The sequence below is a fragment of the Podarcis cretensis genome, assembly GCF_951804945.1.
Source record: "Podarcis cretensis genome assembly, chromosome: 15".
Taxonomy (NCBI): domain Eukaryota; kingdom Metazoa; phylum Chordata; class Lepidosauria; order Squamata; family Lacertidae; genus Podarcis; species Podarcis cretensis.
Genome location: NC_137185.1, coordinates 45,374,273 through 45,816,067, shown reverse-complemented (window position 1 = coordinate 45,816,067; position 441,795 = coordinate 45,374,273). Strand labels below are relative to the sequence as shown.

Genomic DNA, 441,795 nt, shown 5'->3' with positions numbered 1-441,795 from the left:
AGAGTGGGGGGGGAAGAGTCCCAAGGATCGGGGCCAGTGCATTCCCCACCAGGGAGAGAAGATAAGGCAGGGCTGACCACACCTCCATCGGAGAGTCAGACAATGGAGGGCAGGTCAGATCCGGCCAGTATCCCGGAAGAGGGAAGCAGTGACAGAAGTAGTGTAACGGTCAGGAGGAAGGTCACTGGGTTGGCGCGAGAGGCAAGTTCAAATGTACAGGAGCGCAGGACAGCAGAGAATGAGGATTGGGAACCGGGTCCTAAAGCCCGCTGGAGGCAGGGGGAGGAGTTAAGCGACTCAGCGTCAGAAGAGTCCAGAAAGGGGGATGCCCCAGCGGGCAGGAGGACCCAGAGGAGGAGAAAGCAGCGGAAAAGGTGGAGCAGGGCTAGGATCTTAAACTGGTGTCAGAGGGGAGGAGATTCAGACAGGAGTTCGCCGGTCTAGGGTTTAAGACGTAGAGCTGCGCACTGTGGCTTTGAAATGGAAACTGAACCTCAATAAAGACTTTTGTACATAACGACAGCCTCGCGTTGGTCCTCTGTGAGCTGGGACATAAGGGGCAGCTCTGACAATACCCATAAAAGCCTTTTTTGTTGCTTTTAACCTCTCTAGCAAGCCTGAGTTCATTCTGTGCTTTAGCTTTTCTGACTTTATGTCTACACGTGCTGGCTATTTGTTTGAATTCCTCTTTGGTGGTTTCCCCCCTTTTTGTACACATCCTTTTTAAATCTTAACTCAGTTAAAAGTTCTTTAGATAGCCACCCTGGCTTCTTTAGGCACCTTCCATGTTTCTGTCTCATTGGTATTGCCTGAAGTTGTGCTTTTACTATCTCCCTCTTAACAAACTCCCAGCCATCATGAACTCCCTTTCTCTTTAGTATTACTGTCCATGGGATCTCACCCAGCACTTCCCTAAGTTTTATGAAGTCGGCTTTCTTAAAGTCAAGAAATTGAGTCCTAGTATGCTTGGCTGCTCCTTTCCACTGTATAGTAAACTTCAGAAGAGCATGATCACTCGCGCCTAATGATCCTTCCACTTCTACCCCACTAACCAGGTCATCAACATTGGTTAGGACCAGATCTAAAATGGCTGTTCCTCTTGTTGCTTCTCCCACTTTCTGGACAATGAAGTTGTCTGCAAGGCCAGTGAGGAATCTGTTTGACCTTATGCTCTTGGCTGAGTTTGACATCCAGCAAATATCCGGGTAATTGAAGTCCCCCATTACTACTATCTCCCTTCCTTTTGCATGCTTGGCCATCTGTTCCAGGAAGGCATCATCTATGTCCTCCGTTTGGCTTGGGGATCTATAGTAAACTCCCACAATGAGAACAAAAAAAATTCCTTCCAGTAGCACCTTAAAGACCAACTAAGTTAGTTCTTGGTATGAGCTTTCGTGTGCATGCACACTTCTTCAGATACCTATCTGTAACTGGAACTATGGAAGGCACCACATTGAGCCGCATGAAATGGAAGTCCATCAACAAGGTATCTGAAGAAGTGTGCATGCACACGAAAGCTCATACCAAGAACTAACTTAGTTGGTCTTTAAGGTGCTACTGGAAGGAATTTTTTTTGTTTTGACTATGGCAGACCAACACGGCTACCTATCTGTAACTCCCACAATGAGGTCCCTGTTATTCATCTCTCCCTTAATTTTGACCCAAATGCTCTCACTTTGGCTTTGAGGTTCTAAATCTTGGATCTCTTCACAGGTATACACATCCCTGACATCTAACGCCACTCCTCCTCCTTTCTTGTCTGGTCTGTTTCTCTGAAATAGATTGTAACCCTCCATTATTACATTCCAGTCGTGGGACTTATCCCACCAGGTTTCAGTGATGCCTATTATGTCATATTTAGTTTGCTGTACCAAGAGCTCAGGCTCATCTTGTTTATTACCCATGCTTTGCGCATTAGTGTACAGACATTGAAGTCCATTAATCATTCCCCCGTGTCTCTTATTTAAGGATTTTTTCCTCCCACCACTAGGTCTGCGTGCTGTTTGCTCCATTTGGTCTATGACATTTGGATGATCATGTTCATCAATTGATAGACTCCTACCTTCAGGAGCACTGTCTTCCTCCCCCACATTAGTCAGTTTAAAGCCCTCCTGATGAGGTTTCTGAGATTTTTGGCAAAAACATTCCTCCCAACCGTTGTGAGGTGCAGCCCATCACTTGCCAGAAGTCCATCTTCAAGAAACTGCAGTCCGTGATCTAAGAATCCAAACCGTTCCTGTTTACACCATTTGCGAAGCCAGCTGTTCACTTCCACTATTTTTCTCTCTCTCCCTGGGCCACGTCGTTCAACTGGGAGGACAGATGAGATGACAATTTGTGCATTTAATTGCTTCAATTTCCTGCCCAGAGCCTCATAGTCTCTTTTGATCTTCTGGAGGCTATTGCTTGCAGTGTCATTGGTTCCCACATGAACCAAGAGGAAGGGGTATTTGTCAGTGGGTTTTATGATTCCTTGTTCAGTTACATCTTGGATCTTAGCCCTGGGGAGACAGCACACTTCCCGAGACATCTTGTCAGGCCCACAGATCACTGCTTCTGTTCCCCTCAGTAGGGAATCCCCTATCACCACTACACGCCTCCTCTTAGGTTTGGTCGGGGTTCTTCCGTGATCTGTCCGTTCCAAGGTCGCCTGCACATTCCCTGAGGACTGACTTTGCTGCTCGTCTTCATATACCTGATCGACTGTAACGAGGGAGAGATCCTCAAATGGAGTCTGCTCTTCGTCTTCCATTCTAGGGGAGAGGACCTCAAAGCGATTGTGTATTTCTAAACAATCAGAGCGAACCCTGGGCCTCCTACTTCTTTGAGTCACGTTTCTCCATATATCTGGCTCCTGTGTTGGTGAACTAGCCTCCTTCTCAGGGGAGTCCCCTGTCTCCTCCTTGGTGGAGACGGTGTGCTCTGTTGCTTCCAAGAAGAGCTCCAGCTCTCTAATTCTTTGGAGCGTAGCCACACGTTCCTCCAGTTGCTGGACTTTGTCTTTTAAGAGGGCAATCAACATGCAATTGCTGCAGGTAAAGCTGCCTGCAACCTTTGGCAAGATGGCAAACATTGTGCAGGAACCGCAGGCGACTGCAGCTGTTCCCTCACTCTCCATCTTGAGAACGTGTCATTGGGGCTGGCTACAGTGGTCTTCCGGGGACGCAGGTGGCGCTGTGGGTTAAAGCCTCAGCGCCTAGGACTTGCCGATTGAAAGGTCGGCGGTTCGAATCCCTGCGGCGGGGTGCGCTCCCGCTGCTCGGTCCCAGCGCCTGCCAACCTAGCAGTTCGAAAGCACCTCCGGGTGCAAGTAGATAAATAGGGACCGCTTACCAGTGGGAAGGTAAACGGCGTTTCCGTGTGCGGCTCTGGCTCGCCAGAGCAGCGATGTCACGCTGGCCACGTGACCCGGAAGTGTCTCCGGACAGCGCTGGCCCCTGGCCTCTTAAGTGAGATGGGCGCACAACCCCAGAGTCTGTCAAGACTGGCCCGTACGGGCAGGGGTACCTTTACCTTTACCTTACAGTGGTCCTCCATCATAAGAAGCGTGCAGACAGGACAAGTAACTCCCCCCCAAAAAAACCCTAGGTCTCCCCCAACAAACGTTCGAGACTAGCTCCCCTAAATCTAAAGACAGATCAAATTGCACACGCCGCAAGGCGCACGCCGCTGCCCTACAAGCTCTGATAAGCTCCTCCCACAGCTAATCACCTACCTCAACAGAAACCCTGCCCCCTCTGACCTTTGCACAGGGAGAACAGCTAATCAGCCACAAGAAACACACACAGGAGAAAAACCCTTTTTGCGCCTTCTTCAGCCGCTGCCCTACAAGCTCTGATAAGCTCCTCTGTCAGGGACTCAGCGGGAGCGCAGGGAGGAGAGGAGATGGAAAGCGAGGGGGAGCAATCCGAGGGCAGCGTAGGAGAATATGACAGCAGCCCGATAGATTCCATGAGCCTCTCCAGCGAATCGGAAGATTCACAGAAGGGGGCGCCGATGGGCAGGGCAAGGGGCGACCCAAGGGGGACACCCCAGAAGCAAGGGGCCAGCGGGGACTCCCAGAGCAGCAGTTGGAAATCAGGACCAGCTTCCCCACCAGAGCGTAGTGGGGGGGAGGAGTCCCAGGTGTCAGAGCCCACATATGCACCACCAGCGAGAGAAGATGAGTCAGGGTTGACCACGCCTCCATCGGAGAGCGAGTTAACGGTTAAGAGGAAAGTTGCGCGCCAAGTTCAAAGGTACAGGCGAGCGGCACAGAAGGTAGCCCGGATAGGGAACCAGGTCCTAAAGCCCGCTGGAAGGAGGGGCAAGAATCGTCAGGGTCAGCGTCAGAGGAGTCCAGGAAGGATGAGACCCTAGCGGGCAGGAGAGCACGCCAGCAAGGGCACCTCCTTTCTTTCCCAGAGACTCAGCGCGCGCTCAATCCACGCCTCCACTGGGAGGGGGAGAGGAGCCGATGGAGATAGGTGGTGCCAAGGCTCAGTCAGCGACCAGAGCCCTCACACCAGGAGCAGCCAAGGTGAAGCCTCCTAGAGGGAACAGGAAGTGTTACATCTGCGAAAGTGCTCAGCATATGGCAAAAGAGTGCCCCCAGAGGCTCCGCAAGCACAATGCAGCCTCAGCAAAAGTAACAGAAGCAGCTCAGCAGAGGGAACCGCAGCAGGGAAACGACGAAGTCTGGCTGGAAGCAGAGCCGCTGGGGCCCAGCCAGACGAATCAGTGAAGCAGTCCCCAGGAATCTTACAGCCCACAGACCCCCTCCCGCCCAAACCAGTGGTGCAGCTCACCGCAACACTCCAGCTTCCCAATGGGCTCACCATGGAAGTGCCTATTACCATTGACTCTGGTAGCAATGCAGACTTTATAAGAGTGGATTTCATCAAGCAACATAGCATAGCGCTCCTGCCTGCCACGATGCCCCTGAAAGTAGTGACAGTCGATGGAAGAGAATTGCTGGGGGGACAGGTGGTACAGCAAACGCCGCCAATGGTGATGCGCATTGGAAATCACCGCGAAGTCATCAGCTTCAACGTCACCCAACTGTCAGACACGCCCATAGTGTTGGGCATGAGCTGGTTGGACAGGCACAGCCCGGCATTGGCATGGTACCAGCGTAAATTGACCTTCTGCTCCTCCTACTGCGCAGAACATTGCATCATGACTAACCAGGAGGACGAGGGGCAAGAGGATGACCCACAGCTACAACTGGGCATGCTGCAAGCGGTACCCGACAAGTACAAGGCGTTTTTGCAGGTCTTCTGCGAGAAGGAAGCGGACAAGCTGCCTCCCCACAGACCCTACGACTGCAAGATTGACCTCCTGCCGGGGGCAACGCTGCCGACCGGAAAACTGTACTCCATGTCTGAAGACGAACTGCAAGAGCTCAGGGAGTTCATAGATCACAATTTGAAGTGGGGATTCATCCGAGAATCCAAAGCAGTGGGGGGCAGTCCTGTGTTCTTTGTGAAGAAAAAAGACACGCCCCAGAAGAGGCTAGTAGTTGATTTCAGAATTTTAAACTCGAAAACCAAGCCCACGGCTTTCCTGATGCCCAAGATCGATGACTTGCTCGCGACAGTGAGGAAGGGACGCATCTTCACCAAGCTGGATCTACGAGGGGCGTACAATCTTATACGCATGCGGGAGGGCGACGAGTGGAAGACGGCCATGTTCACGCCCTTGGGCACCTATGAGTATAGGGTTATGCCCTTCAGTTTACAAAATGGCTCCCACTGCTTCCAAGCCTTCATGCATCACGTGTTAGCGGGGCTCCTCTACAAGAAGTGCGTCTGCTTCCTGGACGACATTCTGATCTTCTCGGAATCGCAGGAGGCTCACGAGAGAGATGTCAAGGAAGTCCTGCAAAGACTACGGGAGCACAGGCTTTACGCCAAACTGGAGAAATGCCAGTTCGACATGACGGAGGTGGATTTCCTGGGCTACAAGCTGTCCGACAAGGGAATCGCCATGGACAGCGCCAAGGTACGATCAGTACTGGACTGGAAGAGCCCGCGCAATCGGAAGGAGGTCCAGAGGTTTGTCGGCTTTGCTAACTTTTATCGCAAGTTCATCAAGGGTTTTGCTATGCAGACGGCGGCCATCACGGACACCCTCAGCTCCAAGAAGAAGAAGTTCATCTGGACGGAGCAGGCGGAGCAGTCCTTTCAGAAACTCAAGCGTCTTTTCGCTTCCGAGGAACAACTGCTGCATGTGAACCCCAGCAAGCCCATGAGGGTGGAGACGGATGCCTCCGACAGAGCCGTGGGGGCAGTCCTGTTGCAGCGAGACCCGCAAGGGGATTGGAGGCCGTGTGCTTTCTACTCCAGGAAACTCAGCAAGTCGGAGCAGAACTACACCATCTGGGACAGAGAGTTGCTGGCTATTCATGCAGCATTCAAGGCGTGGCGGCACTTCCTCATCGGAGCCAAACACACGGTGCAAGTTCGCACGGACCATAAGAACCTGGAGTACTGGCGCACGGCGCGGTTCCTGAACCAGAGACACATCCGCTGGGCGGAGTTCTTTGCGGATTTCGACTTCAGGATAGAATATATCCCCGGAGACAACAACATCATGGCTGATGCGCTATCCAGGAAGCCGCAGTATCTGGAGGAAGCAGCACCGGTAGCGGCCAAACACATTTTCGCACCCAAGGCGTGGGCATGCGCTTCTGCCACAGTAGACCTGGAAGCGATACGGCGCGAGCTGCGAACAGATTCCTTCGCGCGCTCCAATGTGGAGGAGGTGCGCAGCGGCACGGCGAAGGACGACGAGTTCCAGATACGCGACGGACTGCTCCTCCGCAAGGGGGCCATCTACGTACCGGGAGATGAACTCCGCGCGACAGTACTGCAACAGCTACACGACGCACCCAGCGCCGGACATTTCGGCAAGGAAAGGACGGTGGAATTAGTAGCCAGAGACTTCTGGTGGCCCAAGATGCGGGGAGAAGTCGCGGATTACGTCACGAGGTGTGACACCTGCCAAAGGGCCAAGCCAGTACACAGACCGCCGGCGGGACTGTTAGAACCGCTACAGACCCCGTCCGAACCGTGGGAGAGGGTAGCCTTGGACTTTGTCACTGACCTGCCCAGCTTGAGGGGCAAAACAGCAGTACTCGTGGTAGTCGACATGTTCACCAAGATGGCGCACTTCATTCCTTGCGCGAAGGTGGCCACAGCGGAACAGACAGCCAAGCTGTTCATAGACCACGTGTTCAAGGTACACGGCCTGCCACGGTCTACCCTGTCCGACAGGGGGCGCCAGTTCATCTCGAGTTTCTGGCGGAAGCTGATGGGGATCCTGAACGTCAAGGTCAACCTAGCGTCGGCAAGACACCCGCAGACCAACGGACAAGCGGAGAGGGTCAACGCCGTCATGCAGCAGTACCTGAGATGTTACGCCAACCAGCAGCCCTCGACCTGGGTGGACTATCTGCCCCTGGCCGAGTTTGCCTACAACAACACACAACACGTGTCCACGGGGGTGACACCGTTTTTTGCCAACCACGGGCGACATCCCAGGACCTTCCCGGGCTTAGAGAAAGAGGGGGAGGGGGAGCCACAGGGAGCAGAGGCATTGGCAGAGGAGTTACAGGAGGTCCATGAACAGCTCCGTAGACAGTTAGACCTAGCAAAACACGTATACAAGATGCAAGCAGACAAACACAGAAGAGTGGGGGAGGACATACGGGTAGGGGACTGGGTCTGGTTAGCGGCCCAGGCAGTGCCGGCCAGATCCTTAGCTAAGAAGAAGCTAGGACACAAGCAGTTGGGCCCTTACCTAGTCGAGGCACAGATCAACCCAGTGGCTTTCCGTTTGACACTACCGGAGGGTTCCAGAATGCACCCGGTCTTTCATAGATCGGTGCTAACGCCCTACAAGGCACCTCACAGGTTTCAGGAGCCAGGGACAGCTCCCAGTCCGCTTAGAGATGCACCCATGACAGGGGGGTCGCCGAGGGCGGGGCCACTCAACGAGGTGACGGAGATTTTGGACTCGAGATGGGGGGAAGAGGGAGTCGAATATCTCATCGCAAGGGAAGGTGCCCCGGCCAGCGCCAACAGCTGGGTGCCGTACTATGCGGTGGAGGAGCACTACCTCAAAGACGAGTTCCACGCACTCTTCCCACACAGGCCCATGCCGGAGGATTATTTTGACGAATATCTTTTCACCCCCACACTCTCAGCCAGTACGTTTCAGGGGTTCTCCTCGGCTGAGGAGACGGTTCCAGAGACTACCTCGCCGTGGGGGTCGGTCTCAGACTTGGGTGCGGAACGCTCTTATTGGTGGGACACTCAACCCGAGGAGGAGTGGCGCAGGAGACTGCTCAGAGGGCCCTGGCACGCAGACTACCCAGAGGAAATGGGGGAACAAGGGGGCATGGACGGGTTGGGGGAGGATCTTGGGTTCGAGCACGCCGGCAACGAGATGGAAGCGGAGGAGAGTGACGTCGATGTACCCGTCACGGACTGGCAGCATGCCAGGGGGGAAGACCGGTATCCGGCATGCACCCCCACAGCATTGGAGCACCCGGAACCCACGCCAGAAGAGGGGGAGGGGGGAAGGGGGGCTTCGAGGGGGGGATGGATGTCAGGGACTCAGCGGGAGCGCAGGGAGGAGAGGAGATGGAAAGCGAGGGGGAGCAATCCGAGGGCAGCGTAGGATAATATGACAGCAGCCCGATAGATTCCATGAGCCTCTCCAGCGAATCGGAAGATTCACAGAAGGGGGCGCCGATGGGCAGGGCAAGGGGCGACCCAAGGGGGACACCCCAGAAGCAAGGGGCCAGCGGGGACTCCCAGAGCAGCAGTTGGAAATCAGGACCAGCTTCCCCAACAGAACGTAGTGGGGGGGAGGAGTCCCAGGTGTCAGAGCCCACATATGCACCACCAGCGAGAGAAGATGAGTCAGGGTTGACCACGCCTCCATCGGAGAGCGAGTTAACGGTTAAGAGGAAAGTTGCAGGCTGGGCGCGCGCGCCAAGCTCAAAGGTACAGGCGAGCGGCACAGAAGGTAGCCCGGATAGGGAACCAGGTCCTAAAGCCCGCCAGAAGGAGGGGCAAGAATCGTCAGGGTCAGCGTCAGAGGAGTCCAGGAAGGATGAGACCCTAGCGGGCAGGAGGGCCCAGAGGAGAAAGGAACTTAGGAAGAGGTGGAGCAAAGCGAGAGTCTTAAACTGGTGTGGAGGGGGAGGAGACTCAGACGGGACTTCGCCGGTCTAAGGTCGGGACGTAGAGCTGCACGCTGCGGCTTTAAAATGGAGACTGAATCTCAATAAAGACTTTTGTACATAACTACAGCCTAGCGTTGGTCCTCTGTGAGCTGGGACCTGGAGGCAGCTCTGACATCCTCCCACAGCTAATCACCTACCTCAAGAGAAACCCTGCCCCCTCTGACCTTTGCACAGGGAGAACATGTATGTAAACGTTGTTTACCGTATTTTTCGCACCGGCCCATAGGGCACACCTAGGGTTTTTTTGGGGGGGGGGATAAAGAAAAAAAATTATTTCTCCCCCAAGCGCGGGGCTGGGGCAGGGAAAGCCCGAGCTTCCCCCGACCCCAGCCCCCAGAACAGGCTGCTATCCGCAAGCCTTGGGAGCCCGGCGGGAACTCCCGCCAGGCTCCCCAGGCTTGCGGAGAACTGCCTGAAGCTCCAAACCCCCAAACCAAAGTAAAATCTGTTGAAATTGCAATTACACTAAATCTGTGTCGGCACATTCTTGGGCGTTAGCTGGCTTCACAGCAAAGGTATAAACAAATTACACGATCCCCACTGTAGCATTCAAGGCGCCTCTAGTGAAATAATTGTCCCATTGTTTTCAGAAGCTAAATTGTTCCTGGTAACAAGTCTAAAAAGTACTACCTTGTTTACCTTTCCATTTCTTCAAGTCATGCTTGGTCCCAGACAAAAACAAAAGTTTATGGTCCAATACTGTGGTGAAATTTATCAATGTGAATTGTTTTCTTCATTTTTTGGGAACAGATGTGGTGAAGCAGTGGGGGAAAATAAGTGCCTGCTTACTGTTGACCAAAGGGAATATCAACAAGAATTGAAAAAGAACTACAAGAAGTTGAAAGAGAACCTCAGACCAATGATCGAGAGGAAGATCCCAGAGCTGTATAAACCTATTGTGAAAGTTAACAGTATTTCAAGGTATAAGAATAGCCCTTTCCCCCACACGCCTAATAACCGTAGCAAAATACAACATAGGATGGGGGTAGGCAATATGGTTCACTCCAGATGATCAGCCTCAGTTATCATGGCCAATGGTCATTTTCTTCTTATTTATTTTAGGGGCTTATTCTAGTTTTAGGAAATATGAAAATCTGCCTCCACAGAACATTTAAGAGCAGCTTCATGAAAAGGAGCTATCTACTTGCAGTGGATCAAATACTAGAGGATATGCAAATGTTGTTTGAAGTCGAAAGATTTCCCTTCTTTCTGTACTCAACAATCACATCTCCTAAGGGAGGGGATATTGAAACTACTTGCAGAAAGACAGATATTTTATTATAAATTGACATGGACATTTGCACGCACAGAGAAAACAGCTTTGTGTTTTCTCTAAATTCTAAAGGCCAGTTCAGAATATTGCATTGTCAACACAATGTTCCCTGTATGTATGTACGGTATGTATGTATGTATGTATGTATGAATGAATGTATGTATGTGTCAGAGCTGCCTCCAGGTCCCAGCTCACAGAGGACCAACGCTAGGCTGTAGTTATGTACAAAAGTCTTTATTGAGATTCAGTTTCCATTTTAAAGCCGCAGCGTGCAGCTCTACGTCTCGACCTTAGACCGGCGAAGTCCCGTCTGAGTCTCCTCCCCTTCCACACCAGTTTAAGACTCTCGCCTTGCTCCACCTCTTCCTAAGTTCCTTTCTCCTCTGGGCCCTCCTGCCCGCTAGGGTCTCATCCTTCCTGGACTCCTCTGACGCTGACCCTGACGATTCTTGCCCCTCCTTCCGGCGGGCTTTAGGACCTGGTTCCCTATCCGGGCTACCTTCTGTGCCGCTCGCCTGTACCTTTGAACTTGGCGCGCGCGCCCAGCCTGCAACTTTCCTCTTGACCGTTAACTCGCTCTCCGATGGAGGCGTGGTCAACCCTGACTCATCTTCTCTCGCTGGTGGTGCATATGTGGGCTCTGACACCTGGGACTCCTCCCCCCCACTGCGCTCTGGTGGGGAAGCTGGTCCTGATTTCCAACTGCTGCTCTGGGATTCCCCGCTGGCCCCTTGCTTCTGGGGTGTCCCCCTTGGGTCGCCCCTTGCCCTGCCCATCGGCGCCCCCTTCTGTGAATCTTCCGATTCCCTGGAGAGGCTCATGGAATCTATCGGGCTGCTGTCATATTCTCCTACGCTGCCCTCGGATTGCTCCCCCTCGCTCTCCATCTCCTCTCCTCCCTGCGCTCCCGCTGAGTCCCTGACAGTATGTATCTATGAAACTTCATCTGTGGATGTTTGACCATACCAAGCTCAAGGAAATGTTCCTGAATGCAACCCAAAGTCCCTTCTGCACAATCATGAATTTGCATCAATGTTACATATAAGCACATTCACCAAGCAGCAGATACGAACAGTTAACCAAAACAAATCAACCCATTTTTAAGCACATTTCTATTGCATTTATTGTGATAAGAAACTTACAGACATTTGTATCTAGATTTCAACTTATATAAAATCATTGTTGTTTGAATGGGAATAATCTTATTGCTTGATGGAAACCACTGCAATGGATCTGGTAATAACTTTTCTCATGCAAGTGGATGCCATTATGCTTTTTAACAAGTAAGATCAATTTGCATGAGGATAAAACAATGCTCTGTAATATTTAAATCTCATTGGATGGAGGCCACAGAAATGCAAAATGGAGACCACTCAAGTGAGAACAATAAAACTCCATTTACTGCAGAAGTTATATTTCTTCCTATAGGCTACAGGGATTCATTCTAGTTAGAATATTTTCTTATTGTAATTATAATTGTTATTTAAAAATAGCACTATATTTCTTCTAATACTTGAAATACAGTGTTTGTTCCTGACTTTTATTTTTGCTTCATGATGGGTGGGACTCATTTCCCTTCAGTTCAGTGTTCACAAGAGGCAAGGTAAAAACTTTGCAAATTTGTATACATATATGTATATGGTAGGGATGCGGGTGGCGCTGTGGTCTAAGCCACTGAGCCTCTTGGGCTTGCTGATCAGAAGGTCGGTAATTCGAATCCCTGTGACAGGGTGAGCTCCCATTGCTCGGTCCTAGCTCCTGCCAACCGAGCAGTTCGAAAGCACGCCAAAAAGTGCAAGTAGATAAATAGGTACCGCTCCGGCGGGAAGGTAAACGGCGTTTCCGTGAGTTGCTCTGGTTTCGCCAGAAGTGACTTAGTCATGCTGGCCACATGACCTGGAAAAACTGTCTGCAGACAAAGACCGGCTCCCTGGCCTATAAAGCGAGATGAGTTCCACAACCCGAGAGTCGTCTGTGACTGGACATAACGGTCAGGGGTCCTTTACCTTTTTTATGTATATGGTACTGTGAAATGGTACTGTTTTGGAGAGTATTGTGGGAACTTTTAGCAGTTAGCAGTTCTTTTGTTCTTAAATGGCCTAAAATTAATCTATGAAATAAAAAAATCTAAATAAAATACTGTATTAACAGGGGAAAGAACATTTTATTTAGAGTTCAAACATCACTGCTAGAAAAAGTTAGAATTAAAAATTAATCTGCAAAGCATTGTTTAAGTGATCCTGATTGTACATTATGGAGATTACCCAGTGTTAAATATATTTATAATTGTTAGGAAGCTGATATTCCTATTAACATCACGTATATTTAATTGCTTCTTTGGAGTTAGTTGTAAAAATTGATTCTTTATTTTCGTGGTGTGTGCACAGGAAGTTTTAAGAAAAGGCAAGGCTTGGAGGGAGGGCATTGAGGGTTGCAGTTCAATTCTAACCCAGGGAACTGAGACTGAACTATCACCATTTACTTTAATTGCCTAAGACCTGGGGCCCCGAGACCTCCATTAGTCTTGGGGCAATATAAAGTCTGACATGTCACTCTGCTTCTCCTTCCAAAAATAAAATTGTTAAGTAAGTGATTCCAGTGAGACAGTTGGGAAAGGGGGATAAGTACAGGTAAGGTCTGAAACAAGAACAGGAATTGGGGAAGTATGGACATCTTTATGGCTGCTATTTAACCTAGCCAGCTTAAGTTTAGGTTAGGTAAAGGTAAAGGTACCCCTGCCCGTACAGGCCAGTCGTGTCTGACTCTAGGGTTGCGCGCTCATCTCACTTAAGAGGCTGGGGGCCAGCGCTGTCCGGAGACACTTCCAGGTCACGTGGCCAGCGTGACAAAGCTGCAGCTGGCGAGCCAGCACCAGCGCAGCACACGGAAACGCCGTTTACCTTCCCGCTATAAAGCGGTACCTATTTATCTACTTGCACTTAAGGGTGCTTTCGAACTGCTAGGTGGGCAGGAGCTGGGACCGAACAACAGGAGCTCACCCCGCCACAGGGATTCGAACTGCCGACCATGCAATCAGCAAGCCCTAGGCACTGAGGTTTTACCCACAGCGCCACCCGCGTCCCTAAGTTTAGGTTAGGGTTGCCATATTTAGAAGAGCAAAAAAAAGGACAATTTGCTAGTGGGGTAGGTGGGTGGAAAAGTGCATGTGCTGGGCTCACCAGGCGCTGAGTGACATCGGAGGGAAGAACACAGCAAAATTTGCATGCAAAAGGGGGGGTATATAGAAAGAAAGAAAGCTGCCAGTTTAATAGAATATTTTCTATTCAATATTAATAAGTTGTTTATTTTAAGAGTGGGGGAAGGATTCAGATACCTACCATAGTGAGGATCTGAAGGCACATGTAAAAGAGGGGGAAGTGTTGCAGCTCACTACTTCTGCAAGCAAAAGATGCCAGACTCAATCCCCAGCATCTCTTGGTAGGACTGGTAATGATTTTTGCCTGGAAAGCTTCTGCCAGTAAGTGTTCGTAATTTTGATCTAGATGAACTAATGGTTCTGATATGCTTCCTATATTCTAAGAACTGACAATGGATTCCAAAGCTGTGGCATGTGCTGTTGTTGCAGAATCCTAGTTTTGTAATTTGAATGACTACTAAAAATACCAGAAAATTAAAGTTTGGTTCAATTGCTGGCCTTCCCCTTTCCCCTTACTTAAGATGGGCTGTTCACCTTTTTAAAAAATAATGCTTTTAAAGCTCTGTATGTTTATCTTTTAAACCATTAATTCATCAAATACCTTTCTTAAATGTTTGTGTGTGTGAAACTTCTAAAGTCTGCAGAAGAGCTTTCAGATTAGCCCCACTATAAGATTATGCTTTGCCAAAACTGGGTGTGCCTACCTGGGACATCTGTTCTTGCTGCTTCATCAATTTTGTTCAGATTTTATTTTTAGGGTCTCAGACCCACCTCTAACGGGGGGAACAAGTGTATTGGAGGAAAGGCTGTAGCCAGGGTTGCCAACTTGAATAAAATTTGAGGGGCAGGTCAGCCCCCCCCCCACTTTATCATTAATGACATGACATGGTGCATGCACATACTAGCTGTGGAATCTAGACTGTAATGTTTTAATTCATCTCGCCTCTTGTTCAGATCAGATATGAAACAAAAAGCCCTCTCCGTGAGAAGACTTGATTAGTCAAACGAAGCAGGGAGAAATCCTTTACTGGGCAATTAAATTCACTTAAAACCAAGAATTGAGAAGAATGGCCTCTGGTTTCATCTATCAATCTTTCAGGATGATGGATTTATCATGCAAGGAATGTGCAGTTTTCATTCATTTGTTGACTTTAAAATAGTCAGCATTTAAATGAGCATTTCCCCTAATATAGGTAATTTCTGCAAGCAATTTCCCCTAATATAATGCATTTCTGTAAGTTATTTTCACAAACACCTTTGTTTTCAGAATACACATTCGTGTATTTTCACAACTTTGTGAAACACATTTTTGTTTGGAGAGTTGCATCTCAAAATTTTGCATCTCAAAATTTAGAGAAGTGTGAATTTTGAAGGATAGTGACATCTCAATTCACTTTTTGCTGGCACTTATGGGCTCCCTAGCACCACATGGAGCTTGTTCAGAGCCCTGAAAAATAAAGCAAGGGCTTCTTCTGGTTGCTTGGGGGGCATCTATTTTGGAGGGGGAGGGCAGACACTGCTTTGTGGTGGGGGGCATAGGTATTTTGCTAGCTTTTTTTGCGGGGTGGGTGGGTCTAAGCATTGCCAGCTCCTCTTGTGAGAAAGTGGTAAACTGTGGCACCCATAATAGTTTCTTAGTTTTCCTGATGTGCTTCCAGGGCCAAAAAAGTTGTGCTTTATTTTAAGTAGGTAAAGTCAAGCCTATGTCTGGTTTAAAAAGAAACAGTTGCATCCAGTGTAGAGCTAAGTAACTCATGCTATCAGTGCAAGGACTTTTGCTTGCACAATGGAAACTCCCCCCTCTTCTCACTTCCCCTTGAATTTATTCTAGAGCACACACACACACCCTGAGCAGATTTGGAGAGGGCAGGGGTGCACATGGGAGCTGGGAATGGGGGGAAGTGCTGTTGCACAAGCGGAAATCCCTGCACTGCCACCTAAAGGTGGGAGCAGGGGAGGGAGAAAGTTTATATTTGTTCAACTGACAGCAGCCAGGGAGCAGATTGAGCAAGCTCCTAGGTCAATCTGGTGCTGCTGTGATGAGATGTATCCAGTTTCCATTTATATTATAGTAATTATTTCTACCTTTCCACCGATACATATAAATAAGCACAGAAACATTTTGTGCCAATTTGGTTTTTTTGTTGTTTGTTTTTTTGGGTAGTGCTACGTCATTGGCCATCCTAGCTTAACCCCCAACGCAGAAAAAGCGCAAGCTTTTAAAAAGTTATAATTGCTTCTTTTGTTGTGTTCCGGACACTCTTGAGAAAGCTCAGAACCCCGGAGCCACCTGTCCCTTTCTCTTCCAGGAAAGATGGCGGGTTTGGAGAAGTGGATTCACTTGGCTTCGCCTTGGCGTTGCGAGCTGCTGAAATGATGTACTTGGTGACCATGGCAATGTGGTAGGTCCTCAAGTCAGAAAGGGCTTCCACACACACGTTATACGCAGAACAGAGCTTCTCCTTGCCAGAGGACAGCACATGACTCCTCAGTGGGGGAAGGGACTGGATTTCCTCAATGAAGGCCTGATGGTGAGGGGGCATGTACTCCCTCATTCTGTGCAAAAATGTGGCTAGCAAAGGACACAGAGAAGATGAGTGAGTAGGATTAATAGTTCAACAGTGTGTGTGTTAATAAATAAATATTGTACTGTTATGCAGCAGGAATGGGGGTGTTGCTGGACTCCAGCTCCCATCATCTCTGCCCATTGGCCATGCTGCTTAGGCTCATGGGAGTTGGGAGTCCAACAATGTCTGCAGGCTCAACATTTCCCCCATCTCAGTAATAAATAAAGGTCAGGATGATAAAACCATACCTGGTGAACTATACCATTTCAGACCACAGGTGGATAAACTGTGTGTTTGTCTCCTCTCTCTTCTGTGATCCTTTCCTACATTGGTAGCCAAAGTTGGAACTTCAACTCCCCTAACCATTGGGCTATGTGAGCTAGGGATGATGGGAGTTGTCTACAGCATCTGAAGGGTGCTTATAAGGTGCATATTGACTGTGCATATTGAAAAGGGAAGACTGGTCACCTATATGTGTGGGTTTCCATGCAACCAGGATTCCCGATCATTAATGCATTGCCTGCTGCCATGTGTTGGAGGCTGGAGCTGTTGCTTCCTTGGCAGCCCTTCATCCAGCAGTACCGGCTTGACCCCACAACTGCAGGTGCCTGGGGCCTCACGCAATCACCATGTTCTGCACAAATGCTGTGGGGGAAACGCTCTACATCTCCATGCCCCCTGGCATGTGCTTGCTATGTTATCAAGTGTGAGCGTGCACATGGTGGGGTGATGTAGCACGTGCACACCAGGGCACCCACGACTCCTCTACTGTGTCGCCTCTACAGTGGCCTCTCAGTGAATAGGGTTAGGGTTAGAGTTAGGAAGGAACTGGCAGTGGCTGTCCTCTGGGGTCTTCTGGGTTCTGCACCTGCCAGGCATGATTCAGAGTGGGCCCCTTCCCACCCCATGATGGAGTTTGAGTCCCACTTCAACTGTCAGGTAAGGCTGATTTGATCCCCCTCATCTTGTTCTCAATCTAGATATTCACTCATTCCTTCTTCCCTGGGGCAGGGGTGCACCATTTTGTGGTTCACTTCAGCTGCCAAAATGTCTTGGGACAGCCCTGCCACAGACCATCTACACAAACCACATGCAGTGCATGTATGTCTCCAGTTCATCAAAGCAACAGACTTACTGCTTTCCCTACAATGCTGGATTCCAAGAAGTTCGTCAAAGGTGTGCAGTGTGGTGCTTTGTGCTGCACTCGCCCCAGAGTACACCAGAGGCTTGTCTGAGATACCCTCATAGATCAGCCCTTCTGGCAGGGCAGGATTGTCCTTCCATCTAAAAGGAAGTAAAGGCAGTGAGAGATTGCATCTCAAGGAGCTGCATGGTAGATCCAATAAGCAGTAGTAATAATACTAGATTGTAATTATAGTAGTAGTAATAATAATAATAATAAATTTTATTTGTATCCCTCCCTCCCCAGCCGAAGCCAGGCTCAGAGCGGCTAACATCATAAAAACAACACAATATGCATAAAAATAGACATCAATTAATTAAAATACACCTTAAAATTAATTCAGACAAGTTAAAATCTGAGCAGGTGGAATCAGGTTGGAATTGAGAGTGGTTAATACTTGCCAGGACCAACTGTTTCCACTGATCATACCTGTGAGCGGGTTGGGGGCCTCTTTCAGGCTTGTTTTATACAAAGAAAAGTACCTAAGTTAAACTGCATCCTGCCTAAAGGCCTGGCGGAACAGCTCCATCTTGCAGGCCCTGTGGAAAGATGTCAAATCCCACAGGGCCCTAGTCTCTTGTGGGAGAGCGTTCCACCAGGCCGGGGCCATGGCTGAAAAGGCCCTGGCTCTAGTCAAGGCCAGTGTAATTTCCCTGGGGCCCAGGATCTTCAAAGTGTTGTTGTTAACAGACCGTTAGCAGAAGAGGCGGTTGCATAGGTACAATTGTCCTAGGCCATATAGGGCTTTAAAGGTTTAAACCTGATCCTGTACTACACTGGGAGCCAGTGCAGCTGGTATAGCACCAGATGAATGTGCTCCTGCGGCGAGAACCCCGTAAGGAGTCTCACCGTGGCATTCTACACACACTGGAGTTTCAAGGGCAGCCCCATGTAGAGTGAGTTACAATAATCAAGCCTGGAGATGACAGTCACATGGATCACAGTGGTGAGGTCAGGGCGAGAGAGACTTAGCTTGACGGAGATGGGAAAATGCTGCCTTTGTTATAGCTGCAACCTGCGCCTCCATATAAAGGGAGGCATCGAAGATGACACCCAAACTCTTGATGGAAGGCGCTGGCACTAATTGCACCCCCACAAGGGATAGGAGTTGCCCCCCCCCAATCCCATATCGTCCCAACCAAGCCAAAGGACTTCTGTCTTCAAAGGATTTAACTTCAACCAGCTCCCATGTAGCCACAACTTCCAAACATCTGATCAGTGTGTCTGGGGCCGAGCCAGGATGGCAGTCCATCAACAGGTAGAGTTGGCTGTCATCAGCATACTGATGGCAACCCAAACCAAAATTCCAGACAAGCTGGGCGAGGGGGCACATAAAGAAAAGCATTGGGGTGGGGGGAGCCCGTGTTTGTCCACAGACAGCAGCTTTCCGGATCATGTGCCAGCATGGCTAAACTGCTTCTGGTGCAACAGGACACCGTGATGGGTGCCAGAGTGCACAGAAATGCCATTTACCTTCCCACCACCTATTTATCTACTTGTGCTGGTGTGCTTTTGAACTGCTAGATTGGCAGAAACTGGGAGCCTTCTGATCGGCAAGCCCAAGAGGCTCAGTAGTTTAGACCACAGCACCACCCACTCCCCTTTAACCATAGTAGTAATAGTACTGTTAATAAAATAGTATTCTTTTATCGAAAGTATTTTTTATTAAACTCCATTCTCGACTCTTATATTTCACTTTGTTTATATAACCCATATCACAATAATAGAGACCATGAGACCAACACATAAAAACTAAACCAAACCAAACCAAGGGTGGCATGGAATGTTACATTTACAATTGGTACAAGTGGAGAGTACCATCATAAGAAATGAGAGACCCAGAGGTGTGGCACACACGGCTTGCAAGATTTACAGAAATATAAATCTGTAGCTGAAACCATCAGAGGCACAAGGAGTACCAAGAATAAAAGGTTCTTTCTTACATCAAGAATTTTTTTCAGCCAGTCAGATGTTGCTTTCCCCAAATATATTGGGAGACTTGTGGAAGAGACAAATGTAGATGTTCTTTTTTATGTAAAAATAGTATAGTAGTAATTAGTAGTATAGTAGATTTGTTTATATGTATCTAGTCATCAGACCATTACAAAACAAAAGTTTGCCACTATGAAAGTATAACATGAAGTTACCCAAGATCCAAACAAACCTTTGCCCCTCCAAATGTTGCTGAACTACGACTCCCATCATCCTATTGGCCATGCTTCCTAGGGCTCACAAGAATTGTAGTTCAGAGACATCCAGAGGGCCAAGGTTTCCCCAACTACAACCTAAACTAAGTTAAATTTCCAGTTTTCACTGGCAGATCGCAACATGCCCCTTTAAAAGGAGGGGGCATGTTCCTCTTTTAACAAAGTTATGTAATGTTAAAATAAAATAGAATGGAAAAAATGAATGTACAAAACCCAGAATAAAACCTCAATGAGTAAAATCATAAAATAAACTTCGCGTTCTGGATCTCCCTGACAAGGCACAGCATTCTGTCTCAATGCAAATAGAAAATGTGCAATCTTCTTCAGAGTTGCATCTTCTCCCATAAATGAAATAACAACAGCAATATTAATAATAACATCCACTATATCTGCAAAGGAGCCAGCCCCTAGTTGCAACCCTGATTAGCAGAGTTTCAGAGCATTCTCTGGCTGCAACAGATGTGAATTGCAAAGCTTTCATACCTCTCTGCTTGGTGACACATTGCAGGAAATGTGCTTTAGATAGAAATGAGGATTGGGCTCACTTAGGACTCAAGCTGTATGCAGGCTCATTAGCCATCCTTTGCCACCTGCCCCTGCCAGATGTTAGGTGCGACTCTGGAGATCAGCAAGCCTCAATTTTTAGGCAGTTGTTTTATTAAAATGATCACACACATACACATACACAAGAAAGAAAAATGCAAGCTGAAAAACCCGCTCCTTTTCAACAGCTTGGAAGACCTTGCAGCATTCTGATAATTTTTGCCAAGCAATGTGGAACTGTCGCTGGGAGACAGTTCTGTTTCTCTTAAAGGCAGAGGGCTGAGGCCCAATGGTAGAGCACTGGCTGAGTGTGCAAAAGGTCATGGGCTCCATTTCCAGGAAGAGTTGGGAATGTCTCCTTTCTGGAACCCTGGAGAGATGCTGCCAGTTAATGTAGATGATACCAAGCACTATTGGGAAAGAGTAAGAATAAAAGAGCATAGTATCCTTACACAAAGTCAGACCATTGGCACACCTTGCTCATTATTTATCTACACTGACTGACAGTGGCTCTCTAAGGTTTCGGACAGAAGTCTTTCTTAGCCCTACCTGGGATTGAACCTGGGACCATCTGCAGGCAGATGCTCTATCACTGAGAAACAGTTCTTCCTCAGCAGATTCCTATGCTTCTCCACCCTTAGCCAACCACCTTCTTGGCAGCTGCAGCTATCACTGGATGTGTCATTTTCTCCAGCAGAGAAAACTACATAATCCCATAGGGCTAATGGGGCACTGTCCCTGTTATGTAGTGAAGTTTCACCCTGGGCCAGCAGGGGGATACTGTATATAGTTTTCACTCAGGTCTGTAGATAGTTTTCACTCAGGTTCACGTCAGTTATTTTAGGCGGGAAACGCTGGGCTGTTGTTGCTACAATGTTGACAGCCGGCTGCCTATAAAAGCAGGCCGGCTGAGCTGTTTGCAGTCAGTTCTATTCCAGCTTACAAAATAAAGAGCTACTTGGAGAAATCGCTGTGTCGTCTGCTATGTCAACCCACAACTTAACACTGGCGACGAAGGTGGGATCGATGGACATCAGAGCACAGCCAGATGCGGCCAGCCTCTGAACTGAGCTGAATCACTGAGCTGAATCACTGAGCTGAATCACAGAGCGAAATCACTGAGCGAAATCACTGGACAGAACCAATTCAGAGCTGACTGTTCTGGCTAAGAGCAGTGTGTTCCATCCATCGCCCTTCACGCCGGCATCGGAATCATGGCTTCACTTGTGCCTCTACCGCCGTTTGCGCCAGCCTCTGAATCATGGGACTTCTACCTCGCTCGGTTCGACTGCTACCTCCAAGCCAACGAGCTGACAGCAGTATCAAAGGATCGGAAGCGGGGCCTATTCTTCAGCCTCTGTGGGCCTGAGGTGTTTGAGACGGCCCGAGCATTGGTTGCGCCTGAAGCAGTCCAGGCAACACCATGGGACACGATCCAAGAGAAGCTCCGCAACCACTACGCACCAAAGCCGCCCAAGATTGCTGCCCGCCATGCGTTCTACCTCCGGAACCAGGCAGAGGGGGAGTCAATCAACAACTACACCACCGCCCTGCGACAGGCTGCAATGCACTGTGAGTTCCGAGACTTAGACGATGCCCTGATGGATCGAATCGTCTGCAGGGTCCGGGACATCCATCTGCAACGGCGTCTCCTCGCCAAGCCAGACCTCACGCTACAGAAAGCCATTGAGGAGGCTGTGGCCTCAGAAGCTGCTGAACGCTCCGCCCAGGAGATCCGCAAGTCCAGCAACCCGCGTCTTGCTAGGGAGCCAGTTCCGGTGCATCATGAAGAGGCCAGCAGTGATGAGGCATCCTCCAGTGAAGACGATGACGTGCACCAGACAAAGCGGGAGCGCAGGAAGTTCCAACAGAAGTCCAAGGGCCAACCGGAATGTGCCGGCTGCGGAGGCAACCATTCCCGTGCCAAGTGTCGATTCAGAGACGCCAACTGTAGGAAGTGTTCCAGAAGGGGCCACATCGCTAAGGTCTGCCGATCGGCTCCGTCTGACACCCCCCCTTCATCGACTCGCAAGTCCAAGTCTTCACTCCAGTCTGCCAAGGAAAGTTGTTTCGCTCTCACCAACTGCCGCTGCCCGTCTGGAACCACGATTGGCCAAACCGACTCGCCTACGCGACGCAAGCTGAACGTCACGGTGCTCATTGAAGGAGCTCCATGTGACATGGAGATCAACACCGGGTCTGCCCTGTCCATCGTGTCATGGAGCACCATCAAAAGACTGGTACCCAGAGTGTCCAAAAGGCAACTCAACTCTCACCGCATACACCTGAGAGACTACCAGGGAAACGACATTCCCGTGGTAGGCGTTGGCCGGTTCCGGATTGCCTTCAAGGATTTTTCGGGCCTGCTCCGGTTGGTGGTGGTCGAAGGTCAGTGGCCAAGCCTCCTAGGGCTAGACTGGTTTGATGCCCTCGGCCTGGAAGTCACCGGCATCAACTGCATCTCTAACGCAGAGACTGAGGGTCTGGTCAAAGACTTTGCCGAGGTTTTCGACGGCACCTTGGGGCAATATACAGGTACGTCCATCTCCTTTAGCCTTGATCCACAAGTCGCCCCCATCAAGCTAAAGCCACGCCGGGTTCCCTTTGCTCTCAAGGCTAAGGTGGACGAACAACTGGACAAACTGATCGCCCAAGGAGTTTTGGAGCCGGTTGACCACGCCAAGTGGGAAACCCCCATCGTCACGCCTGTCAAGCCAGATGGGTCAGTGAGAATCTGCGCTGACTACAAGTGCACGATAAACAAGGCACTTCAGCAGCACGCTTATCCGGTTCCTGTTGTCCAACACCTGCTGCATTCCCTGGGTGAGGGTAAGGTCTTCGCTAAGCTGGACCTTGCCCAAGCCTATCAACAACTGCCCGTCGATGATGCCACTGCTGAAGCCCAGACGATCGTCACCCACCGGGGGGCATTCCGTTGCCGCCGGTTGCAGTTCGGGGTGAGTGTGGCTCCTGGCATCTTCCAAAGCCTTATGGAGCGTCTCCTGCAAGGGCTTCCGGGCGTGGTACCATATTTTGATGACGTCTTGGTGTCTGCAGACTCACACCAGCAGCTGTTCGAGCGCCTCCGTGCCGTGCTGACCAGGTTCCAAGAGGCTGGGCTCAAGGTAAAGAGGGAAAAGTGCCAGATCGCCGTTCCACAGGTAGAGTTCCTGGGCTATCTTATCGATGCCTCCGGCCTTCACCCGACCACATCCAAGATCCGTGCTATCCAGCAGGCCCCCACCCCAAAGAACAAGACGGAGTTGCAGGCGTTCCTGGGGCTGCTGAACTTTTATAACATGTTCCTGCCCCACAAAGCCACAGTGGCTGAGCCTCTTCACCGACTCCTTAGCACAAAGACGCCTTGGGCCTGGGGTCATCGGGAGACGGCGGCCTTCAACGCGGTCAAGGCTCTCCTTTCATCAGACAGTGTGCTGGTACAGTACAGTGAATCCAGGCCGCTGGTCCTTGCCTGCGACGCCTCACCTTTTGGCATCGGTGCTGTCCTTAGTCACCGTTTTCCAGACGGAAGAGAAGCACCGCTCGCCTACTTTTCCAGGACGCTATCTCCGACGGAACGGAATTACAGCCAGCTCGACAAGGAGGCACTGGCACTTGTGGCTGGAGTGAAGAGGTTCCATGAATACCTCTATGGCAGGACTTTTGACCTCATCACTGACCACAAGCCACTCCTGGGCCTCCTCGCCGGTGATCGTCCAACTCCACCGGTCCTCTCGCCACGCATGCTGCGATGGACTGTTTTCCTGGCTGCCTACCACTACTGGCTCATCCATTGCCCCGGGAAATCGATGGGCATGCCGACGCCCTCAGCCGTTGCCCTCTTCCAGCATTTGTGGAAGACCCGGCTCCAGCTTCATCGCTCCTTCTGATTGAGGATCTTCCGGCAGCGCCTGTATCGGCTGCCACTGTGGCCTCCGCGTCTGCCCAGGATCACACCATCAGCCGGGTGCTCAACTGGGTGTGGAGGGGGTGGCCACAAGGGCCTTTTGCATTGGAGTTCCAGCCCTTCGCAACCAGACAACATGAACTCTCAGCTCATCGCAGCTGTCTGCTGTGGGGAGACCGCGTTGTGATTCCCCAGGGACTCCGTCAGCGCATCCTGGAGGCTCTGCATGTTGGCCACCCGGGAATTGTCAAAATGAAGGCGTTGGCTCGGTGTTACGTCTGGTGGCCTAATATGGACGATGCCATCACTGCCTGGGTGTCTGCCTGTCAAGCGTGCCAAGAGTCGAGGCCTGCACCACCGGCAGCTAAGGGACACACCTGGGAGACGCCAAAGACACCCTGGTCAAGGGTGCACATCGATCTGGTTGGCCCCTTTCACGGCCGGACCTTTATGGTAGTGGTGGACGCCTATTCCAAATGGCTGGAGGTCGCCCTGATGCCCTCCACCACTACCGAAGCAGTCATCTGGGTGCTGCGAGGCCTGTTTGCAACGCATGGGTGTCCTGATGTCCTTGTCTCTGACAACGGACCGCAGTTCACGTCAGGCACGTTTGAGCGGTATCTTTTGGGACTGGGCATCCGCCATGCCCTGACGGCACCCTTTCATCCATCCAGCAACGGGCAAGCGGAAAGAATGGTGCGCTCGGCAAAAGAGGCACTGGCGCGCCTGGACCGGGGAGACTGGCATGAGTGGGTCGCCGAATACTTGTTCGTGCAACACATCACCCCTCATGAGGCCACAGGGCGGAGTCCTGCTGAACTGCTTATGGGCCGCCGCCTCAGGTCACTGCTCGACCGGCTGCACCCGGACTTTGCCGTGGCTGAACCCCCAGGCTGTGCCAACGCGCCACGGTCATTTGTCCCAGGAAACCAGGTCTTTGCCCGGAACTATGTGGGGGACATTCCTTGGGTGCCAGCCACAGTAGTGGGAGTCACTGGACCTCGCTCGTACCAGGTGGCACTCAAAGACGGACGCTTGTGGCGACGGCACATAGACCAGCTTAGGCGCAGGGTTGGGGACTTGGACACTACCGTGGTGCCCCCAACTGCGCTTGCGGCTCAAGAAGAGACACGTACAGATGGCGAGGCCCCACCTACACCTCCCTCGCAAACTGCCAGCGTGGAGCCGAACCAAGCCGCTTCAGAGGGTCTGCCAGACTTACCACAGACTCAGATAACTCCACTTGCGGAGGCTCCACCCACAGCAGCGGATCCAGGGGAGTTGGTTCCAACGCCACCTAGGGTCGCACCACAGCCTCAGCAAGAACTGTGTGGCCCTCTGGACTTGGCTACCAGTCCCCGGCGGTCTGGCAGAGTTTCCAAGCGCCCAACTTATTTAAAGGACTATGTTGTTGGACATGTATCACTGTTGGTCTAAGTATGGGAAATGTAACCGATATGCTTTTGTGCCTAATTGAACCATTACGCGTAGTGCTGTATATAAGGAAACCATTACTGTCAGAGCTGCCTCTAGGTCCCAGCTCACAGAGGACCAACGCTAGGCTGTCGTTATGTACAAAAGTCTTTATTGAGGTTCAGTTTCCATTTCAAAGCCGCAGCGCGCAGCTCTACGTCTTAAAGCCTAGACCGGCGAAGTACCGTCTGAGTCTCCTCCCCATGACACCAGTTTAAGATCCTAGCCCTGCTCCACCTTTTACGCTGCTCTCTCCTCCTCTGGGTCCTCCTGCCTGCTGGGGCATTGCCCTTTCTGGACTCTTCCGACGCTGAGTCGCTTAGCTCCTCCCCCTCCCTCCGGTGGGCTTTAGGACCCGGTTCCCAATCCTCATTCTCTGCTGTCCCGCGCTCCTGTACATTTGAACTTGCCTCTCGCGCCAACCCAGTGACCTTCCTCCTGACCGTTACACTACTTCTGTCACTGCTTCCCTCTTCCGTGATGCTGGCCGGATCTGACCTCCCCTCCGTTGTCTGACTCTCTTTTTCTTTTTTTTATAAATTTTTTATTAGTTTTCCAATTTTTAAAAGACACAACAAGAACAACATACAAACAAACACATAAATTCATAATTTCTTAACCTCATTTTCATAAGCCTCTTTTCTCGGACTTCCCCATACCTTCCCCTTTTTGCATCCTTTTTTTTTTTTAACAATTATTCAACAACCCTTTTAACCAATTAAATTTAAATTCATTCTCCTTTTCAATTTCACCCTAAGTCAAACAAGATTTACCGCTGTAATTCTACGTCTTCCTCTCCCTTAACATTTTAGCACTCCTCAATTTTATAGTAGCTCTTAAGATATATTTTAAACTTCTTCCAATCTTCCTCCACAGCCTCTTTCTCTTGGTCACGGATTCTGCCGGTCATTTCTGCCAATCCCATAAAGTCAATCACTTTTGCCTGCCATTCCTCCAGCGTGGGTAGCTCTTGTGTCTTCCAATATTTTGCTAGAAGAATCCTTGCTGCCGTAGTAGCGTACAAAAAAAAATTTTTGTCCTTCCTCGGCACCAATTGGCCAACCATACCCAAGAGAAATGCCTCTGGTTTTTTATGAAAGGTGCATTTAAGTACTTTCTTAATCTCATTATAAATCATTTCCCAGAAGGCCTTAATCTTTGGGCAGGTCCACCAAAGGTGGAAGAAGGTACCTTCAGTCTCTTTACATTTCCAACATTTATTATTGGGCAGATGATAAATCTTCGCAAGCTTGACTGGAGTCATGTACCACCTGTAAATCATTTTCATAATGTTTTCTCTTAAGGCATTGCATGCCGTAAATTTAATACCTGTGGTCCATAACTGTTCCCAGTCAGCAAACATAATGTCATGACCTATGTCTTGTGCCCATCTAATCATAGCTGGCTTCACTGTCTCATCTATTGTATTCCACTTCAGCAGCAAGTTATACATTCTTGATACATTCTTAGTATTGGGTTCTAACAGTTCTGTTTCTAATTTCGATTTCTCCACCTGGAAACCAATTTTCCTGTCTTGTTTATAGGCCTCCATTATTTGAAAATAATGGAGCCAATCTCGTACCCTGGACTTTATTTTCTCAAAACTTTGTGGTTTAAATTCACCACCTTCTTGTTCTAAAATTTCAGAATATTTTGGCCAATTAGTTCTCATATTAAGTTTCTTTACCTCCTTAGCCTCCATCGGTGAAAGCCACCTGGGAGTTTTATTTTCCAATAAATCCTTATACCGAATCCAAACATTATACAGTGCTTTCCTAACAATATGATTTTTAAAACCCTTATACACTTTAACCTTGTCATACCAAATATATGCATGCCAACCAAAACTATTATCAAATCCTTCCAAGTCTAGAATGTCTGCATTTTCAAGAAGTAGCCAGTCTTTTAGCCAGCAGAAAGCTGCCGATTCATAATACAGTCTTAAGTCCGGCAGGGCAAACCCCCCTCTTTCTTTAGAATCAGTGAGTATCTTAAACTTTATTCTGGGTTTTTTGCCCTGCCAGACAAATTTAGATATATCTTTCTGCCACTTCTTGAAACAATCCAGTTTATCAACAATTTGTAATGTCTGAAACAAAAATAACATTCTAGGCAATACATTCATTTTAATTACTGCAATTCGACCTAACAAGGAAAGCTTCAGGTTCGACCATATTTCTAAATCTTTCTTTATCTCTGTCCAGCACTTATCGTAATTATCCTTAAATAAGTTTACATTCTTAGATGTCATGTTAATCCCCAGGTATTTTACTCTTTTTGCCACCGTTAACCCAGTTTCCTCTTGGAATCTCTCTCTTTCAACATTTGTTAAATTTTTTCCCAGTACCTTAGTTTTTTGTTTATTCAACTTAAATCCTGCGACCTGACCAAATACTTGAATTAATTCTAGGACTCTTTTGGTACTAGTGTCTGGCTCTTGCAAAGTCAATACTAAGTCATCTGCAAAAGCCTTCAATTTATAATGTCTGGCTCCGACCTGGATCCCTTTCACCAGCTGGTCCCCCCTAATCATGTTTAGCAAAACCTCCAGGACCAATATAAAAAGTAATGGGGATATTGGGCACCCCTGCCGTGTCCCTTTTTCAATGAGTAGTTCGTCAGTAATCACATTATTTACAATTAACTTTGCCTTTTGTTCCGAATAGATTGCACTTATACCATTTTCAAACTTTTGGCCTACCCCCATCCCATGGAGGTTCTTCTTCATAAATTTCCAAGATATATTGTCAAAGGCTTTCTCCGCATCCACAAAAATTAAAACTGCCTTTGTATTAATATTCACTGTCAACATTTCTATAATGTCAATTATATTCCTTACGTTGGTAGATAGATGTCTACCCGGGAGAAAGCCTGCCTGATCTTTATGAATCTCCTCCACTAACACCTTCTTCAATCTTTTTGCCAAAATGTCTGCAAATATTTTGTAATCCACATTAAGTAATGATATAGGGCGGTAGTTCTTGATCTGTTTTTTATCAACTTCAGTCTTTGGTATAAGTGTAATAAAAGCTTCTTTCCACGATTCGGGTGCCCTTTTCCCCTCTAATATCTCATTACAAACCTCCTTAAGCGGCTGTATTAACCAGTCCTTCAAAGCTTTGTAGTATCTGGAGGTTAATCCATCTGGTCCTGGAGATTTCCCCAATTGCATATTTTGAATGGCGCCCTCTATTTCTTGTTCAGTTATTTTCTCATTTAAAGCCAACACAAGCCTAAGTCTCAAATTCTTCTCCTTCCGTTGCATGTCCCACAAAGAGAGGGTCGCCTCATGTTGGTCAAGCCTCCTACAAACCGGTACTAAATTTCCCTGTGTAGATTCCGCAGTGGATTTGGCTTCTTCCGCAATTTTCCTAATTGTGGCGTTTTCTTGCACCAATTTATTTATAATCTCTGTGTTAGATGTCACGCTTTTGGTGTTTAAGTCTAATTTTGCCGTAAGGTCTGCCAATTGCTTGGTATTTTCTGTGCTCTGTTTATTCAGCTTTTCTAAAGATTCATTTATCTTCAATAAAGCCTGCGTCACTGACTCCATGAATGCACTTATTCCTTTTTCCTGTCCAACTGGGCCTGTTGGCAGTAGTCCTGATAAGGAGCCCCTTTTCTTTTGTGCTGCTTTAGCCTTAGTTCTTGTTGCTATTTCATCTGCAGGGCCACTCATGTCCCAAGGTCGTTCCCACAGGAACAGGTCTTGAATGGAAAAATCCAGTGACTTTGTTTTTAACAGTCAGTGTTGCAACTGTTGCCTTCAGCCCTCTAGAGGGAGCCAAGATATCCAATAAGCAAAGGAAACAAAGAATCCAAAAACCCTCAGAGGGAAAAAGTTACTAAAAAACGTCTTTCAGTCTTTTAGTTGCAACAATATTATTTCTACAGAATCTCAGACGTTTGTATCTAATAAAGTCCCCACTTTGCAACAAATCTGACAGTTCCCTGTCAAAGTGCTTCACCCAGACAGTCCGTTCCCAGAGTCAGAGACTGCAGCAGATTGTCCCTTAGGATTTTCTCATGCAGGTTTCCTTTTCTTCTTCCCCCCCTGTTCCTGCTTACTAGGGGGGGAGTTAAACTTCAATGCTAGGGTTAGTCCTCTCAAAAGTTCACCATAAATTATCAATTACAGCTTCCTAGTTCCGTTGCTTTAGTGATCATGCAGTCCGGGGGAGGTAGACTTCCTTTATTTGCCGTCCCCACTTTCGGCCAAATTTTTAAGAACTTTAATTTAAAATCCCAGTAAGGTTTCCAATCCTACTCACGGGAATCCCTTTTCAGTCCAAATTTCAGGAAGGAATCGGCGCTCTCCGTCAATGGCGACGCGGCTTCACTCCACGGGCTGGGTAACGACTCTCAGCTCCGCACACCCCCGATGCTCCTCCGGAGACTTTAAAAAGGCTCTTTTGCAGTAAAGGGGGGCGCAAAAGGTGCCCACCGAGTCTCCTTGTTCACAGGCTTCCGCGCCTGTGATTTTAGGGGTCCCCGCTTCGCCGTAGCGGTCAGACCCGAACTCGTGGAGCAGCCCTTTCTCCGGAGATCAGAGAAAGAGCCGCCATTAGCGCTGGCGCCAACTGGAAGTCAGTCCCGTTGTCTGACTCTCTGATGGAGGTGTGGTCAGCCCTGCCTTATCTTCTCTCCCTGGTGGGGAATGCACTGGCCCCGATCCTTGGGACTCTTCCCCCCCACTCTGCTCTGGTGGGGAAGCTGGTCCTGATTTCCAACTACTGCTCTGGGAGTCCCTGCTGCCCTCTTGCTCCTGGGGCGTTCCCCTTGGGAACCCCCTACCCCTGGCCACTGGCGCCCCCTTCTGTGAATCTTCCGATTCGCTGGAGAGGCTCATGGAATCCCTCGGTCCACTGTCCTCTTCTCCTACGCTCCCCTCGGATTCTTCCCCTTCGCTCTCCATCTCCTCTCTTCCCTGTGCCTCTGCTCCTGAACCCCTGACATCCATCCCCCCTCGAAGCCCCCTGACACCCCCCTTCCCCCCTCCCCCTCTTCTGGCGTGGGTTCTGGGTGCTCCAATGTTGTGGGGGTGAGTGCAGGATACAGTTCTTCCCCTGTGGTGTGCCTCCAGCCGGGTAGATCCGGCCAGTCCTCAACGGTCTCGTCGACGTCGATCTCCTCCGCTTCCATCTCTCTGCCGGTGTGTTCGAACCCCGGATCCTCCCCCAACACGTCCATGACCCCCTCTGCCCCTGTCGCCTGGGGTGACTCTGCGTGCGCGGGCCCGCTCGGCAGTTCTCTGCGCCACCCCACCACAGGTTGATCTTCCCACCAATAAGAGCCGCTTGTGCCAAACCCTGAGAGGGAGCCCTCTGGGGAGCTAGTCTCCGGCGCCGTGTCCTCCTCTGAAGAGAAGCCCCGAAACGTGCTGGCTGAAAGTGTGGGTGTGAAAAGATATTCGTCAATATAATCCTCCGGCATGGGCCTGTGTGGGAAGAGTGCGTGGAACTCGTCTTTGAGGTAGTGATCCTCCACCGCATAGTACGGTACCCAGCTGTTGGCGCTGGCCGGGGTACCTTCCCTGGCGAGGAGATATTCAACCCCCTCTTCCCCCCATCTTGAGTCCAAAATCTCCGTGACCTCGTTGAGCGGCCCCGCCCTCGGCGCCCCCCCTGTCGTGGGTGCGTCTCTAAGCGGGCTAGGAGCTGTCCCTGGTGCCTGAAACCTGTGAGGTGCCTTGTAGGGCGTGAGCACCAATCTATGAAAGACCGGGTGCATTCTGGATCCCTCCGGTAGTGTTAACTGGAAGGCCACTGGGTTGATCTGTGCCTCGACTTGGTAAGGGCCTAGCTGCTTGTGTCTGAGCTTCTTCTTAGCTAAGGATCTGGCCAGCACTGCCTGAGCTGCTAACCAGACCCAGTCCCCTACCCGTATGTCCTCCCTAACTCTCCTGTGTCTGTCTGCCTGCATCTTGTACACGTGTTTAGCTAGCTCCAACTGCCTTCGGAGCTGTTCATGGACCTCCTGTAACTCCTCTGCCAATGCCTCTGCTCCCTGCGGCTCCCCCTCCCCCGCTTTCTCTAAGCCCAGGAAGGTCCTGGGATGTCGCCCATTGTTGGCGAAAAACGGTGTCACCCCCGTGGACACGTGTTTCGTGTTGTTGTAGGCAAACTCGGCCAGCGGTAGGTAGTCCACGAAGGTCGAGGGCTGCTGGTTCGCGTAGCATCTCAGGTACTGCTGCATGATGGCGTTGACCCTCTCCGCTTGTCCGTTGGTCTGCGGGTGTCTTGCCGACGCTAGGTTGACCTTGACGTTCAGGATCCCCATCAGCTTCTGCCAGAAACTCGAGATGAACTGGTGCCCCCGGTCGGACAGGATAGACCGTGGCAGGCCGTGCACCTTGAACACGTGGTCTATGAATAGCTTGGCTGTCTGTTCCGCTGTACCTTCGTGCAAGGAATGAAGTGCGCCATCTTGGTGAACATGTCGACTACCACGAGTACTGCTGTTTCGCCCCTCGAGCTGGGCAGATCAGTGACAAACTCCAAGGCCACCCTCTCCCACGGTTCGGACGGGGTCTGTAGCGGTTCCAACAGTCCTGCCAGCGGTCTGTGTACTGGCTTGGCCCTTTGGCATGACGTAATCCGTGACTTCTCCCCGCATCTTGGGCCACCAAAAGTCTCTGGCTACTAATTCCACCGTCTTGTCCTTACCGAAATGTCCGGCGCTGGGTGCGTCGTGTAGCTGTTGCAGTACTGTCGCGCGGAGTTCATCTCCCGGCACGTAGATGGCCCCTTTGCGGAGGAGCAGTCCATTGCGTATCTGGAACTCGTCGTCCTTCGCTGTGCCACTGCGCACCTCCTCCATCTTGGATCGTGCGAAGGAATCCGTTCGCAGCTCGTGCCGTATTGCTTCCAGGTCCACGGTGGCCGAAGCGCATGCCCACGCCTTAGGTGCGAAAATGTGTTTGGCAGCTACCGGTGCTGCTTCCTCCAGATACTGCGGCTTCCTGGATAGCGCATCAGCCATGATGTTCTTGTCTCCGGGAATATATTCTATCCTGAAGTCGAAATCCGCAAAGAACTCCGCCCAGCGGATGTGTCTCTGGTTCAGGAACCGCGCCGTGCGCCAGTATTCCAGGTTCTTATGGTCCGTGCGAACTTGCACTGTGTGTTTGGCTCCGATGAGGAAGTGCCGCCACGCCTTGAAGGCTGCATGAATGGCCAGCAACTCTCTGTCCCAGATGGTGTAGTTCTGCTCCGACTTGCTGAGTTTCCTGGAGTAGAAAGCGCATGGCCTCCAATCCCCTTGCGGGTCTTGCTGCAACAGGACTGCCCCCACGGCTGTCGGAGGCATCCGTCTCAACCCTCATGGGTCTGCTGGGGTTCACATGTAGCAGTTGTTCTTCGGAAGCGAAGAGACGCTTGAGTTTCTGAAAGGACTGCTCTGCCTGCTCCGTCCAGCTGAACTTCTTCTTCTTGGAGCTGAGGGTGTCCGTGATGGCCACCGTCTGCATAGCGAAACCCTTGATAAACTTGCGATAAAAGTTGGCAAAGCCGACAAACTTCTGGACCTCCTTCCGATTGCGCGGGTTTTCCAGTCCAGTACCGAGCGTACCTTGGTGCTGTCCATGGCGATTCCCTTGTCGGACAGCTTGTAGCCCAGGAAATCCACCTCCGTCATGTCGAACTGGCACTTCTCCAGTTTGGCGTAAAGTCTGTGCTCCCGTAGTCTTTGCAGGACTTCCTTGACATCTCTCTCGTGAGCCTCTTGCGATTCCGAGAAGATCAGAATGTCGTCCAGGAAGCAGACGCACTTCTTGTAGAGGAGCCCCACTAACACGTGATGCATGAAGGCTTGGAAGCAGTGGGAGCCATTTTGTAAACCGAACGGCATAACCCTATATTCATAGGTGTCCAAGGGCGTAAACATGGCCGTCTTCCACTCGTCGCCCTCCCGCATGCGTATAAGATTGTACGCCCCTCGTAGATCCAACTTGGTGAAGATGCGTCCCTTCCTCAACGTCGCAAGCAAGTCGTCGATCTTGGGCATCGGGAAAGCCGTGGGCTTGGTTTTCGAGTTCAAGATTCTGAAATCAACTACCAACCTCTTTTGGGGCGTGTCTTTTTTCTTCACAAAGAACACAGGACTGCCCCCCACTGCTTTGGATTCCCGGATGAATCCCCGCTTCAAGTTGTGATCTATGAACTCCTTGAGCTCTTGCAGTAGGTCTTCAGACATGGAATACAGTTTTCCCGTCGGCAGCGTCGCCCCCGGCAGGTCGTCAATCTTGCAGTCATAGGGTCTGTGGGGAGGCAGCTTGTCCGCTTCCTTCTCGAAGAAGACCTCCAAAAACGCCTTGTACTTGTCGGGTACCACTTGCAGCATGCCCAGTTGTAGCTGTGGGTCATCCTCTTGCCCCTCGTCTTCCTGGTTAGTCATGATGCAATGTTCTGCGCAGTAGGAGGAGCAGAAGGTCAATTTACGCTGGTACCATGCCAATGCCGGGCTGTGCCTGTCCAACCAGCTCATGCCCAATACTATGGGCCTGTCTGACAGGTGGGTGAGATTGAAGCTGATGACTTCGCGGTGATTTCCAATGCGCATCACCATTGGCGGCGTTTGCTGTACCACCTGTCCCCCCAGCAATTCTCTTCCATCGACTGTCACTACTTTCAGGGGCATCGTGGCAGGCAGGAGCGCTATGCTATGTTGCTTGATGAAATCCACTCCTATAAAGTCTGCATTGCTACCAGAGTCAATGGTAATAGGGACTTCCATGGTGAGCCCATTGGGAAGCTGGAGTGCTGCGGTGAGCTGCACCACTGGTTTGGGCGGGAGGGGGTCTGTGGGCTGTAAGATTCCTGGGGACTGCTTCACTGACTCATCTGGCTGGGCCCCAGTGGCTCTGCTTCCAGCCAGACTTCGTCGTTTCCCTGCTGTGGTTCTCTCTGCTGAACTGCTTCTGTTACTGTTGCTGAGGCTGCAGTGTGCTTGTGGAGCCTCTGGGGGCACTCTTTTGCCATATGCTGAGCACTGTCGCAGATGTAACACTTCCTGTTCCCTCTAGGAGGCTTCACTTTGGCTGCTCCCGGTGTTGGGGCTCTGGTTGCTGACTGAGCCTTGGCACCACCTATCTCCATCGGCTCCTCTCCCCCTCCCAGTGGAGGCGTGGATTGAGTGTGCACTGAGTCCCTGGGAAAGAAAGGAGGTGCTCTCGCTGGTGTGCGTCCCCAACGCCCTTCGTCTTTGCTCCAGAGACGTTCTTCCAGACGCACCCCAATCGTCAGCGCTCTCTGGACAACTTCTTGAGTGCTCTGGGGTCTCTCCCCCCTTGCGATTTCGTCTTTCACAGCCCCATTCAACCCCTCCCAGAACAGGTCCCTGACGGCCGCTGAATCTTTTTCCCATCCCAGCGCGTTGACCAATGCAAAAAAGCGGGAGTGATATTGCCTCACAGTGGCTCTGCCTTGTTTCAACCCATGTATCTCTTTTCTGGCGACATCTACATCTGTCGCTGATAAAAAACAAGCATCCATTGCCTTAATGAAGGCATTCACGTTTTGGAGGGCTGGATCATTATCTCTCCACAGATTGCGCAACCACGCTTTAGCTTCTCCATGGAGATGCGTTAGTATGAAGCCTACTTTCTCCTGCTCATCTCTAAAGTCCTTCTCCAGTAACTTTAGCGCAAAAACCACGTCTGCTCTGAAGTTAGGATAGTGCTGCAGACTCCCATCGAAATGAGACACAAGGCTGCCTCCTCTCTTTCCCAGCCCAATCCCCTCTGGTCTGGCTCCCGGTAGCCCCTGTTTAGTCAACATTTCCAACCTGGCTTGCAGATCCTTGCAGACAGCGGCTGCTTCCTCTTCTCTCCTCCTTGACGCTAGTATTTCTGCGTTAAGCTGTGTCACTGCGTTTTGCAGGGCTGCCATTTGTTCTTCGGTAGTCATCTTGTGCTGCTTTCGTAAGCTCGCGAAGTACTAATCTTCGCCCCTCGCTGCGTCCACTCACATTGCGAGGTTTTTTTAGGAGACGGTACTTACTGTCAGAGCTGCCTCTAGGTCCCAGCTCACAGAGGACCAATGCTAGGCTGTCGTTATGTACAAAAGTCTTTATTGAGGTTCAGTTTCCATTTCAAAGCCGCAGCGCGCAGCTCTACGTCTTAAAGCCTAGACCGGCGAAGTACCGTCTGAGTCTCCTCCCCTATGACACCAGTTTAAGATGCTAGCCCTGCTCCACCTTTTACGCTGCTCTCTCCTCCTCTGGGTCCTCCTGCCCGCTGGGGCATTGCGCTTTCTGGACTCTTCCGACGCTGAGTCGCTTAGCTCCTCCCCCTCCCTCCGGCGGGCTTTAGGACCCGGTTCCCAATCCTCATTCTCTGCTGTCCCGCGCTCCTGTACATTTGAACTTGCCTCTCGCGCCAGCCCAGTGACCTTTCTCCTAACCGTTACACTACTTCGGTCACTGCTTCCCTCTTCCAGGACACTGGCCGGATCTGACCTCTCCTCTGTTGTCCGACTTTCTGATGGAGGCGTGGTCAGCCCTGCCTTATCTTCTCTCCCTGGTGGGGAATGCACTGGCCCCGATCCTTGGGACTCTTCCCCCCCACTCTGCTCTGGTGGGGAAGCTGGTCCTGATTTCCAACCACTGCTCTGGGAGTCCCTGCTGCCCTCTTGCTCCTGGGGCGTTCCCCTTGGGAACCCCCTACCCCTGGCCACTGGCGCCCCCTTCCGATTCGCTGGAGAGGCTCATGGAATCCCTCGGTCCACTGTCCTCTTCTCCTACACTCCCCTCGGATTCTTCCCCTTCGCTCTCCATCTCCTCTCTTCCCTGTGCCTCTGCTCCTGAACCCCTGACAATTACGATTGTAACTAACGCCTTATCTCGGTGGGGAGGGGTGTTATGTAGTGAAGTTTCACCCTGGGCCAGCAGGGGGATACTGTATATAGTTTTCACTCAGGTCTGTAGATAGTTTTCACTCAGGTCCACGTCAGTTATTTTAGGCGGGAAACGCTGGGCTGTTGTTGCTACAATGTTGACAGCCGGCTGCCTATAAAAGCAGGCCGGCTGAGCTGTTTGCAGCCAGTTCTATTCCAGCTTACAAAATAAAGAGCTACTTGGAGAAATCACTGTGTCGTCTGCTATGTCAACCCACAACTTAACAGTCCCAATAATTTCTGTCAGCCCCCACCTGCCTGCTGTCTGAGTTAGTCCAGAGTAGGGGTTGGCAAACTAAGGCCTGGGGGCTGGATGTGGCACCCCAGGCTTGTAAATCTGGCCTGCAGACCCTGCCGCATGCTTGGTCAGTCCCTGTGTGCTGCAGACGCCTCGCCACACGGGGACTGACTTCTGTGACACTGGGATGGCTTCTGGGCGGGCGGCGACACTGGCGTGGCTTCGGATTGGCTGCAGGAAGTTCCTGCAGCCAATCCAGAGCCTCGCTGTCTGCACGCTGAGGTAAACCTAGTGCGGCCATGGACAGAGAGGGCGGGCGGCAGGCGGGCGGCAGGGCATACGCATACATAAATTAAACTGGATATATGATTGTTTAACATGATTGAGAATCAATCAGCCAGGGACTGAGGACTTTGAGTTTAAGATCAGAATGTGGAAAATATGAAAACAACAAGAGGGCAGAAATATAACTATCTGAGATGAGTTCTTCAGAGGTCCAGCATATGGGAAGTCCGTGTGAAATTTAATAATTAACAATTTGGATTGTAATTTGGTTGTTTTTTAATTTAATTTTAATTTTTGAATTGGATTATAATTTGATTTGTTATAAATTGGAGGTTCTTAATGGAAAATTAATAAAAATAAATTAATAAATAAATAAATTCAGTGATTTGGATGTTTGGAGTCATTAAGGCCACTGGTATGAAATTTTCCACTCCCCTTTCTAGCAGGGAAGAGGAAGAATCCAGTGGCATTCGCCAGTCTTTTGGGGCCTGTTAAAGACATTCCTCTTTAAACAAGCCTTTTAGATTGAGATTTTTTATCCCAGTTAGTATCTGTAATGGATTAGAATTGATTTTATGTATGTGTTGTTGTTTTAATTTTTTTAATGTTTTAGCCGCTTTTATACAATGCATACAATTGTTTTGCATGTGCTTTTATTGCATTTTAAATAATTTCAAGATGTCTTGTGGGAAGAAATTCATAAATGAAATAAAAAGTTATCCTTGATGTTTTCACTGTGGACTCACCTCAACTTATTTTACAGGAAATGATGCATAAATGGAATCAAATGCATAAAGAAATAAGAGCAGCATGTGTGGCTGTTTCTAGAGTGCAGATTTTCTCAAGAGTGTACCCCTGCTTGTCCCAAGGAACTTGGAAAACGTTTGGAGAGCAAAAAGTATACATGCTGTACTTACCCAGAAAAGAAGATCCGTATCACACCATAGAATATTGCAGGATCCACGTAATCTAGGAAGTGAAGCATAAAAACAAAAACAAAACTGGATCAAAAATAAATTTCACGTTTCCAAAACTGGTAAAGTCAGATTATTTATTTATTTTATTAAATTTATATCACACCCTTTCTCCAAAGGAGCCCATGCAGAAAACACATCAATACCAAAACAAGACTAGTGAGATTTCTTGAAACAGTTGGAAACAATATTCTAAAAACGCCAAAAAACTGCTCCTATTCTCAAATTAATAATTTCAGGGGTGCCAGGGGTAGGACTTTCAGCTCTCAAATGCTGAAACAGGAGTGTTTTAAAATTTCTCCTAAAAGCTAATAATGAGGGAGACTGACACACCTCACTATGGAGGGCATTCCACAAATGAACGTTTCACCAAGAAAGTCATGTGACAGGTCACTGCCAAGCAGGCAACCCTCAGTGGCTGCATTGGGTTTCCCTTACTGATCCTATCCAGTGCTAGTTCTACTCAGAGCAAACCCATTACTAACTTAGGTTCATTCATTTCAATGGAACTACTTTGAGTAGCTGAATCTGCACTTTCTTTTTCACAGGGCAGTAATATTCTCAGGAAGTTGAATTCTGTTGTCAGGATCACATCATGAGACTTTTCCATATTTCTGCACAATCATAGTCTACACACACAACTGTTGTCTTTTAGATAGCCAGCCTGTGGTTCTTCTTCATTTGGAGTCTTTGGACTCCAATTCCCATCAACCCCACCCAACATGGGCAATAGTCAGGGATGATGAAAGTTGTGTCCAAAAACATCTGGAGGGCATTTGCTACTCCCATTTTATTTTCTATTTTTTTATAATGATATTTTATTAAATTTCCACAATAAAGAAATTATAAAGCAATAAATGGGAAAAACACAAGAAAATACAAAACCACAAAAATACAAAAATACAAACACTTAACATAAAGAAAAAAAGAAAAAAGAGAACACTCTTTTCAAAATTCATATCCTTCATAACCTTATTTTCTTGACTTCCACCCGCCCTCCTTTCTTGTATTCCTCTTCAAATGTAATTTAGCAAATTCATTTATATTAGTTTTATCCTTTAAAAGTTCCTCCAAATATTATATCATTCAAATTTTCATCCAATATCTATCCCTTCTTTCATATTCTTATTTATCTTATTCACTTGAACCTCTTCGTTTCATTTCAGTGTCCTCAACATTCAGAGATTTTACAATGTTTTTGTAAGTAGCCTTTAAACTTCTTCCAATCTTCTTCCACCTGCTCTTCTCCTTGATCTCGTATTCTGCCAGTCATTTCTGCCATTTCCATGTAGTCCATTACTTGCATCTGCCATTCTTCCAAGGTGGGTAGATCTTGTGTCTTCCAATGCTTTGCAACAAGAATTCTTGCTGCTGCTGTGGCATACAAAAAGAAAGTTCTATCCTTCTTTGACACCAATTGGCCGACCATGCCCAGGAGAAAGGCCTCTGGTTTCTTCAGGAAAGTATATTTAAATACCTTTTTCATTTCATTATATATCATCTCCCAGAAAGCCTTGATCCTTGGGCATGTCCACCAAAGGTGAAATAATGTACCTTCAGTTTCTTTACATTTCCAGCATTTATTATCGGGCAAATGGTAAATTTTTGCAAGCTTGACTGGGGTCATGTACCACCTATACATCATTTTCATAATATTCTCCCTTAAGGCATTACATGCCGTAAATTTAATTCCAGTGGTCCATAACTGTTCCCAGTCAGCAAACATAATGTTATGTCCAACATCTTGTGCCCAATTAATCATAGTAGATTTTACTGTCTCATCCACAGTATTCCATTTCAACAGCAGGTTATACATTCTTGATAATATCTTAGCATTTGGTTCTAACAATTCAGTTTCTAATTTTGATTTTTCCACCTGGAAGCCAATCTTTTTATCTAAATTATAGGCCTCTCTTATTTGAAAATAATGTAACCAATCTCGCATCTTGTCTTTGAGTTTTTCATAACTCTGCCATTTCAGTTTATCACCCTCCTGCTCCAAAATTTCCCAGTACCTTGGCCAGTTGGTCTCTATGTTAAGTCTTTTCATGGCCTTTGCCTCCATTGGTGATAACCACCTTGGGGTTTTGTTCTCCAACACATCTTTATATTTAATCCAGACATTAAATAATGATTTTCTGACAATATGGTTTTTAAATGCCTTATGTACCTTAACCTTGCCATACCACAAATACGCATGCCATCCAAATACATTATCATACCCTTCCAAATCTAGAATGTCCGTGTTTTCCAGAAGTAGCCATTCCTTCAGTCAGCAAAAAGCTGCTGCTTCATAATATATCTTAAGATCCGGCAGGGCAAATCCCCCTCTATCTTTCACATCTTAAATTTAATTCTGGGCTTTTTGCCCTGGCAGACAAATTTAGAAATGTCCCTTTGCCACTTCTTGAAACAGTCCATCTTGTCTATAATTTGCAATGATTGGAACAAAAACAACATTCTCGGCAATACATTCATCTTGCTGACAGCAATTCGTCCAAGTAAGGAAAGCTTTAAATTTGACCAAATTTCAAAGTCCTTTTTCACTTCTGACCAACACTTCTCATAGTTGTCCTTATATAAATTAACATTTTTAGAAGTCATATTCACCCCCAGGTATTTTACTTTCTTTACTAGTAGTAAATCTGTCTCCTTCTGAAACTTTTCTTTCTCTATTGGCGTTAAATTTTTCTCCAATACCTTAGTTTTTAACTTATTCAGTTTAAAGCCAGCCACCTGACCAAAATCCTGGATTAGTTCTAAGGCCCTTTTAGTACTAGGGACTGGCTCCTGCAATGTCAAAACTAGGTCATCTGCAAAAGCTTTAAGTTTATATTGTTTATCACCGACCTGAATACCCTGAATCTGTTGGTCCCTTCTAATCATGTTCAGCAAAACCTCCAGGACCGAAATAAAAAGCAATGGGGAAATTGGGCAGCCTTGTCGTGTCCCTTTTTCAATTTTGACCTCTTCTGTAACTGTGTTATTAATTATTAATTTAGCCTTTTGTTCTGAGTAAATCGCACCTACACCATTTGCAAATTTTTCTCCAACCCCCATCCCCTGAAGATTCTTCTTCATAAAACTCCAAGATATATTGTCAAAGGCTTTCTCTGCATCAATAAATATCAAAACAGCTTTTGAGTTGATGTTAACTTGTAACTTTTCCAGAATATCAATTATATTCCTCATATTGTTTGATAGATGTCTGCCAGGGAGAAAGCCGGCTTGGTCTTTGTGTATCATTTCAGCTAATACTTTTTTCAATCTTTTAGCCAAAATATCAGCAAAAATTTTATAATCCACATTAAGCAGGGATATGGGGCGGTAGTTCTTAAGTTGTGTCTTTTCAGACTCATTTTTTGGTATAAGCGTGATGTAGGCTTCTTTCCACGACTCCGACGCTTTTCCCCCCTCCATAATTTCATTGCAAACCTCCTTTAATGGTTGAATTAAGTGGTCTTTCATAACTCTGTAGTATTTGGAGGTTAACCGATCCGGTCCTGGAGACTTGCCCAATTGCATGTTCTGAATGGCACCCTCCACCTCTTGTTCAGAAATTCTAAGTTCAATAATAATTTATTCTCTTGAGAGATTTTTTGTAATCCATTGGTTTCCAAAAATTGATCAATTTTAGTCTCATTCTGTGGCCCTTGTGCATACAATTGTTTGAAGTATCTCTGGAAACAATTTTTGATTTCCTGTGGATTTTGTATGTTCTTGCCATCCACTTCAAGATTTGTAACTGTATTTAATTTTTGTCTTTTCTTCAACTGCCATGCTAGTAACTTTCCATATTTATTAGCTGATTCAAAGGTTTTTTGTCTCATCAGTTTAATCTTCCATTCTATATCTTGATTTACCATTTTCATGTATTGTACTTGGTGTAGTTTAATTTCTCTCAAAATCTCCTGTGACTTTGGTTTAGTCCTGAGCTTCTTCTCTCCTTCTCTAATTTTCTCCAAAATCTTTTCTTTTTTCTCCTCTTGGGTTCTCCTTTTTATTGCATTTTGTTGAATCAAAAAACCTCTCATTACAGCTTTACTTGCGTCCCAGATTACTCTTTTTTCTACTGTGGTCTTCAAGTTTATTTCAAAATAGTCTTTCATAATTTTTTGGGCCTTCTTAGTAATTTCTGGATCTCTAAACAAGGTGTCATTCATCCTCCATCTGAAGGATCCAATTGGTGTTAATTTCATTTCCATTTTCACGGGATTATGGTCGGAACAAGTTTTTGGGCAGATTTCCACTTTTCGAATCTTGGGGGCCATTCCTCTGGTAATCCAGATGTGGTCAATTCTTGTTGTTGTTGTTGTTTAGTCGTTTAGTCGTGTCCGACTCTTCGTGACCCCATGGACCAGAGAACACCAGGCACTCCTGTCCTCCACTGCCCCCCGCAGCTTGGTCAGACTCATGCTGGTAACCTCGAAAACACTATTCAACCATCTCGTCCTCTGTCGCCCCCTTCTCCTTGTGCCCTCCATCTTTCCCAACATCAGGGTCTTCTCCAGGGAGTCTTCTCTTCTCATGAGGTGGCCAAAGTACTGGAGCCTCAGCTTCACAATCTGTCCTTCCAGTGAGCACTCAGGGCTGATTTCCTTCAGAATGGAGAGGTTTGATCTTCTTGCAGTCCATGGGACTCTCAAGAGTCTCCTCCAGCACCATAATTCAAAAGCATCAATTCTTCGGCGATCAGCCTTCTTTATGGTCCAGCTCTCACTTCCATACATCACTACTGGGAAAACCATAGCTTTAACTATACGGACCTTTGTTGGCAAGGTGATGTCTCTACTTCTCAAGATGCTGTCTAGGCCTGTCATTGCCCTTCTCCCAAGAAGCAGGCGTCTTTTAATTTCGTGGCTGCTGTCACCATCTGCAGTGATCATGGAGCCCAAGAAAGTAAAATCTCTCACTGCCTCCATTTCTTCCCCTTCTATTTGCCAGGAGGTGATGGGACCAGTAGCCATGATCTTCGTTTTTTTGATGTTGAGCTTCAGACCATATTTTGCACTCTCCTCTTTCACCCTCAATAAAAGGTTCTTTAATTCCTCCTCACTTTCTGCCATCAAGGTTGTGTCATCTGCATATCTGAGGTTGTTGATATTTCTTCCGGCAATCTTAATTCCGGCTAGGGATTCATCCAGCCCAGCCTTTCGCATGATGAATTCTGCATATAAGTTAAATAAGCAGGGAGACAAAATGCAGCCTTGTCGTACTCCTTTCCCAATTTTGAACCAGTCAGTTGTTCCATATCCAGTTCTAACTGTAGCTTCTTGTCCCACATAGAGATTTCTCAGGAGATAGATGAGGTGATCAGGCACTCCCATTTCTTTAAGAACTTGCCATAGTTTGCCATGGTTGACACAGTCAAAGGCTTTTGCATAGTCAATGAAGCAGAAGTAAATGTCTTTCTGGAACTCTCTAGCTTTCTCCATAATCCAGCGCATGTTTGCAATTTGGTCTCTGGTTCCTCTGCCTCTTCTAAATCCAGCTTGCACTTCTGGGAGTTCTCGGTCCACATACTGCTTGAGCCTTCCTTGTAGAATTTTAAGCATAACCTTGCTAGCGTGAGAAATTAGTGCAATTGTGCGATAGTTGGAGCATTCTTTGGCACTGCCCTTCTTTGGGATTGGGATGTAGACTGATCTTCTCCAATCTTCTGGCCACTGCTGAGTTTTCCAAACTTGCTGGCATATTGAGTGTAGCACCTTAACAGCATCATCTTTTAAAATTTTAAATAGTTCAGCTGGAATACCATCACTTCCACTGGCCTTGTTATTTGCAGTGCTTTCTAAGGCCCATTTGACTTCACTCTCCAGGATGTCTGGCTCAAGGTCAGCAACCACACTACCTGGGGTATATGAGACATCCGTTTCTTTCTGGTATAATTCCTCTGTGTATTCTTGCCACCTCTTCTTGATGTCTTCTGCTTCTGTTAGGTCCTTTCCACTTTTGTCCTTTATTATGGAAATCTTTGTACGAAATGTTCCTTTCATATCTCCAATTTTCTTGAACAGATCTCTGGTTCTTCCCATTCTATTGCTTTCCTCTATTTCTTTGCATTGCTTGTTTAAGAAGGTCTTCTTGTCTCTCCTTGCTATTCTTTGGAAATCTGCATTCAATTTCCTGTATGTTTCACAGTCTCCCTTGCATTTTGCTTGCCTTCTCTCCCCCGCTATTTGTAAGGCCTCATTGGACAGCCACTTTGCTTTCTTGCATTTCCTTTTCATTGGGATGGTTTTCGTTGCTGCCTCCTGTATAATGTTACGAGCCTCCATCCATAGTTCTTCAGGCACTCTGTCCACCAAATCTAAATCCTTAAACCTGTTCCTCACTTCCACTGTGTATTCATAAGGGATTTGACTTAGATTGTATCTTACCGGCCCAGTGGTTTTTCCTACTTTCTTCAGTTTAAGCTTGAATTTTGCTATAAGAAGCTGATGATCTGAGCCACAGTCAGCTCCAGGTCTTGTTTTTGCTGACTGTATAGAGCTTCTCCATCTTTGGCTGCAGAGAATATAATCAATCTGATTTCGATGCTGCCCATCTGGTGATGTCCATGTGTAGAGTCGTCTCTTGTGTTGTTGGAAAAGTGTGTTTGTGATGACCAGCTTGTTCTCTTGACAGAACTCTATTAGCCTTTGCCCTGCTTCGTTTTGATCTCCAAGGCCAAACTTGCCAGTTGTTCCTTTTATCTCTTGACTCCCTACTTTAGCATTCCAATCCCCTATAATGAGAAGAACATCCTTCTTTGGTGTCACTTCTATAAGGTGTTGTAAGTCTTCATAGAATTGGTCAATTTCAGTTTCTTCAGCACCAGTAGTTGGTGCATAAACTTGGATTACTGTGATGTTAAAAGGTCTGCCTTGGATTCGTATCGAGATCATTCTATCATTTTTGAGATTGCATCCCAGTACAGCTTTTGCCACTCTTTTGTTGACTATGAGGGCCACTCCATTTCTTTTACGGGTTTCTTGCCCACAGTAGTAGATATGATGGTCATCCGAACTGAATTCACCCATTCCCGTCCATTTTAGTTCACTGATGCCCAGGATGTCAATATTTATTCTTGCCATCTCATTTTTGACCACATCCAACTTACCCATGTTCATGGTTCTTACATTCCAGGTTCCTATGCAATATTTTTCTTTACAGCATTGGACTTTCCTTTCAATTCTTGTCCAAGTCATTTTAGCTTCAGAGAAGAAGGTTCCCTCTCTGCCTAGGGGGTTCTTAGTTCTCCAAGTATCAATTAAGTCCATATTGTCTGTCATTTCAAAAAAAAGTTTTTGGTAATCTTCCATCTTTTGTAACTACCTGTCTTTCAGATTTATCCATATTTGTCGACACAACGCCGTTCATGTCTCCCATCAAAATGATATTATAGTCCATAAAATCCAACAATGTCTCATGCAGTTTCTTGTGGAATTCTGATTTCCCCTCATTTGGTGCATAGACTCCAACTATCAATAGTCTCTCTCCTGGAAATTGTATTTCAATTGCCACAAAACATCCATGCTCATCTTTGAAAAGAAATTTTGGTGATAATTTTTCTTTTGCATAAATCACAACTCCTCTTTTTTAAACTTTGTCCAATGAAATAAATTCTTGGCCTAACCTTTTATTTATCAATACTTTTCTGTGGAGTCTTGTTACGTGAGTTTCTTGTAGACAAATCAGATCCAATTGTTCCTTTTTCAACATGTGAAAGATTCTTTTCCTCTTGTCCGGGGAGTTCATACCCCTAATGTTCCAAGTTAAAACCTACAGAGACATGTTGTAGTTATTTTGCTATTCCTCCAACTGCTCCTTGAAGTTGCTCTTGCTCTGATGGCAGTGTCTCTTTCTCAGCTTTGTCCAATCCCAGGGGGTGTCTTCCTAGGTCAGGTGGTCCCAATCCTGGTATTCCCGGCTCTTTTGTTTCCCCCTCTTTTTGTAGTTCTTCACCGTAATCTCTCAGGAATCTCACTTTATCTTCCTCTGATCTTATCTTAATTTCCCCCCCCTAAATGTGAAAGAGAGGCCCTGAGGAAATTCCCACCTGAATAAAATAGTATTTTTCCTTAGCAGGCCTACCAAATCTCCGTAGTTGGCCCTGAGGTCAAGTAGGTATTTTGGGATGTCTTTAAAAATTTCAATTCTCACACCTTGTATCTCGAGTGCTTTCTGGTAGTGGAGACTCAATATTCTATCTCTCTCTTCTTTTGATCTCAGAGCAATCAAGCAGTCTCTCGCTCTATTTTTCGTTTTTACTCTTCCAAGTCGAAAAGCACTCACTATTTTAAATTCTTGTTTTTCTGGGTCCAGGCCCCAAAAGTCCTCAAATTCCAATGTAAGAAGTTCGATTAAGTCTCCTTCTTCCACTTCTGGGACCGCCCTGACTCTCAAATTTGCCTGTTTGTCCTTAAGTTCAATCAAAGAGAATTGTGCCCTATAATCATCCAGTTGTTTATTAATTGGCGGTATCCTTTCTTCTACTGCCAAAACCCTCTCCTTCGCTTCCTCTGCTATCCGTTTCGTCTCTTTCGATTCCTGCAGTAACCTATCAATGGCCTGAGTGTTAGAATTTACTTTCTCCCCCAGATCATTAACAGTTGTAGTATTTAAGTCAATTTTAGTTGTCAAATTTTGTAGGGCTGCAAGTATTTTATCTAATGTTGCGGAATCCGATCCTGCTCCTTTTACTTCTTCTCTTTCTAGAGCTAATGGGGCAGCAAGGCCTGATACTGACGGTCTTCGATGCAGCTGCTGTTGCTGTTGCTGCAGCTGCTGTTGTTGTCTAGTTTTAGCTCTCGTAGATTTTTCCTGAGACTTATCTTGTGGTTTGTCTTGATCCATAACTATGCCTCTGAGAACCAAGGTCATTCACTGAGTTTTCAGGCTAGTCTTGTCAGTAAAGAGTAACAGCTGCAGTGGAAAATCCCCAACTGTAACACAAAGTTCCTCTAGGGGCGCAGAGTAGCAAGATGTTTCAAAAGATTATTGTTAAAACGTAACTTCATTGACTTCCCAGTTTGTTTCAATAATAAAAAAAACAGTTGCAGATTCTAGAGTTCAAGAGTTCCCTTAAAGAATAGCCATTGTCTTGCAGAGATCAATAGTAAAAGATACAATGTCTATATCATGTTGCACTTACTGTAACCTTTATATTGTTCAAAGCAGTCCGACATCAAGGATTGAGTGGTGGATTTTTTTCCCTCCCCTCCACAACTTTTTTTTTGGGGGGGGTTCTGTCCAACAGTGAAATTTATCTCTTTTAAAAGTCAATTTCACAGTTCAAAGCTTCTTTAATCTTTGCTTCCTTACTATTTACAAGACCGGAAAGACGGACTTCCTGTTTACGTCTTACCGATTTCAGGTCCGAATTCAAGTTCAAAGTCCCGATCAAAGTGCCAAATTTAAGTTCAAAGTCAAATCCGAATCTCAACTCTTTGATCTTTTCCAAACTCTTTCCAATTCTTACTCACGGATAGATGTTTCAGATCGAGGTTTCACAGGAAAAAGGTCAGCGCTCTCTGGTAACTGCTGTGCAGCTTCGCTCCGCAGAAGTAGCGATCGACTCTCAGCACAGCGCTCCCCTGTCCCGCTCCGAAGCCCTTTACAGAGCCTTTTTGACAGTTCGGGGGGCGCAGAAGCGTGCCCGCCGAGTCCCACGGCCACAGGCTTCTTCCATCTGTGGTTTTTTAAAGGGTCCCCCGCTTCGCTGCAGTGGTGGACCCAGTTTCTGCGGAGCTTCTCCCTCTGATTCAGAGGGAATCCGCCATTACTGATGGCACCGCCTCCGGAAGTGTTTGCTACTCCCATTTTAGAGTGCATATCACTTTTATGCTATTTTCTCCAGCTTTCTACCTTTTCTGTCCTTGTGCTATGAATGGCTGAGCAATAGTTTGTGAATGAAAGTGGGAAATATCAAGCTTACCATGCATTTTCTTCAACACCCTGGCCATGTCTCTGAGACTGCTTGCCACATCCTGCAGTGCTTCTTCCAGGATTCTATTGTCAGGCTGAAGCATGCCATTAACCACCTGTGGCACTGCCTGTAATAATAATAATAATAATAATAAACCTTTATTGTCACTACACCACCTGTGTGCAGTGAAATTAAATGAGGCCCCCCCCCCACATACAATGTAGGAGGCAGAGAGGGGTTGGATACAGACTTTTCATTCTAGAATCAAAGTGAACTGAGCACTTGTGCTTTCTATGCAATCCACACACAACTGAGATTAATGGACTTCAATGTCTGTACACTAATGCGCAAAGCATGGGTAATAAACAAGATGAGCTTGAGCTCTTGGTACAGCAAACTAAATATGACATAATAGGCATCACTGAAACCTGGTGGGATAAGTCCCACGACTGGAATGTAATAATGGAGGGTTACAATCTATTTCAGAGAAACAGACCAGACAAGAAAGGAGGAGGAGTGGCGTTATATGTCAGGGATGTGCATACCTTGTGAAGAGATCCAAGATTTAGAACCTCAAAGCCAAAGTGAGAGCATTTGGGTCAAAATTAAGGGAGAGATGAATAACAGGGACCTCATTGTGGGAGTTTACTATAGATCCCCAAGCCAAACGGAGGACATAGATGATGCCTTCCTGGAACAGATGGCCAAGCATGCAAAAGGAAGGGAGATAGTAGTAATGGGGGACTTCAATTACCCGGATATTTGCTGGATGTCAAACTCAGCCAAGAGCATAAGGTCAAACAGATTCCTCACTGGCCTTGCAGACAACTTCGTTGTCCAGAAAGTGGGAGAAGCAACAAGAGGAACAGCCATTTTAGATCTGGTCCTAACCATGTTGATGACCTGGTTAGTGGGGTAGAAGTGGAAGGATCATTAGGCGCGAGTGATCATGCTCTTCTGAAGTTTACTATACAGCGGAAAGGAGCAGCCAAGCTTACTAGGACTCAATTTCTTGACTTTAAGAAAGCCGACTTCATAAAACTTAGGGAAGTGCTGGGTGAGATCCCATGGACAGTAATACTAAAAGGAAAGGGAGTTCATGATGGCTGGGAGTTTGTTAAGAGGGAGATAGTAAAAGCACAACTTCAGGCAATACCAATGAGACGGAAACATGGAAGGTGCCTAAAGAAGCCAGGGTGGCTATCTAAAGAACTTTTAACTGAGTTAAGATTAAAAAAGGATGTGTACAAAAAATGGAAAAGGGGGGAAACCACCAAAGAGGAATTCAAACAAATAACCAGCACGTGTAGACACAAAGCCAGAAAAGCTAAAGCACAGAATGAACTCAGGCTTGCTAGAGAGGTTAAAAGCAACAAAAAAGGCTTTTATGGGTATGTTCGTAGCAAAAGGAAGAACAAAGAAACAGTGGGGTCACTCAGAGGAGAAGATGGTGAAATGCAAACAGGGGACACAGAAAGGGCTGAACTCCTTAATGCCTTCTTTGCCTCAGTCTTCTCCGATAAAGAAAACAATGCCCGACCTGAAGAATTTGGAGCATCCAAGAGTATTAAAAGAACTGGCAGATGTGATCTCAGAACCACTGGCAGTCATCTTTGAGAATTCCTGGAGAACAGGCGAAGTCCCGGCAGACTGGAGGAGGGCAAATGTTGTCCCTATTTTCAAAAAGGGGAAAAGAGAGGACCCAAATAATTACCGCCCAGTCAGTCTGACATCAATACCAGGGAAGATTCTGGAGCAGATCATTAAGCAAACAGTTTGTGAGCACCTAGAAAGGAATACTGTGATCACCAATAGTCAGCATGGATTTCTGAAAAATAAGTCGTGTCAGACTAACCTGAACTCGTTTTTTGACAGAATTACAAGCCTGGTAGATGAAGGGAACGCAGTGGATGTAGCCTACCTTGATTTCAGCAAGGCATTTGACAAGGTGCCCCATGATATTCTTGTAAAGAAGCTGGTAAAATGCGGACTTGACTATGCTACCACTCAGTGGATTTGTAACTGGCTGACTGACCGAACCCAAAGGGTGCTCATCAATGGTTCCTCTTCATCCTGGAGAAGAGTGACTAGTGGGGTGCCACAGGGTTCTGTCTTGGGCCCGGTCTTATTCAACATCTTTATCAACGACTTGGATGATGGACTCAAGGGCATCCTGATCAAATTTGCAGATGACACCAAACTGGGAGGGGTGGCTAACACCCCAGAGGACAGGATCACACTTCAAAACGACCTTGACAGATTAGAGAACTGGGCCAAAACAAACAAGATGAATTTTAATAGGGAGAAATGTAAAGTATTGCACTTGGGCAAAAAAAATGAGAGGCACAAATACAAGATGGGTGACACTTGCCTTGAGAGCAGTACATGTGAAAAGGATCTAGGAGTCTTGGTTGACCACAAACTTGACATGAGTCAACAGTGTGACGCGGCAGCTAAAAAAGCCAATGCAATTCTGGGCTGCATCAATAGGAGTATTGCATCTAGATCAAGAGAAGTAATAGTGCCACTGTATTCTGCTCTGGTCAGACCTCACCTGGAGTACTGTGTCCAGTTCTGGGCACCACAGTTCAAGAAGGACACTGACAAACTGGAACGTGTCCAGAGGAGGGCAACCAAAATGGTCAAAGGCCTGGAAACGATGCCTTATGAAGAACGGCTAAGGGAGCTGGGCATGTTTAGCCTGGAGAAGAGGAGGTTAAGGGGTGATATGATAGCCATGTTCAAATATATAAAAGGATGTCACATAGAGGAGGGAGAAAGGTTGTTTTCTGCTGCTCCAGAGAAGTGGACACGGAGCAATGGTTCCAAACTACAAGAAAAAAGATTCCACCTAAACATTAGGAAGAACTTCCTGACAGTAAGAGCTGTTCGACAGTGGAATTTGCTGCCAAGGTGTGTGGTGGAGTCTCCTTCTTTGGAGGTCTTTAAGCGGAGGCTTGACAGCCATATGTCAGGAGTGCTCTGATGGTGTTTCCTGCTCGGCAGGGGGTTGGACTCGATGGCCCTTGTGGTCTCTTCCAACTCTATGATTCTATGATTCTATGATTCTATGAGATCCATTGCACATTGTTTTGCCCCTGAAAAGCGTTTCTTGAGAAACTAGCTTCATTCCAAAAACAAAAGCTTATTTGCAGTTTGATTCTGCATTGCCCTGCAGTAAGGCCACATTCACACTCATACATTTAAAGCTCTATGACGCCAAAAGTTATGGCTTCTCCCAAAGATTTCTGAGAGCTCGGACTTCTTAAGAGTGCTGAGAGTCATTAGACAACCCAAGCTCAGTACATAACAGTGTAAAACCATTCTGGGAATTCTAATTCTGAAAGGGGTCTCTCTCAGCAGTCTTAACAAACTAAAGATTGCATAATTCTCCAGGGGAAGCCATGACTGTTTAAAATTGTATAGTATTTGGTGTGAATGCGGCCTGTGTCCATTTGAAAACAGATCAAAATAGACGGGGCATTTCTGGCAATGGAGTGTGTGTATCCACAATGATGCTGTGATTGCAATAATAGCTCCCTTATTCACCTAGGACATGTGCAGGCAAAAAAGGCTTGGGTAATCTAATCAGGGGGAGGGTAAATACACCCACCCTTGTGGATGGCACAACTTTCTGCAGTTTCTCATTTTACCACTCTTAAATTGACTTTACATTTTTGCTGCGATCTGAGGTATTTTTTAAAAAAGGCTCATGGACTTCCAGCGCGGCAAGATGGTGGGCGCCACAGCAGCATGGAGCTCCTGAAGACAGCCAGCTCCAACTGCGCTGCATGGCTGGCCTCCAGTCTGGCCTCCACTGCTACCACCGGAGGGGAACCGGGAGTCAGCGGGGGAAGCCGCCAAGACTCTCCCCAGTGACCTTGGTCGTGCCGGTGTGGTAGTGGCCCAAAGGGCCATAATGAATGTGATAATATGAACCCCTATAAATCCTTGAATATGCTTCTAATAGAGAAGTTATGGTAACCTGTTGCTTTATGAAACTGATGATTTGGCAAGTCGCCGTGCCCCACTGGGACAGAAGGACAGCTAATACGTCAATCACAAAGATACAGTTCATAAACTAGAACATAAGTTGATACATGGTGTCAGAGCTGCCTCTAGGTCCCAGCTCACAGAGGACCAACGCTAGGCTGTAGTAATGTACAAAAGAATTTATTGAAGTTCAGTTTCCATTTCAAAGCCACAGCGTGCAGCTCTACGTCTTAAAGCCTAGATCGACGAAGTCCCGTCTGAGTCTCCTCCCCTATGACACCAGTTTAAGATCCTAGCCCTGCTCCACCTTTTACGCTGCTCTCTCCTCCTCTGGGTCCTCCTGCCCGCTGGGGCATTGCCCTTTCTGGACTCTTCCGACGCTGAGTCGCTTAGCTCCTCCCCCTCCCTCCGGCGGGCTTTAGGACCCGGTTCCCAATCCTCATTCTCTGCTGTCCCGCGCTCCTGTACATTTGAACTTGCCTCTCGCGCCAGCCCAGTGATCTTTCTCCTAACCGTTACACTACTTCAGTCACTGCTTCCCTCTTCCGGGACACTGGCCGGATCTGACCTCTCCTCTGTTGTCCGACTTTCTGATGCAGGCGTGGTCAGCCCTGCCTTATCTTCTCTCCCTGGTGGGGAATGCACTGGCCCCGATCCTTGGGACTCTTCCCCCCCACTCTGCTCTGGTGGGGAAGCTGGTCCTGATTTCCAGCTACTGCTCTGGGAGTCCCTGCTGCCCCCTTGCTCCTGGGGCGTTCCCCTTGGGAACCCCCTACCCCTGGCCACTGGCGCCCCCTTCTGTGAATCTTCCAATTCGCTGGAGAGGCTCATGGAATCCCTCGGTCCACTGTCCTCTTCTCCTACACTCCCCTCGGATTCTTCCCCTTCGCTCTCCATCTCCTCTCTTCCCTGTGCCTCTGCTCCTGAGCCCCTGACACATGGTGAAAATGGCTTCCCAACATGCATACTATCACAATCACGGTGAGAATCAAAGTTTAGTTAGCAATGCTTATTGCACATGTGTATTAATGATGAAATGAGGTAATGATGTACATGATTGGTGAAAAATGAAATCCTTTGTTTGAAATGTTATAAATACCCATGCCCAGACCCTTGGGCGGGGTTGCAGTTTTGCAAAAAGATTCGACTGTAACCTATTGCTTTGCAATAAACAACAATGGACTCCTAACTCCTCTTGTCTCTGAGTTTTATTGGCTTAACTCAGAAGATAAGCCACTTTTGGCTTACAACACCGGCACCAAGAGCACCCAACCAATGTCCCGGCAGAGCTCCAGGGCCTGAAGGCCTCTGAAGCCAAAGGGAAAACAAAGAAAAAAGTGGCTGTCGCCACTGCCACCGACACCAAAGAAAGAGGAGAGGTAGGTGAGAACCAGGAGGGCCAGAAAGGATTTTTTACCTCTATTTTTTCTAACTCCTAAGAATTAAAAAGGAGGTGCCCAGAAGGGAGACCTGAACAGGCCACTTCCTGGGATCGCCACTTCAGCCCTGATTTTCTGTCCTTCTAATTTTTATTCTATTATTATTATTATTATTATTATTATTATTATTATTATTATTATTTCTCATTTTTTATATTAAATAGAAAAAAGAGAATAAAATAAAAATCTGAGTCCCTGTTTTTTTTGGGGGGGGGAATCCTTCCTCCCCCCACCTTCCCATTACTACCATCAGCCTCTTTTAAAACAAAACTTTTCCATTCCCCCTCCTTTCCCCCCTATTTTATTTCCCCCCCCCTCAAAGAAAGTTTCTGCATATACAGATATATTTTACTTTTATCATTTGATAGTATATATAACTACTTCCAGGCACCACCACCTCGACATTTTCAGTTTCTTCTTTTCTCTTCTTTTTTCTTTTTTGTTGTTTTTTGCTTCCTCTTTCCTTTTGTTTTAACTCTTAAATTTCCTACTGCCTCCTTCCTCTCTCCTTTCTTTTATCTCCTTCCCCTCCAACAAATAATAATAATTAAAATAATTAAAATTACAGACCTATATCTCCCCACCCACTTTCAATAGTAACCCTTCATTTGTGGTCACCTACCTCATACATCCATAACTTGGACCACCACTGCAATTTTCTAATCATTACTGTTATTATTTCCGCCCTCCTCTCTCTCTCTCCCTCTCTCTCTCTCTTTCTCTCTCTCTCTCATTTTTTCGTCTTTATATTTTATTCTAACTTCCCTCCTTTTTTATCCCTTCTTTCCTCTTCCTCTCTCCCTTTTGTCTTTGTTTGGTTTTGTTTTGTTCCTGTCTTAAATTTTTAACTCTCTAATCTCATTTCCCACCCTTAATTGGACCCACTCCTCCCCATTGTACGCACTGGGGTATCCAAAATTAACCCCCCCATCCTCCCTCCGTCCCCACCCCGTTGGTCTCTTGCATCTCTGCTTTTTATGTCACCCTTTTATGTCAACTGTTTGTCTGTTGGTCTACTTGTCTGTCTGCTTGTCTGTTGTGCTCTCAGTGCTGTTCACCAACACAACTGGGACAACTATGGAAACCCCAGAGAAGCCCTTAAAACACATCCCAGACATGACAAAAATGGCCATCTAATCCAGATGCTCTGTAAAAGCCTCCAATCAATAATGTTCAGCAACCCAACAACACCCAGGAACCACCACTACCACAACTCCTAACCGTAACACGCTCCACACCAAAAGGACACCACGCAGATCTCAAATCAAGAGCATCAGGGAGATCGAGATGGCACCAACCAGGGAGATGGTGAACAGCACTGAGAGCACAACACACACACCCAAATGACAACAACCCAACAACAGAACGAGACCAGAGGTAAATGGAACTGAGATTAGCAGAACTACTGAAGACCACAGTGTCTCCCCTGCAGATAATAAAGATATTCACATCAATTTTGGCCAACCGCCAAAAAAAATTCTTACACAAGTTAATAGCCCCAGACCAGACTGGCTTCATCCCTGGTCGCAATATAACAGATCCCATCAAGAAACTACTGAATCTGATTGAACACAGCAAGGTAACTAAACTTCCACTGACAATTATGTCCCTAGACATCCTCAAAGCTTTTGATTGCTTAGAGTGGAAGAACCTATTAGCAGTACTAACCAACATGAAATTTGGTTCAAACTTCTTAGAAACCCTCAAACAAATATACTCCCGAACCTCAGCAAAATGCAGGACTAATAGTATGGACTCTAATAGCATAGCTATCCAAAGAGGCACAGAACATGGATGCTGTCAGGCTTTGGGGCTCAGCTTCCTCCCCCCTTGGCCATAGATAAGCAGTACAAAGAGAAAGCAGTCTCTTACCAGTAACAGAAATAATAATAATAATAATAATAATAATAATAATAATAATAATAATATTTTGGGGCAGCTTCCAGCAAAGATTAAAAATACATTAAAATGTCACACATTAAAAACTTCCCTGAACAGGGCTGTCTTCAGATGTCTTCTAAATGTCAGGTAGTTGTTTATCTCTTTGACATCTCATAGGAGGGCGTTCCACAGGGCAGTCGCCACTACTGAGAAGGCCCTCTACCTGGTTCCCTGTAGCTTTGCTTCTCGCAATGAGGGAACCGCCAGAAGGCCCTCGGTGCTGGACCTCAGCGTCAGGGCAGAACAATGGGGGGGGGAGATGCTCCTTTAGGTATACTGGGCCGAGGCCGTTTTGGGCTTTAAAGGTCAACACCAACACTTTGAATTGTGTTCGGAAACGTACTGGGAGCCAAGGTAGGTCTTTCATGACTAGTATTATGTGGTCTTGGCGGCCACCCCCAGTCACCAGTCTCATTGCCGCATTCTGGATTAGTTGTAGTTTGTTTCCGGGTCACCTTCAAAGGTAGCCCCACATATCGCGCATTGCAGTAGTTCAAGCGGGAGATAACCAGAGCATGCACCACTCTGGTGAGACAGGTAGGTAGGGTCTCAGCCTGCGTAGCAGGTGGAGCTGGTAGACAGCTGACCTGCGCCTCCATGGACAGCTGTGGGTCCAAAATGACTCCCAGACTGTGCACCTGGTCCTTCAGGGGCACAGTTACCCCATTCAAGACCAGGCCCGCCATCTGTCCCCCAAGAACAGTACTTCTGTCTTGTCAGGAATCAAGAATCCATTAGCCGCCATAAATCCTCCAACCACCTCCAGGCACTCGCACAGGACCTTCACCCATAGCTGTCAACTTACAGATTTGAAAATAAGGGACCAGCAGCCTTGAAAATAAGGGACCAGCAGCCAAAATAAGGGACCTGCAGCCTCACCTGTTCCAGGCACTCCAGTCTTCCTGTCCTCCTGCAGTCTGGTCAAACTCATGCTGGTAGCTTCGAGAACACTGTCCAACCAACTTTGTAACCAGAGGTTCAACTGACTAGAATCTGAATCACATGCACCACAAGGCCTATGCAGCCTCAACTTAAGATGGCTCCCTGGCCTGGCTTTTCACTGCAAAGTTTGCAGTAGCATGTGCAACAAAATGGCGTCCAGCATTCAAAAAACCCCTCAGCTTGCATTAACTAGCCACACACAAGGCATGCAAGCTCCACCCCCCAGTCGTTCTTAGACTTCTTATTGGGTGAGCAACACAGCCAAGCAACACAGTTGGAGCCTCCCTCCTCCCGCAGGCCAGCAGGGAGGGAGGAAGAGGAGCTGCTTCCTTTGAAATTTAAGGCACATCATTTAAGGGACATTTAATGGACATCCATCAATAAGGGACAGCAGCGGGACATGGCGCTGGAATAAGGGACTGTCCCTTCAAATAAGGGACACTTGACAGCTATGCCTTCACTGCCTTCACTGGTTCTGAGTTGAAAGAGAGGTAGAGCTGGGTATCATCTGCATATTGATGGACACCCAGTCCAAACCTCCCAGCAGCTTCATGTAGATGTTAAAAAGCATGGGGGTGAAGATGGAACTCTGAGGGACAAAGGGTCTGAACACTCATTCCCCACCACCACTTTCTGGACACAGCCCAGGAGGAAGGAGCGGAACCACAGTATAACAGTGCCCCCAGCTCCCAGCTCCTCTAGACGGTCCAGAAGGATGTTATGGTCAACCCCACACTTCCCCAGGAGTTTGTTCCAAATGAGTCCAGCCCCACACTCTAAGCATTGCAACAGGAGTCCCAGGAGTGTGAGGGCCTGGGCCCCGCCCCCTGGGTCAGCTGGAAAAGGCTTTGGAAGGGAGCAGGCCCTGCAGTCCTCACCACAGCCGATGGTTTAATGTTTAATGAATGCAGCAAAAGAACAAGCAACCATTCTCGGAGTGCAGGTGCTCCCATTTAATGTTCCTCCCACTTCCCTCCAGTCACTTCTGTCCTCTCGTCTCCTAGCCACCTGATCTCTCAACCACTGAGCACAGCCACCTTATCCTAGCCTTGGAACTGAGAGGCTGCACATCTTCTGGTGAGAGAGAGCCTGCTAGATCACTCTCTTCCCGTTCTTCTTGCTGTTCACCTCCCAGTTCTGCCCAACTATTGTCTTCCAAACTGTGCCACTCAGCAAACCATTGTTCCAAATCAACACTACTCCACTGCTCCTGTGGAGTTTTAGGATCCTGGTCATGAGCAGGGGTAGGGGTAGGCTCCCACCATTGCCACTGTCTCCCTTCCTATTCATTCTGGCTCTGGAACCTCTAGCAATCCGAATTCGAGCAGCCACACACAGGGAGTGGAAATAAAAGGCAGAACCAGACTTCCGGTTGGCGCCGGCGCTAATGGCGGCTCGCTCTCCGTTCTCCGGAGAGAGAGCTGCTCCGCGAGTTCGGGTCTGACCGCTACGGCGAAGCGGGGACCCCTAAAATCACAGGCGCGGAAGCCTGTGAGCAAGGAGACTCGGTGGGCATCGTTTGCGCCCCCTTTTACTGCGAAAGAGCCTTTTTAAAGGCTCCGGAGGAGCATCGGGGGAGCACAGAGCTGAGAGTCGCTACCCAGCTCGTGGAGTGAAGCCGCATCGCCATTAGCGGAGAGCGCCGACTTCTTCCTGTTATTCGGACTGAAAGAGATTCCCGTGAGTAGGATTGGCAACCCTTTCGGGACTTTAAATTCAACTTCTTTTAAAATTTGGCCGAAAGTGGGGACGGTAAACAAAGGAAGTCTGCCTTCCCCAGATTGCATGACTGCTAAAGCAACGGACTTAGTAAGCTGCAATTGACATCTTTTAAGGGACTTTAAAAAAAAAAGGATTAACCCCAGCATTGACTTAAGTCCTCCCCCCTAGGGAGCAGGAGCGGGGGGGGGGGTGAAAAAGAAAGGAAACCTGCAGGAAAACTTTTTAAGAGACAATCTACCGCAGACTCTATCTCTGGGAACGGACTGCCTGAGTGATACACTTTGACAGGGAGCTGTCAAAGACATTGCAAAGAGGAGACTTTATTTGCTACAATTTATTGAGACTTTGTAAAAATTATATGGTTGCAACTAAAAGACTGAGAGAAGTTTTTTAGTAACTTTTCCCTCTGAGGGCTTTTGGATTCATTGTTTCCTTGCTACATTGAAGGTCTCAGCTCCCTCTAGAGGGTTGGAAGTAACAGTTGCAACACGATTGTTAGTCACTGGCTTTTTCCATTCAAACCTGTTCCTGTGAGAACGACCTTGGGACATGAGCGGCCCTGGAGACGAGATAGCAACAAGATCCAAGTCTAAGGCAGCACATAAGAAAAGGGGCTCTTTATCAGGACAATTGCCAACAGGCCCAGGTGGACAGGAAAAGGGAATAAGTGCATTCATGGAGTCAGTGACGCAGGCATTATTGAAGATAAATGAATCTTTAGAAAGGTTGAACAAACAGAGTACAGAAAACACCAAGCAATTGGCAGATCTAACGGCAAAATTGGAATTGAACACGAAGAGCGTAACGTCTAATACACAGATTATACAACAGCTGGTAGAGGAGAACGCCACAATAAGGAAAATTGCAGAAGAGGCTAAATCTACTGCGGAATCTACACAGGAAAATTTAGTTCCTGTTTGTAGGAGGCTTGACCAGCATGAGGCGACCCTTTCTTTATGGGACATGCAGCGTAAGGAGAAGAACTTAAGACTTAGGTTGGTTCCTGAGAGTGAGGGGGACAACCTAGTGGACTTTCTCACAAAGAAATTTCAGGCTTTTGGCAGGAAAATCTAGAGGGAACAGAATTTGAGATTACAACCGCCTTCAGATTGGGTAGAAGGCAAGGCAGGAAGATTCCAAGGGACTGCCTGATTACATTGAGGTCGAAAGAGGAGAGAGACAAGATACTTAGTCTGCATTACCAGAAAACACTCCAGATTCAAAACGTCTCTGTGCAAATCTACAGGGATATCCCAAAATATATTTTGGAGGTGAGAACTCAGTTCAAGACTCTGGTGGACCTGCTGAAGAAGAACAACATACCTTTCAGGTGGGAATTTCCACAGGGTTTGTCTTTCAACTTCCAAGGAAAGAAAGTCAAGATAAAGACTGTACAAGATAAAGAACAGTTCCTACACAAACACGGAGAAGACCTGGTGAAAGGGGTCCTCAACTCAACTGCAGATACAGACTTGGGGAATTTGACATTTGGACTCAAATCACCAACGGACGAAGAACAGCTGCAGGGTGCAGTTGGAGGTAATTAATTAACAATGTCTCTGAGAATTTTAACTTGGAACTGTAATGGACTGAACCTTCCCAGGAAAAGGCGTGAGGTTTTTCATATTTTGAAGAAAGAACAATTGGATCTGATTTGCTTGCAAGAAACCCACGTGACAAGAGCACATAGAAGATTACTTATAAATAAAAGATTGGGACAAGAATTTATTTCATCAGATAAAGTTAAGAAAAGAGGAGTGGTGATATACGCAAAAGAGAAATTGGCTCCAAGACAGATTTTTAAAGATGAACAGGGCAGAATCTTGGCAATTGAGATACAGATCCAAGGAGAAAAAATTTTGATACTTGGAATCTATGCACCAAATGAAGGGAAGGCAGAATTTTATAAGAAATTACATGAGACATTAACAAATTATCTGGATTACAAAGTGATTTTATTAGGCGATATGAATGGGGTTGTATCTACAAATATGGACAAAGCGCAAAGACAGGTGATCTCCAAGGACGGGAGACTACCTAAGACTTTCTTTGAAATGACTGATAACTTGGACTTGATCGACATTTGGAGAATAAGAAACCCCCTTGAGAGGGAGGGAACATTCTTTTCAGAATCACAGATGACCTGGACAAGAATAGATCAAATATGGATTACTAGTGGGATGGCTCCTAAGATAAAGAAAGTGGAAATCTGCCCAAAGACATGCTCCGACCACAATGCAGTAAAGATGGAAATGAAAACAACAACAGCTGGCTCTTTTAGATGGAGAATGAATGACACCCTATTTAAAGATCCAGAGGTGTACCAAAAGGCCCAAAAGACTTTGAAGGACTATTTTGAGATAAATCTAAGGACAGAAGTGGAGAAACGAGTGATCTGGGACGCAAGCAAGGCCGTGATGAGGGGTTTCTTGATACAGCAGAACTCCTTGAAAAGGAGGAAACAACAGGAGAAGAAAGACAAAATTTTGGAAAGGATAAAAGACAGTGAAAAGAAACTGAGATCCAACCCAAAGTCACATGAGATCTTGAGACAAATCAAATTGTATCAGAAGCAATATATGGAATTGATGAACCAGGAGATTGAATGGAAAATTAAACGAATGAGACAAAAGACATTTGAATCGGCAGATAAATGTGGGAAACTCCTGTCATGGCAATTGAAGAAGAGACTGAAATTGAACACAGTTACGAGTTTGGAGGTAGATGGAAAGAATATTTCGAAACCAAATGAGATCAGTAACTGCTTTCAGAGCTATTTCAGAAGACTGTATGCACAAGGGCCGGAAAACGAAAGAGACATTGAAGAATTTCTTAAGAAATATGGATTACAAAAAATTTCGCAACAAAGTATGGCGTTTTTAAATGAGAAAATAACTGAACAAGAAATTGAGGGTGCCATTCAAAACATGCAACTGGGGAAATCTCCAGGGCCAGATGGACTAACCTCCAGATATTACAAAGCTTTGAAAGACTGGATAATTCAGCCACTTAAGGAGGTTTGCAACGAGATATTAGAGGGGAAAAGGGCACCTGAGACGTGGAAAGAAGCCTTCATCACACTTATACCAAAGACTGAGGTTGATAAAAAACAGATCAAGAACTACCGCCCTATATCACTACTTAATGTGGATTACAAAATTTTTGCAGACATTTTGGCAAAAAGACTAAAGAAGGTGCTGGTGGAGGAGATTCATAAAGACCAGGCAGGCTTTCTCCCGGGTAGGCATATATCTACTAATGTAAGGAATATAATTGACATTATAGAAATGCTGACAGTGAACATTAATACGAAGGCAGTTTTAATTTTTGTGGACGCGGAGAAAGCCTTTGACAATATATCTTGGAAATTTATGAAAAAGAATCTCCACGGGATGGGGGTAGGCCAAAGGTTTGAAAATGGTATAAGTGCAATTTATTCTGAGCAAAAGGCGAAGTTAATTGTAAATAATGTGGTTATGGATGAACTACCTATAGAAAAAGGGACACGTCAGGGGTGCCCAATATCCCCATTACTTTTTATATCGGTCCTGGAGGTCCTGTTAAATATGATTAGGGGAGATCAGCTGGTAAAAGGGATTCAGGTCGGAGCCAGACATTACAAATTAAAGGCTTTTGCAGATGACTTAGTACTGACCTTGCAAGAGCCAGACACTAGTACCAAAAGAGCTTTGGAATTAATTCAAGTATTTGGCCAGGTCGCAGGATTTAAGTTGAATAAACAAAAAACCAAGGTATTGGAAAAGAACTTAACAAATGTTGAAAGGGAAAGATTCCAAGAGGAAACTGGGTTAGTGGTGGCAAAGAGTGTAAAATACCTGGGGATTAACATGACATCTAAGAATGTAAACTACGCAGGTGGCGCTGTGGGTTAAAGCCTCAGCACCTAGGACTTGCCGATCGAAAGGTCGGCGGTTCGAATCCCTGCGGCGGGGTGCGCTCCCGCTGCTCGGTCCCAGCGCCTGCCAACCTAGCAGTTCGAAAGCACCTCCGGGTGCAAGTAGATAAATAGGGACCGCTTACCAGCGGGAAGGTAAACGGCGTTTCCGTGTGCGGCTCTGGCTCGCCAGAGCAGCGATGTCACGCTGGCCACGTGACCCGGAAGTGTCTCCGGACAGCGCTGGCCCTCGGCCTCTTAAGTGAGATGGGCGCACAACCCCAGAGTCTGTCAAGACTGGCCCATACGGGCAGGGGTACCTTTACCTTTACCTTATGACAAGTGCTGGACTGAGATAAAGAAAGATTTAGAAATATGGTCAAACCTGAAGCTTTCCTTGTTAGGTCGAATAGCTGTGATCAAAATGAATGTATTGCCTAGAATGTTATTTTTGTTTCAGACATTACAAATTGTTGATAAACTGGACTGTTTCAAGAAGTGGCAGAAAGACATATCTAATTTTGTCTGGCAGGGCAAAAAGCCCAGAATTAAGTTTAAGATACTTACCGATTCTAAAGAAAGAGGGGGGTTTGCCCTGCCGGACTTAAGACTTTACTATGAATCGGCAGCTTTCTGCTGGTTAAAAGATTGGCTACTTCTTGAAAATGCAGACATTCTAGATTTGGAAGGATTTGACAATAATTTTGGTTGGCATGCATATATCTGGTATAACAAGGTTAAAGTGTATAAGGGTTTCAAAAATCATATTGTCAGGAAAGCACTATATAATGTATGGATACGGTATAAAGATTTACTGGAAAACAGAACTCCCAGGTGGCTTTCACCTATGGAGGCTAAGGAAGTAAAGAAACTTAATATGACAACCAATTGGCCGAAATACTCTGAGATTTTAGAACAAGAAGGTGGTGAATTTAAATTACAAAGTTATGAGAAAATAAAGTCCAAGGTACGAGATTGGCTCCATTATTTTCAAATAATGGAGGCTTTCAAACAAGACAGGAAAATTGGTTTCCAGGTGGAGAAATCGAAATTGGAAACAGAATTGTTAGAACCCAATACTAAGAATTTATCAAGAATGTACAACTTGCTGTTGAAGTGGAATACAATAGATGAGACAGTGAAGTGTGCTATGGTTAAATGGGCACAGGACATAGGTCATGACATTATGTTTGCTGACTGGGAGCAGTTATGGACCACAGGTATTAAATTCACGGCATGTAATGCCTTACGAGAAAACATTATGAAAATGATTTATAGGTGGTACATGACCCCAGTCAAGCTTGCGAAGATTTACCATTTGCCCAATAACAAATGCTGGAAATGTAAAGAGACTGAGGGTACCTTTTTCCACCTTTGGTGGACCTGCCCAAAGATTAAGGCCTTCTGGGAAATGATTTATAATGAAATTAAGAAAGTGCTTAAGTGCACCTTTAACAAGAAACCAGAGGCATTTCTCTTGGGTATGGTCGGCCAGTTGGTGCCGAAGAAGGATAAGAATTTCTTTTTGTACGCTACTACGGCAGCAAGGATTCTTCTAGCAAAGTATTGGAAGACACAAGAGCTACCCACCCTGGAGGAATGGCAGGCGAAAGTGATTGACTTTATGGGACTGGCAGAAATGACCGGCAGAATCCGCGACCAAGAGAAAGAGACTGTGGAAGAAGATTGGAAGAAATTTAAGATGTATCTTAAGAATTATTATAAAACTGAGGAGTGTTAAAATGCTGAGGGAAAAGAAGACGTAGAATTGCAGCGATAATTGGGTTTAAAAATTTAGGGTGGAATAGAGAAAGAGGACAAATTTATATTTAATTGGGTAAGATAGGTTGCTGAATAATGGTACTAAACTAAGGATGCAAAAAGGGAAAGGTATGGGGAAGTCCGGGAAAAGAGGGTTATGAAAATAAGGTTAAGAAAATATGAGTTTGTTGTTTGTTTGTTTTTATGTTGTTTTTTTTGTCTGTGATAAAAAATTGGAAATTAATAAAAATCATTTAAAAAAAAAAAAAAGGAAATAAAAGGCAGAACCTATAAATCAGGGCTCTTTGCAGACGACCTAATGGTTACAACCCCGGACCCCATAAACCCAGACCTCCCTAATCAGAGAACTCAACACATTTGCAATGGTGTCGGGCCTACAGGTAAATTTTCCAAAGTCTGAGGCTATGTGCTTCAACACACCCTCTCATACCCAAAAAGAATTCACTAACATCACCAAGATAAAACTTTGCCACACCAAGTTCAGATACCTAGAGGTACAAATAACCAGAAACCTCCACTCCTTCCACTCAGCAAAGACCTAAAGAGATGGAACAACACCAATTTCACTCTCTCAGACAGAATAGCCATGATCAAAATGTTCACCCTTCTTAAATTAACCTACCTATTCCAAATCCTCCCAATCAGGATTCTCCCAGCCCAGATGGCAGAAAAAATTATAGTCATTTATCTTCTCACACAAAAAATCAAGAATAAGCCCCAAATACTTGCACCTCCCTTCCTCAGAAGTAGGATGGGAATCCCCAACATAGAAGCATATAACATCGCCAGCTAAGTACACCACGTAATCCCGTATATTAGAAGATGAGGGGGGAAGGGTAAAAGGCGGATCCATTCATATGATTTTTTCATTCAAATTAAATAAAACCACCATGATACTGTAGACCATGTCTTACTATGTAGACAGCATCAAAAAAATCATGCATCCACTGTTTCGTGGGGCCGCAGGGGCGCAAAAACATGGTTAAAAAACATGGATCCTCATGGATACACATGATTTCTGCACTAGATCAGCCCAAAGTCACCATCAGATCATGGCCATGGGCACAGCATGCACCACAAAAATCACGGATCCACAGCTTCCTGGCCATACCGTGGCCCGAAAACATGGTTTTGATGCACAGATCCTCATGGATCCTCACGCTTTACGCATTGGGCCAACCCAAACTCAACGTCAGATCACATGTCATAGCCAGGAGCACAGCTTGCACCACAGAAAACTCGGATCCACGGCTTCCTGGCCATACCGTGGCCCATAAACGTGGTTTTGAAGCATGGATCCTCATGGATCCTCATGATTTTTGCATTAGATCAGCCCAAAGTCACCATCAGATCAAACATCATGGCCATGGGCACAGCCTGCACCACAAAAAACCAGGATCCACAGCTTCCTGGCCACTCCATGGCCCCCAAAAGTGGTTTTGAAGCACGGATCCTCATGGATCTTCACGCTTTTTGCATTGGGCCAACCCAAACTCAACGTCAGATCACACGTCATAGCCTGCACCACAAAAAACATGAGTTGCACTACAAAAATCCCAAAAATGCCCTTACCTGCACTGTTAATGTCACCACTGGAACATTATTATTAGAGCTGATAGGAAAATGTATGACTATATATTGTACCAAGATATGGTTCATCTTCAAGAACAGATCAAATACATGCCAAAGTATTAAAGAGGAGAAAAAATAGGAAACTGCTTACATACTGTCAACTAATATCCAGATTCAAGAAAGACTGTATGGCAAACATTTGAATCAGTGAAAAGACAGAATTTGAGTCCATCATAACAGAGTTCTACCTTTTGGGTAAAATTTATAAACTATTACTCAAATATGACACCGAGCCCGAAGAAGCAAAACCTTATATGACAAAATGGATGCAAAAAGTTTGAGCACTTTACAGTGGAACAATGAGAACAATTACAAATAAAGGAATAAAATTTACTGCAAGTTAAGCCCTAAAACAAAATTGGTACAGTGGAAGCTCGGGTTGCAGACATAACCCGTGATGGAGGCACGTCCACAACCCACAGCAGTCGCATCCTGAAGGGCCGCATCTGCACAGGCGCCAGCGCAATTTGGCCCTTCTGCGCATGCGCGAGCTGCGAAATGCAGAAGTAACCCGTTCCGGTACTTCCAGGTTTCCCGTGGTCCGCAACCCAAAAACACGTAACCTGAAGCAGCTGTAACATGAGGTATGACTGTACAAAAATGTTCTTTCAATGGTATATAACTTTGAAAAATATACAGAAGATGAATAATGAAATGAATGGACATTGCTGGAAATGTCATAGACCTTAAGGAATCTTCTTCCATTTATGGTGGACCTGTGAAAAGACCAAAAGGTTTTGGAGGAAAGTTCATTTGAAATGAAAAAATGTAAAAAAAAAACACCCTAAATTTTCATTGGACCCCAAAACTATGCCGTTGGAAATGAAATCGTCTGTGGAACTATTTAGTTATATGACCACAGCAGTCAGAGTGGTGTTGGCTAACATATGGAAATCTGACATATGTCCTGAAATAGATGCATGGAAAGAGAAACTATCAGAATATGCAGTAATGGCAAAACTCACCAATTTAGTAAATAATTGACTCATCTTTATAATTTGTATACAACTTAACAGAACTGTAACAAAATGAACATCTGTATGGATTTGTATAATAGACCTTAGTTACAAAAATATTTCCTGTTTAAAAATAGAAGCTTTGTGTGTGTGTGGTAAAGAAATATATAGTAGAAGAAATCTTGTCTGTCTGATCTAGAAATGAAATCATATTTTAAAATAATTCTTGCTTTAGATTTTTATAATCATATATGGTATTTCTCCAATAGCAAACAACCTAGAATTGGAAATAATATTTAGTACACTAACCTTTGTTTAACTCTTGATAAATGTCAGCTTGCTGAGTTATTTTGTACCATTGTGATTCAATGTTATATTTGCGCTCAACAAGGGAAACCCACATGACCTGAAGGTGTTGCTGTGCAATGCTAGGTCAATGATTCATAAGACCACTGCCATCCATGACTTGATCGTGGAGGACTTGACCTGGCATGTGTAACAGAGACTTGGTTGGATGAAGCAGATGGTCCTGTCCTAGCTGCTGCTTGTCCACCAGGTTTCTCTTACACACAGCAACCCAGGTCATGTGGGCGGGGAGGTGGGTTGCAGTGATTTTTAGGAAGTCACTAGCTTGCATCAGGCATCCTACTGGGAAGACCCAGTTCTCTGAGTGCATGTTCTGGAAGTTGGGCAATAGGGGCAGTACAGGATTTCTTTGGGTGTACTGACCAAGGATTCCCTGCTCGAGCTGCTTCAGGTCATGGCGGATGTTCTCCTGGAGACACCATGTTTGGTTGTCCTAGGGGATTTTAACATCCATGCCAACACGAACTTACAAGAGGCTGCTTGGGACTTCGTGGAAAGCATGGCCTCCATGGGGCTGTCCCTGAATAAGTTTGGCCCAACTCATAGTCACGGACATGCCTTAGACCTGGTGTTCACCTCTAGTGACGTGGGTGATCTGACACTAAGTAAAAGTGAAACAAAAGAAGTGCCATGGTCAGATCACTTCCTGGTGCAACTGGACTTCTCCATGACCCTTCTCCTCTGCAGGGAGGTGGGACCAATTCGGATGGTCCGCCCTGCCACTTAATGGATCCAAATGGTTTCCAGAGATGGCATGCTTTATCCCATGTTGATGGCCTTTCAGCTGATTCCCTGGTGGCCCGCTGGAATGCGGAGTTAACTAGGGCTATCGACTGTCTGGCTCCAAAGCACCCTCTCTGATTGCATGGAGCCCAGACAGCCCCATAGTTTTCTTTGGAGCTGAGGGCGAGGAAACAATCGCTGAGACGGCTAGAGCGCCGGTGGCAGAAAACTCATTCCGAATTGGACCGGACACAGGTTAGAGCTCAATGTCGAGCCTACCAAGTAGTGATAGCAACGGCGAAGAAGACTTTCTTCGCCGCCTCTATTGCATCTGCAGAAAATAGTAGTAGGAGACTCTTTCAGGTAGTTTGCAATTTAACGGAACCACCTTTACCACTGGGGCCTTGTAAAGACGCCAAGATCTCCTGCAACGATTTTGCCAAGTTTTTTTTGCAGATAAAGTCGCTCATATTTGGAAGGAGGTAGAAATCACCGTGGGAGCAGGCCAGGGCGGAAGAGTGCTAGAACCCTTTCTGGTCAAGTTGCATGAAATCAATTCCAATCTGTTACCTCCGAGAATGTGGACAGGCTGCTTGGACGAATGAAACCAACCACCTGTCTCCTTGATCCTTGCCCATCCTGGCTAATAAAAGCAAGCTGGGAAGGGCTGGGTGATGGGCTCTGCGGGGTGGTGAATGCTTCCCTCTGCGAGGGAGCATTCCCAGACCTGCTGAAAGAGGCGGTCATTAAACTGCTTCTTAAAAAAACATTTTTAGACCTGGCCAGAATGGCCAACTATCGCCCAGTCTCAAATCTTCCATTCTTGGGCAAGGTGATTGAGCGGGTGGTTGCTGAACAACTCCCTAGAGGATGCAGACCATTTGGATCCTTCCAGTCAAGATTCAGGCCTCATCATGGGACTGAAACTGCCTTGGTCACGCTGCTTGATGATCTCCGGCAGGCTAGGGACAAAGGTGAAAGCTGTTTCCTAGTTCTGCTGGATCTCTCAGCAGCCTTTGAAACCATCAACCATAACATCTTTCTGGACCGCCTAGAGGGGCTGGGAGCTGGGGGCACTGTTATACAGTGGTTCCATTCCTTCCTCCTGGGCTGTATCCAGAAAGTGGGGGGGGGATGAGTGTTCAGACCCCTGGGCCCTTACTTGTGCGGTGCCTTGGGGTTCCATCCTCCCCTCCATGCTTTTTAACATCTACATGAAGCTGCTGAGAGAGATCATCAGGGGGTTTGGGCTCGGTGTCCATCAATATGCGGATGATACCCAACTCTACCTCTCTTTCAACTCAGAACCAGTGAAGGCGGTGAAAGTCCTGTGTGAGTGCGGTTGGAGGATGGATGGCAGCTAATGGATTGAGGTTGAATACTGACAATACGGAAGTACTGTTCTTGGGGGACAGGGGGTGGGGCTGGTGTGAAGGACTCCCTGGTCCTGCATTGGGTAACTGTGCCCCTGAAGGACCATTTTGGAGGCACAGGTCAATTCTGTATCCAGGGCAGCTGTCTACCAGCCCCATCTGGTACGCAGGCTGAGACCCTACCTGCCCGGAGACTGTCTCACCAGAGTGGTGCATGCTCTAGTTATCTCCCGCTTGGACTACTGCAATGTGCTCTACGTGGGGCTACCTTTGAAGGTGACCCGGAAACTACAACTAATCCAGAATGCGGCAGCTAGTCAGGTAGTCGGGAGAGGCCACCGAGACCATATAACACATGTCCTGAAAGACTTACATTGGCTCCGAGTACATTTCCGAGCACAATTCAAAGTGTTAGTGCTGACCTTTAAAGCCCTAAACGGCCTTGGCCCAGTAGACCTGAAGGAGTGTCTCCACCCCCATCGTTCTGCCCGGCCACTGAGGTCCAGCACCAAGGGCCTTCTGGTGGTTCCCTCACTGCGAGAAGCAAAGCGACAGGGAACCAGGCAGAGGGCCTGGTAGTGGCGCCCGCCCTGTGGAATGTCATTAGATGTCAAAGAGATAAACAACTACCTGACATTTAGAAGACATCTGAAGGCAGCCCTGTTTAGGGACGTTTTTAATGTGTGACTTTTTAATGTATTTTTATTTCTTCTTTTTGGAAGCCGCCCAGAGTGGCTGGGGAAACCCAGCCAGATGGGCAGGGTACAATTATTATTATTATTATTATTATTATTATTATTATTATTATTATTATCAGTACTTTGTAGGATTTGATAATCTTTATAGATCTTTTAAATTTCTAATCTATATCTATCTATCATCTATCTATCTATGTATCTATCCCCTCCCCCTTTTCCCTTTCTGTACTTTCCTATCCTTATAAAATTGAATATATATATTTTTAAAAAATTCACAGCTCCACAGTTTTCTGAGTCGCCCCATATTCATTACCCAACCACCTATGCTGCTCATGGCCAGATCACTTTGGGGCACTGCCATGCTGTAAAAACATTTTCATGAAGCACAGATTCCCATGGATCCTTACGTTTTTTTATGTTTGGTCACCCTGAAATCACTATCAAATCACACATGATGTATATGACCATAGAACGAACCACAAAAACCACAGAGCACAGCCAAGGAACAAACACTATATTAAATAATTTAATCCTCATGGATCGTCATGATTGTTAAATGGACTCCACCAAATTACATTGTAAGATCACACCAATGGAATGACCAAAATAAAAACTCTATCTGAAATGGTTCTGCATTAGCAAGAACATTGTATTAAAATGACATTCATATCCTTAGCTTCCACTATGAAGAACTGCACCTGGAAAGTTTCGATGCTGCTAAACTTCAAGAATATCCAAGGCAGAGATTGTGATGATCTTACCTGTGAATGTAAATTATAAAACCAATTCAGCTACAAATGGTTTTGGGACAAAAGTTGGTTGCTTTGGGGGGGGGGTGGTAATTATAAATGGAGGTTTAACTGCAGGTTTTCTTGCCAACAGATTTTGTCAGTGCAAACTTTGAAATAGGGGGTCTCCAACGTGGTGCCCATGGGCACTGTGGTGCCTGCTGACTGCTTTCCTGGAGTCCACCACGTGTTTTTAGAAAATGAACAGGATTAGTAGTGAATTATGTCCAGCATGACTTCAGATTGTTCATAGTACATTTGGTTGGCTGCAGGGGCATACGAGTCGGGACGCAGGTGGCGCTGTGAGTTAAAGCCTCAGCGCCTAGGGCTTGCCGATCGAAAGGTCGGCGGTTCGAATCCCTGCGGCGGGGTGCGCTCCCGCTGCTCGGTCCCAGCGCCTGCCAACCTAGCAGTTCGAAAGCACCTCCGGGTGCAAGTAGATAAATAGGGACCGCTTACCAGTGGGAAGGTAAACGGCGTTTCCGTGTGCGGCTCTGGCTTGCCAGAGCAGCGATGTCACGCTGGCCACGTGACCCGGAAGTGTCTCCGGACAGCGCTGGCCCCTGGCCTCTTAAGTGAGATGGGCGCACAACCCCAGAGTCTGTCAAGACTGGCCCGTACGGGCAGGGGTACCTTTACCTTTACCTAGGGGCATACGAAGGGGCAGCGGGGGGTGGTGCCCCGGGGTGCCACGCTGGGGGGAGGGTGGCAGTATGGTCGCTGTACTGCCACTCTTGCGGCAACTGTACAGGCAGCCCCTCTCGCAGCAACCATATGGGCAGCTGCTCTCCTGGCGACTGTACAGGTTGCTGCTCGCGTAGCATCCGTACAGGCAGCCCCTCTCACGGCAGCCATACAGGCTGTATGGGCAGCCGCTCTCCTGGCAACCATACAGGCTGCCGCACGCGTGGCATCCGTACAGGACATTGTGTGCGCGCCCATCATCCAGGACTTGTTACCATATTATAGCTGCCACAAAATCTATCGGCATGCCACCAGAACCAGGGAAGCCTTGCCAGTTGCAGCTCACACAGTTGAAGCGAAATAAAAGAAGAGTAGATCGGGAAGAAAGTTCCCCAGACTGCAGGAAAAGATAACAGTAGCTCCAGCATCTGATTCAGTGCAGGCTGCTGAGGGGTTGGACTCCTTAAGATCACCAACTGACTATGAGACACCTGGAAAGCACTCAACTTCAGATGACCTCCACTCCAAAAAGTGGGAAAGAGGATTTGACAGTGACCAATATTGATTCTTTTGATAGCAGCCCCATATTCTCAACACAAAGTGAGAAGTGTTTGGACAAATCACTTATTTGTACATCAGTTCTGCCATGGCACAACTGTACCTTCCCCACACTCAGTCTACAAACCATGGGACTTGTGGGTTCAGTTGCCAACATCTGTGTGTATGACTATGGCATAAACACACTGAAAGGATCAAACTGGATAAATGACCGCCTAATAGATGCCTTTCTTGCCTCCAGGGTGATCATGGCCAAAGAGCTAGGTCACGATGGAACAATTTTCCCACTTACTTGCCAATTCATGGAGATATGTCAAAGATAGCCAGTGCAAGCCCTGAAGAACTGTTTGAGATTTGGAGTGCTAAAGAAAGATGTTTTGATTATTCCAGTAAATGACAGAGAAGTCCACTGGATACTGATAGTAATCATTTTTAAAAGGAAGACCATGCTCTACCTAGATTCCAAACATGGATTGAACCACTCTGTGATTGATGCAATAACATCCTTCTTAGCATGTCTGTATGAGATGGATTCAAAATATCCCTATAGTTTTGCAGACTGGTCATTTTTTGCACCAACTGATATACCCAGGCAAGGTAATTCCAGTGACTACGGTCCTTTCACATATACCATTGCCATCTGATTGCTTCTGCTGTCCAATTACAGTTCATACACATGGATAAGGCTGCCATTAGAACCTGGATTGCAAAAGAAATAATACAGTACAGTGGGAAAACCTATTTTGAAGGACAAGACAAATATTTTCAAGTGGAAATTGATGCTGTTCCTCCCAAGAAGAGACAAATCTTGAAAGAGAGTCACATTATTGCAAAAGAAATAATACAGTACAGTGGGAAAACCTATTTTGAAGGACAAGACAAATATTTTCAATATTGAAAGAGAGTCACATTACTGTGTCTAGATCATGCCCAGAAGGATACACTAACCTATTGCTCAGATATTTTACCTTCCTTGTTTGAAGGCTGCTGGTCACTATGTTTCTTGAAGGAAGGGTGCAGGAGGCCCAGTGGTGACCTAACCATGGTTTACTGTGAAGGAAACTGCAAGGACTGGTACCACTGCTTTCGCATAGGCATTGATTCAAAATATCTTCCAGAGGTTTCTGTGTGTCCAGACGGTCAATCCACTGTGGCCAAATAGATTTTGAAACTGCAAACTGTCATATTCCACAGGTTGCTATAATACAGCAAAATCCAAACATATAGTTTTCATCATTATGGCAGGGAACTGTTGGACAGTGGAATACGCCACCTCGGAGAGTAGTGGAGTCTGCTTCTTTGGAGGTTTTTAAGTGGAGGCTGGCTGGCCATCTTTTAAGGAGTGCTTTGCTTGTGTGTTCCAGCATGGCAGGGGGTTGGACTAGATAGCCCTTGCGGTCTCTTCCAGCTCTATGATTTTATGATTCTATGAAACTAGCTAGTACACTACACTGTTCCATTAGATAGATATTGTTGCTATTTTTTAAGCTAAAGGTTATGTACAGCTGCCATCTATTAGTCTTTGAGCCAGTGTGGTGTAGTGGTTAAGAGCGGTGGACTTATGTGAGCTGGGTTCGCTTCCCCGCTCCTCCACATGCAGCTCCTCACAGGGTGTCTGTTGTGGGGAAGGAAGGAGATTGTTAGCTGCTTTGAGACTCCTTAAAGGGAGTGAAAGGCGGAATATCAAGTCCAAACTCTTCTTCCAAACTCTTTATAATAGTGACATTTCCCATAAATATGCTGAGACACAACCGAATAATGTTATAGATTTCAATGGGATTCATGGAAGGGCCAAGTTTATTCAGCAGTTTAAATGAATGGGGCATAGAAGTGCTTAACTGGTTCTTGAGCAGGGCCAAAACCTGGGGGAAGGAATCTTCAGTCTCTGCAGCAAACAGCAGGCACAACAACATTTTGTATGGAATGCAGAGCCAGTTCTTCTCATAAGCAAGCAAGGGGAGCCCCTGAGGTGCTGGATGCACCACTAGAACTGGTGGCATGGTGTGAGCACCAAGGTTGGTTTTGCTCTCTGCATTTTTTCTGAAGTTGTTGAGCTGTGAAAATCATGTCCACTGTCCCCCTAGAAGGCTGAAAACCATTTTGGGATTCAGGAAGGGTCACCTCGGATAATGTTAAGAGACGGTTTGCTAAGATCCTTGCAAGAATTTTGCCGGCCACAGCTAATAGAGAGATGCCTTGATAGTTTCCGCAATCAGTTCTGTCATGAGGATCCATGTGGATCCATGATAATTTTGGCATCCCTGAAGTCTGCTGGGATTGCTTCCCTCTCCCATATTTTTTTGATGAGCTTGTGAAGTTGTTGTGTAAGTTCAATTCCACCCACTTTGAAGATTTCAGCAGGTATCTCATCAGGTCCACTGGCTTTGTTGTTTTTCACTTGGTTAATAGCTGTACACAACTCTCCCAGATTTGGAGATACAGCAAGCTCATCTCTAATTTGTTTTTGTGGGATTTGTGAGAGGACCTCAGCAGCTATGGGGGAGTTGTGATTAAGGAGATGTTGGTAGTGTCCTTTCCAGCACAGTGCAACAGCTTCTTTATCTTTTACAAGTGTGGTACCATCTGCTGAGCGTAGGACGCAGATGCCATGATTTATTGGTCCATAGATGGTCTTTGTGGCTTTAAAGAAACTCTGTGCATCATGAGTGTCGGCTAAGTGCTGGATCTCTTGAGCTTTTTTTATCCACCAGGTGTTTTTTAGTTCTCTGGTTCTTAGCATTGGCATAGGTTTTTTTTCTTAGTGGCACAGTTTCTTTCTCTTTGCCAGATCTGAAATGCCTTCCTTTTCTTGTCAATCATGCATTTAATCTCACTGTCATTCTCATCAAACCAGTCCTGGTGTTTCTTGGTTTGGTATCCAATAGTTTGTTCACAGACTGCAATAATGGATGTTTTTAGCTTGGTCCAGTTTTCCTTGATGTTATCAGGAATTCTGAAAGCAGATGGTCCTTAAGAGTCGTTTGGAAGCAATCTCGCTTAATGGAAACTTGAAGGGCTTGAGTGTTCATTTTGCACCTTGGTTTTCTTCCCTGAAGCCTGCGTTGAGGTATAATCTTGATAGCCATCATGGCGTGTATTAGTTGGTGATCTGTCCAGCAGTCGTTGGCGCTCGTCATAGCTCTGGTAAGGAGCACATCACGTTGATCTTTAGCATGGACAATAACATAGTCTAAGAGGTGCCAGTGGTTTGACAGAGGATGCCTCCATGAAATTTTAAATTTATTTTTCTGTCAAAAGAGTGTTTTGGTAATAACAAGGTTGTGCGCTGCACATATCGTCAAAAGTAAGATTCCATTCTGGTTGCTGTTGCCAACTCCTTCTTTCCCAATAGTCCCAGGCCACAGATCGAAATCTCACCCAGCTCTTGCATTAAAATCACCCAGGAGGATAATTTTATCTTCCTTAGGTGTCTCTGATAGGATTGTATCCAGCTGAGAGTAAACATTTTGTTTAATGTCTTCATCGGCATCCAGTGTTGGTGCATGTGCTTATAATAGTAGTCTGTTGGTTTTTTGTGAGCTTTATTCGAAGGGTTGAGAGCCACTCATTAATGCCAGTAGGGACTTCTGACAGGAGCTTCACAAGGTCATTTTTCATAGCGAAGTCTACCCATGTATTCAATGTTCTTGTTCAGATAGACCTTTCCAGAAGAATGTGTAGCCTCCTTTTTCTTCCTTCAGTTGTCCCTCGCCTGCTCTTTGAGAGTCTTGAAGCGCTGCAATATCGATGTTAAAATGTCGCAGCTCTCTTGCAATGATGGCAGTTCTGCATTTAGGACGTTCGCTGTCTGTGTTATCTGACAAAGTGCATATATTCCATGTTCCAAAGTTCAATTGTCTTTTACGACCCCTGGGTGGTGACCCTACTTCCCAGTCAGGGAAAAAGGGAGGCAGACCATGTTTAGGGCACTGTTTCCAGCCCCTTGCCCTTTTCAGGGTGAGCAGAGTGGACCCTAAAAAGGGCTGCTCAGTCATGGATACAGCTGCTGAGGTGCTCAACTGCCTTGTTCCTTGAGTCAGAATGACTGAATCTGTATCCACTGCCCATGTGTTCATGACTAGGGGCTTCCAGATTTCACATTCCTGCCCCCTGTAGACATTTGCTGATCGCCATGGGGGTGGGTTGGGTTGGGTTTTTGGAAGACACCTATGCGTGAATTTGTTTTATGTGTGTAGATCAGTGCACGCTGACCAATGCACAGTCTTCGCAGTAGGGCTCTGTTCTGATGGCATGAGTAGTCACGACGAACTGGTGGATCCTATCTGTCGCAGCCTTCATCCGCCTTCACAGCCGTTTTAACACACTGCTTGTTATCATCCACCTGTTCTGCTGTTGAGGACTTCTTGGATCATTCTTTGTCTAGCTCCTTCCCTGTTATGTATTAAGCTTGGAAGCTAGAACAATAGGCAAGTAGGATCCTAGAATGCAAGAACTGATTGGCTTGCAGGAAAAGACCAATCAGGCTCCAGGAGGGAAGCAGAATTAATTTTCTTTGATCTTACCGGCTTGGGTGACCCTGCTGGGAGTACGAGATTCCCGACGGCTTCACTCACAAGGGTCATAGGAATGTGCAAGCCCACTCCAGGATCACACCGGGACTTACAGGTGACTTTTGCGCCCCATGAAGAGCTGGGAGCTGGCAAACCAAACCGAAATGATTCTGGCCCAGCCATTGGACCCCCATCTTTAATGGATAGTGTCAGAGCTGCCCTGACATCTGTCAGAGTCCCTGACAGATAGAGATTCAGCCAACTTCGTTTCCTCCATCCGAGCACAACCACCTAAAAATTGGCCAATATATGAAGGGTAGCATCTGGCCAGGGCCACGAAGCAGTAGATCCATGATGTTTGTGGTCAGATCTGTGGTTATGTACAATATATTTGAATAAAGGGTGAATTTGGGTTCCTCCAATGCGAAAAGTGTGAGGAATCATGAGGATTCGTGCTTCAAAACCACGTTTTAGGGTCATGGAATGGCCAGGAAGCTGTGGATCCAAGTTTTTTGTGGTGCAGGCCATGCCCCAGGCTATGATGTGTGATTTGACGGTGAGTTTGGGGTGGTCCAGTGCAAAAAGTGTGAGGATCCATGGGGATTCGTGCCTCAAAACCACGTTTTTCTACCACGGTAGAACCAGGAAGCGGGGGATCCAAGTTTTTTGTGGTGCAGGCTGTGCCCTTGGGCATGATGTGTAATTTGACGGTGAGTTTGGGTTGGCCCAATGCAAAAAGCATGAGGATCCATGAGGATCCGTGCTTCAAAACCACGTTTGGGGGTCACGGAGTGGCCAGGAAGCCATGGATCCTGGTTTTTTGTGGTGCAGGCTGTGCATGATGTTTGATCTGATTGTGACTTTGGGCTGATCTAGTGCAAAAATCATGAGGATCCATGAGGATCCGTGCTTCAAAACCACGTTTATGGGCCATGGAGTGGCCAGGAAGCTGTGGATCCGAGTTTTCTGTGGTGCAGGCTGTGCCTATGACGTGTGATCTGACGTTGAGTTTGGATTAGCCTAATGCGAAAAGCGTGAGGATCCATGAGGATCCATGCTTCAAAACCACATTTTTCTACCACGGTACAACCAGGAAGCCGTGGATCCGATTTTTTTGTGGTGCAGGCTGAGCCCCTGGGCATGATGTGTGATTTGACGGTGAGTTTGGGGTTGCCCAATGTGAAAAGCGTGAGGATCGATGAGGATACGTGCTTCGGAACCACGTTTTTGGGCCATGGCATTGCCAGATAACTGTGGATCCGAGTTTTTTGTGGTGCAGGCTGTGCCCCTGGCCATGATGTGTGATTTGACGGTGAGTTTGGGTTGGCCCAATGCAAAAAGTGTGAGGACCCATGAGGATTTGTGCTTCAAAACCACATTTTTGGGCCATGGTATCACTAGGAAGCCACGGATCCGTGATTTTTGTGTTGCATGCTGTTCCCTTGGCCATGATGTTGGCTTTGGGCTGATGGTGGCTTTGGGCTGATCTAGTGCAAAAATCATGAGGATCCATACTTCGGAACCACGTTTCTGGGCCACGGTATGGCCAGGAAGCTGTAGATCTGAGCTTTTTGTGGTGCAAGCTGTGCCCCCCGGGGCTATGCCAGCTATGATGTGTGATTTGACGGTGAGTTTGGGTTGGCCCAATGCAAAAAGTGTGAGGATCCATGAGGAGCCGTGCTTAAAAACCACGTTTTTGGGCCACGGTGTCGTCTGGAAGCTGTGGATCCATGATTTTTGTGGTGGATGTGTGCCCATGGCCATGATATTTGATCTGATGGTGACTTTGGGCTGATCTAGTGAAAAAATCATGAGGATCCATGTGGATCCATGTTTTTTAACCATGTTTTTGCGCCATTGCAGCACCACGAAACAGTGGATGCGTGATTTTTTTGGTTCTGCGTACAAAGATGTGGTCTACAGTATCATGGTGTTGTTATTTGTTTCAATATAAAAATCATATGAATTCATGAGGATCCATGCCTCGGATCCATGTTTTTGTGGTGCTGCAGAGCGGCAAAGTGTTGGATCCACGTTTTTTATAGTCAAGTCTGTAGGTGTGATCTGACACTGCATTTGTTGGAGTTATTTTTTTTAAAAATAGGATCCATCAGGATCCGTGTAGATCCGCCTTTAACCCAGACCCAAGATGATGCAAAACAATGGGTACACCGAAGAGGGACACAACTGAAAATATCCACAGCAAAGCATCCTCATTCCTCCCGAACAAAATAAAGAAAATTCCCACAACACTAAACAGGTTCACACAGACCATGCTTAAAGCATGGAAAGAAGAAGTAGGTAAACTATCCCCAACCCCATCCCCACTAATTTCCTTGGCACACCACTCATTCCACCACACAGCGCAAAACCTTGGCAAATCAAAGGCTTAACAGACTTCTACAAATTAACAGACTTCTACAAATATTAACAGACTTCTACAAATATTAAAAACAAACATATCAACACAAGAAATACAAGACAAACTAGGGGACACCCAAATGCCATGGCACCACAAATTACATGCCCTCTTAAATAATCCAGTAGTAAAATCAGCAGCAACTTAACAACCTTCAAAAACCTCCTCCTAACAACAAAGGGATACTTCAAAGGGATGGTATCCGCAATATACAAAATACTACTCCAAAATCTCATAAATCCCCTAGACATAATCAAAAAACAATGGGGGGGATGGTGACATCATCAATCAAGATGGTGCCTTAGATCACTGCTGAGCTCCTTCCTGAGAACAATAGCCAGCACAAACCGAGACAATGACGAGTAAGCATTTTAAAAATAATTCCCCCTGTTAGGCTATGAGCTTTAGCAAGTCTGGATTGCTAAAAGGGACCTTAGATTCGTGGATTTCACTACCTTTGAAAGAATATCCCACAGGCACAGGCCAAGCACTAGCAGGCCCAAAAATGGCTGCCAAAGCTTCCCAAAATGAAAAAGCAGAAGCAGGGAAACTTATAGGCCTTAAAAATGCACAAGGCCTAGTAGCCCTAATCAGGAAGGAATTAGCCCAAGACTGGGCAAAAGCACTCCTCCCACTGAGGGAAGACATTGCTAAATTAACTGAGACTGTGAATGAGGTTAAAACTACAGCTAACACAGCAATGGAATTAAGCTTGAAAAATAAAACATATATTCGGACTCTGAAACGCACAGAATTAGACCTTAGAAGACCTTGAAAGACTGTCAAGATTGGGAAAGGAGACTTAATTTGAGGGCCAGGGGCCTACCTGAAAATTTTGGAGACTCAGATCTAAAAGCGGCCTTCCTCACATGGATTCAATAATTATTTCCTGACTGCAAAATCATTGCAGAAAATATAGAATGCATACACAGAGCCCTGAGACCTAAAACTAAAAACAGGGACCCCCCCCCCCGAGATGTGATTGTTCGCTTTAACACGTTCTTGGTGGGAAATGATTTAATGCAACGTTTCAGAAAACTGGAAAAAATAGAACATGAGGACTCTGTTATAGCTATCTTCCAAGACCTTTCTCCTAGGACCTTGCAACGACGTCGTGCATTCAAAGCATACACTACATCGCTTCGCAATGCAGGCATAAAATACAAATGGGGATTTCCCTTTAGGCTGATCATCACTCATAATGGAATAACCAAGGTAGCATGTAGAAGCTAAAAAATTATTGAAACAGCTCAATGTACAGATTGAAGACATGGCAACAGAAGGAGTGGAGGAAAGCGCCAATGAAGAGACAGAAAAAGACCCTTTTGAATGGCAATAACAAGGGGGGAAGACAGTGAAGAAAATTAAAGGAAAGAACAATCCAATGCAGAAGAAAAATGGACAGAGAATCTCACAAGATGGCTTCTGCTCTGTGTGAGATTGTTTTGTCTTGCTTTCTATGACTTGCTTTGTAATTTTACTACCATAGAATGTTCCTGGGATAGGGTCATCCCCTATTGTTAATACTGAAAGAGTAGAATTTCCTACTCTGCGGATACCACAATGGTTCCAACAGTAGGAGGGAGTTTTCTTGTTGTAGGCGGGATGGGGAAGAGGGGGGGAGGGGAAGTTTGGGGTTTGTTCACCGTCCAGCTGTTAAACTATTGCAAGTTGCCAACAATTGCCTTTTAGATATAATGTTTTCCACTCACTCCTATAATAAATCATCCTGGAGCAAGTATGGATAATTTAAAAATAATCATATGGAATGTTAATGGACTGGGGTCACCCATAAAAAGGAGACGGGGTTTGGAAAGAAAGGGAGACTGGACTTGATTCTGGTCCCAGAGACTCACCAGAGGAGGAGGGGGGATACAATGAGTACGCCTCCCCTCCCTTCCTCTAGGGGACAGTGGTTTGCCTCTCAGGGAACATCTAAGGCTCGTGGGGTAGCAACATGGGTTGCGGATAAATCAGAATTTAAACCTGAGCAAACCCTTAGTGATCCTGATGGACGTTACTTGTTTATCAGGGGCTGTGCAAGACCAATGGCTGACTATTGCATAATCTTTATGCACCAAACAACCAACAGGAAGAATTTTTGGAAAAAAACATTGACGGAGCTGGAAAAGTTTTTAAAATGTCAAACAATCCTGGGGGGAGATTTTAATTTAGTTATACATGATTATATAAAGGTAAAGGTAAAGGGACCCCTGACCATTAGGTCCAGTCGTGACCGACTCTGGGTTTGCGGCGCTCATCTCGCTTTATTGGCTGAGGAAGGCGGCGTACAGCTTCTGGGTCATGTGACCAGCATGACTAAGCTGCTTCTGGCGAACCAGAGCAGCTCACGGAAATGCCGTTTACCTTCCCGCCAGAGCGGTATCTATTTATCTACTTGCACTTTGACGTGCTTTCGAACTGCTAGGTTGGCAGGACAAGGGACCGAGCAACGGGAGCTCACCCCGTCGCAGGGATTCAAACCGCCGACCATCTGATCGGCAAGTCCTAGGCTCTGTGGTTTAACCCACAGTGCCACCCGTGTCCCATCACAGGATTATATAACCCAGCTTTAATTTGGGATACCTTCAAAGCAGTAATGAGAGGAACATTAATCAGTGAGAAGAGTAGAATCAAAAAAAGGAAATCAACTATTCATCTCCACTAAGAAAAAGAAATAAAAGAATTAGAAGAAAAACATAAAATAATGTGGTAACAGTGTATCGCAAATTAAAAGCAAAGAATTAGACATCTTAGAAATACCAAAAATAATAACATCCCTTCAATATTTAAATCAACAATACAATGACTTTCATAATAAAAACTCAATAATCTTGGCAAACCAACTAAAGAAATGTAAATTAAACAGAACAATCCCCTCAATAAAAACAGGCAAAGGTGAAATAAGCTTAAAATTAACCAAGCCTTTCATGCCTTCTATAAGACCTTATACACTTCTGAAACACCATTGCTAAACACCATTCAGGAATTTCTGGCCACAGTTAACATTCCAAAATTAACAGAAGTGCTTAAATCAACCCTTCTCCCTTGAGGAAATATTAGCTAGTATAAAAAAGACAAAACCATTTAAGGCACCTGGACCAGATGGGTTTACTGGCTACTTTTATAAAACCTTTTCTGAACTTGTTGCTCCATTCTTGCTGAAATTATTCACAGATATAAAATCATGGCCTGATACCTGGAACTTGGAAAAACACACACATTGTAGTGCTACCAAAACCAAATAAAGACTTGGAGTCAGTTGAGTCCTATAGATCTATCTCATTAATAAATGTTGATTTAAAATTACTTACAGGAATAATAAGTTAGCACACAGGTTAGCAACAATTGTACCGAATTATATACATTTGGATCAGACAGGTTTTATTAGGCAAAGGTCAATAACTACCCCAATTAGGAGGATCCTCAGTGCAATATACTGGGGATCAAACCAACTGGCACCTTACATTGGATGCAATGACCGTCTTGAATGGAATTTTCTTTTTGAAACCTTGCGAGGTTTTGGCATGGGATCCCCATTCATTGCACTGCTGACTACCTTATATCAGGATTGCACCACAAATATTTTGATAAATGGTATACACTCAGAGCCTATATCGATGAAGCAGGGCTGCCCATTGTCGCCCCTGCTTTTTGCCCTGGCTCTAGCACTTAGGGGAGACCCTGAGGTGTCTGGAATACAAATTAATGGGCAGAGTCATCTGGTGAACATGTTTGCAGATGACATAGCCTTGATGCTGTCTTGCCCTGGAACAAGTCTCCCGGCAGTAATGAAAATTCTTGGTGCTTACGGAAAGGTCTCTGGTTTTTGTGTTAACTATAGCAAATTAGACCTGCTATGCATTCATATGCCAACTTCAGCGCTCCACTGGAACAAAACTTTGTCAGAAATATTTTAAATATTTAGGAGTTATTATCCCTAGGAACCTTTTAAATTTGGAAAAGCTTAATTTTGGTCCAATGATCCGAGAGATTAGACAAAAAATGAAAACCTGGAGCAAGGGTTCGCTGTCATGGTTGGGCCGAATCACCACTATAAAAATGATGGTGCTGCTGTGCCTATCTCTTTAGAGTCTTACCAATAGCCATAGAAGACAAAAAAATACAAAATTGGCAAAACATGCTTCTAAAATTTATACACCAGAATAACAAGCCATGGTTATAAAGCGTTATATCAACCAGCCAAAGGAGGTGGCACGGCAGTACCTAATCTCATGTGGTACTATGCAGCGGCCCATCTACATAGCATTTTTGTGGTAATAGAGACAGAACATTCCCCTTTGAAAAATGGGGAAATGTGGGCCTGTTTTGGCTTAAAGACTTTTACAAAGAAAACATCCCTTTGTCTGGATTAATACTACAGTGGTATCTCGGGTTACATACGCTTCAGGTTACAGACTCCACTAACTCAGAAATAGTGCTTCAGGTTAAGAACTTTGCTTCAGGATGAGAACAGAAATCGTGCTCTGGTGGCATGGCAGCAGCGGAGGCCCCATTAGCTAAAGTGGTGCTTCAGGTTAAGAACAGTTTCAGGTTAAGAACGGACCTCCGGAACGAATTAAATACTTAACCTGAGGTACCACTGTACAAGAAATGGTTCAAAACTTTTCCCACAATCGGATGGTAATCCATCAAGTAACACAGAAATCCGCAAACAAGGGACGATGTTACTAACTGCATTCGAAAATATTTTATATACCGCAGACCCCAGAGGTAAAGGTCTAATTGCTTTAATCTATAAAGCGATTGTACAACCTCAAAACCCTCTATGGTTTTTGGGAATGGGAAAGAGATTTGGGAGAAGGGATTGATGATGGTTTGTGGGAGGGAATGTGGCAAAAAAACCCTTTCGAGCTATTTCTGCCCCCTAAAGCTAACACACAGGTGGTACCTGCATCCCACATCGCTAAGCAAAATAGACAAAAATATTTCTCCGCAATGTTGGAGAAATTGTGGGAATGAAGGAACATTTATACACATGTGGTGGAAATGCCCACTGATTAAAAACTTCTGGTTAAAAATATTTCAGGAAATGGAACAAATTACATCTCAATCGATCAATTTAGATTCCAGAATAGCATTGCTTTCTATATTTGCAGATGAAGCACAAAATCTTAGAGACAAAGACTTAATTGTGCATCTTATAACTGCAGCACATCTTGCTGTTGCTAGACACTGGAGGACATTAAACGTGAACCTATATGAAGTTTGGTATGCTTATGTCTGGGAATTAATTTTGATGGAAAACTTAACAGAAAGGGTATGTGAAAGAAAACAATGTGAGAAACTCCATAACTTTTACATAACGTGGTCCTCCTTTATTACATATGCATCAAAGAAAGAACATGCATTTAAACCACCTAAGACACATGGGAGCATGTGGAATGATATTTTTTAAACCAGCAACTGGAGAAATAATTTTTTATTTGACTATATTACTAATGTAATTATCTGGAAGTAATTGGGGCTGTTTTGGGGGGAGGTTAGGGGGAAACTGTATTTGATTGCTTGTATTTGATTATATGTTGTTCTTATATTCAACTAATAAAATATTTTTTTTTTAAAGTGATCAAAAACAATGGGAGGTCTCCAGCTTCTGGCGATGAGATATAGCAGCCTCCCAAGAGATCGGACAGCCAGTTGTGCCAGTAATTCAGGGTTAAATGAGGGCGGTGGGGGGGGAGTGTCACCTGGAGACCATCCGTTACCTGCACCCCGCAACAAGATGCGGAGGCAGGGACGCTGGGTGATGTCCAAAGTCAGTCTCATCAGCCAGGAGTCCCTGTTTCCTAAAAATTAAAAAGATTTGGCAAAAAAACAGGCGTGTTCTAAATGGAAAGAGTTAAAAGAAAAATCTGCTAAACTACACAGTCGCTGTAGGCCAAGTTTCAGACTTCAAAAAGACTCCTATCTTGTTATCTTGGTGAATGAGGTGAGAGACTGTCATGTTTTTGTATTCGTTATATCAGCTATTTCATGATTTGGCGAACCTCACCAAGAAAAAATTAATTATCCAAAGCAAACACAGGAGCCGTAAAATAACTGGACGTATTGGCATCATCACAGTCTTCTGCGGAGAGCCCTGATCAAAATTGGCAGAGTAAGATCAGATATGATCAGATTAGCTCAGACTGAGAAGGGAAGATGGCGACAGGAAGCTTTGATGTAGAAAGAAAAAGGACATGATCAGAAAAAGTCTCCTTTAACGGGAGGAGATTGGAGATTTTTTTTATTGGAATTACAAAAGGAGTGTACTTTACAGAGGATGCATTTGCTTGCATGGAATATTATCATACAGTTTGAAAAGAGAGTGATGGAAAACTCTGGATGCCTGGATGTCTGAGGGTCCTAGAAAGCTGGCGTGGGTTTTTATGGGGAAACTGAAACAATCTTTGTGTAACTTACGGATTGCAAAGTCAGTCCTACAGTACATTTGAAATATTGGCTGGTTTGAAAAGATCAAAGACAGTGCAAAGTTGCAAATTAACTTCAACCTCGGATGGAAGCCCAGAGCCTATTAAAACAACACTAAGCAGAACGCGGGTGGCGCTGTGGGTAAAACCTCAGCGCCTAGGACTTGCCAATCGCATGGTCGGCAGTTCAAATCCCCGCGGTGGGGTGAGCTCCCGTCGTTCAGTCCCAGCTCCTGCCCACCTAGCAGTTCGAAAGCACCCTTTATAGCGGGAAGGTAAATGGCGTTTCCGTATGCTGCTCTGGTGCCGGTTTGCCGGAGCAGCGTCATCACGCTGGCCACGTGACCCGGAAGTGTCTGCGGACAGCGCTGGCTCCCGGCCTCTAGAGTGAGATGAGCACACAACCCTAGAGTCTGTCAAGACTGGCCCATACGGGCAGGGGTACCTTTACCTTTACCTTTAAGCAGAAAAAGGAGGTGTAATCGAAGGAGGACTGTGCTTCAAAATATTAATACTGAGAACAATGTGGGAAAAGCCCCCTGCGTGATTATAGAAATAGGGAATGGTTAAATAAAACAAGATAGTGAGTTATACCAGTGACCGACTGATCGAGAGTGGAGATTGTCAACATCAGGATTGGAAAATTGTGAAGTAACAAAGAAGATAGCGGAAAGATAAAGGATGGACATGGGAAGTCCGATTGAAATTAATTTGGACTCTATAATTGACTGTATTGTTTATTGTTTTTGAATGTGGTAATATTTGGCCTGATTTGTTATTAATAAGAATTTTTCCCCTCTTTATTGGAAAATGAATAAAAATTATTTACAAAAAACAACACTAACAACATAGACTGTGAGATTAACCTCACCTAATGGACCAGGATGTGGTCTAAACCTCCCTTTAAATCTGTATCAGTGAAAAGAAAAGAAATCACTCTGAATCTTACTTATAGGTGGTACCTAACACCACAACTAATGCTAATAAGCCCAGGAACCTCACCAAAATGCTGGAGAGGCTGCACCTCCACAGGCACATACCTCCACATGTGGTGGGAATGCCCTAAAATCCAACCTTTCTGGACAGCAGTCCTGCAAGATATGCAAAATAGCTAAACAGGTATTAGAACTCACCCCCAAACTGGCCCTACAAGATCATAATGACCACTTGCATTATATAGAGCTTATAACACACCTACTCTCAGCAGCCAGAAGCATCATAGCCAGACACTGCATAGATCAATGGTATCAAATAGTATGGGAAACAGGCTTACTAGAAAAACTAACCAATAAACTGAAACTGACATGGGGACAAATAGAAGAAGACACCTTCACCCTGGTTTGGTTCCCCTTTATCACATACACAGCCCAACAAGAGAAGAACAAGAATCCGCCAACAGCATTCAAATCAATCTGGCTAACCTGATCCAAAAACACACACACACCTCACACACAAAAACAAATTTCACTACAACCAACCACACTGTAGGCCAACTCTCTCACCACCAAAGGAATACAAGCAAATAGTAAAGAGAACCCACACAAGTGATGCTGACACAAAACCCCACACATACACTAAGTAGAATAGAAGCATTGCCACCCGACCCCACCCCACTCACCATTCCCCCTCCCCCTTTTCTTCCTAACATAACACTAATGTCTAAACAAATGAAACTGATTTGTAGAAAACGTAACTTTAAAAAAATCAGACATTGCACATGTGTAAACCAAGAAATTTTTAATAAAAATATACAGTGGTACCTCGGGTTACAGATGCTTCAGGTTACAGCCTCCGCTGACCCAGAAATAGTACCTCGGGTTAAGAACTTTGCTTCAGGATGAGAACAGAAATCACACGGCAGTGCAGCGGCAGTGGGAGGCCCCATTAGCTTAAGTGGTACCTCAGGTTAAGAACATTTTCAGGTTTAGAACGGATCTCTGGAATGAATTAAGTTATTAACCCGAGGTACCACTGCATTTTTAAAACAGAGGCAAGTTTGAGGACAGGCAGGTGACTGACACTCCCAAGACTTCTGCAATTAAGAAGGAATATCGCTGCATGGGATACCATAAAAGCCCCAGGAAAGATTTTGCAACAGTTTTGTCTTTGTATCGCAATGAAGATTTCTTGGTGTGTTTTTTTTAAAAAAAAGCTCATGAAAATTCTTCAGCATTCTGGTGCTAATATCTCCTAAGAAACATACTTTAATTCATTTTTATAAACATTGTTTGACTGGAGAAGTGCATTACAAAATTCAAAGAAGTGTGCGTGTAATGGTTTTTGGGGTTGCTCGTGCGTAAACCCACCTGGCTGGGTTGCCTGAGTGAACCTTTTCTGTCCAGACAGCCACTCGCCCGTGGCTGTCTCAATCGCTGGCAGAATCCGTCAGTGGGCGTTTCTTGAACTTCTTCCAGCAAAGAAGCTCTTTGACGCATAGTCTCCGCCTACTCTCCCTGCGTGGAAGCCTTCTGCACAAGGAGGGTTTGGGCAGCGGAGGACCCTTACTCTCCCCGCTGGTCCCCGGCGAGGAGTCATGGGACCGCCTGGCCGATTCCCCCATCTGCCCCCCTTCTCCACTGGTGCTACACTGATTCCCTTCCCCAGAAGATGGGCTGCCTCTCCTCATCCCGGGACACTCTCTGGAATCCCTCTGGAGCGTGCTCCCTCCCTCTGGCCCTGATGGCAGTTACCTGACATCCACCTCCTCCCCAGGACCCCCTCCACCCCGGCGCGATTTTCCGATACAACCTCCTCTCTCTCCTTGGCCGACGATGCAGGGAATCCCTTGAAGGAGCTGTCATCATCCTCTGAGGATTCAAAACCAGCCTCCCCAGGACTTTCGGGTTAGCGCCACCGGCAATGGCGGAATTCCTCTGACCGGGAGGAATTTGCTTTGTGGAAATCTGGGTCTGGCCGCCACGGCGAAGGCGGAGACCCACTATAAATCACAGGCGGGTGAAGCCTGTGAACGTGGCATTCGGCTGGCACCTTTTGCGCCTCCCTTACTCGCGGGGAAACCCGGTATCGGGGATCCGGAGTGACGTAGGGTGAGCGGCGCGATGCTTTGCATCAACTGCTTTTTCCACGGAGCGAAATAGCTGTTGCCGGAGAGCGCTGACTTCCTGTGGAGAATTTGATTTCAAAGCAACTACCCGTGAGTAGAGTGAAGAATTGGATTTTTAAACATCTTAATTTGGCATCGAACGGGGGAGGTTCAAAACAGGAAGTCCGCCTTCCCCTTTTGTAAATAGACTGAGGCAAAGAGGCTGCAAGCTAAAGTCTTGGAAAGTCTACTGTAAAGGACTAAATTTCCATCAGTAAAAAATATCAACCCCCCCCCTTGGAAGCAGGAGAAGAGGGGGGAAGTGTTGGATTGTACATGCTTGCAGGAGAGAGTGAAGGAAGTTAAAATACCACCACTCCGAACCTGGAAATGGGCTGCCAGTAAGATTGACGTGCTTTGAAATGTTTATTCACTGCGAATAGAACGTTCATTGATAGCTTGCCAAATAAGAGAGATACATTGTTTTGACTGTCTCCGTCTGTGCTGGTCCAGGGGGGAGGTTACCGTGGGGCGAGGTCCAGGACATGAGTTGAGGGTCGGCAGACAGTCCTCCATGGGCGAAGCGGGGTCCACAGCGAGAAGCCGGGCAAGGACAGGAACTCTGGGGGAACAGGACTGGATGCTGGTTGAAACAGCTCTTCAACGACGTTGCTCCCACAACCTGGGACCGGGCTGACTGGCCTTTATCTTCTCTGAGGCCAGGGGCAGTCCCGGCCCCCAGGAGACCCGCCTCTCCTGGCCTTAAGGCGAGCACTCCTCCTGGGAGAAACCAGTTCCCTTCGCCTCTCTGCCCTGAGCCTCTGCAGTTCAGGAGAGGCTGAAGTGTTACTGGACCCAGGGGGAGACTCACCTGTAGTCACTGAGTCCTCAACCACCTCCGGAGCCAGAGTGGATTCACCTGGTGCCTGCTCCTGAGGATCCGACACAGGTGCAGGCGCTTCAGAATCAAGGCCCTGCCCCAGCCCAGCCGGCCCTGAATCATAGAATCATAGAGTTGGAAGAGACCACAAGGGCCATCGAGTCCAACCCCCTGCCAAGCAGGAAACACCATCAGAGCACTCCTGACATATGGTTGTCAAGCCTCTGCTTAAAGACCTCCAAAGAAGGAGACTCCACCACACTCCTTGGCAGCAAATTCCACTGTCGAACAGCTCTTACTGTCAGAAAGTTCTTCCTAATGTTTAGGTGGAATCTTCTTTCTTGTAGTTTGGAGCCATTGCTCCGTGTCCGCTTCTCTGGAGCAGCAAAAAACAACCTTTCTCCCTCCTCTATGTGACATCCTTTTATATATTTGAACATGGCTATCATATCACCCCTTAACCTCCTCTTCTCCAGGCTAAACATGCCCAGCTCCCCTAGCTGTTCTTCATAAGGCATCGTTTCCAGGCCTTTGACCATTTTGGTTGCCCTCCTCTGGACACGTTCCAGTTTGTCAGTGTCCTTCTTGAACTGTGGTGCCCAGAACTGGACACAGTACTCCAGGTGAGGTCTGACCAGAGCAGAATACAGTGGCACTATTACTTCCCTTGATCTAGATGCAATACTCCTATTGATGCAGCCCAGAATTGCATTGGCTTTTTTAGCCCTGGAGGCGGGGACTCCTGTGCAGGCTGGGATTCCTCCGGTTCAGCCTCTGAATCGGATTCCCAGGCCATCACACCGTCTGATTTTTGAAAGTAACTGAAAATTGAAACTAACTTTACTGTTTGAACTGCATTTTAAAAGGGGACATTACGGACTGTTACAAATAGCAACTGTTTCCCTCTAGAGGAAGTTTTTGAAACTGTCACAAGAGCTGGATCAGGGAATTCCCAGCTGCAAGATAAAAACTGTGGGACTGTGGGACTGACCTTGAATTTTTTAAGTGTTATGGCAGATGGAAAGGTAAATATACACCAGTCAATCCCAGAAAAAACAACAAGGTCTGGGAAGACCTGGCAGCAACCTAGGAGAGCTTCAACATCAGGTCCTTCCGCTTCCTCAGTGGCTGTACCAGTACATTCTAAATCAAGAGGAATGTCAACAGAAGAAGCTTTAGCGGCTGCATTGGGCAAGATAAATGACGCATTGGAACAGCTTAACAAGAAAGCAGATGCGACAAATGCGAAAGTGGATGCTGCAACTATTGAAATTGATTTAAATACAGAAAGTATAAATAATTTGGGACAAAAGGTGAATACTAACACAGAAACTATCCAGAAATTGATACAGGAATCTACTTTGATTCGACAGACCGCAGAGGAAGCCAGGGAAAAAGTTGCTGCTGTAGAAGGCAAAGTAACACAACTGGAGGCAGAGAGAGTCCCAGATCTACAGAGGCAACTTGATGACCACAAGCTGATGCTTTCTATGATTGAGCTCAAAGAAAAACAGACAAATCTGAGGATTAGAGCGGTACCTGAACTGGAGAAGGATAGTTTGATAGATTTTCTCACGCAGGAATTTGCTGATTTTTGGGACTTGGACTTGGAGCAAGAGGAGTTCAGAATTGTGAGTGCCTTCAGACTTGGAAGAGGGGGGAAGAAAGAGAAGAATAGAATAAGAGACCGTTTGATCACCCTCCGAACTAAAGAAGAGAGAGTAAGAATTTTGGGTTGGCACTATCAGAAGACTTTGGAAGTACAACAGTCAAGAGTGGAAATTTTTAAAGACGTCCCGAAATATCTTTTGGATCTTAGATCTAACTATAGAGATTTGGTCGACCTGCTGAGAAAGAACAAAATTATCTTCAGGTGGGAGTTTCCCCAAGGTCTATCTTTTAATTTCAAAGAAAGGAAAATAAAAATAAGATCAGTAGAAGATAAAGTAAAGTTTTTGCATAAATACGAAGAAGATCTCCAGAAGGGACTTGGGAAAGAACCAGAAGCATTGGATAGAAGATCATCAGACAGAGGATTAGAGCAAAGAGCATTGGACAGAAGATAATCAAATAGGGGAATATTGGATATATCAACATTTTCGTTTGGACTGGACCCTCCAGTGAATGTGACACCAACATCACCAACAGAAGAAGAGCAAGCATTGGGTGCAGTTGGAAGAAAATCAGAGTAATTACACTATGACATTGCAAGTATTGAGTTGGAATGTGAATGGACTGAACTCCCCGGAAAAAAGGCGGAGAGTCTTCCATTTATTGAAAAAAGAACATTTCGACTTGATTTGTCTACAAGAAACACATGTGATAAGGCTACAAGGAAGATATTGAGCAATAAAAGATTGGGCCATGAATTTATTTCATCGAATAAAGTTAAAAAAAGAGGAGTAGTACTTTATGCAAAGGAGAGCCTATCACCGAAATTTATATTTAAAGATGATCAAGGAAGATTTGTTGCAATAGAAATTCAATCACAAGGAGGGGACTTCCGGTCGGCGCCAGCGTTTAATGGCGGTCCGAGCCTCGAGCTCCGAGGCAGGACTGCTTCGCTAGTTCGGGTCTTACCCGCTACGGCAAGCGGGGGACCCCTAAAATCACAGGCGCGGAGCCTGTGAACAAAGGAGATTCGGTGGGCACCTTTTGCGCCCCCCGGCACTGTGAGGGAGCCTTTTTAAAGGCTTCTGAGTGGCATCGGGGTAAGCGCGGTGCTGAGAGTCGTCACCCAGCTAGCGGAGTGAAGCCGCGTCGCCATGAACGGAGAGCGCCGATTCCTTCCTGCAATTGGAATTTGACCACAGCACCCGTGAGTAAGACTGAAAATTAACGGGACATTAAATAAGAAATTTGGCTGAAAACGGGAAAGGCATAAATTAAGGAAGTCTGCCTTCCCGGAGCTGCATGAGAGACAAAGCAACGAAAATCAAGCTGCATTTGAAGGGAACTTTTCTAATTTTTTTAAGCTGTCAAACTGACATCGGACTTAAACTTCCCCCCCGATAGGCAGGAGAAGGGGGGAAGGGATTGGGACATTGTTAACCTGCTGGAAAATTACTGGAAAATTAAGACCTTCCATTGCCAAACCCCCCCAGGTCGGGCTGCCCAAATAAGACACCGGGATGTGAACTGTCAAACTCTGCAAAGTGGGGGTTTGTTTGTAACAAAGTTACTGGACCTTATATTTACCCTGTTGCATTTTGGCTACATAGAAGATAGAGACGTTACGGATTGGATATTGGAAACTACTGGCTACTGTTATACTTCCTTGCTTCTTTGTTTTTCTTTTTCCTTGCCATTTGGATACAAATGAATGCTCCCTCTAGAGGGTCTTAAGTGAAACTGTTGCACTTGGAAAAGTAACAGTGGGATTTTCCACTTGGAAATCAACTCTGTGAAAACGACCTTGAGGATATGAGTGCCCCTACAGAAGAGATAGTAACAAGGCAGAAAGCAAAACAATCCCACAAGAAAAGGGGCTCTATATCAGGAACTGTACCAGCTGCACAGGAAAAAACACCAGCTTCTATGGATCCTATGACTCAGGCACTACTTAAGATAAATCAATCCCTGGAAGCACTGACAAAGCTATCGACAGAGAATTCTAAAAAATTAACAGAGTTGACAACAAGACTGGACGTGAATACAGCTAGTGTAAAATCTAACACAGATTCTATAAATAGATTAATCCAGGAGAGTTCAGAAACACGAAAGATTGCAGAAAGTGCAAAAACAACGGCTGAAGAGACAAGGGAAAAGTTTGGGCCTATTATTAAAAAAGTGAATGAGCATGATGCAGCCCTCTCCTTATTGGAACTTCAGCGGAAAAAGAATTTAAAATTTAGATTGGTTCCTGAAGGGGAAGGGGACAACCTTGTGCAATTCCTTACAGAGAACATTGTAGCTTTTTGGCAAGAGGAATGGGATGAAGATGATGAATTCGAGATAACAACAGCCTTTCGATTGGGCAGAAGGCAGGATAAAAAACCAAGGGATTGTCTAATTACATTGAGATCAAAAGAAGAAAGAGATAAAATATTGAACTTGCACTATCAAAAGGCACTGGTGATCCAAAACTGTCAAATACAGATTTTTAAGGACATTCCCAAATATATTTTAGAGGTGAGAACATATTACAAAAGCCTAGCAGATCTGCTGAAGAAAAACACCATACCATTCAGATGGGAGTTCCCACAAGGACTGTCCTTTAACTTTAAAGGAAGAAAGATAAAATAAAAACAATTCAGGACAAAGAACAATTTCTGGAGAGATACCTGGAGGATTTGCAGAAAGGAACTGTAGAGGAGAAAGAACCACCTGATATAGCAAATCTATCATTTGGACTTTTACCACCACCATCGGAGGAAGAACAGAAGCTTGGAGCAGTTGGAGGAACAGCTACTTAAATACAAAATGTCTCTGCAACTCCTTAGTTGGAATTGTAACGGCTTGAACCTTCCTCGGAAAAGACGACAAGTTTTTCACATTTTGAAGAGAGAACAATTAGATATAATATGTTTGCAAGAAACCCATATTGCCAGGATACATAGGAAATTACTGATAAATAAGAGACTTGGTCAAGAATTTATCTCATCAGACAAAGTGAAGAAAAGAGGTGTGGTGATCTATGCAAAGGAAAAATTGGCTCCAAAATTGATATTTAAAGATGAACAAGGAAGATACCTGGCAATTGAAATACAAATTCAAGGAGAAAAGATTTTGATTGTTGGAGTATATGCCCCAAATGAGGGGAAGGCTGAATTCTTTAGGAAGTTGCATGAGACATTAGTTGACTTTTTAGACTATAAAATCCTAATGATGGGAGATATGAATGGAGTTGTCTCAACAAACATGGATAAAGCACAGAGACAAGTGATTTCAAAAGAAGGGAGACTACCAAAGACCTTTTTTGAAATGACTGAAACAATGGACTTGATTGATATTTGGAGAACAAGGAATCCTCTAGAGAGAGAGGGAACTTTCTTCTCTGAAGCAAAAATGACATGGACAAGAATAGACCAAATTTGGATTTCTAGCAGTCTGGCGTTAAGAACAAAAAAAGTAGAAATATGTCCAAAAACGTGCTCCGACCATAATGCGGTGAAGATGGAGATGAAACTAACAACAACTGGATCCTTTAGATGGAGAATGAATGACACCCTATTTAAGGATGAAGAGATCCACAAGAAGGCCCTTAAAACATTAAAAGATTACTTTGAGATCAACAGGAAAACAGATGTGGAAAAAAGAATAATTTGGGACGCAAGCAAAGCCGTGATGCGAGGTTTCCTAATTCAACAGAATTCTATAAAGAGGAAGCAACAAAATGAGAAGAAGGAAAAATTTTTAGAAAAAATAAAAGAAGGAGAGAAGAAGCTGAGGTCCAAACCAAAGTCCCATGAGATTTTGAGAGAAATAAAGTTTTACCAGATGCAGTACATGGAGCTCATGAACCAACAAATAGAATGGAAGATAAAGCAAATGAGACAAAGACTTTTGAGTCAGCGGATAAATGTGGGAAACTTCTGTCATGGCAACTGAAAAAAAGGCAGAGAATGAACACTGTAACAAGTCTAGAAATGGATGGAAAAATTATCCACAAACCCAATGAGATAAACAATTGTTTTCAAAGTTTTTTTAAGAAATTGTATGCACAAGGGCCAATCAATGAACAAGAAATAGAAGAATTCATCAGAAAATACGGTCTACCAAAAATTCCAGAACAAAGTAAAAGGATCTTAAATGAGGAAATAACAGAACAAGAAATAGAGGGTGCCATCCAAAATATGAAATTGGGAAAATCACCAGGACCAGATGGCCTGACGGCCAAATACTACAAAATGCTGAAAGAATGGCTGATACAACAATTGAAGGAAGTTTGCAATGAAATTTTGAAGGGGAAAAAGGCACCTGAATCGTGGAAAGAGGCTTTCATCTCACTTATACCGAAAACAGAGACTGAGAAGAATCAGGTCAAAAACTACCGTCCTATATCTTTACTCAATGTGGATTACAAAATTTTTGCAGACATTTTGGCAAAAAGATTGAAAAGATTGTTGATAGAAGAGATTCATAAGGACCAAACAGGCTTTCTCCCAGGTAGACATATGTCAGACAATGTGAGGAACATTATAGACATTTTGGAGTTGTTAGATGTTGACATTAACAGGAAAGCAGTTCTGATTTTTGTGGATGCGGAGAAAGCCTTTGACAATATCTGTTGGACTTTTATGAAAAAGAATCTCCAAGGGATGGGGGTAGGTCAAGGTTTTGAAAACGGTATAGGTGCAATATATTCCCAACAAAAGGCCAAGTTAATTGTAAACAATGTTGTCAGAGCTGCCTCCAGGTCCCAGCTCACAGAGGACCAACGCTAGGCTGTAGTTATGTACAAAAGTCTTTATTGAGATTCAGTCTCCATTTTAAAGCCGCAGCGTGCAGCTCTACGTCCCGACCTTAGACCGGCGAAGTCCTGTCTGAGTCTCCTCCCCCTCCACACCAGTTTAAGACTCTCGCTTTGCTCCACCTCTTCCTAAATTCCTTTCTCCTCTGGGTCCTCCTGCCCGCTAGGGTCTCATCCTTCCTGGACTCCTCTGACGCTGATCCTGACGATTCTTGCCCCTCCTTCCGGCGGGCTTTAGGACCTGGTTCCCTATCCGGGCTACCTTCTGTGCCGCTCGCCTGTACCTTTGAACTTGGCGCGCGCGCCCAGCCTGCAACTTTCCTCTTAACCGTTAACTCGCTCTCTGATGGAGGCGTGGTCCACCCTGACTCATCTTCTCTCGCTGGTGGTGCATGTGTGGGCTCTGACACCTGGAACTCCTCCCCCCCACTACGCTCTGGTGGGGAAGCTGGTCCTGATTTGCAACTGCTGCTCTGGGAGTCCCCGCTGGCCCCTTGCTTCTGGGGTGTCCCCCTTGGGTCGCCCCTTGTCCTGCCCATCGGCGCCCCCTTCTGTGAATCTTCCGATTCGCTGGAGAGGCTCATGGAATCTATCGAGCTGCTGTCATATTCTCCTACGCTGCCCTCGGATTGCTCCCCCTCGCTTTCCATCTCCTCTCCTCCCTGCGCTCCCGCTGAGTCCCTGACATCCATCCCCCCCTCGAAGCCCCCCCTTCCCCCCTCCCCCTCTTCTGGCGTGGGTTCCGGGTGCTCCAATGCTATGGGGGTGCCTGCCGGATACCGGTCTTCCCCCCTGGCATGCTGCCAGTCCGTGACGGGTACATCGACGTCGCTCTCCTCCGCTTCCATCTCGTTGCCGGCGTGCTCGAAACCAGGATCCTCCCCCAACCCGTCCATGCCCCCTTGTTCCCCCATTTCCTCTGGGTAGTCTGCGTGCCAGGGCCCTCTGAGCAGTCTCCCGCGCCACTCCTCCTCGGGTTGAGTGTCCCACCAATAAGAGCGCTCCGCACCCAAGTCTGAGACCGACCCCTCCGGCGAGGTAGTCTCTGGAACCGTCTCCTCAGCCGAGGAGAACCCCTGAAACGTACTGGCTGAGAGTGTGGGGGTGAAAAGATATTCATCAAAATAATCCTCCGGCATGGGCCTGTGTGGGAAGAGTGCGTGGAACTCGTCTTTGAGGTAGTGCTCCTCCACCGCATAGTACGGCACCCAGCTGTTGGCGCTGGCCGGGGCACCTTCCCTTGCGATGAGATATTCGACGCCCTCTTCCCCCCATCTCGAGTCCAAAATCTCCGTCACCTCGTTGAGTGGCCCCGCCCTCGGCGACCCCCCTGTCATGGGTGCATCTCTAAGCGGACTGGGAGCTGTTCCTGGCTCCTGAAACCTGTGAGGTGCCTTGTAGGGCGTTAGCACCGATCTATGAAAGACCGGGTGCATTCTGGAACCCTCCGGTAGTGTCAAACGGAAAGCCACTGGGTTGATCTGTGCCTCGACTAGGTAAGGGCCCAACTGCTTGTGTCCTAGCTTCTTCTTAGCTAAGGATCTGGCCGGCACTGCCTGGGCCGCTAACCAGACCCAGTCCCCTACCCGTATGTCCTCCCCCACTCTTCTGTGTTTGTCTGCTTGCATCTTGTATACGTGTTTTGCTAGGTCTAACTGTCTACGGAGCTGTTCATGGACCTCCTGTAACTCCTCTGCCAATGCCTCAGCTCCCTGTGGCTCCCCCTCCCCCTCTTTCTCTAAGCCCGGGAAGGTCCTGGGATGTCGCCCGTGGTTGGCAAAAAACGGTGTCACCCCCGTGGACACGTGTTGTGTGTTGTTGTAGGCAAACTCGGCCAGGGGCAGATAGTCCACCCAGGTCGAGGGCTGCTGGTTGGCGTAACATCTCAGGTACTGCTGCATGACGGCGTTGACCCTCTCCGCTTGTCCGTTGGTCTGCGGGTGTCTTGCCGACGCTAGGTTGACCTTGACGTTCAGGATTCCCATCAGCTTCCGCCAGAAACTCGAGATGAACTGGCGCCCCCTGTCGGACAGGATAGACCGTGGCAGGCCGTGTACCTTGAACACGTGGTCTATGAACAGCTTGGCCGACTGTTCCGCTGTGGCCACCTTCGCGCAAGGAATGAAGTGCGCCATCTTGGTGAACATGTCGACTACCACGAGTACTGCTGTTTTGCCCCTCGAGCTGGGCAGGTCAGTGACAAAGTCCATGGCTACCCTCTCCCACGGTTCGGACGGGGTCTGTAGCGGTTCTAACAGTCCCGCCGGCGGTCTGTGTACTGGCTTGGCCCTTTGGCAGGTGTCGCACCTCGTGACGTAATCCGCGACTTCTCCCCGCATCTTGGGCCACCAAAAGTCTCTGGCTACTAATTCCACTGTCTTTTCCTTGCCGAAATGTCCGGCGCTGGGTGTGTCGTGTAGCTGTTGCAGTACTGTCGCGCGGAGTTCATCTCCCGGTACGTAGATGGCCCCCTTGCGGAGGAGCAGTCCGTCGCGTATCTGGAACTCGTCGTCCTTTGCCGTGCCGCTGCGCACCTCCTCCATCTTGGAGCGCGCGAAGGAATCTGTTAGCAGCTCGCGCCGTATCGCTTCCAGGTCTACTGCGGCAGAAGCGCATGCCCACGCCTTGGGTGCGAAAATGTGTTTGGCCGCTACCGGTGCTGCTTCCTCCAGATACTGCGGCTTCCTGGATAGCGCATCAGCCATGACGTTGTTGTCTCCGGGGATATATTCTATCCTGAAGTCGAAATCCGCAAAGAACTCCGCCCAGCGGATGTGTCTCTGGTTCAGGAACCGCGCCGTGCGCCAGTACTCCAGGTTCTTATGGTCCGTGCGAACTTGCACCGTGTGTTTGGCTCCGATGAGGAAGTGCCGCCACGCCTTGAATGCTGCATGAATGGCCAGCAACTCTCTGTCCCAGATGGTGTAGTTCTGCTCCGACTTGCTGAGTTTCCTGGAGTAGAAAGCACACGGCCTCCAATCCCCTTGCGGGTCTCGCTGCAACAGGACTGCCCCCACGGCTCTGTCGGAGGCATCCGTCTCCACCCTCATGGGCTTGCTGGGGTTCACATGCAGCAGTTGTTCCTCGGAAGCAAAAAGACGCTTGAGTTTCTGAAAGGACTGCTCCGCCTGCTCCGTCCAGATGAACTTCTTCTTCTTGGAGCTGAGGGTGTCCGTGATGGCCGCCGTCTGCATAGCGAAACCCTTGATGAACTTGCGATAAAAGTTAGCAAAGCCGACAAACCTCTGGACCTCCTTCCGATTGCGCGGGCTCTTCCAGTCCAGTACTGATCGTACCTTGGCACTGTCCATGGCGATTCCCTTGTCGGACAGCTTGTAGCCCAGGAAATCCACCTCCGTCATGTCGAACTGGCATTTCTCCAGCTTGGCGTAAAGCCTGTGCTCCCGTAGTCTTTGCAGGACTTCCTTGACATCTCCCTCGTGAGCCTCCTGCGATTCCGAGAAGATCAGAATGTCGTCCAGGAAGCAGACACACTTCTTGTAGAGGAGCCCCGCTAACACGTGATGCATGAATGCTTGGAAGCAGTGGGAGCCATTTTGTAAACCGAAGGGCATAACCCTATACTCATAGGTGCCCAAGGGCGTGAACATGGCCGTCTTCCACTCGTCGCCCTCCCGCATGCGTATAAGATTGTACGCCCCTCGTAGATCCAGCTTGGTGAAGATGCGTCCCTTCCTCACCGTCGCGAGCAAGTCGTCGATCTTGGGCATCGGGAAAGCCGTGGGCTTGGTTTTCGAATTTAAAATTCTGAAATCAACTACAAGCCTCTTCTGGGGCGTGTCCTTCTTCTTCACAAAGAACACAGGACTGCCCCCCACTGCTTTGGATTCTCGGATGAATCCCCGCTTCAAATTGTGATCTATGAACTCCCTGAGCTCTTGCAGTTCGTCTTCAGACATGGAGTACAGTTTTCCGGTCGGCAGCGTTGCCCCCGGCAGGAGGTCAATCTTGCAGTCGTAGGGTCTGTGGGGAGGCAGCTTGTCCGCTTCCTTCTCGCAGAAGACCTCCAAAAACGCCTTGTACTTGTCGGGTACCGCTTGCAGCATGCCCAGTTGTAGCTGTGGGTCATCCTCTTGCCCCTCGTCCTCCTGGTTAGTCATGATGCAATGTTCTGAGCAGTAGGAGGAGCAGAAGGTCAATTTACGCTGGTACCATGCCAATGCCGGGCTGTGCCTGTCCAACCAGCTCATGCCCAACACTATGGGCGTGTCTGACAGTTGGGTGACGTTGAAGCTGATGACTTCGCGGTGATTTCCAATGCGCATCACCATTGGCGGCGTTTGCTGTACCACCTGTCCCCCCAGCAATTCTCTTCCATCGACTGTCACTACTTTCAGGGGCATCGTGGCAGGCAGGAGCGCTATGCTATGTTGCTTGATGAAATCCACCCCCATAAAGTCTGCATTGCTACCAGAGTCAATGGTAATAGGCACTTCCATGGTGAGCCCATTGGGAAGCTGGAGTGTTGCGGTGAGCTGCACCACTGGTTTGGGCGGGAGGGGGTCTGTGGGCTGTAAGATTCCTGGGGACTGCTTTACTGATTCGTCTGGCTGGGCCCCAGCGGCTCTGCTTCCAGCCAGACTTCGTCGTTTCCCTGCTGCGGTTCCCTCTGCTGAACTGCTTCTGTTACTTTTGCTGAGGCTGCATTGTGCTTGTGGAGCCTCTGGGGGCACTCTTTTGCCATATGCTGAGCACTTTCGCAGATGTAACACTTCCTGTTCCCTCTAGGAGGCTTCACCTTGGCTGCTCCTGGTGTGAAGGCTCTGGTCGCTGACTGAGCCTTGGCACCACCTATCTCCATCGGCTCCTCTCCCCCTCCCAGTGGAGGCGTGGATTGAGCGCGCGCTGCGTCTCTGGGAAAGAAAGGAGGTGCCCTTGCTGGCGTGCGTCCCCAACGCCCTTCATCTTTGCTCCAGGGACGTTCTTCCAGCCGCACCCCAATCGTCAGCGCCTTCTGGACCACTTCTTGAGTGCTCCGTGGCCTCTCCCCCCTTGCGATTTCGTCTTTCACAGCCCCGTTGAGCCCCTCCCAGAACAGGTCCCTGACGGACGCTGAGTCCTTTTCCCATCCCAGCGCGTTGACCAATGCAAAAAAGCGGGAATGATATTGCCTTACAGTGGCTCTGCCTTGTTTCAGACCGTGAATCTCTCTTCTAGCGACATCCACATCTATCTCTGATAAAAAACAAGCGTCCATCGCCTTAATGAAGGCTTTTGCGTTTTGGAGGGCTGGATCATTATCTCTCCACAGATTGCGCAACCACGCTTTAGCTTCTCCATGGAGATGCGTTAGTATGAAGCCTACTTTCTCCTGCTCATCTCTAAAGTCCTTCTCCAGCAACTTTAGCGCAAAAACTACGTCTGCTCTGAAGTTAGGATATTGCTGCAGACTCCCATCGAAATGCGACACCAGGCTCCCCCCTCTCTTCCCGAGCCCGATCCCTTCGGATTTGGCTGCCGGTGGCCCCTGTTTAGTCAACATTTCCAACCTGTTTTGCAGATCCTTGCAGACAGCATCTGATTCCTCTTCTCTCCTCCTTGCCGCTCGTATTTCTGCGTTAAGTTGTACCACTGCTTCTTGCAAAGCTGCCAGTCGTTCTTCTGTAGTCATCTTGTGCTGCTTTTGTGAGCTCGCGAAGCACCAATCTTCGCCCCTCGCTGCGTCCTCTCACGTTGCGAGGTTCTTTGAAATCTGTGACAGGACTTACTGTCAGAGCTGCCTCCAGGTCCCAGCTCACAGAGGACCAACGCTAGGCTGTAGTTATGTACAAAAGTCTTTATTGAGATTCAGTCTCCATTTTAAAGCCGCAGCGTGCAGCTCTACGTCCCGACCTTAGACCGGCGAAGTCCTGTCTGAGTCTCCTCCCCCTCCACACCAGTTTAAGACTCTCGCTTTGCTCCACCTCTTCCTAAATTCCTTTCTCCTCTGGGTCCTCCTGCCCGCTAGGGTCTCATCCTTCCTGGACTCCTCTGACGCTGATCCTGACGATTCTTGCCCCTCCTTCCGGCGGGCTTTAGGACCTGGTTCCCTATCCGGGCTACCTTCTGTGCCGCTCGCCTGTACCTTTGAACTTGGCGCGCGCGCCCAGCCTGCAACTTTCCTCTTAACCGTTAACTCGCTCTCTGATGGAGGCGTGGTCCACCCTGACTCATCTTCTCTCGCTGGTGGTGCATGTGTGGGCTCTGACACCTGGAACTCCTCCCCCCCACTACGCTCTGGTGGGGAAGCTGGTCCTGATTTGCAACTGCTGCTCTGGGAGTCCCCGCTGGCCCCTTGCTTCTGGGGTGTCCCCCTTGGGTCGCCCCTTGTCCTGCCCATCGGCGCCCCCTTCTGTGAATCTTCCGATTCGCTGGAGAGGCTCATGGAATCTATCGAGCTGCTGTCATATTCTCCTACGCTGCCCTCGGATTGCTCCCCCTCGCTTTCCATCTCCTCTCCTCCCTGCGCTCCCGCTGAGTCCCTGACAAATGTGGTAACAGAAGAAATACCCATAGAAAAAGGTACACGGCAGGGATGCCCAATATCCCCCTTGCTTTTTATATCAGTCCTGGAGGTTTTGTTAAACATGATTAGAAAGGACCAGTTGGTTAAAGGAGTTCAGGTCGGAGTTAGACATTACAAATTAAGAGCATTTGCAGACGACCTAGTATTGACCTTGCAACAGCCAGACACTAGTACTAAAAGAGTATTAGAACTAATTGAAATATTTGGTCGAGTAGCAGGTTTTAAATTGAATAAACAAAAAATGAAAGTGTTGGAAAAAAATTTAACAATGGAAGAAAGAGAGAGTTTTCAGAATGAAACAGGCTTGGAAATAACAAAAAGGGTAAAATACCTGGGGGTAAACTTAACATCCAAGAATGTGAACTTATTTAAGGATAATTATGAAAAATGTTGGTCAGATGTTAAAAAGGATCTAGAAATATGGTCAAGGTTGAAACTTTCCTTGTTATGCCGAATTGCTACTATTAAGATGAATGTATTGCCTAGAATGCTGTTTTTATTCCAGACGTTGCAGATTGTGGACAAGATGGACTGTTTCAAGAAGTGGCAGAAAGACATATCAAAATTTGTCTGGCAGGGCAAAAAGCCCAGAATTAAATTTAAGATTTTAACTGATGCAAAGGATAGAGGGGGGTTTGCCCTGCCAGACTTAAGACTTTATTATGAATCAGCAGCTTTCTGCTGGTTGAAACACTGGCTACTTCTTGAGAACACCGACATTTTGGATCTGGAAGGGTACGACAATAGTTTTGGTTGGCATGCATACTTATGGTACGACAAGGTAAAGGTGTATAAAAGCTTTAAAAACCATATTGTAAGGAAAGCATTGTATAACGTTTGGATTAGATACAAAGATTTGTTGGAAAGTAAAATCCCTAGGTGGGTGTCACCAATGGAAGCTAGGGAAGTAAAAAAGCTTAATATGGATTCTAAATGGCCAAAATATCATGAGATTTTAGAATATGATGGCGAAAGGGTGAAACTTCAGAGTTATGAGAAACTAAAGCCTAAGGTTCGAGATTGGTTGCATTACCATCAGATAAATGAGACGTTTAAACAGGACAGGAAAATAGGATTTCAGAAAGAGAAGTCAAAACTAGAAACAGAATTGTTGGAACCCAATACTAAGAACTTATCAAAAATGTATAACTTGCTGTTAAAATGGAATACACAGGATGAAACGGTGAAATCAGCTATGATTAAATGGGCACAAGATATCGGTCATGATATTATGTTTGCTGACTGGGAACAGTTATGGACCACCGGTATTAAATTTACTGCATGTAATGCCTTAAAAGAAAATATTATGAAAATGATCTACCGGTGGTACATGACCCCAGTCAAGCTTGCAAAAATTTATCATTTGCCTAATAATAAGTGTTGGAAATGTAATGAGACTGAAGGCACTTTCTACCACCTTTGGTGGACCTGCCCAAAGGTTAAAGCTTTCTGGGAAATGATCTATAATGAAATTAAGAAGGTCCTTAGGTGGACTTTTCCTAAGAAACCAGAGGCTTTCCTCTTGGGCATGGTGGGCCAAGTGGTGCCAAGGAAGGATAGGACTTTCTTTATGTATGCCACTACAGCAGCAAGAATTCTACTGGCAAAGTATTGGAAGACGCAAGAACTACCTACTCTGGAAGAATGGCAAACAAAGGTGATTGACTTTATGGGACTGGCCGAGATGACGGGCAGAATCCGGGACCAGGGGAAAGAGACAGTGGAAGAGGACTGGAAGAAATTCAAAATATATCTTAAAAATAATTGCAAAATTGAGGAATGTTAAGATGTCAGGGGGTAAGAAGTAAAGAATTGCAGCAGTAAACAAAAAAACTTAAGAAATTTTTATGAAAAGGAATTAAGACAATGGACCTAAGGGTTGCTAAAGAATTATTAAACAAGGATGCAGGGATGGGGAGGTATGGGGGAGTCAAAGAAAGAAGGGTATGAACTGATGAGCTTGAAGTTATACTGTTCTATACTGTTTTTATTATTTGTTTGGAAAATTAATAAAAATTATTATAAAAAAAAAAGAAATTCAATCACAAGGAGAGAAATTTTTGATAGTAGGCATCTATGCACCAAATGAAGGAAAATCGGAATTTTTTAAGAAGTTACATGAGACTCTAATGGACTATATGGATTACAATATGATTTTGGTGGGAGATATGAATGGAGTGGTGTCTGTAAATATGGATAAGGCACAGAGACAGGTAGTCACCAAAGATGGTAGACTACCAAAAACCTTAGAATCATAGAATCATAGAATCATAGAGTTGGAAGAGACCACAAGGGCCATCGAGTCCAACCCCCTGCCAAGCAGGAAACACCATCAGAGCACTCCTGACATATGGTTGTCAAGCCTCTGCTTGACAAAGGAGACTCCACCACACTCCTTGGCAGCAAATTCCACTGTCGAACAGCTCTTACTGTCGGGAAGTTCTTCCTAATGTTTAGGTGGAATCTTTTTTCTTGTAGTTTGGAACCATTGCTCCGTGTCCGCTTCTCTGGAGCAGCAGAAAACAACCTTTCTCCCTCCTCTATGTGACATCCTTTTATATATTTGAACATGGCTATCATATCACCCCTTAACCTCCTCTTCTCCAGGCTAAACATGCCTAGCTCCCTTAGCTGTTCCTCATAAGGCATCGTTTCCAGGCCTTTCACCATTTTGGTTGCCCTCCTCTGGACACGTTCCAGTTTGTCAGTGTCCTTCTTGAACTGTGGTGCCCAGAACTGGACACAGTACTCCAGGTGAGGTCTGACGAGAGCAGAATACAGCGGCACTATTACTTCCCTTGATCTAGATGCTATACTCCTATTGATGCAGCCCAGAATTGCATTGGCTTTTTTAGCTGCCGTGTCACACTGTTGGCTCATGTCAAGTTTGTGGTCAACCAAGACTCCTAGATCCTTTTCACATGTACTGCTCTCAAGCCAGGTGTCACCCATCTTGTATTTGTGCCTCTCATTTTTTTTTGCCCAAGTGCAATACTTTACATTTCTCCCTGTTAAAATTCATCTTATTTGTTTTGGCCCAGTTCTCTAATCTGTCAAGGTCGTTTTGAAGTGTGATCCTGTCCTCTGGGGTGTTAGCCACCCCTCCCAGTTTGGTGTCATCTGCAAATTTGATCAGGATGCCCTTGAGTCCATCATCCAAGTCGTTGATAAAGATGTTGAATAAGACCGGGCCCAAGACAGAACCCTGTGGCACCCCACTAGTCACTCTTCTCCAGGATGAAGAGGAACCATTGATGAGCACCCTTTGGGTTCGGTCAGTCAGCCAGTTACAAATCCACTGAGTGGTAGCATAGTCAAGTCCGCATTTTACCAGCTTCTTTACAAGAATATCATGGGGCACCTTGTCAAATGCCTTGCTGAAATCAAGGTAGGCTACATCCACTGTGTTCCTTTCATCTACCAGGCTTGTAATTCTGTCAAAAAATGAGATCAGGTTAGTCTGACATGACTTATTTTTCAGAAATCCATGCTGACTATTGGTGATCACAGTATTCCTTTCTAGGTGCTCACAAACTGTTTGCTTAATGATCTGCTCCAGAATCTTCCCTGGTATTGATGTCAGACTGACTGGGCGGTAATTATTTGGGTTCTCTCTTTTCCCCTTTTTGAAAATAGGGACAACATTTGCCCTCCTCCAGTCTGCCGGGACTTCGCCTGTTCTCCAGGAATTCTCAAAGATGACTGCCAGTGGTTCTGAGATCACATCTGCCAGTTCTTTTAATACTCTTGGATGCAGTTCATCTGGCCCTGGAGACTTGAATACATCTAAACTAGCCAAGTATTCTTGTACTATCTCCTTAGTTATTCTGGGCTGTGTTTCCTCTGCTGAATCATTTGCTCCAAATTCTTCAGGTCGGGCATTGTTTTCTTTATCGGAGAAGACGGAGGCAAAGAAGGCATTGAGGAGTTCAGCCCTTTCTGTGTCCCCTGTTTGCATTTCACCATCTTCTCCTCTGAGTGACACCACTGTTTCTTTGTTCTTCCTTTTGCTACGAACATACCCATAAAAGCCTTTTTTGTTGCTTTTAACCTCTCTAGCAAGCCTGAGTTCATTCTGTGCTTTAGCTTTTCTGACTTTGTGTCTACACTTGCTGGCTATTTGTTTGAATTCCTCTTTGGTGGTTTCCCCCCTTTTCCATTTTTTGTACACATCCTTTTTTAATGTTAACTCAGTTAAAAGTTCTTTAGATAGCCACCCTGGCTTCTTTAGGCACCTTCCATGTTTCTGTCTCATTGGTATTGCCTGAAGTTGTGCTTTTACTATCTCCCTCTTAACAAACTCCCAGCCATCATGAACTCCCTTTCCTTTTAGTATTACTGTCCATGGGATCTCACCCAGCGCTTCCCTAAGTTTTATGAAGTTGGCTTTCTTAAAGTCAAGAAATTGAGTCCTAGTAAGCTTGGCTGCTCCTTTCCGCTGTATAGTAAACTTCAGAAGAGCATGATCACTCGCGCCTAATGATCCTTCCACTTCTACCCCACTAACCAGGTCATCAACATGGTTAGGACCAGATCTAAAATGGCTGTTCCTCTTGTTGCTTCTCCCACTTTCTGGACAACGAAGTTGTCTGCAAGGCCAGTGAGGAATCTGTTTGACCTTATGCTCTTGGCTGAGTTTGACATCCAGCAAATATCCGGGTAATTGAAGTCCCCCATTACTACTATCTCCCTTCCTTTTGCATGCTTGGCCATCTGTTCCAGGAAGGCATCATCTATGTCCTCCGTTTGGCTTGGGGATCTATAGTAAACTCCCACAATGAGGTCCCTGTTATTCTTCTCTCCCTTAATTTTGACCCAAATGCTCTCACTTTGGCTTTGAGGTTCTAAATCTTGGATCTCTTCACAGGTATACACATCCCTGACATATAACGCCACTCCTCCTCCTTTCTTGTCTGGTCTGTTTCTCTGAAATAGATTGTATCCCTCCATTATTACATTCCAGTCGTGGGACTTATCCCACCAGGTTTCAGTGATGCCTATTATGTCATATTTAGTTTGCTGTACCAAGAGCTCAAGCTCATCTTGTTTATTTCCCATGCTTTGCGCATTAGTGTACAGACACTGAAGTCCATTAATCAGTCCCCCGTGTCTCTTATTTAAGGATTTTTTCCTCCCACCACTAGGTCTGCGTGCTGTTTGCTCCATTTGCTCTATGACATTTGGATGATCATCTTCAACAATTGATAGACTCCTACCTTCAGGAGCACTGTCTCCCTCCCCCACATTAGTCAGTTTAAAGCCCTCCTGATGAGGTTTCTGAGATTTTTGGCAAAAACATTCCTCCCAACCGTTGTGAGGTGCAGCCCATCGCTTGCCAGAAGTCCATCTTCAAGAAACTGCAGTCCGTGATCTAAGAATCCAAACCGTTCCTGTTTACACCATTTGCGAAGCCAGCTGTTCACTTCCACTATTTTTCTCTCTCTCCCTGGGCCATGTCCTTCAACTGGGAGGACAGATGAGATGACAATTTGTGCATTTAATTGCTTCAATTTCCTGCCCAGAGCCTCATAGTCTCTTTTGATCTTCTGGAGGCTATTGCTTGCAGAGTCATTGGTTCCCACATGAACCAAGAGGAAGGGGTATTTGTCAGTGGGTTTTATGATTCCTTGCAGTCGTTCAGTTACATCTTGGATCTTAGCCCCAGGGAGACAGCACACTTCCCGAGACATCTTGTCAGGCCCACAGATCACTGCTTCTGTTCCCCTCAGTAGGGAATCCCCTATCACCACTACACGCCTCCTCTTAGGTTTGGTCGGGGTTCTTCCGTGAGCTGTCCGTTCCAAGGTCGCCTGCACATTCCCTGAGGACTGACTTTGCTGCTCGTCCTCATATACCTGATCGACTGTAATGAGGGAGAGATCCTCAAATGGAGTCTGCTCTTCGTCTTCCATGCTAGGGGAGAGGACCTCAAAGCGATTGTGTATTTCTAAACAATCAGAGCGAACCCTGGGCCTCCTACTTCTTTGAGTCACGTTTCTCCATATATCTATCTCCTGTGTTGGTGAACTAGCCTCCTTCTCAGGGGAGTCCCCTGTCTCCTCCTTGGTGGAGACGGTGTGCTCTGTTGCTTCCAAGAAGAGCTCCAGCTCTCTAATTCTTTGGAGCGTAGCTACACGTTCCTCCAGTTGCTGGAATTTGTCTTTTAAGAGGGCAATCAGCATGCAATTGCTGCAGGTAAAGCTGCCTGTAACCTTTGGCAAGATGGCAAACATTGTGCAGGAACCGCAGGCGACTGCAGCTGTTCCCTCACTCTCCATCTTGAGAACGTGTCGTTGGGGGTGGCTACAGCAGTCCTAGATCATAAGAAGCGTGCAGACAGGACAAATAACTCCCCCCCAAAAAAACCTTAGGTCTCCCCCAACAAATGATTGAGACTAGCTCCCCTAAATCTAAGAGATGGATCCAAACTGTGGCGCGCGCCACTGCCCTGCAAGCTCTGATAAGCTCCTCCCACAGCTAATCACCTCATGTCACCTTCTTTGACATGACTGAAAATATGGTTGATATTTGGAGAACGAAGAATTTGGAAAGAGAGGGAACTTTCTTCTCTGAGGCTAAAATGACATGGACAAGAATTGACCAAATTTGGATAACCAGAAGTCTGGTTCCGAAGACTAGCAAGGTGGAGATATGCCCCAAAACTTGTTCTGATCATCATGCCGTGAAGATGGAAATGAAATTGACGCCAATTGGTTCCTTTAGATGGAGGATGAATGATACTTTGCTTAGGAATGAAGAAGTGACCAAGAAGGCCCAAAAAACCTTGAGAGACTACTTGGAGATAAATATGAATACTACAGTGGAAAAAAGAGTAATCTGGGACACAAGTAAAGCGGTTATGAGAGGATTCCTGATACAACAGAATGCAATTAAGAAGAGAATTCAAAATGAAAAAAGGATAAAATCCTGGAGAAAATAAAGGTAGGAGAGAAGAAACTGAGAGCAAAACCAAAATCACAGGAGATCCTGAGAGAGATAAAGCTATATCAAGTACAATATATGAAATTGATGAATCAGGGTTAGGGTTAGGGTTGATGAATCAGGAAACAGAATGGAAGATCAAACAGATGAGACAAAAGACATTTGAATCGGCAAATAAGTGCGGGAAATTGCTGGCTTGGCAAATGAAAAAAAAGACAAAAACTTAACACTATAATGAATTTGGAAGTGGAAGGAAAAAATATACCGAATCCAGTGGAGATTAGGAAGTGTTTCCAGAGGTATTTTAAACAACTTTATACACAGGAGAAGCAGAAAGAAATGGACATTTATTGATTTTTGAAAATAAATGGACTACAGAAACCCTCTCAGGAAAATAAGTTAATATTGAATTATAAAATAATGGATCAGGAAGTGGAAGGGGCCATACAGAACATGCAATTGGGTATATCTCCAGGACCGGATGGTTTGACTTCAAGATATTATAGATCCTTGAAAGAATGGCTAATGCAACCATTGAAGGAAATCTGTAATGAAATATTGGAAGGGAAAAGGGCACCAGAGTCGTGGAAGGAAGCCTATATCACACTTATACCGAAAACAGAGACTGAAAAGACACAGCTTAAGAATTACCGCCCCATATCGCTGCTTAATGTGGATTATAAAATTTTTGCAGATATTTTGGCTAAAAGATTAAAAAAGGTGCTAGTAGAAGAAATCCATAAAGATCAAGCTGGCTTTCTCCCGGGCAGACATTTGTCTGACAATATGAGGAACATTACTAACATTTTAGAAAAACTACAAGTGAATATTAATACTAAGGCAGTTCTGATATTTGTGGACGCGGAGAAAGCTTTCGATATTTCTTTGAGTTTTATGAAGAAGAATTTACAGGGTATGGGGGTAGGTCAAGGTTTTGAAAATGGTATAGGTGCAATTTACTCAGAACAAAAGGCAAAATTAATTGTGAACAATGTAGTTACAGAAGAGTTTAAGATTGAGAAAGGAACACGACAAGACTGCCCAATCTCTCCATTGCTTTTTATATCGGTCCTGGAGGTTCTGCTAAATATGATTAGAAAGGACCAATTGGTTAAAGGTATACAAGTGGGAGGTAAACAGTACAAACTGAAAGCATTTGCTAATGACTTAGTATTGACTTTACAGGAGCCAGAATCTAGTACCAAAAGGGTACTGGAACTGATTCAAGAATTTGGACAGGTAGCAGGTTTTAAGTTGAATAAAATGAAAACTAAGGTCTTAGAGAAAAATTTAACTGTGAATGAGAGAGAGAAGTTCCAGGAGGAGACAGGATTAATATTGGTTAAGAAAGTGAGATATTTAGGGGTTAACATGACTGCTAAGAATGTGAACTTGTTTAAGGATAACTATGAAAAATGTTGCATTGAAGTGAAAAAGGACTTAGAAATATGGTCAAATTTGAAGTTATCATTGCTAGGTCGAATTGCTGCGATAAAAATGAATGAATTGCCAAGGATGTTGTTTTTGTTTCAAACTTTGCAAATTTTGGACAAGATGGACTGTTTCAAGAAGTGGCAGAGAGATATTTCCAGATTTGTCTGGCAGGGCAAGAAGCCTCGAATAAAATTTAAAATATTAACTGATGCTAAAGAAAGAGGTGGATTTGCCCTGCCAGACCTTAAACTTTACTATGAATCATCTGCTTTTTGCTGGCTGAAAGAATGGCTGCTTCTTGAAAACACTGATGTGCTGGATTTAGAAGGTTTTAACAATGTATTCGGTTGGCATGCATATTTGTTGTATGATAAGGTAAAAGCACATAAAGCGTTTAAAAACCATATTGTTAGAAAAGCACTGTTCAATGTTTGGATAAGATATAAGGATTTGTTAGAAAATAAAACCCCAAGATGGTTGTCACCAATGGAAGCGAAGGCACAGAAAAAACTTAATATGGAGGCCAAATGGCCGAAATATTGGGAAATTTTGGAACAAGATGGAGACAGAGTAAAACTGCAGAGCTTTGAAAAATTAAAAAACAAAGTGCGAGATTGGCTCCATTATTACCAAATAATGGAGGCATATAACTTGGATAAAAAAGTTGGCTTCCAGGTGGAAAAATCAAAATTGGAAACAGAATTGTTAGATCCCAAAATTAATAATTCGTCAAGAATGTATAACTTGCTGTTGAAATGGAACACTCAGGATGAAACGGTGAAATCTGCTATGATTAAATGGGCACAAGATGTTGGACATAACATAATGATGGCTGACTGGGAACAGTTATGGACCACAGGTATGAAATTTACGGCATGTAATGCCCTAAGAGAGAATTTAATGAAAATGATTTACAGGTGGTACATGACCCCAGTCAAGCTTGAAAAATTTACCATTTGCCCGAAAATAAATGTTGGAAATGTAATGAGACTGAAGGTACATTCTTTCACCTTTGGTGGACATGCCCAAGGATTAAGACATTCTGGGAGATGATTTATAATGAAATGAAAAAGGTATTTAAATATACCTTCCTGAAGAAACCAGAGGCCTTTCTCCTGGGCATGGTTGGCCAATGCAACAACAGCAGCAAGAATACTCATCGCGAAGTATTGGAAGACACAAGATTTACCCACCGGGAAGAATGGCAGATGAAGTTGATGGACTATATGGAATTGGCGGAAATGACTGGCAGAATCCGAGACCAGGGAGAAGAGTCGGTGGAAGAAGATTGGAAAAAAATTTAAAGATTATTTACAGAAATATTGTAAAATTAATGAGCTTTAGAAAAATGGTGGAATGAAGTTATATGGCTTTGGCAGAAATGTTATAAGGAATTAGGTACAGATAGATTGTTAATGTATTAAAGGGAAAAAAACAAGGTTAGAATATGTTAAGATTAATTACAGGACAGAAAACAGGAAGATGGAAAGGAATTGCTGAAACAGTTAATTGAAGTGGAATACAAAAAGGGAGGCGTGAGGAAGTCAATGAAACAAGTGAATGAAAGATAAGATTGAAAATATTGGAAGTGTTTTTAATTGTTCTTGTTTTGTTTTGTTAATTCAATGTTTTATGCAGTGTTTTTGTTTTTGTTTTGGTATTGTATTATATTGATTTGTTTAATTCTTTTTCTTATTGTAATCTTTAAACTCTTAATAAATATTATATATTTTTTTAAAAAACAAAACCAGCCTCCCATCCGCTCAGATCTCCTCCCACAGGTTGAACCTCCCAGTCTGATTCTTCTCCCTCTGACACCTCCCCTCCCTCCTCTTCGGAGGCAGGAAAACCCACAAAGTCCCCTTCGTCGTCTGTGGGTCCAAATTCTTCCTCCCAGAATCTAGCTAGTGGTTTTGGCTTATCTGGGAACAAACTGTGGAATTCTTCCACCAGATACCCATCATTGATTGATTCAGCGGGGACCCACGTGTTTTCCAACCTGGGTTCTCCCTCCCAAGCTACCAAGTACTCCACCTGGCGACCTCGCCACCTCGAATCGAGTATTTCCGTGGCTTGGTTACAGTGTTCCCTCTCCTCTACCCGCGGGTGGGTGGTGACTCCTCCCTCCCACCCAGGAAATTCCCACCCCTCCCTGTACGGTGAAAGTAGGGACCTATGGAACACCGGATGTATCTTCATGCTGTCAGGCAACTTGAGTTTGAATGCCACTGGGTTCACCTGCTGTATTACCTCAAAAGGCCCCAGGCGCCTCGGCTGCAACTTCTTGCACCCTCCCTTTAGGGGTAACCCTTGGGTTGACAACCACACCCGGTCTCACACCCGTATGGCCTCCCCCTCCCAACGGTGCTTGTCCGCCTGCCTCTTGTAAACTTCCTTGGTCCGCTCCAAGTTCATCCTGAGTTGCTGGTGCAAGGCCTCCATTTCCACCACAAATTGCTCAGCCGCAGGTACACTCCATCCTTCCTCCCCCCTCCCCAGGAAGGCCCTGGGGTGACACCCATAATTGGCCATGAAAGGGCTCATTCCCGTGGACACATGTTCAGCATTATTGTACGCAAATTCAGCCAAAGCTAATTTCTCTACCCAGTCGTTCTGTCTCTCACTGACGTAGCAGCGTAGGTATTGCTGGAGTATACCATTCGCTCTTTCTGCTTGTCAGTTGGTCTCTGGGTGCCTCGCCGTCGAGAAACTCACCTCGACCTGTAGCAAGCTCATGAGCTTCCTCCAGAACCGGGAAGTAAATTGTTTCCCGCGATCCGAGATTACCCTCAAGGGAGCCCCATGCAGTCTTAAAATGTGATCCACAAACAGCCTGGCTGTCTCCTCTGCTGTTGCCGCATGTGCGCAAGCTCCTCTGCTGTTGCCGCATGTGCGCAAGCTCCTCTGCCGCATGCCGCATGTGCGCAAGCTCCTCTGCCGCATGCCACATGTGCGCAAGCTATGAAATGGCACATTTTTGTCAGTAGATTGACTACTACCATGACTGCTGTCTTCCCCCTTGACTTGGGCAAATCTGTCATAAAATCAATGGACACCACCTCCCAGGGCCTTCCAGGTGTAGGGTTCCAGTAACCCTGCGGGGGCAGCCCTCTTCCCCTTTGCCCTCTGGCATCGGTCGTACCCTCGTACATATTCTCGTACGTCTTCCCTCACCTTTGGCCACCAGAACTGCCTGGTGACAAGCAGCATGGTCTTGTGCTGTCCAAAGTGCCCAGCTGTTGGGTTGTCGTGGAGTTGTTTAAGTACCTTCCCCCTCAAGGTCTCCCCTGGTACATACAGTGCCCCCTTATAGTACAGTAGTCCTTCCTTTTCCTCAAACCCTCCATTGTCTTCCCTTCCGTCTCGGAGTTCCCTGATTTTTGTCTGAGTGAACGCATCGTCTCTAGTAAGCCCTGCCAGTTCTCGTTTCCCAACCAACGCTCCCCCCCACACCCACCGGTCCTCGGGAAACACGTGTCGGGTCTCTGGTGGTCCCTCTCCTTCCATGTACTCCGGTTTCCGGGAGAGAGCATCTGCTCTTACGTTTTCCTCTCCCGGCACATATCCGATCTCGAAGGAAAACTTGGCGAACTCCTGGGCCCATCGAATCTGTCTCTGGTTGAGCACTCGCGCTGTCCGCCAGTATTCCAAGTTCTTGTGGTCAGTTCGGACCTGGATCTTGTGCCATGCCCCTATCAATAGATGTCTCCATTGCCGAAACGCCGCATAGATCGCAAGCAGTTCTCGGTCATACACTGTGTAGTTTTGCTCTGACTTGCTCAGCTACCTTGAGAAAAAGGCACACGGCTTCCAGCTCTGCTTGGCCCCGGGCTGCAAAAGGACCGCTCCAATGGCTCGGTCGGATGCATCTGTCTCCAGTCTCATGGGCTTCTCCAGATCCACGTGCAGGAGCTGCTCTTCCGAGGCGAATGCCTTCTTCAGCCTTTCAAAGGATTGCTGTGCACTCTGTCCACGCGAACTTCTTTTTGCTACTAAGACAATCCGTTATGGGCGCTGTCAAGTGAGTGAAGTTCTTTATGAACTTCCTGTAGTAGTTGCTGAAGCCTAGGAACCTCTGCACATCCTTTCGGTTTTGGAGGGCTTTCCATTCCAGCACTGCCTTCACTTTGCCTGGGTCCATAGCTAGGCCTTTGTCTGACAACTTGTACCCCAGAAACTCGACCTCCCTGGTGTGGAATTGGCATTTTTCCAGCTTGACCCACAACTGATGCTTCTGCAATCTCTGTAGCACCTCCCTGACATCTCGGACGTGTTGCTTCTCATTGTCCGAATAGATTAAGACGTCATCCAAAAAGGCTACGCAATTCTTGTACAGCAGGGGCCCCAACACGTGGTGCATGAATGCTTGAAAGCAGGCGGACCCAGATTGTAATCCAAATGGCATGACTAAGTACTCAAAAGCCCCCAGGGGGTGAACATGGTTGTTTTCCATTCGTCCCCCTCCCTTATCCTAATCAAATTGTATGCTCCCCTGAGGTCCAGCTTGGTAAAAATCTTCCCCTGCCTCACCCATGTTAAAATGTCGTCAATCCTGGGCATTGGGAAAGTCACGGGTTCCGACACCAGGTTCAGGGCCCGGTAATCCACGACTAGTCTGGGTTGATTAGTCTCTTTTTTGTCCACAAAGAACACTGGACTGCCCCCCACTGCCTTTGATTCCCTTATGAACCCTCTCTTCAGGTTCTTGTCAATAAACTGCCACAACTCCTGCATCTCCCGGTCGGACATGGCATACAGCTTACCCACCGGCAACTGAGCCCCTGGGAGTAGGTTGATTTGGCAGTCAAAGGGCCTGTGGGGGGTAGTCTATCTGCCTCCCTCTCGCTGAAGACCTCCTTCAAGTCAGCATATTGTGGTGGCACCTCCCCTTTTTGTTCCAAGGCCAGCCCAGCCACCCTGGCCACCGTCATTTTTTGTTCCTTCCCTCCCAGACAGTGTTCTAAGCAGTAAGCTGACCCAAAGGTGACTGACTGCTGATGCCATGACACTACTGGATCATGTATTGCCAGCCAGCTCATTCCCAGTATTATTGGGTGTCCTGCCAGCATGGCCACGTGAAAGGCAATGGTTTCCGTGTGCCTGAAGACCCTCATTCGCATTGGCGGTGTCTGGTGTGTCACCTCCCCTCCCAGAAGTTCCCTGCCATCGATGGTGGTCACCTGCATGGGAAAATCTAGTGGTAACAGGTGGAGTTGGTGCTCCAGAGCGAAGTCTCTGCTGAAGAAATTACACGAGCTGCCCAAATCTAGCAGTCCCTTCACTTTGACGGGTTGCCCATTCGGGAGTTCTAGCACCACTTCTATGGCTATAGCTGCCTTGGGGGGGGGTCAGGCTGGGGCACTTCTATTGGTCACTGGCCTGGCTGCTGCCGCTGCTGGTTGGCAGCCAGGCGTTGTCATTTCCCTGCACCTGCCCTTCCTCCCCCTTCTCGTCGTGGCCTGCAGCCCCCACCATGCCTTGCCAGGTTTTTTGTTGAGGGCAGATCTTAGCAAAATGTCCCGGTCGTTGACAGAGGAAACACTTCTTGGTAGTTTTCCACTCCTTTCCCTCCCTTTTCTGACCTTCAACAGCGTTTGAAACTTCGCGCGCACACGCGCCATCAATTTCCATCGGCTCCGCCGCCTGGGAAGGCTCCCTCGGCATCTCAGGAATGCGGTTGTCATGGAAACGTTCCTCTCTTATCTCCCGCTTCTCCTGAGCCTGCGCTTCCTGGTGTACGCCGATCGCAAGCACAGCCTTTGTGAGTTCACCCATCGACCGCGGCCGGGGCGCTCGGGACAATTCGTCTTTCACTTCAGGGGATAAACCCGCCTCAAACAACATTTGTATCAGTTCAGAGTCCAGATCCCACCCGAGTCTGTGGACTAACATCGCAAAATGCGACCAGTAGTTTCTGACGGACTGGCCCCCCTGCTTGCACCCCATCAGTTCCCGCCGTGTCACGCTTTGCTCAACCTCGCTGGAGAACATCACGTCCATTGCCTGGTAGAATTTCTTAAGGTCCTTCAAGGCATCATTCTGCATCGCCATTAGGGGCCTGATCCATTCACGCGCCCCATCCTGCAGATGTTCCACAATGTAAGCCACCCTCTCCCCGTCATCAGCAAAGTCATTTTTCTGCAGTTCCAAAGCATACTGAACTTCCGTTCGGAAAGCATTGTAGTCTTGGGGCTTTCCCCCAAACTTGTGTACCAGCCCCGGTACATTCCTTGCAATGGGGGTGGTTCTGACCTGTGCATCCTGAGCCTGTCTCTCCTCCAGCCGCACCGTCAGGGTAGCTCCAGGTCTCGGTTCCTCTTGACTAGACCTTGCACCATGGCTTGTTGCTCCGTCTCTCTGGCTGTCCCTGTTTGGCTCATCGTGCTGCCTCTCCGGGGCTGCGCACAAGCAACGTCAGAGACTGACGGATTGCTGTAATGGTTCTAGGGGTTGCTCGTACGTAAACTGGCACCACACCTGACTGGGTTGCCTGAGTGAACCTTTTCTGTCCGGACAGCCACTCGCCCGTGGCTGTCTCAATTGCTGGCAGAATCCGTCAGTAGGCGTTTCTTGAACTTCTTCCAGCAAAGAAGCTCTTTGACGCCTAGTCTCCGCCTACTCTCCCTGCGCGGAAGCCTTCTGCGCAAGGAGGGTGTGGGCAGCGGAGGACCCTTACTCTCCCCGCTGGTCCCTGGCGAGGAGTCATGGGACCGCCTCACCGATTCCCCCATCTGCCCGCCTTCTCCACTGGTGCTACGCTGATTCCCTTCCCCAGAAGATGGGCTGCCTCTCCCCATCCCAGGACACTCTCTGGAATCCCTCTGGAGCGCGCTCTCTCCCTCTGGCCCTGATGGCAGTTCCCTGACAGTGCACAAAGAACACCTATGTTTTGGTTTGCATATTATTTAAAAAAGTGTGTATTTGCTAGATTTGTCTTCAAATGCTAACTTAATCAGATTTCTTTTTCATCTCTGCTCATAAGGCACCCCAATAAAAAGATGCCAAATAATTTGGGACAGACCTTACCTTGATGCCAGGTGCGGCAGCTTTCTCAACCAGAAAAGTGACGAGAATGAAGCCCCTGAGGCTTGCTCCACCAGGCAAGCAAATGATGGGTTCCAGATTCCTGTGGGGAAGGCAGAATTGAAAGCCTAGAAAATACAGTACAATTTTAGATATTAAGTGCTAGGGCATGGGAGACTGTTATGAAAGTCAAAGGTAGAGAGAAATGTCTGTCCAAGACACCCCACCTCACATCTGTTGATTGACTGGCGGGTCATCCCTCAGAGCAAGACTGAACTCTCCACGAACCAGCTGACACATGGGCAATTCATTCCTGTTTTTGACAACCTCAACTCTTAACTGCCCCACACCTGACATCATAAATGACAGGGATCAGCAAACTTTTTCAGCAAGGTCCCTCAGAACTTGTGGGGGGCTGGACTATATTTTGAAAAATAGAAAGAAAAAGAACAAATTCCCACAAATAACCCAGAGATGAATTTTAAATAAAAGGACACAGCATTCTATGCAAGAGTTAAAGGACACGTTCTACTGAGGTAAGCAACCCCCCCCCAACTGACTCTCCCCTCCCTTCTCCACAGCACCAGATGAGCCCTCGTGGCTGCTTACCTTACTCGTGTTTTGCGAGTGACAGGGGCTGGCAGTGGTGGGACAATGAGTGGCGCGCAAAAGGGCTCTGGAGAGGAGCTGGCAGCAACAAAGCCCGAATTGAGCCTGCTTACAATGGCGGCCGCTCAAGTGCTAATGCTGCTGCTGCTGGCACCAACAAAGCCCAGCCCCCTTCCTCTCAGCTCTAGGCAGGGCAGGGAGAAGCCAGGAGGAGGGTGGGAGGAGGCGCCATTGAATGCATGCGCTGGCGCAGCCCGAACGATCAGATCCACGCTGATCCACATGGTGATTCCCGGACCGTCCACGGGCCAGATCCAGAAGGCAACTGGACCAGATCCAGCCCCCGGGCCTTAATTTGCCTATCCATGATATATGATGTCAGCTGAGGGGCAGGGGGCACGGTTTTGGGGGAACAGCCCCATGGGCCAAAAAGGGGGCCTGTTGGACCAAGTTTGGCCTGTGGGTTGTGAGTTCCCCACCCTGGGACTAGATTTTTTTTAACTGCAGAGGTCAGTGTAAGCAATGAGAGGATGAGGTGGCAAAAGGGAACATTGCAGCTATGTAATGTTGTAGATTTCTATCTACCTTATACTAAAAATAAACCCTCCACCCAAGGCTAACACCAGAATGCTGGTGGAGAAACAATACTGCACCACAAAATTATATCTGAGCTGTAGTCTGGTGACAGGTTTTACTTACCTAGAAAATTAAATTTGGCTTACTAAATTAAGCAGAGCATAGTGCCCATAAAACAGCCAAACACAAACTGTTTTCTACCAGTGTACTGTAATGTTAAAAAACATTGGGTTGGAACCAAAGAGAACTGGATTCAGATCACAAAACTCACAAGGTTGTTTTAGGGATATGAATGGAAAAGAACTCAGCCTGAGCACCTTGGGATTAAAATGTAATAAATCTATACAGACACAAATGCAGAAAGAATATTTCTCAGAAGCATTCAGATATAAACTACTGTTGCAGCTGTTTAACTTCAAGCAGTCTGAAGAGTGACCTCAGCAGACTTTGAACGAGAAAGGCAAACATCATTTCCCGAATACTTACTCAATTTCTAGAGGCCTTTTGACAGATTGGGTTATCAACAGCAAACACACATGGAAAGGAAATAGAAAGATCCAAGTCAGTTGCTGAGCAAAGTCCAGTCCAAATAATAGCACTCCCCCCCCAAAAAAAACCAAAATCTCCCCAAATGCCCTGTCTTGCTTGCAGCAGTGGCACAAAAACAAATGTGATGATATTTGTTACAGGCTATTTTTATTTGATTAACAGTGCTATCAAATAGATGTCTCAGATCCATGTTTTAAATGGTACAATGGTACAAATACAATAACTTAATAACATAATATATTGTTCTGTACTCTGTGTCCCTCATTCTGGACACTTTTCAAACTTGAAGACAAAAACAATATAGTGGTATAGGAATCTGTGATGTTGTAATGTGTACTTGACAATGTGAAAAAAAATTAAAATCATACTTGTCAGAGCTGCCTCCAGGTCCCAGCTCACAGAGGACCAACGCTAGGCTGTAGTTATGTACAAAAGTCTTTATTGAGATTCAGTTTCCATTTTAAAGCCGCAGCGTGCAGCTCTACGTCTCGACCTTAGACCGGCGAAGTCCCGTCTGAGTCTCCTCCCCTTCCACACCAGTTTAAGACCCTCGCCTTGCTCCACCTCTTCCTAAGTTCCTTTCTCCTCTGGGCCCTCCTGCCCGCTAGGGTCTCATCCTTCCTGGACTCCTCTGACGCTGACCCTGACGATTCTTGCCCCTCCTTCCGGCGGGCTTTAGGACCTGGTTCCCTATCCGGGCTACCTTCTGTGCCGCTCGCCTGTACCTTTAAACTTGGCGCGCGCGCCCAGCCTGCAACTTTCCTCTTGACCGTTAACTCGCTCTCCGATGGAGGCGTGGTCAAACCTGACTCATCTTCTCTCGCTGGTGGTGCATATGTGGGCTCTGACACCTGGGACTCCTCCCCCCCACTACGCTCTGGTGGGGAAGCTGGTCCTGATTTCCAACTGCTGCTCTGGGAGTCCCCGCTGGCCCCTTGCTTCTGGGGTGTCCCCCTTGGCTCTCCCCTTGCCCTGCCCATCGGCGCCCCCTTCTGTGAATCTTCCGATTCGCTGGAGAGGCTCATGGAATCTATCGGGCTGCTGTCATATTCTCCTACGCTGCCCTCGGATTGCTCCCCCTCACTCTCCATCTCCTCTCCTCCCTGCGCTCCCGCTGAGTCCCTGACAATACTATTTTTCTGTTTTTTAAAAAAGTTGTGCAGTAGTTGGAACATCCAACAGTGTCGTTATGCTAAACATGCACAAATTTCTTCAATGCATCTATCGAAGGTGCAGGAGCCAGCCTGCGTCCTCTGTCCATCTGGTCACCCTTCATCTGATGAAGCCATATTAGTTGTGTGTGTCAGTTGACCTAAGGAGTGTAGCTCAGGCTGACGGCACCAACTTTCTATCCATTAAGGCCCAGGTGTCCTCTTTCTTATACTTACCCACAAGGATTCCTTTTCTTCCAGTTTACTAAAACAAAATCTGCATGAACCAGGATTGGAGGTAATCCTAACACCCGAGAAATCTCCACAAAGGGGATGGCAAGGTTTTGTGGCAAGACCTGGAAATCAAAATGACAAAAAGCCAATTCATGCTCCCCCAAAGATGTAGCTGTTTAGTTAAACCTGTTATCATGAGAATGCTGCACTGTTGTGCTGCCCCTCAAGGCTTTTGCACAGTGTTTCTGGCTAAATGTGCTTGTGTTGTTCCCTTTGCAATGTTATTGGAGCAATCCTGCAACATGCAGCCAGACATACCTGCTCCAAGTGTTGCACCCTCATCACAGTATGATGTGGCAACAGACTCTGGGGTACAGCTATTGAATTATTCATTGTTTCATTATTACTACTGCCTCCAAGTGACTAGGTTGCTTGTGCAGCTTAGGCTCACCCATGCAGTACTGTAGCATCTTTCAGACTCTATAAACTGAGCTACACAGTTGCTCCCCATCAAGGCTTGTTGGAAGAAGTGGGAGAATAAAAGCTCTTCGCAAATCCACTCTAATATATGAATGATGTCATATTTCAGGGCAGCTAGAACCTTGAACCCAGGAACAGCTGGGAAAAGGACAGTGCCAGCTCCTTGTGGAGACAAACCTGGGCATTTGCCTGGACTCCAAGACCCAACTCTCTAACATCAACCCTATTTTTCACTTTGTACAAAATATCAGAGAAGATCAGGTGGAGCCTCAAAAATTTCCCAGTTTGCATGTCCCACCTGACCACTTCCAGGTAAAAGAGAGTGTTGGTGAGGACACCGTGCTCCTTTGAGCTCTTCCCCAGGTCCTGGAGTCACAGAGTTCACTATCTTCATAGGGATTCATTGTTAAACCACCTTGGGAACTGGAAAGGGAACAGGGGTCTCTGAACAATTTTCTCCACCTTTAACAAACTACAGCTCCCATAATTCTTTGGCGAAAACCATAACTGTTTAAAGTGACATCATAGCCTTTTAAATGAATGATGTGAATTAGTCCTAACTTCCAATCCACAGATGAGTTTGGGATGTATGGAAGATCAAATTCTTCAACATCCCTAATTGGGCATGGACAGTACCTTTGCAGTCCCTTTTTCACCATCCTGCCAAACGTAGCCCATTGTGATGTAGCTAAGGACCAAGTGGGCTAGATACAGTTCTCTGTGTCCTTTGAGATACTGGCTGCTTAGCAGAGGCATCTGTTAAGACAGTTACAGGTTACAGAAAGCTTTTTTTAAAAAAATATTGTTATGTAGTTGGTGAAACTGCTGCTTCTTTCCATCGTAAGTGCCATAAGCCACTAGCTCAGAATTCATGTACACATTCATCACTTGATGTCTGCAACACTGAGTGGTGTTTTGCATGTGTAAATTACTGTAGTCCTAACTTAGTCCCCAACTACTGAACACCACAGATCCCCAACTACTGACAACCTCTTGCACAATTTTCAATAGAGTAAAACCACACATTCATCTAAGAATGAATAACAAAGTTGAAAGAGATGAAGCAATATATGGACATATTAGAACCAGACATTAAATTCTATCAACCATGTAGAAGGTTGCTTAAAAGTAGATTGACTTGGTGGGGGAAAGAGGACTAGATTCCTGTACCTTTAATAATTGTGTAAAACGGGTTGCGGAGCTCATCTTGCTTTATTGGCCGAGGGAGCTGGCATACAGCTTTCGGGTCATGTGGCCAGCATGACTAAGCCACTTCTGGCAAACCAGAGCAGCACACGGAAACGCCGTTTACCTTCCCACCGGAGCAGTACCTATTTATCTACTTTCACTTTGACATGCTTTTCAACTGCTAGGTTGGCAGCAGCAGGGACCGAGCAACGGGAGCTCACCCCGTCGCAGGGATTCGAACTGCTGACCTTCTGATCAGCAAGTCCTAGGCAAGTCCCGCATCCCTAATAATTGTGTAGAAAAGGTCGTTTCAGCAGGTGCAGCTTGTGCAAGAGCAGCTAGACCTGCTGAAATCAGGGGTGTTCTGGCGGGGGGGGGGGAGGCCACCCTGGGTACCATTCCAAAGGGGGGATGACAAAATGCCCGGGGTGCACACCATGCTCACTGGGACACATGTCACTCCGGGTACCCGCGCAGGTAGCTTTGCCTCTGGCTGAAATTCCCCTTCTATACCACTATGAAGAATGCAGGAGATCTGTTCTCATTTTCAGCTGACCACCTGATGCAGCAGCCTTAAATACCTGTATCATGATATTTTAACACCCCATTCCTAAGAGCAGTCTTCCTCAAACTCAGCCCTCCAGATGTTTTTGGCATACAACTCCCATGATCCCTAGCTAGCAGGACCAGTGGTCAGGGATGATGGAAGTTGTAGTCTCAAAACATCTGGAAGGCTGAGTTTGAGGAAGCCTGCCGAAGAGCATGGTCTGCAGGTTGTTTCTCTGCTACAGCACTAGTGACCTCTAGAGGATTTCACCCTGCATTGCAGATATGGCAGCAATTGGTTCTTTTAATTTGCATCAGACTAAGAAGCACACCTGCATCTATACTTATTTTTTAAAACAACAACAACAAGGATTAGCACACAAATGTCTATGCATTGCTTTGAGGCTAATAATGAAAAGTGACACTTTGACCTAAAACGTAGAAGGAAGAGTGAAGCTAACCAGAGTTTGATTAGCTGGCATGTTCCTCTAGCATTTCATTTATATCCCTACTACTTCCACCAAGGAACTCAAGGTGGCCCCTCCTCACTATTTTATCCTCACAACCCTCTATGGGATGGGAAATGCAATACCTTGTTCACCTGTGAGCGAAGTTGATGGTTCTCAATAAGGTGAGGCAGGCTGTGAGCGATCTCCATCCAAGGGCTATAGAAAGGAGGAAGATCTTTCTGATAAGAAGAAGAACCAATTATCATCAATCGGGAAAACTAGTTCATTGTGGGTTTTGATATAGGCCAGAAAGATGAAAACAGAGCTGTGCATAGGCCAAGAACTTATGCATTGCTAAAAAAACAGGAAGTAGACTCACACAAAATTTGCATATGCTAAATTATGTATGTAGATGCACATTTAGAAATCTGCTAAAATAGAAATAGAAATACATTTCATCTCCCCCTAGTGACCAGGTCACTTGTGTACCTGCTCAGTCTGCTGTCCAGGTACTCACTCTTGATGGGCAACTTCAAGGCCCTTTGACTCCCTTCTTATGGCTTTTCAATCTTTAAACCAGACTGGGACCAGCCAGCAGAGGACCATTCACTGTGAAGTAAAATACAGTACATACCTACCTTACCTGCATACTTTGTGACGGGATGCCGACTTCCCCCCACATTGGGGGTGTGTGCATCCCGTGATGCGTCCTGCCCCTGCCTAGCATGTGAACACTGGCACGCTGAGCTGGGCTGGCGTCCCACTCCTGCTGCCACGATGCCAGCGCTTGTAGGGAAGGGGGAGAGCAGAGTTGGGCTCCTTCTCCCTGAGCAGCAAGGAGCTGTGCTCTGCGCTCAGCCTCTTTCAGCCTGTGTAACATCAGGTGGAGAGGAGGAGGAGCGTGGCCACAGGATTTGGGCTTCCTTGAATTTTTGGGGGGAGCTGAAGACCCCTCAGCCCACACTACTCAGCACACCTGCTTTTTAACCCTCTAAGGCAAAGATCACCAGCCACCAGACATATGCAAGCACTCCATTGTGTACTTTGGCCACATTCACACCATACATTTAAATCATTCTGACGCCACTTTAAACAGGTGTGGGTCTCCCAAAGAATTCTGAGAGTTGTAGTTGGTTAAGGGTGCTGAGAATAGTTTGGAGCCCCTTTTCCCTTACCAAAGCTACAATTCTCCATGAAGAATTGATTGTTGCACAAATGTGGAAAGAATACACATTTGCAGAGCTTTCCCCACAAAAACTCACTCTTTAAAGCTCAATCAGAGCACTTTATGTTTGCTCCAACTGAACACTATAGAGAGGGTTTTCATGCGGAAAGCTTCAGGGAGGAAAAAAACAAACCCATGCTCACAAACAGAGCTTTTAAATATGGACAAGTGCCTGGAAGGAGGGGAGGAAAGGTAAGTGTGATAAGCCCTATGTTATGTATTTCTGTGTTTTATACTGTAAACAGTCCTGTGATATAAATAAATAAAATAATAATAATAATGCCTGCTGAAAACTTTTCTATTCCACCTCGCTTATGAAGAATATATATTTCAACAATAGTACTTTGGTTTCTGCTCTTAACTTTTTATATTGTTTTTATTGTATTGGTTTTATGTATAATTGAGTTGGCCAAACCCTGGCAGTGCTGGAATCATTTGCCTAATGTGGGTCTTGAACCCACGACCCTGAGATTAAGAGTTTCATGCTCTACCAACTATATAAATCCATATTTTTTATAAATAAATGAAAAATAAAATCTGGGTTTAGGGGAACAGGGTAACCACACATTTACATTCTCTGCTGCATTTTGTTTCCACTGTTAACCCAACTGAGAATGTCAGCGTGCTTAGGCTCCTCCTGAAGTGTTGCTTTCTCCCTTAAAAGCCTTGGTCATTTACTCCAGCCAACCTCCCAGCCTGCCTTTTCTCACAATTCTGTGAGGAGACATTAGTGATTGAATTTGGTAAAATGCATGTCAATCCCCTGTAGATCTCTGATCATCTCCTCTCCCTACCTGCTACACACACACCGCAACCCCCTCCTGCTCCAAGCATCTCATGCAGCCACCATGTTCCTACCAGTGGATTTGGAAGGAGGAAGCCATAATCTTCAGAAATATGGAATCTCCTCAAAATGAATGGCAGCTGCTCTTTCGTGCACTCAGTGTTCACCTCCATCATTAACAGTGTTCAGCCAGAGTCAGGAGCTTGATCTGGAAATGAAGGGCCTTTGCCGCACTGGGTGCTAGATTCAAATCGGCTACGGATTCAAATCGGTATGTGCTGTGCAGGCAAAACCTTTCCTTTGTGACTCTAGGTATCGAACCTTTGGACTGGGTGGAGCATCCTCAGTGACCAATGGTCAGTAAAGCCTAGTAAACAACATTGAAGGTTGCTGCTAAGTAGATCTAGGTACAGGGTGGGGGGAGGGCTGGCCGCCAGTGGCCTGTTATAGGATCACCATACAGGGAAGTTAGTTTAGTTGGTAAGGAAAATGGCACGGAGTAATGCAGCAGCTTAGCATCTACTGTATGGACTGGTATCCAGTTCAAAACTTAGAATACCAACAATTAGCTTAGGCACCCACTGTAATAAGATGGGATGTAGCTTACTGGCTAGGGTGGTTTTTTTTAAAAAAATAGATAAATTGCATGAAGATCTTTCAATTTATACTAGCCTCAGTTGCTGGTGCTTGTATCACCAGAGGCAACTTCATGTTTAGACTACTGCAATGTGCTCTATGCAGGGTCTCCTTTGCAGCTGATCCAAAGCCTGCTGATGGTACAGAATGCTATGGGCCAGCTGGTTAGTGGTGCTGCTTACAGGGCACTTTTCACACCCATGCTAATGGATCTGTACTGACTGCCTCTTAGCCACTGAGCAATTTTTAATGTTTTGTTACTTACATACAAAGCTTTAAAGAATTCTAGAACAGATCACCTCAAAGACTGGCCTGGTAAGGGTAGTAAGATCAACAAGTAGAACTGGGTTGGTCTTGCCATGGCCTAATGATTATTGGCTTCCCCCCAATAATAAGCGCCCCCCCCCCCGTGGCACCAGTATTCCAGAAGGCTGTAATGTGAAAAGCCCCCTCTGTATGGGCATTTCACTGTCTTTTGTAGATGCATCTGTTTACACAGATATTATCTTGGTCTCTTGGCCAGAGCCTCCTGCTTTAATTACTTCAATGTTGTTCAACGGGTTTGTTTTTATTGTACAATTCAATTATGGATGCTTATACTTAATTTTTTTAAGAGCCCAGGGCAGCAAACAAGTGATAAAGCAATAAAACATTCAAAAATAGTATTTAAAACTATTCCAGTATAGATGCAAACTGGGAAAGATATTGCAGTAAAAAGACTTGTTGGAAGAGATGGCACCTAATATTCCGTGAGAGATATTCCAAAAAGTAGGTGTGTCAACATTAAAGGTGCAATTCCTACACCATGTAGAATGGACCTCTTGATAAGATGGAATCTGCAGGCCATCATCTGCCGAGCACAGCAAGTGGTTACGAATATAAGGGGTCAGACAAGTTATCTAGGGCTTTATACACCAAAATCATCATCTTGAACTTAGCCCTGTAGCTACTTGTCAGCCAGTGTAATTTTTTCAACAGCAGAGTAATGTATTGGTGAAATCCTGCCCCAGTGAGTGAAAATTTGCGCCACTTGCAACTTCTAGGGCAGGCTATCTCAGTCCAGAAACAGCTGTAGCTAATTCACCAGCTGAAGCTGGTAAAAGGCACTCTTGGGCACTGAGGTCATCTGTAACGAAGTAACGAAGATGGAGCCAGGAGCAGTCCCAGACTACGAACCTGCACTTTCAGGGCGTGTGCAACGCCATCAAAAGCAAAAAAATCACCCATTATCCAGAGTTTGTGACCACCCACTCAGTCACAGCACCTCCATCTTGCTAGGATTCAAAGTCAGTTCACTGGCCCTCATTCAGTGCACCACTGAGTCCATGTACTGCTCCCATCTCACTCTGCCCATGCATGGCCTTGGAAAGAAGGTGCTGCTGCAGAGACCAGCAGCAAAAGCCCCATCCCCAGTCCTCCTAAGTAATAACCACCACTCCCCTGGTCTTATAAAACTTTCTGGCCCACCTCTACCAGAAGCACCATTCTCAGGCTGATCAAAGACCAGGTCTAGTCGCTCCCAGAAAATGTATCCTTTCCCCCCTAAGCTGAGCCCAACCACCCTCACTCCATGCAACCAGAATGGAGGCTGGTCTGTAAGGGTGAATAGGGAACTGCCCCACCAACCTCGGCCTGGCTTACTCCAGTAGCTGCCAGCCTTTTCACTTGTAGCTAGTCAAAGGATGGCTCTGCTTGTCATTGCCTCTGGCTCCGCCCAGTGGCATAGCATGCATTGCCAGTGCTCAAGGATGGTGCAGGTGTTGCGCCCATCTGGTGGACTGAGCAGCTGGGCTGAGGGTGCGTGAGGAGCCTGTGTGGAAGGTGGAGGGAGCCCAGGAGGCACATGGCTGTCAGCACTGCTGCTGCTGGTAGCGGTGCCTGCACTTCTTCTCAGTTTGGTGCTGCCTCCTGTCCTCTCACTGCCTCGGTTGGACAGCTTTGGCCACTGTGTAGGCTGGAGAGGACTACTGGCGTCACCACATGTGGCAGCAGCAGCGGAGAGCATGGGGCCTGGAGAGCGGTGGCCCCTTCCTCTTCATGGAATGGTGTGAAGCAAAGGATTGGAAAATGCATTCTGAGGCAGAGCAGCTTCTCTCAGAAAGGGAGCTGGAGGGGGAAGATCCCCCCCCCCCATTTCTAGTGGCTCAGAAGCAGAAAGAGACACATACACAAAGCAGATTAGGCAGGAGATTAGACAAGAGAAACAGAAGGGAAGGGATAGATAGCAGAGACGTCATTAGAGAGTGTGGGGGACCCTCCCTCCCCACAGACTAGGAGATCCGAATGTATTAGAGCACAAAGGATGCATAGAGGAGGGGGGACTTCCTGTTGGCACCTAGGATGTTGCGGAAGATGGAAAGGGGAAGAACTCTACAATCCCTCCTTGTGGAGGGAGGTGGCTTTTTGCTTGCAACCTGATGCCTGAATAAAAAGGACTATAAAATACAAATTGCTCGTTAATTCTTATCTGTGAAGTCACTGAAGAGGGAAGTGGACTCTCCACACATGACACACTCCCTCCTCAGTGGGCAGCAGCAGCACTGCCCCAACTCCCTCCATCTCGGCCGGGACAGGTAGGTGGAGGTAGAAAAACATGGGGTGGGGGGCAAGCTGGCAGGCACCTGCACTGGGAGAGCTCAGGGCTGCTCTTGCACACCCTGACATTGCCCACTAGCCATGGCCCATCACCACTGTTGCTGTGGAGCATGGAGCATGGCCATCGCATGGCAGCAGGGCATATGCTGGGGAAGAGAGGAGAGCATCTGGCTTGGAGCGTTGGCAGGTGGGTGCTGAGTCAGCGACTGGGCGAGCGGCTTGTGCTCCACCGCTGGCAGTGGCTTCTGGCACCCTCCCTTCCTCCCTCCCACGCATGGGCTGCCCCAGCCCCGAAGCCCCGGTGGGAGGGGGTTGCCTCCCTGCGGCTCTGGAAGGCAGCAGGAACTCAGCCACATGGCCTGTCATGAGGACACCTGGTTGCACCCCTCTCAGAATTTTGCACCTGGGCCCCCGCCCTTCTGCCTCCCATGCTACGCCACTGACTCCCCCAGTTGTTGATCTCCCTGCCTTCCACCCAAACACATACTTCAAACTAATTTTTTTTAGAACAAATACACTTTATCGTAGAAACAAACAGAAGCAAGCAGCAGTCACATTCACAGCAGAAAGAAAGATTCTAATTAAAATATTTTCATGCATTGTACTTCATGGAGAGAAGAACAGGAACTTCTGTAACCTTTTGGCAAGCCAGGGCTTCTGCTGTCCTTACCTATACACTGTGGTGCAGAGCATAAAAAACAGAGCAGAGAATTACCAGGAATATACATCAAATATACTGCTTCAGTTGCTGTACCTGCTTCTTGTTACTACTGCTGCTATTACTATGTTATAGATTTTTGTGGGGAAGGGCCTAAACCCTAGAAATTAATGAATGGTAGGATTTTGATTATTTGGGATGTTGAGAAATACAAGCTGCAGAGGAATTCCTGAGCTAGCCTATGCCAAGCTAGGTCCATTAAGAAACAATTCAGGGTCATTGAGAGCCACTGACAAGACAAGAAACCTTCCCACCTTCTCTCCACCTTCCCACCAGAGAAAAGGATTTGGAAGATTGCCAGGGAACAGGTGTGAGGAGACAGGAAAAGAGAGTTTTTAGCAGGGTGTTCTGGGAAGAAGGAAGACTGGAATCCATCTTGGGCAGGATGGCAGGAGGTGCAATAGATTTAAGTTACAAGAAAGGAGATTACTACTGAACATCAGGAAGAACTTTCTGATAGCAACAGCTGTTGGACTGTAGAACGGTCTCCCTCAGGAGGTTGTGGACTCTCCTTCCTTGGAGGTTTTTAAGCAAAGGTTGGATGGCCATCTGTACGGATGCTTTAGATGAGATTCCTGCATTGCAGGGGGTTGGGTCCCTTCTAACTCTACTAGAGACCCTCCTAAGACCAGGAGTTCCATATGCCAGGAGTGCTCTGATGGTGTTTCCTGCTTGGCAGGGGGTTGGACTCGATGGCCCTTGTGGTCTCTTCCAACTCTATGATTCTATGATTCTATGATTCTATGACCCTCTTGGGGTGTTAATGCTGTGATCTCCTCCATGGTTTTATATAAAGCATATATCATAGAGAACACCACAGTCTGTGCTGTCCCTCATTCTGAGGAAACTGAATCCTGGATAAAGGCCTGGAATCCCTGGAATCTTGCACTGCTCAGAGATTGGGGTGGTGTTCATTGCTATAAAGTACAAGCTCCACCCTAGAACCCCTTTAAAACAGGGACAACAAGAAATTAGAATACACATATAGGGTTATGTATAAGAAATCTACCTTGCAGTCTGTGGCTGATGAGCTTGTTGAGATCTAAATTGAAAAGGGGAGGAAAACACACTGTTCAAAAATAATATTTTAGGGTACATGAAGACATCTCCCAAAGCTTTACTACCCAGTTCTGCAGCCAGGTCACTGTGGGTTGTCATCAGGAAGCCAAGTGTATGCATTTGGCAGAATTTAACGGCAAAGCTGTACCACTTCAGAATAAAAAAATTCCTTCCAGTAGCACCTTAAGGTAAAGGTAAAGGTACCCCTGCCCGTACGGGCCAGTCGTGTCCGACTCTAGGGTTGTGCACCCATCTCGCTTAAGAGGCCGGGGGCCAGCGCTGTCCGGAGACACTTCCGGGTCACATGGCCAGCATGACGAAGTTGCTCTGGCGAGCCAGCACCAGTGCAGCACACGGAAACGCCGTTTACCTTCCCGGTATAAAGCGGTACCTATTTATCTACTTGCACTTAAGTGTGCTTTCGAACTGCTAGGTAGGCAGGAGCTGGGACCGAAAGACGGGAGCTCACCCTGCCGCGGGAATTCGAACCTCCGACCATACGATCGGCAAGTCCTAGGCACTGAGGTTTTACCCACAGCGCCACCCGCGTCCTGTAGCACCTTAGAGACCAACTAAGTTTCTTATTGGTATCTGAAGAAGTGTGCATGCACACGAAAGCTCATACCAATAACAAACTTAGTTGGTCTCTAAGGTGCTACTAGAAGGAATTTTTTTATTTTGTTTTGACTACAGCAGACCAACATGGCTACCTACCTGTAACTTGTACCACTTCAGGTTTTACATCAAGGGTGGAGAACCTCAGGCCCAGGGGCTGGATGTGGCCCTGTGGACCACTCCATCTGGCCTTCAGGACTCTCCTTGGGCCACACTCTCCTTGGGTTCTGCTTGAGTGCTTTTGTCTGGCTTGATCCTCCCCCTCCCCCCATTGAACTGTGAAAATACATCTTGCTTCCCTGGATGGAAAGAATGCATGTGCTTGCATTTAAACCTCTGATTTTGTGTGTGTCAGGAATGTGTGACCTGATGTACAAAGATAAGAGTCACAGTTGTTGTTCGACCTACTTTCTGCCTCTGGCTATGCCCTCCACTAGCATTAGACCCCTGGAAACTGGCCCTTGGCTTCAAAATGGCCCCTCACCCCGCTTTAGGTAATGGTGGGATTGCATGTTTGTTCCCCCATGTGTGTGTGTGTGGGAGGGGGAGTTTGAACTTTAGGAAAATTGCTAGTTAGGGAAGGCTTGTCTTCTTCCCCTAATCATAGACTAAAGTGTGAGTTCTCTCCCTGTGAGTCTTGAGATAAACTAAAGCACCAGACTGGATGCATTCACCTCACCACTGGTTGGGATGGTGAGAGGCAACATGCTGTGAGCTGGTCTACTGTGCAGTTGCAAGGAGGACAGCTGTTTATTGCCCTGGCAGCAGACTGAGAAATTGTATTTAGAGGAGAAAATAGGTAAAATAATATGCAGTGATAATATGCAGGGAAAATGATTATTACTGGACCCCACGAAAGGGAGGATAGAAGTCAGAGAATTTGGAGAAGTCTATGTTTTTGGATTGTATTTTTCTTTTTGTGTGGATGAAAAACTAAATTGTAAAACCAATAAAAATTATTATGTATATAAAAAAGAGAAACTGCATTTACAGGTTACAGAAGTGGCATACACCTCTGGGAAAAGGAACAACTGTGTGGGGTCGGGAAAAGTTGGGAAGCACATTTGCACCAGACGCACCAATCTGATCATTAGGCAAACAAACCAAGTTACCTTTTCATATCATAACCTTTTCCTTCCTCTTCTTCCTCTTCTTCCACTTCCTCCTCTTCCTCCTCCCCTTTCACATTTGAGAAAAAGTCCCTCAATTTTATGATCAAGATGACCGAGCCAATCAGGACAGGCAGGAAAAGGAAAAAGCTAATCAGGAGCCAGTTTCTTGTAGCTGTACCAACGTTGAGAGTTTTGTCTACAGTTGCAGCTAGCAAGGAAAATAAAAAATAAAATAAGAATGTTATACACTCCTGCCAGAGCAGGAGTCAGAGACTTGGATCTGTCTTTCCTGCAAAAGTTGCAGGGGCAGGGGCCAAAGAACTGTGTTCAACTGATGTTTAGTTTTGGACAGACCAACAAACTCACCAGGCCTAGACAGCATCCATCTTAAGAAAGAAAAATGTGAAGCCCTGACAATCAGCTGGGATTGGCTGCAGTAAAGCAGCCAAGGGGGCTGACAGAATCACTTTTTCTGCAGAAGATGATTGCTGATGGCCCCTTTCCTGCCTCTCTCCACCTGGCCCAGGGCGGGGCCTGACTGGCCTCATAAGGACTGCTGCTGCGGCTGCTGCCCAGCAAGGACTGGGGTATTTTGGGGAAAGTTTTGCTGTTGTTACTGATATTAACTGATATTACTGTATCTTTATTTTTATGTGGAAATTGTTCAGTTTGATTATGAAGCTTTTAATGTGTTTTATTTATTTTTATAACTACTTTGCTATATTTGTAACTATGTAATTCTTTCATATAGTAAGCTGTCTTGAGCACTGTTTTAACTGTGGAAATGCAGCATACAAATAAAATGATGATGGTGATGATGATGATAATGACGAAAAGGAGCCTCTTTGATGGTATGGTACTGAAACCATATCTTCCAATGAGAATGCTGAAACCACTGATCAGCTGATCACCAGATTCATCAACCTCCTTTGCACTTGGACTGATGTCAACTGATACCACTATGACATCAGGTGAATGACTGGTGGGTGGTTAAGCCCACCTGTCAGAGTTGGCCCAGGAGGTGGAGAAGATGAAGATCTGGCCAGATCCAGTTTTCCACTCCTGCAACAGACAGGGAAAATCATTTCATGGTCAGCCAAGACAATCAGCAGTTGAGTGTTGGAGAGCTTGGGATGGCCTTACTGAGTCATCAACAGACACCCCTCATGATTGTTGTGGGTTAAACCAGGGAGCCTAGGACTTGCCGATCAGAAGGTCGGCGGTTTGAATCCCCGTGACAGGGTGAGCTCCTGTTGCTTGGTCCCTGCTCCTGCCCACTTAGCAGGTCGAAAGCACGTCAAAGTGCAAGTAGATAAATAGGTACCGCTCCGGCGGGAAGGTAAACGGCGTTTCCATGTGCTGCTTTGGTTCACCAGAAGTGGCTTAGTCATGCTGGCCACATGACCTGGAAGCTGTACACCAGCTCCCTCGGCCAATAAAGCGAGATGAGCACCGCAACCCCAGAGTCGGTCATGACTGGACCTAATGGTCAGGGGTCCCTTTACCTTTACCTTTATGTGCCAAACAATCCTCCACATGATATATTGTTTAAAATTCATTCTGCTTATGGACAAATATGAACTAAAATTAATAAAGTTATTTTTAAAAACAAACCAAGAAACCAACTCACCACTTCGAAATGTGCTGTCAATGCTTCCACCCAAGCCTCCTCTATCTTCCATCGTGCAGTCAGGGGGGGCCCATCCCATATTGCAGTGGCAATTTCCTTTATTGTTGCATACCTGGATTGCATGGGAAGGGGAGGAAGGAAGCCACAATAATTTATTTACCAGAGTCCAGACTTCCCAAGATATCCCTTTCAATGTTTTGGATTACTGCTTCCAACAGCTGAAGTCAACATGGCCATGCAGAATGGAGCTCAATGGAGTTGGAATCAAATCAAATCAAATCAAATCAAAACAAAACAAAACAAAGATACTTATTCCAGAGCCATAGCGGGGGGGGGGGGGGGGGTAGCCAGTTGTTTTTTTGCTTTATGTGAAGCCTCCAGTGGGGCACTATTGAGACTGTGTGTGGGTGATTTGAGCCAAACTGGGTCTTTGACCCGGGTGAAATAAAGCCTAGTTTTGCCCCTGCTTATTCAAAGATATAGAAAAATACAACCCATTACAAAGTATCTTTTTATAATATGCTAAAATAAACAGCTACTTAATCTAAAAAAGAGCAAAGGAGAAAACAAAAAGAAAAGTAAAACCTAAAGAAAGAGAAAGAGAAATAAAAGATTAAGGAAAAATTTAAAAAGATAAAAGGACTTCCAGCTCTCTGTCCTGCTGCTAATTATAGTATTTACTCATTAAGATCAAACTATTCTATTTTCTGTCTTGTGTAAACTAGTATTTACATAAGAAATTTCCAATGTTTTGCTAATTAAACATGTTAACTTTCCCATCTGAACCAAGTCATTCTGCATCTTTCCATCTTTGTGCATATAGCAATATCCAATAATCCCACTGGAGTAATCTTCCATAATCATTTTCCAGTTGCCTAACTATTTAACCTTAAAAAAAGTATTCTGACTTCAGCTGAATATTAACCTTTAAAATCTGCTGTATCAATGGATGTTGTCAGGGGTTCAGGAGCAGAGGCACAGGGAAGAGAGGAGATGGAGAGCGAAGGGGAAGAATCCGAGGGGAGCGTAGGAGAAGAGGACAGTGGACCGAGGGATTCCATGAGCCTCTCCAGCGAATCGGAAGATTCACAGAAGGGGGCGCCAGTGGCCAGGGGTAGGGGGTTCCCAAGGGGAACGCCCCAGGAGCAAGGGGGCAGCAGGGACTCCCAGAGCAGTAGTTGGAAATCAGGACCAGCTTCCCCACCAGAGCAGAGTGGGGGGGGGGGAGAGTCCCAAGGATCGGGGCCAGTGCATTCCCCACCAGGGAGAGAAGATAAGGCAGGGCTGACCACACCTCCATCGGAGAGTCAGACAACGGAGGGGAGGTCAGATCCGGCCAGCATCCCGGAAGAGGGAAGCAGTGACCGGAGTAGTGTAACGGTCAGGAGGAAGGTCACTGGGTTGGCGCGAGAGGCAAGTTTAAATGTACAGGAGCGCGGGACAGCAGAGAATGAGGATTGGGAACCGGGTCCTAAAGCCCGTCGGAGGGAGGGGGAGGAGCTAAGCGACTCAGCGTCGGAAGAGTCCAGAAAGGGCAATGCCCCAGCGGGCAGGAGGACCCAGAGGAGGAGAGAGCAGCGTAAAAGGTGGAGCAGGGCTAGGATCTTAAACTGGTGTCATAGGGGAGGAGACTCAGACGGTACTTCGCCGGTCTAGGCTTTAAGACGTAGAGCTGCGCGCTGCGGCTTTGAAATGGAAACTGAACCTCAATAAAGACTTTTGTACATAACGACAGCCTAGCGTTGGTCCTCTGTGAGCTGGGACCTAGAGGCAGCTCTGACAGATGCATTTGAATGCAATATTTTTTAGCCTTTTTACATGTCCACCCAGCATGAAAAAAAAGTCCCTTCGTGTTCTTGGCATTTCCACCAAACATTTAAAACATCTTTATACATTCTGAATAGTTTCTTAGTAGTTAAATATCAATGATACATCATTTTATGGAAATTCTCTTTACGATCGTAACACAATGTAAATTTTAAACCCTTAGTCCACATATGTTCCTATTGTTCCATCTAATATTCTATTCTATATTCTATATTCTAACAAAAATTTCTTCCCCATTAAATCATGCATTTTTAAAATTAATTTTATTGATACCATTCACATACCATTCACATTAACACAACATACAGAAAAAGAAAATAAATTTCCATCACCGCCAAAGCAAAAAGAAGAGAATTAATACATCAACTAATAACCTTCAAAACATAAAATAAAAGTGGTCTTTTTCTATTGACCAGACTCTATTCCTTATTACAGATTCTGTATTATTTGTTCAAATTTAATATCCTTTGATCCATTCATAGGTTTTACCACATTCTTAATACTGCTACTGAAATTATTCAAATGCAGCAAATGACCTTAGACTAACTAGACTAATATATTTTAACTAACTAGAGTAATATATTTTAAAAACTTCCCATTTTGAGATAAATACATGTTTTGGTTTATTTTTTATTTTTTCTGACATGCTATCTAATTTCGAGTATTCAGCCAATTTGTGACCATTATAATATTGACAGGACTTTATCACTTTTCCAATTTGCCGCAATGAGAACTCTTGTGCTACTGTAGCATATAAGAAGATCTCTGACCTTTTTAGGAATATCTGAATCTGTGATTCCCAAAAGCAAAGCTTCTGGTTTCTTATTGAAATATATCTTTAACATTTTTTTTTCCAATTCTATGTGGATGTTCTCCCAAAATACCTTGAGTTTTTTACCTGGCTTTTCTTTTCACCTCCAGCAGTTATTTGGGGCATTTTTTAACATCTTGGACAATTTCCAGGGGGTTAAATACCACTGATGCTGCATTTTAAGAAAAGTCTCTCTCAGAGTGTAACAGGCTGTAAAATTCCAGTTTGTTTTCCACAGGTTTTCCCACCGCTTCAGTGTTATTGAGTACCCAAAATCCTGCGACCACTTAATCATAGCCGCTGTAACCTCCTCCTCCTCGACTTCCCAGTCAAGGAGGCGTTGGTATACTTTAGAAAGTGTTTTAATTCTGGAGTTCACCAAATCCGATTCAAATCTAGAAGTCTCAGTGGAAAAACCCTTTTGTTTGTCAATTTTGAATGTCTCAAATAATTGGTGATATTGAAACCAATCAAAAAGGCACTCTCTTATTTCCCCGAAGCTTTTTAATTTCAGTTGGTTATTATCCTCCTTTAGGTGTACTTTATATATTGGTCAGGGTCCCTGGGTATTTTTTTCTCTTGACCACCTTTGCCTCTATTGGCGAGATCCACCAGGGAACCTTGGGTTCGAGCAGGTTTTTATACTTCTCCCAAACCGTCACTAAGGATTTTCTAATAATATGGTTTGAAAAATTCCTATGAACTTTTGCTTTCCCATCCGCTAAGTATGTGTGCCATCCCCATCGGTTATCATAACCCTCCAAATCTAAGAGGTCTGGGTACTGCAGCGAACACCATTCCTTTAACCAAATGAGGCAGGCCGTTTCATAGTACAATTTCAGGTCAGGTAGGGAGAAGCCTCCTCTGTCTTTTATGTCAATTAAAAATAAATGTTTAATTCTGGGACTTCCGGGTTGGCAATGGCGGAGCTCCTCTGATCGGGAGGAACTTGCTCCATGGAAAGTTGGGTCTGTACCGCCACGGCGAAGGCGGAGACCCATTGAAATCACAGTCGGAAGAAGCTTGTGAACCTGGGATTCGGCTGGCACCTTTTGCGCCTCCCCTACTCGCGGGGAAACCCTGTTTTGGGGATCCGGAGCGACGTGGGGTGAGCAGCGCGGTGCTTTGAATCGACCGCTTCTTTCACGGAGTGAAGCCGCATTGCTGTTGCCGGAGAGCGATGACTTTTTCTTGTGGACAATTGGATTTTAAACAACAACCCGTGAGTAAAACGGAAAATTGGATCTTTAAATATCTTAATTTGGCATCGAATGGGGAAGGTTCAAAACAGGAAGTCCGCCTTCCCCTTTTTCAAATAGACTGAAGCAAAGAGCTTACAAGTTAAGGTCTTGGAAAGCCTTATGTAAAGGATTAAACTTCCATCGATTGAAATTATTAGACCCCCCTTGGAAGCAGGAGAAGAGGGGGGAAATTTTGGACTGTGTATCCTGCAGGAGAGAGTGATTAAAATTAAATTACCACTGCTCTGAACCTGGGAATGGGCTCCCAGTGATTGACGTTTCGGGAGAGTTCATTGACAGCGAAGAGAATGGATGTTGACAGTCAGTTAAATAAGAGAAATATATTGTTTCCACTGTCCGCTTCTGCGTTTAAAAGGGAGGAAAAGTATCTGAAAATTGAAACTACCTTTACTTTTTGATCTGTGTTGGAAAAGATTGATACAAGTGGAGACTGTTCCCCTCTAGAGGGAGCTTTTGAAACTGTTACAAGAGTGGAGCTGGGAAATCTCCAGCTGCTTGATAAGAACTGTGAGAACTAGAGATTGACCTTGGATATTCAAGAATGTCGACAGGAGAAGCCTTATGGAATGCATTTTCTAAGATAAGCCACTTGTTGGAACAGCTTCATAAAAAGATGGATGCTATGACTACTAAAATTGACATTTTGGAACCGAAAGTGAGCACCAATACAGAAATTATTCAGGATTTGGCACAGGAATCTATTTCAACAGGACAAATTGCTGAAAAGGAGAAGGAGAAAGTTGCTGTTGTCGAACCTAAAGTAATACAAGGGGGAGCCTTAGCCTTACAGAGGCAAATTGAGGACTACAAGTTGAGGCCCTTTATGATTGAGACTAGAAAAAGTCAGATTTTGAAGATCGGAGCCTGGCCTGGACTAGAAAAGGAAAGTTGGAAAGATCCCTCTATGCAGGGATTAACTTGTTATTCTAAAGCAGCAATGCTGCAGCAAGCAAAGGCGCCAGCAGCTCAGTCAGCTGCTTGTGGCTGCAAAGCCAGACAGGATGTATGTGACTGTTGCCATGGAAACAAAGGGGCAGTCCATTCTGTACTGAGCACCGGATGTTAGCTCAGTGTGTGTGTCATATGACCTGTACAGGATGTACATGGGTGGAGTTTGGAGTTTCTCTCTGTTTGTTGAAGAGAGCGGACATGTTTTCTCTGTACTGAAGTGAAAGACAGGAATAAACGCAATGTAGATACATTTCTGTCTGAGTCTGATTCCCCTCCCTGGGGATATGCAGGGAGGAGAAGGAGGAGAAGCAGTTGGTGTGTTTTTCTCACAGCCTGAGGAAAATCGCCGGAACGGACCTCGTGTGTATTTCCTGCCGGGAGTCGCCGGAGGGAGGTCGAAAGAATTCAGCCGGTGCCTGGAGAGATAGGCACATACCTCTGACCGAGCCTGAATTATGACATTGGTAGCAGTTGACGGTTGCTACGATCCATGGGAGTCTGCATTAAGGAGACTGTATTCATCCCTCTCCATGGAAGCCTGAGATGGATGCTGATTCTCTGCAGCTAGAAGCTGACCAGAAGAAGCTGAAAGCCAAGCTACGGAGCCCAGGTATGAGATTTTCGGGCTTAAGAGTGTGAATGCAGATGGATTAATTCTCTGCTTCATGGGAGCAACGTTTGGGAAAAACAGCTCCGTGAGAGAAGAGTCTGCATTCCAAACATTCCTGTGGTTTTTCCTGTCCAAGGAAAGGAATGTGGTTGCTTAGCAACGCAGATAAGGGCTGGAAGTCAGGCTATGCCCAGAGAGGCTAAAACAGCTCGTGTTTTGACTAGGCCCTTACAAAGGAACTGTTGGAAAGGGACTTTCCAAGCAGCCAGTGTTATAGCTGCCAGGTGCACAGAGTGTAAACAAGCCAGCTATTGGATTTTAGAGGCTTGTGTTTGAGAGTCAATGCAAGGACTCAAAATGGATGCCAAGAAGGGAGTTCTGCCTTCTCCACCCCTCTTGACCAGTGACAATTATGCATCTTGGTCTATTAAGATGAAGGCCTTGCTGCAGAATCAGAGACTGTTTAGGGTGATTGAGAACCCCATCCCTGCAGCACCAACGCCTGTTTGGGAGTCACAGGATATGAAGGCCAGAACGGCTATAATTCTGTGCGTGTCAGACTCTCAGCTTATTCATATACAAGATTTACCGCACGCGAAAGATGTTTGGGACACGCTGAGAAGGACACATCAGAGAGATGCAGGTTCTTCAGCGTTGCTGTATTTTGAAAAGCTGACTAACCTGAGGCTTGCGCCTGATGGAGATGTTCAAGCGCACCTGACGGAAATGAAATTTCTGCGTCAGCAGATGGTGGAACGCAATTTCCATCTGGATGAGGAAGTGTTTTGCTTCATGGTGATCAATAGCCTGAATCGGACTTACAAAACGGTTGCCAGTCAGCTGGGGTCTCTCCCAGCGCAAGATCTAACGTCGGACAGGGTCTTTGCCGTCGTCCTGAACGAACATGACAGACTTGCCGCACTGGAGGTCAAGGACAGGGGGAGGGAAGAACGGAGTTCAGACACCCCCACTGCTGTTGCTACTGGAGGAAATGCTGTAGCTTTGAACGTTGTCCGATGCCACAATTGTGGACAGACTGGGCATCTTCAGCGGTACTGCAAGAAGCCACGTCAGAACAAAGGAGCCAAGGGAAGCTCCACGAAGTCTGAGGCGTCAGGCAGAAGTCATGCCAAGTCACAGGCGAAGCCTGCAAAGGCTTTGATGTCCCTAAAAGCCACACCACAAGTGGGGAATTCCTTCGTTTTAGACACGGGAGCGACGGTTCACATGACCCATCGTAGGGATTTGTTTTCGTCGTTTAAGAAGCAAAGCTTCATTGTACAACAAGCCAACGGTCAAGAGCTGGAAGCCACCGGAACTGGGACTGTGTATCTTAAAAGTCTGAACTTGACTATAAACGATGTTTATTTGGTTCCAGAGTTGAAGTACAATCTGCTCAGCGTTTCGCAGATTGCCAAGAAGGGACTAAAACTGTCCTATGATGATGAGAACTGCGAGATCTACAAAGATGGAGAGCTGTATCTTTCTGCCGAAGAGAAAGATGGACTGTATTTGTTGACTTTTGATCAAAGTGATTACATGGAATGTAATTCTTGTGATTCTAACATGATCTCTTTTGCAGGTGTAGCCAAGAAGAACGCCAAGCAGGTCACCTCGAGGGTCGACAAGGCATTTCAGCGGGTGTATGCTGATGTGATTGGTCCTTTAGCACCATCTAGAGGCAATGCAAAGTATTACCTAATATGTGTTGATTCTTTTACAGGTTTTGTCTGGATTTATCTTTTGGAGAGACCGAAAGACGCCTTAGAAAGGTTTAAAGAGTTTTGTGACAAGGTTAAAAATATGCATGATGCTGACATAGATTGTCTTTGTACAGATGAGAAGCCAATTTTTCTCTTACAGGATTTCCAGAGGTTCCTGAAGAAGAAAGGGATAAGACACAAAATTGCAGCTTCCGAAGAAGCTTGGAAGAGATGTGTCTGTGTTAGGGTGAACAAAGAATTGCAAAAGGGAATGGAAGCGCAATTGCTTAGTTCACATCTGCCACATGAGTACTGGGCTGAGTCGCTAATGTCATTTTGTTATACGTGGTTGAGAAAGTTTTCAAATGAATTGGGAAGTTCTCCTTTTGAGAAACTGTTCCACAGAAAACCTTCTGTTGCACATTTCAAGGTTTTTGGGTCTCATGTGAGGACAGAAGCTCCAGGTGGAGTAAAGAATGCCAGAGGCATTTTTGTGGGTTATGAAAAGGGTCTCTACAGAGTAATTTTGTCTGAATCTGGTAAGGTGATTCTCACAAAATTTCTAGAGAGTGCTCCTGAACAGGAGCGAGTGATTGTTCACACATTTCCCACAGGAGATGATGATGATTCTGATAATGATGATGATGAGTTTGATCTTATTGAGTTCAGTAGTACTGATGATGACAGCAATAGCTCAGACAGCTCAGTTGTCACAGTCATTGAGAGGAAATCTCACATAATGACTAGACCCTCAGAAGAGGAGGATGAACCACTGATTAAGCTTAGTACTGGTTCTCCAGAGAGTTCAGAGGCTGAACCAGAAAGCAAGGGAGAGCAGCACCTCTTACGTAGGTCTGAGAGAGCAACAAAGGGTGTACCACCCAAGAGGTATTCAAAGGAGTTTGCAAACCTAGCTATTGCATGTGTTGCTGTTGTAAACGACCAAGGTCGAATTGAAGCTGTGTCTGAGTCAGAGACAAAGGCACAACAGAGAGTTGCTAACCAAGGTAATGCAGAAGCACTCATTCCTTGGAAGTCACACAACCAGAGAGGTACATTGGTAAAACTAGTGGCGGGTAGTTCCAAGGGTGGAACTGAAACAACAGGGGAGTGTTATAAGTATAACAACTGTTTGTTTTCTTCTCTGGATGACGCTTTGCTCGCTGCACGCATTGATACTTTAGGGGGAGTATGTTATTCTAAAGCAGCAATGCTGCAGCAAGCAAAGGCGCCAGCAGCTCAGTCAGCTGCTTGTGGCTGCAAAGCCAGACAGGATGTATGTGACTGTTGCCATGGAAACAAAGGGGCAGTCCATTCTGTACTGAGCACCGGATGTTAGCTCAGTGTGTGTGTCATATGACCTGTACAGGATGTACATGGGTGGAGTTTGGAGTTTCTCTCTGTTTGTTGAAGAGAGCGGACATGTTTTCTCTGTACTGAAGTGAAAGACAGGAATAAACGCAATGTAGATACATTTCTGTCTGAGTCTGATTCCCCTCCCTGGGGATATGCAGGGAGGAGAAGGAGGAGAAGCAGTTGGTGTGTTTTTCTCACAGCCTGAGGAAAATCGCCGGAACGGACCTCGTGTGTATTTCCTGCCGGGAGTCGCCGGAGGGAGGTCGAAAGAATTCAGCCGGTGCCTGGAGAGATAGGCACATACCTCTGACCGAGGCCCTGAATTCTGACATAACTGACTTTTGGAATATGGACTTGGGTCAGGAGGAGATTGGAGTTCTGGGGGCCTTTGGATTTGGAGGAATTTTGAAACATGCCCGGAAATACTTTATGGATCCTAGTTTTAATTATGGAAATCTGGCTGACCTGTCGAGAAGGAATAAAAGTATCGTTGGATTGGAGTTTCCCCGAGATCTGCTCTTTAGCATCAAAGAATATGAAGAAGACTGGCAGAAGGGACGTGGAAAAGAGTTAAGAGCCTCGGACATAAGATCTCCAGGTTGATGGACTGTATGGAGTTGACAGAAGTGGCTGGTAGAGTCCGAGACTGGGGAGAGGAGATGGTGGAAGAAGATTGGAAATTTAAAGTCTATATATAGAAATATTGTAAAATTAATGAGTGATAGAAAAATGTTGGAAGGAAATTTTATGGCTTTAGCTGAAATGCTATAAGGAGTTAAGCTTAAATAAGTATACTAATTTTAATGGAAATAAGATTAAAAATATGTTAAGACATTTATATGATAGAAAATAGAGAAAGTTGGAAAGGAATTGCTGAAACAATTAATGGAAGTGGAATACAAAGAGGGAGGTGAGAGGAGGTCAATGATACAAGGGAATGAAAGATAGAATATGGAAAAGGTATGATGTATGTTTTTAAATTGTTTTTGTTTTGTTTGGTTTAGTTTATTGTGTTAGTTTAATTTGTTAAGGTTGTGTTTTGTATTGTTTATGTATTGTATTTTTTTTTGTTTTTTTGTTTTTTCCTTTTGTCTTTTTTTTCCTTTTCTTTTTTCTAAGCTTTAAAACTAATAAATATTATTTTAAAAATAAATAAATGTTTAATTATAGGTCTTTTCCCTAACCATAAAAATTTGGAAATTTCTTTTTGCCAATTTTTGAGGCAGCCCGCTCCACCCAGTATAGGGATCATTTGAAATAGAAATATTAATTTTGGGAGCACATTCATCTTTATAAATGGAGAACCTGCCCAGAAATGACAATTTCAACCTGCTCCATATCTCAAGATTTCTTTTAATCTCGAGCCAAATTTTCATATAGTTATCCTGAAACAAATTTATATTTTTAGAGGTAATCCAAATACCTAAATATTTTACTTTATTGCATATCTTTAGGCCCAATGTTTTTTCTAACTCCTCCTTTTCCAAATTTGATACATTTTTCACCAGGATTTTGTTTTAATGGTATTCACTTTGAAGCCTGCCACTTCTCCAAAGTCTCTAATCAGTTCCAGCACTCTCGACAGGATTTTCTGTCATAATGAGTAGGTCATTGGCAAAGGCCTTTGAGTTTATATGCCTTATTCCTCAAGGTGATTCCTTTAACAAGCTGGTCTTTCCGTATCTGGATATTCAGAACCTCCATCACCAGGATGAATATCAGGGGTGACAATGGATACCCTTGCCGAGTTCCTTTGTTTATCTTACATTCATCCGTGATTTTGCAGTTGATGATTAATTTAGCCGATTGTTCCAATTAGATGGCATTTATTCCTTTACAGAGATTTTCACCAAGTCCAATTTCTTGTATTAAGTTTTTCATAAACTTCCAGGAAATGTGGTCAAAAGCCTTTTCAGCATCAACCAACATTTAAAGCTGCAGTTTATCAATTTTACAATCTAGGTATTCTAAAACATTAATTACATATCTAAGGTTGGATTGCATATGATGTCCTAGAAGAAATCCAGTTTGATCTTTATGAATTAAGTCATTTAGGACTGCTTTCAGTCTGTTTGCTATGATGTCAGTAAAGGTCTTATACTCATTATTTAACAAGGCGATGGGTCTATAGTTTGCAATGATTGAGGGATCTGTTCCTTGTTTATGAATGAGGGTGATGAAACTTTTATTCCATGAATTTGGTAACTTTCAGTTTTGTAAAATCGTTCATTGTATCTTTCATAGGTATGAATAATGATTCCTCTAGTTTTTTATAATAAGTTGCCAGAAGCCGATCAGGGCCCGGTGTCTTCCCTATTTTGGATCTTTGGATTACTTGCTGCACCCCTAGAACGGTTATTGTCGAGGTCGTTGTCCTCTTCAGATCACCACACAAACGCTTCTTGTTCTTTTATAAAACTTTTTATTGCGTATTAACAAAACAGTCTTATAAACGGTTCTTAAATATTCTTCCTCAGAGTCACTTCTTTCAGCTACCTTCTGAGCTCTGCTTCTCCATGACCAGCCTCTCTCAAAATGGCGAAGGCGCCCTTCCCTTCGCTTTCCCGCTCTTTATCCTACCCTCCTGGCTAGAGCTGGCTTGTATCTCCCCTCCTCCGAATCTGACCTAGAACTGAACCCTTGCCTTTCCTGGGAACAGCCGGTCCCTCCCTGTTGTTCCTCCTGTTCTCTTCTATTAGATTCACTGCTCTCTTTCCCCCCTTGGGGAATGCTTTCTCCCTCTGAGAAACTGGAAACTTCTAACTCTTCCCTGACAAAATTATTCACCTGGGTTGATAGCTCTGCTGTGATTTTAACATTTTCATCAATTTTAACCTCCACTGAAACTAGTTTCTCTTCTGTCATGCATTTTTTAAACCTATTCCTCTTCAGTTTCAAATTTCAACAATAGTTTATACATTTTTGCAATAACACGTTCATCATCAGCACACAGGTCAGTTTCAAAGTCTGTCTTTTCTTTCTCTATTCCATTTTTTAAAACCCATCTTAAACCTCTCTACTGATGGCATATAAGGGAACAAATGAAGATTGTAACCTTCCATTATTAATTGTTCCTTTAATTTTGTAATCTCATTGATGTCAACCACTCCTTCATCCACATTAAATGAAACAATTTGAGATCTGGTACACTTAATCCTCCCCTTTCCTTCACATCTTATAACCCATGGTTTTTTTCCTTTGCCATAAAAACCTGGATATATTTTTTCAATTGTTTTTCCATTGTTATTAACTATAACAGGTATTGTTTGGAACAAGAGATAAAAGGTAAAACAAGAGGTAAAAGATTCAAAAAAGTTTGGAACAGGAACATCATTCTAGGCAATATATTCATCTTTATTACAGAAATTCAACCCAGCAAGAACAGTTTTATGGTAATTTCCCCCATCTTTTAACCTCCCAAGCCTGGGAAGAAAATCCTTCAAGAATCTTATCTATCTCTCTGAGGGAAAAAGCTTTATGCAAAGCACAAGTGGTTAATCCATTGACTCTGCTCCTTGTCCGAAGTGAGTCCACCCCCCAAAAAAATGCCCTGGACAATTTTAAATATGTTAAAATTATTAATATGTGAAATTAATTCATATTTGAGAGATTCTGATATTTCTTGAGACACCTCAAGTGTTTTCAAGTGTTAGCAAGACCCAAAGAATTTAGGATGCAACTTGGAGAAGTTTGAATGAGTATTGGGGACTAGCATCCACTCAGAGTTATCCCGATCAGTTCAAATAGTGACATACTTTAAAGCCATACTTGACTAAAACAATATTTTGAATCTGTTTTGCCATTATGAAGGTTTGCAGAAGATATATGATATATAAGCACATAACAACTTGGTACTTATGATCCATGAGCAATTCCTTTAATTGACTATCTTTTTTGCCAGGGTTTATACAACCTGCCACTCTGAGGGCTTTTGCAACCATAATTTCACCTTAGGGACTGTAGCACAATGGGAAAATGCAAGCTTTGTTCAATGCTCTGGCATCTAGCAGCTAGGCTAGACTTCTGCCTGAAACACTAGAGAGCCATTATGTAGGCAGTTCAATGGTCTACCTTGTCAATAAACAACTTCCTATGTTTGACCAAAAAATATTGAAAAAAGGGAAATATATCTGGCTGTATATGCCATGCAGTTATCTCTTATCAGCCAGCCACTGATGAGAGGCAATCGATCTGCCATGACTACCCATCCCCCAGTAGTCTTCATCATCCAACATCTTGAAGACACTAGCATGGGGAAGGCTGTCATCTTCAGTTCTTTTCCCATCTCACACATAGTAATCTCCCAGATCTGGTTGTTATATGCCCCCTCCCTCAAGCAGGGCTCCACCAACTTGACTAGCAGGTGGTAATTCAACAAGTCCTGCTTTTATACCTCCATTGCAGCTGTGACAGGAGCCCTCCCAAAACTGTGGCTCACTATCCTAACACCAGGCAAGCCACTATCCGTGACCTCTCAGGAATACAGTTACTTTTTTCCAACAAAGGGTAAATGCATTTGAGATGAGTGCTTCCAAAGAATGTTTGATGAAGCCCAACTTTCATCCTGACTACTCCACTCACTCCATATATTTCTGCCATTACAGGATTGTTCTGGAAATGCCAGGATGCTTTTCTGTGCTTCGTCTGCAGTTGCTGTCTCTGTTCGATCAGGGATGGGGAACTAGGTCCAGCCAGTGGGCCTGATCCTTATCTCCCCAACTTCAAGCAGGTCAAATCTGACAGGTGCTCTCTTGGCAACAATCAGCTGGTTGTTGGGGCTTTGCTTGCAAAGTGCCACACACAGAGTGAGGCAAGCCCTGACCAACAGTTAAATTCTGGCCCCGACAATTAGTTATACAAGCTGTATGGAGGCAGAGCAACACAACACCTTGTTGTAGCAGCCATGGGGAACTGATTTCCCACAATCACTTCCTTCACTGAGCAACATCTTCACTGCACACTGGATACAAGCAAAGGTTCAGTGCAGTTAAACTGCCAACACCACGCATGGGACTATAAACAAATTAAGTTTGCTTCTGCTAGAACAGTGTTTTTCATTGCCTAATCTGTCTGGGTATTAAGGGAGTTGCAGTCCAGCAATACCTGTGAAGTGTAGGTGGGCTCCGACAAGGCAAGGCACAGTGATAACAGCAAGAACCTTTGCCATTCACCTTGCCCAAGAATGGAAGTGTTATGTACTGAGTTGAATAGGATCCAAACTGCAGCAGTCTGATTGGTCCTAGAACAATAGGATTCAGAATGCAGCAGTCTGATTGGTCCTAGAACAATGCAGCAGTCTGATTGGTTGGCAGGAGCCACCCAATCCAGCTCCAGATAGAAGTGAATCCACAACCTGATTGACCTACAGGAGAAGACCAGAATTAGCCAATCACGTGCAGCCCATTGTGTAAATAATGTATATAAAGCAGATACTATGACGGGACTTCCATTCCTCCTCACCACTATGAGCTGAATAAAGAGCATGAAATCACTTTGCGACTCTGAGTATATTTCACTGGCAATGAAGGTGGGATCCCGCTGAGCTGACTGCCACACACAGCACCGCAGCACCGCTACCTGCCGCACTGCTGCCTCGCACCGTGTATCCAGGCTTCAGCTCCGGGACACAAGGAACTCAGAATGGCAACTGACAGCAGCTTCTCGCCGTTCAACCCAGCATCTGGAGACTGGGAAGCGTACGCCTCCCGTTTCACCTTCCTCCTAGAAGCCAAAGGGGTCACCGACGAAGAAGATGCCAAGAAGAGGGCGATATTCTTCAGCATCTGCGGAGAGGAGACGTTTGAAATCGCCCGGGCTCTCCTTGCGCCTGAAGACATCGCTACTGTTCCATACAAAACAATAATGGAACAGCTGAAGGGGCACTTTTCAGCGCAGCCCTCAGTGGTGGCTCGTTGAAATGCCTTCTACGCAAAGCGGCAAGCCCCTGGGGAAACCATAACTGGGTTTGTGACCTCTCTCCGCCAAGCCGTCTGGTTCTGCAACTTCTCAGAGTTGGAGAACATGCTTCGTGACCGCTTCGTCGGTGGCCTGAAGGATGAGAAGCTGCAACGACGCCTCTACGCTAAGAAGGACCTAACGTTCCAGGTCGCTCTGGAGGACGCCCTGGCAACGGAAGCTGCTGAGAGGTCGACGCAAGAGGCACGGCCGAGCCTGCCATCCCAACCGAAGGTCCACCACGAAGACCTCACCGACGACTCAGGATCTGACAGGGAGGAGGTGCACCGAGTACAGCAGCGCACTCAAGCAGCACACATACCACAGCTGCCATGATGAGAAGGAGGGAACTGTGCAAGCTGCGGGGAAAGTCACAAGAGGAGGACCTGCCGTTTCCACAACGCAGAGTGCAGGCAGTACAGAAAATCGGGACACATCACCCGGGTGTGTCGGGCTCGGCCCCCCCGACGCCAGGCATCAGATGACCAATCCAAGAGCCCCAGGTCCTGGGGCCCAACGCACCAAGGCAACTCAACGGAGCTCATAGACTTCCAGGTATACCAGTTGCCCCACCCCAACGTAGAGAAAATTTATGTAGAGGTACAGATAGAGGGGGCTCCGTGCCGCATGGAGCTTGACACGGGTTCAACTCTATCCATAATCTCGGCAAGGACCTTAAGGAAACTGTGTCCTACTGGGGTCCCAAACTCAAGCTGGCCCCATTCACCCTCCGGGACTTCCAGAAACGTAAGGTCCCCACAATGGGGGTGGGGACCTTCAGGGTGCAATATCGAGGGCGGATGCAGCAACTGGACTTGCTTGTGGTCAAGGGCCCCTACATTAGCTTACTAGGATTGGCATGGTTTGGACCACTGGGGCTAGCCGTCACTGGGGTGAACCACACTAGCTTACAAGTGGACGTGGACGCCATATGCAAGGAATTCCCGGGGGTTTTCGATGGGAAATTGGGACAGTATACAGGCCCCCCCATTGCTCTACAGCTTGACCCCGCAGTACGACCTGTCAGGCTCAAGGCCCGCCGGGTCCTGTTCACCCTGAAACCCCGCATAGACGAGGAATTGGACCAGCTCGTGGAGCAAGGAGTGCTGGAGCCGGTGCCTAATGCCCCCTGGGAAACAATCATCACACCTGTCAAGCCTAATGGTTCAGTCCGCATCTGCACAGACTACAAATGTACCATAAACAAGGCCCTCACGGCCAACGCATACCCAGTGCCAGTGGTCAGCCATGTCCTTGCCACCCTGACTGGGTCAAAAAATTTTGGCAAGCTGGACTTGGCCCAAGCATATCAACAGCTGCCAGTAGATGAGGCCACAGCAGAGGCACAGACAATTGTGACGCACAGAGGAGCGTTCAGGGTAAAGCGGCTGCAATTCGGTGTCAGTGTGGCACCAGGCATATTCCAGAATCTAATGGACTCTCTCCTTAAAGGGATTCCTGGCGTCACCCCCTTCTTTGATGATGTGTTGATTGCGGGGCCCACACCAGAGGAGTTTGAGGACCGCCTCCGCACCGTTCTGCACAGTTTCCAGACGGCAGGTCTCAAGGTGAAGCGGGAAAAATGTCTACTAGGAGTGCCTCAGGTAGACTTTCTGGGATTTATGATGGACGCAGAAGGGGTCTGCCCGACTGAGGACAAGGTACGGGCCATTTGTGATGCCCCAGCACCCAAGATCAAGACTGAACTTCAGGCCTTCTTGGGACTATTGAACTTTTACCATTCCTTCCTTCCCCACAAGGTGGCGGTAGCGGAGCCCCTACACAGACTCCAGGACAAGCGGGCCCCTTGGGTGCGGGGCCAGCGCCAGGAGGCTGCATTCCAGGTAGTCAAGAACTTGCTTGTCTCAAACTCGGTCTTGGCACACTTCGACGAGAGGCTGCCGGTGGTGCTAGCATGCGACGCCTCGCCCTATGGCATCGGCGCTGTCCTGGGACACCAACTCCCGGATGGAAGAGAGGTACCGGTGGCATACTTTTCCCAGACAGTCAACGCAACCGAGCGGAACTACTCGCAAATCGACAAGGAGGGTCTGGCAATCGTGAAGGGAGTTAAAAAATTCCATGATTTCTTGTACGGGCGGCCCTTCACCGTGGTGACTGACCACAAACCGTTGCTTGGCTTGTTTGCCCCCGAAAAGCAGACCCCCCAAGTGCTGTCTCCTCGCGTCCTCAGGTGGTCAATTTTCCTTGCCAGCTACCAGTATGCACTGATTCACCACCCTGGGAAGGCGATGGGCCATGCGGACGCCCTCAGCAGACTACCACTACCGGAAACAGGCCCTGACTCAGCACCTGCACAAGAGGTTATGAGCCTGGAGCTGCTTCCCGACCGCCCTATTCAGGCACAAGAGGTTGCACACAATTCCAAGAAAGATAGGGTCATCTCCTGGGTCCTGGACTGGGTGTGGAGGGGATGGCCCAGCAGCAGCCCCGGGCCAGAATTCGCCGGCTACACAACCCGCAAACATGAACTGTCGGCCCACAAGGGGTGCCTGTTATGGGGAAGCAGGGTCGTTGTTCCCCAGCCCCTCCGCAAAAGGGTCCTCACAGCCCTACACGAGACACACCCAGGGGTAGTGAGAATGAAGGCCCTTGCCAGGAGTTATGTGTGGTGGCCGGGGATCGACGGAGAGATAGAGGCCTGGGTCAAACACTGCCAGGCCTGCCAAGAATCCCGCCCAGATCCCCCAAGGGCCCCAGTCCAGTCCTGGGAGTCTGCCCGAGCACCATAGTCACGCCTGCATGTGGACTTCGCTGGCCCCTTTCAGGGGAAAACATTCTTCATAGTGGTGGACTCCTACACCAAATGGCTGGAAGTCGCACTGGTACCGTCCACTTCCACGTCCACAGCCATCTGGGTACTACGCAGGCTGTTTGCAACCCACGGGGTCCCTGACACTCTCGTCTCAGACAACGGGACTGCATTTACGTCAGGAGAATTCCAAACCTTTCACAGCGCAGAACGCCATCCGCCACATCCATTCGGCGCCATTCCACTCTGCCACCAATGGCCAAGCAGAACGCATGGTGTGGACCACCAAGGACACCCTCCGCCGCATGACGCAAGGAGATTGGGAGTACCACCTTGCCACATTCCTTCTAGCATAGCACCCCCAGCCCAACAACTGGCCGGAGCCCCGCTGAACTACTAATGGGTCGGCGCCTTGCAATCAGATTGGACCGCCTTCACCCCAATAGAGCTCAGGATGAGGTAGTGGTGGGGGAAGGCAGGAACCCCCGGACCTTCATGGGCCAGGACCCAGTGTATGCAAAGAATTTTGGGGCAGGCCCAGCATGGGTACCTGCCACAGTCACCAGGGTCACTGGCCCCGTGTCATACGAGGTGCTAACGGATGGGGGGCAATGCTGGCGCCGCCACTGCAACCAGATATGGCGACGATTCCCAGGAGAAAACCAGGAGGAGGACAGGTCAGAGGAGTCCCAAGGGAACAGTGGGGCAATGAGGCCCATAGAACAAGAGGGGCCAGCAGGAGAGGCAGAATCAGTAAATACAGAAGGGACACGCAAGGCCGAAAGGACACCGGAACCAGAACCACGATTGAGTGAGCTGGTTGCACCAGACCAAACGGCCCCATCACAGGCAGCATCCTTGGAACACGAGCCAGAAACTGAACCCCAGACCGGGGAACACCCCAGGCCGCAACGCACAAGTAGGCCGCCGGCGTACCTCGAGGACTATGAATGCGACCTCCCGGGCAGAACTGGAACTTAGAGGGGAGGGGTGTTATGTACTGAGTTGAATAGGATCCAAACTGCAGTAGTCTGATTGTTCCTAGAACAATAGGATTCAGAATGCAGCAGTCTGATTGGTCCTAGAACAATGCAGCAGTATGATTGGTCGGCAGGAGCCACCCAATCCAGCTCCAGATAGAAGTGAATCCACAACCTGATTGGCCTCCAGGAGAAGACCGGAATTAGCCAATCATGTGCAGCCCATTGTGTAAATAATGTATATAAAGCAGATACTATGACGGGACTTCCATTCCTCCTCACCACTATGAGCTGAATAAAGAGCATGAAATCACTTTGCGACTCTGAGTATATTTCAGGAAGATTAGAGACTGGGCAATAGTTGGCCATATTGGCCGCATCTAAAGAAGGCTCCCTCACAGAGAGAAGCATTCACTACCCCGCAGAGCCTATCGCCCAGCCCTTCCCGGCTAGCTTTTATAAGCCAGGATGGGCAAGGAGATAGGTGGTTGGTTTCAGTCGTCCAAGCAGCCTGTCCACATCCTCAGAGGTAACAGATTGGAACTGACCCCACGCAACTTGACTAGACAGGACTCTAGCACTCTCCCGCCCCAGTCCTGTTCCCACAGTAGAGTCTACCTCTTTCTGAATCTGAGCAAAAAACTTTGCAAAACCATTGCAGGAGATCATGTGGCCTGTACTGGGCCCCGATGGAGCAGGTGGTTCCGCTAAATTGTGAACCACCTGAAAGAGTCTCATGCTGCTGTTTTCTGCAGATGCAATAGAGGCAGTGAAGAAGGTCTTCTTCGCCGTCACTATCACCACTTGTAGGCTTGACATTGAGCGCTAACCCGTGTCCGGTCAGATTCAGAATGAGTTATCCGCCACTGGTGCTCTAGCCATCTCAGCGATTGTTTCATTGCCCTCAGATCCGTGGAAAACCAAGGGGCTGTCTGGGCTCCATGCAATCGGAGAGGGCGCTTCGGAGCCAAACAGTCAATAGCCCTTGTTAACTCCACATTCCAACGGGCCATCAGCTGAAAGGCCATCAACATGGGATAAAGCATCCCCTACCACTCTCTGGAAACCATTTGGATCCATTAAGTGGCGGGGGCGGACCATCCCAATTGGTCCCACCTCCCTGCAGAGGGGAAGGGTCACGGAGAAGTCCAGTTGCACCAGGAAGTGATCTGTCCATGGCACTTCTTTCGTTTCACTTTTAGGTCACCAGGTGAATGCTGGTCTGTAAGGAATGTAATGGAGCCCGGCATACTTCCCTGTCCCGATCTGAGCTTCAAGCTCTCTTCCTGGCTCTCAGCAAAGTATTGCAGCAGCAGAAAGGTGCCTTGTGTCGGTGATAAATCAAAGACTGTACGCAGGCTTTTTGCTAATCTAAAGAAGTCTTTAATGAGTAGAAAAACATCATAAATCAACCCAGAGATCGAGCGGACATCTTCTCCAGCTGAACAGCCAAAATGAAAGAAACTCAGGGCAAATGGCACCCACTGAGCCTTCATGTGAATCGGTACAACAGCCAGGTTGAGACTCAGTGCAACTGGTGGGCCCTTGTTGCACCCCAACACCCCATGAAACACAGCTGCGAACTCGTCACAGATGGCCTCGTAGCTGAACTGGCTGATGTGAAAACAAAATAAAAAAATTCCTTCCAGTAGCACCTTAAAGACCAACTAAGTTAGTTCTAGGTATGAGCTTTCGTGTGCATGAAGTGTGCATGCACACGAAAGCTCATACCTAGAACTAACTTAGTTGGTCTTTAAGGTGTTACTGGAAGGAATTTTTTTATTTTGTTTTGACTATGGCAGACCAACACGGCTACCTATCTATAACTGGCTGATGTGCTGCACCCTGGTGACATGGATGTCCAGTGCATCGAACCAGTTGAGGCCAAGGAGGCTGGTGAGGTGGCCATCAACAACCACCAGCTGCAGGGGTCTGCTAAAATGACTGAACTTGACTGCGAATGTGCTGATGCCCTAAACAGGCACAAACCTCAAACGGTTGCAGTTTTTCCCCCTTCTGGCAGATGCGACGGTACGTCTCTGCAGAAATAATTGAAAGCACTGACCCGAAGTTAACCTCCATTTTGCATGGGACCCCCTGGAGACTTGAGAAGTCACAGGTTGGCTGCTGCACACTCTGAATAGACATGGCAGCTGGCCTCATTGTGCAGGCACAGTTTGTGATGGTGTGGCATTCTTCCACACGTGAAATCCCACGACGACCCTCCCCAGTCCCTAACATTGGTTGCCCGGTGTGTGCTGGAGGTATGTGCTGCTCCTTCATTTGGCAGGTGTGTGCAATATGGCCGACACTGGGCGCCATGGAAACAGCATGATTGGCGTTCATGCAGGCCCCCACAACTGGTGCAAGGCACCCCTGTTGGCCAAAACGCTTGGATGAGTCAAGGAGCAGTCTCAGGACCTCCTCGTCTTCCTCACTGTCCACAATCTCCTCAGAATGCACAGCCTCAGCCTTCCGTGCCATGGGTGGGCTGTGCGCTTGGCGAGTCTCTCTCGTTTTGTCAGCTGTCTCTGCTGTCGAGGCCTCATGTAAGGCAACCTGGAAGGCGGCGCTGTAGCTTCAGACACAATACGGTCACAGAACATTGTCTCCAGGTCACTGAAGTTGCAGTGGCAGAAGGCCTGCTGCAAAGCTGCAACAAAGGCCACAATGGATTCACCTGAGGCCTGGTCTCATTTGTAGAAGGCATACCGGCAGGCAATCTCTGATGGCTGGGAAGCGAAGTGCATCCTCAGCCTCAGCATTATTGCATCAAACGTTGTCTTGTTTAGCTTGGCTGGGGCCACCAGAGCCTGGGCAATCTCAAATGTAGCAGGCCCACACACTGAACAGCATAGCCCGCTTCAGTTTGGGGACAGTCACCTTATTGGCTATGAGGAAGAACTCAAGCCAGGTGGCATAGGAGTCCCATTTCCCTGTAACCGTGGTGTCAAATTCCTCAATGCGGCCATGGGTGGCAATGATATTCGCTCTGTGTGATCTGCCTTGTGGCTGCAGTCAGTGATTTCAGCTCAGCTGAGGCGAAAGTTCCCCAGCAGTGATTTCAGCTCGTGGAAGCTAGCCAGGACTGTATACCTAGCCTAGCATCCCACCTCCATCGCCAGTGAAATGTAGGTGGGTTGCCACGAGGCAAGACACAGTGATAACAGCAAGAACCTTTATTGAACTACATAACTGGGAAACAGAAGCAAAGCAAGTGCTTATATACATTTCTGGAAACCTTGGCCACTCCCACTCCCAACGTGATTGGCTGTCTAAATTTCCAAGCTGCGAATCGCGACTCAGAATTCAAGGGGCAATGGCAGTGGCCCAAATCCTGAAATATCTGTGATTGGACATCATGTATCGAATCAGAACACAGGAGCTCAGACTCAAGCTAAGGCAAACAAAGACCACTGAATACATAACAACCTAGGGACACAAGGTTCAAGAACACCGTATTAGAGGTCATTAGACTCCCGGCTCCACCCCTTGACCTGTCCTAGGTTACATCACTGATTCTACCCAGATGTCAGAATTTTGAAAGCCAAAGGTCAGCAGGTGTGATGGGAAAATACTAGATCAATCTTTTTTTAAAAAATGTTATAAGTATCTGCACACCAGCATTGGTATCAGGATTCTTATTCTATCTTTATATTACTTTATATGTTGCTATCCCTGTAACTTGTCTCATTCTGTCTGAGTAAAGAGATGCATAAATTGAATAAAAGGAGCTCCTCCTAAGCTGCTCCTTGGAAAAACTGCCTTTCCCACGTAGCCCTGGAGAGGGGATGACTGCTAAACATATTCGCAAAGCAATATGCCACACATCTGATACTATTAGGAAAATAATGTTGCTTTTACTTACTCCTTTCCTGTTGCACTTTTTCACTGGATCACAAGTTGTTTTTAATACAGACCTATCCACACACTTCTGGGTCATGCAAACCTAAAAAATAAAATTGGGACCACTTCAGGCAAAGACGCAGCCAGATGGAATAATAGCCATGAGAGACCTTTGTCCTTTGAGGCTGGACACACATACATACCTAAGTAACTGACAGAGGAGACTGGAGGGGAGACAGATTGCATGCAGAGGGAAAGAGGGGGATTGTACACCTTTTCCATATACCCCTATCATTTCCATTTTAACAGGTAATATGCATTTATTCTTTCTATTTGTATGCTGCTTTCCTACATAAATGTGCCCAAAGTGATTCAGAACAGAACAGCATAAATGCATATCAATACAGTGGTACCTCGGTTTACAAACTTAATCCATTCTGGAAGTCCGTTCTTAAACCAAAGCGTTCTTAAACCAAGACATGCTTTCCCAAAGAAAGTAATGGAAAATGGATTAATCCGTTCCAGACTATGAAAAGCAACCTCTAAAACAGCAATTTAACATGAATTTTACTATCTAACAAGACCACTGATCCATAAAATGAAAGCAATAATCAATGTTCTGTACTATAAATAAGACAGTATTGTAGATGATAAAAATTAAAATAATTATTTTTTCCTTACCTGCACTGATGGTAGCCATAAAATGAAAAACAAGCCAGTCACTAAAATGAAAAAGTCATGCAAAAACGCAAAAAATAGCAAAAACAAAAGCATCAAGTATTACCTCAGAACACTGCAATCAGAAACAGAAGGCTTCAATTACGACAGGGGGGACAGGGACTCAGATGAGCAGCGCAAGGGGAGAAGTGGGAGGGAAAAGGCTTAAATTAAAATGGGGGGATGCAAACGAGCCATGCAAGGGAAGAAGCGGGAGGGGAAGGCTTAATTACTATGCAGGGGACTCAGATTTGCTGCACAACAGGAAAAAAGGAAGCTCGGGAGCACGTTCGGCTTCCAGGGCAAAGTTTACAAACCGGAACATCTACTTCCGGCTTTACAGCATTCGGGTTCTGAGTTGTTCGTGAACCGAGCAGTTCATAAACGGAGGTATATCATTACAATAACAGGTCATATCTGCACTATACAGTATGCTACCACTTTAAACAATTATGGCTTCCCCCAAAGAATTCTGGGAGCTGTAGTTTTATTAAGGGTGCTGAGAGTTAAGAGATCCCTACTCCTCCCACTCCAGAGCTATAATTCCCAGAACAATGTAACAGTCAATCCCTCTTTCCAGAAAACGCTGGGAATTGTAACCTCATGAGGGGTACAGGGGTATATCATATAGTGACAGGTTGGGAAGTCTGTACAATGCATGATAAAAAGTATGTTGTGTAAATAGAAAACTTGAAAATGTGTGTGTGTGTGTAGCTTTGATGATTTTAAAAGGGACTGAACAAATTCATGGACAGATCTAGCCAGCGGCAACATGGAGAGACAGCACGCCACTGAATATACCAGACCCTTGCAAATGCACATCCCATTGCCTTGCTGCACCACATCCCAGAGCAGTTGTTTGCTCCAGTTCACTTTTGCAGGATAGAGACCCCAACATTCCTGGCAATTTGTCCACACCAACAGAACTGCACTATCCCGACCAGAAATCAAACCTGTTGGGACTGCTTCAGAATCCATGCTTCAGACCCTTACCTTATTATCCCCACAGATGGAGCCATCACGAACCAAGAATGGGTCCTTCACTCCCGGCCCTTTCATGTAGTCCAAAGTGACACACAAGCGATTCTGCACCTTTGCATAAATTATCGCTGCATTTTCGATAGCATAAGGCTTTTTACCTGGATATTCACACACCAGCTTGCCACACTTGAGGTCCCTGCAAAAGAAGCAAGGGTGTGTGGGAGGACTCACAGGTGATATCAGATGCCTAGAATAATGAATCTCCCATAACACAGCTATTGGAGAACCTACAGATAAAGTGTTGGTTCATTGCCAGAATTCCTGAAAAAGGGAATTGCATGAGCATAGCTCAAACCAAGCCTTATTAGGAATGGTTGAAGGAGCTGTGTATGTTTAGCCTGGAACAGAGGAGACTGAGAGGAGATATGATAGCCATCTTCAAACATCTCAAGGGCTGTCACATGGAAGAGGGAACAAGCTTGTTTTCTCCTGCTCTGGAGGATAAGATTCAAGTTACAAGAGAGGAGATTCCAACGAAACACCAGGGAAAACCTTCTTACAGTGAGAACTCACAGTGGAACTTTGGGAGTTCCTTTGGGAGGTTGTGAACTTGGAGGTTTTTAAGCAGAGGTTGGATGGCCATCTGTACAGATGCTTTAGCTGAGATTCTTGCATTGCAGGGGGCTGGACTAGATTAACCTTGGGACCCTTCCAACTCCACAATTCCATGACCCTACGATTCTATTAGAATTGACCTGGAAATATGCTGCCAATAAGCAGCACACAGGCCAGCAAAGCCATATGGTGATGCTTTGGACTACAATTCCCATCAGCCCAAGCATCACAGGATTGGCTGGAAATGATAGGAGGTGCAATCCAAAACACATGGAGGACACCAGATTCGGAAAGGTTGTGCAACCATTTGGTATGCTCGTTGTTCTAGTCCAGGTGTGGGGAACATTTGGCTCTCCAGATGTTGCTGAACTACAGCACCAAGCAGCTCCAGCCTACATGGTTAATGGCCAATTGTACTGCGGCAGCACCTGGAAGGCCAAAGTTTTTTCACACCTGTTCTAATTTGCTCCTCATAAAACTGCTGAGGAGAAGGCTATTTTGGTCCTGGACTGGAACACACCAGATTGCCAGTTATGTCGAACAGAACTCAGGCACTATATAACAGTTATAACAGTAGTTTAACCAAATTTGTGACTTTTGCATGAAAGAGGGAGCCATATTTCTAGTAGTTTTACCACCTCTCTTGTTTGCCTGGACTATGACCTCTGTATCATGCTGTCAAGTGATGCTGATTCAAATGAGTTTTAGCACACATCAGGTGCAGGTGTGTCACAGAATAAGTTGTACCCTGTATATCCACCCTGTAAAACTTCCTGCTGCACAAACACCACTGCTTTGGGTAGTATTCCATAAATGCTCTTAGTGATAGGAATGTGACCTTCTCATCACACAATTTCCATTTTTGTTCAAAACGTACTGCCACTGACAGTTCTCATATCCTTTGGCAGAGGAACCACAATGTCCCATCCTGTCCTTTTGACTGTTGATTTCCTCATAACACTGAGATGATCCACTTTTTGAATCTGCAATATAGATCAGAATTATTATTTATTGATATGAAGCATTTTCATCCTATTCTTTAGCAGCAGTGGCAGCAGCAACAACAAAAGGTTTCCAGAATGGCACAGAAATATCATTGATAAGATGGTTCCTGCTCTCAGGCTTACAATCTAAAAGACAAAAGGGATTGAGAGGGAAGTGGAGGGGAAGAAAGCTCAGGTACTAGTTCTTAGAACTTACGACATTCTTCTAATGATTACCATATTTTTCCATGTATAAGATTAGGTTTTTCTCCTTTAAAAAATGTCAAAAATTAGGGGGCATCTTATACTCTGGGCCATCTCCCCCCATTTTCTTAAATCTGAGTCCCCAAAAATATACATGGGGGCGTCTTATACATGGGGCCATCTTATAGATGGAAAAATACGGTAGCTAGAATGGCATGATTCAGTGGGGAGGAACCAAACCTGTTGGGTCTTTCAGATAAGCAGACAGAGAGGCCCCACAATCCCATTGCTCTCTTTCCTGAGGCTGCAGATTGGGGACATAATGCTCTGTAATGGCCTGTCAGACACCTCAGAACACTCTTTGCTACCCCTGCCAGTCCCTGAAAAGGGATGCATGAGTAATGTACACAGCAGCTTCAAGGAGACTGCTGCATCTCTTGAAATCTGCCAGATTAAAAATCAAAATCTTCTAGTCTGAATACTGGGTGAGGTGTGGGGAATGAAGGACAGAGAAGGAAAGAGAGAAGGGCTGTTCAGAAGGGAGAGATGAGAGAAAGAACTGCTTTCAGTTACCTTTTCCAAATACTTTGCGGCACCACAAATCTGCACTTTGGCATGTTCCTTCCATGCAAATCCCTGTCTCCCCCTCACAATTCTGTCCATCCTGGACATAAAAATTCTCTGTGCACTCAGCAGAGGTACCATTGCAGTACTCCTTCAGATCACAGTATTCATCTTTAGTGCCTCTGCATAATGTGCCTTTTGCTTTCAACTGGCAGGAAGAAAAGAGAAAGGAAAGCTCCGAGTTGCATTTCAGGCCTCTGAGACATTGATCTTTGCAGGCATTTTGGCACATACTTAGACCTCAAGTATGTGGATGCTACCTTCTCCTTGATAATGTGTGGCCAAGACTGGGGGGGGGGGGGATCCTGCCATCACATCAGCATTGTTTCCAGCACTCTATGAAGTGGTGCAGGGGTGGGAAACAGGGTTGTTTTTGTTGTTTCTGCTAATAATTGTAATAGTAATAGTATTTATGCAATAGACATGTAATAGACAATAGTAATTGTCAGCTGCTCAGTGAAAGCACACAAAACGTTTCCTTGCAACTTAGAACAGTTCTCAAGAGCATAAGCACAGGTAAAGGAACACATTAAAACAAAAGCATGCAATTTTGTAAAATCCACAAAACAATCCCTAGAAATAGCAGCAAGCTGTTCGAAAGCATGCAGTGCAAGTAGATAAATAGGTACTGCTCCAGCGGGAAAGTAAATGGTGTTTCCGTGTGCTGCTCTGGTTTTGGTGTTCCATTGCACCAGAAGCAGCTTAGTCATGCTGGCCACATGACCCGGAAAAACTGTCTGTGGACAAACACCGGCTCCCTCAGCCAGTAAAGCGAGATGAGCGCCGCATCCCCAGAGTCGTTCGTGACTGGACTTAATTCTCAGGGGTCCTTTACCTTTATATTTGGCTAATGAAATAGTGTCACATCCCAGCTTCACATTCATGTGACCAAGGAGAAGGGAGTCCAGCCTGCTCCCTAATGATGGACTGTTTAAGCCTACTGTTCTTTCAAATATGTTTTGTTCACACCCTTAAAATACATAACACAGATTTGTATAAATAACAATACCCACTGAATAGACTGAAATTACATAAAACAAGAAATCTGATCCCTTCCATACATCAGTAGTATGACCATCTCGCTGTATTACAACTCCATCAAAGAAACAATCCACCTGGGTGATTCCACGTTCTAGCATTATGAAAGAGAAACTCTCTATCCACTGTCTCCATATATTCTGCATCTTAATCATGGATCCTATTCCTCAGCAAAGGCCCTCTGGAGGCTGCTTGTGGGCTTTATATATCTCATTGGTTTTCTTCAGATTTGTTGAGCTTGCCTCCATATTCAAAATTTGCTCTGCATCCCTCACCATCCTACAATCCTGCTTTGGGGAATAGCTTGAACACAAAAGGTCTCAGGTTCAATCTTCAATATCTCCAGGTAGGGCTGAGACTGTCCCCTGTCTGAAACCCTGGAGAGTGCCTGCCGGTCACTGAAGACAAGATTGAGCTAAATGGGCCAATAATTACATAAACTTTGCTGTCTTTACAACCCCATTCATTCCAATGCAAAAGAAACAAAACACAAACAGTGGGGAGGAGGTGTAAACAGTTTTGTGAATCGAAAGCAACAGTAACAGTGAACATTGGACTGATTTCCATTCTGGACACGGGACAAACAAGTGAACATGGATGATTCTGTCAGAATTCTCTGGCATCTCTAAGAGGGCATGGGGCTCGAGGCTAGCTTACCCTGCAATACCTCGACCAGCAACAATCACCATGGGCACAGGCTTTCCCTCTTCTCAACAGACAATTTGGCTCACAGCATGGATTGCTTTCACATTCCTGGAAGGGGGAAAATGGGATAGCAGGAGTCAGGAACCTATAGACACATTGCAGTCCACTTTGAGAGAAATGTTGGAAGGGCCAGGTGATCAACTCCAGTACTTGGAAGGGCCAGGTGATCAACTCCATTCCTCTACCTCACCCCACTATGCAAACTCAACTCACACAAAGGAAGCATCCCAGCTGGTGGTGACCTGTGACAGGGCCTTATTGGTGGTGGCTCCCCATTTGTGTAACGTCCTCCCTAATGGGGTGTCAATCTCCTTCATCATCAGCTTTTAGGGAAAAAATTAAAATACTCCTGTTTCAATTTGGGCATTTGATGGCTGAAAGACCTGTCCCTGGCAACCCCAAAATTATCAGCAATTATCAGCAGGCATTTTAAGTAAGCTTTCTGTTTTATCCACTGTATGATTTCTGGCAATCTGATTAAGTGGTACAAAAACTGCCGAAATAAATATAAATAACACTGACAGTCCCCAGGCCTTCCTTCTGGCTTGCATAACATCTGAAAAGGGAGGAAGAAGAGAAAGACACACAGCACACAATACTTCCTGGACACGGGGGACTGTGCCTTCCCTGGGGTGAGATTTCAAGATCCATCCAGGAAGGGAACATTCCTTTTGCCAATGGGTTCCACAAACACTAGTAGGCAGCAGCAGCTTCCAGAGGCTTCCAATCCCAGGAAAGGGACAGAGGAGGTAGCTTGAGCCCCACCAGAGTGTTTGGAGTTCCAAGGCAAAGTTCAGATAGACTTTTAATTATTATTCTTCAGAAATCGCCTTTTACATACATGTCTTGAGGTGGTAACAGACATATAAAAACAGCTAAAATAGTTTTTTGAACAGTACAAAAAATAGTCATACATAGGTTTTAAAGTAATACAAACTGAACACCTAAGGCAGAGACCTTTTCAGGCAGCTGGAAAAGTGTGGAAATTAGGAAGGCCAAGTTGTTTTGTGCAAACTGCCTCTCTCACCAGCATTCCCCTTGTGACCTAAAAGTGTACATGGTCTTTTGCTGCCCTTTCTTAGCATCTGAGCTATGTTCTCCCTGGGTTGGGTTTATCTATTGACTGTGTTGCATTGCAATTGGGTGCTGAACTGCACAGCATCCTATGTCGTGGCTGTCAATGTCTCAGTGTGGGAACAGTTATTTTTTTCCTTTTCCCACTGAAGAGGAACTGTGTCTGCATGGGTGTAGTTGGGGGGGGGGGGCTATGCCCATGTGGGTTTGTAGGAACTGTCTTGGTTTTCATGATGAAAGAAAGGCAGGGTATAAATAAACTGAGTGACAAGTTAACTGTATATAAAAACATTTATTTTTCATGTTTCATTTATTTATTACATTTGTTTTCTCAACCTTCCACCAAAGGATCCCAGCATGGCAAACATGTCAATGCTAAAACAATACTATTAGAACTTTTTTAAAAAAAAAACTTTAAAACTCTTAAAAGCAATAAGCAATTCTGAAAACTAATGACTTCTAGGCTGCTAAGGACAGATATTTCAGCGATCAAATGTCTGGGTGAACAGGAGGAATGTTTTAAAATTTCTCCTAAAAGTTAATAACGAGGGAGATTGAGGCCCTCACTAAGAGTGCATTCCGCAAACAGGGGAACACCACTGAGAAGGCACAGATGTGGCTTATTTAAGTCACCATTAGCTCGCTCTCCTTTATTTGCTCTTCTTTCTGGCTTCTCTTTCTAACAAACCTTTGCTGTGCCACAGTCACACTGCTCCCCGTCTTCCACCACTTTGTTTCCACAGTAGGGGGCTCTGTACATGAGATCCATGCGTGGCTTGTTCAAGAGGCACTGCGATGCTCCGGACTCCAGAAAATTCCGGAAATCTTTTATACTGCAGCTGCTGAAGGACTTGATGCCGCTGGCCTGCCTGTGGGCAATAGGCAGTAGAGAAAAGCTTCCATAGCACAGAAAACCATGCCAAAGGTGGTATGATGTTGTGGGGAAGACAGACTAAAGACACCCAGATTTATGCGTTTTCTACCTCCAAGCTGATTTGCCCAATGAAGAACCCCTTGAGCTGGTCCAATACATTTTGGCACCTGAGGTGAACTACAAACTGGTGCTCCGCTCCCCGCCAGGGAAGAAAGTGAGAGTGAAGATTTGCATCAGGAATAAGTGTGAATAAATATCTACATCACAACCAGTTGCTCCTGGGGATCCTGCCACCTGAGGCAGTTGCCTCACCTTGCCTCAAGGGTGCCTTATCCATTAAAAAGTTTGTGGAGCGAAATGAACAGTGTCTTTTATTAGAATACCCAGCAGAAAGTGACTTTTAAAACAATGGATATAAGGTTGAAACCATGGGCGAAGCTATAGTCTCTATGTGTCAGTGTAAAACAGTTTCCTTTTTCCTGTGGAACTGTGTGTAAGGAGAATCAGCAAAAAGTGGGTTAGACTCAACTGGGAGTTGAAATACTATTTTTCTTTTTGCTTTGTTTCTGGTAATATGTTGCCCTGTTTGGTGGAGGTAACTCCTCTTCCCCCATTTCCCAGCGATTGGGGTGAAAATTGGATTAGGAGTAGAAGAACTGAAGATAATATTTTGTATATTTCCTGTTTGATAGAGATTGGATTACTTTTGCCGTTTTTACATTTTCCTTATATTTACCAGTATTGTTCAACTGAATCTACCTCCCTTGTGGATTACAATTAACATCCAGGACTTTGGTCAGGAAAACAAAATTGTTTTGAGAACAGGCTTCCTTATCTACTGCAGGCAGACTGAGAAGTTAAAAAGAGCAGTCTGAGACAAAGGCTGACAGAGATGAGGGGGGAGGGGAAGGAGAGAAAGAATAGGGAAGCCACCTAGTAGTTAGAAGGAGCTATTACACAGACCTGACTATATTTTTGGAATACCTCCTCTATACCTAGCTATATCATCCATTAGACATAGGGAGGGGAGATAGGAGGTGAAGTATTGAGGTTGGAAGAAATGACACAGGACAATAATAATAAAGGAAATAAGAATAAAAAATTAAATATGGCAGCAAATAAAGCACCGTCTGGAGCAGGAAGCTCAACAACTACACCAACTCTGGATCCATTTCAGTCCAGCTTTCGCCCTGGTTATGAGACCAAAACGGCTTGGGTTGCCCTAAGAGATGATCTCCACAAGCTTGAGGTGGATTGAGGTGGGTCAGAACTGCTGATTCTTTTAGACCTGTCAGCAGCCTTCAACGTTGTCGATCACGAACTTTTGGACCACCACCTTGCCGATGTGGGGATTCAGGGCACAGTCCGACAATGACTGTGCTCCTTTATCTCAGGTTGGGGACAGAGGGTGGCTCTAGGGAGGGAGTTGTTGCCATGGCACTCCTTGGTGTGTGGAGTCCTGCAGGGCGCAATCCTTTCCCCGATGCTTTTCAATATCTTTATGTGCCCCCTTTGCCCAGATTGTCCAGAGCTTTGGGCTGGGTTGTCATCAATATGCTGATGACACCCAGCTTTATCTGTTGATGGACGGCCGCCCTGACTCGGCCCGGACACACTGACCAGATGCTTGGAAGCTGTGGCTGGATGGCTGCGTGGGAACCGGTTGAAATTAAATCCTTCAAAGACAGAGCTCCTCTGGCTGGGTCGGGACGACATGGGGTTGAGGGGCCAACTCCCATCTCTTGCAGGGGCTCAATCAGTGCCTTTTGTCAAGAGCTTGGGTGTAACCTTCGACACCTCCCTTTCCATGGAGGCGCAGGTTGCAGCCACAGCAAAGGTGGCATTTTTCCATCTCCGCCGTATTAAGCAGTTGGTCCTTTACCTTTCTTGCCCTGATCTGGCCACAGTGATCCATGCGACAGTTATTGTAACTCGCTCTATGCAGGGCTGCCCTTGAAGCTGACCCAGAAACTCCAGCGGGTGCGAGGCTCCTTACAGGGATCACGTTCATCCAGTGCTTTACCAACTGCACTGGCTCCTGGTGGAGTACAGGGTCAGGTTTAAGGTGCTGGTTTTGACCTTTAAAGGCCTATGCGGCCTAGGACCTACGTACCTACAGGACCGCCTCTCCTGGTATGCCCTGCGGAGGACTTTAAGGTCCACAAATGACAACATTTTGGAGGTCCCAAGTCGCAAGGTGGTTAGATTGGTCTCAACTAGGGCCAGGGCCTTTTCAGTACTGGCCCCGACTCGGTGGAATGCTCTGTCACAAAAGACTAGGGCCCTACAGGACTTGACATCTTTCTGCAGGGCCTGCAAGACAGAGCTGTTCCGCCTGGCCTTTGGTTTGGACTCAGTCTGACACTTATGTTTCCCTCCCCTTATGGTTTTGATCTATGGGTTATTATTAAAATGAGGCTGCATTTTAAATTGTATTTTTAACCTCTATTTTAAATTGTATTTTCCCTATTATGTTTTTATTGTAATTTTACTGGTGTTAGCTGCCCTGAGCCTGGCTCTGGCCAGAGAGGGCGGGGTATAAATAAATTATTATTATTATTATTATTATTATTATTATTATTATTGTTAACTCAAGGAAGAAGAGGATCTGCTCAGGATACAGATCGTAAGACTGAAATTGCAGATTTAATTTTAGATCTGAAGAAGGACATTAGGGAACAAACTAAGGCTCTTGAGACTAAAATGGATGGAAAGATGGAGGACATATCTGTACAGATAAAAGAACTGTCAACAAAAACAATAGTTTTGGAAAAATCAGTACAGGACTTAAGCAAAAAAACCACAAGAGTCTTGAGGATACGTCTTAAAATATAAAGGGAAAAAGTACAGATGCAGAGACCCGCAGAAGCAGATAAGTTTTGGAGAAGATATCAAAAAGAATGAGGAGGGAAGAGACCTCAACCAGGGGAAGAATTGAAGGAGTGGTTGGAGGATGTAGTGGAGGAAATAAAGATGAAAATAATGTACAAGAAGATTTAATTTGTATTTAATTTTTTGATAAATTAAAAAATTAAAGGAAGATGGAGCTGAAAATTTTAATGTGGAATGTAAATGGACTAAATGATAAAAAGAAAAAAAACAGAATATATGTTAAATAAAAAAAATTGGATATAATATGTTTGCAAGAGATGTGGCGAGAAAGAGTGATAGTTGTTCAGGGAAGAGTGATAGTTGTTCAAGGAGGAAAAATGGTGATTGTGGGAATCTATGCACCAAATGAGAGAAAATTAGAATTTTATAGAAGAGAAAATGAGTTTATGGATCAAAAAATGATTTTGCTGGGAAATTTGAATGGGGTGGTCTCACCGGATATGGACAGAATAAAAAAGAAAATTAATTCTAAGGAAGGGAGACTACCTTTTACTTTCTTCAAACCAACCAAGGTTGAGAATTTTAATTGACAAATGTTTGGAGATTCAAACATCCATTAGGGAGAGAGTATACACATTTCTTAAAACCCAATTAATCTGCAGGCCATATCGACTCGATTCGGACAGTAAATGACCTTCTGTTAAGAACAAATAAATAATAATAATAATAATAAATTTTATTTATATCCCGCCCTCCCCAGCTGAAGCAGGGCTCGGGGCGGCTAACAACAATAAAATAGTACAACATTCTAAAATCATTTCATTATAAAATTAATTCAAATCAAATTGATGGCAACCATTGGGCTAGAGTTCTGTGAAGATTGCCAAAGGAGGGAGTCAGGCTGTGCCCTAACCAAAGGCCTGGTGGAACAGCTCCGTCTTGCAGGCCCCGCAGAAAGATGTCAAGTCCCGCAGGGCCCTAGTCTCTTGTGACAGAGCGTTTCACCAGATCGGAGCCACAGCTGAAAAAGCCCTGGCTCTAGTTGAGGCCAGCCTAACCTCTCTGTGGCCTGGGACCTTCAAGATGCTTTTGTTTGAAGACCGTAAGTTCCTCTGTGGGACATACCAGGAGAGGCGGTCCCGTAGGTACGAGGGTCCTAGGCTGGGTCCTAGGCCGTATAGGGCTTTAAAGGTTAAAACCAGCACCTTAAACCTGATCCTGTACTCCACCGGGAGCCAGTGCAGCTGGTATAGTACCGGGTGAATGTGATCTCGCAGCGAAGACCCCATAAGGAGTCTCGCCGCGGCATTCTGCACCCGCTGGAGTTTCTGGGTCAGTCTCAAGGGTAGCCCCACGTAGAGCGAGTTACAATAATCCAGTCTGGAGGTGACCGTCGCGTGGATCACAGTGGCTAGGTTAGGGCGAGAGAGGTAAGGAGCCAACTGCTTAGCTTGGCAGAGATGAAAAAATGCCGCCTTTGTTATAGCTGCAATCTGCGCCTCCATGGAAAGGGAGGTGTCGAAGATTACACCCAAACTCTTAACGGACGGTGCTGGCACTAATTGCACCCCCGCAAGAGATGGGAGTTGCCCCCCACAATCCCATATCGTCCCGTCCCAGCCAAAGGACCTCTGTCTTCGAAGGATTTAACTTCAACCGGCTCCCACGTAACCATCCAGCCACAGCTTCCAAACATCTGATCAGTGTGTCTGGGGCCGAGTCAGGATGGCCATCCATCAACAGATAGAGTTGGGTGTCATCAGCATACTGATGGCAACCCAGCCCAAGCTGGGCGAGGGGGCGCATAAAGTTGCTGAAAAGCATTGGGGAGAGTATCGCACCCTGAGGCACTCCACACACCAAGGAGTGGCGCGATGACAATTAAGGAGTGGCGCGATGACAATTACCCCCCAAGCGCCATCCTCTGTCCCCGACCAGAGAGAAACAAGTGCAGCCATTGAAGGACTGTGCCCTGGATCCCCACGTCGGCAAGGCGGTGGTCCAGATCAACCATGTTGAAGGCTGCTGACAGGTCTAGAAGAATCAGCAGCCCTGACCCGCCTCGATCCAGCTGCCTGCGGAGATCATCTGTTAGGGCAACCAGCGCCGTCTCGGTCCCATGACCAGTGCGGAAGCCGGACTGGAATGGATCCAGAGCCGATGTTTCATCCACCAAGCTGTTCAGCAACCGCTCTTTCAATCACCTTACTCAGGAATGGAAGATTTCAAACCGGGCGGTAATTTCATAGATCTAAGGGATCTAATGATGTTTTCTTTAAGAGTGGGCGCACCACTGCCTCCTTCAGTTCCCCTGGGAATGTCCTGGTGCCAAGGAACAAATTGATTATATCCCCTAGGGAGGCCCGCACCTCGTCTGGGCATGCTCTAATCAGCCAAGACGGGCACGGGTCAAGAGGACAGGTGGTGGGCTTTCCAGCTCGGAGGAGTCTGTCCACATTGGCTGGGGATATCCGGTCAAAGTGGTCCATTACTGGACCCGAGGACAGTCGAGGGGCCTCCAGTTCCAGGCTGTTATCTCTGCAAGCACCCACCAATCACCCTGACAGATAAGGTTTTGTGGATGTTTATATAGATATTTTTTAAATGATGAACTTTGGGTAATCCTTTCTTAGAGGTATAGAAGCTATTTATTCAGACCAACAGGCAAAGTTAATAGTAAATAATGTAGTAACAGAAATATGTAATATAATGAAAGGAACAAGGCAGAGTTGTTCCCTGTCCCCATTATTGTTTATTCTGGTACTGGAGACATTGGTGAGGAACATAAAAGCAGACAAAAATATTAAAGGTATTACAGTGAGGTGCAGATCATACAAACTTAAGGCGTTTGCGGATGACCTGGTAATAATGGTAGAAAACCCCTTGGGAAGTATACCAAGGGTAAGATTAACCAATTTGGATAAGATTAACCAATTTGGCCAAGTCACAGGTTTCAAATTTAATAAAAATAAAACTAAATTGCTGGTAAAAAATATGACGGAACAGAAGAAAACGAATTGAGAAAGCTAACAGAGTTGGGGATGGAAATTAAGGTGAAATATTTAGGGGTGTGGTTGACAACAAAGAATATAAACATTTTTAAAGATAACTATATAAAAGTTTGGAATGACATCAAAAGAAATATGGAAATATGGGGAAGAAAGAAATTATCATCATGGGGAAGAATCTCAGTAATAAAAATGAATGTATTGCCAAGAATGTTATTTCTATTTCAATCTATACCGAAAGTCAATGCAACAGGACTCTTCAAACAATGGCAGTATATCCAAATTTATTTGGCAGGGGAAGAAATTTAGGATTAAGTATAAATTATAAATTATTAACAGATGCTAAAGAAAGAGGTGGATTCACCCTACTGGATTTAAAATTATATTGTGAGGTGTTCTGCCTTTGTTGGCTATGAGAATAGATGACATTGAGGAATCCAGATATCTTAGATCTGAAAGGTCATGATAATAGATTTGGGTGGCATGCATATCTTTGGTATGGAAAAGCTAAAGTTCATAGGAGATTTCTAAACCATATTATTAGAAAATCAATTTATGTTGTTTGGGAAAAATATAATAATTTATTAGAGAACAAAACCCTATGGTGGCTGTCACCATTAGAAGTGTTGTCAGTTTTAAAAAAAATATGGAAAAATAATAGGCAACATTTAGAGAGTTGTTAACTGAGGAGGAAAATCAATTGAAAGTAAAAAAAAGTTTGAAGACATAAGACATCTGTTAACTGATTGACTCCAATACCATCAATTAAATGACATTTTTAGGTTGAATGGATTTTGTTAAAGAATTTTTGAGATTGCAGAAAGAATTGTTGGAAAATAATGAAAAAGTTCTGTCAAAAATGTATAATTTGTTGCTGGAATGGGAAACAAAAGATGAGGAAGTAAAATCTGTAATGATATACTGGGCAAAAACAGCTTCTGGTCTGTTTTCCACTCAGAATGGCAGCGCCATATGAGTTGTCCTCATAAAGGCAACCGGTTCGGGGCTGCTCTGGGCTGTGGGGGAGAGTATTTTGGACTCAACACCCCCCAAAAAAAATCCCACAGAAGAGTGGGACTTTGAGGGGATCCGTGGAGTGAGGTAACAACCTCCGTACAACCTGCAGCTGTCTCCGGCAGCGAGCGGGCGGACGGCGGCGGCGGGGGGGGGGGGGGCACGGCTTGAGTCCGCTCAAGGAAACATCGCGCTTGGCAGCCAAAGTCTCAAGCCACCACTGAAGATAAACAGATCTTCCAAACAAGGTAACATTACAACAATAAATTATAAAAGAAGATCTGGGATGCAATTAACAATTTGGATGAAAACAGAAACTAAAAAGTCAGCTTCTGTTCTCTGAAGGTCAGCCTCTGCAGCGGAAATTTGTGAATGAGAAGAACCTCCGGGAGGAATTTTAACCCTTTCAAACTGCAATTTAGAGATACTTTAAAGATCTCCCTTCTGCTGGAATGTGATTAATTTAACTGAACTTGAATTATTGAACTTTTGAGAAGGGGAAGTGCACAGCTATATTAAGGATAGTTTGAGTTTTTGAAAGTAAAAAAATCACCTTGGAATTCCACAATTGGAGCCGAAGCCAAGCAGGAGAACACTCAGCCAAACTTGGGGGTACCCCAAGTTTTAAAAGTGGAACTTTAATCAATTGGTGGAGACCAGGGTGCAGCATTTCTCTTTGATTATCTTTGTTGCTCATTTGGATTATAATGATATTTGGACTATAATGATATTTGGATTATTCTTGCTATTATTCTTTTTTGCTTCTAGTCAGCAAAAACCAAATTGGGATTACAATAAGCACCAAGCTTGACTGGATTGCAAGTTTACAATTTTACAAGTTGACAATAACTTTTCAATACCAGAACTTAAAGATCGACCTGTTGGACATCCCTGTAATAAACAATTTGCTTCATGGGAGAAGTTATGGAATGAGGATTTAAAATTTACAGCCTGCTGTACGTTAAAAGAGAATTATATGAAAATGATGTATTTGACTCCTACAAGACTAGCAAAAATGTATAAGAACATATGTTGGAAACGTAAAGTTAAAGAGGGTACATTTCATCATATGTAGTGAACCTGTAAAATAGCTAAAGCCTTCTGGGAAATGATTTATAATGAACTGAAAAAAATGTTTAAAATAACTTTTGTTAAAAAACCAGAGGCCTTTTTACTAGGTATAATAGGAGAAGAATTACCGAAGAATAAGAAAGTACTGTTGTTTATGTATGCGACAGCAGCGGCAAGAATACTATTTGCCCAGAGACAGAAAGAAGAAAGAGCCCCATCAAAAGAAGAATGGATAATTAAGATGATGGACTATGCAGAGATGGCAAGACTGACCAGGAAGCTCAGGCACCAAGAAGATAACAAATTTAATAGAGAATGGCATAACTTTATAGAATATATTAAAGAACACTGTAAAAATCTAAAAACGTTAGCAGGATTGACATAGCACTTGTAATTTAAAATAAAGTACAATAATTTGGATAAATGCAATTAGATGCAGTTAAAAAAGGAAGCTACATTTTGGAAGCCAAGGGAGGGGTGGAGAGAGGTTCAGGGAACCCCATAAAGGTACTGATATGGACTATGGTTTAATGTAAACATGTGTGTGTGTGTGTGTGTGTGTGTGTAAAAAATTGTTTTTTTCTTTTTGAAACTTTGAAAAGAAGAAGGAGAAGGAGAAGAAGAAATACCCCCCCACCCCACATCCTTATGTGTGGGAAACCGGCGGGACAGGGAGAAAGTTTGGCTAAGGCCCTTCATCCTGAAACACTGCTTTAAGTTTATTTGTCTCAGTTAACCTGAGGTAGGGAATATTTTTCAGCCCAATGACCACATACCCTTCTGGACAACCTTCCCAGGGGCCATAGGCCAGTGGAGGCCAGGACTCGGTGGAGCAACAAATGAGAATTATGCCTTGGTATGGCAGGGCAAGTTTCTATGCCTATGCCTCTTTTTCCTCTCTCTGGGCAAACAAGAGGCACCTCAGAAATCAAGGGCACATTCCAGACCTGTAAAAACACATAAGGTACAGAACAAGGCCACTGAGGGGTGTCGCTTGGGGGAAAGGGTGTGTGGTTGCACAACGATGACCACCTCACCCCACTCTGACCAGTAAGCAGCAGCAACCCACCAGTCAGGAAACTAGTGAGCACTCCTGATGAGCTGCTCCTAATTGCTTGGCACCTTTTTGAGGGGAGAGGGGGGGTCGGCAGGACCCGGGGCTCTCTAGCAGAATGCCTGCCATTAAAACAGGTGGCAGAAGTGTGGGGAGAGCTTGCCTGCTTCAGGACCCTTCTATGGTGCTGCCCTTCGGCCTCTCAACCTTTCCACCCCACCCTAGGGAAGAATGGCAGCTGTTCACTTCTGAAGGCAGTAATGGTGTACCATCAGGAGACGGTTTCAGTCTCTATTGCCTCTCAGAATGCTGGGAAGTGGCTAGGATAGATTAGATAGTTTATCTAACAGACAGCTAGATGGACCTTCCCCAATCTTGAGCCCTCCAGAGGTTTTGGGCCACAACTCCCACCAGCCAAGACCAGCATGGCTGTCCTATCCTGGGACTAGTGGGAGCTGTAGTCCAAAACATTGGGAGGGCACCAGGTTGGGGAAGGCTGATACTGATAAAGTAACCAGGTTTCGGCTTAGCACCATGCTAATGATGAATGAAGCAACAAAGGCTCTTACACAGCATCGGTACTCATTAAGCAAGTGCCTGGGCAGTGGCATTGTCTTGAGTTGTCGAAGAACAGTCCTAGGCTGAATCCCAGCAGCTGTGCCACGATCACAGAGAAGGTCTCCAGCGTGATCCCATTTTCATACTAAGTAAGAGCACATGAACATTAATGGCCGATAGCTATGAATTACTACCATTACTACTACTACTACTGCTGCTGCTGCTGCTGCTACTACATCTTTATTGTGCAAGGGGGCTTTAAAGGGTACAAGAGTACAGGCCTTTGCCCCAAGGAGCCTGGGTTTAGAACTCTGCTTGGTGCTTTGGGCAAAATCGCTACTCAAAACCTTCTTGTCAACCTCTCCCAGGAGCCTTCAGTTTGCTTGCAAGTTGAGATGTCAGGAACAGGAAGAACACAAAAAATGGCAAAAGCAAGAAGAAAAAACTCTGAGGAGCAGGACTGTGTGTGGCCTAACAATTGACCTTGTAGGAAGATGGGGGGTGGGACCTAAGGAGAGGCGTGATAGCATTCACATGCACAAAGATATCCCCTTCACAGGTAAAACCCATGGACCTATCTCAGGTGTATTATTAAGTATTTGGCCTGAGCTTTGGTGAGGTGTTAATAATTTGTTCTTCCCATGCTATTCAATGTATCTGACCCTCACTTTCCTAACTGCTGGTCTGCTCCTTTTATAAACTGGATTTGCTGCACTAAAGCAACACTTCTAGGAGTAATAGACAAATAAAAACCAACAAATCACCAGTTCTGGAAGGTGTTCTCAAAGAACTCAAAAGTGAAATTGCCGCTCTTCTAAAAAAAAACCACACCCATAACTTATCCCTCAGATCAGTCTGTGTACCTGAGGACTGGAAAGTATTCAATGTAACACCCATTTTTAAAAGGGATCCTGGGGGGATCCTAGAAATTGCAGGGCAGTTATCTTAATGCCTGTCCTGGGAAAACTGGTGAAAAGTTTTGTTAAATATTAAAAAACCAACAAACTTTACTGAAGCACAGCAGCAAGGCTTAAGCAAGTCCTTTCTTACAGACCTATTGTGAGTTCTTTGAGAGCGTCAACAAACATACAGATAAAAGTGATCCAGTTGACGCAGTGTACTTGGACTTTCAAAAAGCTTTCAACAAAGTCCCAGTACTTCACCGAAGACTTCTGAGTAAGCTTAACAGTCATGGAATGAGAGGATATTTCTACTCCTCACCTCCACCCCATGGTCTCAAGGGTGCTTAGAGTACCCAGCAATTATTTACAGAGCAGAAACATCCACTTCAACTGTAGTCATGTGTTTAACCTCAGGTCTAGTTTGGCTCAAAGTTTTCAGACATCACAACTTTTAAGAAATCAAGAACAGTTCAGCAAGTGAATGAGCACAGTACATGCAGTCTTACCATGGCAATTGCTGCAGAAGAAGGTCTGTGGCACATCTTTCTTGCAAATGTTGACCCCACAGAATCCCCCCTGTTGCTGTAGCTGGGGTGAGGAAGAAAGGAATTATACTTTTGTTGCAATTAGCACCTTAGCAAAAAGCATAAAAAAGGAACACTTCCTTACATAACAGCTCTTTTGGGGGGAGCAGGGAAAGGCATCTGTGTGCTTTCCTGGGATGCCTCTTCAACAGCACCCAAAAACCCACATGGGACAGCTGCACATTTCTGCATTGCAGAAGGTTGAACTAGATGATCTTCAGGAATCCTTTCAGCTCTACAATTCTGATTCTATATAGCAGAGGAGGGAAGGAGTGACCTGTCTCTTCTCTGCCAGCCTGCTCACTGTGTGGACCTCATTATCAGAGGGATTGACAAAAGATAGAACAGGATTTCCTGACAGATCTGTAAGCATTGGGCTCTAGAGTAGATCAGCAAGGATTCTGCCTCTCAAATGTTTAACAGCAGCAGCAACAATGGGGGGTTTGCCACCTTCTAACAGGCCACTTTCACATCATGCATTTAAAGGTACCACTTTAAACAGTCAGTGCTTCCACCAAATAATCCTGGGAGCTGTAGTTTGTTAGGGTGCTGAGAGTTATTAGGAGATGCCTAATCCCCTCACAGAGCTACATATCCTAGGGTTCCCTGTGACATGAGATTGACTCTGTTCTCCATATGGTTCTCCAAATAACTCTCAGCACACTTAACCAACTACAGTTCCCAGAATTCTTTGGTGGAAGCCATGACTGTTTAAAGTGATGCTTTAATTGTATGAATGTAGCCTGAGATTGCTGAGATGAAGAAAGCTTGGGTGGCTTATACATTTAAAACTACTTTGTGCTTTGCACACAGAAGGTCCCAGGTTCAGCCCTCAACATCTCCATTTACATGTACCACTCAGGATCCTTCTTCGGAGATTCCCAGAGAGGCACTGGCAACCAGGGGTGTACAATACTGGGCTCAGTGGACTTAGCTTCTTACCTGCATCCAGAGCTCAAGGACCACAGCTCAGTGGCAGAGCACCAAAGTTCAATCACTGGAAGCATCTCCAGGTAGCAAGCAGGTGATGGGAAAGAAACCCCTTCTTTGCCTCATGTCCTGGAGAGACGCTGCCCATCAATATAGACAACACTGATCTACATGGACCAGTGCAAGTCCATATAAGACTGCTTCCCAGAAGTCCTTGGATACTTGCTTCCCTCACATGCCTCTTTGCTACCAACCATGTCCCTCCCTCACATGCATGGAGCCCCCAACTGTTTGGACTGCTCTTCACAGCCCTCTCCCTCTCTCCTGCCTGCCCAGCACTTTGGCCATGTTGTCCACTCAGGCAACACCAAAGGCTTTAATACAGGCATTCTTTAATAACGGGGGGAACACACTCCTTACACAAACAAGAATGCCACATCGTGGGGTCGTAGAGCAAGGTGGACCAGTTTCCAGTCCACAAACTTTTCCAGTAGCTCATTGGCTGTCCCAGTGGTGGAGATTTTATCCCTGTCTTTCCAAAACTCCATAGAGGACAGTATAATCTTCATGTTGAGTTTGTAAAACATCTGAAAATAGGCAATATGGTTAAGTTCAATAGAGGCCACAGGCTTTACATGTTCAGACTTCAGTCCCCAGCTGGAGGAATTATTATTATTATTATTATTATTATTATTATTATTATTAATTTATATGCCGATCTGGCTGGGTTTCCCCAGCCACTCTGAGCGGCTTCCAACAAAATATTAAAATACAATAGTCTGTTAAACATTAAAAGCTTCCCTAAACCCTAATTTCCTATGGAATTATTTACCGTATATGCTGCTTTTTTGAGTAACATCCACACAATGTTATACAGAACATAGTGTTTTTTTCTTGAGGGGGCTGTGGGGCTTGGACAAGCTTTTGGGGGCAGAGCCAGGAGATATCATGAATCTGGGATGGGTTCATTCATTCATATGAGGGGTGACATTTTTAAAAACTGACTTTTCTCAGTTTTATTTTATTTTGTAATAATTTTTTAAAATATCCATTCCAAACAATATTACAAAAATAAGATTGATTAAAGTATAAATATATACTGGCACACAGCCCTCTACCTTTGAACAGTATTTCAGGATTTGCATGACATTTCTTTAAAGCAAAAGATAGTAAACAAATAGAATAACCTTCTGCTTAACATAATATTCAATCTGCCATGTTAGATAATACTATTTTTCCTTTACAGCATTCATTGTTTTTAGACCTACAAAACCAAGGCTCCACATTTCATTATCTTAATTTTGAGTAGCCTTCTTCCCTTCTTATTTTCCCTTAAAAGACCAAACCATTCTAGATGTAGCAGCAACTGTTCTACCAGATTCTGGACTATTTATAAATATATTTAAATAGATCTGGGCTGTTGTGCCCAGCACAACTTTGACTCAGGCTGTTTGTTGCCACTGACTTACTGTGTTGATAAAGCTGATGAGCTGAGTGATTTTCTTCATCACAACATCTTCATCTGAACCCATATAGTCATACTGGGAAAGAATAAGATTCTCTCATTAGCCATTGCATCAGGCTCACTGAAGATGCTCTAAGCCAGAAGCCACCACATTTTCTGGGCCAGGATACACATTCCAATGTGCTGTGGCTGTCAGGCTCAGGATGGCTGCTGGTGCCACATCTAAAACAGAGCAAGCAAGAGCTGTTTGACAGTGGGACAGACTAGCTTGGGAGGTGGAAGAATCTCCTTTTCTGGGAAGTTTTTAAACAGAGGTTGGATTCTTTAGCTGTGGTTCCTGCATTACAGGGGGTTGGATTACATGACCTTTGAGGCCCTTTCTATGACGACAAAGGTGAGTAAGATTATGGACTTCTTCACGACCCTTCCCCTCTGCAGGGAGGTGGGATCCAAATGGTTTCCAGAGAGTGGTATGGGATGTTTTATCCCATGTTGATGGTCTCTCAGCTGATTCCCTGGTGGCCCACTGGAATGCTGAGTTAACCAGGGCTATTGATTGTCTGGCTTCGAAGTGCCCTCTCTGATTGCACAGAAGCCAGATAGCCCCTTGGTTTTCCCCGGAGCTGAGGGGGATGAAACAATCGCTGAGATGGCTAGAACGCTGGTGGCAGAAAACTCATTCTGAATCTGACCGGAAACAGGTTAGAGCTCAGGGGCCCACCAGGGGGCACATTGGAAGATGGCTGACAATAACATCTCTCCGACCCACACGAGGTAATTAAGAGGCTGATATGGGAGTATGCAGCCTCCCTGGCCCCCCAAGGGAATGGGGGGCACTGCCTTGCCTGCTGTGTCCATAATTCACCCCCAGATTCGAAAGAAGGGGGTGAGGGCACTAGGCACAAAGCCCTTGGGTGGGTCGGCTCTCCCGGACGCTGTCTCTGATCGCGCACTGGTTTGCAACAGCTCAAAATATATAATTGGATAAGAAGCAAATGCAGATATTTCAAGTGACGATTGGGAGTAACGACTGCTAATTAAAGGGATCTCTGTGATGTGGAGTGACGGGCTGGATTCAATAATAAATCAAGAAGAAGTCTCATCAAAGGATCGGTATGTCGGAGTGAGACTGAAAAGGGGGGGGGGGAACTTTTCTTTTTTTTGTCTTATGTGAGTACCCAATAACCCTCCCTCCTAAGAAAGAATAGTTGCAAATTACTGATTACAAGCAGGAGGATTAAGAACTGCGTGGAAATTAATTACTAATCAAAGATATGGCTTGTGGAACATCGAGAAAAGAAAGAAGGTTCTCTGTGACGCAGTTAGAAATAGAGGCTGTTATGGCGGATCTGTCCGCAGAAGGAGGGGGAGGAGGACTATGGCTCGTAACTATATTGGAATGTGAGTTCGGCATGGCAGGGCTCCCTGAAAAAAATTTATGAGAGCGGCAGGTCTGTGGAAAACAGAACAGACTGTGGGAATTGTTTTGTACGGAGTGTTGAAATGATGTCTGTTTATTTTGATATGGCACTTGGACGAACGTAAAAGCCACACAGGATAACAACGTTTGTTTTCAACCCGCTTGTGGAAACTATCAGAGATCACAAAGAAAGGAATATATGATAACAACAACAAGATGAGGAAAACAACAAAGAGAAGATTGAATAGAACTGGGACTATTATTTGGTCAGAACTATGTCATCAAAGCAGCAGCAAGAGAGATATTTGGATCCCGTTCGAAGCTTGAAATATGGGTACCCCCAACAAAATTTTTAAAATTTGGCTATGTAATTTGGAATTGATGTGATTTGGAATTAATGTGATTTGATTGGCCTGTTAATAAAAGTTATTTTCAGACAAAAGACCTTTGAATCGGCAAAAAAGTGTTGGAAACTTTTGGCCTGGCAAATGAGAAAAAGACAAAAGTTAAATACCATTACAAACATAGAAGTGGAAGGGAAGAATATACATAACCCAACTGAGATCAGAAACTGTTTTTAAAAGTATTTTAAACAATTATACTCAAAAGGGCCGCAGAAAGATACAGATATAGAACGCTTTTTAAAGAAAAATGGATTATAGAAAATTTCACAAGAAAATAAACTGATGCTGAACTATAAAATATCAGAACAGGAAATAGAAGGTGCCATTCAAAGTATGCAATTGGGCAAGTCTCCAGGACCAGATGGGCTGACCTCCCGGTATTACAAATCTTTGAAGGACTAGCTAATACAACCTTTGAAGGAGGTCTGCAATGAGATCTTGGAGGGGAAAAGGGTGCCGGAGTCGTGGAAAGATGCATATATCACGCTTATACCGAAAACAGAGACTGAAAAGACTCAACTTAAGAACTACCGCCCCATATCTTTACTAAATGTGGATTACAAAATTTTTGCTGATATTTTGGCTAGAAGACTGAAAAAAGTGTTGGTGGATGAGATTCATAAAGACCAGGCGGGCTTTCTTCCGGGAAGGCATTTATCTGATAATTTGAGGAACATAATTGATATTCTGGAGAAGTTAGAAGTAAACATAAACACGAAAGCAGTTTTCATATTTGTGGAGAAAGCCTTTGACAATATTTCCTGGAGTTTTATGAAAAAGAATCTACATGGTATGGGGGTAGGGCAAGGGTTTGAAAACGGTATAGGTGCAATTTATTTAGAGCAAAAAGCAAAATTAATTGTAAATAATGTGGTTACGGAGGAATTTAAGATAGAAAAAGGGACACGACAGGGGTGCCCAATCTCCCCACTGCTCTTTATATCGGTCTTGGAGGTTTTGCTGAACATGATTAGAAAAGACCAGTTGGTTAGAGGGATACAGGTCGGAGCCAAACAGTATAAATTGAGAGCATTTGCAGATGACCTAGTTTTAACGCTACAGGAGCCAGAATCTAGTATGAAAAGGGTTTTAGACCTAATTAATGAATTTGGTCAGGTAGCAGGATTTAAGCTGAACAAGTCAAAAACTAAAGTTTTAGAGAAAAATTTAACATCAATGGAAAAAGAAAGGTTTCAGAAAGAGACTGGTTTGACTGTGGTTAAGAAAGTTAAATATTTGGGGATTAAGATGACAGCGAAGAATGTGAACCTATTTAAAGACAATTATGAAAAATGCTGGTCAGAAGTGAAGAGAGATTTAGAAATATGGTCAAATTTGAAGCTTTCCTTGTTGGGCCGAATCGCAGTTATAAAAATGAATGTATTGCCTAGAATGCTATTTTTGTTCCAAACATTGCAAATTGTGGACAAGATGGATTGTTTCAAGAAGTGGCAGAAAGATATCTCTAAATTTGTCTGGCAGGGCAAAAAGCCCAGAATAAAATTTAAGATTTTAACTGATGTAAAGGAAAGGGGGGGGCTTTGCCCTGCCGGACTTCAAACTCTATTACGAATCAGCAGCTTTTTGCTGGTTGAAAGACTGGCTGCTTCTTCAGAACACAGACATTTTGGATCTGGAAGGTTTTAATAATGCTTTTGGGTGGCATGCATATTTATGGTATGACAAGGTTAAGGTCCATAAAGCGTTTAAAAATCATATTGTCAGGAAAGCATTGTTTAATGTTTGGATAAGATATAAAGACTTATTGGAAAATAAAACTCCAAGGTGGTTGTCACCGATGGAAGCTAAGGCTTTCAAAAGACTTAACATGGAGTCCAATTGGCCAAAATACTGTGAGATTTTGGAACAAGAGGGAGACAAATGGAAACTGCAGAGTTTTGAGAAACTAAAGAGTAAAGTACGAGACTGGCTTCATTATTACCAGATAATGGAGGTTTATAAAATGGATAAAAAAATCGGATTCCAGGTGGAAAAATCGAAATTAGAAACAGAATTGTTAGAACCTAAAACTAAGAATTTGTCTAAGATGTATAACTTGCTGTTGAAATGGAACACTCAGGATGAAACTGTGAAGTCTGTTATGATTAAATGGGCACAAGACGTTGGACACAACATTATGTTTTCTGACTGGGAACAGTTATGGACCACTGGTTTGAAATTCACGGCATGCAATGCCTTAAGAGAGAATATTATGAAAATGATTTATAGGTGGTACATAACTCCAGTCAAGCTTGCAAAAATCTATCATTTGCCTGATAATAAATGTTGGAAGTGTAAAGAGACTGAAGGTACATTCTTTCACCTTTGGTGGACGTGCCCAAGGATTAAGGCCTTCTGGGAAATGATATATAATGAATTGAAAAGGGTACTTAAGTACACTTTCTTGAAGAAACCAGAGGCCTTTCTCCTGGGCATGGTCGGCCAATTGGTGCCAAAGAAGGATAGAACCTTCTTTATGTATGCAACAACAGCAGCAAGAATATTGATTGCAAAATATTGGAAGACACAAGATCTACCCACTCTGGAAGAATGGCAGATGAAGATGATTGATTATATGGGACTGGCAGAAATGACTGGCAGAATTCGAGACCAGGGAAAAGAGTCGGCGGAAGAGGATTGGAGGAAATTCAAAGATTATTTGCAGAAATATTGTAAAATTAATGAATGTTAGAAAGTTGTTGGACAGAAATTAAGTGGTTACCAGCTGTAATGTAAAAATGGAGTAATAAGTTAAAATAAGTTATAATAAGTTACAATAAGGATTTGCTGAATTAAGATTTGAACTGGAATACAAAAGGGGGAGGTGAGAGGAGGTCCGAGAAATAAGGTAATAGAAATAAGTATTGGAAATTATATTTGTTTTGTTTTTTTTTCTAATTGTGTATTTTTGTACTTTTGTTTTTTGTATTAAATTGGAAATTCTAATAAATATTTATTAAAAAAATAAAATAAAAGTTATTTTCAAAAAAAAATCAAATAAACAGGTTAGAGCTCAATGTTGAGCCTACCAAGTGGTGATAGTGACGGCGAAAAGGACCTTCTTCACCGCCTCTATTGCATCTGCAGAAAACAGGAGGCAACTCCTTCAGGTGGTTCATAATCTAATGGAACCACTTTCACCATTGAGGCCCGGGAAGGGCCCCAAGATCTCCTGCAATGATTTTGCAAAGTTTTTTTTGCAGATAGTCACTCAGATTCAGAAAGAGGTAGACTCTTGTGGGACCTGCAGATTCAGAAAGAGGTAGCAGGGCCGGGGCGGGAGAGTGTTAAGAGTCCTGTCTAGTCAAGTTGCATGAGATCAATTCCAATCTGTTACCGCCGAGGATGTGGACAGGCTGCTTGGACAACTGAAACCGACCACCTGTCTCCTTGATCCCTGCCCTTCCTGGCTTATAAAAACCATCTTTAGACCTGGCCAATATGGCCAAGTATTGCCCAGTCTCAAATCTTCCATTCTTGGGTAAGGTGATTGAGCAAGGTGGTTGCTCAATAACTCCAGGCATGGTTGGGGGATGTGGACCATTTGGATCCCTTCCAGTCGAGATTCAGGCCTCATCATGGGACTGAAACTGCCTTGGTTACACTGGTTGATGATCTCCGGTGGGCTAGGGACAAAGGTGAAAGCTGTTTCCTACTTCTGCTGGATCTCTCAGCAGTCTTTGAAAACATCAACCATAACATCCTTCTGGACAGTCTTGAGGGACTGGGAGCTGGGGGCACTGTTATACAGTGGTTCCACTCCTTCCTCCTGGGCTGTGTTCAGAAAGTGGTATTGGGGGATGAGTATTCAGACCCCTGGGCTCTCAGTTGTGGGGTGCCTCAGGGTTCTCCCCCATGCTTTTTAATATCTATATGAAGCTGTTGCGAGAAATCATCAGGGGGTTTGGGCTGGGTGTTCATCAGTATGCGGATGATACCCAGCTCTACCTCTCCTTTAAATCAGAACCGGTGAAGGTGGTTAAGGTTCTGTGTGAGTGCCTAGAGGCGGTTGGAGGATGGATGGTGGCTAACAGATTGATGTTGAATACTGACAAGACAGAAGTACAGTGGTACCTCGGGTTAAGTACTTAATTCGTTCCGGAGGTCCGTTCTTAACCTTAACTTTAGCTAATGGGGCCTCCTGCTGCTGCCGAACTGCCAGAGCACAATTTCTGTTCTCATTCTGAAGCAAAGTTCTTAACCTGAAGCACTATTTCTGGGTTAGCGGAGTCTGTAACCCGAAGCGTATGTAACCCGAGGTTCCACTGTACTGTTCTTGGGGGACAGGGGGCAGGCAGGTGTGGAGGACTCCCTGGTCCTGAATGGGGTGACTGTGCTTCTGAAGGACCAGGTGAGCAGCCTGGGAGTCATTTTGGAAATCCAGCCGGATGGGCGGGGTATAAATAGTAGTAGTAATTATTATTATTATTATTATTATTATTATTATTATTATTATTATTAATGTGTGGAGAAAGTGGGCAGAGAGCTTTTCCTCCTACTCTCATTATCCTAGAACTCAAGATGTTTCCCCTCCACTGCCAGACATAGGAGGCTGGGAATTGCCCACGTTTTGTCACACTAAAATCCTGCTTGAAGGCTTCCCATGGGCATCTCATTGGCCACCATGGGAACAGGATGCTGGACCCAATGAGTCTTCTCTTCTTATGTTTGTATATGAAGAAAGAACATACTTCTGAAAACCTTGTAATGAAATCTTGAAGTGATGTACATAGTGCGGGGGGGGGGGGGGGGGGGGACAACAGGGAGTTCTTCAAATAAACCTACCAATCCCTTGGCCACAACTATGTGCATTTCCACATATCTCGTGGTGCTGAAGTTAACCTATTGTAATTCAAGAAAGAACACACCATTACTGCACTCATACTAACATCATGAAAAATTCACAGGTAGAACTCTAAATGCTGCTGAATCAGAATTCAAAATGTAGGTGAAGTATCTGGCAGATTGGGGTTGCATCAAAGCCTGGAGAAATGTGGGGTGGGTTCCCAGGCATTGGTCATACTGGCTGGGGCCAGTAGGAACTGTAGTCCAACATTTGGTGGGGGAGCACAGCTTTCTCATGGCTCAGCTAGGAAGGCCAATAGCCTGATTCTCTATTCTCAACATGTTCATTCAAAAGAATTATTTGAAAGAAGGCATTACTGTTTAAACTGGTATCATAGTATTTTAAATGTATGTGTGAATGTGGCCTAAGACAAGGATGGGGAATGTTTTTCAAACCGAGGCCACATTCCTTTCTATGCAACCTGCCAGAGCCGGACACATAATTAAGCCAAGGGCCCATTAAGCAGCCAGGCAACCAGCTCCTCCAGCAAGGCAGAGCCAACTGCACTTGGGCCAGCTTTCATAAGGTTTTAGTTGGCTCCACCTCTCTGCAGAGACAACATCTGTTGCTTCAGCAAGGCCCTTTGGAGCTGTTTTTCACTGGACTCTGCCGGCTTCCTTAGATGTGGACAGCATTTTCACCTTTTTATTTCTTGATTTTGGAGTCTCCCTTTAAGGTTGCAATCCTGTTCACACTAATCTCAGTCAAAACAGTGGTACCTACTTCTGATGAAACATGCACAGAATTAGGCTGCAGAGGTGAGCATCACACACAGCTTGCTGGAGACACTAAGCTATGAAGCTGCTGCTCAGAGAGCCAGCAGGGCATCATAACTGTCAGTGTGAAAGCTGAGAAGAAGAAAAGCAGTGTTCTGCCAGAGAGTATATGCTTTCTAGGTGGTCAGAAAAGGAACAGCTCTATTGACGGGGGTGGCGGCAAGGTTTTGCTCCTGGAAATCAAGCAACAGGCTTGTGGGACCTGCAGTTGCTTTTAGGGTGCTACTTAAGGCCCATATTGCTTTCTCTGTTGACTGTGGGCTCACCTCTGTTCTGCATCCACATGTATATGGACAAACATTTACAAGCACTGAAGTCTTGGGGCGGGCACAGTTCTCATCGAAAGAAAGCTGGCCTTGAAAAGGCTTCTCCCAGGAACTCCTACTGCTTAGGGGAGGGGGAGGGGGGAGGGAAGGAGCATGTATAGGTGCACGTATTACTATTTTGTTTTGAATCTATACACACAATTTTCTTCAAAGAAAAAAAAAGCACTCACTGGTATTCCTGATTCTACCCTTGGCATTATTCCTGAACTCCATCTAATGGAATAATTCTGTTCAGAAAGTGGACGCTCTGCATCTTCATATTCAATCTGATAAACAAGATGCTGAAATCCAGAAGCAGATTCAACTGGCTCAATTCCGTAGCTGCTGTTCTCAAACTGCAACAGCCCACTGGTAGGAGGAGATAAGGTGGAAAAGAAGCCCCCCACCCCAAAAAAATGTTGATGGTGCAAACCGTGACTTGGTAGCCAAAAACTAAATTCCCATTTCAGTCCAATGCAATGCTTCAGCTGGTGGGCAGGGAGTTCAATCCTACTTTCTGCAGGGACTGGCTGTGTGAGCAGCCAATCCAACTGTGTTTCTACATATGACCTACCACATATGGCATCAGCGTGGAGCACATAGGCATGGTTCATGGGGAAAGGTGTTTAGGCCAAACAGTAAGACCTAGTGGGCCAAATCTGGTACACAGTCTGGGGTTAGCCCATCCCTAATATAGGAGAAGCTGACATGGGATGGAAATAATCCCATTTGAAAGAAAACTGAAAAAGACAGCCTTTTCCCTGAGTACTAAACAAAAACCACAGAGCCCAGGGCTTGCCAATCAGAAGGTTGGCAGTTCAAATCCCTGCGACAGGGTGAGCTCCCGTTGTTCAGTCCCAGCTCCTGCTAGGTGGGCACCTAGCAGTTCGAAAGCATGTAAAAGTGCAAGTAGATAAATAGGTACCGCTCCGGCAGGAAGGTAAACAGTGTTTCCGTTCGCTGCCCTGGTTTCGCCAGAAGCAGCTTAGTCATGCTGGCCACATGACCCGGAAGCTGTCCACAGACAAAACGCCAGCTCCCTCGGCCAGTAAAGTGAGATGAGCACCGCAACCCCAGAGTCGTTTGCAACTGGACTTAACGGTCAGGGTTCCCTTTACCTTTACTGACTAGAACACCCGACTATTCTGTTGTATCAGGTGTGCGTGTTATGGCAATCCATATAAAATGAACAGATCCTCAGTGTGTGTTCAGAGGAGCTATTTGGGAAATGTATACTTGAGACTGCATGTAACTGGTGAGTAGAAAATGTTGATATGTGTTAGTTAAATGTCATTTATAAAAGGGAGTTCAATTTATACCTTGACTTTTACCATGTGTGTGTTTGTGAAGAGGCTGATTCATCCATGCCTAGTTATACTTTGCCACTCTGGCTTATTAAGCAGGATGTCAAATTTCAGTGGGGTTATCCTTGCTCAAAGCCCTGGAGTGCTCTGCAGGCAGCTGAACTTGGGACTGAGGAACAAAGGGTTCTGTTCAAGAATAACACATAGGTCTCACCTAAGCCCAAGGCAGGTGCTGAGCATCACAATGGAATCAGTATAGCCTTCAATGTAGCCTTGATAGTAGCAATTGCGCTAGAAAGAGTAATCAGAACACTTTACCTACTACCAGGGGGCAACTCAAAAGTGAAATACATACACTGCTATATGAAATCCAATCCTAGCGCACACAATTCAAATGAGAGGTTAACAGGCTAAATTTGGGGTTGTTACCTAAAACCAAACTATGCAGTTACTCACCTTTCCTGTTGGACTGACCAACTGCAGTTTCCCTTCTGGTCACAGTCAGGGTTGATGCTCACGTGGACAGTCCACTGAAAGCTGCTCCAGCAGCACCACAGAGAGTGGAGTATCTAGGCTTGTTTACAAAAACCCTCAGGTTGAGTTTCCTGGTGCCATGCACCCACAAAGAACTGATTCCCCACTAGCTAAGGTTTCTGGATATGTGCCTGCTCCATCAAGTGGGAAAAGTGTGTGGGGAAAGTGGAATGCAAAAGCAGTGGGTGAGAAAGGGTGAAGTGTCAGAAATAAAAAAATTCCAGAAATGTGTGTGTATGTGTGGAGGGGGGTATTTCTAGAGGAAGAGGTAAACTATGAACTATGAAGAACGATTGAAATAGGTGCAATGTTTATTTTTATTTTACCACACCTAAATTTATTTTTACTGCTTCAACATTTGGTATATTTGGTATATTTGTGGAATTTAAGCACCTCAGTTTTCTACAAGCAAAACTGTGACTAGAACCATTTGTAGTTCACTCCCTTCTGTGGGTATTGGCTAGAGCTCAGTTTTTACTTGAACTTGCAGATTTTTCCTCGAGTCTTTGGTATAACAAGGCTATTCTAGTATCCCATCTCCTTCAGACCTTTTTATAACACAGCAAAGTAATGCAGTAAGCTGCAAGTTTCCCTGTCTGCAGCAGGGGCCCAATGCCACAGTCATGTTGAGGATAGAAGACAAAATCTCAGAAAGGAAGGGGTCATGTCAAAAGGAGAGTTGAAGCAGAGCATTTGCGGTTAGTACCCCCAAACTAGACACAGATGCAGCTATCCATTGCTTCTCCACTGCATATTGCCTAACCATGGATGCACTGGAACCCGCATATGAATTTGTGTGATGGGCCAATCCTCTGCTGCTGCTGCTGGTGGTGGTGAAACAAGGTGCACATGTGGCACCAGCGGCCTAACACCCCCCACCAGTGCAGGAGCAGGCCAAAGGTGTTGAGCTTTGTTTAGGGCAACCAGCCACCAATTTCAGGTGCCACCCTGCAGCACCTGAAATGACCAACAACTGCCGTGATCCTTCCCACCCCCGGCTACGCTAATGTGTGGCACACTCGGTGTAAGGATGTCTGTTTTTGTTTGATGCGTGCTTCAAAAATTCCCTGCCTTCTTAATTATTATCAACATATATATTTCAACTAATCAGTTAAAACTACTATAGTTAATCTATTTTTAAAAATTGGTTGGCAGGTCTAATGTAGCTCGAACAATAGCCACTCAAAGAGAAACCTGTTTCCTACACCTGAGAGAATCTTACCTGAATGGGAGGAACAAAAGACACTGCTGACCCTCCATGGCTATACGTATAAACTCTGAAATCATTGGTTAAAAAGGATCTAAAAACAAAGCATAAAAAATACACAAAGGTGGCACAGAAAAGAGGGAAGGAGGGAGAAATGGTCCAGAAAGTTACAATAGTGCCTGCTGTCATGTCCTGACATGTGACAGTGACTCAGAGCAGTATCCAACTAATGTGTACCATCAGCGCAAGGAGTTCCATGATGTGCACATGGAGCCCGCAAGGCCTTTTTGGGTGGCGGCTCTTGGCAACATTTAAGAAAAGGCATCTTAGCCTCCCAAAGTGCTTCTGCATGGCTGGAATGTGTTATGGAACTGTTATCATACCTCTTGCTTGCCTGGATGAAGGTGGTGGGGCAGGGGCAGGTGTATAAACCTTTGAATTTTGCATGGCTGGCACGTCTGCCACACAAGGGTGCACCCATTATTTGTCGCTGGACCTGCCACCCCCACCCCACTGGCATGCAGCTCCAGAAAAGCTGCCCTCTAGGGAATGAGGTCCTAGGGCCTTTATAAGGGGTGCCCCTCCCCTTCTGTTACAATATTTTACCTTCTCAGCAATTCCGTGCACTGGCTGGCAGAGGTACCTTTGTGGGCACATTTTAAATGCAAGGTTTTCCCAGGAGGCTACAAAGGAGCTACAAAGGAGCCAACTCCTAGGGGCCAAGGTCCCACAAGTTGATAGGCATTGTCATTCAAATGGTCTGTGTGTGCTGCATCATGTGATCAATTATTCAGGGAAGGGCTTACCTGCACCCCATATTTTATTCAAATTGGCAGCCTAGGAGGCTATTAAGATTTACTTCTGAAAGAGCTGAGTGCTTTGTCCCCTCTCTTCCTCAGAAAAGCTTTCCAGGAAATCTTTCTAGACACTACCAGGATTTATTAAACAAGATTGCAATGTCTTATAGAATGGGGGGCAAATCCCAGTTATTTATTCTACTCACTGTTGCTTCAGATGAATGATATATGGCTTTCCATTTATATCAATATCAAAGGTCATCCTTTCCTGCAATAGCCAAAGGGTTAATCATGCTATAGTTTTTATTTTGTTTACACATTAAATTTGTGCACACTCCACATGGTACAGATGGTAAAAAGTAGTACATATGAAGAACAGATTTTAACAAATGGCTTGCGGCCAGTGCAAGCCAGAGTCGTTTCAATCATGAAGCTCAGTATAGAAATTTAAATTAATAATAGTAATAATGGCTTTAACTGGAAGTGGGATTAGAACAGTGGTTCCCATGCAGCGCTTTACAATGCTACAAATGGGATCCACAGCAAAATGTTGCAGCATATGTCCACCCCCTAAGAAGAGTGCTCCTGTTCCTGTCTCTAGGCTACCTGCAAGAGGAACCTTGTTCACATTAGTGGGGGAACTTTTTTCTTACCCTCCCCCGCTTCCCCAAACAGAAGCATCTATCTTTATGGGATGATGTGGGAGTTGGCTTAGTTCTGCACAATGTGGCAGTAAAAAGGACCAGGATGGGGCAAAGTTCTCCAGGAACTCTACAGGTTTGCGCAGTCTCAGTAAGCCATAGCTTCACTAATTGCCTCGTGCAAGCCAACTTGTCTGCTGCTGCTCAAATTAACATTGTTGGTTTTAAAAGTTAGCATTATTTTTTTTAAAAAAAACTTTTAATTTAGGGCTGCCATACATCCAGAATTTCCCAGACATTACCAAGATTTCAAAGGCGAAATTGTTATCCAGGGGGAATTTCCGAAAGGTGGTGCTTTGTCCTGGATCTTAGGCAGGTCAAATGAAAAATCATGGTCAACAATTTTGGGGTCAACAACTTTCGGGATGTCCCGGTTTTTACTTTTTGAAATATGGCAACCCTAAAAGTAAACAGCCTTGACAGGGCAGTCTGGAATGAAAGGTCAGGTAGAACACAATACCGTATTTCCAGTGACGTAAGATGGGATCCTCTGAGGAACAGTCACTTGGAGGAATGTTCGCTGAGACCCTAGACAGAAGAGACCCTTCTATAGCCATTTATCCGTGAATACAGTGCACTTAGATAAGCTCTGGGTGGGCACTACAGGGAAATCATTTTGCAAGAATTTTCAGCCCCCTCAACCAATTACCGCTTTTCAGCATATATGGCATGGAGCCATGACAGCTAAGGTAGTAGATTTGAATGTATGTCCGTACGTACGTACGTACGTAACTACACATTTGCAGTGTAGCTGTGACTTTTTCAAGGGCAGGAGTTTAGGGGCCAAGGAAGGCGGCCTTCGTGCCCCTCAGCCTCATTCTGCAGCCAAGAGGCGCCGCCCCCGGAGCAGCTTCTTCCTGGGCTGCTGCGCTCGTGCGGGGCCGCAGCTCCGCTGCCGCCGCCGGGTCAGGCCTGGCCCGGGGAGCAGAGCAGGAGAGGGGGCAGCAGCGCGGCCGCACCCCCGCTCGGCCCCCGCAGCGCTTCCCGGCCCTCTCGTCCCCTCCCGGGCTCCGCGGGACGGGCAATGCGCACGGATGGCGCCTGGATACCGAGAAAAACGGCGTTAGCCCCTCCGAGGAGCCAGGAAGAAAGGCCAGAGGAGGAGCGGGGCCCCGGGGGCGCAGCAGGCTCACCCAGCGCAGAGAGCAGGCACACGCTGCGCAGCGCCAGCAGCAGGCCAAGCAGCGCCATGGCGCCCCTCGCTCGACCCGCAGCCGCCGGCGACCAGTAACGGGCGCCGAGGAACTCGAAGGCGGGGCCCGGGAGAAGGGCGCGCTGGCGCCGCCGCGGGCCAACGGCTGCCGGGCGGGGCGGAGACGCGCGAGGGGCCACGTTGCGGGCTGCCTTGGCCGAGGCGCCGGGGCTGGGAGAGGCAGAGCTGCAGGCGGGTGGGGCGCGCGCAAAAGGGGCTCGGTTCTCGCCAAGGTGCCCCCTTCCTGCTGCTTTTGCGGATTGGGCAAGAACTGCTCATCCTGAGCCGGCGTTTGGATTCATCAAAATGTCTATAAACAAGTTTCAAAAAGCCATGATTTCTAATATATGAGCGTGGTGCAGTCTCCCAGTTGGTAGAGCATGAGGCTCTTAATCTCAGGGTCGTGGGCTTAAGCCCCACATTGGGCTATAGCTGTCAAGTGTCCCTTATTTGAAGGGACAGTCCCTTATCCCAGCGCCATGTCCTGCTGCTGTCCCTTATTGATGATGTCCCTTAAATTTCCCAGGTTTCAAAGGAAGCAGCTCCTCTCCCTCCCTTCCTGCTGACCAGTTGAACCCCTGGTTACAAAGTTGGCTGGACAGTGTTCTCGAAGCTACCCAGCATGAGTTTGACCAGGAGGACAGGAAGAGTAGAGTGCCTGGAACAGGTGAGGCTGCAGGTCCCTTATTTTCAAGGCTGCTGGACCCTTATTTTCAAATCTGTAAGTTGACAGCTATGCATTGGGCAAGATTCCTGTATTGCAGGGGACTAGAAGAGCCTTGTGGTCCCTTCCAACTCTGTAATTCTGATTGTATGTATATATGAGCATGGGAAATGAGGGGCAGATGGAGCCCGACAACCTGGGAGGATATGTAGGAGAAGGAAAACTGATTTGAAATCTCTGCTGCCTTGCAAGTCAACATGGGGAAGAGAATGCTCAGGAGAAACCCCACACAAATCTCTGAAACAGATGGCACCTTGTACACCTCCGTCTGGCAACTCCTGCAGCCAAGATGATGCTTTCCTTTGGACCCCATCAGCGAGGCCAAGAGGGGGACCCTGCCATCTGGGCAGCCCAGGACCTCCAGACACACTGCCCAGGCTTGTGCCTTGGAGTGGTCACTTTGGTGCTGCCAGCGCAGCTGTTTGACTTGTAGTTTCCACAGACATCAGGCTAGTGGCTGTGGGTGATGGGAGGCCTGACTAGAGGGAACCCAGAATGGGGAACCTCAGGCTCCAGGTCACATGTAGCCTTCTAGATTGAGAGTCTTTCCAGGCCACACCCCACACCAGCCCTGCTTTGCCACCCTTTGTGTGTGTTTGCGCCAGGCTTCAATGTGTCCTCAAACCCAAATTACCAGGACAGGTACCAGAAAAGAGGAGCTGCCCTCAGTAAATTAGGTTGGATAGGACATAAGATTTGCACTGCCATCCTGCTCCTCCCCGAGAATCACCTAGTTTAGCAGTAGTGTGCAAGGCAACAAAATTTCATTCACAAACAAAAATTCATGTAAAGCTGGAAGAAGGGGACAAAGTAATTGTTTCATTTCTTCTTCCCACACAGCTGGTGAGCCTAAGAGGTGGCGGGGGGGGGGGGGGAAGGCTTTAGCTGTGAAGAATGCTTGGATGTGTGCCTAAGAATACAAGCATTGCTTTTAGGTAGAGCTTTGATGGGTAATTGGCAGTACTTGCAGCAAAGCAAACCTTTCCCTTGTCACTGTAATCTGCATGGTTAGGGAGAGCTTCATTTCTTAATATGTGCCATGAAAGAAAGCTGAGGGAGCAAATAGGATAGTAGCAAATAGCAGCCAGGGAGCAAGAGGCAAATGTGCCTGTTACCCCCTTGCTCCCTCTGGCAGAAATCCCTGGCAGAATTGGCATCTATTCCCTCGAAGAGAGATAGCTCACTGCTGGTTTTCGTTGCTTGGAGATGAAGAGGCAATAAAAGCAAGGAGGAAGGCAAAAGAGGCTCTTGGAACAAGCAGTAAGCCCCTATTGGGGTGTAGACCGCAGCATGTGTCTGCCGATGCCAACCCATAATGAAGCCCCTGCATGCTGTATACAAATGCAAAGAAGGACCTGGAGAACCATTCACAGAATACTTTTCACCTGTATAAGCAAGCAGTAATTTATTAAACAGCTACAAGTCACATAAACAGCAGGAGCCTGACCAAGGTCTGGTCACATCATGTCTTCTTGGTTGCTCAAGCTACTCACATCCCAGGGGCAGCAGGAGGGAGAGAGGAGAGAGGAGAGAAGACATGATGGAGCAATACAATAAGGAGAATCAACAAAATTTAGCACCACCCAGAAAGATGGAGAAGAGATTGGAAAAACAACCTTCTCCCATAGAAGCCTCTCCACTCCCTGCACAATCTTTGAAATTTCTGTACCATGGCTGGCCCAAGACACTTGGGCTCCTAAGGCAAACCACAAACTGGCATCTCCTGCCTGTCAGGGAGGAAGGTCTGAGTTCACTTCATCTACATCAGAACCGGGGGGAATAAAGCTATGCATTGGGAAAAAGAGTCGGAGGAAACCTGTTTGCCAAGAGGCTGCTGGGAAACACAGATCTGGCCTCCAAGGAGTGGTGTCACTGCCCCCACAGCAGCAGCAGGGGGTGATGTGTACCTTGGAGGCCAGATCTGCTGTCCCCATGAATCCTGCTGCCTGAGGCAGTCACTTTAACTTGCCTCTTGGGTGGACTGGCCCTACTTTGTACCTTACCTATAAGAGGCAAGATCTAGTTTTGTGGGGCTTTGTCTGGAAGTGCTGCTGCTGTTATGAAACAGTTCCCCAAGCAATGCCTGTCACTGCTTTGTTCAGCCTTCACCAAGGTGGTGCCCACCAGATGTTTCAGACCACAACTCCCTTTAGTCTGGCATCAAACAGCCATGCTCACTAAGGCCAACAGGAGCTGGACTCCATAACATCTGGAGGGCACCACACTGGTGAAGGCTGGCAGAGTTTTAGGTGTGCCATTTAACATTGTTGAATTGATGAAACCATGTGAATTGAGAAAACAGTATCTAAACAATTAGAATGAATACTATCATATATATACAGTTAAAATTGAGTAATGATGATTAATAATATACAGTGGTACCTTGGTTCTCAAACTTAATCTGTTCTGGAAGTCTGTTCCAAAACCAAAGCATTCCAAAACTAGGACACACTTTCCCATAGAAGGTAATGCAAAGTGGATTACCATATTTTTCGCTCTATAGGACGCACCAGACCACAAGACGCACCTAGTTTTTGGAGGAGGAAAACAAGAAAAAAAAATTCTGAATCTCAGAAGCCAGAACAGCAAGAGGGATCGCTGCGCAGTGAAAGCAGCAATCCCTCTTGCTGTTCTGGCTTCTGGGATAGCTGCGCAGCCTGCATTCACTCCATAAGACGCACACACATTTCCCCTTAATTTTTAGGAGAGAAAAAGTGAGTCTTATAGAGCAAAAAATACGGTAATCTGTTCCATACTTTTAAAAACAACCCCTAAAACAGCAGGTTAACATGAATTTTACTATCTAACAAGACCATTGATTCATAAAATGAAAGCAATAATCATTTGATTTAATCATTATGAAATGTGTTGATTAAGGAATTTATAATAAGTATATTGACAAATCATATTAACTAAGTTCTAGGACATAAAGGGTAACAAATCTCGATTCAGGATCTGAGATAGTAGGGAGGGCAAGGAGAAATATTGATTGACAAATATTTTAAGAAGTTGGTAATCAATTAGAGTATTTAATAATACATAAATGCCAAATGCGGGAGGAATAATTGAACAAATACTTCCCAGAGCTCTCTGAATAGAAACAATACAGACCTGAGGGTATTTAAAGTACAAAAATATCAAAGGAACTTATTAAGACCGGGACAAAGCTTATATTCATGTGTATATAGAGAAGCAACTAAAATGACTTCCAAGACCTCTTCAGGAGCTCCATGGGCAACAAGATTGAGCAAAATTCAAAATTAATAATGGACCTATCTGCACAGGTAAAAGATCTGACTATTAAAATTAGGGAGATGGAGAAAACAGTCCAAGATTTGAAATCCAGAACTAATAAACAAGAGGAACTCTCGAAGGAAAAAAACCAATAAAATTAAAAATGAAAGTAAAGAGCTGAAAAAAGGCCAAGACGTTATAAATTATGAGGTAATAGAATTAGAATCATAGAATCATAGAGTTGGAAGAGACCACAAGGGCCATCGAGTCCAACCCCCTGCCAAGCAGGAAACACCATCAGAGCACTCCTGACATATGGTTGTCAAGCCTCTGCTTAAAGACCTCCAAAGAAGGAGACTCCACCACACTCCTTGGCAGCAAATTCCACTGTCGAACAGCTCTTACTGTCAGGAAGTTCTTCCTAATGTTTAGGTGGAATCTTCTTTCTTGGATCCATTGCTCCGTGTCCGCTTCTCTGGAGCAGCAGAAAACAACCTTTCTCCCTCCTCTATGTGACATCCTTTTATATATTTGAACATGGCTATCATATCACCCCTTAACCTCCTCTTCTCCAGGCTAAACATGCCCAGCTCCCTTAGCCGTTCCTCATAAGGCATCGTTTCCAGGCCTTTGACCATTTTGGTTGCCCTCCTCTGGACACGTTCCAGTTTCTCAGTGTCCTTCTTGAACTGTGGTGCCCAGAACTGGAGCAGAATACAGTGGCACTATTACTTCCCTTGATCTAGATGCTATACTCCTATTGATGCAGCCCAGAATTGCATTGGCTTTTTTAGCTGCCGCGTCACACTGTTGGCTCATGTCAAGTTTGTGGTCAACCAAGACTCCTAGATCCTTTTCACATGTACTGCTCTCAAGCCAGGTGTCACCCATCTTGTATTTGTGCCTCTCATTTTTTCCCCCCAAGTGCAATACTTTACATTTCTCCCTGTTAAAATTCATCTTGTTTGTTTTGTTTTGTTTTTTAAATAATATTACTTTTAAAACTTACAAAAAAGAAAGAGAAAAAAAACAAAAAAAAAAACAAGGAAGGGAAAAAACAATACAATATATAAACAATACAAAACACAACATTGACACATTGACCTAAACAAACCAAAACAAAAACAATTTAAAAACATACATCATACCATTTCAGTACTCTATCTTTCATACCCTTGTTTCATCGACCTCCTCTCACCTCCCTTTTTGTATTCCACTTCTATTAATTGTTTCAGCAATTCCTTTCCATCTTTCTCTATTTTCTGTCACATAAATATCTTAACTTATTTGTACCCTTATTTTCCATTAATACTATAATGCTTATTTATGCTTAACTCCTTATAACATTTCTACTAAAGCCATAAGATTTCATTCCAACATTTTTCTAACACTCAGTAATTTTACAATATTTCTATTTCTAAAAATAAACTTTAAACTTTTTCCAATCTTCTTCCACCATCTCTTCTCCCTGGTCTCGGATACTGCCAGTCATTCGTCAATTCCATATAGTCCATCAACCTGGTGATCTTCTGTCCGAGGCTCTTAACTCTTTTCCAAGTCCCTTCTGCAGGTCTTCTTCATATTTATACATGCACTTTACTTTGTCTTCTACTGATCTTGTTCTTATTTTCCTTCCTTTGATGCTGAAGAGCAGATCTCGGGAAAGCTCCAACCTAGCAATGCTTTTATTCCTTCTCAACAGGTCAGCCAAATCTCCATGGTTAAATCTAAAATCCATAAGGTATTTCAGGACATGTTTCAAAATTCCTCCAAATCTAAAGGCCCCCACAGCTCCAATCTCCTCACGACCCAAGTCCAAATCCCAAAGGTCAATAAATCCCTGCATGAAGGGATCTATCCAACTTTCCTTCTCCCTTCCAGGCAGGGCTCCGATCCTCAAAATCTGACTTTTTCTAAATTCAATCATAAAAGGCCTCAACTTATAGTCCTCAATTTGCCTCTGTAAGGCTGGGGCTCCCACTTGTATTACTTTAGGTTCAACAACAACAACTTTCTCCTTCGCCTTCTTGACAATTTGCCCTGTAAAAGTAGATTCCTGTATCAGATCCTGAATAATTTCTGTATTGATATTCACTTTTTGTCCCAAATTAGTCACTTTTTGTCCCAAGTTATCAATTTTAGTAATCATAACATCTGTCTTCTTGTGGAGTTGTTCCAACGAGTGACTTATCTTGCATAATGCAATCACTAAAGCTTCTTCTGTCGACATTCTCAAATACTCCACAGTCTCTTATCTTGCAGCTGGTTCCCCCAGCTCAGCTCTTATAACAGTTTGAAAGGCTCCCACTAGAGGGAAACAGTTTCTATTTGTGTCAATCCTTTTAAGCACAGTTCAAACAGTAAATATAGTTTCAATTTTGAGTTACTTTTCCTCCTTTTTAAACGCAGAAGAGGACAATGGAAACAATATATTTCTCTTATTTAGCTAACTGTCAAGATACGTTCTATTCACAGCCAATGAACTTCAAAACGTCAATCTTACTGGCAGACCCTTTCCAGGTTCAGAGCGGTGGTGATTTAATTTTCATCACTCTCTCCTGCAGGCTTGCGCGTTCCAAAATTTCCCCCCTCTTCTGCTTCCAAGGAGGGTTTAATAGTTTTAATCGATGGAAGTTTAATCCTTTGCGGAAGACTTTCCAAGACCTTAGCTTGCAGTGTCTTTGCTTCAATCTATTTACAAAAGGGGAAGGCGGACTTCCTGATTGAAACCTTCCCGTTTCGGTGCCAAATTAAGACATTTATAGATCCAATTTTCCGTTCTACTCACGGGTAGTTGTTTAAAATCGAATTGTCCACAGGAAAAAGTCAGCGCTCTCTGGCAACAGCAATGCGGCTGCACTCCATGAAAGAAGCAATCAATTCAAAGCACCGCGCCGCTCACCCCACGTCGCTCCGGATCCCTGAAACCGGGTCTCCCCGTGAGTAGGGGAGGCACAAAAGGTGCCAGCTGAATCCCAGGTTCACAGGCTTCTCCCGCCTGTGATTTTTAGTGGGTCTCTGCCTTCGCCGTGGTGGCCAGACCCTGTTTCCACGGAGTATATTCCTCCTGATCAAAGGAATTCCGCCATTGCCAGAGGCGCTAACCCGTAAGTCCTAAAATTCATCTTGTTTGTTTTGGCCCAGTTCTCTAATCTGTCAAGGTCGTTTAGAAGTGTGATCCTGTCCTCTGGGGTGTTAGCCACCCCTCCCAGTTTGGTGTCATCTGCAAATTTGATCAGGATGCCCTTGAGTCCATCATCCAAGTCGTTGATAAAGATGTTGAATAAGACCGGGCCCAAGACAGAACCCTGTGGCACCCCACTAGTCACTCTTCTAATACAGGAGAAAATGTTAAATCAAGTCGCGATTCTCGAGATGCACTAAAGGGAGCTTATTTTATGCTTTCAGGGGATCCCAGAGATGCAGAATGAAGACATTGAAACCAAACTGACAAAAGAATTAGCTAGATGGCTCAGAGCCCAAGAAGAAGAATTAATAATGGACATAGATAAGATCTTCAGAATCAAATCTGACGGAACAAAGACGAATAAAGGATCAGGAACTGTATGGTCTTCTTTTTTTAAAAAAAAAATGTATTAGCAAACCAATCAAATCACATTAATTCCAATTATACCAATACATAATAAACTCCAAATATTTCCAAATATTTAACCAAATTTTTAAAATTTTGTTGGGGGTACCCATGCTTCAAGCTCAGAAAGGGTCCAATCCTCTCATATTTCTGCTGCTTTGATGTTCACAGTTCTATCTTTCCATCTCCTTGTTGTTATTCTTTACAAATCATCTTCCAATCTTCTTGTTGTTATCACTCTCCCCCTTTCTTTCTAACCTCTGTAAATCTCCACAAGTGAGTTGAAACGAACATTGTTATAGTCCTGTGTGGATTTTCACATTAGTCCAAAGGTCCTGTTAGAACGGCAGACGCCATTTCAGCATTTCCATAAAACACAGTCTAAGCGTCTGCTCATTAACTTTCCCAGACCTGTTGCTCCGACATCAGTCTTTTCAGGGAGTTCTTGCCAGATCAAACGTAGAATTCAGATATAATAGCAAAGCCGTAGCTTCCTCCCCCTCTTGACCGTAAATCTTGCAACAAAGCCTGCCTCGTCACGGGGGTTCTCAATTAGAACTGCGTCATCCAAAAGCCTTTCATTCCTTTCCAGATCTTCCACAAAACAAAGCCTTTAGCCAATAATTCATTTCCACACAGTTTATTATTCCATCTCACTTGCTAATCAGTCATGCGACGGTTCTTCTTAGGGAGGGGTTGTTAGGTAAATCACATAGGAAAAAAGAAAAGTCCCCCCCCCCTTTCTGCTCCGTTGCAACATACCAACATCTTTGATGTAGTCTTCTTTGATGTAGTTCTGTTCAATCCAACCCGTCACTCAGCTTCACAGAGGTTGATTTAATTAGGAATCAATACTCCCTTTCTTTCACTTGAAACAAGTGCAATTACTCTTCTCCAATTGTTTATCTTGAGTCATGCAACTAGGATCGCAATCAGAAGCAGCGTCAGGGAGAGCCAAAAAAAACTCACACAAGGGCTTTCCGTCCAGTGCCCTCACCCCCTCCTTCTTATGAACTCAGGGGTGAATTATAGGCATCTGTGGACGAGGCAGCGTTTTCCCATTCCCCCTGGGAAAACTCAGGAGGCTAATTACTCCCATATTAGCCTCTTAATTACCTCATGTGAGCTGGAGAGATGGTATTGTCGGCCATCTTCCAATGCACCCCTAGCGGCCCCCCTGTATGGTCTTCTTTAATTCAAGACTACTGAAGGATAAAGTACTCCAGAAAAGGAAGTTAGATGAAAGGGATAGATGAAATAGATGAAAGGAATATAATAATTCATAAAGAAATATCAAAAAGACTCCTTTAAAAAGACAAAATTACAAGACATTAACAGATGCTTTAAAAACCAACACAATAAGATACAAATGGGAATTCCTGGAGGGGATATTTAGGGAAGTTCTGGAGAAAATACAAGAGAGAACTGGGAGGAGAAGTCATGCAGGAGAGAGAAGAGTTAGAAACTACAGGAGGGGAGTAAAAGCAATTCTAGTTAAGAGATAAAATAAGACGTAACCCACCAGATTAAATCTATATTCTATATATTTTTCTGAATCCAATTTGTAATTGTTATTTGATGAATTTGAACATTATCTCGTAGAATATCAATGCTTTAAATAATAAAGAGAAAAGGAATAAAACCCAACATATCCTAAAAAAGAACTGGGACATTATCTGTCTTCAGGAAACACATATAGCTAAGAAGCACAAGAGAGTTTAGGTAAATAAGAAACTAGGGGTATAATTTATAGCTTCAGATTTACATAAAAGAGACATAAACCCAAAATTAGAATCCAAATTAATATTTAAAGACAATGAAGGATGATTGCTGGGCGTGCAGTTAACAAGAAGCAAAGGAAAAACAATACTGGGGTGTGTGTACTTTCTAAATGGAAACAAATCAAAATACGTTAAAAAGCTAGAGGAAAGATTATTGGAACATAACAATGAGGACATGATTCTTATGGGAGATTTTAATGGGGTCACTTTGTTGAACCTTGATAGAACAGAAAGAGAGAAAGCATCTAAGGAAGGAAAACTCCCATTTTTTTCCCCAAATGGTTGAAGATCTGAACTTAGTAGATGCTTGGAGAAATAAACATACAAATGAAAGACAGTATACATTCTATTCTGAAGCTAAAAAATCTGCAGGTCGAATAGATGGAATATGGATATTGAATAGTTTAATGACACTAATTTTAAAAAACTGAGATTCAACCCAAATCCATTTCAGACCATAACCTGATTACACTAGAATTAAGGGATAAGAAGAAAATGAACAAGCAGTGGAGGATGAGTGAGAGAATCCTGAATGATGAGAAAATTATTTAAAAGGCTGAAGAGGCCATGAAAGAATTCTTCAAAATAAATATGACACAAGAGACTGATATTAGATCAATATGGGATGCCGGTAAGGCCTTTATATGAGGCTTTTATATCCAACGAAACATAATACAAAAAAGGATTAGAGCAGGGGTGTCAAACTCAAATTCATTGGGGGCCGCATCAGCAGTTTTGTCACCCTCAAAGGGCCGGTTGTATCTGTAGGACTATGTGTCCGCCGTCGCTGCTCGGCTTCCTCTGGCCAAGCTTCCCCTGGCACACAGGTTTTGCTTTCGTGCTCTCTTTATTTTTTGCAGCAGCGACCTTGCTCAGCCAGCACCCGTTGCGCGTGGGTTGCTTGGAGGGGGGCATGCACAGAGCGACCCGCACGGCTTTCCGAGCCAACCCTCCTCCAGCCCACCTTAACAAGGGCCTAGGCTTGCTAACTTTGCGGCTAGACCTTGGTGTTTGTACACACTGCAGAAAATGTGCAGGACTTTAAAGGTGCAGTGACCCTCCCGTATCCAACCTTTCTTTCTGGGAGGAGAGGAGGAGGAGGCGGGCGAGTCACCCGTGCAAGAGGGAAGAGCGAGCGATGGCCCGGGATCAGGCCTCTCCGATCAGGGCCAAAGGTGAACCGAGGGAGGGAGAGAGAGAAGGATCCCTAGCCTCGTGCACAGCGGCGGCTCTTACGCGCGCGGACCCCGCGATGGCGCAGCCGGTGTCGTGTGCTTTGCTCCGTCCAAGCAGGCAAAGCGAGGGCGGAGAGCTGGGAAGCAGTCCGCATTTCCCAGAAGCAAGCGCCGCAATGGGTACTGCGAGCCAGACAGGCCTCGACAGGGCTCGATTCGGGGCTTGACGAGGAGGAGAGGGAGAAACCCAAAAGGGCACCGCGCGGCTGGGTTGGGTTGCAAATCAAGCGCGTGAAAGGGTTGCCTTTTGCAGAGCCGGACAGGCGCGGAAGGAGCGTTCTTGCCTTTGTCATTGATAAAAGGGCTTGCGGACACCAGGAATTGCTGGCTACATGGGCCACATGACGAGGTCTGGCGGGCCAGATTCGGCCCGCGGGCCTTGTGTTTGACACCCGTGGATTAGAGAATCAAAGTTAGACCAGATTAGACAAGAGATTGAAAGAAATTAGAATCTATTTGTTAACAACCCAAAAAACAAAACCGCAAACCAAAATATTAAAATATTGCAATCCCAACTATCAATATTCTTAAATGATGAAATAGAGAATAACATCAAAAGGATGAAACAAAAGAATTTTGAATTTGCTAACAGATGAGGTAATTAAAAAAGAAACAAAGAGAAAAACAAATTGATAAGATAGTACAAGATGGTAGGGTAATCGACAAACAGGAATAAATAAATAATTGCTTTTAAAGATATTTCAGGAAGCTATATAAGATAGGAACGGAAGGAGAACATGACATAGTGAAATACAAGGGAAAGAAATTCCCAAAATAGCACAAGAGAAACTTGAACAATTAAACTCGCCAATTACCAGGAAGGAGATACACCAGGCAATCTCTAGTTCTAAATTGGGCAAATCCCCAGGCCCAGATGGACTTCCTGTAATCTACCATAAAAAAAATGGGAGATTATAGCCCCGCCACTCATGAATAAAATAATACAAGATGGGAAATGCTAGTCAACGCCTAGAAGGCTTTCGATAACCTTTCTTGGAAATTTCTAAGGAAAGTGATCGACCTATTCACAAAGGGAGAATGATTTACCTAGGCTATAAAAGCCATATATGAGAAACAGAAAGCAAATCTAATAATCAATGATGGGAAAACAGAATACATCCCAATAGAAAAAGGCACAAGGCAAAGCTGCCCACTCTCTCCTCTACTTTTTGTATTAACCCTAGAAATATTAAATTTGGAACTCAGGAAAGAAGAAGAAATTAAAGGGATATCTTTAGGTCAAAAGACTTTCAAATTGAAAGCTTTTGCAGATGATTTAATTTTAACAGTAGAAAACCCAGAAACAAGTATTCCCAAAGCTTTGGAAAAGATAACTTGACATGAGCCAACAGTGTGACGCAGCAGCTAAAAAAGCCAATGCAATTCTGGGCTGCATCAATAGGAGTATAGCATCTAGATCAAGGGAAGTAATAGTGCCACTGTATTCTGCTCTGGTCAGACCTCACCTGGAGTACTGTGTCCAGTTCTGGGCACCACAGTTCAAGAAGGACACTGACAAACTGGAACGTGTCCAGAGGAGGGCAACCAAAATGGTCAAAGGCCTGGAAACGATGCCTTATGAGGAACGGCTAAGGGAGCTGGGCATGTTTAGCCTAGAGAAGAGGAGGTTAAGGGGTGATATGATAGCCATGTTCAAATATATAAAAGGATGTCACATAGAGGAGGGAGAAAGGTTGTTTTCTGCTGCTCCAGAGTAGCGGACACGGAGCAATGGATCCAAACTACAAGAAAGAAGATTCCACCTAAACATTAGGAAGAACTTCCTGACAGTAAGAGCTGTTCGACAGTGGAATTTGCTGCCAAGGAGTGTAGTGGAGTCTCCTTCTTTGGAGGTCTTTAAGCAGAGGCTTGACAACCATATGTCAGGAGTGCTCTGATGGTGTTTCCTGCTTGGCAGGGGGTTGGACTCGATGGCCCTTGTGGTCTCTTCCAACTCTATGATTCTATGATTCTATAACAGAATTCAGAGAGGTCTCCAGCTTCAAACTTAACAGATCAAAAACAAAGCTTATGGTTAAAAATATACAGGAGCAAGAGAAAAAGGAATTGCAGGAAAATACAGGGTTGTCGATAGTGAAAAAAACAAAATATTTGGGAACTGACATTTTTGATGACAATTATAAAAAATCAGGAATGATTTTTTTTTTTTTTTTAGAAATTTGGGCTAGACTGAAATCATTTTGGGGAAGAATCTCAGTAATAAAAATGAATATACTCCCCAAAATGCTCTTTCTTTTTCAAATGATGTCGATTATAGCGAAAACAGAATGCACTGAAGAATGGAGGTAAGATCTGACAAGATTCATTTGGCAGGGTAAGAAACCTTGTATTAAATACAAATTACTGACAGGAAAGAAAGAAAGAAAGAAAGAAAGAGGGGTTTGCACTACCAAAATTAAAAATCTTTTGTCAGACAGTGTTTAATTTGCATGAGGGATTGGATTCTATTAGAGAAAACAGATATTTTGGGTTTGCAGAGTGTCAACAACAGATTTGGGTGGCATGGCTACCTTGGCTAGAATAAGGTAAAAGCTCACAAGAGCGTTCACCAACCATATTGTAAGGAATGCAATATATAAGGTGTGGACGAGAACCAAAAACACCATGGTGGTTGTCCCCATTAGAGGCATTCACAGTTAAAAAATTAAACATGCAAAGCAATTGGGCAACATATAGCCAATTATTAAAAGAAGACCAAGGACACCTGAAGTTAAAATCATTTGAGGAGATAAGACACTATCTTACTGACTGGCTCCAGTTCCATCAGTTAAATAATGTATTTAATGTGGATAAAAAAACAGGATTTGAGAAAGAAGAATCTAAATTACAAAAATACTATCAAAAAACAATAAGAAATTATTATCTAAAACCTATGATTTGCTGTTTCTTTTCTTATTTTCTTTTGATTTTTTTGTTTACAGCAGCCAGACTAGTACTGGCAAAAAATTGGAAAGGAGATACAATCCCCACAAAAGAAGATTGGTTAAATAAACTATGTGATTCTATACAACTGGCAAAGTTAACAGCTGCCGTAAGACTCCAGACAAATCAGAAACTAAGGAGTGAATGGTAATGTTTTGAAGACTATAAGAAAAAACACTGGTCTAAAGATAACATGTTAATATGCATAGATTAAGTATGTAAAAGCTGAAATAGATAGAATAGATATATTAGGAATATCAGGGACAAGATATAAAAGATGCAATGGTAAAAAGACTGAAAAAAAATAAAGAATGTCGAGTTTTTTTGGGGGGGAAGCCACAGGGGGGATTTGTATATATGTTTTTATTTTGTTTTTTGTTATTATTTTATTTTTTATGTTAATTTTTATTTTATGTGTTTTTTAAGCAAGAAAACAAAAAAAATTAAAAAGAAAAGAAAGCAATAATCAATGTACTGCAGTCACACAATCAATCAGTAGCTGAACTGGGTTCCACATAGTCACAAAAACAAAAACAAAAAGAGCCGCAAAAACAAAAACACAAAATAAATAGCGGAAACAGAGCTCAGCGTAACACTCAAAATGGAGCATGTTTGGCTTCCGAAAAATGTTTGCAATCCGGAACACCTACTTCCGGGTTTGCAGTGTTTGGGTTCCAAGTTGTTTGAGTACCAAGACGTCTGAGAACCAAGGTACCACTGTAAGAATGTATAATGCTGTAAACAAAAAATTCAAAAGAAAATAAGAGAAGAAACAGCAAACATCACTGCAATAGGACAGTATTTAATGAGTTTTTTGTTTGTATTTGTAGTATTTATATATTTATGATCTATAATTTAAGGAGACTCATAGTCATATACAGTGGTACCTCGGGTTAAGTACTTAATTCATTCCGGAGGTCCGTTCTTAACCTGAAATTGTTCTTAACCTGAAGCACCACTTTAGCTAATGGGGCCTCCTGCTGCTGCTGCACCACCGGAGCACAATTTCTGTTCTCATTCTGAAGCAAAGTTCTTAACCTGAAGCACTATTTCTGGGTTAGTGGAGTCTGTAACCTGAAGCGTATGTAACCTGAAGCGTATGTAACCTGAGGTACCACTGTATTCCCACAGAATAGCAAAAGTCATGAACATTTAAAAAAAATTCTTTGGAATCCTGCCTGACAATCCCCTCCAGGAGACAAGCAAAATTCCTCCTTGTTTAGAAAGGCTTCGGGTTGTGTGACTAATTCCTGCATGCGGTATGATCCATCCCAACTCATGTTCCATGTCAACCACAAGTGAACCCACCTCTTTGGGTTGCTTTGGCTGACTGGCTCAACCTTGGTGTGGCAAAAACTCTCATCTTCTGCATCACAATCCTTCACTCAGTGCAGTGATCAACTGGAGGCTGATGGCTGTTCTGGGGAGTCTGTGACTCTTCCTGTTGCATCTTCCACTCTTGGCCTTGGAGAACCTTGGGTGGGCCCTGAACCTTTGTCTCGGTTTAGGACAAATGTGAGTGCTCTTTGAAGGCCCCTGAAGCCCAGAGCTATATGGGTGCTGTGTTTTGGGGGTTCTCCTGTGTTGTGCTAAAAGAACAACAGCTGTGAGTTCAAGCAGCCTGGAGACTAGCAGTAGAGGGCTGACTGCTGGCTGTGCCACTGAATCTGTGCCATTGGGGGACATTGATGCACATTGTGTGTCTGATGATGCAGTGGGTGTGCTAGGAGCAGGACTTCATCATTATGAGTCCATTGGCTGCATGTGGGGGCAGCCTGTGGGTATCCTTGCTGGTGGAATCTAGGAATGGTAGGCTTTGATGGTTTTCCAGGAATGCTGTGTCTGTGACTATTAAGCTGACTTCTAATTTTTGGACTGGTGTGTTTTCCCCTCCCAGGTAGAGTGAGACTGAATAGTGAAGAGTGAGACAGTTATTTCGCTGGCAGAGCAACAGAATCACTCTCCAGCCACCCCCATGAACAACCCCTGAGTAAAAGACTGCTCTGCCCATGTTTGGTTTCAGGTCTTATTTTACTGTGTGTTCCCTTGAGGCTCCTTGGAAGGTAAGGTAATAAGCAGATTTTGCAGATAAACGCAGTCCATCCTTAAGTGGTGGGAAAAACTAGACAATTTAATCCATGTTTCACTATCACAAAGGGAGAAAATAAATTAGGGAGTGATCCTTTTCAAGACTGCAGCCAGCTCTGGAAGGAAAATTAATCAAAATACTTTAAGTTAGTTGAAGCTTACCTTGTTTTGTCTGACATGCTATATTCATCGGATCTAGTATAAGATCTGAAATGTAATGAGAATTAAGATTACTTAACCTTAATTATATACAGATAAACATACCTCAGTTTTGTCATGGAGTTAGCCTTACTATAAAGTCTGAAAGTTAATTATTATTATATGTACTGGGGTGGGCAACCTATGACCCTTCAGAGGTTGCTGGACTACACCTCCCATCTTTCCTGGTGGCGCTGTGGGTTAAAGCCTCAGCACCTAGGACTTGCCGATTGAAAGGTCAGCGGTTCGAATCCCTGCGGCGGGGTGCGCTCCCGCTGCTCGGTCCCAGCGCCTGCCAACCTAGCAGTTCGAAAGCACCTCCGGGTGCAAGTAGATAAATAGGGACCGCTTACCAGCGGGAAGGTAAACGGCGTTTCCGTGTGCGACTCTGGCTCGCCAGAGCAGCGATGTCACGCTGGCCACGTGACCCGGAAGTGTCTCCGGACAGCGCTGGCCCCTGGCCTCTTAAGTGAGATGGGCGCACAACCCCAGAGTCTGTCAAGACTGGCCCGTACGGGCAGGGGTACCTTTACCTTTACCTTTACCTTTAGCCACCATGAGTTGTTGCAGTACAACAGCACCTGGAGGGTCACAGGTTTCCTATCCTTGCTTTTCTTTCTTTTGTTGTTGGACATCATCTCCCTCCAGTATGGCCAACCCTTCCCTGATATATACTAACAGCAAACTCCTATCTGTGTTATTATGCAGCTGAAATGGCACCTCTGATGCATCAGCAGGCTCAGACGAACCCCAAGGTTTGCAGAAATACAACAAAAATATTGGGAAAAAACCCTAAGCAAGGGACTTTCCTCTCACACACCTCACAATAAAACCCCACAGCCCAATGCAAAAGTGTGTGAGAGGGGAAAGGGAATGTGGAGGCAGCCATGGCTGAAGACTGCATTCTGTTGCAGGTCCTACTTGTCCAAATTGTTGATGGACCAGAAGATTTCAGGTGTGTACAGGGCAGGCCCTGATAAACTGGCCAAAGTGACTTACTCAGAATCGCCTAGAGACTCGCTGTCATCTATGCAGTACTTGCTGATTCGTGCCCATTTGACAATCAGGATGGCTGACCCAACCACAATGGGCAGAAAGAGAAATATGCTCAGGAGCACCCACGTCCGCATGTTGTCTTCTATGACTCTTTCTGTAATATCTAGATGGAAACAAATTTCACAGCAAAGACTGAACCAGGAAAGCTGCCGCATTAGACATTTTTAGTGTGGCACTGCCCAAAGCTCCAATTTTATTGAATTTTTTAAAGATTAGAAAGCAAACTCTTTCCATATTGCTAAAACAGCAACAACCAGAAAGGTTTTTTATTTTTAAATTAGCATTATTGTGGTGTAAAAATGTAATATTGTAGTAACACAGTTTTATAGCACCATTCCTCTCTTTCATTTAAAAAAATAGAGAGCTGGAAAAGTGTTAAATTAAAAGACCATTTAAAAATATATAAATGGGGTTATAAAATGGCATCCTTCACAAAGGTCATAGTGAATGTGTACTGAGCTGCAGACAGAAGTTATGTCAAATCCACAGGTGTCCAAGGAACATAGCAGGTTATACACATAGAAAAATGCCCTACTACTAATGATGTAGGAAATCAGTTGCAGTTCTGCTTGCAGCTTACAGCAGAAAAGCAGTAACTGGGTAGCACTAGGAATGTGTTGGCTTCTTTCTCTGCAGTGCTCTCTCTCTCTCTCTCTTCTGTGTCTAAGTGCTATCCTCATGTGCAGCTCCTGTTCCTTTCACTGGAGTTTGGGCAAGAAGAGTGTCTCCTGTGCTCCAGGGTTATTACAAGCAGAAGAAGGTATTGTTTGGATTTTTTCATTCTGGCACCAATAAGTATTGTTCTGACCCAATTAATTGTAAACCCATGCTGACTTTGTACTAGTCCACTGGGATTCAGCTGGCACATCAGAATGCACAAGTCCATCACAGCCTGGTTTAGGGAGGGGCAGTAGTACTAAAACATTTGCTTTTCACTTTTGCTCTTTGAAAGAGAACTAGAAAACAGGGATGGAGAGAGGGGTTAAATCTATACTGAATATTTTATACTAGCTTAACTGCCACACTTCTCCCATTGCCTGGGAATTGCAGTTTAGTTCAGGTACTAAGAATTCTGAAACATTTCACTCACACTCACTCTCATAAACACACAGCCTACAATCCTAAAGTTCCTTTGGAAGAAGGAATGATTATTAAGCTAATGTGCTGTCACTTCTTATCTTGTTCTTTCTGCCTTGAGAAAGACAGAAAATTCAAGGGAAGAATAAAGAGGGGTATGAATGGGTTAAAACATAAATCAAACCCAGTCCCATGGTTCAGGTTGAGATGAAAAGTGGGTCCTAATTCTAAACAGTTTGGAAACTACTGCAGCAGAGCTATTTGTCAGGATGGAAAATCCTGCTTTTACTGACCAGAAGCCAACATACGAAGCCCACTGTCAACACTTCCTCCTAGGGGGCCTCCTTTTTCCTTGCAATTTGGAGGTGCCCATCCTGGATCACAGTGGCAGTTTCTTTTGTTGTTGCAAATCTGAAGGTGGGGGAGGAATAGCAAACATTTACTCCTTGCTTATGTGCTTTATCTTAAAAAGAAAAATATGCTTTAAGAAAACATTATTATTCTTATTACTTCCTGAGTAGGGCCTCAGTTCTAGTCTAAAATAAAATTAAGGATAAAGTAGTAGTAGTAGTAGTAGTAGTAGTAATTATTATTATTATTTCATTATTTGTACCCCGCCCATCTGACTGGTTTGCCCCAGCCACTCTGGGTTGCTTCCAGCATATATAAAAACATAATAAAACATTAAACATTAAAAAATTTCCTATACAGGGCTGCCTTCAGATGTCTTCTAAAGGTTGAATAGAATATCTCCTTGACATCTGATGGGAGGGCGTTCACAGAGAGGGCACAACTACTGAGAAGGCCCTCTGCTTGGTTCCCTGTAACGCTCACTTCTCGCTGGAACTGCCAGAAAGCCCTTGGAGCTGGACCTTCAAAGGTAGCCCCACGTAGAGTACGCTGCAGTAGTCCAAGCGAGAGATAACCATGGTATGTACCACTGTGGTGAGATAGTACGCAGGCAGGTAGGGTCTCAGCCAGCGTACCAGATGGAGCAGGTAGACAGCTGCCCTGAAAATAGAATTAACCTGTGCCTCCATGGACAGCTGTGAGTCCAAAATGGCTCCCAGGCTGTGCGCCTGGTCCTTCAAGGGCACAGTTACCCCATTCAAGACTAGGAAGTCCTGCCCCCTGTCACCCAGAAACAGTACTTCTGTTTTGTTGAGATTCAACCTCAACCTGTTAGCTGCCATCCATCCTCCAACCGCTTCCAGACACTCACACCGGACATTCACTAGTTCCAATTTAAATGGAAGGGATCCAAATGTTCCACATCCTCTAGACATGCCTGGAGCTGTTGAGCAACCACCTGCTCAATTACTTTGCCTAAGAATGGAAGATTTGATTATAATTGCCCATAATGGCTGGGTCCAAAGAGAATCAGCTGAGAGGCCATCAACAGGGGAACGCTTCAGGCACTCAAGAAAATACCAAATAGTTTCTGAGGGAAAACCACCATCTCCTTTTTATAGCTGAAACACTAACATGGAAAATATAACATTCATTTTACTTACTCCATGCCCAAAGCACTTTTTTGTAGGATCACAATCATATTTCAAGACGCCATACTTTTCACATACTTGTTTGATACAAACCTTTAAAAAAAGCAATAGTATTTTTCAGTTTTCAAGAAGAGTTGCTGCCCTGCAACAGACTTTTTGCGTCCACCAGACCCCATCCATGAGTGCTTCCAGACAGGTGTTTATTGTGAGATCTGAATGCAAGATTTTTCCAGTGTATGTACAACGTCATCTGCATCCAAGTGCTAGTCTGTATTTTTCCCTCTATTAATCCAGATCTACCCTTTTTACAGGAAAACTGTGTGGGATGTAAAACACAGGAGCAGTCAATTACAACATTCCTAGAGTGTACATGGTAAGACATGGGGAGGGATGTCTGTCCAGCCAGCAGGTAAACTTCCTGGGACAGACTTCCTCCGCATGTGACCAGAGGTGGGTGTGGCCTCACCTGTGCAGGTAATGATAAAAGCCCAGGGCAGGACAGCCATCTCTCTCTTGCCTCTTGCTCTCTCTGCCATCTTCCTTCGAAGAAGCCACATCTGCTAAAGATGCCCTCTTGGCTCCCAGCCAAGAGAGCAGAAAGGGACTATCTTCCTATAAGATAGATTCTAAATGTATTTTACCTTTTTAAGCCTGTCTGCCTTCTGGGATCCTATTGTGAACAGAACGTGAGTAAGCTCTTTTTATACTTTTATAAAAGACTGTGTCGTGTCTTCTGTTTTAAGAGGGAACAAAGGGGAAATTACCAGAGTAATTATTATAGAGGTTCTAGCGAACTTGAGCACACATTACCGTTGCGAACTTAAAAGGGGAATGTCTACTAACTCTGCTGATATTTTGGGAACTTGTTAGCACAAGTTGGATAAGGATATAATCTCACAATATATCCTCTCCTGCATCCCTGAACATTCCCACAAAGGGTTATTGGCCCCAGTATTCCATATTTTTGTGTATTTTTGAAGGATTGTGTTGGATTGTGATTTTCAGTTGAGTAGTATTTTTCTGAGATAACTTCCTGGTAAGCACATGGTCCTTTGTTCCATTGTGCAGTGGGGATTAAGCAAACCCCCCCCCCTTCCCTCAGAGTTCACAGTGACCAGAGGCAGTGAAGGATTGTTTTGTATTTTGAGATTTTTGAGGTTTTGATTTTAGAATTTTGAGAAATTTTGAATTTTGAAGAATTTTCAAAAAAATTGTAGGTGTGGCGTTTCGCATACCCTACTGGCAACCAGTCTAAGCTGCTTATTAGCGGCAGCGCTGAGTTCTGCGAGCAGAGTGGGTGGAAACGTCTTCACGGGAACCCGGATGTTCTTTCAGAACAGTTTGACTCAGATGAGGAAGAGGAGGAGGACGAAACTGAACCTGTTGCTTAGGTGCACAGTCCACAGCCACAGAGTCCAGAACCGGGGTCCCCAAGGGAGAGGCTCTGAACCTCTCCAAAGGGAAGTCCCAAGACCCCTCCACAGGTCTCTGTCAAGTCTGAGCCAAGGAGTGAGCCATCCTTGCCTACAGACCCAGTTGTGAGGCCTAAAAGGCGCAGCAGGTCAGAGGGGGAGGTTTCTGACACAGGGGATGGTATGGCTGGCCCTAGTGAATCAGGTGCAGTTCCAGAATTCACGCTGAGAAGGTCAGCAAGGTCAACCAAGGGAAAGCCACCGGAAAGGTATGAAGCTACTATCGTGTGGGTAGGTGTGGCTAGATGTGAACCTGAATCCTTTGAGGATGTTCAGAAGTTGCCTCAAGAAGAAGCTAGCAAATGGCATGAGGCAATGCGGAAGGAGATGAACTCAATGGAATGTCTTGGTGTGTTCCCACTCACACAATTGCCGGCTGGCAAGCAGGCTACGAGTTGCAGATGGGTTTATCGCCTTAAACCCACAGAAGCTGGAGAACCACAATATAAAGGTTGGAAGGCGAACCATTTTGATGTGGATGTCGCCTATCTGAACTCAGACCTCCAGGAGGAGTTGTACATGCTTCCTCCTCCAGGGTTTGAGGTCAGTGGGCCAGGCATCGTGTGGCGGTTGCACAAATCCATTTATGGGTTACGTCAGTCTGCCAGAAACTGGAACATGTGTCTGAATGAAGCCTTAGAAGAGCTAGGTTTCAAGAGAAGTGTTGCTGACAGCTGTCTTTACCTTAAAGGGTCAGGTGTGACACAGGAAGCTGCTCAGATTTTTGTTGATGATATTTTGTACATATCACAGACAGGTAAACAAGTGGAGAAGTTTGCTAGGGAGCTTGGAAAGCTGTTCAAGCTCAAGCAGCTTGGAGATGTCAAGTCGTATCTAGGCGTAGGGATAACTGGAACAAGAGATGGAAGCTTTTTGCTCAACCAGAAAGGTAACATTGAGCAGTTGCTTGAGAAGTTCAGAATGTCTGAGTGTGAAGGTGTCAAAACACTCATGGAGGCTGGTTACGTGAAAGAATGTCAGCAAGTAGAACGCTCTGTGTTCGAAAGTGCTGGACTCTTTCAATCAGCTCTGGGTAGTCTACTGTATCTGTCATAGTGGAGCAGACCAGATATAGCATTTGCTATCAATCTGCTCAGTAGAGAGGCTTCAAGTCCAAGTGTACAGGCCTGGAATGCTATTAAACGGGTGCTGTGTTACCTGCAAGATACCAAAGATTTTTGCCTCAAGTTGTCAGCTGAGGGTGATGTCAAGCTTACAGCGTGGGTGGATTTGGATTGGGCTAACCTTCAGGACTGCAAATCAGTGTCAGGCCTAGTGGTGAAGTTTGGGAACTCAGTAGTTGGGTGGAGGTCCCGGAAGCAAAGTCTCATAGCACTTTTGTCTACTGAAGCTGAGTTCAGTGCGCTATCTGAGGTTTGCATGGAACTGGAATTCTATGCGTTTGGTCCAGGAACTCTGTGAAAGTCTGTGTTTGGGGTGAGCATTGTTGCTTGTTTCCCCCAGATGCAGGACAAGAGGGGGTGTGGAGTTTGGAGGTTATAGGGTTAAGCTCCTTGGTGTCCTGTATCTGGGGAGGGGCCGTACATCACAGGCTTTGTCCGTCTTTGTCTGTGAAAGCTACTTTCACATTAGACTGAGAGACACTGCAGAGAGACTGTGTGTGCTTTTAGCACGGGAAAGATGCCGGAGAGTTCCGATGGAATGAGACTGATTTATGGCTTGTAAATAAACGCTTTTAGAGATAGCAAGAAACTTGTTTTATCCCTCTATCTCACATGGACGGCAGGACCGCTGCGACTCTGCATTTTCTGCCCAGATCAGTCCCAGCAGAGCTGAGCAGGGAGCGCTGACTGGACGGCAGGATTAATTTGCATAGGCCATATGCTAAAGTGGATGGAGCAAGAGAGATGACAGAAGCCGGCCATGCAAGTCTGTGGCCATGCTGTGTGGGTTGACATGCGCACCCCTCTCTCCCTCTTCCACTCAGGCAAGCAAGAGGTGTCAGCACTGCTCAGGGACATGTTGCAGCCAAGCAAAAGCAGCCCAGGAGGGCACAGGGCAAGGCCAGCGAGAGGTGAGATCTGTGGAGGGGGCATAGCCTGAGGAGAAAGTAAAGTCTGCAGGGCTGCATTAAGCCCCCTGGCCCTGAGGTCCCCCCCCCCCACTTTCGGCACTTATGAACAAACAACATCTAATTGCATTTGCTGATTTCCATCTCTGCTTCTCCCATCACTCCCAGCCCATCATACCTGTCTCCTCAAAGCTGAAATTTAGATTTTAAGTTTTTCAAGCATGAGACCAGTGGTCTTCCTTTTGCTTATGCTGCTCTCTAGGACACCATACACACTGGTGACAACATTTAAGTCACAGTAATAATCATACTGTGTCAGATTGTATCCCTTACCTTTTTAGTTCCACATTTTGTACCATCTTTCACCAGCATTGGGTCTGGAAAGCCCTCTGGTTGTTGAAGGTCCAGAGATATACAAAGGGTATCTTGGAAAGGAGTGTACAGAACTGGAATGTTCATGTCAACATAAGGCTTTCTGGTTGGATAGACGCAAATTAACTTTCCACATTTGATATCCCTATCAAAGGCATTTGGAGAAAAGAACAGGATCACACATTTGTAAAGAGTTGGGGATTATGTATTGGAAATGTTTTTTTTCACCTCCAAAATATCAGATTTAACAACTGAAGTATATTTTTGAACATGTTACCTAAAAATGCATGCTTTTCATTACACAGATGACATGTGAGAAGGGCTGTCATTCCTCAACCTTTGAAACATCTGGCATCAAAGATTACTGCCCAACAGTTTGTGCCCAACGGATTTATTTTGGTATATCTTAATTTGTTGTTGTAGTATGGTTTTGCTCTGTTGATTTTCTTATGTGAACTACTTTATAATCATTTTGGTGAAAGGCAAGCTACAATTAATTAATTAATTAATCCTTCCTCTCAATCCATTTTTCTTTTGTGTTGTGTCCTTTATTTTTCCAAATTAGTTTTTATTAAAGATTTTATTGTGTAGCAAACAAACAAATAGACAAAAAAAGTACATATAGTGTCTCTACTTTCAATTCATAGTTTTTTTCACAGTTCGTTAACATTTAGTACTAGACACATATGTGATTGGGGGACAAGAGAGAGGGAAGGGGAGAGAGATGAGGGGACATTGATATTTTGTTCTGTTGTGTAGTTTGTGCAGGGTTTTTATGTCAGCATCGTGTGGGTAGGTCCTCTATATATTTATTCATTTATGATGGCACTGCGAGAGATTTGAGTGTCCAACGCTTGGTTGGTTGTGTTCAGTTAGTTGCAGTGTGGTTTGTTTGTTTGTTTGTTTGTTTGAGGGTACGGGGTTGTTGGGTCAGATTACCCATATTGATTCTTATGCTGTTGGGGTGGGGGAGAGAATAGATCATTGTCTTGTTGTGCTGTGTATATGATAAAGGGGAGCCACACCCGTGCTACTTTAAGTTTGTTGGTTAACTTTTCTAATAGGGCAGTTTTCTATACTTTTTGGTACTAGTGGTCTATATTCACTCCTGATAGGTCATTCCAGTGTCTAGTCATGATGTTTTTAGTTGCTGAGAGTAAGTGACTTGTCATGTGAGTTGTTCCTTGGAAGATATTTAATAGAACTAATTCTGGAGTTGCTTCTATTACTTGTTTTGTTATTATGCAGATTTCCTGCAGCACTGATATACAAAAGGATTAGATGTATTCAAGTCTCCAGGGCCAGATGAACTGCATCCAAGAGTATTAAAAGAACTGGCAGATGTGATCTCAGAACCACTGGCAGTCATCTTTGAGAATTCCTGGAGAACAGGCGAAGTCCCGGCAGACTGGAGGAGGGCAAATGTTGTCCCTATTTTCAAAAAGGGGAAAAGAGAGGACCCAAATAATTACCGCCCAGTCAGTCTGACATCAATACCAGGGAAGATTCTGGAGCAGATCATTAAGCAAATAGTCTGTGAGCACCAAGAAAGGAATACTGTGATCACCAATAGTCAGCATGGATTTCTGAAAAATAAGTCATGTCAGACTAACCTGATCTCGTTTTTTGACAGAATTACAAGCCTGGTAGATGAAAGGAACACAGTGGATGTAGCCTACCTTGATTTCAGCAAGGCATTTGACAAGGTGCCCCATGATATTCTTGTAAAGAAGCTGGTAAAATGCGGACTTGACTATGCTACCACTCAGTGGATTTGTAACTGGCTGACTGACCGAACCCAAAGGGTGCTCATCAATGGTTCCTCTTCATCCTGGAGAAGAGTGACTAGTGGGGTGCCACAGGGTTCTGTCTTGGGCCCCGTCTTATTCAACATCTTTATCAACAACTTGGATGATGGACTCAAGGGCATCCTGATCAAATTTGCAGATGACACCAAACTGGGAGGGGTGGCTAACACCCCAGAGGACAGGATCACACTTCAAAACGACCTTGACAGATTAGAGAACTGGGCCAGAACAAACAAGATGAATTTTAACAGGGAGAAGTGTAAAGTATTGCACTTGGGCAAAAAAAATGAGAGGCACAAATACAAGATGGGTGACACCTGGCTTGAGAGCAGTACATGTGAAAAGGATCTAGGAGTCTTGGTTGACCACAAACTTGACATGAGCCAACAGTGTGACGCGGCAGCTAAAAAAGCCAATGCAATTCTGGGCTGCATCAATAGGAGTATAGCATCTAGATCAAGGGAAGTAATAGTGCCACTGTATTCTGCTCCAGTTCTGGGCACCACAGTTCAAGAAGGACACTGACAAACTGGAACATGTCCAGAGGAGGGCAACCAAAATGGTCAAAGGCCTGGAAACGATGCCTTATGAGGAACGGCTAAGGGAGCTGGGCATGTTTAGCCTGCAGAAGAGGAGGTTAATGGGTGATATGATAGCCATGTTCAAATATATAAAAGGATGTCACATAGAGGAGGGAGAAAGGTTGTTTTCTGCTGCTCCAGAGAAGCGGACACGGAGCAATGGATCCAAACTACAAGAAAGAAGATTCCACCTAAACATTAGGAAGAACTTCCTGACAGTAAGAGCTGTTTGACAGTGGAATTTGCTGCCAAGGAGTGTGGTGGAGTCTCCTTCTTTGGAGGTCTTTAAGCAGAGGCTTGACAGCCATATGTCAGGAGTGCTCTGATGGTGTTTCCTGCTTGGCAGGGGGTTGGACTCGATGGCCCTTGTGGTCTCTTCCAACTCTATGATTCTATGATTCTAAATTTGGGGGCATTCCCACCACATGTGGAAGTGCAGACTCTCCAGCATTTAGATGAGGAAGTGCCAGATTCCGTGGTGTTAGGTTCCATCTATAGATAAGTTTCAGAATGAGTTCTCTTCTTTTGGCTGAGATGGATTTAAATGATGGGGAGGTGTGAGGGCTCTGACAGGACCCTAGAGTCCTCCTGCTTCCTTCCCAAAGCCTAGTTAGCACTTGCCCAGCTTTAGGAAGGAGGTGGGAGGGAGATTTGTGCCTCCTTCCCAAAGCTTGGTGCCTCCCTTCCCCGGCTTTTGGAAGGCAGCTTTGGGTGGAGTGGGGAACACGTCAAATTTCGGCCTCACACAGGGCACCATATTACCAAGATCCGCCCCTGCTTGGAAGTGAACTGAGGACTTGTAAACCTCTGTCTCGAGGCTCTGCTCCCTTTGGGGAGCTAAAGGGCCTGAAAATAGGCACTTCTTCAGTGCTCCATGACCTCCCATTTGGTGTGCTTCTTGCACCGTTGGACTGACAGTGTGGGAGACACTGTGTTCCTTGGTCTTGGGGGAAGAGATGCCCATGACAATCCTGGCTCCAGCACCATAGGCCTTGATGCTGTGGGATGTGGTTCAGCAGACATCTGTCAACCACAGTTTAGTGGGACTGACCACCAGCATCAAGGGTCAGGGTCAGAAACCCAGTGCCGTCCCTCAGCTAGTGACATAGGAGCCTCCAACTGGGTGTCCTAGTCCCTGTGGGAGGATCATGACAGCCCACTCCACCTGGCTACCTTGATACTATAACAACAGTAAAAACATGCACCATACAATAGAAGATGCCCAAGCCGCCAACCCACAAACATCCTGCCACACTCCTCCCCCTGAAAATTTTATTTCAGTTTCTTCTGTTTCCTAATCACATACCGGAAAGAACAAGTCTTAAATCCCTTTCGTATGTCAATCCCACAGTGTCCAAATCTATCTGTCTGACCATTAATTTCTTCATAACATGCTTGAGGAGCACTTTTTGACTCTATAAATATTAAAAGGATTTTGATTAGAATAACTAAAATGAAACATTTAATAGTTTTCTTTTACCAATGCTCTTAACAGATACTTTCATATGTGTACAAACAAATCAGTCTGATGCATAAATTGGATTTGCCTCTGCAAATAATGAATGTTAGCCCTGAAGGTGCTGCAAGACTGTTGTTTTCACTGAAGCAGAATTATTTAATTATTTAAGATATCTTCTTCATGCAGCACATAAACAATGGAGATCGCTGCAAGATGTAGTGAAGGCCACCAATTGAGATGGATTTAAAAGGGGATTTGCAAAATTATGAATGGTAAGTCTATAGATAGCTACTAGCTATTACAGCTCTATATACAGTATAACTTCCTGTAGAAAGAGGCAGAAGGAGCAGCAGAGCTACTTGTAGGCTTCCTATAGGCATCTTGTTGGCGGATCCCCCATAAAGGCATTTGATGAAGCGCTTCACCAAAACAACATAACTGAACAGGTTGGCATGGTAACTAACAGCAGTTTGGCTTGTGCCTAAGTGCAGTTAGGTAGCTAGTAGAGTGATTTTAAAGTTGGCATAAAATGCATAAACCTGGTCATACCAGTCAGAATTCTGGTAGCCATCTTCTGCAATAAGGGAGAAGACGCATGCCTTGGAAACCAGCCACATTGGGACTAGTTGCAAACGTGGAATGCAGCACAACTAACACTATGGGCTTCCCCCTCCAGCCAGCTCAGCCAAAAGGGCATATGTGTCAGGAAAGCCCCCCAAACAGGGTGTGGGGGGAGGAGGGGGGAGGTTTCAACCCTGTTCACATCCTGAATAGAACAGGTCACGTTTCGCTGCTTCCGTGCATGCACGTGACGTCATTTTGACCATCTCCGCCTGCATGAGTGACGAAACCAGGAAGTAACGCACTCAGTTCACCGTGGAGCGCAACCCGAAAGTACTTATCCTGAAGCATATTTATCCCGAAGTATGACTGTACAGTAGTGTGACGCTGAATTCTGCTCAAAGAGTTCAAGAGAAAGCCAGGACTCATTCAATGGGCAAACTGGTATAAAAGCTGAGGAAAGCTCATGGTATAGGTATGAGTGGGCATGCACACACAATTTGGTTACAGAAGGAAGCTGCTTGCCTCCTTGCTTGTTCTTTTTAAGAGTAAATATTTCATTTTGTTTTTAAAAGAAGCCAAAAAGCAAGTTGTCTCACTTACTTTCACCAAAAAGATCCTGACACTGTAGATCAGCTGCCTGACAGGATCCACCATAACAGTAGCCAGCATTAGAAGCACAGCTGTAGCCATTCTGGGCATAAAAATTGCTTGGGCAGGACGCCGAACTGCCATTGCAGTACTCGGGGAAATCGCAGACACTATCTACAGCTGCTCTACAGATTGTGTTTCTTGGCTTAAACTAGGTGAAAAGGAAGAAGGAAAGTATCAATAGTATTTTTCACGGAGGACTACAGCTAGGGTTGAGGAGGATTCCTGTTGACTCCACAATTTGCAGTTAACCTTCCCATTTCATTACCCTCAGACTTATGCACAGGTCCTAAAGTTGTTTAAGCCACATAATCACTGGACTGAACAGGGCACATGCCCACACAGTCCTTACAAGATGGTCTAAGGCCTGTCTCTTTCTTTAACTCTTAAGAGGTTGTAAGCTGCTTAGAGCAGCTCCATAGCCAAACACAACATGTGGGAACCATATGGAAAAAAGTGGCTGCCTACCTTTGGTGTCTGACGTCTTTTTTCCACTCATTGTACAGAAAAATGTGCAGATGGCATGCTAGCATGGTCTTCCTGGAGGCTGTTTATTGCCTCAATATGAGTATTTATGTGCATGTTTTACATATTTAGTTCCTCATATTCCACACTTGGGGACACGGGTGGCGCTGTGAGTTAAACCACAGAGCCTAGGGCTTGCCGATCAGAAGGTCGGTGGTTTGAATCCCTGCAATGGGGTGAGCTCCCGTTGCTTGTCCCTGCTCCTGCCAACCTAGCAGTTTGAAAGCATGTCAAAGTGCAAGTAGATAAAAAGCTACCGCTCCAGCGGGAAGGTAAATGGCATTTCCATGTGCTGCTCTGATTCGCCAGAAGCGGCATAGTCATGCTGGCCACATGACCTGGAAGCTGTACGCTGGCTCCCTCGGCCAATAAAGTGAGATGAGCGCCGCAACCCCAAAGTCAGCCACGGGTGGACCTAATGGTCAGGGGTCCCTTTACCTTTACTAAGTGCTACTTCTAAGTGCTTAAGGGAGAAGGGCCCTGGGCCAGGGATAGTTTTAATCCCTGACATATCCAGGTAGGATTGGGAGAGATTCTTGCCTGAAATCCCGAAGAGCTGCTGCCAGTCAGTGTGGACAATACTGAACTAGATGGACCAATGGTTTGACTCTGTTAAGGCAGCTTCCTAGGTTCCTATGTTTCAAGGCAGATCCAGATTTTAAAGGACATTCCCTCCACACTGAGGTCAACACCTCTTCCTAGATAGTAATCTGACAACTGGATACCCACATCTGCCTTAAACTGTCTGCTGTACCCATCTCTATTAGGATGTGTTCTGCGTGGGGCTTCCCTCGGGACTGAGCTGGAAGCTGCAGTGAGGGCAGAATTCTGCAGCGCGATTGCCGACAGGAGGGAGGCCTGCGCTCAGAGATCGGCACTGGCTGCTGATCATGCTGCTTAGTCATGCTGGCCACATGACCCGGAAGCTGTACACTGGCTCCCTCGGCCAATAAAGCAAGATGAGCGCCGCAACCCTGGAATCGGGCACGACTGGACCTAATGGTCAGGGGTCCCTTTACCTTTACCTTTACCTTTATTCCACCCTTTCTTTGAACTGGAGCACAGAGTGGTTGACGATGCTGTTGGGGATTGCTGTGAAAACTAGGTCATTTGTTCTCAGAAAATTGTTATCTATGTTAATTATTGGCATGAGTTTGGGGAGTTGCCTACCACCTGCAAGGTCAAAGAAATGAAGTGACAAGTGCCAGAGTGCACAGAAACGCCGTTTACCTTCCCGCTGCAGCAGTACCTATTTATCTACTTGTACTGGTGTGCTTTCAAACTGTTAGGTTGGCAGAAGCTGGGACAGAGCAACGGGAGAAACAAGGCTTTGATGAAACAAGGCCTGGGAAACAGACTGTGGGACTAGCTTCCTGAACCATTAGTAGAGCAGTATAATTTTATTATTTATTTATTTATTTATCTCTTCCCTAGAGATTAGTGAAGCCCTGCCTTGGGCTGAGCGGAGAGTGTCTTCTGCCTGAAGGCTAGATGAGTTGCCGTTGAAGGTATAATTTGAGTGCAGTGTAGTCTTTGATCAGTAACTGCATTCCCTGTTGTGGCTGCAGCCTTTGGGGCATTTGTTATGAATTGCTATATTGTAGCCTGGTGGCCATGTGCATTGCTTTGCAATCAATAAAACCGTCTCCTTTTTGTGATTTGGATTTCTCCTACATGGTCTGCAGAACTTTGGTAAACCTTCACACTCACCTGTGTAAGTGCTTACATTGCTGCTGAGATCCTGAGATTCTTTCCCTACGCTTGAACAACATCAGCATTTAATGCTGATATGGAAATCCTCAAAAGTGGCATTCCATCTTTAAAGGAAATTCTTCCTTGATCTGATTGCAGTTCAAAGTTAATTAGCATCTTACATCAGGCTGCAAATGGTTGTAACTAACTAAGTTCTACTCACAGTAGACACATTGAAATTAATGAAACTAAGTTAGCCATGTCCATTGTCAGGGAAGAGTTAGAAGTTTTCAGTTTATCAGAGGGAGAAAGCATTCCCCAAGGGGGGGAGGAGAGCAGTGAATCTAATAGAAGGGAGCAAGAGGAAGAATAGGGAGGGACCGGCTGTTCCCAGGAAAGGCAAGGGTTCAGTTCTAGCTCAGATTGGGAGGAGGGGAGATACAAGCCAGCTCTAGCCAGGAGGTGAGAAAAAAGAGCGGGAAAACGAAAGGAAGGGCGCATTCGACATTTTGAGAGTGGCTGGTCACGGAGAAGTAGAGCTCAGAAGGTATCTGAAATAAGTGACTCTGAGGAATAATATTTAAGAACCGTTTATAAGATTGTTTTGTTAATACGCAATAAAAAGTTATAAAAGAACAAGAAGCGTTTGTGTGGTGATCTGAAGAGGACAACGACCAGGCCTGACAGAATACCTTCTGCTCTGCGCCTCTTCACTATATGTAAAGAAGGAGAAGCCAAAATGGAGGGAGCTGTGGCGCCAGTTGGGCAAGGAGAAACCCCAGTGCTCCAGCTAACATTACAGGACTTATGGCAACAGAACTTACAGTTGAAAAGTCAAGTCGACGTACTATCGGCAGCATTGGGAGAACATAGAACCATGTTGCAAGTGACGCGGGGAGACAGAGTGAGTAAAACATTTACTGTACGTCCACGTAGCTTCAAGGGAGAAACCTCTGAATACATGGCTTTCAAAACAGAAATTTCTTACATAATTGAGATAAAGGATAAAGAATTTCAATCTGAGCAAGAGAAGGTTGCTTATGTGATTAATTTCTTGGAAGGGAGGGCTAAGGACTGTGTTATACCCCTAATATCTCGGAGGGATATCTAGGAAATCTACAAATGTTTCTGCAGTATCTAGACACGATTTTCTTAGACCCTGCGCATGAAACAACCACAGCTAGGCAGCTGTTGAGAATGAGACAAGGAAAAGACACTGTGGGAGTTTATTGGTCCAACTTTAGTTTGCTGGTGCAGAAATTAAAATGGGATCTGAATTCCCCAACAGTTGCAGCCCTTTTTAGGGAAGGACTGAATAATGAGATTTTAGACCAAGGAGGTAAAGAAACTCAATATGAGAACTAATTGGCCGAAATATTCTGAAATTTTAGAACAAGAAGGTGGTGAACTTAAATTACAAAGTTATGAGAAAATAAAGTCCAAGGTACGAGATTGGCTCCATTATTTTCAAATAATGGAGGCCTACAAACAAGACAGGAAAATTGGTTTCCAGGTGGAGAAATCAAAATTAGAAACAGAACTGTTAGAACCCAATACTAAGAATTTATCAAGAATGTATAACTTGCTGTTGAAGTGGAATACAATAGATGAGACAGTGAAGCCAGCTATGGTTAAATGGGCACAGGACATAGGTCATGACATTATGTTTGCTGACTGGGAGCAGTTATGGACCACAGGTATTAAATTCACGGCATGTAATGCCCTACGAGAAAACATTATGAAAATGATTTACAGGTGGTACATGACCCCAGTCAAGCTTGCGAAGATTTATCATTTGCCCAATAACAAATGTTGGAAATGTAAAGAGACTGAAGGTACCTTCTTCCACCTTTGGTGGACCTGCCCAAAGATTAAGGCCTTCTGGGAAATGATTTATAATGAGATTAAGAAAGTGCTTAAGTGCACCTTTCACAAGAAACCAGAGGCATTTCTCTTGGGTATGGTCGGCCAGCTGGTGCCGAAGAAGGATAAGAATTTCTTTTTGTACGCTACTACGGCAGCAAGGATTCTCCTAGCAAAGTATTGGAAGACACAAGAGCTACCCACGCTGGAGGAATGGCAGGCGAAAGTGATTGACTTTATGGGACTGGCAGAAATGACCGGCAGAATCCGCGACCAAGAGAAAGAGACTGTGGAAGAAGATTGGAAGAAGTTTAAAATTTATCTTAAGAGTTATTATAAAATTCAGGAGTGCTAAAATGCTGAGGGAGAGGAAGACGTAGAATTGCAGCGGTAAATTGTGTTTAGTTTAGGGCGAAATTGAAAAGGAGAATGAATTTATATTTAATCTGGCTAAGAAGGGTTGCTGAACAATTGTTTAAAATAAAGGATGCAAAAAGGGGAAGGTATGGGGAAGTCCGGGAAAAGAGGTTTATGGAAATAAGGTAAAGAAAATATGATTTTTTGTGTTTGTTTTTATGTTGTTTTTGTGTTTGTTAAAAATTTGGAAATTAATAAAAAAAATTATTAAAAAAAAAGAGAGAGATTTTAGACCAATTGGTCCAAATGCCAGAACCTAGTTCCTTGGACTCTCTGGTCCGAACGTGCCTGCAATTGAGCCTACGCATAGAACGGAGGGCTAGTGAAAAGAAGGAACAATAGAGACCGCGATGGCGGGAAAACAATATCGAAAGTACAGAAAGCAGAATGGGCAACGTGCCAGGACGAGAGCGGCCAGAGCCCATGGAATTAGGGACAGCCAGACCCCTCCCAGTTACTACCTCTTCCATGGTAAGAGGAAATGCAGGGAGAGGAAGAGACACGAGGCGTTGCTTTGTCTGTGGAAAACCAGGGCATCTAGCACGACAATGTCGCAATCGTAAAGGATGGGAGTCTCTATCTGGAGCAGACATGGGAGAAGACAATTGCCCGAAGGAACTGCATCAGGGAAACGAATGTCCCCGGCTGGAAATGGGAGCTTGCAGCCGGGTGGAGGAGCAATAGAAGGCTCTTACGCAGAACCACCTATCCCAGGACTAACGGTGAAGGTGCAACTACAACTACCCAACGGACATAGAGTCCAGGTAGAGGCGCTGTTAGACTCAGGAGCGTCAGCAGATTTCATAGACCAGAAATTGGTACAGGAACACAAAATCGCTTTGTTACCTTTGAATTTCCCAATACGAGTGAAAACAATCGATGGCAGACCGCTACTGTCAGGAGAAGTGACTTACGAGACTCCACCAATGAGAATGGATATGGGTCATCACTCAGAGACCAGGGCATTTCATGTGACCAAACTAGCTGGGCACCCGATAGTCCTGGGCATGAGTTGGCTCAATCGTCACAATCCAGTGATTGCCTGGCATCAAAGGTCTTTGGTTTTTGGTTCGATCTATTGTATGACACATTGTTTGGGGCAAAAGGGGAAAATCTCGGTGGAAGTAATGGGAACAGAGGTGGAAGGGAAGTTGATGGGGAATGAAAGTGAGATTCCGTCACAATATATTGCTTATCGGGATGTTTTTTGTGAAAAAGAAGCGGATAAACTTCCACCACATAGGCCCTATGATTGCAAGATAGATCTAGTCCCTGGGTCACAGTTGCCACCAAGCAAGATATATGCCATGTCGGAAGTAGAATCTGCAGCATTGAGGGAGTTCTTGCAAAAGAATTTGCAGAGGTTTTATTAGAGAGTCCAGGGCCTCGGGGGGTGCTCCAGTCTTTTTTGTCATAAAGAAAGGGGAGGAAGGGGCACCGAGATTAGTATGTGACTTCAGAATCCTTAATAGCCAAATGAAGCCTCGCGTGTGCCCACTGCCACGTATAGATGACCACTTAGAAAGAGTAAGGTCAGCCAAAGTCTTTACCAAGCTTGATCTATGAGGAGCATATAATCTGATAAGGGTCAGAGAAGGGGATGAGTGGAAAACTAGTTTTTGTACTAAGTATGGTGCATTTGAATTCTTGGTAATGCCTTTTGGCTTGCAAAATGGCTCAGGGGTATTTCAAACCTTTATCAATCACGTCTTGGCAGGTATACTGGATCAGTTCTGTGTCTCTTATTTAGATGACCTCTTAATATATAGTGAAAGTATGGAAGAACATGTAAAACATGTCACGCTGCAGACAGGCACCGGCGAGTTGGGGAAGAAATCCAAGTAGGGAGCTGGGTATGGCTGTCTTCCAAGGGACTACCAATACGAGGGAGGTGTAAAAAGCTAGAACCAAGGAGATTGGGACCTTTCCAAGTAAAGGCTCAAATTAACCCAGTCGCTTTCAAGCTTCATTTGCCTGAAAATATGAGAATGCACCCTGTATTTCATAGATCTTTATTGTCAGTGTTTGTACCAGCGCATAAGTATCAAAGTTCAAGGGAACCACCTCCTTTTCCCACCATGATGGGGGAAGAGGAGACCGAAGTGGAAGAGATATTAGACTCGAGAATAAGTAGGAGGAAATTACAGTATTTGGTTGCATGGAAAGGGTTAGATGAGCCTGAGAACTCATGGGAACCAGCAGAAAAAATTAATGTTCCAGAATTGCAGAGAGAATTTCATAGAAAATATCCCCACAAGCCAAAACCCCACAACTGGCATCTTCAAGAAATTTTTGAAGAGACAGATAGCGAGGAAGAAGAGTTCATAGGGTTCGGTCCTTCAGAAACAGAGGAGAGCGAGAAGGCGGAAGGGGGGCTTAGGGGAGGGGGTGATGTCAGGGAAGAGTTAGAAGTTTCCAGTTTATCAGAGGGAGAAAGCATTCCCCAAGGGGGGGAAGGAGAGCAGTGAATCTAATAGAAGGGAGCAAGAGGAACAACAGGGAGGGACCGGCAGTTCACAGGAAAGGCAAGGGTTAAGTTCTAGCTCAGATTGGGAGGAGGGGAGATACAGGCCAGCTCTAGCCAGGAGGGTAGGATAAAGAGTGGGAAAGTGAAGGGAAGGGCGCGTTCGACATTTTGAGAGTAGCTGGTCATGGAGAAGCAGAGCTCAGAAGGTATCTGAAATAAGTGACTCTGAGGAATAATAGTTAAGAACCGTTTATAAGATTATTTTGTTTGTTGTTGTTTAGTCGTTTAGTCGTGTCCGACTCTTCGTGACCCCATGGACCAGAGAACGCCAGGCACTCCTGTCCTCCACTGCCCCCCCGCAGCTTGGTCAGACTCATGCTGGTAACCTCGAAAACACTATCCAACCATCTCGTCCTCTGTCGCCCCCTTCTCCTTGTGCCCTCCATCTTTCCCAACATCAGGGTCTTTTCCAGGGAGTCTTCTCTTCTCATGAGGTGGCCAAAGTACTGGAGCCTCAGCTTCACAATCTGTCCTTCCAGTGAGCACTCAGGGCTGATTTCCTTCAGAATGGAGAGGTTTGATCTTCTTGCAGTCCATGGGACTCTCAAGAGTCTCCTCCAGCACCATAATTCAAAAGCATCAATTCTTCGGCGATCAGCCTTCTTTATGGTCCAGCTCTCACTTCCATACATCACTACTGGGAAAACCATAGCTTTAACTATACGGACCTTTGTTGGCAAGGTGATGTCTCTACTTCTCAAGATGCTGTCTAGGCCTGTCATTGCCCTTCTCCCAAGGAGCAGGCGTCTTTTAATTTCGTGGCTGCTGTCACCATCTGCAGTGATCATGGAGCCCAAGAAAGTAAAATCTCTCACTGCCTCCATTTCTTCCCCTTCTATTTGCCAGGAGGTGATGGGACCAGTAGCCATGATCTTCGTTTTTTTGATGTTGAGCTTCAGACCATATTTTGCACTCTCCTCTTTCACCCTCAATAAAAGGTTCTTTAATTCCTCCTCACTTTCTGCCATCAAGGTTGTGTCATCTGCATATCTGAGGTTGTTGATATTTCTTCCGGCAATCTTAATTCCAGCTAGGGATTCATCCAGCCCAGCCTTTCGCATGATGAATTCTGCATATAAGTTAAATAAGCAGGGAGACAAAATGCAGCCTTGTCGTACTCCTTTCCCAATTTTGAACCAGTCAGTTGTTCCATATCCAGTTCTAACTGTAGCTTCTTGTCCCACATAGAGATTTCTCAGGAGACAGATGAGGTGATCAGGCACTCCCATTTCTTTAAGAACTTGCCATAGTTTGCCATGGTCGACACAGTCAAAGGCTTTTGCATAGTCAATGAAGCAGAAGTAAATGTCTTTCTGGAACTCTCTAGCTTTCTCCATAATCCAGCGCATGTTTGCAATTTGGTCTCTGGTTCCTCTGCCTCTTCTAAATCCAGCTTGCACTTCTGGGAGTTCTCGGTCCACATACTGCTTGAGCCTTCCTTGTAGAATTTTAAGCATAACCTTGCTAGCGTGAGAAATTAGTGCAATTGTGCGATAGTTGGAGCATTCTTTGGCACTGCCCTTCTTTGGGATTGGGATGTAGACTGATCTTCTCCAATCTTCTGGCCACTGCTGAGTTTTCCAAACTTGCTGGCATATTGAGTGTAGCACCTTAACAGCATCATCTTTTAAAATTTTAAATAGTTCAGCTGGAATACCATCACTTCCACTGGCCTTGTTATTTGCAGTGCTTTCTAAGGCCCATTTGACTTCACTCTCCAGGATGTCTGGCTCAAGGTCAGCAACCACACTACCTGGGGTATATGAGACATCCGTTTCTTTCTGGTATAATTCCTCTGTGTATTCTTGCCACCTCTTCTTGATGTCTTCTGCTTCTGTTAGGTCCTTTCCACTTTTGTCCTTTAATATGGAAATCTTTGTACGAAATGTTCCTTTCATATCTCCAATTTTCTTGAACAGATCTCTGGTTCTTCCCATTCTATTGCTTTCCTCTATTTCTTTGCATTGCTTGTTTAAGAAGGTCTTCTTGTCTCTCCTTGCTATTCTTTGGAAATCTGCATTCACTTTCCTGTATGTTTCACGATCTCCCTTGCATTTTGCTTGCCTTCTCTCCCCCGCTATTTGTAAGGCCTCATTGGACAGCCACTTTGCTTTCTTGCATTTCCTTTTCATTGGGATGGTTTTCGTTGCTGCCTCCTGTATAATGTTACGAGCCTCCATCCATAGTTCTTCAGGCACTCTGTCCAGCAGATCTAAATCCTTAAACCTGTTCCTCACTTCCACTGTGTATTCATAAGGGATTTGACTTAGATTGTATCTTACCGGCCCAGTGGTTTTTCCTACTTTCTTCAGTTTAAGCTTGAATTTTGCTATAAGAAGCTGATGATCTGAGCCACAGTCAGCTCCAGGTCTTGTTTTTGCTGACTGTATAGAGCTTCTCCATCTTTGGCTGCAGAGAATATAATCAATCTGATTTCAATGCTGCCCATCTGGTGATGTCCATGTGTAGAGTCGTCTCTTGTGTTGTTGGAAAAGCGTGTTTGTGATGACCAGCTTGTTCTCTTGACAGAACTCTATTAGCCTTTGCCCTGCTTCGTTTTGATCTCCAAGGCCAAACTTGCCAGTTGTTCCTTTTATCTCTTGACTCCCTACTTTAGCATTCCAATCCCCTATAATGAGAAGAACATCCTTCTTTGGTGTCACTTCTATAAGGTGTTGTAAGTCTTCATAGAATTGGTCAATTTCAGTTTCTTCAGCACCAGTAGTTGGTGCATAAACTTGGATTACTGTGATGTTAAAAGGTCTGCCTTGGATTCGTATCGAGATCATTCTATCATTTTTGAGATTGCATCCCAGTACAGCTTTTGCCACTCTTTTGTTGACTATGAGGGCCACTCCATTTCTTTTACGGGTTTCTTGCCCACAGTAGTAGATATGATGGTCATCCGAACTGAATTCGCCCATTCCCGTCCATTTTAGTTCACTGATGCCCAGGATGTCAATATTTATTCTTGCCATCTCATTTTTGACGACATCCAACTTACCCATGTTCATGGTTCTTACATTCCAGGTTCCTATGCAATATTTTTCTTTACAGCATTGGACTTTCCTTTCGCTTCCAGGCATATCCGCAACTGAGCGTCCTTTCGGCTTTGGCCCAGCCGCTTCATCAGCTCTGGATCTACTTGTACTTGCCCTCCGCTCTTCCCCAGTAGCATGTTGGACGCCTTCCGACCTGAGGGGCTCATCTTCCAGCATCATAACTTTTATATGCCTGTTGTCTTTGTCCATGGAGTTTTCTTGGCAGGGATACTGGAGTGGCTTGCCGGTTCCTCCTCCAGGTGGATCACGTTTGGTCAAAACTCTCCACTATGACCTGTTCATCTTGGGTGCCCTGCTCGGCATAGTTCATAGCTTCTCTGAGTTCTTCAAGCCCCTTCGCCACGGCAAGGCAGTGATCCATGAAGGGGGCAAGGCAGTGATCCATGAAGGGGTATTATTTTGTTAATACACAATAAAAAGTTAAAAAAGAACAAGAAGCGTTTGTGTGGTGATCTGAAGAGGACAACGACCAGGCCTGACATCCATTAACTTTGATGGGTCAGCTTTGTGTAGGATGAGCATTGGCTGCAACACAGAGGTTACGGAGATAAAATTCAGAGGAAGTGGTAGTGTCAATTCAAACAAACTGAGGTAAATGTGTGGCCAAGGCAGTGAAGAGAGTACTTTAGCATCTTACCTGACAGTTTTCACAGCACAATTCGTTGCTGCACACTGCTCCACGGAGAAACGTACATGAGCTAGTACAACATTTACTGTACTTACATTCCTGAAAACAAAAATCATACAGCTTTTTGTTTGGGTCAGTAAAGAGTTTAGACAATGAAAAAAATGAAAGTGAAAGCTGAAACTCCAAAGCTTAAGGCCAACAAGGCACTCTATTGTTTTATCTTTTTTTGTAAGCTTTGAGGTTTGTTTTACAATCAAGCAGTGTATGAATTTTATTAAATAAATAAATGTAAAGGTTTATACATGGAATCTGCTCAAATCTTTTCTGCTACATCATGCTTTTTTACACAGACGAATTTCAAAATACAGGAAAGGACAAGAGGGAAAGGTTGACTTCAAATTTTACTCAAATAAACCTGATTATAATACTATTTTTAATATACGAACCACTTCCCAGAGGTATTTACAAATATATAGCAGTTACAACTATTACATATAACAAAAATCTTACTATATGCAGGTATTTAAATAAAAATAACAGTCTAAAACAACACCAGAACATAACATTAAATCAGTTCAGATTCAATATAGACATCAGCTGGGATAAAGATATCCATTTAGAACGCTTGTTGAGATATCAGTTATGAGATTCTGTCACCCCCCCCCACCCCACCAGCAACCAAGCTGCCACTATCAAGAGTATTATGAGCAGCCTGGGGGAGGAGGGGTGCTGTTTAATCATTCCCTTCCTGTAGTTTGTATGTACGTCATCACCCCCTTATTTGCTTTTATACTCAACAGAGGAGGGGAAATAAAGGTTCAATGCATCTTTCTTCCTATAGGGAGAGAGAATGATTCGGGAGGGGATTTTTTTGCCCACTTTTCAGTCATTGTGGGGAAATGGGGCACATGCTAATGTTTAGCTCCCTCTTCTGGGGGTCCTTTGGAGCGTCTTTAGCATGGGGTCTTTCCCAGTCTTGCTGCCTGGAATTCTATAGATGGGAATATTCAGAATCAATTCCAACTTCTTCTGCATATGGGGCATGTGATCTGTCACTGAGTTATCACCCCCTACCCCTTGATGCAGAAGAGAGAAACCGCTCACCTGGGGCTCTGGATGGGCAACGTCTGCTGGATGGTGTGGCCGTGGTGGGTCCAGGGATGCCACCATTTTCTGCTGCAGCTGGGGGAAGGAGTGGTTACCTGGCATCACCCCACCATCTGCAACAGCCTTGCAGGTATGGGCAGGCAGTGCCTGTAGGTAGGGCCAAATCAATGGCAGGGTTTGTAAGGCTGCATCCAGCCCATCTCTGGCCTATTTAAGAGAGCAGCCAGTTGCAGGTCACCCTCTTGCCTTATTGTCACTGGATTTTCCACCCACCCAGTTAGGGACCGCTCAATGGGAGAGTGGGCAAGTGGCATATGAACCTTGCTGTGATTTACTCGGCTGTCATATTTGTGGCCAGAGAGGAATTTTCTCCTGCAAGCAAACTGGCCGCTTTGCAGGTTTTCACCTACCTCATGGCAACCATCGCAACTTGGGTAGATGAGGCATTGGACTGGATCGTTAGTCACGGGGGTACACCATTAGAGGTGTCCAGGAAAGGTAACTCTGGGAGTCCACAGGGGGAATGATGGGCCAATACACCTCTCCAAATGGTGGCCTGTGTGGAGTCAAGACACCCAATCTACATTGGGGGCAACTCCCCAGCACAGGATGGAACCCATTGGGTCCATATCAGGTAGCAGGCAGGCTGCCTGATCAGGATACATGCCCCGACTTCCGGGTTGGCGCCTCCGGCAATGGCTGAATTCCTCTGAGCGGGAGGAATTTGCCTCGTGGAAATCTGGTTCTGGCCACCACGGCGAAGGCGGAGACCCACCAAAAATCACAGGCGGGTGAAGCCTGTGAACATGGGATTCGGCTGGCACCTTTTGCGCTTCCCCTACTCGCGGGGAAACCCGGTTTCGGGGATCCGGAGCGATGTGGGGTGAGTGGCGCAGTGCTTCAAATTGACTGCTGCTTCCACGGAGCGAAGCCGCATAGCTGTTGCCGGAGAGCGCTTTTTCCTGTGGACAATTTGATCTTAAAGCAACTATCCGTGAGTAGAGCGGAGAATTGGATTTTTAAATGTCTTAATTTGGTGCCGAAACGGGGAGGTCTAAAACAGGAAGTCCACCTTCCCCTTTTGTAAATAGATTGAAGCAATGAGGATGTAAGCTGAAGTCTTGGAAAGTCTATTGTAAAGGACTAAATTTTCATCAGAAAAAAAATACTAAACCCCCCTTGGTGGCAGGAGAAGAGGGGGGAAAGCTTTGGACTGAGTATACCTGCAGGAGAAAGCGAACAGAGTTAATATACCACCGCTCCAATCCTGGAAACGGGCTGCCAATAGGACTGACCGTGATTAGAACTGTCAGGGGTTCAGGAGCAGAGGCACAGGGGAGAGAGGAAGTGGAGAGCGAAGGGGAACAATCCGAGGGCAGCGTAGGGGAGTATGACAGTGGGCTGAGAGATTCCATGAGCTTCTCCAGCGATTCAGAAGACTCCCAGAAGGGGGCACCGATGGCCAGGGCAAGGGAGGTCCCGGGAAGGACGCACCAGAAGCAAGGGGCCAGCGGCGACTCCCAAAGCAGCAGCTGGAGATCGGGACCAGCTTCTCCACCAGGGCGTAGCGGGGGGGAAGAGTCCCATGTGTCAGGGCCGGCTTCCCCTCCAGTGGGGAGAGAAGATGAGGCAGGGCTGACCACGCCCCTATCGCTGAGTGAGGGAACGGAGGGGAAGTCAGACTCAGCCAACCCCCCCGAAGGGGGAAGCAGTGACAGGAGCAGTGTAACGGTCAGGAGGAAGGTTGCCAGCTGGGCGCGCGCGCCAAGTTCAAATGTACAGGAGCGCGGGACAGCAGGGAGCTCGGATTGGGAGCCAGGTCCTAAAGCACGCCGGAAGCAGGGGGAAGAATCCAGGGAATCAGCATCAGAAGAGTCCAGAAAGGGCGACACCCCAGAGGGCAGAAGGACCCAGAGGAGAAAGGAGCAGAGGAGGAGGTGGAGCAAGGCTAGAGTCTTGAACTAGTGTCGAGGGGGAGGAGATTCAGATGGAGCTTCAGTGGTCTAGGATTGAGACGTAGAGCTGCACGCCGCGGCTTTGAAATGGAAACGGAACCTTAATAAAGACTTTTGTATATAGTAAGAACTGGCGTTGGTCCTTTGTGAGCTGGGACCTTGGGCAGCTCTGACAGTAAGCTCCATCCCCATAAAACCTTTGCAGCGTGAGTTGGCGCAGCGAGGGGCAAAACTTGGTGTTTTGCGAGCTCACGATAATCGGCAAGGATGACTACGGAGGAGAAGGTGAAGCAGCTGCAAGAAGCAGTCTCGGCGCTTTACACAGAAGTAGCAGCGTCCAGAAAGAGAGAGGAAGAAGCATCAGCGCTCTGCCAGGATCTGCAAACCAGGTTGGAACGTTTGGGCAAAGAGGGGGTGCCAGGACCCAAGCCGGAGGGAGTTGGCCTCGGGAAGAGGGGGGGCAGCATCGTAGCCCATTTCGACGGGAACCTGCAGCAGTATCCTAACTTCAGAGCAGACATAGTTTACGCGCTCAATTTGCTTTGGAAAGACTTTAGAGATGAGGAGGAGAGAGTGGGGTTCATAATAACTCACCTACATGGGGAGGCTAAATCGTGGCTGCGCAATTTATGGCGCGAAAATGACCCCGCCCTCAAAGATTCCACCACTTTTATCAAAGCTATGGACGCTTGTTTTAAATCAACGGTTGATGTGGATGTTGCCAGAAGGGAAATGCATGGTTTGAAGCAGGGCAAAGCCACTGTGAGATAATATCACTCCCGCTTCTTTGCTTTAGTAAATGTGCTGGGCTGGGAGAAGGACTCCGCTGCCGTCAGAGATCTGTTCTGGGAGGGGTTGAATGGGGCTGTGAAAGATGAACTGGCGAGAGGGGAGAGACCTAACAGCACCACAGAAGTCGTGCAAAGAGCGCTGGCAATAGGGGTGCGTCTGGAAGAACGTCCTTGGAGCAGGGATGAGGGACGTATAACACGCACACCAGCCAGAACGACTCCCTTCCTACCCAGAGAAACAACGCGCGCCCAGTCCACGCCTCCACTGGGAGGGGGAGAAGAGCCGATGGAGATAGGTGGTGCCAGGGCTCAGACAGCGACCAGAGCCCTAACGCCAGGAGCAGTCAAGGCGAAGACTCCTAGAGGGAGCAGGAAGTGTTACATCTGCGACAGTGCACAGCACATGGCCAAGGAGTGCCCCCAGAGGCTCCAAAAGCACACTGCAGCCTCAGCAACAGTAAAAGGAACAGTTCAGCAGGAGCAACAGCTACAGGGAAACGACGAAGCCTGGCTGGAGGCAGAGGCACTGGGGCCCAGCCAGGCGAGTCAGTGAAGCAGTCCCCAGAGATTTTACAGCCCACAGACCCACTCCCGCCCAAACCGGTGGTGCAACTCACTGCATCGATCCAGCTACCCAATGGACTCACTATGGAAGTGCCCATTACCATTGACTCTGGTAGTAATGCAGACTTTATAGGAGTGGATTTCATCAAGCAACATAGCATAGCGCTCCTGCCAGCCACGATGCCCCTGAAAGTAGTGACAGTCGATGGAAGAGAATTGCTGGGAGGACAGGTGGTACAGCAAACGCCGCCAATGGTGATGCGAATTGGAAGTCACAGGGAAGTCATCAGCTTCAATGTCACCCACCTGTCAGACACGCCCATAGTATTAGGCATGAGTTGGCTGCACAGGCACAGCCCGGCATTAGCATGGTACCAGCGTCAATTGACCTTCTGCTCCTCCTACTGCACAGAACACTGCATCCTGACTAGCCAGGAGGATGAGGGGCAGGAGGAAGACCCGCAGCTACACATAGGCATGCTGCAAGCGGTACCCCACAAGTAAAAGGCGTTTTTAGAGGTCTTCTGCGAAAAGGACAAGCTGCCTCCCCACAGGCCCTACGACTGCAAGATTGACCTCCCGCCGGGGGCGACGCTGCCGACTGGGAAACTGTATTCCATGTCTGAGGACGAACTGCAAGAACTCAGGGAGTTCATAGATCACAACTTGAAGCGGGGATTCATCCAAGAATCCAAAGCAGTGGGGGGCAGTCCCGTGTTTTTCGTGAAGAAAAAAGACACGCCCCAAAAGAGGCTTGTAGTTGATTACAGGGTCATAAATTCGAGGACGAAACCCACGGCATTCCCCATGCCCAAGATCGACGACCTACTCGCGACGGTGAGGAAGGGACGCATCTTCACCAAGCTGGATCTTCGAGGAGCGTACAACCTCATACGTGTGCGGGAGGGCGATGAGTGGAAGACAGCCATGTTTACGCCTTTGGGCACCTATGAATACCGAGTTATGCCATCTGGTTTACAAAATGGCTCCCATTGTTTCCAAGCCTTCATGCACCACGTGCTAGCGGGACTCCTCTACAAGAAGTGCGTCTGCTTCCTAGACGACATCCTGATTTTCTCGGAATCGCAGGAGGCTCACGAGAGAGACGTCAAGGAAGTCCTGCAGAGACTACGGGAGCACAGACTTTACGCCAAACTGGAGAAATGCCAGTTCGACATGACGGAGGTGGATTTCCTGGGCTACAAGCTGTCCGACAAGGGACTCGCCATGGACAGCACCAAGGTCCGATCGGTGTTGGACTGGAAGAGCCCGCGCAATCGGAAGGAGGTCCAGAAGTTCGCCGGCTTCGCCAACTTTTATCGCAAGTTCATCAAGGGGTTCGCGATGGAGACGGCAGCCATCACGGACACCCTCAGCTCCAAGAAGAAGAAGTTCACCTGGATGGATCAGGCGGAGCAGTCCTTTCAGAGACTCAAGCGTCTCTTCGCGTCCGAAGAACAGCTGCTACACGTCAACCCCAGCAAACCAATGAGGGTTGAGACGGACGCCTCAGACAGAGTGGTGGGGGTGGCCCTGCTGCAGCAAGATCCACGAGGGGACTGGAGGCTGTGCGCATTCTACTCCAGAAAACTCAGCAAGTCGGAACAGAACTACACCATCTGGGACAGGGAGTTGCTGGCCATTCATGCAGCCTTCAAAGCATGGCGGCACTTCCTCATCGGAGCCAAACGCACGGTGCAGGTCCGCACGGACCATAAGAACCTGGAGTACTGGCGCATGGCGCGGTTCCTGAACCAGAGACACATCCGCTGGGCGGAGTTCTTTGCGGATTTCGACTTCAGGATGGAATACATCCCGGGAGACAGCAACGTCATGGCGGATGCGCTATCCAGGAAGCCGCAGTATCTCGAGGAAGCGGCACCGGTGGCGGCCAAGCACATTTTCGCACCGAAGGCGTGGGCGTGCGCTTCAGCCATCGTGGACCTGGACGCGGTACGTCGCGCGCTGCAGGTGGATTCGTTCGCACAATCCAAGATGGAGGAGGTGCGAAGAGGCACTGCGAAGGATGACGAGTTCCAGATATGCGACGTACTGCTCATCCGCAAAGGGGCCCTCTACGTGCTGGGAGACGACCTCCGCGCGAAAGTGCTGCAGCAGTTACACGATGCGCCCAGCGCTGGGCATTTCGGCAAGGACAAGACGGCGGAATTAGTAGCCAGAGACTTTTGGTGGCCCAAGATGAGGGGAGAGGTCGCGGATTACGTCACTAGGTGTGACACATGCCAAAGGGCCAAACCAGTACACAGGCCGCAGGCGGGACTGTTGGAACCGCTACAGACGCCGCTCGGACCGTGGGAGAAAGTGGCCCTGGACTTTGTCACAGATCTGCCCAGTTCGCGAGGCAAAACAGCGGTACTCGTGGTCGTAGACCTGTTCACCAAGATGGCGCATTTCATTCCTTGCGCGAAGGTGGCCACAGCGGAACAGACAGCCAAGCTGTTCATAGACTACGTCTTCAAGGTTCACGGCTTACCGCGGTCCATCCTGTCCGACCGGGGTCGTCAATTCATCTCGAGCTTTTGGCAGAAGCTGCTGGGCATCCTGAACGTCAAGATCAACTTAGCGTCGGCTCACCACCCGCAGACCAACGGACAAGCGGAGAGGGTCAACGCCATCATGCAGCAGTACCTGAGATGCTACGCAAATCAACAGCCCGTGACCTGGGTGGACTACCTACCGCTGGCCGAGTTTGCCTACAACAACACGAAGCACGTGTCCACGGGGGTGACACCGTTCTTCGCCAACAATGGACGGCATCCCAGAACCTTCCCCGGATTAGAAAAAGTGGGGGAGGGGGACACACAGGGAGCAGAGGCTTGGGCAGAGGAATTGCGGGAGGTCCACGAGCAGCTCCGAAGGAATTTAGAACTAGCAAAGCAAGCATACAAGGTGCAGGCAGACAGGCACAGGAGAGTCGGGGAAGACATCCAGGTGGGGGACTGGGTCTGGTTAGCAACCCAGGCAGTGCCGGCCAGGACGTTAGCTAAGAAGAAGCTCAGACACAAACAGCTAGGGCCTTACCAAGTCGATGCACAAATCAATCCGGTAGCCTTCCGGTTGACACTCCTGGAGGGCTCCAGAATGCACCCGGTCTTTCATAGATCAGTGCTCACACCCTACAAGGAACCCCACAGGTTCCAGGCACCAGGGAACGCACCAGACCCACCCCGCAAATCGCCAACGGGGGGGGGTCACCGAGAGCAGGGCCACTCAACGAGGTCACGGAGATTTTGGACTCGAGATGGGGGAAGAGGGGGTTGAATATCTCCTCGCCAGGGAAGGTACCCCGGCCAGCGCCAACAGCTGGGTACCGTACTACACGGTGGAGGAGCACTACCTCAAAGACGAGTTCCATGCACTCTTCCCACACAGACCTATGCCGGCAGATTATTTCGACGAATATCTTTTCACACCCACACTTTCAGCCAGCACGTTCCAGGGGTTCTCATCAGATGAGGAACCAGCACCCGACACACGCTCCCCGGAGGGATCACTCTCGGGGTCTGTTACAGACCGCTCTTATTGGTGGGACGATCAACCGGAGGTGGGGTGGAGCAGGGAACTGCTGAAGGTGCCTTGGCAGGCATCATCCCCCGAGGCGACCGGGGGGGGAGACGGACATGGACGTGTTGGGGGAGGATCCCGGGTTCGAGCACAGCTGCAGAGAGATGGAAGCAGAGGAGATCGACATCGACGAGCCCATTCCGGACTGGCCGGACCCAGCCGGCCAGCTGCACACCAGAGGGGAAGAACTGTATCCCGCACTCACCCCCACAACACTGGAGCATCCGGAACCCGCATCCGAAGAGGGGGAGGGGGAAGGGGGGCTTCGAGGGGGGGATGGATGTCAGGGGTTCAGGAGCAGAGGCACAGGGGAGAGAGGAAGCGGAGAGCGAAGGGGAACAATCCGAGGGCAGCGTAGGGGAGTATGACAGTGGGCCGAGAGATTCCATGAGCTTCTCCAGCGATTCGGAAGACTCCCAGAAGGGGGCACCGATGGCCAGGGCAAGGGGGGTCCCAGGAAGGACGCACCAGAAGCAAGGGGCCAGCGGCGACTCCCAAAGCAGCAGCTGGAGATCGGGACCAGCTTCTCCACCAGGGCGTAGCGGGGGGGAAGAGTCCCATGTGTCAGGGCCGGCTTCCCCTCCAGTGGGGAGAGAAGATGAGGCAGGGCTGACCACGCCCCTATCGCTGAGTGAGGGAACGGAGGAGAAGTCAGACTCAGCCAACCCCCCCGAAGGGGGAAGCAGTGACAGGAGCAGTGTAACGGTCAGGAGGAAGGTTGCCAGCTGGGCGCGCGCGCCAAGTTCAAATGTACAGGAGCGCGGGACAGCAGGGAGCTCGGATTGGGAGCCAGGTCCTAAAGCACGCCGGAAGCAGGGGGAAGAATCCGGGGAATCAGCATCAGAAGAGTCCAGAAAGGACGACACCCCAGAGGGCAGAAGGACCCAGAGGAGAAAGGAGCAGAGGAGGAGGTGGAGCAAGGCTAGAGTCTTGAACTAGTGTCGAGGGGGAGGAGATTCAGATGGAGCTTCAGCGGTCTAGGATTGAGACGTAGAGCTGCACGCCGCGGCTTTGAAATGGAAACTGAACCTTAATAAAGACTTTTGTATATAGTAAGAACTGGCGTTGGTCCTTTGTGAGCTGGGACCTTGGGCAGCTCTGACAAGAACGTTCACTGACAGTTAGTTAAATAAGAGGAATACATTGTTTCCATTGTCTCCGTCTGCGTTTAAAAAGGAGTAAAAGTAACAGAAAATTGAAACTAACTTTATTGTTTGAACTGTGTCTAAAAGGACTAATACAAATAGGAACTGTTTCCCTCTAGAGGAAGCTTTTGAAACTGTTACAAGAGCTGATCTGGGGGGATTTCCAGCTGCAAGATAAAACCTGTGAGATTCTGGGGACCTTGAATCGGTTAAGAATGTTGACAGAAGAGGCCTTAGTGGTTGTATTATGTAAGATAAGTGACTCACTGGAACAGCTTCACAAAAAGGTGGATGTGGTAACTACTAAAATCGACAATTTGGGACAAAAAGTGAACACCAATATAGAAATTATTCAGAAACTGACACAGGAATCTACTTCGACATGGCAAACTGCAGAGAAGGCTGGGGATAAAGTTATTGTCGTTGAACCTAAAGTAACACAATTGGAGAGAGAGAGAGTCCCAGCCTTACAGATGCAATTTGATGACCATAAGTTGATGCCTGCTATGACTGAATTTAAAGAAAATCAGATTCCAAGGATCAGAGCCCTACCTGAACTGGAGAAGGAAAGTTTGATAGATTTCCTCACACAGGAATTTGATGACTTTTGGGACCGGGACTTGGGTCAAGAAGAGATTAAAACTGTGAGGGCTTTTGGAGTTGGAAGAGGAGGGGGAAAAGAGAAGAACAAAATAAGAGACTGTTGGAACTACCAGAGGAACTTAGAAGAACAACAGTTAAGAGTGGAAATTTTGAAAGACGTTCTGAAATACTTTTTGTATCTTAAATTTAACTACGGAGATTTGGCTGCCCCGTCGAGAAGGAATAAAATTATCTTTAGGTGGGAGTTTCCCTGAGATCTACTCTTTGGCCTCAAAGGAAGGAAAATGAAAATAAGATCAGTGGAAGACAAAGTAAAGTTCATGTATAATTATGAAGAAGACTCGCAGAAGGGACTTGGAAAAGAGTTAAGAGCATCGGGCAGAAGATCACCAGGTTGATGGACTATAGGGAATTGGCAGATTTGACTGGCAGAATCCGGGACCAGGGAAAAGAGTCGGTGGAAGAAGATTGGAAAAAGTTTAAAGACTATTTATTAAAATCTTGTAAAATTAATGTGTGTTAGAAAAATGTTGGAAAGGAGTTATATGGCTTTAGTAGAAATGTTACAAGGAATTAAGTACAAATAGATTATTAGAGTATTAAAGGGAAAATAAGGTTAAAATATGTTAAGACAATTATATATTAAAGGGAAAAATAAGGTTAGAATATGTTAAGATAAATTACAGGACAGAAAATAGAGGAAGATGGAAAGGAATTGCTGAAACAGTTAATTAAAGTGGAATACAAAAAGGGAGGTGTGAGGAGGTCGTTGAAACAAGTAAATGAAAGTTAAGATACTGAACTTATTGGATGTGTTTTGGATTGTGTTTGTCTGGTTTTGTTGGTTTAATGTTTTGGGGTTGGTGTTGTGTGGTGTTTTTGTATTGTATTGTATTGTTTTGTTTAATTATTTCTCTTTCTTTTCTTTTGTAGTCTTTAAAATGTTAATAATTTTTTTTTAAAAAAAAAAAAAGATCAGGATACATGTCCAATGCCTTAGCCAAACCTACTCTTTCCTGTGATCAGTGAAGTTGTGACCTTATTCAACCCAATACCAGCCTGCTGTGTCCATTCCTGTGGACCCCCCTGCACCTGCAGCAGCCATTATGTGCCTGTGCCAGCAATGTGTACAGGCTCTAAGGAGGAGCCCTAAGGAGGAGTAGTCTAGTGATGAAAACAAAGGATACAATTCTGTGGTTGGTGGGGAAGTCATATGGAGAGCACCATCTCAATTTCACATTGAAGCAGTTGGAAACCCGAAGGCAGGCTGGAGCCCTCAGAGGCCTTCCCGGGCCCTCACAGGTTCCCATCCCCTTGCTCTTCCCTCCACTGAAAGAATATTTGTTGAGCCAGTGGAAGGGTTTTTGTCAAGTCTGTGTTCAGGGAGTATGGGGTACCTGCCATAACAGCTGTAATACAGCTAAAAGGTGAGGTGCTTTTCACCTTAACGCCAGCTCTCACATGTGTTTTCTCTTCATCAACCTGGTGCCCTCCAGGTGCTTTGGACCACAGCTTCCATCATGCCCAGCCAGCATGGCCAATAGTCAGGGAAGACAGGCGTGGTATTCCAACAACATCAGGAGGGCCATTGTTCCCCTGCTACTGTATTATAACTTGCATCCATAACCCTGGGTGTTGCATGTCAAAAGCCTATTGAAATAAAAAGCATCTTCAATTTCTGGCAAAAGAGACAGCAGTGATGACTGGTGCCCATTAGGACAGGCAGGGCGGAAGGCAGGGAGACTAACAGTAACAAGGGTCAGAGCCAACAACAGACAGAACCAACTCATTCTGGTTTTGTCCCATCCCCATCCTTGCTGATTTATCCAAGGGACAACATTGAGAGTGAGAGGAAGCCGACTGTCATCCCCTGGACTAGTTAAACGGTGGGCAGGTGAGGGGGCACTTAGGTTGGTAGGGCAAAGCCTCATTTGCCCTTTGAATCAGCCACTGATGCCTGCCAGTTTTCAATTGATAAAAAAACAGTGAGCTACAGAGAGGACCTGTTTCTTGTGCTCACTCAAGAAATATACTGTGAGATGGCACCAAGAATAAGGAATCTTACAGCTTGTTCGGTAGAGCATGAGACTCTTAATCTTAGGGTCATGGTTTCAAGCCCTATGTTGGGCAAAAATATCCCTGCGGGGTTGGACTAGATGACCCTCATGGTCCCTTCCAACCCTACAATTCTATGATTCTCTGACTTTCATCTTAATTCCTAGGCAGATATATATTGGTCCCAAAGCTAACCTGGTTCTAAGCCAATGAGCTTTTTGTACTGTTATTTGGATATAGGGTTAGTTTTACATTTCTGACAGTAAACTGGTCTTCACACATATATATGGTCTCCTGTTGGCTTTGGTTGGCTTTTCAAATAACTGCTACATAGTTTTTCATTTGATAACAATGTTGTTTTTAAATTTCCAAAGCTGTGCTAGAAGAGAATGCAGCAAGTATTTTTCCAATTTAAACACATCAGGAGCAGGCGAAAACAACCAGAAGGGCCACAGTTTAGTGCTAGAGCATCGGTTTTGAATGCAGAAGGTCCCAGGTTCAATCCCCATCATCTCCAGGTAAGCTTGGTTTAAGGCAGCTGCCAGTTTTCCAAAAGGGGTGTTTGCAGCAGCCCTGGAGGCTTCCCAGAGCAAAAGTGGAAAGCAGGCACAGGTAGGTGGGAGTTATTCTAAATGTCTGCTTCTCTGTTTATTTTAAATAATCAACCCAAAACCCATGGAATAGGGCAGAATACACATTCAAATGAACAAACCTGGAAAACAGGAGGTACTGACCTCTTCAGAGCCACAGTCACACTTCTCTCCAGCTTCCAGAACACCATTCCCACAAAGCGCTTTGCTTCTGGCACTTCGCTTCTTATAAAACAATTTTAAATTAGGTCGATTAGAGAGGCAATGGGCTCCCTTGAATTTAATGAAATTTTGGAAGTCTTTAATGCTGCAGCTGCTAAAAGCTTTAATTCCACTTGAAAGTCTAAAACATAGTAAGATGAATCTGCTATTATTATATGGCAAGCACAAATACACACACAACATATTTTGTTATAAAAAATAAAAACAAGAGCTCCTTCATTCTTATGCATGCTGAATGGAGGGCTGCCGAGTGCCGCAGGAGGCCAGACCAGTCTCTGAAACCTGGAAGGTGACTTGAGCAAACTTATATATATATATATATGGAGTTTTCAAGAAGTTTTGTTACAGTCTGCACAGTTGCAGACACGGCTCCAAGGCATCATACTGAAGCACTATAAGGTAGGAGCCAATTATTAAAAATGAGTATTTATTTTGTCCTCCTTTCAGCTGGTAAACATCCATACCATAGATTTAAAGCACATGACTTCCCCCAATTATCTGGGAACTATAGTATACCCCTCACAGAGCTACACTTCACAACCACAAAGTATAGTTTCCAGGATTCTTGGAGGGAAGCCATGTGTTTTAAATGTAAGTTGTGGTTGTTTTGCAATTATTGAAAGAATGCAAAAGACCTGAAAGAACTTGCTGTCAAGAGGCAAAAGGAGAAATGAGTGCACACAGCATGATCCCTCTTTAAAACCACCTCCAATTATCTTGAGGGGGGGGGGGTAGCATAAGTCTCCAGTATTAAACAAGGTTTACCCTTTCTACTTACTGGATTTTTTCCAGTTACATTTGGTACAAAATGATAACAGCAGATACCAAATCAATAGCAGTGGAAGATTTTTGGCTCTTCAAAGTTTGCTAGTGCACAAGCCCTATTTATACACAGGTATAGCAGAACTTCACCCCTTATGGCAGGAGTGGGGAACATCAGACCCACGGGGCATAAATTAGGCTTTCCTGACCTCTGAATTTGTCCCAGAAGTTGAGGAGAAGTTTTTAATGTGTGGTGTTGAATTGTGCTTTTACTATTTTTTGTTGGGAGCCACCCAGAGTGACTGGGGCAACCCTGACGAATGGACAGCATATAAATAAATGTTGTTGTTGTTGACAACAAACCACAGGAGATAAGCCTGTGCCTGTTCTTTGATGGTAAACTGCAGAAGAGTAGCCACCATTTCTGTTATCTCCAATCTCTGTACAGTGCTGAGATAGGAAATGAGCTCTGCTGCTGCCTTCCACTATCAAAATACAAGCAAAGGCTTATGTCCAGTCCTAAAACCTATGAGCTGCTTAGTGCAATAGTCATAGTACTTACACTGCTTCCGTGTTCATTATGCAGACAAAGCCTCCTGGGCACTTGCACACTTTGCCATTGTCATATTCCATCCCCAGGTTAAGGCCCAGCAATTGGGCCAGAATGACGGAGAATGGCTCTTTGGTCATGGACTTCTGATACTAGAAGGAAGAGGGAAAACTTGAATCAGGAACCAGATTATTCCACCCCATTATGGGAGACTAAATGCAAACAAGTCTCTTCAGTCCATATTTTAGGAGTGTAGTGAAGTTGGGAAATCTTGGTATGTCAAACGCTTGTTCACACAGCAGTGAGAGAGATAAAACTGTTGCTTTGGGAGAGATAAAACAGTTGCTTTCTGGGGAATGGGTGTCTGGTCTCTTTAAACGTAAAAACTCTCTGTCGCTAGAAGTGTGAGTCAATTACTTCTTGACTCTAGGCAGGATGAGATATCTGATTTGAAGACCCTGGCACAGCTGGGGGTTTGAGTGTGGATTGGGTTGTATAAAGGTGCAGGAGGCTATCAAGTAATTTACAGCTTGGAAGCCTGGTACGTGTAAGAAAGGCCTGGAAATGAAGGGAGAGCCTTTTTGATCGCAAGGTCTCTGAACCTAATCAAAGTTCAGCTGTGCCATCTCCTGACAACCAGGAGATATAGTCTCATCATACAGCCATTGGTAAATTGGTAATTAACCTAAAGAAATGATTGGTCCCTAACCTGCCCTCCACCTGGGTTTTCAAGGATAAAGGATTTGAAGAAGAGTTTGGATTTGATATCCGGCTTTATCACTACCCAAAGGAGTCTCAAAGTGGCTAACAATCTCCTTTCCCTTCCTCCCCCACAGCAAACACTCTGTGAGGTGAGTGGGGCTGAGAGACTTCAAAGAAGTGTGACTGGCCTAAGGTCACCCAGCAGCTGCAGGTGGAGGAGCGGGGAAGCGAACCCAGTTCACCAGATTACGAGACTACTGCTCTTAACCACTACATTTAGATGCAAATTGCAAAACATCTTGCCCTGGTACTTTGCCTGAGGGCGTTTAACCAGTGAAAGGACTCCTGACTACTCGCTGTGCTTTGAACTATTGTTGATGTGTGAGTATGTTTTTTAGTTAGCTATATTTTACCATGTTTTTATTTTCTGTTTGTAACTTCTAAGAACTGTGCAAACCTTTTGAGTAGCTTTTTCAATAAATTTGGAAAAGGACTTTTTGCCTTTTGTATTCTGTGCCTTTGCTCAGAGAAGCTGAACTAGTGCCTGACCGTTTGGACACCTACCAGGTGAATTAATGTCTGCGTCATGGTAAAGTGACTCAGGGCTGGGTGACCTGGTAAATATCGAACGGAGGTTCTCCTCCTTGAACCCCATTTGAGGGTGGCCCAGGAAAGGAGGTGATGGCAGCTTTACCGTTTGGCTTGTGATTTGCACCAACTAGTGAACTCTCCCCTGTCCCTGCCAAGTCCTGCTGGTGTCTAGGAGGAATGGTCGTGGGGGGGGGGTTTAAGAGCTTCTCAGTATTTAAACTCATTTTGTAGAACCTAAGATCATATTAAAAGGGACGCAGGTGGCGCTGTGGGTTAAACCACAGTGCAATAAATAAAGGTTATGTAATATGCAATGTTAAATTATACAACAGGTTTTAGAATAATTGGCATTACTTTTCAAAGTAGTAGGTGACCACCAGAGGCTTAAAAGGAGCATCAGATCAGGAAGAGTGTTTATTTTACAGCCACTCTGCAGCCTCCCCAGATTCCCACACTTGAAGGAGGCTTTTTCAGATCAGGGAGTGTGGGCAGGCTGAGAGGATGGAGCGGGACTGGATAAATGCTTAATGGAAAGAAAAACACACCTTGCAATGTTAAGATAAACTCAACAGACACCCACTGAAACAGTAACAAAATTCTAAAGCAGCCTGAGAATGAGGCAAAGAAATAATAATGGAAGGCTCTTTCAAAGGAGAAGAAAACTTTCCAGAAACTGGAGGACAGGCTTCAGCACAGCACTCATTAGAAGGAGAGGAGAAATGAAATGAATGAATGAATTTATTTCCTGCCCATCTGACTGGGTTTCCCCAGCCACTCTGGGTGGTTCCCAACAGAATTAAAAGCACAATAAAACATCAGACATTAAAAACTTCCCTAAACAGGGCTGCCTTCAGATGTCTTCTAAAAGTCAGATAGTTGTTTATTTCCTTGACATCTGATGGGAGGGCATTCCACAGGGCAGGCACCACCACCAAGAAGGCCCTCTGCCTGGGCAAAAAGCCGAGAATTGAATATAAATTATTAACAGATGCAAAAGAAAGAGGAGGCTTCGCCCTGCCAGATCTGAAGTTATACTATGAGGCATCATGTCTTTGCTGGATAAAAGAATGGACAAAACTTAAAAACACAAAACTCCTGGACTTAGAAGGATTTGATAACAGATTTGGGTGGCATGCGCATCTATGGAAAGAAAAGAAAAAGGGTTACAAATCGTTTGAAAACCATATCTTCCGGAGATCGCTAATTGAAGTTTGGGACAGATATAAAAATATATTAGAAATGGGGGTCCCACATTGGTTATCCCCATTAGAGGTTATAGGTGTTAAAAAAATTAATATGAGGAGTGAATGGATTACTTATGGAGATTTGGTGGTGAAAGAAAGAGAGAAATGGAGATTGAAACCATATGAGCAAGTAAAAGAACATGTATATGATTGGTTGCACTATTATCAGATAAGTGATATGTTTAAAAACGATGTGAAAGAAAAAGGATATAAAGAAAAAGACTCAAAATTTCAAACAGAAATTGTTAATAATGATTGTAAGATAATTTCAAAAATGTACAAAATTTTATTGGAATGGCACACGTTAGATGAGGAAGTGAAAGTGGTAATGATTCAATGGGCCAGAGACCTAGGGTATAATATAGATATGGAAGACTGGCAAAAAATATGGAATGGAAATTTGAGGTTTACAGCATGTACTACATTAAAAGAAAATATCATGAAAATGGTATATAGATGGTATATGACACCAGCCAAATTAGCAAAAATGTACAAAACTTGTAACAAATGTTGGAAATGTAAAGAGAAAGAAGGTACATTTATGCATATGTGGTGGGAATGTAAGAAAGTAAAGGGGTTCTGGGAAATGATATATAATGAGTTAAAGAAAATGCTGAAATATAGCTTTGTTAAGAAACCAGAAACCTTCCTGCTGGGAATAACTAGAACGGACATAAATAAGAGGGGCTGTAAACTTTTTCAGTACGCAACAACAGCAGCGAGAACATTGATGGCCCAAAAATGGATACAAGAAGAAGTACCGACCGTGGAAGAATGGAGAACAAAATTAACAGACTATGCAGAACTGGATAAACTAACCGGAAAAATCAGATTCCAAAGGGACCATAAGTTTTTAGAGGACTGGGGGAAATTCAGAGAATATTTGAAAACTGTATGTGAGGAACATACAACGCTAGTGTGTTTTAAAGAAGCTTTGTGAAAAATTAAGGAATATTGCAAGAATGTAAATGAGGACAGAAATATTGTATTCAAAGGCAATATCAAAATTAAGGAATGTGAAGATAGAAATTTAACTATGAATGATTGTCAGAGAAGTTGAGGGAGGTCCAATAAGTTAAAATATGTGATGTGGAATTTTGTATGATTGGAGATTTTATGGAAAAGTTTAATAAAAAATTTATATATATAAAAAAAGAAGGCCCTCTGCCTGGCTCCCTGTAACCTCACTTCTTGCATGGAGGGAACTGCCAGAAGGCCCTCGGAGCTGGACCTCAGTGTATATACAGAAGGTAGTGGTGTGTTTGGGTGCTGAGCTACATCACATCCTATGCCAGGGGTCTGCAACCTTTAAGACAAAAAGAGCCACTTGGACCCGTTTCCGAAGAAAAAAAATCTGGGAGCCGCAAAACTCGTCATTATAAAAATAACTTTTTTGTCACTTTTTTATTATTTATTTGTTTGACCCCTCAGAATTACTCTTCCTCATAGAAATAAACGTTAAATTAACAAGTTACCTTTTTTTGTGTGTGTGTGTTCTTCACTCCCCTTCAAAACAGTGACCAGCGTACATGCCCCTTACAATGTAGCGGGCGGGTGGGCGGGCAGGAAGGTGACGTCGGGACGGTGCTTGACTAACGCACGCACCGCCCCCATGCGACGTCACAGCCAGTACAGCGCCCGCCACAGTGGGGAGTGTCGGGGCGCACAATGCGCTTCCTCCCCTCGCTAGTATCCGCCCCGGAGCCGCGGCAAAGGTGTAAAAGAGCCACATGCGGCTCCGGAGCCGCGGGTTGCAGACCCCTGTCCTATGCTTTGCTGTGGCGACATAGGCAAGGTGTTCACTGATGCAGGCATGGCTTGCAGAATAGCAAGTTCGGCTGTCAACAGGAGTGTGGTCAGGGATTGCAGGAGCACAGAGTGAAGTGTGCCCCTCCCCATCCTGTCCAGTTTGCCAGCATATGGTTCTGCTTTCCTAGCATTTCTGAAATGCCAGAAGCTTGTTTATGTTAAAGTTTGTGGGTCATATATGTTTTGACCCACTGAGTCTGCTGCAACGGCCCTGCAGTAAATTTGATTTATTGCCACTCCGACAAACTTCCAATGGCGCCCACACGCTTCCACTCCGCGCGTTGCCACTCCCCTCAGCTGCCGGATAATACGCAGCAGAAAATGGCCTGTCTGTGTTGACGTGGTCTCTTGAATAACACAGCTCCGACACCAGTGCTTCTAATCCAAAACTCTTTATTTAGCAGCACTCAAAACAGAAAAGAAAACCTGCAGAATCCAGCTGCATGTTCACAGCTTTCTGCCTCTTAACAAAAACTAAACTAACGTTCCCAGACAGACTGCTCTCCAGAGAGAGCTCAGACCCCACAGAGCACAGATCAAAGGAACAAGCATGGATCATGTGGGCAGTGCACCCAGTTGATAAGAATGCTCCTGGAGGGTTAACTAACCCCTGACAGTCCAGAACCATAACAGTTTAGTGTGCAGTTGGACACAGTATTAGGCAGCTGGAAAGCTGATAATGTAGAGTCCGAAAAAATGGTGTGGGGGGTAGACATGTTAAGCATATGCACTTATTACACACTTAAATGACCGGCAATGTCAGGGACAGCATGTACAAAAATTATATAAGGGAGGAATGGACTCTGCCAGCATGACTCCAGTACAGGATTATATCCTAAGCTACTGAATGCAGCTCCTCCAAGAACTGCACTGGAAAACAAATACCCAGAGGCATGTGACTTATACTTACAGCAGGAACAGGGAACCTGTAGCCTCCAGATGTTGCTATAACTAATCTAATCTTATCTATGCACCCTTTTATGGCAAAATAGGCTTTGCAGTGGTTTACGATGTATAAAAAGCAGTTACAGAAATATAAAAGTATAAACATCCATAATTAAGATATGCAATAAAACAATCCCAACAGCAATTAAAAGAGGCTTAAGTTGAGAAACAAGTGCCTCTTCAAAAGTTGGCAGAATGCCAATACTGATTGGGTCTCTAAGGTTTCAGTAGGGCGTTCTTGGATACTAGCTTCTACAATCCCCAACCAGCAAGAACAATAGTCAAGGAACATGGGGGCTGTAGTCTCACAACATCTGAAGGGTCACAGGTTACCCAACCCTGCAATATCTAAATCCAAGACAGGCAACATATACACTTCAGCTAAGAAAGTTCAGCGATACTGTACCAGAGCAACTCCTGCATCAAAATTCCGGAGGCACAGCTTCCCCATAAATCCTGCTCCTACATAATTAGGTTTCTCCCTGTAACTAAAACACAAAAGTAGATGGTGGGCCATACACTCTGGAGTAGCCAAAGGGATTGTGTCTTCAAAACAAATGACAAAATCTTCACATAATCAAGAAGCTGTGGAGAACATTACATACACAGTGGCCTTCTCAGATCTTGTTACCAAGCTGGTCCCTTCCACCATCATTTGCCCACAATCCCAGGTGAGCAATCTGCTATTTAGCTCTAACATCTGCTGAAATCTTTCAGTTGAAGGGAAATATGTTCCTGGCAGGGGCCTCTAATCTGTGCTTCTATGCTTTCAATTATCTCTGCTTGCTGTCCACTGTTTGCGGCTTTCTGTACCTACCACTCAATCAGTGTGTGTTTTTAAGAGGAGGGATGGACAACATTTTCTTGTGCAGTTTCTGTATTGCATCTATGACAGGTGCTTTGCCAACTTGGTGCCATTTAGTTGTTTGGGATTACAGCCACTCTCATCAGCCACAGCCAACAGATAGCTGGGTATGATAGCTGTAATCCAAAGCATCTGGAGGGCACCAGGTTGGCGAAATCTCTGCCTCTCTCATACCCTTCTGTTGGAGTTTTCTCTTATGTCTTAAATTGGCTTTTCCTTAGATCCATCTATAATGTGAACATAAAATCCTACAGTTGTCCAAAGATGCATTTGATTTCTCTTCCATATGCTGCCCCACATCAAGAGCATTTAACGTGGCACAACTATTATTTGATATGCAGACATTTTTCATCACATCTTCATCCAAGGAACTCAGGCAACTCTGTGACAAAATGCTTCATGAGGAAGGGGCATGATATAAATATTGCACTGGATTCAACTAACTGGTTCAAACTTGTGCAAAGACTTAAACCAGCACAATGGGGCTTTCTCCCCTCTGCCCCCATGCCCTCTGATTGGCTGGAGGCAGGGTCCAGAGTGCTCCAAGAACAGCATGGGGGGGGGGGAGATGGTTCCATGGGACAAGCAAAAATGCTTGCACTGACATAACATTTGTAACAGCACGATGCTGGATTTACTCCTTGATAAACAAATACAGAATGCTGGCCCAAGATTATTCAGTGAGCTTCAAGGCTGAAGAGGAATCTGGAAATGGGTCTCTCTGGTTTAACTCTGGTATGCTATCTACAACACAGTGACTGATCATAGGCACTTTTTATTTTAGCTTTACCTATGGAAAGGTTGGTTCACTGTCTTTGGCCAGCTGCTGGTGCTCTTGCAATACTATATTTTTCAGTTAACTGCACAAAAAGGCTGAAAATCCTTTGATCCTAATAGCATAATCTGAAACCCAGAAGTAGGTCCCATTAAGCTCAACAGGGCATGCTCCTAGGAAAGTGGACAGGATTTCCACTAACTTGTCTTAGGGCTGACATTAATACATAGTTCCCTTCGTAAAACTGGAGTCAGCCACATGAAGCAGGGAATGGGGCAGCAACAAGGCATGGTGACATAACAGCCCTTGCAGGGAATTAGTATAGGAAAAAGGTTACCCCCCGCCCCTAATCAGCCATCAGGGCAGTCACCTGCTTTTCCCATATGAAGCCCATTAGACAGACAATACACCATAACATCCCCAGATGCTTTTGCAGCCCCCTTTTCAACATGCAGCCTGGCTGTTGGATCAGGCCAAAGGCCCATCTAGTGGAACATCCTGTTCTCATAGTGGCCAAGCAGGATCTCAACGCAAGAGCACTCTTCTCACTTGTGAGTCCCACCAAGTGTATTCAGAGGCGTTCTACCACTGACAGTGGAGGGAGAACATAGTTATCATTTTCTAGCTGCTTGAGTTATTAAACAAAAGAAAACATGTAGTCTCATCCCTCAGATCACAATGAATTTTTTTAAAAAACTACATTTGGGGTGATTTTTCAGTGGGAGGGAGGAATTCTGCACATGGAATGTGCAAACAACAAATGTAAAATGTGAGCACATGCACAACGGCTATATGAAGTGGACTAAAACTGATCTGTCTATCCCTAGTTTTAACAGAACTGCATTTTGATGGAAGGCTATGTTATTTTTATTTCAGTAAAGGGTAAAAACTATGGCTCAGGGTGGAACACCTGCTTTCCACGCAGAAGGTCCCAGGCTCAATCCCCGCCAGCTCCAGTTAAGTCTGAGAAAGACGCCTCTCTGATATCTTAGAGAGCAGTGACACTGACTCAAGGCCCCACACTGTGGGTGCCCAGCATGCCCCACCCAAACTGTGACGTCATGATGTCGTAGTGCAGGGCATGAGCTTCAGCAGTGAGGTGACTGGACCTCTCCCACCCGAACACCACACTCTCTTCCACCCTCCACCCAAACTCCACACTCTCTCTTCTATGGAGCATGGTGTCCACGCACCTGCCCCTGCATTTTGTGGGTGCCCAGCCCCTATACGTGAACTCTTGTGCGTGCTTGGGCACCCAGAGCTCCAGGGAGATAGCGCCTATGTTAGTGAGTCACTATCTCTCAGTGTATATGAGTATGCATGCTATAGCAATATTAGAGTGCTTTATATGAGAAAATATACCTCCTTACACTAACAAAAGTGCCAGATCGTGAGGCCGTAGAACAAGATATGAATTTTTCCAACGTAAAAATTTTCGGAGTAACACATCGGGCTCTCCTGATGTTGAGATTTTATTATGGTCTGTCCAGAACTCCAAAGAAGATAGAACAACTGTAATGTTAAGGCTAGAAAATATCTGAAAAGATGGAAAGAATGCAAACTCAAATAAAGGCAGGGAGAAATACACGTTCAGTGGTTCCATCTTAATTTTCGACAAATTCATCATAAAGATTTGGGTGACTGTAATTAAGAGCCTGGTCCTAATTTGTGCCAGAGCTCACCAGTCTGCCATTACACATGCAAGAAGCTCAGGGATGGTGTGCCCATGAGGCAAATGTGGAGGTGGCCTCAGGGAGGCAGCCTCTGGACAGCTGGAAGGGGCACCACAGTGCACACATTGCGACACACACACACTGTCTGGGTGCATGCCGATAGTGGGCAGTGAGTGGTGAGTGCTGTGACAAATAGAATCAGTCACCCATGTCCTGGTATCAGATAATTCAATCTAAGCTTATTAATCTGTAGATTTGTTAGTACAGTGGTGCCTCGCAAGACGAAATTAATCCGTTCCGTGAGGCTCTTCGTATAGCGGTTTTTTCGTCTTGCGAAGCAAGCCCATTGGCAGCTTAGCGGATTAGCGCTATTAGCGGTTTAGCGGCTTTTAGCGATCAGCTGTTAAGCGGCTTATCAGCGGATCAGCTGATAAGCGGCTTAGCGGCTTAGGAAAAGGGGGGGGAAAACCCGCAGGAACTCGCAAGACATTTTCGTCTTGCGAAGCAAGCCCATAGGGAAATTCGTTTTGCGAAGCGCCTCCAAAACGGAAAACCCTTTCGTCTAGCGGGTTTTCCGTCTTGCGAGGCGTTCGTCTTGCGGGGCACCACTGTAAGGAGTGACCATTCAGACAAATGTAAGGTAGCTGCCTTCAGGATGGGGGATAAGATGGAGATAGTAGCCAGGTTTCATTAACATGTTATAGTACATGTAACTTAAGTGTTAGATGCAGGTTTCTGATGAGTAATTTTTTTGTATTGAACCTACTGGAATCTTGTACATATGCCAATAATAATAATAAATTTAATATTTCTACCCCAGCCACTCTGGACAGCTTTCAGCAGAACATTAAAAACAGAATAAAACTTCAGATGTCTTCTAAAAAGTCAGATAGTTGTTTATTTCCTCGACATCTGGTGGGAGGGCGCTCCACAGGGCAGGCACCAGCACCAAGAAGGCCCTCTGCCTGGTTCCCTGTAACCTCACTTCTCACAGTGAGGGAACCGCCAGAAGGCCCCCAGTGCTGGACCTCAGTGTCCGGGCTGAATGATGGAGGTGCAGGCACTCCTTTAGGTATACTGGGCTGAAGCAATTTAGGGCTTTAAATGTCAGCACCAACACTTTGAATTGTGCTCGGAAACATACTGGGAGCCAATGTAGGTCTTTCAGGACCGGCCACTCAATAAAGGTTTGAGAATGAGAATGAGACTTCCAGACTGCATGCACATATAGATCCTTGGGCTCAAATGCTGCCCCCTCCCCATTCCTCTTTTAGCGTGTCCACTTATGGTTTTAAACTAAACAGAGACTTCTGAACTGGGGAGGTTGGTTAGTTTGAACTATGGTTTGTTAACAAGTCAAGATCCCACACCAAGGTTTGATACTGCTTTGTTTCAACAAACAGTACTTTTAACTAAACAGAGTTCCTCCACCCCACCTCACCCTGGTCCCAGTTCAGACATAAAAGAAACTCTAATTAGTTTTAAATAGGAAGCAAGTAGCTTCAGATCTCCTTCTCATGGCTGTGCCAGAAGAGGGGAGAGAAATAAAGAGTGTGTGAACCCAAGGTTCACTGCTACTAGTGTGAAGTGTTAGGGGTAGCCAGTGTGGTGCCCTCCAGACATTGTTGAACTCCCATTCTCTTAAACCATTGGCCATGCTAGCTGGGACAGATGTGAGCTGTGATCTAACAAACTGCTGGAGGACATCATTTTGAGCACCTCTGTGCTAAACTGTGTGTTGGCATCATCTGTCTCGAGAGACAATGGAGTGTGCCTCCAGGGGTGATGTCAAACCGCTGTGTTAGCAGCACTGAACTGACCTCCCTGGGACACAAGCTTGGGCAATGCGTCTGGAGGTCCTGGGCTGCCCAGACGAGAAGATCCTCCTCTCAGCCTCACTGATGTGGTCCAAAGGGAAGCAGAGCTTGGCTGCAGCAGTTGCTGGAAGGAGGTATGCAAGGTGCCATCCAACTGTCTTAGGGATTCCACTCTGGATTTGTGTAGGGTTTATTCCTTTTCTTCTCTCAAAGATATCCCACAAGGCAGCAGAGGTTTAGGATCAGAGTTTTCCTTCTTCCCAAGTTGATGAGCCCCATCTGCCCCTCACTTCCCTCTACAACACATGCAGAAACCGCCTTCTTGACTGTTGGACCCCCTCTTGGCCTCATCTGCTCAGTCTGCTGGAGCCTGTCTTTGCATGCAGGGGAAGTCCCTAACTCACCAAGGGGTTGAGACCCATTAGCTACCCTCATCTGGTTTAGCCAGCCAGCCAAAGCTGTTCCTGGGGTGTGGCCACTGTTGTATGCTGACAGCTTCTAGGAACCATGGGTGAGAGCTAAGTGCAGGGTGGCAACCAAAGTGGACAAACTACCCCAGAAAGAGCATGATGTGTCCCCTACCAGAGGTACTACCCCTCCCCTAACATTCCATACACCCCTGTGTTAAACCATCGTTTAACATTATGTCCTAAAAGCGTCAGACAAGCCAATCTTGTCTTCTATTGTAGGGTAAGTACTACTGAAACCATGCATGCTGTTTAAGTTAGTCAAAACTAAGTGGTGTCTCAATTTAAATGGAATGTAATCTATACTAATTTAACTGGATCAAGACCTAATTATCTGATATAACAGAACATAATGATCAGTGTTGGCCATTTAATTATTTGCGTACATTATTTATATGCTCCCTTTCCAAGAGAAACATTTTATGTAACATTGTAATGTTGAAATAAGATCACGAGCCATGACCTCATGAGTGTGCATGTATTCCTATCATCCAATGCTATGCAATTACTTTGCCAGAACAGATGCTTGAAAGGCAAGGCTGTTAAGAGTGAGAGCCAAGTGAAAACATCCAAGTGGCTCTTGTTATACAAAAGAAAAACAAAACATGGCAGTCACTTACACTGTTGACAAAACCAATAAGCTGTGCTATGCCGTCGGTTACAATTTCTCTGCTTCCACCCAAAAAGTTGTACTGGAGAGAAAAACAGTTGTGTGCATCATAGCAAAAATAAACAATAAAACAGACAATAGTTATGGTAGACTGCCAGTGTTGGCAACAGAATGCAACTTGATATGACAGATGAACCAGACGTTGGGCCAGGCATATATGGAAAAGAGATGTGAAGTGATTTGAATGCTCTTAGAGCTCGCCTTTCTGTGCATGTGCATCTGTAGGATAGCAGTGAATCAAACAACCTTAGCAGGGTGAGATGGTCTTCAGGGTCCTCAACAACCTCCTGTCATGCTTCAATTGCAGTCTACTGCTAATAAGCTAAGTGAGTATACGGTGTTATCTCATTTTATACTCAGTAGTGGCCCTGCAAACCAGATTAGATTGAGATAAAATGGCTAGACCAAGTTGACCCTATATGCCAAATCTCACCATCTAAGGCTAACACTCTATCCACTACACCAGTTTCCAACCCGTGTGCCATGGCACCCTGGGGTGCCTTGAATGATGGTCAGGGGTGCTGTAGGCACCTTCTCTCCCCCCTCTGATGCCCTCTTGCATCTCTGCCTCCCAAAGGCTTGCACAGCTGTTTGTTGCAGCAGCCTGGCTACAAGCTCCGCAGGCAAATGGAGCCTCTGAGGCTGGCCAGGGGATGCTGGTTGCCAGGAGCTGAGGCGGCCTCAGAGTAAGCAAGCAAGTGGGTGAGGGAGCCCAGCCAGCCAGTCCACCAGCCCTTATTGTTGAGAATGGCTGAACAAGTAGGAAGCCAGACAGGCAGGTGCCATGCTGGCCTTTCTTCTGCTTGCTGTGTGCAATGTCTTTCTGGGAGCTGAATGCCCAGCGCCAAAGGGAGCCTTTCCACCCTGCAGGCCCAGCGCCACCCATGGCTGCCTCCTAAGGTGAGTAAGGTGCTGGCCTCACGCTCACCTTTGGCCAGTCTTCACTGGGCCTCTAAGGCTGGGGGCATCCTCTTCCCAGGGCCTCTTGGGGGTAGTTCAGAGACCAAGGGCAGTGGCGGCAGCTGCCTGGAGGACTCCCAAGGAGAGGTGGCTGAGGGAATAATCCACAAGGGAGGGTGTTCGAAAAGGGGTGAGAGGCTGCTGACTCTGCAGGCAAGGGGTGACATAACTGGGCTTCTGAGGCCCCACAGGGCAGCTGCAGAATGAATGTAGTTGGTCAAGGGAACATGGACTCAAAAAGGTTGAAAACCTCTGCAATGTAGGATATGAAACACATAGCAGTCAAGTACAACATTCCTAGAGTGAACATGGTAGAGGATGCTTTGTATCAGCCAGAAGAAAACTTCTTGTTTCCTCCTGAGCTGGGACAAATTTCCTCTGCATGTGACTAGAGGAGGGCATGGTCTAATCCGGCCCCCTCTCTGCCTGGAAACAAAAGCAAGGCAGGGAGCACATCTCTCTCTCTCTTTCGGCTCTTCTCCATTTTGTTTTTCTACGTGTGAGGAGAAGTGACTGGTTGTTTGCAGTCACTTAAGAACTAACTAACTCCTTTATGGGATATTTCCACATATGCAATATACTTTTGTAACATAAGTCTGCTTTCAGGGATCCAACTGTGAACTGAATGAATGTGAGTAAACTACATTTATATTGACTTTAATAAGATTGTTGTGTTTATTTTTTTAAGAGGGACAAGAAGGGATCCTACCAGAAGAGCTTCCAGTTGATCGCGCCCTATCACAGTCAAAGACCCCCAGGAAAAGCCTCAAATCGAGCATGAGGTTGAGCATGAGGATGTGGGATCCGGTGGGTGTCGAAAGCGGGCTCCCCCCTCCCCGATAAGCTGTTTTGAGCTCTGAGATCGAGGGGGTTGGAGCTGCAACGCAACGGATAGAACGCTTCCTTTGATGGTACGAAGCTGCGAGACTGTGAGGCATTAGTGGTCAATTCTTCCAACGCTAAAATCATTTAAGGACTGTACTATGAGTACCCTTTATATTTGGATTAAAATTTGGAACAATCTGGACATGAGTGAGGGAATTTAAAAATGGATGTCAGTCCCTACCCGCTGATAGAATGGGAAAGCAGAGATGTTTCTGAAGCAAAGAGAAAAGATTTAGAGACTTTTAAACTTCCAAAGACTGGATCTATTAACCCCCCAAAAGCAGGTGAAGGGGGAAAGAGGATTTAACATTACTGAAATACCTGCAAAAGCTCTTAAAAAGGTATTTTTAAAGCCGCTTGACTCTCTGGAAGAGGTGACCCGGTCAGAGTGGCAAATAGCCATTGTGATGTAACAATAGAAGGCATGCTTGTTACTTTTGTTTCCTACTTGGATATTTTGAAATTGCTGCAGCGGTCAAACTGAAACATTTTAACCCTTAAAGTGAAAACTGGCAACATACCTCTATCTGAATTGCTTGAGGAGTGAAAAAGGAAAATGAATAAGAACGGCAGGTTGGAAAAATTGGGACTGTATTTTAACTGCCTTGTCTTTCAAACTGGAGCTGTTGTCTGACTTCCAGCTCATTATTCCTGACTGTTTTGAAATAAAAGTATCTTTGACTTTGGAAATCTGAGTTACTAGCGGTGCTATGGCGGGTGAGCCTGGGAAAAAGCCACAAACAAGAAGAGACTCTAAAGACCAGGCTTTCCAAGAGCAAATATTGGAGTTTATGAAAGATAATAAGCAGGGTCTGCAGAGTCTTGCAACAGAGGTCAGAGCTAATACTCTCTGTCTCCAGGAATTTAAAAAAGACTTTGGAATTCTGTGCAAAGACCTCCAAGAGGTTAAATCAGAAGCTGCAGGTTTACAGAAAAGACTATCAGAGATTGAAGCTGTTAAACTTTCAGACTTAAAAGAATTACAGGAAGAGGCCCAAACAGCAATAGCTTTTTTACAACTTAAGGAAAGAGAGACATATCTTCATTTGAGAGGCCTACCAGACATTGAACAAAGAAATTTGAAAGAGTGCTTGGTCCAGGAATTTGTGTCCTTTTGGGACCTAACAAAGGAAGAGGTGGAACCTACAATTGTAAAGGCCTATAGATTTGGACCCAGAGGAAAAAAGGACTCAAAATTTTAAATGATTGCCTGGTAGTCTTTCCTGGTAGGCTATCATATCACCCCTTAACCTCCTCTTCTCCAGGCTAAACATGCCCAGCTCCCTTAACCGTTCCTCATAAGGCATCGTTTCCAGGCCTTTGACCATTTTGGTTGCCCTCCTCTGGACACGTTCCAGTTTGTCAGTGTCCTTCTTGAACTGTGGTGCCCAGAACTGGACACAGTACTCCAGGTGAGGTCTGACCAGAGCAGAATACAGTGGCATTATTACTTCCCTTGATCTAGATGCTATACTCCTATTGATGCAGCCCAGAATTGCATTGGCTTTTTTAGCTGCCGCGTCACACTGTTGACTCATGTCAAGTTTGTGGTCAACCAAGACTCCTAGATCCTTTTCACATGTACTGCTCTCAAGCCAGGTGTCACCCATCTTGTATTTGTGCCTCTCATTTTTTTTGCCCAAGTGCAATACTTTACATTTCTCCCTGTTAAAATTCATCTTGTTTGTTTTGGCCCAGTTCTCTAATCTGTCAAGGTCGTTTTGAAGTGTGATCCTGTCCTCTGGGGTGTTAGCCACCCCTCCCAGTTTGGTGTCATCTGCAAATTTGATCAGGATGCCCTTGAGTCCATCATCCAAGTCATTGATAAAGATGTTGAATAAGACCGGGCCCAAGACAGAACCCTGTGGCACCCCACTAGTCACTCTTCTAAGATGATTAGTTCCAGTACATCCAGGTAAATGAAGCATTTAAAGTGGATAAGAAAATTGGTTTTCAAACAGAAATCCAAACTGAAAATGGAATTATTAGATACAAAAATGAAAAACTTATCCAAGATGTATAATTTATTACTGGAATAGCATACGAAAGATGAACAAGTGAAATCCGTAATGATTGAATGGGCTAGGGATGTGGGGCACAATATTGTGATGGTGGACTGTGAGAAATTGTGGAAAAAAGGAATCCAATTTACAGAATGTAGGGTATTAAGAGAAAATTTGATGAAAGTGATGTATATATTGTACTTAACACCAGTGAAGTTAGCAAAAATGTATCATACTAATGATAATAAATGCTGGAAATGTAAGGAAAAAGAAGGAACCTTTTACCACATGTGGTGGACGTGCCCCAAGGTAAAAGACTTATGGGAAATGATTTATAATGAACTGAAAAAAGTGTTTAAAAACACATTTATTAAGAAACCAGAAGCCTTTTTACTTCGTATAGTGGGGGGTGAAATCCCCAAAAAGGATCTTACTTTTTTTCTGTATGCCACAACAGCTGCGAGAATATTACTAGCGAAGAATTGGAAGAAATAAGATTTACCAACTATTGAAGAATGGCAAATGAAGATGATGGACTATATGGAACTTGCTGAACAGACTGGGAGACTCCGGGACCAGAGAGAAGAGGCGGCGGAAGAAGATTGGAAGAAATTTAAAGAATATTTGGGGGAAAAATGTTAATATTTAAATTAGAATAGCTTTGGAAGTGGATATAGGCTGTAGGGTAGAAGTAGAAGACAGTGTATTTTAAAATAGTATTATATGTAAAAGGCGAAAGATTTATACGATCTGAAGAGAAACCAGAGTATAAATATATGTAAGGGATAAAATATGAAGATTTTTATGCTAAAAGTACCGTATTTTTCGCCCCATAGGGCGCACCCAGTTTTTGGGGGGAGAAATAAAGAAAAATATTTTTATTTCCCCCCCAGGCGCGGGGCTAGGGTGGGGGAAGCCCAAGCTTCCCCCGACCCCATCACCCAGAGCAGGCTGCTCTCCACAAGCCGTGGGAGCCCTCCCATGGCTTGCGGACAGCTACCCGAAGCCCGGGTGCAACTGCTCAGCGCGCCCAGGTTTCGGGATGCAGGCAGCTCTCCGCAAGCCGTGGGGAGCCCTGTGGGAACTCCCGCATGCTCCCAAGGCTTGCGGATAGCTTCCTGAATCCTGCATTTGCTCCATAGGACGCACACACATTTCCCCTTCATTTTTGGAGGGGGGAAAGTGTGTCCTATAGGGCGAAAAATACGGTAAGTGTGATTTTTAAAAATGGTTAAAAATTATGATATATATAAACTGCTAAGGATGAGGTAAAATGAAAATCAGATAGGTAGGACTTGGGGAAGCTCACCTAACAATGTGAACAAGGATAAGACAAAGATAAGACAAGAATTTGTTTGTATTGTTTGTTTTTTTCTGTTAGTGCTGTTTATTTGTGTTATCAAATGAATATTTTTTTTTTTTGGAAAAAAGAAAGAAAGAAGGGATCTTACCAGGAATCCTATATATTTAGAGGCTAAAACCAGCCTGCAACAAGTTGTGCGTTTGAAAAGGGAATGCTGAAACTCTGCTTAGATATAGAACTTGCTAACACAAGTTAGGAAGGATATCATTAAACAATATATCCTCTCTTGCCTCCCTGAACATTCCCACATGCACAAAACCATGCTGGTTCAATGAATTGCCTTTGTAATTTAAGAAGATGTGTTTCTCGTGGTCAATAACTTACCAAACCCTTATCCAAAACGATATATATTTCTATGTATCTGTGTACTTTAGTGACATCTGACAGTGGCTGAGGAAAGACAAAATAAATCACATTTAGTAATCATTTTTGTATTTTGGTCCCCGGAACTTTTATAATGCAAAATGGCTTAACGTTAGCAGCAGATTACTAGAACCAAGCCTGCATCAAGCTGCCCCACTTTTTTCAGGCTGTGCATTGTATCTGTATTGTAAGCCTACTAATCTGAGTTCTCAGGGAGGACTCCAAATAAAAAAATGAATATTGATGGTAATTACTCCTAAAGGCCAGTTTAAGAATGAAATAAACCTCTTAGCACTTACCACAGTATCTGAGAGCAGCTTATAAGGCATGCCCTCACTCCCCAGTTGTCTTTCTGTAGATGGCAAATCTTCTCTCCTAAGTGGACTCTGGAGGTTTTTGTGGTTTATCTGATAAATCAGGTGCTCAAAATTAGCTGAGGATTTCAAATGCTCAATTCCATAGCTGACATTCTCAAACTGCAACAGCCCTCTGGAAAAAATAGAAAGTACTAGCCAAGGTTCAAGGAGACCTCGGGTTACATATGCTTCAGGTTACATACGCTTCAGGTTACAGACTCCACTAACCCAGAAATAGTACCTCAGGTTAAGAACTTTGCTTCAGGATGAGAACAGAAATCAGGATGAGAACAGAAATCGTGCTCCGGCGGCGCAGCGGCAGTGGGAAGCCCCATTAGCTAAAGTGGTGCTTCAGGTTAAAAACAGTTTCAGGTTAAGAACGGACCTCCAGAACGAATTAAGTACTTAACCCGAGGTACCACTGTACAGGAAAAGTGAGCTTGTTGTTGTTGTTGTTGTTGTTGTTGTTGTTGTTGCTGTTTAGTCATTTAGTCGTGTCCGACTCTTCGTGACCCCATGGACCAGAGCACGCCAGGCACTCCTGTCTTCCACTGCCTCCCACAGTTTGGTCAGCATAACTTTTATATGCCTGTTGTCTTTGTCCATGGAGTTTTCTTGGCAGGAATACTGGAGTGGCTTGCCGGTTCCTGCTCCAGGTGGATCATGTTTGGTCAGAATTCTCCACTATGACCTGTTCATCTTGGGTGGCCCTGCACGGCATAGCTCATAGCTTCTCTGAGTTATTCAAGCCCCTTCGCCACAGCAAGGCAGTGATCCATGAAGGGGAAAGTGAGCTTAATTAACCTCAAACCCATTGTGGGATGCTAAGAATGTTTTTCATTACTCCCTTTACGCTCTGAGCACACGATACCCCACCTCACACACAGTGGCTTTCTGATCGCTCCCAAACAAACTCCCATCCCTAATCTTGCACCTCACCTCCACTTCTCAGTGCTCATGTCCCAGTAAAATCCTACCCATGACTTTTGTCTCACCTTGAACACTCTCAGTCCCTTGAACACATCCTGCTCCACCCTTTCCCCTTGGCTGCCCTTTGATGATGCTCTTCCTTTGAAAACTAAGGGCTTGTTGGGTGTAGTGAAGGGTTAACCTTCTGTGTCTCGAGCTTGAGGGGAGAAGGGCTTACAAAGGAAGTAAGCCAGGACATTACGTCAACAGCTTGTTATGCTGTGAGAGAGTGCTTTTGATTTCAGATCGGTCGCTGCACTGAGGATGTGAGGAGTCAGAGAAAATGCAGCTGGACACTGATGGTCTTTGATGGATTGTAAATAAGCTATTTGCTGTACAATAAAGCTTCTAGGATAGAAGAAGCTGTTTGGACTGATTTACTGTCCTTCTCACATTTCGCTGTGCATTCTGCTACGTTTGCTTTCTCCCGTGTTTACGCTGAAAAACAAGAAGCTGGCAGACGCTCGCAACGGGAGCTTAACTGGACGGAGAAGCAATAAATCATAAAGGACAGGTTATGGCTCAACACCAAGAGCGTGAGAAAGGACTTGAAAGGCTTTAAAAGACTGGAGGTCGGCTTGGTCGACTGCCAAAGAGAACAAACGGCAGATCGGAGGAGGCTGACGGAGAGGGAGCATTGGAGCCAAGACTTTCCGGAACACCCAGTTGGCAAGAATGAGTGAGTACTCCAGCCAAAGAAGGGAAAGGGAAATCATGTGTCAGGGAACTGCCATCGGAGAGTCAGGTGGTTGAAGGGCTCCAGGAGGCTAGGAGACCCTCGGATGCTGAGGAAGGAACCAGCAGGGGGAGAGAGAGAGTTCCTGCAGAAACTCAGTCGGAGGGAGGGCTCCAAGATACTTCCAGTGAGAACAGCGGAGAAGTCTCAGGACCTCCGTTGGGGACGCCTACTCCGCGCAGGAAACTGTCACGCAGAGAATCCAGAAGGAGAGTTTCCGTTAAGGAACTCTTATGTTGGCGTAAATTCCGGAAGCGCCCACTGACGGATTCTGCCAGCGATTGAGGTAGCCATGCACCCATGGCTCCGTGGTCTGGGAGAGTTTTAGAAACTGATTGCATGAGTTGAGAACTCAACCATTTACGCACAAGCAGCCCCTTAACCCATAACAGCAATCCGTCAGTCCTTGACGCTGCGTGTGCGAAAGAGAGCCATCATGAGCAACCCAACTGGAGACGGAGCAGCGGGAGGAGCTGGAGCGGGACCAACTCTGGAGGAGAGAAACAGAGCATTGGAACACCAGCTGGCACTGCTAACGGCGCGTCTCGAGGAGAGGAGAGCTCAGGATGCACAGGGGAAGCCCACCCCCATCGCAAGGAAGGTACCTGGGTTGGTACAGAAATTCGGGGGGGACCCAAGAAGCTACCAAGCCTTTAAGACAGAAATGCAGTACGCCCTGAACCTGCAGTTTGATGATTTTGCCGATGAAGAATCGAGAGTGGCTTTTGTGATTGGGCACCTCGAGGGAGGAGCTAGAGAATGGGTGAGGCCCCTGATGGCATCGAACAATGATGCCCTAAAAGACTTGAGGAAATTCTTTATCGCGATGGACTTGATGTTTTCCAGCCAGATTGAACAGGGAGCGGTACGGAGACAGTTAATGGCTTGCAAACAGGGGAATCAGTCCGTCCGAGAGTATTGGACACAGTTTACCATAAAGTAAAGGTAAAGGTACCCCTGCCTGTACGGGCCAGTCGTGTCCGACTCTAGGGTTGTGCGCCCATCTCACTTAAGAGGCCGGGGGCCAGCGCTGTCCGGAGACACTTCCGGGTCACGTGGCCAGCGTGATGAAGCTGCTCTGGCGAGCCAGCACCAGCGCAGCACACGGAAACGCCATTTACCTTCCCGCTATAAAGCGGTCCCTATTTATCTACTTGCACTTAGGGGTGCTTTCGAACTGCTAGGTGGGCAGGAGCTGGGACCGAAAGACGGGAGCTCACCCCGCCGCGGGGATTCGAACCGCCGACCATGCAATCGGCAAGACCTAGGCACTGAGGTTTTACCCACAGCGCCACCCGCGTCACAGTTTACCATGCTCACACATAAATTGGGGTGGGACCTGTCTTCTGACCCGATTCAAATGCTGTTTGAAGAAGGGCTAGCCCCGGCGGTGAAAGATGAACTTTCCCGCGCGCCCCGTCCGGAGTCCATGGATCAGCTGACCAAATCGGCGCTTGCGATTGGAGCGCGCCAAGAGGCAAGGGCTCTGGAGAAGCGGGAAGGGAGAGGAGAGCGTTGGAGTGATTTCCGCATTCCTGAGATGCCGGAGCAACCTTCCCCGCCAGTGGAACCAATGGAGATTGGGACTGCGCGCGCGCACGGAATTTCAAACGTCAACGAAGGGCGGAAGAAAGAGGGGAAGAGCGCCAAAAAATGCTTCCTCTGTCAACAGCCAGGACAATTTGCCAGAGTGTGCCCACAAAGGAAGGGATGGCAAGGAATGGTGGGGGCTGTTGGGACGGAGGAGGAGGAGGTTAAGGAGCAGGTAAAAGCCAACGCTTGGCTGCCAGCGACAGGGCACAGCAGCCAGGCCAAGGATCAGTGAACGTGCCCAAGCCTGAACCCCCAAGAGCGGCTCTAGTCGTAGAAGTGCTGCTAGAGCTACCCAATGGACATCCACTCACAATAAAAGCCCTATTAGACTCAGGCAGCTCCTGCAATTTCATGAGTAAGGAATTTGCATCAGAGCACCAGATACAGATGCTGCCCTTAAGTAATTCCTTGCAGGTGACTACAATTGATGGGAGGGAACTTCTGGGAGGGGAAGTGAGCCAACAAACGGTCCCCATGACAATGAGGGTGGCAAGGCACACGGAAGTAATTGCATTTCACGTAGCCACCCTGGCGGGGACGCCCATCATATTAGGAATGAGCTGGCTGGCGTTACATGACCCGCTAGTGGGATGGCACCAGCGGACAGTCTCTTTTGGGTCAGCTCATTGCCTAGAACACTGCAAGGGAAGAGAAACTCAGGGGGTGGCCAGGGCAAGTCTGGCAGGGACGGTGGTGGGAGAAAAGGGAGAAATACCACCACAATACGCAGACCTGGGTGATGTCTTCAGCGAGAAGGAAGCAGATAGACTGCCCCCTTTGACTGTCAAATTAACCTACTCCCGGGAGCCCAGCTACCAGTAGGCAAACTGTATGCTATGTCGGACAGGGAGATGCAGGAGTTAAGGGAGTTCATAGACAAGAACCTGAAACAAGGGTTCATCAGGGAGTCAAGAGCGGTGGGGGGCAGCCCAGTCTTTTTTGTGGACAAAAAGGACTCAAATAAACCCAGGTTGGTCGTGGACTTCCGGGCCGTCAATTCGGTGTCAGAACCAGTGGCCTTTCCCATGCCCAGGATTGACGACATTCTGACCAGGGTGAGGAAGGGAAAGATTTTTACCAAGCTGGACCTGAGGGGGGCATATAACCTGATACGGATGAGGAAGGGGAATGAATGGAAGACCACCATGTTCACCCCCTTGGGGGCCTTTGAGTATCTCGTTATGCCCTTCGGATTACAGGCAGGCTCAGCATGCTTCCAATCCTTCATGCATCACGTCCTGGGACCTCTGCTCTATAAGAACTGTGTGGCCTTCTTAGACGACGTGTTAGTCTACTCAGAGAATGAGGAGCAGCATGTCCGAGATGTCCGGGAAGTCCTAAGCAGGCTGCAGGCAAACCAGCTGTGGGTAAAACTGGAGAAGTGCCAGTTCCATACCAGAGAGGTGGAATTCCTGGGGTACCGTTTGTCAGACAAGGGATTGGCCATGGATCCCAGTAAAGTCCAAGCGGTACTGGAATGGAAGACACCCAGAACCAGGAAGGACATGCAGAGATTCCTGGGGTTTGGAAACTTCTATTGGAAGTTCATCAAAAATTTTGCCCACTTAACGGCGCCCATCACCGACTGTCTCAGTAGTAAGAAGAAATTCGTCTGGACGGAAGAGGCGCAGCGAGCTTTTGAACAGCTAAAGAAAGCGTTCACATCGGAGGAACAGCTCTTGCACGTAGATTTACAAAAGCCGATGAGGGTAGAGACGGACGCATCTGATCGAGCGGTAGGGGCGGTGCTTCTCCAGCCGGGAAAAGATGCGTCGGACTGGAGACCGTGTGCCTTCTTCTCGCGGAAGTTGAACAAATCCGAAAGGAACTACACAGTGTACGACCGGGAACTGCTCGCCATTCATGAAGCGTTTTGGCGGTGGCGACACCTGCTGATCGGAGTGCAGCACAAGGTCCAGGTGTGCACGGACCACAAAAATCTGGAATATTGGAGAACGGCCCGAGTACTGAACCAGAGACAAGTGAGATGGGCACAGGAGTTTTCCAAATTCCATTTTGAGATTTGCTACGTACCGGGACCAGAGAACGTCAGAGCGGATGCTCTCTCTCGAAAGCCAGAGTATATGGAGGGGGAGGGAGCGCCCGAAGAAAGGCATATTATCCCAGAGGACCACTGGGTTTGTGGAGCAGCATTGGTGGGGCAAAGAGAACTGGTAGAAGGGACAGAGAACGATGAATATGCCCAAGATAAGCTCAGAGGGCTCAGGAGAGCCGGGGAGAACACAGGAGGGTTTGAAGAAAGGAACGGGGCGTTGTATTACAAAGGGGCTTTGTACATACCGGAAGGGGAATTGAGGGGTACTCAAACAACTACACGACAGCCCCACCGCAGGGCACTTTGGGCAACACAAAACCATGTGGTTAGTTACCAGGCAGTTCTGGTGGCCCAAGGTGAGGGAAGATGTATGAGAGTATGTAAGGGGGTGCGACCGCTGCCAGCAAGCAAAGGGGGAGAGGGCGGCACCGGCGGGGTTGCTGGAACCATTACCCACACCCGAACAGCCATGGGAGGCAGTTTCCATAGATTTTATGACGGATTTACCAAAATCCAAGGGAAAGACTGCGGTAATGGTAGTGGTAGACCTGTTAACCAAGATGTGCCACTTTGTAGCTTGCTCACATGTGGTGACGGCGGAAGAAACCGCCAGGTTGTTTATAGAACACATTTTTAGGTTGCATGGCGCCCCCTTGAGGGTGGTCTCCGACAGAGGGAAACAATTTACGTCCAGGTTCTGGAGGAAGCTCATGAGCTTACTGCACGTAGAGGTCAATTTCTCGACCGCCAGACACCCAGAAACTAATAGGCAGGCTGAAAGGGCAAACAGTATTCTGCAACAATATCTGAGGTGTTATGTAAATGACAGAGAGAATGATTGGGTAGAGAAATTGGCCCTGGCCGAATTCGCCTACAATAACGCGGAAAATGTGTCCACGGGCATGAGTCCATTTATGGCCAATTACGGGTGTCACCCTAGGGCCTTTCCAGGGGAAGGAGGGGAAAGATGGAGCGTACCGGCAGCGGAACATTTTGTGGAAGAAATGGAAGCCATACATCAACAGCTCAAGATGAATTTGGATAGGGCCAAGGAAGAATACAAGAAGCAGGCAGATAGGAGCAGAAGGGAAGGAGAAACCATAAGGGTGGGGGACCGGGTGTGGTTGTCAACACAAGGGTTGCCATTCAAGGGAGGGTGCAAGAAGTTGAGGCCGAAACGACTGGGACCCTTCAAGGTTATACAACAGGTCAATCCGGTGGCCTTCAGACTCAGGTTGCCAGACAACAATGAAACTGCATCCAGTATTCCACAGGTCATTACTGTCACCATACCGGGAGGGGCGGGAATTTTTGGGACGTGAAGGTGAGGTTCCCGCGGCACCGGAAGTAGAAGAGAGGGAGCGCAGCAGTCATGTAGCAGAAATACTCGACTCTCGGTGGAAGGGTAAGCAGGTGGAATACTTAGTGACATGGGAAGGGGAACCGGAGTCCGAAAATACCTGGGTACCGGCAGAAACGGTCGAAGATGAGGTTTTAGCAGGAACGTTTCATCGCCGGTTCCCAAGGAAGCCTCAGCCCTTGGCTAGGTTCTGGGAGGAACACTTCGGCACCACTGATGAGGAAGAGGAGTTTGAGGGGTTCCCAGAATCAGGACAGGAAGAGGAAGAAGAATCAGATGGGGAGTAGTATTCGGGACGAAGGGACAGTAGTAGGTGGAGGGCGGTTTTCGAGTCATCCGAAGATGAGGGGGATTCCTTCAGGGGGTTCCCAGTCTCACCACCCAGAGAAGAAGGGGAAACGGGGGGTGAGGGGGGTCCTGGAGGGGAGGTGGATGTCAGGGAACTGCCATCGGAGAGTCAGGTGGTGGAAGGGCTCCAGGAGGCTAGGAGACCCTCGGATGCTGAGGAAGGAACCAGCAGGGGGAGAGAGAGAGTTCCTGCAGAAACTCAGTCGGAGGGAGGGCTCCAAGATACTTCCAGTGAGAACAGCGGAGAAGTCTCAGGACCTCCGTTGGGGACGCCTACTCCGTGCAGGAAACTGTCACGCAGAGAATCCAGGAGGAGAGTTTCCGTTAAGGAACTCTTATGTTGGCGTAAATTCCGGAAGCGCCCACTGACGGATTCTGCCAGCGATTGAGGTAGCCATGCACCCATGGCTCCGTGGTCTGGGAGAGTTTTAGAAACTGATTGCATTAGTTGAGAACTCAACCATTTACGCACAAGCAGCCCCTTAACCCATAACAGCATGGCAAAGCCCCAGGGACATGGCTTTGAGTTTAAGATGCCGTGTCAGAGACTGAGTAGCCATAATTGGCTGGAATGGTCTTTTGCAATGGAATTCCTGCTGGTGGGAGAGCAGTTATGGCACTTGGTCCAACCCCCACAGCCTGCAGCTGGGAAAGCAAAGGCAGAGAAGGCTGCAGTTCAAAATGAAATGGAGCAGCGTGTGCTTAGAATTTTGGCTGAAAGTGTGGAAGCTTATCTTGTGCCAGTCCTACAGGGTGCCAGACAGCCAAGGGTCACTTGGGAATCCCTCCAAAAAGCTTGTGAAGCTGGGGTGGGAAGCAAGGGCCAAGAGGTGGCTGCACCAGAGGGGGAGAGCCAAGATGGCGCCAGCCAGTTTTTTGAAAGCTCATTGAAAGCTGGGAGGAGCTTTGAGCCCCCAAGGGGTGGTGGTGAAGGGACTGTTGCTGTGACTGCTGCTGGTGCTTTTGCTGTGCCTGGGAGCAGTTTGGATGCTGCAATGTGTCTGTGTGAGGAGCCAGGAGAGAGGCTAAGATTCGGAAGCCCTACACCCATCAGAGGGGGGTGCAGGCAAAGGTCCTGGAAGCCCTGTGAGCAGTGGGGGGGCAGTGAGCAGTGAATGCTCAGAGAAGCCTCTTTCTCCAAAAGCTGCCAAGTGCTGTTTACGCCATGAGCCAGGGCCTAGCCATGGGAAGCTGAGTGCTACTGTAGGCTTCAAGGCCAGCCATCTGGAGCAATCTCTGATAAGAGCTTCGGAGCTGCATGAGAACGCCGGGAGAAGTCCAGTCTCCAAGGCAACTGAGAGAGTTGCATCTACGGAAGATGTGAAGGTCATGGGCAAGTCTCCCTGCCAGGGGGGGTCTGTTGCCATGGCAACCAGACAGGACATCTACAGAGACCCCAATGAGGGGGGCAGCAAAGAGAGTGTTGCTATGGCAATGCTTCAGGAATGTCAACAACCAGACACTCTGACTGTCGTCATTGACTCTGGAGCCACAAACACTTCAGTTCCATCTGCTGGTTTTTTGTGGAACTGCAGGACAGTAAAAACTGACAAATACGTCACCCTTGCTGATGGGAGTAGAAGAAGGCTGACACAGTCAGGACATTTTTACTGTTCCTTTCTTAAACATGAGGTCAAAGCTTATGTGGTGCCAGGCTTAGCCAATTGTTTGTTAAGTATGCATGATTTACTTGCTGATGGTTTTCGTGTGTCTTTTGCAGGTACCCAATGTGAGTTTTCCAAGAATGGGAAGCCCTTGTACACAGTGCAGGCGAAAGGCAATTTGTTTGTTGTAGAGTTGCCTGTTTCTACAGAAGAGGATGACACCAAAGATGCAAAGGGGCAATGTGTGAATGTAGCGCCCCACGATGGTTGTCCGCATATCTGGCACAGGCGATTTGCCCATATGAATTGGGGATTTATCCAGAAGGCACCTGAACTGACACAGGGGTGCAAATTTAAGGCTTGTGACAGGTTCTTGGATTGTAATGCTTGTAAGCAAGCCAAGATTGTCACATGCTCTTATCCAAAGTCAGAGAGACAGACCACTCAACCCTTTGAGTTAATTCATGCAGATTTGTGTGGCCCCATGTCAGTTGAGTCATTGGGGGGGTCAAAGTTCTCTCTGCTTCTGATTGATGATTTCTCGAGAAATGTGTGGACATTTGCTTTACGCTCTAAAGGGGAGGCAGCTAAGCTGATCAGGGATTGGGTCACCACAGTTGAGGTAACCTTCTCCACCAAAGTGCGTGGCTTTCAACAGAGGTTCAGAGTTCACTGGTTCTGCTTTGCAGGATTTCTTTAGGGAGAAGGGGATTAGCCGATTGACCGCTCCTTACTCTCCGCAGCAAAATGGAGTAGCGGAGAGGAAAAACAGGACGATACAGGAAGCGGTGTCGTCTGTACTGTGGGATGCAGGGCTACCCCAGAAGTACTGGTCTGAAGCCTGGCGATTTGTGGTGCATACACAGAACAGAGTGTACAACTCAAGTGTAGGGAACACACCCTATTTCTTGCTGCATAGAAAGAAACCCAAGGTGCACTACCTTCGTGTGTTTGGTTGTGAGGCCTGGGTTCTTATTCCAAAGGCTCTACGCAAGAAAGGTGACCCAAGATCCAAAAGAATGATCTTTGTTGGGTATGAGCCTGGCTCCAAGGCCTGGCGGTTTGCGTACCCAAGTGGAAACCAGTCAAGGTTGGTGATCAGCAATAGCGCTGAGTTCTGTGAACAAGCTGGATGTTCACGTTTGCACGCTAATCCAGACGTGATTTCACAGCCGTTCTATGACTCAGATGAGGAGGAGGAACTTGTTGTTGGCGACCGTGGTGCAGAGCAACAGGGTCCACCACAGGGATAGAGTCCAAGGCAGGGACAGCTCAGGATCCCTCAGAGGGGGGAACCTAGAACACCTCCTCAGGTAAGTGTCAAGTCTGAGCCAAAGAGTGAGCCTTCCTCACCTGCTGGACCAGTTGTAAGGCCCAAGAGGTGCAGCAGGTCAGAGGGGGAGGACACTGAAGTTGAGGATGATTTAGCTGGTCCCAGTGAGTCAGAAGGGACACCAGGGTTCACACTGAGGAGATCAGTGAGAACAAGGAGGCCTCCTGATCGGTATGACGCTTCAGGCGTCTGGGTAGGTGCAGTCAGATGTGAACCTGAATCCTTTGAGGATGTTCAGAGTCTACCTCAGTAAGAAGCAAGTAAGTGGCACAAGACAATGGACAAAGAGATGAGGTCCATGGAAAACCTAGGTGTGTTCTCACTTACAGAGTTGCCACCGGGCAAGCAGGCTGTGAGTTGCAGGTGGGTTTACCGCCTTAAACCCACTGATGCTGGAGAACCGCAGTATAAAGCTAGGTTAGTTGCTCGTGGATTCACTCAGAGAAAGGGAATACACTCCACCGAGGTGTATTTGCCAACTTCACGAGCAGCTTTTAGCTGTTGCTGCACAGAGAGGCTGGAAGGTAAACCACATTGATGTGGATGTTGCCTACCTGAACTCAGATCTCCAGGAGGAGCTGTACATGCTTCCTCCTCCGGGGTTTGAGATTTTGAGGCAGGGTGTTGTGTGGAGATTGCACAAATCCATCTATGGATTACGTCAATCAGCCAGAAACTGGAACATGTGCCTGAATGAAGCCTTAGAAGAGCTAGGTTTCAGAAGAAGTGTTGCTGATAGTTGCCTTTATTTGAGAGGATCAGGTGCAACACAAGAATACGTGCAGATTTACGTTGATGATGTCTTATTCTTTTCAGAGACAGATAAACAGGCAGAAAAGTTTGCCAGAGAGCTAGGTAAACGGTTCAAGCTTAAGCAGCTTGGTGTTGTCAAGACCTATTTAGGTGTAGATGTTGTCAAAGCACAAGATGGGAGCTTTTTGCTCAGCCAGAGAGGCAAAATTGAGCAGCTGCTTCAGAAATTCAGGATGAGTGATTGTGCGGGAGTGAGAAGCCCTATGGAGACTAGTTTTGTGAAGGATAGTCAGCAAGTAGAACACGCTGTGTTCAAAAATGCTGAAGTGGATAAGTCACTAAGACAGGTAGTTACGAAAGACGGAAGACTACCAAAAACTTTTTTTGAGATTACAGACAATATGGACTTAATTGATACTTGGAGAACCAAGAACCAAGAACCCCCTAGGAAGAGAGGGGACCTTCTTTTCTGAAGCCAAAATGACATGGAGAAGAATTGACCAAATCTGGATAACCAGAGGAATGGCTCCTAAGATTCGGAAAGTGGAAATTTCCCCTAAAACTTGCTCCGACCATAATCCTGTGAGAATGGAGATGAAAGTAACACAGACTGGTTCCTTCAGATGGAGGATGAATGACACCTTACTTAGAGATGCAGAAATTACCAAGAAGGCCCAAAAAATTATGAAAGACTATTTTGAGATAAATATGAAAACTACAGTTGAGAAAAGAGTAATCTGGGACGCGAGTAAAGCCATAATGAGAGGGTTCCTGATTCAACAGAATGCAATAAAAAAGAGAACCCAAAATGAGAAAAAAGAAAAGATATTGGAGAAAATAAGAGAAGGTGAGAAGAAACTTAGAGTGAAACCAAAGTCACAGGAGATTCTGAGAGAAATAAAGCTATATCAAGTACAATACATGAAAATGATAAACCAGGACATAGAATGGAAAATTAAACAGATGAGACAAAAGACTTTTGAATCGGCTAATAAATGTGGGAAACTGCTAGCGTGGCAGTTGAAGAAAAGACAAAAGTTAAATACTGTTACAAACCTCGAAGTGGAAGGTAAGAACATACAGAACCCACAAGAGATTAGAAACTGTTTCCAGAGATATTTCAAACAACTTTACACACAAGGGCCACAGAAAGAGATTGATATAGACCAATTTTTGAAAACTAATGGATTACAAAAAATTTCTCAAGAAAACAAGCTATTTCTGAATTATAAAATATCTGAACAGGAGGTGGAAGGTGACATCCAGAACATGCAGCTGGGTAAATCTCCAGGGCCGGACGGTTTAACCTCTAAGTACTATAGATCCTTGAAAGATTGGTTAATTCAACCACTAAAGGAGGTTTGCAACGAAATTTTGGAGGGGGAAAAAGTGCCAGAGTCGTGGAAAGAAGCATACATTACACTTATACCGAAAACTGAGTCTGAAAAGACACAACTCAAGAATTACCGCCCCATATCTCTGCTTAATGTGGATTACAAAATTTTTGCTGATATTTTGGCTAAAAGATTGAAAAAAGTTTTAATGGAAGAGATACATAAAGATCAAGCTGGCTTTCTCCCGGGTAGACATTTGTCTGACAATACGAGGAATATAATTAACATTTAAAAAATGCTTCAAACAAATATTAATACCAAAGCAGTTTTGATATTTGTGGATGCAGAGAAAGCCTTTGACAATATTTCCTGGAGTTTCATGAAGAAAAATCTTCAGGGGATGGGGGTTGGTCAAGGTTTTGAAAATGGTATAGGTGCAATTTATTCAGAACAAAAGGCTAAGTTGATAGTTAATAACATGGTGACAGAAGAATTTAAGATGGAGAAAGGGACACGACAAGGCTGCCCAATTTCCCCATTGCTTTTTATTTCGGTCCTGGAGGTCCTGCTAAATATGATTAGAAGGGACCACTTGATTAAAGGTATCCAGGTCGGAGCCAAACAATACAAACTTAAAGCTTTTGCAGATGACTTAGTATTGACATTACAGGAGCCAGAATCTAGTACTAAAAGAGTTTTGGAATTAATCCAGGAATTTGGCAAGGTGGCTGGTTTTAAGTTGAATAAATTAAAAACCAAGGTTTTGGAGAAAAACTTAACACTAAGTGAGAAAGAGAGGTTTCAGAAGGAGACAGGTCTAACATTGGCAAAAAAAGCAAAATATCTAGGGGTAAATATGACTGCTAAGAATGTGAATTTGTATAAAGATAACTATGAGAAATGCTGGTCAGAAGTGAAAAAAGAACTTGAAATATGGTCAAACCTGAAACTTTCCTTGTTAGGCAGAATTGCCGTTATCAAAATGAATGTATTGCCAAGAATGTTATTTTTGTTTCAATCATTGCAAATAATAGACAAGATGGACTGTTTCAAGAAGTGGCAGAGAGATATCTCTAGATTTGTCTGGCAGGGCAAGAAGCCCAGAATAAAATTTAAAATACTTACTGATGTAAAGGACAGAGGTGGATTTGCCCTGCCGGACTTCAAGTTGTATTATGAATAAGCAGCTTTTTGCTGGCTGAAAGAATGGCTGCTTCTTGAGAACACAGACATTTTGGACCTAGAAGGTTTTGACAATGCTTTTGGGTGGCATGCATATCTGTGGTATGACAAGGTTAAAGTGCACAAGGCTTTTAAAAATCATATTGTCAGAAGAACATTGTTTAATGTCTGGACAAGATATAAAGACTTACTTGAAAATAAAACCCCAAGGTGGTTATCACCTATGGAAGCGAAGGCTCTGAAAAAACTCAATATGGAGGCCAATTGGCCAAAATATTGGGAGATTTTGGAACAGGAAGGTGACAAATTGAAATTGCAGAGTTTCGAGAAATTAAAGGATAAAGTGCGAGATTGGCTTCATTATTTTCAAATAAGGGAGGCTTACAACCTAGATAAAAAAATTGGTTTCCAGGTGGAAAAATCAAAATTAGAAACAGAATTGTTAGAATCCAAAGCTAAGACACTATCAAAAATGTATAATCTGCTGCTGAAATGGAACACTGAAGATGAAACGGTAAAATCTGCTATGATAAAATGGGCACAAGATATCGGTTATAACATTATGTTTGCTGACTGGGAACAGTTGTGGACCACCGGTATGAAATTCACGGCATGTAATGCCTTAAGAGAGAATATTATGAAAATGATATATAGGTGGTACATGACCCCAGTCAAGCTCGCAAAAATCTATCATCTGCCCGATAATAAATGTTGGAAATGTAAAGAGACTGAAGGTACATTCTTTCACCTCTGGTGGACGTGCCCAAAGATTAAGGCTTTCTGGGAAATGATCTATAATGAATTGAAAAAGGTATTTAAATATACCTTCTTGAAGAAACCAGAGGCCTTTCTCTTGGGTATGGTCGGCCAAGAAGGACAGAACTTTTTTTATGTATGCTACAGCAGCAGCAAAAATACTCATCGCAAAGCATTGGAAGACACAAGACCTACCCACCTTGGAAGAATGGCAGATGCAAGTAATGGACTATATGGAATTGGCTGAAATGACTGGCAGAATCCGAGACCAGGGAGAAGAGTCGGTGGAAGAAGATTGGAAGAAATTTAAAATCTATCTACAGAAATACTGTAAAATTATTGAATGTTAATGACGTTGGAATGAAATGAAGTGGTTCTAGTAATAGGGTAAAATAAGAATAGGCAAGAAGGGATGGATTTTAGATGAAAATTTGAAGCTAAAATATGTGATGATAAATAATTAAGGGTAAAAAATGAGGCTATGAATTTGCTGAATAAATCTTTGAATGGAATACAAAAAAGGGAGGTGTGAGGAAGTGACGAAAATAAGTAAATGAATGTAAGTTATTATAAAAGAGGGATTTTTTATATTTTATTTTTTCTTTTTTTGTTGAATTTTGGTTTTTGTATTTTTGTATTTTTTGTGTTTTTGTATGTGTGTCATTATTCTGTAACTTTTTTTGGTTAAAAATTTAATAAATATCATTAAAAAAAACACAACAAAAATGCTGAAGTGTTTCAGTCAGCCCTAGGGAGTTTGCTGTACTTGTCCCAGTGGAGCAGACCAGATATAGCGTTTGCTGTCAATCTGCTCAGCAGGGAAGCCTCAAACCCTAGTGTGCAAGCCTGGAATGGCATCAAGAGAGTTCTGAGGTATATGCAGGAAACCAAAGACTTTGTCTTAGGCTACCAGCACAAGGTGAAGTCAAACTGACTTGTTTTGTGGACTCGGACTGGGCTAATCTTCAGGATCGCAAATCCATGTCTGGTCTAGTGGTGAAGTTTGGGAACTCGGTAGTTGGATGGTGGTCCAAGAAACAGAGTCTTATAGCACTCTCATCCACTGAAGCTGAGTTCAGTGCTCTTTCAGAGGTGTGCAGAGAGGTAGAGTTCTATGCTCGTTTGGTCCAGGAACTCTGTGGGACAGATTGTCTGCCGATACTTGTCTTCAAAGACAATCAGCCATGCCTTCGTTTGGCCGAGACGGGTCAATTCAAGGCCAGGACCAAACACCTAGACATTCGCTTTCAGAATGTGTGTCAGAGTGTTCAGGAGGGGTTAGTTGCGTTGAAGTACTGTCCCTCCGCCAAGAACCTCGCTGATGGGTTCACAAAGCCACTCTCCATCCAAAGACACAGAGAGTTTTGGGAAGGTCTGGGTTTGGGGTGACCAAGGGTCAATATCCCCCCCTCAGGCACGAGACAAGAGGGGGTGTTGGGTGTAGTGAAGGGTTAACCTTCTGTGTCTCGAGCTTGAGGGGGGAAGGGCTTACAAAGGAAGTAAGCCAGGACGTTATGTCAACAGCTTGTTATGCTGTGAGAGAGTGCTTTTGATTTCAGATCGGTCGCTGCACTGAGGGTGTGAGGAGTCAGGGAAAATGCAGCTGGACAATTATGGTCTTTGATGGATTGTAAATAAGCTATTTGCTGTACAATAAAGCTTCTAGGATAGAAGAAGCTGTTTGGACTGATTTACTGTCCTTCTCACATTTCGCTGTGCATTCTGCTACGTTTGCTTTCTCCCGTGCTTACGCTGAAAAACAAGAAGCTGGCAGACGCTCGCAACGGGAGCGTAACTGGACAGAGAAACAATAAATCATAAAGGACAGGGCTTAGCCACACTTATCTTTGGTCCCACTCTTTCAGGCATCGGTCCACTGCTTTAACGCTCCATGTCAGAGCAGTTTCCCACCCACCCCAAGCATTTGCCGGGGGGGGGGGGGAGACATACTTGTTAAAGCTGAATCAGTGTAACATCCATTTGGGTTTTCCACTGACTGACATTTGCTCCAGTTGAGCATTAAAGAGTGTGTTTTCACAGGGAATGCTCCAAAGCTAAAAACAGGTGCTCAGACACAGAGCTTTAAATTGTGAGCTGTGTCAAGAAAGAGCAGAGGAAAGATAAGTGTGGATAAGCCCTAAATTATTCCAAGAAGACATTATAGAGAAGCAAAAGGCTGGCATAAGGACTGCCAATCGCTGGAGTTTGCTAGTATCTTAGGGTGCTGGCCATCTCCTCTGGATACCTCATACAGGGACAGGGGTATTTGGCTGTCTGCTGGAATGCTTAAGCAGGGCCTCCACTTATGCTTATGCTCAGCCTGCATGTTTGTAAATAAGCTCAAATATTACAAAACCAAGTAAATCTACAGTGATTTCCTTCCAAAGGAGACCAAACCTGGGTAGGCCCTACACCTGGGAACTTTCCACTGCTCAGAGAAGAGTAAATATCTTGGGCTGCTGTGAACTTCCACTCAACAAAGTCAGGAGTGTGAAGAACAATGATGGGGATGGGAGAGACAGGACATATACTGCATGCACTTTTGTGAAACATCTGGTGCCTGGATTATGCCAGAGACAGGTTGCTGCTAGGGTTGACAGATAATTGATTTAGGCTGTTGAAATCTCTTACCTGAGCCCATAACAGGTGCTGAGTATTGCAACAGAGTTTGGGAACCCTTGTATGTATCCTTGATAGAAGCATTCGCCCTAAAGATATTTTTTAAAATTAGAAAAAAGCAATTGATGCAGCATTTACACAATTGAAATTCTCTATTAACTAGCCTTACATGCAGTTTTTAACCCTCAACCTCCTGCCCCACAGTTTCAGTTCCCCCAGAATTGTGCTTCTAACCATCTTCCATCCATTCAGGTCAATGTGCCGATGACAGCTTGTCTTAGAAAGAGAGAGCCTAGCCACAGTTATTTGTGATGTTCATGTGAATTATTATTATCTGTAACATGTGTACACTCCCATTCATCTGAGGATCACAGGGCAGTTGTCAATGTAAAAACACAAAAATAGATAGTATAGTAACAATAGATAGTAACAAACAATAGATAGTAACAAACAAAAACAATAACCATCACCCACCATTTAAAAGGCGATAGATTGTTTAATCAGCCAAAGGCCTGGGAGGAGAGGAATATGTTCTTGCCTGGCAGCTAAAGATATGTAACAAAGCTGCCAGGTGAGTCCCCCTGGGAGAGCATTCCATAAGCAGGGAGCTACCCCAGCCATTCTCATGTTGCTGCCCTCTAGGTAGAGGCAAAGGACCTTGGATGGCGACTATGGGGTGTGCCGCTCATTTTGCTTCAGGCCGAGGGAGTTGGCATTTGTCTGCAGACAGCTTTCCGGGTCACATTGCCAGCATGACTAAACTGCTACTGGCACAATGGAAACACCACAACAGAAGCCAGAGCGCACAGAAATGCCATTTATTTTCCTGTCGCAATGGTACCTACTGTATGTATCTATTTGCACTGGTGTGCTTTCGAACTGCTAGGTTGCCAGGAGTTGTGTCAAAGCAGTGGGAGTTCACCCTGTTGTGGGGATTTGAACTGCCAAACTTCCGATCAGCAAACCCAAGAGGCTCAGTGATTTAGACCACAGCACCACCTGTGTCCCTTACTTTGCCTTTACCTGCTGAATTCTGCACCAGCTGAAGATTCCGAACCATCTTCAGAAGCAACCCCACATATAATGGGTTGCAATAATCTAAACTAAAGGTTACCAGAGCATAGTTTGCAGAAGTTAGGCTATGCCTGTCCTGATAGGGGCGCAGCTGGGCACTCAATGCAACCAAGGCCACTTGAGCCTTAAGTGGCAGCAATGGATCTAGAAGCATCCCCAAGCGTGTACTAACTCCTTCAGAGCAAGTGTAACCCCATCGAGAGCAGACAACCTCTCAGCCATCTGCTCTAGGGAACCACCCACTAAAGGTGCCTCCATCTTATCTGGATTGAGCTTCGGTTTGTTGGCCCTCATCCAGTCCATTACTGAGGCAAGACAACAGCCCAGCACTTCCATTGCCTCATCTGCAGATGTAAAGGAGAAGCAGAGCTGTGTGCCATCAGTATATTGATGACAATGTACTCCAGACTCTGGATGGCCCCCTTAGGACGCATTCCAGTGCATGGTATGTGGGACTGCTTTGGAAGATGGTCCAAAAAGTGCAGCAAATACATAACAGAGCAACTAGGTTACTAACTGGGCCTGGACATACAGAAGAACGCTTTTCACCAGCATAGCTTCCTAGCTCTTCATAAGTTTTCAGACCTAATTCAAGGTGCTTGTTTTGACACATAAAGCCTCAAGCCAAGTTACCTGATGGAACACCTCTTCTTGTACCATCCCGCCCAAGATCTGAGATCTGCCTGGCAGGTCCTTTTGGTGATACCATTGCCATATGCAGTTGAGCTACCAAAACGTTTAACGAGGCTTCCTCAACAGAAACCCCACCTCCCTGCCCCTGGTTGTGGAACACTTTTCCTCCTGAGCACCAACAATGGTTAGCTTTCGGGACCAGGGCAGACATCATGATGTTATATACAAAACTGAATTATGAATTTTAGATGCTTTAGTACTGTATTTCTATGACTATTTTGTGCTGCTTAACATGAGGCTCCTCATGAGGCTGGAGGAACATTACCTGGCTGTGAGTGTGAAGGCCGCTCCCTACAAAGCCCTTTCCACCTGGCCTGGGGGGCAGGGCCCACACTCACCCAGCCCTACTTTGTTAAATATGTATTCTGTAGTTGACCTCCTTTGTAATATTTTATTTTGAAATCTTTAAGATAACATTTTAGTTTTCTTTTATGTTGCTTTGACTGTACAGTGGTGCCCCGCAAGACGAATGCCTCGCAAGACGAAAAACTCGCTAGACGAAAGAGTTTTCCGTCTTTTGAGGTGCTTCGCAAGACGAATTTCCCTATGGGCTTGCTTCGCAAGACGAAACGTCTTGCGAGTTCTTGCGAGTTTTTTTTTCTTTTTTTCCGTTTATCTAAGCCGCTAAGCCGCTAATAGCCGCTAAGCCGCTAATAGCGCTAATCTGCTAAGCCGTTAATAGCAGTGCTTCGCAAGACGAAAAAACCGCAAGACGAAGAGACTCGCGGAACGAATTAATTTCGTCTTGCGAGGCACCACTGTATACTCTATATTTGACTTTTTCAGATTGTTTTATTTATGTTTTATTGATTTAATATGCTGTAAACCACTTTGAGATTTTTCTTAAAACTATAAAGTGGTATAGAAATTAATAAAATAAAATAAAATAAAAATAAATTTTGTTATGACCCACCATGCAATCATTTTGAGGAAGAACAAGATCTTATGCATACCACTTAGGAGGGTTTGTTATGATTATTTGGTTCATACATTTATTTAAATAAACAATAATATTTTATTTCATTTTTACAAATAAGTAGCTTGGAACCAAGTTACTTCAAGGGCTGCCTCTTCCTGCATGAACATACCTGACTGTTGAGAACTTCTTCTGAGACTTTTTTGTGAGTCCCTGGGCTATTTGAGGCAAGGTGTGGGAGGTAACTGGGGGGTGTGGGGTGTTCTGCTGTGAAACCCCTCCTTTGGAAATTGCTCACCAGAGAAGCTTCCCCATCACCTCTTACAAATGCCATATGCATTTTATTTTTTTACTTTCCCCCAGGCTTTTTGCAATGTTCAGACTGAAGGGTTTATCTGATCTCAAAATGCCCTTTCCCCCACAATCTTCTTCTGTAATGAAGTTAAATCTTTATTGTTACACGCCACCCCAATCTCCATGAGCAGTGTGATATTCCAGGGGTTGCAGGCACACTTTTATTTTGGGAATGAGGCACAGTGGAGAATGGGGTGTCTTTATGATATATGGTTTATTTACACATACATGCAATCTGATTCTAGATGGGTGGGAATCCGAGCATTAAACCCCAAGAGGATCTCTTGTGTGTCATATTTTAAAGAGACCTCAGCCATAACTCTGCATATCTGCCTTCTGCTTGCCGCTTCCAGACTGGAGAGGATTTTCCTCCACACTCACTTCATGCTTTGGCATCTCCCACCCCCTGCCCCACTCCCCGCCACCTTCAAGTTTGCAAAACCAACACTTTCTGTCTGTTTGCTTACTTTAGGCCCAAGGAAATTCTGAAATTTCTTCTACCCAACTCTGGCATTGTCTTTGCTAACCACCCCCCCCCTGCAGCTGGCACAGCCTCTGCTTTGCTGCTTATCAGTCTTTCTGACTTCTCTGCCAGGGAACTCCCCATCAGGAAAACTCAGAGTTAGCCTGTATTTTACACTGCTTTTTTTTTGGGGGGGGGGGGGGGGCAGAATCTGGCATGCAGGAATTTAGAAGAGTCATGGTAGCCCACACACCCATAACAATATTGTATTGCCTCAAAATTTTGTACACTGCTTTTGTATATCTGACAAGTGGTGTACAAACACTTAAAATCAATCAAGCAATGTCTGAAATGACATCCAAACACAATTAAGAACCTTTACCTGAATATGTGGGGAATTGGGGTGGACAAAGCCTCCTTGGTTGTATGTATAAACCAAAAAGTCATTGGGCAAAAATGTTCTGTGAAGAAAACAACAAAGTGATATTTATGTTGGCATTTCAAAAAGAATCACTGACTGCCCTCTGGGGAAAGTCTCATAGGGTTGGGTTGAAGAGGTAACTAATGAAGATCCCATAAGGCACTGTACTTTGTCTTTGTCAGCTAGCAAGCTGAGGAACAGAAACAGGGGATGCTTCTGAAATTTGCTGGCAGTGCTAAGTGAAGAGGTACAGCATTCATAAATACTAGTAGCAAACTGCCTATCACAATGATGGAGGCAGAGATCTTTACTGCAGTGCTTCCCATAAGTGAGGCCCCGATCCCCTTGAGAGGTTGTGGGCTCTCTCTCATTGGGGGTTTCTAAGCAGAGGGCGAATGGTCCTCTGTCAAGGGGGTTGGACTAGATGACCCTTGGGGTCCCTTCAAACTCTACGGTTCTATCATCAATGGTTCCTCTTCATCCTGGAGAAGAGTGACTAGTGGGGTGCCACAGGGTTCTGTCTTGGGCCCGGTCTTATTCAACATCTTTATCAACGACTTGGATGATGGACTCAAGGGCATCCTGATCAAATTTGCAGATGACACCAAACTGGGAGGGGTGGCTAACACCCCAGAGGACAGGATCACACTTCAAAACGACCTTGACAGATTAGAGAACTGGGCCAAAACAAACAAGATGAATTTTAACAGGGAGAAATGTAAAGTATTGCACTTGGGCAAAAAAAATGAGAGGCACAAATACAAGATGGGTGACACCTGGCTTGAGAGCAGTACATGCGAAAAGGATCTAGGAGTCTTGGTTGACCACAAACTTGACATGAGTCAACAGTGTGACGCGGCAGCTAAAAAAGCCAATGCAATTCTGGGCTGCATCAATAGGAGTATAGCATCTAGATCAAGGGAAGTAATAGTGCCACTGTATTCTGCTCCAGTTCTGGGCACCACAGTTCAAGAAGGACACTGACAAACTGGAACATGTCCAGAGGAGGGCAGAAACAAGTATTCCCAAAGCTTTGGAAAAGATAACTTGACATGAGCCAACAGTGTGACGCAGCAGCTAAAAAAGCCAATGCAATTCTGGGCTGCATCAATAGGAGTATAGCATCTAGATCAAGGGAAGTAATAATGCCACTGTATTCTGCTCTGGTCAGACCTCACCTGGAGTACTGTGTCCAGTTCTGGGCACCACAGTTCAAGAAGGACACGGACAAACTGGAACGTGTCCAGAGGAGGGCAACCAAAATGGTCAAAGGCCTGGAAACGATGCCTTATGAGGAACGGCTAAGGGAGCTGGGCATGTTTAGCCTGGAGAAGAGGAGGTTAAGGGGTGATATGATAGCCATGTTCAAATATATAAAAGGATGTCACATAGAGGAGGGAGAAAGGTTGTTTTCTGCTGCTCCAGAGAAGCGGACACGGAGCAATGGATCCAAACTACAAGAAAAAAGATTCCACCTTAACATTAGGAAGAACTTCCTGACAGTAAGAGCTGTTTGACAGTGGAATTTGCTGCCAAGGAGTGTGGTGGAGTCTCCTTCTTTGGAGGTCTTTAAGCAGAGGCTTGACAACCATATGTCTGGAGTGCTCTGATGGTGTTTCCTGCTTGGCAGGGGGTTGGACTCGATGGCCCTTGTGGTCTCTTCCAACTCTATGATTCTATGATTCTATGATCATTCTATGATCACACAGTGTCAGAGAATGGAGGGAAGGTTGTTCTCACCACAATGTTGTCTCCCTTTGCAGTGGTTTGCTTTTCCTGTCTCCTTGATCCTTGCCCATCCTGGCTCATAAAAGCAAGTCTGGAAGGGCTGGGCAATGGGCTCTGCGGGGTGGTGAATGCTTCCCTCTGTGAGGGAGCCTTCCCAGACCCGCTGAAAGAGGCGGTCATTAAACCGCTTCTTAAAAAAAAATTTTTTGGATCCAGCCAATATGGTCAACTATCGCCCAGTCTCAAATCTACCATTCTTGGGCAAGGTGATTGAGCAGGTGGTTGCTGAATAACTCCAAGCACGCCTGGAGGATGCGGACCATTTGGATCCCTTCCAATCAGGATTCAGGTCCCACCATGGTACTGAAACTGCGTTGGTCATGCTGGTCAATGAACTTCAGCTGTTTATAGCTAAACTTATAGTGAACAATGTGATCACGGAAGAACTTAAAATTGAGAAAGGGACACGCCAGGGGTGCCCAATCTCCCCGCTACTCTTTATTTCGGTCCTGGAGGTTTTGTTAAACATGATAAGAAAGGACCAGCTGGTTAAAGGGGTTCAGGTCGGAGCGAAACAATATAAATTGAGAGCCTTTGCAGATGATTTGGTACTTACACTACAAGAGCCAGAATCTAGTACTAAAAGAGTTTTGAAATTGATGCAAGAATTTGGTCAAATGGCAGGATTTAAATTGAATAAGTTAAAAACTAAGGTATTAGAGAAAAACTTAACAGTTATTGAGAAAGAGAAGTTTCAGAATGAGACAGGTTTAACTGTGGTTAAGAGTGTAAAATATTTGGGGATTAATATGACAGCTAAAAATATGAATTTATTTAAAGATAACTATGAGAAATGTTGGAAACAAGTGAAAAAAGACTTAGAAATCTGGTCAAATTTGAAGCTTTCCTTGTCTGGTCGAATAGCAGTTATAAAGATGAATGTATTGCCTAGAATGTTGTTTTTGTTTCAAACTTTGCAAATTGTGGACAAGATGGACTGTTTCAAGGGTTGGCAGCAAGATATTTCTAAATTTATCTGGCAGGGCAAAAAGCCCAGGATAAAATTTAAGATTTTAACTGATGCAAAGGAAAGAGGGGGATTTGCCCTGCCAGATTTGAAACTTTATTATGAATCAGCAGCTTTCTGCTGGTTAAAGGACTGGCTGCTTCTCGAGAACACAGACATTTTGGATTTGGAAGGATTTAACAATTTCTTTGGGTGGCATGCATATCTGTGGTACGACAAGGTTAAGGCTCATAGAGGTTTTAAAAACCATATTGTCAGGAAAGCATTGTATAATGTCTGGACTAAATATAAAGACTTGGACTAAATGTCTGGACTAAATATAAAGGGATTGATGCAATATATTCAGAACAAAAGGCCAAACTGATAGTTAACAATGTGGTTACAGAAGAGTTTAAAATTGAAAAGGGAACACGACAAGGCTGCCCCATTTCCCCTTTGCTTTTTATTTCGGTCCTGGAGGTGCTCTTGAATATGATTAGAGAGGACCGGTTGGTGGAAGGAATTCAGGTCGGAGCGAAACAATATAAACTTAAAGCTTCTGCAGATGACCTAGTTTTGACCCTGCAGGAGCCAGAATCTAGTACGAAAAGAGTATTACAATTGATTCAAGACTTTGGTCGGGTGGCGGGTTTTAAATTAAACAAACAGAAAACTAAGGTGTTGGAAAAAAATTTGACAGATACAGAGTCAGAACGGTTTCAGAGAGAGACAGAATTAAAAGTGGTTAAAAAAGTAAAGTACCTAGGGGTAAACATAACAGCAAAAAATCTGAGTCTATTTAAGGATAACTATGAAAAATGTTGGTCAGAAATTAAGAGAGACTTAGATAGTTGGACAAAATTGAAACTTTCCTTGTTAGGCCGAATTGCTGCTATCAAGATGAATGTATTGCCAAAAATGTTGTTTTTGTTCCAAACACTGCAGATTGTGGACAAGACGGAGTGCTTCCGGAAGTGGCAGAGAGACATCTCTAAGTTTGTCTGGCAGGGCAAAAAGCCCAGAATTAAGTTTAAGATATTAACTGATGTGAAAGAAAGAGGGGGCTTTGCCCTGCCAGACCTAAAGTTGTATTATGAAGCCGCAGCTTTCTGCTGGCTAAAAGATTGGCTACTTCTCGAAGACACTGACATATTGGACTTGGAAGGTTTCAATAACGCTTTTGGTTGGCATGCATACTTATGGTATGACAAGGTTAAGATCAATAAGGCCTTTAAGAACCATATTGTCAGAAAAGCAGTGTTTAATGTCTGGACAAAATATAAAGACTTATTGGAAAACAAAACTCCAAGGTGGCTTTCACCTCTGGAAGCTAAGGCCCGAAAAAGACCCAATATGGAGGCCAAATGGCCAAAATATTGGGAAATACTAGAAAAAGATGGAGACAATTGGAAATTGCAGAGTTTGGAGAAATTAAAGGATAAAGTGCGAGACTGGTTACACTACGCTCAGATTAAAGAAGTTTTTAAAAATGACAAAAAGTTAGGGTTCCAGGTGGAGAAATCGAAATTGGAAACAGAACTTGTCAGAGCTGCCTCTAGGTCCCAGCTCACAGAGGACCAACGCTAGGCTGTAGTAATGTACAAAAGTCTTTATTGAAGTTCAGTTTCCATTTCAAAGCCACAGCGTGCAGCCCTACGTCTTAAACCCTAGATCGGCGAAGTCCCGTCTGAGTCTCCTCCCCTATGGCACCAGTTTAAGATCCTAGCCCTGCTCCACCTTTTACGCTGCTCTCTCCTCCTCTGGGTCCTCCTGCCCGCTGGGGCATTGCCCTTTCTGGACTCTTCCGACGCTGAGTCGCTTAGCTCCTCCCCCTCCCTCCGGCGGGCTTTAGGACCCGGTTCCCAATCCTCATTCTCTGCTGTCCCGCGCTCCTGTACATTTGAACTTGCCTCTCGCGCCAGCCCAGTGACCTTTCTCCTAACCGTTACACTACTTCGGTCACTGCTTCCCTCTTCCAGGACACTGGCCGGATCTGACCTCTCCTCCGTTGTCCGACTTTCCAATGGAGGCGTGGTCAGCCCTGCCTTATCTTCTCTCCCTGGTGGGGAATGCACTGGCCCCGATCCTTGGGACTCTTCCCCCCCACTCGGCTCTGGTGGGGAAGCTGGTCCTGATTTCCAGCTACTGCTCTGGGAGTCCCTGCTGCCCCCTTGCTCCTGGGGCGTTCCCCTTGGGAACCCCCTACCCCTGGCCACTGGCGCCCCCTTCTGTGAATCTTCCGATTCGCTGGAGAGGCTCATGGAATCCCTCGGTCCACTGTCCTCTTCTCCTACGCTCCCCTCGGATTCTTCCCCTTCGCTCTCCATCTCCTCTCTTCCCTGTGCCTCTGCTCCTGAGCCCCTGACAGAACTGTTAGAACCTAAGACTAAGGTACTTTCAAGAATGTATAACTTGCTGTTAAAATGGAACACACAAGACGAAACGGTTAAATCGGCTATGATAAAGTGGGCACAGGATATTGGGTATAATATCATGTTTGATGACTGGGAAAGGTTGTGGACCACTGGGTTGAACTTCACTGCTTGTAACGCTTTGAAGGAAAATGTAATGAAAATGATATATAGATGGTACATGACCCCAGTTAAACTTGCCAAAATATACCACCTGTCTGATAATAAATGTTGGAAATGTAAAGAAAATGAAGGAACATTCTTTCACCTCTGGTGGACGTGCCCTAAAGTGAAGGCTTTCTGGGAAATGATATATAATGAGTTGAAAAAGGTATTTAAGTATACCTTCCTTAAGAAACCAGAGGCCTTTCTTCTGGGTATTGTTGGCCAGAGGGTGATAAAGAAGGACAGAACTTTTTTCTTGTATGCAACAACGGCAGCAAGGATACTCATCGCTAAATATTGGAAAACCCAAGATCTACCCACACTGGAAGAATGGCAGATGCAACTGATAGACTATATGGAACTGGCTGAGATGACCGGCAGAATCCGAGACCTGGGAGAGGAGAGGGTTGAAGAAGATTGGAAGAAATTCAAGATTTACCTACAAAAATATTGTAATTTGGTTGAATGTTAATAAGGATGCTAGATCACAAACAATTGAGCACCACTAAAATAGTTGGAATTAGGATGATAAGTGAGATTGAGGAAAATATAAATTTTTTAGAGAATTATTAATTATATTTAAACGAGCGGGACATAAGAACGCAAACAAGTTGATAAATTGCTGGCAAAAATTTATAATGATGTAAGTGGGAGTGGGAGACGTGAGGGAGTCCAAAGAAGTTATGAAACTATGTTATGAAATATGTTACATTGTTTACTAATTTTGCATTGGTATTTAAAAATCTCAATAAAATATTATTAAAAATATATATATATATATAAAGACTTGCTGGAGAACAAAACTCCAAGGTGGCTGTCACCAATGGAGGCAAAAGCTTTGAAAAAACTTAACATGGAGGCTAAATGGCCAAAATATTGTGAAATTTTAGAACAGGAGGGTGATAAGTGGAAATTGCAGAGTTTTGAAAACCTAAAAGATAAAGTGCGAGACTGGCTTCATTATTATCAAATACTGGAGGTCTATAAGTTGGACAGGAAAACTGGCTTTCAGGTGGAAAAATCAAAACTGGAAACAGAATTGTTAGAATCCAAAACTAAGAATTTGTCAAAAATGTATAACTTGCTGTTGAAATGGAATACACAGGATGAAACAGTTAAATCAGCTATGATTAAGTGGGCACAAGATATTGGTCATAATATTATGTTCGCTGACTGGGAAAGGTTGTGGACAACCGGTATGAAATTCACGGCATGTAATGCCTTGAGAGAGAATATTATGAAAATGATCTATAGGTGGTACATGACCCCAGTCAAGCTCGCAAAATTTTACCACTTAACAGATAATAAATGTTGGAAATGTAAAGAAAATGAAGGTACATTTTTTCACCTCTGGTGGACATGCCCAAGGATTAAGGCTTTCTGGGAAATGATATATAACGAAATGAAAAAGGTATTTAAATATACCTTCTTGAAGAAACCAGAGGCCTTTCTCCTGGGTATGGTAAGCCATGTGGTGTTAAAGAAAGACAGAACTTTTTTTATGTATGCTACTACAGCAGCAAGGATACTCATCGCAAAGTATTGGAAGACACCAGATCTACCCACTCTGGAAGAATGGCAGATGAAGATGATAGACTATATGGGACTGGCAGAGATGACTGGCAGAATCCGAGACCAGGACAAAGAGACAGTGGAAGAAGATTGGAAGAAGTTCAAAGATTATCTTAACAAACATTATAAAATTTGTTGTTGTTTAGTCGTGTCCGACTCTTCGTGACCCCATGGACCAGAGAACGCCAGGCACTCCTGTCCTCCACTGCCCCCCGCAGCTTGGTCAGACTCATGCTGGTAACCTCGAAAACACTATTCAACCATCTCGTCCTCTGTCGCCCCCTTCTCCTTGTGCCCTCCATCTTTCCCAACATCAGGGTCTTCTCCAGGGAGTCTTCTCTTCTCATGAGGTGGCCAAAGTACTGGAGCCTCAGCTTCACAATCTGTCCTTCCAGTGAGCACTCAGGGCTGATTTCCTTCAGAATGGAGAGGTTTGATCTTCTTGCAGTCCATGGGACTCTCAAGAGTCTCCTCCAGCACCATAATTCAAAAGCATCAATTCTTCGGCGATCAGCCTTCTTTATGGTCCAGCTCTCACTTCCATACATCACTACTGGGAAAACCATAGCTTTAACTATACGGACCTTTGTTGGCAAGGTGATGTCTCTACTTCTCAAGATGCTGTCTAGGCCTGTCATTGCCCTTCTCCCAAGAAGCAGGCGTCTTTTAATTTCGTGGCTGCTGTCACCATCTGCAGTGATCATGGAGCCCAAGAAAGTAAAATCTCTCACTGCCTCCATTTCTTCCCCTTCTATTTGCCAGGAGGTGATGGGACCAGTAGCCATGATCTTCATTTTTTTGATGTTGAGCTTCAGACCATATTTTGCACTCTCCTCTTTCACCCTCAATAAAAGGTTCTTTAATTCCTCCTCACTTTCTGCCATCAAGGTTGTGTCATCTGCATATCTGAGGTTGTTGATATTTCTTCCGACAATCTTAATTCCGGCTAGGGATTCATCCAGCCCAGCCTTTCGCATGATGAATTCTGCATATAAGTTAAATAAGCAGGGAGACAAAATGCAGCCTTGTCGTACTCCTTTCCCAATTTTGAACCAGTCAGTTGTTCCATATCCAGTTCTAACTGTAGCTTCTTGTCCCACATAGAGATTTCTCAGGAGACAGATGAGGTGATCAGGCACTCCCATTTCTTTAAGAACTTGCCATAGTTTGCCATGGTCAACACAGTCAAAATTAATGAAGGCTAAAAAGATATGGGTTTAAAAATTAGGGGTTTGCAGGGGTGCTGATTAAGGAAAAAGAACAGAATCATCAAAAACTATGGGAAATAAGGGAATGGATTTGCTGATTCGATAATGAAATTGGAATACAGAAGGGGGAGGTGTGAGGTCGGGGAAGTTAGGTTTAAGAAAATAAGGTCTGAAATTATACTTGTTTTCTGTTTTTTGTTTGTGTATGTTTTTATTGTTGTTTGTTTTTATTGGAAACTTTAATAAATATCATTTAAAAAAAATGAACTTCAGCTGGCCAGGGACAGAGGTGAAAGCTGTTTCCTGGTCCTGCTGGATCTCTCAGCGGCCTTTGATCCAATTGAACATGGTATCTTTCTGGGCAGTCTTGAGGAGCTGGGAGCTGGGGGCACTGTTATACAGTGGTTCTGCTCCTTTCTCCTGGGCCGTGTTCAGAAAGTGGTGTTGGGGGATGAGTGTTCAGACCCCTTGGCTCTCACTTGTGGGGTGCTTCATGGTACTGTCCTCTCTCCCATGCTTTTTAACATCTACATGAAGCCGCTGGGAGAGATCATCAGGGGGTTTGGGCTGGGTGTTCATCAATATGCGGATGATACCCAGCTCTACCTCTTTCAAATTGGAACCAGTGAAGGTCCTGCGTGAATGTTTGGAGGTGGTTGGAGGATGGATGGCGGCTAACAAATTGAGGTTGAATCCTGACAAGACAGAAGTACTGTTCTTGGGGGACAGGGGGCAGGCGGGTGTGGGGGACTCCCTGGTCCTGAATGTGGTAACTGTGTCCCTTAAGGAGCAGGTGCGATGCCTGGGAGTCATTTTGGACTCACAGCTGTCCATGGAGGCACAGGTTAATTCTGTGTCCAGAGCAGCTGTCTACCAGCTCCATCTGGTATGCAGGCTGAGACCCTACCTGCCCGCGGACTGTCGCACCAGAGTGGTGCATGCTCTAGTTATCTCCCACTTGAGACTACTGCAATGCGCTCTATGTGGGGCTACCTTTGAAGGTGACGCAGAAACTGCAATTAATCCATAATGCAGCAGCTAGACTAGTGACTGGGAGTAGCCACCGGGACCATATAACACCGATCCTGAGAGATCTGCTGACAGGGAAGAGTTACAGTTAGAATTTTCCAGTTTCTCAGAGGGAGAAAGCATTCCCCAAGGGGGGAAGGAGAGCAGTGAATCTAACAGAAGAGAACAACAGGAACAACAGGGAGGGACCGGCTGTTCACAGGAAAGGCAAGGGTTCAGTTCTAGCTCAGATTCGGAGGAGGGGAGATACAAGCCAGCTCTAGCCAGGAGGGTAGGATAAAGAGTGGGAAAGTGAAGGGAAGGGCGCCTTCGCCATTTTGAGGGTGGCTGGTCACGGAGAAGCAGAGCTCAGAAGGTATCTGAAATAAGTGACTCTGAGGAAGAATAGTTAAGAACCGTTTATAAGACTGTTTTGTTAATACGCAATAAAAAGTTATAAAAGACAAGAAGCATTTGTGTGGTGATCTGAAGAGGACAACGACCAGTCCTGACATCTGCATTGGCTCCCAGTACGTTTCTGAGCACAATTCAAAGTGTTGGTGCTGACCTTTAAAGCCCTAAATGGCCTCGGTTCTGTATACCTGAAGGAGCGTCTCCACTCCCATCGTTCAGCCCGGACAGAGATCCAGCAACAAGGGCCTTCTGGCGGTTCCCTCATTGCGAAAAGTGAGGTTACGGGGAACCAGGCAGAGGGCCTTCTCAGTAGTGGCGCTCGCCCTGTGGAACGCCCTCCCATCAGATGTCAAGGAAATAAGCAGCTATCCAATTTTTAAAAGACATCTGAAGGCAGCCCTGTTTAGGGAAGTTTTAAATATTTAATGCTGTTTTGTTTCTAAACACTTGATTTGGAGCCGCCCAGAGTGTCTGGGGGAAATGCAGCCAGATGGGTGGGGTATAAATAATATATTATTATTATTATTATTATTATTATTATTATTATTATTATTCCTCCCACTGGATTGAATGGTAACTATTAATTTCCAAAGAAGACAGCCAAGGAATGTTCTCAAGAGACAACATAGGGCAGTGATGGCCAAACTTGGCCCTCTAGCTATTTTTGGGACTACAACTCCCATCATCCCTAGCTAACAGGACCAGTGGTCAGGGATGATGGGAACTGTAGTCCCAAACAGCTGGAGGGCTGAGTTTGGCCATCACTGCCATAGGGTGTCTTATGTACTAGGCAATTAATAAGCAATGTACTCTGAGCGTTATTTCTTTATTAATAATATTGTACCATATTTTTCGCTCCATAAGACGTACTTTTTTCCTCTTAAAAACTAAGGGGAAATGTCTGTGTGTCTTATGGAGTGAATGTGTGGTCCCTGGGGCTGGGGGGGGACCCGGGCTTCCCCCGTCAGCCCCGACAAGCTCTGGGAGCAGCGGGCAGGTTGTGCGCAGAACGTTCGCTGATCCCTGAGGTGCTCTTTGGGGCGGGGGGGGGGGGACCCAGGCTTCCCCCGCCAGCCCCGACAAGCTCGCATGTCATCTCTCTTTTCCTTTTAGTGCCACAGGCCTTTTAGATTCATTCATTTTTAATCATTGCTGGAATTTTTCTATGATGCTGTTTTCTTTGGAAGTTGCATTGTTATGTAAGTGTTGCCATTTTTTTATTGTGTTACTACTACTACTATTACTACTATTGGGCTTCTTTAACCCCTTGTAAGCCATTACAGGAGCTTGCTGCTGAACAGTTTAGGTAAGATGCTTCCTAAGAAATGAACAAATAAATGTTTTGTGGGGCACTTTTGTCTAGCGTAGGCATGATGCGTAAACTGAGAATTATTATACTGCCTATGACCTTCTGGACAGTTCTGAGCAAAATAAGACTGGTGGCCCTGTTGAGGTGGTAGTGGACTAGGAAAGGCCCAATCTGATCACCTTCTGGAGCTAGCCATTATGGACTACTGAAATCAAAATCAGGTGCAGATTAGTAAGTGGCCTGGCTCACATGTCACACTAAGCCAAGCCATGGCTCTCCAGTGTTTCAGACGGGGGTCTCTGCCTAGAGACACTGGAGACTGAACTTGGGACCTTCTCCATGCACAGCACATGCTACAGCCTTTCCATAAGCCAAAGGGTTAAGAATAGGGAGTCACTTACTGTTGCTGCAGGTGAATTGTGTACGTCTTCTTTTTTATTGTAATCATGTACGTCTGTGTGCTCTGGACAATTCAAAACAAAACAAAACAATCAGTCAGACAGTATTTTTACAAATGAAATGAACAGTCTCTATTGAAATGTATTTGATGATGGCAGAAAAGCTATGGCAGTGATTGGCTGAGCCTCTTTATCTTTCAGAGAGGCAGTTCAGGACCCAGGGAAAGAAAATAAGTTTCATTGATGAAAGGAGGAGGCAGGGGCCTGAGAAGGCATTTGCAGGAGTGGGGGCAGAGGGCTAAACCCTAGAAATAAATGGTAGGGTTTTGATTAGTTGGAGTATTGAAGGGAAGATTGCAGGCCAGTGGAAAAATACAAGCTAAACTTCCTTTCCCAGCCAAAGCTTCACCTGGGATAGCAAATGGTGTTGATGGCCCACCTGAGAGGAATCTTTGGCCTGGGCAGATGGAAGGTTGCCAGAGTAACTGCCTGTAAAGTGACAGGAAAAGAGTGTCTTGAAAGCAAGGAGTGCTGGGAAGAAGAAGTTGGGGAGAATGAAAAGAGAGATCCATCCTGGGCAGGCTGGCTGGGAGAGATGCATTGGACTCTAGTGCTGCACTGCTGTAGGGGACAAGCTCCTCTTAAAATGACCAAGCTATAAGATCCGGACTCTCTCCATGCAGACGGAAGGTGTAAATAGGTGAATAAACCATAGCTTTTAAAGTTACAACTCCACAGGCTCTTCAATTCTCCAGAGGACCATAGACCCTGGGTGAACCCCTGGAATCTTCCTACCGCTTGGCAGAGAGTGGGGCTGGCGCCCAACTTCTGAAACAGAAATCAAGGCAGCTCAGGCTTAAATGGGGATCTCCTGAGGAATAAGGAAGCCAGGTTGAGAAGCCTGCTAAAAAAACTAGGAGAGAGAACAGGCAGAAAGGAGAAGTAATAGCACATTGATTTGAAATAGCCAGTCAGATCTCTGGTTCCAGGTCTAATTAATACCTTGATTAAAAAAAGGATCCCTGCAAAGAGTACATGGACATGTGGGGCTCCTGCAACAGGTGAGGGAGTGAAAATGCTGCTGAACAAAACAGCAGCAGTGATTATGATGGGGGAAAGGGGAAACTATCATTCTTAAATGATATTTAATAATGTTTGCTCTGACCCAAAGATTCTTATGCACAACTGTAGAGTGCACACATAGCTGTACCTGAGGATCTCTGCTCATTCACTCACCTGGAGGACCTCAGGTGTGGAACATGCACATGTTTGTGGGTTTCCCAGAGGTATCTAGTTGACCCCTGTGGGAAACCTAGCAAGAGCTTGCAGGGCAGGAGCTGAAGAAGGAGCAAAAAGGGTTTTCTCGTGTGTGTGTGTTTCTTTGTGGCTGATTAGCTGCTCTCCCTGTGCAAAGGTCAGAGGGGGCCGGGTTTCTTTTGAGGCAGGTGATTAGCTGTGGGAGGAGCTTATCAGAGCTTGCAGGGCAGCAGCTGAAGAAGGCGCGCGCAGTTTGATCCATCTTTTAGATTTAGGGGAGCTAGTCTCAAACGTTTGTTGAGGGAGACCTAGGAGTTTTTTTGGAGGGGAGTTATTTGTCCTGTCTGCACGCTTAGAATCACAGAATCATAGAGTTGGAAGAGACCACAAGGGCCATCGAGTCCAACCCCCTGCCAAGCAGGAAACACCATCAGAGCACTCCAAATTCCACTGTCAAACAGCTCTTACTGTCAGGAAGTTCTTCCTAATGTTTAGGTGGAATCTTCTTTCTTGTAGTTTGGATCCAGTGGAATTTGCTGCCAAGGAGTGTGGTGGAGTCTCCTTCTTTGGAGGTCTTTAAGCAGAGGCTTGACAACCATATGTCAGGAGTGCTCTGATGGTGTTTCCTGCTTGGCAGGGGGTTGGACTCGATGGCCCTTGTGGTCTCTTCCAACTCTATGATTCTATGATTCTATGATTCTATGACTCTGTTTAACTTCTTAATGTAAAACAACTTGCAACACAACCCTCACTATATCTACTCAAAAGTAAATCCAGTTAATTCAGTGGCACTTACTCCAAGGTAAGTGGGGTTAGGATTTCAGCCTTGCTCAACTAAATGATGTTTCTTGCCTGTGTCTGGGGCCCAGAGAAGCCAATGGGGGTGGGGGGGAGATTTGACTGGAAGGAAATGGTGCTTCAACTCAGTTGCTCATGGGTATCATTGTCACAAGTACAAGGGTAACCGTTTTCTAAATCCACACACAATGAGTCAGGAACAGCAAAGTGGGAAAAGAATCCCATAGTGCAATCTCCTGAAGTCTACCATACCCAACAAAAAAATCTGAAAAGGAAAAGTTGCATTCAAAGCACAACAGCCTCCTGCCACTCAGAATGAAAATGTGTGGTCACATTCATTTGCTAAATAAATACAGTGGTACCTTGGTTTACAAACTTAATCCGTTCTGGAAGTCTTAAGAATGCTGCAAACCCGGAAGTAGGTGTTTTGGTTTGTGAACTTTGCCTTGGAAGCAGAATATGTTTCACTTCCTGTTGAGTGTGTTCCATTTTTAAATTGAGTCCCCCACTGCTATGGGAAAGCATGCCTTGGTTTAAGAACGCTTTGGTTTAAGCATGCTTTCCCATGTGTTTACAAACAAATTTATTTTAACTCAGTAAAGCTTTCATTCTTTTACTGAAGAAGACTCTGCATTATTAATTTACACTGTGCGTCAGCTGATGTCAGATGAATTAAGAACCCCTCCCTTTGACTTTGGGCATATGGGGATAGATTGCTGTAACTTGCTAGAAACATTTGGAAGAGACCAACAAATGTTATGCTTCCTCTAAACCACAGACAGCATCGTGAATACAATGAAAATGGTCCTGTTGATAACACTCTTCGTCTCAGGGGTTTGTATGATGATGGAACAGGTGGATGGCAATCCCTCTATGGCTGCTTGAAATTCTCTGGGTGGGTGGGAAGAGTTCCCTTACGCAAGGCCACAGGTGCCAACTTGAATAAAATATGATGGGGGGGGGCAGATAAGCCCTGCTCACAAAGATAAGCCAAACTCACAAAAGTGACTCACACAAAAGCAGTGGAGGTGGAGCCCTCCGCCTCAAACTTTTAAAGGAACCTTTTCAAATGCTAGAGTCAAATATGCCTCCAGTTTTAACTTGGAGAAAAGCATGCGTCAGCAAGCTTGGGAAATCACTGTGCAAAATATCATCCACTGAGTAGGCATTCACTCCATAGCACAAACTTTTGAATAAGTATGTTTCTTAATTCCAAATACCTCATCTGGACCTAGACCATCTTCAGTCATGTTGGATGGAATTTTCTTTGGATAAGTGATATGCAAAAAGGTTTGACAATCTGGAGAAAAAGAAGAATGCTAAGAAGTTAATCTTTTAGGGACGCAGGTGGCGCTGTGGGTTAAAGCCTCAGCGCCTAGGGCTTGCCGATCGAAAGGTCGGCGGTTCGAATCCCTGCGGCGGGGTGCGCTCCCGCTGCTCGGTCCCAGCGCCTGCCAACCTAGCAGTTCGAAAGCACCTCCGGGTGCAAGTAGATAAATAGGGACCGCTTACCAGCGGGAAGGTAAACGGCGTTTCCGTGTGCGGCTCTGGCTCTGGCTCTGGCCAGAGCAGCGATGTCACGCTGGCCACGTGACCCGGAAGTGTCTCCGGACAGCGCTGGCCCCTGGCCTCTTAAGTGAGATGGGTGCACAACCCCAGAGTCTGTCAAGACTGGCCCGTACGGGCAGGGGTACCTTTACCTTTACCTTTAAGAAGTTAATCGCCATTTAATTTCTACAAGGCACAAATGTCACAGCACCTTAAGACACCTAAGAATTACATCCAATCTCATTCAGTTGCACATTCTGAATTTGCTGGGAAGTGGCTGAATCCCACCTGAAAACAGTGAGTCTAGAAACACCCTTAATGATATGTGGCAGGTTACATCCACAACAAATCAGTGTGGAGATTAGATTGCAGCCTGCTTGTGTTGCAAAAATCAATGTTTGGGGCTGAAAGAAAAACTCAGGCAGCAAAAGAGGAAAACAAAGGGTTTTATTTTGCAAGCCAGCAAAATAGGCAGCAGAGGAATAAACTCCAAAGTCTGCGCCCAACACCTAAAGGGGGGGGGGGGCTTAATATACATTTCTGTTATCTCCTAAGGCAATGCATATGCATAAACTGAGGCAACTTCTCGTATCCTAGGCTACATCGCCCTATTAGCATACGATTATGGTTTTTCCTTAATGAATATACATTGAGCAAGCGAACAAAGAGCCTAGCCTGGTTAGCTGAGCTTATAGGTCTCTATGTGCATCACCTGGGAACAGGGGAATGCCTCTCTTAAGAAATTCTATATACATTGACATCATATAAATTAGGATTGCTAACCAAATAGAGATCTAGGAAAGACAAACTCTTGTGCCTTTATCTGTACCTTTCTTCTTTCTTCTATCCCCCCCATTTATTAAATTCTTACAACATATAATGACATTGTAGACGAGTAATAAAATATCCCACCCTAAGCCAGAAGGTAATACATCCAAAATAACATCCAAATAATACAATAAATTCTTATCCCAGACTACCATTTTTATAGAAAGCAATAAACAGTCCATTAACCAAAAAGTTTTAGACTGTTTTCATTTCTAGTCATATGCATAAAAAAGCTGTACCAATCCGTTACAAGAGTATTTATGTTTTAAACCTTATGCCAATTTTATTCATTAGTCAATTTCCCCACAAGTGCTATTTGCCATATTTTATTGTACTAATTTGTCAGAGATGCACCCTACAACTTCTTCTAGTATCTCATTATGAGCGACTATTAAAAGAGAACTTAGAGGTTTGAGCTGTACATCAATATCATCACCCATGAGAAGACTGAGCAGCATCAGCTCTGGACATTTTGAGACAATTTGAGATTGCTTTTATTTTGACAAATACTTTCCTCCCAGAACTTTCCCACCTCAAATATATGAGGTTAACTTCCTGCTTGGTGAGCAGGAAGAACGAAAATGGGCTGATTGTATTGGTGTGAGATACCATATTTGCACTATTTTAAGTACTACTTCTATGGGACGTGGGTGGCGTTGTGGGTTAAACCACAGAGCCTAGGGCTTGCCAATCAGAAGGTCGGTGGTTTGAATCCCCGCAATGGGGTGAGCTCCCGTTGCTTGTCCCTGCTCCTGCCAACCTAGCAGTTTGAAAGCATGTCAAAGTGCAAGTAGATAAAAAGGTACCGCTCCGGCGGGAAGGTAAATGGCATTTCCATGTGCTGCTCTGATTCGCCAGAAGCGGCATAGTCATGCTGGCCACATGACCTGGAAGCTGTATGCTGGCTCCCTCGGCCAATAAAGTGAGATGAGCGCCGCAACCCCAAAGTCAGCCACGAGTGGACCTAATGGTCAGGGGTCCCTTTACCTTTACTAAGTGCTACTTCTAAGTGCTTAAGGGAGAAGGGCCCTGGGCCAGGGATAGTTTTAATCCCTGACATATCCAGGTAGGATTGGGAGAGATTCTTGCCTGAAATCCCGAAGAGCTGCTGCCAGTCAGTGTGGACAATACTGAACTAGATGGACCAATGGTTTGACTCTGTTAAGGCAGCTTCCTAGGTTCCTATGTTTCAAGGCAGATCCAGACATTCCCTCCACACTGAGGTCGACACCTCTTCCTAGATAGTAATCTGACAACTGGATACCCACACCTGCCTTAAACCGTCTGCTGTACCCATCTCTATTAGGATGTGTTCTGCGTGGGGCTTCCCTCGGGACTGAGCTGGAAGCTGCAGTGAGGGCAGAATTCTGCAGCGCGATTGCCGACAGGAGGGAGGCCTGCGCTCAGAGGTCGGCACTGGCTGCTGATCTGCTCCCAGGCCAAGATCAAGGCCTTGCCCCACTTGTGCCCAGGGGCCGCTTTGACGGGTGGACTTGGGCCCACATCTTGCTCAGCTCCTGATCCTTTCCTCTCGAGATCAAGCAGGCGCCTGCACAAAACGTTCCTGCTGAGAGAAAGCTGAGGCAATCCGTTTCAGTATTTTAACTTTTGTATGTTTTAAAGCAGTGTTATCTTTTTGTAAACCGCGTTGAGGGCTTTCAAACCATCAGGCAGCCTATTCATTTTATGATAGACATCTAGGTGCTCGGGCCTTTCTCAAACCGGGGTCCCCAAGTGTTTCTGGACTACAACTCCCACCATTCCCTAGAGGACAGGGATGGTGGAAGTTGTAGTCCAGCGACGCCTGGAGGCCCCCAACTTGATAAAGGCTGCCTGGTTCAGACGCTACTTGGGCTTGTCCCACAAATAAAGATCGTGGGAGAAGCGCTGCCAGTCCCGGTAGGGGGACGGTGCGGGCTGTGAGGGAGCCCGCCCGCCCGCCCGCCCGCCCGCCCGAGACGGGCCTTCACTCACCGAGGCCCGCGGCGAAGAGGAGCAGCGCCGCCGCCGCCAACAGCTTCATGGCGACGCGGCTGTCCAGCGCCCTCTCCGCTTCGCTCTAACGGTCTCGCCTGGAACGGAGAGCCGCGCGGCGGCTGTCGAACGTCGTGCGCGCGCCAAGGCCATTTCCTTGGGGAGGAGGGCCAGGAATCCTCCGGCTCAGAGGGCGAAGCGCCGGGGCCCAGCTGGGCTTGGAGGTTCATTCCCCTCGCTCGCGCACACACGGGTCTTTTCTGCCAACCCCAACCTGCAAGAATGCGGGCCCACGCCGCGGGGCCCATGTCAAAAGAGAGCAGGTGACCACCCGACACGCGTCTTCTTCCTTGACTCGAGTTCCGTGGGGTTGACTCCCGTGCCCATTCAAGGGCGCCCGGATGCAAGAGGGGCAGCTAAACAGTAGTATTTCAGCATTTTATTATTGTAAGCCACCCCAAGAACTTTTGCATGGCGTATAAATGTTCATAATAAAACCAACTAGGAGTACCACCCCAACTGAGGGAAGCATCACGCACACAAAGCAGATAGATAGATAATCCCATTTAGACCTAATAGCTACATTCCTATTGGGGAAGATGGCGACTGGGTCCTCCTGGTGCCAAGTCCAGACCTCTACTCGTCCAGTGCAGCAGCGGGAGGCCCCACTAGCTAAAGTGGTACCTCAGGTTAAAAACAGTTTCAGGTTAAGAACGGACCTCCAGAATGAATTAAGTTCTTAACCTGAGGTACCACTATATACCAATAAAGTGTTTTGAGCACACAAGAAATGTGTATATGTTATAGAGTAGGATTGTGTCAAAGAACCAACCTTTCCCATCCACCAGCAAATTTGTAGCTGGTTTCCAGACCAGAACAATAAAAAATTATTGGTAAGTATACGGTTTTGCAAATATCGGGGAGACCACAATAGTTCAAGTATTTTATTATTGCAACTGCAGACATATATTTATATAAGAATATATGCAAACACTGTTAAAGACTTCTTTTTTGGCGAGAATTATGAAGAAATTTACCAAACAAGCATATGCTGAATATTTGCCGCCATGTGGGAATAATTCTTAGCATAATTTAATACAAAGTGTTTCATTCTCTGAAGCTATTGTAGCAGACATGTCTGTAATGGTCCTTGCACATTATGAAATTCTATGATTCTATGAACAATATACTATCTAAACTTAGCACACAGGGAAATCCTGCCACCTCAGCTAATCTTAATCTACAGCTCCCAGTCTAAAATAATCTCTTTAGCAGGTACATCTTTAAAAAATCTGGCTTAATCAATGGTGCAAAGATTGAGGCAATTCAATCCAACAAGATTTAGCCAATGTAAACATCCTGACTGACACGAAAAGCAACATAAAAAAGAAAAAGTGATGAAATATATGTACAGTATACAGAATTCTTCAGCAGGCTGCTAGGGTTTAAAGTGCTCATAACAGTTTCAATTGGTTTAAATAAAAATGAATTTTGCACCAAGGCTGGTGCTCTCACACTAAAGATGTTGCAGCAAGTGTGCTGAGTTGAAGTGTGTGCAAAGTAGCTGGAAAGTGCATACTGACTTTGCAGGTTAATATGCAGTCAGCAGTTATGATCACATTCCCAACAGCAAAGACACACACACACACACACAAATGAGAAACATCAGCAGCTCTTACTAGTAGCTTGCATGCGTGTCTGAAGGCCACATTGGAAATACATCACTAGAACTAGATGGAAGAGTTGCCACTAATTTGCATGTCATTAGCAGTATCTGCATAGCATCTTCCTGAGTCTGACAAATGCCAAACTGTAGAAGCAGCAGGATTGCTGGTGATGGTGGAAAAACCTGTGGCATCTCTGCACTAGCCCACAGAGATGTTTTGGTAGACAGATACCAAAGATGTATGAATCAACATACATTGAATCTGTGCTTTTGCCATCACATACTCAAGCATCTCTCTGCGTTTTGTTTTTACTTTAAAAGCTAGAATACTTGGACTCAAGAAAATTCATGAGAGCTAAATATAAGTGCTTTGTGAACTGTGAGCAGCCCACTCCCCAGCCTAGTCCCCAAAAAGTGACTTTCTCGTACCTTTGTTTTGAATAACCATTAGTGGTAAATTAGAAAAATTTATTCCTTAACCTAAAATTATTAAGTAAAACTTTCCTAACATCATTTTTTATTATTATTATCTACAGTTTAGTGTCAGCCAGCACACAGTTCAAACTGTCTATGTTTTAAAATGTGTTAATAATAAACATCGAGACACACTATTAAAACATATAAACATGCTAACAATACATTTCATCTTCTCGCAATAAGTAGATTAAGGCTGCAATCCTACACTCACCTACCAGGGAGTAAATCCCAGTTGGCTTACTTCCAGATAAATGTGTCTAGGATGGTGCTGTGTGGCTGCCATCCTAGACACTTTTATCTGGAAATATGTCTCACTGAACTCAATCGGGGGGGGGGGTGTCCTCCACCAATTGGAATTTTTCTTGGTGTTTCCACCTTGTGCCTTTTAGTTAAAGGTAAAGGTAAAGGTACCCCTGCCTGTACGGGCCAGTCTTGACAGACTCTGGGGTTGTGCGCCCATCTCACTTAAGAGGCCAGGGGCCAGCGCTGTCCGGAGACACTTCCGGGTCACGTGGCCAGCGTGACATCGCTGCTCTGGCCAGAGCCAGAGCCAGAGCCGCACACGGAAACGCCGTTTACCTTCCCGCTGGTAAGCGGTCCCTATTTATCTACTTGCACCCGGAGGTGCTTTCGAACTGCTAAGTTGGCAGGCGCTGGGACCGAGCAGCGGGAGCTTTAGTTACGTGCACACAAATAACAAACTTCAGTCCAACATGAGTTTTGACTTTTTGTGTACAGGTTCCCACACATAACCTGAAGCTATTGTTATTCATAGAAATGTGCTGGTCTAATTTGAACTGCAATTCTTAACACCTGCCTCTACACAACTACAGGTTGGGATGGCCCACCCATGAGGCAAGTAAAGTAGCCTCCTCAGGCAGCAGGATCCACTGGGGGAGCAGATTCTGATGTGGATCTTTCCTCCCACCTTGTTCCTGATGTAGATCTTCCCTCACCCCTTCTTCGCTGGCGGGGAGGGGAGTGGTATTTTGGGGTCTGCCTCAGGTGCCCAAATGTCTTGCCTGACTATAGGTGAAGACAGATATAACATTTAAAAAGAAAACTCAATCATAGTGTGAGCTTGGCTTCTTTTCAGCTTTGCAGTTGAATGACTCATACACATGCCAGTTCAGCTGCCATGCTTCAGGCTGCCCTTTTCTGTTTTTAAAAGTGCAACATACAAGCTTATATATGTCCATTGCTAGTCTTAGTCATTTTTTTAAAGCAGAATTTTTTACAAGCGCAAAATTGCTCCAGATTTTGGAGGTGGGCTTCTGGGGGACATCATAAGTTCCACCATTCATTGCTAACCATAAGCTGGTCTCTGTTGCAAACGCAGAACTGCCTTTCTTCAAGATATGAGTCTTTTTGAAAAATATAGATTTAGATTAAAAACAGTAACATTTCCTAATTGATCCTAATTGATTTCCTACTATCTCTAATAATGTTATGTCTGTCTTCACTTAATGTTTTTTCTCTATAAAAACAGCCCGGGAGGGGGAACCCACATACCATGTATGATTAAATATAACCCTAAAAAGGGGGAAGTACAGTTAACACCCAGAAAATGACCCACTTCTCCAGCAATGTAGCCCAACCGCAGCACAGAATTTTCACAGGCCCAGTGGTTTCAGTTCCCGGAGCTTTGGTAGAGGTATTTGCTTGTTAAGTTTACATTCCTTGGTATTGCATTTTGTTCTGTTTCTTAGCCAGTGCTGGGGGGAAACAAAAGGTTTCAAGGGCCACTTTATGCAAGACGCGGCTCTGGCTCTGTGAACAGGGTGGGTTGTGAAGGAAAAACCGGCAGTTTTATACAGGAGGCAGTGGTGCAGGTCGAGAAGGGTAAATTGGTTCCTGAGTTTTTGCAGTCTTCAGCACAGGGGGTGGAGGCCTGCAACAAAGGATGAAGGGTCAAATGTCAGCCTGTTTGTTGACTTATCTGCCTTTTCATCAATTCTGTTTGAATCAGCCTTCCCCAAATTGGTGCCCTCCAGGCAGTGCTGGCTGGGGCTGATAGGAGTTGTAGTCCAAAGCATCCAAGGTTGTGGGAGGCTGGTTTAAATAAATATGCATGAAACATGTTCCCAGCATTCATTTTTCCCAAGTGCTGATTCAGGGATGGGAGAAGTGTGTTTCTCCATAAGTTTGTGGACTACAGGAGTGTATGAGGTGTTAGGGGAGGTGTAGAACCTCTGGTCCCCTTCATGGATCACTGCCTTGTTGTGGCAAAGGGGCTTGAATAACTCCAAGAAGCTGTGAGCCATGCCGTGCAGGGCCACCCAAGACGGACAGATCATAGCTGAGAGTTTAGACTAAATGTGATCCACCTGGAGAAGGAACTGGCAATCCACTCCAGTTCTTTTTTTGCCAAGAAAACTCCATGGACATAAAAAAGGAGCAGCTTTGAGAAGAAAGTAAGAGTTTCCAAGGCATGCTCTGGTTCATGGGGTCATGGAGAGTCGAACACGACTAAGACGACTAAACAACAAAAGAACCTCTGGTGAGAGACACGTCATGCTCCTTCTGGGGTAGTTTGTCCATCTTTGACCCCACTCAGCTCTCACCTATGGCTCCTAGAAACTGTCAGCATGTGACAGCAGCCACCCCCTGGGAAACAGCTTCAATTGGCCAGCTAAACCAGGTGAGGGTAGCCAGTGGGTCTCAGACCTTTGGTGAGTTAAGGTCTTCTGCTGCCTGTGAAGACAGGCTCCAGCGGATTGAGCAGACAAGACCAATAGTGGATTTAATCTTCAAGAGAGGATTTACGCACATTGCTGTAGAGAGAAATGAGGGGCAGATGGGCCTCATCCACCTGCGAAAGAAGCCCATCTAGGAGAAGAACCACTTTGATCCCAAGCCTACGCTGCATTGTGGAACATCTTCAGAAGAACAAAAAGCTAAGAGTAAACTCTACACAAATTCAGAGTGGAGTCCCTAAGGCAGTTGGATGGCATCTTATATGCCTCCTTTGGGCAACTCCTGCAGCCCAGCTGGGCCAAATGTCTTGCTCGGCTTTCCTTTGGTCCACATCAGAAAGGCCGAGAGGGGGTCTTGTCATCTGGGCAGCCCAGGACCTCCATACACACTGCCCAAGCTTGCACCTCAGAGAGGTCTCTTTGGTGCTGCTAATGCAGCGAAAATAATGTGATTTGACCTAACCCTTGGAGGCGTACTCACTTATCTCCTGAGACAGATAGATGACACACAGGTGGACTACAACTCTCATCAACCACAGCCAGTGTGGGCAGCAATGATGGGAGTTGGACCAGGGTAGGGGTGCGTGGACACAATTGTGCGTGGACACAATACAACCTAATCATGCTTTATCAGACCTAATATCATTACATCTGAACTAGCCAATGTGCAAACAAACTATATTTATTATTATTGATCACAATTGTATTGCTTCCTTCCTCCAAAGGAGCCCCGGACAACTTATATGGAGTGATGCCTTTTGAGCCTCATAACCTTGCAAGATTATGCAGAGAGTTAATTGACTGGCCTAGGGTGGCACAGTGAGCTTTGAAGCTGAGTCAGGATTGGAACTGCTTCTAGCTCTCACACAAGAAAAACTATAACCCAGGACCACAAGCTGTGACTTTCTCTGCATTGCCGTTACCAACCTCATTGGGATGCAGTGCTGCTCCATGGATGGCCCCATGGCTGCCGGAGAGGGAAGGGGAGAAGTGTAGTGATAAGTGTCACAATACGGTTGCAGATTAGCTGCGTAAGCTGGCACAGGGTATCTGTTTGCTTGTGTGCTCTGCAAGGAAACCAGTGTAAGCAAAGGTTGTTTTTAAAATATAAAGTTCACTAGTGAGGATTCTGTTCAGCGGCATGAGTTGATGGTACCCAGAAATAGCCACACACTTCATTTTCAGAGTCCTTCAGTAAAACACAGCAAGCGTTACAGCTGTGGCACTGGCGGAGGAAGGGGGGTGCGGTGGGTGCGGTCTGCCCCGAGTGTCATCCCCGAGGGGGGTGACATTGCCACCCCATCCCCACCACCAGGACACTTGCCACGGGCGGCGCCCCCCTGGGACCTGGGTGCCAGAGCAGCTAGCCCCGCCTCTGCTTGGTGGCAAAACACATGTGCACTTATCTCAAAAGTAGGTTAATTCCTGTCCAGAACCCTGAAAGCCAGTCAGCCATTGCATATTTATTTTTATTTTAAAAAGTATATACAGTGGTACCTCAGGCTAAGTACTTAATTTGTTCCAGAGGTCCGTACTTAACCTGAAACTGTTCTTAACCTGAAGCACCACTTTAGCTAATGGGGCCTCCTGCTGCTTCCATGCTGCCGCATGATTTCTGTTCTCACCCTGAAGCAAAGTTCTTAACCTGAAGCACTATTTATGGGTTAGCGGAGTATGTAACCTGAAGCGTATGTAACCCGAGGTACCACTGTATACCAAATGACTGTAGTAGGACCTCTAAGCAGTTCACAAGATGATCAATAAAAAGCTATCAATAAAAACAACTATGTGAATACAATTAAAATTAACAGTAATTTTTTTAAAAAACAACAATCTAGATAGGCTTGCCTAAACAAAAATGTTTTAAGTAGGTGCCAGAAAGAGTACAGCAAACATGCCTGCCTGGTGTCCATGGTGTAGGTGCTGCCACACTAAAATATTGATTCCTTACCACTGCAGAAGGAGTGTTCTGTGGCACCTGAAACAGAGCCAGTTCCACAGACCAAAGTAGTAGAGCATAAGGCGATCCCACAAGTGAACTGGCCCCAAGCCATTAAGGGATAAAACTTGGAATAGATGGACTAGCTTCCTATAGTCCCAAGTATTTTCTGTGTCATTTTCCTCCACCTTGTTCTGACCCACTTCCCAAGGCTGTGTGTGGATCCTCTCCTGTGTTTTTCAAAAGCTCCCTTTCCTTCCATAACAGGCCCAGGCCCCGTCTTGAAGTAAAATTATATCCCAGCTCAAGATTATGAATTGTCCAAGCTGCTTCACATTATTCTGCCTGAAGGACAGCATTCTGCAATGTGACCCCCTCCAGATGTTTTCACCTGCAAGCCATGCTGACATCTCAAACACACCAGATGAGGAAGGACCACTATCCAATGTCATCCTGCCCCCACACTCAGATTATCAGGCTTCTCTCATTAAAGCACTTGGCTTCCTTCTCCCAGAGAATCCTGGGGGCCGTAGTTTGTTAAGGAAGCTGAGAATTCTTAGCTGGGAGCATGTAATTGTGGGGAGGGGCAGGCAGGGATTCCCCAATGGAAAATTCTCCAGATTCTCAGTGTAACAATTCCCAATATTGAGGTAGAGGTGGGGGTGGGATGGGAGAACCACACCAGCCACTATTTGGACCGGGGCAGAAAGCAGAGAGACCAGAGCCAATGGCAGGCAGAGCCAACGAATTCCAGTGTTTTCCCCAACTTTCTCCTGCCTGCTGAGTTCTACAAGGGTGACACTGAGAAAGAGGAAGCTGTCAGCCATAGAATCATAGAATCATAGAGTTGGAAGAGACCACAAAGGCCATCGAGTCCAACCCCCTGCCAAGCAGGAAACACCATCAGAGCACTCCAGACATATGGTTGTCAAGCCTCTGCTTAAAGACCTCCAAAGAAGGAGACTCCACTACACTCCTTGGCAGCAAATTCCACTGTTGAACAGCTCTTACTGTCAGGAAGTTCTTCCTAATGTTTAGGTGGAATCTTCTTTCTTGTAGTTTGGATCCATTGCTCCGTGTCCGCTTCTCTGGAGCAGCAGAAAACAACCTTTCTCCCTCCTCTATGTGACATCCTTTTATATATTTGAACATGGCTATCATATCACCCTTAACCTCCTCTTCTCCAGGCTAAACATGCCCAGCTCCCTTAGCCGTTCCTCATAAGGCATCGTTTCCAGGCCTTTGCCCTCCTCTGGACACGTTCCAGTTTGTCAGTGTCCTTCTTGAACTGTGGTGCCCAGAACTGGACACAGTACTCCAGGTGAGGTCTGACCAGAGCAGAATACAGTGGCACTATTACTTCCCTTTATCTAGATGCTATACTCCTATTGATGCAGCCCAGAACTGCATTGGCTTTTTTAGCTGCCGCGTCACACTGTTGGCTCATGTCAAGTTTGTGGTCAACCAAGACTCCTAGATCCTTTTCACATGTACTGCTCTCAAGCCAGGTGTCACCCATCTTGTATTTGTGCCTCTCATTTTTTTTGCCCAAGTGCAATACTTTACATTTCTCCCTGTTAAAATTCATCTTGTTTGTTTTGGCCCAGTTCTCTAATCTGTCAAGGTCGTTTTGAAGTGTGATCCTGTCCTCTGGGGTGTTAGCCACCCCTCCCAGTTTGGTGTCATCTGCAAATTTGATCAGGATGCCCTTGAGTCCATCATCCAAGTCGTTGATAAAGATGTTGAATAAGACCGGGCCCAAGACAGAACCCTGTGGCACCCCACTAGTCACCTCTTCCCTCTGGACCAGATGCAAGGAAAAAAGCTGGCATGTGGGAGCTGGCTGAGGTTGGTGGGGCAGGGCCCATTTGCCCTCATAGCCCTGCCTCCCCTGAACCACATCAATTGCTGGTATGTATTTGTAGTGCAGCCTTCCACCACTTTATTCTTCCAAGCCCCACCACTAGTCAAGATCAGGAAAGCTCTTACCATAGGAGCAGACATGTCCCTTGTAGAATAGGGAGTGTTTGGTGGGTAGGAAGCATGTACAGACTCCTGCGTCCTATTGTCTGACCTTCTTCTGAAACGCCTAAATAAAACAACACAGATTGATTGATGACATCCTATGCAGGCCTGTAGACACCTTGCTATACTCATATAGAGCATTCTTTACATAGCCCAAGTTGTTCATTTGCAGTTCTGCCTGTGGCAAAATTTCCACACCAAATTTGGGACCCATAGCTTTCTTAAAATAATAATAATAATAATAATAATAATAATATTGACATAATTTTGAAGAGCAAAGAAGAGGACACATTTGCCGACTTCCCCTTTTATTATGGATCACTATGACGACTCTCATTTTACATACTCATGTAAAAGAGTATGTGTCCTGGAAAAAGAGGACATATGGCAACCCTAATTTATCAATTAGATTTATATACCACCATTCATCATAAGATCTCAGGGTGGTTCATGGTTCACAGAACGAAATAATGATTTGACCTGATCCAAGTAGATTCCCATGATTGGTAAGCTATGTCTGGAAATATTCAAGCAAGAACTTGGATATCAGCTTCAGCTTCAAACATGCAAACCAAACTGGTTTATACAAAACAAATGTATCTGCCAGGTAAAGATGCAGCTGAGCCAAAATGGGTTTGCAGCTGAATGCCCAGAGCCATGTAAGTCCCAATGAGCAGCTGATTCCCAGCAGTGGAACCAGTCACCTGGTGTAATTGTGCCATTGGTGATTACTAGGTCAGTTGCCCCTCTTGCCTGGCAAACCTGGTCTGCCAGGAGTGGGGGAGAGAAGGGTCATGCACCCTATTCCTGTGATACAGAGAAGGCGTTTAAGCAAGAGCCGCATTCCTCAAAGATCCCCTTTCTAGATCATTCTCCAAGGGAAGGTGGGGAGGGAGAGAGAGCATAGTTGCTGAGGATGGTAACAAACCTTAATTACAGAGGCATTTATTTAAACTGGCACAAACCTTACACAATTAGGGGAAAGAGGGGCACATTGATGCACGGGGCACATTGATGCACCAACAATATTTCAATATCAAGAAATGTTATTCGTGTTGCCACATCACTAAAACATGTCTATACGTGTGTGAGTACAACAGTTACAACCGTACCGCCCGCCAATTAGCCGTTGGTGTTTGACGAGAGTAGGTGTGTTTTTCGCATGGCCAACTAAAAAATTACGTGAAATGTAAAAGTGTTCCAACACTGTTTTACGTCGTTTAGTTAAGATTTAAAAATACCAAAGGTACTGTAAGTTATTCAACTCAGTAATCAGGATTACACGTGATTTTTAAATAAGTACAGTGGTTTTATTAATAATTGTTAGTTTTTTTGAAAATGCCTGTTGGGGCACTTTGATACACTAAGACGCGGGGCACATTGATACATATAAAAGTGCCCCGCTAGTGTACAATAGTGCCCCAATATACAAGTTTGCATGAAATCTCTAAAGTCAATAAATTTGAAAAGAAAAAACTTGTTTACTACGTGGCCAAAGTCATTTCTAAATATAATATGACGGATTATCAAGTGTCATATCTCAGGAAAAAAACAGGATCTTGTATGTTTGTCTTCCCCATTGTAGAAGATAAGGCAAGGGTTGATTCCAAGAATGTTGTTTTGCCGTTGCCAAAACCAAATTTCCCAAAGGGTAGACTCCACCGTGGGAGCAGGGCCAGGGCGGAAGAGTGCTGGAGTCCTGTCTAGTCATGTTATATGGGATCAATTCCAATCTGTTACCTCTGAGGATTGGACGAGTGAAACTGACCACCTGTCTCCTTGATCCCTGCCCATCCTGGCTAATAATAGGGAGCTTGGAAGGGCTGAGCAATGGGCTCTGCGGGGTGGTGTATGCTTCCCTCTGCGATAGAGCCTTCCCAGACAGAGGCAGTCTGAAAGAGGCAGTCATTAAACCGCTTCCCAAAAAAACATCTTTAGACCTGGCCAATATGGTAAACTATTGTCCAGTGTCAAATCTTCCATTCTTCAGCAAGGTGATTGAGCGGGTGGTTGCTCAACAATTCCAGGCACGCCTGGAAAATGCAGACCATTAGGATCCCTTCCAGTTGGGATTCAGGCCTCATCATGGGACTAAAACTGTCTTGGTCGCGCTGGTCGATGATCTCCGGTGGGCTAGGGACAAAGGTGAAAGCTGTTTCCTAGTTCTGCTGGATCTCTCACCGGCTTTTGACACCATCGACCATAACATCCTTCTGGACCATCTAGAGGAGCTGGGAGCTGGGGGCACCGTTATACAATGGTTCCACTCCTTCCTCCTGGGCTATGTCCAGAAAGTGGTGTTGCGGGATGAGTGTTCAGACCCCTAGGCTCTCACTTGTGGGGTGCCTTAGGGTTCTGTCCTCTTCCCCCATGCTTTTTAACATGAAGCCACTGCAAGAGATCATCAGGGGGGTTGGGTTGGGTGTTCATCAATACGTGGATGACACCCAGCTCTACCTCTCTTTTAAATCAGAACCAGTGAGGGCAGTGAAGGTCCTGTGTGAATGCCTGGGGATGGTTGGAGGATGGATGGCGGCTAACAGATTGAGGTTGAATCCTGAGAAGACAGAAGTAGTGTTCTTGGGGGACAGGGGGCGGGCGGGTGTGGGGGACTCTCTGGTCCTGAATGGGGCAACTGTGCCCCTGAAGGAGCAGGTGTGCTGCCTGGGAGTCATTTGGACTCACAGCTGTCCATGGAGGCACAGGTCAATTCTGTGTCCAGGGCGGCTGTCTACCAGCTCCATCTGGTACGCATGCTGAGACCCTACCTGCCTGTGGACTGTCTCGTCAGAGTGGTGCATGCAGACTGGTGACTGGGAGCAGTCACCGAGACCACATAACACCGGTCTTGAAAGATCTACATTTGCTCCCAGTACATTTCCGAGCACAATTCAAAGTGTTGGTGTTGACCTTTAAGGCCCTAAATGGCCTCGGTCCTGTATACCTGAAGGAGCGTCTCCACCCCCATCGTTCAGCCCAGATACTGAGGTCCAGCACCAAGGGCCTTCTGGTGGTTCCCTCACCGCGAGAAGCCAAGTTACAAGGAACCAGGCAGAGGGCCTTTACAGTAGTGGCACCTGCCCTGTGGAACGCCGTCCCATCAGATGTTAAAGAGATAAACAACTATCTGACATTTAGAAGACTTCTGAAGGCAGCCCTGTTTAGGGAAGTTTTTACTGACTGATATTTTATTGTATTTTTAATCTTTTTTTGGAAGCCGCCCAGAGTGGCTTTGGAAACCCAGCCAGATGGGTGGGGTATTAACAAAACAACAACAACAATATTACTATTTTTTGACTAATGTAAGTTCTTACACTTTTTAAGTTTTTCCAAAGTTTTCTTTTTAATGGATAGGTGTTTGAGGAAAGATTAATATAAATTTTGATGTTTTGTTAAGAAAACCTGCCATAAAGTCTATGATATGTGTGAAACACTGTAAGTTTTGATATATAATTTAGATTTTAAGCAACAAATTGTAAGGCTGATTATGATCTCTCTCGATAAAAATTGTTTTTTCATAATTTTTTGCAAATAATTACCATTCTCATACAATTTATGCTTTGTATCGAAGTGCCCCATTGGTGGGGCTGAATGATACAAAACCCATGATTTACTCAAGTCATTATATTCTCATTATCTTCTACCTTTAATGGTTCTTATGATTGCTATTATAATATTGATTAGTTATGTCATGCATCAAGCCAAAAATTTTATTATTTTACTCATTAAAATATGAGATTGAATTTTTCTGTATCAATCTGCCCCACTTCCCCTAACTAACAAAGGTCCAATTTGGCATAAGCTAAACAGAGTGATGTTATTCTGCCCCCACCAAACGGTACAGAATGCAAGAAACCACGTTCCACACTCTATGCCACAGTGAGGATGGTGTGATCATGGAAGTTGGTTAATCCTTCACCTGCACTAACCTTGACAGAGTAATTCTCTGGCCTGCAGGCACTAGCATCCCTTCCTGTGCCTCCTCTGCTACCTATGAAAGGTCTCAATAAATACCCCCTCAAAATTCCACAATGCACAAGATTCTTCCTTGCTAGTTCCTGTTGGCTCAGCTTGTTCTACATTGAACAGGCAACCTGTAACATACCCAAATTTCACTTAACCCCAGGATTAAGTATGCGAGGGTGAGGTGCCAGTACACACACCGTGGCAGCCATTTTGTGCCATGCTCCAAACCCCCTGGCAGTCATTTGTGATGGCGCCCACAGCACTTTCTCAAAATTCCAAATATGCCCACTGGTCCAAGAGGGATGGTGACCCCTGATCAAATGTCTCAGGTTTGTGTGTTTGCATTACAGAGAATACTTTGCGGAGTCTTGCAGTTGTTCTCTAAGTGAACAGAACACACTGGATGTGACTTTACCAAGAGGCTCAGCTTCTATGCAGACGCTTGTTTAGCAGTTCCACGATTCAGCCATACCAAGAATTTCTTAGAGAAAATCTGTAAATTTAAGAGTCAATCCCATGCTTTGCCTGCAAAATTTCCAGGGAAGGCTCCTACCTGAAACACTGGGGAGTCACTGTCATTCAGAGTAAGCAACACTGAGATACTTGACCAAAGGTCTGACTTCTCCAATTGTTTTCTGACAGCGTGCAGAGAACAAAACAGGGCTGGCAAACTAGGGGGAACTGGCTGGTGTTCAGTTGGTTCTAGAAAAACCAATTCTTCCCTATTTTGCAGAATACACAATGCCCCTGGCAGAGGGACACATCCAATTTTGGGAATGTAACACACACACACACACACACACACACACACACACACACACACTTGCTGCCAGTGCTCCTCTTTTACCTGTGTTGCGAAGCGGCATCCACAAAGAGCTGGCAGGGGCACTGACTTCCAGTGAGATATCACAGGATCTTGTGTGCTGTGCGAGATCTCGTGAAATTTCAGTGAGATCTTGCTGCAAACCAGCACTGTTGCAGGCAGCCACTGCCTCTTAGGCTTCTACCGCTCAAGGCAGGCACCTCACCTTGCCTCACCAGTGGACCGGGCCTGGCACCAGTGCTGCACACAGAGCCTTTAAATGCCTTAGTTCTGCCAAATAATTCCTAGTCAGCTTTCCACACAGCAGGGGGGGGGGTGGACAGAAAATACTTACCCACAACAAGCCTCTATCAACGGCATTAAGGATGACACCAACTGATTCCTCGCAAGGTAAGTGAAGAGCAAAAGCAACAGGAGAGGGAGAATCAGGCAGAAGAATGCCAGCAGCCAATTTCTTGTGGTGTTATCCACATCTGAAAGAGAGAGAGAATAAACAAAGAAAGAAAATTAGCAACAACAGGAACAATGGTTACCTTTCTGCAGGGTGGGAATTACAAACTTCCTCAACCCCATTGAGGGAGAAAAGGAATGCTGTGAGCTTGTTAAATCAGTCAACAGTTTCAACCTCTGCTCTTTTCAAAATCCAAAGCAGTTTACAAATGCGTATAATGCACAAAACAAGATTAGTATCGGTCATTTAAAGTAGCTGGGTTCTTATGGACATGTTGGTAATCTCAGTACCCTTTCTTCCCATTGGGCAGAACATGGAAAGGCAGGGCAAAACTTACTTTTTCCCGAGCACAACTGACTCCAGGGAAGGCCACGGTGGTGCCCTCCAAGTGTACTCGACTACAACTCCCATTAGCTCCAACCACTATGGCCTATGGTCAGGGAGGATTATGGTTGTTGTTGTACAACAGCTGCAGTTTACCACGCTAGCTACCTCTGGACTAGACTACTGACTTTGCTTTTCTCCCATATAATCAAAATGTTGATTTGCAGTGCCCCATTAGAAAGAGCAGGGAGGGAGGCAAGAGAGAAGACAGCTTGCCCAAGAGCAGTGGCTATGACATGGGAGGGAGAATAGAGGGAAAGTGGTGGTTTGAAACCAGGCTTGCTTACAGCAAGAAGGGAGTCGGGAAAGGCTCTATTGTGTTAGCTTTTGGTGTTGGCGTCCGTGTTGCATCCTTCTCTGCTATTTCTTTTTGTAACCTGTCATGTTGCCTTCAACATGAAGCTCCAGATTCAATGTATCAACAAGCAAACAACATCCATCAGCTCTAAGTGAGCAAGCTAACTGGACAGGTTTGCTCTTAAGGTTCAGCTCGTCTTTGACTTCCGGGTTAGCGCCATCGCCTAATAGCGGATTCCCTCCGTGCTCCGGAGGGAATCGGCTCAGTAGGGATCGGGTTCTGCCACGCCAGCGACGCGGGGACCCTTAAAAACCACAGGCGCGGATGCCTGTGGACTTGGTAACTCGGTGGGCACCATTAGCGCCCCCCCGACCCGCAAAGGAGCCTTTTTAAAGGCTACGGAACGGGGGACGGGGAGCGGTGCGGTGCTGAGAGTCTTCTGCTTCCCCTGCTGAGCGAAGCCGCATGCCATGGACGGAGAGCGCTGACTTTTTCCTTTGAACATTCGGACCGAAAGCAACAACCCATGAGTAATACAGAAATTGGACTTAAAAGGGAAATTTCTTCTTTTAAATTTGGCACGATCGGGGGAGGTGTAAAAAGGAAGTCCGCCCCCCCCCCGCCTTGTTGATAATCTAAAGCAAGGATTAGACAACTAAAGTTGAGAGAAACATCTTCGTCTTTTTTGAAGAAAAACTATTAATTTCGCGATTGGACAGTACAATTGATTTTGCTGGAGGATAAGAATTGGTTTGGAAAGTTAAAGTGTAACCCCCCAAGACCCGGGAGTGATCCGTGAGAGAGCCTGTCAAAAAGATACAGAAGACTTTGACAGCTGTCAAATTAGCTGTCAAAGTTGGGGAATAAAAGGAAACTTTGTTTTTGGTGACTCTGCTGGTTAGATTTTCTTTAATTTGGATACAAATTGTTGGGAACAAAGGAAAATAAGTTACATTGGACTTTTGGATTGAAACTGGAAAGATACTAAGTAAACATAATCCCCCTAGAGGGGATTTTTGAGACATTGCAATAAATGGCTGCAAGTGGAAAATTACTCACTGAGCCGAATAGGACCTTCTATCTCCTGGGAAAGCTCCAGGACCAGAGCGATATTTTGGCTACAAGGGTAATAACATTGAATGAAACAGTAAATAATCTTACTGGAACAGGAAGAGACTTGACACAAGTCTTTGTTGTTGAACCAAAAGCCCTTGAAGTTGGAACAGAAGCCGTTGCAGCTGGGAAGAAGAAATCTGATAAAACTGAGAAAGTGGTACAAGAGATATATGAGGATTTGGTGGAAAATGAAGGTGAAGCTACAATGTTGTGGAAGATCAAGCTAGACCAGAGGCCTGGTAGCACAAATTTGATTAAGATGGAAGTTGGAGCTTTTGGAACATATAGACTTAAAAGATTTAAGAAACAAAATTTGAGCTCCACTTTTAAATACAGAGGCCTGCTTGGAAGAAAAATGGACATTATTGGGACAGAGCTTCTTCGAGAGTTGGTGTTGAATATAAAGGACTGTCAAAAAAACCGGCAGAGAGAAATTGAGAGAGGTCCAAGAGCCTCGGAAGTTTGGGATCCAGGTTGAGAATAGATGGACTGATGGACATTGGCTTGGGGATCAAAACCGGGAAAGGGAGGGTGGGATTTGGGAATCCAAAGGGTGTTAAAACATAATTTGTTAAGTTCTTTTTTATATATTTTTTTTGCAACTTTATGGAATGTGGGAAAATCGTGGAAGGGAAATTTGGGTCGACTTTAGGAAAAAGGTTTAAGATTAAGTTAAAATTGGGTTTTTAAAATTAAATAGATATAAGGTTCTTAAAAATAAATTGAGGAATGGAAGAAAAAAGAAAAGGAAAATAACAGCATGATTTAAACAAATTATTAAGTTAAGGTTGAGAAATAAGATAAGAACTTGTTGAGCGGATAACATAAACTGGAATACAAGAAGGGGAGGGGGGAGGAGGTCTGAGAAATAAGGTGAAGGAAAATAAGGTTTTTTTAAATATTATGTGTTTTTTAATTGTTTTCTTTTTGATTTTTTTTGTTCTTTGAATTTTTGTTTTTTGTCTTTGTATTATTTGGAAAATTTCAATAAATATTAATAATAATAAAAAAAAGGTTCAGCTCGTCTTTAAGGTACAGCAACATCTCCATCATAGCAAGCGGGTGGAAAGGGAGCTGCAAAATAAGCCTAGAAATATGGGTGGCCTGTGTGCCAGGGAGAGTTGAGAAAGGGAAGGAGGAGGGAGGGGAAATGGGGTGCAGGTGAAAATGGGGGTACACAGCAGAGTTGCCAAAAAGGAGAGAGTAGGAGACATGGAGAAGATAAAATTGGGTAAGAAAGGTGATGCGGAATGGTGGCTTTATTATTGGGCAGAAAGTGAAGAGAGTGCCTGTTGGCTGCAGGGTGAGCAGGGAGGAAGATGCAGGAAGTGGTTGCTGTTGTTCATTTATGCCAAGCCTTTCCCCTGACAGGGACTCAAGGTGGCTTAGAGATAAAATAAAAACACCTAAAAGCATAGGGGGAAACAATGGAACAATAATAGAATTACTTTAATCTACATTATATTTACAACGGTATTTGTTGCCTCAAAGGATGCTGTGCCAGTCTTTATCTTGTGCATAATACCCACCACAAAAATCCACCACAAAAAGTCCAGTAGCCCATCAATCTAATTGTCTTCTCCAAGAGAAACTTAGATTGCATGGTATGACCCCAAAAAAATCAACACTAAAAATTGTTACCAACCTTTGTATAGAATTGGGTCTTTAGGAGCAAATGGATCTTTATACTGTATCTGGGACCTTCTTCTATACCTTTGGGGGAGGGGTTGCTTTTTTGTCTGAATTTAATACAACATGCAGTGCAGTGTCTGTGCTCAAACAATAAATGGTAAGTTAAGCGGCAATGTTGCAATATTATCCTAAGTCAAAGCAAAGACCCTAAAAGCACTCCTTCATCAGTCACACATCTGAAACACAGCGAGTGTGAACAATATGCAGGAAGTCCTTGTTGTGTGTGCAATTCCTGGCTTGGGATTTTGCTTTGCTTTTTTAAAAAACCCAGTTGCCATTACTTAACAGAACAGCAGTCAAAGAACTAGCAGCCTATCAATGTTAAGTTACAGAAGAGATATATAAAGAAATCCAGATAAATGTTGTGGAAATATGTGCCATATGAAAGGGCTTTAGTGATGATAATCTGGTGTTTTCCTTTCTTTCCCCTCTTCCCTTTCTCCATTTCCCCTTTCTTTTCTGTCTGGGCTTTGCTGCTTATATTTTACTGTCTCTATGTTATGTGCAAGAATAGTATCTGTATGCTTAAAAGGCTCAGCTGGGTTGGAAGTCCACAACTTGCCTAAGAAAAACATGCCTAAGGAACAGGACGAATAAAAATGTTTAAAAAGATATTGTTGGAGAGTAATTTTGTGGACTTGGCATTTCATATCCCAGCTTTTCTCCAAAGAGCTTGAGGTGTGTCCATACTTCTCAATGTTATCCTCACAACAACCCTGTGGGGTAGGCTAAGTGACAGCAACTGGCCCAAAAAATCTCCAGGGCCAGATGGATTAACCTCCAGATATTACAAAGCTTTGAAGGACTGGATAATACAGCTGCTTAAGGAGGTTTGCAATGAGATATTAGAGGGGAAAAGGGCACCCAAAACGTGGAAAGAAGCTTTTATTACACTTATACCAAAGACTGAGGTTGATAAAAAACAGATCAAGAACTACCGCCCTATATCACTACTTAATGTGGATTACAAAATATTTGCAGACATTTTGGCAAAAAGATTGAAGAAGGTGTTGATGGAGGAGATTCATAAAGATCAGGCAGGCTTTCTCCCGGGTAGACATATATCTACTAATGTAAGGAACGTAATTGACATTATAGAAATGTTGACAGTGAACATTAATACAAAGGCAGTTTTAATCTTTGTGGACGCGGAGAAAGCCTTTGACAATATATCTTGGAAATTTATGAAGAAGAACCTCCATGGGATGGGGGTAGGCCAAAAGTTTGAAAATGGTATAAGTGCAATTTATTCTGAGCAAAAGGCAAAGTTAATTGTAAATAATGTGGTTACTGATGAACTATTTATTGAAAAAGGGACACGGCAGGGGTGCCCAATATCCCCATTACTTTTTATATCGGTCCTGGAGGTTTTGTTAAATATGATTAGGGGGGACCAGCTGGTGAAAGGGATTCAGGTCGGAGCCAGACATTATAAATTGAAGGCCTTTGCAGATGACTTAGTATTGACATTGCAAGAGCCAGACACTAGTACCAAAAGAGTTCTAGAATTAATTCAAGTATTTGGTCAGGTCGCAGGATTTAAGTTGAATAAACAAAAAACTAAGGTACTGGAAAAAAACTTAACAAATGTTGAAAGAGAGAGATTCCAAGAGGAAACTGGGTTAACGGTGGCAAAGAATGTAAAATACCTGGGGATTAACATGACATCTAAGAATGTAAACCTATTTAAGGATAATTATGATAAGTGCTGGACAGAGATAAAGAAAGATTTAGAAATATGGTCGAACCTGAAGCTTTCCTTGTTAGGTCGAATTGCAGTAATCAAAATGAATGTATTGCCTAGAATGTTATTTTTGTTTCAGACATTACAAATTGTTGATAAATTGGACTGTTTCAAGAAGTGGCAGAAAGATATATCTAAATTTCTAAGTTTCCAATGGCTGGTTATCCAAAACCCAAGCTCCTCTTCCCATGGAAAACAAAACTAGAGAGGCACAGTAAGCCACCACCATACCAGCCAAGGAGGACTTAAGCCTCTTGGAGCAGCTGTCACTTCCCAACCTCCAGGCGTCACCAAAGACAGGAAGGTGTGTAGTTCAGGTACTTGCCATTGTATGCAGGTCCACTGTCCAGACTGCCGCCATATCCTTTGGCATCACAGTAGGGAGGGGCCCACCCCGGGTGACAGTGGCAGTTCTTATTGCTATTGCACACCTGTTTGGATGAAAAGCAGCAAGCAAAGAGTGAAAAATAAATACAGTAAATGGACAAAAGTACAAAGAACATAAAGGTAAAGGTAAAGGGACCCCTGACCATTAGGTCTCGTCGTGGCCAACTCTGGGGTTGCGGCGCTCATCTCGCTTTATTGGCCAGCATGGCCGGGTCATGTGGCCAGCATGACTAAGCTGCTTCTGGCAAACCAGAGCAGCACATGGAAACGCCGTTTACCTTCCCGCCAGAGCGGTACCTATTTATCTACTTGCACTTTGATGTGCTTTCGAACTGCTAGGTAGGCAGGAGCAGGGACCGAGGAAAGGGAGCTCACCCTGTTGCGGGGATTCGAACCTCCGACCTTCTGATCGGCAAGTCCTAGGCTCTGTGGTTTAACCCACAGCGCCACCCGCATTCCACAAAGAACATACATTACTCATATTGAAATACTGCCCCTCAATGAGTACAAACTTTCATCAGTAAAACACCACACATCCACATTCCACACTGCTTCATACATTAAACTATGGGTAGGCAAACTAAGGCCCGGGGGGCGGATCTGGCCCACGGATGGTCCAGGAATCATGTTTTTACATGAGTAGAATATGTCCTTTTATTTAAAATGCAACTCTGCGTTGTTTTTGGGGCGTGCCTGGTGTTTTTACATGAGTAGAATGTGTGCTTTTATTTAAAATGCATCTCTGGGATATTTGTGGGGCATAGGAGTTCGTTCCTTTTTTTTCCTTTTCAAAATATAGTCCAGCCCCGCCCACAAGGTTTGAGGGACGGTGGACCGGCCCCCTGCTGAAAAGGTTTGCTGACCGACCCCTGCATTAAACACTTGTTTCTATCTGAGACTCAGGAAACATCATGATAGGAAATGAGGCTGCCATCTGGGGTAGCAGCGGAACTGACGATTCGCTGTGCTAGAGAATAAACTATTTTTTTTAAAAAAAGTTTAGTTTCTTCTCCCATTAGATTCTTAATTTTTTTAGGGGTTTGCATACCCCTGCGTCTCCCCATATAAAAAGCACTGAGTAATACAATAATATTATATATCAATGGAAAGATAATTTAATGAAGAATGTAATGCAATGACTTTTATGAATGATTATTTATTAAAACAGCAGTCATAAAGAAGAAACCTGAAACACATAGAAAAAATGAGATATACAAAAACCCTCACCATTTCAGTTAATACTTAGTTGAGTAACCTTTAGCTTTAATTACGGCCTTACAACGCCTTCCCATGGAGTGAACCAAGTTTTTTAGTCCTGCAGCTGTTATAATGTGAAACCAAGATGGAATTGCCTCTATTAATTGGGTTTTATTGCTGGGTTGCCTCTGACTAGCAAGTTTCTTTAGTCAGCTCCATAGATTTTCAATTGGATTAAGGTCTGAGCTATGTATTTGGGGGCATTTACATTACCCAAGTGGCACTGTGGGTTAAACCACAGAGCCTAGGACTTGCTGGTGAGAAGGTCGGCGGTTTGAATCCCCGCGACGGGGTGAGCTCCCGTTGCTCGGTCCCTGCTCCTGCCTACCTAGCAGTTCGAAAGCACGTCCATGTGCAAGTAGATAAATAGGTACCGCTCCGGCGGGAAGGTAAACGGCGTTTCCGTGCGCTGCTCTGGTTCGCCAGAAGCGGCTTAGTCATGCTGGCCACATGACCCAGAAGCTGTACGCCGGCTCCCTCGGCCAATAAAGCGAGATGAGCGCCGCAAGCCCAGAGTCGGTCACGACTGGACCTAATGGTCAGGGGTCCCTTTACCTTTACCTTAAAGGAAAAGGTACCCTGCCCGTACGGGCCAGTCGTGTCCGACTCTAGGGTTGTGTGCCCATCTCACTTAATAGGCCGGGGGCCAGCGCTGTCCGGAGACACTTCCGGGTCATGTGGCCAGCATGACGAAGCTTCTCTGGCGAGCCAGCACCAGCGCAGCACACGGAAACGCCGTTTACCTGCCAGCTATACAGTGGTACCTATTTATCTACTTGCACTTAGGGGTGCTTTCAAACTGCTAGGTGGGCAGGAGCTGGGACCGAAGACGGGAGCTCACCCCGCCGTGGGGATTCGAACCGCCGACCATGCAATCGGCAAGTCCTAGGCGCTGAGGTTTTACCCACAGCGCCACCCGCGTCCCTACCTTTACCTTACATTCCCATTAATGACACAAATTCTGCCCACACCTTTTGCTGTCATACAACCCCAGATCTTAACACTATCTCGGTGTTTCACAGTAGGTGCAATGCAGTAGGATGTAAATCTTCTCCAATTCTTCACCTCACATATTTCATGCCATTACTACCAAGCAAGGAGATTTTGGTCTCATCACTCCAAATAACACTGTCCCATTCTTCTGCTGTCCAGTTAACATGGGTTTTAGCCCAGTTTAATCGTTTCAGCCTTTGTTTGAGAGACAACAATGGCTTTTTCCTTGGAATTCTAGCATTTAGACCATATTCCTGCAGTCTGCGCCAAACGGTGCTTGCACTCAACTTCACATTACATTGCCCCATGTCATCTTGTATAAACCCAGATGATTTTCTTCTGTCATGTAGCCACAGTTTCTCAGTTCTTCTATCATCACTTGCTGTTGTGAACCTTTTCCTACCTTTACCAGTCTGATTTTGTAATCTCCTTTTACCTCTTCAAAAATTTAGGAATACCACCTTTGGTTAAGTTTCCACCAATTTTTCTTCTAATTTCTTCATAACTGTAGCCTTGTTCACTTAATATACTGTGCCATTTCTGAAGATATATGGATTTGTGATTATTATGCTCATTTACCTTCAGTAGTAAAGCTCTGCTGGATGAATTACTGCCCGTCTATTTTTGGGGAATCCTGCAACGTGTTTCAGTTTTTGCTAACTATATGCTGGAGTCTGCTCTGGATCAATATGAGCAGTATCAAATAACAAGCCAAGTCCACCAATCCAACCCCTGACATAATGCAGGTAGATAAGGGCAGAGCATCAAAGGAACAACCAGAAGCTTGAAGGGAGCTCTCAACTGTTCCTTTGCTGGAGCTCCTACCTGTCCGTCATTCAATGGAACCAAGTCTCCCTCCAGCACCTTCTGAAAAAAGGGGAAAGGAAGGCCCAAGAGAGGAGGTCAGAACAAAACAAAGCATCAAGTCAGTAACCCCTGGAGAAAGCACTGTCTAGAAATCCGGTGTGGTTTTGTCAGCTTACCCCTCGTCCATTGCACTGATGCTCTGCATTGCAGCTGTAACCCAAAACAGAGACATCAACACATTGGTAGTGCTTACATATCTGAAAGAAAGGACACACACAAATTCATTATGATTGGGACTGCAAACCTTAAATTAAAGTAAGTGATGTGTCTGCCCAATGTAAAGTTTCATTTCTAAAGCTTTCCTCCCAGATCAAAATCCCCTCTCTTGCAAATGATTAGGGTTAGTGTTAGGGTTAGGGTTAGGGTTAGGGTTAGGGTTAGGGTTAGGGTTAGGGTTAGGGTTAGGGTTAGGGTTAGGGTTAGGGTTAGCTACCTTACTGGCTCCTGGGCTGCTGGAACTGCCGCTACCAGCGCCACCAGCACCGATACTGGAGAGGAACTGGGGGCGCCCGGAATAACTGCAGCCCCCCCCCCGTGACCTTGATCGAGCCAGGACCAAGGGCACCCGGCCACCCGAGGTCAGGAGGATCTCGGAGCCAGCACGGAAGCAGGAAGCAGGAGGGGAAGGAGAGAAAGGAGCCCGGACCCCACCGCTTCTGCCTCCACCACTGCCAGAGGGAAACTGGGGCATCTGGTGCGCCTATCAAGGGAGCCACAGCCTCCCTCCCCGCCAACAACCCAATGGAGCTCCGAGGCTGGAGGGACGTAGGAGCCAAAGCAACAAAGGGAAGGGGGGGGGGAGAAAAGAGGAGGAAGGGAGAGAGGAGCCCCGACCTTGCCGTCACCATCGAAGAAAGAAGAGGAGAGCCTGTTTGTCGGTCTGTTTTTGAAGGGGGAGCCCTTTCTCCCCCCACCCCTCCTTTAAAACAAAACTTTTCCCCACATCACTGCCACTGCTACAGTTACCTCTCCCTCCCCCACCCCTCCTCCTCCTCTTCTTCTTCTTCTCATTTCTCCTCTTCCTTCTCTACAGTGGTGCCCCGCAAGACGAACGCCTCGCAAGACGGAAAACCCGCTAGACGAAAGGGTTTTCCGTTTTGGAGGCGCTTCGCAAAACAAATTTCCCTATGGGCTTGCTTCGCAAGACGAAAATGTCTTGCAAGTTTCTGCGGGTTTCCCCCCCTTCCCCCCCCCCTTTTCCTAAGGCGCTAAGCCGCTTATCAGCTGATCTGCTAATAAGCCGCTTAACAGCTGATCGCTAAAAGCCAATAAACCGCTAATAGCGCTAATCCGCTAAGCTGTCAATGGGCTTGATTCGCAAGACGAAAAAACCGCTATACGAAGAGCCTCAGGGAACGGATTAATTTCGTCTTGCGAGGCACCACTGTATTTTTCTCCCCCTCCCTCTCTCCATCCCCCCTTTCCTCCTCTCTCTCTTTAAAGAAAACACATACATACACTCATACACACATACCACTGTATTATACTTTTCCCTCTCATACTATAGCTAAAACTATCACTGCAATCTATTACTACTGTTATTACTCTACTTTCTCTCCTTCTCTCTCTTTCTTTCCCCCTTTCTGTCTCCCCCCTCCCTTTTATTTTACTCTAATTTCCCCTTCCCCCTTCCCCCCTTTTCTTTTTCTTTGTTTCTTTTCTCTTTTCTCTTCTTCTTCCTCTTTTCCCTTCACCTTTTGCCTATATTCTGTTTTGTCTGGTCCTGTTCCTGAACACATTCCTAACCCCACCTTCCACCTTAATTGGACCCTAGTACCCCTTTTGCATATATGAGTGTGCAGGCGTGTACACACGGGTGCAACCACAAATAAGCCCCCTCAAACACACATTTCCCCTGGCCCCACCTCTCTGGTCTCTCGCATCTCTGCCTGCTAACCCCCTCCCCCTTATGTGAACTGTCTGTTGGTCTACCCGCCTGTCAGCTTACCTACCCCCCGCTCTGGCAGCACCGCTGAGGCGACCACAGCCTAGACTCAACACAAATGGCCACCTAATCCGAACGCTCTGTAAAACACCAGTCAACAACGCCTGTTCAGCTCAACAACCCAACAACATCCAGGAACCATCACCACCACAACTTCTAACCACAACACGCCCTGCTCCAAGAGGACGCCAAGCAAACCTCAAACCAAAACCATTAGGGAGATTGAGATGACACCAACCAGGGAGATGGCAAATAGCGCTGAGACCACAACACCCCTTCAAGATGATGACCACCCAACAACTAAACAAGATCTGAGGGAAATGGAAGCGAGATTAGCAGAAACACTGAAGGCCACAGTGGCTCCCCTGCAGATATTAATCAACGATCTAACCTCCAAAATGAAAGCTCTAGAGAACAAGAATGAAAGAAAGAATAATAGAGCAATACCGGGAGGAGAACACACGCATCAATAAGAAATTGGATGAACTGGTAAATCACCTGGAAATAGAAAACACAGAAATGAGAATCAAACAAACAGACATCGAAGATTGCAATAGACATTGCAACATCCACTACCGCAACTTTCCTGAAAAAGTAGAGGAGAAAAGCCCAGCAGACCTAATTGTACGCTGGCTGAAAGATACAATCCCAAACATGACACTTGAGGTAGATGACCTGGAGAGGACTCACAGAGCCCTAAAACCTATGCCAAAACCCAGCGCCCCACCCCCCAATAAACATCATTGTGTGCTTCACACGCTACAAAAAGAAGGAAGAGGTATGGAACAACCTCAGAAACTTAACCAACCTTCAGTATGGAGATGCCCCCATATTGGACTTACAGGATTTATCTCAGAACACCCTTAATTCGGAGAAAAAGCCTAATGCTTGTGCACCCAGTGTCTCCAACAAGCAGGGATCAAGTACCGATGGGGCTTCCCTTTTCGACTCATCATAACAACCAACACAACACAACAAAGAGCTACCAACATACCTGAAGCCTTGCAACTACTGAAGAACCTCAAACTCGACCTTCCACCGGAATGGCAACCGACAAACCCACTAAGTGACAGCCACAACCATGACGAAACAACAGCAAACAATTGGATGACAGTAAAGAAGAAAAAGAAACAGCAGACAATGCAAACCAATACAGTCAACCACCACACACAGAATCATCCCGCTGGCCATACGACACAAGAAACCAGACCAAGATTAACCAAACCAACTCATCGCAGATGGACAACCCTACTACAACAACAACCCCAGCTGAATGAAGCAACCGGAAAAAACCACAAACTGAAGTACTGGTGATTCTCCCCCCCTTCCCCCCTCCTTTCCCCGCCGAAAATAGATATAGTTAACACCATCAACATCCCCCCACAGCCCTGCACCTGCACAGAAATCCCCACCCCAACACCAGTCCAGACCTCAAACCACATTCCCCATCACCTAACAACCCATAACCCACACCTTCAGCATCCCCCTACTCCATACTAAGGAAAAATAACTCCTCCAACCTTAATAACACAACCCACAAACAGGCTAAAATCTGATGCCCAACCAGCACAATGGTGGCACCAGAGCATACCAACACCCACATCCTCACCCCAACACACCAACGATGTTGCTAATAATATTGGCAACATTGTTTACGAACCTTATATCCGACATTGGCGTCACAAAGATGCTTCACCCCATCTCACTGATCATCCCCTATCGCAAACAACAGGGGGGATGGCCTGTCCCTATACATGGTCCTCCACTCCAGCTGAGACCTAGGACCAACCGGCTAAATGCCAAATGGCCCAAAATACCCCAAACAAACACACCGTATATGACTACATATAGGAAACTTTCTACAACCTACCCCCTACTCTTTAACCCAAATCTAACTCTAATACCACTAGTCCCCCAACCACCACACTGTAGGTCAGTGCAATCCCATTGGTTCATTAAACAACACAGGGGTTGGGAAACCCCATCAAAAGAAAATGCATCACCTCATACATAAACACCATGAAACCACACATCACCTTCCTACAAGAAATACACAACCCACCCAACGGGATCAAACTCCTGAGTGACCCCCACTTCAGTCAACAGTGGGTTGCACGAGGCTCAGGGAAAGCCCATGGCGTAGCTATAATACTCAGTAGAGACCTGAACTTCACTGCCACAACAGTCCTAAAAGACAAAAAAGGCATTCATTTTCGCTAAAGGGACACTAGATGGCAAAATTAAATTGACAATCAGCTCCATATATGCCCCAAACTCAAAACAACTAGAATTCTTTCAGAAGACACTAAACAAGTTCCTCTCCTTTTCTGAAGGGGAAGCAATCCTAGGATGTGACCTCAACCTAAATATGAAAGGCATATCCCCGAAAAACATTCACCCTACAACCCCGTGGTCAACCTTCCTTGAAAGAAACCCCCAACAACTAGGGACTCTTAGAAGTTACTAAAATGTTAAAAAACAGGTGTCTCTACGACATTTGGGGTGAGCAAAACCCGGGAGACACCAGCCATACATTCCAATCCGGACGCCATGGTACAACGTCCAGACTGGACAGCATTCTGCTCACACAGGGTCTGATCTCCTTAGCGAAATCAAGAAACATAGGTAACATTAAAATCACAAACCACCCCATCATAGTCCTTCAGCCCCATCCTAACTACAAACAAACAAATTAGAGAGAGTCTCACAAAAACTCTATAAAACTACTTCAAGGAAAATGATGTTCACCAACACAGGAGCCAGATATATGGAGAAACGTGACGCAAAGAAGTAGGAGGCCCAGGGTTCGCTCTGATTGTTTAGAAATACACAATCGCTTTGAGGACCTCTCCCCTAGCATGGAAGACGAAGAGCAGACTCCATTTGAGGATCTCTCCCTCGTTACAGTCGATCAGGTATATGAAGACGAGCAGCAAAGTCAGTCCTCAGGGAATGTGCAGGTGACCCTGGAACGGACAGCTCGCGGAAGAACCCCGACCAAACCTAAGAGGAGGCGTGTAGTGGTGATAGGGGATTCCCTACTGAGGGGAACAGAAGCAGTGATCTGTGGGCCTGACAAGATGTCTCGGGAAGTGTGCTGTCTCCCCGGGGCTAAGATCCAAGATGTAACTGAACGACTGCAAGGAATCATAAAACCCACTGACAAATACCCCTTCCTCTTGGTTCATGTGGGAACCAATGACACTGCAAGCAATAGCCTCCAGAAGATCAAAAGAGACTATGAGGCTCTGGGCAGGAAATTGAAGCAATTAAATGCACAAATTGTCATCTCATCTGTCCTCCCAGTTGAACGACGTGGCCCAGGGAGAGAGGGAAAAATAGTGGAAGTGAACAGCTGGCTTCGCAAATGGTGTAAACAGGAACGGTTTGGATTCTTAGATCACGGACTGCAGTTTCTTGAAGCTGGACTTCTGGCAAGCGATGGGCTGCACCTCACAACGGTTGGGAGGAATGTTTTTGCCAAAAATCTCAGAAACCTCATCAGGGGGGCTTTAAACTGACTAATGTGGGGGAGGGAGACAGTGCTCCTGAAGGTAGGAGTCTATCAATTGTTGAAGATGATCATCCAAATGTCATAGACCAAATGGAGCAAACAGCACGCAGACCTAGTGGTGGGAGGAAAAAATCCTTAAATAAGAGACACGGGGGAATGATTAATGGACTTCAATGTCTGTACACTAATGCGCAAAGCATGGGTAATAAACAAGATGAGCTTGAGCTCTTGGTACAGCAAACTAAATATGACATAATAGGCATCACTGAAACCTGGTGGGATAAGTCCCATGACTGGAATGTAATAATGGAGGGATACAATCTATTTCAGAGAAACAGACCAGACAAGAAAGGGGGAGGAGTGGCGTTATATGTCAGGGATGTGTCAGTGAAGAGATCCAAGATTTAGAACCTCAAAGCCAAAGTGAGAGCATTTGGGTCAAAATTAAGGGAGAGAAGAATAACAGGGACCTCATTGTGGGAGTTTACTATAGATCCCCAAGCCAAACGGAGGACATAGATGATGCCTTCCTGGAACAGATGGCCAAGCATGCAAAAGGAAGGGAGATAGTAGTAATGGGGGACTTCAATTACCCAGATATTTGCTGGATGTCAAACTCAGCCAAGAGCATAAGGTCAAACAGATTCCTCACTGGCCTTGCAGACAACTTCGTTGTCCAGAAAGTGGGAGAAGCAACAAGAGGAACAGCCATTTTAGATCTGGTCCTAACCAATGTTGATGACCTGGTTAGTGGGGTAGAAGTGGAAGGATCATTAGGCGCGAGTGATCATGCTCTTCTGAAGTTTACTATACAGCGGAAAGGAGCAGCCAAGCATACTAGGACTCAATTTCTTGACTTTAAGAAAGCCGACTTCATAAAACTTAGGGAAGTGCTGCGTGAGATCCCATGGACAGTAATACTAAAAGGAAAGGGAGTTCATGATGGCTGGGAGTTTGTTAAGAGGGAGATAGTAAAAGCACAACTTCAGGCAATACCAATGAGATGGAAACATGGAAGGTGCCTAAAGAAGCCAGGGTGGCTATCTAAAGAACTTTTAACTGAGTTAAGATTTAAAAAGGATGTGTACAAAAAATGGAAAAGGGGGGAAACCACCAAAGAGGAATTCAAACAAACAGCCAGCAAGTGTAGACACAAAGTCAGAAAAGCTAAAGCACAGAATGAACTCAGGCTTGCTAGAGAGGTTAAAAGCAACAAAAAAGGCTTTTAGGGGTATGTTCATAGCAAAAGGAAGAACAAAGAAACAGTGGGGTCACTCAGAGGAGAAGATGGTGAAATGCAAACAGGGGACACAGAAAGGGCTGAACTCCTCAATGCCTTCTTTGCCTCAGTCTTCTCCAATAAAGAAAACAATGCCCGACCTGAAGAATTTGGAGCAAATGATTCAGCAGAGGAAACACAGCCCAGAATAACTAAGGAGATAGTACAAGAATACTTGGCTAGTTTAGATGTATTCAAGTCTCCAGGGCCAGATGAACTGCATCCAAGAGTATTAAAAGAACTGGCAGGTGTGATCTCAGAACCACTGGCAGTCATCTTTGAGAATTCCTGGAGAACAGGCGAAGTCCCGGCAGACTGGAGGAGGGCAAATGTTGTCCCTATTTTCAAAAAGGGGAAAAGAGAGGACCCAAATAATTACCGCCCAGTCAGTCTGACATCAATACCAGGGAAGATTCTGGAGCAGATCATTAAGCAAACAGTCTGTGAGCACCTAGAAAGGAATACTGTGATCACCAATAGTCAGCATGGATTTCTGAAAAATAAGTCATGTCAGACTAACCTGATATCGTTTTTTGACAGAATTACAAGCCTGGTAGATGAAGGGAATGCAGTGGATGTAGCCTACCTTGATTTCAGCAAGGCATTTGACAAGGTGCCCCATGATATTCTTGTAAAGAAGCTGGTAAAATGCGGACTTGACTATGCTACCACTCAGTGGATTTGTAACTGGCTGTCTGACCGAACCCAAAGGGTGCTCATCAATGGTTCCTCTTCATCCTGGAGAAGAGTGACTAGTGGGCTGCCACAGGGTTCTGTCTTGGGCCCGGTCTTATTCAACATCTTTATCAACGACTTGGATGATGGACTCAAGGACATCCTGATCAAATTTGCAGATCACAACAAACTGGGAGGGGTGGCTAACACCCCAGAGGACAGGATCACACTTCAAAACGACCTTGACAGATTAGAGAACTGGGCCAAAACAAACAAGATGAATTTTAATAGGGAGAAATGTAAAGTATTGCACTTGGGCAAAAAAAATGAGAGGCACAAATACAAGATGGGTGACACCTGGCTTGAGAGCAGTACATGTGAAAAGGATCTAGGAGTCTTGGTTGACCACAAACTTGACATGAGCCAACAGTGTGACGCGGCAGCTAAAAAAGCCAATGCAATTCTGGGCTGCATCAATAGGAGTATTGCATCTAGATCAAGGGAAGTAATAGTGCCACTGTATTCTGCTCTGGTCAGACCTCACCTGGAGTACTGTGTCCATTTCTGGGCACCACAGTTCAAGAAGGACACTGACAAACTGGAACGTGTCCAGAGGAGGGCAACCAAAATGGTCAAAGGCCTGGAAACGAAGAACGGCTAAGGGAGCTGGGCATGTTTAGCCTGGAGAAGAGGAGGTTAAGGGGTGATATGATAGCCATGTTCAAATATATAAAAGAATGTCACATAGAGGAGGGAGAAAGGTTGTTTTCTGCTGCTCCAGAGAAGCGGACACGGAGCAATGGTTCCAAACTACAAGAAAAAAGATTCCACCTAAACATTAGGAAGAACTTCCTGACAGTAAGAGCTGTTCGACAGTGGAATTTGCTGCCAAGGAGTGTGGTGGAGTCTCCTTCTTTGGAGGTCTTTAAGCAGAGGCTTGACAACCATATGTCAGGAGTGCTCTGATGGTGTTTCCTACTTGGCAGGGGGTTGGACTCGATGGCCCTTGCGGTCTCTTCCAACTCTATGATTCTATGATTCTATGTAGACAATATAACAACCCCCCTCAAAAATTAACAAAAATAGAACAAGACATCACGACCCTCTCACCACGCTACAAACAAACAGGATCTAAAAAACTTCTTCAATTTAGAGAACAAAAAAGGAGAGAACTAGACTCCCTAGAAATCAACAAAACAATGATCAGTATTCTATACTCTAAACAATGTTTCTATGAATATGGAGGGGGAAACTCCAAACTATTAGCAAATAGATGTAGGAAAAAAGAACTCAAAACAAGAATAGAATCATAGAATCATAGAATCATAGAGTTGGAAGAGACCACAAGGGCCATCGAGTCCAATCCCCTGCCAAGCAGGAAACACCATTAGAGCACTCCTGACATATGGTTGTCAAGCCTCTGCTGCATCACCAAAAAAGATGACAACATAACATTCTCCCCCAAAGAAATAACCTCAGAATTTGAAGAATTTTACTCCAACCTATACTTCCCATAGCCCACCTGAGAAGGAAATCAAAAAATTCCTAGCAGGACTGACCATGCCCACCTTAATTGACGAGGAACAGGAATTCATGGACAGCTCTATCACCCCAGAGGAAATAGATACGGTCCTCAAAAACCTGAAACCACACAAAGCCCCAAGCCCAGACTGCTTCACAGCAGAAGTCTATAGGAAATTCAAAGAACCCTTGATGGCCTACATGACCCGCCTGTTCAATGACATCATGAAAGGGGGGCCCATCCCCAAAACCTGGACCCACTCCAAAATAGTCTCCATCCCAAAACCACTGAAAGACAGTCTCAAAGTAGAATCATACATTAATAAACCAAGACTACAAGATATTCACATCAATCTTGGCCAACTGCCTAAAGATCTTCTTATGCAAGTTAATAGCCCCAGATCAGACCAGCTTTGTCCCTGGTCGCAATATTACAGACCCCATCAGGAAAGTACTGAACCTAATCAAACACAGCAAGGCACTGTCAATTATGTCCCTAGACATCCTCAAAGCCTTTGATTGCTTAGAATGGAAATACCTATTAGCAGTACTAACTAGCATGAAATTTGGCCTCAATTTCCTACAAATCCTCAAACAAATATACTCCCAAGCCTCAGCAAAATGCAGAACTAACAATATGGGCTCTAACCCTATAGCAATCCAAAGAGGCACAAAACAAGGATGCCCATTGTCTCCCTTCTTATTTATCCTGGCTCTGGAACCCTTAGCAATCCGAATCCGAGCAGCCACAGACACCAAGGGAGTGGAAATAAAAGGCAGAACCTATAAATTAGGGCTCTTTGCAGATGACCTAATGGTCACAACAGCAGACCCCATAAGCACAGCAACCTCCCTAACCAGAGAACTCAACACATTTGCAATGGTGTCAGGCCTACAGGTAAATTTTGCAAAGTCAGAAGCTATGTGCTTCAACACCCCTCCTCACACCCAAAAAGAATTCACTAATGTCACACCAAGTTCAGATACCTAGGAGTACAAATAACCAGAAACCTCAATAAGTTATTACCTCCACAACTACAAGCCCCTGTGGCGACAAATAAACGAAGACCTAAAAACATGCATTCCACCCTCTCAGACAAAATAATCATGATCAAAATGATCACCCTCCCAAAACTAACCTACCTATTCCAAACCCTCCCAATCTGTATTCCCCAAACCCAACTCTGCAGATGGCAGAGAAAACTACACTCCTTTATCTTCTCACACAAAAAACCAAGAATAAGCCCCAAATACCTGCACCTCGCCACCTCAGAAGGAGGATGGGGGCTGCCGTGGAAGTCAAGATAACACAATTGGAAACAGAGAGAGTCCCAGACCTACAGAGGCAACTTGAGGACCATAAGTCGACGCTTTCTATGATTGAACTTAAGGAAAAACAGACGAATTTGAGGATTAGAGCTGTACCTGAATTGGAGAAGGATAGTCTGACAGACTTTCTCACACAGGAATTTGCAGATTTTGGGCATTTGGATTTGGATAAAGAAGAATTTAAAATCGTGAGTGCCTTCAGACTTGGAAGAGGAGGGAAGAAGAATAAAGTAAGAGACTGCTTGATTACCCTCTGATCTAAAGAAGAGAGAGATAAAATTCTGGGTTTGCACTATCAGAAGACCTTGACAATATTGCAGTCAAGAGTGGAAATATTTAAAGATATTCCCAAACATCTTTTGGACCTTAGGTCCAATTATGGAGATTTGGCTGTCCTGCTGAGAAGGATTAAAATCATCTTCAGGTGGGAATTTCCCCAAGGCCTATCCTTTAGTTTTAAAGGAAGAAAGATAAAAATAAGATCAGTAGAGGATAAAGAAAAGTTTCTGGAAAATTACGGAGAAGATCTGCAGAAAGAACCTGGCAAAGAGCCAGGAGCATTGGACAGAAAATCACCAGAGAGAGGACTAGAACAAAAAGCACTGGGCAGAAGATCACTAAAAAGAGGAATACTGGACATAGCAAGACTACCTTTTGGACTGGACCGTCCAGAGAAAGTGATACCAACACCACCGACAGAACAAGAACAAGCATTGGGTGCTGTTGGAGGAGAAGCAGAGTAACTACATCATGGCACTGCAAGTATTAAGCTGGAATGTTAACGGACTGAACTCCCTGCAAAAAAGGAAAAGAGTCTTTCATCTATTAAAAAAAGAACAATTGGACTTGATTTGCCTACAAGAAACACATGTGATAAGGCTACATAGGAAGGTATTGAGTAATAAAAGACTGGGCCATGAATTCATTTCATCAGACAAAGTTAAAGAAAGAGGAGTAGTAATTTATGCAAAGGAGAGCCTATCACTGAAATTAATATTTAAAGATGACCAAGGAAGATTTGTTGCAATTGAAATTCAATCACAAGGAGAGAAATTTTTGATAGTAGGCATCTATGCACCAAATGAGGGAAAATCGGAATTTTTTAAGAAATTCCATGAGACTCTGTTGGATTATATGGAATACAATATGATTTTGTTGGGGGACATGAATGGAGTGGTGTCTACAAATATGGACAAGGCATAGAGACAGGTAGTTACTAAGGATGGTAGATTACCAAAAACTTTTTTTGACATGACTGACAATATGGACTTAGTTAATATTTGGAGAATGAAGAACCCCTTGGGAAGAGAGGGAACTTTCTTCTCTGAGGCCAAAATGACATGGACAAGAATTGACCAAATTTGGGTAACTAGAGGGCTGGCTCCGAAGACTAGAAAAGTGGAAATCTGCCCTAAAACTTGCTCCGACCATAATGCTGTGAGGATGGAAATGAAACTAACACCAATTGGTTCCTTTAGATGGAGGATGAATGACACTTTGTTTAGGAACGAAGAAGTGACTAAGAAGGCCCAAAAAACCTTGAGACTATTTTGAGACAAATATGAACACCACTGTTGAAAAAAGAGTAATCTGGGACGCAAGTAAAGCAGTTATGAGAGGATTTTTGATACAAAAGAATGCAATTAAGAAGAGAGCTCAAAATGAAAAAAAAGATAAGATTTTGGAGAAAATAAAGGAAGGAGAGAAGAAACTGAGACTGAAACCAAAGTTGCAGGAGATTCTGAAAGAGATAAAGTTATATCAAGTACAATATATGAAAATGATGAACCAGGAAATAGAATGGAAAATCAAACAGATGAGACAAAAGACATTTGAATCGGCAAATAAATGCGGAAAACTGCTGGCTTGGCAAATGAAAAAAAAGAGAAAAACTCATTACCATTACGAATCTGGAAGTGGAAGGAAAGAATATACAGAATCCAGTGGAGATTAGAAAGTGCTTCCAGAGGTATTTTAAACAATTATATACACAGGAGACGCAGAAAGAAATGGACATTGACAGTTTTTTGAAAACAAATGGACTACAAAAAATCTCTCAAGAAAATAAGCTAATGTTGAATTACAAAATAACAGAACAGGAGGTAGAAGGGGCCATTCAGAACATGCAACTAGGTAAATCTCCAGGACCGGATGGTTTGACTTCAAGATATTATAGATCCCTGAAAGAATGGTTAGTACAACCTTTAAAGGAAGTCTGTAATGAAATATTGGAAGGGAAAAGGGCACCAGAGTCGTGGAAGGATGCTTATATCACACTTATACCGAAAATAGAGTCTGAGAAGACGCAGCTTAAGAACTACTGCCCCATTTCTTTGCTTAATGTGGATTACAAAATTTTTGCAGATATTCTGGCAAAAAGATTAAAAAAGGTACTAGTAGAAGAAATTCATAAAGACCAAGCGGGCTTTCTCCCGGGCAGACATTTGTCTGACAATACGAGGAACATAATTAACATTTTAGAAAAACTACAAGTGAATATTAACACCAAAGCAGTTCTGATATTTGTGGACGCCGAGAAAGCCTTTGACAATATTACTTGGAGTTTTATGAAGAAAAATTTACAAGGGATGGGGGTCGGTCAAGGGTTCGAAAATGGTATAGGTGCAATTTATTCAGAACAAAAGGCAAAATTAATTGTGAACAATGTAGTGACAGAAGAATTTAAGAGAGAGAAAGGAACACGACAAGGGTGCCCAATCTCCCCATTGCTTTTTATATAGGCCCTGGAGGTCCTTTTAAACATGATTAGAAGGGACCAATTGGTTAAAGGTATACAAGTCGGAGCTAAACAGTACAAATTGAAAGCATTTGCTGATGATCTGGTATTGACATTACAGGAGCCAGAATCTAGTACTAAAAGAGTATTGGAACTAATTCAAGAATTTGGTCAGGGAGCGGGTTTTAAGTTGAACAAGAGTAAAACCTAACAGTGACTGAGAGAGAGAGGTTTCAGAAGGAGACAGGATTAACACTGGTCAAGAAAGTGAAATACCTAGGGGTTAATATGACTGCTAAGAATGTGAATTTATTTAAAGACAATTATGAAAAATGTTGGATGGAAGTGAAAAAGGATTTAGAAATATGGTCAAATTTGAAGTTATCATTGCTAGCCCGAATTGCTGTCATAAAAATGAATGTATTGCCAAGGATGCTGTTTTTGTTTCGAACATTGCAAATTTTGGATAAAATGGAATGTTTCAAGAAGTGGCAGAGAGATATTTCTAGATTTGTCTGGCAGGGCAAGAAGCCTCGAATAAAATTTAAGATATTAACTGATGCCAAAGAAAGAGGTGGATTTGCCCTGCCAGACCTTAAGATTTATTATGAATCAGCCGCATTTTGTTGACTGAGAGAATGGCTGCTTCTTGAAAACACTGACATTCTGGACTTAGAAGGTTTCAATAACGTATTTGGGTGGCATGCATATTTGTGGTATGATAAGGTCAAAGCACATAAAGCGTTTAAAAACCATATTGTCAGGAAAGCACTGTTTAATGTCTGGATAAGATATAAGGATTTGCTTGAAAACAAAACTCCAAGGTGGTTGTCACCAATGGAAGCGAAGGCTCAGAAAAAGCTCAATATGGAGGCCAAAATGGCCAAAATATTGGGAAATTTTGGAACAAGAGGGAGATAGATTAAAACTGCAGAGTTTTGAAAACTAAAAAACAAAGTGCGAGATTGGCTTCATTATTATCAAATAATGGAGGCTTACAATTCAGACAAGAAAATTGGCTTCCAGGTGGAAAAATCAAAATTGGAAACGGAATTGTTAGATCCTAAAATTAAGAACTTGTCAAGAATGTATAACTTGCTGTTGAAATGGAACACTCAGGATGAAACGGTGAAATCTGCTATGATTAAATGGGCACAAGATGTTGGACATAACATTATGATAAAAAATTCCTTCCAGTAGCACCTTAAAGACCAACTAAGTTAGTTCTTGGTATGAGCTTTCGTGTGCATGCACACTTCTTCAGATACCAAGTGTGCATGCACACGAAAGCTCATACCAAGAACTAACTTAGTTGGTCTTTAAGGTGCTACTGGAAGGAATTTTTTGTTTTATTTTGCTTTGACTATGGCAGACCAACACGGCTACCTATCTGTAACTATAACATTATGATGGCTGACTGGGAACAGTTATGGACCACAGGTATGAAATTTACGGCATGTAATGCCCTAAGAGAAAACTTAATGAAAATGATCTACAGGTGGTACATGACACCAGTCAAGCTTGCAAAAATTTACAATTTGCCCGATAATAAATGTTGGAAATGTAAAGAGACTGAAGGTACATTCTTTCACCTTTGGTGGATATGCCTAAGGATTAAGACTTTCTGGGAGATGATCTATAATGAAATGAAAAAGGTATTTAAATATACCTTTCTGAAGAAACCAGAGGCCTTTCTCCTGGGCATGGTCGGCCAATTGGTGTCAAAGAAGGATAGAACTTTCTTTATGTATGCGACAACAGCAGCAAGAATACTTATTGCAAAGTACTGGAAGACACAAGATCTACCCACCCGGGAAGAATGGCAGATGAAGGTGATGGACTACATGGAAATGGCGGAAATGACTGGCAGAATCCGAGACCAGGGAGAAGAGTCGGTGGAGGAAGATTGGAAGAAATTTAAAGACTACTTACAGAAACATTGTAAAATTAATGAATGTTAGAAGGATGTTGGAATGAAGTTACATGGCCTTAGCAGAAATGTTATAAAGAATTAAGTATAATAGACTGTAATTGGATTAAAGGGAAAAAAATGTTAGAATTGGTTAAGTTAAATGATAGGACAGAAGTTTGAGGAAGATGGAAAGGATTTGCTGAAACAATTAATTGAAGTGGAATACAAAAAAAGGGAGGTGTGAGGAGGTCGCTGAAACAAGTAAAAGAAAGTTAATAATTGAAAGTATAGGTTGTGTTTCTGTTTTTTTCTTTTTTTAAAATTGTTTTTGTTTTATTTTTGTTATGCATATGTAATATTTTTGTTTCTATATTGTATTGTATGGTTTTATTATGTTTAATTTTTTTCTTTTTCCTTTCTGTAACTTTCAAAACTTTAATAAATATTATTAAAATAAAAAAAAAAACCAGAAGGAGGATGGGGAATCCCCAACATAGAAGCATATTACATTGCCAACCAAATACGCCATATAATCCCATATATACTAAAAAACGAGACAAAACAATGGACACATCTAGAGAAGGACACAATTGAAAATACCTGCACCACAGCATATCCACCCCTCCCAAACAAACTAAGGAAAATTCCCACAACACTTAAGAGGTACACACAGACCATGCTCCCTGCTGTGGAAGTGCCATGGTCTGATCACTACGCTCTGAAAGCCAAGATTGACTTCCCGCTCCTCCCCGGCTCGGGTGGCGAACCTATTTGGGCTCGTCCGCGAAAACTGATGGATCCTGATAGATTCCGACAAGCCTTGCGGAACCCTGCTCCTCCTGGCGACTCATTAGATGACCTTGTTGAGGACTGGAATAACCGGCTCTTGGCAGCCATTAATGAGATCGCGCCTAAGCGCCCTCTGCGACCCCGTCGAAACCGGGTCCCTTGGTTTACTGAGGAGCTCCAGAAAATGAAGCGGGATCTCAGACGGCTAGAGCGAGTATGGCGACGGACTCGTGACGGAGCCTCAAGAACATCTTATAGGACGCTATGAAAACCTATGAGATCGCTATGAAAGCTGCTAAGAAATCTTACTTTGCAGCTTCCATTGCATCCGCTAGCTCTCGCCCGGCACAACGTTTTAGAATAATTAGGTCAATAACGTCCTTAGGAGGACAACCAAATTAAAGCACAAATTCGACCCACAGCTGTGAGGCATTCGCGAGTTTTTTTGCGGAGAAAGTCCTGTTGCTCCACCGTGACCTCCCTGCCAATTTAGATACAGTGACTGAACTGGAGGCCCTTCGACTGACTTCAGGTCCAGTGTTAGACCATTTCGATCGGATACTCCCTACTGATGTGGATAGATTCCTCCAAGTTGGTAGGCCCACCACCTGCCTCCTTGATCCGTGCCCGTCTTAGCTGATTAGGGAGTGTCCAGATGTTGCGCGGACCCCCCTGGTTGAAATTATCAATTTGTCCCTTGACACGGGGACATTCCCAGGGGAACTGAAGGAAGCAGTGGTGTGTCCACTCTTAAAAAAAACTTCATTAGATCCCTTAGACCTATCCAATTACTGCCCAGTTTCAAATCTTCCATACCTGGGTAAGGTAATTGAGAGAGCGGTTGCTGAACAGCTTGGTAGGTTTTGGAGGAAACATCGGCATTAGATCCATTTCAATCCGGTTTCCGTCCTGGTTTTGGGACGGAGACGGCTCTGGTTGCCCTAACAGATGATCTCCGTAGACAACTGGATCGAGGCGGGTCAGGACTGCTGATCCTTTTAGATTTGTCAGCAGCCTTTGACATGGTCGATCATGATCTTCTGGACCACCACCTCGCAGACGTGGGGATACAGGGCATAGCCGTAACTAGTTGTGCTCTTTTATCTCTGGTCGGGGACAGAGGGTGGCACTAGGGAGGGAAATGTCGTCGCGCCACTCCTTGGTGTGTGGAGTGCCACAGGGCGCAATTCTCTCCCCGATGCTTTTTAACATCTTTATGCGCCCCCTTGCCCAGATTATACGGAGCTTTGGGCTGGGCTGTCACCAATATGCTGATGACACCAATATGCTGATGACTATCTGCTGATGGATGGCCACACCGACTCGACCCCGAACACACTGACCAGATGCTTGGAAGCTGTGGCTGGATGGTTTTGTGGGAGCCGATTGAAACTAAATCCTTCGAAGACAGAGGTTCTATGGCTAGGTCGGGATGGTATGGGGATGAGGGACCAACTGCCTTCTCTTGCGGGGGCCCAATTAGTGCCATTGCCTTCCGTTAAGAGTTTGGGTGTAATCCTTGACGCCTCCCTTTCCATGGAGGCGCAGGTTACAGCAACAGCTAAGGCGACATTTTTCCACCTTCGCCGCATCAAGCAGTTGGTCCCTTACCTTTCCCGCCCCGACTTGGCCACAGTGATCCATGCGATGGTCATCTCCAGGCTTGACTACTGTAATTCGCTCTATGCGGGGCTGCCCTTGAAGCTGTCCCAGAAACTCCAGCGGGTACAGAATGCTGCAGCGAGGCTCCTCACGGGGTCTCTGCCATGGGAGCATATTCACCCAGTGCTTTTCAAGCTGCACTGGCTCCCGGTGGAGTACAGGGTCAGGTTTAAGGTGCTGCTTTTGACCTTTAAAGCCCTTCACGGCCTAGGACCCTCGTACCTACGGGACCGCCTCTCCTGGTATGCCCCACGGAGAGCCTCAAGGTCCATAATTAACAACACCCTAGTGGTCCCAGGCCCTAAGGAAGTTAGATTGGCTTCAACCAGAGCCAGGGCCTTTTCAACTCTGGCTCCAGCCTGGTGGAACGCTCTGCCTCATGAGACCAGGGCCCTGCAGGATCTGATTTCTTTCCGCAGGGCCTGTAAGACAGAGTTGTTCCGCCTGGCCTTTGGCTTGGAGCCAATTTGATTCCCTCCCTCTTTTTTTTTTCCCTTTTCCTTCTCCTCCTGCGATGAGGCTACATTTTAATATTTTAATGTTCCATTATTTTAATGTTGTATTTTATTTTTGTTTTTAAGTTGTAATCATTCATCTTGTTTTTATTACTGCTTGTAAGCCGCTCTGAGCCCGGCCTTGGCTGGGGAGGGCGGGTTATAAATAAAAATTATTATTATTATTATTATTATAGCATGGGAAACAGAAATAGGCAAACTATCTCCAACTCCATCCGCACTAATTCCCCTGGCATACCACCCATTATTCCTTCAGACAGCACAAAACCTCGAGATAAAAACCTGGCTTATATCATCTAATAGACTTCTACAAAAATAACAAACCTTTGTGAACACAATAAATTCAAGACAAACAAGAAGACACCCAAATGTCCTGGTTAACACATCACCGATTACATGCCCTCTTAAACAATCCGGTAGTAAAATCAGCAGCAACTAGGCCCCTGACAACCTTTGAAAACCTCCTAACAACAAAGGGACATGGTAAAGGGATGGTATCTGCAAAATACAAAATACTATTCCAAAATCCCACAAACTCCCACAAACAATGGATGACATAGGCTACGAGATTAACCCCACTCAATGAACCAAAATGTGGTTTAAACCCCCCTTTAAATCCATATCAACAAAAAGAAAAAACTCACTCTGAAAATCACCTACAGATGGTACCTAAAACTAAGAAAACTAGTGCTAATACGCCCAGGAACTTCACCAAAATGCTGGGGAGGGTGCACCTCCACAGGCACATACCTCCACATGTGGCAGGAGTGCCCCAAAATCCAACTATTCTGGACAACAGCTATACGAGAAATATGTAAAATAACTAAGCAAGTATTAGAAATCACTCCAGAATTGGCCCTACTAAACATCTTCCAATACAATAATACATATCTACACCACAAAGAATTTATAACTCACCTACTTTCAGCAGCCAGAAACATTATAACCAGACACTGGAGAGACCTGTCAGGAGTAAGCATGGACCAATGCTACCAAATAGTATGGGAAACAGCCTTACTAGAAAAATTAACCAATAAACTGAAACTAACACAGGGACAAATAGAAGAAGACGCCTTCATCCCGGTATGGCTCCCCTTTATCACATACAGTGCCCCACAGGACAACGATAAAAATCCACCAACAGCATACAAATCAATTTGGCTAACCTGATCCAAAACACCCACCCCACTCACACATGAAAACAAAGACCACCACAGCCAACCACAAATGAACAGCCACACCCTCGGCCAACCCTCTCTCACCACCAAAGGAACACAAGTGAACAGCAGAGAACCCGCACAAGCAACGCTGACACAAAACCCCACATATATTAAGTAAAATAGAAACATCACCACCCAACCCCAACCCCCCATCTCCCCCCCAACCTCTTTCCCCCTATTCTTCCTAATGTCTCAACAAATGAAACCAATTTGTTTTTAAAAAAAGGAAAGTGTTATGTGGAAAAAAAATATGAGAGACATTGCACATACCTTTGTAAATCAAGAAAATCTTTAATAAAAATACATTAAAAAACAACAAAAAACAATTGTCCACCTGAGAACTTTCCTGCTTTACCTTTCCAGGGGCACATTTGGTGCCTTCGTTCACCATCCCTGGATCTGGTACGTCTGATCCCAGCTGGAAGTCCACACCCCAACAGGTGTTACCTTGGATGGGAGACTTGATAATGGCAGGTTCGATTCCAAAGACAGGAAGGGTTTGCACATTCTCACATTGTAGTTTCCCACACATGGCGTTCCTGTGGCAATATGGCACGGCAACTTAAATCACTGACAGTTAATTTCTGAAAGTATGCACAGATCATTATTGACTTCGGTTTTTTGAGGCTTAGTAGGATTAAAGGAAAATATACACTCCTGGATGCTAATCGTGGGCTAATCATAAGGAAAACATCTGTTCGTTCAAAACGTAGTAATGACATAGTGGGTTTGGCAAAACATCACACTCCTCCAATGAAAGGATGGGGGAGAAATGCATGGCCCAAATCCAGGGGAAGCCACCATGGTGCCCTCCAGACATGTGCACTACAGTTCCCATCGGTCCCATTCAACATGGCCAATGGCCAGCAGTGCTGGGAGTTGTCGTCCAAGGGCACCAGGATAGTGATCCCTGCCCTTATCTGTAAAATGCAATATGAATGAATATGACAGGGGCAGTTGGGGCCTGTCCACCTGGGAAAGTGAGTTCATCTAGGAGAAGAAACACTCTGATCCTAAGCCTCTGCCTCTGCTTGTGGGACAGGCTCAGGAGTAAACCTTGGATGGCGCCTTGTACGCCTCCTTCAGGCAACTGCTGCAGCCCAGTTGGTGCCAAATACCTTGATCTGCTTTCCTTTGGACCACATTAGCAAGGCCGAGAAAGGGGGTCTTGTCATCTGGGCACGTACCAGCTATCAGGCAGGCAGGCTGAGCAGCCGAAACAAAGGCCCACTGCATCTCTTTGGGGCTTCCCGTGCCCACACTGAAGTCCTCTTCAGCCTCCAGGGAGGGTTTCCTCGTGAGCCACAAGGACTCTCCAGCCCTCTCCTGCCATTTCCAGGTTTCATTCAAGTTATTTATTTATTTTCTGGCATGACACGTAGACACGGTCATGTGTGAACTGATTGTGCGGGGGGGGGGGGGGAGCTGTGCAGAGCAGGCTTCTCTTGACAAGCTGCTTATTGAGCAAATCTTTTTGATTTGTCTGCATAAAAGAACCTTTTGTGGAAGTCAGATTATGTCCAGGCTTTGTTGAGCATTTGTTCTTATTTTGTTTGTGGGCAGTTACAGGACAATGAACATTCATCATGATTTCATCCTGATTTGATTGTGCAGTGGTTATATGTTAATCATTCATTTGTTTCACTTTTCATGCTTTCCCTGTCACTTTCCTAAACACAAAAAAGTCTATGTTGTTGCTTTATAAAGTAGATTTGTAACAACAGAGCACTTTAAGCTATTATAATTGTGCAAACCTACATGTGACTGAATCCACCCCCTAAGGCACCGACAGTCTGGAGGTGACCAGAGTTTCCTTGCCGCACCCACTTACCAGCTCGAGCACTTCTTATAGTCATGCCCATGGTAGCCGCAATTTCCAAACCTGTCACCTTTGGAATTCACTTCGGAAAAGCAGATTTGGGGAGCAGCCTTTGCTTCTGCAAAACACAGATTTGGGAAATCAGGCTTGCCCAGCTCCTTTAGCCTTCTGACAGGACCAGCAGCATAAAGTAACAGAAGACCCATTTTCTGCATCATGAAGAAATGAAAATGAAAATGAAAATGAAAATGAAAATGAAAATGAAAATGAAAATGAAAATGAAAATGAAAATGAAAATGAAACAACTAATGTGTGCTCCAGGTTGCGGTGGGGAGGGCATCTTGGGCAAGACAGCCTCCATTGGCCCCCTCCCTCACTGTGTCTGCCACCTCATTGCCCTTATCACCTCCAGTTGTTCCTCCTCCTCCTGCTTGCTTACTGCAGAGAGCCTGTGAGCAAGCCAGCAGCAACTGCCTCTCGCTGCTGTTGCTCCTCCTCCTCCTCCTTCCCACCACCACTGTCTGAGCCAGAGCAAGAAGGTGAACAGGCAAGCAGGTGTAGAGAAGCAGCAGATGCCCAATTGCGCTGTCCCTTGATCCCAGCCTTGCAGAAAAGCAACAGAAATTGTCATCCAGAGGCTATTCACAATCCCTTAGGATAATGTCTGCTAGCTGTTCCTTGTGGAGAAGCAAACATAACGCAGATCCTCATGCTCCTTACTTGGCCCAAAGATGCCCTGGCACTGGGCATTGTAATACTGGCAGAGCCCGTTGTAGCAGTAAGCCTCGTCTTTGTGGCAAGGGTGCCCGTTCTCAATGGTGATGTCTGGAGGGCAGAACTGTGAAGTTCCATTGCAGAACTCAGGGAGGTCGCACTCACTGGCCCGCTCACGGCACTCTGTGCCTTTGGACAGGAACTACAAAAGGGAGGCAGGAAATGTACCAGCGTCAACCTGCTAATACCCACTGTGGGCAATGTACCAAAACTATCAACAAAGTAGATTAAACCTCCCACTGACTTCACCCCATAATAATCTAGCATTTATGCAGCACAGGTCACCTGTCCAAAATATTGTGTTCCTCCTCTGTAATCTTTACATCATCCTCCACGGTAGGCAGGCATTATTATTCCCATATGGCAGGTGGAAGCTACCTAAATGATCTCCTCCTCTTAATTTGTTTAAAGAGCTTCTTCTTGTTCTTGGTCTTAATGTCTTAATGTTGGTCTTAATGCTTAAAAATTCTTTTTAAGCATTTATGGGACCCTCCTTCCCCCACAATCACTTTAGAAGCTATCCTACCACCTTTAAGGATCTAAGCAGCAATAGTCCCAGTTCAAGTGCAGCCTGTCCCTTTTGTACAGGCCTGGATTGACCAGAATGTTCCCCAGTGTCTAACAAATCCAAAGCTCTCCTCCCTCCCAACCCCATTGCCTCATCCACATGCCTCTCTAGCTGACCCTGCAAGGGGAACTGGTAGCATTTCAGAGAAAGCTACCTTGGAGGTCCTGGCTTTCAGCACCATACCTAGCAAACTACATTTGGCTTCCAGGAGCTCACCTCTACATTCCCCCATGTCATTGGTGCCAACATGCATCACAACCACTGACTCCTCCCCAGCACTATCTTCCAGGCTCCCTAGGCCATGTGCCATATGTGCAGCCTTCATGCCAGCCAGGCAGTTCACCCTGGGGTATCTTTGCGCATCACACACCCAAATATATAGGTTCCTGATGACTGATTCCCCACTATCACGACCCCTGCACTCCTTGCAGATGTATTCTCTGTGAGAGAGGATAACAGTTTGTCCCATCTCAAATAATGTTTACCTGTTCCTCAGAGCAGGACTCTCCTTCCCCAACACCATTCTTCTTCCTGACAGGAGGGGAGCTAACAGCGCAGGAGTGCGACTCTGGTGTAACGCACATGAAGATGTCAGCCACCAGCCACTTTGCCTCTCTGAGCTTCTCCAGGCCTGCCAGCCTGGCCTCAAGGGATCAAATGTGCTTGCACCCCGACACACCCATGACCTTTGTCTCACAGGGAGACAGTCGTACATGGGACAGACAAACCCCCGCACATACAAGCACCAAAGCATTAGAGCCAAAGCATTCGATCTGCTCCAAAATGTTCTCAGTAGGCTTGCAATATGTCTGGAAAATCCCTGACATGTCCTGGTTTTCAGGTGTAAAAATGGCATGGGGGGGGGGGGGAGAAATTTTGCTGAATTGGCAAAATGTCAGGAAAAACCCAGGTGTATGGTGGTTTCCAAAAAAAGCCAACCAATTTCAGTGGTGTCAGGATTTTACTTTTTTAAATATGGCAACCCTAGTTTTCAGAGGCAAATCATAATGAACGTTGGATTGCACACAACTGCCCTGATATTGGCCAGTGAAATGGACGCCTGGAGGGCCTTAAGTCTACACATGGCATCAAAGCAGCCAGACATTTAACAGTGAGTACCTGCAAACTGACACATTTGCACTTAGCCATAGTTCGTCTTAGTGTTATGTACAACCTGGCCATGTAGTGAGACATCTAAGATTCAAATACTCTAGGAAAAATTCTTCTCTAACATATTATTTAATTACCATATCCCATTTATTTCAACTCAACTTGTTCTAAGAGAAGCACATTTAGAGTTGCGGACTATTTCTTTATCACATGTCAAGGCTGCAATCCTCAACACACTTACTCGAGAGCAAGCTCCACTGAACTCAGCAGGACTTTCTTCTGAGTAAGCATGTGTAGAATCATGCTGTTAGAGACCCAAGTCCCCGTAGAATTTCCTCCTGCCCTGCAGTTTCTGGCAATAACTTGGGATCAGTGAGTCTTACATGACAGTTGTGACAGCAGTCTCCATAACCACAATCAGCCCCAGGGTGGAGTCTACAAGTTCCTGCCTCACAGCAAGGATCAAACTGGCATTCCTGAAAAGTTAGGAGAGGAAGGGGAAAAAACAGATGAGAAAGGAGGCCACTCTCAGGCATTTCCAACTGGTGCTTTTTTTTCTAGAAAACTAGGTCAGGTCCTCCCCATGAAGTTGTTACAGTAAGTGCCACACTTTTTAACAAAAAAAAGGGAGGTCCCAGTAGTGCATACCCCTGAGTACCGTCTGAAAAAAGCACTAATGCCATTTTAATCTTAAAACTTGAATGTTGGCCTTATACAGGCGTAATTAACCTTGGACTTGAAACAATTCCTAAACCAGGGATGAGGAACCTGGCTGTGGCTGATGGGAGTAGGAAGTCCTACACCACATCCATTAAACCATGGGCAGGGCTGACAGGAGCTGCAGCTACATCAAATCCAGTTCAAACCATGGTTAAAGACTGGCCCCAAAACAGGACATAAAACTATGGTTTGAAGTGGATTTGCCACCATGGTTTGTATTAATTATGGTTAAGTGTTGCTTCTGTACTGTACAAACCACAGTTAAAGGAGGTGCCCTTCCAGCACTTCCTTCATTTAAAAACTTATTCCATTAGCTTCTATTGACTACACCAGCTCCAGGCTGAAATTTTGAGGGGCCTGATCCAAGTTCAGATGTCATGGCAAGCCAGTCATTTCCTCCTTAGCCCAGCAAAGGCCAGAGCAGAGGGAAAGTGAAAGAGGTGTTTTTGAGCTGTGTCCTGATGGGCACAAAAGCACCTCTTTCACTTCCCCTCTGCTTCTTTGTGTTAAGCCACAGCTAAAATTAACTGTGGTTTAACCAGGTGAGGCTGAACTCCAGCCTATGGGCCGAATTAGATCCACCCATCCTCTCCAGTTGGCCTGTGAGGCTGTTATGACCAAACCATGCCCACCTGCCAGGTATGGGGCAGGAAAGGAGAGGGTGGGCCACAGTGGAAATACATATTTTAAGGAAGTTAGGCCAACAATCGATAAATCTAAAGGACTTGCACCTCTCCTTGTGGTATAAAAGCCTGTGGACTTTGGTAGCAGCAGAGAAGATAACACACAACTAAGAGGTCTCCAAAGGGTGTGAAAAACCCGGAGCACGTCTACAGAGTCTGGCGGGACTTTAGTTTGCATGTTTCTGATTCTGATGTGCTGAACAATATAAGTACATCATAAACAGATGAAGGGTTTGTGTGGAAAGGCAAGCAGATTCCCTCCTATATGTCTAATATGAACCAGGACAAAGCCCCCGCCCCCACCCCACTGACAGGTGGGTGGCTGGAGGGCAGGGAACTCCCTCCATTTCGTTTGCATGCATGCTGAATGGATATCACACCCACTCAAAGGATCTTTTTGGCCGCCCCCTGAAGCATTCTGCGATGGTGGGTGAGTTGCTCTGAGAGAGAGCGCCATATCCCACACCACTTGAAGCCAGGTTGCTTGCAGAGGGGGAGCAGAAGACTTCCCATGCCATGCCACTGTCATTCTGGCAGCCACCAGGAGCAAATATAAGAATGTTCTATGTTTGATCTTGGGATTCAAGGAGCTTCTCAGAGAAGACAGGGCTAAAGAGGGATCTAAGACAAGAGCGTGGCCTGTGATAGCAGACGCAAGACCAGAAATCCTGAATAGCCCAAACTTCAAACCTGCCAAAAGAATTCTGTGTTGGTGACATCACACCCGTTACTAACCTCTGATGTTCCACAATCACATTCCTCTCCAGCATCTACTAGCTTGTTGCCACAGTACGGGATGCTATAGGTTTCCTCAGGCCTGGGGATATTGAGGAGGCAGCTCCCACCCTTGCTCAGAGTTAGCTTTTCAAAGTCTTCCTCGCTACAGCTGCTGAAGTTCCTGGCCCCTCTGCAAGCATGGAATATTAAAAAATAGTCCTTACATTGGGCCATGCAAACTCTAGGGCAGTCTTTGCCAACCTGGTGCCCTCCAGAGGTTTTGCCCTAAAGCCGTATTCACACACAATATATGTAAAGCACTGTGATATCACTTTAAACAGTCATGACTTCCCCCAAAGAATTATGGGAGCAGTAGTTTACGGGTGCTGAGAGTTGTTCAGAGGCCCCCAAAACCCCTCCCCAGAGCTACAATTCCAAGAGTCGTTTAGCAATCAATCCCTCTTCACAAGGAATCAAAATAAAATCACAAGACTAGGGCAGGTCCTAAAAATATAGCTCTCAAGTGTCAAAGGGCATGTATACAAAGCAAAGCAAAACCAGTTTCACCAACATGGCTCCTGCCTTGGCTCAAGGAATCCTGGGAACTGTAATCCAATAAGGGTGCCAAGAATTCCAAAAGAGGTGCTTGGACACCTATCATTTGTCTGCAGTTCCCAGAGTTCCTAGGGAGAAGGGATGGCTATTAAGCCACTTGAAAGCCACAATGGAATGAAATTCTAGGGGGAATGTGCAGAAGAAACACCACAGAAAAAGAATCACAGAGAAGGAAGTTTGCACAGCTGCACAGACTCTCTCATTTGACACCTGGCAGCAGTTGTTCCATCAGGCTTTCTTTGAACTGTTTCCATCCCAGCTGGCTATTTGAAGGACTGTAACTTTAAAACCTGGCGCCTAAACTTGTTTTTCTTCTCTCCCCCCCCCAAAAAAAACCCTGAGGACTGAGCTTTGTAAGCCACTTTGAGAGCTTTTTTAGTTAAAAGAGAGGTAAAAAATGTTTTGGGCATTATGAGGACACTTAATTTATGTATGAGATCTGGCATTGCTTGTTGGGGGGGGGGGGTCCCCACTCTCATGTGCTATGGAAGGAAGGATTCTTGGTTTTACAGTAGTTCTTATTTTTAGTATGTTCTGTATTTTGTTTCTTTTATGTTGCATTTTTATGCTGTGAACTGCCCTGAGATCTACAGATGAAGAGCAGTATGTAAATTTAACAAATAATACCAATCTGTTTAAAAAGAGAAGATTCTCACTCACGTGGCTATGTTTTTGAAAGGATGAAAGCAGCATGGAAATGTTCCAATGGCTGAAATTCAGGGGTCCCCATGTTCAGAGGTTGCTCCCCCTTTGTCTCCTGTAGCCTGTGATTACATCCCTCTACTCCAGGGATGGAGAACCTCAGGCCTCAGGGCCAAAGGCAGCCCTCTGAGCCTCTCTGTGGGGCTCCCAGGACTCTTCCGGCCACAGGCCCTTCCTAGCCACATCCCCTACTGACTTTGTCTGACTGGACTGGACCAGGCCCTTGCACCCTGATCATGCCTCTCACTTGCCTGGTTGGAGGCAAGGTGCATGTGGAGACCAGGTGAAATTTGCACCCATTGCTCTGTTGACTTTTGCTTCTGGACCCTCATGCCCCTGGCATGTCCCCCCCCCCCCCGCAAAGGTTGCCTGTAAGGGAACGCAGCTGTCCAGTTGGAAAAGGTTTCCCAGAGTTGCTCTGCCCAAAGGCCTTCTGCAATAGGTCCAAAAAGAGTTACGTACGATGCTCCAGAGTTCATGATACAGTTTTCTGAACCACAGTCACACTTCCTTTCATCGTCATGGTTCATTCCTAGGTTGTGGCCAAGTTCATGAGCAACGATCGATGAAAACATCTGCACACTGATGGGCCCAAACTAGAAAATAACACAAAAAGAACAAGCGCACACAAGTATGTAGTAAAAAGGGGTCCAAAAGTTCTGGCTTGGCTTGTTATAGAAACTATTGTGTAATCACTTAGGGGGAAAGTATCATAAGCCTTTGCTCTCTTCTTTCAGCCTTGGGTGATTGAAGTACCAGCACACAAGAAATCAGGCAGAGCAACCCAACTCTCCCCCCCCCCACGCCAGGCTGGGCAAGGAGTGTCTGGATTAGGCAGAGGTGTTCCCCTGCTCTGCTCTCCCAACTGAGATGGCCTTCCAGCTGCCCCCCAGATGTGTGGCCTTGGAACAGAACATTCTGAAGAAGGGGGATGAGCCAGCATTGGGTCCAATCCTCACCCCCGCCCCTTTCACCACAGTTGCCATAAGCAGCTGGGTTGTGAATGCAGCAGTGGTCCTGCCACTCTGCCAAGTCCTAGCAGTGGGAGGGGGGGACTTTGGAATACGCCCAAACCAAATGCCCCAAAATAAAAAGAACAAACCCAATGAAAATGGGGCACCTGGATCTCAGCCAGACCCACCGCAAACCCCTTTTGCCACAAAGCTAAGTTTCCACCTTTGTTCACTGGAGAAGCAATGGATGTTGTCTTACCACATTAATGCCTCCGGCGTGGCTCTTGGAGCAGACGGTACCCACGTAAGCCATCCCTGCTGTGCCACCAAATGCTTTCTTCCTGAAATTTACACACAGGAAAGAGTGCCATTAGTTTCTGCTGCAAGCAGAATGGTCATCTCCCATTTAAATCCCAAACAGTAATGCCAGCAAAGAGAAGGGGGTAAGGTCACTTTCAGTGTCTGGGCACTAGCTAAAAGGAGAATCACATTCTTAATAAAAGCCTTTAAAACAATGGGGAAATGGGGGGTGAGGGGAGTCAGGATAAGCAAATAAGTTTAAAATATTCAAGACTAGGAATAGTAAACAAACCAACAAAGTATATATACATACATGTGCATGCATGCATCTATTAGCACCCCCTAACAACAACAACTGTTAAGTTGTGGGTTGACATAGCTGACAACACAGCGATTTCTCCAAGTAGCTCTTTATTTTGTAAGCTGGAATAGAACTGACTGCAAACAGCTCAGCCGGCCTGCTTTTATAGGCAGCCGGCTGTAAACATTGTAGCAACAACAGCCCAGAGTTCCCGCCTAAAATAACTGACGTGGACCTGAGTGAAAACTATCTACAGACCTGAGTGAAAACTATATACAGTATCCCCCTGCTGGCCCAGGGTGAAACTTCACCACATAACAACAACAACAACAACAACAACAACAACCATTTTATTATTTATACCCCACCCATCTGGCTGGGTTTCCTCAGCCACTCTGGGTGGCTTCCAGCGGTCTGGATTAGTTGTAGTTTCCAGATAACCTTCAAAGGTAACCCCACACAGAGTGCGTTGCAGTAGTCCAAGCATGCATCACTCTGGCAAGACAGTTTGCAGGCAGGTAGGGTCTCAGCCTGCGTACCAGATGGGGCTGGTAGATAGCCGCCCTGGGGGGACTTCCGGGTTGGCGCCTCCAGCAATGGCTGAGCTCCTCCGATCGGGAGGAACTTACTCCGTGGAAAATAGGGTCTGACCTCCACGGCGAAGGCGGAGACCCACTGAAATCACAGGCAGAAAGAAGCCTGTGAACCTGGGATTCGGCTGGCACCTTTTGCGCCTCCCCTACTCGCGGGGAAACCCTGTTTTGGGGATCCGGAGCGACATGGGGTGAGCGGCGCGGTGCTTTGAATCGACTGCTTCTTTCACGGAGTGAAGCCGCATTGCCGTTGCTGGAGAGTGCTAACTTTCTCCTGTGGACAATTGGATTTTAAACAACTACCCGTGAGTAGAACGGAAAATTGGATCTTTAAGTACCTTAATTTGGCGCTGAAAGCAGGAAGGTCATAAACAGGAAGTCCGCCTTCCGCTTTTGTAAATAGACTGAAGCAAAGACGTTACAAGCTAAAGTTTTTGAAAGTTTTTGATAAAGGATTAAATCTCCATTGGTTAAAAATACAAAAACCCCCTTGGAAGCAGGTGAAGAGGGGGGAAATTTTGAATTCTGAACTTAGTAAGCCTGCAGGAGTGAGGGGAAGATCAAATTACCACAGCTCTGAACCTGGGAATGGCTGCTTGGGGAAAGTTTATTGATAGAACGGATTTGACAGCTAGCTAAAATAAGAGCAAGATACTGTTTCCATTGTCCTCTTCTGCATTTAAGATGGAGGGGAAAGTAACTGAAAATCGAAACTATGTTTAATGCCTGAGTTGTGCTTGAAAGAATTGATATAAGTGGAGACTGTTTCCCTCTAGAGTGAGCCTTTGAAATTGTTATAGGAGTGTAACTGGGAGGTCTCCAGCTGCAAGATAAGGATTCTGAGAACCAGAGATTGACCTTGGACTATTCAAAATGTTGATAGGAGAAGTTATTTTGACTGCATTATGCAAGACAAACTATTTGCTGGAGAGATTCATAAAAAGATGGATGACATGACTTTTAAAACTGATAATTTGGAACAGAAAGTGACTAATATGAGTCAAAAAGCGAGCACCAACACAGAAATAATTCAGGACTTGGCCCAGGAACCTACCTTGGCAGAACAAATGGTGGAGGAAAAGGAGAAAGTCGTTGTCTTTGAACCTAAAATAACACAAGCGGGACCCTTAGTTCTACAGAAGCAAATTGAGGACTATAAATTGAGGCCTTTTATGATTGAATCTAGAAAAATTCAGATTTTGAGGATTGGATCCTGGCTTGGACTGAAGAAGGAAAGTTGGAAAGATCTCTCTATCCAGGGATTAATTGACTTTTGGGACATGGACTTGGATTTGAAGGAGATTGAAGTTTTGGGGGCCTTTGGATTTGGAGGAACCTTGAAATACGTCCTGAAACACTGTATAGACTCTAGCTTCAACTATGGAAATTTGGTTGAACTGTCCAGAAGGAATAAAAGTAATGTTAGGATGGAGTTCTCTCGAGATTTGCTTTCTAGCATTAAAGAATATGAAGAAGATCTGCAGAAGGGACCTGGAAAAGAGTTAAGAGCCTCAGACATAAGATCTCCAGGTTGATGGACTATATGGAATTGACGGAAAGGACTGGCAGAATCTGAAACCAGGGAGAGGAGTTGATGGAAGAAGATTGGAAAATTTAAAGTTTATATATAGAAATACCACAAAATTAATGAGTGATAGCAAAATGGTGGATTGATATTTTATGCATTTAGCAGAAATGTTATAAGGAGTTAAGCATATATAAGTATTTTAGTTTTAATGTTAAAATAAGGTTTAAAAAATTGGTGAAAGGAGGGAAAGTAAAGTTACATTATATTGAGATAAAATAGAGAACAAAATTTGGAAAAGATGGAAAGGATTTGCTGAAATAGTTAATCGAATTAGAATACAAAAAAGGGAGGTGTGAGGAGGTCAAGGAAACAAGCAAATGAAAGAAAAGTTGGGAAGATTAGTTGTGTTTTTTGTTTTTGTGTGTGTGTGTTTTCTTTTTTTCTTTTTTCTTATTGTGATGTGTTGTTTTGTTTTTGTTTAATATGGTGTTATTACTTTTACTTTTGTTTTTTGTAACCCTTAAAAATCTTAATAAATATTATTTTTTTAAAAAAAATTTAGATAGCCGCCCTGGACACAGAATTAACATGTGCCTCCATGGACAGCTGTGAATCCAAAATTGCTCCCAGGCTGCGTACCAGGGGCACAGCTACCCCTTTCAGGACCAGGGAGTAACCCACACCAGCCCGCCCCGTCCCCCAAGAACCTTCTGTCTTGTCAGGATTCAACATCAATCTGTTAGCTGCCATTCATCCTTCAACCGCTTCCAGATACTCACACAGGACATTCACCACTGTCAGTGTTTCTGATTTGAAGGAGAGGTAAACCCCCTTGATCTCTCCCAGCGGCTTCATGTAGATGTTAAAAAGCATGGGAGAAGGACAGTACCCTGAAGCACCCCACAACTGAGAGCCAAGGGGTCTCCCCCAACACCACTTTCTGAACACGGCCCAGGAGAAAGGAGCGGAACCACTGTATAACAGTGCCCCTAGCTCCCAACTCCTCAAGACTGTCCAAAAGGATACCATGTTCAATTGGATCAAAGGCCGCTGAGAGATCCAGCAGGACCAGGAAACAGGTTTCACCTCTGTCCCTGGCTGGCTGAAGTTCACTGACCAGCATGACCAAGGCAGTTTCAGTGCCATGGTGGGGCCTGAATCCCAACTGGAAGGGATCCAAATGGTCCGCATCCTCCAGGCGTGCTTGTTCGGCAACCACTCGCTCAATCACCTTGCCCAAGAATGGTAGCTTTTTGACTGGGCAATAGTTGGCCATACTGGCTGGGTCTAAAGATGCTTTTTTAAGAAGTGGTTTAATGACCACCTCTTTCAGCGGGTCTGGGAAGACTCCCTCGCAAAGGGAAGCATTCATCATCCCGCAGAGGCCATTGCCCAGCCCTTCCCGGCTCGCTTTTATGAGCCAGGATGGGCAAGAATCAAGGAGACAGGTGGTCGGTTTCACTCTTCCAAGCAGCCTGTCCACATCCTTGGAGGTCACAGATTAGAATTGATCCCGTACAACTTAACCAGACAGAACTCTAGCACTATCCCACCCTATCCCTGCTTCCACAGTGGAGTCTATCTCTTTCCAAATCTGAGCAACTTTATTTGCAGAAACCTTTGGAAAATCATTGCAGGAGATCTTGGGGTCCTTACAGGGCCTCAATGGTGAAAGTGGTTCCATTAGATTGTGAACTACCTGAGTCTCCTGCTGCTTTTTTCTGCAGAGGCAATAGAGATGGTGTAGATCTGCCATCGCTATCACCACTTAGTAGGTTCAACATTGAGCTTTAACCTGTGTCCAGTCCAATTCAGAATGAGTTTTCCACCACTGGTGCTCTAGCTGTCAGCTCTGGGGGAAACCAGGGGGCTGTGTGGGCTCAATGCAATCAGAGAGGGAGCTTCAGAGCCAGTCAGTCAATAGCCCTTGTTATCTCTGCATTCCAGCTGGCCACCAGTGAATCAGCTGAAAGGCCATCAACGTGGATAAGGCATCCCCTATCACTCTTTGGAAACCACTTGTTTCCATTAAATGGGGAGAGGGGGTGGACCATCCGAATTGGTCCCACTTTCCTGCGTGGGGGGTGGGGGGAAGGGTTGCGGAGAAGTCTAGTGGCATCAGAAAGTGACCCGACCATGGCATTTCTTTTGTTTCACCAAAAACTTGCAGGAGTGCAATGAATTATATTCGAGGGAAGCACTAACTCATTCCGTTAGTGGAAGGGGTAATATGTGCAAAGCTGGGTGCCCCACTGGCGGCTTCATTTTGCACTATTTGCAGCTCCCAAATCAGGTGGTATTGTCACGTACAGCTGATCTATAGCACTGCAGCATTCTATAGTTGACTATAATTGTTGTTAGCGACTCTGGTTTGTGCACAAGCATAAGAAGGGGTGAGATAAATATTTGCATAACTTCCATCATCCACCTCTTTTTGAAGTTAAGGGAAAAGAGTAGGAGGAAAAACCCCATAGATCTTACAGAACAAACTGTGCACTGTCATGTCTTTGGCGCGGGACAAGCTCCTGCTCTCGCCACTGCACAAAGTTGGCAAGAACATCTCCTGCACCTCCTTCCAGGCGGATCTTGTTTTCCTGAGTCCAGATCTCCAAGCCAACCAACACGATGCGGATGTTCAGTGCTATGTACATCTGGAAAGCAGAGAGAAGAAAGGAGCAAGTAAGAGAGGGCTGGGGAATGTTTTCTATCCCAAGGGCCCCATTCCCTCAGAGGTAACCTTCCAAGGGCCACACGGCAGACAGGATCCTAGCCAAAAGTGGGTGAGGCAGAGGCAAAAAGGCAGAGAGTAACAGGGGTGACTCACTGTTGTGCAGTATTAGGCTCTGTTCCAGTTATAGAAGCGTCAGAGGTTTCAGCACTCACCCTGCAACCACGGCTCTCCATCCTGCACCCAGACAAGCAGGAGGCATTACTTAGGACAAGGACACCGTACAGAGCCTGTCAGGGCAGCCACCTTTGGACCCATGAAATTCTCCAGGAACAGAATGCATGCAAGCATGTAGAATATCTTCCGAGGAGCATTTTAAAAGCTTTTTTTTTTTTTACCATGCAGACACAGTAAACTAACTAGCAGCTCCAAGCAGCTGTGAAATGTTTAAAGAGAATCACGTGTCCCCATGCCCCATTGCCATCCCCACCCCCTGTGCACACTGAATAGAGAATGGAAGCTCATCAGGAAGCACACATAGAGCCATTCCACATTGAAAGGCCTGGACAAAGGGAGGGATCCCAAAAAAGAAAACCAAAAAGATAATACAGCTGGATGCCAAGCAAGTCTTCCTTGGCAAGGCATTCTAGAAACCTCAAAATCACATATTTCAGTTGTCATCCTAATTATTATGTTTCAAATACATGGCACACACAACAAAACTGCTGCACCTTGAACTGGTTGTGGAGAGGGCAGCTGAATGTGGGCAGCCTGAGGCAGGAGCTGCCATCTTGAGCTGCCCGTAAAAAGCAAGTCTAGAGGGAGAGACTAGGGCAAAGTCTGCTGCTTCCAGGAGCTCTTCTCATTGTGAGACTTTTGTGGGTGAGCTGAGAGTTGGTTTGGACCCTGGGTGAGAACAGTCTGTCTCAAGAGACACTGGGGTGCATCTCCAGGGGTGATGTCAAACCGCTGTGTTAGCAGCACTAAAGTGACCTCCGCAAGACACAAGCCTGAGCAGTGTGCCTGGAAGTCCTGGGCTGCCCAGACGTCAAGATCCCCCTCTCAGCCTCACTGATGGGGTCCAAAGGAAGGCAGAGCAAGACATTTGGCCCAGCTGGGCTGCAGTAGTAGCTGGAAGGAGGTGTACAAGGTGCCACCCAACCGTCTTAGGGACTCCACTCCGGATTTCTATAGGGTATCCTCCTGAGCCTTCCCTTCTCCCAAAGATAACCCACAAGGCAACAGAGGTTTAGGATCAGAGTTTTCCTTCCCCTGGATGGGCTCCCTTCCCAGGTGGACAAGCCCCACGTGCCCCTCACTTCCCTCTCCAGCACATGCAGAAACCACCTTCTTGACCGTTGGACCCACTCTTGACCTCATTTGCTCCATCCGCTAGAGCCTGTCTTTGCACACAGGGAAGACTTTAACTCACCAAGGGTGTATCAGAAGGAAGATGTTGATTATATATATATATATTAGTAACTTTGTATTGACATAACATTTTGAACTGTGTATTTTTGAAATATTTTGTTTAAGTTGTCCATTGTAGCTTCAGTTTTTTGCACAGTGTTTTGGTATAGAAATGAAATAATAAATAATCACACCACTTTGAAGAAAGGGGCAGGTAAAAGTAAAAGGAATCAAAATACATGCATATTTTGGCACAATTCATCAACTCTGAGTATCATAAAGCTTTCACTTACACTATCCAGGTAGTTGACCAAATGCACCATCTCTTCTGTAACAGCAGTTTTATTCTGGCCCATCAGCTGATACTGCAAGAAAAGCAAACATTTTTGCATGGACGGAAAATGGGACAATGAAGAAAACAAACAACAGAACAGTGCCAGCAATTTCAGAGACTTGTGCTTTAAAAAGTTGGGCCAAAAAAGGCCAAAAGTGTGCTTAACAGATTTTGGATGTTGCCAATCTCCAGAATGGAATCATGGAGTTGGTGCAGGTTTAGAAGTAAAGATAGAAAATTTTGAATGGTCTGCATTTTCCTCCCTGCTGTCTCCCATCCATGCAAGGACCCCTAACTGTTAAGTCCAGTCTTGAACGACTCTGGGGTTGTGGCACTCGTCTCGCTTTATTGGCCAAGGGAGCCAACGTTTGTCCGCAGACAGTTTTTCCAGGTCATGTAGCCAACATAACTAAGCCGCTTCTGGGGAAACCAGAGCAGCACACGGAAACACTGTTTACATTCCCGCTGGAGCAGTACCTATTTATCTACTTGCACTTTGACATGCTTTCGAACTGGTAGGTTGGCAGGAGCTGGGACAGAGCAATGAGAGCTCACCCTGTCGCAGGGATTCAAACTGCCAACCTTCCGATTGGCAAGCCCTAGGCTCAGTGCTTTAGACCACAGCGCCACCGGCATCCCTCATCCATGCAAGACTTCATAGCAAAACCCAAGAATTTTAGGGCTTTGGGAAAAGGAGTATCAGCTGACAATTTGGGAACACAGTGACTTAAAGGAAAACAATGTTTATGTAGGGATGGGAATGGGAAGTGACCAGTCATAGTGGGAAGGGGTGGAGCAAAGTGAAGAACCACAGAAGCTAACTGGACCCAATGGGGGTGTTCTCCAGTGGCTCAGGGATGGGGTGAGGGTGGCTCATCCCCCAAAATCTGCATTTCAGCTGCACACATTCTGTTAGTACAAGAGCAGGGTCCATACCCTTTCTTTGTCCACGACTATAAAGAGCTCCACATATCTTGTCTGTAGGAGGATACCTCTTTTTTTCTGCAAGGAAAGGGAGGGAAAGGGTGTAAGAAACAAAATCTTATCCCCTGACTCATAAGTTAAAAATGGAGTGATGTCACTCTGATCCATATTCCGCTTTTCTGCTCACACCACAACTACTCTACTGGGGAAACATACCCAAGACACAGAGTGCCAAGGCTTTCCAAAGAAAAGGCAACAATTCTCTTTTGTATCAGAATCTGGCCAGGATACACTCAGTCTGACCAAACAAAACAAGAACATGAGAAATATTTAAAGCTCATTTGTTTATTTTTATGACTTAAAATATTTATATTCCACTTTTCAATTCACAGACAAAAATTTGAAGGCGGAATTAAGCATGCATTATTCACATCCAGGTAATTTTAGGATTTCATCTCAAACTGGGAGGAGGGGAGAAGAGTGATGGCAGCTGGAATCTAACAACATCTGGAGGGCCACAGGTTCCCCATTCTGTTTTTAGCTCTCATGAGCAGTGATCAGAACAAGATGAACAGAATATTGAGCACCCCAGAGCGGAGATTTATTGCCCGTACAAACATCTGTCTCATGGCTCTGTCTCTATGGCTCCTTGCACTCCTTTCCCTCAGTGCTACCCAAGCCACCTCTTAGGGTTAGACCCAATTAAGTTCTACTTAAAGTAGACCCATTGAAAGGAGTGTAACTAAGTTAGGCATAAACCTCAGTGGGTCTACTCTGAGTAGGGCAAGAATTGGCTACAACCCTTAGAATTTGCTCAGACCTTCAAGGTCATCACAGGACACTCACTCTCAGCCGCTGAGTCTCGCTGTCGGGGTGCTGAGGATCTCTTCCTCCCCACTTTTTTCCAGGAAGCTGGCACCGCATGTGATCCTCATCTACCTTCACGTTCTTCAACCGGTAGATAACGTGTTTGGTGCCTGAGGGCGGATCCAGAGGCTCAATTCCATAGCTGATGCTCTCAATTTGCAATAATCCCCTAGCAATGACATTAATTCATGTGTCAGAATCCCTGGGATGCATTCAGCATAGTGCTAAGGAGACCGTTCTGCCCGCACAAGCATTCCGCTTGCCTGACAGAACCATCTCCCCTCTCCACCTCCCCATCTCTCTGTGTGCTGTTCTGGGGGTTCTCCTGACCCCCCAGAGCGGATTTGATTTGGGGGAAGTCCCATTATACCATAGGCCTCATTGCTTGAATACAGCCCATTGCTCCCAGAGTATGTGCTGGTATGGGTGAGGATCCTAAACGAAAGCACTCACCTCTATGGAAAGGAAACCAGGCTTCTGATTCAAACGTGCAAAAACAGCATGAAACACTGTATAGTCCTTCCTGGACAGTATTACAGTACTTCAAACTGCAGGTTCAGAAAAGGGCAACCAACAGGACTTTTATATGCACAAAGGTGGAAGGCCTCATTATTATCAACAATGGAAGAATGGCTGTTAAAACTAACAGACTTAGCTGAGATGGAGAAACTGACATGTTTAATCAGAGAAAAGCTATTGTTAATATTTGCTAAAGATTGGAACCCTCTCATGAACTTTTTGCATGAAAAAGAAAAAGAAATAATGATATTTGGATTTGAGGATTGAAGATGATGTTTGTTTTAAAAAGTGGCTTTGTGAGGTGTTATGCTAGATTGGACAAAGTGAATGGTGTTTTTACATAGCGGAAATGAGGAAGAATAAGAAGTTCTTTTCATTCTGAATCTTATTTCTCTCTCTTCCTCTTTTCTATTCCTTTTTTAAAATTTCTTTTTCTTTCACCTCCCCCCCTTTTGCGTTTCTATTGTATCTAGATAAAAATCCTGGTTTGGTTTGTTTTTTTTTAAAAAAAGGGAGAAGATCTTAAGCTGCATATTTCTCTCCATAAACCTTAATAAAATTTATTATAAAAATAAAAGGGTAACCAAAATAATCAATGGGATGGAGGCTTCCTGTTTCCGGTGGTGAGAAATGGCTGACTCCGATATGATCGGATCCCAGCCGTGCCGGTAATTCAGGGCTGATATGGGGGTAATTAGCCCTGGCAGACTCCCCAGGGTGGGGGAGGACTGTCTCATAGACCCACATATTGTCCGAAATTGTCAGCTTGCATCAAGGTGCAAGCGGCATGAAATTGGGTCCCAGAGCATGACACGGCTGGCACTCTCTGAAGTCCCTCTCATAGCTGGAAATATCTGTTTGATAAAATAATTGGATTTGGACAACAATCAGACATAGTCTGGACCGAAGAAGACTAAGAAAAAACCTGCAGAACTGTACAGCCCCTGGTGTTTAAGCTCGGACTTCAAAGAGATTCTCATCATGGTGCTTGGATTACGGAGGTGTTTGGTATGTCCTTTTTCTCTTCTTAATATCTACAATTCGTTTTCTATGCCAAGCCTCATCAAGAAACTTTTTTTTAAAAGAGTACAGATGGAGTTCTATTAATAATTAAGTATTCAAGTGTGCAGCTCTACTCGGACTTGAAATACGTGATAAAGATGAAAGAAGAAACAAGATGGCGCTTGTTAATATGATGCAGCCCGGAAAAATGAGAATTCCTCTCCTTTTCAAGGGAAGCAGGAAATATTTGCTGACTGACTTTGTAATGACTTGAGATAACAATTTGGGACAACATATAGTGCATCTTTTTGCAGAAGTTTATCATTATGAGCGAGACAGAAGGCTGAATGGATGTCTAGGGCCTGGAGGGGGGGGTTGTGTGGTCTCTGAGAGGCTGATCGATCGCCAAATGACTTATATCTGTGGAATACAGTTCATTTACATTGCAATATTGCAAACAGTCTGCCCAACAATCTATAGTAACAACTCAACAACGTGGAAGGTACTGTGTCATATCAAAAGAAAGGTTTGGACAACAGCCCGGATTGGAGTGATTTAACAACTTGGGAGCTGCTGCATCGTTAAACTTCAAAGGATAAACATGGACAACAGCCTGGATTGGAAGATTGGAATGAAGTCAGGAAAAGCTGCGCTGCTAAATAGACAGTTTAAAAAATATAAATTTACAAATAAAGCTGTATTCAATGGATGAAAGGATATATGATTTTTGACATGACTGAGAATCGCATAGCCAGGGACGGAGAACTTTATTATTATTATTTTTTTAAATAAATTTTTATTGGGTTTTACACAATTTTTATAAACACTCACAATACACATCAACAAAACATACAATACACATATAAAAACAAAACATGTATAATTTCCAAGCCCTTATTTCTTAACCTCTTTTCCTGACTTCCCCATCCCTCCCCTTCTTGTATCCCTATTTCCATAATTAGTTTAGTTCTTACTAAATTAACTTATATACTTAACTTTATAAACTTATATATACTTAACTTATAAATTCATAAATTTGGCTTACATACTTACACTTTCTTACCCCCTTTTCTAAGGTCGACCCCAGTTCCTTTCCACAAGATTCCCAATTTTTATATTGTTTTTATGTTATTTACAAACCAAATAGCAATAAAAAGAAAAAGAAAAAACAATTTATAATTTTACACCCTTTAAATTCCAAAATCCCCCCCCTCTCCCGGGTTTGATCCCACAAACTGCCCATCAATCCAATCTCATCCTGGATCCCTCACATCGGAGGCTCTTAAGTCTCTCTCAGGCCCTCTCTGCCGGTTTTGTTGATAGTCTTTTATGTTGAACACCATGTCACGAAGAAGCTCATTTCCAAAAGGATCAATATTTCTTCCAACCAGGCCTCCATATTCAAAGATGGAACCCAAATCATATTCCACATTTCTTTTAAATCCAAATGTCCCAAATGGACCAATGACTCCATCTTTCACCTTGTGCGAGTTTGTGACCCATAAATCTTCCAATCTCCCTGTAGGGAGATCTCTAGCATCTTCCTTCTCCACTTCAAACCGAATTTTAATCATCCAAATCTTATTTTCCTTGTAATCCATTTTTAGAGGTTTCTGGTTGTTCTTTTTCTCCAAAAAAATTTCAGCTCCTCCTTCTCGCCCCTCTGGAACAACATCTTTCTCTTCTTGTTCAGCTGCAAGATTTTCTTTAGTTAGATCCGTGGTACAGTCAACAAGTTTGTTTACATTGAAACTCAAGGTCTTTACTTCTGAAGCCAAAGCTTCGCTCTGTTCCTGTAACTTTCCCATGGAAAAAAATATTCTCTCTAGCTCAGCCAGTACTTTTCCATCTGCAGCCATTGTAATGTCACCGAACCCCTCTAGAGGGATTCTGGTTACTTAGTATTCTTTCTCCAACAATCAAGTTACTTTGTTCTTTCTTCTTGTTTACAAAAATTTAAAGTCAAATGTAGCAAAAAAAAAAAAAAACTCAGCAAAGATAGGAAAAAACAGATATTTCCAACTTTGACAGCTCGTTTGACAGCTGTCAAATTCCTTATTTCTCCAGCCAATTCCCTCACGGTTCACTCCCGGGTCCCGGGGGGTTGCAATTCTTCTGGTACAATACTTATATATCCAAATTGTGAAATTAATAACTTTCAATCACGAAGATAGGAGAAATAGTCTCTCGACCTTAATTATACAATTCTTGCTTTAAATTAACTACAATGCTGGGGGGGCGGACTTCCTTTTGACACCTCCCCCGGTCGTTCCAAATTTTAAAAGAAAGAGAGAATTTTTCGTTCTAATTTCCGTTTTACTCACGGGTTACTTCTTTACAGTCCAGATTTCAGGAAAAAAGTCAGCGCTCTTTGGCCATGGCTTGCGGCTTCGCTCCGTAGAAGTAGCGATCTACTCTCAGCACCGCGCCACTCTCCGTCCCCTGCTCCAAAGCCTTTAAAAAGGCTTCTTCGCGAGTTGGGGGGCACAAATGGTGCCCACCGATTCACCAAGTCCACAGGCTTCCGCGCCTGTGGTTTTTGAGGGTCCCCGCGTCGCCGGCGCGGCAGGACCCGTCTTCCATGGAGCCGATTCCCTCCGGAGCTCGGAGGGAATCCGCCATTAACCTTTCGTGCTAACCCGGAAGTCCAGGACGGAGAACTTTAAAGTGTTAAGATCAGAAGGTGGAAAATATGAAAGCAAAGAGAAGAGGAAGGAATGAAGATTTGAAGAAATGCTTCAGAGGTCCAGACTATGGGGAGCCCGGAAAAATTAATAATTACAATTTGGATTACAATGTGGTTTTTTAAATTTTATTTTATTATTTTAATTGGATTATGATTCAGATATTTTGATTGGCTGTTTTTATTGGAAAACCAATAAAAATGTTTTTTTAAAAAAATTGTTGGGATGGAGTGAGTCTCCCAAGAAGAAAGTTTGCAGCCACTGGGACCTTTTCATTTAGAGAAAAGGCAAGCAACTGGTGACATAACAGAAGTTTATAAAAATTATGTGTGATATGGAAAAAGTGGACAGAGAATGTTTTTCTTCCTCTCTCATTACAACTCTCTCATTACAACTCCGTGAAACTGAATGTTGGAAGATTCAGGACAGATAAAAGAAAGGGCTTCTTCCTGCAGCACAGAGTTCTGCTATGAAATCCACTCCCACAAGAGCAGGGGTGGCCACTAACTGGGATGGTTTTAAAAGAGGATGGGATAAATTCATGGCCTGATCCTGCCATCTTCGTTTCTTATGGAGTGTGCCTGTTGAATGCTGGGTCACGCACATGCACCAAGCCTACCCACATATGAAAATCTAGCATGCCAGGGAGAATTCCCTCTCACTGAGCAGCTAGCTGTTCTATATGCTCTTCAGCTATTGGTTTGTATTTATTTTATTTTATTTTATTTTATTTATCCCCAAGTGATGTTGTCAGAGCTGCCCGAGGTCCCAGCTCACAAGGACCAACGCCAGTTCGTTGTTATATACCAAAGTCTTTATTGAGGTTCAGTTTCGATTTCAAAACCGCGACGCACAGCCCTACGTCTCAAACTCTAGACCGCTGAAGCTCCGTCTGAATCTCCTCCCCCCAGACACCAGTTTAAGACTCTAGCCTTGCTCCACCTCTTCCTTTGCTCTTTCCTCCTCTGGGTCCGCCTGTCTGCTGGGGTCTTGCCCTTTCTAGACTCTTCTGACGCTGAGTCCCCTGAGTCTTCCCCCCGCCTCCGGCGGGCTTTAGGACCTGGTTCCCAATCCGGGTTTTCTGCTGTCCCGCGCGCCTGTACATTCGAACTTGGCGCGCGCGGCCAGCCGGCAACCTTTCTCCTGACCGTTACACTGCTCCTGTCACTGCTTCCCCCTTCGGGGAGGCTAGCTGGACCTGACTTCCCCTCCGTTCCCTCACTCTCCGATAGAGGCGTGGTCAGCCCTGACTCATCTTCTCTCCCTGCTGGCGGAGACGCTGGCCCTGATACATGGGACTCTTCCCCCCCACTACGCTCTGGTGGGGGAACTGGTCCTGATCTCCCGCCGCTGCTTTGGGAGTCCCCGCTGGCCCCTTGCTTCTGGTGCATCCCCCCCGGGACCCCCCTTGCCCTGGCCCTCGGCGCCCCCCTCTGGGAATCTTCTGATTCGCTGGAGAAGCTCATGGAATCTCTCGTGCCACTGTCATACTCCCCTACGCTGCCCTCAGATTCTTCCCCTTCGCTCTCCATTTCCTCTCTCCCCTGTGCCTCTGCTCCTGAGCCCCTGACAGATGTACATAATGAAATTATCAGTAAAACACTGTACTGTCAGGCTGGATAATGGGAGGCCAGGGTCCAAATGCTCACTTAGCCATGAAACTCCCCAACTGATTCTAAACCAATTGCCATTTCTAAGCCTAACCAACTTAACAGGGCTGGCGTGAGGATCAGATGGGAGGGCAGGCAGGAGAACCACTTCCGCCTCCTCGAGAGCCTCAGTAGAAAGGCCAGCTGCTCACCTACTCTGGAGGATTCAAGTTACAAAAAAGGAGATTCCATGTAAACACCAGGAAGAACTCTCTGTTTCACTCTCTTGGGAAGTTGTGGGCTCTCCTTCCTTGGAGATTCTCAAGGAGAGGTTGGATAGTCACCTACCATGGATGCTTTAGTTGAGACTCCTAAACTGCAGGGGGTCGGACTAGATGTCCCATGAGGTCCCTTCCAACTCTACAATCAATCGTTCTATGAAATACAATTAATCAATTAAGGCAGCCTGACCTTGGCTAAGAAGGACAAGACGAGGTGCTGCAGGGTTGATGGAGAAAATGTCTCCAGCATCTCAGCCAGAATGTCTAGAAGCCCCAGGAGCAAAGGGCAAAAAGGAGAAGTTGCTGTGGCTCACATTGGGGGGGGGGGGCATTTCCCAGCCCAGGGGCTGCATTCCCTCACAGGCCACTTTCTGGGTATTGCGTACCAGTGGTGGTGGTGGGGAGTGTCCAGAGACAAAAAGAGGGAGGAGTCATGAAAATGACTGTATTTGACTCCCAGGCCTGAGGATCTGTACCCCTGGTTTCAGAGGCCACCGTCAGTACACAGAAACGCAGGATGCTTTGAGGGAGGGGCAGCCACTATTCTGCCCCCTCCCCCCAAAAAAGCACAAGAACGTATCACTTACCTGAGTCCAGAGCAAGTGCTGACAGCGACCAAGGAATCCGCTACTCCTTTTACATATCCCTGATAGTGGCAGTGATCCTGAATGGGTAGAAAACAAGGGGGGGGATTAAGACATGACTGCATGCAGCATTTCTTGTTGCTCACAGTGTTGATACCACAACGCTCTCATGAATCAAGAAAATGAGGTGTTGCTATTTTGAGGGTTGGACTCTATTGCATACCTGTTGATTCAGGTCACCCTTTTAAAATGGATTTGGTCTCTTGAGCAACAGGCCTGCTTCTACACACACACACACACACACAAACACACAACTTTTTTCAGTTAAGGAAAGCACCAGGGAAATTCCCTAGAAAGTGTAAGATAATAATGGCTCATATAACTTGTCCGCAAACAAATCAGAATGGCATTGTAGAACTTCCCTGCAAATGCTGTGCAGACACATTCAGAAGAATGCTCAGCAAACATGCCCTCTGGAAGCAATGTAAGGGTACAGCTACATGTACTCAAAGTGTGAAGACATGTGAAATCAAGGTGGTCAAAAAAGTCAAGTATCTGGGAATTTGGATGACGGCAAATAATATAAATCTTTTTAATGACAATTATCAACCAGTCTGGAAGGAGATTTAAAGAGAATTAGAAATACGGGACAGATTAAAGCTATCAATGACGGGAAGAATGTCTGCGATTAAAATGAATCTATTACCGAAAATGTTGTTTCTGTTCCAGACAATTCCGATAATAAGAGGTTTAAGACAATTCAAAGAGTGGCAAAAAACCCTCTCGCGTTTTATATGGCAAGGGAAAAGACCAAGAATTAAATTTAAAATATTGACAGATAAGAAGGAAAGAGGGAGGTTTGCAGTACCTGATCTGAAACTCTATTATGAAGCAGCATGTTTATGTTGGACAAAGGATTGGATAATTCAGGAGAACCTAGACTTGTTAGATTTGGAGGGGTTCAACAATAGATTTGGATGGCACTCTTATCTTTGGTGTGGTAAGGCAAAAGTGCATAAGGGGTTTACAAATCATGTGATAAGAGGTGCCTTATTTGAAGTCTGGGAAAGAAACAAGAATTTGTTGGAATGGAAAACACCGTGGTGGCTGTCACCAATTGATATATTAACAGTTAAAAAACTGAACATACTAGGGAGAGGGGCCACATATGAGGAAATTTTGATGAAGGCTGAAAAAGGTTGGAAATTAAAGCCCTATGAGTGTATTGCTGAAAAATTGACAGGATGGTTGCAATACCATCAAGTCAATGATGTCTTTAAAGAGGATAAAAAAACAGGATTTGAGGACAAAAAAATCGAATAGATATTTTAGAGAGTAAATCCAAGCTATTATCAAAAATGTACAATCTCTTACTAGAATGGAACACAAAAGATTAATTTATAAAAGAGGCTAGGATAAAATGGGCTATTGATTTAGGACATAACATAGAATATGATGTATGGGCCAAACTCTGGAATGAGAGCATAAAATTCACTACTTGTTCTGCCTTAAAAGAAAATGTTATGAAGATGGTTTATCGTTGGTATCTCACTCCCACCAAATTGGCAAAAATGTATAGAACAAGTAGTAAAACCTGCTGGAAGTGCAAGGAAAAAGACGGCGATTTCTATCACATGTGGTGGTCTTGCAATAAAATAAAAGAGTATTGGGATGCGGTTTACAACGAGTTAAAAAAGATGTTTAAGTACAGTTTTCCCAAAAAGCCAGAAGAATTTTTGCTAGGTTTGGTGGGAGAAGGGATTAAAAAGATAGATCAAAGATTATATTTATATGCAACAACTGCAGCCAGAGTTCTGATAGCTCTAAAGTGGAAGCAACGGGAGATGCCGACGATAAGAGAATGGCAGATAAAGTTGGTTGAGTATGCTGAGATGGCTAAATTGACACACAGAATTCGCAATCAGGAGGAGACAAAGTACCAAAAAGAATGGAGTAAATTTATGGTTTATATAAGTGAGAATTGTACAAATATGAAAACGTTGGCAGGATTGAAATACCTCTCATGTCATGGCATAATTTATAATTAAAGAATCTGTAAACTATAGAATGGAATAGGAAAACTGCTGGAAGGGAAGGACGGAAGCTAATGGATCTATGAAACACAAAGTAGGATACATGTAACAAGATGTGATGTTTTGGTGGTGGGTGGTGGGAGTTGGTTGGTGATTGTAAATTTCAATAAAAATCAAATTTTTAAAAAGACATGTGATAGCAGATTCTCTGTAGTGACACCCCAACTATGAAATTATCTCCACGCTCAGGTACACACAGATGTCAGCTATGTTTCTGAGTTTCCAGAACCAAGTTAAGACACATCTATTTACTAAGACATTTGGTGAATTTAGTGGAACTGTCCAAGGTCCTACAATCGCATTATGAAATGCTACTGTTTCATTGTTGATAATGGCTTGTTTGATGTGTGGAAGCAGCCTTGGGATCTACTCCGAAGGAAGGCAGCTTAGGAGTTCTACAAATTGAGACTTTGCGCAGACACCTACCCCCTCGACCTGCCACCTGGATCAGGGCAATTTACCCTGTGTTGTCCCAGGGACCAGACACCCGACACCAGAACCACCTCCAAAATAATTCACAGATGGGGCTATCTTTTTTCAAAGGGATTCAAATCCTATTTTGTTGTACAGCTAGGAAAGCTAGGACTCTCCCACTTAACACATCAGGCAGGATCCGATCCTCCTGCTTAACAGCTGTTAATCAGGAGGACCCATCAGGAGGGCTGCTGCTGCTTCATATACAAGGCAAATGTCCTCTCCTCCACTGCCCCCCAGGACCAGGAGGGGCTTGAAGAGACAGGAATGGCAGCAACTTCCATGCAGGAGAATGTCATGGCTGAAGTTTTTTGAAGGCAGAAACTGTTCAGAACTGGAAAGTACTGGTCTATTCCAGTGTGTCTGTAACTGTTCATTTCTGCTGAAACAGTTGGACATGTTATGAGTTACCCTGTACTTTCTTGATATGTTATCTCAAGGACACTGAGCCAGAAGAGATATAGCAGTTGTTCAGGGAACTGCCTGGTTATTCCTACTTTTGTTTTCTTCTCTTCGCATCCTCTGAGTTTCTATACATTTATTCTTGAGGGTTTTTTTTTGCTGTAACTAAGCCTAATCCTTAATAAAAAATTCCCTTTGCTAATGTGTTTTGACTCTGCGTGATTTATTGAAACCCAACACATCCGTTCCACCAAGCTTCTGCTACTCTGCTCTTCCACAAGAGAAGGAGTGCCTTGGGACTTAAGGCCAAATCTTGCAGATTGCTTGCGCACGCATGCGCACCATCCAGCGAGGGTACATAAGTTTGGGTGGAGGCATGGTCGCCCTGCTGCTTCAGCAGTCCAGTTGGGAGCAGAAGCCAGTGGAGGGGATGCCAACCGCTTAGCCGCCGGAAGCACTGTGCACCTTTGTAAGAAAAACACTGGGGCCCAACTGGATTAGTAGAATGTCTGTCATCTGGTGGGTGGGGCTTCTGTGTTGTGCTCCAGAACTGGCCCCTCCCTTTGGGTGTCCAGTTCAATTCAGTCCAACAGACCAAGTGTCCTTCTGGCCCCAGGATGTGCTTTTAGTCTTTCTCAGACAGGATGTCATTATGTTACAGTTTTCTTTATTATTAAAGCTTTGTTTGAGCCTTTACTTTGCTGAAAGAAAAGCAACTCTGCTGAAGAATGGTGGAATATCCTAAACTGGAAGAGTGAGGGGATATTCCCAGTCTTAAAGGAGGATTAGTTTTCTTTTTCACCCCCACCCTCCACAACATGCCTTAGGAGCTACCCTAAGGGTGCGCTTTGCCAATAAAGAATTAGACTGCAAGCTGTCTGTCCTTCTTGGGCTGCGTGTGCTCGGAACACCAAGGGGAGCCCCAAAGCATCTGGAGGGTCACAGGTTCCCCCCTCCCTGATGCAGAAAGAGAAACCTATCAGTGTCTGTTCAACAATTGTAGCTAAATAGAACCTCCAAGTTCAGCAGCAGTATATCAATGAACACCAGGTTGTGTGATGGGTCTGGAAGCCTTTCGCAAAAAATACCTCTGCTCACTCATAGATATATTTACAGTCTTTATTTACATACATATTTACAAGGTACAGGACATAGCTTCATGCATCCGAATCCTCGGTAGCAGATCCAGGAAGTGGGAGCTTTTGGCTCCTTCTCCAGCAGAGGAGCTTGGGAAGCCCCAAGCACCTTCTATGTTCCGTACATTTTAACCCCCTTCTGTCCTGTGCTGAAGGAATGGGCATTAACTCTCCCTCTGTCTCTGAACTGGTTGAGTGGTGTTGATGGTCTCCAGCATCTGGGAGCGTCCTCGCTGCTTGAGTTCCTTCTGCTTGCTTGTCCTCCTCTCCCTCTCCTGTCTTTTCTAACGGCTCCTGTTCTTCTCCCTCCCTCAGCTCCGGGGACAGGTTGCTAGTCAGCAACCATGTGACAGGTGATGACCTTTCCTCCCCATTTGTGGGCTTCCTGGAGGCCTCTGAGTAGCCACTGTGGAAAGCAGTGAGCTGGGCCGGAGTGACTCATGGTCTGAACCAGCAAGGCTCTTCTTCTGTGCTATGCAAACATGCAAAACAAAGAAAGGAAGGGGGGAACTCCCACAAAGGGACTATTTGTTTACAACAACTAATTAGCCAGCAAAGCCAAGAGCCTACTAATAAAAACATGGTAGAGACATAGGAAGCCCCCAGTCATTTTACCTCAGTAGTGTCCACACTGACTGGCAGAGGTTCTCCAGGATTTGGGGCAGGAACCTTTCCCAGTCCTACTGGAGATGCTGGCATAGATGCTCTACCATCCAATTACATGACAGAAACTGACTTCCATCTCAATAACCACAACATCACCAGGCAGCCAGAGTTCAGAGACACACATCTGGAAGGAATTCGCTTGGTGGGGGAGGGGAGAATGCCACACAACACCTGGAAGCTGACAGAGTTTTTGAGCTGTTAGGAAGTAAGCATGATCTCCAAGACCTTTGGAAATACAAGCAGGGTGCTAGGAAATGTCTCACAAGTAGCACTGGGGCCTATGAGAATGTGAATGATGCCATCCACATTCAAGCCAGGGCTTTAAAAAAAATTAAATGCCAGGTTAAGGACAGGGAGCAGCCTGTCCTCAGGAACACAGCAGGTAGTGAGCAGGCCAAGGAGAAGACTAGCCTTTACCCGGAAGGTCCATGACAGATCACTGCCTAACGCTACAACATCTCATCGACAAATACAACTCAGGAGGACAGGCCTCACTATACGCAGCCTTCGTTGACCTAAAAGCAGCTTTTCATAGAATCATAGAATCATAGAATCATAGAGTTGGAAGAGACCACAAGGGCCATCGAGTCCAACCCCCTGCCAAGCAGGAAACACCATCAGAGCACTCCTGACATATGGTTGTCAAGCCTCTGCTTAAAGACCTCCAAAGAAGGAGACTCCACCACACTCCTTGGCAGCAAATTCCACTGTCAAACAGCTCTTACTGTCATCCAGAACCAGACTCTGGGACAGACTACAGGGTACCAATATAGATAGAAGGCTCCTGTTCTTAATCCAGGCACTGCACGCAAACACGGCCCTTAGAGTCAGGTGCAGCTGCCTAGGACACCTAACGGACCCAATTAAAACCTTCAAAGGAGTCAGGCAAGGGTGCCTATTGGCCCCTCTACTATTTAATTTCTATCTAAATAACTTAATATTTGCACTCAATGACTCAGAACTCCACCCGCCAAAGCTTGCAAATTGGCATATTTCGGTCCTGCTATATGCCGATGATGCGGTAATTCTATCTAGAACCCCCATTGGACTCAAAAGAGCACTAAGAAAGCTCGCAGCATACTGTGAATCTGAATGTCTCGAAATCAACTATCAAAAGACCAAGATACTCGCTTTTGGGGGAAAACCAAAGCTTAGAAGCTGGGAACTCCAAGGCCATAAATTAGAACAAGTCACAAACTACAAGTATCTAGGAATGGTGGTAGGCCTCAGGAACCAACAAACTACACATAAACTTCATCAGGAGTTCAGCGGAAAAAACCGCAAATTGTATTCTTAAATTCTTCAGAGCACAAGGGGGCTTCTTTGTCCCCGCAGCTCTAAAATTATACAAGGCCAAAACTTTGGCACAACTCCTGTATGGTTCCTTTTTGGGTCCGCCTTCCTCTGCTTTCTCCCCCCTTGAGAGAGTTCAATCTAGACTTCTTAGAGCTCTCCTCCAAGTCCCCAGATGTGTCTCAAATGCATGGGTTAGATTGGAAACAGGGATGATGAGAGTGGAGGCTAGCATTTGCTTAACATCAGTATACAAATGGCTGACATTGAATCTGCTCCCCCGAGGGATAGCCCCACTGATCATCTGTGACCAATTCCAGTCAGGCTGGCAGACTGCAGTTCTGAACACCCTCCCGAAACTGGGTTTTGCCCCTCAGGCCCTTCTAAGTCTGGGCTTGGGCCAGGCAAAAGCCACGGTCAGGCAAAGAATATTAGACACCGAGAGACAACAGGACTGCGCAAGGTGCCCCGGCTATAAAATCGAGAAATCGAGAGATACATAGCCGAACCGGCAGCATATCTCTTCTTTCTTGTATCTAGAAATGGATGGATGGAGCCTTTAGAAAAGTCCCCTATGCCCAGAGACTTTGCACCTGTCCATTGGGAGAGATAGGAAGCCCAGAATACTTGTTCTTTAAATGTCCCTTTTATGAAGAAGCACGCAGTAAGTTCATTGATCCCCTACTGGTGAGGCTCACCGACCTCCCGCAAAAGCAAAAATTTGACCTTTTGCTGTTAGGCAAAGACCAGAAGAAGACCTGGATGGTTGCCAGATTCTGTGTGCAAATCTGTAGACGCAGACCATCACCCAACTCAAAATAGTCCGGCATGAAAATCCCCAAACTCGGTTCCATTGGTGACTCTGAGTCAACTTCCTGGGATAGTTTATTGTTGCACATTGTGTCTAAATTTATTGTTGTACATTGTTTTAATTGTCTGTTTTAACCATATTTGCACACCAGTTTCTAATGCTGTGAGTGTCCTCTATTTCAGAGGCTTCTACTCTGCAGCCTCTTATCGTTGTTTTAACTGCGAGTCTTTTAGTTCTTACGCTCTTACAGTTGTTTTAACTGCATGTTTTTATTTGTTTTTAGTTTTTATCTGTTTTAATTATCAGTTTTTATCCATCCATTATCCATGTTTAATCTTGTATTTTATTCAGATGTTTTATCCTATGCTTGTTTCCTTGTCCTTATTTGCTCCAACATTTATCAGTTAAAAAAAATCCTAACTCCTATTTTATTTATATGTTTGTTTGTTTTTTAACCTGGTCTGTGACCGTAATAAAGTTCAAGACAAGACTAGCCTTTACCTTGCAGTGGTATTTTTCTACATTCAGGGAGGGTGTTCAAACATCCAACCCCCAATACCACTCTTGCAGACACAGCAACCCTCAGCCCTATTCCTACATCTCAGGCAATTGAACTCATTTGCCCTTGGCTCCCACTTGTGCCTGGAAAATCTTTGCTACTTTACTCCTCCAGATGCCAGCCCAGCAGGATGGAGAGGTGGGCTCCCAAGAAATGTATTTGAAAGGAAAACATACCTTGAGATCCAGAATCTCAGAATGCAGCGAGCCGTCAGCATTGTAAGTATAAACTGTGAAGTCTTTGGGCACAAGGGCTCTGGAGGAATTGGAGAGGGAATTATGGGAAGAAACGCATTAGGCAACAATTGTTTTAAAGATTAAGGAAAAAATGCGGAACCAGCAATGTTGAGCTGCAAAGTTGGAAGGGAACGAGGAAAGGCAGGTTCAAAAGCCAGTCTGCTAAACCACCTGAACCCCCTCCCTGCCTTCAGAGTCTTGTTTTTCAAACCCTCCCAAGACAGCTTTGAAAAATAAGCAAAATTAACTTAAGCAAAATTAAAAACTTGAAAATTAAGAATGTTCTTAGACCTCATGCTTAATCAGGAACGAACAGTAATGATACCTCATTAAAACCAGGATTAGTTATAAACTCCCCTCTTTTCTTTTTATCACTACCAAACAACCCTCTTTCAGAAAATAAACAAAACATTATAAAAATAATAAATGAGGCTTTTTAAAACTTTTGAAAAAATAAGTGCTTTCACAGAACTGGACCTGGAAGAAGAATGAGGAAAAAGTAAAGATTTGCAAACAGAAGGCTGTGAGAACATGGAATCAGAAAGGGGGGGGGGGGAATAACTGTTGCTTTTATAATTCTATCCTTGCAATTATGGTATATTCTAAATGAAATCATAAAGATTTTTTTAAAACAAAAAGCAGCAGCTGGAGAAATATCAGTGCATTTCACTATGAATGGAGAGGGATCACACACATTTGATGTAGCTGTGTCCCCCCCCCCCCTTTTATAATATACATTACAACAAATGGCCTATTGTAAACCACATGTACAGATTAATAACCTTTAAGGAAAGTTGCTTTCTTTATCAGAAATAAGCTGGCATGTCACCATGATGGCGAAGCCAAAAGTGCTTTGCTGGTGTTTAGTATGGAAGCTGAGGGGGCAGGCAGAGAAATCAAATCAACCAGTTGTTTCCTCTGGAGGGCTCTCAAGTGACCTGTAGACCAGGGGTCAGCAACCTTTTTCAACAGGGGGTTGAAACCTCAACAGGGGGTTGAAGCCTCAGACCTTGTGGGGGGCCAGACTATATATATATTTTTTTGGGGGGGGGGAATGAACAAATTCCTATGCCCCACAAATAACCCAGAGATGCATTTTAAATAAAATGACACATTCTACTCATGTAAAAACACGCTGATTCCCGGACTATTTGAGGGCCAGATTGAGAAGGCGATTGGGCCACATCCGGCCCCTGGGCCTTAGTTTGCCTACCCATGCTGTAGACTAAGCCCTGTACAGGTCACTTTCAGAACCAGGGAAAAGAGCCAAACAGACCAATTTAAACTCAGAATAACCAGGAGGAAGGAAAACAGCCCAGTGCAGCTGGAAATGAGTCACTTACTTGTTTTTTTCTAGTTCAAGTGTATACTTTGTTCCTTCGACATCAACTTCAAAAGATAGTTCATCCTCAAAAGAAGAAGGAATAATCAAGCAACCTCTCTGGGAATCCTCAATTAATTATCGACATGTTCCGAACAATCCAGAGATTCCCAGTCCTGTCCGCCCCCCGCCTAGGAAATACACCCTTGTGTGTATGGTGGAGGTGCATCACCCACCCTTTCCATACATACACATTACACAAAGCAGTTTACATCCATGAAAATCATAACATGAAAAATAACAACACTGTCAGCAATATAAAAATCATAGTGTAACAACCACAAATTAAAAGGATAATAATATCAGCAGAGAAAATGCCCTTTCCCACTAAAACCCACTAAGCAAGACCAACAAAAGTCTGATTGAAATTGCTCTGCAAGACATAGTAGCACCCTGTCTATGTTTTTCTCTCTGAATGCTCAGCTTTTGGTGCATTTTCTCTTTATTTAATGAAATAGTTGCAAGACCATCAACTGGCTTTGTATGTCAGGTATGGGGAACCACATTTTTAGGTTATTTTTTCAAAAGTTGTTGCATTTTGACAGTGGCGGGTGAGGAGGCCCTTGTAAGTTTTTCTGCCTCAGTTGCCAAAATAACTTGATCAGTTATGCACCATGATGTAGGGAGAGGGAGCACCATGTGCTCTTCACCTCATTCAGCCAAATGTCTCAGCCCTGTGTACTGTTGACTTCACAAACATTAGACAATAGGTGCTGCTCACAACAAGCTTCTGCAACAAATATGCAGCTCTCTCTCTCTCTCTCTCTCTCTCTCTCTCTCTCTCTCTCTCTCTCACACACACACACACACACACACACACACAGTTTAGTCCTAGGCTGCCCTGAACCCTCAGCAGCTGTACCATTCAGGAAGCACATCCATGCTTAATTATTTCACAGCTGCTTCCAGATGATGTGTACAAAAAGCAGAAAGCAACATGCTGATGATGAAATCCTGCTCTGAAATACCTCTTCTACCCTGGATGTCAGCACATCGCGGTGTTTTCTTGTTATCCTCTTGGGGACCATAATTTCGTAAGCAGACAGCTGAGATAATGGCTGAAAACCTAGAAAGATACAGGGAAATGTTAATGGATTAAAACACTGTCAGATTGATAAAGTCAGTGAAACCAGATAGCTTATCCACAGGTCCCTGAGTAACAGCGGCAAGAGGACTAATTGAACCTTGGGCACAAAGTTGATGGCTTTAAGATCAGCACATGGATGCCACAGGCTGAAACAGGTTTAACAGTCATTCGTCTCCACAGGAAACCATCAGAAATGACTCCAAGGGCAGTTACTCAGATACGTTCTGGGGGTCATTTTGTTTCTGTTTTCTGGGATCGAGTGCCGGGGTTCTTTTCCTTGGAGAAGCTAACACATGAAATTAAGGTCACCCAGGGATCTGCTGCACCACAAGTTTTTGCAGCCAAATTATGCCCTTTGGGTTTTTTTTTTACTCAATATGAACACTCATGCTATGGGTTGCCTCATTACACCTAAGTACGATTTCATCGGAAGAATTACAGAACTTATTTGGCTCTTTCCCTCCTCCTCGCACTTTTCAAGCTTCTTCTTTTCTTTTTCTGCTATTCCACTAATATTATTATGGTAATCTTTGTACGAAATGTTCCTTTCATATCTCCAATTTTCTTGAACAGATCTCTGGTTCTTCCAATTCTGTTGTTTTCCTCTATTTCTTTGCATTGCTCGTTTAAGGCCTTCTTGTCTCTCCTTGCTATTCTTTGGAAATCTGCATTCAATTTCCTGTATCTTTCACTATCTCCCTCGCATTTTGCTTGCCTTCTCTCCTATTTGTAAGGCCTCGTTGGACAGCCACTTTGCTTTCTTGCATTTCCTTTTCGTTGGGATGGTTTTAGTTGCTGCCTCCTATATAATGTTACGAGCCTCCATCCATAGTTCTTCAGGCACTCTGTCCACCAAATCTAAATCCTTAAACATGTTCCTCACTTCCACTGTGTATTCATGATTTTACTGGTGCTGATATAATATAGGTCTTGCTTTACTCTGGTGTTGCTGCTTTTTAAATTGCATTCATTGTGGTTTTAATATACTTCTTTGCCCCACCCTGGGGTCTTGAGGTGAAGAGAGGGCTATAAATACTTGAAATAACAAAGCAAGCGGTCTAAAGCCAAAAGAGCCACAGCTAAAAACACTGAAACAGGGAGCGGTCAGGCTGGCTCATCCCATGGAAATTGCTGAAAGGGGTACGTGGACATTTTGCTTCATAACTTTTATTTTAGGAAGACCAGAGACCTACTTTGTTTTTGATTTTTAATGAAAGCTTAGAGTCTGGAGTACATGCTGTTTATGTGTGCTCTATACTAATACGACAGGTACCTGCCTCTCTGTAGCCCTGTTCAGTATATCCAGCATCTTTGCTAGTGAACAGCAACTAGCCACATCTAACACTTCCTCCACTGAGGGTTGCAGCCTGGAGAATCTGCTTTTCATTCAAAAAAGAAAAGAAAAGGAGATCTTCAAGGAAAAATTACAAGGAATTATACGTAACCTGCAGTTTGGACCTCAGAGTGCAAAGAACTACACTGAACTTGAAGCCCACATTTCCACTTTGTTACGTTCAGATGAAATTGTGTCCTTCACTCTTTAAAGCATGTCACATCCAAGTCTCACATTATTCCAAGTCTCAAAAACATACCAGGATTTCAGCACTCAGCATTTTCATCAGCAAAGCTGAGGGAAACTGCTACTGAACAGTAACATTTGCAGGTACTAAGGAGGTGTATTGGAGATTACTTTTCCTTATTAAGTACAATTTAACTACATGCATGAGAAAAATAATGCTGTAGCTATTATAATAAAAATGTATGGTTCAAGTTGGAAGGTTGGTGAGTCCACAACACTGTCATGATTAACTTCCCTAAGGACCAGTTCTCATTGCACTTGTGCAGCTTCCTCCCCCCCCCTCCCCAAGCACTGTCTTCAACATCCCCACGCTATTTTTGAAACTACTTCTCTCTTCCACTCAGCTGTCCCGCATTGCACCTGTTTTGACTTCTCCCCCTGCTTCTGCAATCCTGCTTGCACACAGAGAACTGACCATCTGGAACATGGCAGCAATAGACACCAGCCCACCTTACAGAAGCGGTGCTTCTGCAATTACAACATATTCAAAGCATTTGCAACGTGGAGGGATCACTAGGTTGGTGCTAAGCGGCTCCGGCTAATGGAGATTTGGTGAAAATCTCTATAGCTATTCACAGCAAATTGCTCCAAGCAAAGCAGTAAGTCTGCCAAGTGTAGATGAAGTGATTCATCTCTCATTTGCACATTTTAATTACAGTCACCTGGGGCACATAATAAATTAATCTTACTTAGCGGGTTTGCATTGGCTTAAGCAGCCCTATTTATTTTATTTATTTCAGAAACTGTTTCATTAACTGCTTTATTCATTAACTATCTATTTCAGAAACTGTTTCATTAACAGTTTTATTCATTAACTATTTATTTCAGAAACTGTTTCATTAACAGTTTTATTCATTAACTATTTATTTCAGAAACTGTTTCATTAACAGCTTTATTCATTAACTATTTATTTCAGAAACTGCTTGATTGAAGTATATACATAAGTATATACTGAAGTATACAAAAAGTTTTTTAAGCAGTTTACTATGTTTCAACATAAATCTGGAGGTCCATTCCTACCCCCATGGTTAATGTGGAAGCAGTGTCATGCAGTTCTGTGAAAGATGTACCGTATTTTTCGCCCTATAGAATGCACTGTCCCATAAGGCGCACCTAGTTTTTTTGGGGGGAAATAAAGGGAAAAAAATTTATTTCCCCCCAAGCGCGGGGCAGGGGTGGGGGAAGCCCAAGCTTCCCCCGACCCCAGCCCCCAGACGAGGCAACTCTCCGCAAGGCGCGGGAGCCCAGTGCCGGGCTCCCGTGCCTTGTGGAGAGCTGCGCGAAGTCTGGGCGCGCTGAGCTCAGCGCGCCCAGACTTCGGCATGCAGGCAACTCTCCACAAGCCGCAGGAGCCCAGCGCAGGGCTCCCGCGCCTTGCGGAGAGCTTCCTGAAGCCTGGAGAGCTGGAGGGGTCGGTGCGCACCGACTCCTCTCGCTCTCCAGGCTTCAGCGAAAGCCTGCATTCGCCCCATAGGACGCACACACATTTCCCCTTCATTTTTGGAGGGGAAAAAGTGCGTCCTATGGGGCGAAAAATACAGTAGACAAAACTTGTCCCTCAGCACTGGGATTCGTATGTTATACCTACAATGCCAGTCCCTTATTCTTACCTTTAATGTTCTGCAGGACGGACTGGGAACCTGTGGCTCACCAGCTATGGCGAGGGGAGCATGAGTGGGGTGGCATCTCTCACTGCTGTGCCCACAGCATTGCCCCTCCCGCTCAGCCCCGTGAGGCTATAGAGCAACACGGCCCTGCCTACACTGCCGCAGTCAAAGTAAATAAAAAAATTGTACAGTAGCACCTTAGAGGCCAACAAAGTTTGTTCTGGGTATAAGCTTCTTCAGATATTTAATTTTAATATTTGGTAAGAGTAAGAACCTTTTCCTCTTTTAAGGAGTGTGATTTGCCAAGGAAATTCAGCATTCCAAGTTCATTCATGCTGTCGTTTATTTGTGTCAAAGTTAATTTCTATTTCAACCCAGCGGGCACAAGGGACATTGCTACGCCTGTGCTCGGCTCTTTGGGAGGCACCAATCAGAAGACTGCCAAAGCACCTTTCCTTCTCCTGCTCCCCCCCAAGCTTTGGGAAGTGTGTTTTACAGGCTTTCCTTGGCTGTGCACACCAATTGCCTGCAGGAAACAGGTGCACACAGCCAAACAGAACAGCCTTTAACTCCCACTCATCAGCTGAAGTGCAAGGGTTAAAGCTTGTGTTTGCCACAGGCAACTGTTCTTTGGGAACAGACACCCAAAGTCAGTGCAGAATTGTTGGCAGAGAGAAGCAAAGGGAATGCTGATGATTTTGCATCCATTGCCCCGGGCATTCATGGCTCTGCAATCAGTACAGGTCCCACTTGTGCCCAGTAGGAGTGGAATCATTTTAATCACAAGTCAACAACACATGGACAATTTATACAGACTGCTAACTGAGACTCCCTTTAAATCTAATTCCTGGTGAAGATTTTGTTGGAACATGCCACATACCTGGCGGTTTGTCAGCTGTTATTTAAAAAAAATTCTGGACTTCCAGCTCTGTTATTTAACAGTGTATCAAATTAAGCAGGATCAAATTAAGAGATTTCCACGGCCTTTCATTTTATTTTTCAAAAACAATCCTGTGCCTCAGGTCTTTATATATGATTATGCATTATTCCAAACTTATACTGAACTTAAATAATTATTTCCAACTAGACACATTTTTGTTTTTGTTTTCCCTTCCGTGTCAGCACATGTAAATTAGTCTTGCGTGATCCCACGCCATTGTCTCTCATTAGTCCCAGTCAGCATGGTCAACAGTCAAGGAGGAAGGCAGATGTAGTCCAAACATCTGGAGAACACCTTGATGAAGACTGCCTTAGGGTGTTGATGGCCAAACTGTGGCTCAGCAAACACAGCTAGCAGACAAATATTTCTAGCATGGCTCTCAGGCAGTTGAAAGGATAAGTCCAGGTTACAAAAACCAGCACTGACATTTGGCCTTCAACCAAGACTGTAAGACTCTGGTCAAAAACTGTCAGGCTTTGGGGACTCAGCTTCCTTCCCACCTTTGGCGGTAGATAAGCAGGACAAAGAGAAGAGTCACTTACCATTTAAAGAGTCATAGAATCATAGAATCATAGAGTTGGAAGAGACCACAAGGGCCATCAAGTCCAACCCCCTGCCAAGCAGGAAACACCATCAGAGCACTCCTGACATATGGTTGTCAAGCCTCTGCTTAAAGACCTCCAAAGAAGGAGACTCCACCACACTCCTTGGCAGCAAATTCCACTGTCAAACAGCTCTTACTGTCAGGAAGTTCTTCCTAATGTTAAGGTGGAATCTTCTTTCTTGTAGTTTGGATCCATTGCTCCGTGTCCGCTTCTCTGGAGCAGCAGAAAACAACCTTTCTCCCTCCTCTATGTGACATCCTTTTATATATTTGAACATGGCTGTCATATCACCCCTTAACCTCCTCTTCTCCAGGCTAAACATGCCCAGCTCCCTCAGCTGTTCCTCATAAGGCATCGTTTCCAGGCCTTTGACCATTTTGGATGCCCTCCTCTGGACACGTTCCAGTTTGTCAGTGTCCTTCTTGAACTGTGGTGCCCAGAACTGGACACAGTACTCCAGGTGAGGTCTGACCAGAGCAGAATACAGTGGCACTATTACTTCCCTTGATCTAGATACTATACTACTATTGATGCAGCCCAGAATTGCATTGGCTTTTTTAGCTGCCGCATCACACTGTTGGCTCATGTCAAGTTTGTGGTCAACCAAGACTCCTAGATCCTTTTCACATGTACTGCTCTCAAGCCAGGTGTCACCCATCTTGTATTTGTGCCTCTCGTTTTTTTTGCCCAAGTGCAATACTTTACATTTCTCCCTGTTAAAATTCATCTTGTTTGTTTTGGCCCAGTTCTCTAATCTGTCAAGGTCGGTTTTTTTTTTTTGTTTTTGTTTTTTTCCTTTCTAATGTTTTATTTTGTTTTTTTTTTTAAATGATATTTATTAAGTTTCACAAAATATAACAAACTTTGAAACAACAAACAACAAACATCAAAAATACAAACAATATCAAAAAACATAAAAAACAAAAACATACAAAAGATTCAACATAATAGTAGCAGAAACATTAAAAGAAAACTCTGGTTCATTCTAATAGTCTTCAAAACCTTATTTTCCTTACTTCCTCCCGCCTCCCTTCTTGTATTCCACTTTAAAAGTTTTTTCAGCAAGCTCATTCAAATTCGTTTTATCCTTTATCTTTCCCTTTATACTCTTCCTTATCCTTTATCTTTCCCTTTATACTCTTCCTTATCCTAATCACTGGAACCCCATCATTTCATTTACACTGCCCTTAGCACTCATAGATTTTACAATGATTTTGTAGATAAACTTTGAACTTCTTCCAGTCTTCTTCTACCAACTCTTCTCCTTGATCTCGGATTCTGCCGGTCATTTCTGCCAATTCCATATAGTCTATTACTTGTGTCTGCCATTCTTCTAAGGTGGGTAGGTCTTGTGTCTTCCAGTGTTTTGCGATGAGTATTCTTGCTGCTGCAGTAGCATACATAAAAAAGGTTCTATCCTTCTTTAACACCAATTGGCCGACCATGCCCTTTTACTGTCAAGGTCGTTTTGAAGTGTGATCCTGTCCTCTGGGGTGTTAGCCACCCCTCCCAGTTTGGTGTCATCTGCAAATTTGATCAGGATGCCCTTGAGTCCATCATCCAAGTCGTTGATAAAGATGTTGAATAAGACCGGGCCCAAGACAGAACCCTGTGGCACCCCACTAGTCACTCTTCTCCAGGATGAAGAGGAACCATTGAGTCTTTAATGATCACAGCAAAAGAACAAAGCAACCATTTTCGGAATGGTGGTGTTCCCAATTAAGGATTCCACCCACTTCCCCCCTAGTCACTTCTGCGCCTTGCAACCCGATCTTGCAACCACTTTGCTTTCTGGGCTGCCGAGTCGGTTGACTCCCTCTCTCCCAGTTCTTCTGCTCCTAGCTGTTCCCCCCAGTTCGTGCCAACTTTTGTCTTCAGAACTATGTGCCTCTGCAAACCACTGTTCTAAATCTATACTGTAGATAAATCTATATCTATCCTGGGCAGCTTCAGGATCCTGGTCAGGAGCAGAAGGAGGGGGAGGCTCCCACCATTCTTCATCAGAGCAGTACTTCTCAGCCTGGTCTCTGACAAAAACTAGCTTTCCTGGATGGATATTGCAAAAGGATGAGGGGCGGGTGGCTGAAGGACCAAATTCCCATTCCTAAAATAAGCCCTAGTGCCAGAACATGATGCTACAAATACCAACCCTCTAGACCTTTTTTGCTTTTTGGTTAGCAAAAATGCACTCATGCGAACAGCAGCTGTGGCCCAGGAGTCTCCACTTTCTGACCCCTCCAGGAAGACATGTCCCAGGATCACAGGGTGGCCATGTGTTCTGCTTTACAAAGGTCTGCTTTCCATTTGAAGGCATCCTATATTAGATGGGCTATCCAGTCCATGTTCGCTTAAAGAACCCAGGGAAATGGGGGCTGGTTTGAAGTTGCCCACTTCCATGCGCATGTCCTAGTTTGCCTTCTTTTCTGGCCATGTGCAAATGGCAGGAGCACACACAGGAGGCCATTGTGCTACCATTGAGAAGCAGATAGCACAGGCTGCACAGGCATTGTGCTACCATTGAGAAGCAGATAGCACAGGCTGCACAGACATTGGCATTAGTGCACCAGCTATGCTGCCCAATGATGAACCGGAAGGAGCTAAGGCACTCTGGGTGTCTGGGAGGGAACACAGTTCCCCAAACACTCAGCCGCCCCCCCCAAACTCAGAACTCTCTGGACACCCCCTGAGGTAAAGAGACGTTATCGAAGAGGGAAACAGGGCCTGGGAAGGCTTATGCCAAAGTGCAGGATTGATACTAGCCTACCGGGTGGTGGGGACAGAAAAGGTGCTGCTCTTAACAAAATGGTTCCTGCCTTGACTTTAATAACTTTGGCCTTTGCTCCATCTCGAGATGGAGACAGGGTTCTAGGATTGAGGCTCTGTCAATGAGAAGGTCACCCAGGATGGACAAGCTTATCCTCCCAGCTAATGATGACTAGAGAAGGCCCAACGGCTGCCACACATGAACAGAGTTTGTACCCTACAACACCTTACAAAACCTTCTGCGGTTTCCAGGGGTTCCCTGGCAAAAATGCCAGGCTTCCTCAGCAACTGAATCAGAGAAGGAAGGCAGAGGTTTAAAAGGCAGAGAGATTCAAAAAGAGAGTCAAAAAGCAACAGCAAAATTCAATTGCCTCTGTAGGCGGAAGCGGGGTCCTTCCCTTAGGCAGTAAAATATGTTGTGCAGGTCAAGCTGCTCTTTGGATAATTGTAAATTACATTCTCTTATTATTCCTCCATAAATATATCATAGACGCCCCCTGTCCTTATAGACCAGGGGTCCTCAAACTTTTTAAACAGGGGGCCAGTTCACTGTCCCTCAGACACTGTTGGGGGCCGGACTATAGTTTGAAATTTTTTTAAACAAATTCCTATGCACACTGCACTTATTTTATTTGCAGTGCACAAAAAGATCCCTATCTGAAACTGCTGCCAGTCAGTGTAGGCAATACTGAGCTAGGTGGAACAATGGTTGGAAACTTGCTTAGGGCGGACTTCCGGGTTGGTGCCTCCGGGAATGGCGGAGTTCCTCCGATCGGGAGGAATTTGCTCCGTGGAAATCAGGGTCTGACCGCCACGGCGAAGGCGGAGACCCACTAAAATCACAGGCGGGAGAAGCCTGTGAACGTGGGATTCGGCTGGCACCTTTTGCGCCTCCCCTACTCGCGGGGAGACCCGGTTTCGGGGATCCGGAGCGACGTGGGGTGAGTGGCGCGGTGCTTCGAATTGGCTGCTTTTTTCACGGAGTGAAGCCGCATTGCTGTTGCCGGAGAGCGCTTTTTCCTGTGGACAATTTGACTTTAAACAACTACCCGTGAGCAGAATGGAAAATTGGATTTACAAAAGTCTTAATTTGGTACCGAAACGGGAAGGTTTCAAACAGGAAGTCCGCCTTCCCCTTTTGTAAATAGACTGAAGCACTCCCCTGAGTGAGTGCCGAGGGCCCTGCTCCTCTCTGCCACTTACCATCTGGCCTGGGGTGGGGCCTGAAGCCTCATAAGGACTGCGTGGTGCTTGCTGCCTGCTGCCCAGGAGGACTCCCCTGAGTGAGTGCTTGAGGGCCCTGCTCTTGCCACTTACCATCTGGCCTGGGGCGGGGCCTGAAGCCTCATAAGGACTGTGTGGTGCTTGCTGCCTGCTGCCCAGGAGGACTCCCCTGAGTGAGTGCCTGAGGGTCCTGCTCCTTCCTGCCACTTACCACCTGGCCCAGGGCAGGGCCTGCCAGGCCTCACTAGGACTGTGTTACTGCAGGAGGGGCACAGAGTGTTTTTAAAATGTTTTTTAAAAAATTCTTTTGGATTTTTTGTATGTGGGGGGTGGGGGTGGGATGGATGTTTGGTTGGGTTTGGGGAATTATTTTTTTTATTTTGATGTTTTTGTAATTTTTAAATTTTTTTGTTTGTATTGTTTTATTGGTTTTGTTTGTTTGTATAAGTTGTTATTTTGTTCTTAGGGGGAGGGGTCAGGGCTGCCGGGAAGTGGGCCTCAGCCCACAAAATGGCTGGGGCATGTTCCACAGGGGGGGATGTACTGGGACAACCGATCTCAGTGATCACGGGTAGGAGGAGGAGTTACGCTAAGACTAGACCATGTCATTACAGAGGGGGCAGGTTTAGTCGTTATCTGAGGACTATTCCTGCCTCCGGGTCTGGTCCTGACTGGATGGATACTAGAATCAGCAAGGGATACCCACATGACCTGAAGGTGCTGCTGTGCAATGCCAGGTCAATGATTCATAAGACCACTGCCATCCATGACTTGATCATAGATGGAGGACTTGACCTGGCATGTGTAACAGAGACTTGGTTGGATGAAGCAGATGGGCCTGTCCTTGCCGCTGCTTGTCCACCAGGTTTCTCTTACGCACAGCAACCCAGGTCATGTGGGCGGGGAGGGGGGGTTGCAGAGATTTTTAGAAAGTCATTAGTTTGCACCGGGCGTCCGATTGGGAAGACCCAGTTTTCTGAGTGCATGTTTTGGAAGTTGGGCAATAGGGGCAGTACAGGATTCCTTTTGGTGTACCGACCTCCCCGCTGCACCAAGGATTCCCTGCCCGAGCTGCTTCAGGTCGTGGCGGATGTTCTCCTGGAGACACCTAGCTTGGTCGTCCTAGGGGATTTTAACATCCATGCCGACACGACCTTACAAGGGGCAGCTCGGGACTTCGTGGAAAGCATGGCCTCCATGGGGCTGTCCCTGAATAAGTCTGGCCCAACCCATAGCCGCGGACATGCCTTGGACCTGGTGTTTACCTCTATGGATGTTGGTGAGCTGACACTAACTAAAAGCGAAACAAAAGAAGTGCCATGGTCAGATCACTTCCTGGTGCAACTGGACTTCTCTGCGACCCATCCCCTCTGCAGGGAGGTGGGACCAATTCGGATGGTCCGCCCCCGCCACTTAATGGATCCAAATGGTTTCCAGAGAGTGGTAGGGGATGCTTTATCCCATGTTGATGGCCTTTCAGCTGATTCCCTGGTGGCCCGCTGGAATGCGGAGTTAACCAGGGCTATTGACTGTTTGGCTCCGAAGCGCCCTCTCCGATTGCATGGAGCCCGGACAGCCCCGTGGTTTTCCACGGATCTGAGGGCAATGAAACAATCGTTGAGACGGCTAGAGCGCCGGTGGCGGATAACTCATTCCGAATCTGATCGGACACAGGTTAGAGCTCAACGTCGAGCCTACCAAGTGGCGATAGCGACGGCGAAGAAGAATTTCTTCACCGCCTCTATTGCATCTGCAGAAAACAGCAGCAGGAGACTTTTTCAGGTGGTTCACAATTTAGCGGAACCACCTGTAACATCGGGGCCCAGTACGGGCCACATGTTCTCCTGCAATGATTTTGCAAAGTTTTTTGCAGATAAAATCGCTCAGATTCGGGAAGAAGTAGACTCCACCGTGGGAGCAGGACCGGGGCGGGAGAGTGCTAGAGTTCTGTCTAGTCAAGTTGAGTGGGATCAATTCCAATCTGTTACCTCCGAGGATGTGGACAGGCTGCTTGGACGAGTGAAACCAACCACCTGTCTCCTGGATCCTTGCCCATCCTGGCTTATAAAAGCTAGCCGGGAAGGACTGGGCGATGGGCTTCGTGGGGTGGTGAATGCTTCCCTCCGTGAGGGAGCCTTCCCAGACCCGCTGAAAGAGGCAGTTATTAAACCGCTTCTTAAAAAACCATCTTTAGATGCGGCCACAATGGCCAACTATCGCCCAGTCTCAAATCTTCCATTCTTGGGCAAGGTGATAGAGCGAGCGGTTGCCGAACAACTCCAGGCACGCCTGGAAGAAGCGGACCATTTGGATCCCTTCCAGTCGGGATTCAGGCCTCATCATGGGACTGAAACTGCCTTGGTCGCACTGGTTGATGATCTCCGGCGGGCTAGGGACAAAGGTGAGAGCTGTTTCCTAGTTCTGCTGGATCTCTCAGCGGCGTTTGATACCATCGACCATAACATCCTTCTGGACTGTCTTGAGGGGCTGGGAGCTGGGGGCACTGTCCTACAGTGGTTCCGCTCCTTCCTCCTGGGCCGTGTTCAGAATGTGGTGGTGGGGGATGAGTGTTCAGACCCCTGGGCTCTCATTTGTGGGGTGCCTCAGGGTTCTGTCCTCTCCCCCATGCTTTTCAACATCTACATGCAGCTGCTGGGAGAGATCATCAGGAGGTTTGGGCTGGGTGTTCATCAGTATGCAGATGATACCCAGCTCTACCTCTCTTTTAAATCAGAACCAGTGAGGGCAGTGAAGGTCCTGTGTGAGTGTCTGGAGGCGGTTGGAGGATGGATGGCGGCTAACAGATTGAGGTTGAATCCTGACAAGACAGAAGTACTGTTTCTGGGGGACAGGAGGCGGGCAGGTGTGGAGGATTCCCTGGTCCTGAATGGGGTAACTGTGCCCCTGAAGGACCAGGTGCGCAGCCTGGGAGTCATTTTGGACTCACAGCTGTCCATGGAGGCACAGGTCAAATCTGTGTCCAGGGCAGCTGTTTACCAGCTCCATCTGGTACGTAGGCTGAGACCCTATCTGCCTGCGGACTGTCTCGCCAGAGTGGTGCATGCTCTGGTTATCTCCTGCTTGGACTACTGCAATGCACTCTACGTGGGGCTACCTTTGAAGGTGACTCGGAAACTACAACTAATCCAGAATGCGGCAGCTAGACTGGTGACTGGGAGCGGCCGCCGAGACCATATAACACCGGTCTTGAAAGACCTACATTGGCTCCCAGTATGTTCCCGAGCACAATTCAAAGTGTTGGTGCTGACCTTTAAAGCCCTAAACGGCCTCGGTCCAGTATACCTGAAGGAGCATCTCCACCCCCATCATTCTGCCCGGACGCTGAGGTCCAGCGCCGAGGGCCTTCTGGCGGTTCCCTCATTGCGAGAAGCAAAGCTACAGGGAACCAGGCAGAGGGCCTTCTCGGTAGTGGCGCCCGCCCTGTGGAACGCCCTTCCAGCAGATGTCAAAGCGATAAACAACTACCTGACATTCAGAAGACATCTTAAGGCAGCCCTGTTCAGGGAAGTTTTTAACGTGTGATTTTACTGTTTTTTTGGTTTTTATGGAAGCCGCCCAGAGTGGCTGGGAAGGCCCAGCCAGATGGGCGGGATATAAATAATAAATAATAAATTATTATTATTATTATTATTATTATTAATAATAATAATAAATTATAAGCTGCAAGCTAAGGTCTTGGAAAGCCTTATGTAAAGGATTAAACTTCCATCGATTAAAATCATTAAACCCCCCTTGGAAGCAGGAGAAGAGGGGGGAAGTTTTGGATCATGTAACCCTGCAGGAGAGAGTGATAAAAATTAAATTACCACTGCTCTGAACCTGGAAACGGGCTGCCAGTAGATTGACGTTTTGGGAGAGTTCATTGACTATGAATAAAACATGTTGACAGTTAGTTAAATAAGAGAAATATATTGTTTCCATTGTCCTTTTCTGCGTTTAAAAAGGAGGAAAAGTAACTGAAAATTGAAACTAACTTTACTTTTTGAACTGTGCTTGAAAGGATTGATACAAGTGGAGACTGTTTCCCTCTAGAGGGAGCTTTGGAAACTGTTACAAGAGTGGAGCTGGGGAATCTCCAGCTGCAGGGTAAGAACTGTGAGAATCAGGGATTGACCTTGGACCATTTAAGAATGTCGACAGGGGGAGCCTTAGTGACTGCATTATGTAAGATAAGCTATTTGTTGGAACAGCTTCACAAGAAGACCGATGTTATGACTACTAAAATTGATAACTTTGGACAAAAAGCGATTAATTTGGGACAAAAAATGAGCACCAATACAGAAATTATTCAGGATTTGGTACAGGAATCTATTTCAGCAGAACAAATTGTGGAGAAGGAGAAGGTGAAGGAGAAAGTTGTTGTTGTCAAACCTAAAGTAATACAAGTGGGAGCCTCAGCCTTACAGAGGCAAATTGAGGACTATAAGTTGAGGCCTTTTATGATTGATTCTAGAAAAAGTCAGATTTTGAGAATCGGAGCCTGGCCTGGACTGGAGAAGGAAAGCTGGAAAGATCCCTCCATGCAGGGATTAACTGAATTTTGGGACATGGACTTGGGTCAGGAGGAGACTGGAGTTCTGAGGGCCTTTGGATTTGGAGGAATCTTGAAACATGTCCTGAAATACTTTATGGATCTTAGCTTTAACTATGGAAATCTGGCTGACCTGTCAAGGAGGAATAAAAATATTGTTGGGTCAGAGTTTTCCCGAGATCTGCTCTAAAGCATCAAAGAATATGAAGAAGACCTGCAGAAGGGACTTGGAAAAGAGTTAAGAGCCTCGGACATAAGATCTCCAGGTTGATGGACTGTATGGAGTTGACGGAAGTGACTGGCAGAGTCCGAGACCAGGGAGAGGAGATGGTGGAAGAGAATTAGAAAATTTAAAGTCTGTATATAGAAATACTGTAAAATTAATGAGTGATAGAAAAATGTTGGAATGAAATTTTATGGCCCTAGTAGAAATGTTATAAGGAGTTAAGCTTAAATATGTATATTAGTTTTACTAGATAACCCATGGGCCTGATCCAGCAGGACTCTTCTTATGTTCAGGAGCTTCAAATTCCAAAATGCACCCTACCTATACAAACAGATCCATAGGGTGGGCCTCCCTCCAATATTATAATCATGAAAACAGCACCTCAAACAAGGGTGAGGAACCTCAGTTAGACCCAGCAGGAATCCTAATGTGGGCCACAAGATGGTTCTTCCCCAGCCCTGCCCACCTGCTTCATATCTGACATCAAACATTAACGTTTTTTCCCTCTGGGAGCAGAGCCTGCATTTGGCACCTTAAAATTTGCTACCATTTGTCAGCCGATCCTTGCCTATCCCTGCCAAAATGGGGAGGGGGCTACATTCAGCACTGAATTTAAAGATTTGTTATTTTATGTAAATTGCTTTGGGAGTTCTTGCTAGGCCAGCAAAGTAGCATAAAAATGTATTTATAAATAAAATAAAGAGGTTCCAGGTTAAAGGGCCTGGATGGGAGAGCCCCTGGGAACCACATGAAGAACATGGTGTTTCATGGTGGAAGAAATGTGGGGTATGAAAGAAGGAGGGAAGGAAGGAAACCTTTAAAGTGTTGGTAAAGTGACAGAGCTTAACTGTAATCTATGCCATTTTAAAGCCTGTGCTTTGTAGTTGGGGGGTGGGGGTGGAAGAAGGTGGTGGAAGAATCAAACTGCCATTATCCCATCACAGGAACAAGTAAGACTGTTGGTCCACACTGACCAGGATTTCAGGCATCCCCACCAGGAGATGCCACTGGAGACAAAACCTTCTGCATGCAAAGCAGATGCTCTGTCCCTGAGCTATGGCCCTGGCATGTCAAATGACCAGCAAATAATTAAAAAATGGTGACCATGGTGACCAAGAAAATGAGCTGTAAACTAGAAGTCCCCAGATCAAAACTCACTTCTGCCATGAACTATATAGGCAGGTCTCTCTCTCAATCCCCTCCCTCTCACAAACTATGTAGCATTTCACAGGTCATTATCATGTTTATTTTATTGATTGATAGAAAAAAATAGTTATATACTGCTGTATCATAAAGATATATCACAGCAGGTTACAATAATATAAAAACATAAAACCAAATAATAATATCATAAAGAGTTAAAAGCAAGTTAAGGGCAAAAATAAAATAAAAACAAGTACTGAGTTCTCATATGCCCTAACACTCTATTGAATAAATGCTATACAGGGGGGACACTCTACCCTGCACCGGCATGCCTTCCATACATTTCAATGTGATCTGAACAGCAGAGCTTCCAAGCAGCTTGAGCCCCCCAGAAAGCAGCCCCAGGCAACTGCACAGAAGGAACAAGGGCACTGTCAAGAGGATAAGCCCCAGTCGGAAACAGCAGCTTCCCTATGGGAACTAATTGCTGCGGAATAACAGCAAAGAGGAAGGCTGCATTCAAGCTGAGCTCCTGGACTTCTCTAATCATCTGACAGGCCACTCTGGAAAATAGGGTGCTGAACTTGGTGGCCCTTTGGTCTGATCCACCAGGGCTTAGGAACACCTTTTTTGGTATATCGCCGTGGGTTAAACCACAGAGGCTAGGACTTGCCGATCAGAAGGTCGGCAGTTCGAATCCCCACGACGGGGTCCCTTTACCTTTACCTATGCAACTTTGAACCAAGATACCGGGGGGAAATACGTCCAACTCCGACCTCCCTGACCAGCCACTGCAAGAGCATCCTGTGAAGCTCATCCAAAGATTCCTTCTGGAGGATGCTAGAACTGGTCCACTTCCTTGGAACTCCCTTGCACTGCACATCAGACAAACACCTCCTCTAAGGTGTTCCTGATTGTTAATACTATAGAATCATAGAAATGTAGAGTTGGAAGGAATCTCAGGGTCATCCAGTACAACCTCCTGCAATGCAGGAAGCTCAGCTAGATTTTTTAACCAACCTCTGCTTAAAAGCCTCCAGTGAAGGAGAGTCCACAACCTACCAAGCAGTGACTAGGGGGACTACATTGGTCCCCAACATGTTTCCAGTAAATTAGAGTATTAAAGTATTAATCTCTGGTGCCTCCTTCCCAAAGCCTGGGAAGCTTTTGCTCGGCTTAAGGAAGGAGGCACAATGCTCACATGAGACATCACAATGTCACGACGGCACCCCAACCCCATTGCCCTCACAAGCTGGCATCTCTGGTCCTGTTCCCCTACAAAAAAATTCACTGCACGCCCCGAGGGAGACTGTCCCACTGTCAAACCACTCTAATGGTCAGAAAGTTTTTTCAAATGCTTAGTTGGAATCTCCTTTCTTGTAACTTGAAGCCATTGGTTCAGGTCCTAGCTCTGGAACAGGAGAAAACAAGCTTACTTAATCCTCCATGTGACAGCCCTTAAGATATTTGAAGATGGCTATCCTATCTCCTCTCAATCTCTTTTCCATACTAAACATTTCCAGCTCCTTCAACTGTTCCTCACAAGGCTTGGTTTCCAAACCCTGGATCATATTGTTCGTCCTGCTCTGCACACCTTCCAGCTTGTCAACATCCTTCTTAAACTGTGGTGCCCAGAACTGGACACAGTGTTCCATGTGTGTTTTGACCAAGTGGTAATATGACTTCCCTTGATCTGGAAACTAGACTTCTGTTGATGCAGCCTAGAATAGAATTAGCTTTTTTTGCTGCTGCATCTGTGGACTCATGTTCAGCTTGTGGTCCACCAAGACCCCTTGATCCTTTTCACATGTACTGTTAGTAAGCCAGGTGTCCCCCATCTTATATTTGTGTATTTGATTCTCCCCACCTAAGTGCAGAACCTGACATTTGTCCCTATTGAAATTATTTCCATTAGCTTGGGCCCAGTTCTCCAATCTGTTGAGGTCATTTTGAATTCTGATTCTGTCTTTTGCGCATTAGCTACCCCTCCCAGTTTGGTGTCATCTGAAATTTGATGAGCATGCTCCCAATATTATTTTAAATTTTGTATATTTATATTGTTTATATATATTTAATTGTTTTAACTGTTTTCAATTGTGCCACGGTTTCATATATGACTTATTAGATTGTAAATGGCTTCGGAATGCCTTCTTGGAAGGGATTCTTAAAAGAAAGAAAGAGCTTTTGCCTGCCCGCAAGAATTGACCAAACATTTCCCTGCTCTCTTATACAGAAGTTCCGCAGGCGCTGCTCCGACCAAGGCTTGCTTAAGCGGCGGAGAATCCTCTTAGAGTGCAAAGCGCGCGTGTCCGCAGGATCTCCAGTGTGTGGAGTCCTCTCCACAGGCGGACGCGGGTGAGGCATCCCGGCTTCCTTGCCAAGGTTCCCGAGCGGAAGAGGGAGAAGAGGGTGGCGCTTCTGTCCCGGGGATCCGCGGGGAAGGATCGGGGAGGGGGAGGGGGAGGCTTGGCTCTCGCTCCTCGGAGATCCCCGGCTGGCGCGCGCCGAGGGGCGGGGAGATCGCCGGCCAAAGGAGAGCTGAGACGCTCGGAAGGAGGGGAAGGAAAGGGGGTCCCCGCCCGCCCGCCCGCCCGGCCCCTCCGGACTCACCTGGCCGGTCGGCCTGCGCAGGCAGCGCCCCGAAGAGCAGCAGCAGCAGCAGCAGCCAGCAGCTCCGCGCGGCCCGCACCATCCCCATCCCCGCGCCCGGATCGGGGCTCCGAGCAGCAGCCCCTCCGCTTCTGGAGCGTGCGCGGCGCGGCCTCCCAGTCCCGGGACCACCCCCGGGGAGGAGCCGGCTCCTCCCCGCCCGCCCGAGGGCAGGACGACGAAGCGGGGAAGAGCGGGAGGGCCAGTGGCCCAAGCGGTCCGGCCGGCGGAGTAGCGCAGCCGCCGACGAGAGGACTCTCCCGACATGGACACGCAGAGCCCCGCCAAACGAGCGTCCCCTTGGAATGCGCCCTAGAGCCGCCGCCGCCGCCGCCTCCATTCGCTTGGCTGTTCTGTTCTGCTTGCGGGGTTGGAATATTCCTGGAGACCCAGATAAAAAAAAAGTCTTTTAAAAAAAGGAAATACATATATAACTGAAGGCAAATTAGCCAAGGCTTGGTAGGCATTTATTGATCTGAAATATTAACGATTGAAAGACCATAGTACAGTGGTACCTCAGGTTACAGACGCTTCGGGTTACAGACTCCGCTAACCCAGAAATAGTACCTGGGGTTAAGAACTTTGCTTCAGGATGAGAACAGAAATCGCACGGGGGTGGCACAGCAGCAGCAGGAGGCCCCATTAGCTAAAGTGGTGCTTCAGGTTAAGAACAGTTTCAGGTTAAGAACGGACCTCTAAAACGAATTAAGTACTTAACCCGAGGTACCACTGTACCGTGTTTCTAGTAAGCTCGTTAAGAATACAAGAAGCCTTGGGTTAGATCAGGGATTGAAAACCTGAAGCAAAAATGCATTTATAAGAGGGGAAAGTGTTTGCAAAAATGTGTCTTATTAGATGAAATGCTTACAAAAATGCTGTTGAATTTTATGGCGAACAGTTCAAAAATATGGTGAACTAAACTGGAAAGAACTGAAGGAAACTAAACTTGAGAGATCCAGCCATCCCTAGTATGAAAGAGGGAGAATTTTGGTTCCTGTGTGAGCACGGGTGAGGCAGGGGGAGATTTTTACCAAACTGGACCTTAGGGGAGCATACAATTTGATCAGGATAAGGGAGGGGGACGAATAGAAAACAACCATGTTCACCCCCCTGGGGGCTTTTTTGTACTTAGTTATGCCATTTGGATTACAATCAGGCTCCGCCTGCTTTCAAGCATTCATGCACCACGTGTTGGGGCCCCTGCTGTACAAGAATTGCATAGCCTTTTTGGATGACGTCTTAATCTATTCGGACAATGAGAAGCAACACGTCAGAGACGTCAGGGAAGTGCTACAGAGATTGCAGAAGCATCAGTTGTGGGTCAAGCTGGAAAAATGCCAATTCCACACCAGAGAGGTCAAGTTTCTGGGGTACAAGTTCTCAGACAAGGGACTAGCTATGGACCCAGGCAAGGTGAAAGCAGTGCTGGAATAGAAAGCCCCCAAAACCCGGAAGGATGTGCAGAGGTTCTTAGGCTTCAGCAACTTCTACAGGAAGTTCAAAAAGAACTTCGCTCACTTGACAGCGCCCATAACAGATTGTCTTAGTAGCAAAAAGAAGTTCGCGTGGACAGAGAGTGCGCAGCAATCCTTTGAAAGGCTGAAGAAGGCTTTGGAAGAGCAGCTCCTGCACGTGGATCTGGAGAAGCCCATGAGACTGGAGACGGACGCGTCCGACCGAGCCGTTGGAGCGGTCCTTTTGCAGCCTGGGGCCAAGCAGAGCTGGAGGCCGTGTGCCATTTTCTCAAGGAAGCTGAGCAAGTCAGAGCAAAACTACACAGTGTATGACCGAGAACCGCTTGCGATCTATGCGGCGTTTCGGCAGTGGAGACATCTATTGATGTCTGTAGTGACCACAAGAACTTGGAATACTGGCGGATCGCGCGAGTGCCCAACCAGAGACAGATGATAATAATAATAATAATAATAATAATAATAATAATAATAAATTTTATTTATATCCCACCCTCCCCAGCCGAAGCCGGGCTCAGGGCGGCTAACAACACTAAAACAGTACAACATTATAAAAACATTATAAAAATTAATTAAAATCAAAATTGATGGCAACCATAAACTAAAGTTTTGTAAAGATTGCCAAAGGAGGGAGTCAGGCTGCGCCCTGACCAAAGGCCAGGTGGAACAGCTCTGTCTTGCAGGTCCTGCGGAAAGATGTCAAGTCCTGCAGGGCCCTTGTCTCTTGTGACAAGAGCGTTCCACCAGGTTGGAGCCGCAGCCAAAAAAGCCCTGGCTCTAGTTGAGGCCAGCCTAACCTCTCTGTGAGTGGGGACGCAGGTGGCGCTGTGGGTTAAAGCCTCAGTGCCTAGGACTTGCCGATCGAAAGGTCGGCGGTTCGAATCCCTGCGGCGGGGTGCGCTCCCGCTGCTCGGTCCCAGCGCCTGCCAACCTAGCAGTTCGAAAGCACCTCCGGGTGCAAGTAGATAAATAGGGACCGCTTACCAGCGGGAAGGTAAACGGCGTTTCCGTGTGCGGCTCTGGCTCTGGCTCTGGCCAGAGCAGCGATGTCACGCTGGCCATGTGACCCGGAAGTGTCTCTGGACAGCGCTGGCCCCTGGCCTCTTAAGTGAGATGGGCGCACAACCCCAGAGTCTGTCAAGACTGGCCCGTAGGGGCAGGGGTACCTTTACCTTTACCTTTAACCTCTCTGTGGCCTGGGACCTTCAAGGTGTTTTTATTTGAAGACCGTAAGTTCCTCTGTGGGCCATACCAGGAGAGACGGTCCCGTAGGTACGAGGGCCCTAGGCCGTATAGGGCTTTGAAGGTTAAAACCAGCACCTTAAACCTGATCCTGTACTCCACTGGGAGCCAGTGCAGCTGGTATAGCACCGGATGAATGTGATCTCTAAGCGAAGACCCCGTAAGGAGTCTCGCTGCGGCATTCTGCACCCGCTGGAGTTTCTGGGTCAGTCTCAAGGGCAGCCCCACGTACAGCGAGTTACAATAATCCAGTCTGGAGGTGACCGTCGCGTGGATCACAGTGGCTAGGTCAGGGCGAGAGAGGTAAAGAGCCAACTGCTTAGCTTGGCGGAGATGAAAAAATGCCGCCTTTGTTATAGCTGCAATCTGCGCCTCCATGGAGAGGGAGGTATCGAAGATTACACCCAAACTCTTAACGGACGGTGCTGGCACTAATTGCACCCCCGCAAGAGATGGGATTGCCCCCTCAGTCCCATGTCGTCCCGTCCCAGCCAGAGGACCTCTGTCTTCGAAGGATTTAACTTCAACCGGCTCCCACGTAACCATCCAGCCACAGCCTCCAAACATCTGATCAGTGTGTCTGGGGCCGAGTCAGGGTGGCCGTCCATCAACAGATAGAGTTGGGTGTCATCAGCATACTGATGGCAGCCCAGCCCAAAACTCCAGACAAGCTGGGCGAGGGGGCGCATAAAGATGTTAAAAAGCATCGGGGAGAGTATCGCACCCTGGGGCACACCACACACCAAGGAGTGGCGGGATGACAATTCCCCCCCAAGCGCCACCCTCTGTCCCCGACCAGAGAGAAACGAGCGCAGCCATTGAAGGATTGTGCCCTGGATCCCCACGTCGGCAAGGCGGTGGTCCAGGAGTTCGTGATCGACCATGTCGAAGGCTGCTGACAGGTCTAGAAGAATCAGCAGCCCCGACCCGCCTCGATCCAGCTGCCTGCGGAGATCATCTGTTAGGGCGACCAGAGCCGTCTCGGTCCCATGACCAGCGCGGAAACCGGACTGGAATGGATCCAGAGCCGATGTTTCATCCAGAAACCTACCAAGCTGTTCAGCAACCGCTCTCTCAATCACCTTACCCAGGAATAGAAGATTCGAAACCGGGCGGTAATTGGATAGATCTAAGGGATCTAATGATGTTTTCTTTAAGAGCGGGCGCACCACTGCCTCCTTCAGTTCCCCTGGGAATGTCCCGGTGCCAAGGGAAAGATTGATGATATCCCCCAGGGGGGCCCGCACCTCGTCTGGACACGCTCTAATCAGCCAAGACGTGCACGGGTCGAGAGGACAAGTGGTGGGCTTTCCAGCTCGGAGGAGTCTGTCCACATCGGCTGGGGATATCCGGTCAAAGTGGTCCAATACTGAACCCGAGGACAGTCAAGGGGCCTCCAGTTCCTTTATTGTATCTGTCAGAGCTGCCTCTAGGTCCCAGCTCACAGAGGACCAACGCTAGGCTGTCGTAATGTACAAAAGTCTTTATTGAAGTTCAATTTCCATTTCAAAGCCGCAGCGTGCAGCCCTACATCTTAAACCCTAGATCGGCGAAGTCCCGTCTGAGTCTCCTCCCCTCTGACACCAGTTTAAGATCCTAGCCCTGCTCCACCTTTTCCGCTGCTCTCTCCTCTTCTGGGTCCTCCTGCCTGCTGGGGCATTGCCCTTTCTGGACTCTTCCGACGCTGAGTCGCTTAGCTCCTCCCCCTGCCTCCTGCGGGCTTTAGGACCCGGTTCCCAATCCTCATTCTCTGCTGTCCCGCGCTCCTGTACATTTGAACTTGCCTCTCGCGCCAACCCAGTGACCTTTCTCCTAACCGTTACACTACTTCGGTCACTGCTTCCCTCTTCCGGGATACTGGCCGGATCTGACCTCCCCTCCGTTGTCCGACTTTCTGATGGAGGCGTGGTCAGCCCTGCCTCATCTTCTCTCCCTGGTGGGGAATGCACTGGCCCCGATCCTTGGGACTCTTCCCCCCCACTCTGCTCTGGTGGGGAAGCTGGTCCTGATTTCCAACTACTGCTCTGGGAGTCCCTGCTGCCCCCTTGCTCCTGGGGCGTTCCCCTTGAGAACCCCCTACCCCTGGCCACTGGCGCCCCCTTCTGTGAATCTTCCGATTCGCTGGAGAGGCTCATGGAATCCCTCGGTCCACTGTCCTCTTCTCCTACGCTCCCCTCGGATTCTTCCCCTTCGCTCTCCATCTCCTCTCTTCCCTGTGCCTCTGCTCCTGAGCCCCTGACATCCATCCCCCCCTCGAAGCCCCCCCTTCCCCCCTCCCCCTCTTCTGGCGTGGGTTCTGGGTGCTCCAGTGTTGTGGGGGTGAGTGCAGGATACAGTTCTTCCCCCGTGGCGTGCCTCCAGCTGGTTAGATCCGGCCAGTCCTCAACGGGCTCGTCGAGATCGATCTCCTCAGCTTTCATCTCTCTGCCGGTGTGTTCGAACCCCGGATCCTCCCCCAACACATCCATGACCCCCTCTCCCCCTGTCGCCTGGGGTGACGCTGCGTGCGCGGGCCCGATCAGCAGTTCTCTGCGCCACCCCACCTCAGGTTGATCTTCCCACCAATAAGAGCCGCCTGTGCCAAACCCTGAGAGGGATCCCTCTGGGGAGCTAGTCTCCGGCGCCGTGTCCTCAGCTGAAGAGAAACTCCGGAACGTGCTGGCTGAAAGTGTGGGTGTGAAAAGATATTCGTCGAAATAATCCGCCGGCATGGGCCTGTGTGGGAAAAGTGCGTGGAACTCGTCTTTGAGGTAGTGCTCCTCCACCGCATAGTACGGTACCCAGCTGTTGGCGCTGGCCGGGGTACGTTCCCTGGCAAGGAGATATTCAACCCCCTCTTCCCCCCATCTTGAGTCCAAAATCTCCGTGACCTCGTTGAGCGGGTCCGTCCTCGGCGACCCCCCTTTCGTGGGTGCGTCTCTGAGTGGGCTAGGAGCTGTCCCTGGCGCCTGAAACCTGTGAGGTGCCTTGTAGGGCGTGAGCCTATGAAAGACCGGGTGCATTCTGGATCCCTCCGGTAGTGTCAACCGGAAGGCCACTGGGTTGATCTGTGCCTCGACTAGGTAAGGGCCTAGCTGCTTGTGTCCGAGCTTCTTCTTAGCTAAGGATCTGGCCGGCACTACCTGGGCTGCTAACCAGACCCAGTCCCCTACCCGTATGTCCTCCCCAACTCTCCTGTGTCTGTATGCCTGCATCTTGTAAACGTGTTTTGCTAGCTCTAACTGCCTTCGGAGCTGTTCGTGGACCTCCTGTAACTCCGCTGCCAATGCCTCTGCTCCCTGCGACTCCCCCTCCCCCTCTTTCTCTAAGCCCGGGAAGGTCCTAGGATGTCGCCCATTGTTGGCGAAAAACGGTGTCACCCCCGTGGACACGTGTTTCGTGTTGTTGTAGGCAAACTCGGCCAGCGGTAGGTAGTCCACCCAGGTCGAGGGCTGCTGGTTCGCGTAGCATCTCAGGTACTGCTGCATGATGGCGTTGACCCTCTCCGCTTGTCCGTTGGTCTGCGGGTGCCTTGCCGACGCTAGGTTGACCTTGACGTTCAGGATTCCCATCAGCTTCTGCCAGAAACTCGAGATGAACTGGCGCCCCCGGTCGGACAGGATAGACCATGGCAGGCCGTGCACCTTGAACACGTGGTCTATGAACAGCTTGGCTGTCTGTTCCGCTGTGGCCACCTTCGCGCAAGGAATGAAGTGCGCCATCTTGGTGAACATGTCGACTACCACTAGTACTGCTGTTTTGCCCCTCGAGCTGGGCAGATCAGTGACAAAGTCCAAGGCCACCCTCTCCCATGGTTCGAACGGGGTCTGTAGCGGTTCCAACAGTCCCGCCGGCGGTCTGTGTACTGGCTTGGCCCTTTGGCATGTGTCGCACCTAGTGACGTAATCCGCGACTTCTCCCTGCATCTTGGGCCACCAAAAGTCTCTGGCTACTAATTCCACCGTCTTGTCCTTGCCGAAATGTCCGGCGCTGGGTGCGTCGTGTAACTGTTTCAGTACTCTCGCGCGGAGGTCGTCTCCCGGCACGTAGATGGCCCCTTTGCGGAGGAGCAGTCCGTCGCGTATCTGGAACTCGTCGTCGTTCGCTGTGCCGCTGCGCACTTCCTCCATCTTGGATCGTGCGAAGGAATCCGTTCGCAGCTCGCGACGTATTGCTTCCAGGTCCACGGTGGCCGAAGCGCATGCCCACGCCTTAGGTGCGAAAATGTGTTTGGCTGCTACCAGTGCTGCTTCCTCCAGATACTGCGGCTTCCTGGATAGCGCATCAGCCATGACGTTGTTGTCTCCGGGGATATATTCTATCCTGAAGTCGAAATCCGCAAAGAACTCCGCCCAGCGGATGTGTCTCTGGTTCAGGAACCGCGCCGTGCGCCAGTACTCCAGGTTCTTATGGTCCGTGCGAACTTGCACTGTGTGTTTGGCTCCGATGAGGAAGTGCCGTCACGCCTTGAAGGCTGCATGAATGGCCAGCAACTCTCTGTCCCAGATGGTGTAGTTCTGCTCCGACTTGCTGAGTTTCCTGGAGTAGAAAGCGCACGGCCTCCAGTCCCCTTGCGGATCTTGCTGCAACAGGACTGCCCCCACGGCTCTGTCGGAGGCATCCGTCTCAACCCTCATGGGTTTGCTGGGGTTCACATGTAGCAGTTGTTCTTCGGAAGCGAAGAGACGCTTGAGTTTCTGAAAGGACTGCTCCGCCTGTTCCGTCCAGATGAACTTCTTCTTCTTGGAGCTGAGGGTGTCCGTGATGGCCGCTGTCTGCATAGCGAAACCCTTGATAAACTTGTGATAAAAGTTGGCAAAGCCGACAAACTTCTGGACCTCCTTCCGATTGCGCGGGCTCTTCCAGTCCAAGACCGAGCGGACCTTGGCACTGTCCATGGCGAGTCCCTTGTCGGACAGCTTGTAGCCCAGGAAATCCACCTCCGTCATGTCGAACTGGCACTTCTCCAGTTTGGCGTAAAGCCTGTGCTCGCATAGTCTCTGCAGGACCTCCTTGAAGTCTCTCTCGTGAGCCTCTTGCGATTCCGAGAAGATCAGAATGTCGTCCAGGAAGCAGACGCACTTCTTGTAGAGGAGCCCCGCTAACACGTGATGCATGAAGGCTTGGAAGCAGTGGGAGCCATTTTGTAAACCGAACGGCATAACCCTATATTCATAGGTGCCCAAGGGCGTAAACATGGCCGTCTTCCACTCGTCGCCCTCCCGCATGCGTATAAGATTGTACGCCCCTCGTAGATCCAGCTTGGTGAAGATGCGTCCCTTCCTCACCGTCGCGAGCAAGTCGTCGATCCTAGGCATCGGGAAAGCCGTGGGCTTGGTTTTCGAATTTAAAATTCTGAAATCAACTACCAACCTCTTTTGGGGCGTGTCTTTTTTCTTCACGAAGAACACAGGACTGCCCCCCACTGCTTTGGATTCCCGGATGAATCCCCGCTTCAAGTTGTGATCTATGAACTCCCTGAGCTCTTGCAGTTCGTCTTCAGACATGGAATACAGTTTTCCAGTCGGCAGCGTCGCCCCCGGCAGGAGGTCAATCTTGCAGTTGTATGGTCTGGGGGGGGCAGTTTGTCCGCCTCCTTCTCGCAGAAGACCTCCAAAAACCCTCTGTACTTGTCGGGTACCGCTTGCAACACGCCCAAGTGTAACTGCGGTCCATCTTCTTGCCCCTCATCTTCCTGGGTAGGCAGTATGCAGTTTGCTGCGCAGTAGGAGGAGCCAAAGGTCAATTGGCGCTGGTACCATGCTAATGCCGGACTGTGCCTGTCCAACCAACTCATGCCCAACACTATGGGGGTGTCCGACAGTTGGGTGACGTTGAAGCTGATGACTTCGCGGTGATTTCCAATTTGCATCACCATTGGCGGCGTTTGCTGTACCACTTGTCCTCCCAGTAGCTCTCTGCCATCGACCGTGACAACGTGCAGGGGCACCGTGGCCGGCAGGAGTGCTACGCTATGTTGCTTGACAAAGTCCACTCCTACAAAGTCCGCATTACTACCAGAATCAATGGTGATAGGAACTTCCATGGTAAGTCCATTGGGTAGCTGGAGTGATGCAGTGAGTTGCACCACCGGTTTGGGCGGGAGGGGGTCTGTGGGCTGTAAGATCTCTGGGGACTTCTTCACTGACTCATCTGACTGGGCCCCAGTGCCTGTGCCTCCAGCCAGACTCCGTTGTTTCCCTGCAGTGGTTCCTCCTGGTGAACTGTTCCCTTTACTGTTGCTGAGGCTGCAGTGTGCTTGTGGAGCCTCTGGGGACACTCTTTCGCCATGTGCTGAGCACTGTCACAGACGTAACACTTCCTGTTCCCTCTAGGAGCCTTCGTTTTGACTGCTCCCGGTGTGAGGGCTCTGGCTGCTGACTGAGCCCTGGCACCACCTATCTCCATCGGCTCCTCTCCCCCTCCCAGTGGAGGCGTGGACTGAGCGCGCGCTGTTTCTTTGGGAAAGAAAGGAGGTGATCTAGCTGGCGTGCGTCCCCAACGCCCTTCGTCCTTGCTCCAAGGACGTTCTTCCAGCCTCACTCCAATCGCCAGCGCTTTCTGGACCACTTCTTTAGTGCTCTGGGGTCTCTCCCCCCTTGCAATTTCGTCTTTCACAGCCCCGTTTAGCCCCTCCCAGAACAGGTCCCGGACGGCAGCTGAGTCTTTTTCCCATCCCAGCGCGTTGACCAATGCAAAAAAGCGGGAGTGATATTGTCTTACAGTGGCTTTGCCTTGTCTCAGTCCATGTATCTCTCTTCTGGCGACATCTACATCTACTGCTGATAAAAAACAAGCGTCCATCGCCTTAATAAAGGCATCCGCATTTCTGAGGGCTGGGTCATTATCTCGCCACAGATTGCGCAGCCACACCTTTGCTTCTCCATGGAGATGAGTTAGTATGAAGCCCACTTTTTCCTCCTCATCTCTAAAGTCCTTCTGCAGTAACTTGAGCGCATAAACTACGTCTGCTCTGAAGTTAGGATACTGCTGCAGGCTCCCATCGAAATGAGACACGAGGCTGCCTCCCCTCTTTCCTAGACCAATCCCCTCTGGTCTGGCACCCGGTAGCCCCTGTTTGGTCAACATTTCCAACCTGGTTTGCAGATCCCGGCAGGCAGCGGCTGCTTCGTCTTCTCTCTTTCTGGATGCTAATATCTCCATGTTAAGCCTTGTCACTGCGTCTTGCAGGGCTGCCATTTGTTCTTCGGTCGTCATCCTGTCCTGGTTCCGTGAGCTCACGAAGCACCAATCTTCGCCCCTCGCTGCGTCCACTCATGTTGCGAGGTATAGAGGAGACGGGACTTACTGTCAGAGCTGCCTCTAGGTCCCAGCTCACAGAGGACCAACGCTAGGCTGTCGTAATGTACAAAAGTCTTTATTGAAGTTCAATTTCCATTTCAAAGCCGCAGCGCGCAGCCCTACATCTTAAACCCTAGATCGGCGAAGTCCCGTCTGAGTCTCCTCCCCTCTGACACCAGTTTAAGATCCTAGCCCTGCTCCACCTTTTCCGCTGCTCTCTCCTCTTCTGGGTCCTCCTGCCTGCTGGGGCATTGCCCTTTCTGGACTCTTCCGACGCTGAGTCGCTTAGCTCCTCCCCCTGCCTCCTGCGGGCTTTAGGACCCGGTTCCCAATCCTCATTCTCTGCTGTCCCGCGCTCCTGTACATTTGAACTTGCCTCTCGCGCCAACCCAGTGACCTTTCTCCTAACTGTTACACTACTTCGGTCACTGCTTCCCTCTTCCGGGATACTGGCCGGATCTGACCTCCCCTCCGTTGTCCGACTTTCTGATGGAGGCGTGGTCAGCCCTGCCTCATCTTCTCTCCCTGGTGGGGAATGCACTGGCCCCGATCCTTGGGACTCTTCCCCCCCACTCTGCTCTAGTGGGGAAGCTGGTCCTGATTTCCAACTACTGCTCTGGGAGTCCCTGCTGCCCCCTTGCTCCTGGGGCGTTCCCCTTGAGAACCCCCTACCCCTGGCCACTGGCGCCCCCTTCTGTGAATCTTCCGATTCGCTGGAGAGGCTCATGGAATCCCTCGGTCCACTGTCCTCTTCTCCTACGCTCCCCTCGGATTCTTCCCCTTCGCTCTCCATCTCCTCTCTTCCCTGTGCCTCTGCTCCTGAGCCCCTGACAGTATCCAAATTGGCAGGGAGGTCATGGCGGAGCAACAGGACCTTCTCCGCAAAAAAGCTGGCAAATGCCTCACAGCTGTGTGTCAAATTGTTATTTAAATTTGGCTGTCCTTCGAGGAACGTTAAAGACCGAATCATACTAAATAATTGCACCGGGCGAGAGCTAGCGGATGCAATGGAGGCCGAGAAGTAGGACTTCTTAGCGGCCTTCACTGCCATCTCGTAGGTTTTCATAAAAACCCTATAAGATGTTGTCAGGGGCTCAGGAGCAGAAGCACAGGGAAGAGGGGAGATGGAGAGCGAAGGGGAAGAATCTGAGGGCAGCGTAGGAGAAGATGACAGTGGCCCGAGAGATTCCATGAGCCTCTCCAGATTCACAGAAGGGGGCGCCGGTGGCCAGGGCAAGGGGGTTCCCAAGGGGGACACTCCAGAAGCAAGGGGCCAGCGGGGACTCCCAGAGCAGCAGTTGGAGATCAGGACCAGCTTCCCCACCTGAGCATAGTGGGGGGGAAGAGTCCCAGGTATCGGGGGTAGCGTCTCCCCCAGCAGGGAGAGAAGAGGAGTCAGGGCTGACCACGCCTCCATCGGAGAGTCAGGCAACGGAGGGGAGGTCAGGTCCAGCTAGCATCCCGGAAGAGGGAAGCAGTGTAACGGTCAGGAGGAAGGTCACTGGGTTGGCGCGAGAGCCAAGTTCAAAAGTACAAGCGCGCAGGGCAGCAGAGAATGAGTATTGGGAACCGGGTCCTAAAGCCCGCCGGAGACAGGGGGAGGAGTCAGGGGACTCAGCGTCAGAAGAGTCCAGAAAGGGGAATGCCCCAGCGGACAGGAGGACCCAGAGGAGAAGAGAGCAGAGGAAGAGGTGGAGCAGGGCTAGAATCTTAAACTGGTGTCAGGGGGGAGGAGATTCAGACGGAACTTCGGCGGTCTAGGGTTTAAGACGTAGAGCTGCGCGCTACGGCTTTGGAATGGAAACTGAACTTCAATAAAGACTTTTATATATAACGACGACCTGGCGTTGGTCCTCTGTGAGCTGGGACCTTGGGCAGCTTTGACAGATGTTCTTGAAGCTCCGTCACGGGCACCCCGCCATACTCGCTCTAGCCGTCTGAGGTCCCGCTTCATTTTCCGGAGCTCCTCGGTAAACCAGGGAGCCCGGTTTCTGCGGGGTCGCAGAGGGCACTTAGGTGCGATCTCATTGATGGCTGCCAGGAGCTGGGTATTCCAGGCCTCAACAAGCTCAGTCAATGAGTCGCCAGGGGGAGAAAGGTCCCGCAAGGCTTGACGGAATCTATCGGGGTCCATCAGCCTCTGCAGGCGAGCCCAAATCAGCTCGCCACCTAAGCAGGGTGGGGGTGGAACGTCAATCCTGGCTTTCAGAGCATAGTGATCAGACCATGGCACCTTCATCGAAGGAAACATGATCACATCTATACCGACGCCAAAGATCAGATCCAGCGTGTGGCCTGCTTGATGTGTGGGGCCCAAAACAAACTGGGAGAGCCCTAGTGTCACCATGGAAGACACCAGGTCCAGAGCCCTGAAAGAACAATCTTCCCGGATTAATAACGCCACCCCTCCCCCCCCCCCCCGTGCCCACAGTCCGCGACTGGTGGAGGACGGAGAAACCCGGGGGCGCCATCTCTCGTAAGGTAACAGTATCCCCTTCGCGCACCCAGGTCTCAGTCACACATGCCAGGTCAACCCCCTGCGAGGTGAAGAAATCTCGCAGGGTGGCGGTTTTGTTGCCTATAGACCTGGCATTGCACAACACCAGTGACGGAGGTGAGTAATCCTTGCTCACCCTACCCTCGTCTCTCGGGATGGGGCGCAGATTGGAAGGGGTACGAGCATATCCGTATCTCGATCCCCTTCGCCTATGACATCTGCCCCCACCGCCATACCTCCCTCGCCCCTCCACAGTAGGAATCCCAAGCCTCATACTCGCCTCCATTTACAGAATATAAAAGCAAACAAACAAAAAACAATTACACCAAAACAAAACCAATCCCCACCCCACTCAACAACCACCCCATCCCAACCCAAAATAAACCAAAACAAAATAAAAATACATGGATAAAAACCACCGTTTATGGTGGTACAACAAAGTAAAAATAAAAACACTTTAAAACATATAAAAACATTTTAAACAGTTGCTGCAGCAGCACCAGTGTCCTTAAAGTTGTGGCAGTGGTGAGTGTGGGCCCCGCCCCCTGGCCTGGTGGAGAATGGGCTTGCAGGGGGAGCGGTCCTCCCCAAGACTCACCGGCAAAGCGGCAGCAGCAATGTTCCGAGGCCTCCTTGGAGCCTTATATGCTGAGGTGGAGTATGGGGCCCGCCCCCAGGCCCAAGCTGGAGAATGGGCTTGCAGGGGGAGCGGTCCTCCCCAAGACTCACCGGCAAAGCGGCAGCAGCAATGTCCCGAGGCCTCCTTGGAGTCTTTTATGCTGAGGTGGAGTATGGGGCCCATCCCCAGGCCCAAGGTGGAGAATGGGCTTGCAGGGGGAAGAGCCCTCCCCATAAACGCACGGCAAAGCGGCAGCAGCAATGTTCCGAGGCCTTGACACTGAGTGACAAGGACAAATTTTTGAGAGAACACGAAGAGAATCTGTTGAAGGAGATTGAAGCCAAAGAGGAACAAATACCATCGGGAAAAGGAATCTTGGACTTAGCAAACCTTTCGTTTGGATTGCAGCCACCGACAGAAGAGGAACAACAACTGGGAGCTGTGGGAGGAGTAAGTAAATAATCCCATCATGGCTTTGCGACTTCTGAGTTGGAACTGTAATGGTTTGAATCTTCCTTGGAAGAGGAAGAATGTTTTTCATATATTAAAGAAACAACAATTGGATTTGATTTGCCTACAAGAGACACATGTGATGAGAGCACATAGAAGATTACTTATTAACAAAAAATTAGGACAAGAATTTATGTCATCTGACAGAGTGAAAAAAGAGGAGGAGTTATATATGCAAAGGATAGATTGATGCCGAAATTGATATTTAAAGATGAACAAGGAAGATATTTGGCAATTGAGATTCAAATTGAAGGACAGAAATTTTTGATTGTAGGTGTTTATGCACCGAATGAAGGTAAATCTGAGTTCTTCAAGAAGTTGCATGAAACATTGTTGGGCTTTTTAGACCTAAATGTCATTTTGATGGGAGACATGAATGGAGTAGTTTCCACAAATATGGATAAAGCGCAAAGACAAGTGATATCGAAAGACGGAAGACTACCAAAAACCTTTTTTGAAATGACTGACAATATGGACTTGGTTGATATATGGAGAACAAAGAATCCTCTTGAGAGAGAGGGAACCTTCTTTTCTGAAGCCAAAATGACCTGGACTAGAATCGACCAAATATGGATTACTAGAGGAATGGCACCAAAGATAAAAAAGTGGAAATCTGCCCAAAAACGTGCTCTGACCATAACGCCGTGAAGATGGAAATGAACCAAACAACAGCTGGTACCTTTAGATGGAGGATGAATGACACCTTATTTAGAGACAAAGCATTCTGTAAAAAGGCCCCAAAAACATTGAAAGACTATTTTGAGATTAATATGAGGACTAATGTCGAAAAAAGAATAATCTGGGACGCAAGCAAAGCCGTTATGAGAGGTCTCCTGATACAACAAAATGCAATAAAAAAGAGAAGCCAAAACGCGAAAAAGGATAAGATTCTGGAAAAGATAAAAGAAGGAGAAAAGAAATTAAGATCAAAACCAAAGTCTCAGGAGATTTTGAGAGAAATTAAATTATACCAAGTTCAGTATATGGAACTGATGAACCAAGAGATAGAATGGAAAATAAAACAAATGAGACAAAAGACCTTTGAATCCGCGGATAAATGTGGTAAATTTTTGGCGTGGCAATTGAAGAAGAGACAAAAATTAAATACAGTGACAAATTTGGAAGTGGATGGAAAGAACATCTACAACCCAACTGAAATTAGAAGCTGCTTCCAGAGATATTTTAAACAACTGTATGCACAAGGGCCACAAAAAGACCCCGATATAGAACAGTTTTTGGAGAAAAATGGACTGAAGGAAATTTCAAGTGAGAGTAAAGCACTTCTGAATCAGAAAATAACAGAACAAGAAATTGAAGGTGCCATTCAAAATATGCAACTGGGCAAATATCCGGGGCCTGATGGATTGACTTCCAAATACTATAAAGCTTTAAAGGAATGGATACTACAACCTTTGAAGGAAGTCTGCAACGAAATCCTTGAGGGGGAAAAAAACACCTGAAACGTGGAAAGAGGCTTATATCACGCTTATACCGAAGACAGAGACTGAAAAGACCCAACTTAAGAACTACCGCCCAATCTCCTTATTAAATGTGGATTACAAAATTTTTGCTGATATTTTAGCTAAAAGACTAAAAAAAAATTTTGATGGGGGAGATCCACAGGGACCAAGCAGGCTTTCTCCCGAGAAGACACTTATCAGACAATGTAAGGAATATAATAGACATCTTGGAAATGTTGGAAGTTAATATAAATACAAAAGCTCTTTTGATATTTGTGGACGCGGAGAAAGCCTTCGACAATATTTCTTGGACTTTTATGAGAAAGAATCTCCAGGGGATGGGGGTAGGTCAAGGGTTTGAAAACGGTATAGGCGCTATATATTCTGAACAAAAGGCCAAACTTATAGTGAACAATGTGATTACGGAAGAACTTAAAATAGAAAAAGGGACACGCCAGGGGTGCCCAATCTCCCCATTACTTTTTATTTCGGTCCTGGAGGTTTTGCTGAATATGATAAGAAAAGACCAGCTGGTTAAAGGGGTTCAGGTCGGAGCGAAACAATATAAATTGAGAGCATTTGCAGATGACTTGGTACTTACATTACAAGAGCCAGAATCTAGTACTAAAAGGGTTTTGGAATTAACTCAAGAATTTGGTCAAGTGGCAGGGTTTAAATTGAATAAGCAAAAAACTAAGGTTTTAGAGAAAAACTTAACAGCAACTGAGAAAGAGAGGCTTCAGATGGAGACGGGTTTAACGGTGGTTAAGAGTGTTAAATATCTGGGGATCAATATGACAGCAAAAAACTTGAACTTATTTAAAGATAATTCTGAGAAATGTTGGAAACAAGTGAAAAAAGATTTAGAAATTTGGTCGAATTTGAAGCTTTCCTTGTCGGGTCGAATAGCAGCTATAAAGATGAATGTATTGCCTAGAATGTTGTTTTTGTTCCAAACATTGCAAATTGTGGACAAGATGGAGTGTTTCAAGGGTCGGCAGCAAGATATTTCTAAATTTATCTGGCAGAGCAAAAAGCCCAGAATAAAATTTAAAATCTTAACTGATGTAAAGGAAAGAGGGGGATTTGCCCTGCCGGATTTGAAACTTTACTATGAATCAGCAGCTTTCTGCTGGTTAAAAGACTGGCTGCTGCTTGAGAACACTTACATTTTGGATTTGGAAGGTTTCAACAATTATTTTGGTTGGCATGCATACTTGTGGTACGACAAGGTTAAGGCTCATAAAGGTTTTAAAAACCATATTGTCAGGAAAGCATTATACAATGTCTGGATTAAATATAAAGATTTGCTGGAGAACAAAACTCCAAGGTGGCTGTCACCAATGGAGGCAAAAGCTTTGAAAAAACTTAATACGGAGTCCAAATGGCCAAAATATTGTGAAATTTTAGAACAGGAGGGAAACAAGTGGAAATTGCAGAGTTTTGAGAATCTAAAAGACAAAGTGCGAGATTGGCTTCATTATTATCAAATATTGGAGGTTTATAAGTTGGATAGGAAAATTGGCTTCCAGGTGGAAATTATCAAAATTGGAAACAGAGTTGTTAGAATCCAAAACTAAGAATTTGTCAAAAATGTATAACTTGCTGTTGAAATGGAATACGCAGGATGAAACAGTTAAATCAGCTATGATTAAGTGGGCACAAGATATTGGTCATAACATTATGTTTGCTGACTGGGAAAGGTTGTGGACCACAGGCATGAAATTCACGGCATGTAATGCCTTGAGAGAGAATATTATGAAAATGATTTATAGGTGGTACATGACCCCAGTCAAGCTTGCAAAAATTTACCCCTTATCAGATAATAAATGTTGGAAATGTAAAGAAAATGAAGGTACATTCTTTCACCTCTGGTGGACATGCCCAAGGATCAAGGCTTTCTGGGAAATGATATATAATGAAATGAAAAAGGTATTTAAATATACCTTCTTGAAGAAACCAGAGGCCTTCCTCCTGGGTATGGTTAGCCATGTGGTGTTAAAGAAGGACAGAACTTTTTTTATGTACGCCACAACAGCAGCAAGGATTCTTATCGCAAAGTATTGGAAGACACCAGATCTACCCACTCTGGAAGAATGGCAGATGAAGATGACTGACTACATGGGACTGGCGGAGATGACTGGCAGAATCCGAAACCAGGAGAAAGAGACAGTGGGAGAAGATTGGAAGAAATTTAAAGATTATTTAAGCAAATATAATATTAATGAAGGTTAGAATCGACATGAGTTTTAAAATTTTGTGGTTTTTCAGGGGCGTTGATTAAGGAAAAAGAACAGAATTATTAAAAATAATGGGAAATAAGGGAATGGATTTGCTGATTAGATAAATGGAATTTGAATACAGAAGGGGGAGTTGTGAGGAGGTCGAGGAAATTAGGTTTAAGAAATAAGATTTGAAATTATACATGTTTCTAGTATTGTGTCTGTGTATGTTTTTATTGTTGTTTGTGTTTATATGTCTTAATTTGGAAACTTTAATAAATATCATTTAAAAAAAGAGAGAGAGATTGGGCTTGCAGGGGGAGCGGTCCTCCCCAAGACTCACCGGCAAAGCGGCAGCAGCAATGTCCCGAGGCCTCCTTGGAGTCTTTTATGCTGAGGTGGAGTATGGGGCCCGTCCCCAGGCCCAAGGTGGAGAATGGGCTAACAGGGGGAAGAGCCCTCCCCACAAACGCACGGCAAGGCGGCAGCAGCCGTCATAAAATCAATGGACACCATTGATGGGCCCAGGAGTTCGCCAAGTTTTCCTTCGAGATCAGATACGTGCTGGGAGAGGAAAACGTAAGAGCAGATGCTCTCTCCCGGAAACTGGAGTAGATGGAAGGAGAGGGACCACCAGTGACCCGACACGTGTTTCCCGAGGACCGGTGGGTGTGTGGGGGAGCGTTGGTTGGGAAACGAGAACTGGCAGGGCTTACTAGAGACGACGTGTTCGCTCAAGCAAAAATCAGGGAACTCCAGGACGGAAGGGAAGACAATGGAGGGTTTGAGGAAAAGGAAGGGCTACTGTACTATAAGGGGGCACTGTATGTACCGGGGGAGACCTTGAGGGGGAAGGTACATAAACAACTCCATGACAACCCAACAGCTGGACACTTTGGACAGCACAAGACCATGCTGCTCGTCACCAGGCAGTTCTGGTGGCCAAAGGTGAGGGAAGACGTACGAAAATATGTACGAGGGTGCGACCAATGCCAGAGGGCAAAGGGGGAGAGGGCTGCCTCCGCAGGGTTACTGGAACCCTTACCTACACCGGGAAGGCCCTGGGAGGTGGTGTCCATTGATTTTATGACAGATTTGCCCAAGTCAAGGGGGAAGACAGCAGTCATGGTAGTAGTCGATCTACTGACAAAAATGTGCCATTTCATAGCTTGCTCACACGCAGCAACGGCAGAGGAGACAGCCAGGTTGTTTGTGGATCACATTTTCAGACTGCATGGAGCTCCCTCGAGGGTAATCTCGGATCGCGGGAAACAATTTACTTCCAGGTTCTGGAGGAAGCTCATGAGCTTGCTACAGGTCAAGGTGAGCTTCTCGACGGTGAGGCACCCAGAAACCAACGGACAAGCAGAAAGAGCGAACGGTATACTCCAGCAATACCTACGCTGCTATGTCAGCGAGAGACAGAACGACTGGGTAGAGAAATTAGCTTTGGCTGAATTTGCATACAATAACGCCGAACATGTGTCCACGGGAATGAGCCCGTTCATGGCCAATTATGGGTGTCACCCCAGGGCCTTCCCGGGGAGGGGGGAGGAAGGATGGAGTGTACTGGCGGCTGAGCAGTTTGTGGAGGAAATGGAGGCCTTGCACCAGCAACTCAAAATGAACTTGGAGCGGGCCAAGGAAGTTTACAAGAGGCAGGCGGACAGGCACCGTCGGGAGGGGGAGGCCATACGGGTGGGAGACAGGGTGTGGTTGTCAACCCAAGGGTTACCCCTAAAAGGAGGGTGCAAGAAGTTGCAGCCGAGGCGGCTGGGGCCTTTTGAGGTAATACAGCAGGTAAACCCAGTGGCATTCAAACTCAAGTTGCCTGACAGCATGAAGATACATCCGGTGTTCCATAGGTCCCTACTTTCACTGTACAGGGAGGGGCGGGAATTTCCGGGGTGGGAGGGAGGAGTCACCACCCACCCGCGGGTAGAGGAGAGGGAACACCACAACCAAGCCACGGAAATACTCAATTCAAGGTGGTGAGGTCGCCAGGTGGAGTACTTGGTAGCTTGGGAGGGAGAACCCAGGTCGGAAAACATGTGGGTCCCCGTTGAATCAATCAATGACGGGTATCTGGTGGAAGAATTCCACAGTTTGTTCCCGGATAAGCCAAAACCACTAGCTAGATTCTGGGAGGAAGAATTTGGACCCACAGACGACGAAGGGAACTTTGTGGGTTTTCCTGCCTCCGAAGAGGAGGGAGGGGAGGTGTCAGAGGGAGAAGAATCAGACTGGGAGGTTCAACCTGCGGGAAGAGATCAGAGCGGGTGGGAGGCTGGTTTTGAATCCTCAGAGGATGATGACAGCTCCTTCAGGGGATTCCCCGCATCGTCGGCCGAGGAAAGAGAGGAGGTTGTATCGGAAAATCGCGCCGGGGGTGGAGGGGGTCCTGGGGAGGAGGTGGATGTCAGGGAACTGCCATCGGAGCCAGAGAGAGAGAAAGGGCTCCAGAGGGATTCCGGAGAGCGTCCCTGGATGGGGAGAAGCAGCCCATCTTCTGGGGCAGGAAATCAGCGTAGCACCAGTGGAGAAGGGGGGCAGATGGGGGAATCGGTGAGGCGGTCCCATGACTCCTCGCCGGGGACCAGCGGGGAGAGCACGGGTCCTCCGCTGCCCACACCCTCCTTGCGCAGAAGGCTTCCGCACAGGGAGAGTAGGCGGAGACTAGGCGTCAAAGAGTTTCTTTGCTGGAAGAAGTTCAAGAAACGCCCACTGATGGATTCTGCCAGCGATTGAGAGCCACGGGCGAGTGGCTGTCCGGACGGAAAAGGTTCACTCAGGCAACCCAGCCAGGTGTGGCGCCAGTTTACGCATGAGCAACCCCTAGAACCATTACACTCAGCTTCAAGATCTGTCCTTCCAGTGAGCACTCATGGCTGATCTTAAGAATGGATAGGTTTGATCTTTTTGCAGTCCATAATTCTTGCAGCACCATAATTCAAAAGCATCAATTCTTCAGCGTTCAGCCTTCTTCATGGTCCAGCTCTCACTTCCATACATCACCACTGGGAAAACCATGGCTTTAACTATACGGACCTTTGTCGGCAAGGTGATGTCTCTGCTTTTTAAGAGGCTGTCTAGGTTTGTCATTGCTTTTCTCCCAAGAAGCAGGCGTCTTTTAATTTCGTGGCTGCTGTCACCATCTGCAGTGATCACGGAGCCCAAGAAAGTAAAATCTCTCACTATCTCCATTTCTTCCCCTTTTATTTGCCAGGAGGTGATGGGACCAGTGGCCATTATCTTCGTTTTTTTGATGTTGAGCTTCAGACTATATTTTGCGCTCTCCTCTTTCACCCTCATTAAAAGGTTCTTTAATTCCTCCTCACTTTCTACCATCAAGGTTGTATCATCTGCATAAGTGAGGTTGTTGATGTTTCTTCTGGCAATCTTAATTCAGCCCAGCCTTTCGCATGATGAATTCTGCATATAAGTTAAATAAGCAGGGAGACAATATATAGCCTTGTCGTACTCCTTTCCCAATTTTGAACCAATCAGTTGTTCCATATCCAGTTCGAACTGTAGCTTCTTGTCCCACATAGAGATTTCTCAGCAGACAGATGAGGTGATCAGGCACTCCCATTTCTTTAAGAACTTGCCATAGTTTGCTGTGGTCGACACAGTCAAAGGCTTTTGCATAGTCAATGAAGCAGAAGTAGATGTCTTTCTGGAACTCTCTAGCTTTCTCCATAATCCAGTGCATGTTTGCAATTTGGTTTCTGGTTCTTCTGCCCCTTCGAAATCCAGCTTGTACTTCTGGGAGTTCTTGGTCCACATACTGCTTAAGCCTGCCTTGTAGAACTTCAAGCATAACCTTGCTAGCATGTGAAATGAGTGCAATTGTGCGGTAGTTGGAGCATTCTTTGGCACTGCCCTTCTTTGGGATTGGGATGTAGACTGATCTTCTCCAATCCTCTGGCCACTGCTGAGTTTTCCAAACTTGCTGGCATATTGAGTGTAGCACTTTAACATCATCATCTTTTAAAATTTTAAATAGTTCAGCTGGAATATCATCATTTCCACAATATAGCTGCAATTAAAAGATGAGTGCCAGCATAAAACTATGGGCTCACATGGGAACAGGCAGTCCTTCTTATAATCTGCTCCCAAACTGCTTGTGGCTTTAAAGGTCAAAAACAGCACTTTGAGTGCAGAAAGAAATTGGCAACCAATACAACTGGCACAGATTGTGAACATACACAATCTGAACTGTCAGATAGTAGAGTTATTGCTCAGATAAGCCCTGGTGTCCAGCCCACTTCGGCTGCGCAGCTCTGCTGGACTTCAAAGGCCACATTCCAAAGGCTCTGAGCAAAAAATGCAGAGTTTACGCAGCAGCAAGAGAAAGCTGCAAAAACTTCTTCAGAGCTTTCTTCAGTGTGCTAAAATAAAGTCCACTCAGGATATTAGCAGCTAGAAGCAGTTTATTTACAGCAGACTACCCATTATCTATCACAGCGAACAGCATCGTGAAAACACGTCCTCTCTCCTCAAAAGCGAAAGTAGAGAAAAAGAACAAAGACTGGAGACTCTCGGACATGACGTAGAATCTCCCCCCTCCCAACAGTGGGCAGTGCGTACACTCTGAGCTGTTTTAACCCTGTAAGCTCAGGTTATCCTCACACCCCCTCTCGCGCTGCACCACTGTGGGGGGAGTAAGTACAGAACTTACCCCCAACTCCAAACCACCACAAAACTCCCCATGACGCTGGAAGCTTAAAGGTTTGGTGAATCCATCGGCCAGGTTACTGTGACTGGCACAATACTTCAGCCGAATCAAACCTGACTGAACACTCTGACACACATTTTGGAAACGTATGTCCAGATGCTTGGTTCTGGCCTTAAATTGCGCAGATTCAGCCAATTTCAAACAAGGTTGATTGTCTTCCCAAACCGTGATGGGCAAGCTACAATCCCCATAGATCTCTTGCACCAAGCATCTATAGAACTCTAGTTCCCGGCACAAATCTGACAATGCACTGAATTCAGCCTCAGTAGAAGACAGCGCAATGAGACTTTGCTTCCGGGACTTCCACCCAACTAGTGACTTCCCAAACTTTACCACCAACCCAGACACAGACTTGCGGTCCTGCGAATTTGCCCAGTCACTGTCTGCATAGCATGTGAGCTTCGCCTCACCTTCAGCTGGCAGCTTAAGACAGAAGTCTTTGGTATGCTGCAGGTAGCGCAGTACCCGCTTGATACCCTGCCAAGCACTCACACTGGGCTTTGACGCTTCCCTACTTAGCAGATTGGTAGCAAAGGCAATGTCTGGTCTGCTCCATTGGGACAGATACAACAGACTACCTAGAGCTGACTGAAAGAGCTCAGCATTCTCAAACTCGGCACTTTCTGCTTGCTGGCTATCTTTCATGAAGTTCGTCTCCATGGGTGTCCGAACTCCTGCACAATTGGACATTCTGAACTTCTCAAGCAACTGTTCAATCTTGCCTTTCTGACTGAGCAAGAAGCTACCATCCTTAGTTCTCGCTATCTGCACGCCTAGGTAGATCTTTACTGCACCCAGGTTCTTGAGCTGAAACCGCTTCCCAAGCTCTTTGGCAAACTTCTGCACCTGTTTGTCTGTCTTTCCAATATGGATGATGTCATCAACAAAAAATAACACCAGTTCCTGTGAGTCTCCTGATCCTCTAAGGAACAAGCAACTGTCAGCAAGACTCTTCCTGAAACCTAGCTTCTCCAAAGCTTCATTCAGGCACAAGTTCCAATTCCTGGCCGACTGTTTCAGGCCGTAAATTGACTTGTGAAGTTTCCACACAGTACCTCGCTCATCGCCCTCAAACCCTGGAGGAGGAAGCATGTACAAATCCTCCTGGAGGTCTGAGTTCAAGTAAGCAACGTCCACATCAAAATGATGCACCAGCAACCCTCTTTGTGCAGCTATGGCCAAAAGCAAACATAGAGATTCACTCCTACAGGTGGGAGCATACGTTTCCGTGTAATGCAACCCCCTGCGCTGCGTGAATCCTCTCGCCACTAATCTGGCCTTATACTGCGGTTCTCCTGTCGCTGTAGGCTTAAGACGGTAAACCCAGCGGCTACCCACGGCTTTTTCGCCCATCGGCAACTTCGTGAGGGAGAACACACCTAAAGACTCCATTGAGTTCATCTCCTTCTGCATCGCCTCATGCCATTTCCTGGCTTCTTCCTGAGGCAGTTTCTGAACATCTTCAAAACTCTCGGGTTCACACTGTGCCATTCCGACCCACACGCTAGTGACAGCAAACCTTTCAGGAGGCTTCCCCTTGGTCGTCCGAGCAGAACGGCGCAGCACCACTTCAGGAACCCCCTCTGACCCACTGGGGCCAGCCAGAACGTCCTTGGCATCAGAGAGCTCCCCCTCTGACTTACTGCGCCTTCTGGACTTCTCAGCCGTTCCTGTGGGGGAAGATGGAGCACTGCGCTGCTCAATCTTCACAGCCTTGGGAGAAGTTCTCCCCTCTGCCTGCACTGGGTCTGAACTCTGAGCCTTGGCTGCAGGTTCAACCTCTTCCTCACCTTCATCGGCAGAGTCAAACAGACTCTCTGACAGGATGTCAGGGTTCCCATGTATCCTAGCCCAACCACTCTGCTCACAGAATTCAGCACTGTTGCTGAGCAGAATCCTGGACTGATCCCCTGACGGATAAGCAAACCTCCACCCCTTGGTCCCTGGCTCATACCCACAGAAAATCATCTTTTGGGACCTGGGTTCACCTTTCTTGCGTTTGGCCTTTGGTATGAGGACCCACGCCTCACAACCAAAAACACGAAAGTAGTGCAGTTTCGGTTGCTTTCCGTGCAACAAGAAGTACGGGGTGTCACCTACCACTGAATTGAACGACCTGTTCAGAACAAAGTTGGCCGTTCGCCAAGCCTCCCCCCAAAAGCGCTGTGGGAGCCCGGCATCAAACAAAAGAGCTGCGGACATCTCCCCTAGAGTCCTGTTCCGTCTTTCCGCAATCCCATTCTGTTGGGGAGAGTGCGGAGAGGACAATCTGTGTTGAATCCCCTTTTTGCGGAAGAAACTTTGCAGTGCAGACCCGGTGAACTCCCCACCGCGATCGCTCTGAAAGCTTTGCACCCGTGTGGAAAACTGCAGTTCCACAGCCGCAATCCAGTCTTTGATTAGTGGTGCAGCCTCACTTTTGTGTTGGATCGTGAAGGTCCAAGAGTTCCGAGTATGGTCATCAATCAGAACCAGCGCATATTTGGCTCCACCCATACTGGTCACAGACATGGGACCTGACAAATCTGCATGAATTAATTGAAAAGCCCTAGTGGTCACCCTTTCAGACCTTGGGTATGTGCACGTTTTTACCTTTGCAGACTTGCACGCTCTGCAATCTAGAAACTTAGCACAAGGTTTCATTTTGCACCCTTGCGTACACTCTGGGATCTTCTTCACTGACCCCCAGGACACGTGAGCCATGCGTCGGTGCCATAAGTGAGCACACGCATCATGAACTGGAACGTTGGCACACTGTGCTTGAGCCACCTCCGTGTCACCTGTACCTGCAAAAGAAGCATTTATCACAAACAACCTGTCTTTACATTCAACACTGACTAGGTGCTGTCCATTCTTAGAAATAGAACACTTATTGTTTTCAAAACACACTTTGTAGTTTTCAGCAAGAAGGGCGCTGACAGACAGCAACGCGCAAGACAGTCCTGGAACAACAAAAGCCTGGATTGAATCCTGTAAGAAAGAACAAAACAGTGAGCCAGTCTGCGTGAGTGGGTGTTTAGTCCCATCTGCTAAACACACAGTCTTTCCAGAAGTTACAGAGGTGCAGTTCTCCAGGAATCCTGCAGATGGCACTAAGTGATGAGAAGCTCCACTGTCTATAACAAAAGTCAGCACAGCATCCTGTTGACAACTCTTGACAGCAGCCATAGAGGCTGCCAAATGTTTACATTCAGTGTCTCTGCCAGCTGCCTTCGGCTTGCCTTTCCCACGCTTTGAAGCAGAGCTCTTTATCTGGTTGCTACGGGAGACGGCCTTCGGCTGTTCCTGTGCCTCGACTGGACAGTCTCTCACCAGATGGGAGGGGGAGCCACAGCGATAACAGCGGCGACGCGTAGCAACAGCTCTCACAGCTCCCTCTTCAGCCATTCCTTTGTTCCCAGCACCCCCACCTTTGGGTGCACAGCCTGGGCCTGCTCGCTCCCCAGCACTCTGGTTGTAGGCCTCAACATCACATGGCCCCTCGGAGACAAAGCAGCTACTCCCAGCTGTAACTTCAGGAACATGGCCAGCAGTCCCCTCTGGGCTCTCCGCTTCCTCCCTGTTCTCGGCTTTCTTAAGGCCCTGGTCTCTTGCTGAGCTTGCACACAGACTCCTCAGCAACTGCCAAGCGGCCTGAGCCGACTCAACGCCCTCCAAGTGGGGCAACAGCGAAACATCTACGCTGGCTTTCAACATGCAGAGCTCCCTTTGCATTCTCTGCTGTCTATCCTCCAGCAAAGCAGCCTCATCTTCAGAAGCAAGTGGCATGGGTGGGGCCGGCTCCTTCTGGGCTATGCTCCAGAGCCCTGTGGCCAGAAACCACCCCCTTACTCTTCTAACCCAGATATCCCAGGACTGGGCTGTGAGCTTTTCAAACGGGACATCATAAAAGTCCTGGAGCTCAGCCATCTCCTCCCCCAGTGCTCCCATGGGGCTTGAAGTACTCACACGTTCCAGCCAGCTTCAAAGGAGAGGCATCCAGTGACTCTTTGCAGCACACAGCTTGCAGCCACTCTCCCTGCTTTCTCCCAGGCAGAGCAGGTCTTTTTCTTCCGGCAGCAAAAACAGCAGCGTCTCACTTTTTACAGCCTTTGTAAGCACACAGCATTCCAAACAGGCTCTCCACCGGACATCAAAGCAGCTTCCTCTAATTGCAATTACCGTCCATAACTTGTCAGATAGTAGAGTTATTGCTCAGATAAGCCCTGGTGTCCAGCCCACTTCGGCTGCGCAGCTCTGCTGGACTTCAAAGGCCACATTCCAAAGGCTCTGAGCAAAAAATGCAGAGTTTACGCAGCAGCAAGAGAAAGCTGCAAAAACTTCTTCAGAGCTTTCTTCAGTGTGCTAAAATAAAGTCCACTCAGGATATTAGCAGCTAGAAGCAGTTTATTTACAGCAGACTACCCATTATCTATCACAGCGAACAGCATCGTGAAAACACGTCCTCTCTCCTCAAAAGCGAAAGTAGAGAAAAAGAACAAAGACTGGAGACTCTCGGACATGACGTAGAATCTCCCCCCTCCCAACAGTGGGCAGTGCGTACACTCTGAGCTGTTTTAACCCTGTAAGCTCAGGTTATCCTCACATGAACTTCAAAGTCCCTGCTCCTCTTTCTTAGTCTTTAATTCTTAAACCAGACTTGGGGTGCATACACACTAATCCATCTATAGCACCCAAATGTAATTTCTCTCTCTCCAGAATCATTCATGCTCCTTCTTAATAAATTTTATTCAGTCTAGGTTGATTCTGCCTCCTGCCATCCACAAGGGTGGGTGTGGCTACTCAATATGCATTTGGAAAATCCTCCCCTTGATTAGGTGAACCACATCTTTTCCTCCTTGCAAATGTCCCAGGTGAAGAACGAAGTAGTGATTGGGATCTTGGTATACACTCACCACCCGCAACTTCATTTGGCAGGCATGGATACACCCACCCATTTCTGTACTGCTAGCATCTGTTTTCAAATGGACACCCTGCAGGATAATTCAGGACCAACCTGGTATGATTTTGTATTTTCAGAATATGTGTGGACTATGAAGAAAAGAACAAGTACCCAGTCTACATTGATTCTAGAATAAAATGTCATGTGTAAGCAGACATGTGTAATCCCTTCAAATCATAGGCACCAACTCCTAGAGGTTGAGGTCCCTTCACCGCCCCCCATTTGCCATTCAAATGGGACATGTGCTGCGTCTTGTGATCAATTATGCAAAGAGGGTCTTACCTGCCCCCCATATATTTTATTCAAGATGCCCCCCTGCTTCAAATAGAGAATTCTCCTCTGCAAAGTAGGACACTTACACCCTACACACATGTGGAAGGCAGCAGACCAGGCAGCAGGAATGCAGCAGAGGTGTTGCGCACTGCACATGCCTCGCTGTCCCTGTCACCCAATTGTGTGAGGGTGAACACCTGAACAGCATTTCCATCTCTGCAGCCACAACTTCATCTGTAGGTGATACTTCATGAATGCCTCTAAAACCACATGCTACTCACCCTGGGGCCTTATCTGGTAGGGAAAGTAGATGGTTCTGCTTTGAGCTCTAAAGCAAGTTTTAGAAAGCTAGTTATTAGAACTGGTGATCCAAGGATTAGTTGGCCACCAATGCATTACTACAGAAGTCCCTGACCTTTTTGCTTCCATGGACATGTTTAGATAGCTAAGACACTGTCATGGGCACCACAAAATACCAATTTCAGCAGAAGAAAAACTGGCAGTCTAAACACCTACACATGCCATAAAATAAATATAACATGGACAAATAGCCCCCCAAAACAACAACAACAACAACCCCACAAGCAGCCCGACCCTCCACCCTCAGTGAAGCTAGTTTCATAGTAGACCCCTTCAGAGCCCTTAATCCTGGAGGGGCCCCAGAAGCACCATGGTTGGGGGCTCCAGTGTTTCTAGGTGAGTGGCATAAATCAATAAAGTGTATGCTTTGGATGCACAATGGTTCATTCTCTGGCATCTCTGATTAAAATATAGCTGGAAATACCTGAGTTCAAATGGACTTGTACTTAGCCATTATTGTTTCTCTGTATGTATGACAATATTAACATGCAGTCCTGTGCAACTTTATCTAGGATAAAAACCCAATAACAGAAGTGTGGGCAAACCCTCGGAGTAAACACGAGTAATTCATGCTTACTTGCCATTCAGCCCAAAAGATAATGCAGAATGGTGTGATCTTATCATAGCCAGGACCTCTTGATGGGTATTGAGAAACACATCAAGGGAGATGACATTATGTATACATGGAGCATTTCAAATTCTGGAAGCCTTCAAGGGAAAAGAGTAGTTCCAAAACTGGGTGATTTAATTTCCCTCCGAATGTTTATTTAGGTGATTGTCACAATTCTCTCCTAAATAAACTGTATCAAACTGACAACTTTTCTAAATGACAATAATATAGTATCTGAACCTCAGGCTGCTTTTTGTGACAATCACTCAACATCAGATCACTGCCTATTGCTGTCCCTCCAAGCTGAGAAGTACACCAGACCTCTACAGGGAAAACTATTTGTGGCCTTTATGGATCTGAAATCTGCTTTTGACTATCCCCAGATCCCGTTTATGGACCAAATTACATCTGGTATTACAGGATAAATGTCTCTCCTACCTTATAAAAGCTCTGTACAGTGAAAGCAAATTGCAGGTTAGATGTGGGCTGCAGGGTCAGCTCTCGGACTGTATCGAGATGACCAGGGGTGTGGACTTCCTGCCGAGCGCAAACCTGCTGCAAGTGGGAATTTTCACAGCTGAGAAATTTCGTGCTTTTGGAGGAAAAAAGGGGTAGCCCCCCAAAATACCCTCTGTAGAGAATATAGAGGGTCTGGTTCCCGGCAAGCCAAATCGCAAATCATCTGGCCATCAGGTAGCTTCTGTAGGAGTGAAGAGTACGGCAGAGAGATAAGCGGGCAAAGGGGAAGCCATAAACTATCCTTCAAAAGTGCAGCCCCGAACTTGCAAGGGAAGCAAGTTCTCAAACCTAATAAATTCGGACCTAATTGGAAAGGAATTTGAAGTCTAAAAGTTAAAGAAAGGTTTCGGAGCAAAAGAGAAACAACAACAGAGGTCAGCTGTATCTGCAATCAGAACGGCAGATCGGGAGAGCAGTGTGTGAGTAATTGCTAGCGGCTACAGTCGATTTCTCTTCTAAAACCTTTAAGAAGTTACAGAGTAACTGAGAAATTAGTGAAAAGAGTAAAAACAGAAGAGGAAGCATAAGGTTATTTTATTGCAAAGTTTGATAAATCTTTGATGAAACGGAGGGGAAGGAAGGAAAGGAAGCTCAGAAGAGTTTTTAATTTCGCTTTTAATAAAGAGCTGCGCAATTGAAAAGAAGGACTTCCGTCGCCATTGTTATATTGTAAAAAACACTAGCAACGGCTGTGAGCCGTATGGTTACAAGAGGATAAAATAAAAGCTTCAAGGGATATAACGGACTTTAAAATTTAATTTTTGACAATAAACAATGCCACTTCATGTACTGGTAAGGTTGTGAGCCTCAAAACAAAATTTTTAAATTGCTAAAGAACTGCCCCCCCACTCCCCCTTCCCCCTCCTTCTCCTGAGGTTTCCAGCATTTAACATCTTTGTGGAAGCTTTTTGCAGTGTTTTTGACACATGGATAAGGTTTATTTTTTGGACTGAGATCTTCAACCTGGAGAATCCTGCTTTGGATGTAATTTTTGTGATTTTTCAAGAACTGTTCCGTTATTCAAGTTCTGCCTTGTTGGAATAATTTTGGATTAGAGATCCTGAAGATCACATTTGGATTATAATTGGAGTATAATTGGAGTATAGTAAAAACAATTGTCGGAGAAAATAACAAATTGGATACAACACTTTATTCTCTGTTTTTTTATGGTTTTATCTTCTCTCTTCGACTTTATCTTCTCCCCTATATGCCTGATTGGAATAGCCTAAGTGGTGGCACGAAGAGCTTCCTCTCTTTATTGTCTATTTATCAGAGAAAAGTTTCAAACACTGGTTGAAATTTGGATTAAATTTGAAGGCTGTGTGGAACATTTTAAATTTTTTAACAAAAAGACAAAAAGGGCTAATATGCTTTTACTTTCTTGGACACTTTGAGAAAATAAGAATATTTTTATTGGGGTATTCTGCTATTTAGACCTCTCACTTATTGCTGTAGGAATTGTTTGGGTGGATATATTGACCTGTGGTGTACTGGTGTGAAATTTTGTGAATTTTAGCATACTGGTTGTGTTATATGCAGTATATCAGTATATCATTTAGGTTTGGTTGGAGTAAAAGAAATTAAAAGATATGACGCACCAACAAAAGAAAACAGGTGAAGGGGTAACACCAGCAGATAGGAGAGGTTCAAATCAAGAGTCAGACTTTAAGGGAGAAATATTATAGAATCATAGAATCCTAGAGTTGGAAGAGACCACAAGGGCCATCGAGTCCAACCCCCTGCCAAGCAGGAAACACCATCAGAGCACTCCTGACATATGGTTGTCAAGCCTCTGCTTAAAGACCTCCAAAGAAGGAGACTCCACCACACTCCTTGGCAGCAAATTCCACTGTCAAACAGCTCTTACTGTCAGGAAGTTCTTCCTAATGTTAAGGTGGAACTTCCATCGTTTCCAGGCCTTTGACCATTTTGGTTGCCCTCCTCTGGACACGTTCCAGTTTGTCAGTGTCCTTCTTGAACTGTGGTGCCCAGAACTGGACACAGTACTCCAGGTGACCAGAGCAGAATACTCCAGGTGACCAGAGCAGTGGCACTATTACTTCCCTTGATCTAGATGCTATACAGTGGTGCCCTGCAAGACGAACGCCTCGCAAGACAGAAAACCCGCTAGACGAAAGGGTTTTCCATTTTGGAGACGCTTCGCAAAAAGAATTTCCCTATGGGCTTGCTTCGCAAGACGAAAATGTCTTGCGAGTTCCTGCGGGGTTCCCCCCCCCCCATTTTTGTAAGCCGCTAAGCCGCTTATCAGCTGATCCGCTAAGCCGCTAAGCCGCTAAAAGCCGCTGTCAGAGCTGCCTCCAGGTCCCAGCTCACAGAGGACCAACGCTAGGCTGTAGTTATGTACAAAAGTCTTTATTGAGGTTCAGTTTCCATTTTAAAGCCGCAGCGCGCAGCTCTACGTCTCGACCTTAGACCGGCGAAGTCCCGTCTGAGTCTCCTTCCCTTCCACACCAGTTTAAGACTCTCGCTTTGCTCCACCTCTTCCTAAGTTCCTTTCTCCTCTGGGCCCTCCTGCCCGCTAGGGTTTCATCCTTCCTGGACTCCTCTGACGCTGACCCTGATGATTCTTCCCCCTCCTTCCAGCGGGCTTTAGGACCTGGTTCCCTATCCGGGCTACCTTCTGTTCCGCTCGCCTGTACATTTGAACTTGGCGCGCGCGCCCAGCCTGCAACTTTCCTCTTGACCGTTCCCTCGCTCTCCGATGGAGGCGTGGCCAACCCTGACTCATCTTCTCTCGCTGGTGGTGCATATGTGGGCTCTGATACCTGGGACTCCTCCCCCCCACTACGCTCTGGTGGGGAATCTGGTCCTGATTTCCAACTGCTGCTCTGGGAGTCCCCGCTGGCCCCTTGCTTCTGGGGTGTCCCCCTTGGGTCCCCCCTTGCCCTGCCCATCGGCGCCCCCTTCTGTGAATCTTCCGATTCGCTGGAGGCTCATGGAATCTATCGGGCTGCTGTCATCTTCTCCTACGCTGCCCTCGGATTGCTCCCCCTCGCTCTCCATCTCCTCTCCTCCCTGCGCTCCCGCTGAGTCCCTGACATCCATCCCCCCCTCGAAGCCCCCCCTTCCCCCCTCCCCCTCTTCTGGCGTGGGTTCCGGGTGCTCCAATGCTGTGGGGGTGCATGCCGGATACAGTTCTTCCCCCCTGGCATGCTGCCAGTCCGTGACGGGTACATCGACGTCGCTCTCCTCCGCTTCCATCTCGTTGCCGGTGTGCTCGAACCCAGGGTCCTCCCCCAACCCGTCCATGCCCCCTTGTTCCCCCATTTCCTCTGGGGAGTCTGCGTGCCAGGGCCCTCTGAGCAGTCTCCTGCGCCACTCCTGCTCGGGTTGAGTGTCCCACCAATAAGAGCGTTCCGCACCCAAGTCTGAGATCGACCCCTCCGGCGATGTAGTCTCTGGAGCCGTCTCCTCAGCCGAGGAGAACCCCTGAAACGTACTGGCTGAGAGTGTGGGGGTGAAAAGATATTCGTCAAAATAATCCTCCGGCATGGGCCTGTGTGGGAAGAGTGCGTGGAACTCGTCTTTGAGGTAGTGCTCCTCCACCGCATAGTACGGCACCCAGCTGTTGGTGCTGGCCGGGGCACCTTCCCTTGCGATGAGATATTCGACCCCCTCTTCTCGAGTCCAAAATCGACCCCCCCATCTCGAGTCCAAAATCTCCGTTACCTCATTGAGTGGCTCCGCCCTCGGCGACCCCTTTGTCATGGGTGCGTCTCTAAGCGGACTGGGAGCTGTCCCTGGCTCCTGAAACCTGTGAGGTGCCTTGTAGGGCGTTAGCACCGATCTATGAAAGACCGGGTGCATTCTGGAACCCTCCGGTAGTGTCAAACGGAAGGCCACTGGGTTGATCTGTGCCTCGACTAGGTAAGGGCCTAGCTGCTTGTGTCCTAGCTTCTTCTTAGCTAAGGATCTGGCCGGCACTGCCTGGGCCGCTAACCAGACCCAGTCCCCTACCCGTATGTCCTCCCCCACTCTTCTGTGAATCTTCCGATTCGCTGGAGAGGCTCATGGAATCTATCGGGCTGCTGTCATCTTCTCCTACGCTGCCCTCGGATTGCTCCCCCTCGCTCTCCATCTCCTCTCCTCCCTGCGCTCCCGCTGAGTCCCTGACAGCCGCTAAAAGCCGCTAAGCCGCTAATAGCGCTAATCCGCTAAGCCGTCAATGGGATTGCTTCGCAAGACGATAAAACCGCTAGACGAAGAGACTCGCGGAACATTAATTTCGTCTTGCGAGGCACCACTGTACTCCTATTGATGCAGCACAGAATTGCATTGGCTTTTTTTTTTAAAGTAATATTTATTCAGAATTTTAAAGGATACAAAAAAGTAAAAACAAGGAACAAACAAAATAAAAAAGACAAGAGAAAAAATACAATCATTTTTAAAAAAAGATAAAAGAAAAAACAAATCAAACCTATTTTCCTTTCTTTAACTTATTTCCTTGTCCTCCTCACACCTCCCGTTTTTGTATTCTAATTCAAATTGTTAATTCAGCAAATCCTTGCACATTCTCTCTTTCCTAACAGAATCCTTAAATTTACCATATTTTTTTAAAAAAACCTCTTTTACTTTATCCAATCTTAACTCTCATCCAAGGCTTTATATCTATACTTATTCTTAATACGTTCCCCTAAGGTCAGAAAAGATTCCATTCCACGAATTTCCCAACTCTCATTAAAAATAATAATAATAATAAAATTATATTATATGCATATTGAGTTCCCAATTTCCATTCCACCCAAACCCCTTCCCGGTTTCAGTCCCCAGCATAAGTCCATCAATCTCAAAAAGCCATCAACCCAGAGATCTTAAACCCAAGGCTCTTAAATCTCTTTCATGTCCCCTCTGCCAGTCTTTTTGATAGTCTTTAGTATTAAAAGCCAAATTTTGGGGAAGCTCCAACCCAACAGCATCCACATTCCTTCCAGCCGAGCCTCCATAGTTGAGAGTAGGGCCTGTAAGATCTTCCAAATCTTGTTTCATTCTCCTTTCAGATCCAAAGGACCCCAAAGCTCCAACTTCCACCTGAATCCGATTTGTAATCCAAAGGTCATCTGATCTCCACATAAAGAGATCTCTCCATCTTTCATTTTCCAATTCAGGCCAGGCTTCCATCTTCAAAGATTTACTTCTCCTTATTGCCATCATATCAGGCCTCAAATTGTAGCTCGCCTTTTGCATCTGTAGGGTTATGGCTGTGGAGTTTGGAACTGACAGGGTTAAAACTCCGTGGTGTCCTGTATCTGGGAGGAGCTCAACGCAGAGAAGTGCGTCACAGTCTGTGCCACTGTTCAGACTTGCTTTCGCTTCTGTCTGAGACGCAGCTCAGCTCCAAGGCTGCAGGCTGCGTGTGTGCTTTTGGAGCACAGAACATGTCGGAGGTTTCTGATGGATTTACTGCTTTGTAAATAAACGCTTCTAGAGATAAGAACTGAACTGTCTTTGGACTTGATTTATCCCTTATCTCACATGGACGCAGGACCGCTGCTACTCTGCTCTCCTGCCAGGTCAGATCCCCAACAGAGCTGCGCAGGGAAGCCTGACTGGACGCAGGAATTGTTTACACGAAAAATGGCTCCCCCTTTCTTCACTTCAGAGACAACATAATTCTCCTTCTCAAATTTTCCTGTTTGTTCAGTTGAATAAAGTTCCTGTGCCGCGTTCTTATCAAATTCTTCGCTAATACTCACTCTTGTGTCCAAAGTTGTAACATTTGTAGTTAAAACATTTATCTGACCTTGCAACTTTCCCAAGAGAAAGAATGTCCTATTCAATTCAAAATGAATTTCCTTCCCGGCCGCCATTCTTAAACAGTCCAAGGTCAAAAAACAGTTTCTCAGCTGGTCCTTAATGCAGTGTCCCAAAGCTCCCTCTAGGGGGATTTAAGTTTCTTTTCACTCCTTTCAGCATAGACCCAAAAGTCCCATACGTTAAATTGTAACAGTCCTTCCTTCGTTTTAAACATAAGCTTGTAGCAAATATAGACAATAGAAACAAAGTCCTCTTTTTGTATCTTGACAGCTAGCTTGACAGCTGTCAAATTGTTCTATTCCTCATCAACGGGCTCTCACGGACCACTCCCGGGTCCAGGGGGGTGGCACATAAAATCCCAAATCTTACTCTTCTCCTGCAGGCTCCCCTGCTTCCAAGAAAAAATTCTGATAGTCTCAATCAGTAGAATTAAAGTATTTTACAAAAAACTCTCCACGACCTTAGTTGACAGGTTCTTTGCTTTAATTTATTTACAGAAAGGGGAGGCGGACTTCCTGTTTGGACCTTCCCCGATTGGTGCCAATTTCCGTACTACTCACAGGTTGTTGTTTGAAATCCAAATATCCACAGGGAAAAGTCAGCGCTCTCCAGCAACGGCTGTGCGGCTTCACTCCACGAAAATAGCAGTCGATTCGAAACACCGGGCCACTCACCCCGCGTCACTTCGGGACCCCCGAAAAGGGGTTTCCCTGTGAGTAGAGGGGGCGCTCCTGGTGTCCGCCAAATCCCACATTCCCAGGCTTCCTCCGCCTGGGAGTTTTAGAGGGTCTCCGCCTTTGCCGCGGCGGCAATACCCGATTTTTGCGGAGCGGATTCCTCTGAGTCAGAGGAATTCCGCCATTGCCGATGGCGCTAACCTGGAAGTCCCAGAATTGCATTGGATTTTTTAGCTGCCGCGTCACACTGTTGGCTCATGTCAAGTTTGTGGTCAACCAAGACTCCTAGATCCTTTTCACATGTACTGCTCTCAAGCCAGGTGTCACCCATCTTGTATTTGTGCCTCTCATTTTTTTTGCCCAAGTACATTTCTCCCTGTTAAAATTCATCTTGTTTGTTTTGGCCCAGTTCTCTAATCTGTCAAGGTCGTTTTGAAGTGTGATCCTGTCCTCTGGGGTGTTAGCCACCCCTCCCAGTTTGGTGTCATCCGCAAATTTGATCAGGATGCCCTTGAGTCCATCATCCAAGTCGTTGATAAAGATGTTGAATAAGACGGGGCCCAAGACAGAACCCTGTGGCACCCCACTAGTCACTCTTCTCCAGGATGAAGAGGAACCATTGATGAGCACCCTTTGGGTTCGGTCAGTCAGCCAGTTAGAAATCCACTGAGTGGTAGCATAGTCAAGACCGCATTTTTACCAGCTTCTTTACAAGAATATCATGGGGCACCTTGTCAAATGCCTTGCTGAAATCAAGGTAGGCTACATCCACTGCGTTCCTTTCATCTACCAGGCTTGTAATTCTGTCAAAAAACGAGATCAGGTTAGTCTGACATGACTTATTTTTCAGAAATCCATGCTGACTATTGGTGATCACAGACTGTTTGCTTAATGATCTGCTCCAGAATCTTCCCTGGTATTGATGTCAGACTGACTGGGTGGTTATTATTTGGGTCCTCTCTTTCCCCCTTTTTTGAAAATAGGGACAACATTTGCCCTCCTCCAGTCTGCCGGGACTTCGCCTGTTCTCCAGGAATTCTCAAAGATGACTGCCAGTGGTTCTGAGATCACACCTGCCAGTTCTTTTAATGCTCTTGGATGCAGTTCATCTGGCCCTGGAGACTTGAATACATCTAAACTAGCCAAGTATTCTTGTACTATCTCCTTAGTTATTCTGGGCTGTGTTTCCTCTGCTGAATCATTTGCTCCAAATTCTTCAGGTCGGGCATTGTTTTCTTTATTGGAGAAGACTGAGGCAAAGAAGGCATTGAGGAGTTCAGCCCTTTCTGTGTCCCCTGTTTGCATTTCACCATCTTCTCTGAGTGACCCCATTGTTTCTTTGTTCTTCCTTTTGCTACAAACATACCCATAAAAGCCTTTTTTGTTGCTTTTAACCTCTCTAGCAAGCCTGAGTTCATTCTGTGCTTTAGCTTTTCTGACTTTGTGTCTACACGTGCTGGCTATTTGTTTGAATTCCTCTTTGGTGGTTTCCCCCCTTTTCCATTTTTTGTACACATCCTTTTTTAATCTTAACTCAGTTAAAAGTTCTTCAGATAGCCACCCTGGCTTCTTTAGGCACCTTCCATGTTTCCGTCTCATTGGTATTGCCTGAAGTTGTGCTTTTACTATCTCCCTCTTAACAAACTCCCAGCCATCATTTCCTTTTAGTATTACTGTCCATGGGATCTCACGCAGCACTTCCCTAAGTTTTATGAAGTCAGCTTTCTTAAAGTCAAGAAATTGAGTCCTAGTATGCTTGGCTGCTCCTTTCCGCTGTATAGTAAACTTCAGAAGAGCATGATCACTCGCGCCTAATGATCCTTCCACTTCTACCCCACTAACCAGGTCATCAACATTGGTTAGGACCAGATCTAAAATGGCTTTTCCTCTTGTTGCTTCTCCCACTTTCTGGACAACGAAGTTGTCTGCAAGGCCAGTGAGGAATCTGTTTGACCTTATGCTCTTGGCTGAGTTTGACATCCAGCAAATATCCGGGTAATTGAAGTCCCCCATTACTACTATCTCCCTTCCTTTTGCATGCTGGGCCATCTGTTCCAGGAAGGCATCATCTATGTCCTCCGTTTGGCTTGGCGATTGAAGGGAAGCTTTGCTAATACATATGATTCTGCACAAACCGTTCTAAGTTGAGACACTTCTTCATCACCCTAGAATGTTCAGTTCACATTGAGTTCATGAAAACATGGTATTCTGACCTGTTCTTAATGCATAGTTGATCACATCTAGGGAATGAGATTGTTACGTCCTTTTGAGTTTTGTTATATCAATCATTAGTAATTGTTTAGGTCTTGCTGTATTAATCACTAGTTATAATTTAATTAGGAGGTTTTCATGCCTGTCTAGTTCTGTGCTCCCTTTCCCAGCCTTTATTCTATTGATGATTAATGTCTATAGGTAACCTTTGCTTTGTACTTGTGTTAACCAATCAGCAATGAGCACATGTGTGGCAATGCTGTAATATTCAATAAAAGAGACTCCCCGAGACATGCTCGGGAGATGCCTCCCAGATGACACCCACCACTCGTCTGTCATTCATTACGTGATTGCCAGATCCCTTCGCAGCCATCTCTGTACTTCACTCGACTGGAAAAGTCTCAGCGCGCTACTTCGTGAGTATGGGAGGGGAACTGACTAGGTTCCCAGAGGAGCATGCCAAGGAGTTGCTCCTTCTAGTTAGACAGAGGGTGGTGGGTGTTCATATCTCTTTGAAAGATATTGAACAATTGTTATCTGAGATTGCTTGCCAATGCCCCTGATACCCAGAATCTGGGTCTCTGGGGTCAGAAGCTTGGCAAAAGTTCAGAAAAACCCTCTTTGCAGAACCAAGGGCACCGATTCATTGTCTGCTTACTTGGCAGAAGTGTGCAGATGCCGTCGCTAGATTAGGACCTCAGGCATCTCCGATGGTGTCTGCTCTTCTAGCCGCTGCAGACAATCCACCCTTACCCAAAGCTTTTGCCTCCATCGCAGCCTTGCCAACCCCTCCCTACGCCTCAGCCCACATCCCCATCCACCCCCCATCCCTCCTTTGCCTGCCTCAGCCCCTGTGTGTTCTTCCACCGGAGCTGTGCGCGCCGCACTATCTCAGGCTATGCGGCAAGGGCACCTCTCCTTAGAGGAGGAGGCTGGATGGGCTGGGGAAATGCCATCTGCTTTCCCTATCTCCTATATGCAACCCGGCACAGCACAACAACAGATAATGTACGAGGCACTTCCTTATTCTGTTCTCAGGGAATTAAGGAAAGCCATTACTGATTCTGGCCTCAAATCTTCTTATGTGCTGGGGATGCTGGAGGGGATCGCAAATGGTTACACAATGCTACCTCAAGATTGGAAGGATTTGATGCGCATGCTTTTATCTCCTGCTCAGTATGTGGTTTTTGAAAGTGAGTTTAAGCATACCGCAACAGCCCTGGCTGATCCACAGCATTCAGCCGCTCAACTCTTTGGTGCTGGTCTGTATGATAATATACCAGCCCAGGCGCAATTGACACCTTTACATTTCAGTAAAGGTGAACCGCGACCTGTGTACAACGCGCCTTTCGGAAAGTCCCTGTCTCAGGGCAACCACTGAGCTCCTTTGTTAATATTAAGCAACAACATTTGGAGCCTTACCATCAATTTATAGATAGATTGAAAGAATCCATCACCAGACAGATTGATGACCCCACAGCTCAAAATGAATTGATGAAAAAATTGGCTTTTGAAAATGCAAACACCGATTGCAAAAAGGCTTTGCAGTCGATCATACACCGCCCCAAATATGACCTGGCTGATATGATTCAAACCTGTGCAGATGTTGGCAGTCAGAGCCATGCGATGTCTTTGCTTGCCGGCACCATCCAGGCTGGCAATAAGCCTACAGGCAACTGCTTCAACTGCAAGTGCCCAGGTCATTTTGCTAAAGAATGCAGAGCCCCTGGTGGGGGAGCAAACAGGAATGGTGATGCCAATAAGGCTAAACCTTCCAAAAAATGCCCAAAATGCGGAAAAGGCTACCATTGGGCAAATCAGTGCAGGAGTTCGGGAAACTCCATGGGGGCCCAGCTCTCAGGCCAGGACAAATAGAGAGTCCTTCGCCGCCAGTTTCCACCATTGCTAATTCTTCCAAGGATACACCCTCTGATTTCACCATTGATTTAATTAATCAGGAAACCAAAGACGCTGTTTTACCTGGTGAAATTGTGCTCATGCCCACCCAATTGGCGGGCCCACTACCACCTAAGGTCGCAGGTTTAATTTTACCCAAATTTTCTGCGGCCAAAGAAGGAATCCTGGTTATTCCGGGGGTCCTAGATCCTGCCTATGTAGGCACAATCATGGTTCAACTTTGGAGCCATTTATAGTAATTTGCACCAGCTTTCTCCACTCTCTCCACAGCTATTAGCTGTAATCCAGAGGATCGGTGAACAAAAACTTCTTCGTAAGTATAAAATCAATGGCAAAGTTCTGGAAGGCTTGATTGACACGGGCGCAGACATTTCTGTCATATCCAGTAATTGTTGGGACCCCACATGGCCCCTTGAGTCTGCCTCTGCAGTTTGGGGTGTAGGTGGATCTCAAACCTCTTCCAAAAGCGTACAGTGGCTGCCTGTTTCTCTGCCTGATAGCTCTGAAACCATTGCTTACATCCAGCCCTGTGTGCTGAAAATCCACCTCAATCTGTGGGGCAGAGACCTGCTGCAACAATTAAAAGCTACCATTCAATTTAATGAGTAAGCTTGCACTCCCCCTCACCTGGAAATCTACCACCCCTGTATGGGTGGAACAATGGCCCATAACGGGGGAGAAGCTACTTGCTTTACAACGATTGGTGAATGAACAATTATTGGCAGACCATATTGAGTCTTCTGTTAGCCCCTATAATACCCCCACCTTTGTCATAAAAAAGAAAAATGGGAAATGGAGATTTCTCCAGGATTTAAGGAAAATTAATGAAATCCTTGAACCCATGGGGCCCTTGCAGTGTGGTCTGCCTAATCCAAATATTATCCCCCATTCTTATCAATTGGCTATTATAGATTTGCAAGATTGTTTCTTCTCCATTCCCTTACAGGAGAAGGATCGTAAATATTTTGCTTTCACTGTTCCTGTGTTAAATAACAGCCAGCCCACGGAACAGTATCAATGGAAAGTCTTACCGCAAGGAATGTTGAACTCCCCTACCATGTGTCAATATTATGTGAATCAAGCCCTCCGGCCTTTCCGTCTTCAGTATCCACACCTTTTAATCTTTCATTACATAGATGATATATTACTGGCTGGCCCCCACCTTCCCCCTCAATGGAAACGTGATATAATAGCCTGTTTGTCAAGTTATGGTTTGCAGATCGCTCCCGAAAAGGTGCAGGAATCCTCTCCTTTTCATTACTTGGGACACAAAATGATAGCTAGCTATTCCATTCCTATAGTCCCTGAGCTTCACGCTCCAAAAACAATGAAATATGTCCAGCTACAACAATTGCTGGGCAATATTAATTGGATAAGACCATATTTTAAAATCCCTCTTGAAGTCTTACGCTCACTTTTTTCATCCTTAAAAGGCCATCAATCTCCTGGTGAGCAAATTACCTTGACCTCCTCTCAGCAGAAAACCGTTGCCCAGTTAAAGGAAATTATGCGTTCCCACTGGGTTGACAGAGCAATTCTTAATGTTTTGCCAGATGTAGTCATAATGACAGATTCTGTCCATCAAAAGTTCATATTATTGAATGGCTATATTTACATCATACGCCGAAAAACACGGTGACTCCTTTAGTGGATCTCCTTGCTCAGCTCATCAGCAAGGGTCGCCGCTGATGCAAAAGTCTCTTTGGCATTGATTGCCGCCAAATTATTGTGCCCATGCCATTAGAGCAATGGGAGACTGTTTTTTCCACTAGCATGGATTTGCAGTGCGCTTTAGCCGACTTTGTCGGCTCGGTGGGCTGCCATGTGCCTGTCGACCCCCGCCTGCAAATGGGTAAACAATTTCCCCTATCTTTCTCTTCCATATTGTCCCTTGTTCCTTTGGATGCCCTTACTGTTTTTACTGATGGAGCCCCCTCCGGGGGGGTAATTGCATGGCAACAAAATGAGAAATGGCACAGCCTCTATACTCTCCCACAAAAATCAGCTCAGCGTTCTGAGTTGGCAGCTGCCGTTAAAGCTCTGCATCATTTCTCCACACAGCCAATTAATTTGGTAGTGGATAGCCTTTATGTTGCAAATGTTGTAACTCGTTTACAGGGCAGCTATGTAAGTCCCTTATTAGATGACAATCTATTGAGTCTTTTTTTGTCCTTACAATTGCTTCTCTCCAATCACTCCCACCCACTATTTGTGGTGCACATTCGCTCTCACCAACCCTTCCCAGGCTTTCTCACTGATGGTAATGCAAAAGCAGACTCTTTGCTTAGGGCTTTGCCTGTTTCCCCCATTGAAAGTCATGCTTTCCATCATCAGAATGCGAAAGTTCTTAGCCGCCAATTCCAAATTCTGTTGGAAGCGGCTCGTGCAATTATCCAACAATGCCCTCAATGCTCTAATCAGATTGGCCACCCCAGCCCTGGTGTCAATCCCCATGGGCTGGAGGCCAACCAGTTGTGGCAAATGGATGTGACTCACTTTCTCCCTTTTTCACCTTGGAAGTTCATACATGTCTGCATTGATACGTTCTCTGGCTTCATCTGGGCCACCCCTCAAAGGGGAGAACAGGTTAAACACGTTTGCAATCATCTTGTTCATGCCATGTCAGTCATGGGCAAGCCTCATTCCTTAAAAACTGACAATGCCCCAGCATATTGTGCAAAAACCTTTGCTCAGTTTTGTGAAACTTGGAATATTCACCATTTATTTGGCATCCCTTATAATTCCCAAGGCCAAGCTATTGTTGAACGTGGTAACCGCACCTTAAAAACTGCCTTAATTCGGCAGGAAAAAAAGGCAGGAGTCCCAGCCTCACTTTCATTTTTTTAAAAAATAAAATATTTATTAAAGTTTTACAAAAAACACATAAATACATACAACATAAAAAGAAAAAACAGACAAAGCAAAAATACACAGAAAATAAACAAAAAATACACAATAAAACAGCAAAAAAGATAATAGAAAAACATGAAAAAGAAAAAATCCAATTTTTAGCTTTATACTTGTTTAACCCTGGTTCTTGACTTCCTCACACCTCCCTTTTTTGTGTTCCCATTTACCCAATCAAATTCAGCAAATCCTTACCCTCTTTCAATTCTCATTGTTAATTATATAGCTTAGCATATTATATCTCCAATCTTTCTTCCCTTTTTAATTCATTTTAACATATTCCTTATAACTTTATCACTAATGCCATATTATTTTTAAGTCCGACATCATCTTAGCATTCATAAATTTTGCAATATTTTTGTAGATAATCTTTAAATTTCTTCCAATCCTCTTCCACCGACTCTTCTCCCAGGTCTCGGATTCTGCCAGTCATTTCTGTCATCTCCATGTAGTCGATTACTTGCATCTGCCATTCTTCCACGGTGGGTAGTTCTTGTGTTTTCCAATACTTTGCGATGAGTATTCTTGCTGCTGCAGTGGCATACATAAAAAAAGTTCTATCCTTCTTTGACACCAATTGGCTGACTATGCCCAGGAGAAAGGCCTCTGGTTTCTTCAAGAAACTGTACTTAAACACCTTTTTTATTTCATTATATATCATTTCCCAGAAAACCTTAATCCTTGGGCACGTCCACCAAAGGTGAAAGAATGTACCTTCAGTCTCCTTACATCTCCAACATTTATTATCGGGCAGATGGTAAATTTTTGCAAGCTTAACTTTCAGAAAAGGAAGGCTGGTTGGCTAGTGTTCTCTTTACTCTCAACCATTTGAATGTCTCTATACAGGATCATCAATCTTATACTCGCCTCCAAAAGCATTTTCAGCAAAAAGAGATACTTCCAGCCCCGCTGGTCCATTATAAAATATTACCCTCCAACGAATGGAGTGAACCAGTAAAACTGATTACCTGGGGAAAGGGTTATGCTGCGGTTTCTACTCCACAGGGTGCTCGCTGGGTTCCCGCACGCTGCGTCCGCCTCTATCATGGCATGGCAACAGGCCCTGCAGGATCCGATACCGCAGTTCAACTGTCAACTCCAGATCGCCCAGGATGCGGCGCCCACCCCCCCAGGACTCGCAAGCGAGGAAATCGTAATGGACCAGTGATGTGGGGCCAAATAAAATCACTTTCACTTCAAGCTGAACAGCTTAGAAAAGAACAGCAGCTAGAAGCAACTCCTGATAAATTTGCTTCTGTGTCTCATTTCCTGCCTTAATATGAATTCCATGATAGTGCTCATTTTCAGTGTTTTGTTTTTGCCCCTCTCTGCCTCCGCTCTTAATAGCGGTGGTTTCACACCAATAAATGTGTGGGAATCTTTTGCAAAAACCCTTAATGTTTCTTCCTTTTGCCTAACCCAGAAGGTATCAATAGGTGAAATCCTTGGCTCTTGCCTTATCCGTTTGCCATGACCCTCTTGACGTGCAAAATAATACCTGGTTTTATTCATCCCTACCCCAAAATGATTCTCTCCGTACCCTTGGTTATTCCGGTTACCACAACTGGGGTAACCAAGTGCGCCGACGCCCATCTCTAGCCATTGATTTGTTGACCTCATACGTGGCTTCCTTTAATGTCACTTGTGCCCGTATGGTCAATTGTACAAAAACCAACTGTGTGGAAATGGGCAAGGATAATTTTAATTGTTCTAATTATGTAAATATTTCCTATGTATATAAATACACAGAGCTGCCTAAAGGCTGGTTTTGGTCGTGCCCAGGCTATACATTCAATTATATTCCAGCAAACATCAGCCATGGCACGCCTTGCTGCTTAAGCCGTTTGTCCATCATTTTTCCCAAAAAGCATCATTTGTCCCGCTCTAGATATCGCCGCTCTGTGGAATTGATTAATGATTGTGATGATTCTGTTTCTCTCCCTAGCAGATCTGAATATATCTCTCTAGCTGTCTCTCTTTTAGGAGTCCCTGGATTGGCTGTACGGAATAGCAGGAATATTAACTCTTTAGCTTGCTCCGCAGCAAAAGCCTTGAATTCCACTTCACAAGCTCTTCACCTTTTGAATAAAGAACAGAGTGAACTCCGTCACAGACTCTTACAAAACCGCGCTGCAATTGACTATTTATTAATGCTTCATCATTATGGTTGTGAACAAGTGAATGATATGTGTTGTTTCAATACTACTGATAATTCCAAAGTTATTCATATGCAAATCTCTCATCTGCAAAATCTCACACACCACATTAAACAGGACGTTGGATTTTCTGGCCTCTGGGATTCGTTCACCCAGGGGCTCACTAGCTGGTTGCCAAATTTGAATTGGCTTCGTAATCTTTTTCAATATGCTATTGTTATAATATGTATCCTAATTTTGCTATGTTGCTTCATCCAATGCATTCCTGGTCTCATGCGCCTTTGGTCTCAGTGTTTTTCTCCTCCTTTGCCACCCAATAAAATTATTGCTGCCTACTTTGCGAAGTGGCAGCACCAACAGTAAACAAAACAAGGGAGATATGGGCGGATTTTAGGGACGCAGGTGGCGCTGTGGGTTAAAGCCTCAGTGCCTAGGGCTTGCCGATCGAAAGGTCGGCGGTTCGAATCCCTGCGGCAGGGTGCGCTCCCGCTGCTCGGTCCCAGCGCCTGCCAACCTAGCAGTTCGAAAGCACCTCCGGGTGCAAGTAGATAAATAGGGACCGCTTACCAGCGGGAAGGTAAACGGCGTTTCCGTGTGCGGCTCTGGCTCTGGCCAGAGCAGCGATGTCACGCTTGCCACGTGACCTGGAAGTGTCTCTGGACAGCGCTGGCCCCTGGCCTCTTAAGTGAGATGGGCGCACAACCCCAGAGTCTGTCAAGACTGGCCCGTATGGGCAGGGGTACCTTTACCTTTACCTATGGGCGGATTTATTTCAGGCATGCGCTGGCAAACCACGTATCCTGATGTATTTTTGTCCCATTCACCCTGAAATCACATAGCAACGTCGGTGGGCACACTTATTTCGGGCATGCGCTGGCAAACCACGTATCCCGAAGTATTTTTGTCCCACTCACTTTTAAATAAAAAAGAAAGGGGGAGATGAAGGGAAGCTTTGCTAATACATATGATTCTGCACAAACCGTTCTAAGTTGAGACATTTCTTCATCACCCTAGAATGTTCAGTTCACATTGAGTTCATGAAAACATGGTATTCTGACCTGTTCTTAATGCATAGTTGATCACATCTAGGGAATGAGATTGTTACATCCTTTTGAGTTTTGTTATATTAATCATTAGTAATTGTTTAGGTCTTCCTGTATTAATCACTAGTTATAATTTAATTAGGAGGTTTTCATGCCTGTCTAGTTCTGTGCTCCCTTTCCCAGCCTTTAATCTACTGATGATTAATGTCTATAGGTAACCTTTGCTTTGTACTTGTGTTAACCAATCAGCAACGGGCACATGTGTGGCAATGCTGTAATATTCAATAAAAGAGACTCCCCGAGACATGCTCGGGAGATGCCTCCCAGATGACACCCACCACTCGTCTGTCATTTATTTCAACCCAACAGGGGATCTATAGTAAACTCCCACAATGAGGTAACTGTTATTCTTCTCTCCCTTAATTTTGACCCAAATGCTCTCACTTTGGCTTTGAGGTTCTAAATCTTGGATCTCTTCACAGGTATACACATCCCTGACATATAACGCCACTCCTCCTCCTTTCTTGTCTGGTCTGTTTCTCTGAAATAGATTGTATCCCTCCATTATTACATTCCAGTCATGGGACTTATCCCACCAGGTTTCAGTGATGCCTATTATGTCATATTTAGTTTGCTGTACCAAGAGCTCAAGCTCATCTTGTTTATTTCCCATGCTTTGCGCATTAGTGTACAGACACTGAAGTCCATTAATCATTCCCCTGTGTCTCTTATTTAATGATTTTTTCCTCCCACCACTAGGTCTGCGTGCTGTTTGCTCCATTTGGTCTATGACATTTAGATGATCATCTTCATCACTTGATAGAGTCCTACCTTCAGAAGCACTGTCTCCCTCCCCCACATTAGTCAGTTTAAAGCCTTCCTGATGAGGTTTGTTTGCAGAAATTAAAAATGATATAAAGCAGAGTGAAAAAAATATAGAAGCCAAATTAGAACAAATGGATACAAAGATTGGGAAAATGGATTAAAAAATAGATAAAACAGTAAATGAACTTAAGGGACAATTAAAGGACGTGACTAAGAGGACACAGAAATTGGAACAGGGGATGAAATGGACAAAACAGGAATTGAAGGAAGTGAAGCAAGAAGAAGAGTAAATGAAGGTGGAAATATCGGAAACTAACAAAACACAAGAAGAAGTGTTGGATGCGATTGCTATGAGTGAACTGAAGCAGCGAGTGACTAATTTAAGGTTGAGAGCCGTGCCAGAGGTGCAAGGTGAAAATATTAAAGAGAAATTGACAGCAGAGATAGCACGATGGTTAGAGCTTCAGCCGGAGGAGGTAGCTAAAACAGTTCAAAATGCATTCAGAGTGAAGACAAGAACAACTAAGACACGGAAATTCCCAGGAGATTGCTTGATTACATTTAAGGACAGAGAAATGAGAAACATGATTTTACAGAAGAGCAGAGAAAAAAGATTTAACATTGATGGGAATTATATAATTATTTTTAAAGATGTTCCGATAAGGCTGTTGAAACGAAGAGACCCATATAAATCATTGGTGCAGATCTTGAAGAAGAATAAGATAGAATTCAGGTGGGAGTTTCCGGAGGGGATCTCGTTTTTCTACAAAAGTAAAAAACACAAACATACAAGCTCAGAGGAAGCTAGCAAGTTTCTGAGGAGATATAAAGAATTAAGACCAGAGAAAGAACCAAGAGGAGCAGCAATGGGAGCAGGAGCCGTGGGGGAACGTGGATCGGGAGACAGAGAAGAAGAGGACGGAAGAAATACAGAAGAAGAAGTACAAGAAGAAAGATTATAAAATTTAAATAAAATTTATTTAATTAGGATGTCAAAATGGCGCTGAAATTATGGAATTGGAACATTAATGGGATGCATGATAGGAAAAAACGAAATAAAATTGGACAATATTTAAAAAAGGAAAATTTGGACATTATATGTTTACAAGAAACACATGTGGCAAGAAGACATAAAAGAGTTTTGATCAATAAAACATTAGGAAATGAATTTATATCATCAGATAAAAACAAAAAGAGAGGGGTTGTATTGTACATAAGAAACAAAATTGAAACTCAGCAAATCTTTAAAGATGAAGAAGGAAGAATAATTGCAGTCCAGATCAAGTGGCAAGGCGAAAAAATAATAATTGTCGGGATATATGCACCAAATGGAAATAAGACTGATTTTTACAAAAATTTGGAAGAAAAACTGTTTGATTATATGGACCAAAAAATTATAATAATGGGAGATATGAACGGAGTAGTGTCAATGGATATGGACAGATTGAGAGCATCAGGGTTGAGTAAAGAGGGAAAACTACCAAAAACCTTTTTTTCAATGATAAAGAACTGTAATTTAATAGCTATATGGAGACTAAGACATCCACTTGACAGTTTACGTTCCAATCGGAATCAAATCAGTCAATGTCGAGAATCGATCAGATATGGGTATCTAACGAATTGACTCCAAGAATAATAAAAGCTGAAATTCAACCAAGAGTAATTTCAGATCACAAGCCAATCAAATGTGAAATAAGAGGTTATGAAGAAAGAACTTTCAGGTGGCGAATTAATGATTACCTTCTAGATGATCAAAAAAAATTAGAGGAAGCACGAAAGAAGTTGGTGGAGTACTTTTCGAACAATTGTAATAAGGGTACAAAAATGAATGTAGTGTGGGACGCCAGCAAGGCGGTGATGAGAGGATTTTTTATACAACAGAACTCAATTAAAAATAAAAGCAGAGAAAAAGGCAAGAAGGAAATCTTAAAACAAATAATGGACAATGAACAAAAATTAATCAAGAAACCAGATAATTTAAAAATAAAACAGACCATAAAAGCTCTGCAAACACAATTTGCGATGATAATAAACAAAGAGGTGGAATGGAATATAAAAAAGCTGCGACAAAGAAACTTCGAGTTTGCAAACAAATCAGGAAAATGGCTGGCGTGGCAAATTAAGAAAAGAAAGGAGCAGAATACAATAAATAAAATCATCATGGAAGGTGAAGAGATAGTCAATCCAAAGGATATTAGGAAAGGATTCTTGGACTTTTACAGTCATTTATACAATAACAAAGAGAAAAATAATATGAGAAAATAGAAAGATTCTTAAAAGAAAAAAAGGTGCAGAAGATCCCAACAGAAAAGAAAGAAAGGCTGAATGCCCCTATAGAAATGGAAGAGGTTAAAGAAGTCATAAAGGAGTTGAAAAAAGGGAAAGCTCCAGGACCAGATGGATTTACAGCAAGTTATTATAAGGAAATGAGACACATCCTGTCTACACCATTGAGAGAAGTTATGAATAATATTCTTAAGGACAGAGAAATGCCGGAGACGTGGAAAGAAGCTTTTATTACACTTATTCCAAAACAAGACTTGGATTTGACTCAAGTTAAAAATTATAGGCCTATTTCATTGTTAAATACGGACTATAAAATCTTTGCAAGTATCTTAGCAAAGAGGTTGAAAAAGGTGTTACAAGAAGTTATACATAAAGATCAAGCGGGTTTCCTTCCTGGCAGACAGATGAAGGACAATATAAGGAATATAGTCAATCTGTTAGAATATCTGACAGCCAGGAATGAGAAACAAGCAGTGTTAATATTTGTGGATGCAGAAAATGCCTTTGATAATGTATCTTGGGACTTTATGTTAAAAAATTTAGAACACATGGAGGTGGGGAATGAATTTTTTAATGGAATAAAAGCGATATACACTGAACAAAGAGCTAAGCTGATTGTAAACAATATGACTACGGAAGAATTAAAAATATTAAAAGGTACGAGACAAGGATGTCCTCTTTCACCATTGTTATTCATAATGGTTCTGGAGATTTTCCTAAATTCAATAAGGAGAAATGAAGCAATAAAAGGTGTGTCAGTAGGCCGTAATGAATATAAAGTAAAAGCCTTTGCTGATGATCTGGTAATAACAGTGGAAGAACCGCCAGAAAGTTCAAAAGTTGTTTTGGAGGAAGTTGAACAATTTGGTCAAGTGGCAGGGTTTATACTGAATAAGAAAAAAACTAAAATGTTAGCAAAAAATATGGATCAAGGTATGATAGAAACAATGCAACAACAAACAGGGATAGAAGTGGTGAAAAAAGTTAAATAGCTGGGAATCTGGTTAACCCCCAAGAGTATTGATTTGTTTCAGAATAATTATGTGCCAGTGTGGAAGGGAATAAAGAAAGATCTAGAGGTGTGGGGCCGAATGAAGTTATCCTTTTGG

At 45.7% G+C, this 441,795-nt stretch overlaps 4 protein-coding genes and 4 long non-coding RNA genes across 23 annotated transcripts; 4 read left to right on the top strand and 4 right to left on the bottom strand.

The window, feature by feature from the left end:
• Positions 1–15,884: 15,884 nt before the first annotated feature.
• Positions 15,885–127,748, bottom strand: LOC307203905 (indoleamine 2,3-dioxygenase 2-like; the record flags this gene model as incomplete). 6 transcript variants are annotated; one of them, XM_079955159.1, is made up of 10 exons in its annotated part: positions 127,014–127,748; positions 122,886–122,981; positions 121,196–121,315; positions 120,083–120,201; positions 118,632–118,646; positions 116,964–117,063; positions 47,854–47,971; positions 37,878–37,929; positions 17,368–17,516; positions 15,885–16,237 (listed from the first exon to the last, which is right to left on the bottom strand). In XM_079955159.1, exons 2-10 carry the CDS (start codon positions 122,949–122,951, stop codon positions 15,885–15,887), a joined length of 1,092 nt encoding a protein of 363 aa, XP_079811285.1. In that variant the 5' UTR covers positions 122,952–122,981; positions 127,014–127,748. The 6 variants fall into 6 exon arrangements, with proteins under 6 accessions (XP_079811285.1, XP_079811280.1, XP_079811281.1 ...); XM_079955154.1 differs by lacking the exon at positions 127,014–127,748 and adding an exon at positions 124,826–125,767; XM_079955155.1 differs by lacking the exon at positions 127,014–127,748 and adding an exon at positions 124,826–125,767 and having other exon boundaries at positions 122,895–122,981.
• Positions 17,441–37,993, top strand: LOC307204015. Its single transcript, XR_013833454.1, has 3 exons — positions 17,441–17,506; positions 36,917–36,957; positions 37,724–37,993. It is a non-coding gene; the product is annotated as an uncharacterized lncRNA (long non-coding RNA).
• Positions 127,749–128,474: 726 nt separating the features above from the next.
• LOC307203844 (disintegrin and metalloproteinase domain-containing protein 2-like) lies at positions 128,475–190,169 on the bottom strand. 3 transcript variants are annotated; one of them, XM_079955027.1, is made up of 21 exons: positions 189,851–190,169; positions 189,178–189,245; positions 188,223–188,284; positions 187,235–187,313; positions 185,693–185,769; positions 184,366–184,543; positions 183,033–183,089; positions 176,428–176,499; positions 175,379–175,545; positions 173,951–174,032; positions 172,554–172,687; positions 162,820–163,000; positions 161,010–161,105; positions 159,264–159,462; positions 158,381–158,486; positions 156,901–157,084; positions 155,213–155,293; positions 133,117–133,228; positions 131,487–131,694; positions 129,710–129,742; positions 128,475–128,659 (listed from the first exon to the last, which is right to left on the bottom strand). In XM_079955027.1, exons 1-21 carry the CDS (start codon positions 189,906–189,908, stop codon positions 128,653–128,655), a joined length of 2,241 nt encoding a protein of 746 aa, XP_079811153.1. In that variant the 5' UTR covers positions 189,909–190,169; the 3' UTR covers positions 128,475–128,652. The 3 variants fall into 3 exon arrangements, with proteins under 3 accessions (XP_079811153.1, XP_079811151.1, XP_079811152.1); XM_079955025.1 differs by lacking the exon at positions 189,851–190,169 and adding an exon at positions 189,367–189,515 and having other exon boundaries at positions 128,476–128,659; XM_079955026.1 differs by lacking the exons at positions 162,820–163,000; positions 172,554–172,687; positions 189,851–190,169 and adding an exon at positions 189,367–189,403 and having other exon boundaries at positions 128,476–128,659.
• Positions 190,170–192,008: 1,839 nt separating this feature from the next.
• LOC307203839 (disintegrin and metalloproteinase domain-containing protein 2-like) lies at positions 192,009–298,722 on the bottom strand. Of its 9 annotated transcripts, none has more exons than XR_013833382.1 (22): positions 298,595–298,720; positions 295,465–295,544; positions 292,193–292,254; positions 280,932–281,010; positions 277,062–277,138; positions 260,350–260,539; positions 260,012–260,077; positions 254,427–254,498; positions 251,220–251,386; positions 248,616–248,697; positions 242,931–243,070; positions 241,529–241,727; positions 228,999–229,088; positions 218,228–218,426; positions 216,911–217,019; positions 213,177–213,360; positions 209,352–209,432; positions 208,131–208,248; positions 206,704–206,863; positions 205,669–205,713; positions 204,727–205,007; positions 192,009–192,118 (listed from the first exon to the last, which is right to left on the bottom strand). XR_013833382.1 is itself a non-coding variant. In XM_079955008.1 (22 exons), exons 1-22 carry the CDS (start codon positions 298,641–298,643, stop codon positions 192,050–192,052), a joined length of 2,403 nt encoding a protein of 800 aa, XP_079811134.1. In that variant the 5' UTR covers positions 298,644–298,721; the 3' UTR covers positions 192,009–192,049. The 9 variants fall into 9 exon arrangements, 8 of the variants coding, with proteins under 8 accessions (XP_079811134.1, XP_079811137.1, XP_079811136.1 ...); XM_079955008.1 differs by lacking the exon at positions 204,727–205,007 and adding an exon at positions 204,069–204,153 and having other exon boundaries at positions 298,595–298,721; XM_079955011.1 differs by lacking the exons at positions 204,727–205,007; positions 298,595–298,720 and adding exons at positions 204,069–204,153; positions 297,889–298,001.
• Positions 204,819–205,428, top strand: LOC307204025. Its single transcript, XR_013833467.1, has 2 exons — positions 204,819–204,933; positions 205,316–205,428. It is a non-coding gene; the product is annotated as an uncharacterized lncRNA (long non-coding RNA).
• A 13-nt stretch (positions 298,723–298,735) lies between the features above and the next one.
• On the top strand, positions 298,736–305,885 carry LOC307204002. The gene is made up of 2 exons (XR_013833441.1): positions 298,736–298,917; positions 305,640–305,885. It is a non-coding gene; the product is annotated as an uncharacterized lncRNA (long non-coding RNA).
• ADAM9 (ADAM metallopeptidase domain 9) lies at positions 302,491–392,260 on the bottom strand. The gene is made up of 22 exons (XM_079954965.1): positions 392,106–392,260; positions 374,738–374,835; positions 373,732–373,796; positions 372,329–372,407; positions 364,722–364,798; positions 358,039–358,228; positions 357,205–357,270; positions 356,228–356,299; positions 354,338–354,507; positions 349,394–349,475; positions 348,644–348,777; positions 346,883–347,054; positions 345,128–345,220; positions 343,013–343,208; positions 342,305–342,410; positions 340,829–341,012; positions 321,492–321,572; positions 318,197–318,302; positions 312,521–312,659; positions 307,362–307,461; positions 304,361–304,500; positions 302,491–302,628 (listed from the first exon to the last, which is right to left on the bottom strand). The coding sequence occupies exons 1-22, from the start codon at positions 392,191–392,193 to the stop codon at positions 302,547–302,549; spliced, it is 2,520 nt and encodes an 839-aa protein (XP_079811091.1). The 5' UTR covers positions 392,194–392,260; the 3' UTR covers positions 302,491–302,546.
• LOC307203997 lies at positions 313,356–316,038 on the top strand. The gene is made up of 2 exons (XR_013833433.1): positions 313,356–313,504; positions 315,450–316,038. It is a non-coding gene; the product is annotated as an uncharacterized lncRNA (long non-coding RNA).
• Positions 392,261–441,795: the final 49,535 nt, after the last annotated feature.

What these genes read in the sequence shown, in the direction of transcription:
- LOC307203844 (XM_079955025.1), bottom strand. Translation starts at nt 189,457, where the DNA reads ATGTGTAGTTACGTACGTACGTACGTACGGACATACATTCAAATCTAC. An exon ending in CTTACGTCACTGGAAATACG is followed by an intron (nt 188,285 to 189,177) that starts GTATTGTGTTCT and finishes TGGCTATTGCAG; the next exon opens with GAAAGGATGACCTTTGATAT. An exon ending in TTAATGAGTACCGATGCTGT is followed by an intron (nt 163,001 to 172,553) that starts GTAAGAGCCTTT and finishes TATTGCCCACAG; the next exon opens with GCAGGCCAGCGGCATCAAGT.
- LOC307203839 (XM_079955008.1), bottom strand. Translation starts at nt 298,643, where the DNA reads ATGAAGCTGTTGGCGGCGGCGGCGCTGCTCCTCTTCGCCGCGGGCCTC. An exon ending in TCGTTTTGGATAAGGGTTTG is followed by an intron (nt 254,499 to 260,011) that starts GTAAGTTATTGA and finishes TTTTCTCTCCAG; the next exon opens with TACAACTTTTTGGGTGGAAG. An exon ending in CAAACACTGCAAACCCGGAA is followed by an intron (nt 192,119 to 204,068) that starts GTAGGTGTTCCG and finishes GGATGTGAGTAG; the next exon opens with CTTGAGCAACCAAGAAGACA.
- ADAM9 (XM_079954965.1), bottom strand. Translation starts at nt 392,193, where the DNA reads ATGGGGATGGTGCGGGCCGCGCGGAGCTGCTGGCTGCTGCTGCTGCTG. An exon ending in TGCGCAGGCCGACCGGCCAG is followed by an intron (nt 374,836 to 392,105) that starts GTGAGTCCGGAG and finishes GTATCTTTCTAG; the next exon opens with GTTTTCAGCCATTATCTCAG. An exon ending in AGCACTTGCTCTGGACTCAG is followed by an intron (nt 358,229 to 364,721) that starts GTAAGTGATACG and finishes TGTCATTGCTAG; the next exon opens with GGGATTATTGCAAATTGAGA.